The sequence below is a fragment of the Salmo salar genome, chromosome 13 (assembly GCF_965601325.2).
Source record: "Salmo salar chromosome 13, fSalSal1, whole genome shotgun sequence".
Classification (NCBI taxonomy): Eukaryota; Metazoa; Chordata; class Actinopteri; order Salmoniformes; family Salmonidae; genus Salmo; species Salmo salar.
The window spans coordinates 29,532,080-30,030,599 of NC_138303.1; the positions used below are offsets into that span (position 1 = coordinate 29,532,080).

Below are 498,520 nucleotides of genomic sequence, written 5' to 3' on the forward strand. Positions count from 1 at the left end.
CACCAGAGATCAAAGTCTTTCATAGTTGTAGCTCTGTTAGACTGGCTACGTCAGACTTACCAATGGTCGTTTGATAGGGAAATGTTCTTTAGAATGGATCTTTCAGAGTACCACCCGGTGGTTCTCAGTCAAATTTACTCAACTAAAATACTTACAACAGCTGCAGACTGAATGCTGCGGTGTAGTCTTCATCTTCTTCACTCGAGAAAGTTTCTAACCATTTTGTACCTTTCAGCTCACGCTGTCCGTGTACTGGTCTTGTAGAGTTTAACCATTCCGGTTAACACCATCCGCCTGCTTGGTCTTTAGTTTTAAACCATTTCTCAGCCATGTAGCCACCGCTTCACGCGCTCTGGTCTATAGAGATTTTCTTCTTCTCTGTTGAAAGTTTGAGTGTCTAACCATTTCATACCTTCCAGCTCACATTGTCAGTCCCGCTGATCTAATGTAAATTCTTCACGAGGGGTTTTATGCACTCTGGAAAAAGGGGCGTTCCATGACTTTTGGCATAATGTCTGTGCTCACGTGGGCGTGCTCACTGACTGGTTGACTTCTAAATGAGAGAATTGTTTTCATATGAAGGCTAACATCACATCTTCTCACAAATAGTTTCATATTTAATCATATAAGATCCACAACATCTAGATGTGAATCTGATCACTGGGAAATATACACATTCAGAGATACAGCTATGTTGTTCTACTGTCCTTAGTTATATGACAAATAAGTAACGAATTCGACATGATTCTTCTTTAAGTACGCACGGACCCTTGCAACTGTTTGGATTAGAAAAATATTGTTTCATTATTCAACATTTTGACGTTACCGTACTGCAAAGTCTCGCTCTGTGGTAACAAAGGGATTTAATTTACATTTCTGAAAGGAGTGGGAGAGAGAGTTTTCCTGCAAGTATTTACGACTGTTATAAAACTGTCGTGGATTTGTGTGTGTGAGTGAGACTTAGACTTTAATTGCATCAAGAAGTTCCTCCTCTAATTTGGCCTTCACATGAGTCTTTCTGTACAGATGTTAATTTTACATTATTAATAGGAAAAAAATCCATACAAGCAGCTTCGGTTAGTGAAGATGGAGGAGACTGAAACGAAAACATATTCTTAAAGTACTTTACATCCTCTTTCAAAATATCATTCAGTGAATCATGCGTGACACCATCATTTGTAACAAGTTTCAATACATTTTTTTTGGTAGCATTTCTATGTTGAAGATTGAAAAAGAATTGTGCATTTTTCCCCATATTCCATTCAGTTCACTTTATTTTTATAATATATTACACTGGATCTTTAAGTTCCTCCATTTCTTTTTGTTTTTCCTCTAACTTATTCTGTGCCTCTATTGTACAGTTTTTATTGCTATCTGTACTGTTAGTCCTTCAATTTCCTTTGTTAATATGGACTCTTTAGACCTAAATTGCTTTTGTTTTATAGATGAGTACTGAATTGCATGGCCTCTAAAAAGGCACATTTAAAAGTGTCCCATACAATAAGGGGATCTGCTGTACCTATGTTATGTCGGAAAAAGTCAGTTATAAATTATTCTGTCCTAGTTAAAAACAAGTTATCATTCAATAAGCTTTGATTCAATTTCCAATATCCTTGCCCACGTGGAATTTCTGTAAGCGTAATATACATGCCAATTATGTGATGATCCGACTGCATTCTGTCCCCTATCAACACTTTAAACTTTTGGTGCCAGAGAAAATGACATAAGAAAGTAAATCAAGACGACTATCTTGATTAAGCCTCCGCCATGTATATCTCACTAGGGCAGGGTTTTTATAAGCTTCCATACATCCAGTAATTCTAATATATCCATGATTTCCTTAGGAGCATGAGGGTGATAGTTTGTAGTGTGTTTTCCTTTACGGTCCATAGCGGTATTTAAAACCGTATTATAATGTCCCACAATAATAATAATAGAGTCTAGTGTTGCTTGTAGAGCTGATCAATTCTTACATATAAACTCAGAAAAAAAGAAACGTCCCTTTTTCAGGACCCTGTCTTTCAAAGATAATTAGTAAAAATCCAAATAACTTCACATATCTTCATTGTAAAGGGTTTAAACACTGTTTCCCATGCTTGTTCAATGAACCATAAACAACTAATGAACATGCGTCTGTGGAACGGTCGTTAAGACACTAACAGCTTACAGACGGTAGGCAATTAAGGTCACGGTTTTGAAAACTTAGGACACTAAAGAGGCCTTTCTACTAACTCTGAAAAACACCAAAAGAAAGATGCCCAGGGTCCCTGCTCATCGGCGTGAACGTGCCTTAGGCATGCTGCAAGGAGGCATGATGACTGCAGAAGTGGCCAGGGCAATAAATTGCAATGTTCGTACTGTGAGATGCCTAAGACAGCGCTACAGGGAGACAGGACGGACAGCTGATCGTACTCGCAGTGGCAAACCACGTGTAACACCACCTGCACAGGATCGGTACATCCGAACATCACACCTGCGGGACAGATACAGGATGGCAACAACAGGAACGCACAATCCCTCCATCAGTGCTCAGACTGTCCGCAATAGGCTGAGAAAGGCTGGACTGAGTGCTTGTAGGCCTGTTGTAAGGCAGGTCCTCACCAGACATCACCGGCAACAACGTCGCCTATGGGCACAAACCCACCGTTGCTGGACCAGACAGGACTGGCAAAAAGTGCTCTTCACTGACTAGTTGCGGTTTTGTCTCACCAGGGGTGATGGTCGGATTTGCGTTTATCGCTGAAGGAATGAGCGTTACACCGAGGCCTGTACTCTGGAGCGGGATCGATTTGGAGGTGGCGGGTCCGTCATGGTCTGGGGCGGTGTGTCACAGCGTCATCGGACTAAGCTTGTTATCACTGCAGGCAATCTCAACGCTGTGCGTTACAGGGAAGACATTCTCCTCCCTAATGTGGTACCCTTCCTGCAGGCTCATCCTGACATGACCCTCCAGCATGACAATGCCACCAGCCATTTGCTTGTTTTGTGCGTGATTTCCTGCAAGACAGGAATGTCAGTGTTCTGCCATGGCCGGCGAAGAGCCCGGATCTTAATCCCATTGAGCACGTCTGGGACCTGTTGGATCGGAGGGTGAGGGCTAGGGCCATTCCCCCCAGAAATGTCTAGGAACTTGCAGGTGCCTTGGTGGAAGAGTGGGGTAACATGTCACAGCAATAACTGGCAAATCTGGTGCAGTCCATGAGGAGATGCACTGCAGTACTTAATGCAGCTGGTGGCCACACCAGATACTGACTGTTACTTTTGATTTGACCCCCCTTGTTCAGGGACACATTATTCCATTTATGTTAGTCACATGTCTGTGGAACTTGTTCAGTTTATGTCTCAGTTGTTATGTTCATACACATATTTACACATGTTAAGTTTAGCACATGTTAATAAAAGCAGGTGACAGTGAGAGGACATTTCTTTTTTTGCTGAGTTTATTTTCAAAGAAGCTTGGATCATCATTATTTGGACCGTATACTGTAGGTTAATAAGCCATATCTGTTTATGGTCCAATAACATATTTAAAATCATCCATCTCGCTTGAGGATCTGTTTGGACATTTGGATCAAAATCACTGTTAATTAATATCACCCCTTTTGAATTTCTTTGCCCATGGGAGAAATATATTTCACACCACCCTCCCAAATAAAAAAATTTGGGAGGGTGGTTTATTTAATTTATTCATCCTATATTGTCCCTAACATCTTTTACTCTCTTGCAACAGTTGTGGGATACATACACACAAACACTCACAACCCCTTTCCCCCACAACAACCATAGACTCAGATTCTCAACATTTCCACCATCCGAGCACAACTCAAGAAAGGTCTTGATTTACGAATACATATGCAGTTGCAGCTGTATGAGAAGGCCTGCAAACTGAGCAAAAAAAGGGCAGAAATGGGGAGATTTGATTAACCATTGTCACATCCTAGGTGATGGAGATCAGATATACCTCCTTCGCCTGAAACACCCACACATGGTCCCCCGTAGTGATTTTGTGCCACCAGGGCCACAATAATATGCCCCCTCTGAATGTCCGAGTGTGACCCCCTCCCCATGGGTTACTGCAGCTAGTGTTGCCAGCACTGCCACTGCCTGGGTGGGGGCACCCCACTGGAATCCCCACCGGCTAGGTACAAGGTCATCAAGGTTCTCATTAGCAGCATTGAGAATTTCCTTGTATATTATGCTCTCCCATCAGGGGGCTCTGGCTTGCAGGACCAACAGTGCCAGGCAGGCTCAGAATCTTGAGGGGGCGGTGCTGCTCTAGAAGGTCTCTGAACGCATTTTGGCTGCATAAAGGCAGCTTACAGCAGGCCTAGGGTTGCACATTTTGGGGATTATTCAGAGGTGGAAACTTTCCGTGGCAATTTACGGAAATATGGAAATTAACGGAAATATATGCAAATTAAATATTTATACCATTTAAAATGTCGATTTTTTTTGCATTGGATATACTTACCATATCATATGGAGACAGAAACATAAACCTTTTACCTTATCACAAGTAGACAATTGCAAATGATTAAATCCTTCCAATAGAAGAAAAAAAACAATTTACTTACAAATTTAACTATAATTAAATGAGTTGACTCTTCACATGGGATGATTTCACTGAATAAAAAAAGAAAGGGAATATTGAATGATCCAATGATCCATCGCATCTCCCAAAAACGTTTTCAACATACATCTGTAAAATGATAGTCTAGAAACTAAAGCTTTGGTGGTCTTCCATTCCTTCTCCCTGGACCTCCTCAATGTCCACCTCTTGAACATCAGACTCTGAGGCCTCATCTTCACTGTCACATTCCAATCTTGTTGAGGATGGCTCGTTGTCAGGCTCAAAAGCCTCAAATTTGCCCGGATGGTCACCAATTTTTCAAAGTTGATTGGTCAGCCTTTTGCGTGCTTTGGTGTGTGTGTTCCCAAACAAGGACCAGCGCTCTGAGGCGGCTGACGTTGGTGGGATTTGGAGGATGTGATGGAGGCAACAGGGGAAAGAGCCTCAGATCCACAAAGTCCCTTCCACCAGGTGGCTGAATAGATATGTTGGCACGACTGCCATATTGCATCTTCATCCCAAAGCCCTTGCTTGGAAGCGTACTTCGCCAGACTGCCAGGATGCTCTTGCCAGCATACTTGGTGTCCAACATGTACGCTGCGGCGTGTATGGGCTTCAGGCAGAAGTCTTCATGCTTTTTGATGCATTTCAGAACTGCAGTTCTCTCTGCTTGGAGCAACAGTGAAGTGGGCAGGGCAGTATGGATTTCTTCTCTTACATCTGCAAGCAGAGTCTGAACATCACCCAGGATGGCATTGTCTCCCTCAATCCATGCAATGGCTACTGCGATAGTGGTAAGCAGCCTGAAACCTGTCTCCCAAAATACATAATCCAGGAGGATCCTTTTGATGGGTCTGTCCATATCAGCAGACTGTGATATGGCCTTTTCTTGGAGACGCCTTCCCCTCCAGGAGACTGTCAAACATGATCACAACACCACCCCAATGGGTGTTGCTAGGCAGCTTCAATGTGGTGCTCTTATTCTTCTCACTTTGCTTGGTGAGGTAGATTGCTGCTATAACTTGATGACCCTTCACATACTTAACCATTTCCCTGGCTCTCTTGTAGAGTGTATCCATTGTTTTCAGTGCCATGATGTCCTTGAGGAGTAGATTCAATGCATGAGCAGCACTGCCAATGGGTGTTATGTGAGGGTAGGACTCCTCCACTTTAGACCAAGCAGCCTTCATGTTCACAGCATTGTCTGTCACCAGTGCAAATACCTTCTGTGGTCCAAGGTCATTGATGACTGCCTTCCGCTCATCTGCAATGTAGAGACCGGTGTGTCTGTTGTCCCTTGTGTCTGTGCTCTTGTAGAATACTAGTTGAGGGGTGGAGATGTAGTTAATTATTCCTTGCCCACGAACATTCGACCACCCATCAGAGATGATTGCAATACAGTCTGCTTTCTCTATGATTTGCTTGACCTTCAATTGAACTCTGTTGAACTAAGCATCCAGCAAATTAGTAGATAAAGCATGTTGGAGGGGGGTGCATGCTGGGCAAAGAACATTCAGAAATCTCTTCCAATACACATTGCCTGTGAGCAGAGGTGAACCAGTTGCATACACAGCTCGAGCAAGACATTCATCAGCATCTCTGACTACGTTCCTGCATTGAGTCAAAAAAAACTTATGATTCCAGGAGGACCATGAGCTGTTACTAATCGATAAGGTGTCTGATTCATCATTTTCCCCTAAAATAGAAGTAGAAGGACTTTTGTCAGAGGTTGCTTGTTGTGAGTGCTGAGGGAACTTTATGCACTTGGCCAGATTCTGCATCTTTGTTGCATTCTTCACATATGATCTGGCACAGTATTTGCAAATGTACACAGTTTTCCCTCTACATTAGCTGCAGTGAAATGTCTCCACACATCAGATAGTGCCCGTGGCATTTTCCTGTTAAGATTAGTAAAAAACAACAACAAAAAAATACAATTCTATGTACAGATAAATAGTTAAGCAGTTAGATTAAACAACTCCCTTGTAAGATAAATGTTTTAAAATGAAACATGTATGGAAACAGGTGAATTAACACTCAGTTAACAGGCACAAGCAAGCTAAAACCCACATGGTAGCAAAAACTAACTAGCAGAAATTGTTAACAAGTTAGAAATGATTTAAACACACTTTGCTGCAGGCTACTATTTACTAGTTAACAAAAAATAATGTCATATAATATATTCATCTCCACCCAGTATTGTAATAGAAATTTACCAGAAAGCGTGTAGTCCTTGGCTCAGACAGTGTAGTAGTGTGGGCTGAATAGCATCTCATTAGTGTGCAAGATCTTGAGAATCAGCTGTACATGTGATGGAAGAGTGCACTGCACTGTGCATGCAGAGGGTTGTAATTCCATTGAATTGGGGATAGTTTAACCAAAATATGCCACAAGACCTAGAATTGCCTTATGTGTATCCCACAAAAAAAGGTTCACTGTTACAAGCAAATTTTGTTGATGAATTTAAGTAAAATGCCTAAAATTCCCGGGCTTAACTTCCCATGGAAACGTTCCGACACTTTGCAACCCTAAGCAGGCCCATACTAAAGAGAAGCCCCTATCTGTTTTATCTGGGTCATTCAGGTGGGTGTCTAGGGTTGTGGACCGTTCCATCAAGGTAGGCCCATAAATTTAAAAAAATGACTGGACAATAAAACATGTGATGTATAATTCATTTTAAAATGCAGTTCCACCATGAAAGAACAATAAATAAATAAATAAGATGTAAAAGGGGCTTTAAATACATTTGATTGATGTATAAATCATTATAAAATGTATATCCCCCATCTGCACAAAAGTAAAAGCTCTCACACAACCCCTGCTCACAGACACACATTGGCTCTGGGATATGCAACCATTTCCTTTCTCACTCACTTAACGCCACACTTTCCCAAACACCAGAAAACACACACCACACCATCCATCTCAATACATCCACACATACTGTGCCTTCTGTCTGCTGTGTTTATATCTCCACCATGTAGAATTAGTACTTTTGTGTTCCAATTAGTTATATTTCAAGACTGCTTTTCTATCAATTATTTTGTATTATTACAATCCCTACCATGGCTAGAATTGTGCGTTTCATTATTTGCCTCCTCTATGAGAACTTTGTAATTTTTGAATAGCCATGGAGTAGTCTTTAGGTCTCTGAACACTTGGTTATCAATACACTGTTTATCGACTATGAGAGCTACGCATTTCACTTTCAATCTATTTTCCTTTAAGATTGGATACCGAACTTTGCGCCGTTCTGAAATTTCCTTCAGGAACTGATCATTCATGCCCATTTTTTGTGCCAGCAAGTCTTTAACCCAGGCTTTTCAACATCTTTAAAGAAAGCTAATTTGGCAACGATTGGGCATTCATACCTCCGCCCTCTCTGTTCGAAACAGTGTACATGTTTGAGTTGGATTTTGTCGATAGCGTCGCATGGGATCTGAAGCGCATTTTTTTATTTAATTAGGCAAGTCCGTTAAGAACAAATTCTTATTTACAATGACGGCCTACCGAGGAACAGCGGGTTAACTGCCTTGTTCAGGGGCAGAACGACAGATTTTTACCTTGTCAGCTCGGGGATTCGATCCAGCAACCTTTTTACTGGCCCAACGATCTAACCACTAGGCTACCTGCCGTAAGGAGGAACTCTAACTACACATTCAGGAACTTCTCCATTCTCTTGGATACCTGTAAGTACCATATTCTCTCTCATGGATCTAGTCTGTACGTCAAGTATGGCTTCTCTCAGAACGATGTTCTCCTTTTTAAGTTAATTAACTTTGGTTTCAATCTTGACTGTCCCTTTTAGCTTGTTTCTCTCTCCAATATCGCAGTGTTTTCATCACTAATCTCGAGGCCTTCAACTCTTATATCCTTACTGACTAGTTCAAGTATGACCAGTTTGTCATTTGTTTATTTTAACAGATCAGTTTTGACCTTTACCATTCCCAGTGGTGAAAATATGAAATTGTCTATGTCTGTAGAAGAGTCACATTTTCATTTTGAGATATTTCCCGTTTTAATCTCCTTCATGTTTGAGTGTTGCTTATTTTCTTAATATTTGTCGATTAACTTCTCTAGTCTTATGATTTGTTATCCAGATTAAAAAGGTTCTAAACTATGAAATAACACATATGTAATCATTTAGCAACCAACAAAAATTGTTAAACAAATCAAAATATATTTTACATATTGGAGATTCTTCAAATAGCAAACATTTGCCTTGATGACAGCTTTGCACACTCTTGGCATTCTTTCAAGCCAGCTTCACATGGAATGCTTTTCCAACAGTCTTGAAGAAGTTCCCATATATGCTGAGCACTTGTTGGCTGCTTTTCCTTAACTCTGCGGTCCAACTCATCCAAAACCATCTCAATTTGGTTGAGGTAGGATGATTGTGGAGGCCAGGTCATCTGATGATGCACTCCGTCACTCTCCTTCTTGGTAAAATAGCCCTTACAGCCTGGAGGTGTGTTGGGTCATTGTCCTGTTGAAATACAAATGATAGTGGGACTAAGCGCAAACCAGATGCGATGGTGTATCGCTGCAGAATGCTGTGATAGAAATGCTGGTTAAGTGTGCCTTGAATTCTAAATAAAATAGAGTGTCACCAGCAAAGCACCATCACACCTCCTCCTCCATGCTTCACGGTGGGAAATACACATGCGGAGATCATCCGTTCACCCACACAAAGACACGGCGGTTGGAACCAAAAATCTCCAATTTGGACTCCAGACCAAAGGGCAAATTTCCACTGGTCTAATGTGTATTTCTTGGCCCAAGCAAGTCTCTTGTTATTATTGGCATCCTTTGCTTATTTCAGCTGTTCTTGCCATAATATGGACTTGGTATTTGACCAAATAGGGCTATCTTCTGTATACCACCCCTACACCTTGTCACGACACAACTGATTGGCTCAAACGCATTAAGGAAAGAAATTCCACAAATTCACTTTTAACAAGGCACACATGTTAATTGAAATGCATTCCAGATGACTACCTCATGATGGTTGAGAGAATGCCAAGAGTGTGCAAAGCTGTCATCAAGGCAAACGGTAGCTATTTGAAGAATCTCAAATATATTTTGATTTGTTTAACACTTTTTTGGTTACAACATGATTCCATATGTGTTATTTCATAGTTTTGATGTCTTCACTACTATTCTACAATGTAGAAAATAGTAAAAATAAAGAAAAACCCTTGAATGAGTAGGCGCTCTAAAACTTTTGACCATTAGTGAAATATATAAGTTGGGGCAATGAGGTTTCTGTCTGAACGTTCTGAGAGTGCCACCTTCTCCTCCTACTGTAGCCGTTGCTAAGTGATAATTGACACTTCCGTGTTGTGCTGTTTATTTCTGATAGTTATCAAAACCGATGAAGATGTCCAGTGAAAGCAGATATGACATTTTCTGACAACACAGTAAAGACTTGGATACACATTATCCCGAATGCTAATCAATAAAAACATCTTAAATTCACTGCTCTGTTTTGCTTGTTTACAGAGGATCATTTCAAAGGGAATTGTTGGAGGCGCTCTTGTATTGTTTGTTACATCACCCAAATTTCAAGAATAAAAGGCGCCAACATGGCAGCTATTCTAAAACCTGGCTGAACTTTAATATATATATATATATATATATAAAGAGGTCGACCCATTAATTGGCATGGTTGATTAATTAGGGCCGATTTCAAGTTTTCATAACAATCGGCAATCGACATTTTTGGACACCTATTATGGCCGATTACATTGCACTCCACGAGGCGACTGCGTGGCAGGCTGACCACCTGTTACGCGAGTGCAGCAAGGAGCCAAGGTAAGTTGCTAGCTAGCATTAAACTTACCTTATAAAAAACAATCACATAATCACTAGTTAACTGCACATGGTTGATGAAATTACTAGGTTAACTAGCTTGTCCTGCGTTGCATATAATTTATCATTGAATCACAGCCTACTTCGCCAAACGGGTAATGTCTTAACAAAAGCACGTTCGCAAAAAAAGTACAATCGTTGCACGAATGTACCCAACCATAAACATCAATGCCTTTCTTAAAATCAATACACAGAAGTATATATTTTTAAACCTGCATATTTAGTTAAAAGAAATTCATGTTAGCAGGCAATATTAACTAGGGAAATTGTGTCACTTCTCTTGCATTCATTGCACGCAGAGTCAGGGTATATGCAACAGTTTGGGCCGCCTGGCTCGTTGCTAACTAATTTGCCAGAATTTTACATAATTATGACATAACATTGAAGGTTGTACAATGTAACAGCAATATTTAGACTTAGGGTTGCCACCCGTTCGATAAAATACGGAACGGTTCGTATTTCACTGAAAGAATAAACATTTTGTTTTCAAAATGATAGTTTCCGGAATTGACCATATTAATGACCAAAGGCTCATATTTTTCTGTGTTTATTATATAATTAAGTCTATGATTTGATATAGCAGTCTGACTGAGCAGTGGTAGGCAGCAGCAGGCTCGTAAACATTCATTGAAACTTTACTGCATTTGCCAGCAGCTCTTAGCAATGCTTGAGTCACAGCTCTGTTTATGACTTCAAGCCTATCAACTCCTGAGATTAGTCTGGCAATACTAAAGTGCATATTAGAACATCCAATAGTCAAAGGTATATGAAATACAAAATGGTAGAGAGAGAAATAGTCGACGTGTAATAATTCCTATAATAACTACAAACTAAAACTTCTTAACTGGGAATATTGAAGAACTGGGAATACTGAACCACCAGCTTTCATATGTTCTGAGCAAGGAACTTAAACATTAGCTTATTTTACATGGCACATATTGCACTTTTACGTTCTTCTCCAACACTGTGTTTTTGCATTATTTAAACCAAATTGAGCATGTTTCATTATTTCTTTGAGACTAAATAGATTTGATTTATGTATTATATTAAGTTAAATTAAGTGTTCATTGTTCATTCAGTATTGTTGTAATTGTCATTATATATCAAAAAAATTAAAATTGAAAATAATATTTTTTTTCCACGATTAATCGGTATCGGCTTTTTTTGGTCCTTCAATAAAATTGGTATCGGTGTTGAAAAATCATAAATCGGTCGACCTCTAAAATACATACATACACACAGTTGAAGTCAGAAGTTTACATACATTTCAGGTTGGAGTCATTAAAACTCGTTTTTCAACCACTCCACAAATTTCTTGTTAATAAACTATAGTTTTGGCAAGTTGGTTAGGACATCTACTTTGTGCATGACACAATTAATTTTTCCAACAATTGTTTCCAGACAGATTATTTCACTTATAAAATTCACTGTATCACAATTCCAGTGGGTCAGAAGTTTACATACACTAAGTTGACTGTGCCTTTAAACAGCTTGGAAAATTCCAGAAAATGATGTCATGGCTTTAGAAGCTTCTGATAGGCTAATTGACATAATTTGAGTCAATTGGAAGTGTATCTGTGGATGTATTTCAAGGCCTACCTTCAAACTCAGTGCCTCTGTTTGACATCATGGGGGGATTTTTGTTATTTTTGTTATTTTTTTAAATCAGCCAAGACCTCAGAAAAAAAAAAATTGTAGGCCTCCACAAGTCTGGTTCATCCTTGGGAGCAATTTCCAAACGCCTGAAGGTACCACGTTCATCTGAACAAACAATAGTAAGCAAGTATAAACACCATGGGACCACGTAGCCGTCATACCGCTCAGGAAGGAGACACGTTCTGTCTCCTAGAGATGAACGTACTTTGGTGCGAAAAGTGCAAATCAATCCCAGAACAACAGCAAAGGACCTTGTGAAGATGCTGGAGGAAACGGGTTTCCATAGTATCTATATCCACAATAAAACAAGTCCTATATCGACATAAACTGAAAGGCCGATCAGCAAGGAAGAAGCTACTGCTCCAAAAACGCCATAAAAAGCCAGACTACGGTTTTCAACTGCACATGGGGACAAAGATCGTACTTTTTGGAGAAATGTCCTCTGGTCTGATGAAACAAAAATTAAGAACATTCAAAACAAAAGTGAAAATATGTTAGACAACAAAGGACAAAGTGACGGTAACAGACGAGCGTAATAAAAAATTAAAATTATATATACGGGCATACATAATACATAAAAAACATACATGATACATAAATCATAATAAAATAAATATTAATAATAATAATGAGACATTGATTCATATGGTCACCTGCTGTAAGCTACATATTATACATTACGTGTGAAACATTATATAAGAATTATATAGAGATTCAATCAATGTGGTGTGGGGGGAGATTCTCCATATAGTCAATAAAAGGTTGCCAAATTCTGTAAAATGTCTTTAACTTATTCCTCAAGCAGTAAGTGATTTTCTCCAGTGGGATACAACTATTAACTTCCGATAGCCACATTGCCACTGGCAGGGGGGAACCCGATTTCCATTTCAAGGCAATACATTTCTTGGCAATCGCTAGCAATATTTCTGTTAGCTTTATACTATGACTTTGCCTAAGATTGGTGTTAGTATAGTTACCCAGTAGGCAGACCTCGGGGTCTAAAGGGAATGCAACCCCGTGGATTGAGGATATGGTATCGCATACCCCCTGCCAGAAACCATGTAGTTTTGAACACTGCCAAGTGGAATGGAGGAATGTTCCTTCATCTGAGCCACATCTAAAACATAGGGAGGAGATATCAGGATTGAACTTGTGCAGTCTAGATGGGGTGATATAGAGCTGATGGAGGAAATTAAACTGGATCAATCTGTATCTGGAGTTCAATGTGGATGTAACACCATCCCTGCATAGGTCACTCCATAGGCCCTCATCAAGATCAATACCCAGATCTTTTTCCCATCTAAGTCGGGGTTTATCTAGCTCAGGCAGTGTTAGTACTGACATTAGAGCATCGTAAACACGGGAAATGGTCTTGAGTAGTGGTTGGTCTGCATGGCAGAATTGTTCAATAGGTGACATCTTAGGTAGGTTCCATTTTCCCTTGAGAGTCACCCTAATAAAGTCTCGTAGTTGTAGGTAGCTAAAGAAGCCCCTGTTAGACAAGTGGTATTTCTGTTTCAGCTGTTCAAAAGACATAAGAACTCCCTCCTCATAACAGTGTTCCAGAAGAGTGATCCCCTTATCAGACCATGGTCTAAAGTTACTATTCTGGAAAAACATAGGGATCAATCTACTGTTCCATAAAGGGGTTTTAGGGGAGAGAAATCCCCCTCGTCCGAACAGCTCATGCAGTTTACACCATGCCAGGACAGAATGGGGCTACAGGTTAGCAATGAACCCGAGTCGGGATTGCTAACAAGGCTGGAAATTCAAAACATCAAAAATCTAATAATTTCAATTTCTCAAACAATCAACTATTTTACACAATTTAAAAGATAAACATCTCCTTAATCTAACCACATTGTTCGATTTTCAAAGAGGCTTTACGGCAAAAGCATAAAGTTAGATTATGTTAGGACAGTACATAGCCACAAAAGTACAAACATCCATTTTCAATTCAAGGTCAGGCGTCACCAAAAGCAGAAACCAGCTAGAATTATGCACTAACCTTTGTCAATCTCCATCAGATGACACTCCTAGGACATTATGTTATACAATACATGCATTTTTTGTTCCATCAAGTTCATATTTATATCCAAAAACAGCATTTTACAGTAGCGTGAAATTCAGATTTTTTTCTTCTCTGAAATGCTTCCGGTGAACATAACAAAATTACTATTCGAAAACATTGGTAAATTATAATATTGTCATTCAAAGAATAATATATTAGCATCTCGTAATTGCTACCGAATGGCCAGATCTCAAAATAACTTTACTGGGAAATCACATTTTGCAATAAACGGGGTGCTATGCTAAGAACAATAAGCTATGCTATACAGTTAGCATCATCTAATATCGATAATAACATTGTAAATATCCCCTTACCTTTGATTATCTCCATCAGAAGGCAGGCATCCCATGTCCGGAAGGCATCCCAGGTCCGGAACAAATGTGGTTTCTTTTGACAAAGTTCATAATTTATGTCCAAATAACACCAAGTACTTAGCGTTCATTATGCTCCCACAAAACGTGGTGGGGGGAGTGTAAAATCACGCCGAAAAGCTTAAAAAACCTAGTAAATAATCTATTTACGTTCGTTCAAACATGTCAAATGTTGTTTAGCATTAATCTTTTGGTCCATTTTTAACGTTAAACATCAGTAATATTTTCACACAACCTATCCTATGTCTAGATAAACAATGATGACAAACTCGCGCTTCTCAGATTTATGCGCAGGCGCAAAAAAATGAAGTGATGACATGTCAACTTCCTTGGATTCTAATTTGCTCTCTGTTTATCATAGACGCTTCAAACAACTTTATAAAGATCGTTGACATCTAGTGGAAGCCGTAGGTGTTGCGAAATGAATCCTTTCTCACTATGGTATCTATAAAACAATGACACTAAATAGTACAGTCACAAAATTCTTTTGGGATCTATTTTTCACAGGTTTTTGCCTGCAATATGAGTTTTGTTATACTTACAGACACCATTCAAACTGTTTTAGAAAATTCAGAGTGTTTTCTATCCGAATGTGTTAATAATATGCATATCCTAGCTTCTGAGTTGGTGTAGGAGGCAGTTAAAAATGGGCACATATTTTTTTCAAAATGTCTCAATACTGCCCCCGAGCCCCAACAGGTTTTAAAGGGTTGTCTGTGATGATTTTTATAGATTTTCTGTCCCATTTGTAAAACAATTCTGCCCCCGTGTCATCATTCATCTCAAGCTTTTCAATGTTCAACCATGAGGGGGAGGGACCATTGTCAAACCTCTGAGCCAGAAACCTAGACTGTGCAGCGCAGTAGTACATTCTAAAATTGGGGAGGTTTAAGCCCCCTTGACCGTAATCCAGGGTCAGTTTGTCCAGGCTAACCCTCGGGGTTTTGCCATGCCAGATAAACCGTCTGGTCAGCTTGTCAAGAGAGGAAAAGAATGCTGCGGGCACAGGGATAGGGAGAGATTGAAACAAATATAGAAATCTGGGCAGGATATTCATTTTAATCACATTGATTCTACCCAGTAGGGTGAGAGGCAAGTCCATCCACCTACACAGGTCACCCTCCACCTTCTGCAACAAGCCGGCCAGATTGAGTTTATAGAGTTTGTTCAGGTTACCATCCACCATTATGCCCAAATATGTGAAGCCCAGAGGCGACCATCGAAAAGGAAACTTGTGCTTGATGGTATGATGGTCAAAGACAGACAGCGGTAAGATTTCGCTTTTATCGAAGTTAACCTTATATCCAGAGAAAGAGCTATAACACTGTAGTAGGATCTGCAAGTGAGAGAGGGAGTGTTCTGGGTTTGTTAGAAATAAGATAAGGTCGTCCGCAAAGAGTGATAGTTTATGGGTATGGGGGCCCACCTCAAAGCCATGTATGTCAGGGCACGATCTAATAGCCTCAGCCAACGGTTTGATGGCGAGGGCAAAGAGGTGGGGGCTAATTGGGCAACCTTGTCTGTTCCCCCTATAGAGAGGGAAAGAGGAGGAAGTAATCCCATTGGTAGCAATCCTAGCTTTAGGAGATTTGTAGAGTGATTTTATCAAATTTACAAAAACGGTACCTAAACCAAACTTTTCCAAGACGCGAAAGAGGTATGGCCATTCAACCCTATCAAAGGCCTTTTCAGCGTCGAGGGAGACTGCGACACTAGGTATTTTGTTTTTGTTAGCAAGGTGAATTATATCAAAGAACCTTCTGAGATTATTGGAGGACAGTCTATTAATTATGAAGCCAGTCTGATCTGGGTTGACCAACAGGGGAAAACATGACTCCAGTCTCTTAGATAGCATCTTGGTGACCAGTTTACAATCTGTGTTAAGGAGAGAGATTGGTCTATAGGAGGCGCACTTTAGCGGGTTTTTCCTTTTCTTGTGGATTACAGTAATCACTGCTTGAGAGAAAGACTCTGGAAAGCAGTTGTCTTCCCCGGCTTTTTTAAGTACCTCCATGAGGTAGGGGACCAACAGCTCCCTAAATTCTTTATAGAACTCTGGAGGGAAGCCATCCTCCCCAGGAGATTTATTAGAAGGTAAGGATTTAATGGCTTCCACCAATTCAGGAACAGAGAAGTTTTCACTCAGGCGCTCTCTGTCTTCCTCTGACAGGCATGGGAGGTTGAGAGAGGAGAGAAAGGAGTCGATCTCCGACAGATCATCGCTTGATTGGGAAGTGTAGAGGTCTTCATAGTATTTCTTAAAGGTATTATTAATTTCGGTAGGGTCGAAAGATATCTCATTAGTAAGGGTTTCTATAGCATTAATTGTCCTCTTACTTTCCTCTGCTTTCAGTTGCCATGCCAGTACTTTGTGAGCTTTCTCTCCAAGCTCGTAATAACGCTGTTTTGATTTAGTGATGGCCCTCTCAGCTTGATATGTGTTCAGAATATTATATTTCAGTTTTTTATTTACCAAAAGCCTATATAGATCTTTAGTCGGGCCTCTTTGGTAGGTTTTCTCCAGCTCAGAGATTTCAGATTCAAGGACATTCAGTTCCGCACCGTATTTTCTCTTCAACCCTTTAGTATAGGAAATGATCTGTCCCCTCAGATAGGCTTTCAATGTGTCCCAAAGAATGAAACTGTCAGGAGCGGAGGGTTTGTTTGTCAAAGTAAAAATATTGATCTGCTCTTTGATAAATGCACAAAATTCTGGTTGCTTTAGGAGTGTAGGATTTAGTCTCCATCTATATGCTCCGTTTACCTTGTTAGGAATGGAGATTGATAATACCAGAGGAGAATGGTCGCTAAGCAATCTGGGGAGATACTCGATATCTAACACTCTATGAAACAGTTGGGTCGATAGTAAAAAGTTATCTATGCGTGTGTGTGTCTTGTGTGGGAGTGAATAAAAAGAGTAGTCCCTATCCTGTGGGTGCAACTGTCTCCAGATGTCTAGTAAATTAAGATCTTTCATGAATGACATGGTGAGCTTGGCGGCTTTGGTAAGAAGGGAGGGTTTATCCGAGGACCTATCAAGGACTGTATCTAAACAAAAATTTAGATCTCCTCCAACCAGTAGCCATCCTGGTGGTGCTTGAGCGACCTGAAGGAAGACATTCTGTATAAACATATGGTCATCGAAGTTAGGAGCATAAATATTCAGCAGGGTCCAAGACTCTGAAAACATATGCCCCTGCACCAAAACAAACCTGCCCGAGGGATCAGAGATGGTGTTGTTGACGCAGAAGGGGATGTGTCTACTTATCAGAATTGCAGTTCCTCTTGCTTTGGAGTTAAAAGAGGACGCAAAAACTTGTCCTACCCATTCCCTCTTCAATTTCTTGTGTTCGCTGGCTGTAAGATGTGTTTCTTGTAGAAACACAATATCGGCCTTTAATTTCTTAAGGTATGTATAGACAATTTTCCTTTTAATCGGGCTGTTGAGGCCTTTTACGTTGAATGTGACATATTTTAGTGGATTAAGCATAGGTTGGGTTTGAAATATGTAACCGAATGGAAATCTCTCATATGTAAATAGTCAGGAAATGTTTCAACTTTGGTTTGAACACAGAAGTGACCTATGTGCCTCTTTAGGAAGGAAACAACAATAAACATGGAAAAAAAGGGGAAAAAAAACCCACCCACCCCGATTGTCAGACTAAAACAACAATCCCAACAATCAAACATGAATACACTTGTAGATACGTTGCTGCTCGCTTTCCACCTTACTCTTACTAGCTAAACCTTGGCGTAAACTAAAACCTGCGAGCTCTCTAAATTGAAAACAAACGTTGTGAATAGGCATTTATGGCTGAATAATTACTGCCCACGGTAAGGGCTGCTTGAGTCTCTTTTCGGTAGAGGAGAAACATAAATGGGGGGGGAAGCGGTGGGCCTAAACCCACTTATTGCTTCGTCCAGTGGATATTGACTAAACCAAAATATAATCTCCTGTAAATGTAATAGAACTCACCCCGGGGAAAAACGGTTAGTTGAAAATGTACAAATCAATTATAGCGACCGGATAGCGGGGTAGACGGATCCGATATCAGCAGATCAGTCCAGAAAAGAGAAAACAAACAGATTGGATCTTATCCCCCAGAGAGACCGTTTTTCAGTCGCGGTTCGGTTCTTTGAGAAAAGTGAATACTTCTCCCGGTGTGTTGAAGATATGGCATCGGCCTTTGTACTGAACTTTCATCCGCGCAGGGTGGATAGCCGGTGATGTTCTTCTCCTTCAGTGCTTTGGCGGCAGGTCTGAACTGCTTGCGACGTCTGGCGAGATCGGCACTCATATCCGGGAAAAGGCTGACCCTCTTGCCATCGAAGGTGATGTCCCCTTTGGCTCTTGCGAGTTGCAGTATCTTCTCTCTGTCTTGGAAACGGAGGAACCTGACCAGAACGGCACGTGGGGGCTCCTCTGGCCGGGGTTTCGGCGCTGATGTTCTGTGGGCGCGTTCGATTTCCAGCGGCTTGGTGAAGTTGATTATGCCTAGGACATCCGGGATCCATTGAGTGAAGAAGCGGACCGGGTCACGGCCCTCGCTGTCCTCTTTCAATCCCACCACACGGATATTACTGCGTCTGCTCTGGTTCTCCATCTGGTCTACTTTGTTTTTGAGGTAGGCATTATCCTTCTGCAGTTCTATCAGAACCTGGTCATGTCGAGCGACGGTGTCCTCGACTGTGCTAATGCGCATCTCGGCCTCAGTCGTTCTCAGAAGGAGATCATTCATGGAGGATTTCAGGTCGTCGATGGAAGAATGGAGTTCAGCCGATTTCTTGTCAATTTTCATAGAAAGACCTTTGTTACCATCCTGAATTTCCCGGAGGAGAGTAGCCAGCATGTCTTGCGAGGCTGCCGAGAGCAATAGTCTGGAACCGTCGTCTGAGATATGAGGGCTAATGCTAAACTTGCTAGCTGTGGCGTTATCGTTGTCTTGGGATTCAACGACGTTTTGGTCGTCCTTCTTGCCTCTCGGTCGGAGGTCCATGGCTCTTTGGGAAGGTAAGTATTTGACAATTTATCAGCCGATGTTAGAATATTGTTTCAACGTTGTTATTTAGGTAATAATAGGATAAATTTCAAGAGCTCGGTTTGTCAACGTCTGTTCAGCTCCACGGCATCACGTGTCACATTTCACATTCTTAAAGTAAAATGGTGATCCTAACTGACCTAAAACATGGAATTTTTACTAGGATTAAATGTCAGGAATTGTGAAAAACTGAGTTTAAATGTATTTGGCTACGGTGTTTGTAAACGGCCAACTTCAACTGTATATGTGTTCGTGTATGTGACATGTGTATGTCGGCATGCGTGTCGGCGTGTGCGAGGAAAAAGTAGGTAGGAGTGTGAGCGAGTGCGTAAGGTCTGACACTGAGTAGAGTCAAAGTACAGTAGCTAAAATATGACAAAACGAACAGAACACACAGATTCAGACAAACTATTCTTCATTCCCACAACAACATCTAAATGATGCCTAACAATGTAGCTGTGCGCATGTGTGCTGCAAGGATGCAGTAGCGCTGTGCTGTGGGCTGAACGAGGCATAGCTGCACAGACCAAGAGAATGGGAGGGGTAGAGGGCAGTCTTTCATAACGCGCTTGTGTAACGCAGTGTCACAGTAACATACCCAAAAACGGCATGTGTGAATGTCACCACAACCCAGCGAGCAAGCAGTGCTGAGTCTGGAAAAGGTAAATATTAACATATCCCCTTCCCCTCATCCTCTTCCTGCTCAACATATCCCCTTCCCCTCATCCTCTTCCTGCTCAACATATCCCCTTCCCCTCATCCTCTTCCTGCTCAACATATCCCCTTCCCCTCATCCTCTTCCTACTCAACATATCCCCTTCCCCTCATCCTCTTCCTACTCAACATATCCCCTTCCCCTCATCCTCTTCCTGCTCAACATATCCCCTTCCCCTCATCCTCTTCCTACTCAACATATCCCCTTCCCCTCATCCTCTTCCTACTCAACATATCCCCTTCCCCTCATCCTCTTCCTACTCAACATATCCCCTTCCCCTCATCCTCTTCCTACTCAACATATCCCCTTCCCTTCATCCTCTTCCTACTCAACATATCCCCTTCCCCTCATCCTCTTCCTGCTCAACATATCCCCTTCCCTTCATCCTCTTCCTACTCAACATATCCCCTTCCCCTCATCCTCTTCCTACTCAACATATCCCCTTCCCTTCATCCTCTTCCTACTCACCATATCCCCTTCCCCTCATCCTCTTCCTACTCAACATATCCCCTTCCCCTCATCCTCTTCCTACTCAACATATCCCCTTCCCCTCATCCTCTTCCTACTCAACATATCCCCTTCCCTTCATCCTCTTCCTGCTCAACATATCCCCTTCCCCTCATCCTCTTCCTACTCAACATATCCCCTTCCCTTCATCCTCTTCCTACTGAACATATCCCCTTCCCCTCATCCTCTTCCTACTCAACATATCCCCTTCCCCTCATCCTCTTCCTGCTCAACATATCCCCTTCCCCTCATCCTCTTCCTGCTCAACATATCCCCTTCCCCTCATCCTCTTCCTACTCAACATATCCCCTTCCCTTCATCCTCTTCCTACTCAACATATCCCCTTCCCCTCATCCTCTTCCTACTCAACATATCCCCTTCCCCTCATCCTCTTCCTACTCAACATATCCCCTTCCCCTCATCCTCTTCCTGCTCAACATATCCCCTTCCCCTCATCCTCTTCCTACTCAACATATCCCCTTCCCCTCATCCTCTTCCTACTCAACATATCCCCTTCCCCTCATCCTCTTCCTGCTCAACATATCCCCTTCCCTTCATCCTCTTCCTACTCAACATATCCCCTTCCCCTCATCCTTTCCTACTCACCATATCCCCTTCCCCTCATCCTCTTCCTGCTCAACATATCCCCTTCCCCTCATCCTCTTCCTACTCAACATATCCCCTTCCCCTCATCCTCTTCCTACTCAACATATCCCCTTCCCCTCATCCTCTTCCTACACAACATATCCCCTTCCCTTCATCCTCTTCCTACTCAACATATCCCCTTCCCCTCATCCTCTTCCTACTCAACATATCCCCTTCCCTTCATCCTCTTCCTACTCAACATATCCCCTTCCCTTCATCCTCTTCCTACTCAACATATCCCCTTCCCCTCATCCTCTTCCTGCTCAACATATCCCCTTCCCTTCATCCTCTTCCTACTCAACATATCCCCTTCCCTTCATCCTCTTCCTACTCAACATATCCCCTTCCCCTCATCCTCTTCCTACTCACCATATCCCCTTCCCCTCATCCTCTTCCTGCTCAACATATCCCCTTCCCCTCATCCTCTTCCTACTCAACATATCCCCTTCCCCTCATCCTCTTCCTACTCAACATATCCCCTTCCCCTCATCCTCTTCCTACACAACATATCCCCTTCCCTTCATCCTCTTCCTACTCAACATATCCCCTTCCCCTCATCCTCTTCCTACTCAACATATCCCCTTCCCTTCATCCTCTTCCTACTCAACATATCCCCTTCCCTTCATCCTCTTCCTACTCAACATATCCCCTTCCCCTCATCCTCTTCCTGCTCAACATATCCCCTTCCCCTCATCCTCTTCCTACTCAACATATCCCCTTCCCTTCATCCTCTTCCTACTCAACATATCCCCTTCCCCTCATCCTCTTCCTGCTCAACATATCCCCTTCCCCTCATCCTCTTCCTGCTCAACATATCCCCTTATCCTCTTCCTACTCAACATATCCCCTTCCCTTCATCCTCTTCCTACTCAACATATCCCCTTCCCCTCATCCTCTTCCTACTCAACATATCCCCTTCCCTTCATCCTCTTCCTACTCAACATATCCCCTTCCCCTCATCCCTTCCTGCTCAACATATCCCCTTCCCTTCATCCTCTTCCTACTCAACATATCCCCTTCCCCTCATCCTCTTCCTGCTCAACATATCCCCTTCCCCTCATCCTCTTCCTGCTCAACATATCCCCTTCCCTTCATCCTCTTCCTACTCAACATATCCCCTTCCCTTCATCCTCTTCCTACTCAACATATCCCCTTCCCTTCATCCTCTTCCTACTCAACCATCTCTCTCTCCTGCTTTTCTTTTTTCTTCCCCGTTCAACAGCCGACCTCTCTTGAAGAGGAACAGAGTTTAGACAGGATTCATCTATGGTAGTCATGCTACCAAAGACTACCCTGAAAAACGGTGTAAATGCTGTTAAACAATCAGAAAGGGGAACCAACACAACTGAGGAGATATGACTGTATGAAAACAACTTGTCAAAATCAGTTCAATATCACTCATGTTTACCTGCAACTCCTCAATTACAGATCCTTTTCCTGCCATCAAAACCTGTTGTATAAGCATCTTAGTTAACCCTGTCCATGCCGGACATAATACCATGAAACTGTCCTATCAGCTCTAGTCATAGCATTTCTTTAGACAACATTCATCTCTCTCTCTGTGTGTGTGTGTGTGTGTGTGTGTGTGTGTGTGTGTGTGTGTGTGTGTCTTATTTCAGTTTCCACCTACCAGGGAAGTCTTCTTCATCATCTCCGTTGTTCTCATCCTCCACCTCCTCTTCTTCCAGCTCATCCTCCTCTTCTTCACTGTTGAGGAGGGGCTCCATGTCTCTCCCTGAGATCCCCTTGTCAGACATGGTGTCCCTCTGCCACCCGGAGGCATTACCTAGGCATCCTCACACACACAGGCCACCTGCAACACACACTTCTTATTTGAACACTGCTTTGGCATAAAATGTAGCCTACACAGTTATTTTGTCTTTGTTCTGTCTCACAGTGCAAATAAAAAAACAATTCAATGAATGAACACACTACCGTTAACTTAACCTTGCAGAGGGATAACTGAAAACACACAGACTTGCTCAAAGCCCTGTAACACCCATACAACATGGACTTCATCATCACACATGCCAATGTCAACAACCACACCATCTCCTTCCCATCCTTAATGTTCCCTACACAGTGTGGTTCCCAAACTGTGGGGCGCATCCCCTAGAGGCATTATTATTTATTTATTACACCTTTATTTAACCAGGTAGGCCAGTTGAGAACAAGTTTTCATTTACAACTGCGATCTGGCCAAGATAAAGCAAAGCAGTGCGACACAAACAGAAGAGTTACACATGGAATAAATAAACATACAGTCAATAACACAATAGAAAAGTCTATATACAGTGTGCGCAAATGTAGTAGGATTAGGGAGGTACGGCAATAAATAGGCCATAGTGGCGAAATAATTACAATTAGCAATTAAACACTGGAGTGATAGATGTGCAGATGATAAATGTGCAAGTAGAGATACTGGGATGATCCCCAATGATGGAAGGGGCCCAAGTGAAACACTGATGTAGAGCGCACACACACACACACACACACACACACCCTCCAATGCCAAGGCCGTGTTCTGCCACACCGCTCCCCTCTTCTCCCTGCTCCTCACCCCACACCGCTCCCCTCCCCTCCCCTGCTCCTCTCCCCTCCCCCCTCCCTGCTCCTCTCCCCTCCCCGCTCCCTGCTCCCCTCCCCACACCGCTCCCCTCCCCGCTCCTCTCCCCTCCCCCCTCCCTGCTCCTCTCCCCTCCCCGCTCCCTGCTCCCCTCCCCACACCGCTCCCCTCCCTGCTCCTCTCCCCACACCGCTCCCCTCCCCTCCCTGCTCCTCTCCCCACACCGCTCCCCTCCCTGCTCCTCTCCCCACACCGCTCCCCTCCCCTCCCTGCTCCTCTCCCCACACCGCTCCCCTCCCCTCCCCTCCCTACTCCCCTCCCCACACCGCTCCTCTCCCCGCTCCCCTCCCCACACCGCTCCTCTCCCCCCCACTGCTCCCCTCCCTATCCCCTCCCCAAACCGCTCCTCTCCCCTCCCTGCTCCCCTCCCTGCTCCTCTCCCCTCCCCGCTCCCCTCCCTGCTCCCCTCCCCACACCGCTCCCCTCCCCTCCCTGCTCCTCTCCTCTCCCCACACCGCTCCCCTCCCTGCTCCTCTCCCCTCCCGCTCCCCTCCCTACTCCCCTCCCCACACCGCCCTCCCCTCCCCACACCGCTCCTCTCCCCCCACCACTCCCCTCCTCTCCCCTCCCCACACCCCTCCCCGCTCCCCACACCGCTCCTCTCCCCGCTCCCCTCCCCACACCGCTCCTCTCCCCTCCCGCCCCCCTCCCGCTCCCCACACCGCTCCCCTCCTCTCCCCACACCTCTCCCCTCCCCGCTCCCCTCCTCTCCCCTCCTCGCCCCACACCGCTCCTCTCCCCTCCCCACACTGCTCCTCTCCCCACACCGCTCCCCTCCGCGCCCCTTCTCACACCGCTCCTCTCCCCTTCCTGCTCCCCTCCGCGCCCCTCCTCACACCGCTCCTCTCCCCGCTCCCCTCCCCACACCGCTCCTCTCCCCTCCCGCCCCCCTCCCGCTCCCCACACCGCTCCCCTCCTCTCCCCACACCTCTCCCCTCCCCGCTCCCTCCTCTCCCCTCCTCGCCCCACACCGCTCCTCTCCCCTCCCCACACCGCTCCTCTCCCCACACCGCTCCCCTCCGCGCCCCTTCTCACACCGCTCCTCTCCCCTTCCTGCTCCCCTCCGCGCCCCTCCTCACACCGCTCCTCTCCCCACACCGCTCCCCTCCCCACACCGCTCCTCTCCCCACACCGCTCCCCTCCGCTCCCCTCCCCTCCCTGCTCCCCTCCTCTCGCCACACCGCTCACCCCCGCTCCTCTCGCCACACCGCTCCTCTCCCCGCTCCTCTCCCCTCCTCACACCGCCCCTCCCTGCTCCCCTCCCCGATCCCCACACCCCTCCTCTCCTCTCCCCTCCCTGCTCCCCTCCCCACACCGCTCCCCTCCCCACACCGCTCCTCTCCCCCCACCGCACCCCTCCTCACACCGCCCCTCCCTGCTCCCCTCCCCGATCCCCCACACCCCTCCTCTCCTCTCCCCTCCCTGCTCCCCTCCCCACACCGCTCCCCTCCCCCCCTCTCCCCACACCGCTCCCCTCCCCCACCACTCCTCTCCCCCCTCTCCCCACACCGCTCCCCTCCCCCACCACTCCTCCCCCCCTCACACCGCTCCTCTCCCCTCTCCTCTCCCCACACCGCTCCCCTCCCCACTCCCCTCCGCTCCCCACTCCCCTCCGCTCCCCACCCCACCCCTCCCCACTCCCCTCCGCTCCCCGCTCCCCTACTGCTCCGCTCCCCACTGCTCCCCTCCCTACACCGCTCCTCTCCCCACCCCACACCGCTCCTCTCCCCTCCCCGCTCCCCTACTGCTCCGCTCCCCACTGCTCCCCTCCCTACACCGCTCCTCTCCCCACCCCACACCGCTCCTCTCCCCGCTCCCCTCCCCACACCGCTCCCCTCCCCACTCCTCTCCCCTCCCCACACCGCTCCCCTCCCGCCCCCCTCCCACACCCCTCCCTGCTCCTCTCCCCCCACCGCTCCTCTCCCCCCACCGCTCCCCTCCTCACACCGCTCCTCTCCCCTCCCTGCTCCTCTCCCCGCTCCCCACACCGCTCCTCTCCCCTCCCCGCTCCCCTACTGCTCCGCTCCCCACTGCTCCCCTCCCTACACCGCTCCTCTCCCCACCCCACACCGCTCCTCTCCCCTCCCCGCTCCCCTACTGCTCCGCTCCCCACTGCTCCCCTCCCTACACCGCTCCTCTCCCCACCCCACACCGCTCCTCTCCCCTCCCCTCCCCGCTCCCCTCCCCACACCGCTCCCCTCCCCACTCCTCTCCCCTCCCTGCTCCCCTCCTCTCCCCTCCCCTCCCCCCTCCTCTCCCCAAATATTTGGCTCCACTAAATACAGTGCCTTAGGAAAGTACCCCTCGACTTTCCCACATTTTGTTACTTTACAGCGTTATTCTAAAATGGATTAAATACAATAAATTAAATCAGCAATCTACACACAATAACCTATAATGTCAAAGTGATGTATAAAAAAATCAAAACAGAAATACCTTATTTACATAAGTATTCAGACCCTTTGCAATGACACTCGAAATTGAGCTCAGGTGCATCTTGGTTACCACTTGATTGGAGTCCACCTGTGGTAAATTAAATTGATTGGACATGATTTGGAAAGGCACAAACCTGTCTATAAGGTCCCACAGATGTCAGTGCATGTCAGAGCAAAAACCAAGCAATGAGGTTGAAGGAATTGTCCGTAGAGCTCTGAGACAGGATTGTGTCGAGGAATGGTAGTAAAACAATTCTGCAGCATTGAAGGTCCCCAAGAACACAGTGGCCTCAATCATTCTTAAATGGAAGATGTTTGGAACCACCAAGACTCTTCCTAGAGCTGGCCGCCCGGCCAAACTGAGCAATCTGGGGAGAAGGGCTTTGGTCAGGGAGGTAACCAAGAACCCAATGGTCACTCTGACAGAGCTCCAGAGTTCATCTGTGGAGATGGGAGAACCTTCCAAAAGGACAACCATCTCTGCAGCACTCCACCAATCAAGCATTTATGGTAAAGTGGCCAGACGGAAAAAAGCACGACAGCCCGCTTGGAGTTTGCCAAAAGGCACCTAAAGACTCTCAGACCATGAGAAACATCTCTGGAGAGACCTGAAAATAGCTGTGCAGCAACTCTCCCCATCCAACCTGACAGAGCTTGAGTGGATCTGCAGAGAAGAATGGGAGAAACTCCCCAAATACAGGTGTGCCAAGCTTGTAGAGTGATACCCAAGATGACTCAATGCTGTAATCGCAATAGCAAACATTTCTAAAAACCAGTTTTTGCTTTGTCATTATGGGGTAGTGTGTAGATTGATGAGGGGAAAAAACAACGTAATTCTATAACGTAATTCTGTAAGGCTGTAACGTAACAAAACATGGAAAAAGTCAAGGGATCTAAATACCTTCCGAAGGCACTGTATACACTACATGACCAAATATATGTGGACACCTGCTGGTCGAACATCTCATTCCAAATTCATGGACATTAATATGGAATTGGTCCTTCCTTTGCTGCTATAACAGCCTACTCTCTTCTGGGATGTGTTTCCACTAGATGGTGGAACATTGCTGCGGGGACTTCCAACCGACGACAGACAATTTTTTGGAGCTATGCGCTTCAGCACTCAGCAGTCCCGTTCTGTGAGCTTGTGTGGCCTACCACTTCGCGGCTAAGCCGTTGTTGCTCCTAGACGTTTCCACTTCACAATAACAGCACTTGCACTTGTTGACAAGGGCAGCTCTAGCAGGGCAGAAATCTGACGAATTGAGTTGTTGGAAAGGTGGCATCCTATGACAGTGCCACATTGAAAGTCACTGAGTTCTTCAGTAAGGCCATTCTACTGCTAGTGTTTGTCTATGGAGATTGCATGGTTGTGTGCTCTATTTTATACACCTGTCAGCAACGGGTGTGGCTGAAATAGCCAAATACACTAATTTGAAGGGGTGTCCACATACACTATATACTGTATATATAAAAGTATTTTGTCAATGTCATGATTCTTCTTGTTCATCAAGAAAGGAGTGACTTCAGTTTTCAGTAAAATATATAAAATGATGTCCTACTTGTAAAGCCCTACACATTAAGTCTCTAGTAACTGGGTTTGTAAAGAGCCTAAAAAATGTTTTGCACTTGGATTTAAATATTGGAAAAACTATAAAAATCCCTCCTTGTGATGCAATGCAGCTTACATAAGTGGGATGCGGAGAGAGGCAGACCTGGAAGTAGACTATACCACAAGGCTAACATTTAAAACACACGGTTCAGGAGCAGACCTGCAGACAAGGGCTGACCCCAATTATTAGACTGGTCGATTGTTTTAGTTGAGCAGTAGCAAACACACATATAGATTTTTTCTTAATTGCACACAAGACACCTACCTGTGTTATTCTTGCCCATCTCAGTGAATCTCTCTCGTCTCTCTCTCCAGAATTCTCTCTCTCTCTCTCCAGAATTTCTCGCTCTCGCTCTCCAGAATTCTCGCTCTCGCTCTCCAGAATTCTCGCTCTCGCTCTCCAGAATTCTCGCTCTCGCTCTCCAGAATGCTCTCGCTCTCCAGAATGCTCTCGCTCTCCAGAATGCTCTCGCTCTCCAGAATGCTCTCGCTCTCTCTCTCCAGAATGCTCTCGCTCTCTCTCTCCAGAATGCTCTCGCTCTCTCTCTCCAGAATGCTCTCGCTCTCTCTCTCCAGAATGCTCTCGCTCTCTCTCTCCAGAATGCTCTCGCTCTCCCTCTCCAGAATGCTCTCGCTCTCCCTCTCCAGAATGCTCTCGCTCTCCCTCTCCAGAATGCTCTCGCTCTCTCTCTCCAGAATGCTCTCGCTCTCATCTCTCCAGAATGCTCTCGCTCTCTCTCTCCAGAATGCTCTCGCTCTCTCTCTCCAGAATGCTCTCGCTCTCTCTCTCCAGAATGCTCTCGCTCTCCCTCTCCAGAATGCTCTCGCTCTCCCTCTCCAGAATGCTCTCGCTCTCTCTCTCCAGAATGCTCTCGCTCTCCAGTCCAGAATGCTCTCGCTGTCTCCAATATGTGCACATTCATTGTTTCATAACTTCATTGTGTGAATTATTTGCGTTTGATTGTTAGTGCATATCAAATCCCCATTACATATATCACCAGAATGCTCTCTCTCTCTCTCTCCAGAATGCTCTCTCTCTCTCCCTCTCCAGAATGCTCTCTCTCTCTCTCTCCCTCTCCAGAATGCTCTCTCTCTCTCTCTCCCTCTCCAGAATGCTCTCTCTCTCTCTCTCCCTCTCCAGAATGCTCTCTCTCTCTCTCTCTCTCTCTCTCTCTCCCTCTCCAGAATGCTCTCTCTCTCTCTCTCTCTCTCTCTCTCTCTCCCTCTCCAGAATGCTCTCTCTCTCTCTCTCCCTCTCCAGAATGCTCTCTCTCTCTCTCTCCCTCTCCAGAATGCTCTCTCTCTCTCTCTCTCTCTCCAGAATGCTCTCTCTCTCTCTCTCTCTCTCTCTCTCTCTCTCTCTCTCTCTCTCTCTCTCTCTCTCTCTCTCTCTCTCTCTCTCTCTCTCTCTCTCTCTCTCTCTCTCTCTCTCTCTCTCTCTCTCTCTCTCTCTCTCTCTCTCTCTCTCTCTCTCTCTCTCTCTCTCTCTCTCTCTCTCTCCAGCATGCTCTCTCTCTCCAGAATGCTCTCTCTCTCTCTCCAGAATGCTCTCTCTCTCTCTCCAGAATGCTCTCTCTCTCTCTCTCTCTCCAGAATGCTCTCTCTCTCTCCAGAATGCTCTCTCTCTCTCCAGAATGCTCTCTCTCTCTCCAGATGCTCTCTCTCCAGAATGCTCTCTCTCTCTCTCCAGAATGCTCTCTCTCTCTCTCCAGAATGCTCTCTCTCTCTCTCTCTCTCCAGAATGCTCTCTCTCTCTCCAGAATGCTCTCTCTCTCTCCAGAATGCCTCTCTCTCTCTCCAGAATGCTCTCTCTCTCTCTCTCTCTCTCTCAGAATGCTCTCTCTCTCTCTCTCTCTCCAGAATGCTCTCTCTCTCTCTCTCTCTCTCCAGAATGCTCTCTCTCTCTCTCTCCAGAATGCTCTCTCTCTCTCTCTCTCTCTCCAGAATGCTCCTCTCTCTCTCTCTCTCCAGAATGCTCTCTCTCTCTCTCGTCTCTCTCTCTCTCCAGAATGCTCTCTCTCTCTCTCTCTCCAGAATGCCCTCTCTCTCTCTCCAGAATGCCCTCTCTCTCTCTCCAGAATGCCCTCTCTCTCTCTCCAGAATGCTCTCTCTCTCTCTCTCCCAGAATGCTCTCTCTCTCTCTCTCTCCAGAATGCTCTCTCTCTCTCTCTCCAGAATGCTCTCTCTCTCTCTCTCTCCAGAATGCCCTCTCTCTCTCTCTCCAGAATGCTCTCTCTCTCTCTCTCTCCAGAATGCTCTCTCTCTCTCTCTCTCCAGAATGCTCTCTCTCTCCAATATGTGCACATTCATTGTTTCATAACTTCATTGTGTGAATTATTTGCGTTTGATTGTTAGTGCATATCAAATCCCCATTACATATATCACCAGAATGCTCTCGCTCTCTCTCTCTCCAGAATGCTCCTCGCTCTCTCCCTCTCCAGAATGCTTTCGCTCTCTCCAGTCCAGAATGCTCTCGACTTGGACTGAAACACTTTCCAGTACTCATTTTGGGTGCCGGTACTGTTTATATTTAGATACAGGAGCTCCACAATACTTTTGAGTTAATATTCTCTAAGAGGAACAGGAGCTCAAGCAGTAAAACATTTGAGGTGCGGTGAGCTCCTTAATTCTCTATTATGACCAATGCCCTATAGGATCTCTTCACAATTGAAAAGAGGAATGTAAAAGGACAGCTGTTAGAGAATAGACACGGATAATCCTCTGTTTAGATAGTTGCATAGCTTACTGCTCTGAAAAATTTAAAGGAAGAAGAGAATTGTGCCTTGCACAAATAGCCTACAGCTGTGCCCAGAATATTTAATAAAACGTTGCAAGTTTGCTAGTGCAAGCATTGGCCACAGCCAAGTTAATAGTTGATACAATGTTTCAAGTTCGTTGCAGACAGGCTATGTGTAGCAAATGTGATTTATAGTATATTAATTATCAGGAATATTTATATCTACCTGCAGGCTGCAATGTTTTTATTTGTTGGCTTTATGTAGGCTATTTTTACGTAGTTGGCAACAGAAGTTAATTTTTAGGTTTGTATAATTTTCATTAGATAGAATGTGAGAATGTGAATCTGAAAACCATAACTGGCATGCAGATGGGTAGAAATGGTAAGCTAAATTGTCATTCCACATGAGAAAAGGTTGCAGACTCCTCGTGTTGCCTTTTAACTTCAGGAGAGTTGGGTCAGGTTAAGTTTCTTTCCCCCTTCTGGTTATCTAGATCTCTGGCACCCTAGAGGCATCAAACCGTAAGCTTAAAGCCTCAGACAAGCTCAATGCATCTAGTTGATTTTATTAAAATACATAGGGTGTGTCTATATATGGAAAAATACACGTTTAAACATGTCGAGCAATCGATTGGTCGAAAGAACAGGTGACTTTTGGCCGACAAAGCTTTTTTTGGTCGGGGACAGCCCTATTTTACATATACTAGATAATATATGCAAGAAATTAGTTTTGATTTAGAATGGAACATCATCATGCACCCGTCTCAAAACAGGGGCAGCGGAAAACAACATGCCATCTTTTCACTTAAATGGCAAATGGAGGACGCTTCATGCCAGCCAGGTAGGATTTACTCCGATTGTAAATATAAGCAATGTGCTTAATATTAGGAAAGTTGATAAATAAATATAGTAGGCCTAGCCTATAGAAAGCTGATGGGATCCTCCTCTATATGCATAGCCTATAGAAATGTTCCGCAACATGAGCTCATGGCCTCTGATGAAGTGTTTAACTAGATATTCAATTCAGACTGTTCACACACACACACACACACACACACACACACACACACACACACACACACACACACACACGACAGAGGGAAAGAAAACTGTTAGGAGCTGAACATAACAGTATGCCAGAGGAATAGAGGACAGTATCAGGTGACCTAACTGTTGTGGTTTGTGACAACTATGATTTCTCATTGTTGCCAATTTAATTGCAGTAATTCGTTAACAGATATTTTGTTAACTCTGCTACCGATTTGGTAACAGAATTACGAATTCGAATCACTTAAAATGTATATCAGTGAAAACACTAACGAGGGGCCTCCTGAGTGGCGCAGCGGTCTAAGGCACTGCATCGCAATGCTAGAGGCGTCACTACTCCAGAGTCCGTACGGGAGTTGCAGCGATGGGACAAGACTAACTACTAATTGGATATCATGAAATTGGGGGGGGAAATAAATAATTTAGGTAGGTAGAAGTAACAAGTAAAGGTAGACCTGAGAACTTTCATTATCCTCTCTCATAAGGGAGAGAAATTAGAAAATATCTTTCAGATATGGGTTTTTGGTAACAGAATTACAAGGCAATGTTTCTTAAACTTACAGAAGGGAAATCATTTCTCCAAAACGAAATAGAAAAGTAATGTTAGTTGTCAGGGGTCTTAAACATTGTGTTTTGATGCATTTCTAGTACCTTAGAAAATATCTACCAGAAAGTCTTAAGACCCCTTTTCCATCTGTTTGACCAGAAATCAAACCATTACTTATGCCACAGTTTTATGAGGGAAAATGGTAGAAAGATGTATTTATGCCTTCATTTCCCCAAAATATAGACTCTTAGATTTCATTTGACAACCAATTTGATATGCTCCTATGAACTTCACGTTGGTGATCATGGGTCCTTTAATATGGAAATTACCTACAGTACAGTCCAGTATAGTACACGGCACAGTGGGAAGTCCCCCCTCTGTGATGCCCTAAGATCTGCCCGTCTCCAGAGCCGCAGTCAGGCACTTTGATGAAGACCTAAAGGGCTTCAAAAGGGGCTCACAGATATCAGAAGGGCTCCACAGCCCACTATCTAAAAATGGATGTGAGTCCATTCATACAGTAGGCCTGCTACTCAGGCCCAGAAGCTAGAATATGCATATATATATATATATATATATATATATATATATATATATATATATATATATATAGTAGATTTGGATAGAAAACAGTCTAAAGTTTCCAAAACTGTTAAAATAATGTCTGTGAGTATAACAGAACTCATATGGCAGGCAAAAACCTGAGAAAAATCCAACCAGGAAGTGGGAAATCTGAGGTTTGTAGTTTTTTTAAGTGATTGCCTATCCAATATACAGTGTAAATGGGGTCAGACTTCCTAAGGCTTCCACTAGATGTCAACAGTCTTTAGAACGTTGTTTCAGGCTTCTACTGTGAAAGGGGAGTGAATAAGAGCTGTTTCAACCAGTGGTTAGGTTGAAAGCCTTGAGTTGTTTATCGTGCGCGGCCATGAGCGCGAGCTCCGTTCCCTTTCCTTTCTAATGACAAAGGAATTGTCCGGTTGGAATATTATTGAAGATTCATGATAAAAACATCCTAAAGATTGATTATATACACATCGTTTGACATGTTTCTACGAACTATAAATGGAACTTTTTTGACTTTTCGTCTGGACTTTGTGAGCACGCTTTGTGCATTTGGATTACTGGACTAAACGCGTGAACAAAAAGGAGGTATTTGGACAAAGATGAACTTTATCGAACATTTATTGTCTAACATGGAGACCTGGGAGTGCCATCAGATGAAGATCATCAAAGGTAAGTGATTAATTTTAACGCTATTTCTGACTTTTGTGACACCTCTCCTTGGTTGGAAAATGGCTGTTTGGTCAGCGCCTAGCCACAGAGAACCAAACATAATCGCATGGTGTGCTTTTGCCGTAAAGCCTTTTTGAAATCAGACACTGTTGCTGGATTAACAAGAAGTTTATCTTTAAAATGGTGTCTAATACTTGTATGTTTGAGGAATTTTAATTATGAGATTTGTTGTTTGAATTTCGCGCCCTGCAATTTCACTGGCTGTTGTCGAGGTGGGACGCTAGAGTCCCACATATCCCAGAGAGGTTAATCTACATTCAGCATTTAACCAAGTCTAGTGGTGAGGCACGCAGACAGTGAGCCAATGAAATAGCACCCTGAGGACTCTATTAAAAAAAGTTTGTTCACAGCAGCGAGTGACATTGCTGACCCCAGGTATTTTTAGGAGATAAACGTAGACCTTGGCTAATGACTTCGGCTTTCCGGAGAGAAAAAAAAAGAAAGTGTGGCCAAACAGCCCCCCCAAAAAAACCTAGCCGAAGTCCCAAACTAACAAAAACATCACTAAATGCTGTCATAATATATGCACAAACTGTTCTGAACTATTTCGGCTGGGAAGCATGCAAACGCCTTTACCCTAAAAGGTCCGGAGCCTGCTGGTTTTCTGTTCTACCTGAAAGTTAAATTGAAGCCACCTGGTGCCCCAGGTCTAAATCAATCCCTGATTAGAGGGAAACAATGGAGGGGGGAAAAATCTGTGGAACTGGCTTCGAGTTCCAGAGTTGAGTTTGAGGGCAATAGATAGTAGGGCCGGAACAATACCAGTATCACGATACTCATTAGTATCATAGCAAGTAAACAAAACACGAAGCGGATTTAACTTTTTAGGAAAACAGCCCTAATGTTGGAAACAAACATCTTTATGTTTTCACCCAGAGTTACATGTATTTATTTTCCAAGCTATAGCACACAATCATTCAAATACAGCAGGTTGAAGGACTAATGAATTTCATCTGTTTTCATTTTTGCAATGGAAAGATATTGCAATACTGGTATCATCCCGGCCCTAATAGACAGGTGTGACAGGAAAAGACATCTAAAAAGGAGTGGTCTAGGATCGCATATCTACGTGGGGGTTAGTGTGCACAGACAGGGTTTCTGCTCAACAATCACCTGCTAACATCAAAAACAGTGGTGCTGTAGCCTAGATAAGGACAGACACCCCACCTTCCCTTACCACTCACATAAAACCGCAGACAGACACTGCTTCATATCCAGTGACCCACACAAACCAAAACCGAGATGGGGTGGGGTGCACTGCACACACACACACACACACACACGTAGTAAATCAAAGATATAGACCTTAGACACATCAAATACATTGTTTTTAAGTTGTGAATGGTGAGGTGTTGGAGGAGAAAAAAAGGCTCCCTTAAAACGTTGAAATCAGCAGCCTGAAAAGTGTCCGAGGGATAGGTTATTTTCAATGATCTCAGCCGCGACATTTTTCAAACTAATTATTTCAAGAAACAAGCAGCCAACAAGCAAAAACAGAGCTCTCATTTAAAACAGCTCCGAAACTCAAAAGGTGCTTTTTTGTCACACCACACAATGCCACAGATGTCTCAAGTTGACAGAACGTGCAATTGGCATGATGACTGCCAGAATGTCCACCAGAGCTGTTGCTAGATGATTGAAAGTTAATTTCTCTACCATAAGCCTCCGTCGTTTTAGAGAAGGTGGCAGTACGTCCAACCAGCATCACAACCGCAGACCACGTGTAATCACGCAAGCCAAGGACCTCCACATCCAGCTTCTTCACCTGTGGGATTGTTGAGACCAGCCACCCGGAACCGGGATTAGTCGGACCAGGCAATGTTTTTCCACTCCTCAATTGTCCAGTGTTGGTTATCGCGTGCCCCCTGGAGACGCTTGTTCTTGTTTTTAGCTGATAGGAGTGGAACCTGGTGTGGTCGTCTACTGCAACAGCCCATCCGTGACAAGGATCGGTGAGTTGTGCATTCCGAGATGGCGTTCTGCACACGAATGTTGTACCTGGCACCGACGATCATACCAAGTGAGTGACCTAACATTCAAACAAACAGTAACTGAATGCCTTGATGCCTGTTTTATATAGCAAGCCACGTGACTCACTGATTTGTTTCACACTTTTTTGGTTACTACATGATTCCGTGTGTTATTTCATAGTTTTGATGTCGTCACTATTATTCTACAATGTAGAAAATAGTAAAAATAAAAACCCTACAGCCTGGGTTTGATAACAGGCTGTGTCGCAGCTGGCTGCGACGGGGAGACCTATGAGGCGGCGCACAATTGGTCCAGCGTCGTCCGGGTTAGGGGAGGGTTTGGCTGGCCGGGATGTCCTTGTCCCATCGCACTCTAGCAACTGTGGCAGGCCAGGCGCAGGCACGCTGACTTCAGTCGACAGGTGTATGGTGTTTCCTCCGACACATTGGTGCGGCTGGCTTCCGGGTTAAGCGAACAGTATATAGCATTTACATAAGTATTCAGACCCTTCACTCAGTACTTTGTTGAAGCACCTTTGGCAGCGATTACAGCCTTGAGCCTTCTTGGGTATGACGCTACAAGCTTAGCACACCTGTATTTGGGGAATTTCTCCCATTGATTTCTACTTAATAGGCGACTCCTTTTCAGAGCAAAAATAAATAAATGCCCCTCCACTCAGACTAGTACAGTACAGTATGTACAGGCCATGCGTCCATAAATAATGGTGCCAGCTCATCAGAGCCACACATGCATACATACATTTCTCTACAAGTGGCTTTTTTTACACCTGTAACAGGGACGTGAGAACATAGCCTGCTGGGTGGGCGAGAGAAAAAAAAAAGGTGCATGAACTTCATGATTAAGAGAAGACGAGGAGGAGACAGGGACAGAGTTCAAAGTTTGAGTTCAAGGAGAAAGGAGATGGAAAGAAGAGTGCGGCTCCTCATTTCAGGATGGCTGGGAGCAAGGGAGTGTGTAGGAGACATTTGGGCTGTGTCACGACACCCTCCCTCGCCTGCAGGTCTCCCTCTGCGCCTGTTCGCAGGAACAGAGTGAGCAAGCAAAGGAGTGCCAGAAGCAGCCACCCCCAGACCTTCTAAAAGGAGAAGGCCATTTACAATGTTCCCGATAGATCAAACCTGGAATCTGTGTGCTGCTCTGAGACACTCCTCACGTTGAACTGAGGTGGCTCAGCAACAACCTCCAGAGAAAAGACAGAGACTAGACATACTCTGACCACAAAGGTGTACTGTGTTAAGACTTTTCAGTGTGAGCCAAGGGGATAAGAAGAGACACTAAACACAACGTTAATGGAGTGGTTGATTAAAAGTAAAGAAATTAACTGTCTGCTCACCATGACAATGGACTGCTCACCATGACAATGGACTGCTCACCATGACAATGGACTGCTCACCATGACAATGGACTGCTCACCATGACAATGGACTGCTCACCATGACAATGGACTGCTCACCATGACAATGGACTGCTCACCTTGACAATGGACTGCTCACCTTGACAATGGACTGCTCACCTTGACAATGGACTCACATGGAACCGATGGCAGATTGAAGACAAATCGGCCAACAAAAATAAACGTTGCGAGAGCAATCTAAAAAAAACAATGTGTGACAGCTTAAAAATACAGAAAAGACTTTCATCTTCACCAAGTGCTCACAGAACAGTTCATGTTGGGTTTGGGACGGGGTAGAGTTCATTGGATACATTATGTAAGGGGAAATTAAGCAAATGTCTTTGAATTCCCTTCAACAAAAGAACCAGCAGTTAATCCAAGTGACCAGGGCAAAGAGCCTAATCCCTCAGCACACACCTTTAGATAGTTTTAAAGATGACAAAGTGGAATCTGTGGCAAGTCACAATTCTTATTCCCCATAAATAATGGTACTAATCTTGCTGAGGCAGATATGACTACATCTAAAAAAGATTTACAGAAGATAAGAACATGCATGACTTTAGTTATGTCACACCAAATAACAACAGCCAAAACCAAAGATTGAACTAGCTGACTATGATGAATTCAGCTCCAACTACATCTACTGTATTTGCCCAAGGTCAATACTTAAGAAATGTATACATTATGAAACGCTTAGACCTACCTTGTACTTATGCTTGTAATCTGTAGTTGCATAGCTTTGTTTGCTGAAATCCATAATTTTGAATAACACAATCAAATACAACCAACTGTTTCCTCATTGTTGATCTAAGACTGCAACTCAGCGTGAATGCGTATGTGTCAATTGAATCTCAACAAGGAACGAGTTGGTAGTATTTGATTAAATATTTAATTAAAAAGTTTGGATTTCAGCAAATAAAGAAAGGCAGACAACTAGAGAGGGCAAATGTACAAGGCAAGCGTTCCTTAAAATGTACATTTTTGGAAGTATTGACCTTGGGCGACTAAATGTAGTTGGAGCTGAATTCCACAAAGCCTGGTCTCTGCTCAACTCCGTTGATGAAGTTCATCAGAAACGTCCTTCATCATGGAGTTGCATTTAGTCAGCTAAGGTTGACGTAGGTATACATTTCAGTCAACACTTCAGCAAGCAATGCCACTGAAGTGAATTATTATTTTACTGTTGTAGATTGAATATGTTTCATTGTTGTCATTCTATTTACACTACTTTGCTGTAAGGCTTATGAAAATGCACACGTTTCATAACAATGGCAATGCAGTCTGAGCACCGATAATGTGCACTAGACTCCCATTGTCCACAGTTGACACACTGGGCAGACGAAACACGACTAATGTTTTAACAATGACATCTCCCACAATTACATTTGGCATGCAAACTAAAAAGTACCCTTACCTTTCGCTACGTGAAATTTCTTCAATAATTTGCATTCAATGGTCAATTAATTTGCATTCAATTGTCAATACATTTTCTGTTTTCTGTTACATACAGGTTGAGATTTCTTTCATCAGTTTCTTGAGGAGCAACGATGCTTTCGGTCCCCTCCAGGAATACAAAAACCAATTCGAGAGTTCCGGAAAAGCACAGCCGAAGAAATTGACTGAGACACATGATCAGTTTGCGTAATACATTAATATGCATAAAGTTAAATAAGCCGTCAACCAAGTAGGTGCAAGCAAACTAATTATTATGCTGATTCACATATTTTTTGCTACACATTGGACTCAACTGCACTTTAGAGAGACAATTTATATCCAATTGCTATACCACCAAAATAAAGAAATATGTTAAATGCGGCCTGAATATCAAATATCAAACAGCCAAAACCATAAAATGAACCCATTTTAGATTGTTGTCCGATTCTTATGGGTTTTCAATTAATGACATGGAAGCTTTTCCAAGTCTACATTTTCTCTCTTCTTACACAGTAACCTAACACATTGATTTCTGAGTTAATTGATCGATGGAATGGTAATTAACAGAGTATTTTGCCATATATTTCACGCAGCATCTTTAGTAGGCTAGTAGTCTACTGGATTATCTTCAGAAAGCAGTCCCCATCACCTCTAAATTCTCTAATTCTCGCGGCGCCCCCTACTGGCCAATTATGTTAAACAGTCCTTGATTTAGTTATGAACCCGCTTTTCACGCACTTCTGGTTCGTCGCAGGGTTTTTCTTCTTTGTCAATGTCACATGTGACATTATACATATTAACATATTCGTTCGAGCAAAAACAAAAACAAACTCAGAGTTAAGATGTTCAACTCTCGGCAGGTAGCCTAGAGGTTAGAGAGGCGAGCCAGGAACCGAAGGGTTGCCAGATTGAATCCCAGGTTAGATCTGAAAATCTGGTGGCAAGTGAGCTGGCAAGTGGAGGATTGCTGGTATCAGATTCTAGATGCCATCGCCTGTTGTTGTGCCCTTGAGCAAGGCACTTAACCCACCCACAACAACTCCCCGTGGCAGCCCCCCACACCTCTCCTAAAAAACAGTATATCAAATCAAATCAAATTTATTTATATAGCCCTTCGTACATCAGCTGATATCTCAAAGTGCTGTACAGAAACCCAGCCTAAAACCCCAAACAGCAAGCAAAGCATGTGAAAGAAGCACGGTGGCTAGGAAAAACTCCCTAGGAAAAACTCCCTAGAAAGGCCAAAAACCTAGGAAGAAACCTAGAGAGGAACCAGGCTATGAGGGGTGGCCAGTCCTCTTCTGGCTGTGCAGGGTGGAGATTATAACAGAACATGGTAGGCCCGTGTGTCTTTCGGAGGGGTTGGGTTAAAACCAGAAGTCAAATTTCAGTTGGACCTTGTGGGCAATTGAACAAAAAAGTTATCTTAATGTTTTAAAAAAATATATAGGCCCACTATCAGTAGGCTATAACATGTAACCACAATCTATTGGTCAGTCTATGTCTAAAATACAATTGGTCAGATTTTTTATACCCATTCCCTAATCACAATATGTTTTGTTTTGTATTGCCATTGTGATTGGTCCTTGAACCCATAGGCCATTTAGAAATCTATAAAACCCTCCTTTAATGTTAGGTAGAAAGAAAATGTCCGACTGTTGTTTTCAACATAATATTCTCATGTTCGCATATGCCGATTCCTGGACCATCTATATTCATTTTGCATCCGGTTTACACGGCCGACTTCACATACACACTAGCACTTATGCAGCATTAAAACAACTTGGAACTCAGAAAAATACGAGGTCAAATCATGAAGTCAGTGGTCTTCAGGTCGGAAAGTCGGAGCTCTAGAAGAGGCCCGAGTTCCCGAGTTGGAATTCTGAGTTGGATGACCGTTCAAATCGATTTATTTCCCAGTCGGAGCTCGTTTTTTTTCGGGTCCCCTGTCATTTTGAACGCACTGAATTTGGAAGTCAAACATTTCCCTAAATCTCAGTTCTGAGTTCCCAGTTGTTTTGAATGCGGCATCAGCGCGCACATGGAGCAGCTTCAGCAGCAACAAAATCATGCAAAAACATGGCAGACGTTGGATGAATATGAAATGTTAATGTCTTTGGCTGTGATGGAGAAAAAAAAATGGCCCCAGTGACAATTATTAGAATAATTAAATGAATGTTTTGTGCACAAAGGTCATGACAAAAGTGTGTTATTAGGAATTTTCTAATCTGACTTCGCTATCTTTCTGGGCCAGGCATCAGTTAAACTGCAGTACCGAAGCAAGACTGTAGGTGCTGTCTAAACCATGCTTCTCGACCGGAACCCTGGCCCTTTGGTAAAAACCCCAATGAAGACTAGGGGCCTGTGTGGTGACACCAGTGGAGGCTGGTGGGACGAGCTATAAGAGGACGGGCTCATTGTAAAGGCTGGAATGGAATTATGGAACATAGTCAAACGTGGTTTCCATATGATTTGATTGATTAGGATCCCCCTTAGCCGACCCCAATGGCGACAGCTAGTCTTACTAGTGTCTGACATATAATAAAAATACATTTCAGACAAAATACTTTACAATTGACATACATTTAAAAACATGAACATGTAGTGTTCATTACTAGCTATCAGACTTGGGTCAAACCAATGCAGATGTTAAACCAAATGTATGGCCCTTTCACATTGAATCTTTTCTCTCTGTCTGTTTATTCTCCCCCAATATTCTGTTCTATGTTATGATGGCATCTGTTTATCTATTCTGTCTATCATCTATAATAACTCTTCTCTTAGCTCAAATACAGTCAGTAAACCCTCTGTCTGTCTCCCACTCCCTCGACAGGGATCTGAAGGGTTTGTGAATGTAGTCGGAGATTGAGACCAAAATAAGTAGCCGGAGAGCTAAAGGCCCTGAGCCAGTGAACTTGTTCCAATTTCCTGAGGAGCCGTCGTTGTTGCTTCCATCACTGTTCCTCTGATCCCCTGCATCAATCACAACGAGCCTTGGCTGGCACTCAGTCAGGCAGGCAGTCTGGGCTGTGCTCTGCAATGTAAATTCAGCAGCATTGCACCACCAGTGCCTAGAATTACCCCATTTCAGCCCAGTCTAGCTCCTCCTGGGAGAGATGCAGTCCTTCTTCCATTTCAAGCCTCTGTCAGTTTTCTGTGCTTCTTCATTGTTTGTTTTTAAATCCTCTACTGTGAGACAGAGCAAAGCAGGGCCCATTCTGACAGTGGTCTCGATACACCTAGCGCTGAGAGAGGCATCATACCCAACTGCCATTCCAGGATTATTTTGGTAGGCCTAAACAGGGGTTACCTGGGGCCATGTAACCTTTCCTTACTTATTGAATCAGATGTTTAAGTTTGTGTTTAAGAATGAAACCAAACCATACACACCCTTAATAATGTTTCTGACATTGATTACTGTAGTATTTGTATAGAAGGATGATGAAACATGTCAACTGATTGTGCGGGCTTTTTCTCCAGACTGACACGAACACAACTAAATTGCAGGATCAAGTGTGTTAAATTAGGACTGGAACAAAATCCTGTAAGAGGGTGGCTCTCCAGGAGGAAGGTGGACTACCCTTGTTCTTCTATACCAATTTATCACATTCCTGATGATGATGATGATGATAATGATGCTGTTTGCAGCTGTTAGTGCAATGATGGTATTCCTCCACTAGATGGGGGAACTTCCCATGGTAATTTTCCTAGTGCAGTCCGACCAGCATTTAGGTTCCATGGTTACCACCAAACATGCTCTCATGTAGCTATAGGCCACCATGCTTTTAAGTTTAATTCATTATAACAAATCTGTTTTGGAGCACAGCTGGAATAAATAGACCTGTAGGAACCAAACAGAGCATTTTACCCTTGATAATTCCATCTGCTTTTCTTCTGTACTGTAGAATCAGATGACTGCCTCACTGCTTATTTCTCAGTGGTGCCATATGCTGTTTTACATCAAATCAGGGTCTTACGTCATCATGCGTATTACAAGCCATACCATCACAGGATGTAAGTTGTCCTATAGAGTGCTTATAGGGCTAACATGCCATATGAATTACCACATGGCTGTTTTGTACATTGTTGGCATGATACCACGTTATCACCATGAGGGGTTAATAAGCTTGTTTTATTATGCAATTATAAACCATATTTGGACTAATTTGAGAAATGAGGACCTGGTGATGTGGAGTTTTAAACTCACTCTCCTCCCTCCCAAACCTATCCTCAGACAACCCTTGTTGCAGCAGTGTCCTGAAGTCTGAAACCGCTCCAACACTCCAATATGCCACAAACATAATCAAATGTCAAAATATCTTTCAACACAGCTCCCACCAAGCCTCTGCAATGTTATGAGTAGATATATTTTTGTTGTCAGAAACGGGCCTTCAATTACCCAGTAAGGAAAATGTGGATGTCTTGCAGTGGTGGTGACTGACTGCTTTGCTCAGGATCTCTCTCTTTCTCTCCCTCTCTCAGCCATCTGTCTCTCAGATTTCCCATGGGTTTCTTTATACAGCATTGGCACGCCAGCAACATGTTCTGTTCAGACAGCAGGGAGAGACTGTCAAATATCCACTCTATTGTGGGAGAGAGGAGAGGTGGAGAGTGAGATGGGGAGGCCAGGGGAAGAGAGGGAAAGGTAGCAGGAGGGAGGGAGTGGTGGAGAGGGATGGAGAGACCTCAATGTAGGGCAGGTAGTGAATTAACCCATTAATGAAAGGGATAGGTAGGGGTTGTGTCCTGTAAATTCCAGGTGGATTAGGCTAGGCTATATACCATAGCCTATATGGATATAATTCATATAGGCAGGGCTTGTTCTCAGAGCCATATTTAACTATATACAGTATACTGTATTTCTACATATGGCTCTGTGCTAAGTGTTCCTCTGGCATCGCATTTACTCTCCTCTTCTGGTAATGCCCAGGCTTTCCTAATCATGTTGAAACTGATATGACAGATATAGACCGGTTGCTCTGTGGTTGACGGGCCTATGGGGCAGTGTATTGATCAACACAAGTTCTTCATTATACGGTAGTGAAGGTGATCGAGTCATTTGGAGTTTCAGGTATGAAGTTCTGTTTTAGATTCCAGTGATAGGCCTACTGCAGTCCAAATGAAAACAGAGAGAAAATCTTTAGAAGGGATCTGTTCATTGCTGTCTATAGCTGTAGTCTAGTCTGACTGTGATGGAAGGGGGAGAGGGGGATCAGATAAACTACTGGCAGACTGGCACTGCCCAGCCTCTGCTCTTCTCTGTGGTCCAGGGAACAGGTGGGCAGCCAAAGTGCTGATCAAGGCCGGCTTACTGCCAATCAATCATCCCAGCCAAGCCAATGGTATTTCCCCATTCGTGCCGCCTGAGGTGGAGTGGTGTGTTGGCACATGCCTAATTTTACTTAGTTTACTGCCAATCAATCATCCCAGCCAAGGCAATGGTTTTTCCCCATTCGTGCCGCCTGAGGTGGAGTGGTGTGTTGGCACATGCCTAATTTCTATCTCCTTAAGTATGCGCCACAACCTCCATATCATCAGTGTGACTGATAATGCCTGAGGCTGTCCATCCAAGATGCTTTGCTGGCCATTGGCAGATTATTTGATGGCTTTGGATCAGAATAGCAGCTCTGATGGTGGATGGAAGTTTAGGAACAAAGTAATTGTTTATTTAACATAAAAGAGATTTGATCAACCTTGAAGTGGGGCTGTAACCTGACGTGATTTATTAATCTGTATTATTGGGGTTCTTAAGGTCTTAGCGACACAAAAGAAATATTGCTCTAGCCCTGGACCTGAGGTAGTGAAGGAATGCGCACAAACGACCTGGAACAAAGCTAGTCCTGCAGTAGCTTGAGAGAGCTACTGTGTTCATTTCCTGCTCAAAGAGGACATTGAAGTTACCATAAGTATTGATACACTCACAGAAATAAAGGTTTAGATTTGTTCTTAAAGGGGTAAAAACACTGTCATGGTACCCTGTAAGGTACGTCCTTTGTACCTTTAGTTGTAGGTACATAAACTCAACAAAAAAAAGAAACGTCCCTTTTTCAGGACAATGTCTTAGAAAGATATTTGGATATTTACAAATTAACTTCACAGATCTTCAGTGTAAAGGGTTTTAACACTGTTTCCCATGCTTGTTCAATGAACCATAAACAATTACTAAACATACACCTGTGGAAAGGTTGTTAAGACACTAACAGCTTACAGACGGTAGGCAATTAAGGTCACAGTTATGAAAACTTAGGACACTAAAGAAGCCTTTCTACTGACTCTGAAAAACAGCAAAAGAAAGATGCCCAGGGTCCCTGCTCATCTGCGTGAACGTGCCTTAGGCATGCTGCAAGGAGGCATGAGGACTGCAGATATGGCCAGGGCAATAAATTGCAATGTCCGTACTGTGAGACGCCTAAGACAGTGCTACAGGGAAACAGGATGGACAGCTGATCGTCCTCGCAGTGGCAGACCACGTGTAACAACACCTGCACAGGATCGGTACATCCTAACATCACAGCTGCGGGACAGGTACAGGATGGCAACAACAACTGCCCGAGTTACACCAGGAACGCACAATCCCTCCATCAGTGCTCAGACTGTCCGCAATAGGCTGAGAGAGGCTGGACTGAGGGCTTGTAGGCCTGTTGTAAGGCAGGTCCTCACCAGACATCACCGGCGACAACGTCGCCTATGGGCAGACAGGACTGGCAAAAAGTGCTCTCACTGACGAGTCGCGGTTTTGTCTCACGAGGGGTGATGGTTGGATTTGCGTTTATCATCGAAGGAATGAGCGTTACACTGAGGCCTGTACTCTGGAGCAGAATCGATTTGGAGGTGGAGGGTCCGTCATGGTCTGGAGCGGTGTGTCACAGCATCAGACTGAGCTTGTTGTCATTGCAGGCAATCTCAACGCTGTGCGTTACAGGGAAGACATCCTCCTCCCTAATGTGGTACCCTTCCTGCAGGCTCATCCTGACATGACCCTCCAGCATGACAATGCCACCAGCCATACTGCTCATTCTGTGTGTGATTTCAAATCAAATCAAAGTTTGTCACGTGCGCCGAATACAACAGGTGTAGACCTTACAGTGAAATGCTTACTTACAGGCTCTAACCAATAGTGCAAAAAAGGTATTAGGTGAACAATAGGTAAGTAAAGAAATAAAAACAACAGTAAAAAGACCGTGAAAAACAGTAGCGAGGCTACATACAGACACCGGTTAGTCAGGCTGATTGAGGTAGTATGTACATGCAAGACAAGAATGTCAGTGTTCTGCCATGGCCAGCTACAAGCCCGGATTTCAATCCCATTGAGCACGTCTGGGACTTGTTGGATCGGAGGGTGAGGGCTAGGGCCATTCCCCCCAGAAATGTCTGGGAACTTGCAGGTGCCTTGGTGGAGAGTGGAGTAACATCTCACAGCAATAACGGGCAAATCTGGTGCAGTCCATGAGGAGGAGATGCACTGCAGTACTTAATGCAGCTGGTGGCCACACAGATACTGACCGTTACTTTTGATTTGGACCCCCCTTTGTTCAGGGACACATTATTCCATTTCTGTTAGTCACATGTCTGTGGAACTTGTTCAGTTTATGTCGCAGTTGTTGAATCTTGTTATGTTCATACAAATATTTACACATGTTAAGTTTGCTGAAAATAAACGCAGTTGACAGTGAGAGGACGTTTCTTTTTTTGCTGAGTTTAGTTGTACCCTTGCAGTTTGTACCTTAATAAAAGAGCCAATAGTGTACCGTAGGGGAACATGATAGTACAGGTACAAAAATGTACATTTGGAAAAGGTACAAAGTTACTTTTTAGGCTACGACCACAGTGACAAAGCCATTTGTTCCTTTAAGTGGCAAAAATGTACCACTAAAAATGTTTTTGGTGTGTTGTTTTAACAAAGGGTGGTAAAGCCTTACTTGCATTTTTCCCAGGGTGCCTTTCAAGTGAATTTTAGAGTTACCAGTACTAGTGACAGAGACATGGTTGTTGCATTCAATGTCTTTCAGTCCTGTAGCCTTTACCAAGTAGGTGCCTAAGTGAATATTTTATAATTGAAATTAAACACTGTATGACAATACATTACATACTATATCATAAGGCCACACTTTGACAGCTTAGTTTTACCCAAACACAGTGGTCTGAAACTCGCATTGGGCAAGTCACATTATGCTGCCTTGTGAAGTGATATGTAATTCCTATTGGAAACCAGCCAGAGTTAGGATAGCTCGAAATAAATCACCACAACCTGCATTTGACTGCAAGGTGAGAAAAATGTATAAATGAGACTACCTAAACCCTCTAAACGGGAACAACCATCTCAGTAATGTGTGCAATAAATCCAACTGCTAACCGATTGGATTTGTTAACAAAAAATATATATTTATCTTTGAGTAGCATAAGATCAATTAATCAATGTGCATGCAAAAACACACATATTGAAAGAAACAATTGTGGAAAATATGATAATGATGGGTGTGGTTTTTGAGAATGTGTGATGATTGTACCCAGTGATGATTTTAGCATGTAAATCTTGGTGGGGCCAGCAAAGCCACTACACAACACAACACTAAACAATACATTGATTGCACTATAACAGTGACAAATGGTACCCACAAACTGTTAGGGCCCATATAAAGCTGTCCCAACAGCTGAGTCCCAACACCTTACCACTGCTACACCTGGCTATCAGTGGAGCCTTGTCTGGCAGTGAAACAGTTCATTCAGACTTATTTACTGCCTTTTAAAAAAAACATAGCTGATATGGCTGACTTGCTTAAACAAATTTGGTTTCTACTGACAACTGCGATGTACAAACTATGGCACAAGGGAATGGTAAGCAGATTAGAGAAATTAGATATCTACCTGGTATATTACATAATTTGTGCAGCAGCATACAAGACATTTTTGGTCTCACCTTGTTGTGCTGTGCTCACTTGAACAGAAAGGTGGCGTGGCGGTCCTTCATGGAAAATGTTGTCATCAAACTTCCTGCCATTCTCTGGATATATGGTGCTTTCAAGACAACTGGGAACTCAAAAAAAAAACAAGGTCGAATCATGATGACGCCAGTGATCTTCAGGTCATAGCTCTAGAAAGAGGCCGAGTTCCCAACTTACAATTCTGAGTTGGATGACCATTCAAAACGTCTTTTCCCAGTCAGAGCTTGTTTTTTCTCGAGTTCCCAGTTGTCTTGAACACACTGAAGTCAGATTTCCTAGTTCCGAATTTGCCAGTAGATTGTCGACTTGCTTCAAGATGATAACTGCTAGCCTGTTGGGGATAGGGGGCAGTATTTGCACGGCCGGATAAAAAACGTACCCGATTTAATCTGGTTATTACTACTGCCCAGAAACTAGAATATGCATATAATTATTGGCTTTGGATAGAAAACACCCTAACGTTTCTAAAACTGTTTGAATGGTGTCTGTGAGTATAACAGAACTCATATGGCAGGCAAAAACCTGAGAAGATTCCTTACAGGAAGTGGCCTGTCTGACCATTTCTTGGGCTTCTACACTCTCTTTATTGAAAACTGAGGATCTCTGCTGTAACGTGACACTTCCTACGGCTCCCATAGGCTCTCAGAAGGCGGCAAAAAGCTGAATGATGTCTTTGCAGCCCCTGGCTTTTTTACGAGAAAAATAGCGTAAATATTGATTTTAAACAGTGGTTGACATGCTTCGAAGTACGGTAATGGAATATTTAGAATTTCTTTGTCACGAAACGCGTCGGGCGCGTCCCCCTTCGTCACCCTTCGGATAGTGTCTTGAATGCACGAACAAAACAGAGGATATTTGAACATAACTATGGATTATTTTGAACCAAACCAACATTTGTTATTGAAGTAGAAGTCCTGGGAGTGCATTCTGACGAAGAACAGCAAAGGTAATCCAATTTTTCTTATAGTAAATCTGACTTTGGTGAGGGCTAAACTTGGTGGGTGTCTAAATAGCTAGCCCGTGATGGCTGGGCTATCTACTCAGAATATTGCAAAATGTGCTTTCACCGAAAAGCTATTTTAAAATCGGACATAGCGATTGCATAAAGGAGTTCTGTATCTATAATTCTTAAAATAATTGTTATGTTTTTTGTGAACGTTTATCGTGAGTAATTTAGTAAATTCACCGGAAGTTTGCGGTGGGTATGCTAGTTCTGAACGTCACATGCTAATGTACAAAGCTGGTTTTTGATATAAATATGAACTTGATTGAACAAAACATGCATGTATTGTATAACATAATGTCCTAGGATTGTCATCTGATGAAGATCATCAAAGGTTAGTGCTGCATTTAGCTGTGGTTTGGATTTATGTGACATTATATGCTAGCTTGAAAAATGGGTGTCTGATTATTTCTGGCTGGGTACTCTGCTGACATAATCTAATGTTTTGCTTTCGTTGTAAAGCCTTTTTGAAATCGGACAGTGTGGTTAGATTAACGAGAGTCTTGTCTTTAAAATGGTGTAAAATAGTCATATGTTTGAGAAATTGAAGTAATAGCATTTCTAAGGTATTTGAATAATGCGCCACGGGATTCCACTGGCTGTTGAGTAGGTGGGACGATTTCGTCCCACCTACCCTAGAGAGGCTAGCTAAGATTTTGAAAGTATGATGTTGACATGATCCGTCCAATCAAAGCTTCTGTAGATATAACGTGATTTGAAGTCATTTTATCTGTGGCCAATGACCTTGAGCTTTCTTGGATGGGCACTTCTAATGTAACTCTATGGCAGCACCCAAGGGGCTTGAATGTTTAAGCTCTACCCGTAGATTTGGCGGTGACGTAGTGTCCCCATGAGTGACAGAACACTGAGCCAGTCATGGTGCAACTAGAGAACATTACCAACCCCTATGCTCCCTATTTTCCCTGGCTGCCCCATCATCACAAAAAGCACTGAGCTAGGCTGAAACACCTGGATTATGGAGCTGCCTTACTCAAAAAAATGTTTGTATGTGGCTTTATTCAGTACAATTATTTTGAGTTTACATTGTTTGCAAATTGATATGTGACACGTATTAATGCTAAAATAACATGCAAAACAGTCAAACCCCTCCCCAAAATTTTAGCTAAAAATATAGGGCTCAAAACAGAGCCCCACCTGTCCTGAATAACGGATCACCACTGAGTGTACCTTTTTATATTCAGAATATTGGGAGCAATTTTTTTTATTGTATCCGCACATGTACACTAAATGGTACCGAACAGTACCATGTAAGCTTATAGACAGTCGTGAAGAGGGCACGACAAAGCCTATTCCTCCTCAGGAGACTGAAAATATTTGGCATGGGTCCTCAGATCCTCAAAAGGTTCTACAGCTACAGCATCGAGAGCATCCTGATTGGTTGCATCACTGTCTGGTATGGCAACTACTCGGCCTTCGACTGCAAGGCACTACAGAGGGCAGTGCATACGGCCCTGTACCTGCCAACCAGGCGGTGCCAGAGGAAGGCCCTAAAAATTGTCAAGGACTCCAGCCACCCTAGTCATAGACTGTTCTCCCTGCTACCGGCAAGCAGTACTGGAGCGCCAAGTCTATGTCCAAAAGGCTTCTTAACAGCTTTTACCCCGAAGCCATAAGACTCCTGAACAGCTAATCAAATGGCTATCCAGACTATGGCTATCCACCCCCTCTTTTACGCTGCTGCTACTCTCTGTTTATTATCTTATCTATGCATAGTGAATTTAACTCTACCTACATGTACATATGACCTAAATTACCTCGACTACCCTGTACCCCCGCACATTGACTCAGTACCGGTACCCCCTGTATATAGCCTCCACATTGACTCAGTACCGGTACCCCCTGTATAAAGCCTCGCTACTTATTTTACTGCTGCTCTTTAATTATTTTTTAATTGTTTATTTAATTTGTTACTTAACACTTATTTTTCTTAAAACTGTGTTGTTGGTTAAGGGCTTGTAAGTAAGTATTTCACTATAAGGTCTACATCTGTTGTATTCGGCGCATGTGACAAATACAATTTGATATTTGTGTACCTCTGAAGGTACATTATGTATATTTTGATCATTTTTAACTGTAGCCATATTTCTAAGAGTGTAGGTCTATATGTTTTTTTGTGTAGGAAAGGTGCCTGGCTTTGAAGACCAATTCAATAAAGGAAAGACTCCTCTTTACTCAAATCAGAGGTACTGTATCTATTGAAGATGTGTAGAGGAAATGAAGCCTTCCCTCCACACTCAGGGCCGGACTAACCAAATCTGGGGCCCTGGGCAAGAACATTTTAGAGGCCCCCCTCTTAGTGGCAGAGGAAAATGTTGCCATTTTAAAACAAATTTACTGCAATTCTACACGTTTTGCCATGGCTTATGTCGTGTTCTTATGCTATCAGAGTAACTCAAACTTTATAACAAAATCAGTGGGGTCCCCCTGGAGGTCTGGGCGCCAAGGCATGTGCCCTTAATGCCCGGTTTGTAGGGCCTAATCCAGCACTGTCCAATTTATTAGTCTATACCCTATTTTTTGTTTTTGTTGTTATATAATATTTAGTAAATAAATGTTGGCCTATATTCTTCAAATTATTTTAAAAGATATTATGTTGCTCTAGGCCTAGGCTACAGAAGTATCATACATATCAAGTGCTATTTTCATGTGAAAATATCATAGTACTGGATGCATTAACTTCATTGGTGTAGTTGGTGGCCAGTATGCAAGCCTAGGCCGCATGTGCTATGGTTATGGTTATTTGATGAACTAATTCATGTTGGTGCGTTTGGTGGTGGATGTGTCGTTCACATGATGCCTACATCAGCAGCCTACAACAGATAACAAACAGATCATCATCATCACAAGATCTCTGGGCGCTCCCTCTCCTCCAAGAAACATGAGAATAGTCTGATATATCGACGCGCACGCCAATCTCAGCGTCAGCACCGGCGCTCGTGCCCTGGCTGTTTCTCGCATCTGTGCGCGTGCCCCACGCACGTCTCTGGATCGTAGGTGATGATGGCGGTGGATGAGCAACATCGCTGAGTTCGCTCCTCTGAGCTTTCTATGTTAATATCAGTATAAAAACTGTCGAATAATACAATTAGTCTCCTTGGTCTCCTAACCAGAGACGATGGGCAACGAAGGAAGCATCGAGGGAAGCGGACAACCCGGAGAACCGGGCTCCATCTCTATGGTTGGAGCTCCCGGTTCGTTTTCAGCACCGGGCTCTGGACAGCACATCAAGCCCGCCAATGGTGCTGTTGCCGGGGGAGGAATGGGTGGCGGACCGGGGATGAATAGGTAAGACCTGTCATAAGCAACCGTGCAGTTCTTATCAAGTATCAAGAAAAATGATAGATTTGATATCCTTATACACTTTACATTGCATACGATGCTTTATATCTGCTCGTTGTGTAGTGAAACGATGCAGTTAGGATTCGGCAGTTGGATTTGACAAGCTTTTACAATTTACTTGGTTTTTGCCTATCATGGGTTCGCAGTTGGGACGTGTCATTCATATCATATAATGCGAAATGGGTAGCATTTCCCCTACATCAAGTGTAATGTCATTGGTAAAAAGTAAAACCATGCAATTATAGCGTTAGAGGACATGACCCTCCACTGAATTTGAGTTTATTTCGAGGTTGTCATAAAGGATGCTCGAGCTCCTTCGTTTCCGCATTGGTGTTTGCACGGGAGAAGCTATTGCTGCTACATGTGTGTGTAGCCTAGTAGTAGTTCGGCTATCGTAAGACATTCATGTCAGTGTCGCCACTCTTTCGATAATGATGTGCAAACGACCCCATCTTCAGATGTTGTGGGTACCAGCTCGCATCAGTGTCGGGATGCTTTGCAGAATGACATTCATAAGCAATGAATAACAAACATTTAATAACAAAATACATCGAATGATCAGTCCTTTGATTATTTAGATTTTAACATTGTGTTGTAGAAAGACAGACATTCCTGGCATGATGATAATGTGTAGCCTAACTCAGCATATCCATCATTATATAGTCTAATAGGCTAGACCAGGGGTTCTCAAAGTGTGGTCCATGGACCCCTTTCTTTCTGAATGTAGCCAATTGGCCAAGGGTGGTGTAGGGCGTTTACATTTGATTTTTTTCGTGCATATGTCTCAATGCAATCTGGATCTCTAAAGACAGCTATTTGAGAATTTAAGCTCTGTCAAATGGTATTCTGAAACGCAAGGCTTATCTAAGCCATGTCCTATGGGCCATACACATTATAATCATAACTCCTTCTACTAATCTGTCCAATAATGAGTAGCATTTGAAATGCATATATCTAGGCAATGGTCTTGCTACTTTAGGCAGTAGATATTATTGGACTGTTGGAATGAATTTCACTCTATTGGTGATGTTATCACTATTGGTGATGTTACCACTCTATTGGAGATGTTATTGTTGGATTAGCCAAATCAAAAATTGTATATTTGCAATATTCATGTTTATATTTTTCAATATTCATATATTAATGTAAGAAACTTGTTATTGAAATCAAAATTTGACTCCTATTTTCAAGTAGGCGGGAAATCTTTATATGACAACCATTTTTCCTGCATAGCCCATAAGGATAGCCCTAAACCTTATGGAGTCTTAACGTAGGCCTGGGTAAGGCCAAAATCTCACAAATGTTCCAACTCTTAGGAATTATTTCTCAATTATGCTTTAAGATACAAATGCCAAATATATGTCAACAATCCTTCCTCCAAAGGACCCTTCTATGTATTACATTTTGTAAAAATTCCCCAAATCATGGTACTGTTTTGTTCTAGTTTCGTTCTAAATCACCCTTATGTCACCTTCGTCTAGTCTTGTCATAACATTAAATGGACTACAAACAAACTACAAATCACAGTGACTCTGGCTGTTCTTGGTAATAAGTAGGCCTACTCATTATGTGTTGAGATGAGGTGTGCATCTTATCACGCTACCGTGCTTTTGTGAGGACAGACGCTGGGAGACGAGAAGCAAGTACAGGGAGTGAATATTTAATAAATAACAGACATGAAACAAAACAAGGACAGCGTTTTGATAAGGGGAACAAAACAACGTTAATGCAGACACGGGGAAGAAACAGATATAAGGGAGGCAATCAATGGTAATAGAGTCCAGGTGAGTCCCATGAAGTGCTGATGCATGTAACAATGGTGATTGGTGTGCATAATGATGGACAGAGAGGGGGAGCGGCAGCAGGCGTGACAGCCTTTGCGTTTGTAAGGATGTAGGCCTGAAGGTTTTAATCACAGTATGTTTCTTAGATTTGCATGCATGGGCCCCAATTGCCACGTTCATTATGACTGACACAGATCAAATGTATGTATGTGTGTCAATAAAAAAATCCCTCCCTTAAAAGAGCGTCATACTAGGCTACTGTAGTAGGCTATAGCATCCCCTGCACTGATCTATTAAAGGCATAGTGGCTCCCAGTGGTTGAGCTTGGTCCTTGTCTTAGTCATTGAAAAGGGTTTTAAAATAGCTGTGTGTGTGTGTGTGTGTGTGTGTGTGTGTGTGTGTGTGCGGGCATATGTCTGTGTGTGTGTCAGTGCCTTTAAATGCTTACCCAGCTGTTACAACTACCTGCGTTGAAACAGCAACCTGCATGGAGTGTTCGATGGTGTTGGTTGTCTCTGTTAACTGATTGTCCATGACCAGAGACACCCTACTCATGGCTATAGTTTTGTCCTGGATGGTTGTTCCCACAAATCTAAATTCCAATTTGTACCTTCTTGACTTGACTGGGTTTATAGGCACGTTTTGTAATATAGGCTGTCTGCTCAGCTCTGACCTGTCTACCAGTATTCATCTGCAGGGGCCACAGGTGTCACAGTCTCATACTCTGACTGCCAAACATGAAGATGAGAGAACATGCCAACCTCTACCATTTCTGACCCAGTCAGGGCAGCAGCACTTAAATTCCACAGATTTTCCTCAACATGACTTCTAAGTTAACAGTAGCCTGCTGTGATGATTTGTTCAGAGATGGGTATTATTCACAGTCAATAGTCCCATCCTTTTCAATTGGTTTGTTATGGCACATTAAACAGGCACTGTGGTGTCCTATTTTCGTCACTGTGGTTTATTGCCCAAGAACAGCCTCTGCTTTTTATTCATACCCTTTCTATCTACAGTGAATGAAAGCTGTGATCTCACAACCCATGTACCTCTGCTTACCTTTTCTAAGCACTGCACTGCACCCATGGAAATTTAGAAGCTGCAGAGTTGTGCTGAGCAAAACACAAATAATGTACTCTTTTATCACCATGAATTTAAGTAACTGTATTTTCCATTCAGGAATGATACCAAAGGTTTGGTCTAGGACTGTTACGGTGACCGTATTACCGCCACACCGGCGGTCACCAGTCATGACTGCAGTCAAATTCCACGTGACCGTTTAGTCACGGTAATTAGGCTTCTCCAAGCTCTGATGCTGCTGATGGTCATTAGTAGCCTACCATACTTGCTAACTGCCTGGTACTCAGCACTCTATTGTCCCTCTAATCACTCTGACATTACATTTAGATTTGTACATTTTAGTCATTTAGCAGATGCTATTATCCAGAGAGACTTACAGTAACGAGTGCATACATTTTCATACTTTTTTCGTACATCAATGCAAATGTTTTCAAACACTTCATGAGAGCCCAAGAACTCATGTTGCGCAACATTTCTATAGGCTATGCAATTGTGAGAAAACAGAGTGATGGCCTCTATTAAAAAGAGGAGGATCCCATCAGCTTTCTATAGGCTGGGCCTACTATATTTATTTATCAACTTACCTAATATTAAGCACATCGCTTTGCTTTACAACAGGAGTATAGCCTACAGTACCTGGATTGCATGAAAATTAACCACGGGAAAAGTGTCCTCCATTCGCTTAGTGCATAGATGACATGTATTTTTTATCCCATGTTCCAAGACAGCTGCATGATAATGGTTCATTCTTAATCAAAACTAATTTCAAGCATATATTATTTAGTATATATGCTTTGCTTTATCTTGGCCAGGTCGCAGTTGTAAATGAGAATTTGTTCTCAACTAGCCTACCTGGTTAAATAAAGGTGAAATAAATCAAAATAAAAAAATAAAAAAAATATATATATATATATATATATATATATAATTTATTTTGATTTATTTCACCTTTATTTAACCAGGTAGGCTAATGAGAATTTGTTCTCAACTAGACTACCTGGTTAAATAAAGGTGAAAATATATATATATTTTATTTTGATTTATAAAATACATTTTATGAAATAAATCAAAATAATATATATATATATATATATATATATATATATATATATATATATATATATATATATATAAATATATATAAATATATATAAATATATATATATATATATATATATATATATATTTTATTTTTTTTATTTTGATTTATTTCACCTTTATTTAACCAGGTAGGCTAGTTGAGAACAAATTCTCATTTACAACTGCGACCTGGCCAAGATAAAGCAAAGCAGTGCGACACAAACAACAACACAGAGTTACACATGGAATAAATAAACATACAGTCAATAACACAATAGAAAAAAAGTCTATGTGTGTGCAAATGAGGTAAGATAAGGCAATAAATAGGCCATAGTGGCAAAATAATTACAATTTAGCAATTAAACACTGGAGTGATAGATGGGCAGAAGATGAATGTGCAGGTAGAGATACTGGGGTGCAAAGGAGCACAAAAAAAATAACAGTATGGGGATGAGGGTAGTTGCATGGGCTATTTACAGATGGGCTATGTACAGATGCAGTGATCTGTGAGCTGCTCTGACAGCTGGTGCTTAAAGTTATTGAGGGAGATATGAGTCTCCAGCTTCAGTGATTTTTGCAATTCGTTCCAGTCATTGGCAGCAGAGAACTGGAAGGAAAGGCGGCCAAATCAGGAATTGGCTTTGGGGGTGACCAGTGAAGTATACCTGCTGGAGTGCATGCTTCGGGTGGGTGCTGCTATGGTGACCAGTGAGCTGAGATAAAGTGGAGCTTTACCTAGCAAAGACTTATAGATGACCTGTAGCCAGTGGGTTTGGCGACGAATATGAAGCGAGGGCCAGCCGATTAGAGCAAACAGGTCGCAATGGTGGGTGGTATATGGGGCTTTGGTGACAAAACGGATGGCACTGTGATAGACTGCATCCAATTTGCTGATTAGAGTGTTGGAGGCTATTTTGTAAATGACATTGCCGAAGTCGAGGATCGGTAAGATAGTCCGTTTTATGAGGGTATGTTTGGCAGCATGAGTGAAGGATGCTTTGTTGCGAAACAGGAAGCCGATTCTAGATTTAATTTTGGATTGGAGATGTCACGTCCTGACCAGCAGATGGAGCTAGTGTTTTAGTTTTGGGGTCAGGACGTGGCATGTTTGTGTTGGTTAAATGTTGGGTGGATGATTGGGACTTCCAATTGAAGGCAGGTGTGTATAGTTGCCTTTGATTGGAAGTCCTATATAGGTGTGTGTGTTTGTCTTTGGGGTTGTGGGGAATTGTTCTGTGCTTAGCCGTGTGCCTAGTCAGACTGTTATTGTCGTGTTATTGTTTTCCTGTGGATGCCTTACTGGAGTCTATTAAAGTATGAGTATTCACAGTCTCGCTGCGCCTTGGTCCTCTTCTCTCCAGTACGACATTTTCAAGGATGAGTACAACTTATTTTATGACAGAATTCCCCACCAACAAAGGACCAAGCAGCGGAAGAAGGCTGGCGAGGTAAGGGAGACCGAGAGGCACCCCCAAGAATTTTTTAGGGGGGGGGCACAAGGGCTGTTTGACGGGGCAAGAGCTGCCCGCCAGTCAACAGTCGCCAGAGCTGCCCGCCAGTCAACAGTCGCCACCAGAGCTGCCCGCCAGTCAACAGTCGTCACCAGAGCTGCCCGCCAGTCAACAGTCGTCACCAGAGCTGCCCGCCAGTCAACAGTCGTCACCAGAGCTGCCCGCCAGTCAACAGTCGTCACCAGAGCTGCCCGCCAGTCAACAGTCGTCACCAGAGCTGCCCGCCAGTCAACAGTCGTCAGAACTGCCCGCCAGTCAACAGTCGTCAGAGCTGCCCGCCAGTCAACAGTCGCCAGAGAGGTCAGACTGCGCTGAACTGCCGGAGTGGCCAGACTGCCCTGACCTGCCGGAGTGGCCAGACTGCCCTGACCTGCCGGAGTGGCCAGACTGCCCTGACCGTCCCGAGTGGCCAGACTGCCCTGACCGTCCCGAGTGGCCAGACTGCCCTGACCGTCCCGAGGGGCCAGCCTGTCCCCCGGCCCAGCCCGAGGGGCCCTCCTGTTCCCCGGCCCAGCCCGAGGGGCCCTCCTGTCCCCCGCCCCAGCCCGAGGGGCCCTCCTGTCCCCCGGCCCAGCCCGAGGGGCCCTCCTGTCCCCCGGCCCAGCCCGAGGGGCCCTCCTGTCCTCCGGCCCAGCACGAGTGGTCCGTCTGCCAGGGTCAGCCCAAGTGGCCCATCTGCCTGGCGCAGCTAGCAGCGCCACCAAAGTGGGCTACGCCGACGGTGGAGCAAGGTCCACGCCCTGCACCTGAGCCACCTCCAGGATAGGTGGGTTGGGGAGGGAGGGTGTAGCACAATGCCGTCGGTGACGGCAGCCACCCTCCCTTCCCTCCCTTATTGTTTTAGGGTTATTGTTTATGCGTTTTGTGTTGGGGTTTTTTGTTGGTAGGTGCATTCCGGGGTCTGCACCTTGAGGGGGGGGGGGGGTACTGTCACGTCCTGACCAGCAGATGGAGCTAGTGTTTTAGTTTTGGGGTCAGGACGTGGCATGTTTGTGTTGGTTAAATGTTGGGTGGATGATTGGGACTTCCAATTGAAGGCAGGTGTGTATAGTTGCCTTTGATTGGAAGTCCTATATAGGTGTGTGTGTTTGTCTTTGGGGTTGTGGGGAATTGTTCTGTGCTTAGCCGTGTGCCTAGTCAGACTGTTATTGTCGTGTTATTGTTTTCCTGTGGATGCCTTACTGGAGTCTATTAAAGTATGAGTATTCACAGTCTCGCTGCGCCTTGGTCCTCTTCTCTCCAGTACGACATTTTCAAGGATGAGTACAACTTATTTTATGACAGGAGATACTTAATGTGAGTCTGGAAGGAGAGTTTACAGTCTAACCAGACACCTAGGCATTTGTAGATGTCCACATATTCTAAGTCAGAACCATCAAGAGTAGTGATGCTAGGTGGGCGGACAGGTGCTGGTAGCGATCGGTTGAAGAGCATGCATTTAGTTTTACTAGCATTTAAGAGCAGTTGGAGGCCACGGAAGGAGAGTTGTATGGCGTTGAAGCTCGTCTGGAGGTTATTTAAAAAATATATATATATATTTCACCTTTATTTAACCAGGTAGGCTAGTTGAGAACAAGTTCTCATTTGCAACTGCGACCTGGCCAAGATAAAGCATAGCAGTTAGACACATACAACACAGAGTTACACATGGAATGAACAAAACATACAGTCAATAATACAGAAAAAAAAACATTGGCAGCAGAGAACTGGAAGGCGACCAAAAGAGGAATTGGCTTTGGGGGTAGCCAGAGAGATATACCTGCTGGAGCGCGTGCTACGAGTGGGTGCTGCTATGGTGACCAGCGAACTGAGATAAGGCGGGGCTTTACCTAGCAGAGACTTGTAGATAACCTGTAGCCAGTGGGTTTGGCGACGAGTATGAAGTGAGGGCCAGCCAACGAGAGCATATAGGTCGCAGTGGTGGGTAGTGTATGGGGCTATGGTGACAAAACGGATGGCACTGTGATAGGCTGCATCCAGTTTGTTGAGTAGAGTTAGTTAACACAGTGTCCAAAGAAGGGCCAGAAGTATACAGAATGGTATCGTCTGCGTAGAGGTTGATCAAAGAATCACCAGCAGCAAGAGCGACATCATTGATGTATACAGAGAAAAGAGTCGGCCCGAGAATTGAACCCTGTGGCACCCCCATAGAGACTGCCAGAGGTGTGGACAACAGGCCCTCAGATATGTGAAGACAACATTAAATTAGAATGGTCTGATAGTTGACAATATTAGCCTATTACTTGTGAATGATGTATTATAACTTGTGAATGATACCCAACCTGTGCAATAAGCAGGGGCGGAAATCCCGGGGGGGACGGGGGGGACACGACCCCCCCATCCTGGGAAAAATATGATTTGTCCCCCCCAATATATCACTGAAACATAACTATGTAATTGAAATAATATTAATAATACGCAATGAAAGCAATTGTGCTGATTATAGACACTTAATAGCGCGTTTTTAAGTTTCAAAAGATTGCGACTCCCCCACCCTTTGCCTCACAATGGTTTGATCCACTGCCAGTTCCTTAGCTTGCTAGGTAACGTAGAGGTCGTATCTACTGTCTGAAAGGCACTCAATGCACGTAACTGACGTGAGGTTAATCCAGTCAATCGCGCACACACACTAGCTGAATATGCAGAGCTAGCGCGCAAATATTAACTATTAAGCTAGCTAGTACCTATTCCATTTATGTGGCGTCGTCAAAGATGGAATCTTTGCTATCGTCAATTTATTCCAAGATCAGCATGCATGTAAGTTAGTGCTTCAAAGTCCCTGTGATAAGGTTAGCGATAAACTGAACAGAACTACACTCTCTTCTACCATTGTTTTAAATATATTTAATGGTCTCGTTGCAAAAGCTAAATTGTCGCAAGGGAACTTTTATTTATATATTTTATTTCACCTTTATTTAACCCGGGTAGCAAAGATTATAGCAAACACCACTGAATTGGTGCTCGCTAGCTTTGCAAATTCAGCTATTGTTAGAAGCCAGCCAATATGAAACAAACGATTAAAATTACAAAAGGTTGCAGCATATGTTGTGTAAATGGTGAACTCATACAGCTGTCAACTCTTGTCACTGCAATCCGTTTCACATTTGCTAGCTACCTTTTAGATCGAAGCCCAAATAGAATGATAAAAGATAAGATGATAGAAGCCCATCTCCTACTGTAAATAACCTACATATCAAATCAAATCAAATGTATTTATATAGCCCTTCGTACATCAGCTGATATCTCAAAGTGCTGTACAGAAACCCAGCCTAAAACCCCAAACAGCAAGCAAAGCATGTGAAAGAAGCACGGTGGCTAGGAAAAACTCCCTAGGAAAAACTCCCTAGAAAGGCCAAAAACCTAGGAAGAAACCTAGAGAGGAACCAGGCTATGAGGGGTGGCCAGTCCTCTTCTGGCTGTGCAGGGTGAATATTATAACAGAACATGGTCAAGATGTTAAAATGTTCATAAATGACCAGCATGGTCAAATAATAATAATCATAGTAGTTGTCGAGGGTGCAACAAGCACGTCCGGTGAACAGGTCAGGGTTCCATAGCCGCAGGCAGAACAGTTGAAACTGGAGCAGCAGCACGACCAGGTGGACTGGGGACAGCAAGGAGTCATCATACCAGGTAGTCCTGAGGCATGGTCCTAGGGCTCAGGTCCTCCAAGAGAAAGACAGAAAGAGAGAAAGAGAGAATTAGAGAGAGCATATTTAAATTCACACAGGACACTGGATAAGACAAGAGAAATACTCCAGATGTAACAGACTGACCCTAGCCCCCCGACACATAAACTACTGCAGCATAAATACTGGGGGCTGAGACAGGAGGGATCAGAAGACACTGTGGCCCCATCTGATGATACCCCCGGACAGGGCCAAACAGGCAGGATATAACCCCACCCACTTTGCCAAAGCACAGCCCCCACACCACTAGAGGGATGTCTCCAACCACCAACTTACCGTCCTAAGACAAGGCCGAGTATAGCCCACAACGATCTCCGCCATGGCACAACCCAAGGGGGGGCGCCAACCCAGACAGGAAGACCACGTCAGTGACTCAACCCACTCAAGTGACGCACCCCTCCCATGGACGGCATGGAAGAACACCAGTAAGCCAGTGACTCAGCCCCTGTAAAAGGGTTAGAGGCAGAGAATCCCAGTGGAAAGAGGGGAACCGGCAAGGCAGAGACAGCAAGGGCGGTTCGTTGCTCCAGCCTTTCCGTTCACCTTCACACTCCTGGGCCAGACTATACTTAATCATAGGACCTACTGAAGAGATAAGTCTTCAGTAAAGACTTAAAAGTTGAGACTGAGTCTGCGTCTCTCACATTGGTAGGCAGACCATTCCATAAAAATGGAGCTCTATAGGAGAAAGCCCTACCTCCAGCCGTTTGCTTAGAAATTCTAGGGACAATTAGGAGGCCTGCGTCTTGTGACCGTAGCGTACGTGTAGGTATGTACGGCAGGACCAAATCGGAAAGATAGGTAGGAGCAAGCCCATGTAATGCTTTGTAGGTTAGCAGTAAAACCTTGAAATCAGCCCTTGCCTTAACAGGAAGCCAGTGTAGGGAGGCTAGCACTGGAGTAATATGATCAAATTTTTTGGTTCTAGTCAGGATTCTAGCAGCCGTATTTAGCACTAACTGAAGTTTGTTTAGTGCTTTATCCGGGTAGCCGGAAAGTAGAGCATTGCAGTAGTCCAGCCTAGAAGTAACAAAAGCATGGATTAATTTTTCTGCGTCATTTTTGGACAGAAAGTTTCTGATTTTTGCAATGTTACGTAGATGGAAAAAAGCTGTCCTTGAAACAGTCTTGATATGTTCTTCAAAAGAGAGATCAGGGTCCAGAGTAACGCCGAGGTCCTTCACAGTTTTATTTGAGACGACTGTACAACCATCCAGATTAATTGTCAGATTCAACAGAAGATCTCTTTGTTTCTTGGGACCTAGAACAAGCATCTCTGTTTTGTCCGAGTTTAAAAGTAGAAAGTTTGCAGCCATCCACTTCTTTATGTCTGAAACACAGGCTTCTAGCGAGGGCAATTTTGGGGCTTCACCATGTTTCATTGAAATGTACAGCTGTGTGTCGTCCGCATAGCAGTGAAATTTAACATTATGTTTTCGAATGACATCCCGAATGACATCCCCATACATACTGTGTGTTTGTAGCCAACCAGGTAGAAAAACGGCAGAACAATGGCAGAAAAAAGACGGACATCAGAGTATTTTTCAGTACACCAAAACGCAAAGTAAGAACCCTAGTAGCCTAATATCTCAAAGACTAGTTGATAAAATGTTCATAAGAAAGAAATGAAATTCTAATGGAAATGTTTCACAATGATGTAATTAGGCAGACCAGGCAACAGATGGCACACAGACAGCAGAGTTGGGGACAGATATGCAGGGACAGACTGGCAGAGACAGGGAGTCTCAGGTAAGTTTGTTGAGTCTTTGTTTGGCAACATTATGAAAGGTTCTCAATTTTTTTAACTTGTAAAATAGGAACATAATTGGAAAATGCCATGGATACCCCCACTCTCAACTTAAACTGGTGACTGAACTAAGATTTGTTAAAGGCAATGGTATTGCTGTTGTGATTAGTTGTGTGGTTTTGGGTACCGGTAGTTAGGAGTACGGCAAACACCTTATTTCTTTGGTTCCTCAATATACATTTACCATATTAAACGTAGGCTATGTGTTACAGCACTACTTTTGGTGTCCCCCTCAGGAATTGCTCTTGAGAAAATTTAATGTAATTGTCCCCTCCAAAGTTGATATCAGATTTTCGCCCCTGGCAATAAGGCAAGTAATAGTGCATGTCTTATTTTTGCGACTTTTTCAAATCATAGTTGCACATCTCATATAGCCTAGCCCATAGGCCTATACAGTGCTTTCGGAAAGTATTCAGACCCCTTCACTTTTTCCAAATTTTGTAACCTTACATCCTTATTTTCTAAAATGGATTAAATAAAAACATTTCACCAGTCAACACACAGTACCCCATAATGACAAAGCAAAAACAGGTTTTTAGAAATGTATTTAAAAAACAAAAAATGTATTTACACAAGTGTTCAGACCCTTTGCTATGAGACTCAAAATTGAGCGCTGGTGCTGTCACGCCCTAACCTGAGAGAGATGGTTTATTTCTCTATTTTGTTAGGTCAGGGTGTGGGGTAGGCATTCTATGTCATTATATTTCTATGTTTTGGCCAGGTATGGTTTCCAATCAGAGGCAGCTGTCTATCATTGTCTCTGATTGGGAACCATACTTAGGCAGCCTTTTCCCACCTGTGTTTGTGGGTAGTTGTTTTCTGTTTGTGTTTCTGTACCTGACAGAACTGTGTGCTTTTGTTTCCCTTTGTTATTTTTGTTCGAGTGTTTGTTTGATTTAAATGAACAATCATGAACACGTGCCACGCTGCATCTTGGTCACCTCTCTACGACGATCGTTACAGAACTACCCACCACAAATGGATCAAGCAGCGTGCCCGGGAGGAGATGGATTCCTGGTCTCTGGAGGAGTGGGAGGAGAGGATAGACTGGACTTGGGGGCAAGTATTGGAGAGATACAGAAGCCTGCCGGAGAGGCAGGTGAAGGCAGCGAGAGAGGAACTAGCACGGCAAGGAAGGAGGCATGAGAGGCAGCCCCCAAATGTATTTTTTTGGGGGGGGCACACGGGTAGATTGGCGGAGTCAGGGTTGAGACCTGAGCCAACTCCCCGTGCTTATCGTGGTGAGCATGTGCCTGCTCCTTGCACTCTCCCTCCAGTGCACCTCCACAGCCCAGTACGTCCTGTGCCTGCTCCTCGCACTCTCCCTCCAGTGCGCCTCCACAGCCCAGTACGTCCTGTGCCTGCTCCTCGCACTCTCCCTCCAGTGAGTCTATTCAGCCTGGTACGCCCTGTGCCTGCTCCACGTACCAGGCTGTCAGTGCGTCTCCTCAGTCCGGTGAGACCCGTTCCGGTGCCACGTAAAGAAGCCTCCAGTGATGATCCATGGTCCGAAGCCTCCAGTGATGTTCCATGGCACGAAGCCTCCAGTGATGATCCATGGCCCGGAGCCTGTAGGGATGATCCATGGCACGAAGCCTCCAGTGATGATCCATGGCCCGGAGCCTGTAGGGATGATCCATGGCATGAAGCCTCCAGTGATAATCCATGGCCCAGAGCCTGTAGGGATAATCCATGGCAAGAAGCCTGTAGGGAGGATCCATGGCCCGGAGCCTGTAGAGATGATCCATAGCACGAAGCCTCCAGTGATAATCCATGGCCCGGAGCCTCCAGTGATGATCCATGGCACAAAGCCTCCAGTGGTGATCCATGGCGCGAAGCCTGCAGTGACGATCCATGGCATGGAGCCTGTAGCGACGCTCCCCAGTCCGGAGCCTCCAGCGACGCTCCCCAGTCCGGAGCCTGCAGCGACGCTCCCCAGTCCGGAGCCTCCAGCGACGCTCCCCAGTCCGGCGCCTCCAGCGACGCTCCCCAGTCCGGAGCCTCCAGCGACGCTCCCCAGTCCGGAGCCTCCAGCGACGGTCCGCAGCCCGGAGCCTCCAGCGACGGTCCGCAGCCCGGAGCCTCCAGCGACGGTCCGCAGCCCGGAGCCTCCAGCGACGGTCCGCAGCCCGGAGCCTCCAGCGACGGTCCGCAGCCCGGAGTCTCCAGCGGGGATCCGCAGCCCGGAGTCTCCAGCGGCGGTCCGCAGCCCGGAGTCTCCAGCAACGGTCTGCAGCCCAGAGTCTTCAGCGGCGGCCTGCAGTCCAGAGTCTTCAGCGGCGGTCAGCAATTCAGAGCCGCCGGCGATGATCCGCGGTCTGGTTCCTCTGGCGACACAGAAGAGGGGGGATCAGCAGGCGGAGTGGGGGTTACGCCCCGAACCAGAGCCGCCGCCAAGAATAAATGCCCACCCGGACCCTCCCCTATAGGTTCAGGTTTGCACACCTTTGGGGGGGGGGTACTGTCACGCCCTGACCTGAGAGAGACGGTTTATTTCTCTATTTTGTTAGGTCAGGGTGTGGGGTGGGCATTCTATGTCATTATATTTCTATGTTTTGGCCAGGTATGGTTTCCAATCAGAGGCAGCTGTCTATCGTTGTCTCTGATTGGGAACCATACTTAGGCAGCCTTTTCCCACCTGTGTTTGTGGGTAGTTGTTTTCTGTTTTGTGTTTCTGTACCTGACAGAACTGTGCGCTTTTGTTTCCCTTTGTTATTTTTGTTCGAGTGTCTGTTTGATTTAAATAAATAATCATGAACACCTCTCTACGACGATCGTTACAGGTGCATCCTGTTTCCATTGATCATCCTTGAGATGTTTCTACAACTTGATTAGAGTCCACCTGTGGTAAATTCAATTGATTGGACATGATTTGAAAAGGCACACACCTGTCTATATAAGGTCCCACAGTTGACAGTTGCACGTCAGAGCAAAAAACAGGTTGAAGGAATTGTCCATAGAGCTACGAGACAGGTTTGTGTCGAAAGCACAGATCTGGGGAAGGGTACCTGCAAATATCTGCAGCATTGAGGTCCCCAAGAACACAGTGGCCTCCATCTTAAATGAAAGAAGTTTGGTACCACCAAGACTCTTCCTAGAACTAGTAAAAGGCACATGACAGCCCCTTTGGAGTTTGCCAAAAGGCACCTAAAGGGCTCTCAGACCATGAGAAACAAGATTCTCTGGTCTGATGAAATCAATATTGAACTTTTTGGCCTGAATGCTAAGTGTCACGTCTGGAGGAAACCAGGCACCACTGATTACCTGGCCTATACCATCCCTACGGTGAAGCATGGTGGTGGCAGCATCATGCTGTGGGGAAGTTTTTCAGCTGCAGGGACTGGGAGACTAGTCAGGGTCGAAGGAAAGATGAACGGAGGAAAGTACAGAGAGATCCTTGATGAAAACTTTCTCCAGAGTGCTCAGGACCTTAGACTGGGGTGAAGGTTCATCTTCCAACAGGATAACGACCCTAAGAACACAGCCAAGACAAAGCTGGAGTGGCGTCGGGACAAATCTCAATGTCCTTGAGTGGCCCAACCAGAGCTCGGACTTGAACCCGATCAAACATCTCTGGAGAGACGCTCCCCATCCAACTTGACAGAGCTTTGGAGGATCTGCAGAGAAGAATGGGAGAAACTCCCCAAATAAAGGTGTGCCAAGCTTGTAGCATCTTACCCAAGAAGACTCAAGGCAAAGGTGCTTCAACAAAGTACTGAGTAAAGGGTCTGAATACTTTGTAAATGTTATATTTCAGTTAAAAAAATGTTTTATAAATTTGCAAACATTTCTAAAAACCTGTTTTTGCTTTGTCGTTATGGGGTATTGTGTAAATTTTATTGGTCACATACACATGTTTAGCAGATGTTATTGCGGGTGTAACGAAATGCTTGTGTTTCTAGCTCAAACTGTGCAGTAGTATCTAACAAGTAATATCTAACAATTTCACAACAATACACACAAATCTAAAGTAAAGGAATGGAATTAAGAATATATAAATATTTGGACGAGCAATGTCAGAGCGGCATAGACTAAGATACAGTAGAATAGAATTAGAGATGAGATGAGTAATGAAAAATATGTAAACATTATTAAAGTAATTATTGTTCTGTCATTAAAGTGGCCAGTGAATTCAAGTCTACGTATATAGGGCAGAAGCCTCTAATGTGCTAGTGATGGCTATTTAACAGTCTGATGGCCTTGAGATAGAAGCTGTTTTTCAGTCTCTCAGTCCCAGCTTTGATGCACCTGTACTGACCTTGCCTTCTGGATGATAGCGGGGTGAACAGGCAGTGGCTCGGGTGGTTATTGTCCTTGATGATCTTTTCGGCCTTCGGGTGCTGTAGGTGTCCTGGAGGGAAGGTAGTTTGCCCCCGGTGATGCGTTGGGCAGACCGTACCACCCTCTGGAGAGTCCTGCGGTTGTGGGCGGTGCAGTTGCCTTAACAGGCGGTGTAATAGCCCGACAGGATGCTCTCAATTGTGCATCTGTAAATGTTTGTGAGGGTTTTAGGTGACTAATCAAATTTCTCCAGCCTCCTGAGGTTGAAAAGACGCTGTTGTGCCTTCACCACACTGTGTGGGTAGACCATTTCAGTTTCTGTTAAGGCTCAGGAGAAGACCCAGATGTGCTACCTGTCCCAGACCTGCTGTTTTCAACTCTCTAGAGACAGTAGGAGCGGTAGAGATACTCTCAATGATCGGCTATGAAAAGCCAACTGACATTTACTCCTGAGGTGCTAACCTGTTGCACCCTCGACAACTACTGTGATTATTATTATTTGACCATGCTGGTCATTTATGAACATTTGAACATCTTACATCTTACATACACTCAATTAGTATTTGGTAGCATTGCCTTTAAATTGTTTTACTTGGGTCAAACATTTCGGGTAGCCTTCCACAAGCTTCCCACAATAAGTGGGCTGAATTTTGGCCCATTCCTCGTGACAGAGCTGGTGTAACTGAGTCAGGTTTGTAGGCCTCTTTGTTCGCACACGCTTTTTCAGTTCTGCCCACAAATTTTCTATGGGGTTGAGGTTAGGGCTTTGTGATGGACGCTCCAATACCTTGACTTTGTTGTCCTTAAGCCATTTTGCCACAACGTTGGAAGTATGCTTGGGGTCATTGTCCATTTGGAAGACCCATTAATTTCCTGACTGATGTCTTGAGATGTGGCTTCAATATATCCACATAATTTTCCTTGCTCATAATGCCATCTATTTTGTGAAGTGCACCAGTCCTTCCTTCAGCAAAGCACCCCACAATATGATGCTGCCACCCCGGTTGGGATGGTGTTCTTCGGCTTGCAAGCCTCCCCCTTTTTCCTCCAAATATAACGATGGTCATTATGGCCAAACAGTTCTATTTTTGTTTCATCAGACCAGAGGACATTTCTCCAAAAAGTACAATCTTTGTTCCCATGTGCAGTTGCAAACCTTAGTCTAGCTTTTTTATGGCGGTTTTGGAGCAGTGGCTTCTTCCTTGTTAAGCGGCCTTTCAGGATACGTTTGTACCTGTTTCCTCCATCATCTTCACAAGGTCCTTTGCTGTTGTTCTGGGATTGATTTGCACTTCGCACCAACGTACGTTCATCTCTAGGAGACAGAACGTGTCTCCTTCCTGAGCGGTAAGATGGCTGCATGGTCCCATGGTGTTTATGCTTGCATGTTATTGTTTGTACAGATGAACGTGGTACCTTCAGGCATTTGGAAATTGCTCCCAAGGATGAACCAGACTGATTTCTTTTGATTGTCCCATGATGTCAAGCAAAGAGGCACTGAGTTTGAAGGTAGGCCTTGAAATACATCCACAGGTTCACTTCCAATTGACTCAAATTATTTAAATTAGCCTATCAGAAGCTTATAAAGCCATGACATCATTCCTGGAATTTTCCAAGCTGTTTAAAGGCACAGTCAACTTAGTGTATGTAAAGTTCTTACCCACTGGAATTGTGATACAGTGAATTATAAGTGAAATAATCTGTCTGTAAACAATTGTTGGAAAAATTACTTGTGTCATGCACAAAGTAGATGTCCTAACCGACTTGCCAAAACTATAGTTTGTTAACAAGAAATGTGTGGAGTGGTTGAAAAACGAGTTTTCATTTTTTAGGATAGTGGGCAGCATTCGGAATTTTGGATGAAAAGCGTGCCCAAATTAAACTACCTGCTACTCAGGCCCAGAAGCTAGGATATGCATATAATAGATAGAATATAGAAAACACTCTAAAGTTTATAAAACTGTTAATATAATGTCTGTGAGTATAACAGAACTTATTTGGCAGGCGAAACCATCCAGGAAAAAATGTTTTTGAGATGACTCTGTTTTCAATGGGCTTTCTATGGGAACCTAGATTTCTGTGGCATTTGGTTGCAGTTCCTATTGCTTCCACTAGATCAAATCAAATCAAATGTATTTATATAGCCCTTCTTACATCAGCTGATATCACAAAGTGCTGTACAGAAACCCAGCCTAAAACCCCAAATAGCAAGCAATGCAGGTGTAGAAGCACGGTGGCTAGGAAAAACTCCCTAGAAAGGCCAAAACCTAGGAAGAAACCTAGAGAGGAACCAGGCTATGAGGGGTGGCCAGTCCTCTTCTGGCTGTACTGGGTGGAGATTATAACAGCACATGGCCTAGATGTTCAAATGTTCATAAATGACCAGCATTGTCAAATAATAAAAATCATAGTAGTTGTCGAGGGTGCAACAAGTCAGTAACACAAGGGTAAGTGTCAGTTGGCTTTTTCATAGCCGATCTTTGAGAGTATCTCTACCGCTCCTGCTGTCTCTAGAGAGTTGAAAACAGCAGGTCTGGGACAGGTAGCACGTCCGGTGAATAGATCAGGGTTCCAGCAGGTCTGGGACAACAGGTCTGGGACAGGTAGCACGTCAACAGTCTTTAGAAATTGGTTGATGTTTTTCTTTAGAGAAATTAAGAAGTACGACTGTTCAGAACAAGGGTCCAGCCAAGTGCTGTCTAGTGTTTTGATGTGCGCTCTACGTTGTTTTTATCCGGTATTGAACACAGTTTATCCCGTCTTAAATTTGGATTAGGAAAGTTGTTTGAAATGTTTGGACAGCGTTTACAGGTAACTTATTAGATATTTTGTAGTCATGCTGGGCGAGTTGGAACCGGTGTTTTACTGAATCAAACGCGCCAAATAAATTGACATTTTGGAGATATAACGAAGGAATTAATCGAACAAAAGGACCATTTGTGATGTTTATGGGACATATTGGAGTGCCAACAGAAGAAGTTCTTCAAAGGTAAGGCATGAATTATATCGTTATTTCGGAGTTTTGTGTCACACTTGGCGGGTTGAAATCTGATTTTCATGTGTTGGTATGCTGGGCGCTGTCCTCAGATAATCGCATGGTTTGCTTTCGCCATAAAGCCTTTTTGAAATCTGACATGGTGGCTAGATTAACAAGAAGTTAAGCTTTAATTTGGTGTATTGCACTTGTGAATGTATGAAAGTTAAATGTTTCTAATAATTTTCTTTGAATTTCGTGCTCTGGAATTTCACTGGATGTTGTCGAAACGTTCCGCTAGCGGAACCCCTATCCATAACAGGTTTTAATGACTCCAACCTAAGTGGATGTAAACTTCCGACTTCAACTGTAGGCGGCGCGTGAGTTTCAAGTTTGGGGAAGATAATTCTCACCATAAAAATGCACCTTTATAATAAAAGCATTACATACATAATCGTGGAATTGCGCAGTTGCCTTCCTGATGTGTCTGTCTTCACTTGTAGCCTAATTCTTATCTGAGATGCCTGTAAGAAGGATCCGATCACGTGACAGGCATTGGCTAATAAGAATTGAGATATCTGAGCGAGCCATGTGTGTGAGATGTGCTTCGGAGCATGGCAGCCGGGAGAAGGGAATTATAATTATATAATTATTCAGTCCAAGGGCACAACGGCCACTTTGCCCACACAAGCGGGATGCTGCCTGGAAATTCGAGACCTGGTGAGAATATTATCAAGTGCTTGTCAAAGTGTGTGCAGCCTGCACAAGAAACAAATCAGAGCTCATGCCTTTTATTTAACTTCATTCAAATCATTAGTGCCGCATCATGCTGCCTTAGAATGTATTCAAATCAAAACATATAACCCAACGTTTGTATCACAACTAAAGTTACATAAATAGCTCTAAATGAAGCATATAGGAGGTCCTATTTCTTTAACTGCTGAACACAGAATAGCCGCATGAGTGCACTTCCTTGGAAATTGTTTGGAGAAAATATCCTTTCTATTTTATTCAGCTATGTTCAATTGTATTTTTCATACTATAAAATAATAAACAATTATGCCACGCATTTCTAAGTAAATCTTGTCTGCTAAATGAACTAATGTAGCCCACAGCCATATGGCACAGCATATCAGGGCCTAATATAAGGACAACTCAGAGTATGCTATTCTGTTCTTCTGAAATAGACAACATTTTCTTCATATCATGTTTCTTTAGACCTGTCTAAATTAAATAATGGATGTATTGTGATGGTGTAGGCGATATTAAATGGATTTATTAGACTTTTTAAAATGTTGATGTTCCAAAAGTCTGCGTCACTGGCTTGTAGGCTATGCGTTGGAAGCCAGGAATTGTGTGTTTATGTTAATTAACTGTCAATTACTGTGAGACCGGCAGTTATTTGCTTGACAATAACCGTCTGACAAAATTTCATGACCGCCACAGCCTTAGTTTGGTCATATATTTTTTTTCTGCTTTCTGATTGGTTTGTTGTTTTTTCCACTCAGATCTGAAAAGGATAGATGTTGTAAACAGTATGGTAATACCTTCACTATCCCTCTGGTTAGACTAATTAAATCAGTGAGATCATTTTCTGCATAATTAGAATAGCTACACATTTAGATTGGTGTCTTCAGGAGGCTAGTCAACGAGAGCAGAGAGAAGGGAGAAAATGACTGGTCTGATTTGAATGAATCAGGTCCTTCCCACTGGGCACAGACGTCATTTCAATGTCTAGTTTTGATTTACATTTGGCTTGAGTTGTCAACTAACGTGAATTCAACATGAAATCAACAAAAAATGTCAGGTAATTTGATTTAGGTAAAAATGTGGGCGAAAAAAAGTCCAGTCAGTTTTCCATGTGAATTTAACATCATCACATTGATTTTGTAGTTGAATTGATGTGGAAACAATGTTGATTCAATGTTGATTTTTGCCCAGTGGGTTGATTGCAGGGTGTGAGTGTGATGCTGCTGCTGCCTACTACTGGGCTGGTATTAGTGTACTACAGAGGGTGGATGGTACTGTAGCAGGGCACTACAGAGGGTGGATGGTACTGTAGCAGGGGACTACAGAGGGTGGATGGTAGCAGTGCACTACAGAGGGTGGATGGTACTGTAGCAGGGCACTACAGAGGGTGGATGGTAGCAGTGCACTACAGAGGGTGGATGGTACTGTAGCAGGGCACTACAGAGGGTGGATGGTAGCAGTGCACTAAAGAGGGTGGCTAAATGGGAGGAAGGAAAACCGACTCTCAGCCAAATCCTTTGGCAGTGTTCATTAAGCAAGCTTTTGTATCAAGTCTGGGACTACGCTCCTGCTCTTCGTTTATCTGAGCCTTGGAGAATGAGAGAGGCTTGCCTTTGTCGGAGAGACAAAGAGAGAGGATTAAGGTTTTTTTTACAAGCCGAAAGTACATGTGTCTTCTTTGCTTCGCTGTTGTTCTGTAGCCGTCATCTCAAAGTTAATATTTCCTGGTTGATTTAATTATGTTGAGGCGTAGAGTGGTGATTGCAGTCCGACCGACGCCTGTCTCAATGTGATAATTAGTGAAGAACAGTTTCTATCATACAGGAAGTGGAGAGAAATGTGTGTCATATCCATGGTTATCATGTCCATATACATCTTTGTCAAACATAGATTTGAGAGATTCTATCCGATAAAGATCAACATGCTTTTTTAAATACTGTTTCTTGATCATTGCTTTCAGTGACTTTAAAATATGATGTGAATTAAATATTATTAATATATTAATAATAGATAATAGTGAGGAGTTAGTTGTTAGTTGTTATACCAGGCTCTTATCTGCACTCTTAGAAACCCTGCTGCTCTATATGAGTCTCTTTCCTTTCCTTTCCTTTCCTTTCCTCTCCTTTCTTTTCCTGTCATACCACTTTCACTCAATCGCTTGAATTCACCCTGGAATCACTAGTACATTGACACTTAAGACCGAATACATAAACATTAACAGTGTTAAAAGCACTCCTCCCTCGCACTCAGTTTTTCTGTACGCACTGCAAAACACTTGTCATTGCCAAGGGCAGCCTCTGTTCACAGTTCTTACACCAGTTTGCCAAAGCTTTTGTTCAACTCTGTTAAATCATTGGTTCAGAGAAGGCTTCTCCAGCTCAGTAATAGAGACTGCTGTCCAGTATCAGTTAGGTAACTCCAGTCCTCTGGGGGCCTGATCCGTGTCACGCTTTAGCTGCCGCTATAATAACTCCAATAATCAACTAACCATGGTCTTCAGTTTAGAATGCAATTAGTTTAATCAGGTGTGTTAGCTAGGGATATGGGAAAACGTGTGACACCAATCTGGCCCCTTGAGGACAAGAATAATCTATCAATCTGTATTATGTCCTGACTGTTGACACACTCTGGGAAAAGTCTAAACGGAATCCTTGGGATGTCCCAACTGACATCACCCATTGAAGTTGTAATTGAAAACGGTTAATTAAGGTTAGGGTTATGGTTTGGTCAGGGTTATGGTTAGGGTAAGGGTTAACGTTAGGGTAAGGGTGTAGGTTAGAGACGTCCAAATGAACCCGTATAGCACTAACCCACATACTGGATGTGAGAGGATCCAACTGCATTTTCTTATTATTATTTGGTATCATGGCGTTCGCACATTTTGTTTGTGCATGCCACCACCTACTGTGGGGTAGGGTGTTATCGATCATGTTGTATTTTGTTACACAAAAATTAAAGAGGAAGGAAAAAAGGAAAAAATTGTACCACCAGCTAACCCTCCACCCCATCCCACTAGTTCGACCCAAACTAACCCTCCACCTATATACCACCCCATCCCACTACTTTGACCCTAACTAACCCTCCACCAGTGGAGGCTCCTCAGAGGAGGAAGGGGAGGACCATCCTCCTCAGTGAATTTCATAAAATGTAAAATGGTAAAACATTTGAAAATATATCCTTTTTAGATATAACTTTACTAAATATAATCACATCACCAAATAATTGATTAAAACACAGTATTATGCAAAGAAGGTCTACAGTAGCCTCAACAGTACTCTGTAGAGTAGCACCATGGTGTAGCCGGAGGACATCTAGCTTCCGTCCTCCTCTGGGTACATTGATGTCAATACAAAACCTAGGAGGCTCATGGTTCTTACTCCCTTCCATAGACTTACACAGTAATTCTGATAACTTCTGGAGGACGTCCTCCAGCCTATCAGAGCTCTTGCAGCATGAACTGACATGTTGTCCACCCAATCAAATGATCAGAGAATTAATCTAGTACGGAAAGCATAAGCTACAGCTAGCTAGCACTGCAGTTTATAAAATGTGGTGAGTTGTTGACTCAAAGAGAGAGAAAGACAATAGTTGAACAAATGAATTTCTTCCAAAATTAAGGAGAAGCATTTTTTTTCACTTTCAGTTTCACTTACTTAGCTAGCAAATGCAGCTAGCTAGTTTAGCCTACTGAAACACCCTGCTCAAACAGAGGGAAGCTATGTTAGCCAGCTGGCTATGACTTTCCAACACAACACTGGAACTCTTCCAAGTCAAAGTAAGCTTTTGGTATTACTCATTTATTGCCACTGGGGCCGCCGGGGTGTAACTACTAAACTGCTAACTGAGTATACACTGTAAAGTTACTGCATGATTGTAGCAGGTTTACTAACACATTAGTTCTATTAGCTATACTGACCAGCATGTTACTTTAGCTAATATGGTGACAACGATGTAGGCTGTGTGTAGCTGTTTAGTTTGGAAAGGTTATTTAGTCTGGTCACATACAGCTGATGTGTTGTGCGTTGAAGTCCACAAGCGAAGGGAAGAGGTGAGAGGAGGAGAGCGCATGGATGCGAGAAGGAATACAACGTGGCTGCTATGAAAGTGAACTGTGTTTATGCGTGATCAGGGGTGTATTCATTCCGCCGATTCTGTTGAAAGATTTTCTAAAACAGAAGCAAACGGAACAAAACGGGGATAAACATACCTGAATTTGTCCAATAGAAACTCTCGTTTGCAACTGTTTGACTATTGATTACACCCTATATCAGCTAGATGCGAGGCGGTACTGAATGTCACTGTCTGTCACCTCAAATTTGTCTCTCGACCTGTGTGCACCTACGTTGCAAACTTTCATTTATAGGCTCGGTTGTAGCAACCTCATGATGGGTATAATTTTAGTATAATGTAGTAGCCTAAACCTATCACTGTTACATTGAACTGGGTGAATGGAATATGAGAGCCATCCAATATGCTGTAATCAGCCTCCCTCATCTTAAACGGCACTAACTGCCACTGCCCTCCACCCATCCCACTACTTTGACCCTAACTGATCCTACACCTACAGTGTAAGTCAAAAGTTTGGACACACCTACTCATTCCAGGGTTTTTCTTTATTTTTACTATTTTCTGCATTGTAGGGTTGGTATACAGAAAATAGCCCTATTTGGTAAAAGACCATATTATGTCAAGAACAGCTCAAATAAGCAAAGAGAAATTACAGTCCATCAGTACTTTAAGACATGAAGGTCAGTCAATAGGGAAAATTTCAAGAACTTTGAAAGTTTCTTCAAGTGCAGTTGCAAAAACCATCAAGCACCATGATGAAACTGGCTCTTATGAGGAAAGGAAGAACCAGAGTTACCTCTGCTGCAGAGGATTTTAGTTTATTAGAGTTACCAGCCTTAGAAATCGGCAACTACTTGCACCTCAGATTGCAGCCCAAATAAATGCTTCACAGAGTTCAAGTAATTGTCACGAGAATTTTCAATCCCAATGATGATAACTAAACAATTATTTAAGCTTTGACCAATCCCCGAGGTTTGTAAGACCCTGGGTTTAATAATAATTAGGCAAAGACTCAGCTTCTGCAAAAGGTTCGCAAGCTTTATTCAGAGAGCGCTCTAAAGTAAAAAATGCAAAGACATGTCATTTTATAACTCCCACCTCCACCTACTTACACGCACACACACACACACACACACACACACACACACACACACACACACACACACACACACACACACACACACACACACACACACACACACACACACACACACACACACACACACACACACACACACACACACACACAAACAGTAGGTGGGCTGTATCTTTCCCCACAGTCCACATTCCTCGTTTATCACTACCAAGCTGGCAGTTCCATGCCGTTCCCTCCCTCCCTATATTAGAGGGACCTTGACAGGGTCTCTTTCTTGTCGTACATTTTTCAGAGTTCCAACCAGGTCAGGTCATGTATAGTTCAATTGTCCTCTGTGTTTTCTCAGTCCCACATTTCTCACCCTTAACTTGTCTTAATCAAACCTTATTGGAATTTAGTCTAATCATCCTAATACATTTTACATAGTCTAATAATTACGTTTCAGGGTGGAATTCTTTAGTCATTACTTTAAAATATAAATTCCCTTATCAGTAATAGACACATCTTAATGTCAACTGTTCAGAGACTGCATGAAATCAGGCCTTCATGGTCAAATTGCTGCAAAGAAACCACAACTAAAGGACACCAGTAAGAAGAAGAGACTTGCTTGAGCCAAGAAACACGAGCAATGGACATTAGACCTGTGGAAATCTGTCCTTTGGTCTGATGAGTCCAAATTGGAGATTTCTGGTTCCAACCGCAGTGTCTTTCTGAGACGCAGAGTAGGTGAACAGATGATCTCCGCATGTGTGGTTCCCACGTGAAGCATGAAGGAGGATGTGTGATGGTGTGGGGGTGCTTTGCTGGTGACACTGGCTGTGATTTATTTAGAATTCAAGGCACACTTAACCAGCAAAGATACCACAGTATTCTGCAGCGAAACGCCATCCCATCTGGTTTGCGCTTAGTTGGACTATAATTTGTTTTTCAACAGGACAATGACCCAAAACACACCTCCAGGCTGTGTAAGGGCTATTTGACCAAGAATGAGAGTGATGGAGTGCTGCATCAGATGACCTGGCCTCCACAATCATCCGACCTCAACCCAATTGAGATGGTTTGGGATGAGTTGGACCGCAGAGTGAAGGAAAAGCAGCCAACAAGTGCTCAGCATATGTGGGAACTCCTTCAAGACTGTTGGAAAAGCATTCCAGGTGAAGCTGGTTGAGAGAATGCCAAGCGTGTGCAAAGCTGTCATCAAGGCAAAGAGTGGCTACTTTGAATAATATACAATATAAAATGTATTTTGATTTGTTTAACGCATTTTTGGTTACTACATGATTCCATATGTGTTATTTCATCGTTGTGATGTCTTCACTATTATTCTACAATGTAGAAAATAGTAAAAATAAAGTAAAACCCTTGAATGAGTAGGTGTGTCCAAAGTTTTGAATGGTAATGTGTATATAACCCCATCCCACTACTTTGACCCGAACTAACCCTCCATCTATATACCACCCCATTCCACTACTTTGACCCTAACTAACCCTCCATCTATATACCACCCCATCCCACTACTTTGACCCTAACTAACCCTCCATCTATATACCACCCCATCCCACTACTTTGACCCTAACTAACCCTCCATCTATATACCACCCATCTCACTACTTTGACCCTAACTAACCCTCCATCTATATACCACCCCATCCCACTACTTTGACCCTAACTAACCCTCCATCTATATACCACCCCATCCCACTACTTTGACCCTAACTAACCCTCCATCTATATACCACCCCATCCCACTACTTTGACCCTAACTAACCCTCCATCTATATACCACCCCATCCCACTACTTTGACCCTAACTAACCCTCCATCTATATACCACCCCATCCCACTACTTTGACCCTAACTAACCCTCCATCTATATACCACCCCATCCCACTACTTTGACCCTAACTAACCCTCCATCTATATACCACCCCATCCCACTACTTTGACCCTAACCCTCCATCTATATACCACCCCATCCCACTTCTTTGACCCTAACTAACCCTCCATCTATATACAACCCTATTCCATTACTTTGAACCTAACTGATCCTACACCAGGCTGACGGCATGGGAGGACGGGACTCTTTCGCTGAACACACCTCGTAACTCTTCTGCAGTAAAACCTAGAACACCCAAGTACTTCTCTGCAGATGCCAACACAACATATATTTTCTATAAATGACTTTCTATTTCTGCGGTACAGTTGATAACCATGGAAATGAATGCTAAGAAGCCAACCTTACTGAAGCACAAATGCATATCACTCTGTATTGGCCTAGCTCTACTGCTCACCCTTGACCCATAATCCTCTACTCTCTTCACTGCCTTAGCATACTGCACCTTCTGTTCGACACTGACCCTGGCAACCTCAACCTGTCTCTCTCGCACCGGTAACTTCTGATGCCCAGCAACATGGGCACCCCCACAATTGACACACACAGTTTCTTCCACCAATAGTACACATTCCTTTGTCCCATGCCCTCCTGATCACTTCTCACGTCTCTGAAGCTCCCTCCTACAGACCGCTGCAACATGACCAGAAGCTTGGCATCTAAGAAGAGTGCTCCCGAGTGGCGCAGCGGTCTAAGGCACTGCATCTCAGTGCAAGAGGCGTCACTGCAGTCTGGTTCGTATCCAGGCTGCATCACATCCGGCTGTGATTGGGAGTCCCATAGGGCGGCGCACAGTTGTCCGGGTTTGGCTGGGGTAGACAATCATTGTAATAAAAAAAGTGTTCTTAACTGATTTGCCTAGTTAAATTAAAGCACCTTAGTGGGTTTGGCACAAAAGCTTTCACAGGATAACTGACATATCCTAACTTGACTTTATCAGGTAAAAACTCAAAAGGACAGACAGTGTCTTCTCAGTTTCGCCACCGGGTCTGCTTCGCACTAAATAGCGGGCGTCACAGACACAGGGAATCTTCAATTTCAGTTGCTCCACCTCAACACTTGAGGCAAAGCGCCTGCTTCCTCTGGACAAAATAAACACAGAAAATACAAAGGCTACTTCACCGATTTAACAGTCCTCAACTTCTTTTCTACTCAGCCTGAGACTACATATGGATCAGCCAAAAGGCAGGGATCCACTTTCTCCAAAAATTTCACTCCCACTAGGCTGAAATTATCCTTTACATGACCATCGGAGCAAGGCATTTGTCAGCCCGGTCTCCTCCTTGTGATCTATCGTCGCCATCTCAATCCAATTGCATTAAGGGATAGGAATGGGTGTTTGGCTAAGAGCAGCCCATAGAGAATGATAGAGGCCTTTAGCGACCAAAAGGCCGTATTAGCATGGGCAGCGCCATTGAGGGCATCCACTATTTTAATGTAGTCAACTGGGTGGGACTTCCAACTTCATTTGCTGATCCCTCCTGGTGACCCTGTTAGCGTCATGTCCATACCTGGTCATCAGGAGGGATCAGCCAATCATGAAGAAGAAAATGTACTACTTCAAAATGGAGACTGCCTTAATGGCGCTGCCCGTGCTGTCATAGGCACTATAATGGCACAGATACAAAGATGAGTCCACTATCTATTTCTATGGAGCAGCCCCATCTGATCATGCCATATTAACTGTATGGCATGCAAGTAATAATATAAAGGTCTGTTATTCATGCTATTGGACAGGTGCTCCTCCCCACCACACACTATGGGTCGACCAAAGTTAAGAGAACTGTAGCCTGTTGTGGTCTGATCAAACTCTCTTAATGCACAAATCATAAATGACCAATGGTACAACAACTAGGCTACCTGTTCATGCACTGTGTGACCTTAAATTGTGACTGAACCAAAAAAGCGAAATTTAGGAAAAGGCCTATGTAGCATTGATATGCGTCAGAAACATTTATTCTAGGGACAAAATTGACTACAAAGTGTAAATAAGATCATTTTCGTCATTTTCGTCCAATACGTATTTTTATGAGATTATTATGAGAGAAAACAATATTAATGGAACGAAGGGCACCGTAACATTCTTCCTAAGGCTCTGTTTATTTCAATCCTGCCCACAGTTGGCAGCCCTCAAGTAATCATTCATTCGGAGCACAGCTGTAATGCTGATCGTAATGCCCATGGTCAATTTAGTTTGACATTTCATATCCGTATGTGGCTAGTTAAGGACCATCAGTAAATTACACAATAGGACAATATTTTAAAACGTCAATAGCTCCAAATTTCAATTACTTCAAAACCAACTATAAATTGTATAAATTCATATACAAATATTGAAGCATTTAATGAGACAACAAAAAAAATATTGTACCAATTACATTGTGATATTTATTGAACATCCCTAATTAGCCCCCCAGATATCCAAAGTCAAACCAACTTTGCCACAATAGCAAACCAGCCGGCTGAAGCTAATTGGCAAAATAAGTTGGCTTGCTTGCAAGCTAGTCTAGGCTAATTCCAGAAACAAGACCTGGTTTGACTGTTTCAAGTTATCTAGAAGGGTGAGTGACTGTAAATGTGCACTGTTTTGTCAGAGTGAAAGTATAAACGCTTCCCACTTTCAAACACACACACAAGAGACATCCACATCAAAGCACGCCTCCAAAACCCAAATCATCTTGTTCTCAGTCACATTTCATATTGAGGAGAATTAAAACTGAGGCTAAATCAGGAAGTTCAGTCCACCTTTTAAAGAGGTTCACTGTAAGCCCATACATGGCTGCCATTTTAGTATAGCCCCTCTGAACCTCGATAAAAGTGTCCAAGATTGAGAAAGCGCTTTTGTGAAAAGTGACATTTTGCTGAAATGAGAAGCTCTGAGGTAAATCTATTTATATCTCCTGCCCCATTTAGTTCCATTCTCAGCCTGAGCATATCAAATTAATCCCTTTATTACACATAGCATGAAATAGCCTGCTTGGTGAAGCAAAGGGATGGGGAAATATTTAAATATGAGGAGCGAGGGGCAGATTTGTTTCACCATGATTCAGAACATTTTTCATATAAAAGTATGTTGTTTGTTTAGTGTGTGTTGTAGAAGCACTACTGGGTCCAAGGGAGAAGGTGACAGGTTTAGGAACAGAGGATAATGGTTTGTGTGTAATGCCAGCTCCCAGCATGCAAGACACGCACACACATTCGCACACCCACATGGACGCACATGCATGGACGCATACATACACACACACACACACACACACACACACACACACACACACACACACACACACACACACACACACACACACATTATGCACTGATAGCCTGAGGGTTACAGTGTTCCTTTTCCTCCAGAAACACACACAGGTCTAATGAAGGAATAAACTCAAGCTACACACTAATGGCTACTGAAGGGCCGTGGAGATGGGAGAGAAGGACGAGGTCAAGTTCAGAGGTAAATGGCGTGTGTGTGTGTGTGTGTGTGTGTGTGTGTGTGTGTGTGTGTGTGTGTGTGTGTGTGTGTGTGTGTGTGTGTGTGTGTGTGTGTGTGTGTGTGTGTGTGTGTGTGTGTGTGTGTGTAAAAGGGGGTGCATGGGGGATTTGGGTTGAAATTGGAAAGATGAAAGAAGGTTCCAGGAACCACTATTCAACCCCCTCCCTCCCTCCCTCGTTTATTTACTTTAATTTGTCTTTCCATGGAGGTCACTACAAATTGAGATGGTACCTTAATGAACGCCCCGACTTCGCTTGACAGCGATTGCCCGACACTCCGATTGCTGCAATGACTTACACCGTCATGGCAACTCGGACACTCAATAGTTTGAAGCACCAGGGTTGTAGGTTTGAGTCCTGCATGGGCCTTACCTGCCATACCGAATATACAGTGGGATGGCTACCAGGCCCATCATATTCCGTCTTAAGTCAAGAATACAACAACAATACATTTGACTAAACATTGACATGTGTAATCTAACTAGTCTTAGGGAACAGCATTCATAGATACTGTATGTTCCATTCATGGGTACATTCCATTACCTTTTCATTTTGTTGTCTCAGTCTGTCCTGATGCATTTACCAGACAAGTATTTACTCTCAAGCTGTTGAAAATAAAATCAGCACTGAATATTTTGTATTAAACAGATGACGTTGTTCTCAAGGGGAACTACAGGCTACGATACAAAGCACTTTATGTTGGAGCACATCAAAGTAGAAGACTAGAGTAGTGGTGGGCTAGCGAGTAGCTAAAAGACATGTACAGCACAGTCATTATAGCTCAGCATGGGGGCGGATGAAACGGAAAACATACAAGAGATCAGCAAATAAAGATGGATTTACATTATTTATATGTTAATTTGTTTCCTTTCATCGCAAAACGCCTTATAGCTATAGTTCATTGTATAGTGAAATTAAGGTACAGCTACGTCTGCATTTTACCTCAGGTAAGTGGGCTTAGATCCAGTACAACTATTTGTACCTATAAATCTTTTTGTAAAAATCCTTAAATTGGCAATTTGGTTTGACAGTGGTTTGTCAGACCATGAGACATCCCGAAAATCGGTCTTCTCCTGAAAACGTTGGTAGCATCCAAACGGAAAGAGGAGACTGTAACTAACATGGTGGTGTTCTCCGTTTTGCAAGTGTTACGGGACTCATCTGAAGGTAACCCATACAAACGAATGAAGTTTTGTTCCGACAAATATAAGAGGCTAAATATGTGTCCACATACTGACCTTTATTAAATATCATAGATATAGGACAGACACTTCAAAACCCTATTCTTTATGATTTATTTTTTGCCATTTATGAATGTGTTATTCAACGCCTTTCTGTGGGCTAGAGTAGTGAAGGCCAAATTCTATATATTATTTTTAAAATATACACTGCTCAAAAAAATAAAGGGAACACTTAAACAACACAATGTAACTCCAAGTCAATCACACTTCTGTGAAATCAAACTGTCCACTTAGGAAGCAACACTGATTGACAATACATTTCACATGCTGTTGTGCAAATGGAATAGGCAACAGGTGGAAATTATAGGCAATTAGCAAGACACCCCCAATAAAGGAGTGGTTCTGCAGGTGGGGACCACAGACCACTTCTCAGTTCCTATGCTTCCTGGCTGATGTTTTGGTCACTTTTGAATGCTGGCGGTGCTTTCACTCTAGTTTTAGCATGAGACGGAGTCTACAACCCACACAAGTGGCTCAGGTAGTGCAGCTCATCCAGGATGGCACATCAATGCGAGCTGTGGCAAGAAGGTTTGCTGTGTCTGTCAGCGTAGTGTCCAGAGCATGGAGGCGCTACCAGGAGACAGGCCAGTACATCAGGAGACGTGGAGGAGGCCGTAGGAGGGCAACAACCCAGCAGCAGGACCGCTACCTCCGCCTTTGTGCAAGGAGGAGCAGGAGAAGCACTGCCAGCGCCCTGCAAAATGACCTCCAGCAGGCCACAAATGTGCATGTCTGCTCAAACGGTCAGAAACAGACTCCATGAGGGTGGTATGAGGGCCTGACGTCCACAGGTGGGGGTGGTGCTTACAGCCCAACACCGTGCAGGACGTTTGGCATTTGCCAGAGAACACCAAGATTGGCAAATTCACCACTGGCGCCCTGTGCTCTTCACAGATGAAAGCAGGTTCACACTGAGCACGTGACAGACGTGACAGAGTGAAGACGCCTTGGAGAACGTTCTGCTGCCTGCAACATCCTCCAGCATGACCGGTTTGGCGGTGGGTCAGTCATGGTGTGGGGTGGCATTTCTTTGGGGGGCCGCACAGCCCTCCATGTGCTTGCCAGAGGTAGCCTGACTGCCATTAGGTACCGAGATGAGATCCTCAGACCCCTTGTGAGACCATATGCTGGTGCGGTTGGCCCTGGGTTCTTCCTAATGCAAGACAATGCTGGACTTCATGTGGCTGGAGTGTGTCAGCAGTTCCTGCAAGAGGAAGGCATTGATGCTATGGACTGGCCCGCCCGTTCCCCAGACCTGAATCCAATTGAGCACATCTGGGACATCATGTCTCGCTCCATCCACCAACGCCACGTTGCACCACAGACTGTCCAGGAGTTGGCGGATGCTTTAGTCCAGGTCTGGGAGGAGATCCCTCAGGAGACCATCCGCCACCTCATCAGGAGCATACCCAGGCGTTGTAGGGAGGTCATACAGGCACGTGGAGGCCACACACACTACTGAGCCTCATTTTGACTTGTTTTAAGGACATTACATCAAAGTTGGATCAGCCTGTAGTGTGGTTTTCCACTTTAATTTTTAGTGTGACTCCAAATCCAGACCACCATGGGTTGATAAATTGGATTTCCATTGATTATTTTTGTGTGATTTTGTTGTCAGCACATTCAACTATGTAAAGAAAAAAGTATTTAATAAGATTATTTCTTTCATTCAGATCTAGGATGTGTTGTTTAAGTGTTCCCTTTATTTTTTTGAGCAGTATATATATTTTTGGGGATACCTAAAGGGGTCCTAAAATTGCAACTCAAATAGCTAAATTATCCATGGTATGACTATCTTAAAACAATTCCATATGTTAGCTTAGTCCCCCCCCACGTGGCTAGCACAAGACTCCAGCATTGTTCAGCAAGGGCAGAGAGACCCAGCACAGAATGTTAAGTGAATCTGAACGCTGAGATTCATTGAAAAAAAACCTTGAGAGAAAAAATTATTACCTACATGTGTATACCCATTTCTTCATCTCTTCAAGCGTATTTGAACTGATAAGAATTTCAATTAAAAAGGACAGAGGAATTGGAGGGGAAGTTTCAGCCTTTCAGATTCAGTTGTAATTGTTTGGCAGATGAGACCGTGCACAGCTACTCTCAGTGAGAGCATGGCTAGCTCCACAAAAATGGTATTTAGGAAACTATAGCAACTGCAGCCAACTCCACATGTATTCCACACATAGGGAGTATCTATAGGGACTATAACAGAATAGATTGGCCTAATAGCCAGGACATTTAGTGGATCCACAGTGGCCTATATTACTGTAATGTATGCAATACTTATCATGCCAAAAAGTACATTGGCCTACTTGATTAGGTTAGTGTCATACTGTATACAGTACATAGTGATATACAGTTAATATACACAACCACAATTATGTGGACACCTGCTCATCGAACATCTCATTCCAAAGTCATGAGCATTAATATGGAGTTGGTCCCCCCCTTTGCTGCTATAATAGCCTCCACTCTTCTGGGAAGGCTTTCCACTAGATGTTGGAACATTGCTGCGGGGACTTGCTTCCATTCAGCTGCAAGAGCATTTGTGAGGTCGGCACTGATGTTGGGCGATTAAGCCTGGGTCGCAGTCAGCATTCCAATTGATCCCAAAGGTGTTCAATGGGGTTGAGGTCAGGGCTCTGTGCAGACCAGTCAAGTTCTTCCACACCGATCTTGACAAAACATTTCTGTATGGACCTCGCTTTGTGCACAGGGGCATTATCATGCTGAAACAGGAAAGGGCCTTCCCCAAACTGTTGCTACAAAGTTGGAAGTACAGAATCGTCTAGAATGCCATTGTATGCTGTAGCGTTAATATTTTCATTCACTGGAACTAAGGGGCCTAGCCCAAACCATGAAAACAGCCCCAGACCATTATTCCTCCTCCACCAAACTTTACAGTTGGCACTATGAATTCAGGCAGGTAGCGTTCTCCTGGCATCTGCCAAACCCAGATTTGTCAGATGGTGAAGCGTGATTCATCACTCAATAGAACGTGTGTGTGTGTGTGTGTGTGTGTGTGTGTGTGTGTGTGTGTGTGTGTGTGTGTGTGTGTGTGTGTGTGTGTGTGTGTGTGTGTGTGTGTGTGTGTGTGTGTGTGTGAATACGTGCATACATGTGTGTGCCTGTCTCCCCAACTGGAAGCCATGTTCTCTTGATACTGTGGTGAGGGAGATGCCATTGAAAAGGATCGCTTCCCAGCTCTCTGCGGTGTGGAGCGGAATTGCTAAATTGAAGGATTCTTCATGGAGAGCACCTTCTCCTTTAGTGCCTCTGAGCTCTTCCCTTGATACCTTTCACACAAGCATCCATTTATCAGAGCTGGGTGCTTTCACCACCGCGCACGGATCGGAACCACCGCACAGCATATGCTGCAGAAATAAAATTGCATTTTCGAAATTCTAAATGAGGCCTTCAATCAGCTGTGTGTGAGAGGGTTTATGTGTAAGTCTGAGATCGTGTGTTAGTGATGCACATGTCAGCTGTTTATTCACTGCACCAGCCCGCAATTGGTAATAACCCATCCGCAACCGCCAATCTATATGTGATATAGTAAAAATCTGAGGCCCCCGACCCAGCAAATAAAGAAAATACGTTGTACAGTCAGAGATGCCGTTTTAGATACGTCTGTCTTTCTGCTAATCATTTTCAATATTTTGGTATATTATATATTATATATATATGGTTTGTTAGTCAACTTGTCTATAATAAGATGCATGCAGCTTATCTTCTGCCATTATATGTTGCCCTAGAAGACTAAATAAACCCTTGCTCACCAGAATCATTTAATACATCGATAGAATGAATGCTTCAATGTTCACTGAACAAAAATATAAATGCAACATGCAAGATTTTACTGAGTTACAGTTCATATGAGGAAATCAGTCAATTAAAATAAATTCATTAGGCCCTAATCTATGGATTTCACATGACTGGGAATACAGATATGCCTCTGTTGGTCACAGATACCTTTTTTAAAAAGTAGGTGTGTGGATCAGAAAACCAGTGAGTATGCAGGCCATGGAAGAACTTGGACATTTTCAGCTTCCAGGAATTGTGTATAGATCCTTGTGACATTGGGCTATGAATTATCATGCTGAAACATGAGGTGATGGCTGCGGATTAATGGCACGACATTAATGGGCCTCACGGTCTCGTCACAGTATCTATGTGTATTCAAATTGCCATTGATAAAATACAATTGTGTTCATTGTCCGTAGCATATGCCTGCCCGTACCATAACCCCAACACCACCATGGGGCACTCTGTTCATTACATTGACATCAACAAATCGCTAACCTATACGCCGTGATCTGCCCAGTACAGTTAAAACCAGGATTAACCCGTGAAGAGCATACTTCCCCAGCGTGCCAGTGGCCATCGAAGGTGAGCATTTGCAGTCAGGTCAAGACCCTGGTGAGGATGATGAGCATGCAGATGAGCTTCCCTGAGATGGTTTATGACAGTTTGTGCAGAAATTCGTAGGGTTGTGCAAACTCAAAGTTTCATCAGCTGTCCGGGTGGCTGCTCTCAGACCATCCCACAGGTGACTTACCCAGATGTGGAGGTCCTGGACTGGCGTGGTTACATGTGGTCTGCTGTTGTGAGACCAGTTGGACTTACTGCCAAATTCTCTAAAACAACGTTGGAGGTGGCTTATGGTAGAGAAATTAACATTAAATGATCTGGCAACTACTCTGGTGGACATTCCTGCAGTCAGCATGCCAATTGCATGCTCCCTCATAACTTGAGACATCTGTGGCATTGTGTTGTGTGACAGAACTGCACATTTTAGAGTAGACTTGTATTATCCCCAGCACAAGGTGCACCTGTGTAATGATCATGCTGTTTAATTTGCTTCTTGATATCTAACAGGTGTGGCATGAATGGATTATCTTGGCAAAAATGCTCACTAATAGGGATGTAAACAAATTTGTGCACATCATTTGAGAGAAATAAGCTTTTTGTGTGCATCGAACATTTCTAGGATCTTTTATTTGTTTTCTCTTTCCTCCTTTATCTCTGTTTCTCTTTCTCAGCAAAGATGTTTCGGGACCGGGAATAACATGCAATTACTCAAATAAAAACAGGACCATTTCCAAATGGCATCAGTTTGACTGGTTTTAAGGAAATTAAAAGCTGTTAAAATGACCCAACATATTTTGATAAGATTTCAGTTCAGCTTGGATGCATATTTTATGTGGTTGAAATACTATCAGCTTTTATGATGCTGATAAAGATAGCACCTTTACAGACGGTCCATAACTGTGCATTCATTTTTTCAAGATGCTGAGTCAAAATGTATATTTGGTGTAAAATTTTCCTGCAAGAAATGCTTAATGCTGCAGGAGGTAATATTATATTTGGCTATGTGAGAGGTTATAGACCTACAGTCAGTGTCCAGATTTCAGTTAGGCTACTATTCCATTTAACCCATCTGAACAGTACAGTTCCCTTGATGCCATTTTGAAGACCCTGTCTTGTGACTGTCAAATTTGTTTAGCGCCACAATCAGCACAGATTAAATTATAGACCTACAGTCTTGAACTTTTTCTCCTCCCAAAAGTTTCCAAAATAATTTGGCAATTGGCATGTATTCAGCACTACAGTTAGGTCCTAAGGCATAGGCTACACACTAACGAGAGATACAAATAATGAAAGAAAAACCTCAATGTGGCCTATAGATGAGAATGATACATATATGGATTTTTAATACATTGTTTTCTATTTATTCAACCTGCCAGCCACCCACTCGCCCTTCATCCACACAATATTTCATGACCCTAAACCCACCTGTGTATATAACCGCAGGGACCTGCACATCACACGTGTGAAGACCCACCTCAAGCGTGTGCAAGCATGCGAGTGCAGCCTAGGGGGGGTGTGTGTGTGGTGTGTGTGTGTGTGTGTGTGTGTGTGTGTGTGTGTGTGTGTGTGTGTGTGTGTGTGTGTGTGTGTGTGTGTGTGTGTGTGTGTGTGTGTGTGTGTGTGTGTGTGTATCTGTTGTTGGGATTCATAGTGCATGGTCTTTTTCACACAGAAGTACTGATGGTGTATGTAACTGCAGGAAGCAGAGAGCCTGCTCTCCCCCAGAAATGTGTGCAGGTAGCAGCCGCAGGGAAATCAATGTGTGTGTGTGTATGTGTAAGCAAGCGTGTGTATTTATACATGTGTCAGTGTGAACTGTACTGTGTGGCTACATGCATGTAGGTGCTAAATCTGGCTGGGCCAGATGCGTCCACCCACGTGGGAGTGATGTAAAATGACAAGGCCATGAATCTGGTTAGGTTCCAGAAAATGTATGAGACCTGTTTGTTAAAGGATGCTAGGAGGTAGAGGGAATGAAAGGATAAGGTGGAGCATCTATTGCAGCATCTTGTAGAACTGCTGGAATACAGGCTTCCTGCAACTTGATTCATCATCATTTTTAATATTGTGCCCTGGCTTGGCTACTATAAAGTAAAGGAATGTTATGCAGTGGTTTAAAAGTACTCCTTAAGTCTTTTTTGGGGGTATCTCTACTTTACTATTTATATTTTTTACAACTTTTACTTCACTACATTCCTAAAGAAAATAATGTACTTTTTACTCCATACATTTTCCCTGACACCCAAAGTACTCATTACATTTTGAACCCTTAGTAGGACAGGAAAATGGTCCAATTCATGCACTTATCAAGAGAACATACCTGGTCTTCCTACTGCCTCTGATCTGACGGACTCACTAAACACAAACGCTTAATTTGTAAATTATGTCTGAGTGTTGGAGTGTGCCCCTGGCTATCTGTAAAAAAAATGTACAAGAAAATTGCGGCATCTGATTTTTCTTTATATAAGCAATTTGAAATGATTTATACTTTTACTTTTGATACTTAAGTATATTTAAAACCAAATACTTTTAGACTTTTACTCAAGTAGTATTTTACTGGGTGACGTTCACTTTTACTTGAGTAATTTTCTATTAAGGTATCTTTACTTTTACTCAAGTATGACATTTGGGTACTTTTTCCACCACTGATGTTATGATGAAACCATTGCGTCTGGGTAGATCTGTCCTCACGATCTATCCACATCAAGGCCAGTGTGTTAGCGTCTTGTGTGTGTGTGTAAACACTCCCTTGTGTACAGTATCTTTCTGTCACATCTGCTCCTGCCACGTCCTGTAGTGCTCATCCGGTGTCTCCTTGACCTGCCGCCACTCCCCCAGTGCTCTCTCCCTCTCCCTCTCTCTCTGTGTGTTATTGTGTGGGCGGAGACAGGTGTGCTGGAGTCAGAGCAGATCCCCACCAGCTGCAACCTGTTCCATAATCAAGACCTCTACAAATACTCAGTCCTGCTACTTCCACACTGCCAGATTGTAATCTCTGCTCAGTCAGTTCATGTTTCTAGCCGTTTGTTCGTGCTGTGCCTGTTTTCCTTGCCTGACGCTGTTTTCCTCTCCGCTACAGTTCTGACCACTCTGACTCTGGTCCCTGTCTCCAGTCCGACTTCTCATCAGTCCTGCTACTCTGTTCTGGATTCCCCACTCTACGCTCCCTTGGATTCCCCTCCGGACCTACTTACCCTGTCCCCACACCTCTTGCTCCAGCCTCCAAACCTAGTTTCCAGCAACCCGCCCGAGCTTCCCCTGGCCTGCATTCAATCTTCCCCCTGGGTTTCAATAAATACCTTGGTTACCTCATCCCAGTCTCCTCGTCTGAGTCTGCTCTTGGGTTCACCTGTTCCGCTCTGTGTGACACTTTCTCTGTGTGTATGCGTCTTGTACAGTGCATGTACTATGTCTGCTAGAACTATGACTGTGAATGTCAGTGGTGTAGATTTGGCCCTGAGGGGCCACTGTAGCTGTGCTGAGACCAGAGTTATAAGGTTGCTGTTTGTCCCTGTCTGCCTGCATACCATGGGACGCCTGCCTGATCGAGTGACGCCTTAATGCAAGGTCGCCGTCGACGTGCCCAGCTCTGCCGGTATCAGTGTCACAGAGGATGCGTCTCAAATGGCACCCTAATAGGGAATAGGGTGCCATTTGAGATGCAGTCACAATGATTTTACTGAGCAGACTACACCATCTCGCAACGCCCTGTCTGACCTCTCAATGGATTAAACAACCCCACTACACAGCAACACTCAACGGGCATGCTTTGAATGGGTAATATTGTACAACGGAGCTTGAAGATGCTGAACTGTAAGGATACGTTAGAGTTAAAGTTAGGGGTCGCAAACCCCTAGTTTTCCCCTTTTTTATACCGTTGTCTACTGTAGTTTATGAAAATAGGTGTCAAGACAACCTGAATTTGTTTAATATCCTACAGTGGATATTCAGGGCTACAGACTGAGGAAAATATAGTACTTAGTCCTAGTCATGACAGTGAAGACCCAGCTCCACAATGAAGACCCAGCTCCACAGTGAAGACCCAGCTCCACAGTGAAGACCCAGCTCCACAGTGAAGAACCAGCTCCACAGTGAAGACCCAGCTCCACAGTGAAGACCCAGCTATACAGTATGACAGCATAATGCACAGCTAGCTACAACTAGTGCTTTCCTTTCACACATCGGCTTTAATTGGTGAACCCTGAATCTAACCTCCTGTATTAGCCAGCTGAAGTGAGAAGGAGGCTAGCAAGGTCAGACTCATTTACTTCTTGTGCAACACTGATAAATGACCCCTGGGAAATGAACGCTGGAGCAGTGTGTTTTTCAAGTCGTCTTTGCTGCTTATGAGACCTGTGCGTTATTGTAGCAAGGTGCGGCATTAGCGTCCGTCGGGATGTCTACGAGTCTATATGGTCGTATTCTGCTCCTCGACAGTTTCACAAAGAGCTGCTCTGCCCACGCTCAGACCCACCCGGGTAATGGGTGAAACATAACAGGCTCACAGGGCTGACGCACCCTAAGCCTCTCTCTGCTTCTCTGGTTCTCCTGCTGCCGCAGATAAGAGAGAGAGCTCAGAAATGGCTGTGAGTCTTTCTGACAGCCCTGGCTCTCTTTCATGCTCTTTTCTTCAAGCAGTTTGGGTGAATCAGTGAAATGGCATTAAAGTTGAGTCACCATCCTCCCCCTTCCACTCTCCCTCTCTCCACACCCCCTTACCTGAGCGGGCATAACCACTTGGCAGCAGTTTGGGCGGCAGTCTCCTTTGTGAGCTGCTTTAACTTGATGTGCTCCTCTGCATGTGTAATAACACGCCCACTCCTGGTAATAAGCTGAATAAACCCAGGTGTTCTTTTGATGAGATCCCATGTGTACCACATTAGTGTCCTACTTCTTCTACAGCATCTGGAGAGAGAGAGAGGGCCAGACAATCCCTATAGGGGAGCCTATCCCTGAAGAAAAATGTATTTGTAACAGAAAACAAAACCGTTCAAAACAGCTAGGGCTTGTGTGTGTTTGTGTGTGTGTGTGTTTGCACTGTGTGCGTACATCATTTTGTTGTGAGTTTTTCTGTGTTCAATACTGTTAGGAACTGTATTTGAAACTATAACACAAAGAAAACAAGGAAGAGAAAGGAGTCGACTGTTACAAGGTGAAAACAGTTTTAAGGCTTCTCTTATATAGACTGCTACTTCTCCAATAGGTTATGTTGTAGATAGATTGTCACAGCAGTCTGAACAAATACGACCCCCTTCAGTGCCTTTCTGTAAATTCATATTTTATTTTCCTGTGAACCTTTCTATTGGAAGACATGTTTGAAGGGCCACATAACAATCAGTAGCTGGGCAAGAGTCTTTCTGCATTGGGTGAAAATAAGACACGGTTCACCGTTTACATTTTTGCTCAGGGACCTGTGGGAGTGTACAACTCAGCATGCCATTGTAGATAACTGAATAAAAAATATATATTTATTTTAACCAAAAACTACAGTAAGCACAGCTCTCCTTAATTAAAAGTGGCATTAACGTATTTACTATTTTTGAATTCATCAGAATTAGAGCACTGCACGGGCATGAATTTTAAGCCCTACCCTACACAGTCCCGATTTGTTTCTGACAAATGTAAAGCCCGGCTCTGCCTGAAACCCAGAATCAGAAATAACTCCTTCAGTTAGTAAATCCATTAGCTGCTCCTCTCTGTCTGTCACTCACTCAAATAAGACACATGAGAGAGCAGTCAGATATGACTGTACAGTCGTGGCCAAAAGTTTTGAGAATGACACAAATATTAATTTTTACAAAGTCTGCTGCCTCAGTTTGTATGGCAATTTGCATATACTCCAGAATGTTATGAAGAGTTATCAGATGAATTGCAATTAATTGCAAAGTCCCTCTTTGCCATGCAAATTAACTGAATCCCCCAAAAACATTTCCAAGGCATTTCAGCCCTGCCACAAAAGGACCAGCTGACATCATGTCAGTGATTCTCTCGTTAACACAGGTGTGAGTGTTGATGAGGACAAGGCTGGAGATCACTCTGTCATGCTGATTGAGTTCGAATAACAGACTGGAAGCTTCAAAAGGAGGGTGGGGCTTAGAATTATTGTTCTTCCTCTGTCAACCATGGTTACCTGCAAGGAAACACGTGCCGTCATCATAGCTTTGCACAAAAAGGTCTTCACAGGCAAGGATATTGCTGCCTGTAAGATTGCACCTAAATCAACCATTTATCGGATCATCAAGAACTTCAAGGAGAGCAGTTCAATTGTTGTGAAGAAGGCTTCAGGGCGCCAAAGAAAGTCCAGCAAGCGCCAGGACCATCTCCTAAAGTTGATTCAGCTGTGGGATCGGGGCACCACCAGTACAGAGCTTGCTCAGGAATGGCAGCAGGCAGGTGTGAGTGCATCTGCACGCACAGTGAGGCAAAGACTTTTGGAGGATGGCCTGGTGTTAACTTCTTGCATCTAGGTGTTCTGCTAGCGGAACCCCGTTCCGCCAGCGGGACTCCTAGCCAACAGCCAATGGAACAGCAGGGCGCGAAATTCAAAACATCAAAAATCGAATAATGTCAATTTCTCAAACATATGACTATTTTACACCATTTTAAAGATACATTTCTCCTGAATCCAACCACGTTGTCCGATTTCAAAAAGGCTTTACAGCGAAAGCAAAACATTAGATTATGTTAGGACACCACCTAAACAAGAAAAGCCACACAGCCATTTTTCTAGCAAGGAGATGTGTCACAAAAACCCCAAATCCAGCTAAAATGAAGCACTAACCTTTGACGATCTTCATCAGATGACACTCCTAGGACATCATGTTACACAATACATGTATGTTTTGTTCGATCAAGTTCATATGTATATCCAAAAACAGCTTTTTACATTGGCGCGTGATGTTCAGAACATGATTTGCCTCCAAAACTTCCGGTGAATGTGCACATTCATTTACAGAAAAACTCATCATAAACGTTGACAAAATATATAACAATTATTTAAAGAATTAAAGATATACTACCTCTTAATGCAACCACTGTGTCAGATTTCACAATAACTTTACGGAGAAAGCACATTGTTCAATATTCTGAGTACAGAGCTTCGCCATCAATGCAAGCAATACAGTTAGCCGTCAAGCCATGGCATCGTCAAAACTCAAAAATACTGTTATAAAAATGTTCTTACCTTTGCTGATCTTCGGCGGAATGCACTCGGAAGGACTCCCACTTCCACAAGAAATGTTGATTTGTTTGATAAAGTCCATAATTTATGTCCAAATACCTCCGTTTTGTTGGCATGTCCAGAACACTATTCCAAAGGCACGAGACGGGGGCGCAAATCAATAGACGAAAAGCTCAAAAGTTCCATTACCGTTTGTAGAAACATGTCAAACGCTGTTTACAATCAGAACTTAGGGTGTTTTTAACATAAACAATCGATCATTTTCCAACCGGACAATAGCATATTCATTACAGAAGAAAAATAAAAAATGCTATCCATGTGTGAATGCGCATGAAGTAACTACATGACCTCAGACAGTCCACTGCTTGAACCGGCTGTTATTCGGTCAAAATTCACCATAGAAGACTCAAACAACTTTGTAAAGACTGTTGACATCTAGTGGAAGCCTTAGGGAAGTGCAAGTTGACCCCACAGGCACTGTAGTTTCAATAGAAAATGGTCTGAAAGACTACAAGTCTCAGACTTCCCACTTCCTGGTTGGATTTTTCTCAGGTTTTTGCCTGCCATATGCGTTCTGTTATACTCACAGAGATCATTCAAACAGTTTTAGAAACTTCAGAGTGTTTTCTATCAGGATCTACTAATAATATGCAAATATTTGACTCTGGGCCCGAGTAGTAGGCCGTTTAATTTGGGTACATTTTTCATCCGGCCGTGAAAATACTGCCCCCTATAGCGAAGAGGTTTTAAGAAGGGCAGCAAAGAAGCCACTTCTCTCCAGGAAAAACATCAGGGACAGACTGATATTCTGTAACAGGTACAGGGATTGGACTGCTGAGGACTGGGGTAAAGTCATTTTCTCTGATGAATCCCCTTTCCGATTGTTTGGGGCATCCGGAAAAAAGCTTGTCCGGAGAAGACAAGGTGAGCGCTACCATCAGTCCTGTGTCATGCCAACAGTAAAGCATCCTGAGACCATTCATGTGTGGGGTTGCTTCTCAGCCAAGGGAGTGGGCTCACTCACAATTTTGCCTAAGAACACAGCCATGAAAAAAGAATGGTACCAACACATCCTCCGAGAGCAACTTCTCTCAGCCATCCAGGAACAGTTTGGTGACGAACAATTCCTTTTCCTGCATGATGGATCACCTTGCCATAAGGCAAAAGTGATAAGTAAGTGGCTTGGGGAATAAAACATCAATATTTTGGGTCCATGGGCAGGAAACTCCCCAGACCTTAATCCCATTGAGAACTTGTGGTCAATCCTCAAGAGGCGGGTGGACAAACACAAACCCACAAATTCTGACAAACTCCAAGCATTGATTATGCAAGAATGGGCTGCCATCAGTCAGGATGTGGCCCAGAAGTTCATTGACAGCATGCCAGGGCGGATTGCAGAGGTCTTGAAAAAGAAGGGTCAGCACTGCAAATATTGACTCTTTGCATCAACTTCATGTAATTGTCAATAAAAGCCTTTGACACTTATGAAATGCTTGTAATTATACTTCAGTATTCCATAGTAACATCTGACAAAAATACCTAAAGACACTGAAGCAGCAAACTTTGTGGAAATTAATATTTGTCATTCTCAAAACTTTTGGCCACGACTGTACTGAGCAGCAGAGCACGCACAATTGGCTCAGCTTCAACATTTTAATGATCAGTTTAGTGATACCCGAGCTCTGCCCGTACCCTAGTTATTGATGAAAAAACAGGCCCTACCTGGCCTTAACCCAGGGGTTTTCAAACGTTTTTGGCCCACAACCACATTTGACATCTGAAGATTTTGGCAACCACACCCATGTGAAAAAAATTATGTAATTAACAGCCGGTGTTTACTTTTTTATTTGGGGCTATGGCAGTCAATTTAAAAACGTTCTAACAGTATTTCTGATTGTCTTCTCAACTCACCATCACATACTTTCAATGTGGGGCAGTCAATAGCAAATTAGTCTGACATAATGTCTCTTAACTCACCACCACTAATGAGATGGGTGTGCTTGATGCATGTCGCGTCAGAGTTTCTTAACAGTCGGGGCGCTTGGTCGACAGTGCGCACCTCATCTCTGCTGTCACATCCAATCTGGATCAATACTTGGTTTTAATGCAGACGAGAGCACTGAATCCAGATATGAGCTGGCGAAGGGTAGCCTACCATGAGCTTTCAGACGACTGAGAACTCAGAAAAATAAGAGGTCAAATCATGACGTTAGTGATATTCAGGTCGCATATTCTGAGGTCTAGAAAGAGGCCCGAGTTCCCGAGTTGGAATTCCAAGTTGGATAGCCGTTCAAATCCATTTTTCCCAGTTGGAGCTCGTTTCTTCCCGAGTTCCCAGTTGTCTTGAATGCACTGAAGTCGGAGATTTCAGAGTTCCCAGTTGTTTTGAATGCGGCATACATTTACATTACCAGCATGTCAACTGAGCCAGGATCACAGTTAAATGGATTGGGAAGTAAGTCCTTCCCAAAGTGCTCTTCCAAGCGTTGGAGGGGAGCAGTCATCCCTCGCAGTGGTGTAAAGTACTTAAGTAAAAATACTTGAAAGTCCTACTTAAGTAGTTTTTTGGGGTATCTGTACTTTACTATTTATATTTTTGGCAACTATCACTTTTACTTCACTACATTCCTAAAGAAAATGATGTACTTTCTCAGCGTTCTGTGCTCAGCTCTTTTGTCGCCAGTTGCTCTTGGTGTATCATACATATGGCAGAGGGAGACATATTCATATCAAGAGTGCAGAGGTCTGCCCTCCGTCCCGACAGAGGAAGAGCTGCATCTGTGCAAAAGCCCACCATTCGATTGCATATGGAATCTGTTTTTTGTCAAAATAGCCACGCAGCACACTGTACATCCCATATGCCGTTTCATGCTCGGGATTATTGAGACAGAACAATATGTCCTCGTAACTACCATCCCCGACAAAAGTCAATGCATAGGCATCTCGGTCCTCACAGCTAACGTACAATTGAAGAGCATAAGCAGTTTTTTTTGTTGAGTCGTTTAGTCAGTTTCCTATTGATTACTAGCAATAGAATCAATTATTTGTTTAACAGTGTTATCAGACAAAGGTATTGATGTGAGTTTCTGTGCCTGTGCCTCTGCCTCCCCACACATTGTTTTCACCATATCAACTGCAGCCGGTAATATCAAAGTCTGCAATAGTGTGTGGTTTCATAGCGTAGCGAGCCAAGCCATTCACTGTGGGAATGATTCAAGTGCAACGGTCAAGTGCGGCCTTTTCCCATGATCTATGGGCGCTCTCTTGTTTAATTTTATCGTTTACATCTCGAGACAACTCTGATATAAAGTGTTTTTTCTCAAAGTTGCTGGGATGTCACGTGTCCTACTTATATCAGTACACGCGTAACAACCTAAGCATTATGAAACTTCTGATAGATCAAATAAACCTCACGTAGCAAATAAGCCATTCCATTTTTTGTTGACCAAATTTGACACTCATTGATTTCTAAACAATAACTCCTTGCTTGGTGCACGAACGAAACAGCGCCACCTGCTGGAGAAGACATATATTTGGCCTAGTTATCCCTCTCGCATAGTCTCTTCCTCTCTGCTGAATTGGCTCATGGGGCTGAAATAGACAGCTCAGTGGTACTGAAATGGCTCATGTGGATGAAATGGACAGCTATGTGGTGCTGAAATGTCTCAAGCCCTGTACAAGCTGCCTGACAGCCTGCAACATTTTTGTAAATAATGCACTTTAGCCTGCTTTCTATGTGTGGAACCCCTCATTATAGCACTTTGGTCCATCCGCCTGCTTGGTTTGAAGCTGATGTGGCCGTTAGAGTTTTTTACCTAGGTAAGGTAGACCTGGGTAGGGGAGACATTTAACATCATTAGACCAGATGAGATTGCATTAAGTGCACGCTCCTATGCACGAACATAGGCAGGCATGCAGGGAAGCAAGCAGGCATTCACCCATGCAGTCCCGCACGCACACCCATACACACTAAGGCTTCCATATGCCCTCTCTATGTAATGATCACTGGGTGAAGTCTGGCTCGCAGGGCTCTAAGTAGATGTGAATTTGGAGACAGTAACTCCAGAGCAAAGGCGTGGGGGTGGATGAGAGCCATTTGGTGACATTCACATGTAGCTGAAAGCAAATGTCTCATACCGACTTGGGCTGTCGCAAAATATGCCTGTCTGTCCTTACAACAAATACTTGTGTCCAAACTCACATGACACAACTGAATCAAATGATTGGCCGGAACTACTGTGGATCTCTTTGATCCATTCCACATTTACGCTGTTCCCAGATCAGATCTGTTTTTCAGTGTCTTGTTTCAGTCTTAGCTGGAAGTGGGGGAAGTGTGTTGATGTAGTTCTGTGATTCCTTTCCTGCTTACTTTTTGTAGCCTCTTGTTGATGCCTTTGTGTGTCCTATGGTTATGTCATATCCTTTGGCAATTCATTGTGAATTTATAAATAATGACTGTTTTTGACTCTCTCTTCTAGCAGTTTTTAGGAGGTAGAGTAAAATGCAAAGATTTAGTGATACTGACCAAACCCCCAAATGAATAGATAATACATGGCTACATAAAAATTCCCTCATAGGGACTAGCTGCCTGATAAAGTTACCTGTCTTGTTCACTGTCTGTATCAGAGCTGTTAACCTGGTATGTGAGGCTCCATGCTTTGCCCCAAGTCTCTCTGCCAAATGTTCCCTGCTAATGTCAACTTGTTTAATGTCCCATGTTCTCTCTACACAGCCATAAGGATGGTTGTAGGAATCCTGCTGAACGGGAACACTTTCAGAGGCTATGTAAGGCTTCTGTAGATTTAGGTATATACACTATAGATATAGACTAGATATAGACTAAACTATGTCTCCTGAATAGATAGAACTTCATAGTCATACTACCGTATATAGATCTAGTATAGTTACCCATAACACCTATGGAACTTATTTGTCATGTTGGCATCTTTAGCTTTGTACAAAACTCTAGGTCCCGTCTAAACAGAAGGGATGTTCTATTTGAAGTTAATTTGATTCCTGTTTTTTTCCCCCATTTTCAGGGTTCCTATAGGGAGTCCTAAACCTGGGATGCAGCTTGGCTATGGAGGGGTGGCTGGAGGAATGGGTGGAGGAGGAGGTCAGAGACTGGCCAACCAAGAGAGCCACAGGCCGATGCAGCAGTCTAGCTCAGGCCCCGACCATGGCTCTGGCCCAGGCCATGGCCCGGGTCAGGGCCATGGGCCAGGGATGGGTGCTGGGATGGGTGGCGGTCAGGGTCAGCATGGCCAGAGCCCCGGTCAGCCTGGTCAGCACGCCTCCAGACGGAACCTCCAGGTGGACTTCAGCAGCTCGGGAGGCCGGACGGGTCGCTCCTCCTCAGCGTCTCCGGACCGGGGGATCACCCCCACCTCGCCCTACTCGGTGCCTCAGATCGCCCCCATGCCCGTCAGCAAGCTGTGCCCCCTCTGCTCCACCACAGAGCTGACCCACCCGCCGGCCCTGCCAAACTACAACACCTGCACGCAGTGCCGCTCCACCGTCTGCAACCAGTGTGGCTTCAACCCCAACCCCCATCTCACAGAAGTAAGTAAAAAACCTGTTAACATGCTGACTCTATTACTATATCTAGGATCAGTTATCTATACCTTAATACTTAGGGAATTAAACCAGTCTACTAAACAGTTCAGCTCTTAAGGGGCATCTTACCCCATCATGTTAAGTCACAAAATTAGGCACATCCTCATATATCTAGACTCCTGTCTCTCTCATGCAGGCATGCACAGTCATTTTGACTTCTCCAATCTCTAAGTCCCAGACATAGAAAAGGCCCTTCCTTAATGAGTATGAAGGTTCTGTCCTCCGTCAGTGACCTCTGACCTCTCTCTCAGAGGGAGCCCAGCAGAGCCTGCTGTCAGTAGTGTGTCTCGCCTGGCCGTCTTAGCGTCTCCGTCGGTCTCGCTCCCTGGCTCGTCAGCCTCTGTTTTGACAGCAGCCATTGACAGGAGAGTAACGGCGGGGCTGTCTCTCTGTCCTTCCCCTGAACATGTGGGCGGCACCAGGCAGGTGGGTTTCAGAGAGAGGAAGTGAGGGAGGAGGCACCGTGGCGTATTGTTTGCCCCGAGGATGCGGGTGAAGCGGTATTCTCTCCGGAGCGGTGAGAGCCTCCGAGGCACGGTGCCAATGCCACTGTAGTGTTGAGATGAGTTCTGGTCCCAACTGCCATCATGTTTTATAGTGAGGGACATTTATATGCATTATATTCTGAGAGCAGAACCAGGAGAAAGAGAATGTGGGGAAATGATGAAGAGAGAGTGGGAAGTGGAGTGTTAGAGAAACTGGGCCAAGAGCGAGAGATGGGAGGGAGAGAGAAATAGAGAGAGGGGAGGGAAGTAGAGAGAGAAGGGGGAGAGCAAAGACAGCTAAGCGTATACAATTTGAAGAGAGTGTCTGTTCATGTATAAACTGATGATGGAATATGTACGTGCATGTTTACACTGTTAGTGATATGTACTATACAATATGCAGGCCATATTTTGTGATAAAGTGTGTGTTTGTGTATTTGTGTATTTGTGATAAAGTGTGTGTTTGTGTATTTGTGATAAAGTGTGTGTTTGTGTATTTGTGATAAAGTGTGCGTGTGTGGGGGCTTGGTAAATGGCAGTAATTCCTCTGGAAGCGATGGCAAAATCTCCATTAGTCTACTGAGGCAGGGTGGAGGGTGTAGTGCAGAGGGTGGAGGGTGTAGGGCAGAGGGTGGAGGGTGTAGGGCAGAGGGTGGAGGGTGTAGGGCAGAGGGTGGAGGGTGAAGGGCAGAGGGTGGAGGGTGTAGTGCAGAGGGTGGAGGGTGTAGGATGAATGCCCGGAGGTGCAGTTAGGTGTAATGTGAAGAAGGGGCAGCAGAACAGAGGATGCAGAGAAAACATTCACCCCTCAGTGCTGATGAGGAGGGAGGAAGAGAAAGGGAACATGAAAAAGAGAGAATAGAGAAGAGGAGGATGGAAAAGTGGATGAATAAGAGGAGGAGGGAATGAAGAGAGAGACTGTAGAGGAAAAGGAGGAGGAGGTAGAGGAAGGAGTGAGGTGGGAAACGAGAAGTTGAGCAGGATTTAAAACTAGGGGGATTAGAAAGAGGTAAGAGGAGAGGGAGGTGTACGGGGAAGAGAGGGAGGTGTACGGGGAAGAGAGGGAGGTGTACGGGGAAGAGAGGGAGGTGTATGGGGAAGAGAGGAAGGTGTACAGGGGAGAGAGGAAGGTGTACAGGGGAGAAAGGAAAGAGAGGGAGGTGTACAGGGGAGAGAGGAAGGTGTACAGGGGAGAAAGGAAAGAGAGGGAGGTGTACGGGGAAGAGAGGGAGGTGTACAGGGGAGAGAGGGAGGTGTACAGGGGAGAGAGGGAGGTGTACAGGGGAGAGAGGGAGGTGTACAGGGGAGAAAGGAAAGAGAGGGAGGTGTACGGGGAAGGGAGGGAGGTGTACAGGGGAGAGAGGGAGGTGTACAGGGGAGAAAGGAAAGAGAGGGAGGTGTACGGGGAAGGGAGGGAGGTGTACAGGGGAGAGAGGGAGGTGTACAGGGGAGAAAGGAAAGAGAGGGAGGTGTACGGGGAAGAGAGGGAGGTGTACAGGGGAGAGAGGGAGGTGTACAGGGGAGAGAGGGAGGTGTACAGGGGAGAGAGGGAGGTGTACAGGGGAGAAAGGAAAGAGAGGGAGGTGTACGGGGAAGGGAGGGAGGTGTACAGGGGAGAGAGGGAGGTGTACAGGGGAGAAAGGAAAGAGAGGGAGGTGTACGGGGAAGGGAGGGAGGTGTACAGGGGAGAGAGGGAGGTGTACAGGGGAGAAAGGAAAGAGAGGGAGGTGTACAGGGGAGAGAGGGAGATGTACAGGGGAGAGAGGGAAGAGAGGCAGGTAACAGGGGAGAGAGGGAGGTATACAGGGGAGAGAGGGAAGAGAGGTAGGTGTACAGGGGAGAGAGGGAAGAGAAGGAGGTGTACAGGGGAGAGAGGGAGGTGTACAGGGGAGAGAGGGAGGTGTACAGGGGAGAGAGGGAAGAGAGGGAGGTGTACAGGGAAGAGAGAGAGGTGTACAGGGGAGAGAGGGAAGAGAAGGAGGTGTACAGGGAAGAGAGGGAGGTGTACAGGGGAGAGAGGGAGGTGTACAGGGGAGAGAGGGAAGAGAGGGAGGTGTTTATTTATTTTATTTCACCTTTATTTAACCAGGTAGGCCAGTTGAGAACAAGTTCTCATTTACAACTGCGACCTGGCCAAGATAAAGCAAAGCAGTGTGACACAAACAACAACACAGAGTTACACATGAGATAAAGAAATGCACAGTCAATAACACAATAGAAAAAAATATAGAAAAAAAAATATATATTTACGGGGAGAGAGGGAAGAGAGGGAGGTGTACGGGGAAGCGTACGGGGAAGCGGAAAAAACTAGATGTTGAGTCTTTGAGCAAATAGAAGTCAATCACTATAACCTTTAATCAACCCTTCTGCCAGTGTTCACCCTGTATGGATATAGGAGACACAGCTGACATTCATACATCTGCTTCTAACAGCTATTAAAACCGCTAAGTAAGTCTTTGGCCTGCAGTACAGATAGAGGGGAGCAATACGAGGCTGGCTGCCTCCCAAATTACACTCTTATATAGTAGTCTCCCCTGTAACTGTTCCCCAGGTCGTTTCTGTAAATGAGAATGTGTTCTCAGTCAGCTTACCTGATTAAATAAGGGTAAAATAAAAGATTTAAATACCAGAACCCACACACCCTATAAGTGTACTTTATAGGCAACAGGGTGACATTTGGAAAACAACCAGTCTTCTTGAACCAGTCAAATTGCAGGAAATGAAAGACTCTTACCAGAGCTTCCCCCTCACCAATCATGTGAGTATAAACACTGTAAACATCACCATACACCACCATATTGTGGAAGCCATTTACCACCCTCTGACTCACTCTGTGGTCTTGGCATGGCCGGCACCTCTCACCTCTCAAATGTTCACCCATTACCTTCTCTTCTCTCTGGGTCGGTTCACTTCAAGACATTTGGTGCATTCATAAATTCACTCTGGAGTGCCAGAGAGCGCTCAGAGTGCACTCTGGGCGTTCATAAATTCAGAGCGTTTCACTCTCGGAGAGTTCAGAGTGCACACTTGTTTTTTTTTTTTTACTGACACCGGTCATATTGAGCGTTTGTGAATTCATCCATTATTCTGCTCTCTGGGACACTCAGACGAGAGTGCTCTGAAATCAGAGTAGATAGACAGAGCACATTTACGAATGCACCCATTGTAAGCAACATCAGGCAAATTCTAAATGGACATAAAATACTGGTCAAAAGTTTTAGAACACCTACTCATTCAAGGGTTTTTCTTTATTTTTACCATTTTCTACATAATAGTGAAGACATCAAAACTATGAAATAACACACATGGAATCATGTAGTAACCAAAAAATTGTTAAACAAATCAAAATATATTTTATATTTGAGATTCTTCAAAATAGACACCCTTTCCCTTGATGACAGCTTTGCACACTCTTGGCATTCTTTCAATCAGCTTCATGAGGTAGTCACCTGGAATGCATTTCAATTAACAGGTGTGCCTTGTTAAAAGTTAATTTGTGGAATTTCTTTCCTTCTTTATGCGTTTGAGACAATCAGTTGTGTTGTGACAAGGTGGGGGGGATATACAGATGATAGCCCTATTTGGTAAAAGACTAGGTCCATATTATGGCAAGAACTGTTGAAATAAGCAAAGAGAAATGACAGTCTATCATTACTCTAAGACATGAAGGTCTGTCAATACAGAATATCTCAAGAACTTTGAAGGTTTCTTCAAGTATAGTCGCAAAACCATCAAGCGCTATGATGAAACTGGCTCTCGTGAGGACCACCATGGGAATGGAAGACCCAGAGTTACCTCTGCTGCAGAGGATAAGTTCATTAGAGTTACCAGCCTCAGAAATTGCAGCCCAAATAAGTGCTTCACAGAGTTCAAGTAACAGACACATCTCAACATCAACTGTTCAGAGGAGACTGCATGAATCAGGCCTTCATGGTCGAATTGCTGTAAATAAACCACTACTAAAGGTCACCAATTAGAAGAAGAGACTTGCTTGGGCCAAGAAACACGAGCAATGGACATTAGACCGGTGGAAATATGTCCTTTGGTCTAGAGTCCAAATGTTTTATTTTTGGTTCCAACCACTGTGTCTTTGTGAGATGCGGTGTGATTAAACGGATGATCTCCGCGTGTGTATTTCCCACATGAAGCATAGAGGAGGAGGTGTGGTGATTTATTTATAATTCAATGCACACTTAACCAGCATGGCTACCACAGCATTCTGCAGCGATACGCCATCCCATCTGGTTTGGGCTTAGTGAGACTGTCATTTGTTTTTCAACAGGACAATGACCCAACACACCTCCAGGCTGTGTAAGGGCTATTTGACCAAGAAGGAGTGTGATGGAGTGCTGCATCATATAACCTGGCCTCCACAATACCCCGACCTCAACTCAATTGAGATGGTTTGGGATGAGTTGGATCGCAGAGTGAAGGAAAAGCAGCCAACAAGTTCTCAACATATGTGGGTACTCCTTCAAGACTGTTGGAAAATAATTCCAGGTGAAGCTGGTTGAGAGAATGCCAAGAGTGTGCAAAGCTGTCATCAAGACAAAGGATGGCTACTTTGAAGAATGTCAAATATATTTTGATTTGTTTAACACTTTTTTGGTTACTACATGATTCCTTATGTGTTATTTAATAGTTTTGATGTCTTCACTATTATTGTACAATGTATAAAATCGTAAATGTAAAGAAAAACCCTTGAATGAGTAGGTTTTCTTAAACTTTTGACCGGTAGTGTACGTAATCTCCATACCCACATTGGGTACTGTTACTTTCAATAATAATGCTGCGTAATAATTTGATTATTTTACAATTATCGCTATTCTAATGGCACACACAACTCTGTACACCTGTGTGTATGTGCGTGTGTGTGTGTGCCAGCCTGCAGGCCCTATCACCAGGCTCCAGTGTGGTGGTGGCTGATAGGCTGCAGTAGACCCCAGGCTGAACAGACCCAAACCCTACAGCAGGGATGGGCAACTTTGATGGGGGTCGTGGCCACCAAAAATCTGAACTCATCATAGCTCGTCGGTCTGCGTACCCACATCCATACCCACAAATGCAGTCAGAGCACTAGCCTTTTGGGGGCCCTAAGTGAACTTTTGCTGTAATTCTACATATTTTGCCATGGGGAGGAGAGAAATGTTTACAGTTTTTAATATGATATCTGAGTGAGAGTGACTAGCGTCATTCATGTCTGTGTAGTTTTGGTAAGTAAAAAAGCTACTACTCTGTCTCTGTGCTCCCCTTGTGTGGCCCTTGTGTAATTCATGTCATTCTTGCTGTCTTTGTAATGAAATTTGGCTTTTAATGAATTGAAGGAATCACTGGGGCTTTTCTGTGACTAGGCAACAGATATTTCCATCTTCCTTCCTCTCCTCCACCAGATTTCTCCATCTAACCCCTGGCTTGTTCATTAACAGATCAAATCAATGGGACTTCTCAGCCTAATCTAATATACACTCAGCCTGATTGGGTTGTTATTTTATTTGGATCCACTAACATTTGTACGACTTAACATGCTGTTGACATAGCTTATAGAGTTTATGAGGCCAAAGATGCTTATTAGGCAGAGATTATGCTAGATCCACTACACAGGGTTTGACTTATTGTAATGAACAGTAACACATTGCATACGTTGTGAGGTTATTGTTTGTAGGGGTGCCAGGTAGGAGGTACCAGAGGAAATATTGCTTTCTCCTTTTTGTTTGGGAAGGAATGAGTCCCGTCTGGTCCATAAAAGTCAGTATGGACATACACTTTTCATAAACCCTTAAAACATTGGAAATAACTTCAAAACAACTGTTATTTTGCATGGGTTGTATTACCAACATAAATGATCACACACACATCATAATATAACAAACAATGAGCTCTGGTTCCTCAAGAAAAGTCCCGTACCTCGGGCCTAAAAGAGTCCAGCCCGGTAAAGGAGTTCAGTGAACTCAAGTGACCTTAGTCACGCAATATTTGTCCGTTCATAAAAGTGTAGCGTAAACCCAGTCTCAATCATACAATCACAATATCTAACTCTTTTACCACACAACCAGAAAGAGTATCACATCTCAGTAGTCTTCAACTACAACTGACCACAAATCAGCACGGTATAAATCACACTCCAACAAATGAAATACTGTATGCAAAACAGTTGTGGTCAGTCAGACAATCCAATCCTCCAGCGGAGAAAGGCCAGGACGAAACCGGAGAGACCAACTGATGTGTGTAGTCTAAAGGAAGAAATGAGTGGATCCGATCCTGGTTAAACTTGAGACCAGGCTGCAAAGCACACATTTAAATACAATTAAACAAACGGAGTAAAGAAGCTTCGGAATTGAGGGTTGAACACATCCTCATTCGCACCACCATCACAACCCCCTTTTGCTCAGCTGATGCTGGCTATTTAATTGGGAATTAACGGGGAAGCACCCTATTGGAAGGAGAAGCACAGACGGTTCAGACAAATTCAGGGCCGTCACAACATGTTCATCTGCACTCTTGGCTTTTGCAGTGTTTTTCGTATCTTCTTGATACTGTAATTTAGTGTGTTTAACAATGGCTCCTTGTTGCAGTGTTTACAAATGATTGAGCGACTTTACTTACAGGGAGTAAATCCAGAAATCTCAGTATATTCTCGCCAAAGGCTGTGCATATAGTGTGAAGGTGGATCGTATAAGACATATATACAGCCTCAACCTTCTCTACCTCAATGTACCTGGGTTTACCCCCTCCTTCCTTCAAATGAGCTTGGGTGCCAGTCTGTTTCTGCTCTCTTGCCAACTCGTTGGAATTGTCATGCCATTTGGTGTGACAATGAGTGACAAGGAGTTGGCAAAAGAGCACAAACAGATGTGGGACCAGGCTAAATCCAAATCACATTGAACCTCATAACCCCTTCACCAGTGATATCAAGGTAATGAAGCACCTGCCATATGGCTCCTCCCTCCTGCCTAATGTTTGTTGTTATTTGTGGCTGGGTGCTAAATTTAGACACAGCATGCACGCCATGCCGTTAATAGAGGTGTGTGTTCAGAGTCATTAGCTTCCACTAGAAGTCATCAGCTAGCTTCCCTCTGGCTCTGCTCTCTATCTCTCTCCTCTCTCTCGCTTTCTCTCTCTCTCACTCCTCCCTCCACTGAGCCTGTTGTACTTGCATGTCATGCAGCGAAGACAAGACACCACACCACCCCAGACCCCTTTTACTCATTTACACATAATCTTGCAGAGGTCTGGGACAGGAGCAGATAGGTTGTCAATCACAAAGCAGCAGAAATGATGTAGAGTCTGTGTTGTTGTTGTTTAGGAGAGAGGAGGGAGTACAGAGGAGCTGAAGGCCTTTGGATCCAAGCCAGTGTCAGGATAGATTTTCTTGTTGTAAAAGTTGCGACAGTTCGTTTCTGGTATCAGAACAAAATAGTCAGCACATAGTAACTTCTGATTTAGCTGTACTTTAATTAATGCAAACGTGTGGTTCGTATATACGGTCTCTCTGTGACACCTCGCAGGGCAGACAGAAGAAGAGGGCGTCACATTCTATTGTTCTCTCTTTTATACTCTGACAGAGATAGTTCCCGCTCAATGCTGGCCTGTCAGAGGGAGGAGGAGCGTGGTTTAAACTTGCTCCTCCTAACGTCGGCGTGTAGGCAGGTCCCAGCGTCGTGACGCACTTCCTGTTGCCGGTTGTAGTTCTTCTTGTCTTCAACAGTTGATTTACCCGTAGTTTATGTACTTAGCATAGCTTCCCCAGTATATTATATAAGTTATGCATACAAATAGCCAGTTCAACCCTAACATTGTATAGAGCCACAGTGAGGCCTAGTGCTGCTCTCTCTCTCCTTCTCGTCCTCTCTCTCTCTTTCATTTAGTCTCTCTCTCTCCTTCTCGCCCTCTCTCTCTCTTTCATTTAGTCTCTCTCTCTCCTTCTCACCCTCTCTCTCTCTTTCATTTAGTCTCTCTCTCTCTCCTTCTCGCCCTCTCGCTCTCTTTTTTCTCTCTCTCGCTTTCCCTCTCCCTCCCTCTGTCTCTCAGTGCCTGGGAAAATGTCAGTGTGTTTTTCCTGGTGGTGATGTCTTCATGTTTTATCTCAGTAGAAAGTACTGTAATAAGACCAATGGGTTCTTACTTATTTGTTTGGTGAATACATTAGCTCCAGCCGCTTATACACTGCTCAAAAAAATAAAGGGAACACTTAAACAACACAATGTAACTCCAAGTCAATCACACTTCTGTGAAATCAAACTGTCCACTTAGGAAGCAACACTGATTGACAATAAATTTCACATGCTGTTGTGCAAATGGAATAGACAACAGGTGGAAATTATAGGCAATTAGCAAGACACCCCCAATAAATAGTGGTTCTGCAGGTGGGGACCACAGACCACTTCTCAGTTCCTATGCTTCCTGGCTGATGTTTTGGTCACTTTTGAATGCTGGCGGTGCTTTCACTCTAGTGGTAGCATGAGACGGAGTCTACAACCTACACAAGTGGCTCATGTAGTGCAGCTCATCCAGGATGGCACATCAATGCGAGCTGTGGCAAGAAGGTTTGCTGTGTCTGTCAGCGTAGTGTCCAGAGCATGGAGGCGCTCCCAGGAGACAGGCCAGTACATCTGGAGACGTGGAGGAGGCCGTAGGAGGGCAACAACCCAGCAGCAGGACCGCTACCTCCGCCTTTGTGCAAGGAGGAGCAGGAGAAGCACTGCCAGAGCCCTTCAAAATGACCTCCAGCAGGCCACAAATGTGCATGTGTCTGCTCAAACGGTCAGAAACAGACTCCATGAGGGTGGTATGAGGGCCCGATGTCCACAGGTGGGGGTTGTGCTTACAGCCCAACACCGTGCAGGACGTTTGGCATTTGCCAGAGAACACCAAGATTGGCAAATTCGCCACTGGCGCCCTGTGCTCTTCACAGATGAAAGCAGGTTCACACTGAGCACATGTGACAGACGTGAACGAGTCTGGAGACGCCGTGGAGAACGTTCTGCTGCCTGCAACATCCTCCAGCATGACCGGTTTGGCGGTGGGTCAGTCATGGTGTGGGGTGGCATTTCTTTGGGGGGGCCGCACAGCCCTCCATGTGCTCGCCAGAGGTAGTCTGACTGCCATTAGGTACCGAGATGTGATCCTCAGACCCCTTGTGAGACCATATGCTGGTGCGGTTGGCCCTGGGTTCCTCCTAATGCAAGACAATGCTAGACCTCATGTGGCTGGAGTGTGTCAGCAGTTCCTGCAAGAGGAAGGCATTGATGCTATGGACTGGCCCGCCCGTTCCCCAGACCTGAATCCAATTGAGCACATCTGGGACATCATGTCTCGCTCCATCCACCAACGCCACGTTGCACCACAGACTGTCCAGGAGTTGGCGGATGCTTTAGTCCAGGTCTGGGAGGAGATCCCTCAGGAGACCATCCGCCACCTCATCAGGAGCATGCCCAGGCGTTGTAGGGAGGTCATACAGGCACGTGGAGGCCACACACACTACTGAGCCTCATTTTGACTTGTTTTAAGGACATTACATCAAAGTTGGATCAGCCTGTAGTGTGGTTTTCCACTTTAATTTTGAGTGTGACTCCAAATCCAGACCTCCATGGGTTGATAAATTGGATTTCCATTGATTCTTTTTGTGTGATTTTGTTGTCAGCACATTCAACTATGTAAAGAAAAAAGTATTTAATACGATTATTTCTTTCATTCAGATCTAGGATGTGTTGTTTAAGTGTTCCCTTTATTTTTTTGAGCAGTATATATTACAGGGCATTGCATTATAATTACATCGGACTTGATTTTGTTTTGCTACAGTAGCTATTACTTTACTGTACATTTCATTGTGTCTTTCTCAAAGCAAATAACCACTGACACATAACATAACCCAGTCCTAGAGCATTGCAATGTGTTTTGTGTTCTGTATAGATTGTCATTATACACCTTCTTCCTGTCTCTCTCCTTCATAATGACAATTAGTTTCCTTTGAATGTGTTCTGACATTTTGTCATGCATTTGATCTACTTTCGAGCGATGACAGCATCTCTCTATCCAACAGGCTATGGATGTAGCTGTCTGATCATCCAGTCAAGCAGTGTAACAGAAAGACGCATTTCATTCATACCTGGACTCAAATATATTTCCCTCCCTACATACAGCCTGTCATGTCTGAGCCTGGCCACAGTACAGCATATAGCTTCAGATGTATCACCTTTCATCAGCAGGCTAGCGCTGCACTACTGTCACAGCAGCTGTCACTCACCATCCCCCTGACAAGGTCACTGTCTGTCACCAGAGAGAGAGACAGAGAGAGAGACAGACAGAGAGAGAGAGAGAGACAGAGGGACAGAGAGAGACAGAGAGAGAGAGAGAGACAGAGGGACAGAGAGAGACAGAGAGAGAGAGAGAGCGAGAGAGAGAGAGAGAGAGAGAGAGAGAGAGAGAGAGAGACAGAGGGACAAAGAGACAGAGAGACAGAGGGACAGAGAGAGACAGAGAGAGACAGAGAGAGAGAGAGGGACAGGGAGAGACAGAGAGAGAGAGAGAGACAGAGGGACAGAGAGACAGAGAGAGAGAGAGAGAGAGAGAGAGAGAGAGAGAGACAGAGGGACAAAGAGACAGAGAGACAGAGGGACAGAGAGAGACAGACAGAGGGACAGAGAGAGACAGACAGAGAGGCAGAGAGACAGACAGAGAGACAGAGAGAGAGACAGAGAGAGAGAGAGAGAGAGAGAGAGAGAGAGAGAGCGAGACAGCGGGACAGAGGGACAGAGGGAGAGAGAGAGACAGACAGAGAGACAGAAAGACAGAGGGACAGAGGGACAGAGAGACAGAGAGACAGAGACAGAGACAGAGAGAGAGACAGAGAGAGACAGAGAGAGAGACAGAGAGAGACAGAGAGAGAGAGAGAGAGAGAGAGAGAGAGAGAGAGAGAGACAGCGAGACAGCGAGACATAGGGACAGAGGGAGAGAGACAGAGAGACAGAGAGACAGAAAGAGAAAGGGGGGGAGCATGAACATGCTCACTAGAGTGAAAAGTTGGACATAGGTTTACTGGGTATGAATATGTTAAACTCATCCAGCAGTGGAAAAAGGATTCATAGCTACAGCCTGTGTGTTTGTGTATGTATGTATGTGTGTGTGTTTGTACATCTGTGTGTGTATGCTCATACCAGCGTGTGTGTGTTTTAGGGAGAGAAAAGAGGGGCACTGGGGTAGAGTGAAGTGAGACAGATAGCTAGAGAGATAGAGAGGCAATTGAGAGAGGAAGCAGAGGAAGGAAGAGACAGAGGGAGAAGGAAGGAGAGGGAAGTGAGTTATTTTGAATTGAGTTATTTTGATGTTTCCTTTCCCGCTTCTCTGAGTTGATATGGATCTGCATCACAAATCCTGCCTGCCACTAACTGCACCGTTCAGCACCTTACTCTCTCTGCTGCAGACAGCCTCTCACTCAGAGAGAGAGAGATTTGTTACACTTTAATAATACTTTATTTCTATCCTCCCATCGTGGTCACTGACAAGGTGACTGTGTGTGGGAGCGATTGAAAGACAAAATTAATGATAATCACTGCCTGGTCCACCTCGTTTAGTGGGTGTGCATAACAATGTCTTAATTAAGCATGGAAATTAAAATTGATCCCCCCATGTTGCTAGGGGAATGTCATACCTTTTTTATATTTAGATGTGAATGTGGATGATTTATCAAGGTTCCTATGAGCAATATGCAAAATTATCGGAAAATAACTAAAATAATAATCATGATGATGACGACAATGGGGGTGGCCATGACACTCAAGATGGCGACAGGATAATGACAATATCTATATTTATCACCCTTAATGATGATGACTAACAATTATAATCATGGTAATTATGGGTGCTAACAATTGCACGGTAGGTACAGTTGAAGTCGAAAGTTTACATACACTTACACGGAACGCAAACCGTCTGAGCGCGTGCGCCTTCGTGCGCCATCGTGCATACATTTATTTTGTCCCCCTGCACCAAACGCGATCACGACATGCAGGTTAAAATATCAAAACAAACTCTGAACCAATTACATTAATTTGGGGACAGATCAAAAAGCATTAAACATTTATGGCAATTTAGCTAGTTAGCTTGCACTTGCTAGCTAATTTGTCCTGGGATATAAACATTGAGTTGTTATTTTACCTGAAATGCACAAGGTCCTCTACTCCAACAACTAATCCACACATAAAACGGTCAACCAAATCATTTCTTGTCATCCCTCTTCCTTCCAGGCTTTTTCTTCTCTTGACTTTATTTTGTGATTGGCAACTTTCATAAATTAGGTGCATTACCGCCACTGACCTCGTTCGTCTTTCAGTCACCCACTTGGGTATAACCAATGAGGAGATGGGAGAGGCAGGACTTGCAGCGCGATCTGCGTCAGAAATAGGAATGACTTCTATTTTAGCCCTTGGCAACGCAGACACTCGTTGGCGCGCGCAGTGTGGGTGCAATAATTGAATAACATTGATTTCTACATTTATTTTGCAACGCGAAGCGCACGTGAAGCGAGGGGTGTGATCAGCCTATTAGGTTGGAGTCATTAAAACTCGTTTTCAACCACTCCACAAATTTCTTGTTAACAAACTATAGTTTTGGCAAGTTGGTTAGGACATCTACTTTGTGCATGAGACAAGTAATTTTTCCAACAATTGTTTACAGACAGATTAATTCACTGTATCACAATTCCAGTGGGTCAGAAGTTAACAGACACTAAGTTGACTGTGCCTTTTAACAGCTTGGAAAATTCCAGAAAATGATGTCATGGCTTTAGAAGCTTCTGATAGGGTGATTGACATCATTTGAGTCAATTGGAGGTGTACCTGTGGATGTATTTCAAGGCCTACCTTCAAACTCAGTGCCTCTTTTCTTGACGTCATGGGCAAATCAAAAGAAATCAGCCAAGACCTCAGAAAAAAAATTGTAGACCTCCACAAGGCTGATTCATCCTTGGGAGCAATTTCCAAATGCCTGAAGGTACCACGTTCATCTGTACAAATAATAGTACGCAAGTATAAACAACATGGGGTCGCGCAGCCGTCACACTGCTCAGGAAGGAGACACGTTCGGTCTCCTAGAGATGAACGTACTTTGGTGCGAAAGTGCAAATCAATCCCAGAACAACAGCAAAGGACCTTGTGAAGATGCTGGAGGAAACAGGTACAAAAGTATCTATATCCACAGTAAAACAAGTCCTATATCGCCATAACCTGAAAGGCCGCTCAGCAAGGAAGAAGCCACTGCTCCAAAACCACCATAAAAAAAGCCAGACTAAGGTTTGCAACTGCACATGGGGGCAAAGATTGTACTTTTTGGAGAAATGTCCTTAGGTCTGATGAAACAAAAATAGAACTGTTTGGCCATAATGAGCATTGTTAGGTTTGGAGGAAAAAGGGGGACGTTTGTAAGCCGAAGAACACCATCCCAACTGTGAAGCACAGGGGTGGCAGCATCATGTTGTGTGGGTTCTTTGCTGCAGGAGGGACTGGCACACTTCACAAAATAGAAGGCATCATTAGCAAGGAAAATGATGTGGATATATTGAAGCAACATCTCAAGACATCAGTCAGGAAGTTAAAGCTTGGTTGCAAATGGGTCTTCCAAATGGACAATGACCCCATACTTCCAAAGTTGTGGCAAAATGGCTTAAGGACAACAAAGTCAAGCTATTGGAGTGGCCATCACAAAGCCTGACCTCAATCTGATAGAAAATGTGTGGGCAGAACTGAAAAAGAGTGTGCGACCAAGGAGGCCTACAAACCTGACTCAGTTACACCAGCTCTGTCAGGAGGAATGGGCCAAAATTCACCCAACTTATTGTGGGAAGCTTGTGAAAGGCTACCCGAAACGTTTGACCCAAGTCAAACAATTTAAAGGCAATGCTACCAAATACCAGTTGAGTGTATGTAAACTTCTGACCCACTGGGAATGTGATGAAAGAAATAAAAGCTGAAATAAATCACTCTCTACTATTATTCTGACATTTCACATTCTTAAAATAAAGTGGTGATCCTAACTGACCTAAGACAGGGAATTTTTACTAGGATTACATGTCAGGAATTGTGAAAAGCTGAGTTTAAATGTATTTGGCTTATGTGTATGTATACTTCTGACTTCAACTGTAAGTAGTCCTCTTCTGTCTTTTCTGTCTCTCCTGTCCTCCTCCCAGGCTGTAGATTACAAGCTAGCTCCAGCCTGCAGCCCCAGAGTCTGCAGCCAGTGTTAGAGCAAGGCTGTCATACCAGTGAGAGGAGGGGGGAGTGTCATGCCAGTGAGAGGAGGGGGGAGTGTCATGCCAGTGAGAGGATGGGGGAGTGTCATGCCAGTGAGAGGAGGGGGGAGTGTCATACCAGTGAGAGGAGGGGAGAGTGTTATACCAGTGAGAGGAGGAGGGGGGAGTGTCATGCCAGTGAGAGGAGGGGGGAGTGTCATACCAGTGAGAGGAGGGGGGAGTGTCATACCAGTGAGAGGAGGGGGGAGTGTCATGCCAGTGAGAGGAGGGGGGAGTGTCATACCAGTGAGAGGAGGGGGGAGTGTCATACCAGTGAGAGGAGGGGGGAGTGTCATACCAGTGAGAGGAGGGGGGAGTGTCATGCCAGTGAGAGGAGGGGGGAGTGTCATACCAGTGAGAGGAGGGGGAGTGTCATACCAGTGAGAGGAGGGGGGAGTGTCATGCCAGTGAGAGGAGGGGGGAGTGTCATACCAGTGAGAGGAGGGGGTAGTGTCATACCAGTGAGAGGAGGGGGGAGTGTCATGCCAGTGAGAGGAGGGGGGAGTGTCATGCCAGTGAGAGGAGGGGGGAGTGTCATGCCAGTGAGAGGAGGGGGGAGTGTCATACCAGTGAGAGGAGGGGGGAGTGTCATACCAGTGAGAGGAGGGGGGAGTGTCATACCAGTGAGAGGAGGGGGGAGTGTCATGCCAGTGAGAGGAGGGGGGAGTGTCATACCAGTGAGAGGAGGGGGGAGTGTCATACCAGTGAGAGGAGCGGGGAGTGTCATACCAGTGAGAGGAGGGGGGAGTGTCATACCAGTGAGAGGAGGGGGGAGTGTCATACCAGTGAGAGGAGGGGGGAGTGTCATACCAGTGAGAGGAGGGGGGAGTGTCATACCAGTGAGAGGAGGGGGGAGTGTCATACCAGTGAGAGGAGGGGGGAGTTTCATACCAGTGAGAGGAGGGGGGAGTGTCATACCAGTGAGAGGAGGGGGGAGTGTCATACCAGTGAGAGGAGGGGGGAGTGTCATACCAGTGAGAGGAGGGGGGAGTGTCATACCAGTGAGAGGAGGGGGGAGTGTCATACCAGTGAGAGGAGGGGGGAGTGTCATACCAGTGAGAGGAGGGGGGAGTGTCATACCAGTGAGAGGAGGGGGGAGTGTCATACCAGTGAGAGGAGGGGGGAGTGTCATACCAGTGAGAGGAGGGGGGAGTGTTATACCAGTGAGAGGAGGGGGGAGTGTCATGCCAGTGAGAGGAGGGGGGAGTGTCATACCAGTGAGAGGAGGGGGGAGTGTCATACCAGTGAGAGGAGGGGGGAGTGTCATACCAGTGAGAGGAGGGGGGAGTGTCATACCAGTGAGAGGAGGGGGGAGTGTTATACCAGTGAGAGGAGGGGGGAGTGTCATACCAGTGAGAGGAGGGGGGAGTGTCATACCAGTGAGAGGAGGGGGGAGTGTTATACCAGTGAGAGGAGGGGGGAGTGTCATACCAGTGAGAGGAGGGGGGAGTGTCATACCAGTGAGAGGAGGGGGGAGTGTCATACCAGTGAGAGGAGGGGGGAGTGTCATACCAGTGAGAGGAGGGGGGAGTGTTATACCAGTGAGAGGAGGGGGAGTGTTATACCAGTGAGAGGGAGGGTGAGAGGAGGGGGGAGTGTTATACCAGTGAGAGGAGGGGGGAGTGTCATACCAGTGAGAGGAGGGGGGAGTGTCATACCAGTGAGAGGAGGGGGGAGTGTCATACCAGTGAGAGGAGGGGGGAGTGTTATACCAGTGAGAGGAGGGGGGAGTGTTATACCAGTGAGAGGAGGGGGGAGTGTCATACCAGTGAGAGGAGGGGGGAGTGTTATACCAGTGAGAGGAGGGGGAGTGTTATACCAGTGAGAGGAGGGGAGAGTGTTATACCAGTGAGAGGAGGGGAGAGTGTTATACCAGTGAGAGGAGGGGGGAGTGTTATACCAGTGAGAGGAGGGGAGAGTGTTATACCAGTGAGAGGAGGGGGGAGTGTTATACCAGTGAGAGGAGGGGGGAGTGTTATACCAGTGAGAGGAGGGGGGAGTGTTATACCAGTGAGAGGAGGGGAGAGTGTTATACCAGTGAGAGGAGGGGGGAGTGTTATACCAGTGAGAGGAGGGGGGAGTGTTATACCAGTGAGAGGAGGGGGGAGTGTTATACCAGTGAGAGGAGGGGAGAGTGTTATACCAGTGAGAGGAGGGGGGAGTGTTATACCAGTGAGAGGAGGGGGGAGTGTTATACCAGTGAGAGGAGGGGAGAGTGTTATACCAGTGAGAGGAGGGGGGAGTGTTATACCAGTGAGAGGAGGGGGGAGTGTTATACCAGTGAGAGGAGGGGGGAGTGTTATACCAGTGAGAGGAGGGGGGAGTGTTATACCAGTGAGAGGAGGGGGGAGTGTTATACCAGTGAGAGGAGGGGGGAGTGTTATACCAGTGAGAGGAGGGGGGAGTGTTATACCAGTGAGAGGAGGGGGGAGTGTTATACCAGTGAGAGGAGGGGGGAGTGTTATACCAGTGAGAGGAGGGGGGAGTGTCATACCAGTGAGAGGAGGGGAGAGTGTTATACCAGTGAGAGGAGGGGGGAGTGTTATACCAGTGAGAGGAGGGGAGAGTGTTATACCAGTGAGAGGAGGGGGGAGTGTCATACCAGTGAGAGGAGGGGGGAGTGTTATACCAGTGAGAGGAGGGGGGAGTGTTATACCAGTGAGAGGAGGGGGGAGTGTCATACCAGTGAGAGGAGGGGGGAGTGTTATACCAGTGAGAGGAGGGGGGAGTGTTATACCAGTGAGAGGAGGGGGGAGTGTTAGACCAGTGAGAGGAGGGGAGAGTGTTATACCAGTGAGAGGAGGGGAGAGTGTTATACCAGTGAGAGGAGGGGGGAGTGTCATGCCAGTGAGAGCATATTTCTACTTTTTTTTGCCCTGGTGTCTCTTTTTTCCTCTTCTTCTCTTCCCTCCTCGTGTTCTCTTTGATCCTCCAGCCTTTTTCTCTCTGTCCTCATAAAGTGTGTCGTAAGGTGTTGGTGTGTGTGTGTATGTGTGGTTTGTGTGCCACGTTCTTCACACATGACCACTAGGTTCACAAACCTAGACATTAGAACCAGGCTGTTACCATGGAGACTAACATATATACTGTACGTCACGGTATATAAAAGGCTGTTTTTCTGTGTTTTTCTTTGTGCTCTGTGTAGCGTCGGCGCTCAGTGTTGAACATAATGTGACGCTGGCTAGATGCGTGGGGGTGTTATAACTAATAGCCTCTCTTTTGGGAGTCATTTTGATAGCGAGACGTTTAATAACAACAACAGCCCTGGCAAAGGACTCTGTTCGGAAAAAGAAGGATGACGAGACTAGAGCCTCCAGGGACAATCTCTCCAACTGCAGTATGTGATGATCCTCGTTGGATTTAGCCAATGGAAAATCTCTCTCTCTCCCAATGCAGATGAGAGAGAGAGTCCTCTTGTCTAGAAAGCAGCCAGGGGGAAAAGTCTTCCTATAGATAGTGGTGTAAAACTAGGACAGTGGGAATCACTGCTTCTTCTACAGGGAGCTGTTGAGAAGCATATGTTGAGCTACAGCTGCTGCTGCTGTCAGTGTTTAGCCCACTGCAGGGGCTGACTGTACTCCAGATGGAGCATGGGACAGCCAGTTCAACTGGAGCAGGCATCCGACTGGGCCAACAAGCTCTCACAGTCTCAATGCAGAATGTTCATCTATTTTCTCCAAACGTCAAATTTCTATGTTAAGTTTAGGCCCTCATTCCAAATGGTTAAGGTAAGGGTTAAGGTTTGGGATAGGGTTAAAACCCAAACTAAAAAAACAAGTGTCCATGACTGGGATCGAAAACAAAACCTTCTGATCCAGAGTCACCTTCTGATCGTGAGATTACGCCTATCCACCACCCCATCCACAAGGTCCTAGCAAAACCCAAGCCTACTTACAGCGCTCAATGTTGCCCATAGTGGCCGGTTTTGAATGCATTTCCCGACGTCTTCATTGAATGCATAGACATCCAATTATGACGTCAATCTTGAACGACCTAGCTGGACTGGGAAGCCGCCAAGTCCATTTCAAGGACCCCTCGACAGCCGCTCTCACTGTTGTTGGGTCAGTGGCACTGGGCACTGCACACAGCTCACATTGATTAAGCAATTCAAGAAATAATTTGTTAATCAATTGATCATTAAATCAACTGCATTTCAGAGACATCTTTCTCAGTATAGTAGATTATAGTTTTTAGTCGCTAGGGCAGTGAAGCTCAGCAGATAGCTAATATCGTTAGCAGTCCCAGTTCTAGGGACAGCTTGATAAGCAGTGAGGCGCTGCTCATTAGATAACGTTGCAGGTGTGGTTTTGTTCCCTGGTATGTAACAAGGAGGATTAAGGCTTATTTTAGCCCAGCGGAACTATCACAGAGAGGCTGCCCCTCTCGGCTCATTCTCCCTGGCACTGCCCCAGCCTCGGTCCTCCAACCTGGCCTGTCTGGCACATGGTAGTCCCAGCACACTACAGGATGGAACAGGACCGGAGAGCAGAGAGAGGTAGAGGGAGAAGGGAAGGAAAGAGGGAGAGAGAGGGGGAGAGGTAGAGAGAGAGAGGTAGGGAGGGGAGAGCGAGGTAGAGGGAGAAGGGAAGGGAGGGTGAGGGAGAGAGAGAGGGGAGGGTAAAGAAGGGGTGAGGTAGAGAGAGAGGAAGGGAGAGGGGGGAGATATAACAGAAATGCAGAGAGATAATGTGATGGCGTCTGGCTATTCATTAGAATAGGCAGACACACACACACACACACACACACACATGCACACACATAACCCACAAGTCAGCAATGTTGTTCTGTACGGTACCTTATGTGAGTGTTATGGATGGGCTAGTGTCATGAGATAGGGAGTGTCTCCCTCTGCTGCAGCCAGCAGGAACACTCAGACTGGGTTCCTTTGGGCGTCACTGCTATTCTGGGGACCAGGTCTTATCCATTATACATGAGCAGGGCCCATGATCCCCGTGCACCAGGTAGTCAGGCACCACATTGGCTCTCGCACATACATGCACGCACACACATGCAAGTATACACACACACACACACACACACACACACACACACACACACACACACACACACACACTCACACACACACACACACACACACACACACACACACACACACACACACACACACACACACACACACACACACACACACACACACACACACACACACACACACACACTCTCCATCAGATCCCTCAATAGGAACACTAAGGGCTGCTGGGCTGGACCCCACTGGTTCCTCAATGCATTCCCCTTTATGGGCAGTTTACCACAATTTGTGTAACTTACGGTATACAGATGTAGGATCTTAATTTGAGCCAATTTGCTACAGCAGGAAAATAATCATGCAGCAACAGGAAAGATTAAGAATTATGTGGATTATAATGAATGACATTTTTGAAGGGATTGATACATTTTTCTCAAGGGAAAATGAAGTCTGACATTTCAAAGTGGAAGTTATATACTTCAGAAGCCTTTTTAAACCTTAAATACACTACATGTTTTAAAAGTCCTGCATTGCAGGAAAGTTGTCCTGCAACAGGGTGATCAAATGAAGATCCAATTCTGTATGTGCTAAGGCCTAGACTTGCACAGTTCATGCACAACAACAGAGTACATGCAGTTTTCATTGTCACTGATCACCATTCTTGTCAGTTGAACAGGGTTCGGATTACAAACAGTTAATGTGTTGTGAATTCTCTCTCTTTACTTGACATGCAAGTCAAATACCATTTCTCATGAGCGCTTTATTGTTGTATAGCTGATGCCCTGTTCAAAGATGTCTTCATCGCTGATCGCAGCGAGTCTGACAACAGTTGTTTTTTTATGGTCAGCAAAGCTGGTCACGGACACACTACAAGCTTAATTAGACAGGTTATTTCAGTTTGACACGTCCTATTCTGGCATCCCTGCCTGCCTGCCTCCCTGCCTGTATGCCTGCCTGCCTCTCTGCCGGCCTCCCTCCCTACCTCCCTGCCTGCCTCCCTGTTTGCCAGCCTGCCTGTCTGTCTGTCTGCCTCCCTGCTTGCCTGCCTCCCTGCTTGCATACTTGCCTGCCTCCCTGCCTCCGTACCAAAACCAGAGGCGGCCATCGATCGAGGAAAATAGCTTTTTTTAAATGTTGAAAGGCTGACCCGAAGCTGGTTCTTAGTGATAACTAGGGTGTTATGCTGTGTTTTCCTCAAATCCCTCCAGTCACGTTCCAGCCTGAAGGCTGTCTGTCTGTCTGTCTGTCTGTCTGTCTGTCTGTCTGTCTGTCTGTCTGTCTGTCTGTCTGTCTGTCTGTCTGTCTGTCTGTCTGTCTGTCTGTCTGTCTGTCTGTCTGTCTGTCTGTCTGTCTGTCTGTCTGTGTTTCAGAACTCCCTCCCTTTAATAAGACACATGATTAGTCACTGTAAACACTTTAAAGGTAGGGAGCACGCTTCTGGAACCACATTGCTTTTAAAACATGAATCCAAAATCCCCAGGTCCCCTCCTCCCCTGGCTGGGTTCTGTACAGGGTATTGTTTTTCAGTCTTACTGAAATTCACAATTGATCTGCCGTGACATCGCTTATAGTGAGGTTTTTAACGATCAGCCAGTTGGAGCGTGACAAAGTGCTGAGGCAGATTTTAATTAAGTAACATACGGTAATACTGATCGATGCCATTGACCAATCAGGAGGGGACTTAACACTGTAAGGAATGGAGGGAGGTGGAGAGGGGGGGGTGGTGTCCTGTGGGAAGGGGGGGCGTGGGGTAGTGGGGTGTGATAAAAGAGTGAGAAAGGGGCATGTGTGGTGGTATGTGAGAGAGAGTGTGTGTGTGCGTGTGAGCGTGTGTTGCAAACACGTATGTGTGTGTCTGTGATTGGGAAGCCTCTGAGGGAGGGGAGAGTGTTTCTGACGTCCTCACTGAGGACTTGGGGTTGATCCAGTAGTCATTCCAGTGAGGTTGAGAATGACCTGAGTGTGTAGTTCATCTCTTAGCGCTGGCCTGCTGAGACTAAGCTGTCTGCTGCAACTCTGCAGCTCAAATAAGAGAGAGACTGGTGTCGCTTTATCCACAGGACTATCATGAGTTGATTTCTAAACACTTTAAAAGTTGATCTTATCGTGCTCTTTGGCCTACGCTTTTTCTGGAATCTTTTTTAAATTTCTTTTAAATTTGTTTTACATTTTTGTCACCACTGTCATCCTTATCATCCCTATTTCAGAGATCTAAAATGTTCCTTGCAATTATTCTGATCTTACTTTCCCACATAAATTCATCTGAATTAAAGGCACAGTATGAGGAAAATGAGAAAAATCTTCACATTTCAGTTGAAGAAAAAGTGGAGCGTTTGGAACAGAACTCTTCAGATGATGCAAATGAATTGTTACTGTACATCAGTTAATTCCTGTTCATCTAAAGCAGAGAACTACAGTACAGTACAATATAACATAGCCATGTGGAAACGTTAGCTGTTGCGTTGGCGCTAGCTGGAGAAAATGGACTCGGATTGTCAGGTTTAAAACACTGAGGGAGCATTATGATAGACCCACTAGCACTCTGCTATAAAGGAGACCACTAATGGAGTTTTATATTATTTTTATATTATCACTCTAACCAAATGGGAAGGAATTCTCCTGAGAAAAAGTATTAAAGTATTCCTGGCAGATGTTTCCAATGGGAAAAATGAATTGATATTCAGTCCTATATTCTGCAATTGAAGTGCTCTTATCCTGTGGACCATTTAGTCGTGGTAAATGCCAAAATATGCATAAAGTACTATAAGATACTATCGATTTAGAATACTTCAAATGTTATCCGATCCATCACACACTGTATGTGCTTTATCTCTGGTTATTATGTTCGTGTCATTCTTGTAAGGAGTTGCCTAGTCAGGCTAGCCCATGTACACACACACCCATGCATTTCTGATAGGTGTTTGAAAGATCACTCGACACAAAGTGATAGGCCACCTTTTAGCAGACAGTACTGTAAGACAATTAGTGATTCTCCCTTTTTAAAGAGGCCTGGTTCATATTCATTAGACACCAAACAGGAGAAAATGGACTGAAACAGGGAGAGACTACTGTCCTTGTCCAATAAGAAACACTCCTTTTCTGGGGATTTCTATTTGAAAACTTTGTCCGTTGTGTTCCATAATGCACACGATCCTGGGCCCATATTGACTGGTTGTCCTCCCTGGGCAGATGATCCAGCTCACTGGCCGGTCTATAGCCATAATGAGGCAGATGATTATTAATTATGACGGTAATCATCTGTTGTCCACTGTGTACACATAATTAGGGTGTGAATAGGGTGCTTCATCACCATCACCATGTTGCATCCCAAATGGCATCCTATTCCCGACATAGTGCACTACTTTAGGGTCCATAGGGCTTTGGTCAAAAGATGTAAGGAATAGGGAGCCATTTGGGACGCATGCCGTCATTTCAGGGGCATTGACTGTTCCGTTCTGTATGTTTCTAGGAAATTGATCAATGTATTGACTTGCATACTCTACAGTCCCTTTTATTATTTTCCACACCTTTGATAAATGTGTACAACGGCAACAATGTATAGACTACCATACAATTGTAATATAGCAGACACTCTTATCCAGAGTGACTTAGTATTAGTGCATTCATCTTAAGATAGCTAGGTGAGACAACAACACATCACAAACATATATTTGCCCTCAACAAAGTATTTATCTGGGGGGGGGCATATCAAATAGAAAAGTAAAAATAATGATTCATTATTGTGCTCAACAGCATGCAATAGTACTTCTTGAGTATAAACAAAATGAAGTCAATTAATATATACCTAGCTAGCACATAATGTTCTGAGAACCATATGTTTCTTGGAGCTTGGTGAGATTGTGGTTGTCCTATGGTTATTTTGCATACACCTTCCCACAATTTTGGTGGGAATGGTGCAGGTTAACCAGCTAGCACATAAATTCTGAGAACCATATGTTTCTTAGGTGGGAATTTCAGTACTTCAGCATAAGGTTTTATGCAGGTTTCCTCATGGTTCTATTTAAAGTCATGCTCTCGGAACATTAAGAAAATGTTCCAGAAAAACCACAAGAAAACATTAGTAACGTTCAAAGAACGTTCTAAGAATGTTATTTAAAACTATATACAGTGGGGGAAAAAAGTAATTGATCCCCTGCTGATTTTGTACGTTTGCCAACTTACAAAGAAATGATCAGTCTATCATTTTAATGGTAGGTTTATTTGAACAGTGAGAGACAGAATAACAACAAAAAAATCCAGAAAAACGCATGTCAAAAATGTTATAAAATGATTTGCATTTTAATGAGGGAAATAAGTATTTGACCCCTCTGCAAAACATGACTTAGTACTTGGTGGCAAAACCCTTGTTGGCAATCACAGAGGTCAGACGTTTCTTGTAGTTGGCCACCAGGTTTGCACACATCTCAGGAGGGATTTTGTCCCACTCCTCTTTGCAGATCTTCTCCAAGTCATTAAGGTTTCGAGGCTGACGTTTGGCAACTCGAACCTTCAGCTCCCTCCACAGATTTTCTATGGGATTAAGGTTTGGAGACTGGCTAGGCCACTCCAGGACCTTAATGTGCTTCTTCTTGAGCCACTCCTTTGTTGCCTTGGCCGTGTGTTTTGGGTCATTGTCATGCTGGAATACCCATCCACGACCCATTTTCAATGCCCTGGCTGAGGGAAGGATGTTCTCACCCAAGATTTGATGGTACATGGCCCCGTCCATCGTCCCTTTGATGCGGTGAAGTTGTCCTGTCCCCTTAGCAGAAAAACACCCCCAAAGCATAATGTTTCCACCTCCATGTTTGACGGTGGAGATGGTGTTCTTGGGGTCATAGGCAGCATTCCTCCTCCTCCAAACACGGCGAGTTGAGTTGATGCCAAAGAGCTCCATTTTGGTCTCATCTAACTACAACACTTTCACCAGTTGTCCTCTGAATCATTCAGATGTTCATTGGCAAACTTCAGATGGGCATGTATATGAATTCTTGAGCAGGGGGACCTTGTGGGCGCTGCAGGATTTCAGTCCTTCACGGCGTAGTGTGTTACCAATTGTTTTCTTGGTGACTATGGTCCCAGCTGCCTTGAGATCATTGACAAGATCCTCCCGTGTAGTTCTGGGCTGATTCCTCACCGTTCTCATGATCATTTCAACCCCACAAGGTGAGATCTTGCATGGAGCCCCAGGCCGAGGGATATTGACAGTTCTTTTGTGTTTCTTCCATTTGCGAATAATCGCACCAAATGTTGTCGCCAAGCTGCTTGGCGATGGTCTTGTAGCCCATTCCAGCCTTTTGTAGGTCTGCAATCTTGTCCCTGACATCCTTGGAGAGCTCTTTGGTCTTGGCCATGGTGGAGAGTTTGGAATCTGATTGATTGATTGCTTCTGTGGACAGGTGTCTTTTTTACAGGTAACAAGCTGTGGTTAGGAGCACTCCGTTTAAGAGTGTGCTCCTAATCTCAGTTCGTTACCTGTATAAAAGACACCTGGGAGCCAGAAATCTTTCTGATTGAGAGGGGGTCAAATACTTATTTCCCTCATTAAAATGCAAATCAATTTATAACATTTTTGATATGCATTTTTCTAGATGTTTTTGTTGTTATTCTGTCTCTTACTGTTCACATAAACCTACCATTAAAATTATAGACTGATCCTTTCTTTATCAGTGGGCAAACGTAGAAAATCAGCAGGGGATCAAATACTTTTTTCCCCCACTGTACATTCCGTTCTCAGTGCCAACAAAACTCTCTCTGTCCTCTATCTTGTTAAGTGTGTTCAGGTGTGTTAGCCGATCCCACTAATTGGCCACACCTGATCTTAATGAGTGCTTGTTTCCTTTGAAATGGGGTCTGTTTGAAAGGAACAGTTTTGTATGAGTTAAAAAAAACATGGCATGCCAACTCCATTCTGGTGGTGCAGTCGACTAATTCCATGGATAGAGGACAGAAGATAGGTTTGAATCTCACTGACTACGTGCCACAATAAAAAAAACGTTATGTTTGCATGATTAATGCCTAAGCAAATTAATTTCCATGTGTCCTATCTGTTCCTCGAGTTCAAAACAGTTAACCCAAACTAAGCTAGCAGTGTTATTAAAGTCTTATTTTAAACATGTTCTCAGAAAGTTAATTAATTATCTTCAAATAACCTATAATTTCTGTTCTCAGAACATGAATAAAACCTCCTAGAAAAACTTTCAGGGAACCATCGTAAAACTTTCTCAGAACCTCTCTGCAACCTAAAAATGTACGTTCTTAGAAAAGGAGCCATTTTTACTTTCGTTCTCAGAACGTTTAAAAAACATTCCATTTTACAGGTCAGGAAACTTATGGCTTCATTCCCAGAACTAATGGGTAACCAAAAACATACGTTCCCACAACTTCCAATTAACTAAATGGGCTAGCTGGGATAGAAACAGAGTGCACTCTAAATAATTGAACTGTATGATTGAGAAAGACTACATTGAAGTTCTCCATGGAGAGAAAGACACTTTTGGAGAGTATAAAAGAGTGAAGTGTTCTGACTGACTCATCGTAAACAGCAGTAAAGATGGACTGGCCAGAACTTGTAACAGCCTGCAGTTTAATCTCAGCTGCCCTTGAACCAGGCTAGCTGGCTGGCTACTTCCCTAAAATGATATTGGAAAAAATGTAAAGACACAGATACTGTTATTTCTCTCTCTTTCTCCTTCCCTCGGTCCATCCTTCTCCCTCTCTCTCTTTCTCTGATCCACACACCCGAGTTGCAAGGGGGATGGCTGGTTGATGGGCAGGCCTGGTGGTGCTATGACTGATCTGATGTATAGTAGCCTTTCCCTCTGACAGAGTGGGTAATGAGCTTTTCTGGAGCGGCCTGCTGTTTCTCAATGATACGCCTCAGTTAGCACCCCAACCACAACCACCAGCACCACAACCACCACAACTACCAGCACCACAACCACAACCACCAGCACCACCCCCACCACAACCACCACAGCAACCACCAGCACCATCACCACAAATTCCATCACCACAACTACCAGCACCACCCCTACCACAACCACCACTGCAAATACCAGCACCACCACCACAACAACAACCACCAGCACAACCACCAGCACCACCCCTACCACAACACCACCACAACAACAACCACCTGCACAACCACCACCGCAAACACCAGCACCACCACCACAACAACAACCACCAGCACAACCACCAGCACAATCACCACCGCAACTACCAGCACCACCACCACAACACCAGCACCACAACCACAACAACAACCACCACCACAACCACCACTGCAACTACCAGCACCACCACCACAACACCAGCACCACAACCACAACAACAACCACTAGCACAACCACCACCGCAACTACCAGCACCACAACCACAACCACCAGCACCACCCCCACCACAACCACCACAGCAACCACCAGCACCATCACCACAAATTCCATCACCACAACTACCAGCACCACCCCTACCACAACCACCACTGCAAATACCAGCACCACCACCACAACAACAACCACCAGCACAACCACCAGCACCACCCCTACCACAACACCACCACAACAACAACCACCTGCACAACCACCACCGCAAACACCAGCACCACCACCACAACAACAACCACCAGCACAACCACCAGCACAATCACCACCGCAACTACCAGCACCACCACCACAACACCAGCACCACAACCACAACAACAACCACCACCACAACCACCACTGCAACTACCAGCACCACCACCACAACACCAGCACCACAACCACAACAACAACCACTAGCACAACCACCACCGCAACTACCAGCACCACAACCACAACCACCAGCACCACCCCCACCACAACCACCACAGCAACCACCAGCACCATCACCACAAATTCCATCACCACAACTACCAGCACCACCCCTACCACAACCACCACTGCAAATACCAGCACCACCACCACAACAACAACCACCAGCACAACCACCAGCACCACCCCTACCACAACACCACCACAACAACAACCACCTGCACAACCACCACCGCAAACACCAGCACCACCACCACAACAACAACCACCAGCACAACCACCAGCACAATCACCACCGCAACTACCAGCACCACCACCACAACACCAGCACCACAACCACAACAACAACCACCACCACAACCACCACTGCAACTACCAGCACCACCACCACAACACCAGCACCACAACCACAACAACAACCACCACCACAACCACCACTGCAACTACCAGCACCACCACCACAACACCAGCACCACAACCACAACAACAACAACAACCACTAGCACAACCACCACCGCAACTACCAGCACCACCACCACAACACCAGCACCACCACCACAACCACTACCACAACCACCACCACAACCACAACAACAACCACAACACCAGCACCACAACAACAACAACAACCACCACCACAACCACCACCACCACCACAACAACCACAACACCAGCACCACAACCACAGCACCAGCACCACAACCACAACACCACCACCACAACCAGCACCACAACCACCACCACCAGCACCACAACCACCCCCACAACCACAACACCAGCACCACAACCACCACCACAACCACAGCACCACAACCACAATACCAGCACCACAACAACAACCACCACCACAACCACAACACCAGCACCACAACCAGCACCACAACCACCACCGCACCACCACCACTACTGTGTGTGCTAGCACAGTGCTTAGTTACTCTACTTTTATAGGTAGTTAAACTAGTGTTATCCGTCTACCAATAACAAGGATATTGAACATCTGTGTTTGTGGTCTTACCATTTAGTTAGTTTAGCAGTCGCTGGGTTTCCTAACCTTTCTGATACATTTTTCATGGGGGCAGCTGGTGTCGGTGGCGACGGCGTGAAGCTGGTTTTTGCCTACGTGTCACACTGGTGTGCAAGTCGACAGGCCACGGAAATTGCTACGTTTGTCGTGCCGGCGCATGCTGTCAGACATTATTTTCCGCAAACAATGACATTCCGACCGCTTTTAACTCTGATAAGGCTGATCTGTCAGTGTGTTTGTTTACATGTATACAGCTAATAGCTTTAGACACACTACCATCAAAAAAGAGACTTGCAATTCTCAAACAACAACATCTCTGATATAACAACTCCAACTCCAAAGTTATCTATAGCATCACCCTTGTCTGGCTGTGTCTCTCATCTATCCTCTTAGTCCTTAGTAGAGTTCCTAGTTCCTGGGCTGACCTCCCCACTGCCCCCCGCTCTCCCAGTAATTAATGACAGATTAAATTAGAGCACTTTAGTACTCCCTCACGCTGCTGCACTGCTCTGGAGGAGTGATGAGTGGGCGCATGGAGACGGGCTGAGATGCTCTGATAAGGCCTTGAATGATTAGAACAGAACACCTCCGTCTTCCATCCCTCCATTCAGTTGGTGGAGAGACAGAGAGAGACTGTGGAGAGATGGAGAGACAGAACACAGGGGGAAAAGGATTACCACTGGATTAGTTTGATTAGTTTAAAGTGACCCCCTGGATTAATGACTGACAATCAGGACACAAAGTGTGGGGTGTGTGTGTGTGTGTGTGATTTTGCCAACTACGATAGTCAGACCATTTGGCTACGGTAAACACACATACAGATCTGGGACCAGGCAAAAAGCATGAGGAGCTCAAGGCGTCCTGCAAGCGGGACACCTGTCGACAACTTCTGGTGAAATTGCAGGGCGCGCAATTCAAATAAATAATCGTAAAAATTATGGATATTAAACATCTGGGTACATACAAGTGTCTTATATCGGTTAAAAGCTTAAATTCTTGTTAATCTAACTGCATTGTCTGATTTACAATAGGCTTTACAGCCTTTATGCCATGCGATTGTTTAAGGACGGCACCCCACATCAAAATATTTTTCAACCAGCACAGGCTTCGTAAAATCACAAATAGCGATAAAATATTCACTTACTTTTTGAAAATCTTCCTCTGATTTGCAATCCCAAGGGTCCCAGCTACGACATGCATGGTCATTTTGGTAGGCGGCTTCTCTTTTTGATGGAGATGCTTAACCTCCCTGGGCAAGCGTCCCACCTAGTCAACAGCCAGTGGAATAGCGTGGCGCGAAATACAAATACATCAAAAATGCTATAACTTCAATTTCTCACACCATTTTAAAGACAAGACTCTCGTTAATCTAAAAACACATTGTCCGATTTCAAAAAGGCTTTACAGCGAAAGCAAAACATTAGATTATGTCAGGAGAGTACCCTGCCAAAAATAATCACACAGCCATTTTCAAAGCAAGCATATATGTCACAAAAAACAAAACCACAACTAAATGCAGCACTAACCTTTGATGATCTTCATCAGATGACACTCCTAGGACATTATGTTATACAATACATGCATGTTTTGTTCAATCAAGTTTATATTTATATCAAAAACCAGCTTTTTACATTAGCATGTGATGTTCAGAACTAGCATACCCACCGAAAACTTCCGGTGAATTTACTAAATTACTCATGATAAACGTTGACAAACTACATAACAATTATTTTAAGAATTATAGACACAGAACTCCTTTATGCAATCGCTATGTCCGATTTTAAATAGCTTTTCGGCGAAAGCACATTTTGCAATATTCTGAGTACATAGCTCGGCCATCACGGCTAGCTAATTTGACACCCACCAAGTTTGGGACAACCTAAACTCAGAATTACTATTAGAAAAATTGGATTACCTTTGCTGTTCTTCGTCAGAATGCACTCCCAGGACTTCTACTTCAACAACAAATGTTGTTTTGGTTCCAAATAATCCATAGTTATATCCAAATACCGCCGTTTTGTTCGTGCGTTCAGGTCACTATCCGAAGGGTAACGCGCGAGCGCATTTCGTGACAAAAAATTCAAAATATTCCATTACCGTACTTAGAAGCATGTCAAACGCTGTTTAAAATCAATTTTTATGCTACTTTTCTCGTAAAATAGCAATAATATTCCAACTGGGCAATGTTGTATTCATTCAGAGAGAGAAAGAAAAACATGGAGAAGTCTCGTGACCGCACATCTCAGTCTCACTGTCCCCAGGCTGAGCACTTTTTGGAACCACCAAGAATCTTCCTCGAGCTGGCACCCTGCCAAACTGAGAAATCGGGAGAGAAGGACCTTGGTCAGGGAGGTGACCAAGAACCCGATGGTCACTCTGACAGAGCTCCAGAGTTCCTCTGTGGAGATGGGAGAACCTTCCAGAAGGACAACCGTCACTGCAGCACTCCACCAATCAGGCCAGACGGAAGCTACTCCTCAGTGATAGGCACATGACAGCCTGCTTGGAGTTTGCCAAAAGGCACCTAAAGGACTCTCAGACCATGAGAAACAAGATTCTCTTGTCTGATGAAACCAAGATTGAACTCTTTGGCCTGAATGCCAAGCGTCACGTCTGGAGGAAACCTGGTCCCATTCCTACGGTGAAGCATGGTGGTGGCAGCATCATGCTGATGGGGATGTTTTTCAGTGGCAGGGACTGGGAGACTTGTCAGCATCAATGGAAAGATGAACAGAGCAAAGTACAGAGAGATCTCTGATGAAAACCTGCTCCAGAGAGCTCAGGACCTCAGACTGGGGTGAAGGTTCCCCTTCCAACAGGACAATGACTTTAAGCACACAGCAAAGAGAACGCAAGAGTGGCTTCAGGACAAGTCTCTGAATGTCCTTGAGTGGCCCAGTTACTTGTTTCATTATAAAATATGAAAAAGGAGAAATTAATCGGTGTAATTGTGTTGTTAACAAACTCTTTTCTCTTGTTTGTCTTCCCTAGGTCCAGGAGTGGCTCTGTCTCAACTGCCAGATGCAGAGGGCCTTGGGCATTGACATGACCACCCCACGCTCCAAGAGCCAGCAGCAGATCCACTCTCCATCCCACCAAGCCAAACCCATAGTCCAGCCACCACCTGTTCAGCCAGCTCAGCCAGCAGCCCAGCCAAAACCCCAGCCTCAGCCCCAGGCCCAGCCCCCACCACAGTCAAAACCCCACTCCCAGCCCCAGCACCAACTCTACGGTCAATCCCAGCCCTATGGTCAATCCCAGCCCCAGGCCCAGCCCTATGGTCAATCCCAGTCCCAGCCCTATAGTCAATCCCAATCCCAGGCCCAGCTCTATGGTCAGTCCCAGCCCCAGTCCTTTGGAAAAACTCAGCCCCAGCCCTGTGGTCAATCCCAGCCTCAGCATCAGCCCTACAACCAAACTCAGCCCCAGCCACATGGTCAATCCCAGACCTATGCCCATTCCCAGCCCCAGCAACAGCCCTATGGTCAATCCCAGCCCAAACAACAGCCCTACAGCCAAACTCAGCCTCAGCCATATGGTCAATCCCAGCCCTATGGTGAATCCCAGCCTCAGCAACAACCCTACGGCCAAAGCCAACCACAGCCCCAGCCATATGGTCAATCCCAGCCCTATGGTCAATCCCAGCCCCAGCACCAGCCTCAGGCCAAACCCCAAGCTCAGCATCAGCCACAGCCCTCCCCTGGCCTACAGAGACACCCTATACCCGGCTCTTCCTCCCTGCCCGGGTCAACGACAAGCTCCCCCCAGCACATCCCATATGGCCAGAGAGGGCCTGGAGGTCCCGGCCAGCCCCGGATCCCCCATCCTGGGGCAGTCCCCCTGGTGGGCATGGCCAAGGCTCCCTCCCAGCCAGACCTGGGCCGAGGCTCCCCGCTGCACCAGGGCGGCCGCCAGGCTGCCAGCGCCGGCTCGTCGCCTTCCCATCGGCCCGCTGCTCCCCAGGGGCAACTGCCCCAGGATGGCCTGACCAAACTGTTTGGCTTTGGGGCATCGCTCCTCAACCAGGCAGCCAGCACCCTGGCCTCTGTGGACCCCCTCTCAGGGACACCATCCACCCAGCCCTCCCCTGCCAGGGGTGGGCCTTCCAACAAACAACAAGGACCTCCTGGTGCCAAACCATTCCAGACGGGTGGCCCCCATGCACCACAGATGGGTGGCCCCCATGCACCACAGATGGGTGGCCCCCATGCACCCCAGATGGGTGGCCCGCAAGCACCCCAGATGGGTGGCCCGCAAGCACCCCAGATGGGTGGCCCGCAAGCACCCCAAATGGGTGGCCCTCATGTACCGCAAATGGGTGGACCCCACACACCAACTCAGATTGGTGGCCCGTATGCACCACAAATGGGTGGCCCACATACATCAACTCAGAAAGCACCCCAACAGCAGCAATCACCTGTGCATCATCAGAAAGGATCACAGCAACAACAGCAACAGCAGCAGCCGGCCAGACAGGAGCCTGTTCCCAAGCCGGTGGAGCCCGAGACGCCCAAAGTCAACTGCCCCTTGTGTAAGACGGAGCTCAACATCGGCAGCACCACTGAGCCGCCTAGCTACAACTCCTGCACCCAGTGCCACACTCAGGTCTGCAACCTATGTGGATTCAACCCCGCACCTCACCTGGAGGTAAGCAAAACTTTCCTTTTCCACATACTGTTCATCTCTCTTTCTATATGTTTCTATCTCCCTCTCCCTTTTTTTCTCTCTCTCCCTACCTCTCACTCTTTATCCCTCTCCCTCTCTCTCTCTCTCTCTCTATCCCTCTTATTGTCCTTGATCCTTCACTGAGGCCCGTGCTCCTGTTTGTCATTACGTTGTGAGTAATGCAGCTCGCTCAATTCTTTACAGTAATCACACCTAAAAGTGTCTTAGCATGCCACCATGTCTGCCTCGCAACAATTCACTACTTATTATTTCGCCTTCCCAATTGATAGAGGCAGTTCTTCCATTTTGGCGAGTGGTTCTTTCAGAATACCTGGTCAAAAGGGGAGCGTGGGGAACACAAAACATCTGTTTTTTCTTCCATGAATTTTGTATTCAATAGAATTGTTCCGTTTACTGATAATGAAACTCTCCAAAGCCCTTTTTCCCTCTCACACCTTTTTCTATAGATAAGCACACAGACCTTGAGAACACTGCATGCGCATACTACAGATTTAACGGTGGAGTGAAGGGCTGGAGCAAGGGATGAAAGTAGATGGACGGACACAGTAGAGGAAGCTGTTGAATGTCTTAGTAAAACCATCCACATGTTCAGTCTCTAGGCCTTGTGTGGTTGTACTGTACCTGCCTGGTAGGCGGCTTCTCTTTTTGATGATGATTTTCGGGAGTAAATCATGGCCAATAGTAGCTATACTCCTGGACCTAAAAGCATTTTTTGATGGAGATTCTCCATTGAGCTTTCTTTTTGGTCCAGGACAATGCTTAATCTGTGTCCCGGAAACAACCTCTATATTCTATATTACTCGTTTATTTGGTAGGCAATACAGAGGTGAAATCTCTCCTCATCGTCCTAAATACTTTAGTAAATCGTCCATAAACGGATGTTAGATGAGATGTTGACCAAATTGGTGAGGATAAGAACTAGGATTAGTTTATATTATATTCTCTCCCTCTGCAAAGATCCAGGTCAGAAATCCTCCTTAATGGACGTTGAGGAGGCTGGGAAAAAGGCTGAGTAAATCAACATTGTGCATATTTGTAGGTTGCCAATTAAAGGCTCGGAGATGGGAGATGTATTTCCCGCTATAATTCAGCCTTTATGATTCAAGGAGGCTCAGACTTTCATCTGTGAGTGTGACCAGAATGTAAAGTGGTGCTGTTGCAGTGTACCAATCAGTGGGTGTTTTTAATCCTCCACGCTGACACTGGACTCACAGCCTAGCAGAAGCAACATAGAAGAAACCATAAAGTGGCATTTATGTCCCTGGGTTTGAATTCAGTCAAACCTACTGGCCGTGTTTTGGTGATGCATAGCTTTGTGAAATATGAGGGCCAGGGACGGCTTGTGAGATATCATTAGCTACCGCTATTCTCAGGTTGCCTCTCTGAAACGTGATCATATTCGCCTAATATTGGCCTTTGTGATTTTGTACATCTATATAAAATTATTTAGCACAATTGCATCCTAAATATTACCTTGAAATAACTTCATTATTTACATTATTCAGATTATTTTATGAAATCAATGCTCCTTTTGATCCAACAGTAAGTGTTGCAGATCATAGAGTTAGCATGGTGCTAGCCAAGGGTCTGTGGGGAATGTGGGTCAATGCCAGAGCCAGTATTGTATTGTATGTTCATCCCTCCAGTCAGAACTACAGATAATGGCCGGGCTATAAATAGATTCCAGAGTACAGCCTTGGTGACTGCGTGGGGGACCAAGATGCATTGAATCAAGTAATATACACCAAGAGGAATCCCAGCCCATTCAAACTGTTAGAGGCGCACAGAAAGAAAGGGGCAGAGGCTGTTTGCTGAATGTCGGCTCAATTTATGCTTCAAACAAAGGAGGGCAGGAAGCTTTCAAGAGTAACGGGCCACTGCAGAACCTTCAGTAGGCTGGCTGTCAGTAGAAGAGAGGCCTGTCATGGCCTGCGGGCTCCGCAGCACGCCTGAAAAGGATGGAGAGCCAGGCTGTGGAGGAGACTCTGAAAAGAGCACGCTATAGCTGGGTCACGTGGCGGGGCGAGTCCAGAGGGAGAGCTGCTGGGGGACCACAACAACTAGGGGGAGGGAGAGAGGGTAGAGGAAGGGATGAGATGTGAAAAGATGCGAGAGAGAGAGCGAGAGAGAGAGCGAGAGAGAGAGAGCGAGAGAGAGAGAGAGAGAGAGTGAGCAAGAGAGAGAGAGAGAGAGAGAGAGAGAGAGAATACGTATGACGTCCAAAGCAGTGTCTCAGGATAAACTAAAGAATGGGAGGCTGGGGGGAACAAAACAAAACCTGTTGACTTTTCCCTGCTGGGTTGGGTTCTCCTGCTCAGCTAGCTAGATCTTGGGAGGGCTGTCGAGGGTAGCAAACCAATTGTTTTTTGCATTTCCTCTAGTCTGTCCGGAGTACCAGATCGGCAGTTTTCATCATTGTGACTACTCCATTGGTTCCATTGTGCCAGGACAGCTCAATCAAGCTCAGATAAACTATTTCAAATAGTGTTTGAACCCAGGTCTGGAGGGTAGTGAGGGTACAGTACTCTGTGCTCCTCTACATATTTAATCTCTCACTATTTATAAAGCACATCCTCTGAATTATTAATTAAGCACTCTTCTTCTCTCTCTGCCCCTTCTTTTTGCAGTTCCCTCAAATGCATGTCACTAAACAAAATGTGTTCCCTACCGACATGCACTTTATCTCAACCAATGGCCAAAGTCCTGGCATCCTCCTCCATTTCATCCTGAATCCTCCCATTCCAGGCTTAATAATGATATACAGATGAGAGCAGTGGGTTGTGGGCTGCTCAATGCTAGGTAGCGTTTCAGTACTGAAAATACTCTGTGGACAGAGAGAGAGAAAAGTAGACATAGATGGAGAGAGAGATACAGAGAGAGAATACTAGGATTAGCTACAGGGTGTTCACATGGTCTTCACTCCATGTCTTTCCAGATTGATTTAATACATGGGGAGATTGTGAAATCCTTTGCTCATTCACTTGGGAAATGTGTCTTATGCTGTGTTGTTATGAACTGACAGAAGTAGATCGCAATGTAACAAATGTTTCTAAACGTTCACCATGTGGGATTTCTCTCACTGTGGAGCTTTTCATCGTTTCCCTTTCCTCACCAACATCTTCTCTTTTCTCCTGTACCCTCTTATGAGATAGAAAAAAACCTCCCCTCTCCTGCTCTCTCTGCGCCCCTGACAGAGCAGGATTCATTGTAAATTCATTCAGATGGGAACCTTTCTCTACCACAAAGTGGCCTAAGAGGCAGTGGGGCTCAGTGTGGCTCAGTGTGGCTCAGTGTGGCTCAGTGGGGCTCAGTGGGGCTCAGTGGGGCTCAGTGTGGCTCAGTGTGGCTCAGTGGGGCTCAGTGGGGCTCAGTGGGGCTCAGTGTGGCTCAGTGTAGCTCAGTGTGGCTCAGTGTGGCTCAGTGGGGCTCAGTGGGGCTCAGTGGGGCTCAGTGGGGCTCAGTGGGGCTCAGCGGGGCTCAGCGGGGCTCAGTGGGGCTCAGTGGGGCTCAGTGTGGCTCAGTGGGGCTCAGTGTGGCTCAGTGGGGCTCAGTGGGGCTCAGTGGGGCTCAGTGAAGCTCAGTGGGGCTCAGTGTGGCTCAGTGGAGCTCAGTGGGGCTCAGTGGAGCTCAGTGGGGCTCAGTGTGGCTCAGTGTAGCTCAGCGTGGCTCAGCGTGGCTCAGCGGGGCTCAGCGGGGCTCAGTGGAGCTGAGTGGGGCTCAGTGTGGCTCAGTGGAGCACAGTGGAGCTGAGTGTAGTTCAGTGGAGCTCAGTGGAGACGTGGTTGATCCAGCACCCAGCCTTCTCCCATGCAGCCTGTAATGAAACATGAAAGGGAATGAAAGAAAATAACACAGAGGACAGGGAGGATGGGACAGTGGCATCTCAGCCAGCGCTGGTCATCCAGAGGGACTGGAATGATGACACACTGTGTTTCACACACACTCTTGCAGGCAGCATAAAAGCAGGCCTGCATACGCACACGCATGCATACAGTACAAGTGCACACTTATGCGCACACACACAGAGAAACACACACACCAACTGACTCATCAGACCTTGTAGCATACTGCCCTCTCGTTATCAAATATGTCTGAGTCGCTCCCAATGCAACCCTTCACTTCATGCTGAAATGAGAAACATCACATTACACTGTCATTTTCATCAACTCTCAGGCAACAATAAACCTTTTAGTGCAGCACAGATATGTGAAATGCATATTTTTTTAAAGAAGGTGTTTTATTTGTGACTGACCAGCTAGATTCGGTCTTATGTAGCAACATTTGAAATTGTGTTTTTTACATTGAATAAAAGTAGACACTTAGAGATAGAAATGTGTATATCATACACTACAGTTGAGGAAAAATGGGAAAGTAATTCTGCTTTGGAAGTTGATAAACTTGTAACCTCACTTTTGACAAAATTGCCCTTGAATGTTTTGGTACATCTACTGGAGAGCTCTTCTTTGTCTATACCCATTCAACATCATTAACACCCTCTTAAGCCTTAGCCACACCCATCTATTTTTTTATATTTTATTTTGTAATTCTCCCCAATTGGTAGTTACAGTCTAGTCCCATCGCTGCAACTCCCATACGGACTCGGGAGAGGCGAAGGTCGAGAGCCATGCGTCCTCCGAAACACGACCCTGCCAAGCTGCACTGCTTCTTGACAAACTGCTCGCTTAACCCAGAAGCCAGCCGCACCAATGTGTCGGAGGAAACACCGTACAACTGGCAACCATGTCAACATGCATGGGCCTGGCCCGCCACAGGAGTCGCTAGAGCGCGATGTGACAAGGACATCCTGGCCGACCAAACTCTCCCCTTATCCGGACGACGCTGTGTGCCGCCTCATGGGTCTCCCTGTTGCAGCAGGCTGCGACATAGCCTGGGATCGAATCCGGATCTGCAGTGCAGTGCCTTAGACCGCTGCGCCACTCAGGAGGCCCCCCATCCATTTCTTTAAGGATTCACATGAGGCCATGTACTAAACAACCAAAGATTTCAAGACTAAAGGCTGGTTTATACCAGGGCTGTGTTTGTGCATTTAGTCTGGAGTGCCAGAGTGTGCTCTGGGCATTCGTAAACTCAGAGCGTTGTCAGATTGTCCGTTTGTAAATTCAGAGTGTTTCGCTCTCGGAGTGTTCAGAGCGCACAGTGGACGCTCTGGCCAAGGAGTAGGGTTGATCTGAGCGTTCTGACCTAATAACCGCAGTCAAAAAATCTATAATCATATAGTCATCTATAAAATAGCCTCCAACACTCTACTCAACAAACTGGATGCAGTCTATCACAGTGCCATCCGTTTTGTCACCAAAGCCCCTACAATACCCACCATTGCGACCTGTACGCTCTCGTTGGTTGGCCCTCGCTTCATACTCATCACCAAATCCACTGGCTACAGGTTATCTACAAGTCTCTGCTAGGTAAAGCCCCGCCTTATCTCAGCTCACTGGTCACCATAGCAGCACCCACTCGTAGCATGCGCTCCAGCAGGTATATCTCACTGGTCACCCCCAAAGCCAATTCCTCGTTTGGCCGCCTTTCCTTCCAGTTCTCTGCTGCCAATGACTGGAACGAACTGCAAAAATCTCTGAAGCTGGAGACTCATATCTCCCTCACTAGCTTTAATCACCAGCTGTCAGAGCAGCTCACAGATCACTGCACATGTACATAGCCCATCTGTAAACAGCCCATCTATCTACCTACCTCATCCCCATACTGTATTTATTTATTTATCTTGCTCCTTTGCACCCCAGTATCTCTACTTGCACATTCATCTTCTGCACATCTACCATTCCAGTGTTTAATTGCTATATTGTAATTACTTTGCCACCATGGCCTATTTATTGCCTTAACTTGCCTAATTTGTACTCACTGTATATAGACTTTTTGTTTTCTTTTGTTCTACTGTATTATTGACTGTATGTTTTGTTTATTCCATGTGTAACTCTGTGTTGTTGTATGTGTCGAATTGCTATGCTTTATCTTGGCCAGGTCGCAGTTGCAAATGAGAACTTGTTCTCAACTAGCCTACCTGGTTAAATAAAAGTGAAATAAAAAAATATATATATATTTTAAAAAACCCAAGCTAACTGGCTAACGTTTGCAAGCTTGCTAGCTACTTCCAGGCACAAATGAGAGACACGCTCACTCTGATAGTTTTACTCGCCCTGGCTGAGCAGGTTAGGCTGTCTTTATGTTATCCAGAGCGTTGGTGACTGCAACTGAGCTGCTAGCAACAATTTATTACACTTTTTTGCCAACGTTTACTTACACTGGCCCTATTCAATGGGTGTTGAGCGTTCATAAATTCGTCAGTTATTCTGCGCTCTGGTACACTCAGATGAGAGTGCTCTGAAATCAGAGTAGATAGCCAGAATGAATTTACCAGCTACGTCTATCAACAGTTGTCGCAGTGACATCATGAACATTATATTGAAATACTTACTTGCATAGTGGAATCTTTTGTTTAGACATGTAGCTAGCTAGCTAAACAATTAACCATAATCCCAACTCATAACGTTACTACCCTGCATGAATCTGCAGTTAGCTAACCAATCAGGTTACTAGCAAAGCAACTACTGTAGCAATACGAATGGCTCTGAGATACAAATGATATTACTACACAGATCATACACGTAACATTAGTTAGCGAGCGTTAGCGTTAGCTAGCTAACGTTAGCTAGCTAGCTAACAGTACACTTTAACTTGAAATGAAAATGACTTTCTGACTAAATTAGAAATGTGTAATATCTGAAAATGTAGCTAGCTAGACTATCTTACCCGTATACATGGACGGACGCTCCTCCCTCTCTGTCACAGATGCCATGGTTGCCCTTAGTTTGAAGATGTAATCCGGAGACAGCTGTTTCCTACAATAGCCTTCTGTGTGTTCTCTTTTCGACTCCGTCTGCATATTTCCAATCAAACGCCAGAATTTTCTCTGTCTCCTTAGCTATCACATTTAAAACTCAGTCGTACAGAAAGTGGAGAGCAACACTTATGTAGTTCTACTACGTAATATCGTTCAAAAAAGCTGCGTTATAAAGGATTACCTACACATACTGACCAGCGCATGTTATAGACAGAAGCGTACTACATGGCAGACCAATCTGAACTCATCTCTCTCTCATGTCCAGTCCACTCATTATCTCAGCCAATCATGGGTAACTGGAAGGTTGCCTTCTTTTTCCGTGACTAAACAAACTAGGCTCGTAATTTAACAATTGTATTCATATTTACAGTTGGCATACAAGTTTGTTATTAAGGCACATGTTCCAGATGGCATTTCTGCCAAAAAATGCATAATGATGAAAAAAAAAAGTTTGTTTAAATGGCTCTCCTGTGAAGTAGTGACGAGCGACATACACCTAGTAATACTTTTTTTGTCAGATAATAGTCAATTCTACATTCTTAGAAATTGTGTTAGTGGTCAGGTACAGGTAACAAAATACATACCAACCGCTGTGAGAGGCTTTACAAGTGCACTATATGTGATATGCCAGCCCAACGGGGGCAGATGATGCTAGTCCCTACTTCACATTAGGCCGTAAAAAAAAAAGCTCATGGAGGGGGTTGACAATGCTGACGGTTGGCCATGCAGTTACATGGGAATTCTTAACGAGGTGGGTGGCTCTATGGCTTAAGCAACAAGCTCTCACAGTCTCACTGCCTAATTAGATGTTTATCCATGTTTCTTCAAATGTCAAATTTCGAATAGTTTTTGACACTCTAGGTTGCTCCTGCTGCTCTGTATCGTTCCATTTCTCCAAAAGTCAAATTTTGAAGTTAAGGGTTAACTTTAGGCACTCATTCCAAGTGGTTAAGGTTTGGGATAGGGTTAAAACAATAATAACAAAAACAGTGTCCACCACTGGGGTCAAACACGCAACCTTCTGATCCAGAGTCATGGGATTACGCCCATCTGCCATTCCCGGCCACAAACCGGTAATAGCTCTCACTGTTGCCACTAGTGGATGGTTTTGAAGGCATTTCAGACGTCCATCTCTGGGGCTTAAGAGGGTGTGAATGATGCTGAATGGGCATAAACAAAGGGGGGAATTATGGGACGCAAAGAAAAACTGTTCAACGTCCAGGAAGTGTCTTGTTTGTCACATAGTACTTCACGGATGCCATCGTAGGTGTCCTAACAATTAGTCTGTGTCTCACTCACCTGTCTGTGTGTGTGCGTGTGTGCGTGTGTGCGTGTGTGCGTGTGTGCGTGTGTGTGTATGTGTGTGTGTGTGTGTGTGTGTGTGTGTGTGTGTGTGTGTGTGTGTGTGTGTGTGTGTGTGTGTGTGTGTGTGTGTGTGTGTGTGTGTGTGTGTGTGTGTGTGTGTGTGTGTGTGTGTGTGTGTGTTTGTGTGCCTGCTGGGATGAAGGCAGGGGTGGACAGAGAGGTCAGGTTATACCACAGAGATTATTGGTTAGTCTTATTATCTGTATGTGGGTTAGCAAGGCTAATAATAGGGCATATGCTATTCTGCTATTTCATAATGTTTATCAGCTTTACTGACGTCAAATGGCTTATCTCCATGGCTGCGTCTCAAATGTCACCCTATTCCCTATGAAGTGCACTACTTTTGACCAGGACTCATTCCTTAATTGAGTCCATTATTTGTATTTTATATTTAGAGACTAGAGTCCAGGTGTATCAGGGTTAGGGCAGGGATGCTCAAATAGAGATACATATTCTCCTACTATATTATACTCTATTCTCCTACTATAACATACTCTATTCTCCTACTATAATATACTCTATTCTCCTACTATAATATACTCTATTCTCCTACTATATTATACTCTATTCTCCTAATATAATATACTCTATTCTCCTACTATATTATACTTTATTCTCCTACTATATTATACTCTATTCTCCTACTATATTATACTCTATTCTCCTAATATAATATACTCTATTCTTCTACTATAATATACTCTATTCTCCTACTATATTATACTCTATTCTCCTACTATAATATACTATATTCTCCAACTAAAATATACTCTATTCTCCTACTATAATATACAATATTCTCCTAATTTAATATACTCTATTCTCCCACTAAAATATAGTCTGTACTCTAGTGTTCTATTTAATTCTCTGAGTACTTAATCCGAGTCATACTGAAATGGGAGGTCATATGTCTTGATTAACAGTATTTCCTGGTTGATTGGTTAATTGATTAATGTCACTGCTTGATTGGCCAGATAGGGGATCTCTCTCTTTCTCTGGTTCTCACTCACAGATTAGAGTTGTCCTTCTCATACATTTTGCTGTTGAGAACTCAGTAATTCACAATGTCCAGATGCTTCTCACTACTCTTTCCATGCACTCTTCAATCAACCCTCCAATCTGTGTGTGTGTGTTCTCTGCTTGCTGAGCTGCAGGCTCTACGCTTGCCGGGCCCACACAGACACACAGAGGAGAGAGAGAGAGACACACGTAGAGAGACACATACACACATTGTTACGCTCGTCGATGGACGGATCGGACCAAGGTGCAGCGTGGTAGGCGTACATTTTAATTTAATAAATGAACACCGAAAAACAACAAATACATAACGGAACAAAACGGAAAAAAATACAAAACGGAAGCTCCGGATCGTGAATCATCGCCGGAGGAATCGAACCGGGAACCTTCGCAGGAGGCTCTGGACTGGGAACCCCCGCTGGAGGCTCTGGACTGCAGACCGTCGCTGGAGGCTCTGGACTGCCGACCGTCGCTGGAGGCTCTGGACTGCAGACCGTCGCTGGAGGCTCTGGACTGCCATTCGTCGCTGGACGCTCTGGACTGCCGACCGTCGCTGGAGGCTCTGGACTGCAGATCGTCGCTGGAGACTCTGGACTGCAGGCCGTCGCTGGAGACTCTGGACTGCAGACCGTCGCTGGAGACTCCGGACATTGGATCGTCTCTGGAGGCTCTGGGACATGGATCCTCACTGGAGGCTCCGGGCCATGGATCATCACTGGAGGCTTCGGGCCATGGATCATCACTGGAGGCTTCGGGCCATGGATCATCACTGGAGGCTCCAGGCCATGGATCATCACTGGAGGCTTCGGGCCATGGATCATCACTGGAGGCTTCGGCCATGGATCATCACTGGAGGCTTCGGGCCATGGATCATCACTGGAGGCTCCGGGCCATGGATCATCACTGGAGGCTTCGGGCCATGGATCATCACTGGAGGCTCCGGGCCATGGATCATCACTGGAGGCTTCGGGCCATGGATCATCACTGGAGGCTCCGGGCCATGGATCATCACTGGAGGCTCCGGGCCATGGATCATCACTGGAGGCTTCGGGCCATGGATCATCACTGGAGGCTCCGGGCCATGGATCATCACTGAAGGTTTCGGGCCATGGATCATCACTGGAGACTTTGTGCGTGGAGCAGGCACAGGACGTACCAGGTTGGAGACACACACTGGAGGCCGGGTGCATGGAGCTGGCACAGGATATACTGGACCGTGGAGACGCACTGGAGGTCTGGAGCATAGAGCTGGCACAACGCGTCCTGGACAAAGGACCACCTTCGCACGGCAAGTGCGGGGAGCTGGCACAGGACGCACTGGGCTGTGAAGGCACACTGGAGACACAGTACGTATGGCCGGCACAAGATATACTGGGCCGTGGAGGCGCACTGGAGGTCTGGAGCGTAGAGCCGGCACCACCCGTCCTGGACAGATGCCCACTTTCGCACGGCAAGTGCGGGGAGCTGACACAGCACACACCGGGCTGTGGATGCGCACTGGAGACACAGTGCGTATCACCGCAAAACATGGTGCCTGCCCGGTCACACGCTCCCCACGCTAAGTACGGTGAGTTGGCTCTGGTTTAAACCCTGGCTCCGCCAACCACCCCGTGTGCCCCCCCCCCCCCCCCCCCCCCAAAAAAAAAAACAATTTGGGGGCTGCCTCTCGGGCTTCCATCGTGGTTGCGAACCTCGGAGTCGTCGTTGATCCTCCTTTGCTGCCTCCGCCTGCTTCCATGGCAGGCTCTCGTCTCCTGCCATGATCTCCTCCCACGTCCAGGAAGGCCTCCACTCCCTTCTCTCCCGGGGCCCAGGATCCCTGCTCCTCCTGGCCACGCAGCTTGGTTCGTTTGTGGTGGGATCTTATGTTACGCTCATCGATGGAAGGATCGCACCAAGGTGCAGCGTGGTAGGCGTACATTTTAATTGAATAAATGAACACCGAAAAACAACAAATACAAAACGTAACGTCTAGTAGGGCTACACAGCACAGTACCAAAAACAAGATCCCACAAACTAAAGGTGGAAAAAAGCTGCCTAAGTATGATCCCCAATCAGAGACAACGATAGACAGCTGCCTCTGATTGGGAACCATACCATGCCAACAAAGAAATAGAAAAACTAGATTGCCCACCCTAGTCACACCCTGACCTAACCAAATAGAGAATTAAAAGGATCTCTAAGGTCAGAGCGTGACACACATATAGTGCCTTCGGAAAGTATTCAGACCCCTTGACTTTTTCCAATTTTTTTCCACATTACAGCCTCATTCTAAAATGTATTAAAAAATAAAACATCTCAAAAATGTTCTCATCAATCTACACACAATACCCCAAAACAGGTTTCTATACATTTTTGCTAATTTTAAATAAAATAAAAACAAAAATAGGACCTTCACATAAGTATTCAGACCCTTTACTCAGTACTTTGTTGAAGCACCTTTGGCAACAACGACAGCCTCGAGTCTTCTTGGGTATGATGCTACAAGCTTGGCACACCTGTATTTGGGGATGCTATGAGACTCCAATCTCAAGGATGATCAATGGAAACAGGATGCACCTGAACTAAATTTTGAGTCTCATAGCAAAGAGTCTGAATCCTTATGTAAATAAAATATTTCTGTTTTTTAGGTTTGATACATTTGCAAAAAATTCTAAAAACCTATTTTTGCTTTGTCATTATTGGGTATTGTGTGAGGATTGCTGAGGATGTTTTATTTATTTAATCCATTTTAGAATAAGGCTGTAACGTAACAAAATGTGGAAAAAGTCAAGGGGTCTGAATACTTTCCGAAGGCACTGTATATGTGAATTGTGTCTGCAGTATGTATGTATGTAATAATTACCATTATGGATGACTAATCCATCTTGCATGTTAGAGTGTGTGTGCATCTGCGTGTGACCGTGCTAATGAGTTTGTGTGTGTGCTAATAACTGTGTGTGTTTAATGTGTGCAATCCTGCTCTCCGGCACCTGTGTGTGTGTGTGTGTGTGTGTGTGTGTGTGTGTGTGTGTGTGTGTGTGTGTGTGTGTGTGTGTGTGTGTGTGTGTGTGTGTGTGTGTGTGTGTGTGTGTGTGTGTGTGTGTGTGATGAAAGCGCTGATAGAACCCCTGTCCTATTTGAACGCCCTGTCACAAAGAGGCTGGAAATAGACTAGCAGGTGGACAGCTGTCACAGTCATGGCTGGGCTTGTAAAGAATGTAAAGAAGACTGACTGAGAGAGGTGCTTAATTCCAGTGTCTGTGTGTGTGTGTTTGTGTTGGTGTGTATCACTGAACTACAGTAAGCATTAGCTAATTATTAGGCCTAATTCTCTCACTGTCCCAACAAAGAGAGTGACGAGAAAGAGACTTCTGCCTCTCTCTCTCTCTCTCTCTCTCTCTCTCTCTCTCTCTCTCTCACTCTCTCACACACAAGACTGTGCAGAGTGAGATAATTGGGTGACATTTATTCTGTGTTCCGATTGCAGAATGATTGAGCTGGGGAAAGCTTATCAGTGGTTTGATATGCAAGATAAACTTTTGGAAGAGTACGAGAACAAAAATAAGGTGGCAGCCTCATGAATATGCATGAGCTACTAATCTTTTTCAGGCGCGTCTATGCCTATCCTATATCCTTATACCATTTTATATCCTTATACCCATCCTATATGCTTATACCCATTCCATAACCTTATGCCCATCCTATATCCTTATACCATCCTATATCCTTATACTCATTCTATATCCTTATACCCATCCTATATGCTTATTCCCATTCCATATCCTTATACCATCCTATATCCTTATACCATCCTTTATCATACTTTCCAGGTCTATGCCCAAACAGTTCGAGCTTCTAATTTTAAAAATGAATCTCTCCAGAAATAAGTCTCTCACTGTTACCACCTGTTATAGACCCCCCTCAGCTCCCAGCTGTGCCCTGGACACCATATGTGCATTGATTGCCCCTCATCTATCTTCAGAGTTCGTTCTGTTAGGTGACCTAAACTGGGATATGCTTAACACCCCGGCAGTCCTACAATCAAAGCTAGATGCCCTCAATCTCACACAAATTATCAAGGAACCCACCAGGTACAACCCAAAATCCGTAAACATAGGAACCCTCATAGATATCATCCTGACCAACTTGCCCTCTAAATACACCTCGCTACATATTTGTCGCCAGACCCACTGGCTCCAGGTCATCTATAAGTCTTTGCTAGGTAAAGCTCCGCCTTATCTCAGCTCACTGGTCACGATAACAACACCCACCCATAGCACGCTCTCCAGCAGGTATATCTCACTGGTCATCCATAAAGCCAACACCCCCTTTGGCCGCCTTTCCTTCCAGTTCTCTGCTGCCAATCACTGGAATTAATTGCAAAAATCGCTGAAGCTGGAGACTTATATTTCCCTCACTAACTTTAAACATCAGCTATCCGAGCAGCTAACCGATCGCTGCAGCTGTACATAGCCCATCTGTAAATAGCCCATCCAATCTACCTACCTCATCCCCATATTGTTTTTATTTACTTTTCTGCTCTTTTGCACACCAGTATTTCTACTTGCACATCATCATCTGCACATCTATCACTCCAGTGTTAATTTTGCTAAATTGTAATTACTTGCTATTATGGCCTATTTATTGCCTTACCTCCTCACGCCATTTGCTCACACTGTATATAGACTTTATTTTTTTCTATTGTGTTATTGACTGTACGCTTGTTTATTCCATGTGTAACTCTGTGTTGTTGTTTGTGTCGCACTGCTTTGCTTTATCTTGGCCAGGTCGCAGTTGTAAATGAGAACTTGTTCTCAACTAGCCTACCTGGTTAAATAAAGGTGAAAAAAAATATATATCCTTATACTCATCCTATGTCATTATACCCTGCTTTATCTTTATACCTACCTATATCCTTATACCATGCTATATTCTTATACAATCCTATGTCCTTATAACCATCCTATATCCTTATAACATCCTATATCCTTACACATACCCTAAACCAACTTTTATCCTATTTATTACCCATTCTAAACTCAGGATTCAGTGTCCATTCAGAGTTCCATATGACTGAGGTGAGTGTGCCCTGCATGGGTCAGGCAGACTGCAAGTGGTAGAGGGAGGGCCGTTCTCAGTGTGTGACTCAGACTCACTGTCTTGGAGAGGTGAGGCCTACAGAAATAGAGGCTGAGAGAGAGGCAGCAGCAGCTCTCTTAATGGAGGGCCCATCATGCACTGGAGCACATCTCATCTCCATCAATAATTCAACATGATGCTCTCCTGCTCCTCTTTCTCCCCTTCCTCCTCCTCCTCTTCTTCCTCCTCCTCCTCATTTCCCCCCATCCTCCTCCTCATGCTCCTCCCTCTTCCTCATCTCCCCTCATACAGAACCCATACAGAACCAACTGTCCACGCCCTTAATGCCCAAACGCCCAGCACAGCCCAGCTCCTAACTTATTCAACCAATTTAACTCCAGCTATGTCAATTTTAGATGCCATGCAATATTTACAATGTTATGGAGGAAATTGCAAGCCATACAAGTTTGCTGCATTACACTGTCTGTGCATCAAATTGGTCATCATTCATTACGCAGTTCAAAACACACTCCCCACTCTTAACTTTGTGTATTGCAATATTGATGGTGGTTTAACATCTCTCTCGAAGCATTCTGTGGCTGACATAGAGAGTACTGTAGTGCACTGCTTCATGAACATCTCTTCCCAGTTTCCTCTCTGTTTATTTATGATCAGCTGGTCTCTGGGGATACCAGGAAGTTGATAATCCATGTCACCTCACTTTCTCCTCTGTCCCTCCAACACTCTGCCCTCCATCCCTCCTCCCCAGATCTGGGGGATTGTGACTCAGCCAGGGCTGCTTGTCCTTGGGGAAACTACTCCTGCTTGGTTCTCCAGGTCTGTTGCCTCTGTTTTGTGTGTGTGTGTGTGTCTGTTTGTGTGTTTGTGTGTGCATGAATGTGTGTTTGTGTGTGTGTTTTGCCTGTAAATCTCATGTAGGAATAAAATACTCTCCATAAAGTGCAGCTGACTTAACGAGGTTGCAGCCGGAGCCCTGGCTTTATCTCCATTGATCTGTCCTCTATAAAGGCCTGGAGTCCTTGATCAGAGAACGAGTTGGAGGGATGGAGAGAGGGAGAAAGAGAGAGAGAGAGAGAGATCTGCCACTGAGGTCCATAAATGTAAGACACTTCCATACACTCTTCATATGGCCCTTATTGGATTTTCGTTGGTGCTCCTCAGAATGGTAAGGAAGGGGGAGAGACTAGAAGGGGTAGGGATAAAATTGGATGAGAACTATAAAGTGTGCGCATGCGTGAGTGAGTATGATGACTTCATGTACACAGTGGTTGTTGTTGTCTTCAGATCGTCGTGGGGGATGAAAGACATTTCCCAGTCATACTGTATATTCTTAGATGACAAGCATGTGTAGGCAATAGGGCAATAGAGACATTATCAATTCTAGATACTATATGTCATTCTATGGTGTAGGCTTCCAGAGTGGGTTGGTAATTGAAGTACAGTATACAATACACTATTAGTACGGTATAGTCTGTAGTAGGACAGGTACGACATGTTACATTTCATTAAAAAAAAATTGTGGGTATATCAGCTTTAACATTGCATATACTGTAGATTGTAGCTTCCATCAATGTAATTGTCTGCATCACTTGCAATCCCCCATATATTGTTTTGCAAATATGTACAGTACCAGTCAAAAGTTTGGACACACCTACTCATTCCAGGGATTTTCTTTATTTTTATTTTTATTTTTTGGTTCCAACCGCCTAGTAACTTGCCTAGTTAAATAAAATAAATAAAATAAAATAAAAAAACACCGTCCCAACCGTGAAGAACGGGGGTGGCAGCATCATGTTGTGGGGGTGCTTTGCTGCAGGAGGGACTGGTGCACTTCACAAAATAGATGGCATCATGAGCAAGGAAAATGATGTGGATATATTGAAGCAACATCTCAAGACATCAGTCAGGAAGTTAAAGCTTGGTTGCAAATGGGTCTTCCAAATGGACAATGGCCCCAAGCATACTTCCAAAGTTGTGGCAAAATGGCTTAAGGACAACAAAGTCAAGGTATTGGAGTGGCCATCACAAAGCCCTGACCTCAATCCAATAGAACATTTGTGGGCAGAACTGAAAAAGCGTGTGCGCGCAAGGAGGCTTACCAACCTTGCTCGGTTACACCAGCTCTGTCAGGAGGAATGGGCCAAAATTCACCCAACTTATTGTGGGAAGCTTGTGGAGGGCTACCCGAAACGTTTGACCCAAGTTAAACAATTTAAAGGCAATGCTACCAAATACTAATTGAATGTATGTAAACTTCTGACCCACTGGGAATGTGATGAAAGAAATGAAAGCTGAAATAAATCGTTCTCTCTACTATTATTCTGAAATTTCACATTCTTAAAATAAAGTGGTGATCCTAACTGACCTAAAACAGGGAATTTTTACTTGGATTAAATGTCAGGAATTGTGAAAAACTGAGTTTAAATGTATTTGGCTAAGGTGTATGTAAACTTCCGACTTCAACTGTATATGTCAATTATCTGATCTTCCGATCGCATTCTGTCTCCTATCAACACTTTTTTTTAAACTTTTGGTGCCAATGAGAATGACATAAGAAAGCAGTCAAGATGACTAGCTTGACTGAGCCTACGCCATGTACATCTCACTTGGTCAGGATATTTAAGCCTCCATATATCCACTAGTTCCAATATATCCATGACATTTGTGATTTCCTTAAGAGCATGTGGGTGATAGTTTGTGGTGTGATTTCCTTTGCGGTCCATTGAGGTATTTAAAACAGTATTGTCACGTCCTGACCATAGAAAGCTCTTATTTTCTATGGTAGAGTAGGTCAGGGCATGACTGGGGGGTTTATCTAGTTTATTTATTTCTAAGTTGGGTTCTAGTTTATTTTTTCTATGTTGGGGTTTTGTATGATTCCCAATTAGAGGCAGCTGGTCATCGTTGTCTCTAATTGGGGATCATATTTAAGTAGTTGTTTTTCCCACCTGTGTTTGTGGGATATTATTTTGAGTGAGTGCATGTAGCTCCTCTTTAGTCATGTTTTGTTTATTCTTTATTGTTTTTGTATTTTGGCTAAGTTTCACATATTAATAAAGATGTGGAACGATACTCACGCTGCGCCTTGGTCCTTCTCTACACACGATCATGACAAGTATTATAATCTCGCACCATAATAATAGAGTTTTGCATTGCTTGTAGGATTGATAATTTATTATGTATATTTTCTAAGAAACTTGGATCATCATTATTTGGTCCGTAAAGGTTAATGAGCCATATCTGTTTATGGTCCAATAACATATTTAAAATCATCTATCTACCTTGCAGATCTGTTTGGACAATTTGCACATTTGGTTCAAAACCACTGTTAATTAGTAAATATCATCACCCCTTTTGAATTTCTATGCCCATGGGAGAAGTATATTTCACCCCCCAGTCCTTTTTCCACACAACTTCATCTAAAATTGTTGAATGAGTTTCCTGTAAACAATAGACATTATATTCCTTCTCTTTAAGCCAGGTAAATATTGTTAGTATTTTCTTATGATCTGTTAAGCCATTACAATTATAACTTGCTATACTTATTTCACTAATTACCATAATGAGATACAAGTTTAACATATATTTATCATAATATATGTCTGTAATTTACCATTAAAAAGTACCATAGTGATTAGGGTTGCAAAGGGTCAGAAACTTTCCTGGAAATTTCCGGACATTTGTCGGGAGATTTTCCATGGGATGTTAAGTAAGGGAATTTTGGGAACTTTGCTTACATTCATCAAAAAGGTTAGCTTATAACAGTGAACCTTTTTTATTGGATACACATACATTAAGGCAATTCTAGGTCTTGTGGCATATTTTGGTTAAACTATCCCCAATTCAATGTAATTACAACCCTCTGCATGCACAGTGCATTCTTCCATCACATGTGCAGTGCACTCTTCCATCACATGTACAGCTGATTCTCAAGATCTTGCACACTAATGATATGCTATTGAGCCCACACTACTACACTGTCTGTGCCTCCTCATTAAAATGCAAATCAATTTATAACATTTTTGACATGCGTTGTTCAGGATTTTTTTGTTGTTATTCTGTCTCTCACTGTTCAAATAAACCTACCATTAAAATGATAGACTGATCATTTCTTTGTCAGTGGGCAAACGTACAAAATCAGCAGGGGATCAAATACTTTTTTCCCTCACTGTATGTGAAGGGTCATCAAGTTACAGCAGCAATCTACCTCACCAAGCAAAGTGAGAAGAATAAGAGCACCACATTGAAGCTGCCCAGCAACACCCATTGGGGTGGTGTTGTCATCGTGTTTGACAGTCTCCTGGAGGGGAAGGAGTCTCTCCAAGAAATGGCCATATCACAGTCTGCCGATATGGACAGCCCCATCAAGACGATACTTCTGGATGATGTATTTTGGGAGACAGTGGTAAGCAGACTGAAACTCCTGAAACCTATAGTAGTAGCCATTGCACGGATTGAGGGAGACAATGCCATCCTGTTCAGACTCTGCTTGCAGATGTAAGAGAAGAAATCCGTACTGCCGTGCCCATTTCACTGTTGCTCCAAGCAGAGGAAACTGCAGTTCTGAAATACATCAAAAAGCATGAAGACTTCTGCCTGAAGCCCATACACACCGCAGCGTACATGTCGGACCCCAAGTATGCTGGCAGGAGCATCCTGTCTGGTGCAGAGATCAACAAGGCCTTTGGTGTCATCACTACCGTGTCTCGCCACCTTGGCCTGGATGAGGGTTCTTGGCAGTCTGGCGAAGTACAATTCCAAGCAAGGGCTTTGGGATGGAGATGCAATATGGCAGTCGTGCCAACATATATCATCAACCACCTGGTGGAAGGGACTTTACGGAAGAGTGGCCAGAAAAAAGCCATTGTTAAAGAAAAAAATAAGCAAACCGTTTGGTGTTCGCCATAAGGCATGTGGGAGACTCCCTAAACATATGGAAGAAGGTACTCTGGTCAGATGAGACTAAAATTGAGCTTTTTGGCCATCAAGGAAAACGCTATGTCTGTCGCAAACCCAACTCCTCTCATCACCCCGAGAATACCATCCCAAATACATGTTTTTCATCGGCAGGGACTGGGAAACTGGTCAGAATTGAAGGAATGATGGATGGCGCTAAATACAGGGAAATTCTTGAGGGAAACCTGTTTCAGTTTCAGAGATTTGAGACTGGGATGGAGGTTCACCTTCCAGCAGGACAATGACCCTAAGCATACTGCTGAAGCAACACTTGAATGGTTTAAGGGGAAACATTTAAAGGTGGCTCTACCAAGTATTGACTTTGGGGGGGTGAATAGTTATGCATGCTCAAGTTTTCTTTTTTTTCTTATTTATTGTTTGTTTCACAATAAAAAATATTTTGCATCTTCAAAGTGGTAGGCATGTTGTGTAAATCAAATGATACAAACCCCCCAAAAATCCATTTTAATTCCAGGTTGTAAGGCAACAAAATAGGAAAAATGCCAAGGGGGTGGATACTTTCGCAAGCCAGTGTATATAGCTATTCAAAAACTCTATATATTTCAAAATCTTGTATCTTAATTTCCATCATTAACAAATGTTATGCCTAATTATGTTGATAGTTCATGCAAAGGATTGTTACCTATAACCAGGATTGCCATTGCATTACATTTTTGTCAAGCAATTATTATATTAGCAAACAATTATTGTAATTCATCCTATATTGTCCCTAACATCCTTACCTCCTAGCAACAGATGTGGGATATATATATACACACACACACACACACACACACACACACACACACACACACACACACACACACACACACACACACACACACACACACACACACACACACACACACACACACACACACACACACACACACACACACACTCTCTCTGATTGTCAGAGTGTAACCCCCTCCCCATGGGTTACTGCAGCCAGTGTTGCCAGCACTGCCACTACCTCGGTGGGGGTACCCCACCGGAATCCCCACCGGCTATGTACAAGATCGTCAAGGTTCTCATTAGCATCTTTGAAAATGTCTTTCTATATTATGCTCTCCCATCATGAGGCTCTGGCTTTGTATTTTTTATTTTTTAAATTTAACCTTTATTTAACTAAGTAAGTCAGTTAAGAACAAATTATTATTTACAATGGCGGCCTACGCCGGCCAAACCCGGACGATGCTGGGCCAATTGTGCACCGCCCTATAGGACTCCCAATCACGGCCGGATGTGATGCAGCCTGGTGCTGCTCTAGTAGGTCTCTGTCCACATTCTGTTTTGTCTGCATATAGACAACTTACAGTAAGCCCATAAAACAGATAAGGACTTCTCTTTAGTGTATGGGTCGCTCAGGTGGGTGTCTAGGGAATAGGGTTGGGGACCGTTTCATCATGATAGGATAATAAATAAGTAAATTAGATGTATAATTTATTTTAAAATGTATATCCCTCATCTGCACAAAATTGAAAGCTCTCTCTCGCAACCCCTGCTCACAGACACACACTGGTTCTGGGATATGCAACTGTTTCCTTTCTCACTCACTTAAAGCCACACTTTTCCAAACTCAAAAACACACACCTCACCTTCCATCACAATACATCCACAAATACCCCCATACTGTGCCTTCTATGTCTTCTGTCTGCTGTGGTTCTATCTCCACCATGTTGGTTGACTACTTTTCTGTTCCAATTTGTTGTATTTGAAGATGTACTATTTTGCTAGTTATCCTTTTTTCTAATGCCGTCTTATCCATTTATAAAATACTATAAATGGAAAGTTAAATAATTATTTTACAACATTCCGTATCTTGAATGGTATTGTGCAGTTGTAGTTTATTTAACAATTGTTTCATTGTATTGCTTTTCTATCTATTATTTTTTATTATTATTACAATCCCTACCACGGCTAGTATTTGGTTTTCCATTTTTCGACTCCTCTATGAGAACAGCCATGGAGTAGTCTTTGTGTCTCAGTACATTTGGTTGTCAATATACAGTTTATCGGCTATGAGAGCCACACGCTTCCCTTTTAATCTATTCTTGTTGAAGATTGGGTACAGAACTTTGTGCCATTCTGCAATCTCCCTCGGGAACTGATCATTCATGCCTTTTTTCATGCCAGCAAATCTTTTACCCAGGCTTTTAACCATTACTTTATCCTTAAAGAATGCAAATTTGGCAACGATTGGGCGCTCATATCTCTGTCCTCTTTGTCCAAAATGGTGTACACCTTCAAGTTGGATTTTATCGACAGCATCGAGTGGGATTTGAAGCACCGTAAGAAAGAATTCCGTCACTACTCTTTCAGGAACTTCTCCTTCTCTTTCTTCAATTTCTTGAATAGTAAGTATTACATTTTCTCTCATAGATCTAGTCTGTATGACAAGTAACGCTTCTCTCAGAAAGATGTTCTCCTTTTTAAGTTCATTAACATCCGTTTCTATCTTATTGACTGTCCCTTTTAGCTTGTTTGTTTCTTTCTCCATTGTCGCAGCTTTTTCGTCACTCATTTCGAGGCTCGTCTACAACTCCTTTATATTTTTACTGACTAATTCGAGTATGCTCAGTTTGTCATTTATCGCCTTTAATAAATCGCTTTCTACCGTTACCAGTCCCGCTGGTGAAAAGCATAAATCGTCTGCATCCGTCGAGGAGTTGCGTTTTCTTTTGGAGATTGAGTCTCCTTGTTTACTCTCCGTCATGTTTGAGTGTTGCTTGTTTTTGTAATATTTGTCGATACATTTCTTAAGCCTTATGATTTGTTTTGTGTTGTTATCCAGATGGAATGTTATTACCCACGAGTATATGAAGTACTAATATATAGTCTAACTTACAGATATTGAATATTACGTTTTTATCTTGATGCAATCTGCACCGCTGTGTTCAGTCCCCCATCTTGGAACTTCTAGGAGTTAATTCTCTTGCTGACGCTCTCTCACAGAGAGTTGTTATCGAATCAAGATGGAGTTGTGATTTGTTGAGATTGGTGTTTTCCTGGCATATCCGTCTCTGCCGCGATACCCTGGATCTAAATAGGTCAGTCAGCAAGGCAGGTGTCCCCAGGGCTTCGCTGTGATGGAGAGCACAGGAGCAGCTGAGCAACTGAGGCGAGCGGAGCTGGAATGATGGAGCCGGGTAATGCTGTGCTACAATAACATCGAGGTCACTTGAGCCCTAATAGAGTCGCAGTTGCCTACTCCACTCTCTCTGTCTCTCTCTTTCTCTCTGTGGGATTGTGTTTGTGTTCATATCATAGGCAAACACATTGATTTGCTCCCACACTGTTAGCCCCCCTACACTTGCTGAGTGACTCATGAGCTGTTCAGTGGACAGAGGTGGCTTCAGTGTGCCTGCAATCTGACTTACCACCCTTATCAGAACAGAAGGACCTCACTCTTACATTTTCCATCAGGCACACGTGAAGAGTACATGCTCATTTGAGGACCCCTACAATTCATTCTGACTCATCACCATGCATACAGTCATAATGCTTAATGAGAAAGAAAGGCCATGTCTTCTGTTCCAAAATGTATTCTTGTTTTTCAATATACTGTGCCTTCAGAAAGTATTCACACCCGTTGACTATTTCTACATTTTGTTGTGTTACAGCCTGAATTTAAAATGGATTAAATTTAGAATGTTTTTGTCACTGGCCTACACACAATACCCCATAATGTGAAAGGGGATTTAAACTTTTTTTTTACAAATTAATTAAAGTACAATCAATCAGTGGGAATAGGTGCCAGTTGTGCGTAATGAAAGTTCCAGAGGGATCCGTGACACATGGTGAAGTTATTAGTTACACTTTGGATGGTGTATCAATACACCCAGTCACTACAAAGATACAGGCGTCCTAACTCAGTTGCCGGAGAGGAAGGAAACCACTTTGGGATTTCACCATGAGGCAAATGGTGACTTTAAATCAGTTACAGAGTTTAATGGCTGTGATAGGAAAAAACTGAGGATGGGTCAACAAAATTGTACTTACTCCACAATACTAACCTAATTGACAGAGTGAAAAGAAGGAAGCCTGTATTAGTGGTGCATCGGTCAGCTGTTTTTTCACCGCCCGCAATTGCTAATAATCCATCCGCAACCATCCGAATAAATGCAATAAAGTGAAAGTCTGAGGCCCGCACCCAACCCTAACCCGTTAACATTGAAAATGCGCTGTAGGCTACAGTCAGAGACAGCAGAACAATTTTTTGACAGTGGTGCAGAATTGTTTTTGCCTGATTTAAATACACTATACAGTGCATTCAGAAAATATTCAGACCCCTTCACTTTTTCCACATTATGTTACTGTCTACATATACGCTGGGACTCACGAAGCAGGTGCAGAAGGTGAGTTTATTGATGAAGAATGCAGATAAACAAAACATGAGAAGCGTACAGAACATGAATGAAAACAAATCAATACTGCTTGATGACTGAGGCTACTGAAGGAAAAATAAAGGGAAGGTAATCAAGGAGATGATGAAGTCCAGGTGTGCATAATGATGGGGAGCAGATGTGCGTAATGAAGATTGCCAGGGCCAGTGGTTAGTAGACCGGCGACTTCGAGCACCGGAGTGGGAGTAGGCGTGACAGTTACAGCCTTATTGTAAAATGGATTCAATAGTTTTTCCCCTCATTACCCCATAATGACAAAGCAAAAACAGGTTTTTAGAAACGTTTGCAAAAAAACCCCTGAAATGTACATTTACATAAGTATTCAGACCCTTTACTCAGTACTTTGTTGAAGCACCTTTTGCAGCAATTACAGCCTGGAGTCGTCTTGGGTATGACGCTACAAGCTTGGCACACCTGTAAATGGGGAGTTTCTCCCATTCTTCTCTGCAGATCCTCTCAAGCTCTGTCAGGTTGGATGGGGAGCGTCCTTGCAAAGCTATTTTCAGGTCTCTCAGTACTGCCAAGTGCTGTAGCGCGTAGTGAGTACAAGTGATCTGTACTCGGTTGCAACACTCACTATCAAGTTCCAAACTGCCACTGGAAGCAACATCAGCACAAGAACTGTTCATGAAATGGGTTTCCATGGACGAGCAGTCGCACACAATCCTAAGATCACCATGCGCAATGACAAGCGTCGGCTGGAGTGGTGTAAAGCTCGCCAACATTGGACTGGAGCAGTGGAAATGCGTTCCATGTAGTGATGAATCACGCTTCACCATCTGGCAGTACCATGGACGAATCTGGGTTTGACAGATGCCAGAAGAATGCTACCTGCCCGAATTAATAGTGCCAACCAGGGGCGCATTGAGGCAACGGTGTGCTTTAGGACCATGAGGATGCCTGCGAGTGGTCGGGTAGACTGTTTAGAGTGTTTATCCCCCCCATTTCTAAAACCAAAGTTGGGCACCTGGTGCCAACTGTAAAGTTTGGTGGAGGAGGAATAATGGTCTGGGGCTGTTTTTCATGTTTGGGGCTAGGCCCCTTAGTTCCAGTGAATGAAAATCTTAACGCTACAGCATATAATTACATTGTTGACGATTCTGTGCTTCCTTCTTTGTGGCAATAGTTTGGGAAAGACCCTTTCCTGTTTCAGCATAACAATGCCCCCATGCACAAAACGAGACCCATACAGAAATAGTTTATGTAGGTGTGAAAGAATTGGACTGGCCTGCACAGAGCCCTGACCTCAAACCCCATCAAACACACTTTGGGATGAATTGGAACGCCAACTGTGAGCCAGGCCTAATTGCCCAACATTTTTATTTATTTAGAAAAATATATTTCACCTTTTTTTAACCAGGTAGGCCAGTTGAGAACAAGTTCTCATTTACAACTGCGACCTGGCCAAGATAAAGCAAAACAGTGCGACACAAACAACACTGAGTTACACATGGGATAAACAAGCGTACAGTCAATAACACAATAGAAAAATCTATATACAGTGAGTGCAAATGCAGAAAGATTAGGGAGGTAAGGCAATAGTGGCGAAATAATTTCAATTTAGCAATTAAACACTAGAGTGATTGATGTGCAGAAGATGAATGTGCAAGTAGAGATACTGAGGTGGAAAGGAGCTAACAATATGGGGATGAGGTAGTTGGGTTGGCTATTTACAGATGGGCTGTGTACAGGTGCAATGATCGGTAAGCTGCTCTGACAGCTGATGCTTAAAGTTAGTGAGGGAGATATAAGACCCCAGCTTCAGTGATTTTTGCAATTGGTTCCAGTCATTGTCAGCAGATAACTGGAAGGAAAGGCGAGGAGTTTGCTTTGGGGATGACCAGTGAAATATACCTGCTGGAACGCGTGCTACGGGTGGGTGCTGCTATGGTGACCAGTAAGCTGAGATAAGGCGGGGCTTTACCTAGCAAAGACTTATAGATGACCTGGAGCCAGTGGATTTGGCGACGAATATGAAGCGAGGGCCAGCCAACGAGAGCATACAGGTCGCAGTGGTGGGTAGTATATGGGGCTTTGGTGACAAAATGGATGGCACTGTGATAGAGTACATCCAATTTGCTGAATAGAGTGTTGGAGGCTATTTTGTAAATGACATCGCCGAAGTCGAGGATCAGTAGGATAGTCAATTTTACGAGGGTATGTTTGGCAGCATGAGTGAAGGCTGCTTCGTTGCGAAATAGGAAGCCGATTCTAGATTTCATTTTGAATTGGAGATGCTTAATGTGAGTCTGGAAGGAGAGTTTTCAGTCTAAACAGACACCTAGGTATTTGTAGTTGTCCACATATTCTAAGTCAGAACCGTCCAGAGTAGTGATGCTAGATGGGCGGGTGCAGGCAGTGATCGGTTGAAGAGCATGCATTTAGTTTTACTTGCATTTAAGAGCAGTTGGAGGCCAAGGAAGGAGTGTTGTATGGCATTGAAGCTCGTCTGGAAGTTTGTTAACACAGTGTTCAAAGAAGGGACAGTCAACCGGATTTTCAGTGCGTTGCGCCGACAGGAATAAACATCTATCCGGTAAGAAGAAGGGTGGGGGTGTATGTTTCATGATTAACGACTCATGGTGTATGTAACGAGTGCGCTGAGAATCGGGAAGCAAGTTCAGGGAGTGAGTTTTTTAATAAATAAATGAAACAAAAAAAACGTAACACAAACAACACACCGACATAAAAACAGAGTCAATAACACCTGAGGTAAGATCCCTGGGGAGAGACAGATATAGGGAAGATAATCAAGGAGGTGATGGTCCAGGTGAGTGTCATGAGGCGCAGGTGGGCGAGACGATGGTAACAGGTGTGCGGGATAAGCAGCAGCCTGATGACCTAGAGGCCGGAGAGGGAGTATACGTAAGTGTAATTGTAACAACATACAATAACTCAAGTCCTTTTGTTCACCTGAACTAGAATTCCTCACAATAAAATGCAGACGGTATTATCTCCCAAGAGAACTCTCCTCGATTATCATCACAGCTGTGTATATCCCCCCGCAAGTGGATACCAAGACGGCCATCAAGGAACTTCACTGGACTTTATGCAAACTGGAAACCATATATCTTGAGGCTGCATTTATTGTAGCTGGGGATTTTAACAAAGCTAATTTGAGAACAAGGCTACCTAAATTCTATCAGCATATCGATTGCAGTACACGAGCGAGTAACACGCTCGACCATTGCTACTATAACTTCCGCGATGCGTACAAGGCCCTCCACCAGCCTCCTTTTGGCAGGGTCTACAGCCAATCACGGATTACAAAAAGAAAACCAGCCCCGTCGCAGACATCGACGTCTTGCTTCCAGACAAATTAAACAACTTCTTTGCGCACTTTGAGGACAATACAGTGCCACTGATGCGGCCCGCTACCAAAGACTGTGGGCTCTCCTTCTCCGTGGCCGACGTGAGTAAAACATTTAAATGTGTTAACCCTCGCAAGGCTGCCAGCCCCGTCGGCATCGCTAGCCGCAGACCAGCTGGCTGGTGTGTTTACGGACATATTCAATCAATTCCTATCCCAGTCTGCTGTCTCCACGTACTTCAAGATGGCCAACATTGTTCCTGTTCCCAAAAAAAGCTACGGTAACTGAACTAAATGACTCCCACACCGTAGCACTCACTTCTGTCATCATGAAGTGCTAGTCAAGGATCATATCACCTCCACCCTACCTGTCACCCTACCTGTCACCCTAGACCCACTCCAATTTTCTTACTGCTCCAATAGGTCCACAGACGATGTAATCGCCATCACACTGCACACTGTCCTATCCCATCTGGACAAGAGGAATACCTATGTAAGAATGCTGTTCATTGACTACAGCTCAGCATTCAACCCCATAGTACCCTCCAAACTCATCATTAAAACCTCTTGCATCTAGACGTTCCGCTAGCGGAACGCCTCGCCAAATATCCAATGGAAGAACGTGGCACGAAATATACTGCTCAAAAAAATAAAGGGAACACTAAAATAACATCCTAGATCTGAATGAATGAAATAACCTTATTAAATACTTTTTTCTTTACATAGTTGAATGTGCTGACAACAAAATCACACAAAAATAATCAATGGAAATCCAATTTATCAACCCACTCAAAATTAAAGTGGAAACCACACTAGGCTGATCCAACTGTAATGTCCTTAAAACAGACTCTGTCACGTCTGTCACGTGCTCAGTGTGAACCTGCTTTCATCTGTGAGGAGCACAGGGCGCCAGTGGCAAATTTGCCAATCTTGGTGTTCTCTGGCAAATGCCAAACGTCTTGCACGGTGTTGGGCTGTAAGCACCACCCCCACCTGTGGACTTCGGGGCCTCATACCACCCTCATGGAGTCTGTTTCTGACCGTTTGAGCAGACACATGCACATTTGTGGCCTGCTGGAGGTCATTTTGCAGGGCTCTGGCAGCGCGCCTCCTGCTCCTCCTTGCACAAAGGCGGAGGTAGCGGTCCTGCTGCTGGGTTGTTGCCCTCCTACGGCCTCCTCCACGTCTCCTGATGTACTGGCCTGTCTCCTGGTAGCGCCTCCATGCTCTGGACACTACGTTGACAGACACAGCAAACCTTCTTGCCACAGCTCGCATTGATGTGCCATCCTGGATGAGCTGCACTACCTGAGCCACTTGTGTGGGTTGTAGACTCCGTCTCATGCTACCACTAGAGTGAATGCACCGCCAGCATTCAAAAGTGACCAAAACATCAGCCAGGAAGCATAGGAACTGAGAAGTGGTCTGTGGTCCCCACCTGCAGAACCACTCCTTTATTGGGGGTGTCTTGCTAATTGCCTATAATTTCCACCTGTTGTCTATTCCATTTGCACAACAGCATGTGAAATGTATTGTCAATCAGTGTTGCTTCCTAAGTGGACAATTTGATTTCACAGAAGTGTGATTGACTTGGAGTTACATTGTGTTGTTTAAGTGCTCCCTTTATTTTTTTGAACTGTGTACAAATACCTCAAAAATGCAATAATTTCAATTTTTCAACCATACGACTATTTTACACCATTTGAAAGATAAGACTCTCGTTAATCCAACCACATTGTCCGATTTCAAAAAGGCTTTACAGTGAAAGCAAAACATTAGATTATTTTAGGAGAGTACCCAGCCAAAAATAATCACACAGCCATTTTCAAAGCAAACATATATGTCACAAAAACACAAAACACAGCTAAATGCAGCACTAACCTTTGATGATCTTCATCAGATGACACTCCTAGGACATTATGTTATACAATACATGCATGTTTTGTTCAATCAACTTCATATTTATATCAAAAAACTGCTTTTAACATTAGCATGTGATGTTCAGAACTAGCATTCCCACCCAAAACTTCGGTGAATTTACTAAATTACTCATCATAAACGTTGACAAAATACATAACAATTATTTTAAGAATTATAGATACAGAACTCCTTTATGCAATCGCTATGTCAGATTTTAAAATAGCTTTTCGGCGAAAGCACATTTTGCAATATTCTGAGTACATAGCTCAACCATCACAGGCTAGCTATTCAGACACCCGCCAATTTCGGGGCTCACTAAACTCAGAATTACTATTAGAAAAATTGTATTACCTTTGCTGTTCTTTGTCAGAATGCACTCCCAGGACTGCTTCTTCCACAACAAATGTTGTTTTTGTTCCAAATAATCCATAGTTATGTCCAAATACCCCCGTTTTGTTCGTGCGTTCAGGTCACTATCCAAAGGGTAATGCGCGAGCGCATTTCCAGACAAAAAAATTCAATATGTTCCATTACCGTACTTAGAAGCATGTCAAACGCTGTTTAAAATCAATTTTTATGCTATTTTTATCATAAAATAGCGATAATATTCCAACCGGACAATGCTGTATTCATTCAAAGAGGAAAAGAAAAAATGCCGTGATCTCGTGAACGCGCATCTCCAATCTCTGTCACCAGGTAGTCCACTGACAAACTGAGCTGCTATTATCTGCCCAGAGAGAGGAGACGCCTCAATCCGGTTTCTGAAGGCTTTAGAGAGCCAATGGACGCCTTAGAAAGTGTCACGTAACAGCTCAGATACTGTAGTTTCGATAGAGAAGCAACAGAAGGACAACAAATTTGCAGACAGGCCACTTCCTGCTTGGAATCTTCTCAGGTTTTTGCCTGCCACATTAGTTCTGTTATACTCACAGACACCATTCAAACAGTTTTAGAAACTTTAGAGTGTTTTCTATCCAAATCTACTAATAATATGCATATTTTCGTTTCTGGGCAAGAGAAGTAACCAGTTTAAATCGGGTACGTTTTTTATCCGGCCGTGAAAATACTGCCTCCTATCCCAGACAGGTTAAGCTTGAGACCCTGGGTCTCGACCCCGCCCTGTGCAACTGGGTCCTGGACTTTCTGACGGGCCGCCCCCAGGTGGTGAATGTAGGAAACAACATCTCTACTCCGCTGATCCTCAACACTGGGGCCCCATGGAGCAGCCCCCTATCTACATTGATGGGACAGCAGTGGAGAAGGTGGAAAACTGAAATGGTCCACGCACACAAACAGCGTGGTGAAGAAGGCGCAACCTCAGGAGGCTGAAAAAATGTGGCTTGTCCCCGAAAACCCTCACTAACTTTTACAGGTGCACAATTGAGAGCATCCTGTCGGGCTGTATCTCCGCCTGGAATGACAACTGCACCGCCCACAACCACAGGGCTCTCCAGAGGGTGGTGTGGTCTGCACAACGCATCACCGGGGGCAAACTACCTGCCCTCCAGGACACCTTAAACACCCGATGTCACAGGAAGGCAAAAAAGATCATCAAGGACAATAACCACCCGAGCCACTGCCTGTTCACCCCGCTTCCATCCAGAAGGCGAGGTCAGTACAGGTGGATCAAAGTTGGGACAGAGAGATAGAAAAACAGCTTTTATCTCAAGGCCATCAGATTGTTAAACAGCCACCACTAGCACAGAGAGGCGGCTGCCTACCTACAGACTTGATATCATTGGCCACTTTAATAAATGGAACACGAGTCACTTTAATTATGCCACTTTAAGAATGGTTTACATATCTCGCATTACTCATCTCATATGTATATACTGTATACTGTATCCTTCACTATCTATTCTTTACTATCTATTGCATCTTAGCTGCTCTGTCACTGCTCATCCATATATTTTATACTGATATATTCCTATCCCATTAATTTTCTAGATTATGTGTATTAGGTTTTGTTGTGGAATTGTGAGATATTAACTGTTAGATACTGCTGCACTGTCGGATCTAAAAGCATAAGCATTTCGCTACACTCGCAATAACATCTTCTAACCATGTGTATGTGACCAATAAAATTTGATTTGATTTGATACTGTTCAGATGAGTTAAATGGAAACTGAAATCTGGACACTGACTGTAGTTCTTATACAACGGGTGGGTCTAATCCTGAAGGCTGATTGGTTAAAACCGCATTCTAGCCGGTGTCTATTCCACAAGTTACCACTGGCTAAATATTGACGTAAAAATGCCTATTTACTTTGTTCTATCTGACTGCGTAATCCACTGTCTCATCAGCTCAGCCAGGCAATTTATTAACCTGTTGGGGCTAGGGGGCAGTATTTTCACGGCCGGATAAAAAAACATACCCGATTTAAACTGGTTACTACTCTTACCCAGAAACGAGAATATGCATATAATTAGTAGATTTTGATAGAAAACACTCTAAAGTTTCTAAAACTGTTTGAATGGTGTCTGTGAGTATAACAGAACTCATATGGCAGGCCAAAACCTGAGAAGATTCCATGCATGAAGTGCCCTGTCTGACAATTTGTTGTCCTTCTAGGGCATCTCTATAAAAAATACAGCATCTCTGCTGTAACGTGACATTTTCTAAGGCTTTCATTGGCTCTCAGAAGGCGCCAGAAAGTGGAATGAGAGCTCTGCAGTCTCTGGGCGAAAAACAGCAGGAGTGTTTGTGAGTGGTCAGGCAGGGAACACTGACACTGGAGTGCGCATGCACGAGAGGACTCCATGAATACAACGTCGCCCGGTTGGAATATTATCGCTATTTTACGAGAAAAATCGCATAAAAATGTATTTTAAACAGCGTTTGACATGCTTCGAAGTACGGTAATGGAATATTTTGAATTTTTTTGTCACGAAATGCGCCCGCGCGTCACCCTTTGGATACTGACCTCAACGCACGAACAAAACGGAGCTATTTGAATGAAAACTATGGATTATTTCGAACCAAAACAACATTTGTTGTTGAAGTAGATGTCCTGGGAGTGCATTCTGACGAAGAACAGCAAAGGTAATCCAATTTTTCTTATAGTAAATCTGAGTTTGGTGAGGGCCAAACTTGGTGGGTGTCAAATTAGCTAGCCATGATGGCCGGGCTATCTACTCAGAATATTGCAAAATGTGCTTTCGCCGAAAAAGCTATTTTAAAATCATAAAGGAGTTCTGTATCTATAATTCTTAAAATAATTGTTATGTATTTTGTGAATGTTAACCGTGAGAAATTTAGTAAATTCACCGGAAGTTTGCGGTGGGTATGCTAGTTCTGAACATCACATGCTAATGTAAAAAGCTGTTTTTTGATATAAATATGAACTTGATTGAACAAAACATGCATGTATTGTATAACATAATGTCCTAGGAGTGTCATCTGATGAAGATCATCAAAGGTTAGTGCTGCATTTAGCTGTGGTTTTGGTTTTTGTGGCATATATGCATGCTTTGAAAATGGCTGTGTGATTATTTTTGGCAGGGTACTCTCCTGACATAATCTAATGTTTTGCTTTCACTGTAATGCCTTTTTGAAATCGGACAGTGTGGTTAGATTAACGAGAGTCTTGTCTTTAAAATGGTGTAAAATAGTCATATGTTTGAGAAATTGATGTTATAGCATTTATGAGGTATTTGTATTTCGCGCCACACGATTCCACTGGCTGTTGACTAGGTTGCGCTTGCGTCCCACCTCGCCCAGGGAGGTTAACTTGATCTCCACTATAAAAAGCATCTAGACATTATCTCACATTTCTTTTAGAATAATATTTCATTTTCAACAGCGGGAGATTTGTAATAGACTTGGAAGCGGTCGGTGGTGTGCGCACATCCGAAGCCTCACTATTTATTGTGATGTTAATGTATTATGTGTATTCAATTGACTGGATGTACATGCCTCTAGATTATTGGTGGGCAACTCCAGTCCTCGAAGGCCTGATTTGGTGTCACACTTTTTCTCCATCCCTATGAAACACAGCTGGTTAATCAAATTGCATTCTAAACTGAAGATCATGATTAGGTGATTATTGGAGTCAGGTGTGTTAGCTGGGGCTGGGGCAAAACTGTGACACCAATTTAATTTTTATTTAAAAAATGTATATCACCTTTATTTAACCAGGTAAGCTAGTTGAGAACAAGTTCTCATTTACAACTGCGACCTGGCCAAGATAACCAATCAGGCCCTTGAGGACTGGAATTGCCCACCCCTGCTCTAGAGGCTATTTAAGTAGGTGTGTTTCATAGTGGTGTATGACCTGGCAAAGATCCTGTCATGTCCTGACCCTTGTAAGATGTCATTTTCTATAGAAGAGTGGTCAGGGCGTGACGGGGTGTTTTTGGGTGGTTTTCTTGTTTTCTGTTTCTATGTTGTTTTTCTAGGTTTCTATTTCTATGTTGGGGTTGTTGGGATGATCTCCAATTAGAGGCAGCCGGTTCTCGTTGTCTCTAATTGGAGATCATATTTATGTAGGGGGTTTTGCCATTTGGTTTTGTGGGTTGTTATTTTGAGTAGTGTGTTTTCTCTCTGCGTCACGGTTTGTTGTTTTGTTATTTCAAGTATTTGGTGTATTGCATTACTTTTCACGGATTAATAAATATGTGGAACTACAAACACGCTGCGCCTTGGCCCGATCCTTTAAACAGCCGTGACAGATCCAACTTGGATCGAAATGTTGTATTTTTTGTGCGTCTGATTTAAATCACATGGGAGCATACAAGAGTTGCAGACATTAAAAAGAAAATTCTCCCTATATTTCACCACTCTTTCTTTCTTTCCACGCCTCCCCCGGTCCCTCCTTCACTGCCTCTGTTATCCTCCTTTCTCTCTCTCTCTTTTGTCTGTCTCTGAACAAGACAGGGAAGTGTGTGATGTTGGGTTTTTGTCACAGAGAGACAGAGCATTGATTCACACGTTTACTCTTATTCCTTTGGAGGGGAACCGAGTCAATTGTGGGTTTTCCCTCCTTTCTTTTCAGACTTACTTTGTTCCCTTCTTCCCTCCTCTGTGCACTCAGTGATTCTATGCTCTAATGTGTCAGACGCCAGTTACCTTGAACCGTGAGGGAGAAACTACTCCAGTGAAAAATGTTTTAACCACATTTTACTTTAGTTTATACAGTAGACTCATTCATAGTCATTTACACAGGCAGATTAGATCAATCATTTCATGCTAATTATTATTTGTTTTGTTGGTTTTCCGCTCATTCAATAGTGTCTGGCTCAGCACAGATTGTTTAATCTCATTCACATAAGGGGTAGTTATTTGGGATGCCAGGTGATTTGTAGATCAGTGATTCTGCACAGCGCCTTCTCTGACAAGCTGTTAACCTCTCTCTGTTAGTCTTCCTGTGATTGTTTGGGAGAGAACAGGGGGAACTGTGGGATACGTAGTGTCAGTGAGTATGCTGTCCTCCACAACCCCACCTCCATACAGCTTCATGTACTGCCCTGGAAGTGTGTGACAGTTTCTTTTAGTTCCAGTTGACAGCATTCAACCCCCCCTGTAGGAAGCAGGAAGATATTTACCCTCCACTTCCTCTGTTTTTACTGTGTCTTCTGAGAAACAAAGGTTCTCAGACAAGGCAGCGAATCGTCACACCAGAGCCATCTCAATTTCCTGCTTCCATTTAATTTGCCTCTGGTCTTTAGAAGGATTGTGTGTGTGTGCAAATGTGTATCTTTGTAACAACACCTGTCAAGCTATATCTTGACTGAGGCCAGCACCATACCACCCTTCATCCCACTACTGGCTTGCTCCTGAAGCTAAGTAGGGTTGGGCCTGGTTGGTCCCTGGATGGGTGACCAGATGCTGCTGGAAATACCCTGTGTAGGGTGCTGTCTTTTGGATGGGATGTTAAACGGGTGTCCTGACTCTCTGTGTTCACTAAAGATCCCTTGGCACTTATTGTAAGAGTAGGGGTGTTAACCCTGGTGTCCTGACTAAATTCCCAATCTGGCCTTCATACCATTAGGGCACCTAATCATCCCCAGTTTACAATTGGCTCATTCATCCCCTTCTTCTCCCCTGTAACTATTCCCCAGGTCATTTCTGTAAATGAGAATGTGTTCTCAGTCAACTTACCTAGTAAAATAAGGGTTAAAAAAAAAATATCTGCATAGACTACTCTGGTGTTTCTACAGAGGGGTGAACATCCAGCGACACTCAGGCTTTTCATACAGGTCTATGATGGAATGACAGGTAGCCACCTATCTGTCAATCATCTGTCAGGTCCTATATTCCTGGATTTCTATCTCACTCACTGTCAGCCTCAGCACCACCTCCCTTCTTCCTGTCACTACACTGTACATGCTATGTCATCCTACTGTTTACTCCACTGTTTGGTTCCATACATTATGAAATAATAGTTAGAGTAGAGTACCTGAACTGTGTACGAAATTGCAACATATTCCCTATATAGTGCGCTACTTTTGACCAGCGCCCTATGGGCCCTAGTCAAAAGTAGTGCACAATATAGGCCAGAGAATATGGTGTCGTTTAGGACACGTCCATACAGTTTGGCTGCCCATGTCTTTTTATCAGTTGTTACTGCACCCAAAACCTCCATCACCATAGAATCCAGACCTTTTGTTTGGTTAAAAGACAGCTTTGACATTGTCTTTTATTTAAGATCAAGAAGTTCAAGAGCAATTGTTGGAGCAGTTGTGTTCATGTTTCTCAACACTGACTCACTCCACATAAAACACCCCATGAGTGTGTTTCATTCATGCATTTTAGTGAGGAAAAGAAATGGCCTGTGTCATTATCACTTGGCTGGAACACCAAGAAGTTGTGAGCTGTACATGAGAACCAGTGATTAAATGAACACTGGACTGTAAGCTTATTAGATTTGTTGTGGCACAGACACGCAGAGATGCAGCGCGGCGGAATTCTCTTCTAACCTCTGTGACAACATAGACAGGAGGTCAGACCATGTACAGGGTTTGATCAGTGGAGGGATTATATTTCCTCTACACTAGTCTGACTGTTAGTCACTGGATAAGTTGGTGTGTGTGTGTATGTGTGTGTGGGCTCAGGTATGTGCTTGTACTTGTGTGTGTGTGTGTGTGTGTGTGCGTGCGTGCGTGCGTGTGTGTGTGCGTGTGTGTGTGTGTGGGTGTGTATACATGCTTTGTTATCCTGCTCTACAGACTTAGCTACTTGGTGATGGTAATGCTATTATTTGGATATCCCCACATATTGTTGGTCTACAGCAGGCATACTGACCTTTTAAGCAGAATGTTGGACAGATGCTAAAAAGAGAGGGAGGAACTCAGAGTGTGTGTGTGAGAGAGAGAGAGAGAGATAATTTGCACCACTGTTTTCATGTTTGTGGGGGTGTGTTGTCCCAGCTAACAATTCTAGAGGAAGAGAACATTTTTGTAATGTTACCCTAATGTTTGAGTGTCTAGTTTTCCACTAGTTAGGGGAGCATTCTATCTATGCTAGCAAAAACCTTCTGAGAACCATTTTAGCATGTTTGCTAAAATGTTTGGTGTTAAAGTTTGACATTTCCTTAATGTTTGATATTCCCTTACTTCCCTTAATGTCAAACAGAACTTATCTAGAACGTGGTTGCCATGTTCTCAGAATCAGTGGAGGCTCCTCAGAGGAGGAAGGGGAGGATCCTCAGTGAATATCTGAAAAAGTTCTCATTTGTTTAGATAAAACTATACTAAATATATTCATGTCACCAAATAATTTATTAAAACACACTGTTTTGAAATGAAGGTCTACAGTAGCCTCAGCAGCACTCTGTAGGGTAGCACCACCATGGTTTAGCCGGAGGACAGCTAGCTTCTGTCCTCCTCTGGGTACATTAACTTCAATACAAAACCTAGGAGGTTCATGGTTCTCATCCCCTTCCATACACTTACACAGTAATTATGACAACTTCCTGTGGACGTCCTCCAACCTATCAGAGCTCTTTCAGCATGAACTGACATGTTGTCCAACCAATCAAAGGATCACAGAATGAATCTAGTACTGAAAGCATAAGCTACAGCTAGCTAGCACTGCAGTGCATAAAATGTGGTAGTTGACTCAAAGAGTGAGAAAGACAATAGTTAAACAGTTTTGAACAAATTAATTTCTTCCGAAATTAAGGGGAAGCAAGAGAGAGAGGGGGGAGCGAGAGCTAGTGAAGGGAAAAGGTGAGAGGAGGAGATCACATAGATGCGAGAAGGAATTATATATACAACAAGCTGTTTGTATGTGTCTGGTATGAATGTGAACTGTTTTTGCGTGTGATCAGGGGTGTCTTCATTGCGCCGATTCTGTTGAAAAATGTTACACCCAAGATCAGCTAGATGCAGGCAAGAGTGTGCAAGGCGGTATTGAATGTTTCACTGTCTGTCACCTTGATTACTCAGAATTCTCTTGACCTGTGCACCTACAGTACGTTGTAAACTTTAATTCATAGGCTACTGTAGGTTGTAGCAATCTCATGATGGGTACAGGGAAAATTTGTAATAGCCTAAACCTATCGCTGTTACATTGAGCTGGGTGAATGGAATATGAATGACAGTCATCCAATATGTTGTAATAGAAATAAGGCCATGTTCATAAAAAATATGTATCATCCTCCCTCATCTTAAATGGCACTGACCGCCACTGCTCAGAATATAAAATATTCATGTTCTAGACACATTTCATGGGACGTTGCAAGAACATTCATGTGTCCAGTTTTCTGATTGTTAGGATCATTTTCTGTAAACGTTCCACCAAACATACACAGGACATGGTTGCCATGTTCTCAGAATAAAATATCTGAATGTTCTAGACACGTTTCATGAGAATTTTGCAAAAACATTCCTGTTTTGAGTTTTCTGAAGGTTTTCTGAGAATATTCCATCAACGTCCCACCAAACATACGCAGAACATGTTCTCAGAAGGTAAGATATTAATGTTCTAGACATTAATGTTGTAGAACATTTCTGTGTCCCAAAGAAATGTTCTCCAAAAAACAAAAATCATTACACGTCACACCTTCTTACTGTTGCCAAGCCCATCAAGGCCCTGATTGGTGAACCACTGATCCATTCATAGCTCATGTTGTCTGTTGGCAAGGGTAGGGATACTCTCACACACAGTGCTTTTAACATTGTTTTTTCAATTCACATATTTGACACACATGATTACATTGTGCAAGGTTATTTATACACTAATTATAATTCAACATGTCCTCACCTGGGATTTGAACTCACAACCTCTTGGTTCACGGCATTCAGATCTTTCTGCTACACTTCCATGTCTGTGCCAGCAGTTCATTTGAATATTCTCTCATCATTGATTTGATTTACTTATTTCAACAATTTAAGGGCTTTCTGTATTGTTATGTTGGTGGTGCATATTAACCCTTTTTAATGATACTTCTCAATCACTATGATCGACAGGGCTGAGATTTACAAAGTTCATTAACCCTATTGCATACACATTATAAATATGGTATTGGCACTGACCCTGGAACTGACCCTGTAAATACAGTGCATTCTGAAAGTATTCAGACCCCGTGACTTTTCCACATTTTGTTATGTTACAGCCTTATTCTAAAATGTATTAAATTGTTTTTTTCCCTCATCAATCTACACACAATACCCCATAATGACAAAGCAAAAACAGTTTTTTAAAAACATTTTCACATTTGTTGAAGTACCTTTGGCAGCGATTACAGCCTCGAGTTTTCTTGCGTATGACCCTACAAGCGTGGCATACCTGTACTTCGGGGAGTTTCTCCCATTCTTCTCTGCAGAACCTCTCAACCTCTGTCAGTTTGGATGGGGAGCGTCGCTGCACAGCTATTTTCAGTTCTCTCCAGAGATGTTCAATTGGGTTCAAGTCCGGGCTCTGGCTGCGCCACTCAAGGATATTCAGGGACTTGTCCCGAAGCCACTCCTGCGTTGTCTTGGCTGTGTGCTTAGGGTCGTTGTACTGTTGGAAGGTGAACCTTCACCCCAGTCTGAGGTCCTGAGTGCTCTGGAGCAGGATCTCTCTCTGTAGTTTGCTCCGTTCATTTTTCGCTCAATCCTAACTAGTCACCCAGTACCTGCCGCCGAAAAACATCCCCACTGCATGATTACATTTACATCATTTAGCAGATGCTTTTATCCAGAGTGACTTACAGTAGTGAATGCATCCATTTCATAAATGTTTTTTTGTATTTTATTTATTTATTATTTTTTTTTCGTACTGGTCCCCCGTGGGAATTGAACCCACAACCCTGGCGTTGCAAACACCATGCTCTACCAACTGAGCCACCACCATGCTTCACCGTAAGGATGGTGCCCGGTTTCCTCCAGACATGACGCTTGGTATTCAGGCCAAAGAGTTGGTCAACTAATCTTGGTTTCATCAGACCAGAGAATCTTGTTTCTTATCTTGTTTCTTATTTTGGCAAACTCAAAGCGGGCTGTCATGTGCCTTTTACTGAGGAATTGCTTCCATCTGGCCACTCTACCATAAAGGCCGGATTGGTGGAGTGCTGCAGAGATGGTTGTCGTTCTGGAAGGTTCTCCCATCTCCACAGAGGAACTCTGGAGCTCTGTCAGAGTGACCATCGGGTTCTTGGTCACCTCCCTGATCAAGGCCCTTCTCCCCCGATTGCTCAGTTTGGCCAGACGGCCAGCTCTAGGAAGACTCTTGGTGGTTCCAAACTTCTTCCATTTAAGAATGATGGAGGCCACTGCGTTCTTGGGGACCTTCAATGCTGCAGAAATGTGTTGTACCCTTCCCCAGATCTGTGCCTCGACACAATCCTGTCTCTGAGATCTATGGACAATTCCTTAGACGTCATGGCTTTGTTTTTGCTCTGACATACACTGTCTACTGTAGGACCTTATATAGACAGGTGCGTGCCTTTCCAAATCATGTCCAATCAATTGAATTTAACACAGGTGGACTCCAATCAAGTTGTAGAAACATCTCAAGGATGATCAATGGAAACAGGATGCACCTGAGCTCAATTTCGACTCTCATAGCAAAGGGTCTTATGTACTTATGTAAATAAGGTATTTCTGTTTTTAATTTTTAATACATTACATTTGTCATTTTGGGTTATTGTGTGTAGATTGATGAGGATTTTGTTTTATTTAATCAATTTTAAAATAAGGCTGTAATGTAACAAAATGTGGAAAAAGTCAAGGGGTCTGAATACTTTCCGAATGCACTGCAGCTTACTTACTTTCTCGTGTTCGTCTATTATGTTTTTGTTGTACTTGACTTTTTTTGTTTTTGTACTACTGATATTGGTTACTGCATTGTTGGGAAAGTGCAAGCAAGAAAGACATTTCACTGTACTTGTGCATGTGGCAAAAACTTGAAATTTGAAACATACTGTATGAAGTTGTTTCAGATCTGGTGCCTAAGGATGCTTAGGGATGAGGGGTTAGGGCTTCTTCTGTACAGGGCCTAACTATACTGCCCCAGTAAGCACATGGCCTAGAGATAGCCCTTATTGCGATAGTGGTTAGGGTGTTCTGGGTTCTACTCACATTCTTAGCAATATATGTTAATGCCATTATTTAGTAACAGTTATAACACCTATCTGATGTAATAAAAATGACTTTAATTAAAACAGGTTAATATGCCCCACCAACATTAGACAACTATACAGAAAGCCCATAAATTGCTTAAATAAGTAAATAAAATCAATGATAAGAGAATAGTCAGATTAACTGAGCCTATCTTACATGGACATGGTGGAGTAGCAGGAAGATTGAAGTACTGTGAACCAAGAGGTTGTAAGTTCAAATCCCACGTGAGGATATGTTGAGTAATAATTACTGAGTAATTGAACATGCACAATGTAATTACGTATGTCAAGGTGTGTCAAATGTGTAAGTTGAGGACACTGTATCTTGAAAACACTGTGAGTGTTCCTAACCTTGCCAACAGACAGGAAGCTGTGAATGGATCAGTGGTTCACCAATCAGGTCCTTAACTGGCTCGGTGATGTGTAATGAATTTTTTAGGAGACACCTAATGATAATAAAATAATGCCCATAAACATCAGTCTGTTTAAGCTAGAAATATCTGATTACATATCTTTTTACTTGGGCTGCGTCTCAATCCACCGCATCTGCTGATAGCAGCCTTCTGCATCTGCGGTGAAAGTTGGCAGAGCTACAGCGGTGTTTGTCAGACCATGAGACCACTAGCGGTTCTGGGGGGCCAGGGGGGGCCAGTGCCCCTGTGACAACAATTTTGGACCCCCTTGTGGCCCCCCTAAATGTGGAGTATGAAATCATTTTTACATAACTAATTTTTGCTATCGTTCTTTTTTTTACATCCGTTATTAGACAGTGGCAACGATGATGATTCTGAACATGGTCTTTTGCCTGTTAATGCCTGCAATGCAGTGAAGAAAACGATATGACAACAATAACGTCTAATGTAACTGGCCCCTCTAACAGTACAACTGGCCCCAGCTTGGCCCCCCCAGTTGAAATGGTCTAGAACCGCCACTGCATGAGACATCCCAACATGTCTGTAGAGTCCGAATGGTTACCACTCTACGGAAAGATACGACTCTCATGAACACGATGATGTTCACGATGATGCCAACTTCTGTCTGTAGCGTCCCAACAGTTTGGGCTACACACTAATATGACCCCTCTATGGAAAGGTGAGACTCTCACCTATATGTCGGTTGTTTTACTCTAGGATGCCCACAAGCTTCACAAGACTCATTTGATACCTAAAAGGTCATAAAATTCTAAATCAAATAGCTGAATGATCTTTGGTTTGACCATGCTAAATCCCCACCGGCTTAGATTCTTAAGTATTAAATCTGTTCCTCTCTCCATAGTAAGATGGAGGGTGAGGCAGATCACCCCCGGGCTATAACACACAGGTCTTTCTAGACAAATGATTTTTAGAAACCACAATTAAACACTGAACGGCTCCTTGCAGAAACACAGCAAAATAAACAACACACAAAGCGAAACAGACCAAGCATCCATTTTCCATTAGCAATCCCTTCTGTCTGTTTTTCTCTACAAGAGAGAGGGACAACAGCCAAAGCAACAACCTCCTGACATCAGCATGTCGTTCATCCCGACATGACACAAAGCTTACCGTCCTATGTTTGACAAAGAGGGATGAGCTATGCATTTTTTTGATGTAGCATGTCTCTCCTAAGATTTTTGTTGTGTGATGCTGTGGACAAATAAGGAAATCTAAAGGTTGCTTTCTCTCTCTCTCTTCCTCTCTCTCTCTCTCTCTTTCTCTCTTTCTTTCTTTCTTTCTTTCTTTCTTTCTTTCTCTCTCTCTCTCTCTCTCTCTCTCTCTTTTTCTCTTTCTCTTTCTCTTTCTTGCTCTTTCTCTTTCTCTTTATCTCTCTCTCTCTGCCTCTCACATCACTCTGCTGCTGGGTATAAGGGAAGCTTTACACAAAAAGATGGGCTCCATCACCCGTTTGCGCACGGCCAAAACCGTTTCCCAACAGAGAGAAAGCAGCTAATAAAAGGATGAAGATGGAGAGAGGGAGATGATAAAGAACTGGAACTCCCGGAGGGGTTGGGATGTAATGGACCAGAAAGTCAGGCCCTGGTCTCAGGGGTGGACCCAACAGCAGCCACACAACACCCCAGCTAACAATAAACATTTCCACTACTTTAGAGAACGTTTCCTTAAGAGTCTTATTAAGTCATTAACTAACGTTTTCATAGGAATGTTACCGTGATGTGCAAGGAATGTTCCCCTCCCTTAAACAATAATGACCCTCATATAAACGCAGAGAGGGGGGTGAGGAGAGAGGGATTGGGGGGAGAGGGAGGGGAAGGTCAGAGAGAGGGGGAGAGGTACAGAGAGATGCGGAGAAAGAAGGGATGGATGAGAGGAGGATAAGAAGGTGGAGGCAGAAGGATATACCATGAAGGAGGAGGGAGCGAAAGAAGAGAGCCGAAAAACGAGGGGGCGTGTACTGTGCTAGTGTGTGTGTGTGTGTGTGTGTGTGTGTGTGTGAGAGAGAGAGAGATGGGAAGAGCCACAGCGCGGATGGGGAGAACTAGAAAAATCCAGCTGCAGCCAGCACAGTGCTTTATATTCCAGTGCTGCCTTACTGTAGGCTGCACGGGAGAAACCACAGCCAGTCAGTCAGTCTGTCAGTTACTCTGTTAGTTAGTCAGTCAGTTAGTCCGATAGTCAGTCAGTCAGTATGGCCTAAGTCAGTGCTTCAGCCATATAGTTAGTCAACGGTCAGTCAGCCAGATAGTCAGTCAGTGTTTCAGCCATACAGTCAGTCAGTTAGCTAGACAGTCAGTCACTCAGTTAGTGTTTTAGTCTGTCTGTGGGTCTTTCTGTCAGTAAATTATTCAGCGAGTTAGTCAGTTATCCAATCCTCCTGTCATTCATCTGTTTTTTCTACCAGTCACATAATCTTTACCTATCTTGTATTAGTCAGTCAGTCAGACCACTTAGTTTCAGTGGTCATTCAAGCTGCAAGGTGACCTGTGACCAGCTAGGGATCCTTATGACTGTGGATGAGAGAGGGAAAGGCAGACAAAGAATGTAAATGTTGGAGTGGGCATCAGAGAGAGAAAGAGTGGGTTCTATCTAGAGCGCAGTGGGAGTTCACATAAAAAACATTAAAAAAACTCAGTAATCTCCATTGTACTGTAATGATAATATAGACTGACACTTCTCTTCAAACACTGTCATTTCCACCCAGAACAATATTTAGGTCAGAAGCTAAAATTACAGCTTTCAGAGGGGGATGGCCACTGAATTTTCTCAAACTGTATTATGTTAATTTAGTTGGAGCCTTGAGAAACATCCTTTGTTTGATCTGGGGGTTGTATAAAGGAAGACAGTTATTACTGATGGATCTTTTATTCAGTTTCCATTCAAATGGTAACATTTTACATGTTTAGTGCTAACTCATCACTTATAGGACCTTAAACAGTCTCTTATGTTGTCACAACATTCTATGAGCCTTATGGATGAATTTCAGGCATGTTTGCCATACACAGAAAGCAGAAGGGGAGAAATAAAAAGAGAAAACAAGAAAGGCGAGGTTTGAGAGGATAAATGTGAGAGAAGGATGTAGAAATCCAGAAAGAGAAAAAATGAGAAGGAGATGCGTTGAGATTCATCCAGTCCTTGGGTATATATCTGTGTGTGTGTGTGTGTGTGTGTGTGTGTGTGTGTGTGTGTGTGTGTGTGCGTGCGTGCGTGCGTGCATGCGTGCGGGTGGGTGGGTGCACAAAACTGCCATCCACCCGCCCTATGGGTCCTGTGGCCAAACCTAACACAGTCTCCGACTCCAAGATGGCGTAGCAGTCGGACGTGTGTTTTTGTCTTGTCCCGTCCTGTCCCGTGTATATATCATTTTCTTCGTATATATTTTAATCTCACTTTCCATCTACGGACTGAATATACTCTCCTGCAACCCGCCTCACCCAATGTGGTACGGATCTGCTATTTTTATACTTTAGAACCGGAACCCCTATCAGAAGCTAGCCAGCTAACTAGCTACTAGCTAGTAGTCAGTTAGCCACTGCTAGCAGTCCTCACCGTTAACTTGGACATCAACCAGCCTCAACCCGATCAATTCCTGCCAGTCTGCACAGCGCAATATCAACCCAGAGCATATCGGACTACTCTTTCTCTTCCACATCTCTAGATTCCTACCGCAAGCTCTGAACATTTACACAGGATCATCGCAGCTAGCTAGCTGCTACACTAGTGTCTTCTCCTGGCTAACATCTAAGTCCCAAAGCGAGCACCAGTTAGCCTGGAGCTAGCCTCAAGCTAGGCCCACTACTGCATGATGAGGTGATGAGTGATCAAGAGTTTGTCATCAGGACTACACTGCACCTGCCTACCTGGCATACTGTCGGTGTCCTCAGCCAATCAGAGCCACTGAAACTGATTTGGCCCAATGAGACATCTCTATTCAACATCCAACCCCAAAATGTATGTATACACAGAGCCTGACCTCTAGACTAGAAGCAGAGATGTTTTTGCTTTCTTCAATTCCTATATCATGTCATACCAAACAAATGCCATGACAACATGATAATGAATGACAAAGGAGTTGGCTACAAGTCTACCTGAACTCCTCCTCTTCCTCCTCTTCTTCTTCCTCCTCAACCTCCTCCCCTCCTCCTTTTATCCCTCCTACCCCTCCTCCTATTCTTACTTCTCCCCCTCCTCCCCCTCCTCTTCCTCCTCATCTTCTTCCTCCTCTTCTTCCTCTTCTCCCTTCTCCTCCTCTTCTTCCTCATTCCCCTCCTCTTCCTCACCATTACTGTATACTACACCAGGAGTGAGAAGCAGTCATCTATCCACAACTGTCCACAGTCTCACAGCCAAGCGCAGTACAGTACAAATCCAGAGTATTGGAGAATCTGCCCTCAGATAGAAGGCATAGTACTCCCAGGGACCCTGGGAAAATTGATGGTCCTCTACTAGATCTGCAGATTCACTCTCCAACACTGGACTTCTTATTGATACAACCCACTGGTGTGGTTTGATTGGGTGGAGTCGTGTGGTGTGTGTGTGTGTGCGTGAGTGAGTGTGTGCATGTGCGCTTGTGTATGTATGTGCGGGTGCGCTGGTGCGCGGGTGGGTGGGTGTGCTGAGGGGCTGTTTATGCCTGTGTGCAGTGGAGCACGGAGAGGCTGTATATTTCCCTTAAGGCTGACTGCTTGGGTTTCACCTTGAATGGTCCAAGGGAAGTTGGGCTGTATAGTATTGGATATAGGCCTATACAGTATCTGTTTGGTGTTATTCCAGTATGTATGCTATGTACACTACCGGTCAAAAGTTTTAGAACACCTACTCATTCAAGGGTTTTTCTTTATTTTTACTATTTTCTACATTGTACAATAATAGTGAAGACATCAAAACTATGAAATAACACATATGGAATCATGTAGTAACCAAAAAAAGTGTTAAACAAATCTAAATATATTTTATATTTGAGATTCTTCAAAGTAGACACCCTTTGCCTTGATGACAGCTTTGCACACTCTTGGCATTCTCTCAACCAGCTTCACTTGGAATGCTTTTCCATCAGTCTTGAGAGTTCCCACAAATGCTGAGCACTTGTTGGCTGCTTTTCCTTCACTCTGCGATCCGACTAAGCCCAAACCATCTCAATTTGGTTGAGGTCGGGTGATTGTGGAGGCCATGATGCAGCACTCCATCATTCTCCTTCTTGGTCAAATAGCCCTTACACAGCCTGGAGGTGTGTTGGGTCATTGTGCTGTTGAAAAACAAATGATAGTCCCACTAAGGCCAAACCAGTTGAAATCAAATCAAATCAAATTGTATTGGTCACATACACATGGTTAGCAGATGTTAATGCAAGTGTAGCAAAATGCTTGTGCTTCTAGTTCCGACCGTGCAGTAATATCTAACAAGTAATCTAACAATTTCACAACAACTACTTTATACACACAAGTGTAAAGGAATGAATAAGAATAAGTACATATAAATATATGGATGCGCGATGGCCGTGCGGCATAGGCAAGATGCAGTAGATGGTATAGAGTACAGTATATACATATGAGATGAGTAATGTAGGTTATGAAAACATTATATGAAGTGGCATTGTTTAAAGTGACTAGTGATACATTTATTACATCTGTCATGACATTAGCCTGTGGGTGAAGGTTATGACCCCCCCATAAATACCTTTCTCCCTTTCCTCTCTCTTGACTCTACAGAATGACTCTTGAAAAGCCTTTGTTAAACATAGAGAGTCTGGGAACATCAAAAGGTGTGGGGAAAGGAACCACATTTCGGTAATCCAACCAGCTGAAAGTATGCGTTGGTACTTATTATTACAAATGATAGGATGACATAAACTGTATCTTGGAAAGTCTACACATTATAGTTATCAGATTCACATGGAATTGTTGTGCAATTTAAATGTATAAATATGAAACTATTTGTGAAAAGATTAAATGTAATTTCAGCTTCCAAATGAGAGAATTGGGTTTTTATGAGTGAACTATGCTCAACTCAGTGGCCCTGCCCATGTGAACAGACATTGGTTATAAACTATGAAACACGCCCTTCTCTCCTCTCCTATATAAAGCCCTTGACGAAAATGTAACTTTGTGTTCCGAGGACGTGAGGACGACGGTCCCCACATTGAAAGGGCTCAGATAATAACCTAACGAAATTAGCATCGAATTTCAATGTGAAGATGACGATCAACACGCCGAAAGGATGAATTTCGACTATACCAGCCAGAATATAGCATGAGCTAAAAGTATGGCAACTTGGTATGAACTTGTAACTCTTATTCACTCCAGAAGTGATACCTCCTAGCCGTTGAGTTAGCAGCGGCCGCTGTAAACGTGGGCTAGGAAAGGACAGACGACGTATCCAGTCTACCACACAACGACGATACTACAACGTATCCAGTTTACCACCAGAGACACTCTTCAAAGGACAAGGAAGATCTCTGTTGGGCAACACGGCCTTCCATCTACAACCAACCTATTGAAGCGCAGCTCAGAGTAAATATTTATTGCATTTTCCTTTTCCAAATGGGCGGTTATTTAGAATGCATAAGATTCTGTATTTACAATAGCATAGCTTCTCCCTTTGTTACTCAGTCTTCCCACTCTTTCATTCAAGCCCAACCCCCTCTCTTTGTGTAACCAGCCGTCATACAGGTTCCATCCCCCAGGGACATTTTCTTGTAGGACATAATTAGTAATCGATGTTTGTTCCATTCTGTGTTTATGTAATTCTGTGTGATTATTTAGGTATTTAGTAAATAAATAATTCAACCAAAGTTTGTATTGCTGATTCAACTTGTTAGCCAGGGTTCGTGAAGATAACCAAGAATTCTACGATGTTCAGATGAGACTGAAATAAGGTGAGGTAAAAGATGACCAGGTCTTTAAGAGTTTATTCGGAAGATAACAGCTCTATAAACATTCTTTCGTGGTGCCCCGACTTTCTAGCTTTTTACATTTACATGATTAGCTTAATCAGGTAATATTAATTACAGAGAAATGATTTTATAGAATAGCATGTCATCTCACTTAATAGCCAATAGCCAAAGACACGACACATCCAATTTTAAGTTATTAACGTGGCTAGAGATTTGAGTCAGTATGTTGGCAGCAGCCACTCAATGTTAGTGATGGCTGTTTAACAGTCTGATGGCCTTGAGATAGAAGCTGTTTTTCAGTCTCTCGTTCCAGCTTTGATGGACCTTCACTGACCTCGCCTTCTGGATGATAGCGGGGTGAACAGGCCGTGGCTCAGGTGGTTGTTGTCCTTGATGATCTTTTTGGCCTTCCTGTGACATCAGGTGGTGTAGGTGTCCTGGAGGGCAGGTAGTTTTCCCCCGTGATGCGTTGTGTAGACCTCACTACCCTCTGGAGAGCCTTACGGTTGTGGGCGGAGCAGTTGCCGTACCAGGCGATGATACAGCCTGACAGGATGCTTTCGATTGTGCATCTGTAAAAGTTTGTGAGTGTTTTCAGTGACAAGCCAAATTTCTTCAGCCTCCTGAGGCACCTTCTTCACCACGCTGTCTGTGTGCATGGACCATTTCAGTTTGTCTGTGATGTGTACACCGAGGAACTTAAAACTTTCCACCAGAGGGTGCTCCCTCTGCTGCTCCCTGAAGTCCACGATCATCTCCTTTGCTTTGTTGATGTTGAGTGTGAGGTTATTTTCCTGACACCATACTCCCAGAGCTCTCACCTCCTCCCTGTAGGCTGTCTCAGCATTGTTAGTAATCAAGCCTACCACTGTAGTGTTGTCTGCAAACTTGATGATTGAGTTGGAGGCGTGCATGGCCACGCAATCATAGGTGAACAGGGGAGTACAGGAGAGGGCTGAGAACGCACCCTTGTGGAGCCCCAGTGTTGAGCATCAGCGGGGTGGAGATGTTGTTTCCTACCCTCACCACCTGGGGGCGACCCGTCAGAAAGTCTAGGACCAGTTGCACAGGGCGGGGTCGAGACCCAGGGTCTCGAGCTTAATGACGAGTTTGGAGGGTACTATGGTATTAAATTCTGAGCCTGTGGTTTCCAGTTGACATAGTCCAATGAAGTTCTTTCAGGGCCGTCAAAGTGTCTGCTTGGGGGGGGGGGGGGGGGGGGGGTATACACGGCTGTGATTATAATCGAAGAGAATTCTCTTGGTAGATAATGCGGTCGGCATTTGATTGTAAGGAATTCTAGGTCAGGTGAACAAAGGGACTTGAGTTCCTGTATGTTGTTATGATCTCACCATGACTCGTTAATCATAAGGAATACACCCCCGCACTTCTTCTTACCAGAGAGATGTTTGTTTCTGTCGGCGCGATGCGTGAAGAAACCGGGTGGCTGTACCGACTCTGATAACGAATCCCGAGTGAGCCATGTTTCCATGAAACAGAGAATATTACAATCTCTGATGTCTCTCTGGAAGGCAACCCTTGTTCGAATTTCGTCTACCTTGTTGTCAAAAGACTGGACATTGGCGAGTAGTATACTCGGGAGCGGTGCGCGATGTGCCCGTCTACGGAGCCTGACCAGAAGACCGCTCCGTCTGCTCCTTCTGCGGCGCCGTTGTTTTGGGTCGCCTACTGGGATCCGATCCATTGTCCTGGGTGGTAGTCCAAACAGAGGATCCGCTTCGAGAAAGTCGTATTCCTGGTCGTAATGTTGGTAAGTTGACGTTGCTCTTATGTCCAATAGTTCTTCCCGGCTGTATGTAATAAGACTTAAGATTTCCTGGGGTAACAGTGTAAGAAATAATACATAAAAAAACGAAATACTGCATAGTTTCCTAAGAATGCAAAGCGAGACGACCATCTCTGTCGGCGCCATTTATGGCGTATCACTGCAGAATTTTCTGGTAGCCATGCTGGTTAAGTGTGATCATCCGTTCACCCACACCGCGTCTCACAAAGACACGGCAGTTGGACTCCAGACCAATTTGGACTCATCAGACCAAAGGACAAATTTCCACTGGTCTAATATCCATTGCTCATGTTTCTTGGCCCAAGCAAGTCTCTTCTTCTTATTGGTGTCCTTTAGTAGTGGTTTCTTTGTAGCAATTCGACCATGAAGGCCTGATTTCCTCTGAACAATTGATGTTGAGTTGTGTCTGTTACTTAAACTCTGTGAAGCATTTATTTGGGCTGTATTTTCTAAGGCTGGTAACTCTAATGAAGTTATCCTCTGCAGGAGAGGTAACTCTGGGTCTTCCTTTCCTGTGCCGGTCCTCATTAGAGCCAGTTTCATCATAGCGCTTGATGGTTTTTGCGACTGCACTTGAAGAAACTTTCAAAGTTCTTTCCATTTTCCATTTTGATTGACCTTCATGTCTTAAAGTAATGATGGACTGTCGTTTCTCTTTGCTTATTTGAGCTGTTCTTGCCGTAAAATGGACTTGGTCTTTTACCAAATAGGGCTATCTTCTGTCCGGTAGTGTATTGCATTGTGAAAGCCTAACACTGTAATATCCTATTTTATAACTTAACTAGTCATGTTGGCAGTAGAACAAGCTTTAAAATGATACCCACCTGAATCAGATTGCAATTTATGATGAACCATTTTTGGATTGTGGAAACAACAACAGTAACTGTGTGATGGCGAGGATGCATAGTTGTATTCCAAACAAAATAACTGTGCTTGCTCTAGTTCCTCAACGGCACAGCTAGGAGAGCTCAAAAAAGCACCTTATAGGTGAAGGCTCTTTGAGTCATGAAAGTGCATTGAAATTACTTAGGAACGGTACACACTTTGGAGAGGTGTGCGGCCACTTGTAGACACCAGTCAGCCTTCTCACTTAAACCCTTGTAATTTCTTTGTCTCATGTTACTTAATGTATCCAGAGTATTTTCATATTTCGTTATCAACAAAAGCAGCGAAAGTACAGTAAATGTAAAATGCACATAAAATCAACAGTTGTAACGCCCTGGCCATAGAGAGGGGTTTTTTGTTCTTTATTTTGGTTAGGCCAGGGTGTTACATTGGGTGGGCGTTCTATGTTCTTTTTCTAGGTTTTTTGTATTTCTTTGTTTTGGGCAGTGTGTGACTCCCAATCAGGCACAGCTGAAGTTCGTTGTTGCTGATTGGGAGTCACACATAAGGTGCAGGTTTTTCCTTTGGGTTTTGTGGGGGATTGTTTTCTGTCTTGTTCGTTTTTGACCAGACAGGACTGTTAGCTTTCGTTGCTGTTTGATGTTTTGTTTATAGTGGTTCATTTTATTAAATATTTATAATGAATCCACAACCTCCGCTGCATCTTGGTTTTCTTGCGACGACAGCCGTTACAACAGTGTAATGTTTGGATTCAGTCTTGTTATTGGTGAACTTTTGTGTCCTCTCACCTTTGGTCTAATAATTTTCCCATAATCTCCTAACTGTTCCCTTTCAATTGCTACCATTGTTTTGCATATGCAAGAAACATTTTAATTTAGCCCTATCCATATAGGCCAATCCCACGAGTGTAAAGGGTTAACCCTATCCAAAACCTTAACCCCTTAACTTTTAAATTTGACGTTTGGAGGAACTTCAAAAATTGACGTTTGGGAAACATGTCAGAATCTGAAGTCAAATTGGTAAAACCGTGAGATCTTGTTGATTTTACGAGTAGTGGTTGCAGCACGGTGTTGTTCAGTGCAGTAGGAGCCAGCCAAAGAGCTGCTGTCAGGCCTCCATTACTGGCTGTGGTGAGACTGAAACACACAGAGACAGGCAGAATACACAACACTGGCACTGACTGAGATAAAGAGCTGCTCTTATAACCTACCCAGAGAGAAAAAACTATTTGCTGTACATAATGGCAACAGTGTTTTAATGCAACTGTGACTAGGCTGAGCTGTAGTTTTGTGTGTGTGTGTGTGTGTGTGTGTGTGTGTGTGTGTGTGTGTGTGTGTGTGTGTGTGTGTGTGTGTGTGTGTGTGTGTGTGTGTGTGTGTGTGTGTGTGTGTGTGTGTGTGTGCATTTGATTACATAACCGTTGGCATTGGACAGCTGCTGTTTTGCATGCAATCCGGGTCAGTACCTTGATGACCCCTCCCCCCCTCTTCCCTCCCCTTCTCATCACCCTCCCCCTCCAACCTCCCCCATCCATCCCCCATCCCTGACACAACCTCACCTCCCTCACCCCACAACACATCACTACCACAGCAGAGCCACATTCACTATTCAAACGTTGTTGAACATTGCAGGTAGAAATGTAGATCTTTGCATATCTGAATTGATGGGTTTTAGGCACCAATCAAACTTTTGTGAGAGCGCAGTGGTCCTCTTTTATTAGAAATGTTGAGCTGACATGATTTCTTATTCTAAATGTCAGAAAGGCATGTTGGTTCTATGTAACACAACATAGAGCACTGCTGAACGCCCCTCAGTCCTCTCCAAACGACACTCCCACAATACACAGAAGAAATGGACTCTCTACCCAGAGGGAGAAAGTACTATTTCCCTTCTTCCTCAGTAGATTTCCTCTAATGCATTTTCTGTGTTCAACAGCTAGCAGTTGATTACTTGTAACATCTCTTCAGCAGCCATGGCGGTACGATTCCTGCTTATTGTCTGTTGATTCTTGAGCAGCTTTCTAAAGATCCTCAGTCCCTAAGATCAAGTGTAATCCCTCCCGAGTGTGCTGATACCTTCGCAGCCATGATTACAGCTAAAGCCAGCTAAACACTTGTGGGCCCTGGTCAAAAGAAGCACACTATGTAGGGAATAGGGTGCCATTTGGGACTCACACAGTGTCTCATTCACTGTGACGCCAAATGTACACAGGTTATTGCCATACGGTGAATTTTACATAGTCTTCACAATCCAAATCATATCAAATTGTATTGGTCACATACATATGGTTAGCAGATGTTAATGCGAGTGTTTATTTATTTGTATTTATTTTATTTCACCTTTATTTAACCAGCTAGGCAAGTTGAGAACAAGTTCTCATTTACAATTGCGACCTGGCCAAGATAAAGCAAGCAGTTTGACACATACAACAACACAGATTACACATGGAGTAAAACAAACATACAGTCAATAATATAGTAGAAAAATAAGTCTATATACAAAGTGAGCAAATGAGGTGAGTTAAGGGAGGTAAAGGCAAAAAAGGCCATAGTGGCGAAGTAAATACAATATAGCAAGTAAAACACTGGAATGGTAGATTTGCAGTGGAAGAAAGTGCAAAATATAAATAATGGGGTGCAAAGGAGCAAAATAAATAAATAAATAAATACAGTAGGGGAAGAGGTAGTTGTTTGGGCTAAATTATAGATGGGCTATGTACAGGTGCAGTAATCTGTGAGCTGCTCTGACAGCTGGTGCTTAAAGCTAGTGAGGGAGATAAGTGTTTCCAGTTTTAGAGATTTTTGTAGTTCGTTCCAGTCATTGGCAGCAGAGAACTGGAAGGAGAGGCGGCCGCAGGAGGAATTGGCTTTGGGGGTAGCCAGAGAGATATACCTGCTGGAGCGTGTGCTACAGGTGGGTGCTGCTATGGTGACCAGCGAGCTGAGATAAGGGGGAACTTTATCTAGCCGTGTCTTGTAGATTACCTGGAGCCAGTGGGTTTGGCGACGAGTATGAAGCGAGGGCCAGCCAACGAGAGCGTACAGGTCGCAGTGGTGGGTAGTATATGGGGCTTTGGTGACAAAACGGATGGCACTGTGATAGACTGCATCCAATTTATTGAGTAGGGTATTGGAGGCTATTTTGTAAATGACATCGCCGAAGTCGAAGATTGGTAGGATGATCAGTTTTACGAGGGTATGTTTAGCAGCATGAGTGAAAGATGCTATGTTGCGAAATAGGAAGCCAATTCTAGATTTAACTTTGGATTGGAGATGTTTGATGTGAGTCTGGAAAGAGAGTTTACAGTCTAACCAGACACCTAGGTAGTTGTAGTTGTCCACATATTCTGTCAGAACCGTCCAGAACAGTGATACTGGACGGGCGGGCAGGTGCAGACAGCGATCGGTTGAAGAGCATGCATTTAGTTTTACTTGTATTTAAGAGCAGTTGGAGGCCACGGAAGGAGAGTTGTATGGCATTGAAGCTTGTCTGGAGGGTAGTTAACACAGTGTCCAAAAAGGGGCCAGACGTATACAGAATGGTGTCGTCTGCATAGAGGTGGATCAGAGACTCACCAGCAGCAAGAGCGACATCATTGATGTATACAGAGAAAAGAGTTGGCCCAAGAATTGAACCCTTTGGCACCCCCATAGAGAATGCCAGAGGCCCGGGCAACAGGCCCTCCGACTTGACACACTGAACTCTATCAGAGAAGTAGTTGGTGAACCAGGCGAGGCAATCATTTTAGAAACCAAGGCTGTTGAGTCTGCCGATGAGGATGTGGTGATTGACAGAGTCGAAAGCCTTGGCCAGGTCAATGAATACGGCTGCACAGTATTGTATCTTATCGATGGCGGTTAAGATATCATTTAGGACCTTGAGCGTGGCTGAGGTGCACCCATGACCAGCTCTGACACCAGATTGCATAGCGGAGAAGGTGCGGTGGGATTCGAAATGTGTCACGTCCCGACCATAGTAAGTTGTTATTTTCAATGGTAGAGTAGGTCAGGGCATGACAGGGGGTGTTTGTCTGTTTTTGTATTTCTATGTTCAGTTTCTAGTTTTGTATTTCTATGTTGGTGTTGTTTGGGTTGGTCTCCAGTTGGAGGCAGCTGATCCTCGTTACCTCTAATTGGAGGTCATATTTAAGTTGATGTTTGTCCCACCTGTTTTTGTGGGTGATTAATTTTGAGTAGTGTGTTTTCCTCTCTGCGTCACGGTTTGTTGTTTTTTGTGTTTCAAGTATTTAATGTATTGCATTTAGTTTCACGGAATAAATAAATATGTGGAACTACGAACACGCTGCATTTTGGTCCGATCCTTCAGACAGCCGTGACAAAATGATCGGTAATCTGTTTGTTGACTTGGCTTTCGAAGACTTTAGAGAGGCAGGGTAGGATAGATATAGGTCTGTAGCAGTTTGGGTCAAGAGTGTGTCCCCCTTTGAAGAGGGGGATGACCGCAGCTGCTTTCCAATCTTTGCGAATCTCAGACGACACGAAAGAGAGGTTGAACAGGCTAGTAATAGGGGTTGCAACAATTTCGGCAGATACTTTTAGAAAGAAAGGGTCCAGATTGTCTAGCCCGGCTGATTTGTAGGGGTCCAGATTTTGCAGCTCTTTCAGAACATCAGCTGACTGGATTTGGGAGAAGGTGAAATGGGGAAGGCTTGGGCGAGTTGCTGTGGGGGGTGCAGTGCTGTTGACCGGGGTAGGGGTATCCAGGTGGAAAGCATGGCCTGCCGTAGAAAACGCTTATTGAAATTCTCAATTATAGTGGATTTATCGGTGGTGACAGAGTTTCCTATCCTCAGTGCAGTGGGCAGCTGGGAGGAGGTGCTCTTATTCTCCAAGGACTTTACAGTGTCCCAGAACTTTTTTGAGTTTGTGTTGCAGGAAGCAAATTTTTGCTTGAAAAAGCTAGCCTTGGCTTTTCTAACTGCCTGTGTATATTGGTTTCTAACTTCCCTGAAAAGTTGCATATCACGGGGGCTGTTCGATGCTAATGCAGAACGCCGCAGGATGTTTTTGGGTTGGTTAAGGGCAGTCAGGTCTTGAGAGAACCAAGGGCTATATCTGTTCCTGGTTCTAAATTTCTTGAATGGGGCATGCTTATTTAAGATGGTGAGGAAGGCATTTAAAAAAATGACCAGGCATCCTCTACTGAAGGGATGAGGTCAATATCCTTCCAGGATACCCCGGCCAGGTCGATTAGAAAGGCCTGCTCGCTGAAGTGTTTCAGGGAGCGTTTGCCAGTGATGAGTGGAGGTCGTTTGACCGCTGACCCATTACGGATGCAGGCAATGAGGCAGTGATCGCTGAGATCTTGGTTGAAAACAGCAGAGGTGTATTTAGAGGGCAAGTTGGTTAGGAGGATATCTATGAGGGTGCCCGTGTTTACGACTTTGGGGTGGTACCTGGTAGGTTCATTGATAATTTGTGTGAGATTGAGGGCATCAAGCTTAGATTGTAGGATGGCTGGGGTGTTAAGCATGTCCCAGTTTAGGTCACCTAGCAGCACGAGCTCTGAAGATAGATGGGGGCAATCAGTTCATATATGGTATCCAGAGCACAGCTGGGGGCAGAGGGTGGTCTATAGCAGGCGGCAACGGTGAGAGACTTGTTTTTAGAGAGGTGGATTTTTAAAAGAAGAAGTTCAAATTGTTTGGGTACAGACCTGGATAGTAGGACAGAACTCTGCAGGCTATCTCTGCAGTAGATTGCAACACCGCCCCCTTTGGCCGTTCTATCTTGTCTGAAAATGTTTTAGTTAGGGATGGAGATTTCTGAGTTTTTGGTGGTCTTCCTAAGCCAGGATTCAGACACGGCTAGGATATCCGGGTTGGCAGAGTGTGCTAAAGCAGTGAATAAAACAAACTTAGGGAGGAGGCTTCTAATGTTGACATGCATGAAACCAAGGCTATTACGGTTACAGAAGTCATCAAAAGAGAGCGCCTGGGGAATAGGAGTGGAGCTAGGCACTGCAGGGCCTGGATTCACCTCGACATCGCCAGAGGAACAGAGGCGGCGTAGGATAAGGGTACGGCTAAAAGCTATGAGAATTAGTCGTCTAGGATGTCCGGAACAGAGAGTAAAAGGAGCAGGTTTCTGGGGGCAATAAAATAGCTTCAAGGTATAATGTACAGACAAAGGTATGGTAGGATGTGAATACAGTGGAGGTTAACCTAGGCATTGAGTGATGATGAGAGAGATATTGTCTCTAGAAACATAATTGAAACCAGGTGATGTCATCGCATGTGTGGGTGGTGGAACTGAGAGGTTGGATAAGGTATAATGAGCAGGGCTAGAGGCTCTACAGTGAAATAAGCCAATAAACACTAACCAGAACAGCAATGGACAAGGCATATTGACATTAAGGAGAGGCATGCTTAGCCAAGTGATCAAAAGGGTCCAGTGAGTAGTGAGGTCGGTTGCGGTCATGGCGATTCAGACAGCCGACTACCTTATGCACACAATATAAGGGGATGGAATAAGAATATGTACTTATAAATATATGGATGCGCGATGGCCGTGTGGCATAGGCAAGATGCAATAGATGGTATAAAATACACTTTAGTAATGTAGGATATGTAAACATTATTAAAGTGGCATTATTTAAAGTGACTAGTGATACCATTATTAAATCCATTTATTAAAGTGGCCAGTGATTTGAGTCTGTATGTTGAAAGCAGCCTCTCTGTGTTAGTGATGGCTGTTTAACAGTCTGATGACCTTGAAATAGAAGCCGTTTTTCAGTCTCTCGGTCCCAGCTTTGATGCACCTGTGCTGACCTCACCTTTTGGATGATAGCGGGGTGAACAGGCCGTGGCTAGGGTGGTTGTTGTACTTGATGATCTTTTTGGCCTTCCTGTGATATCGGGTGCTGTAGGTGTCCTGGAGGGCAGGTAGTTTGCCCCTGATGATGCGTTGTGTAGACCTCACTACCCTCTAGAGAGCCTTGCAGTTGAAGGCGGTGCAGTTGCCGTACCAGGCGGTGATACAGCCCGACAGGATGCTCTCGATTGTGCATCTGTAGAAGTTTGTGAGGGTTTTAGGTGACAAGACACATTTCTTCAGCCTCTTGAGGTTGAAGAGATGCTATTGTGCAGAAACCGTGTGTTTGATACCATTCCACTCATTACACTTCAGCCATTACCACGAGCCCGTCCGCCCCAATTAAGGTGCAACCAAACTCCTATGCCTAGTAGCTATAAACAGCAGTCTCTCTCCTGCTTTTTCTTTCTCTCTCGCTCTCGCTCTTGCTCTCGCACACACACACACACACACACACAAACACACAAACACAATCAAACCAGCCAGAATTAATCATCTAAATTCCCCCTCTCTGCCTGAGTGCAAATAGACAATTCCACAGGCCCAGTGTGAGTGTGCTCCTAAGAGCCATGCTGATTGGCTGACAATCTGAGAGCTCAGTATGATGCAGTGTAATGGGGGATGTGGGGTGTCTGAGTCAATTGCTGCAGAAACATCTCCCTGCAGGCGTAGACACACACACACGCACACACAAAAACACACGTACGCACACACACACGTATGTGCTCACACACACACAGTCTTGTACAGCTAACCTTGTGGGGGACACACAATTCAGTCCTATTCAAAATCCTATTTTCCGTAAACCCTAACCCGCACTATTACCCTAACCCTAACCCTAACCCTAGGTCCTAACCCTAAAACTAACCCAAGCTCCTAGCCCTAACCCTTAACGTAATTCTAACACTAAATCTAACCTTAGCCCTAAACCCCCTAGAAATAGCATTTGACATCGTGTTGACTAACAAAATGTCCCCAGTTGGACAAATTTTAGTTTGTTTAATATTCAAGAATAGTTCAACATGTCCACATGTATGTGTACACACACACACACACACACACACACACACACACACACACACACACACACACACACACACACACGCACACACACACACACACACACACACACACACACACACACACACACACACACACACACATACACACACACAGGATGTAGATCCATTATGCTTGAAGGACACAAACCACTCATTGTGTTAATGAAATTGTGTTTGTTGTGAATATATAAAGTTTAGGTTGTAGTGCCTAGAAAGCGTGGAAAGTGAATTGCATTCATTTGAATGTAAAGTTCTGTTTCCTTTCAGATGGTCTTTAGCGAGCAGGTTTGTTTGTTAGTGCAGCGTGTGCAGGGATTGATTGTTTGTTATGGTCTGTCTGTGTGTTTGTGGGGGAAATCAATAATGGATTAAAGGCACCAACGATTAAAGGCCTTGTCTCTGTCTCCCTGACAACACTTCCTTCCTTCCCACTGGACACAGACGTCAATTCAACGTCTATTCCACGTTGGTTCAACGTAATTTCATTGAAGTGACGTGGAAACAATGTTGATTCAACCACTGTGTGCTCAGTGGGTTCCTCCCAGGGATCTCTCCTGGGCTAGATCTGTGGGAGTGTGCATATGCGTGTGTGTATTCAGCTTATCCCAGGGAGGGAGTGCTAAACTCTATTAATCACACTAATTAATTGTTTTAGGTGACATACCTTTATCAAATCATTCTATCCATAGTATTCCAACTCAGGCACTTGACCGCAACCGCAAGCTGTATCTGGATGCACTAGCTTGGATGTACTGAACATTCAGAAACGCGGTTGTCAGAAATCGTAGTAGAACCCGGTAGTAGAACCCGGTAGTTGGTGTGGACAGGTCCCCAGTTTGCCTGATTATGTCAACAGTTTTATGTGTGAGTGGTTTTGTGTGGTCAGTGGATAGTGATGATAGTGCTGTTTTGGTTCAGTCTGTCACTCATACAGTCCTGGATGTAATGCTTGTTCAGCACTGTGTCCAAAACACAGTTCTCTAAACTAAAGCACAGTTTAACATACCAGTAGGTTCATCCCAGGTTTGAGTGTGTGTGTGAATGTGTGCATGTTTGTGTGTATGTGCTCAGAGTTGGGTAGTTACTTTCTAAATGTAATCTGTTGCAGTTACTAGTTAGTTACTTGTCCAAAATTGTAATCAGTAAGGTAACTTTTGTATTCCCCAAAGTCAGTAATAGAGAAAAAGGATTCATCAAATGCTTTTGGTGTGTCGTCATAGTGGTCTCTGATGTGTGGTCAGACTCCATCAGGTGGAACAAACTTAAACGTGTGCTTTTTTTGCTGAATTGAATGTAGTAATTATCTAGTTTTTCATAAGTATCTATAATCTGATAATTATATATAATACAATATTTTTGCTGGTAACATAACTGATTACAGTTACAGTTTTTTTGTAATCAGATTACATGTAATGGATTACAACCCTGTATGTGCGTGTGTATTTGTGCTGGCAGGTTAGAGTTAGGGTGTGTCTGGGCTGATGTACACCAGAGGAACAACACAACAGCACTTTACACCCACTTACATCATTCTCATGTCACCCTGTGTTCCCACAGTTTGCTTTCAGTGCTTTGCTATTTAAAGCCCTCAAAACTGGACTGATTTAGATGTCAGTAGCATTGCTGCTGCTGTCTTTTGTCCAGCAATGATGCTCTTTAAACACAGCCTGCGTCCCAAATGGTAGCCTATATACTTTTGACCAGGGCCCATAGGGAGGAATAGGGTGCCATTTGGGACAGATCCATAGCATGATGAACGAGGATCCTCACCCAAAGCATATCCCCGCCAGGAGCAGAATGCTGCCAATTTGATGAGGCGGAACTAATTCACTGTACATTTTTGGAAGGCACTCTATTTTCTCTCTTCCTCCAACTCTATCTCACACTAATATCCTCCTCCCTTTTTCTCTCTCTCACTTTCTATTGCTCTCTCTCTCTCTCAAACACAATCCTTTTTCTTTATTTTTCTCTTTGTCTCTCTCCCCGTCTCTCTCTCTCTCTCTCTCGCTCTCTCTCTCCCTGTCCTTCAGTCTCACTTTCTCTCTTTCTCTGCACTTCACAGTTTGGTAGATTTGCGACTGTATGTATCAAGCGTCTTAGAGTAGGACTGCTGACCTAGGATCAGGTCCCTCCTGTCCTTCTTGTTCATTATCAAAAAGGCTAAACTGATTCTAGATCAGCCCTCCTACTCTGGAACGTTCGATACATACAGACCCTGGTGTTCTTTACTCTGTCTTCTGCTGTTCTTTTTTCATTAGGCTGGTCACATAAGACATTTTAGTTTTGATTTTGTATTCCTTGACAAATGTCATTACAGCACCACTGGGGCTTTGATCAACCCCCTCTTTGCTGTCACTTCCTGCTTTAGATGGCCGTGGTCTGTGGCTAAGGGGAATCCTATTAAAGGGAGTCCTAATGCCAGACATGTGTGGTGCTGAGATATGCAACACGGCCCAGGCCAGCCCCACCCAGCCCGCAGCACACCACCCACTAGCTGCTACTGCTCCCAGGATGGAGGGATGGATGGAGAGGGAGAGAGAGGGGGCTGGGCTCTCTCTTGAGTCTATCCACACTGTCATCACTGCCACCTCCCCTGGAGCAAATAAACTCCTCTTAGTCTCACTCTGTTTCTCCTTTTCTTTTTCTAAATATTCACTTCTTACTCACACGCTCTCTATTTCATTCACTCTTTCTCCCCACCGCTGTTCCTCTCTATTTATTCTGTATCATCCTGCTCCCACGCTGTCACTGTTGTAGAGAGCAGGCAATGAGTGTTTGAATTCAGTGATGTCCCATACCACTGTTTTCAACATGACTTGTAGTCTGTTATTGGGGAAATGTTTTATTTGTCACATGCACAAGTACAGTGAAATGCTTAACTAGTTAGTTTTGTAAAGCTCACAGCCATTGGACTCTGGAGCAGTGGAAATGCGTTCTCTGAAATGACCAATCACGCTTCACCATCTGGCAGTCCGATGGACGAATCTAGGTTTGGCAGATGCCAGGAGAACGCTACCTGCCCCAATGCATAGTGCCAACTGTAAAGTTTGTTGGGGGAGGAATAATGGTCTGGGGCTGTTTTTCATGGTTCAGGCTAAGCCTCTCAGTTCTAGTGAAGGGAAATCTTAACGCTACAGCATACAATCACTTTGTAGACGATTCTGTGCTTCCAATTTGTGGCAACAGTTTGGTGAAAGCCCTTTACTGTTTCAGCATGACAATGACAATGCCCCCGTGCACAAAGTGAGGTCCATACAGAAATGGTTTGTTGAGATGGAAGTGTGGAAGAACTTTACTGGCCTGCACAAAGCCCTGACCTCAACCCCATCGAACACCTTTGGGATGAATTGGAACTCCGATTATGAGCCAGGTTAAACCGACCTCACTAATGCTCTTGTGACTGAATGGGAGCAAGTCCCCGCAGCAATGTTCCAAAATGTTGTTGAAAGCCTTCCCAGAAGAGTGGAGGCTGTTATAGCAGCAAAGGGGGGACCAACTCCATATTAATGCCCTTGATTTTGAAATGAGATGTTGGAATCTGGAGGTGTCCACATACTTTTGGTCATGTAATGTATGATAATAACACAACAACAACTGATGGCATTAGCTAATTACTGTAGATAACGGTCCAGCTAATCTCTGTAGCTAGCCAGCAACGCTAAAGGGATTGCAAACGAGTTAGCATAACTTTAGTAAAACAAAACATTGTTTTTGTAAATATTACCTAGCTGGCTAAAAGTTATGAGGCAAGCAAACACGTTCCTCACCCACTAGGAATGTACTGTATTTCCTCCAACGTTATAATGAAAAGGTGCCTCAGTCTCAAAACACACTTTTTCTGGAAACTTGTGGGAGGAGTGCTGATGAAGTCACCTAATGTATGCGCTTTCGGTCGCCTGATTACATCCAGACTGAGGAGAAATCAGCACATAGTGCATCCCTGACCACCTCCTGAACTGGTCAGCCAGATTAGCCAGAAATACTGAAATATTAATTTACGTAAGTATTCACAACCCTGGATCAATACTTTGTAGAAGCACCTTTGGCGGCGATTACAGCTTTGAGTCGTCGTGTCTATGTCTGTATCAGCTTTGCACATCTGGATTTAGGGATTTTCTCCCATTCTTCCTTGCAATTTGGGGAAGGCCCTTTCCTTTTTCAGCATGACAATGCCGCTGTGCATAAAGCGAGGTCCATACAGAAATGGTTTGTCGAGATCAGTGTGGAAGAACTTGACTGACCTGCACAGATTCTTGACCTCAACCCCATCGAATACTTTTGGGATTAATTAGAATGCCGAATGCGAGCCAGGCCTAATCGCCCAACATCAGTGCCCGACCTCCCTAATGCTCTTGTGGCTGAATGGAAGCAAGCCTCGCAGCAATGTTCCAACATCCAGTGGAAAGCCTTCACAGAAGAGGGGAGGCTGTTATAGCAGCAAAGGAGGGACCAACTCCTTATTAATGCCCATGGTTTTAAAATGAGATGTTTGACGAGCAGGTGTCCACATACTTTTGGTCATGTAGTGTATTTCTAGTTTTAGATTTTCAACAATTTTGCAAACATTTCTAAAAACATGTTTTCACTTTGTTGTTATGGGGTATTGGGTGGGGGAGAAAACATATATTTAATCCATTTAGAATTCAGGCTGTAACACAACAAAATGTGGACTAAGTTAAGGGGTATGAATACTTTCTGAAGGCACTGTATAAATCAGGAAAACAGTCTTGCAGCCTTGCTGATAACACTGTAATACTGGTATTGATGTGTGTGTGTGTGTGTGTTGTGGTAAGGTTAATTGAAAAATCTAGTTTTTCCGGAAGAAGGGAAAGTGGGAGATAAGAGAGAAGGAGTTGTTGTTCGGAGATTGTGGTTGAACTTCAAGGAGGATTGGCTCTTCACTATTTCTGTCCAGGACTACATGTCTTCTGTCTCACCTCAGTCACCATTCTGCCTCGGCGCTGAGATAGGCCACTGTGTGGATCCGAAATGACGTCCTATTCCCTATATGGTGCACTACTTTTGACCCGGTCCCTGCTCATAAGTAGTGCACTAAGTAATAGGGTGCAATTTCAGACACAGACACAGTCTTTTGTTATTACTTCTTTTGTTCCTCTACGGCTTGCATGGAATAGTAGTGCTTTTAGCTTGAATTACCATGATTTGGTTGTTGTATGGTTTTGCTGATGTTTCACAAATGATTAGGACAAGCCTCTACATACGGTAAACATGTTGTCACAACAGACTGGAGATTGTCACTGTTCCCTCCCTCTCTCTCCTCTGTTCCTCCCCTTTCCCTCCAGGAGGTGAAGGAGGTGTTGGATGAAATCCTTCACTCCTGATCCAGACATTAGTCACTGTGTGGAGTGGCGTGAGGGGTGCAAGAGGGGTGCAAGAGGGGTGCGAGAGAAGGGCGAGAGGGGGGCTAGGGACGTCATCGACACCCTGTTCTCGTCTCTCCAGCTGCCTGATGCTGGCAACAGGATTAAGATTACACGCTGTCTCTGAAATTCCATAAATCCCTCTGCATTTTATTGTGTGGTTGTGTCTCAAATTGTACCCTATGTAGTGCACTACTTTTGACCAGGGCCCATAGGGCTCTGTGCACTATATAAAGCGTAGGGTGCCATTTGCGACACATCCTTGTGGGCTAGTCAGTCACATGGACCAGCAGGCTCAGAGCACACTAGTCTCCCTGGCTGGGCTGCCTCAAGTCTATCAGCATTACAGTACAGCAATGTTGGGCTAGCATCAGTCTCTGGACCTGTGTGTTTTTACAGCATGTGTGTGCATGTGCAGTATTTAGCATCAGACATCCCATGTTGTCAGTGTATAGCTTTCCAGACTGGGTTCTGGTCAATCATGGCCGTCGCATGTGGTTTAGTTTCCTTCCAGAGCTGGAGCTTTACTGTGTCGTTACTGTGTCATTAGTGTATAATCCTCTCTTTTTATCTCTCTTTCACTTCCTCATTCTCACTCTCACTGTCTGGCACCATCTGTGGTTACCACTTCTTTGCTGTACCAACTTCCTCTAAGTCTCCTGCATCTCTTTCTCTCTCTCTCTCTCTCTCTCTCTCTCTCTCTCTCTCTCTCTCTCTCTATTCTCTGTGACTAATGCTTCTAAGGTCTGATGAGAGCAGCTGTACAAATGTGATGAATCATGAAATGGTGGTGTCCAGTATCCGCTCTAGCAGCAGCACTGTGCTTCAGTACAGATCTGCTGGCCTCAGCTAAACCCTTTGATGGAGTGCAGTGTAGGGAGGGGAGAGGGGAGAGGGGAGAGGGGAGAGGGGAGAGGGGAGAGGGGAGAGGGAGAGAAGAGGGAAGAGGGGAGAGGGGGGAGAGGAGAGGTTAGAGGTGAGAGGGAGAGGAGAGGTGAGAGGGGAGAGGGAGAGGAGAGAGGAGAGAGGAGAGGTGAGAGGTGAGAGGGGAGGGGAGAGGAGAGGGGAGAGGGGAGAGGGAGAGGAGAGGGAGAGGGGAGAGGGGAGAGGAGACGGAGGGGGGAGAGGGAGAGGGGAGACAGGAGAGAGGAGAGGGAGAGGAGAGGGAGAGGAGAGGGGAGAGAGGAGAGAGGAGAAGGGAGAGGAGAGGGGAGAGGGGAGAGAGGAGAGAGGAGAAGGGAGAGGAGATAGGAGAGGGGAGAGAGGGAGAAGGGGAGAGGAGAGGGAAGAGGGAGAGGGGACAGAGGGGGGAGAGGGAGAGGAGAGAGGGAGAGGAGACAGAGGGAGGGGGGAGGGAGAGGGGAGGGGAGAGGAGACGGAGGGAAGGAGGGAGGAGATGGAGGGAAGGAGGGAGAGGGGAGGGGAGGGGGGAGAGGGAGAGGGGAGACGGAGAGGAGAGAGGGGAGGGGAGAGGGGAGAGGAGACGGGGGAGAGAGGAGAGGAGATGGGGAGAGGGGAGGGGGAGAGGGAGAGGAGATGGAGGGAGAGGGGAGAGGAGACGAGGGAGGGAGGGAGGGAGGGAGGGAGAGGAGATTAAGTTTGTCCCATGTCGCTGCTGGCAACTCTCTCCAACAGAAGGCCTACGAGACGTGTCGTACACACCACTATAGAAATGCTGGGTGTGCTTTTATTTGAGGTGTATGTCCTAGGCAAATAAGATAGTTTGACCTCAGTAGCTTTTCTAACCTAACTTACACACTGACTTAACTCTCACTATGGTATTACATACTCAAGAGGACTGAGAGTCAGAGCATAGGCCACCTATATGAGAGAAACAGATTTATTCTCTGCTTGGCATGGAACCACATTCATAGTCCTACTCCTTGTCCTAACTATAGAGAATACAGTAGAGTCCTGGTGCCAGATCAGAAGTGTATATTTATGTTCCTCTCTCAGGACCATAGACGCCCACCACTCAATGAAGCGGGTCACAGGCAGCCAGTTCTGAAGCCTTTCAATCAGGCAGATTGTCGTCTCAGTCAACCACTGGAGTGGGAAGACAAGCTCTTTGTGGGTAACTGCATTAGTGACACTACAACCCTTAGCAGAAGAGAGAGTGAGTGTGTGAGAGAAAGAGCGAACAAGGGTGAGAGAGTAAGAGCAAAAAAGAAAGATTGAGGGTAAGGGAGAGGTGTGTGTGTGCGTGTGTGTGCGTTCCTTTCGTACGGCATTACGTTTATAGGGCCTCCTTTCTCTAGGATCAGAAATACTGCCCTCACCTTGGGTTACCACCACCAGTGATTACAAAGACAGACTCTTTCACCTCCTTTCTCTGAGAACAGTCTTTATAAGATCATGATTTGGTAGAAGTTCAAGTGGAGCAATTCAACGGTAGTTGCGTCGAGGATATTGCACCGTGGATGGTCAAGATAACCTCTTGACGGTTGCCTAGGATAGGGGGCGCTACAGCGATTTTTGAAAAAAATTCGTGCCCATTTTAAACGGCCTCCTACTCAAACTCAGAAGCTAGGATATGCATATAATTAATACTTGTGGATAGAAAACACCCCAAAGTTTCTAAAACTGTTTGAATGGTGTCTGTGTGTATAACAGAACTCATATGGCAGTCAAAACCCCGAGACCGATCGTAACAGGATGTGGAATTCTGAATTGCGGACTCAACTTCAGCACCTTGCCTATAAGTCACACCATGAGCAATGGTTCATTGAGCACTTCCTATTGCTTCCACTAGATGTCCCCAGTCTTTACAAAGTGATTTGAGCCTTCTACTGTGAAAACTGAATGAATGAGACGCAGTGGAACGTGGTCACACGGAGAGGGCCATCACCATGATGACGCCGGCGCCCCTGGCTACCCTCCCCTTTCGAAACGATTTGAAACACAATGCAATCGTCCCCCTTGAATCTTATTGGAGCTCTGGTTGAAAAAGGCCCTAAAGATTTATGTTATACAACGTTTGACATGTTTGAACGAACCTAAATTTATAAAAAATACATTTTGTTGAGAGAGAAGTCCCGCAGCCGACGGAAGTTTTGGAGCAGCCTTCAGAACGTGCTAACAAGAACAAGCTATTGGGACGTAAAGGATTAACTTTTTCGAACGAAAATACATTTGTTGTGGACCTGGGATTCCTGGAAGTGCTTTCTGATAAAGATAATCAAAGGTAAGGGATTATTGACAATAGTATACAAGAGTAGATTTGATATGCGATTGTTCCAAGATGGCGCTGACCTGTAACGGTAGCCTATTTTTCTGAGTATCGCATCCCCTTTTATCACAAAGTGTGATTACCCAGTAAAGTTATTTTTAAATCTGGCATTACAGGTGCTTTCAAGAGATATTCATCTATAAATCTTAGAATGACAATATTACATTTTAAAAATGTTTTCGAATAGTAATTTAGTAAATTGTAGCGCTGTTTCACCGGATGCATTTGAGGGAAAATATTTAGTCAACGTCACGCGCCGATGTAAAATGCTGTTTTTATATATAAATATGAACTTTATCGAACAAAAGAATGCATGTATTGTGTAACATGATGTCCTAGGTGTGTCATCTGATGAAGATTGTCAAAGGTTAGTGCTGCATTTAGCTGTTTTTTGGTTATTTGTGATGCATGTGGTTGGTCGGAAAATGGCTATGTGGCTACTTTTACGATATACTCCTCTAACATAATCTAATGTTTTGCTTTTGCTGTAAAGCCTTTTTGAAATCGGACAACGTGGTTCGATTCAGGAGAGGTGTATCTATAAAACGATATAACATAGTCCTATATTTGAAAAAAAAAAAAAAAAAAACATTGTTATGCTAATGGCGATAGGATTTTTCGCTGGATGTCCATGAGCCCGACCAGGGGTTAATATAGGTGAAGAGAGCATTAGAGAGGTAAGGAAGAAAAGAGAAAATCTGAAGAAGAAAAATAAACAATAGAATTGAAATTGGGAAGTAGAGGATAATAAAAATAGGAGAGAGACTGAGAGAGGGTGAACAAATCCGGGGAAAGACAGGAATAGAAAATGCACCAAAAGGGAATGGGGCTTTTAGGGAAAAGGATAGAGGAGAAGAGAGAGAGAGAGAAGGAGAGCTATAGAGAGATGTCGAAGGAGGTAACCTTAAACCCTAGCATGGCAGGAGAGGGAGGAGCAGTGATCTGCGAAATGTCTTTACAGCTCTAATATGCATAGGGATGTTCCACTGTTCCTCTCTATGGATCTCCCTCCCTCTCTCCCTCCTTCCTTCCTTCCTTCATTTCATTTCATTCCTCCCTGCCTTCCTCCCTCCCAGAGACCAGCATGCCACTCAGGGACCGGTCCTCTGGAGCTGGTCCACTGGAGCTGCCTCTAGTAGCAGGCAACGCTAGCTGATAACTAGCCCAGATAGCCATGTAACTATATCCCAGATGAGCATTTACAGGGAAATAGGACAGAGGGAGGGGCGCAAAGAGGGGGACACATGAAGAGATGGGTTCTGCATTACTGTAACACCGCATGAGACCCTCTACACTCTGCTCTGGTCCACTTTACAATTGTGCTCGACAGGGGGATTGATAATGAGTAGTCGTGTCAATAGGATGGAGGACGTGCTTCTAGAAGATGAGGTTTGATGGATGGTGGTACAGTAGCTGTGGGAAACTGGGCTGTGGTTACCTTCCACAGAGTGGAGAGGCAGTGTGGATGGAAGTCAATAACTCACTCTGGCTCTGAGAAGCTCATCAAGAGGTTCATCAAGAGCTTGGCTGGGTAGAAGGAAGCAATCCCACTGGGATTTTACTTCTGCTGTCATAAGACACTGATTTACTTTCTAGACTGCGTCCCAAATGGCACCATATTCCCAATAGTGCACTACTTTTGACTAGGGCCCATCTCCCTCATTTCTTCCTTCTCATTTGTCTGTCCATCTTCCTTTATTCTTCTCATCACTCTTGCTCTATTTTGTCCTTTCTCCTCACCCTCCACCACTTCTCTCCCATCTTTTCTGTCATTCCTTCTCTTCCTTCTCTTCGTCTTTGCCCGTTGGGCCTCTCCGGTTCTCTTCTTCTTCCTCTGGTCGGCTCTGTGCTGACTGGTCCTCATTTTTGTGGCGTTGTGCTGTAGTGTAGTGGATTGTCGTGTAGTGTGCTGTTGTGTAGTATGCTGTAGTGTAGTGTAGTGGAGTGGATTTTAGTGTAGTGTAGTGTGCTGTCGTGTAGTGAGCTGTAGTGTAGTGAGCTGTAGTTTAGTGTAGTGTGCTGAAGTGTAGTGTAGTGGATTGTAGTGTAGTGTAGTGTGCTGTAGTGTTGTGTAGTGTGATGTAGTGGATTGTAGTGTAGTGTGGTTTAGTGTAGTGTAGTGTGCTGTAGTGTAGTGTAGTGTGCTGTAGTGTAGTGTGCTGTAGTGGAGTGTAGGGTAGTCTAGTGTAGTGTATTGTGCTGTAGTGTAGTGTAGGGTAGTGTAGTGTATTGTGCTGTATTGTAGTGTATTGTGCTGTAGTGTAGTGTGTTGTAGTGTATTGTGCTGTAGTGTAGTGTGTTGTAGTGTATTGTGCTGTAGTGTAGTGTGTTGTAGTGTATTGTGCTGTAGTGTAGTGTAGTGTGCTGTAGTGGATTGTGCTGTAGTGTAGTGTAGTGTGCTATAGTGGATTGTAGTGTAGCATATTGTGCTGTAGTGGAGTGTAGGGTAGTGTAGTGTAGCGTATTGTGCTGTAGTGGAGTGTAGGGTAGTGTAGTGGAGTGTATTGTGCTGTAGTTTAGTGGAGTGGAGTGGATTTTAGTGTAGTATAGTGTGTAGTAGTGGGCTGTAGTGTTGTGAGCTGTAGTGTAGTGTAGTGTGCTGTAGTGTAGTGTAGTGTAGTGGATTGCAGTGTAGTATGCTGTATTGGTGGGTGTTGTAGTGGATTCTAGAGTAGTCTGCTGTAGTGGATTGCAGTGTAGTCAGCTGTATTGGTGGGTAGTGTAGTGGATTGTAGAGTAGTCTGCTGTAGTGTAGTGTAGTGGATTGCAGTGTAGTGTAGTGTGCTGTCGTGTAGTGTTCTTTAGTGTAGTGTAATGTGGTGTGATGTAGTGTACTGTGGTGGATTGTAGTGTACTGTAGTGGATTGTAGTGTGCTGTAGTTTAGTGTAGTGTAGTGTGCTGTAGTTTAGTGTTGTGTAGTGTATTGTGCTGTAGTGGAGTGTAGGATAGTGTAGTGTATTGTAGTTTAGTGTAGGGTAGTGTAGTGTGCTGTAGTGGAGTGTCTTGTAGTGTAGTGTGGTGTGATGTAGTGTACTGGATTGTAGTGTGCTGTAGTGTAGTGTCTTGTAGTGTGCTGTAGTTTAGTGTAGTGTAGTGTATTGTGCTGTAGTGGAGTGTAGTTCGATGTACTGTTGTGTAGTGTGCTGTAGTGAAGGAGAGTGTGCTATAGTCTAGTGTAGTATTGTGTAGGGTAGTGTAGTGCAGTGTAGTTCAGTGTAGTATAGTGTAGGCCTAGTGTGGTGTAGGGTAGGGTAGTGTAGTGTAGGGTAGTGTAGTGTAGAGTAGTGTAGTGTAGTATAGTGTAGAGTAGTGTAGGGTAGAGTAGAGTAGTGTAGTGTAGTGTAGTGTAGTGTAGGGTGGAGTAGTGTAGGGTAGAAGGGTAGGGTAGTGTAGGGTAGAGTAGTGTAGGGTAGAGTAGTGTAGTATAGTGTAGTATAGTATAGTGTAGTGTAGTGTAGGGTAGGGTAGGGTAATGTAGTGTAGGGTGGAGTAGTGTAGGGTAGAAGGGTAGGGTAGTGTAGTGTAGGGTAGAGTAGAGTAGAGTAGTGTAGTGTAGTGTAGGGTAGAGTAGAGTAGAGTAGTGTAGTGTAGTGTAGGGTGGAGTAGTGTAGGGTAGAAGGGTAGGGTAGTGTAGGGTAGAGTAGTGTAGTATAGTATAGTGTAGTATAGTATAGTGTAGTGTAGTGTATTGTAGGGTAGGGTAGTGTAGGGTAGGGTAGTGTAGTGTATTGTAGGGTCGAGTAGTGTAGTATAGTATAGTGTAGTATAGTGTAGTGTAGTGTAGTGTAGTGTAGTGTAGTGTAGGGTAGGGTAGAGTAGAGTAGTGTAGTGTAGTGTAGTGTGGTGTAGTATAGTGTAGAGTAGTGTAGGGTAGAGTAGTGTAGTGTAGGGTGGAGTAGTGTAGGGTAGAAGAGTAGGGTAGTGTTGGGTAGAGTAGTGTAGTATAGTATAGTGTAGTGTAGTGTAGTGTAGTGTAGTGTAGGGTAGGGTAGAGTAGTGTAGTATAGTGTGATGCAGTGTAGTGTAGCGTAGTGTAGTATAGTGTAATGCAGTGTAGTGTAGTGTAGTGTAGTGTAGTGTAGTGTAGTGTAGTACAGTGTAATGCAGTGTAGTGTAGTGTAGTGTAGGGTAGTGCTGCCTGGTCTGGAGAATCAGCAGTAGCAGCAGTAGAACTGGGGAGGGGATGAAAGTGTGCGCTAGAGCAGAACAATGGTACCCTGGGTAAAAATAGCTCTCTTCCAACTTGAGAGGGGCAGGGGGGGGGGGCTGCTTGCTGCGCTATATACAGTACAAAGAGAGGGGGATTGAGTAGTCTACAGTATATGCAGATGTATAATGCACTACATAGGGGGGGGGGGGGAGTAGGGGTGCTGAAAAATCTGAATTAAAAACGTATATTAATAGAGAAATATCAGCTTCGGCAATTTTTAAAAAATAATTTAGAACAGTATCTTGCAGGATTCAATAGTTGGAATTGTAAGATTTGTTGCCCTGTCCCGTTCTCTGTGATTGTCATTATAATGGATTCCAGAAAGGACAAAACCTTGTCCTCAAACATTTACATCAAAATGGGCAAAGTTATGGGCAAAGACACAAAACATCAAATTACATATTTTTCATGATCAAATCACATGGAAAACAACCAGTTTTTGTGCAGTATTAATTTACCATACTTACAAACCACTTAATTTAAGTGTACATTACTGTATTGTAGCCTAAAGGTTGGTCAGTTAGGTTTGTACCTGTAGACTTTCCATCACCATGAAGAAAAACTATGCACAATACAGTAATTGAGTACATTGAAACATCAAATGGTTTGTGATGATGTGGCTCAGTTGGTAGCGCATGGTGCTTGCAATGCTAGGGTTGTGGGTTCGATTCCAACAGGGGACCAGTATGAAAATGTAAGCACTCCAGTTACTCTGGGTAACAGTGTCTAATGAAAAATAATGAATAGACCTTTTCAGTTTTCACATAGAAATAAGTTGTATTTGCAAGGTATTTCAATAAACTTAAAAAAATATATATACATTTATTTTCTACCCAATTTCGTGGTATCCAATTGGTAGTTACAGTCTTGTCTCATTGCTGCAACCCCCATACAGTCTTCGAAGAGGCGTGCCTCCTCCGAAACACAACCCAACCAAGCCACACTGCTTCTTGACACAATGCCCACTTGGAAACGAGCCACACCAATGTGTCGTAGGAAACACCGTACACCTGGTGACCGTGTCAGTTTGCACTGCGCCTGGCCTGCCACAGGAGTCGCTAGTGCCCAATGGGACAAGGACACGCCCAGCCTGCCGGCCAAACCCTCTCCTTACCTCCACTGGGCCTGTATTAGTGGACTGATATAGACGTCTTCAGTGTGGGCAAAAAAACATCTCTGCACTGTGGTCAGATCAATATAGAGGAGTGGACCACAGTATTGCTTTCTGTATTAAGAGCAATCGCTGTTATGAGTCCACCAGTGCTAATCACACTTAAGAGAAAGAAAAAACTAAACACTACTACTTGAGATAAACTATTAAACAGCTTGGCAGCTCTTGCAGGGAGGCTTTTATGCTTCATAGTTTTAAGAGGCTAACTTCTCGGAGTATACTGTAGTAGTGGACCTGGGCCGCCACTCAGTCCCCTTGTTATGGGAACATCATTGCTATGTGTGCCGGCTCCCCAGATGTGTTGTAGAAAGAAGCGTGATATCTCTTGATCTGGTAGCAGTCTGCCGATAGACAGTACTACTTTCTCCTCTGAGACCCACAGACTTAATCACAGTGAAGTCATGCTGTCACTCTTGTCCTTATCCACTGAATCACAGTGGAGATGAACATGAAATGTGGGAGTGATGTTCTACTCTTGTCATATTCTTCAGTACCTACTCTCTGTAGCCCCTTCACTTCCTCACTTTCTCTCTCTTGTTTTTCTGATTTGTTTTGCAGAAGAAAGAATGGCTCTGTCTGAACTGCCAGACCCAGCGACTGATGTCTGGAGGGCTCCGGGATCCCTCTCCTGTATCTCATCCGTCTCCAAAGCACCAACCAATGGGTTCTCCACGCCACCAGGCACTGGCCAGTCAGCAGCCTGTTCAGCAGCCACCCTTCCAAAAATTGACCAATCAGCAGCAGGAAGGGACGAGACAGATGCAGCCGCAGCAGCAGAAGCCCCAGACAGCCCTGGGGAGCGGACCTTTCGAACCAACTGCAGCGAAGCAACCTGGAGACACAAAGGCCCCTGTCCAGGCCACACCTACACCTGCAATCGAGCCCCTGAAACAACCAAAGGCCACGGAAGAGACTACACCAAAACCAGACAAGTTGGTGGAACCCGCCATAGACACCAAACCGACTCAGAAGAAGGGAGAGCCAATCACACCAATAAAAGAGATAAAGAAGTCAAGATATGATGTAAGTCACCTTTTAGGTGTCCCAGAAATACATTTTGATAAGGCTGTGTTGTTATATATTAAAGCAAGATGTTGGTTGTAGGACATTCAGTGGATTTGAAATGGGATAATGTATTGCTAGTTTATAGCCACAGTATAGCAATTGATTAGAAAATGGGATCCAATCTTTTCTGTGCCTTCCCTCTTCCTCTGCACCTTGTTATTGACGTCTAGAAAATAATGCTGATGAAGCAGGCGCCAGCCATAGCACTGACGAATTTACTCCACACAGAGAAAATTTATGTTTTTCATTTTAGCCATCGCTCCTCTTGAAATATAAAGCATTAAGATTGGTACAACCATGAATATGCAAAGCCATCAAGGCCTTAGTTAGTGGTTCTGAATTAGTGCTGATGTGAATACCAAAGTGCTCCACTCTAATCCCCACTGTTCTCTAATGTTCACTGTGAGTATGGGTGGAATTCTATGAGGAGCAGAACATTACGAATAAAATGGTTAGAATAGTCATTGCATAAGATCATTTCGGGGGTTTTCAGGTCTTTTTCAGGTATTTTTCCTGGTCGGATGTATTGTTTTTGGCTGATTTCTTATGTCTTACTTATTAGTTCTTTTGTCTTTCTCTGTCTATCCCCTTAGGAGACCAAGAACAGCACTCAGGACCTGTCGCGGAGCCCCCAAAGCCTGAGTGACACAGGCTACTCCTCCGACGGCATCTCCAGCTCCCACAGCGAGATCATCGGCCTCATCCAGGAGGAGGAGATGAAGCTGAGCGAGAGGGGCATCAGCGGGCGTGGCAGCCCCCCCAGCCCCTCCGAGATCACCAAGCTGGAGAGCTCCATGAGGCCCCTGCTGGAGTGCAAGACCCTGCCAGTTGAGGAGAGGGAGCGCGAAAGGGGCAGAGGCCGGCACCACCGAGAGCAGAGACCCCGGTCGCTGTCCATCACCCCGGAGGCCTATGACTCTGACGAGGAGCTGGAGGACATTGTGGAAGAGGAAGAGGAGGACGGAGGGGACTGGGAGTCCAAACAGGAGCACAAGAGCAGTGCCGCTCCCAAAGAGGAGAAGAAAGTGGCCGAGCCGGAGCCGATGACAGATGAGGAGTTCATGAGGAGGCAGATCATGGAGATGAGCGCTGACGAGGACAACGAGGAAGAGGAGGAGGACATGGAGGAGGAGGACGAGGAGGACGAAGGCTACGGCTACCAAAAACCTAAAAAAACACACAAGCACATCTCAGAGTTGTCGAAAGAGAAGCGCCGCCTCTCTCACCAGTCCAGCAGCTTTGAGGAGGACACCAAAAGCTCCAGCGACATCTACAAATGTTCTGCGGAGGAAGGAGAGGAGGGGGGTCTGGGGGGCCTGCGCCGCTTCAAGACAATCGAGCTCAACAACACCAACAGCTACAGCCGCGACATGGAGCTCAACAACGAGAATGACCTCAGCCTGGACCGAGAGCCCGAGCTGGAGATGGAGAGCCTGACTGGGTCTCCCGAGGAGCGCTCCAGGGGTGAGTACTCCTCCACCCTACCACCCACCACCTCCAGCTACAACTCTGGCACCTCCCCCACCTCCATCTCCTCCATGGAGGAAGACAGCGACAGCAGTCCCAGTCGCAGGCAGAGACTGGAGGACGCCAAGCAGCAGAGGAAGGCCCGCCACCGCTCCCACGGCCCCCTGCTGCCCACCATTGAGGACTCCTCGGAGGAGGACGAGCTGAGGGAGGAGGAGGAGCTGCTGCGGGAGCAGGAGAAGATGAGGGACCTGGAGCAACAGAGGATCCGCAGCACGGCCAGGAAGACCAAAAGAGATAAGGAGGAGCTGAGGGCCCAGAGACGCAGGGAGAGATCCAAGACGCCCCCCAGCAACCTCTCCCCCATCGAGGATGCCTCCCCTACTGAGGAGCTACGACAAGCTGCTGAGATGGAGGAGCTCCACCGATCCTCTGCCTCAGAATACTCCCCCCAGAGCCTTGACTCAGAGGCTGAGGGATACGAGTCTAAACTCTACAAGTCTGGCAGCGAGTATAACTTGCCCACGTTCATGTCTCTGTACTCTCCTACTGAGAAGTCGTCGACGACCTCAACCACCACCACGCCCTCCAGCAGCAAGCCCCTGAAGAGTGCTGAGGAGGTGTATGAGGAAATGATGAGGAAAGCCGAGTTGCTGCAGAAACAACAAAAACAGCAACAGCAGCAGCAACAAGGGAGACACAACAGTGCATATGAGGATGACACGAATGGCCAACAGTATGAAGATGAGTATGAGTACGAGCAGGCTGAGACTAGTTATGAAAACGAGGCGGCAGAGACAGGAGACATCTACGAAGAGATCCGCCAGACTTCCCAAAACATCACTAAGATGCATCAATCCTCAGCCCTGGAGTTACAGCAGCAGGCAGACGAGCAGGTGGAAATAGACGACAGCACCTATCCAGATAAGCAGCTTTTAGATACAGGGTCGGCCTTCGCTAAGCTGCTTGAGCAGACCAATGACCTATTGACTCCTGGCAACAGCCCCACTCAGCTCTCTGCACCTGTGACTTTCTCTGAGACCGGAGGAAGGATCCCTGATGTACGGGTGACACAACACTACTCCAAAGATGTCCATAAAGCCGGGATGAAGAGCCAGACGGGTAAAAATGGCATTACTCCAGTGGCGGCCGCCACCACAATAGCAGCCTACGGGGTTTATTCACGGGATGCAGTGACCATCTCTCACACAAGTGCTAGTCAAACGATGACGACCACCCAAACCATCATGTATGGTCGACAAACTGGAGGACCTGCCACTTCAACCACAACCGTCTCAAATGTGTGCAGCAAGATAGCGGCGATAACACAGGCATACAGCCAAAGAGAGGTGGTTGCGAGGAGGGTGGGCGAGTGCCGAGGGGTCCAAGCTAGAGAGAGTGCGACATCTTCAGAGCATGTCATGGAGCCCCGCTCGCCAAAGATGTACTCGTACTACAAGAGCTCCAGCCCCCCTCTGTCTCCCTCAGCCTCGCCCACCGAGAGCCCAAGTCCCTCACCCTCCAGGAGGGCCGAGATATCCACTCAGACATTCAGCCCAGACATAGGGGCTCTGTCGGCTGGTTCGGGGCCCACCTCCCCAGTGATGGCCCAGGGGACACAGACATCTCAAAGGGCCCTATCCCCACGTCTCTTCAGACAGCAATCCTCCCAGCATGCCCCCTACATGGTCGCAGAGCCCACAAGCCCTGCCAAACCAATGACGGTCAACACCGCCACGTCACCTTTATCCTCGCCCACCAGATTCATCCGACAGTCGACATTTGACAGCTACTCTCCACAGGCCAGTCCGCCAGACACCCCTCCATACCACCAGTCTCCTCAGCACAGCTTCTATAGGATGCAGAAGCTGGAGAAGGTCAGTGTTGGAACCAGCATGGTCACCACAGCTAGCACCTACAGCCGTGGTTCCATGTCTATGGACAACATCTCTCTCTGCAGGATCTCCAGCATCCCGGGGACCTCGAGTGTCGAGCCAGGCCAGATGATCCATGGTGGGAGTGTGGTGGATCTGAGAACAGTAGATCTGAGAACAGCCACTAACGCAGCTCCCATTATCATGACCGCCCATGGCATGGATCTTACCTCCCTGGCCACAGAAACACGCAAATACACCAGCGGGCCCGAGAGGAGCCACCCCTCCACTATCATCCAGCCCCTCATCATGAACCTGAACACCCAGCAGCAGCCCCACGTAATGGTATCCACTGCAACCACGATGAGCGTCACGGTGGCCGCTTCCATGTTCATATCACAGCCCCAACAGCCCCAACAGCCCATGGTCTATGGGGACCCTCTACAAAACAGAGTTGACCTCGGTCAGGGCATGGGCTCAGCTATGTGCCTGTCACAGAACAAACCACCTCCCATTGACCCATCCATCCCCAAGATCGACGCCAAGCTGGAGGACCTGAGCATCCAGCAGCAGCAGCTTCTCCAGCAGCAGCAAAAGCTTCAACAGCAACAGCAGCTCTTGGAGCAACAGCTCCAGCAACACCACCAGATGCAGCAGCAGTCCTCCGTAGCTCGGTTCAACCTATCAGGCCAGATGACGCTGCTCAAGAAAGACCTTCTGGTCAGCCAAACCAGCAATACCCCAGCCGTGGTCAGTACTATATCCCCTGCCGTTGCCCCTGATATCTACGGCACTGGAGGTCCCCTGGAGCTGAAGAGCAAACCAACCCCGGCAGGTGTGATGAACCTGGCTGGGGGTGGGCCTCATGGCATGATGGTCCAAATGGATGGAGCCCCACAGGGAGGACCAGTGACCCAGCTGGTGAAGACAGAGGAGGGCCAGGATGCCGTGGACCTCACAGGGGGGCAGATCAAAGCTGAGAACCAACCAGCTTGCTGTGATGTAGTGTACCGCCTCCCATTTGGAGGTAGCTGCGTTGGTGGACCATTCTCCCAAAAGCCAAATGTTGATGAGAAAGTGGCCACTCAAGAGCCAAGACCACACTCTGTGCCACCACTCTCTTATGAGTCGGACCAGGAGGGCCAGTATCAGGAGTTTTCTATGGACGGGCGTAAAGCCTACACATTACCATTCCCTGGCCGGCTACAGCCCTCGATGTCTGACACTAACCTAGCAGAGGCCGGACTCCAGTCCTACCACTCCAAGATGGACCCACACTTCCAGACCTCTGGAGAGCTAGCTGTGGACCTCAGCACCATGAAACACACCTATGAGGGAGGCTTCCTCGGACTGGGCATGCAGTATGGCTCCTACACTGACCTACGCCATGGAGGAGACATCACTGTAACTGCCCTGCCCATACGCAGATTCAACTCCCTGTCAAACATCAGCTCTGACTACGGCTACTCCCCCCGAGACCTCGCTAACTTCCAGGAGTCCAACCTAGCCCAGTACAGTGCCACAACTGCCAGAGAGATCAGTCGAATGTGCGCTGCCCTCAACTCAATGGACCGCTATGGGAGCAACCCGGAGCTTGTGCAATACGGTGTAGGCAGAGGAACAGGTCCAGGTGGCAGGCTTAACTCTATGAGACAAAATATGCTCTATGGACCTGACGGGAAGCCAATCTCTCACACCCAAGCGCTCACCAACATGATCAATGCCAGGCAAGCCAGCCTCCGAGCCATGTACCCGTCTGCCATGAGGTCTGCCGATGGGATGACCTATTCTACCATCAACACACCCATCGCCTCCACCTTGCCAATCACTACCCAGCCTGCCTCAGTGCTGCGCCCGCTATTAAGTGGAGTGTACAGGCCTTTACCCACAGCCAATATGACACCTGTGCCTCTGGCCAGCCTCACAAGGATGCCTGTGAACCCACGGATGCCTATGTCTGGACAGGCCCCATACCGTTATCCGGCTCCCAACGTCTTCCCATCTACGACGTTGGCCCCTGTGAGCATGCCTGCCGCCATCACCACCACTCAGGATACCCCAATCTACCTAGGGAAGCCCTCTGTGACATCAAGTGGATCTGATCCCCCGTATCAATCTCCTGTTGCCCATACATCAGCCTCAGTGAGCTTGCCAACGGAGTCCGAGCAGCAGCCCATAAACCTGACCCAGGCTCACCTCCACACTCAGGCCCCAGGGCAGCCCCAGGTCCAGCCTCAGAACCAGCCCCCAGCCCAGCCCCAGCACATGCAACCTCAATTCCACCCTCAGGGCCAGCATCCACCCCAGAGCCAGCCACCTCCAGCCCATGCTTACCCGCCAACACAAAGCTACACTGGGCCCCAGAGCAGCACCCAGCCCCATCACCCAACCCCACCCTCCAGCGGCCCTGTCAACCCGGAGACAGAGACTGAGGAGGAGAGGATGCACCGCCAGCAGGAACAGCTTCTGCAAATGGAGCGGGAACGCGTGGAGTTGGAGAAGCTGCGTCAGCTGCGTCTGCAGGAGGAGCTGGAGAGGGAGCGCATGGAGCTGCAGCGGCACCGTGAGAAAGAGCAGATGCTGGTGCACAGGGAGATCCAGGAGCTGCAGAACATCAAGGAACAGGTCCTGCAGCAGCAGCAGGCTGAGAGGGAGAACCAGCTGGTGATGCAGAAGGAGCAGTTGGCCCAGCAGAAAGCCCAGCTTGACCAGATCCAGTCGCTGCAGCAGCAGCTCCAGCAGCAGCTCGAGGAGCAGAAGAGGCAGAAGACTGCTGCAGCTGCTGCTGCAGCCACCGCAGCCGCTCAGTTGGACCAGAGCGGCCAGACGCTGCAGCCCTATGGAAACCAAATGGGCTTCAGGTCCCTGCCCAACTCCTCCTCAGACATGTGTCTAAGGAACAACGAGGAGCAGATGGAGACCAGGACCAACATGAGAAAGCAGAACTCCACCTCCATGCCCCGACTGAGGGATGGAATGGAGGGCGAGAGCGTTGAGTTCTACGGAGCCCGGAGGATCGTGGACAGTTGCGTTCAGACAGACGAAGAGGACGGCGAGGAGAGGTACATCATGTCTAGGCGCAGACGCAACAGGCGCAGCGTGGACCGCAGCGTCCAGACCGACGACGATGAGGAGAAAGTAGAGTGGGAGCAGCCTGTGAGACGCAGACGCTCACGCTTCTCCAGGCACTCGGATCCCGGGGCCGACCACAAGACTGACGCAGCCTCCAAGACGGCCGCCTCATCCAGCATCGCCATTCAGACCATCCGAGACTGCTCCTGCCAGACTGAAACAGACCAGCTGGGGAAGGTGTCCCCGGCCATCCACGTCACTGTGCCAGACCCGAACAAAGTGGAGATTGTCCACTACATCTCAGGCCCTGAAAGGACCCAGAAGGGCCAAAGCCTAGCCTGCCAAACAGATGTGGAGGCCCAGTCTCAGGGCGTGGTGGTGCCACAGCTCAGCGTGCCCACCACCATCAGCCCCTACTCTACGGGTATCCAGCTGGTTGGCTCCGCCGACCCGCGGCAGCAGAACAGGAGGAGGTCTGACCCCATGGAGATCAGCTACCAGACCCAGACCCAGTCCATGAACCACCTCCACAACGAGTCCCTCTCCAGCCTGATCCGTCAGCCCCCCAAGTCCCCCCAGGTGCTTTACTCCCCTGTGTCCCCTGTCTCCCCCCACCGCCTGCTGGAGACCTCCCTTTCCAGCGGTGGGCTGAACAAGGCCCATGTCACTCCCCAGCAGAAGGCCTACACAGCCGAGTCACCCCAGCGCCACCCCAGCATGCCCCGCCCTATTAGGAACACACAGAGGTCCATGTCTGACCCCAAGTTGCTGAGCCCCACCACTGACGAGCACACTAAGGCCAGGTTAAACCTGTACCAGCAACAAGCTCTTCAGAGCCAGGTAGGTCACAAGGTCAATCCTTTTGTCCTCAACAGCTATTTCTGTACACATGCAGAGACTGAAAGAGAGCAAAGAGTCTTATTTAAATCGTAGCATCACATAGACAGTTGTCTTTTTAATGTTGAGTATGAATTCTACTGTAGTACAGTATGTATCGAATTGACAGACTGATATTGAAATGTGGCCCCATAAACATACAGTACATTAACATACAATGTTATACTATACATATAACACACAAGACAATTTACACACATTTAACACTGACAGATCTCTAGTTTAAAAAAACACCATTGAGGCATGTCCTCCAACATCTTACTAATGCACAACTTCCTAAGTGAACACTATCAAAGTATCTCTACATTAAAGTTGATATTTTTGGCAAGAAATTGTTATCATCATTACAGGCAAAACCTGACAATGATATCTCCATTCATCCAATACTAACTCCAACTGTTTGTTACTCTTGCTTAAATGGCAAATTAAAGATTGACGTTTGTCCCCCTTATATACAGATTACTATGAAGGGAAGAAAATGCTGAAAGAATTCTGAAATTTAAGTGAACCGTCCGCCGTATTTGTAAACAATGCTTTCTTTTGTGATTTTTTTTATTATTTCTTTATTCATTTGCACACAATAACATACAAAACAGTATGATAAGAATTTAAAAGGCAAATGGAAGCGTGTGCAGGACAGGCCAAAAAAAACTGAGAGGCTTGTAAGGCACCTCCCTCTTTCAAATATGTATAAAACCATAGAAAAAAAGTATCCAGATTTTTAAGACCAATTAATAAATAATTTGAGATTTACACAAAGAAAAAGGAAAAAATTATGATTTGGGGTGGATGATGCATTATTAAAATGCATAATCAAAGTAAGTGACAGATAGGCAGGAAAATATTGGGATGAGTCATTGAGTGGAATGTCCAGTAGATATTTTTCATTTTGTATTTGAAGGAGTTGTTGAAGGAGCTGTTGCAGTGTTTGAGGGGGTCAGGGGGTCAGGGGGTCAGGGAGACTTAACAAAAAATGACTGACCTCTGTAATGTGGGTGATGGCGAACTGACCTAATCTTGTACCGAAAAAAGTTGTGTGGAATTCAGTGGCAGTTCTTGTAGAGTAATGATGAACCTGAGTATTACATTTGAATAGCATTTGAAAAGAAACAGGGAGTAGATACATTTTTAATTGGAAGACAAACAAACAGACTTGAAATTGGTTGATTTCATAAATATTGAGGATTTGAAGGAGATGAATACGTGGAGTCATGACTGGCACGACTGTCAGAACTGGCACGACTGTCAGAACTGGCACGACTGTCAGAACTGGCACGACTGTCAGAAATGGCATGACTGAATATAGCTTGTCTCTCTAAGACCTCCAATATTATTGGGTATTAATTGGGCTTATTTGACACCCTACTAGAATTTCTGAAGAGAGGTGTATGGTTGTAAAACATTTACTGAGATTATGTAGAACTGCTGTGGGAGCATCTTCATGAGTTTGTCATAATTAAACAGTAATGTTGCTGACAGATACTGGGGCTATCTTCCCCAACCTTTCTGGAGACTGAGGCTGTGATTAATTTAACCCCCAATGGAAATCCAAGCTTAATTACCACAATTAAACTATGAAGTAATTAACTATTACACACTCACATTGTGCTGCCTACACAGTTGTGGCGTGTCTGAGGATCTAACATAATAGAGAAATGTTAGTGGACATGTTAGATTATAGACATTTGTATTACTTTGTATTGCAAAGTAACTGAAGCAATACCATTTAAGCTAGCAAACATATTGATATTTACCAAGCTTCAGTTTACAGCAATTTGTTTATTGCTTTTCTATTTTGCACAGGCACCTTAAAAAATGTACAATCACACCATAAGAATGTACTTTAGTTTTTAGTATCGTCCTTGAGAATCAATTCATATCTATGTCACATGTGCAGTGCTTTGTTGTGCTAGCTAACCCTAACCCCCTGCTCTCACGGCCCTGTCCCGTCTCACTGCAGCTTGCTGCCCTGCAGCAGAGCGCTCTGAGGAAGGTGAAGAGGACCCTGCCCAGCCCCCCTCCAGAGGAGAGCCACCTCCCCATCATCACCCCGGCCCTTCCCCAAATGTACATGCCCGCTGTGCCCTCCATGAGGGCCGGGTCCAGGCCAGGTCTGGCAGCCAAAGCCAGCCTGCTGAAGGACCTCACCCACGAGCTGAAGGCCGTGGAGCAGGAGTCCACCAAGCTCCGCAAGCAGCAGCAGGAGCTGGAGGAGGAGGAGAAGGAGATTGATGCCAAGCTGCGCTACCTGGAGCTGGGCATTCATCAGCGCAAGGAGACCCTGGTGAAGGAGCGGGAGAGGAGGGATATGGCCTACCTGCGCTGCATGGGCGACCCGCGAGACTACATGTCAGACAGCGAGCTGAATAACCTGCGGCTGGCGGCGGCGGTAGCTTCCTACGAGAGCAACGGGGTGCTGACCAGACCGAGCACAGCACCACTGAGCCAGTACACCAGCGACCTCAATACAGCCGCCCAGTTCCCTCCCATCTCCTCCTTCGTCTCCTACCAGTCATACCACCCCCAGAGCCAGCCAGCTCCAGCACCCCAGCCTGGCACCCCTTACCAGACCGCAGCCTTCAACCAGCCCCCCTACCCTTCAGTGTCCCAGGCAGCAGCTCTTCCCCAGCCCACCCCCCTGCAGACCCAACATCTTCCCCCATCCTACCAGACCCAGGGGTCCTTCCCCTCCCACACATACCCCCAGAGCCAGCCCCCCTACCCGACAGAGCAGGGGGTGCAGCCACTGCTCCAGCAACAGCAACAGCCAAGCCACCATGGGTTCCAGCCTGCCCAGCCTGGCCAACCTCCCTACCCCACCCACACCTCTCCATACCCCAGCCAGGTGTCCTACCCAGCTGGCCCTAGCCAGACCACTCCTTACCAGCCCCAGGCAGACATCCTCACTGTTCATCAGAGACCCAGACAGACCTCTCTGGCTGACCTGGAGCACAAGATGCCCACTAACTATGAGGTCATAAGCAACCCCACTGTAGTGGTGACCACCACAGCCCAAGATGCCATCTACTCTTCCTCCAGTGGGGCGCCCCCATACGGACAGTATACTGGTGGTACCACTATGGCCAACACTTATGGGCCATACTCTTCTACAGCCTCTAGTACATATGGCCAGTACACCACGACAGTTGCCAACACATATGGACAGCAGTACACTTCCACCCTGGCCAGTACATACGGCCAGTATACCACCACCACAGCTAACACCTACTGCTATACCACCACTACAGCCAGCTCCTACGGCCAGTACACCACCACAGTGGCCAACAGCTACGGCCACGGCACTCCATCTGACCGTCTGCACTCGGTTGACAGCCCGTCCACCTACGCACAGGACAGTCTCTACGGCCCAGCCAGCCTGGAGCAGAACATCCCAAGGAACTACGTCATGTGCGACGACATCAGTGAGCTGACAAAGGACGGCCTGGGCGGCATGGTGGCAGACATGCATCGAAGCGACGGTCATGGTGGACGCTACATGGGGGAGAGCGGCCCGGCGAGAGGAGGGAGTTCCTACGGCAGGCCGGAGGACGAGCTGACCAGGGAGGAAGACCTGTACGACCACCACAGCAGGGGTAAGAGCAGCTACCACCCACGAGGGTCAGACACATATGGCCGAGTAGTGGGCAGCAGCAGCACTAGCATGGGTGGGGGATCCGCCTATTACTATGATGACTACACCAAACACGGCGCACAGCGCACCGGGGTCCAGAAGCAGGCCTCCAAGAGCCTGGCTCCGGCCGTCATGTCCTCCAAGCGCAGCAAGCACCGCAAGCAAGGCATGGAGCAGAAGATCTCCAAGTTCTCCCCCATCGAGGAGGCACGCGACGTGGAGGCTGACCTGGCCTCGTACACCATGAGCATGTCGGGCGGTGGCAGCTGCACCGTAGTGTCCCGGGCCAGGAAACTGCAGGACGACATGGCCTACGGCCTGAGGAAGAGTGCCTATGAGCAGAAGCGATACTCCTATCCCGAGGAGGACGAGCGCATGTACTACACCTCGGGCCGTTCACGCTCCACAGGCTATGGCATGGACAAGATCTCGTCCCGGGACTATGCCGGCTACCGCAGCCGCTCCTATGAGAGAGATGGGGACAGGGATCGCTCGTCGTACAGGGCGGGATACAGTCGGGGCAGACCCCCCATGCGCTCCCAGTATTCGGAGGAGGAGAACCTGCTGAGCTCCATGGGTGTTCATGTGCGGGCCTCCTCCCTGGGCCCAGAGCTGTACGACAGCCGTAGTAATCAGTATTATGGCCAGTACGGTTCCAGCCACTCCCTGCCTGATGTGCAAGACCACATGAGAGACTTGCCCCGGACTCACGTCTACAAACCAGACGATTCTTACATTATAGACGATATGCATTGCGCTGTTTCAGACAGCGAAGGTAAATGGGTGCTGAATGCCAGTCTCTGCCCACGTATAAACATCCCCCACCCACCCACCCACAGATAAGGCTAGATGAGAGAAAGAGAGAGAGTCGTTGCATGATTCCCTGGTGTTGCGTCTTGAGGGCTATACTGGCAGTTCTCGTCCCGACTGACTGACTGCTGTCTGTGCTGTCCCCCTGTGCCAAATCTGCATGATCCGCGTGTCCAGTTTCTTCACTTTGTTCATCACTTTCTCTCGCATGTTCTTCTGAGGTGCATCATTTTCTTTTACACAATGTTGTTGTTGTCTTGTAAAAGTTAGGTTTTGTTTCTTGTTGTGATTAACTTATCAGTGTTTTACATTTGTTGTCTTTTTTTATGTGTGCCGTGTTTTCATATTATGCATGGGGGTAAATATCGACTTCTCTTCTTTTTTTTTCTCTCCTTCCCGTTCTTCTTTTGCATGGCCTCAGTCTGCATGCCTCTGTCGCCGTCGGACTTGGAGATTGACTGTGATCTGCTCTTGGTTTCCAAAGCCTACAATCTTGGCCAAGAGGAGACAGACTGGTTTGAGAAGCCCAGGGACCTGCGCTCCGGCTCCCGTCACTACGGCAGTGGAGGCCACTCCTCGTCCGGCCGCAGCCGCCACGTCAAGCACACCTACCACGACTACGACGAGCCCCCAGAGGAGGACCTGTGGCCCCAGGACGAGTATGGCCAAGCCCGTCACTCCTCCTCCTCGCGGGACCACCGCCCCCATGGCAGCGGCAGCTCCGGGAGACACTCCTCTACGTCCCGCCACTTGGACGAGCCCCGCTCCTCTCGCTCCTCCAAGGGACATCCCAAAGACCCGTCCATGCGCCACGACTCCCGCCAGTTGTCCTCGTCGGGAAAGAGGGGCGACTCCCGCTCCCAGGGGGGGTATCACTCATCGGACTACTCCAGGGACCCGTCGGGCCACCACCACAGCCAGGGTCGCTCTTCCAAGTCCTCGTCCTCTCACGATGGGCGGACTTCCTCCAGGAAGCAGCAGGACCTCCAGGGTCACCCTTCCTCTACCTCCAGGGGCCAGGGCAGCTCTGGACGTGGGCAGGGCTCCACCAGTGGGCCTCCAGGCTCCAGGGGACAGGGTCCTACCTCCCAGCAGGATGGGCTGCAGCCAGGCCAACGCACCCAACTGCAGCAGCAGCCCCAGACCTCGGCGGCACGGCAGACAGGCACCATCCCTGCAGGCACCACTCCTGGGGGCCAGCAGCCTCTGGGCCCGGGCCAAGCCCAGCAGGGTCTACAGGCGAAGCCTGGTCAGCTTGGTCCTGGTCAGGCCAGTCGCCAGCCACAGGCAGGAGGCACAATGGGGCAACTGCCAACAACTGTGGTGAGTACCCGATTATGACTTAGTACAATATAAGTGTGGTTACAGTCAGTGACACTAGATTGGAAATGTATGAACTATAATGAGAATCACTGTAAATGTATGTAGATGATTATTTAACGCGTTATTTAACATCATTAGAGGTGTTTGGTGGCCTCTCTCCCTCTCCTCTCATCTCTTTCTTACCTCTTTTCTTCTGTCTCCCTCCCCTTCCTCTCTCTTCTACATCCCCCCCATTTCTATGCCGCCCTCTCCATCTCCCTCTCCACCCCCTCTCTCCCTCTGTCTCTCTGATAAGGCCTAGCACATCACTCTGAGAGGAGGTTTTATTTCAGTGTGTGAAACCCTGTTGGAAGACCTTATCTAGTATTGTGATTAGCACTGTGGCTGAAGATAGTGGCAGTGTAACAGCCTCTGTCTATTCCACTCAAATGGAGGAGAGAGATTCATCCCCCAAAATGTCTTCCGCTGCAAATCATTCTCAAGCCTTCCATTCCCTGTTTGTTTAGTTATGTCTCTGAATACAGCACCTTGTTTTTAATATACACAACTATACAATGTGCAAAGTCTTTCGGCTATGTGTTGTGTTTTACATATAATGCTGTACTGTAGCCCATAGAAATCCTGTATTATAGGAATTCTAGGATCTTTATGCTGTAGCCTAAACTGACGACATACTTGGTATTGTGTTTTATATACATCTTTAGGGTATTTTGACACTTATATTGAGGCATTATGGAAATCAGAGGGGAATACAGGCAGGTGGGACAAACAGTGGGAAGATTGGACACAGAGTTTGTATGATTATTATTATGTGAAATGGAAATGCAGTTGTTAGGAAATCATATTAATTCAATCACATTCATCCTGTCCCACATTGATTTGAACTGTCAACGGTGCCTGTTCTCTCTGAATGGCCCATTGAGTGATTAAAAATCATTGATTAAAAATGCTAAATTGTGGAGCATTGCATCCTCTCACAGGGTAGAGTGAATGCAAAACAGATCATGTTTGATTATTTGTCAAACGTCCACAATGCTAAGCTAATTAAATACGTTATATTTTTTTCCAATAACCCATTACAGAGATCATATTCCCAGTTTGTAAATCACGATGCACATTTAGATGCACAGCTGGTTGGTTGGCAGGGAGGAAACGATCTCTGGCTAATTGCTAATACTCATCATTCTCAATATGTCTGTCAAATGACGTTTTGGCATGGGATATTAGCAGGGGTCGCCATGATATAAGGCTAATCTTTAAGTGCATCAGAACAAAATAAATGGTATACAGTCTGTTTCCACCTTTAACCATCCGTGTTCCTCATCGCTCTGTCTCCCTCTTCCAACAGGCACCTGTTGCAAACACACCCCCTGTGACTGCCATAGGGGCCAAAGCTGTCATAGGAGGGGCGGCCCAGCCTGCAAAAACACCTCAACCCCCACTCACAGGAATAGGTAAGTATGCCTGCCTGCATCCACACTGCTCCACCCACTGAACATTTCACTGAGAGGGATTAGTACACTTGTACTCTCCTCGGCATTAGAACACATGTCAAACTCAGTCCAAGGAGGGCCGAGTGTGCGCAGGTTTTCGTTCCTCCCTTGCACTTGATTGATGAATTAAGGTCACTAATTAGTAAGGAACTCGCCTCACCTGGTTGTCTAGGTCTTAATTGAAAGGAAAAAACAAAACCTGCAGTCACTCGGGCCCTACTTGGGATGAGTTTGACACCCTTGCATTAGACAGACAGACAGACGCACACATGCAAACGATCAGAGTGTTACGTAATCAGGTATCACGGGTGTCCTGTCTAATCCCAGCGATTAATCCTGAGAAGGCCCTGGGAAGCTGATGGATAATTTTAACTCAGGAAACAGAGAGGGAAGGTTCATTTCCATGTCATGGCTCAATTGGGTCTGTGCTCACATGCTCTAGTAGTCTATACAGTCCCATCACCTTCACCTCACTGACAGCTGCATAGACAGTTGTGTTGCAGAAATAGACACCAGGGTCAGAGTCAGTGTGTAAACCTGTGTGGCCTTTGAAGCACCACGGGGTATCAGATTGAGGTGTAAATTCATCTCCTGATAAATACACTGGCTTCAAACTGTTGTGATAGTGTGCACGAAAACAGAGTATGGCATCAACTGGATTATAAAGAATGTCTTTCTAATCATCATCCTTCTTCCTCTTCCTCCCCTCTCCCTCCATCCTGCAGGCTCCAAGGCCGCCCCTAGACCCGGTGGCATCGGGAGCGCGGCAGCGGGTCAACCTGGGATGGAGGGGGAGAGTCTCCTCTCCAAGGTCCTACCAGGAAACCCTGCGGAGGCAGCAGGAAAACTAGGAGAAGGTGCCCTGCTAGAGTTCAGACTCCATGTTGTTACTCAGACTCTAATGCATTCTAATTGTTACATTGTGCTTAATCACACCTGTCTCTCTCTCTCTCTCTCTCTGTTTATCCATTTGTCTATCTATCTTCCTCCATCTGTCTATCTTCATCCATCAGCTATCTCCGGTTTCGGCAAGAAGTTCACCTCGTTGTGGTGAGGTGTTGAGATGAGGGTAAGTGTTCACCTGGCACTACCGAGTAGAAAGCCTTAACACAGCCTGGGAGATGACAGTGTGCTTGGCTATAGACAGAACCACTGTACCTCATGATATATTCCTTTCCCCACTGTATGTGGGTGGTTCGGTTTTTTCCCCAAACCACTTTGTGACATTTTTGGAGGTCTTAAGTGCACTTTGTGCAGGTTTGAGTGTCTCTCCTGAGTCCTGAACTAGGATTTTATAACAGCATGACAGCTCACCTCAGTAAGTAACAAGTAGGTGACTCACCGTCGCGTGATTTCAGGTGTCTGTAAATGTTATGGAGGATGTCGTGAGGCTTCGTACCAGAAAAACCTAGGAAGACCCCCGCTTTGTTTTACTGTGAGAGAGAGAGAGGGAGGGAGAAATACAGCGACCAAGAGAAGATATCTGAGCGCACTGGTGAGTCCAAAATCTCTATTTTCTGCTGAACTTGTAAACACATACAGTGAATATTTCAAGTTGCAGCATTTTAAAATACAACTGGAAAAGGTGAGAAAACCTGACATGATCGACCAGCTCAAGATTGATAGATTTTGGTTTTTCCCACTCTCATTCAGCCAACGAGGGCAGGAATCAATGGATGCTGCATGTCCCAGGTCTACGCACACAATGGCAGAGAAACAATGCTGATTTCTCTGGCCGGCCAGACAGTAAGTAATACACACAGACACATCAAACACAACTGCCCGGTGTATACCTTAGTAATACACTACTGACACAATAATCATAACAAAACAATGATCATTATTTACCATTATAGTCAATTATGAAGTTATGTTATGGTAAAGGTTTAGGTCACAGCCAAGGTAGATATTAGATACATCTCCATAACATGTTGCAGTTAAGTCGCTCCTGCTATTGTTTGCATATAGTAGGCCTATCCTGTTTACAGCAAAACAATACTGCATCTTGTGCTAACCTTGCCATGAACACTGACCCTTGACCCCTTGGCTCTCTGTCAGCCTCGGCATGAGTTACAGCCATACTACTGTGACAGCAATACAGGCAGTGGAACTGCCAGCTCTAGGTCATGTTTCAATGGGAAACCAGGGCTAGAGAAGAGTGAGAAGGGCTCAATGTCTGTTTGTATGTAATACAACCCTCATGAAGAGTGTTGATCTTACCTCAGAGGGTTAACATATCCGATGTCCAGTGTATGTAATACAACCCTCATGAAGAGTGTTGATCTTACCTCAGAGGGTTAACATATCCAATGTCCAGTGTATGTAATACAACCCTCATGAAGAGTGTTGATCTTACCTCAGAGGGTTAACATATCCAATGTCCAGTGTATGTAATACAACCCTCATGAAGAGTGTTGATCTTACCTCAGAGGGTTAACATAAGGCCCATTAATAGATGATTTTTATTAGAGATAGCATGTAATCTAGGGCAAATTCTACCTATGCTTGTCTATGGCATTGTATCATTGTTTTTGGCAGTTAGCACCATTTGTTATCTTGTACCTCTTTCATCAGTTTATAGAGATTGTAGAAAACAACCGATTTGATGCTAGTATCTGTTTGCTGTTTGTACCCGAACAGCAGACTTCTCTTGTGGCTCAACTGCAGTCCTTTTAGATCACAAAGCATTAGAAGACACAAAATTCTCTACCCTCAAACATGTATAGTTAGGGTATTGTTACCTTCTGGCTAGGCCCCTGTTTTTAATAATGCAACCGGTTATCCGGTTATGAACTGGACTGATCATATTCACAGAGAACAGAGAGCACGCTCTCGGATTATAGATAGGCTCTTTGGCCAGTAACAGTATCCGTGGATGGATATGAGGTTCAGTGACAGGGGAATGTTTACCATAAGATTGTGTATCCATCAACCTCCCCTGGGAGCCCTTCTTCCCCCCTCCCCAGCCAACATACAGTACAGACTATACACCTCTCAACTCGTCACTGTTCCTCCACTAAATGTGCAGTTGGCTATAGTTGACCTGTTTGGTCAAGTAACCATGTCAAATACACCACTAGGCCTAGCAGCAGTTTTAACTGGAGTTCAACCAGGGACTATGCTCCACCACATAATATACTACCTTCTCCTCTTTCTACCCCCGCCTCCTCCTCTTTTCTCTACCTTCTTCTCTCTCTACCTCCTCATCCTCCCCCCCCCCCCCCCCATGGTGCCTAATAGACTTCACATCATGCAGTAGTAATGCATGATTGCTTTCCTACATTGAAAATGCCAGCGTAATTGACTAGGCCCAAGGCTAGAGCGATGAACCACAACACACAGAGACATAATGGAGGAGAAAACAGAGCAACAGCAGCATTTGTTTATCTTTGTGTCAGTGATCAGAGAGACGCTATGGTTGTTTAGAAGAACGCGTTCCTGATTGGTTTTCATTGTGTTGTGAAGTTGTTCATTTTGAGGATCAGATCGGTGGTAATCAGATCCTTTATCTGGGCAAATGTTTACATGATCAGCTCTTCTGGAGAAGAGTTGAGTCCTGATAAATGCAACTGCTTGGGACTATTGTGACAGGGTGCACTAAAGCACAGATCATCAAACATGTTGAAATGAGGCAAGAAAACTTTATTGCACTTAGACATAGTTTGCACTCATCCAAAGAGCAGTTATCACAAGTGGACTGTAGAGCAGAGCAGTACTTGGTGACATCTGAGCCCTGCTCTCCCATGGTGCCTAGTGAGGTCACGGGGTCACCTGGGCTGTATTCACTGAGATAGAAATGTGAGGAATACAGCTAACACATTCCCTGTTCTCCCTGTCAGTTCCAAACAATATGTTTCTATCTGATCTTCCTGTAAGAATGAAATGGCTGTTTTTGGACTGTGTGGATCACCTGACATCTAAGACTCACAGGAATGTCCCACACACTTCTTATTTTCAATGACAGCCTAGGAACAGTGGGTTAACTGCCTGTTCAGAACAACAGATTTGTACCTTGTCAGCTACAGGGATTTGAACTTGCAACCTTTTAGTAACTAGTCCAACGCTCTAACCACTAGGCTACCCTGCCGCCCCACTATGCTCACAGAGGCTTCCTTCTACCACAGTGGGACAGCAGTGGAGAGAGAGAGAGAGAGAGATGTACAGCAGGTATCATGTTGTTGTCTTAGTAAATATGTTCCTGAAGCTAACATAATGTCTCCCTACTAATACATTTAAGCGTGGTTGATTTTCTACTAGAGATGATTCATTTGAAACGAGTGTGTAACTGATCCGTTATACATCGATAACATACTGTATATCCATCAGGTTCAGTTGTCAGCAATGGCAGTGTGCTGCCTGAGACAGAGACCCATGCTGCGTCTGTAGTGCAAGGTGGTCATGATGACTAACCGCCTCATGTGACCAGTCTGTCTGTCTCTCTCAGCATAGCATTCTCACATACAGACATTGGTGCTGCTAACTGAATGAATGGACTCTCATGTACCGTAGACCATCTTGCATCAAGCTACTGTATATCTGTGAAATGGAGTGTTCTGCAGTGTTTATGCCAGATTCAGTGAGAGACGACAGGCTTCCATGCGCTTATAATCACAATATTCACTGATTATTACTGTTACTATTTTGTTAAATACGTTTCACTGAGGATAAATTGAGTGTAATGACATGGAGATGCAGTATAATTACATAACCTGCACAGACCTCAGTTCAGTTCAGTCCTGCTTTTCTTCTGCTCTTCTGCCATCTATTGTTGAATCATAGAATTTCACTCTGTTCTAATCTTGTGTTCACATGTGCATTGTAATGGAAGGGTTGATTTAGAAATCTCATCGCCACAGAATGACATCAGTGATTTGTTCCTCTGTTATTCATTGGGGCTCCATTTTATTTATTTACTCTGTCATTTAGCCTGTAGTGAGCTACTCATAGGAAACTAGTCACCTGACTTTGTTTTCCTTCTCCAGAACGATTTGAGGCCCCCAGACTGCAATGCCCCTAGCCAAAGAACAAGGACACTGACCCCTGAGCCCCCCTGAACACCTAAGCCATCGGATCACAAGCCCTGAGGATCCCTCCAGAGAGAGCCTAGCTGGATAGAGAGCCTGATTCCTGCCACTATCTGGGTGTCACCAGGATGTCACTCCTCAAGGACCATCACCTCCCAAACAGCCATTATCCTTTGGGGAATGGGCGCTATACTAAGGAATACTCCACCCAGCTGCTCTGTAGGATGATGGGAAGGGACCACAGTACTGTGACCCCACAACACGCTAATGATGCTATCCTCTAGTCTGTAGGCTGTCCTCTAGTCTAATGATGCTATCCTCTAGTCTGTGGGCTATCCTCTAGTCTAATGATGCTATCCTCTAGTCTGTGGGCTATCCTCTAGTCTAATGATGCTATCCTCTAGTCTGTGGGCTGTTGTGCTGCTGCCTGCTGGGGTTCGTAACAGACGTGGCCGTGGTGGCATGGTAGGATCCTTGATTCCGTAAGCCTGTGCTCAGATTAAAAAACACACAGACACACTCTCCTCTCATCTCTTAAAAAGAAAAGAGAAGAACAGGTTTTTCTGGTACTAAAGACCTCCTGTTTAATTTGGATGCTGATAATTTAGGAAAGAAGAAGAAAAGACAATAAGGATGACTTGGTTGACAGAAGCTAGGAGGAAGTCTCCACAGTTTGCTCAGTTTTTTTCTCTACATTCCAGAATGGAAAAAAGCCCCGTTTTTTTTAATGCTGATTCGATGGATTCATTTTTTCCCCTCTTGCAATGTGTCTAAGAAGTGGATTGTGGATTTAGGATTTGGAAATGCATGGAACTTTATATCCAAGACCTTACACTGTTCACCATTTCAGTCACAGAGGCCATAAGACATTGGTTAATAATAATAATAATAATAAAACATTTGAGTAAAATGTATCCAAAAGAAGATGAGGAGGACACAACACTGAATCTGGCCACAGGATGGGAGAATCATCATTCGGGAGGTTTCCATTGCACCATGAGAGCCGAATGTGGCCAGGTTTGTTTTTTAGCCATTGCAAAGCCATTAGTAAGAAAAAACATCCCCAGAACGTTTGGGTTCCTGGTGTTTCTGAACCTTCCCACAACGTTTGGGTCTCTGGTGGTTGTGTTTTTTTTTACGACTCAGTTTTTTTGTTCTCGTTCTGTATTTGCCTGATTTTCTGGATTCGCCTTAATCATTGCATTATTTTTTATTTAGAGTAAAGTTACATCTTATTTTTTTACTCCATGTTCTGTCCATAAAGCTTATTTTAATTGCAGACTTTTTTATGTAATAATGATGTCCGCTGGAACACTGGCTGTGAGATTAATTTATATTGTGGGATTTTGTTTCACTTTTAAATTTGTAATCCTTTATATTGTGTATTTTCTCATACATTTTTGTGTTTATGGTTGCCATAATCATTGATTACGTAATGTATTTATGATTATTAATAACGAAAAAGCAATAGTATGTGGAAGAAAGTCAGTAAAGAGCACAATCTTGTGTCAATTTACAAATCGTTAGTCAGGAATGTGTTGCCTCTGTGCGATATTCTACTATCACATCTTAACAGGGCCACACCTGGGTTGTATTCATTAGGCACCAAACAAAATAAAAAACTGACAAACAGGGAGGAACTACCTGAAATTGTCCAATAAGAAATTATCGTTTTTGTTTTCTGTTGCAAAACGTATTGCTACGGAGTGCTCTAATAAATACAACCTTGGAAATCCAGTCTGGTAGTTTGGTACTGCCCAGTCAAGGCATATCATATCTGCCCATTATGATATGTGAGCACTGCAAAACAGCAGAGAGGCACTGAATACAAACCAGTGCAAATCACCATTGTATCTGACTTGAAGTAGTTTAGCATTCTTTTGTTGACTGTCATAATTATTGGGTTTTCATGTTTTCTGGCTTACTACAGACTTTTAACATCCAAAACACCATCACAGGGGAAAGAGAAACACCTTACAGACATGTAGTACATATTGGCTATGTGTTTCAAACAGACTGAGAATGTTACGACTGGAGAGACACCTACTCTGCATACACTCACATATGGCTGCGGGCAACAGTGATGTATGAGTTATGTGCGAGGTAGCAAAAGGTGTTTGGTGGATTAGACACTGAAGTGTCAAAGATACAGCACAGTTGGTTCCGTTTTTTTGCCTTTGTTTTTGCGACCAAACTGCAAACCCCAAAATGTTGACGATTGTCACAGAAACCTCTCAGGTCAGTGTTCTTCCTGCTGTTCTTTGCAGTGCAGCGTGTGTAGTAGTGTTACTGGTCATACGCTGAGACACTAGAGGCCTACTGATGGGAGCCCAAACGTGATGTATATTCTCTCTCTCTTTCTCTTTCTGTGGTTGCTGGAATCAAGCATGCTCTGGCAAAACCTCAGTAACAGTCACTTCTGTAACGTTACGTTCCTGATGTTTGTATGTGTGTGAGTACTGTATGCGTGTGTTTCTCACCATCCTACTAAAAAACAAACCATTATCTGGCAAATAAAACAAGTGTGTGGTCGACAGCAACTTTTACATTTCAAACGTTCTATGCAATGAATCATATTTGGGGGAAATAATAGGGAAGAAACCGAACACTATCATTGTCATGGCTGAGACAAATACTGCTTCCTTTTAGCATTCCTGCTACAAAAATGGATTGACTTTGTAAATAGCTACAATATGTGTACGTCAGGAATTTGATTCAATGTTTTTTTACATTTCTTTTTAGTGGCATGTTTCAGTCCCTTCACTGAAAATTGGAACCGGTTGCCAACTGGTTAACTACATAGGCACCCTAAAATGGCACACTATTCCAATTAGTGTACTATAGGCTGGCTATAGGGAATAAGGTGCCATTTTCGATGCAGAATAGTGTCAATAAAGTCTGCCATCTTATTGCTTCAAGCATGGGTTGCTGGGTACAGCGAATGGTCTTGTACATACAGTGCTGAAGACCCCATTTTTGTTGGACGGCCATAGATTCCAATATTTGGCTGCTAGTTTGTGCACTTGTTATTCCATAGAATAGAATGAAGCTGCTAAAGACTTAAGCCAATTATATGAAGAGATTAAATATATAAATATGTAAAACAAATACTATATGATAAATATATATAACACATATTTGAGAAATGACAGGCACTTTTCATGATCGAAGGGAATGACCTGGTGTGTGTACACTGCCACTACCTATTAACATACTATGATATTCAAGAAGTTTGAACGTTGATGGGAGGCTGGCAGCACAACAGAGCTTTTTTCCTTTCAGTTGTCCCCCGAAAACCATTGTAAGCTAAACCCACTCACCATTAATTTGGCTTGAAAGGCTTTAGTGTGAAAATCCCTTAACCCACAACTCACTCGGTACAGTAACTGCTGTTTCAAGTCTGGGTGATTATTTCAATGTAAAAAAGTGGAGATATTTTTATAGCATACTTTAATGGAATATCTATACACAAATATTATTGTATCATACAGATAGTCATTGGTACACTGGCGAAATCCCTATGAAGTTCATGGAATAGAATGATGATCATATCAATATTGTCTTACTGTTACAAAGGCCTCCTTACAGTAGATAGACTGGCATGGAAAGCACCTCACAGGCTGTTAGAACAAACTAGTGACAGATAAAGTCACTGTCAGTGGATGGATTATCAGATATATAAATGAGATAGAGATAATAATGAAGTTGTTCAAAAAGAAGAGAACCAATACTGATGAAAATCCAATTATGACTTGTTTATGTTCAAAATAGTTTGTAACTGTGTTCAATCACTTTGCCTCAGGAAAGCACACACAAAATGCACCGTGGTGAAATGAAATGGGACGTTAATATGCATAGTAGTAAGGGCTTATTATTACAATACTGGTCAATCAAGAAAGCCATCTTATTACTGTCCCATCCAGTCCTAAATCTACTCTGGATTGCATGGGCTTTGGACCACAGCATTTTGCCAGGGACAATTAAAACACCCATGTCTTTTTTTTACGTCAACCAAAAATTGTGCTTTTAAAGTAGCATAGCAACTGCGACTACCTGCCCTTGCTGTGGATCATTGTGGATGGCTATGCACAGTGAACAACAGGACATTACTATGGATGAACAGAATAGGGTGACAGACAAGGGAATGCCGGTAAAAAAGCTACAAAAAATCTTTCTCAACCATCAGGGAGCAGTCATCTTTCACCTTAGTGAAAAGTAACAAGTGCATGAGCTAATGCAGCATAAAGCCTCTCCTTACATCTGACAGGCAGGCAGACATATTCACTGTAAATACCAGTCAGGGCCATAGACTGCTCTGTACAACATGTAAATGTCATACTAAACACTATCACAGGCATGGAAAGCCACGCAGGCTGACCTCGCCAAACTTGTGCTTTTGTGAATAAAAATGACAAAAAAGCATTGTGTATGTGGCTGGCTTGTGCAGACTGTTTAATTCAAAACAAAAAGTTGTATTCGGAAACATATTGGTCTGTGTAGAGTTTCTATACATGTTGTGTTTGTAAAACGAGAAGAAAAAACTCCTTCCTCAAAAGGGATATCCTGGCTTCCATTAACTGGATGGAGGTTTGTAAAAAAGAACATCTAATTGAAAAAAGCAACAGAAAATAAAGACAGAGAGCCTAAATGAATAAGATATTACATTCACTGTTGTAAGTGCAATGAGCTATACTTCATGTATCCATTTGCAAACCTTGTGTATGTTTCAGTGTATTCCTGTAAACAGTTGTAGTAGACTTGGTGCATCATGTCATGTAATGTGATGAATGAAATAATGACCTTACAATACATTTCAATCAGGAAAAGAATAAAAGACAAATACAAAAAAAATACTGTTGTCTGTAGTAATCTTTCTAGAATTACAAGCAATACAGTCAGATCATTATAGTGAGCATTCTATAGCCCTGTTTATACCTGCCTCTTAACTTGCATCCTTTGTCCTGATTGTGCCCATATTTTCAGACCGGTGTAGATGATTAAAAGCTGCATTGTGATCAGATCTTCTTCACCACCTCCGGAGGTAGTCAGGCACAATGGGCTGCGTTTACACAGTAAGCCAAATTCTGATATTTTTTTCACTAATTGAAAACATTTTTCACTGATGTGAAAAGATATCTGATTGGCCGAAAGACCAATTAGTGGAAATAATATCAGAATTGGGCTGCCTGCGTAAACAGCCTAGACAGATCTGGACAGAAAAACAATTTAAATCATAATTATCCCACCTTCTAAAATCATTGACAGGTGGCACCAATGACTTATGGCATTAATGTGTCATTTAAAAAATATATATATTTTAAAGATAGAACACTTAAATAATTTGCATACAGGGAGGGGCCAGTAGATCTGGTCACAATGCAGACGGATAGGAGGCCCATTTTAATACAATGTATAGACATATTTCTGAAAATGTGGACAGGATCAGGACAAAGGATGCATGTTAGCGGCAGGTATAAACAGGGCTTATAAGTGAGAGAACGTGTATCACAGTCACTGTTTCTGCTGCTTCTCCATAGACAAACGCACACACTGTCAGACTGAGCTGGTGGTGTACAGTATAAATGCTACTGTATGGAGTGAGGTAGTCCATAAAAATCATACCGGCCATTTTTTGGAGAAAAGCTTTCCTTTCCTCCATACTGTACCACCATGATCATAATTTTTCATATGAAAAGATTTTTTTTTATAAGAATAAAAGGTCTGGATTCAAACCGTATCGCGGAAGATCCGCGTAAAAATGTAAAGGTAATTTCCGATTGAGCCGACATACAGCGTTAACCCTGAATGCAGTATCCGCGAACATTGCCTTTAAATTTAAATCAAGCTATAACGCGGGTTTTTTCCGCAACACAGATTGAATCCAGCCCTAAGTGAACTTTAATTAGAAACCACAATGTTCAACAAGATTTTCTTTAAGAAAAAAAGCATGTACATATATAGTATATAGTTAAACTATATGATTTCATTAGATTTTACCCATAAACTTGCAAGCTGCCCAAATTACAGAAATGACCCATTAAAACTTCCACCTCAAAATAAAACATCTGGAATAACGTTATCCCCAAAAGTTTGTTTAAATACTAATAAATCAATTGCACGAAATAATATGCTATTGGCTTGTGATTCTACTGTACTAAACATACATTTAGAAATAATATGCTATTGGCTTGTGATTCTACTGTACTAAACATACATTTAGAAATAATATGCTATTGGCTTGTGATTCTACTGTACTAAAGATATATTTAGAAATAATATGCTATTGGCTTGTGATTCTACTGTACTAAAGATATATTTAGAAATAATATGCTATTGGCTAGTGATTCTACTGTACTAAACATATATTTACATTGACAACCACAGTCAAGAGGATTTTCAAAATGTTGAATACGCAACTTATATAAGCTATTATTATGAAGACACACACAAAGCAAGAGAAAAATCTACTTTTTTAATGTTGGTACATTAATCTTAAGATGCTAGTTAACAAATTAGCATTTGATGAAACAGTGATGAAGTGTGTAGATATCACACCGCTTCTGGTTGTCTGTTTTACATACATTTCCTGTACATACACGTCTGCTGAGACCTAAACATTTCAAAGTGTTACTGACAATAAAGCACAGCATAGAGATGGGTTTGAAAAACATACGTCAAAAACATTTGACTGATAAAACTAAAAACATCTTAAATATTAAATGAAATACAGGTAAAAAATGTATGAAATACAGGAAAATCTGTTTACTTAGGGCTCTGTTCAACTAGATCCGCTTTATCCAACATCCGTATTGTGGTTGTTTTCGTGGAACTGCGTGAGAGCTGTCAAATCCACAAGTGGCTACTGGCATTAAACCTAAAGCGGACCTTGCCATTAGCTGCATGGAGTCACATTAAGAGAAATCCCATCCAGCCATGTTTACAAGTTCAAAACACTGGAATGTGAGAAATAGCCTACACCTCGAATTAGGCTTATATAAATCAAAATCATACTTTTTGTTAAATAAATTTCAATTTGAGTGTCATTATTTCTATATAGCCTACGCGTTCTCATTCTGAATTTCTAACACGAGGGGGACGGTGTGGCTTCGTGACAATGATCACAAGAGCAGCTGCTCACCGATTTGACAGCACCAACGCAGTTACACCTCCGACACCAACAAAACATCAGCTATGTGGGTGTCGGCTATCGCCGGTTAACGCTTGCTCTGATTGAATCTAGGCCTTAAATTCAGGCACTAAGTATAACCATGGGGAAAAACTATCAATCAAGACATGATCAAAGGCTTCTTGGTTTGTCATGTCTTTTTGCCACAATGCATTGCCCATTTCTCCAACCACCAGCAATTCCACAAAAACTAAGACATGTGTGAAAGCAATATTCAGTCAAGATCAAATTGCTCTAAGCTGGGAATTCATCTTTATAATACTTTCTTACTGACTAGCATGGTGATCCACAGACCAAATTCACACAATCACTTTGGGTTCATCTACAGTCAAACAAGCTGACAACACGGTCATCTAAATATGGGTTTGGCTGCCAGTACGTGTATTACTATACATGTAAAGGTACGCCGAGACACTCAGAGCTATTGGTTGGATGCATAGATTTTGGCGGCCATTTCAAATGCAGTGTGGTTCAGGAGAGTAGGCCAGTTTGTAGTGCAGGGAATGAAGTGGATCCTGGGAAACCAAACTGAATCCCCCTACGTTTCACTATTGTGTCACTTCAAGAGATTATGTTTGGATTCCTATGAAGAGTGAACAGCATTCCCAATGGTCAACATGGCATGTTTTACTAAACTTGTTTGCTGCTTTTAAAAAGACCTCCAGAGCAGAAGCACATTGGTTTACACTTTGATTCATGCATGTAGGCTTAATCTACAAGGCTTCAATGTTATGTAATGTTTACCAGAGTACAATTAACTGCACATTAATCCCCCAAAATATATTATATTTCTGTTAAAAAACTATTTGATGCCAGTCTTTTATAAATAAGAACTTACACATAATGGCTGACCACTATAAAAGAGTGTGGTTATAAAGCCAGTGTTCCTAACACAAGGAAGGCAACAATATGCTTACAAGGGAAGCTGATATTATTATACAATGACTTCTACTGTGTATCGGTTATAATCCCATCAATTCCAAATTTACTTTGAGCTGGTAGGTCAGTTTTACGGTGATTAGCTAGCTATATTTGATAAAGTAGGTATTTACATACATGTATATCTTACATGCTTTATCATGTTACAATAATCAATTCATTTAATCATAGCCAATGACTGAACAGCAAAACACCCCACGCCAGTCATACCTGTAGTTAAAAGGAACCATATGGCTTCAGATTCTGTACAAATCACTAGAAATGTATACACACTAGCAAACAGACAAATTACTCTTCTTATAATCTTACTAACTGCAATTGTTATTTTCATGACTCATGATTACTTTAACACTCTAAGTTGACTAACTAGGTAAACAGTGGGAGCTGAATGTACTGTAGGCTACTGCCACAAAGCTAGGGGTCACTAAGGCTGTTAGCTAGCGAGCCAATAGCCATGCAGAAGAGTAAGAGAGGAATATTTTGTGCTGGGGGAATGACTGACTGACGGTCTGTATTCACAGACTGAGCACTGGCCAATGTGGATAGATACATGTGTGATTGGCCTATACAGCAAATGGTCATTACTCTTATCTATACATATAACTTACATTACGTGACAGGTAATGATGAGAAGCTCAACCTCTGGACGTATATAGGGGCAGTGGTATAAAGTACTTCAGTAAAAATACTTTAAAGTACTCCTTAAGTCATTTTTTGGGGTATCTGTACTTTACTCGTTATATTTTTTACAACTTCTACTACACTACATTCCTAAAGAAAATAATGTACTTTTTACTCCATACATTTTCCCTGACACCCGAAAGTACTACATTTCGAATGATAGGAAAATGGTCCAATTGACACATTTATCAAGAGAACATCCCTGGTCATTCCTACTGCCTTTGATCTGGCTGACTCACTAAACACAAACGCATAGTTTGTAAATGATGTGTGAGTGTTGGAGTGTGCCCCTGGATACCCATAATAAAAAAAGAAAATGGTGCCATCTGATTTGCTTAATATAAGAAATGTGAAATTATTTATACTTTAACTTTTGATACTTTTGATATATTTTAGCAATTACAATTACCTTTGATAGTTCAGTATATTTAAAAACAATTACTTTGACTTTTACTCAAGAGGTATTTTACTGGGTGACTTTCACTTCAACTTGAGTCCTTTTCTATTAAGGTATCTTTACTTTTACTCAAGTATGACAATTGTATGACCTGGTTGGAATAGTCCAGGTGCGCTTGGTTTATTTTGTCAGGAGCAATGGGACCAAAGGAATAGTCCCAAATGTGCAAACTCGCCACGCAAAGCAAGTTAAATAAAACTAAAATATTTCCAATATTTTAAATAGGTATTCGACCTATTTCTGACAGGGAGGAAGGGGAGGGGTACCCACAAAGCACTCCTGTTCAGGAACAAAACAGTCTCCTACAGTCTCAGTTCCTTTCTGCTTTCACCTTTGATGCCTCCAATGATCAAAAGGCACATTCACATTCCTGATTTCACCGTTGACTGTTTGTTCCATTACTGTTAGAAGACGGGGGAGGGTTGTGTTAACAACACATAGCCTCTCCTTGTATAACACGTGTCTATCGCCACTTCAGAGTTCCAATGGGAGACTGTGTGGTGCTTAGAACAGGAGAGTGTCGGGGGACTGGCAGGAGTGAAAGGGAGGCTGAGGGGATGTTGGTGGGTGTTCCCATGGAGTCCACCTGGATCAGTAGATAACAGGGAGGTCAGAGTAATTTCTATCGAAGTAGCCCCCTGTGTAGAGCCAGTCCTGGGATGACGTGTAGGGGTTTGTGCCTGACTGGAACCATCTGGAAGACACGATAATGGTTATTATGGTTTACTTTCAATGATATAACACCATTGATCTTTATGTTCTACAAGTACGTCATATGAATAAATACAAATCTTAAAATGTGAGGACACTCAGTTGTCACCTAGTGGACCATTCCTCCTCGTCCTTGGAACGGTCTTTCCGCGCCAACCTCTGTTTCTCCTCCAGCCTCTCCTTCTCTCGACTGGCTTCATCTGCACATACAAGAACAGTGGATCTTAAATGACCTATTCTGTACTTAGAAGCTGAAACACAAACTTAACACTAGTTTCAATAAACCAGCCTCTAATACTTTGGCTGTGTGGATATGTGGCATGCACTGACATACTTAACCTGTTGGGGCTAGGGGGCAGTATTTGCACGGCCGGATAAAAAAACGTACCCGATTTAAGCTGGTTACTACTCTTGCCCAGAAACAAGAATATGCAGATTTGGATAGAAAACACTCTAAAGTTTTTAAAACTGTTTGAATGGTGTCTGAGTATAACAGAACTCATATGGCAGGGCAAAACCTGAGAAGATTCCATACAGGAAGTGCCCTGTCTGACAATTTGTTGTCCTTCTGTTGCATCTCTATTGAAAATACAGCATCTGTGCTGTAACGTGGCATTTTCTAAGGCTTCCATTGGCTCTCTAAAGCCACCAGAAAGTGGAATGGGGTGTCTGCTGTCTCTGGGCAAAGAACAGCAGCAGAATTTGTAAGTGGTCAGCCTGGGGACAGTGAGACTGAGATGCACGTTCACGAGACTACTCCATTTTTTTCTTTTAGCCTTTGAATGAATACAACGTTGCCCGGGTTGGAATATTATCGCTATTTTACGAGAAAAATATCATAAAAATAGATTTTAAACAGCGTTTGACATGCTTCTAAGTACGGTAATGGAATATTTTGAAATGTTTTGTCACGAAATGCCTCGCGCGTCACCCTTCGGATAGTGACCTGAACGCACGAACAAAACGGAGCAATTTGAATATAACTATGGATTATTTGGAACCAAAACAACATTTGTTGTTGAAGCAGAAGTCCTGGGAGTGTATTCTAACGAAGAACAGCAAAGGTAATCCAATTTTTCTAATAGTAATTCTGAGTTTAGTGAGCCCCAAACTTGGTGGGTGTCAAAATAGCTAGCCGTGATGGCCGAACTATCTACTCAGAATATTGCAAAATGTGCTTTCGCCGAAAAGCTATTTTAAAATCTGACACCGTGATTGCATAAAGGAGTTCTATATCTATAATTCTTAAAATAATTGTTATGTATTTTGTCAACGTTTATCATGAGTAATTTAGTAAATTCACCGGAAGTTTGCGGTGGGTATGCTAGTTCTGAACATCACATGCTAATGTAAAAAGCTGGTTATTGATATAAATATGAACTTGATTGAACAAAACATGCATGTATTGTATAACATAATGTCCGAGGAGTGTCATCTGATGAAGATCAAAGGTTAGTGCTGCATTTAGCTGTGGTTTTGGTTTTTGTGACATACATGCTTGCTTTGAAAATGGCTGTGTGATTATTTTTTGGCAAGGTACTCTCCTGACATAATCTAATGTTTTGTTTTCACTGTAAAGCCTTTTTTTAAATCGGACAATGTGGTTAGATTAACGAGAGTCTTGTCTTTAAAATGGTGTAAAATAGTCATATGTTTGAGAAATTGAAGTTATAGCATTTTTTAGGTATTTGTACTTCGCGCCACGCGATTCCACTGGCTGTTGACTAGGGTGGGACGCAAACGTCCCACCTAGCCCAGACAGGTTAACCTCTCTCAAAAAACAACAATGGAATCTGAACACAAAAAAGACATGTGAATGCACCACCCCAAAGGAACGGTAGAGGGCAGCATCATGTAGGGTGTGGGGATGTAATAGAAAAACTTCATTACCCATGTCTCCGTTCTCCATGGCTCTGATGTCGGGACGCAGGCGGCAGTCTGTGGGGGCCAGGCGGTCCTGCATGCCAGGCTCCAGCTCATTCAGCGACATGGCAAAGTTAGTGAAGTTATACATCTGTAAAAAATAAGATTATACATAATTAATACCAAAATGTATGTATGTGTGTGTGTAAGCTGTTGGGTTATATGCTAAGCTGTGTGTGTGTTACCTTAGCAGAGTGTTGGGGTCGTGATGATATCCTCCAGAGCAGGGTGCTGCCAGGGATCATAGCTACGGTCTCCTGGACCTCAGGCATGTCATCTGCATCATCGTTTTCTGCCCCCTCAGGCTCCTCCTGCACGCACGCACACACACACACACACACACACACACACACACACACACACACGTATGCAAGTCTATATAAAAACTAGCAATGCTTACAAAAATCAAATGAGATGTGTATTTTCCTTCTGAATAAAGCAATAAAATCAGAAATGACTTCAGCAAGGGATACAGTGCATTATGAAAGTATTCAGACCCCCTTGACATTTCCCTCATTTTGTTACAGCCTCATTTTCTAAAATGGATTAAATAATAAACATTTATAAATAAATAAACATTTTAACATCTTGACAATGTTCTGTTATAATATCCACCCTGCACAGCCAGAAGAGGACTGGCCACCCCTCATAGCCTGGTTCCTCTCTAGGTTTCTTACTAGGTTTTTGGCCTTCCTAGGGAGTTTTTCCTAGGGAGTTTTTCCTAGCCACCGTGCTTCTTTCACATGCATTGCTTGCTGTTTGGGGTTTTAGGCTGGGTTTCTGTACAGCACTTTGAGATATCAGCTGATGTACGAAGGGCTATATAAATACATTTGATTTGATTAAATTTTTCCCCCCTCATCAATCTATACACAATACCCCATAATGACAAAGCAAAAACAGGTTTAGACATTTCTGAAAATGTTTTACAAATAAAAAAACAGAAATACCTTAATTACATAAGTATTCAGAACGTTTGCTATGAGACTTCCATTGATCATCCTTCAGATGTTTCTACAACTTGGAGTCCACCTGTGGTAAATTCAATTGATTGGACATGATTTGGAAAGGCACACACATGTCTATATAAGGTCCCACAGTTGACAGTGCATGTCAGAGCAAAAACCAAGCCATGAGGTTCGAGACAGGATTGTGTCGAGGCACAGATCTGGGGAAGGGTACCAGAAAGCATCGAAGGTCCCCAAGAACACAGTGGCCTCCATCATTCTTAAATGGAAGAAGTTTGGAACAAAGACTCTTCCTAGAGCCGCCCAGCTAAACTGAGCAATCGGGGGAGAAGGGCCTTGGTCAGGGAGGTGACCAAGAACCCGATAGTCACTGACAGAGCTCCAGAGTTCCACTGGAGATGAAGAACCTTCCAGAAGGACAACCATTTCTGCAGAGCTCCACCAATCAGGCCTTTATGGCACCTAAAGGACTCTTGGACCATGAGAAACAGGATTATCTGGTCTGATGAAACCAAAATTGAACTCTTTGGCCTGAATGCCAAGCGTCAGGTCTGGAGGAAACCTGGAACCATCCCTACGGTGAAGCATGGTGGTGGCAGCATCATGCAGTGGGGATGTTTTTCAGCGGCAGGGACTGGGAAACTAATCAGGATCGAGGGAAAGATGAACGGAACAAAGAGAGATCCTTGATGAAAACCTGCTCCAGAGCGCTCAGGACCGCAGACTGGGGCGAAGATTCACCTTCCAAAAGGACAACGACCCTAAGCACACAGCCAAGACAACGCAGGAGTGGCTTCGGGACAAGTCTCTGAATGTCCTTGAGTGGCCCAGCCATAGCCCGGACTTGAACCCGATCGAACATCTCTGGAGAGACCTGAAAATAGCTGTGCTGCGACGCTCCCCATCCAACCTGACAGAGCTTGAGAGGATCTGCAGAGAAGAATGGGAGAAACTCCCCAAATAAAGGTGTGCCAAGCTTGTAGCGTCATACCCAAGAAGACTCTAGGCTGTAATTGCAGCCAAAGGTGCTTCAAAGTACTGAGTAAAGGGTCTGAATAATTATGTAAATGTGATATAAGTTTATTTATAACATTTGCAAAAATGTCTTAACTTTTTTTTTGCTTAGTTATTATGGCTTAATGCGTGTAGATTGAGGGGAAAAACAATTTAATCAATTTTAGAATAAGGCTGTAACGTAACAAAATGTAGAAAAAGTCAAGGGGTCTGAATACTTTCCCAATGCCCTGTATGTATACTTCATGTACCATGAATATACCATATCCACTATGAAATGAACTACACTATACTGTTCTCACTGGTTCACCACACATACTACATACATACTACTACAGAGACCTAGACTTCTTGTCTCATTTTTACCATGACATTACGTCATGGCATGCTGCCAGAATCATCAGGAAATCAAAAATCAGAGGACAGTTATCAAGAGAAGTCAATGTTGTATTACAATGAGTCAACAAACATTAAAAAACACACACAATATGTACACTACAAGTCCCAATCTGCTTCAAAATTAACTTTACTCTAGAAAAGGACACTCATGTTGTGAGACACTCACTCACCTGACTCTTCGGTTTCTTAGAGTCTCCTTTCTTCTCAGCCTTCTTGTTGGCCTCGTATGTGTGGGGGTCCACGCTCCACATGCACTCAGTCCACTTCCCATAGATCACACAATGCTTCTTTTTACTGCCAGGGACAGAGAGGAGAGGAGACATCAGCAGCCAAATACTGCAGCACTGACAGAGAATGACGGCGTGTTATCATTGTGTGTCTCCCACCAGGGGTGAGTTCAGTCGGGAGAAACGCTTCAAAACCATTTGACACGGGAAGGTACTACCCTTTCCTGCAGTCAAATGACCTAGTTGACTCATGGGTAGAACGTTGTTAATATTTTTCACCGAAAACACGGTGTTTCTATTTTGATGATAATCGTGCAAGAGGGGAGGCTGCCGTTTTACGGGCTCCTAACCAACTGTGCTATTTAAAAAAAAAAATGCATTGTTTGTAACTTATTTTGTCCTTAATTTAGCGTGAAGAAATGACGGAATTTCAGTGGGCCGTCGTCGGCGACTGGGTAAGCCGCCTTTACCATCCGTTCTATTGGTCAACGTGCAATCACTGGAAAATAAACTGGATGATATACGATCGAGACTATCCTACCAACGGGACGTTAAAAACTAATATATCTTGTTCCACCAAGTCGTGGCAGATAATATAGAGCCGGCTGGGTTGTCTGTGCCTTGGCTGGACAGAGCAGCTATGTCTGGTCTATTTGTCAGTAACAGCTGGGGCGCAATGTCTAATATTAAAGTCGAGGTATTGCTCGAGTAAGAGTACCTCATGATAAGCTGTAGACCTTGTCTACCCAGAGAGTTTATCTATATTATTCATCGCCGTCTACCACCACAAACCGATGCTGGCACTAAGACCGCACTTAACGAGCTGAGCTGTATAAGGCCAGAAGAAAACAAGAAAATGCTCATCCAGAAGCGGCACTCCTAGCGGCCGGGGTCTTTAACTTGTTATGGATAGGGGGCAGTATTTTCACGGCCGGATAAAAAACATACCCGATTTAATCTGGTTATTACTCCTGCCCAGAAACTAGAATATGCATATAATTAGTAGCTTTGGATAGAAAACACTCCAAAGTTTCTAAAACTGTTTGAATGGTGTCTGTGAGTATAACAGAACTCAAATGGCAGGCCAAAACCTGAGAAGATTCTGTACAGGAAGTACCCTGTCTGACCATTTCTTGGCCTTCTTTGTCATCTCTATCCAAAACAGAGGATCTCTGCTGTAACGTGACACTTTCTAAGGCTCCCATAGGATCTCAGAAGGCGCCAGAACGTTGAATGATGACTCTGCAGTCTCTGGCTGAAAAACAGTAACGCATTTGGATAGTGGTCGATCTGAGAACAATGAGACGGGTGCGCGCGTGCACGTGAAGAGTCCATTTTACATTTTCAGTCTTTGAATGAAAACAACGACTCCCGGTCGGAATATTATCGCTATTTTACGAGAAAAATCGCATAAAAATTGATTTTAAAAAGCGTTTGACATGCTTCGAAGTAAGGTAATGGAATATTTTGAATTTTTTTGTCATGAAACGCGCCGGCGCGTCACCCTTCGGATAGTGTCTTGAACGCACGAACAAAACGCTGCTATTTGGATATAACTATGGATTATTTGGAACCAAACCAACATTTGTTGTTGAAGTAGAAGTCCTGGGAGTGCATTCTGACGAAGAACAGCAAAGGTAATCACATTTTTCTTATAGTAAATCTGAGTTTGGTGAGTACCAAACTTGGTGGGTGTCAAAATAGCTAGCCTGTGATGGCCGGGCTATCTACTCAGAATATTGCAAAATGTGCTTTCACCGAAAAGCTATTTTAAAATCGGACACCGCGATTGCATAAAGGAGTTCTGTATCTATAATTCTTAAAATAATTATGTTTTTTTGTGAACGTTTATCGTGAGTAATTTAGTAAATTCACCGGAAGTGTTCGGTGGGAATGCTAGTTCTGAACGTCACATGCTAATGTAAAAAGCTGTTATTTGATATAAATATGAACTTGATTGAACAAAACATGCATGTATTGTATAACATAATGTCCTAGGAGTGTCATCTGATGAAGATCAAAGGTTAGTCCTTCATTTAGCTGTGGTTTTGGTTGTTGTGACATTATATGCTAGCTTGAAAAATGGGTGTCTGATTATTTCTGGCTGGGTACTCTCCTGACATAATCTAATGTTTTGCTTTCGTTGTAAAGCCTTTTTGAAATCGGACAGTGTGGTTAGATAAAGGAGAGTCTGGTCTTTAAAAATGGTGTAAAATAGTCATATGTTTGAAAAATGGAAGTTTTCGGATTTTCGAGGAGTTTGTATTTCGCGCCACGCCCTATCATTGGATATTGGAGCGGTGTTCCGCTAGCGGAACATCTAGATGTAAGAGGTTAATGCAGGCAAACTTAAATCCGTTTTACCTCATTTCTACTAGCATGTCACGTGCAACCAGAGGAGAAAAGAGAAAGAAAAAACAACTCTAGACCACCTTTACTCCACACACGGAGGCGCATACAAAGGTCTCCCAATTTGGCAACTCTGACCATAATTCTATCCTCCTGATTCCTGCTTACAAGCATAAACTAAAGCAGGAAGTAACAGTGACTCGCTCAATACGGAAGTGGTCAGATGACGCAGATGCTACAGGACTGTTTTGCTGTAGCGTAAACATCCAATGGTATTGAGGAGTATACCACCTCAGTCAGTGGCTTCATCAATAAGTGCATCTACGACGTCGTATACGTATATATCCCAACCAGAAGCCATGGATTACAGGCAACATCCGCACCGAGCTAAAGGCTAGAGCTGCCGCTCTTAAGAAGTGGGACACTAATCCGGACGATTATAACAAATTCCGCAATGCCCTCAAACTAACCAATTAAAGAGGCAAAGCATCAATACAGGACTAAGATTGAATCCTATTACACCAGCTCTGTCACTCGTTGGATGTGGCAGGGCTTGCAAACTATTACGGACTACAAAGGGAAGGCCAGCCGCGAGCTTCCCAGTGACGCGAGCCTACCAGACGAGCTAAATGCCATTTATGCTTGCGTCGAGGCAAGCAACACTGAAGCATGCATGACAGCACCAGGTGTTCCTGACGACGGTGCGATGATGCTTACCGTAGCCGATGTGAGGAAGACCTTTAACCTGTTAGGGCTAGGGGGCAGCATTTGCACGTCTGGATAAAAAAATGTACCCGATTTAATCTGGTTACTAATCCTACCCAGTAACTAGAATATGCATATACTTATTATATATGGATAGAAAACACTCTAAAGTTTCTAAAACTGTTTGAATGGTGTCTGTGAGTATAACAGAACTCATTTGGCAGGCAAAACCCTGAGACATTTTCTGACAGGAAGTGGATACCTGATGTGTTGTATTGACTTTAAACCTATCCCATTGAAAAACACAGGGGCTGAGGATTATTTTGGCACTTCCTATTGCTTCCACTAGATGTCACCAGCCTTTACAAAGTGTTTTGAGTCTTCTGGAGGGAGATCTGACCGAACAAGAGCCATGGAACGATGATGTCCCATTAGACACCTGGCGCGCGAGTTCATGTTGGGTACCCTCGTTCCAATACGTTATAAAAGAGTATGCATTCGTCCACCTTGAATATTATTCATGTTCTGGTTAAAAAAGGCCCTAATGATTTATGCTATACAACGTTTGACATGTTTGAACGAACGTAAATATATTTTTTCCCCTCGTTCATGACGAGAAGTCCGGCTGGCTTAGATCATGTGCTAACAAGACGGAGATTTTTGGACATAAATGATGAGCTTTTTTGAACAAAACTACATTCGTTATGGACCTGTGATACCTGGAAGTGACATCTGATGAAGAGAATCAAAGGTAATGGATTATTTACATAGTATTTTCGATTTTAGATCTCCCCAACATGACGTCTAGTCTGTATCGCAACGCGTATTTTTCTGGGCGCAGTGCTCAGATTATTGCAAAGTGTGATTTCCCAGTAAGGTTATTTTTAAATCTGGCAAGTTGATTGCGTTCAAGAGATGTAAATCTATAATTCTTTAAATGACAATATAATATTTTACCAATGTTTTCTAATTTTAATTATTTAATTTGTGACGCTGACTTGACTGCCGGTTATTGGAGGGAAACGATTTCCTCAACATCAATGCCATAGTAAAACGCTGTTTTTGGATATAAATATGAACTTGATAGAACTAAAAATGCATGCATTGTCTAACATAATGTCCTAGGAGTGTCATCTGATGGAGATTGTAAAAGGTTAGTGCATCATTTTAGCTGGTTTTATGGTTTTGGTGACCCTGTCTTTGACTTGACAAAACATTACACACAACTCTTGTAAATGTACTGTCCTAACATACTCTAAATTTATGCTTTCGCCGTAAAACCTTTTTGAAATCGTAAAACGTGGTTAGATTAAGGAGATGTTTATCTTTCAAATGGTGTAAAATAGTTGTATTTTTGAAAAATTTGAATTTTGACATTTATTTGGATTCAAATTTGCCGCTCTTGAAATGCACCTGCTGTTGATGGAGTGCACCACGGGTGGCACGCTAGCGTCCCACCTAGCCCATAGAGGTTAAACAGGTCAACATTCAAGGCTGCGGGGCCAGACGGATTACCAGGACATGCACCAACTGGCAAGTGTCTTCCACTGACATTTTCAACCTCTCCCTGACCGAGTCTGTAATACCCACGTTTCAAGCAGACCACCATAGCCCCTGTGCCCAAGAAAGCGAAGGTAACCTGCCTAAATGACTACCATCCCGTAGCACTCACGTCGGTAGCCATGAAGTGCTTTGTAAGACACAATTGAACACCACACTGCCCTTTCCCACCTGGACAAAAGGAACACCTACATGAGAATGCTGTTCATTTACTACAGCTCAGCGTTCAACACCATAGTGCCCACAAAGCTCATCACTAAGCTAAGAATCCTGGAACTAAACACCTCCCTCTGCAACTGGATCCTGGACTTCCTGATGGGCCGGCTCCAGGTGGTGAGGGTAGGCAACAACATCTGCCACGCTGATCCTCAACACTGGGGCCCCTTAGGGGTGCGTGCTTAGTCCCCTCCTTTACTCCCTGTTCACCCACGACTGCGTGGCCAAGCACGACTCCAACACCATCAAAAGTTTGTTGACGACACAACAGTTGTAGGCCTGATCACCGACGATGAGACAGACGATAGGGAGGAGGTCAGAGACCTGGCAGTGTGGTGCCAGGACAACAACCTCTCCCTCAATGTGAGCAACACAAAGGAGCTGATGGTTGACTACAGGAAAAGGAGGGCCGAACAGGCCCCCATTAACATTGACGGGGCTGAAGTGGAGCGGGTCAAGAGTTAAGTTCCACCAACAAACTGTCATGGTCCAAATACACCAATACAGTCGTGAAGAGGGCACGACAGCACATTTTCCCCCTCAGGAGACTGAAAAGATTTGGCATGGGCCCCCAGATCCTCAAAAAGTTCTACAGCTGCACCATCGAGAACACCCTGACCGATTGCATCATCGCCTGGTATGGCAACTGCTCAGCATCTGACCGTAAGGCGCTAGTGTGCAGTGCGCGCACGCCCAAGTACATCACTGGGTCCAAGCTTCCTGCCATCCAGGACCTATATAGGTGTGAGAGGAAGGCCCAAAAAATTGTCAAAGACTCCAGTCACCAAAGTCACTGTTCTCTCTGCTACCGCACGGCAAGTGGTACCGGAGCGACAAGTCTAGGACCAAAAGGCTCCTTAACAGCTTCTACCCCCAAGCCATAAGACAACCTCCACCCCCTTTTGTTTTTACACTGCTGCTACTCGCTGTTTATTATCTACGCATAGTCACTTTCCCCCTACCTACATGTACAAATTACCTCAACTAAACTATACCCCCGCATATTGACTTGGTACCGGTACACACATACACATACTCACATATACATATACATATATTTATATACACACACACACCCACTATTTTATTGTGTTACTATTTTATTAAAAAAATTACTTTAGTTTATTTAGTCAATCTTCTTAACTTTATTTCTTGAACTGCATTGTTGGTTAAGGGCTTGTAAGTAAACATTTCACGGTAAGGTCCTGTTGTATTCGGCACATTTGATTAAACAGTTATATTATATTTCAGTCTTTTGTGATGTATATAAAGATTAATATTGGAACTCAAAATGTTATAGATTTCAACTCTACAGTGGTTCTTCCTTTAAAAATTGTGGCGTATTGCAGCACAGCTTGCGGGGTGCCGCAGAATTCTACACGTTATTTAAGTGTCAGCCATTGTTGCCAGAATGATTGAATTATCACAATCTGCCACCATCTACCACAAAACGGTCGCAGCATAAGCTCAAAACTTTAAAAAAAGAAACCACTGTATATCTGACATAGTACAGGCGTCTTCTTTATGTAAGCCCATAGCCATGTGTGAGGTGTATACTTTTAATTCAAAATAGATTTGTTTAAGACTACCCAGAAACACTGTGTGACCCTGATCAACTCTGCCCAATAAGAACACAGATTATGCTTTCCGTTGTAAAAACTTTTGTTGCAGTGTGTCACAAAAACACTAAAACTGGACCAGTGAATTCAGGACCAGAGAAGTAGTTGGTGTATCAGAGTGCCAATACTTCCACATTCTGTACCTCTTATCCTGAATGTAGCCCTCTACTCTGTGTAGCTCCTTCCCAAACATGCCACATGGCTTGAAGTTCAGCACACACTTATCTCCAGTACTGTTCAGGACAGACAGAGACCAGAAGAATGAGGAGAAAAGAAACAATCATTCATTTCCAGACCATTATGGCTCAAGTACTGACTTCATGGGCAAATCTTAACTACCACTAAAGTCACATTTTCACTTAAGCTTTGTTCACAATGCAGACCTTAACGCACAAATCAGTTTTGTTTTACAAATCCGTTTTGGGATACTGACTGTCCAAACAACAAGTTACAAGTGTAGTCATTTGCTGACATGGTTACGCTAGTTGTCATGGTAATGACGGGGGTGTGTATACAGTGGTGTAGGCTGACTGGTGGTGGTTCTCGGGTTTCCTCTTGCTCAGCAGTTCTTGTGTCGCAAGCGAAGGTGACAACAACGCCTACCATAGACGTTTCCCCAGTTGCTTTGACTGTTCGAAATCAGTATATGAACACTTTAAGCCTCAAAAGGATAAGAGGATCCAACTTTCAACTTCAAAACTAGTAATTTTTTTTACTAACCACAAGAGTCAACTAACTAGCTAGATGTTCCGCTTGCTAGCATATTCACTCATTTGTTTGTAAACAATTAATAAGCTAGTTAGCTACCACGTCATGTTTTTATCAAACTGTCAACAGAGTAGCTTGCAAGTAACAAGATACGCCAAATAAGTCTAAAAAACACTTAAGGGTCAATAAATCAGATTTAATCATTCAGACAAGTCACATGACCAGGAATCAAATTTGTATCTGATTTAAAATCACCTATAAATGTGGTTTGAATTTGACTTGAGAATATCTGATTCCATGTGCTTCTTGGCTGTTCAGTCTGCAGGAAAAAGATCAGATTCGAAAAGGAAACGCAAAAAAATTGGATCCGAGTCACTTCAAACTGCCAGTGTGAACAAGACTTAACCCACTGACATTAATGCATGATTAAATGAACATTGTATTGAAGTGGAAGTTTGGGGCAAATCCTATGTCTGTTCTACTGAAAGTAGTGGATATTAACACATTTATATGCTTCCAAACCAAGAATTGAAGGTAAACAAAAAAGCCATTCCTATATTCACCTGTGGTTGAGGATCTCCACAGTGCCATACTGCTCGATCCACAGTTTACCCAGGATGACATTGTGTACACAGCAGAAAGGGTTGGTCCATGTATAGACCTCACCATGCCTGGGGAGAAGGGGAGCAAACAAAGCCTCAGTACAATGGATTCTCACACACCCGTTTGCTGAACAGTTAATCAAATGGCTATCCGGACTATTTGCATTGGCTGTGCACATTCACTGTACTCTACACATACTGCACTGACACACACTACATTTACGTCATTTAGCACACTACATACGCTCACGCACAAACACTACATACGCTCACGCACAAACACTACATACGCTCACGCACACACACTACATACGCTCACGCACACACACTACATACGCTCACGCACAAACACTACATACGCTCACACACAAACACTACATACGCTCACACACAAACACTACATACGCTCACGCACAAACACTACATACGCTCACGCACAAACACTACATACGCTCACGCACAAACACGACATATACGCTCACGCACAAACACGACATATACGCTCACGCACAAACACGACATATACGCTCACGCACAAAAACACGACATATACGCTCACGCACAAACACGACATACGCTCACGCACAAACACGACATACGCTCACGCACAAACACGACATACGCTCACGCACAAACACGACATACGCTCACGCACAAACACGACATACGCTCACGCACAAACACTACATACGCTCACGCACAAACACGACATACGCTCACACACAAACACGACATACGCTCACACACAAACACGACATACGCTCACACACAAACACGACATACGCTCACACACAAACACGACATACGCTCACGCACACACACGACATACGCTCACGCACACACACGACATACGCTCACGCACAAACACGACATACGCTCACACACAAACACTACATACGCTCACGCATGCATATTGACGCTACTCACATAGACACACTCACATACGCTGCTGCTACTGTTTATCATCTATCCTGAATGCCTAGTCACTTTTAACCATACTTACAGGTACATATTACCTCTACCTCGTACCCCTGCACATTCACTCCGTACTGGTAGTCCTTGTATATAGCCTTGTTATTTTTTCTTATTTTTGAGAAGGAAAATGTTGTTCTTTTTAACTCTGCATTGTTGGGAAAGGGCACTTAAGTAAGCATTTCATGGTAAAGTCTACACCTGTTGTATTCGGCACATGTGATAAATAACATTTGATTGAACTGATTTGACTCACTTGAGGAGTTCTAGAGTGATGGTTCCCTTGGGCTCGGCCTCCACACTCTTGCCCCAGAACTTTAGTTTGGGGTAGATGGAGCCGTGGAAGACGAAGTCCCCGACTAGGCTTTCAGCGTGGAAGGCACTGATGGGGGGGTGGTGGCTGACCTGCTCCGAGATCAGCCTGTAGCCATGGTCCTCTCTGGGGGAGAGAGAGAGAGAGAGGAGAGAGAGAGAGAGAGAGAGAGAGAGAGAGAGAGAGAGAGAGAGAGACAGAGAAAAGAGAACAAGAGAGAGGGAGAGAGAAAAGAGAGAACAAGAGAGAGAGGGAGAAAGAGACAGAGAGAGCAAGAAAGAGAGGGAGAAGAGAGAGAACAAGAGCGAGGGAGAAAGAGACAGAGAGAGCAAGAGAGAGGAGAGAGAGAAAAGAGAAGACAAAGGCAGCATGAGAAAGACGGGAAGAAAAAGAAAATATAGGCAGGACAGGAGGAGGAAAAAAGACAAAGATTGTTATCATAGCACATTGAAAATAATGTCAACAGAGGAACATACACTACCGTTCAAAAGTTTGGGGTCACTTAGAAATGTCCTTGTTTTTGAAAGAAAAGCAAAAAAAATGTGTCCATTAAAACAACATCAAATTGATCAGAAATACAGTGTAGACATTGTTAATGTTGTAAATGATTTGTTATGGAATATCTACATAGTCGTACAGAGGCCCATTATCAGCAACTATCACTCACTCCTGTGTTCCAATGGCACGTTGTGTTAGCTAATCCAAGTTTATCATTTTAAAAGGTTAATTGATCATTAGAAAACCCTTTTGCAATTATGTTAGTACAGCTGAAAACTGTTGTCTTGATTAAAGAAGCAATAAAACTGGCCTTCTTTAGACTAGTTGAGTAACTTGGATTAGCTAACACAACGTGCCATTGGAACACAGGAGTGATGGTTGCTGATAAATGTAGATATTTCATTAAAAATCTGCCGTTTCCAGCTACAATAGTTATTTACAACATTAACAATGTCTACACTATTTCTGATCAATTTGATATTATTTTAATGGACAATAAAAAAATTGACATTTCTAAGTGAGCCCAAACTTTTGAACGGTAGTGTAAGTATTATTGTTAAATTCATGGGTGGAAGCAGGTAAAGATGTCCTATTAGAAGGATTGAAGACCAATACAGTGTGCAGTCTAGTCAGAGACAGGGAGGCACAGTCCAGAGCTACACGGCTTTTTACAACACCTCTCTATGCAACTTTGTATGTCCTGTCCCCTCACCGTGTCAGCTCGTAGGTCTCTCCGAGCAGAGGGTTGAAGGGCTTTCCAGTTCTGTCCCACTGTGACGCTACGGCCGACACGGCAAAAGCAGCTACCGCCTGGGAAGACAAGAGGGGAGGATTCACTGGCTCTTACTGTTTAGTCATCCAACTGGGTTATGGGAAGCTTCCTTTGTTGTTACGGTGTGTGTATGTGTGTGTGCTCTCACCTGCATGCGCTCTATGGAGTCGGACAGCGAGCATGCTTTGTTGATGAGGTATGTGTGCTCCATGTACTCAGTGATCCGCTGGAGGAAGCTCAGGGGCTCGTTGAACACAATGGGCATGGTGATCTTGGACAGCTCCTACACACGTGCGCACGCCCCACACACACACACACACACACACCAGAGAAAAGAAGCAAGATTATAATGCCAAATACCTTCACAGAAGTGAGATGAATTCAAACTCTTTAGTGTAGAAACCTAGAGAATGTCATTGTCTATAAATAGATGTGATCATGAAGTGATTCCTAGATATGGTCTGTAGCCCTTACCAGTCCAATGCATTTCTTTAGAATGCCCCACACACTGAAGTTGTTTCTGGAAAACATTGGGGCGGGTAGTGTAGTTCTGAAAGATGTAGGGATAAGACAGACGACACACACAAAGACAATTAGTGTCTTGTAGAGAATCAGAGAAGGTGAGTATCACGATGATGACTATCAATACTAAGGTATGTGACTGTAGAGGCTGACCTGTTGGATGTTATCCTATACTAACTGGGTTAGAGATAAATGGAGCATGTGGACTGGCCAGTCTTCTAGCAGGGTTAAAGCTATTAACAATGTGGGAGAAAGAGAGGCAGGGAGGGGGGGCAGTAGAGGGAGAGCAACACAGTCAGAAAGAGACAGATTACGATAGTGTGAGAAAGACCGAAAAGAAAAAGAGATGAAGAGAAAGAAAGAGAAGACCCGGAGAGGAGGACACAGCAGGAATCTTAGCGTACCTGTGTTTCCTGATTCCGTTCTCCTGTGGCAAGGAACCATTGTTCCTCTGGGTGCCATCATACACCACGGCATCTTTAAAACTGGCCTCCGACGTGCCTTCATACGACTCATCAGAGTCCAAGCCTAACACAGACAAACACACACAAATTAGGGAAAGGCTATAGAGACATTTTCTGTTTACCATCAGTCATGTTGAGTGATGCACGTGCATCTGTAGCAGGATAGCTAACGGATGTTCGGGACATTGACAAACTTAACAGTGATTGATTACCGTGAAAACATGCAAGACTGATGGCTATGTCCAACAAGTATATTATTCTTCTGGCTTTATCTAGCTCTATTTGTGATATTTGACTTTGCCTTGCTAGCCCTTAGGTAATCACCCTCTGATGGCATAGTGATGTTGTAGACGATAACCATCTGATTACGTGTTTGGTAGCCTTTCCACTCCCAGCTCCGGTCATCCCGTATACAGGTTGAAAATGGCAGATTTTGTCATTGATGAACGCCTAAATTGGATGCAGTGGCTATACAGTAACATGCTATACATGATGTTATGCTCCTAAAAAACAATAAGGGATGGGAGAGGTGGGACTTGCAGTGCGTCAGGCATCAAAAATAGAACCAAGTTCTACACAGAAGCTGGTTGAGGCGCGCGAGCAGTTTGGATGAAATTATTGAATAACGTGTGTACATTTATTTTGCAATGCTCGAGCACACAAGTGTTGTTTATTTGTTTTTTAAACCAGGTTTGCTGTTCACTTACGCTATACGAGATGGGAGTTCCATGCAATCATGGCTCTGTATAATACTATACGTTTCCTTGAATTTGTTCTGGACCTGGGGACTGTGAAAAGACCCCTGGTGGCATGTCTGGTGGGGTAGGTGTGTGTCAGTGCTGTGTGTAAGTTGACTCTGCAAACAATTAGGATTTTAACACAATGTTTCTTATAAAAACAAGAAGTGATGGATTCAGTCTTTCATCAATGCTTAGCCAAGAGAGACTAGTATTGATATTAGCGCTCACTCTGATGAAAAGCGAAATATTCCGCTCTGTTCTGGGGCCGGTGCAATTTCTTTCAACCAATCATTAGTCATTTGTGTCAGTGCAGTACATGTTGAGTGCCTTTCTCTATAAGCATGCTGAAAGTCTGGTTAAATTTGTTTACAGAGAAATAGTATTGTATTTGGTCAACAACAAAAAAATAAATCAACAGTTTTAGGGAAATGGGTCTTTACATTACATAACTCACCTAGCCTGACAAGGTTACCTAATATAGAATTATATAATCTAACTTTTTTTATTATAATATTTTATTTTCTTCACACCAGAAATACACACACACACGAACAATAACAAATAGAGACGCACACAAACCCCAACTACATATCCTCTGCCCAGACATGCATGGCTCACACCTCCAACCCTAGTGCCTGCATTATTGTTTGCCACATGGACTTACGTTGTACCAATTGTTTATTATCGGTCGCCCATGCTATTTCAATTTTAAAAAATGATTTTTCCATTGCGTTAACGATTAATGGGCTGCAATTTCTGGGACTGGTAACTCTAATGAACTTATCCTCTGTAGCAGAGGTAACTCTGGGTCTTCCCTTCCTGTGGTGGTCCTCATGAGAGCCAGTTTCATCATAGCGCTTGATGGTTTTTGCGACAGCTCTTGAAGAAACTTTCAAAGTTCTTGAAAATGTTCCGGATTGACTGACCTTCATGTCTTAAAGTAATGATGGACTGTCGTTTCTCTTTGCTTATTTGAGTTGTTATTGGCATAATATGGACTTGGTCTTTTACCAAATAGGGCTATCTTCTGTATACCAACCCTACCTTGTCACAACACAACTGATTGGCTCAAACGCATTAAGAAGGAAAGAAATCCCACAAATTAACTTAACAAGGCACACCTGTTAATTGAAATGCATTCCAGGTGACTACCTCATGAAGCTGGTTGAGAGAATGCCATGAGTGTGCAAAGCAGTCATCACTTTATAGCATTCCCGGAAAGCATGGATTATTGAATCATTGATAGTTTTATACTTAAGACACGACTGCCATTGTGTTGTAGAATTTGTGAATTTTATAAATAAATTCTATACATTAGTTATACTGTATTAAGCGTACATTTTCGTTAACTGTAATTGCATTAGTTATGCTCCAACTTTCCCTCCATCTTGAGCCAACAGTTATTTTTAAGTCTTTGTTCCAATAATTTATATGCGTTGTCTTGGCTGTGTGCTTAGGGTCGTTGTCCCGTTAAAAAGTGAACCTTCGCCCCAGTCTGAGGTCCTGAGCGCTTTGGAGCAGGTTTAATCAATGATCTCTCTGTACTTTGCTCCGTTCAGCTTTCCTTCGATCCTGACGAGTCTCCCAGTCCCTGAAAAACATCCCCACAGCATGATGCTGCCACCACCATGCTTCACCGTAGAGATGGTGCCAGGTTTCCTCCAGACGTGACGCTTGGCATTCAGGCCAAAGAGTTCAATCTTGGTTTCATAAGACCAGAGAATCCTGTTTATCATGGTTCGAGAGTCCTTTAGATGCCTTTTGGCAAACTCCAAGCGTGCTATCATGTGCCTTTTGCTGAGCATAAAGGCCTGATTGGTGGAGTGCTGCAGAGATGGTTGTCTCATCTCCACAGAAGAGTGGAAGAGTCGGGTTCTTGGTCACCTCCCTGACCAAGGCCCTTCTCCCCCAATGACTCGGTTTGGCCGGGCGGCCAGCTCTAAGAGGCCACTGTGTTGTTGGGGACCTTCAATGCTGCAGACATGTTTTGGTACCCTTCCCCAGATCTGTGCCTCAACACAATCCTGTCTCAGAGCTCTACGGACAATTCTTTGACCTCAAGGCTTGGTTTTTGCTCTGACGCACTGTCAACTGTGGGACCTTATATAGACAGGTGTGTACCTTTCCAAATCATGTCCAATCAATTGAATTTACCACATGTGAACTCCAATCAAGTTGTAGAAACATCAAGGATGATCAATGGAAACAGGATGTACCTGAGCTCAATTTCGAGTCTCATGGCAAAGGGTCTGAATACTTATGTAAATAATGTATATGTTTGTTTTTAATAAATTCACAAACATGTTTTCGCTTTTTCATTATGGGTTATTGTGTGTAGATTTGAGGAAAAAAATGTATTTAATCAATTTTAGAATAAGGCTGTAACGTAATCAAATGTGGAAAAAGTGAAGGGGTCCGAATACTTTACGAATGCACTGTATAATAACAAAGTAAACAATCTGACATTTGCCAGTCTTATAATTACGCTACAGGTGAAAGAAATGACTACATGGGAGGAAGCCACAGAACTAATGAACTATGATGTGATACAAATTGACACATAACATACACCGACTCTGAACGAAGCATTTAAGAGGTGTAAAAGAGAAAGGTGTAGAGCCCTATTAAAATGTGCTATAAATAATGAAGTAATAAATAATTAGCTTTGTCAACCCGGAACACCCAAAGAAATCTGATCTGGGATTCATAAGAATATCTGATAGACATAAATAATAACTTGATGACACTGTGTGATCTTCACCCCACGTTCAGCAGGCGCTCCCTTTGTCCATCCTTTCATCCCCTCGCACGCCTCCGCAAGTTTGTTTCCCCACAGAGCCAAGGAGCCACCAGCGCACACGCGATGTTCCCCAGCCAATCGCACGCGCGATGTTCCCCAGCCAATCGCACGCGCGAAGTTCCCCAGCCAATCGCACGCGCGAAGTTCCCCAGCCAATCGCACACGGACAAAAGTAGCCGACAAAGGAGTTTGCTTCTGCTGGAGTCTTGGCTGTGAAATATCATGCGTTGCAGCGGTGCTTCGCTGCATTGTTGAAGCTATCAGTTCCACTGCTAAAGTTACAGTATACTGTGTGGCACTGGGCCACTGTGTGAGCTAAAGTACAAAGACACATCTCTAACTCCTGAGTCCATAACAGTGTGTCAAGCGCAACAGTCCAAAAGGGCAAGAGCCATTAAATGTCAAGACCACAACAAGGTCATGTTCAGTAGGTATAAAAAGGAGACAATGTATTTGAGAATTTAGCAAAAAAGAAAAATGATAATTTCCTGGTACCCCCTCCTGTTTCAAAACTCCCATTTTGAACCTGCTGAACGTGACCATGACAAGAGTGATGATAAATAACTGAGTCACTGTCAATGTTCTGTCTCTGTGTTTGTATTCTATTCTCCTACAACTATGTTTTAACATTTGAAGTTCTTGTAAGTAATTGTATTATCTACGGCCGCCCACCCCCTGTGCAGACAGGGACACCCACCTGTGACTGCATCGTAGAACTCATCATCGTTGTTCATTGTACAGGGTCGAAGTCAAACCTCCAGGTGCTAGCGGAGGGGGAGGTGAGTCTCTAAAGCATGGTCCCTCTAGTGAACCTCACTGGTCACTGGCACTTCAAATTCCTCCTCCTCCACGTCAGGACAGGCTGCGGCTCACACAGCAAACCTGCTGGACAAAGACAATCAGGTCAGGGTTGTATTCATTAATGCACACTGTAGCGAAACGTTTTGCAACAGAAAACAAAAACGAGCTGTTCTTATTAGACAAGTCCAGGTAGTCCCTCCCTGTTTCAGTCCGTTTTCTTCCATTTGGTGTCGAATGAATATGACCCAGACCATGACAGACCACCATTAACGATCACACATCAACAACAGTAATACAACTAGGCAATCTGTCCATGAAACTCCTATTAATTTCACAACACACTCATTCACCAGTAGACTATATGAACTCTTCTCCGTGCTGTCCCTCTAGTCTAGTAGCTGTGGTTTCTGGTTTGGAGTGGACCCAGTGAGTGGTGGCCTGTATGGTCCACTGAGCCCAAACAAACAGTGCTCAAATTACATAACCAAACACAGAAGCAAAATGGCTGCCATTTGCTGTGGCTCTTTGTCAGTCTGTCGGTCTGGTGTTAGCCTGATCCTGAACTTTCTCTCTGTGCGTTAGCCTTACCTGCTGTTCTGCTGTCTGTTCGTCTCTCTATTCAGACCTAGCCTGTGGTGGTCTAGGAGGTTTTTCTGGGTGGAGGAGGACTAGGGAGGGTGACTGACTGACTGTTCTCTATTTGTGTCCTTAGTCTTTACTTACCCAGTACCTGGAACGCCTCAAACAAACTCACTGGTGAACTTTGGACTGTACCACGATCGATAAGCGAGGAGGAGACCGGTTGGTGCACAAGCCCTATTTATTCAGTTCTGCACAGAGGATTGGTCACATCTAAGCTCCATATTAAAGTTAATAAAATACCCCCCCCCTTAGGACTGGGCGTTATAGCCCAAATATATCAATGTATTTCACTGTTGACTGTATAGTGGTATCTGACAGTATTTTATGTTGTTGAATAATAAAAGTTCTAAATATGTTTCATGAGTAGTGCATGACCCTAGGATGGCAACACAAACATTCTAAGTGGCTTTAAATGGGCTTTTTCCATTCTGATTTGTTTTATACTAAAGCAAACTAGGACAAAACTGACAGTGAATTAGTACAATTTGTAGAACTTCCTTTATTTAGCACCGTATCGACACAGCTGGTATGTGGATCCCTACCAGTATAGGCTACCTTAACAATACGAAATATCTATGATAGGGCTTACACCTGTATAAGAGAAACTAGCTCCTACAGTAGGGGAGTGTTCATTCAAAAATATCCCCTACATTCACGATAAGCAGTATCTACGTGCATTTTCCTGTGCATGAATGATGCAGTACATCAAATCCAATTTTATTTTTCACATGCTTCATAAACAGTTGTAGACTAACAGTGAAATTATTACTTACGGGCCCTTCCCAACAATGCAGAGAGAAAAATAGAGTACAAAAATAACTAACAGGCTTTTCTTTCCTGGACTAAGAACGGGGGAACTGAAAGAGAGCAAGAGAGACGGGGACAACAGGTTTTTACTCGCAATCCATCCAGGCTTCCTCCCATCCTAGCAGAATCCAGCTGGGTAGGCAACATCAAAATACAAGTAAATTGCCCCATTTCATTATTAATTTCCTCTGAAAGTCCCTGTGTGTGTATATAAAGTGATGGTTTTCCTTGAGTGTTGTAAAGATCAATAATGTCTCGGCATTGTCCACACCGGATGCTAGGGCTGGGCGATATGGACAAAATATCATATCACAATACCTTTTACAGTATTTTACGGTTTTTAATAATGAATGTTCTAAATATTCTTTCTGAGCGTCTCGTGACCCTAGTGTGGCAACACACACAGCGCATTTGGAAAGTATTCAGATCCCTCGACTTTTTCCACATTTTGTTATTCTATAATTGATTAAATAGTTTTTTCCCCCCACTTATCTACTCACAATACTCCATAATAACAAAGCAATTGTTTTATATAAAGATTAGAACCAAAATATAGTCAAATACCACCATGAAGTCAAAAAAGTGAAAAACATTGATATATTTGGGGGGGGGGGTATTTTTTATTAACTTTCATATGGCGCTTAGATGTGACCAATCCTCTGTGGAACTGAATACATAGGGCTTACTCACCAACAGGTCTCCTCCAATCCTGACTAGTCTCCCAGTGCCTGCCGTTGAAAAACAGCCCCACAGCATGATGCTGCCCCCACCATGCTTCACAATAGGTATGGTTCCTGACCAAGGCCCTTCTCCCCTGATTGCTCAGTTTGACCGGGAGGCCAGCTCTAGCAAGAGCATTGGTGGTTCCAAACGTCTTCTATTTAAGAATGATGGAGGCCACTGTGTTATTGAGGACCTTCAATGCTGCATACATTTATTGGTACCCTTCCTCAGATCTGTGCCTCGACACAATCCTGTCTTGGAGCTCCACAGACAATTCTTTCAATCTCAAGGCTTTTTAAAAAATGTATTTCACCTTTATTTAACCAGGTAGGCTAGTTGAGAACAAGTTCTCATTTGCAACCGAGACCTGGCCAAGATAAAGCATATCAATTCGACACATACAACACAGAGATACACATGGAATAAACAAAACATACAGTCAATAATAGAGTAGAACAAAAGAAAACAAAAAGTCTATATAGTGAGTCCAAATGAGGTAAGTTAAGGCAATAAATAGGCCATGGTGGCGAAGTAATTACAATATAGCAATTAAACACTGGAATGGTAGATGTGCAGAAGATGAATGTGCAAGTAGAGATACTGGGGTGCAAACGAGCAAGATAAATAAATAAATAAATAAATAAATAAATACATTATGGGGATGAGGTAAGTAGATAGCCCATCTGTAAACAGCCTATGTACAGGTGCAGTGATCTGTGAGCTGCTCTGACAGCTGGTGATTAAAGCTAGTGAGGGAGATATGAGTCTCCAGCTTCAGAGATTTTTGCAGTTCGTTCCAGTCATTGGCAGCAGAGAACTGGAAGGAAAGACAACCAAAGGAGGAATTGGCTTTGGGGGTGACCAGTGAGATATACCTGCTGGAGCGCGTGGGGCTAGCAGTTGGCAGACCGGGGCTAGCAGTTGGCAGACTGGGGCTAGCAAGCTAGCCTTGGGGGATGTCGCGATGGGGGTAAGTCTGTTTTTGCCTCTTCATGCAGGGACGTCGATAGACCAGTCGTGGAATTAGTAGGGTTCCAAGTAGCTCTAGGTAGCTAGTAGGCCGCGGTTAGAAGAATGGGCCTTCAGCGGACGTCGCGCCTGAGGGGCCTGTTGGAATCCTTGGGCAGATTATGTCAGTATTCCAGTCGTAGAGGATCGGCGGGGGTTCCGTGCCCCGTACCGGCAGTCGAAGGGGTCCGGATATTGTAGCCCAGGAGTGGGCTTCGGTGGTAGCACAGGAGCCCTGGCCGGGCTAGCTTCAGGCTAATTGGTGCTTGCTCCGGGATGGAAACGCTAGCCAGGAGTAGTCACCTGGGATTGCGGTTAGCTAGTTGCGAAGATCCAGATGAAAATGTTCAGAGTTTGCGGTAGGAATCCGGGGGGAAAAAATGTAAATAATAATAGTTCCGTCATGCTCTAGTTTGAGTCGCGTTGTTCGAACTGGCGATAGCTTTCCGAGCTAAAGGTTAGCTGATGACCGCTAGCAATGGTTTGCTGACTGATAGCTGGTAGGTAGTTAGATGGCTAGCTTCAGTTGAGGGATTCCAGATCCGAAGTAAATAGAAATACTTTAGAAAAAAACAGATCCACGCCACATTGGGTGAGGCGGGTTGCAGGAGAGTATTTAGAAGTTGAGGTTTAGGAAAATATTTTTAAAAGATATGCTTAGAAAAATATATATACAAGGGACACGACAGGACAAAGACGTCTGACTGCTACGCCATCTTGGATATTTGCTCTGACTTGCACTGTCAACTGTGGGACCTTAAATAGACAGGCGTGTGCCTTTCCAAATCATGTCCAATCAATTGAATTTACCACAGATGGACTCCAATCAAGTTGTAGAAACATCTCATGGATGATCAATGGAAACAGGATGTACCTGAGCTCAATTTCAAGTCCCATAGCAAAGGGTCTGAATACTTATGTAAATAAGGTATGTTTACTTTATTTTTTTGGGACATTTGCAAAAATTTCTAAAAACCTGTTTTGGCTTTGTCATTATGGGATATTGTGTGTAGATTGATAAGGAAAACATTTTATTTAATCCATTTTAGAATAAGCCTGTAAGGTAACAATGTGGAACAAGTCAAGGGGTCTGAATACTTTCCGAATGCCCTGTATTTTGTTGATGTTACTAACACTATAACAGTTAATGAGAACTCGTGATAGAGTTCAGTCAAGGGTTTCTCTATATTGAAACCTTAAATGGTGCCTCTCAGATTTGGATAGGATAACCAAATTAACCAAACAAAATCAGATCAATTAAATATTCCAGTAATTAATCAGTAAATTATCTGGAGCATTAATTAGCCAAGTCACAACACTGATTCACAACATTTGCATAGATGAAGCAATCTCTTCTTTTATAAAAGTGTGCGCTGTCTCTTTTAAGACCCAATATGTCATTCACACAGAGTCCATTCAAGGTTGGAGCAAAGATGATCTTGACTGGGAGAGACGTGGGGGAGATAAGGGGAATTAATAGATTTTTTGGGACAATCAGATTTGAAATGAGCAATATTTTGCGTTATGGTTTGCATATTATGACAAACACGGTACTAGGGTAGTGAATTGATGTTAGCTTCAGCTGTAAGCTAGCACGGAAAGTTAGCCCACAAAGCTGGAAGCTACCGGTATCTTCTTGCAATGTGAAGAGTTGTAGCCTGTAATGGACAGTTATAAAAAATTGTACATGTATTATTCAAGTGTGTTAACTTCTGTGTAGCATAAGTGGTGATACAGCCCAGACTGCCAGTGAGTGCACGGGTTCCTTAGGACAGGCTAGAGCTGGCATTGACTAACAGGAGCAGGCACGGTACGCTCAATCAGTAGACAACGCCAGACATTTGACAGAAGTACCAAAAGTTTTTCATATTCTAGGATCGAAAAAGTTGACGTTTCTTCAACACTAGTCACCTCACACAAGAAAGTGTTTAGGCAACTTTTATGACACTTTATTGCATTCATCATGTGTCAAATGAATCGATGATTATGGTTTTGCCTATCTATGCTAGAACTAAGGGGTGAGGAGAGTTGAAGTAGGCCTATGGCTTAAGAAAGCAGACATTGACCAATATTTAGATAAAATGCTTGAGGAGCAACTATGACCTCCCGCTGCTGACCCCATCCTTGGCCTTTGAAAGTTCTAGGCTGTTGGCGTAACTAAGTCCATCAGCAGACAGAGGCATCAGGAACAGACAACTGTAGCGACCTCCCATCTGATACCTTGCTCTCCCCCCGTTCCCCGTGTGTGCCATCTGATTGGCTGTTACCATCTCTCAGGTCATGTCACTCCATCGACCTCTCATTAAGGATTATGTAAGTGTTAGAGACATTGCACCATATCATGCCATATGCATCATAGATAAACAATACGTACTCACACTAACTACTCGCTCACTCATAAGTCTATTTAGTGTGATGAAAAAGAGCGCAGTATGACCCAGAGGATAACGCTACATTCAGTCTGATAGCTAGAGACTGGGTCAACAGGGGAGGAGGGACAAGGGTTTCTTAAGGTAACTTACACACAACTCAACTGTTGTTACTCTACATTCCTTTGGCCATCTTACTGACTGAACATTTCATACAGTTGGCAGCCCAAATCGCTTAACAGTCATGAGAACAAATAGGCCTAACCATCATTTACCTAAATGGGACAAATCTAACGTCCAAACTGTCATTTCATCAATCAACACAGTCTAAGGTCCAACCGATCGCTTTCCTTCGGACACGACAGGTGCAAATACAATACACACATCCGAAGCCTTGACTGCCATGAGCAAAATTGTCACTTAAACCAACAAGAGCAACACAACCTAACTGACAGACGTCCCTGACTCCTTAAACGACGTGGGAAGAACACTTGACAGGCTAATGAGAGACTAGCAACCCATCAGATTGTCTGAGGCTACTGCTGCAGACAGTAATAATGGAGACAGAGCCGTCACCAACCCATTATGCCATTCAAATTCTCTATGCTGCTCCTAGTACGGTCCTGTGTGGTTGGTAAACAACATCCAAAACCAGCGGGAGTCAGAGACGAGAGAGAGAAAGGGAAGAGAGCCTCGGCCATGGAGAGCTGTCACCATGCGAGAGGCACAGACACACAGAGAAATTTGGCGCACACACACATACCTCTGTGTGCCTGTGAGGACATGGACTTTGAGGAATGGTAGCTACAGCAACGACCTGAGTAAATTGAATAGAATCCCGTTTGGCAAGCAGAGTGGCTTCTTAGGGGTTAGCTGAGAGCAAAATAACAAATGGGACCAACACACCCAGGAGCCCCATTAAGAGATAACACAAAGCCTGGAGAGTCCGTGTGTGTGTGTGTAAAGCTAGCGTGAGCGTTAACTAAATAAATAACAGTGTGTGTGTGCACAGAAACGCTATTGTTAGTAAGCACATGGTGGCAACGTTCCAGTCCAACATTTTTAAACATTTTAACAACTAATGAAAACAATACTATGCGTAATGTATGTAATACAACCGTTCAAAATGTTTCTATTTTATGCAATGGTGAATCACAAAATGGGATTAGGGATCCATGTAATGACAATGAACAGACCCATTCACAGACCTATTGATGAAGCCTAACCAGCATACCGAGTACAATCTATGGTCAGATCAGTACAGTACAAGGACAGAAGAACCCCAAGACATCACTAATTTCATAGATCCAGTCATATGATTGGCCAAGATCACCAGTGGCAGTGCTAAGTAGGGATGGGTGATATGGCCAAATTATCATATCACCATATTTATTACATTTTTGGACTGTATGACAGTATTTGTTTTTGAATAATAAAAGTTTGAAATATTTTTTATGATACTTTATGACCCTAGGGTGGCAACACATAAGCGATTTAAAAATGGGGCTCTCTCTATTCTGATGTTTTTTTACTGTTCAATCCAACTGCAAACAAAAATCATTTTCAGCATATTCATTCATTTCTGCATTTCCTGCACTTTTGTTATTTCCACACTGTGCCATGCATGGCTGCATGATACGGGCAAAAACATCTAGGCCTAGTTAAAGTGGGGAAACCGTTGGAATCAAAATATACAACGTAACATGTAAAGTGTTGGTCCCATGTTTCATGAGCTGAAATAAAAAGATCACAGAAATGTTCCATACCCTCAAAAATGTTGTGCACAAATGAGTTTATATCCCTGTTAGTGAGCATTTCTCCATTGATAATACATCCACCTGACAGGAGTGCATATCAAGAAGCCGATTAAACAGCATGATCATTACACAGGTGCACCTTGTGTTGGGGACAATAAAAGGCCACTCAAAAATGTGCAGTGTCACAACACAATGCCACATATCTCAAGCTGAGGGACTGTACAATTGGCATGCTGACTGCAGGAATGCCCACCAGAATTGTTGCCAGCGAATTCAATCATAATTTCTCTAGCATAAGCCACTTCCAACGTCATTTTAGAGAATTTGGCAGTACTTCCAACCGGCCTCACAAGCGCAGACCACGTGTAACCATGCAAGAATTTCTACACAAACTGTCAAAAACCGTCTCAGGGAAGCTCATCTGAGTGTTCGTCGTCCTCACCAGGGTCTTGACCTGACTGGAGTTCGGGGTCGTAACCGACTTGAGTGGGCAAATGCTCACCTTCGATGGCCACTGGCACGCTGGAGAAGTGTGCTCTTCACGGATTAATCCCAGTTTAACTGTACCGGGCAGATGCCAGACAGAGCGTATAGCGTCGTGTGGGCGAGCGGTTTGCTGATGTAAATGCTGTGAACAGAGTGCTCCATTTTTGGTGGTGGTTTATGGTATTGGCAGGCATAAGCTACGGACAATGAACACAATTGCATTTTACCGATGGCAGTTTGAATGCACAGAGATACCATGACGAGATCTTAAGGCTAGAGGTCGACCGATTATGGTTTTTCAACGCAGATAGCGATTATTGGAGGACCAAAAAAAAACGATAGCGTTTAAAAATCAGCCGATTTAAAAAAATCAGCCGATTTAAAAATAAAAGTATTTGTAATAATGACAATTACAACAATACTGAATGAACACTTATTTTAACTTAATATAATACATCAATAAAATCAATTTATCCTCAAATAAATAATGAAACATGTTCAATTTGGTATAAATAATGCAAAAACAGTGTTGGAGAAGAAAGTAAAAGTGCAATATGTGCTATGTAAAAAAGCTAACGTTTAAGTTCCTTGCTCAGAACATGAGAACATATGAAAGCTGGTGGTTCCTTTTAACATGAGTCTTCAATATTCCCAGGTAATAAGTTTTAGGTTGTAGTTATTATAGGAATTATAGGACTATTTCTCTCTATAACATTTGTATTTCATATACCTTTGACTATTGGATTTTCTTATAGGCACTTTAGTATTGCCAGTGTAACAGTATAGCTTCCGCCCCTCTCCTCGCCCCTACCTGGGCTCGAACCAGGAACACATCGACAACAGCCACCCTCGAAGCATCGTTACCCATCGCTCCACAAAAGACGCGGCCCTTGCAGAGCAAGGGGAACAACTACTTCAAGGTCTCAGAGTGAGTGACGTCACTGATTGAAACGCTATTAGCGCGCACCCCGCTAACTAGCTAGCCATGTCACATCGGTTACACCAGCCTAATCTCGGGAGTTGATAGGCTTCAAGTCATAAACAGCACAATGCTTGAAGCACAGCGAAGAGCTGCTGGCAAACGCACGAAAGTGCTGTTTGAATGAATGCTTACGAGCCTGCTGCTGCCTACTATTGCTCAGTCAGACTGCTCTATCAAATCATAGACTTAATTATAACATAATAACACACAGAAATTACGAGCCTTAGGTCATTAATATGGTAAAATCCGGAAACTATCGTTTCAAAAACAAAACGTTTATTTTTTCAGTGAAATACGGAACCGTTCCGTATTTTATCTAACGGGTGGCATCCATAAGTCTAAATATTCCTGTTACATTGCACAACCTTCAACGTTATGTCATGATTACGTAAAATTCTGGCAAATTAGTTCGCAACATGCCAGGCGGCCCAAACTGTTGCATATACCCTGACTCTGCGTGCAATGAACGCAAGAGAAGTGACAATTTCCCAAGTTTAATATTGCCTGCTAACCTGGATTTCTTTTAACTAAATATGCAGGTTTAAGAAAATATACTTCTGTGTATTGATTTTAAGAAAGGCATTGATGTTTATGGTTAGGTAAATTCGTGCAACGATTGTGCTTTTTTCACAAATGCGCTTTTGTTAAATCATCCCCCGTTTGGCGAAGTCGGCTGTCTTTGCTAGGAATAAATAGTCTTCACAGTTCGCAACGAGCCAGGCGGCCCAAACTGCTGCATATACCCTGACTCTGTTGCACAGAACGCAAAAGAAGTGACACAATTTCCCTAGTTAAAACAAATTAATGTTAGCAGGCAATATTAACTAAATATGCAGGTTTAAAAATATATACTTGTATATTGATTTTAAGAAAGGCGTTGATGTTTATGGTTAGGTACACATTGGAGCAACGACAATGCTTTTTTCGCGAATGCGCTTGTTAAATCACCCGTTTGGAGAAGTAGGCTGTGATTCAATGATAAATTAACAGGCACCGCATCTATTATATGCAACGCAGGACAAGCTAGATAAACTAGTAATATCATCAACCATGTGTAGTTAACTAGTGATTAGTTAAGATTGATTGTTTTTTATAAGATACGTTTAATGCTAGCTAGCACCTTACCTTGGCTCCTTGCTGCACTCGCATAACAGGGAGTCAGCCTGCCACAGTCTCCTCGTGGAGTGCAATGTAATCGACCATGATCGTTGTCCAAAAATGCCGATTACCGACTGTTATGAAAACTTGAAATCGGCCCTAATTAATCGGCCATTCCGATTAATCGGTCAACCTCTACTTAAGGCACATTGTCATGCCATTCATTCGCTGCCATCACCTCATGTTTCAGCATGATAATGCACTGCCCCATGGAAGCAAAGGATCTGTACACAATTGCAGGAAGACGAAAATGTCCCAGTTCTTCCATGGCCTGCATACTCACCAGACATGTCACCCATTGAGCATGTTTGGGATGCTCTGGATCGATGTGTATGACAACGTGTTCAAGTTCCAACAATTTTGCACAGCCATTGAAGAGATGTTGACAACATTCCACAGGACAACATTCCACAATCAACAGCCTGATCAACTCGATGCGAAGGAGATGTGTCACGCTGCAGGAGGAAAATGGTGGTCACACCAGATACTGACTAGTTTTCTGATCCAAGCCCCTACCTTATTTTTATTAAGGTATCTGTGAGTAACCAACATATGTACAGTGCATTTGAAAAGTATTCAGACCCCTTCTCTTTTTCTACAGTTACGTTACAGCTTTATTGTAAAATTGATTAAATTGTTATTTTTCCTCACCTACACACAATACCCCATAATGACAAAGCATAAACAGGTTGACACTTTTTCACATTAAAATAAAAAACCTGAAAAACATTATATACATAACTATTCAGACCCTTTGCTATGAGACTAGAAATTGAGCTCAGGTGAATCATGTTGCCATTGATCATCCTTGAGATGTTTCTACAACTTCATTGGAGTCCACCTGTGGCAAGTTCAATTGATTGGACAAGATTTGGAAAGGCACACATCAAATCAAATCACACATGTCTATTTAAAAAGGTCCAACATTTGACATTGCATGTGAGAGCAAAAACCAAGCCATGAGGTCGAAGGAATTGTCCGTAGAGCTCAGAGACAGGATTGTGTCAAGGCACAGATCTGGGGAAGGGTACCAGAAAATGTCTGCAGCATTGAAGGTCCCCCAAGAACACAGTGGCCTCCATCATTCTTAAATGGAAGACGTTTGGAACCACCAAGACACATCCTAGCGATGGCCGCCCGGCCAAACTGAGCAATCGGGGGAGAAGGGCCCTGGTCAGAGAGGTGACCAAGAACCCGATGGCCACTCTGACAGAGCTAGGACAACCATCTCTGCAGCACTCCACCAATCAGGCCTTGATGGCAGAGTGGCCGGCGGAAGCCACTCCTCAGTAAAGAGTACATAACAGCATGCTTGGAGTTTGACAAAAGGCACCTTAAAAGACTCTCAGACCATGAGAAACAAGATTCTCTGGTCTGATAAAACCAAGATTGAACTCCTTGGCCTGAATGCCAAGCGTCACATCTGGAGGAAACCTGGCACCATCCCTACTGGGAAGCATGGTGGTGGCAGCATCATGCTGTGGGGATGTTAATCAGTGGCAGGGACTGGGAGACTTGTCAGGATCAAGGGAAAGATGAACGGAGCAAAGTACAGAGATATACTTGATGAAAATCTGTTCCGGAGCACTCAGGTGAACCTTCGCCCCAGTCTGAGGTCCTAACAGGACAACAACCCTAAGCACACAGCCAAGACAACGCAAGCGTGGCTTCAGGATAAATCTCAAATGATATATTTGGGCTTGAAGTGCCAAATCCTAATGTGTGACTTCGGATGTTTCGTGAGTCTTCAGTATCTTTTCTTATCAGATGACATAAAAAAATATTTCCAGCCTATGTTTAGTTTCAGGGCTCTTTTCATTTATTAGTTCTTCATGAGTCAGTCATTTGAGAGCCAACCCACTTTTCTATGTAGCCTACACTTGGGTTTCCTGTTTCCACTAGATAAAACAGTCAAAGTCAAAAAGTTCTTTATCATACAAATGAATGAAAACAAAAATGTGCTTTTTGGTCTTAATTTAAGTTGAGGATAATACAAGAGCATTAGTTAGGTTGGGCACTGATGATGGGCGATTAGGCCTGGCTCGCAGAATCGTTCCAATTCATCCAAAAGGTGTTCGATGGGGTTGAGGTCTGGCCTCTGTGCAGGCCAATCAAGTTCTTCCACACCAATCTCAAAAACCATTTCTGTTTGGACCTCGCTTTGTGCACGGGGGCATTGTCATGCTGAAACAGGAAAAGGCCTTCCTCAAACTGCTGCCACAAAGTTGGAAGCACAGAATCATCTGAAATGTCATTGTATGCTGTAGCGTTAATATTTCCCTTCACTGGAACTAAGGGGCCTAGCCCGAACCATGAAACACAGCCCCAGACCATTATTCCTGCTCCACCAGACTTTACAGTTGGCACTATGCATTGAGGCAGTTAGCGTTCTCCTGATAGTCACCAAAACCAGATTTGTCCATCGGACTACCAGATGGGGAAGCGTGTTTCATCACTCCAGAGAAAGCGTTTCCACTGCTCTAGAGTCCAATTGTGGCGAGCTTTACACCACTCCAGCCAACACTTGGCATTGCGCATGGTGATCTAAGGCTTGTGTATGGCTGCTTGGCCATGGATACCGAAACTATACCACGGCAAAGTTTTTTCAGGTTTTGTGACTCTTTTGGTAGCAGTATCGAACCCTTCCATTACTTCAACACACACTCCAAACCGTTCAATAGTTAGGCTATCCATATTACCGGAGCTTATATTCAACCTATTTCTACGGCAGATTCTTGACCGCAATTTAGATAATGCATTGATATACACTGAGTATACTAAACATTAGCAGCCTCAAGCTAGCTTGCTGAAATAACAGAGCGAACTATGAATATAGGTGTTTGATCATGTCTGTGTGCATATCCAAATATTAATGACTTCTGAAATCCCACACGGTTTCACTGGAATTATCAACCCTCAACAGCTCATATAGGCATGGTTAAGCTGACATTCATCTCAACAGGTCGGCTAGTACAGTATGTCTGTCTTACAGTATGCCTGTCTTAACTGAAATGGTGCTCACATAACTTTCATTAGCTGGCTTTGGTTAGCATCCTAGCTAGTTACACAGGCATCTGTCAGTGAATGCACTATTTGTTGTTATTTCTCTGCTACACGTGGAAATCACCACAACGTTTCCACCCTGAATTCCTGAATATGTATGTATTAGCAGCCTGTGTCAGTTTTCGAGGTGGAATCTAAATGAGAATTTCCGGTCTACGACAGGAATTACTCGAAATCGGTGCGGCAACTTCCTGAGGTGGGCCTTTAATATCAATAACTCAAAACGACCATTTTTTATTTAGCTTATTTTAAGACACATTGAATTTCCAGAGTAAACTCTGGTACTTTTGATATGACCCATTTTATACATAGAAATTGAAGTTGTAGCTCAATAACCAATCACAGCCCTCCTTTAGGATTGCACATTCAGGAAATCACCAGCAGAGGGAGTTTCCTTGGAATCCATTTACCATTACACTGTGTTGGTGATGTCATAACGTTTATCAGAACTTCAAAATTAGCAGAGCCCACTCTGGAAATTGTATGCAGTTGTAGAGTATTTAGTTCCAAACAATGTCTTAAAATTAACTAAATCTTAAAGAGTAGTTGAGATATTCCTATTTTTTATTTACGTCAAAATGTGTATTTCAGGATCTAGACATACTCCATATTTTGGAGTATAATGACACTAAGATGTCTGTATCATGTATGGCTCACGGATCATAAGGTCTTACAGGAGGTGTGTCTAGGGCTAAAAAGGGCCTAAAATGGCCACTTTCTTCATGATTTTCTAAAAACATTTTGTAAAAAGCATGTCAAACATCCTTCCTCCCAATGAAGTTTCTATGTGAGAATTGCCAGAACAATCAGATACCAAAAATATTTTGCGCACCCACTGGCATGGAATCGCCCATTACATACCCTAAACCTGTCCCCAACATGTTAGTAACAATGCCTTTGAAACATACTCAAAATGCAGAAAGTGGTCTACTCTCTTTAGAATGATGGTTGATTTCTACTATCACAGGCCCATAGTAGAAAGCAGTCAATCAATAGGCTAGACTAGGCATAATGACTGTGTGAAATCAAGAGAAAGGGTTGAAAGCCAGGCCTTCACCGCTAATCTCTGAATAAATGCCATCGACAGCTGTAGTGGTGGAAAGGTAAGCGTGAGTGTCTACAAAAATGAATCCACATGGTGATTATTGAGAATGGGAGTGACTTATAGCGTAAGCGATGAGTCAAACTTGGAAAAGGACAACTGGTAGAAAAGTAAATCATATTGAGACAGGATAGAGAAAACACACTGAGTTAATAAAGCTGACCGTGGACTTCAGGAAACAGCAGAGGGAACACCCACCTATCCACAGACGGGGCCGCAGCAGAGAAGGTTGAAAGCTTCAAGTTCCTCGGCGTACACATCACTGACAAACTGAAGTGGTCCACCCACACAGACAGTGTCTCTTCAACCTCAGGAAGCTGAAGAAATTTGTCTTGGCACCGAAAACCCTCACAGACTTTTACAGATGCACAATTGAGAGCATCCTGTCCGGCTGTATCACCGCCTGGTACAGCAGCTGCACCCCCCGAACCACAGGGCTCTTCAGAGGGTGGTGCGGTCTGTCCAATGCATCACCGGGGGCAAACTACCTGCCCTCCAGGACACCTACAGCACCCGATGTCACAGGAAGGCCAAAAAGATCATCAAGGACAACAACCCACCCGAGCTACTGCCGGTTCACCCCGCTAACATCCAGAAGGCGAGGCCAGTACAGGTGCATCAAAGCTGAGACTGAGAGACTGAAAAACAGCTTCTATCGCAAGGTCATCAGACTGTTAAACAGCCATCACTAGCACCTTAGAGGCTGCTGCCTACATACAGACTTGTAATCACTGGCCACTAATAATTGGCACACTAGTCACCTCAATAATGTTTACATATTTTGCACTACTCATCTCATATGTATATACTGTATTCCATTCTACTGTATTTGTCTACGCCGCTCCGACATTGCTCGTCCAAACATTTATATAGTCTTAATTCCCTTCCTTTACTTTAAATTTGTGTGTATTGTTGTGAAATTGTTAGATATTACTTGTTAGATATTACTGCACTGTTGGAGCTAGAAACACAAGCATTTCACTACACCCACAATAACATATGCTAAACATGTGTATGTGACCAATAAACTATGATTTGATTAAAAGGTAGGTACTAATAGTTGGGCACAGGGCCATGGGTTTATATTGCTCCGGGTGTGGGAAATTCTAGGAAATGTGGGGCTTTATCTGGTACTCTGTGAATCAAACTGTAACTGACAAAAGAAAACCACCAACACACGTCACGCCTGTGATAACATTGACAATGTATAAAAGACAAACATTGAGGAGTTTCCATGTTCTGGCCTGGTGTCCCTCAGGGAAGCCTTGAGGAATGTAACCTTAAAACCTTTGACACTGATAATGAGGCAACCAATGGCAGGGCAAGACACTACTGCAGGTGTCTGCAGATACACACCCACTTAGCACTAGCTAGAGAGTGAGTCAGCAAAATGCAGTGTCACCTGAAACCTGGGAGAACAGTCACACACACTACTACCTAGGAGGATCCTGCCCCAAAACTTCTCCTGCATCCTCCCTGGAACTCAAAAACATCAAGAGGAGAGATGTGCTTTAAATTGTATACCTGAAGCACCAACCATGTCAGAGACCTTTCCATACTCCTCAATGGTAATGACTAATTTACAGGCATAATCCTAATTTGTCATGAGTGCTGACACACCTAGGGCCCCTGAGGATTGTGTAAGTATGAGAGATGATTGGGTTTAAATGGATGCTGCTAATTGATTGGTGCGGGCAATTACAGTCCTGACTGGGTCGTCAGGAGAAAGTCACCTTAAGCAGGCTATTCCCATGGGGATTTATCTGTCAACAAAGTTGAATCTTTACACTAATTGTGCATCATGTAAATGGGAAGGGGATTCACACTACATCTCTAGGACTCACCATTTGTTGATTTCTGTCAAGATGCTGGTACTTGAAATAACATAAAGCTGCCTAGTGTCACAGTGGCCCATTTCCAGCATCAAAGACGCAGACAGAGGTCAACAGCGGTCAGAATAACATTCCCATACTGTGTTATCTTCTAACATTAGCTGATGGAGCAGATGGCTCTCCGCATCTTGACAGATGTAGCATTGACACAGACAGGCATACCATTTCTCGGTACCCCATGTATATTGGCTCGTTATTTAATTTTTTACTTCAGTTTATTTGGTAAATATTCTCTCAACTTTTTCTTGACCTGCATTGTTGGTTAAGGGTTTGTAAGTATTTCACGGTAAGGTCTACACCTGTTGTATTCGGTGCATGTGACAAATCAAATTTGATCTCACCCGGAGGTAGCAGCTAGTCTGTCATACTCCACACCTTTAGGGCGACAGGTAGCCTAGCGGTTAACAACGTTCGGCCAGTTAAAAAAAAGGTTGCTGTTTCAAATCAACGATTTTGTCTATGTACCCTTGAGCAAGGCCCTAATTTCTCCTGTAATGTAAGTCGCTCTGGATAATAGTGTCTGTTAAATTATACCCATGTACTGCATTCACTGAACAAGTCTCCGATGTCGGTAGTAGACAGGGATGGCAGTGAAAGTAAATGCATCTTATAGTTCAAAGCTAGATTAGCTTGCTAACTAGGCATGGGACTAGATATAGTAGGAAATGATTAGGAGGGAGACATTAGCTAAGTTAGCTATGTTACAGTAACTAACTAGTAAGTGTTAACGTTATAAAATCGATTGGGCTGGCTAGGGAGCTAACATTACATCAGTGCGACACCAACCTGAATTTACTTACTACATAAAATAAATCAAACAAACTATGGAAGTGGTGTCTTGTTTTAGCTAGAAAGTTAGCTAGCTGGTCCCGAGAGCTCGTCGAGAAAAGCTTGTTAGCTAGCATCAAAACAAAGATTAAGCACAAGTTTGCGCTTCTTCACATTACATGCCATTACATTACATTCCATGCACAAAACTCAGAGAACTGTCACATATAGTGTTAAATAATTACTGTACCTGAAGATTTGGGACACCTGGTGACGCTTGACTTAATTTGACAGAGTGACCAAACGCTCCGTGTGAATTGACACAGAAGCGGAAATGCTTGACCACAGGGGCGGTCTCATGACAAGCCAACCGGCCAATCGGGCATCCGTGAATGGGACCGCCTGATCCACATAAACACATGCTGACAGGCTGGAAGAAGAACAGAGTGTACTACTACTGTAAATAACATTACACACTGTACTCTGTATTAGGATACAAAAACATGTTTTATCCACATTAGGGATAAGGTGTATGGCAAAATATCGAATTACTATCAAAGTGATATGTGACCCAACAATCAATTTCCAGAGGACAGAGGAAATCATTAATGATTATGGAAAATACTTGGTCGATTTTCTTACCATGCCACCGTGTTGTTTTTCATTTTGATCATTTATTTCTGAAATGTCCTAATCGCATGGCATTACTACACAACATCAACAGCGAACACATTCTGTCTGCTCTCATGGACACTGCCAAAGCCAGGTGCACAAGCATGTCTGCATGAAGGCTCAGTGAATGGTGAATGGTAATTGTTGGTTGTATTGAAGTTGATAATGCTTTACTGATGATGCTGGTGAAGATGAGAGAAAACCATGGGACTGTAGTAGAGACACCTCCTCTACAAATATGTCAAACTGTGTTCTAAAGTGAATGATATCACATTGACAGACAATTGTAGACACATTAGGCAATCAAATACAGCAACTGACAGGGAGAGTATGTTTCATTCCCAGTCTACCTACTTCCAGCATGTCCTGCACCAAAGATAAAGCTGGGAGGGATGGGAGTAGATCTATAGCAGTAATCAGGAGGCAGTGCATTATTAATGAGGAATAAGTTTGGTTGCCATGTATTATTCTGCGCATCGATAATGGTGGCAGCAGTGACTGATACACCCACCTGTCCTTAGATCATCATAAAGCAATGACTACTGGCTGCTGCCATGACCTGCAGTGACCCTGTCACAAATATGCACTCACTGCAGATGATTTTGTGTGTGTGTGTGTGTGTGTGTGTGTGTGTGTGTGTGTGTGTGTGTGTGTGTGTGTGTGTGTGTGTGTGTGTGTGTTTCAGATAAGCGAGAGACACGGAAGAGGAGGGAGAGAGAGCATAACAATCAACTTCGATCATTCGCTGAGAGCAGATGAGATGTTGGGTGGATCAGACAGGATCTTTGCCAACTTGTGTTGCATAAGTCTGATGATTTGATGAGTGAGGGAGTTGTTTTCTCCATTCTAGCACTGCCCAGTTCTGGGCTCTTCAATAAAACACGGACCTGTTTGTCTACTCACACCCCCCTAAAAACCAGGGAGAATGTACAGAGTGAGAGTGGATAATTATGGCCATTGTTGAAGCGGCATCGCTCTGATGGTTCACGGCAACCCAAGAGAAGTTGTTGAGCCAGCTTCAGAGAGAGAGTCATTCATTCAGCATTATGTACGGTAATTACACAGATAACCAGGGCTGGAGAATGCCACAGACTAGTTTTGTTCAAGTGCTTCAGAGAAAAAAAATATATTCTTTCTCTCTTGGCATATCACAATTATGGGTCCAAAACGATTTTATTCTTATGGAATTTGGATTGAACGAAGTCTTTGAGCGTAGGAAACATTGAAAATGATGTGCCAAATATTTTATAATCAAATAGGCTTTTCACAAATTACTTATCACAGACTTATTTTTTTGTGAGGATATGTTGTTTACTTCAAGGAGTAGTCATATTCATTGTTTCGGGGTAAGTCATATGTATTGTTACTTCTTGCTGACGCCCTGATTTCCCTTGCAATGTCCTTACTGGCTGTTCCTCATATCCCCACTAGATAGAGGTAGAGAACTGTGATACATTTTATTGATCTTCCACAATCAGTTCGATCAGAAATCTATTCAGTTTTCATGATATGCTGTCTCCCTAGATTAAATATGTTAATGAGTGAAATCTGTAACTATTTTGAGAGTTCAGTTGAAGGCAATCCAGATGTTGTGAGAACATTATTATTTGCCCATTTGACCAAAAGACAGCTCAAATTGAATGATGATTTCCAGTGCATACAAAGGTCACATACTGTATCAATGTAAATATAATTTGCTGTGATTTGTATCACATCTTTTTACTAGTTATATTCCTTTGTGTCACTCACCATGTCAACACACAACAAGCAGAGGAAAAAAATAACAAGGCCAGATGAAAGATGAGCATACAATTATCATCATTGTTGGCATCCCAACCATCACTCTGGAGACTTGGTGGCAGTGCACCGCCAGAGGGCCCCAGAAACAGTGTTCATCTTGGCCTCTGGAGGGACAACAGAGCAGTAGAGGGTCCTAATATTGATATCATTATTACAGTTATTCTGGGACGAAAGCAGAGGAAATGCTTGTTATTCATACTATAAAATAATGTTACTTTATATCCCACCAGCAGTTAAATTATGGTTTAAATCTGTCTCTGAGAATGCTGGCATACTTATGTAATAGCACTGCTAATAGTTAATAGCCATTACAAGTTCTCAAAACTTATGTTGAGGATGACTGGATTCCAATTATTGTATGGTAAAGACTTGCTTGGACAGCAGTTTTTCTATATGGGTAATAGTCTTTGATCCTGTATATCCAGAGTGGGTGGACTTCAAATATCTAAACTGGAAGGGAAAGAAAAAGGTGTTAGATCATTAAGGACTATCTCCATGTTTAGTGAGTGTTGGTTCTCTCCCTCCCTGTTCCAGCTCTGTGAACGATAAAACGCTGGGCCACGGTGCCGCCTGTGATTCCGTGCCATATCCTGGCTCTGCCAAGGATGCAGCCATGGTAGCCCTGGCACCACAAAGTGCCTTGTTTGCACTATGCCCAACCTAGCAGATGGCATACCTTGCAGAAATGCCCATCTTCAAACAGTAAACAAAGAACAGACAGACAGACAGACAGACAGACAGACAGACAGACAGACAGACAGACAGACAGACAGACAGACAGACAGACAGACAGACAGACAGACAGACAGACAGACAGACAGACAGACAGACAGACAGACAGACAGACAGACAGACAAAGGCCCCGGTGCACACCTAAGCAAGAGGACAAGTACATTAGTGTCTAGTTTGAGAAACAGACACCTCACAAGTCCTCAACTGGCAGCTTCATGGGATTCTGGCCTTCTAGGCAGAGTTCCTCTGTCCAGTGTCTGTGTTCTTTTTCCCATCTTAATCTTTTATTTTTATTGGCCAGTCTGAGATATGTTTTTTTCTTTGCAACTCTGCCTAGTAGGCCAGCATCCCGGAGTCGCCTCTTCAATGTTGATGTTGAGACTGGTGTTTTACGGGTACTATTTAATGAAGCTGCCAGTTGAGGACTTGTGAGGTGTCTGTTTCTCAAACTAGACACTAATGTACTTGTCCTCTTGCTCAGGTGTGCACCGGGGCCTCCCACTCCTCTTTCTGTTATGGTTAGAGACAGTTTGCGCTGTTCTGTGAAGGGAGTAGTTCACAGTATTGTACGAGATATTCCGTTTCTTGGCAATTTCTCGCTTGGAATAGCCTTCATTTCTCAGAACAAGAATAGACTGACGAGTTTCAGAAGAAAGTTCATTATTTCTGGCCATTTTGAGCCTGTAATCGAACCCACAAATGCTGATGCTCCAGATACTCAACTAGTCTAAAGAAGGCCAGTTTTATTGCTTCTTTAATCAGGACAATAGTTTTCAACTGTGCTAACATAATTGCAAAAGGGTTTTCTAATGATCAATTAGCCTTTTAAAATGATACACTTGGATTAGCTAACACAACGTGCCATTGGAACACAGGAGTGATGGTTGCTGATAATGGGCCTCTGTACGCCTATGTAGATATTCCATAACAAATCTGCCGTTTCCAGCTACAATAGTCATTTACAACATTAACCATGTCTACACAGTATTTCTGATCAAGTTGATGTTATTTTAATGGACAAATAATATGTTTTTCTTTCTAAAACCATGACATTTCTAAGTGACCCCAAACTTTTGAACGGTAGTGTATGTTTTTATTCTATTATGAATTTGAGGGAAGCATTTGATAAATAAACCATGTCCTGGCCCGTTTTAAAACTAGTCTACTCATGGACTGCTAATTAGCTTATTCTGTTCAATAACAAGCTTGTTCAGTCATTCTACCTTAAATCCCCAAAGTATACGTTTTATCCTAGTGGAGAGAGTGGGAAAAAAATACATCATTTGATTAGGGTGTAGTCCTGGGTAGATTTAGGCTATGGCATGTTGTCTTCTTGAGATGTTCTGTTTAATTTATTTATTTCACATTAGCTGGTGTAAGTCAGTGGAACAAAGCCTATTCCTTATGATGGGCTATCATATTATAGGATAATTAGTGTGCTTGTCAGTAAGAACAGTACTGTTATTCCTTTTAGTATTTTATAATTCCACTTCTTCCCAATTTTGATGATGTTACTACTTATTTGAAATCTAATATGCCTACTTGGGTGTTTGAAAATAAATGACAAGAGGCTATGCATCTTTATCGGCATTCATGTAGGTAGGCTATGTTAGTGATTGTAAGTCATGAAAACGAGAATAAGCTATATTGAAATGACTGTTACCTCAATTATTTATTCATTTTAGTAGCGTGAAAGCTGCTAGGCAGAGATGGTAAGGGGACTCTCAATAGCTCAGAAACACAAAAGATCTTGCCTATGTATTGTAAGATGATAAGTATCTGCAACTAGTCGGCCTCAACCACCTTTAGATTTGTTGTGAAGGTGGGGCGACTTGGAGAAATGAATTGTTATAGCAGGAACATTTTCAAACCCCCTGCACTTGGGGAACATACCCCCTGCAATACTTTCTTCAAGCCCTATTTTAAAGGGATAGTTCACCCACATGAATTCATGTTTAACAAAATTCTTAGTAGATCTAATATCTCTATGTTCATCTCACAGTTCACCAGACTGATGCATTTAGCTGTTGAAATTCCACCTCTGGCTTTGGGCTAAACCCCCACTGTCCTGAAATCCTAGAACCCCCCCTGGTAAATATGTTCTATAAGCAGAACTGTATATGTTATTTTATTGATTTGGCCAGCTAAGAAAAGCAGGGGTTTCATATGAAACATTGCCTAATTGTTTACCAGTACATTTGGGCTGAATTAATTATATTCGTGTCATCCATTCCCTGCAATGGTCAGCTTTGCACCAGCCGGCCTATAGTGTCCAAATATTGTTTACGTCTGAATTTAATAGCATATAGCCTATGTTTCTAGTAGGCCTATGCATCCTCTACCTATTTATGTATTTTTTACTTGTGCTTCTTGAAACGATCTACAAGTCTGGGTGGCAGCAGAGAGCTCTAAGTGATGCTGAGTTTCCAGACAGCGCTTCGCCACAGACAGAACCGCTAAAGCTGGGCGGAGAAAGAAACTCGCGAGCACACGTCCACTCTGTTACCACTTCGAACCACTCCGGCGAGATAGAGTTGCATATGTTAGTGCAATATGAGTAGAAGATGTGCCAAAACCTAAACGGAATTAACCATAAAACATCATTAGGCCTACAGCGTGTTATGTTATTGTAGCCTAATTTGCCGTTTCCATCTCTATGCGCTGTTAAATGCGGTTTATTAGGGATTGCTTCAGTTTATTTGTTTGCAGTTGTGAGATAAAAGCTCGACTTCTTCTGCCTAATCTGATAGGGGTTTCATTTCTGTTTTTCTGTAGTTGTCAAAGCGGAATGAATGACAAAGACAAAGGCTGATGTTAATTCGCCAACTCACTTTGTCTCGCCGAAGGAAAGGAGACACAGGCACAAAATGGAAAGCGGAACGGAGAGCGCCGACAGCGGGCAGGCGAAGCCTCAACAACAGCACCAGTTCGAGCAACAGCCGGTAGTGCAGCCCATTCAAGTCAACGCAAAGAAAAAAATGAATCGGGCTCCATCACCCGCCAGACCCAAGGATGTGCCTGGATGGTCCCTCACCAAGATCCGTGGAGGAATCGGTACACCAACACTGAGCGTTAAACCAGGATCCATACATTTAGGCAGCCGGGTGTCCAGGCGTAGTCCGGTTAGCGGGAAAGAGACGAAATCAGAGAAAGGAAAACTGACGGGAAAATCCACGGAATCGGTAGCCAGTGCCCAGAAGAGCAGCAGTAAATCGATGAAAGGTGGTCGGAGGAAGGTGTCCGATGCGAGCAACGCCTCCGACGACCAGAGCAAAGACTCCGGTTGCGCTGCGGGCAAACGATCGTCAACGGATAGCAGTTCCGAGCTCTCCGATTGTGCCTCGGAGGAGAATAAACTATCCACCGACGCTCTGAGTAGTGACACCGAATCCAACAGCCGAGGCGGGGGTCTTGATGGCGATAAACCAAGCAGTGACTGCGGACATGGGCCACCGGATAGGGGTAGTCGTGGTGACCATCACGCCAAGACCCCAGTGGATAAGGACCGAATCTCCCTGGGAGTGGAGACCGTAGGGGGGAGCATTTCTCCCGGGGATGAACGGTCTCTCACCTCGTTCGACAGCCGGGTTCCTGCCAGCACATCCCTAGCTTTCTCCGACCTGACGGAAGAGTTCATGGATGGCATGCATGAAGAATTTGTCAGAGAAATCGAGGAACTGAGATCAGAAAACGATTACCTAAAAGTAAGCATATTTTTACAGAAATTCCTCCCTCAGATTGCTCTCATTTGTGAAAGAAAACAACAACAAAACCCTACTCTCCAAGAACGGTTCTGTTCAAGGGGCAATCTGTAGTTGCTACCTACATTTTCTACTTAAAAATGAATGATATTGTACCCATTGATTCTTGAAGAAAATAACTTAGAAATGCCCCATGAGCTTAGTTCAACTGTCATAGTCCCACAGACAACCCAAAATATAAGCTTGTTTTACTCCAGTGTTTGTAAACAATCACTATATGGCCTCAAAACATGTTTAAAACATGGTCTATGCATGGTCCAAACGATCATTTTGATATAATGGATGGTCAGTACTTGCAACCATATCTTTGTCTGTGAATTTGAGAGTGGTTACATTGTCCAGCCCCAACCTTCAGTTTTTACTGAAATAGGGGCGGGAATTCACTTTGTTGTTGTTTCAACGGCTGAATGTCGCTTTAAGAGATGGAGCCAGAACTACTGTTTTCATTGGATCACCAAAATAACTAAATACGTTTGCATAAAATATTCACGCATAATCACTGTTCTGAACTTGAAGTTAAAAAAATCAGGGCAAACCCAAATTGGTCACATAGCCAACAACTTCTTAAGTGCATGATTGTTAACTCATCCTCACTCTTGTTCAAAAACAACAAGAACTACCACCATTTGTAGGCACAGAGACTTAGAGTGGTCAGTGTTATCTCAGAATATAAACCCAATGTTTCTCAGCTGATGATGGTCAGGTGGTTAGTGAATTCCCAAAACATCAGAGGTGGTTGGAGGTGGTTGCAGGGCGCTCATCTGTTACGCACGAGATGATTACAGTGGCATGGTTAAGACAGCTTGACTAATTGTGTTTTATCATCAAATATCATTGCCACACGTCACGGAGACTGCCTCAGTGGGGGGGCTTAATAATTAATAGAATTATCCTACAGGCCTGTGTGCAGAGGCGCACCATGACAACGGGTTATCCAATCAACTTCTAGGTTACCTTAAGCACATTTTCTTTCTTTGTAATTATTCGATTTAGAATGATGATTATTATGGTATACATAGGCCTCCCTAGGCTACTATGTGGTGGCCATCTAAGATCAAAAGTCCACCAAAGGTTCACTAGGACAGTCATTTGCATGAAGGCATCATGCACACTTCCACAATCATGCTAGGTTTTTGATTGATTGCTGACCATAATCATCAAATCCATCTGACTGATTGATTTTTATTTATTTCAAGAACACATTTTTATTTTCAATGACGGCCTTGGAACAGTGGGTTAACTGCCTTGTTCAGGGGTAGAACGACAGATTTTTACCTTGTCTGTTCGGGGATTCCATCTTGTAACCTTTCGGTTACTAGTCCAACGCTCTAACCACTAGGCTACCTGCCTCTAACCACCAGGCTCTAACCACTAGGCTACCTGCCTCTAACCACTAGGCCCTAACCACTAGGCTACCTGCCTCTAACCACTAGGCTCTAACCACTAGGCTACCTGCCTCTAACCACTAGGCACTAACCACTAGGCTACCTGCCTCTAACCACTAGGCTCTAACCACTAGGCTACCTGCCTCTAACCACTAGGCTCTAACCACTAGGCTACCTGCCGATTACCACAGACAGCCATGGGGAGCCACATTTTATTAGTCAGTCTAATTAAGCGTAAAAATCAGGTCATGCGTGCAGCCATAGTAGTACCAGAGCTCCACAGCTTTATTTATTCATCCCGTGCTTTCGCTCTTAGGTCCTCTACACATCTGTCTGACTATTGCAGCTGTTTTCTGGGGGTAGCCTGCCTCGTGCAGATGCTGCAGTCGAGTGTGCCTACCGTCCTCATTCCACACATCATTGTTTGTACCGGGCTGCACTAGTGACGAGCTCTGCAATGGTTGACCCACATTCCCCTGTCTTCTATCAGCGTGCGCTGCACTGCAGCCCTCCGCACAGCCATGCGATAAAATGCTTATATTTACTACTACTACTACTACTACTACTACTACACATTTCATCCACCACCACCCTTATAAATATTTGATCTGCCTTATTTCTGTCTTGTTTTGCACGCTTTGATATGAATATTACAATTACTATCCCGTTGTCAGGGGGATTGTAGGATTTGGGCTAATGCCTCTCAAACTGCACACTGTGTTGTTATGTAAGTAGTAGTAGGTAATGCCAGGTTAAGCCCTTAAGGCTTTTTGTGTTTGATTTAAATCATAAATCATTTAAATCATAACATTGTTATTATTCAGGTATATGTCAGCTGGGAAAAGTTCAGTTCTGTATTAATCTCAGTGTTCTGTAGTAGTTTACTGGTTATGTAGACTACCAGTTATGATGGGGTTGTTAATGATATATACATTGTTAATGATTCTGAGAGGAAGATACACATCCTGCTAAGGAGACAGTGACAATGATGGTGTTGATGACTGATCTGATGCTGACATATACTGTACATTAATGATTAGAATGAGTATAATGATTGGCTCATCAAGACCCTGTATATGGTAGGTAAGCATTTCCAATTATTCTCACCCCTCTTCTCTCCTCCATGCTTCCCCCATCCTTCCCCATCCTCTCTCCTCCATCCTTCCCCATCCTCTCTCCTCCATCCTTCCCCCTCCTCTCTCCTCCATCCTTCCCCATCCCCTCTCCTCCATCCTTCCCCCATCCTCTCTCTTCCATCCTTCCCCCCTCCTCTCTCCTCCATCCTTCCCCCATCCTCTCTCCTCCATCCTTCCCCATCCTCTCTCCTCCATCCTTCCCCCATACTCTCTCCTCCATCCTTCCCCATCCTCTCTCTTCCATCCTTCCCCATCCTCTCTCCTCCATCCTTCCCCCTCCTCTCTCCTCCATCCTTCCCCATCCCCTCTCCTCCATCCTTCCCCTCTCCTCCATCCTTCCCCCTCCTCTCTCCTCCATCCTTCCCCTCTCCTCCATCCTTCCCCCATCCTCTCTCCTCCATCCTTCCCCCTCTGTCCTCCATCCTTCCCCCTCCTCTCTCCTCCATCCTTCCCCCATCCTCTCTCCTCCATCCTTCCCCCCTCCTCTGTCCTCCATCATTCCTCCATCCTCTCTCCTTCATCCTTCCCCCATCCTCTCTCCTCCATCCTTCCCCCATCCTCTCTCCACCATCCTTCCACCATCCTCTCTCCTCCATCCTTCCTCTGTCCTCCATCATTCCCCCATCCTCTCTCCTCCATCCTTCCCCCATCCTCTCTCCTACATCCTTCCCCATCCTCTCTCCTCCATCCTTCCCCCTCCTCTGTCCTCCATCCTTCCCCCATCCTGTCTCCTCCATCCTTCCCCCCTCCTCTCTCCTCCATCGTTCCCCCATCCTCTCTCCTCCATCCTTCCCCCTCTGTCCTCCATCCTTCCCCCATCCTGTCTCCTCCATCCTTCCCCCCTCCTCTGTCCTCCATCATTCCCCCATCCTCTCTCCTCCATCCTTCCCCCCTCCTCTGTCCTCCATCCTTCCCCCATCCTCTCTCCTCCATCCTTCCCCCATCCTCTCTCCTCCATCCTTCCCCCATCCTCTCTCCACCATCCTTCCACCATCCTCTCTCCTCCATTCTTCCCCCATCCTCTCTCCACCATCCTTCCACCATCCTCTCTCCTCCATCCTTCCCCCATCCTCTCTCCTCCATCCTTCCCCCATCCTCTCTCCACCATCCTTCTACCATCCTCTCTCCTCCATCCTTCCCTCATCCTCTCTCCTACATCCTTCCCCATCCTCTCTCCTCCATCGTTCCCCCATCCTCTCTCCTCCATCGTTCCCCCATCCTCTCTCCTCCATCCTTCCCCCATCCTGTCTCCTCCATCCTTCCCCCCTCCTCTGTCCTCCATCATTCCCCCATCCTCTCTCCTCCATCCTTCCCCCCTCTGTCCTCCATCCTTCCCCCATCCTCTCTCCTCCATCCTTCCCCCATCCTCTCTCCTCCATCCTTCCCCATCCTCTCTCCACCATCCTTCCACCATCCTCTCTCCTCCATTCTTCCCCCATCCTCTTTCCACCATCCTTCCACCATCCTCTCTCCTCCATCCTTCCCCCATCCTCTCTCCTCCATCCTTCCCCCATCCTCTCTCCACCATCCTTCTACCATCCTCTCCTCCATCCTTCCCCCATCCTCTCTCCTACATCCTTCTACCATCCTCTCTCCTCCATCCTTCCCCCATCCTCTCTCCCCAGGATGAGATGGAGGAGCTGCGCTCTGAGATGTTGGAGATGAGGGACATGTACATGGAGGAGGATGTGTACCAGCTGCAGGAGCTGAGGCAGCAGTTTGAGCAGGCCAACAAGACCTGCCGCATCCTGCAGTACCGCCTCCGCAAGGCCGAGAGGCGCAGCCTCCGCGTGGCCCAGACGGGACAGGTAGACGGGGAGCTCATCCGAACCCTGGAGCAGGACGTCAAGGTGAGGGGAGAAGGAGAGAATCTGGATGGAACTGTGTTTGTAAGGGTGGAGTGTGTCTGTCATCATCGACTTCGATGGACAGCTACGGTGGTGTGTGTGTGCATGTGTGTGTGTATGCGTGTGTGCAGGCCAATTCATATGTTAGCAACACAAACAGAAACTTGAAGAGATACTGAACATTGGGTAATTGCTAGCATTTAGGTGTTCACAGACTTCTAGAAACTTCAAAGATAGGGGGATAACAGATCATAGGACAAAAGTTACATTTGGCTTTAAATGCATCCATTCACAAACCATTGATGGGATTTCTTGTCAGGAGAGACATTTCTGGTTGTGGGTCTTCCTACTGACCTGAGGCTATGGTTACACATCCAAAATTCACAGCTGTTTGTGAACCATTTCCATGTGACAGAAGCACAATGAGGTCTTTCTCAGAAATCAAGGAAGGAGGGAAGAGAGGGGGAGAGGAGAGAGGAGGGTGATGATGTCATCCCCTGAAGGCCGGCCGCTGTCCCTCATTAAAAACGCTCCAGTTGTATATCTTAAAAAAAGAGAGAGAAAGAAACGGGAAGAAAAGCACCCCTTCTTTCTGGCAATCTAATATTATGCCTCTGAGCGGTGTTTCTGTGCTGACTCTGGGGGATAAGGAATTGGTCTGACAGCGGGGGAAGGGGGAAGCCAGTCAAAAAAGGCTGTTAACACAGGAAACCAAAAACAAACCACAGGGATGTGACCCCGGCAGCCTCTGCTCTCCGCCATCTCTCTCTCTCCGTATTCCTAAACAGCCAGGCCCAGTCTCTCAACACATACCTGATTGCTTCCTCTAGCTACCAACTACACCAGGTCAAATGTTCCCTTCTTGTTCCCTCAAATTGGGTTTAAACACTCCCTTGCCCTCCTGACTCACTCCAAACTGAGTTCATCTGAACAGTGAGGCCGGCTTTGTTCTCTGACAGTAGGGGTTAATCAAGCATCAAACCAAGCACTGGGAAAGGAAATGTGTGTCACATGTTTTAGAGGATTTGGGCTATATGTATTCCTAGTGATATTTGAGACCTGTCCTGTACCAGCCACTGTAAACCCTCTTTAACTTGAACACTAGTACGCTATGTTACATTCAGTGGATACAAGTTGTTTCAACACATTGGGGATGGTTCTTTAGACCAACAAAATACTCAGTCTTTATTAGTCACATAGTACTCAACCAACATCACATAAAATAACATACTGTTTAGTTGATAGGGCTGTAGTAGTAGGGCTACACTTAAAGTGGCTTAAGGTAATTGTTTTAAGTCCTTGTTCCCTGAGTCACACGCTGAGCTGTTGCCTTTTTCCTGTTACATCCTGCCCTGCAGCGCTCTGCGGGGGGAGGGGTGTGTACCCTTGCATGCATAACGTTTTCACGTGTGTGTGATATCTGGAGATGGTCATGGGATACCCCTGGTCATTTTCTGGCCTCTCTGACCCACTGTCCTAATTCCAGAGCTATGAAACATCTGGGTCTGATACAGAAAATAGAAAACAGTGAGGTCTACCACAATGTCAATGGATGTACACTAAGGGAAATACAGTATTTGCTCCAAGAATGTCCAGTAGGATATGGAATTAGTCTTGCATTACACTGTCTGGGTCAGTGGTTTTTCTTCAAGGCAGCTAGCTAGCTTAATGCATTCACATCAAACCATTCTCTCCCAGCCTGGATGCTATGACGCTATTGTCATTTTTTGCTGGGGAAACCGACTGAGGTATTTTATTTATAGTCATAAACTACGGTCTCTTCACGCTGTCTGTGATCAGTGGTCTTCACTGTTTACTTGGCTCAGGTGTGAAAGATACCATATCCTTCCCTTCTGGGCTTCACATATACAGGATGTGTGGGCTGAGCTTCCATGTACTCATAGCAATAGACCACCAGTTGCATATTTTATTTGAATTACATTTTTTATTTAACCTTTATTTAACTAGGCAAGTCTGTTAAGAACAAATTCTTATTTACAATGACGGCCTACCAAAAGGCAAAAGGCCTCCCGCGGGGACGGGGGCTTGGGATTAAAAATGTAAAATAAATACAATATAAATGTAGGACAAAACACACATCACAACAAGAGAGACAACACAACACTACATAAAGAGAGACCTAAGACAACAACATAGCAAGGCAGAAACACAGCATGGTAGCAACACAACATAACAACAACACGGTATAGTAGCAACACAACATGGTAGCAGCACAAAACATGGTACAAACATTATTGGGCACAGACAACAGTACAAAGGTAGAGACAACAATACATCACACAAAGCAGCCACAACTGTCAGTAAGAGTGTCCATGATTGAGTCTTTGAATGAAGAGATTGAGATAAAACTGTCCAGTTTGAGAGTTTGTTGCAGCTCGTTCCAGTCGCTAGCTGCAGCGAACTGAAAAGATGAGCGACCCAGGGATGTGTGTGCTTTGGGGACCTTTAACAGAATGTGACTGGCAGAACGGGTGTTGTGTGTGGAGGATGAGGGCTGCACTAGGTATCTCAGATAGGGGGGAGTGAGGCTTAAGAGGGTTTTATAAATAAGAATCAACCAGTGGGTCTTGCGACGTGTATACAGAGATGACCAGTTTACAGAGGAGTATAGAGTGCAGTGATGTGTCCTATAAGGAGCATTGGTGGCAAATCTGATGGCCAAATGGTAAAGAACATCTAGCCGCTCGAGAGCACCCTTACCTGCCGATCTATAAATGATGTCTCCGTAATCTAGCATGGGTAGGATGGTCATCTGAATCAGGGTTAGTTTGGCAGCTGGGGTGAAAGAGGAGCAATTACAATAGAGGAAACCAAGTCTAGATGTAACTTTAGCCTGCAGCTTTGATATGTGCTGAGAGAAGGACAGTGCACCATCTAGCCATACTCCCAAGTACTTGTATGAGGTAACTACCTCAAGCTCTAAAACCTCAGAGGTAGTAATAACACCTGTAGGAAGAGGGGCATTATTCTTACCAAACCACATGACCTTTGTTCTGGAGGTGTTCAGAACAAGGTTAAGGGCAGAATAAGCTTGTTGGACACTAAGAAAACTTTGTTGTAGAGCATTTAACACAAAATCCGGGGAGGTACCAGCTGAGTATAAGACTATCATCTGCATATAAATGGATGAGATAGCTTCCTAATGCCTGAGCTATGCTGTTGATGTAAATTGAAAAGAGCGTGGGGCCTACGACCGAGCCTTGGGGTACTCCCTTGGTGACAGGCAGTGACTGAGACAGCAGATTTTCTGACTTTATACACTGCGCTCTTTGAGAGAGGTAGTTAGCGAACCAGCCCAAAGACCCCTCAGAGACACCAATACTCCTTAGCCGGTCCACAAGAATGGACTGGTCTACTGTATCAAAAGCTTTGGCCAAGTCAATAAAAATAGCAGCACAATATTGCTTAGCATATAGGGAGGGAAAGGAGAGGTTAGTGAGATAGGGAGATAGAGGGTGGATTCCCTCTCTCTCTCCTCTCTCCCTCTCTCCATCCCTCTCTCAGCAGCAGATATAATAAATCATATATGCCATTTAGCAGACGTTTTTATCCAAAACAACTTAGAGTCATGCTTGCATGGGTTTTACATATGGGTGGTCCCGGGAATCAAACATACTACCCTGATGTTACAAGCGCTATGCTCTACCAACTGAGCTACAAAGGACTGCAGATAACAGCTGGGCAGCAGTAAGAGCAGCATCCTGGGGATACTATACACATAGAAACCGTCTCCATGTGTCAGCCAGGCAGGCCCGGTTCAGAGAGCCGATTGGCTTGCTCATGGAGTTCCAGGAAGTGTTGTTGATCTCTGTGCCTGCTGCCTGCTCAGCACGGCACTAGCAGGAGCGTGTGTGGATGCCCACAATGTGGATTATACTGTAACCACTAAACAACTGTCGTGCAGAGGTTGGCTCTTTAACAGCTGGGGAGCCTTTTTATATATACACAGAAGGGAAAAAGATGACTATTCTCTGTTTCTAGATGCTGCAACAGGAACGATAACAACTAGATGATTGGTACATAAAAGTGCACCAGTTGAGTGAGCCTGTTAGCTGATACTGCAATACTGGATCCCATCATGATTTAAATAGCTAAGATTTATAGTATATACTCTCTATAGTATATACTCAATGCTTTCATAGAGTATGCTCTCCTTTGTAAGCGCTTTCTTAGCTCATCAAAGTAGAAAATACAATATCTCTTCAAGACATACTCAGTAAGGCATCGGCTAATCAAGTTGGCAACATTGCAAATGGCAGCCTATTCCATAAAGAGTGCTCTACTTTTGAGCAGAACCCTATGGGCCCTGTTCTAAAGTAGTTCACTACATACGGAATAGGCTGCCATTTCGTGACGTAGCCATGGCCAATGCTTTACACACTCCCCATCCTGCGCTTACTGCCAACATGCAAAACCCTGATGATAAAATGTACAGGGAAGTCTTGAGAAAACGGCAGTGTGAGGAACAGTTAGAGCTGTGACAGTGCTGACAGGCAGGATCAGATAGCGAACAGGGATCTGCTTCAGCACGCACACACACACACTCCAATGCACGCATGCATGCAAATACACATACGCGCATGCAGGCCACACACACACACACACACACACACACACACACACACACACACACACACACACACACACACACACACACACACACACACACACACACACACACACACACACATACATGAAAGACACCCTTTTGATGGTTAAAGGTCTCCTTTTGATTCTGTATGACTCTGTCCAGTGGACCACAGAGAATAGAGGGAATCTCAAGTGTTTAGGTAGGAGGGAGGCTGATAGATGTTTGAAGGCTGGGACTTGACCATAATGTACCAGTCACTCCCCCCTACATACACACTGACTGTATGCCTGTCACGTCCTCTAGTTCCAGCTGGGGCCCCTCTCGCTCACCGCTCGTTGGGTGACCTTAGACACTGATCTTGGGTGAGTCTTTCATTTTTCCCAACTATTGGTTAAGGTTAGGATTGGGAGAGAGCAAGCTGATCCTAGATCTGTACCTAGGGGAAACTCAAGGTTTTTTTTCTCTTTACATATCAAAGCATTATATTTATTGGGAGGTGCAGGCAGACAAAGCAGTGTATGGAAAGGAGCTGAACTGTGAGAAGGAGAGTCCTCTCGATGAATGTGTGTTAAGTTAACAGGCCATTAATAAAGGCTGTTGTTTACTGCCAATGGGGCCCAATCACCATAAAGCATCAAAGTCTAAAAACATAGCCTGGAAACCTCCCAGAACGCTAATGAAAGAGGCATTGATTTGACCATGCAGTCCGTCTCCCAGCCTGTGCCCCTTCTCCCTTCTACAGTATGGAGAGGAGAGGGCAGAGAGGGACAGGCAAAATACGTATAAGGAAAGAGAGAGAAAGAGAGGGAAGGAGGGAGAGAAAGAGAATCACAGACTTGTATGTGTATAAAGGTGAATAAAATGTGGTTTGTAAATAATATATTGTCTCTGTCTCTGTTGTTTTCCTTCCTTAAAAGGATAAGTTAAGGACAGCATTAAAAACAGCCAAGCAACACACAAAGGGAGATACGTAGGAGAGGGAGAGAGAGAGGGAGAGAGAGGGAGAGAGAGAGGGAGAGAGAGAGGGGGAGAGAGAGGGAGGTAGAGAGGGGAGAGAGAGAGAGAGAGAGAGAGAGAGAGAGAGAGAGAGAGAAATGAATTAGAGCGTGGTGGTGAACTGGGCAGTTGGTCCAGCTCAGAGTGGGCAGCACAGAGGGGCATTGTGGTTCCCAGCTGCACATTGGCTCTGGTTCAGGGACAGAGAGAATCCCCCAATGCTCACACACACACACACACACACACACACACACACACACACACACACACACACACACACACACACACACACACACACACACACACACACACACACACACACACACACACACACACACACACACACACACACACACGCACGCACGCACGCACGCACACACACACACAGAGGCCCTGTTTCCTGTCACCCCCTTCCTAATTCAATGAGATCAGCACTGTACCACCCTATACCAATAGACTCCCATCTCATGCTATGATGTTGCAAAGAGGGAGATAAATATAGATTGAGGGTGAAAATAAAATAATAATAATGTGCCTTGTATCATTATGTTTACCTTTTCAATGATACACTGTTTTCAGAACATTTGACATAAAGATGACAATCCATTCAAATGTTTTGGGTATGTTTCCCATCTATCGTATAAATATCCACCATTGACATGTCACCTCCTTTCCATATAAACAATTAGAACCAGGCAGTTGGGTTTGCTTTTGGATTGAACAACCTGTTAGTGCCCTGTGATATACAGTCACACACACACGGTTCTTTGTTATGATAAAATCTGCACTTTATGTTGTTGTTGGCCCAACAGAACATCATACACTCATCTGGATAGGGTCTGTGTTTATCCCCAACTGTGTTTAATGGCCTTCCAACCACTCAGAGGAACATAACTTTAAAGGTCCAGTGCAGTCAAAAATGTGATTTTCCTGGGTTTTATATATATTTTCACACTATGAAGTTGGAGTAATAATGTGAAATTGTGAAAATGATGATAATGCCCTTTCAGATAATGCCTTTTCAGCTGTTTGAAAAGACTGCCTGAAATTTCAACCTGTTTTGGTGGGAAGGAGTTTTGGCCTGCCTGGTGACATCGCCAGGCGGTAAATTAGTTAACAGACCAATAAGAAAGAGAGTTCCAATAACAGCTAGTTTTCAGTTTGTCCCTCTCCACTCAGACCACTACCAGACAGTCTTAGCCAAATTCTTGCTTGAGAAATTCCCTTTGCTAAGAAGCATTTTTTGTTTCATTTTGACACCTTTTCATTGAAAACAATCCCAGTGAGGTACTTATTGTTACCCAGAAATGATTTGATATTGAGTTAGAAACGGCTGCATTGGACCTTTAAGAAGATCAGCCGGTTATAACAGTCTTGTTCTGTAGCAACATGTCAACACATGATTATCTCAGAGCTGATCTCTGCTCCACTCCTACACATATTAGTGATAATACTGGGTCATACTATCCAAATAACGTGTTACTTACTACTGTAACACATTATTGATAAGCTACAGTATGGTGCGATTTATTACTGTGCTGTGAATACACCATCAGCAGAGAGCCATACATTCCTTAGGCATATATATGTGGTCATACTATAAACAAATGACAATTTACAGTATAAAGGCTTTATAGGGCATTTATAGTATGACTCATTCAGTCATTTAGTATGACTCTGGACCATGGCATGTGGATCATACATCTCACTGATGTTGACCACCCTCCCTGATGTCTTCTCTCTTCTCTCCTCCTTTGGACGCCAGGTGGCTAAAGACGTGTCCATCCGGCTGCACAACGAGTTGGACTCTGTGGAGAAGAAGAGGGGCCGTCTGGAGCAGGAGAACGAGGAGATGAGGGTCAGGCTCCAGGACCTAGAGGTGGCGAAGCAGGTCCTGCAGGCTGAGATGGAGAAGCAGCGAGAGGTAAGACATGGTGTACTGGCAGGCTGGGAGGGGTGGGATTGGTCTGAGCTGGGTTCACTATGGTCGGGCCGTGTTGAGAGGTAAGACATGGTGTACTGGCAGACTGGGAGAGGTGGGATTGGGCTGAGCTGGGTTCACTATGGTCGGGCCGTGTTGAGAGGTAAGACATGGTGTACTGGCAGGCTGGGAGGGGTGGGATTGGGCTGAGCTGGGTTTACTATGGTCGGGCCGTGTTGAGAGGTAAGACATGGTGTACTGGCAGGCTGGGAGGGGTGGGATTGGGCTGAGCTGGGTTTACTATGGTCGGGCCGTGTTGAGAGGTAAGACATGGTGTACTGGCAGGCTGGGAGGGGTGGGATTGGGCTGAGCTGGGTTTACTATGGTCGGGCCGTGTTGAGAGGTAAGCCATGGTGTACTGGCAGGCTGGGAGGGGTGGGATTGGGCTGAGCTGGGTTCACTATGGTTGGGCCGTGTTGAGAGGTAAGACATGGTGTACTGGCAGGCTGGGAGGGGTGGGATTGGGCTGAGCTGGGTTTACTATGGTCGGGCCGTGTTGAGAGGTAAGCCATGGTGTACTGCCGGGCTGAGTTTGGTTTGACTGGGCTCGGTTGGGTTGACCACAGCTTTGTCTAGCTGGGCTGAGCTGGACTGGGTTTAGCTGGGTTTGGCTCTAGGTTACGCTGTGTTGAGTTGGCTAGGTTAACAGGCTTTCTTCAAGGGTCCATATAAATTCACCGGGCTTGGAATAAAAACGTTGAAGGACCTCATACAGTGAGGGAAAAAAGTATTTGATCCCCTGCTGATTTTGTACATTTGCCCACTGACAAAGAAATGATCAGTCTATAATTGTAATGGTAGGTTTATTTGAACAGTGAGAGACAGAATAACAACAAAAAAATCCAGAAAACCGCATGTCAAAAATGTTATAAAGTGATTTGCATTTTAATGAGGGAAATAAGTATTTGACCCCTCTGCAAAACATGACTTAGTACTTGGTGGCAAAACCCTTGTTGGCAATCACAGAGGTCAGACGTTTCTTGTAGTTGGCCACCAGGTTTGCACACATCTCAGGAGGGATTTTGTCCCACTCCTCTTTGCAGATCTTCCCCAAGTCATTAAGGTTTTGAGGCTGACGTTTGGCAACTCGAACCTTCAGCTCCCTCCACAGATTTTCTATGGGATTAAGGTCTGGAGACTGGCTAGGCTACTCCAGGACCTTAATGTGCTTCTTCTTGAGCCACTCCTTTGTTGCCTTGGTCGTGTGTTTTGTGTCATTGTCATGCTGGAATACCCATCCACGACCCATTTTCAATGCCCTGGCTGAGGGAAGGAGGTTATCACCCAAGATTTGATGGTATATGGCCCCGTCCATCGTCCCTTTGATGTGGTGAAGTTGTCCTGTACCCTTAACAGAAAAACACCCCCAAAGCATAATGTTTCCACCTCCATGTTTGACGGTGGGGATGGTGTTCTTGGGGTCATAGGCAGCATTCCTCCTCCTCCAAAAACGGCGAGTTGAGTTGATGCCAAAGAGCTCCATTTTGGTCTCATCTGACCACAACACTTTCACCCAGTTGTCCTTTAAATCATTCAGATGTTCATTGGCAAACTTCAAACAGGCATGTATATGTGCTTTCTTGAGCAGGGGGACCTTGTGGGCGCTGCAGGATTTCAGTCCTTCACGGCGTAGTCTGTTACCAATTGTTTTCTTGGTGACTATGGTCCCAGCTGCCTTGAGATCATTGACAAGATCCTCCCGTGTAGTTCTGGGCTGATTCCTCACCGTTCTCATGATCATTGTAACTCCACGAGGTGAGATCTTGCATGGAGCCCCAGGCCGAGGGAGATTGACAGTTCTTTTGTGTTTCTTCCATTTGCGAATAATCGCACCAACTGTTGTCACCTTCTCACCAAGCTGCTTGGCGATGGCCTTGTAGCCCATTCCAGCCTTGTGTAGGTCTACAATCTTGTCCCTGACATCCTTGGAGAGCTCTTTGGTCTTGGCCAGGGTGGAGAGTTTGGAATCTGATTGATTGATTGCTTCTGTAAACAGGTGTCTTTTATACAGGTAACAAACTGAGATTAGGAGCACTCCCTTTAAGAGTGTGCTCCTAATCTCAGCTCGTTACCTGTATAAAAGACACCTGGGAGCCAGAAATCTTTCTGATTGAGAGGGGGTCAAATACTTATTTCCCTCATTAAAATGCAAATCAATTTAGAACATTTTTGACATGCATTTTTCTGGATTTGTTTGTTGTTATTCTGTCTCTCACTGTTCAAATAAACCTACCATTCAAATTATAGACTGATAATTTCTTTGTCAGTGGGCAAACGTACAAAATCAGCAGGGGATCAAATACTTTTTTTCCTCACTGTACATGGTCAGACTGAACCACAATGATATGTTGTCCAGTATGTTGTGTAGAATGAAGAAGTGGGCGATTTTTGTTTTTTTCATAGAGGGTTGTGTTTTTGTTTGGACTGCTAGCCATTTGGCTGTATGTTTACTGGACAGAGTTGAATAGAAAACCATGGGAGGAAGCTGCTTTGTGCAAGTCTTTCTATCCTCATAAAAGCTTCCGTTAAAAACACTCTTTACTCTCTACAGATATTGCGTTATGCTCAGTTAATGCTCTCAGGAGAAATCAAATGTCCTCTTCTCTCAATCTCTGCCCTCCCTCTGTGTTGACTAATCTGGAGTGGACAAAAGGAGGCCCCTCTCTCTCCTGCCGTCCCTTTATGGATGAGAGGAGAGCAGGGAGGGGGGCTGATGACTGACCGTAGCCTTGGCCAAGCTTTCAGAACCGGGGCTGGGTGGCTGGGGAGCTGGCTGTCTAGCTGACTGCGAAACAAACTCACTCTCTCACTGGATGGCTGACTGACTGACTGGCTGTTTGGCTGGCTGGCTGGCTGGTTGGTTGGCTAGCTGTGTGGTTGGCAGGCTATGCTAAATGGGGTACTGCTGCTGTATTGTGCTTGCCCCATGGAAAAGAGAATTCTTTGCATAGCTGACACTTCTGATCCAGGACTGTTATGTGTGCCTGTCTATCCCTGGCTTCACTGCTTCACTGCCCACTCTGTGTCTGTTCTCAGTCAGTTAGGAATGTGTCCGTCTCTGTTGTTAAGAACAGCATTAGAGAGAGAGAGAGAGAGAGAGAGAGAGAGAGCGAGAGAATCACAGGCGTGTGTATAAAGGTAATAAAAGGAGGTTTGTAAATAATTGATTGGTATTCTGTGGCTCCTGTCTGGGTGTGTAAGTGATGCTGCTGTAGTATTGAGCTCGACAAGCTGCTTTGCCTGGCTAGCCCATTGGATTCTGCTGCTAGTTGATCTGCCTCCTGTGATATTAGACAGGCTGATGATTCTGGCCAGGTTGAGGAGAAGAGAGAGAGAAGGAAGGAAAGAAAATATACAGTATTTGCAATGTTTTCTGAACATTTTCTCTGTCCCAACTTCCTTTCTATTTCAATGTTTATACCCTTAGTTGGATTGAAAGATTTGGTCAGCCACATTTGAGTCCATATTTAGGATGCGTTAACCATTGGGCCTAAGTTAAATCCAGATTGGCTGCTGACTATTTCTGATATGTCTCCTAAGACAATCTGTTGAAAACCCATCTTAGGCTCTCAGTGTTTCATCATGTTAATGGACTATGATGCATCCACCATCCACACTTCTAAACCAATTGAAACAGTTTTGGGTCAAGAGTAGGGGAGTCTGGGAAGCGCTGAGGCTAAGTAAGGACAGCTCTCTCTCTCTCTCAGTGATTAGATACATTTGAGAGGTTTTGTCTGCCTGGTTCTACTGCACTGTCCTCTATTGTTAACCAGACACATGTTTGATAAGCAGAGATTGCACAAAAATGGACAAAGGAAAGTGGAATCATTGCAACCCCTTCCCTTTCCAGAAGAGACACAGATCACTGCTGATGAAGTTATTATCTCCTATCCCTCCTCATTCCCCCTCTCATTCCAAGAGCATTGATTCCCATTCTAGCTGTTTTGACCCTCTGAAGGTGATGAAGCTGGATTTGATGGAGGGGGGTTTGGGATAGGGAGGGAAGGGGATGGCGTTGTGGGGTTGGGTCCTGCAGCAGCTCAAACTGAGATGAATGGAGACAGAGGTGGGCCTAAATGTATGGGGTCCTTGCAGGGGGAAGGAAATCAGGGAAGATACTGCCCTTAATTGGAAACCTCAATGGTGAGAAGGCAAAGAAAAATTCCACAGGGCATCTTTCCCTCCTTTCTCTCTCTCTCTCTCTCTCTCTCTCTCTCTCTCTCTTTCTCTCTCTTTCACTTGTTTTCCCTCTGTTTCTTTTTCTCATTCTCACTACCTCTCACTTTCACTCCTAGTCTCTCTCTCTTGTTCTCCACCAGTCTCTCTCTCTTTCTTGGAGGTTGTGGGCAGACTGGGCAGTGTTTTCTGTTTACTGTTGTGTTTATTTGTGGGCTCTCATCACCCCAGAACAGTGTGATTTGTGGGCTCTCATCACCCCAGAACAGTGTGATTTGTGGGCTCTCATCACCCCAGAACAGTGTGATTTGTGGGCTCTCATCACCCCAGAACAGTGTGATTTGTGGGCTCTTATTACCCCAGAACAGTGTGATTTTCTGGGCTCTCATCACCCCAGAACAGTGTGATTTGTGGGCTCTCATCACCCCAGAACAGTGTGATTTGTGGGTTCTCATCACCCCAGAACAGTGTGATTTGTGGGCTCTCATCACCCCAGAACAGTGTGATTTGTGGGCTCTTATTACCCCAGAACAGTGTGATTTTCTGGGCACTCATCACCCCAGAACAGTGTGATTTGTGGGCTCTCATCACCCCAGAACAGTGTGATTTGTGGGTTCTCATCAACCCAGAACAGTGTGATTTGTGGGCTCTCATCACCCCAGAACAGTGTGATTTGTGGGCTCTTATTACCCCAGAACAGTGTGATTTTCTGGGCTCTCATCACCCCAGAACAGTGTGATTTTCTGGGCTCTCATTACCCCAGAACAGTGTGATTTTCTGGGCTCTCATTACCCCAGAACAGTGTGATTTTCTGGGCTCTCATTACCCCAGAACAATGTGATTTTCTGGGCTCTCATTACCCCAGAACAGTGTGATTTTGTTGGAACAAGGCTGTGGGCTGCTTAGGGAAACAGACCTCTTTAGCAGTCAATCCCAACAGGGCCTAATGCACTCCCTTTGTTTTGCAACCGCTCATTTTGCCACTACTTTTCAAGGAAACACAACACCGAGCCTGCCCCCATTGTATTTCTGAATTTCAGGAAGGGCTGTTGTCCTTTGTTTGTAGGGGGCTGGGGGAAGCATGTCCTTGAGCTAGAGAAGGGGAGGAGCCTAAGAGAGTCAAAGGGAAGGTCTGTGGAGCTAAAGGACATGTGTTCGTGAGCTACGTCCTTATCAGTCACATGGTTGTTTCTCCCAATGAATGAATGATTATGTTCTGGGCTTGAGCCATTGATTATTCAGTATTTCACAACATGCAGATGAGCTGCTGAAGGGTGTATTCATGGGATGAATAGTGGACCGTTAGGACTAGGACAGTGAACAACAGTGTGTTTTCTTTGGTACCTTGGACAATATTCCATCTTCTGTATGGCACTGTGGCCCACTTTAGTTCTCACGCAGTGGTGGTGTTATTCAGTTAGGTTACAGTGAAATGGGTCAGAAATGACACCACAGGCACACATACAGTAGTACACACCCTGTTCCGCTGCATTAGGTGGGTCCTGAGTGCTTCTCCTCCGTGGGTCAAGCTGACAGGTTTAATCTGGGATTCTGTGCTCAGCTCCTGCCAACCAATCAGGTCGCTGTGGGCAATCACTGTCTGTCTGTCTGTCTGTCTGTCTGTCTGTCTGTCTGTCTGTCTGTCTGTCTGTCTGTCTGTCTGTCTGTCTGTCTGTCTGTCTGTCTGTCTGTCTGTCTGTCTGTCTGTCTGTCTGTCTGTCTGTGCGTGCTGTGTGCTCTGATTAGAACTCCTCACCTGCCTGCTAGCGGCCAAAGTAGATTGGGCTGAACTGGGTCCCACCGTGCTGCAGATCTGTAGACTGCTAGACCTGCAGACCGACAGACCTGTAGACTGCTAGACCTGCAGACCAGCAGATCTGTAGACTGCTAGACCTGCAGACCGACAGACCTGTAGACTGCTAGACCTGCAGACCGACAGACCTGTAGACTGCTAGACCTGCAGACCGACAGACCTGTAGACTGCTAGACCTGCAGACCGGCAGATCTGTAGACTGCTAGACCTGCAGACCGGCAGACCTGTAGACTGCTAGACCTGCAGACCGACAGACCTGTAGACTGCTAGACCTGCAGACCAGCAGACCTGTAGACTGCTAGACCTGCAGACCGGCAGACCTGCAGAACTCCAGGTCGTAACAGAGCCTTCCCTGATAATGACTGCCTGGCTTATAAAATCAGAGCTGCTTACCCCTGGTCTAAACCTCTCCTAGCCTAATAACGATGTAGCTGGCCAGCTGTATTTGATGAGGAGCGCCCTGCGCTGGGTGTGTTCCAGGATTCTGCCAAATACAAACAAACCTGTTATGGGCCATCATGGAATCAAAGTAGATGTGTTAAAGAGGCCCTGGATGGATGGTTGTTTTTCTGGGTCATTGTTATTGATCAGGACATCACTGTCTCAGGACAGACAGACTAGAGGCATTTCTTCGACTTGCAGTACTATATAGGATGTAAATATAGAGACTTTTTCTTAGTCTAATGGCAGAAGGAGAGAGACAGAAAATACCTTTATTGGCCCAATAGTTACATCATTTCAGGCACAATCTTTTATTTTACCAGGTAAGTTGACTGAGAACACATTCTCATTTACAGCAATGACCTGGGGAATAGTTACAGGGGAGAGGAGATGAATTAGCCAATTGGAAGCTAGGGATGATTAGGTGGCCATGATGGTATGAAGACCAGATTGGGAATTTAGTCAGGACACCAGGGTTAACACCCCTACTCTTACAATAAGTGCCATGGGATCTTTAGTGACCCCAGAGAGTCAGGACACCTGTTTAACATCCCATTCGAAAGACAGCACCCTACACAGGGCAGTGTCCCCAATCACTGCCCTGGGGCATTATTATACTTTTTTGACCAGATGAAAGAGTGCCTCCTGCTGGCCCTCCAACACCACTTCCAGCAGCATCTGGTCTCCCATCCAGGGACTACCCCTGCTTAACTTCAGAGGTACGCCAGTAGTGGGATGCAGAGTGGTATGCTGCTGGTTTACTTCATGCTAATGTTAAAACCAAGCCCCCCTCTTTGTCCACTGTATATAGAACCGCTCTCACGTTCCACACCTCTGCAAAGTCCTCCTTGGCGATTCACCAGTTTACAGTAGGCCTTTCTTCTTTTGTCCTCTATTGGTTCCGCAAGCAAGGGTGAAGGCCAATGATGTCACATCAGACCATCAGACACGTGCACGCTCATGCACCCAGGTGGACACACACACATCTCACTACAAAATAAACTCATACAGAACAGACTGTGTCACAAAACACATATACACATGTATCCATGTAACACATCTTGGAGCTGCACGGACCATTTCCTCATGTATGAGTAAGGCACAGCCAACCAAACTCTGTGTTGAATTTTTCAAACACACACATTTCCCCCCTAAGGGATCGCAAGGTAATTTCATGCTCCAATAAAAATACACATGAAAATTGAGAAGAGTCATGTCAAGTGTGGAATGGATCCTTACACAGCGACTGGAGGCTCTAGGCTCCTACTCCTCCTCATTACAGAGTGAAAACACTGTGGACATAGAAACACAACCAGCAGACAGAAACAATGCAGAGCGCTGGAGACCTGACAGGTTAGATGAAAGAAACTTTATTTCCATTATCCATCTCCTGCTAGTCTCTCCATCCCCAGCCAGCCTATCCACACCTGTACCAGTCTGCAGGGAGGAGAGAGAGAGAGTTCTCTCGCTCTCCCCCCTCCCTCTCTCTATCAAAAACCATTGCTCTGTTTATCACCCCCCTGGGCCAAACGTCTTCTAGCTGTTTTTTATGTCGCTCTCCTTTCTTCCCCCCCCCTCTCTTTCATCCTGTTTTATAGACATTCAAATGTTTTTAATGTTAAAAGGTTAAGGTTATACACTACATGGCCAAAAGTATGTGGACAACCCTTCAAATGAGTGGATTCAGCTATTTCAGCCACATCCGTTGCTGACAGGTGTATAAAATTGACCACTCAGCCATGCAATCTCCATAGACAAACATTGACAGTAGAATGGCCTGGACTGAAGAGTGTAGTGACTTTCAACATTGCACCATCATAGGATGCCACCTTTCCAACAAGTCAGTTCATCAAATTTCTGTCCTGCTAGAGCTGCCCCGGTCAACTGTAAGTGCTGTTATTGTGAAGTGGAAACATCTAGGAGCAACAACGACTCAGCTGCGAAGTGTTAGGCCACACAAGCTCACAGAACGGGACCGCTGAGTGCTGAAAATGGCACAATAACTGTTCGTTGGGAGATTCATGAAATGGGTTTCCATGGCTGAGCAGACGCACACAAGCCTAAGATCACCAAGCACAATGCCAAGTGTCGGATTGAGTGGTGTAAAGGTCGCCGCCATTGGACTCTGGAGCAGTGGAAACGCGTTCTCTGGAGTGATGAATCACGCTTCATTATCTGGCAGTCGGATGGACAAATCTGGGTTTGGCGGATGCCAGGAAAACGCTACCTGCCTTAATGCATAGTGCCAACTGTTAAGTCTGGTGTAGGAGGAATAATGGTCTGGGGGGTTTCATGGATCGGACTAGGCCCCTTAGTTCCATTGAAGGGAAATCTTAACGCAACAGCACACAATAACATTCTGGATGAATGAATAGCAAAAAAAGGGGGACCAACACCATATTAACGCTTGTGATTTTGGAATGAGATGTTCGACGAGCAGGTGTGAAGGGGGACTTAGGGGCGATAGACGGTTTTATCGATAGCCTTACCTTTCCTCACTAAGACTTAGTGGTGAAAACTAATTGCTCTCCAGAGTGCATCTGTTCTATACCAGTGTGTGTATGTGGGTGTGCATATGTGCGTGCATGTGTGTGTTTGCGTGTGTGTGATAGTGTGTGCTTTAGTGTGTGTGTGATTCTAAACAGCTCCTGATTGGAGAATTACACATGAATTATATATACTTATGGCAGAGTAATCTGCGCACTAGACTGTGGCATAAATTGCCCGTGTTTCATAAAGCTGCAAGTTTCCGCTTCAATTAACATACTGCTTCCAGCTAAGCAAACGACCGAAGGGAATCATTGAGAGATCTCGAATGCAGCTCCTTTTCATTCTTTCCTTATTGGAGGACACAAAGGGACCCTGTCGGACATTTTGACAGGGGAAGAAACCCAGATCCAGGGATGTGTCGTGTCATTTATGATGTTTGTTACATTTATATTCTCTACGAGGAGCAGGGCCCATCAGACCGAGCTGTGATTATGTTGGAATGGGTGATAGGCCTCCTGTCCTGGCAGGTCATTTGTAAAGTCCGCCGCCACACCCCGTCTATTTATTGCTTGTGTTATTATTTTTCTATTATTTTTCAATTTTTCTCTCTACATTGTTGGGAAAGGCCCATAAGTAAGCATTTCACTGTTAGTCTACACCTCTTGTTTATGAAGCATTTAACAAATAACCTTTTATTTTATTTGACCTGACTGCGTTGGCCTAACTATTCATATTTTTACCAGACGCCTATTGGGAGCTGTGGCTAAAATAAGGTCCCTGTCCTCCTACCAGACAGAGGCCGTGACATCATCAACATGCTGCCAGTAGCTCCTGTGTTTACTGTGATATGCAACAAGGTAATGGGAATTGGCTGTTGACACGCTATTGGCTATGCTGTTGCTCTGGGCCGTGGTTTCCATGGTTACCCAAAGTCATACACCTGTTTGGCTAGACATATTAGCCTCTCTGTCCCTTCAAACTGGAATAGGTTTTACAGAGAGGCTTACTGTATAAAGCCTATAATACGCCTATTACAGATCCCTAAGACAGGAAAACAACACAGCCAAGTTGGTAGAATAGAACAGTGGGGATCAATATTTATTAGTGTAGTGGCTCAATGTCAGTAGTTAAAGAATGTCAGTAGCTAAAGAATGTCACCACCAATTGTTTCCATCACGGCATGTACAGTTGAAGTCAGAAGTTTACATACACTTAGGTTGGAGTCATTAAAACTTGTTTTTCAACCACTCCACAAATTTCTTGTTAAACCTCTCTGGGACATCTGGGACGCTAGCGTCCCACCCGCGGTACACACTATCAACAGCCAGTGAAATAGCAGGGCGGCAAATTCAAAACAACAAAAATCTCATAATTCAAATTTCTCAAACATACAAGTATTATACACCATTTTAAAGATAAGATCCTCCTTAATCCAACCACAGTGTCCGATTTCAAAAAGGCTTTACGGCGAAAGCATAACATTAGATTATGTTAGGACAGAGCCTAAACAAGAAAAACCACACAGCCATTTTCCAAGCAAGGAGAGGCTTCACAAAAACCAGAAATACAGCTAAAATGAATCACTAACCTTTGATGATCTTCATCAGATGACACTCCCAGGACTCAATGTTACACAATACATGTATGTTTTGTTTGATAAAGTTCATATTTACATCCATAAACCCCATTTTACATTGGCGCGTGATGTTCAGAAAATGTATTCCCTCCAAAACCACCGGTGAATGAGCACATCAATTTACAAAAATACTCATCATAAACATTGCTAAAAATTTACAACAGTTATTGAAAGAATTATAGATACACTTCTCCTTAATGCAACCGCTGTGTCAGATTTTAAAATAGCTTTACGGCGAAAGCACATTTTTCAATATTCTGAGTACAGAGCTCAGCCATCAAAGCAAGCTATACAGTTACCCGCCAAGTTCTGGAGTCAACTAAACTCAGAATTAATATTATAAATCTTCACTTATCTTTGCTGATCTTCATCGGAATGCACTCCCAGGACTCCCACTTCCACAAGAAATGTTTGTTTTGTTCGATAAACTACATATTTATGTCCAAATACCTCCGTTTTGTTCGCGCGTTCAGATCACTAATCCAAAGGCGCGAGCACAAAACCAGAGACGAAAACTTAAATAGTTCCATTACCGCTCGTAGAAACATGTCAAACGATGTTTACAATCAATCCTTAGGGTCTTTTTAACATAAATCTTCGATAATATTCCAACCGGACAATAGAGTATTCATTACAGAGGAAAAAGAAGGAAGGCGCGCCTGTGTGAGTGAGCAGTAAACAACTCGTTGGTCCCAGGCTTGAATCAGCTCCTATTCTCTGCCCAGTAACAGTAGAAGCATAAAACAAGGTTCTAAAGACTGTTGACATCTAGTGGAAGCCTTAGGAAGTGCATCATGTTGCGGGGGTGCTTTGCTGCATGAGAGACTGGTGCACTTCACAAAATAGATGGCATCATGAGGAGAGAAAATGACGTGGATATATTGAAGCAACATCTCAAGACATCAGTCAGGAAGTTAAAGCTTGTTCACAAACGGGTCTTCCAAACAGACAATGACCCCATGCATACTTCCAAAGTTGTGGCAAAATGGCTTACGGACAACAAAGTCAAGGTATTTGAGTGGCCATCACAAAGCCCTGACCTCAATCCGATAAAAAATGTGTGGGCAGAACTGAAAAGGCATGTGTGAGCAAGGAGGCCTACAAACCTGACTCAGTTACACCAGCTCTGTCAGGAGGAATGGGCCAAAATTCACCCAACTTATTGTGCAAGGTTGTGGAAGGCTACCCGAAACCTTTGACCCAAGTTAAACAATTTAAAGGAAATGCTACCAAATACTAATTGAGTTTATGTAAACTTCTGACCCACTGGGAATGTGATGAAAGAAATAAAAGCTGAAATAAATCATTATCTCTACCTTTGTTCTGACATTTCACATTCTTAAAATAAAGTGGTGACCTAAGACAAGGAATTTTTACTGGGATTAAATGTCAGGAATTGTGAAAAACTGAGTTTAAATGTATTTGGCTAAGGTGTATGTAAACTTCCGACTTCAACTGTAGATTCACTGACATGCTGTTGGTCTGAACCACAGCTGTTCTCCAGGGTTCTCTGTGTTCCCTGTTCTCCTTGTTAGTTCCTGTCAGAGTGCTCCTGTCTCTCTGACTGTCAGAGGATCAGTACATCTGACTCTCGCAGAGTCTCCCACTCTTCTCATGGGTTCCTGAAGGGCAGGCCTTATCAGATTCTTATCTAATAAGAAAAGACTATGGGGCTATATTTTGTGTGTGTGTGTGTGTGTGTGTGTGTGTGTGTGTGTGTGTGTGTGTGTGTGTGTGTGTGTGTGTGTGTGTGTATTAAAAACACCCTGTTATGTACATGTCTGTCTGCATTAGGAGACTGAGAAGGATCTGAGCTCCACTTGATCTCTGTCTCTATTTTTCTTTCTCTCTGTTTGTCTCTCTCTCTCTTGCTCTCTCTCTCTCCATCACTCTGTGTGGGAGTGGTGTCGGAGTGTTGAGTTGAGACCGTTCAGACAGTAGGTCAGCAAAGGGTCAGGATAAGAGCCTAGGGTCAGGATAAGAGCCTAGGGTCAGGATAAGAGCCTAAGGCATCCGCATGCTTCCCAGCCGAAACAGTTTGGAAGAGTTGATGCATTTATTATGACAACATTTTGTAATGTTTCTGTTCGTTTTGGACTTCAGTGAGGGTTTTTTCGGGTGTTCGGGCACACACATTTTTTTGGTAACCGAAGTCTACACCCCTTCGTCAGTGATTGGTCAACAGTAGGGATTCTTCAATAAAGTTTTTGTCGTCATTCAACAAAAGATTACTCGTTTTCATGCAACTGTTTTCATTGAGAAATACTGCATCAAACATCTTAGTTAGATGTAAAATTGCACCACTAAGATCTTCTCGTCAAAAACGTCAAAATGAATGACAGGTTTCTTAGGTTATCTTACATTAATTCAGTCTATTTTGAGGAAGTGTATACAGGCTACGGCGTCTCAAAATGGACGACCAGTACTAGCACACAGCCATGCAACCTCCATAGACAAACCTTGGCAGTAGAATGGCCTTACTGAAGAGCTCAGAGACTTTTAATGTGGCACGGTCATAGGATGCCACCTTTCCAACAAGACAGTAACTGTAAGTGAAAATTTATTGAAAATGAAATACAGAAATATCTCATTTACACATGAGTGTTCACACTGCTGAGTCAATACATGTTAGAGTCACCTTTGGAAGTGATTACAGCTGTGAGTCTTTCTGGGTAAGTCTCTAAGAGATTTAAAACCTGAATTGTACAATATTTGCATATTATTATTAAAAAAATTCTTCATGCTCTGTTAAGTTGGTTGTTGATCTTTGCTAGACAGCCATTTTCAAGTCTTGCCATTGATTTTCAAGCCAATTTAAGTCAAACCTGTAACTAGGCCAGGTATATTCAATGTCATCTTGGTAAGCAACTCCAGTGTATATTTGGCCTTGTGTTTAAGGTTATTATCCTGCTGAAAGATGAATTTGTCTCCCTGTGTCTGTTGGAAAGCAGATTGAAGCATGTTTTCCTCTAGGAGTTTTTTATTTACCCCCTTTTTTCTCCCCAATTTCATGATATCCAATTGCGATCCAATTACGATTTTGTCTCATCGCTGCAACTCCCCAACGGGCTAGGGAGAGGCGAAGGTCAAGTCATGCGTCCTCTGAAACATGACCTGCCAAACCGTGCTTCGTAAAACCCGCCGCTTTACCCGGAAGCCAGCTGCACCAATGTGTCGGAGGAGACTGACGTTCAACTGATGACCAAAGTCAGTCTGCAGGCGCCCAGCCCACCACAAGGAGTCACTAGAGTGCAATGAGCCAAGTAAAGCCGCCCCCCCCCTGGCCAAACCCACCCCTAAACCTGACGACACTGGGCCAATTGTGTACCGCCCTATGGGACTCAAGGTCACGGCTGTTTGTGACACAGCCTGAGATCATATCCGGGTTTGTAGTGTCGCCTTAGACCACTGCGCCACTCAGGAGGCCTATTCCATGTATTTTTATCCTAAAAAACTCCCTAGTCCTTGCCGATGACAAGCATACCCATAACATGATGCAGCCACCATGTTTGAAAATATGAAGAGTGGTACTCAGTGATGTGTTGTGTTGCGCTTTGTATTCAAAACAGAATGTTAATTTATAGTCCACATTTTTTGCAGTTTTACTTTAATGCCTTATTGCAATGGATGCATGTTTTGGAATATTTTATTCTGTACAGGCTTCCTTCTTTTCACTCTGTCATTTAGGTTAGTATTGAGGAGTAACTAAACTCAGCAACAAAAAAAATGTCCTCTCACTGTCAACTGCGTTTATTTTCAGCAAACTTAACATGTGTAAATATTTGTATGAACATAACAAGATTCAACAACTGAGACATAAACTGAACAAGTTCCACAGACATGTGACTAACAGAAATTGAATAATGTGTCCCTGAACAAAGGGGGGTAAAAATCAAAAGTAACAGTCAGTATCTGGTGTGGCCACCAGCTGCATTAAGTACTGCAGTGCATCTCCTCCTCATGGACTGCACCAGATTTGCCAGTTCTTGCTGTGAGATGTTACCCCACTCTTCCACCAAGGCACCTGCAAGTTCCTGGAAATTTCTGGGGGGAATGGCCCTAGCCCTCACCATCCGATCCAACAGCTCCCAGACGTGCTCAATGGGATTGAGATCCGGGCTCTTCGCTGGGCATGGCAAAACACTGATATTCCTGTCTTGCAGGAAGTCACGCACAGAACGAGCAGTATGGCTGGTGGCATTGTCATGCTGGAGGGTCATGTCAGGATGAGCCTGCAAGAAGGGTACCACATGAGTGAGGAGGATGTCTTCCCTGTAACGCACAGCGTTGAGATTGCCTGCAATGACAACAAGCTCAGTCCGATGATGCTGTGACACACCGCCCCAGACCATGACGGACCCTCCACCTCCAAATCGATCCTGCTCCAGAGTACAGGCCTCGGTGTAACACTCATTCCTTCAACGATAAACGTGAATCCGACCATCACCCCTGGTGAGACAAAACCACGACTCGTCAGTGAAGAGCACTTTTTGCCGGTCCTGTCTGGTCTAGCGACAGTGGGTTTGTGCTCATAGGCGACGTTGTTGCCAGTAATGTCTGGTGAGGACCTGCCTTACAACATGCCTAGAAGCCCTCAGTCCAGCCTCTCTCAGCCTATTGCGGACAGTCTGAGCACTGATGGAGGGATTGTGCGTTCCTGGTGTAACTCGGGCAGTTGTTGTTGCCATCCTGTACCTGTCCCGCAGCTGTGATGTTTGGATGTACCAATCATGTGCAGGTGTTGTTACACTGTTACATTGTTACACTGCCACTGCGAGGACAACCAGCTGTCTGTCCTGTCTCCCTGTAACGCTGTCTTAGGCGTCTCACGGTACGGACATTGCAATTTATTGCCCTGGCCACATCTGCAGTCCTCATGCCTCCTTGCAGCATGCCTAAGGCACATTCACTCAGATGAGCAGGGACCCTGGGCATCTTTCTTTTGGTGTTTTTCAGAGTCAGAACAAAGGCCTCTTTAGTGTCCTAAGTTTTCATAACTGTGACCTTAATTGCCTACCGTCTGTAAGCTGTTAGTGTCTTAATGACCGTTCCACAGGTGCATGTTCATTAATTGTTTATGGTTCATTGAACAAGCATGGGAAACAGTGTTTAAATCCTTTACAATGAAGATCTGTGAAGTTATTTGTATTTTTACGAATTATCTTTGAAAGACAGGGTCCTGAAAAAGGGATGTTTCTTTTTTTTGCTGAGTTTCCAATGTTGTCGATCCATCCTCAGTTTACTCCTTTCACAGCCATTAAACTGTAACTGTTTTAAACAGTGGATGCTCCTCAGAGGAGGAAGGGGAGAACCATCCTCCTCAGTGAATTTCATTTAAAAAAAAATTGTGAAACATTAAAAAAGTTGTCCTTTCTAGATAAAACTATACTAAATATATTCACGTCACCAAATAATTTATTAAAACACACTTTTTTGCAATGAAGGTCTGCAGTAGCATCAACAGCACTCTGTAGGGTAGCACAATGGTGTAACCGGAGGAAGGCTAGTTTCCGTCCTCGTCTGCGTACATTGACTTCCATACAAAACCTAGGAGGCTTATGGTTCTCACTCCCTTCCATAGACTTACACAGTAATTATGACAACTTCCGGAGGATGTCCTCCAACTTATCAGTGCTCTTGCAGCATGAACTGCAATCAAAGGCTCAGAGAATGAATGAATCTGAAAGCATAAACTACAGCAAGCTAGCACTGCAGTGCATAAAATGTGAGTAGTTGACTCAAAGAAAGAGAAAGACAATAGTTGAACAGTTTTGAACAAATTCATGTATTTAAAAATTAAGGAGAAGCAAGAGAGAGAGAGAGAGAGAGAGCTAGCTATATTTTGTTGTATTTTTTCACTTTCACTTACCTAGCAAATGCAGCTAGCTCAAACAGAGAGGGATTCTATGTTAGCTAGCTGGCTATGACTATCCAGCACTAGAATTCTTCCAAGTCAAGGTGATTTTTGAATGACTAACCCATCCCTGTACCCCACACATACAATTATCTGTAAGGTCCCTCAGTTGAGCAGTGAATTTCAAACACAGATTTAACCACAAAGACCAGGGAAGTTTTCCAATGCCTCGCAAAGAAGGGCACCTATTGGTAGAAAAAAAGCTGACATTTTATATCCCTTTGAGCATGTAGAAGTTAATAATTACACTTTGAATGGTGTATCAATACACCCAGAAATTACAAAGATACAGGCGTCCTTCATAACTCAGGAAACCTCTCAGGGATTTCACCATGATAATATTGTATCGTGAGTTCCCTGGCAATTCCCAGCCCTAGTAATGAGGCTGAGTGGATCGAATGAGAAGTGAGATTGATTGCTCAATTGGAAAAGGAAAATTGCATCTTCATTGGTCCCTCTTTTGGGAGGTACCATTACTAGTGCTCTGTACACTGACCTGAGAGAGAGAGAGATAAGGAGAGGGAGGGGGAGAGGAGAGGAGGGGGAGAGGGAGAAGGAGGAGGAAGACACAAAATGATCCCCCAGGCATAAAATTTGTGAAGTGTATCTCCTCCAGATTTGATGTGGTTTTAGAGGACATGGTGAGATCATCAAATGTTCTCCTCCTACACCTTGTATAGACCATTAACCTTTGCAACGTGGTCTGAGGGTTTGGTCAACTTAGCACATGTCCTGGGTTGCTGCTTGGGTCCTTGTTATATCATCTTCTCTCTGCTTAGAATATGCAGTGGCTTAACTGGGCAGGCTTCTCTCACTCTCTCTGTGTGTGTGTGTGTGTGTGTGTGTGTGTGTGTGTGTGTGTGTGTGTGTGTGTGTGTGTGTGTGTGTGCGCTTGTGCGTGTGCGTGCACATACTTGTTTGTGTTTATGTCCATGCACATGCTTGTCTGTGTGTGTGCGCATACTTGTGTGTGTGTCTGCGTGCATGAGTGTATGTGTGTGTGTGCACGCAAGCAGTAGCATGCTGCAGTGGCGTGATATGCTGTACACACCCATCCCCTTATCGTCTCTCCTAGAGCTCAGCACCCCGTGCTGTGACACACTTTTCTCTCATCTTTCTCCTCTTTAATTATCAGTTAACTTCCAGGCAGCTGCAGACAGTAGTATCAGAGAGAAGACCCTGGATGAGCACAGTAAAATGAAGCACTCATCAATTATCACCTACATATCGATTACTATGCCTGGCACTGCTAACAGCAGCATAGTAAGACTGCAATTAAAACACCATAACATTCTGTGTCTGCTATGTTGAGAGGGGGACTCATCTGTATTTAGCACAGTGCACATTGTAGTAATGTAGTCTCTCTTGACATTCATTACACGCCTCTTGATGTTCATTCTGGGACCGTAGATGTAAATTAGCTGTAAGCTAAAATCTGGTGCAAATGCAACAGTTCTCACTTCTGAGAGGTATGTTTTTGTTGTACATTGGTGTACGTATTTGTCCCTGTCCAAATAAACTTCATACAAACTTTATAAAAAATATACATGGCTCGTGAGATGATCAGTAATGCTATATAGGACTGGACAAAGCATCACTACATACATTTTACCAAGACAAATATGATTATTCATGTTCTGAATTGTTCAGTGGGGTCTTTCTCTAACTTATCATTAACGTTATATCAAGAAAGTCGGATCTTGTAAACTTATATATCCGATATTAATCACTGAGCTCTGTTGACAGAGCGGTGCCGCTTTCTCACAGGAACTTTTGAGGATTTTACATGTAATGGTGGTCGTCTTCAAAGTTGTTTCCGCTGGTCACAAAAAGCAACATTTTACTGAACAAAACTATAAACGCAACATGTAAAGTGTTGGTCCCATGTTTCATGTGCTGGAATAAAATATCCCAGAAATGTTCCAATCACACAAAAAACTTACTTCTCTAAATTATTGTGCACAAATTTGTTTACATCTCTGTTAGTGAGCATTTCTCCCCTACCAAGATAATCCATCCACATGACAGGTGTGGCATATCAAGAATCTGATTAAACAGCATGATCATTACACAGGTGCACCTTGTGCTGGGTACAATAAAATGCCATTCTTAAATGTGCAGTTTTGGCACACAACACAATGCTACAGATATCTACATTTTGAGGGAGCAAGCTATTGGCATGTTGACTGCAGGAATGTCCATCAGAGCTGTTGCCAGAGAATTGAATGTTCATTTCTCTACCATAAGCCGCCTCCAACCTGCCTTACAACCACTTGTAACCACACCAACTCAGGACCTCCACATCCGGCTTCTTCACCTGCTGAATCATCTGAGACTAGCCACCCGGACAGCTCATGAGACTGAAAAGTATTCTTTTGTCTGTAATAAAGCCCTTTTGTGGGGAAAAACTAATTCTGATTGGCTCCCAAGTAGATGGGCCTATGCCCTCCTAGGGCTACCCATGACTGCGCCACTGCCCAGTCATGTGAAATCCATAGATTAGGGCATAATGAATTTATTTCAATTGACAGCGCAGACTGGCTCTTACCAGAAAAGAAAGAGGAGTGGGAGGCCCCGGTGCACAACTGGGCAAGAGGACAAGTACATTAGAGTGTCTAGTTGGAGAAACATACGCCTCACAAGTCGTCAACTGGCAGCTTCATTAAATAGTACCCGCAAAACACCAGTCTCAACGTCAACAGTGAAGAGGCGACTCCGGGATGCTGGCCTTCTAGGCAGACTTCCAAAGAAAAAGCTAATTAGCCATTTAAAATGATAAACTTGGAACATGCCATTTCTATTACTGCATAGTCGGAACTAGAAGCACAAGCATTTTGCTACACTCACATTAACATCTGCTAACCATGTGTATGTGACTAATACATTTGATTTAATTTGATTGGAACACAGGAGTGATGGTTGCTGATAATGGGCCTCTGTACGCCTATGTAGATATTCCATAAAAGAATCAGCCGTTTCCAGCTACAATAGTCATTTACAACATTAACCATGTCTACACTGTATTTCTGATCAATTTGATGTTATTTTAATGGACAAATAAACTTTTTAACGGTAGTGTAGAAACGTACCTTTTTCACATATGTTGATGTTGGGGTGGTGCTGGAGATGAATATGAATATGGTGATGTCACAGATCCGTCCGGAACTGTCCTTACGCACACCTGGTCCCTATTCCCATTGATTAGTAATTGTATAAGTGTGCCCTTTGTTCACCATTGTCCTGACGATTATTGTTCCAGTGTCCGTTGGTCGTGTGAGTTCCTGTGCTGTGTTTTGGCTTTCGTGCCACGTACATTGTGCAGATGATTACGGGTCTCGTCCCGTGTGATAATCATTGTGCGATTGTGTATTTATTCAAGGCACTCCTCGCTCTTTTGTTTGGGTTTCTACCCTGTATTTTGTATATGTGTTTGTTTGGTCTTCGTCCCCGTGCCTTTACATGGCACACTGTAATTTGGGAAATACAACCCCCTATTACGCATTCTTGTGCCTGTCTCCCAACCATTTATGCCAGCGTGACCGGTGAAGTTTTCCTTTAAAATATTATTTTACCCATTGGTCAAAATGTGTTTTTTTTATTGGACATCCTGTCTTCTCCTGGATCTGTCTTCTGAAGTGTGGCTGTGGCTGTTGGATGTATTTAGCACCCTGTCTGCCATACCAGCTGGATATTCATCTCATCCCTCTCTTTATCTCTCCATTGACCGGCACAAATCCCCTCAACTACCACCACCACAGCTCTGGATGGGCTGATGGCCTGTGAGGTTTCAGCCTCAGTGCTCCCACTTGGTCCTGCTTGGTTATGAGAGCACATAGAAGGCTGACTAGCTGTCACACAGGACGTGGTGTATATAAATGTATATACTCCTATCTGCTATCCGTGATTTGATAAGAGCAGCGTAGCGTTCAGTGCTTGTCTCTCTCGGGACTCACGGGAGCTTGTTAGTTGAGCTCCGGGGCATGGAGAGCTCTCCAAACTCATTTTGTGGCAGAAAGGAAAATAAATTGGCTGGCAGCCCCTCTGTGCTGAGGGTGTGAGGGGTTTAGTCAAAAGAGGATGATTGGTGTGAGTGTATGTGTGTGCACGCATGTATGTGTGTGTGTGTGTGTGTGTGTGTGTGTGTGTGTGTGTGTGTGTGTGTGTGTGTGTGTGTGTGTGTGTGTGTGTGTGTGTGTGTGTGTGTGTGTGTGTGTGTGTGTGTGTGTGAGGGAAGGAGGGGTGCGGATCTGTGTGTGCATGTGCCTGCATGCATGAGTGTGTGTGCGTAAGTTTGTGTGTATATGTGTGTGTGTGTGTGTGCATGTGATGTTGAGTGCTGCATGGGTGTCTTTATTTGTGAAGTGTGCACCTGCCCACTCAACACAAAAAGCCCCGAGATACAATCACACATCTCTTACAGTTTCAAACTGAATCCATTCCATTTGCTATTTGCATCTTTCTTCAGTCTGGACAGAACTGGGAGAAGGCCCTGTCGCCACTGTTGTTGTGCCGGGCTTAATAAAGATATGAGGTGAGCTATGGGAGGAATGCAGGGAACCTTCACGCCCCTCTCCATCGGCTGAGCCTCTGTCTCCATTAGCAACCAGCTGACTTACGGCTTAATGAGCCCCCCCCCCCCCCCCTAAAGATTTAGATGCACTATTGTAAAGTGGTTGTTCCACTGGATATCATAAGGTGAATCCACCAATTTGTAAGTCGCTCTGGATAAGAGCGTCTGCTAAATGACTTAAATGTAAATGTAAATGTCAGGTGCTCCAGATTCTCCTAACGAGAGGGGGAGAAAGAGGCACCTTCGCCTTGATTGAATTCCATTGAAGAGAGTGGAGAATGGAGGAGAGGAGAAGAAAGGAAAGAAAAGAGGAAGAGTGGAGAGAAAAGGAGAAGAGAAGAGAGGGAGACAGTATTTGTTATGCGGCAGTTGGGATATATACTTTGTTGGTCTTGTCTCCTCCTGCCTCTAGTCCTCAGTCATTCTTAATAGAAAGTAAACGTAGACAGGGACTGGATGGAGAGCCCTGTTAAACACACATCACAAAGCAGGTGATGTGCTAGGTGGGGAGGAAAGAAGGAAGGGAGAGAGAGGGAGGGAGAATCTGCTGGTAACTGGGTCAAACTGATCTCCCAGTTCGGATTTGACTCTTAAGGCCTTATTTGATTATCTCTCAGAGAGCGAGAGAGAGAGAGACTCCACACCTCCCAGTATCTGCCTCTGAATAAAATGTATAATCTTCTCTGAGCTGAGTGGCATAGGAATGGATGACATTTTCCTTTTTGACTTCTCTGCTGCCAGAATTATGTGTCATAACTGTGTAATGTCAGGCCTCACAAACATATTTCTTGTTTTCTTGCTCCCCATGCATATTCACAAGGGTATCAGATTTCTGTTTCCCCATAGTTCCATCAGCAGGACAGAGTCTGTATTGTCTCAGTGGAGGCCATTTTGGTTAGCGTAATGATGTTGTGGTGGTTAAGTATGATTGGCCCACACCTATGTGTAATTAACCATGTGTTTACTGCAGCTGGGCCTGTTGTGTCTTTGTAGGAGCACATGCAGATGGCTTTGTTTTCTTTTATTTTGTTACTGTGTATATCTGTGTCTCTGTCAATGTCTCTCGCTCTTCTGCCAGAAATGTGCCCTGAAGGACATGATTGCGTTAATTATGTTTAATCAATTTCCTATTCAAATCAAAATCGAATCATTTATTAGTCACATGCGCCGAACACAACAGGTGTAGACCTTACAGTGAAATGCTTACTTACGAGCTCATAACCAACAATGCGGTTTAAAAACAAATACGGATAAGAATAAGAAATAAAAGTAACAAGTAATTAAAGAGCAGCAGTAAAATAACAATAGCGAGACTATATACAGGGGGGTACTGGTACAGAGTCAATGTGCGGGGGTACCGGTTAGTTGTGGTAATATGTACATGTAGGTAGAGTTATTAAAGTGACTATGCATAGATGATAACAACAGAGAGTAGCAGTGGTGTAAAAGAGGGGGAGGGGGCAATGCAAATAGTCTGGGTAGCCATTTGATTAGATGTTCATGAGTCTTATGGCTTGGAGGTAGAAGCTGTTTAGAAGCCTCTTGGACCTGGACTTGGCGCTCCGGTACCGCTTGCCGTGCGGTAGCAGAGAAAACAGTCTATGACCAGGGTGGTTGGAGTCTTTGACAATTTTTAGGGCCTTCCTCTGACACCGCCTCTTATAGAGGTCCTAGATGGCAGGAAGCTTGGCCCCAGTGATGTACATAGGCCGTTCGCACTTCCGTCTGTAGTGCCTTGCAGTTGGAGGCCGAGCAGTTGCCATACCAGGCTTGCAACCTGTCAGGATGCTCTCAATGGTGCAGCTGTAGAACCTTTTGAGGATCTGAGGACCCATGCCAAATCTTTTCAGTCTCCTGAGGGGAATAGGTTTTGTCGTGCCATTTTCACGACTGTCTTGGTGTGCTTTGACCATGTTAGTTTGTTGGTGGACACCAAGGAACTTGAAGCTCTCAACCTGCTCCACTGCAGCCCCGTCGATGAGAATGGGGGGCGTGCTCTGTCCTCTTTATCCTGTAGTCCACAATCATCTCCTTTGTCTTGGTCACGTTGAGGGAGAGGTTGTTGTCCTGGCACCACACCACACTCCCTATAGGCTGTCTCGTCATTGTCGGTGATCAGGCCTACAACTGTTGCGTCATTGGCAAACTTAATGATGGTGTTGGAGTCGTGCCTGGCCGTACAGTCGTGAGTGAACAGGGAGTACAGGAGGGGACTGAGCATGCACCCCTGAGGGGCCCCTGTGTTGAGGATCAGCGTGGCAGATGTGTTGTTGCCTACCCTTACCACCTGGGGGTGGCCCGTCAGGAAGTCCAGGATCCAGTTGCAGAGGGAGGTGTTTAGTCCCAGGGTCCTTAGCTTATTGATGAGCTTTTAGGGCGCTATGGTGTTGAACGCTGAGCTGTAGTCAATGAATAGCATTCTCACATAGGTGTTCCTTTTGTCCAGGTGGGAAAGGGCAGTGGGGAGTGCAATAGAGATTGCATCATCTGTGGATCTGTTGGGGTGGTATGCAAAATGGAGTGGATCTAGGGTTTCTGGGATAATGGTGTTGATGTGAGCCCTGACCAGCCTTTCAAATCGCTTCATGGCTACGGACATGAGTGCTACGGGTCGGTAGTCATTTAGGCAGGTTACCTTAGTGTTTTTGGGCACAGGCACTATGGTGGTCTGCTTAAAACATGTTGGTATTACAGACTCGGACAGGGAGAGGTTGAAAATGTCAGTGAAGACACTTGCCAGTTGGTCAACGCATGCTCGCAGTACACGTCCTGGTAATCCGTCTGGCCCCGCGGCCTGGTAAATGTTGACCTGTTTAAAGGTCTTACTCACATCGGCTGCGGAGAGCGTGATCACACAGTCTTCCGGAACAGCTCTTCCGGAACAGCTGGTGCTCTCGTGCATGTTTCAGTGTTATTTGCCTTGAAACGAGCATATAAATAGTTTAGCTCATCTGGTAGGCTCGTGTCACTGGGCAGCTCTCGGCTGTGCTTCCCTTTGTAGTCTAATGGTTTGCAAGCCCTTCTTATAAACTTCCAGGTTAGAGTGCCGCTCCTTAATGCGGCAGCTCTAGCCTTAAGCTCAGTGCGGATGTTGCCTGTAATCCATGGCTTCTGGTGGGGTATGTACGTACGTTCCAACACTGATGTCCTGTCAGAAAGGGGAGATCGCCTGGGTTACACAAGTCATGTCTCCGGGAAGGTGTTTGATGAAAAGAGATTTCAGAGAGATTTGTGTGATGTTTAATTTCAGTAGACAAACAGTCAAATCCCTGACATTTGGGCCAGTGATGGTAGTTAAATGGCAGTGAGAGCAGTCTAGGCAGGACAAGTCCATTCTAGGGGTTTGTCCCAAATGGCACCATAGGGAATAGGGTGCCATTTGGGACTTAACCTAGAAGTGATGCTGGTTTCAGCACATTAAAGGGAGAGATGAAAGGGTGAACGTCAGGAGCTCAGCAGGTTTTATCCTAGTATTTGTGTGGCTGTTTAAACAATGACACTCATCTAAAGGGTGGTCGGATGGAGGGATAACATCTTGATTTCATCCCTTTCTTTTATTCAAACTTTATTCCATGTGCATGGATTATAATGGGCTATTTTTTATAGCATAATTGTTACCGTGACTAGGTCAAAACAAGAGAACAAAATACATCACCTCCACTGTCCAACGTCATTCTATCACGACCTGGAAATGACCTCTATTGTTGTCCTCTTCACTCTCCGAAGTCAACTCTGGAGTCGACTCGTAATCTAAATAGATAGGGCCAGACAATATGTTGTGTTCCCTCAAGCTCAGAAAGAACTCCCCCGCTCAGGGCACGATTATAACACTGTTTCACAGCGCTAATTACAAATAAGTCCAGTCACTGCTCCTCTCCCTCCGTCACCCCTATCACAGAGGCATATTCTGGGAGGTGTCACTGATGCTCTATGTGGGTGCTGTGGGGGGGGAGAGGGAGGGATACGGAGGGGCGATGGGGCTCTGTTGTCAAAGATGGGGGACTATTTTTAGGGTTGTAACAGGGTCTGTGTGTGTTTGGGACACCCTCTGTTACATACCCTTGGACAGATGGTTGGGGAAGAGCTGTAGGGTTGTCTCAATGCTGGGGATTGTGTGTGTGTGTGTGTGTGTGTGTGTGTGTGTGTGTGTGTGTGTGTGTGTGTGTGTGTGTGTGTGTGTGTGTGTGTGTGTGTGTGTGTGTGTGTGTGTGTGTGTTTTCTCATTAACATATGGGCTCTCTCTGTGATGCCATGGTAACAGTTGCTATCAGCTCAGGTGTCCTCAAGTGAGGGAGAAGGGAGAGAGAGGACAGGGAAGAGAAGGAGGGGGCGGGAGAGCTGCCTGCAGCAGGGATGGCCAGGCTTTCAGGTTCTGGACAATCAGCTTTGTGTTACTCAGACAATGGAAATGTAGAGTAAGAGGTGTTATATAGATGAAGGTTTGAGGCATGGGGAGCTGGGTGGATGGAGGTTTTGAGGTATGGGGAGCTGGGGAGCTGGGTGGATGGAGGTTTTGAGGCATGGGGAGCTGGGTGGATGGAGGTTTTGAGGTCATGGGGAGCTGGGGAGCTGGGTGGATGGAGGTTTTGAGGCATGGGGAGCTGGGTGGATGGAGGTTTTGAGGCATGGGGAGCTTGGTGGATGAAGGGGTGAGGCATGGGGAGCTGGGTGGATGGAGGTTTTGAGGCATGGGGAGCTTGGTGGATGAAGGGGTGAGGCATGGGGAGCTGGGTGGATGAAGGGATGAGGCATGGAGAGCTGGGTGGATGAAGGGGTGAGGCATGGAGAGCTGGGGGATGGTTTGAGGCATGGGGAGCTGGGGTGGATGAAGGGTTGAGCCATGGGGTGCTGGGGGGATGAAGGCTTGAGACATGAAGGCTTGAGGCATGGGGCGCTGGAGTGGATGAAGGGGTGAGGCATGGGGCGCTGGGGTGGATGAAGAGTTGAGGCATGGGGTGCTGGGGGATGAAGGTTTGAGGCATGGGGAGCTTGGGCATGAAGGGGTGAGGCACGGGGAGCTGGGGGGATGAAGGTTTGAAGCACGGGAAGCTGGGTGATGAAGGATTGAGGCACGGGAAGCTGGGGGATGAAGGATTGAGGCACGGGAAGCTGGGTATGAAGGGTTGAAGCACGGGGTGCTGGGGGATTAAGGGTTGAGGCACGGGAAGCTGGAGGAATGAAGGGTTGAAGCACGTGAAGCTGGGAAGGTTGAAGGGTTGAAGCATAGGGAACTGGGGGGATGAAGGGTTGAAGCATGGGGAGCTGGGGGGATGAAGGATTGAAGCACGGCAAGCTGGGGGTGAAGAATTGAAGCACGTGAAGCTGGGTGGATGAAGGGTTGAAGCATGGGGAGCTGGGGGGATGAAGGGTTGAAGCATGGGGAGCTGGGGGGATGAAGGGTTGAAGCATGGGGAGCTGGGGGGTGAAGAATTGAAGCACGTGAAGCTGGGTGGATGAAGGGTTGAAGCATGGGGAGCTGGGGGGATGAAGGGTTGAAGCATGGGGAGCTGGGGGGATGAAGGGTTGAAGCATGGGGAGCTGGGGGGATGAAGGGTTGAAGCATGGGTAGCTGGGTGGATGAAGGGTTGAAGCATGGGGAGCTGGGAGGATGAAGGAATGAGGCACGGGGAGCTGGGGGAATGAAGAGTTGAAGCATGGGGAGCTGGGGGGATGAAGGACTGAGGCACTGTGAGCTGGGGGGATGAAGTGAAGGGCAGGTGAAAGACTGCTTCAAATCCTTTGGCTTTTCTGGATATTCAGAACAGATTTTTCTCCATCTGTGTATTGGGTGCGTGTTGGTGGCAGGGAAGTCAGGTGCAGGAGAACGAACTTGGTATAAACGGAGTCGTTTAATAAGTGCTGACCAAACTCCAAAAACCAAAATATATAAAAATAACAAAGTGTGTACAAAACCCGTTGCACACATTTACATTTAAGTCATTTAGCAGACGCTCTTATCCAGAGCGACTTACAAAATGGTGCATTCACCTTATGATATCCAGTGGAACAACCACTTTACAATAGTGCATCTAAATCTTTTAAGGGGGGGGGGGGGGGGGGGGGTTAGAAGGATTACTTTATCCTATCCTAGGTATTCCTTAAAGAGGTGGGCACACCAACACATACTAGCACAATTACATACAATAAAACAATCTCCAACAAGGACATGAGGGGAAACAGAGGGTTAAATACACAACATGTAATTGATGGGATTGGAACCAGTTGTGAAGGAAGACAAGACAAAGCCAATGAAAAATGGATCAGTGATGGCTAGAAGGTCGGTAACGTCGACCGCCGAACACCGCCCGAACAAGGAGAGGGACCGACTTCGGCGGAAGTCGTGACAATCTGTGTAATAGTATATAGTGTATCTCTCAGGCCTATGTGTATTACTGTACTGTATGTTTTGGTAAATACACCATTGGAAAAAAATAGTGTGTGTAACAACATGTGTTCATGTTAACGTCTCTGAGTAATCCGTATGCAAATCATCACATTTCCAATTGTATGTATAGACGCGTCAGGAACTGAAAGAGAGGGCAGGAGGGGTTTGGTATTGTGTTTGTCGTTATTTCCGTTGGTTTTTGAAGAGCGAAGCTGTCTCGTGTCAAAATGGATTTCAAGGGTCTTCATTTCCTGTCCTCCGTTTTTTTTCCACCCCTTCCTTTCCTCTCGTAAATACCAGACTGATTCACATCCTTTGCGAGGCTACCTCTATTCCACCCTCCCCCTTTCACCAATTTGTTTCGTTGGCCACCACTGTCAGAAACTCAACGAGGGAGTGCACAAGCATTTGTCATGGGAACTCATGATGGTCTGCGGCAGTGGGATAATGGATGACACATCCATCCCCCCCATCTCTGTAACGAAGACTCGCTGTAGTTTAGGAAATGAAATATGTATCCTGTCTCCCTCCCCCCTTCCATCTCTCACTCTTACTCTCCATTCCTATGCAGATTGGCTTAATCTCCCCCACTCTCTCTCTTCTCTCTTTCTCTCTCTACTCCTGCAGAGGTCCTTTCTTAGAGTCAGGGGTTACATTTCATCACTGGGACTGGGTGAATGCAGGGTTGGGGTTTGGGACCATTGTGAGTGCAGTACAGGGACAATAGAAGCCTGAAGAGAGGAGAGGAGGGATTGAGACAGAAAGGGGACTGGTGGCTAGTGTTCATGATGTCTGTTCCCCTGGATTGTGCTGTGCTGACATGCTTTAGAGGACGTCTAGAGACCCCTCCTCCCTCCTTCCTTCCCTCCCTCCCCCCTCTCTCTCTCCTCAACTCATTGTTGCCTTTCACTCACCACACACAGACTGACACACCAACAGACAGAAACCCACACACACACACATTTCAAACATTACTCTACGTCTGCTCTGCTTGAAATGGATGAAACATAGTCGACCAGTGGACACACAGGGTTAGACCAATCAACAGCCTTCTTTCTGACAGCCTTCACACGATGGCTGAAAGTGAGCAGCAGTGAGTTTGGTAACAAAGAGACAAATATCTCACCAGCTGGATCTCAAACTTGGGTTGAGCCGAACACTATTGATTGTTCTGTGGATAAGACCAAAAGCAAACAGAGTGGGGGTGTGTATTGTCTGGTGTTGTCAACTCCACTCACATCATATCACACCTGCAGCTCTGCATACTGCAGTCTGGGTAGTGTCATGCAAATAGACTATTCTACTCACTTCTCTTTCTGCAATGCAGATAGAATGCAGATTGAATTTAGAACGCAGATTGAATTTAGAACTCGCCTCGTCTGCTACTGCAATAACACCATTCTTACAGCAAGAATGTCATCGACTGGTTTTTAATAACCCTACTGATTGGATATTCATATTTCTAATGTCATTACACTTTTATTACTTTGTCTGTTTCATGCTTCTGTTTTATTGAATTTGATTGAAATATGATAAAGCCATATTTTGTGATGCTGTGTTGGTTGTAGTTCCCCTCTGTGATTGTGCTTTGGGCTGGCGGAGCGATCCATTGTTTTAGTGCCTGACGGATTCATCAGTGGGCGTGTGGGACTATTTTTCCTCTGGTCACGCCAGGGTCATGACCCCTCATCTATCTAGGCATGCCAAGGTCTCCGGTACACTATTACTCTCCTTTCTAAACTAGCCAGCATAACGCTATCCCCCACTCTCTCTCACTCTCTCCCACTCCTCCTTACCTCCCTCCCATTCTCCACTCCCCTCTCTCCCTGGGTTTTTCTCCCTCCTTTCTTACTCCCTCGTCTCACACCCTGTAACGGTTTAGATACGGCAGACACAGAAACAAAGGAAGGAGAAATTGGAATACTGTGCTGCTGTGTCTTGTCACTTAGTTGAGTCGATGGTGAAAGTCGCTGGTTCCAATCCCTGAGCCAACTAGAAAAATCAGTTGATGTGCCCTTGAGCAAGGCACTTCACCCTAATTGCTCCTGTAAGTCGCTCTGGTTAAGAGCCTCTGATAAATGACTCAAATGTGAAAATATATATTTTTTCTTTAAGCCCATAACCATGTGTGTGAGGTGTATACTTTTGTTTCAAAGTAGATTTGCTTAAGACTACCAAGAAACACTCTGATGTGACCCTGATTTAGCCCACTGCAGTAAAAGGTTAACCGCTCCGCACACACAGATCCATAACAAACCCATGAGATATCCACCAAGTCCAGCAAACCCACGGGAATGTTGAGATGATGTCCATTCTTAACAATCATTGTTGAGCCCCATTACACAAGTATGTCTTTCCCAGCTGTGGACTGAGAGGTTGTGTAAGAAAGGATGCCGGCATGGTTCCTCATCCATGACAAAGGCATGACAACGTCTCAGTTATTTCCTGTGCACCAGGCATTATTTCCTAAGTCCAGTCAGGTCGAGGGAAGATGACTTATGGCTGAGTTACACTATAGGGCCAAACCAAGCCAAGCCGAACCTAGCAGAGCTGTAGTAGGCATACGTGTGTCGGCATGATGGCCAGGTCCACACATCTCTACCTCCCTCTCCCAGGAGAGAGACATCCAGCCAGGGATTATTTGACCCACATACCCCCTCCAGGCCTCAGGTTACCCAGCCCACACATCTAGAGTTACAACCTGTTGACATGCACCCACAGGACCATGGCATCAGATAACACAGGCACATGCTTTTCAATGCTTCTTTTGCTGACGATAGGGTGTGTGTGCATGCGTACATTGTGTGTGTGTGCGTGTGTGCATGCGTGCGTGCGTACATCTCTGTGCGTGTGCGTGTGTGCATCTCTGTGCGTGTGTGTGTGTGTGTGTGTGTGTGTGTGTGTCTTTAACTGTACACTGTGTATGAGTGTGTAAAGGCATGAGACAGGCAGGCCTAGGGTGGCACCATTTTACATACAGAAACCTAATTTCAAAGCTCATCTCCCTAACGTTGTCCCAGTATTCTCTCAGTGTTTTACTGCATTGTTTGTGTGAGTGACCTTGTGTTCTGGATGACACGTAGCTGTTGTACAGAGAGAGCCGGACGATTACATCAACTTGGCAGAGTGGGTGGAATTTTGTCTGGTTCTTTTCGGGACGTGAGATCGCAGAGCAGGGCAGTGTCCCAAATGCCACCCTGTCCCCTATAAATTGCACTACTTTTGACCAGGGCCCATAGGGCGAAACATGGGGAATTGGGTGCCATTTGGGACACACTGGGAGAGATTTAGTGTGGGAGGGGAGGAGGAGAGGATGAGGGGGAAGTGTGAAAGTTATTGATATTTGATACAGATAACAAAATAGGTTTAGGGGACAGAAAAAAAATCTATGAGATGTATCATAAAGGGGATTTATAGATGATGAATAGGTATTGTGGTTTAGCTCTGTTTTAGAATAGTGTTGACTTGCCTGTCACAGTGACACCTCTACATCCCGGTCACTTGTCATAGCGAGACTGTTACAGCTGGCCTGATGAAACCAATGGTCGAAACAAAACGGAAAAGTGTCCCAAAGTTGGTCGATATGTGTCCAGATCAATAGTTCCATTATCTCTCCACACCATTGATTCCACAGTGAAGTTTAGCACCATTAAAAAGGTTCTCAGCTAAACTGTGTGACACTGTCAGCAAACACAAAATGGGGGCTGAGATTGGACTGGATGCTGCTCTTTATGCTGTACCAGCACCACTTTAAATCCAGTCTAGTTACGCTGCTCTCCAGATGGCTTTTTCCACTGGGCGAATTGGTTCTGGATTGTGTGTGTGTGTGTGTGTGTGTGTGTGTGTGTGTGTGTGTGTGTGTGTGTGTGTGTGTGTGTGTGTGTGTGTGTGTGTGTGTGTGTGTGTGTGCTATATATAAAGGCTATATACTGTCCTGTGGTAGCAGGGTCTTGTATGTTTTCAGCTTGATTGAATAAGACACAGCAGAGTGGACTGGATATCCCTGCTTTTTTCACCAGTCAGCTCAGTGCGGAGAAAGTAGTCAGTTTCCATGGAAACGCCTTAGCGAGATAAGCTTGAGATAAGCCTGTTCTGCAGCTCGTCTGTCTGCGTGCGTGTTGTGTGTGTGATCTCTCAGGACTCTGGTAGGAATGAGGATCTATTAGGATCTAACTCAGTGTACTGAAGCCCAGGTGACCAGGGGGAGGGGCTGGCTGTCATTAGCAACAGTGCTCATGTTCTCTTTATTGTCTCCTCTCAGTTTACACACATTTTTTCTCTCTATCCTTCCCTCTCTCGCGTTCTCTCTCTCCTCTATCCCGCCCTCTCCCTCTCTTTCTCTTCAACTCTTTCATCTTTCTCTCTCCTCTCTCTCGTTCTCTCTCTATCCTTTCCCTTGTCTCTCACACTCCTCTCTCTCTCCTTCCCCCTTTCTCTCCCTATCCTCCTTCCCTCTCCCTCATCTCCCTCTTTCTTTTTTTCTCTCCCTCTCCCCCTCTTTATCTTATACTCTCTGTTTACATAGTACAAATGCAGTCAACTGTAGCTCCACACCCCTATTGGTGTCACTGTGGGGATAAACATCTCCATGGTGTTGATAAACTGGGTGAAAGGGCAGGCCCGAGGGGGTGGGGTGGGGTGGGGTGGGGGGGGGGGGTAGTATTATTATGTTGTATAACACCTTGGCCAATGTGCTGGTGCTAGCTCTTTGGGGGTCTAGGGCCTAACATTAGGTTGGGTTACTGTAAAAGCACTTTATGACAAACGTTGTTATTGAAAGGGCTATGGAAATATAATTTAATTGATTGATTGACACTAATTATTGTCAATTTTATGTGTTTCTCTCTATTTCCAGAACTCTCTGAAGAAGAGAGGCGCTCGGCCAAACAACAAGCCAGAGAAGAAGCCATCTGTCCAGGTAACTTAGACCAACAAAGACCTTCGATTTCTTTCTACATTGAACAGTCAAAGGGAAAATCTCATATAGATTTGCAAACGAATCAACCAAAGAAACAGACTGCAGCTGCAGCATTTTGTCGCCAGACACTCACCTCTGATTCTTACCTCAGCTATTGAACCCAAAGTCAGTACGAAAGTATTACAGTTACACTGATTGTTCTCGCTTTCACAATTTAGTCCATAGTGGGAGTTGGGGAGGCAGTTGATGGGGGAGATGATTCACAGACAGCACAACATACAGTATTACTAGTTTGACATAACCAGCTCAGACTGTGCACATTCCTCTCTCTCTCAATTCAAAGGGAAACATATGTTTACATTGCCAAAGCAAGTGAAATAGACCATAAACAAATGGGAAATAAACAAGGGAAATGAACAATCAAAAATGAACATGAATCATTACACACAAAAGTTTTAAAAGAAGTATGAAAGGGAAAATACAGTGCATTCGGAATGTATTCAGACCCCTTCCCTTTTTACAAATGTTGTTACGTTACAGCCTTATTGTAAAAATATATTGTTTTAATCATCAATCTACACACAATACCCCATAATGAGATTTTTTTGGGGTAAATTTATAAAAAAACAAAAACATGAATACCTTATTTACATAAGTATTCAGACCCTTTGCTATGAGACTCGAAATTGGTGCATCCTGTTTCCATTGATCATCCTTGAGATGTATCTACAATTTGATTGGAGTCCACCTGTGGTAAATTCAATTGATTAGACATGATTTAGAAAGGCACACACCTGTCTATATAAGGTCCCACAGTTGACAGTGCATCTCAGAGCAAAACCTAAGCCATGATGTCGAAGGAATTGTCCGTAGCGATCTGAGACAGGATTGTGTCGAGGCACAGATCTGGGGAAGGGTACCAAAAAATGTCTGCAGCATTGAAGGTCCCTATGAACACTGTGACCTCCATCATTCTTAAGTTAAAGAAATGTGGAACCACCAAGACTCTTCTTAGAGCTGGCAGCCCAACCAAACTGAGCAATCGGGGGAAAAGGGTCTTGGTCAGGGAGGTGACCAAGAACCCGATGGTCACTCTGACAGAGCTCCAGAGTTCCTCCTTGAGCACCCAGTCTGAGTGCTCAGGACCTCAGACTGGGCAAAGGTTCACCTTCCAACAGGACATTGACCCTAAGCACACAGCCAAGACAATGCAGGAGTGGCTTCGGGACACGTCTCTGAATGTCCTTGAGTGGCCCAACCAGAGCCCGGACTTGAACCCGATCGAACATCTCTGGAGAGACCTGAAAATAGCTGTACAGCAACGCTCCCCATTCAACCTGACAGAGCTTGAGAGGATCTGCAGAGAAGAATGGGAGAAACTCCCCAAGTACAGGTGTGCCAAGCTTGTAGCATCATACCCAAGGAGACTCGAGGCTGTAATCGCTGCCAAAGGTGCTTCAACGATGTACTGAGTAAAGGGTCTGAATACTTATGTAAATGTGTTATTTCAGTTTTTTGTTTTTCATAAATTAGCAAACATGGCTAAAAATGTGTTTTTGCTTTGTCATTATGGGGTATTGTGTGTAGATTGATGAGGAACAGAAACAATTTAATCAATTTTAGAATAAGGCTGTAACCTAACAAAATGTGGAAAAAGTCAAGGGGTCTGAATACTTTCCGAAGGCACCTTAGGTAGAATACAGGAGTATATTTTCCTCTATTGAGATTATTTCCTTATTTATTTCTAGCCAAATCTAAAATGTTCCTGTTTTGATTAATTTGATAGAGTGGGTTAGGTGTTCTCTATACCAAATTAGCTTACCCCCTGAGTCTTTTTTCTTGTTTCACACCTGGTAGTTTGGTGGATGGGACTAACAGCTCACTGTAACTTAGAGGGCAACCAGCGGGTCCATCTCCTCTATACCATGTTTCTTGTAGGATGCTAATTTATTTGATGAAGTCTTGGTTCCTGCTCTTTAATCCAAAGGCAGACCTATATTCCAGAATGAGATAGTAAAAAATGTGTGTTCCATAGTGCCCAGTGTTCGCTCTGTCTCGCTCTGTCTCTCGCTCTCTCTTCCTCCATTTCTGTGGGCATGAGGTTAATGCTTAATATCATATTATTGGAGTGCTACTGTGACATACCGTAAATGTTGTAAACCCTCTCCAGACTGTGTTTGATGTTCTGGGAAATAGCCCCATCACCAATAAAGTACACAACACATTATTTAGTGGGCCTTCACCATTTTGAGTCAGTTGGTTAAATAATAGTGGGTGTTTAATATTCAAAATGGCTTATGTCTTTTATAAATACACCAATGTACCTCAATGCCCCAGCTAGCACACATTACACTGTAATATAGTATGCATGACTCCCCAGTGTTGCATCAACCTATCCCACTTTGCCCCCAAAGAATCCATAGCTTTGCATTGCTCTAAATATTTGAAGGGGTTAATATGAGGATGTCAGATGAGTTCAAGCCAGAAAGAAACTCCCACACAATTAGGTTTTTTTTATTTGTAATTTTGGCCTCACAATCTTTCTCTCTCGGTCTCTCTCTCTGTGATATGTGAGAGGATATATTGTCATTATGTGTGTGAGTGAGTCAGTGTGTTGTCAGTGTTCCTAACAGCCTGTCTCTCTGCCTCTCTGGGGTCAGCAGGAGGACAACGCTGACCTCAAGTGCCAGCTCCATTTTGCCAAGGAGGAGTCCGTGCTCATGTGCAAGAAGCTGACCAAGATGGCCAAGGACAGCGAGGCCATGCAGGAGGAGCTGGCCAAGTACCGCTCGGTCTACGGCGATGTGGACGCGTCACTCACCGTGGAGGAGGTCAACGACTCACCCCACACCCGCGAGGCCGAGGTTAGAGTTCACCTGAAGCTGGTGGAAGAGGAAGCCAACCTGCTGAGCCGGCGCATCGTGGAACTGGAGGTGGAGAACCGTGGCCTACGGGCCGAGATGGACGACATGAAGGGCCAGGAACTGCCTCCAGGGCTGGGGGTGGGAGGCATGGGAGGCCCTGGAGGAGGAGGTCTGGATAACGTGATGGAGCTCCAGAGGCACCTGCAGTTTGTGGAGGAGGAAGCGGAGCTGCTACGGCGCTCGCTGCTGGAGATGGAGGAGCAGAACAAGCTGCTGATGAATGAGATCAACCGCTACAAGTCGGAGCTGCCGCTGACGTTGGAGCCAAACCAGGATGACTCCTCGTCCATCTCTCTCCTGGAGGACGGTCATGGTGGGGGAGCTCTCATCAGCACCGAGGCCCCCCATGAGGAGCTGCTGCAGGCCGCCAGGCTCCAGATCGGGGAGCTGAGCGGCAAAGTGAAGAAGCTCCAGTACGAGAACCGTGTGTTGCTGTCCAACCTTCAGCGCTGCGACCTGGCCTCCTACCACAGCTCTTCTAGGCCCGCCCTGGAGACCGACGCTGAGGCAGGGGACTCGGCCGAGTGCCTCCCCAGCCAAGCGTGCCGGGAAGGCCCCATCGGAGGGGAGAACAAGCCCCTGGAGGAGAAGGAGAAGAATACGTCCACGGGGGTTCCCATTCACCTGCACGGTAACGTCCCCCTGGGGCTGAAGGACCATGAGGCCCTGCTGGCAATGAGGGACCAGGCCCGCCTCATCTCTACAGCCATCCAGCTGCTGACCGCTTCCGATTCCAACTACCCCTCCCTCTCCCTCTACCGCAAGATCTCCTCCAACTCCTCCGGGGAGACTGCAGAGCCCTGTGTCCCAGAGAAGAGCCAGCAGTCCCAACCCTCGGAGCTCCAGGACCTGCCCCTGGTGGATGCTCTGACGGGCAGGCTGCGAGCGCTGCACACCCAGCTCCAGGCCTTTGTGAAGCGAGTGGAGAGCCTTGGCAGTGGCCCTCCTGGGAGGGAGCAGGTGGAGGGGGCATCCCCCCTACCTCTACTGTCCGAAGCTGGAGACTCCGTGGTGGATGCGCACTCTGCCTCACACCCCTGCCCTCCAGACGACCAGGCGGGTGAGATCACTGCAGGGCAGAAGGTAAGAATGAACACCCTCCTCCTCTTCCCACCACTCATTTATTATTGATTATGTTTCTTTCCTTTTCTTTCATATGCTCCTTTTTTGTAGCAAGGCTATTATTTCTGTTCCGTTTGCTCCCACCCCTTCCCAGCTCACACTATGGTTTCTCCCTGGCACAGAATGCTGCCGGCACACATGACATGACACGCATGCTGCTTTGATGCCTTATAACCTGTTATAGATGCTACATAGAGCTCAGGGCTCAAATGGAGCCACCACTGTGCTGCATGACAACTAGAATGATAAAGAAATCATAGAAACCATAACCCACCATCTATTTACACACATCAAAATACAATTTGCATATCCAAGTAAATGCACTCTAGTAAAGTTGGTTCTATGCTTAGAGTTAAGCTCCATTAGAGGCCTACTGAGTCCCAACCCCATCCGCTCTCTCCCCCCACTCTCCTCCCCCTCCCCCTCCCCCTCTCACCTCACCCCTCCCTCTCTCACCCCGTCTCTCCTTCTCTCACCCCGTCCCTCACTCTCTCACCCCGTCTCTCCCTCTCTCAACCCGTCCCTCCCTCTCACCCCGTCCCTCCATCTCCCCCCTCTCACTGCATGGGCACCATGACCACCGCTTTCTTCACTTGTTTCCCTTTCCCTTTCTTCCTCTCTCTTCTTTCACTCCTTTGATTATGTTAATCCCCTCTCCTACACTCTCCTCTTACTGTCCTTCACTCCCACCCTCATCCCCCAACCCTCCAGCCGTCGCTCGTACTTCTCATCATTGTTTTGGTTCTGTTCTCCACTCTGTCCTACGCCACTCTGACAAAGCTGTTTTTCCTTTACATACTTTTATTTGTCCTGTGAGGTTCATTTTTTATTTTCAATGTGTCTTACGGATCTTCCATTTTGGTTGTATTGTTTTGTTTTCGATTCCCTCCCTCCTTACCATATGTCTCCCCTCATCTTCTTCCTTCCCTTTCCTCTGTTCCTCTTTCCCTCTTTTTATTATTTTGTTTCATTTTTATTCATTAACTTGCCCATGCATGCAGCAGCCCGACTTTAGGGACCAATCAGAGCGCGAAGTGAAAGGTCAGGAGGAGGAGGAGGGTGACAGCCACATTGACAGCAACAAGAACCAGGTTAAACAGGAGACGGACACAGCCCTGGTAGGTCACTGCTATAGAACAGTCAAAATACACACATGCATGCACAAACACACGCCACACACACACACACACACACACACACACTGTGCACTCCTTGATGGCCCAACCATGCAGTTTAGGCTGTCTTTAGGCTAGCTTCCCTCGTTCTTTCATGTGATAGATAGTGGGGGAATCAGGCTTAGATCACGCTGAGGTAAACACAATGACATCAGCTCTTGAAGTGAGCAGAGGAAGTGTCTGCTGCTCAGTGTTCGTTTAACCTTTCCGTAGCAGGTCTCCTTGGAAACCTGGGCTGTGAGGGAGGGGCAACTGCAGAAGCGATGAATAGAGCAGAGAGCAAAACAATTGCCACAGCCCGCTCTCCTGTTACAGGATATACAATGTTGGTTTTATAATATGAGAGTCATGAAAGGGAAGGTTTTTCTCTGGGCTCTACTGTAGCACATAATCAGTTAGTCATCTGAACACACACTCCCTAACTGTGAGAACTAGAGAACCTCATTGTTGCTGTCAGTAGGCTGGTTATTAAAGGTCCAATACCTCAGTTGATTTCTCTGTATCTCCAGAATTAAACACATTCTCGAAATATAGAGTAATATAATCATAGTAGGCGGTTAACTATGACAGCATTCAGCGGGCCACATTAAATCAGCTTGTGGGTGACGTGTTTGAAATAAGTAGGCCGAGTAATTCACCCTGTGTCTCTCTCAGTAACCTCTGCATCACAAACTACTGTTGGCTTCTACACATTATCATCCACCCTGCTCCTCTCCCCTCTCAGTGATCAATGATGAGGCTGCCAGGTCCGGGGAGATCAGGACCCGCTCCGGTGAGGGAAGGAGGAAAGGACAGGGGTTAGGACAGGGGATAGGACAGGCAGGCAGTAACACCTTGGCCCTACGCCAGGCGACGTTATCACACGCAGACTGCCTGAGTGCTCTGTGTGTCTGTAGAGACAGGGTCGGTCGATAGGAGTGTGACAGGGTTGATGTATGGACATGGATGTTGGTGGGAACCTGGGGTCCATCAGGGTGACTGTGTTATGGGTCCTATTCATTAGGGAACATAGTTTCAAAACGTTTTTCAGGTAGTTCCTCCCCGTTTTAGTCAGTTTTCCCCTCAAAGTGCCTAAAGAATACGGCCCTGGTCTCTCCCCACTGTGTGGTGCCTCTTGTGTCCATTACCACCAACCAACCCTTTCAGAGTAACTGTGTAATGTTAAAAATAGGGTACTATATCCTGCTCAGAAAGCAACTTAAATCGAAGATTCTTCTGCAGGACAGTAAGACTGATATAATGCTGTGAAAGGCACTGAAAACTGACAGCAGGTTATCCATTTATATGCATGGGGTCTGTGTCTAAGGCTTGGCTGTGGAATGTAAGCCTTTTATACAATTGTTATGGTCTATGAGGCGAATATGCATTGGAATGTGAGGAAATTGAAAGGTTTAGCAGCTGAAATTGAGCTCCCTTCACTCTTACTCCTTGGATCCCTTTGGTGAGAAAATGAGGGTGTCAGAAGTCACTTACAGAGGCTGCTGAGGAGAAGGAGAAAGGGGGAGAAATGCAGAAGTGGGCTACGGTGTAAATTATATACAAAATCTCCTGCAAATCAATTTGTGACTGGCTGAGTAATAGTGAGTTACAGTGCCATAGTGCAATTGGGACTTGCACTGTCAGGGACTCTCTCAGAATACACAGTGAGGGTAGAGTTGTTGGGAGGGCATACTGCGAAGATGTTGGTTATCCCTAGTAAATAACCAAGTAGATTGTAGTAGATTGTGAGTAGATATTGAGTGTGCAACTTTCTTTTTTTACAAAGAATAATGGTTGGTGAAAAAACTAAAAAACAATGATTCCAGCAATGCAACATCTAAATAAGCTAACATTAAAATAATAACATTGTATTTTCACGTATCTTTCAAAGCCCTCAGAGAATCTTGGGACAAAACGTAAAGGTTGTTATTGTACCTCAAAACACAGCAGCAACCAGTAGTCTTAAAGTGCCATTTAAACACAGAAATCCATGGAACATTATGACACAGTGGATATTGGATAATGGAATAATGTTTCTTTTTAAACCTTCAGAGTCTATTAATGCCCCTCAGGGTATTTCAGTCTTCCATAAAACACCCCCATTGTCCCACCTTATCAAATTCTACACACTAATTGGTGAAGGAAAAAAATGCTGGGCGCTGAGTGATAATGAAAAGCTTGAGTGGCTGGTCTTGTGCCTGTCATTAGAATGGAGGCCATTTGAGTAGCATTTCGTAGGTTAGCGCTAATGGTAGGCTGGGTTGGCCCCCACCACGGGTTAGCGAGAAGTGAAGAAGAAGAACACTAAGGGGAACAGTAACTCCTCTCACTCAACGGCCAAATGAAGCATGTGACGGTACTAAAGATGAGGTGTATTTGTTGGACCATGGGGCCCGGTGTGGGTGTGTGAGTGTGATGTATGTCTTTAACTGTGTGACATAAGGTTGGATTGTTGTTCCCTGTTTGAAGTAGAGTTATCAATTGAGGATATTTTTCAGTTGTGGGAAGTGGTGTGGTATGCTTTACATTTTACAGGGTGATATAGCATTGCAGAGTGTATTGTAATCTAGCTATAATGGTGTATCGCTCTCTCGCTTGCTCCCTCCCTCCCTCAGCAGATCAGTGAGCTGCAGGCCCTTCTGTTGGAGGTGAGGGAGAATGCTTGCAGGACGCAGGAGGAACTGACTATGGAGAGACAGGATCACAGAGACCCCACCCACAGCAGCTCACAGACATTCACACAGGTACACAATCATCAAACTGTTCTATATCTATGTACACAACACTGACTACAGCCAAACCCTTCTAAACCACACAGAGCATTGTTACTGTAACGTCTTGTCAATGCTGATACAGAGTATGCACCACACCTGAGAACAGTATGGTATCACTACTATGATATGTACAACAACAGCAGTTTATTATATACATGCATTCACCCACTTAGCAAACAGCTAAAGCAAACTCTGCTAAAGCAAACTCCATAAACGGTGCTGCACCTAATCCCTTATCATAACAACACTGGCACTGTGAGCCCCTGTAGCCCACTGACTGGCCTGTCTCCTCTCTCTCTATGTGTGTGTGCGTACGCGTGCCTGCCTGCGTGTGTTTGTCTCTCCCTCTGTCTCCAGCTGCAGGAGGAGCACCAGAAGGCCCTGACGAGAAGGGACTTCCAGCTACAGAGTCTGAGTCTGCAGACGCGGCTGCAGCAGAAGTTCTGGAGCCAAGAGAGGAACCTGATGTTGCAGGAGTCCCAGCAGCTCAAGCAGACCCTGCTGCTGCTCAGCCTCAAGCTGCGCTGCTTCCTCAAACAGTGGCGGCTGGGACGCAAGCTGGACACGGAGGCCAAGGATGTCTTGGAGGTACGGGACTGACTAGCCACCCTCTCCCTTTGAATCAGCCACTTAGCTGTGGCATAGTAGTTTGGTTGGTTGATTTTATTTTATCCCCGTTAGCCAGCAGCATACCACCCTGCATCTCACTGCTGGCTTGCTTCTGAAACTAAGCGTTGGTTTGTCCTGGTTGGTCCCTGGATGGGAGACCAGATGCTGCTGGAATTAATGTTAGAGGGTCAGGAGGAGGCACCCTCTCCTCTGGTCTAATTGCTTTTAAATATCCAAATGCCCCAGGGCAGTGATTGGGGACGTTGCCCTGTGTAGGGTGCCGTCATTTGGATGGGATGTTAAACAGGTGTCCTGACTCTCTGGGGTCACTAAAGATCCCATGGCACTGATCATAAGAGTAGGGGTGTTAACCCTGGTGTCCTGACTAAATTCACAATCTGGACCTCATACCATCACGGTCACCTAATCATCCCCAGCTTACAATTGGTTAGTTCATCCTGTAACTGTTCCCCAGGTTGTTGCTGTAAATGAGAATGTGTTCTCAGTCAATTTACTGGGTTAAATCAAATAAATGAGCTGTTTAAGGAACTTGGCTGACTAATAATGTGCTGTGTATGTCCCTACAGGTGAACAGCCTGAAGGACCTGTACCTGCTGCTGGAGGAGGAGAGTCTGGCCGCCCACCCCCAACAGGGAGACAACAAGATGACCTCCGCAGAGGAGCAGCACCTCTGCCCCACCATCTCCAAGGAGCTCTGTGTGCTGGAGAAGAGCTACACACAGGTGCAGGAACAGGTCACACCTGGGTCAAATTCATTAGTGCACACCGTTGCAAAAATGTTTTGCTACAGAAAACAAAAAGAAGCCTTTGTTATTGGACAAGTTCAGGTAGTTCCTCTCGGTTTCAGTCGGTTCTTTCTGTTTAGTGTCTACTGAAAACAACCCTGACAACACACAGGAAACAGCAGTTATTGATCAAATGCATGACATGGAGATCCTCTCAAATGTCATGTTCATCTCTATGACGTTGAGAGGTCATTCACTGATTCTCCATCCTGTCCGTGGCCTAGACGAGCGGCGTGAGCAGCACACTGGCGGACCTGAAGGGAGCGCTCCAGGATCTGAGCGGAGAGCTGCGAGAGGAGCGCCAGGGCTCTCAGGAACTGACCCAGCAGTTTGCCCGCGCTAAGGCCTCCTGGGAGGTGGAGAGGACAGAGCTCAAGAGCCTCATTACCCAGGTAAGACCACACCACTTAGAATGGCGCAACTAGCATTGAAATATAATTACTAGAATGGAAATTTGACTTCACCCTCATGGGTACACTCAATATGGCTGACATGGTATTGTGCTAGGTAGTCTATAGAAACCCTCTGTTGTATAGTTATAGTTTCAAACCCATAGTTTACCTAAAACCAACTAAAAACCTTATTTGGCTAGTTCAGAGGCCAATCTATTATGTAGCTTACAGACCAATGGATTTCACATTTGTCACGTTCCCTGGCTGACCATTATCTAAGAGGCTTAGCATAAAGCATCCCTGGGAGGGTAATACATCAGCCGTTATAAAAGCCAGGTATCACAGACTACTGGATATAGAAGGCTGATAATAGGACCCTGGTCATCAGGGTTAGGATGTAGTTGGAGGTAGAATAAAGACTCTTGCCTGATCAGTCAGATATGCTATATACCTACTGGGCCCCAATCATTTCTCCTGTTGGCTACCTGGATGTCTGAGGCAACGACATTGATTGTATGACCATTAAGTGGGGTTTTCTAGTTATAAATGAGAAAGGTCTTCATTCAGCATGCAGGAGAGCACCCTCTGAGGCTGTACGAAGATCAAGTTACCCATTCATAAAGGATGACATGACCTGTCATTTGTTACAATTTACTGAGAAAGGCTGCCGAGCTGCGGGGAGCTATGTTACAGATGATCAGAAGTATGAATCAGTCACTGGGTATTCATTTAATCACCAATACTCATGTTGACAAATGGCTTGAAACTGCTGATATCCTGAGGTGGTGGATTTGTGCCTATCTATCTGTCTGGGGTTTAGTTTGGTCGTCTACTTTTCCCCCAGACCTCTGTTCACTTTGTGTGTGTGTGTGTGTGTGTGTGTGTGCGCATCTGTGTGCGTGCCTGCATGCGAGAGAGGTACCTGGCAGTGAGAGATGAGGTTAATATACAGACTACTCGGAACCTAAGACACTCTCATAACAGCATCCTCCGTAATGACTCAAATGAACAGGGTTTGAGACAGGTCCCCACATTACACCGAAATAATGTATATATTATCAGACCAGTGGGGAAATAGAAGGCGAAAAAGAGAAAAGGAATTAAGAGAGGAAGAGATGGAGAGGATTAATGAGAGGGGATAGAGAGAGAGAGAGAGAGAGACCCCAAAGTGTGCCATCACAGCAGCAAGATTTGTGACCTGTTGCCACAAGAAAAGGGCAACCAGTGAAGAACAAACACCATTGTAAATACAACCCATATTTATGTTTGATTTATTTTCCCTTTTGTACTTTCACTATTTGCACATCGTTACAACACTGTATATATACATAATATGACATTTGAAATGTCTTTATTCTTTTGGAACTTCTGTGAGTGTAATGTTTACTGTTCATTTGTATTGTTTATTTCACTTTTGTTTATTATCTACTTCACTTGCTTTGGCAATGTTAACATATGTTTACCATGCCAATAAAGCCCTTAAATTGAATTGAGTGGGGAATAAACAGAGAGAGAGAGAAGGGAATAAACAGAGGGAGAGAGAGAGGGGGAATAAACAGAGGGAGAAAGAAGGCGAGAGAGAGATAATGGGAAATATACAGGGAAATATACAGAGGGAGAGCGAGCGCAAGAGAGAGAGAGGTACAGTACAGTAGAAACAGAGAGAGTTTGAAGCATGTTTCCTTGGTCCTGTCAGACTGTTCCCTCCCTCTGCAGTCCCTCCTCCATGGGTCTGTAAGGGCACAGCTAAATGGTTGCCTGCCCTGAGAGCAGCACTGTGCCATGAGGATCCCTTTCCTGGCGGCGCCAACACAGCTACTCAACACCATAACTGGGTCACAATTTACAACCTGGGCCAGGCTTTTTCATTCATCCATCCCCCCCTCCTTCCTCCTCCTGTATCCACCGTAGAGGCTTTTGTCTCTCTCCTCCCTGGCAGTAGTAATGTGTTGTGTGTCAGGGTGGGAGGGAGAGAGGGAAAGGGAGGGTTGAGTAGGCAGGAAAAGGGGCTTCTTGTGCATTGGTTCTACACCTTTATTAAACTGGACACAACTAACTTATTTTTTTCATTGATATTTCCTGATGAAATAATGGCCTACATGGACTGTAGGAGCATGACTCAGTCTGTTGCCTTGGGTGAAGTCTAGATTCTACCCCGGGTTAGAATCCTGATTTGTGTTTTGTTTGTGTATCACCAGAAGACCCAGATGACAATGTAATTCAGTTGAAACACTTTAAAAAGGCGTCACCTGTATGAATCATGGCCATAATCAAAGCGTTGACTCTCTTTCTGAGTAGCGCAGCGGTCTAAGGCACGTGCAAGAGGCGTCACTATAGACCCTAGTTTGATTCCAAGCTGTATCACAACCGGTCGTGATTGGGAGTCCCATGGGGCGGCGCACAATTGGCCCTGCGTCGTCTGGGTTTGGCCGGGTAGGCCGTCATTGTAAATAAGAATTTGTTCTTAACTGACTTGCCTAGTTAAATAAAGGTTAGGGACTCCCAATCATGGCCGGTTGTGATACAGCCTGGAATCGAACCAGGGTGTCTGTAGTGACACTTCAAACACTGAGATGCAGTGCCTTAGACCTCTGCGCCACTCGGGAGCCCAAACATAGTACCAGACTATCAGGTTTCAGGGAAGACCCAAGTGCAGACTGTGTAGAAGTAACAATGTTTATTGTAACAACAGGGGCAGGCAAAAGACAGGTCAATGTAGGCAGGGGTCGATAATCCAGAGTAGTGGGGTCAAGGTACAGGACGACAGGCAGGGTCAGGTGAGGCGAAGGTCTGTAATCCAGAGTAGGGGCAAAGGTACAGGACGGCAGCCAGGCTCAGGGGCAGGCAGAGTGGTCAGGCAGGCGGGCTCGGAGTCAGGACAGGCAGGGGTCAAAACCAGGAGGGCGAGAAAAGAGATACTGGAAAAAGCAGGAGCTGAGACACAAAATGCTGGTAGGCTTGAACAAACAAGACAAACTGACACAGACAGACAGAAAACACAGGTATAAATACCCAGGGGTTACAGTGCCTTGCAAAAGTATTCACCCCCTTGGCGTTTTTCCTATTTTGTTGCATTACAACCTGTAATTTAAATGGATTTTTATTTGGATTTCATGTAATTGACATACACAAAATAGTCCAAATTGGTGAGGTGAAATGAAAAAAATAACTTGTTTCAAAAAATGCTAAAAAAAATATAAAACGGAAAGTGGTGGGTGCATATGTATTCACCCCCTTTGTTATGAAGCACCTGAATAAGATCTGGTGGAACCAATTACCTTAAGAAGTCACTTGATTAGTTAAATAAAGTCCACCTGTGTGCAATCTGTGTCACATGATCTGTCACACGATCTCAGTATATATACACCTGTTCTTAAAGGCCACAGAGTCTGCAACACCACTAACGAAGCAAGTGGCACCATGAAGACCAAGGAGCTCTCCAAACAGGGACAAAGTTGTGGAGAAGGACAGATCAGGGTTGGGTTATAAAAAAATATCTGAAACTTTGAACATCCCACGGAGCACCATTTAAATACATTATTAAAAAATGGAAAGAATATGGCACCACAACAAACCTGCCAAGAGAGGGCCGCCCACCAAAACTCACAGACCAGACAAGGAGGGCATTAATCAGAGAGGCAACAAAGAGACCAAAGATAACCCTGAAGGAGCTGCAAAGCTCCACAGCGGAGATTGGAGTATTGTCCATAGGACCACTTTAAGCCGTATACTCCACAGAGCTGGGCTTTACGGAAGAGTAGCCAGAAAAGAGACATTGCTTAAAGAAAAAAATAAGCAATCATGTTTGGTGTTTGCCAAAAGGCATGTGGGAGACTCCCCAAACATATGGAAGAAGGTACTCTGGATAGATGAGACTAAAATGTAGCTTTCTGGCCATCAAGGAAAATGCTATGTCTGGCACAAACCTAACTCCTCTCATCACCCTGAGAACGTCAGGCAGCATCATGCTGTGGGGATGTTTTTCATCGGCAGGGACTGGGAAACTGGTCAGAATTGAAGGAATGATGGATGGCGCTAAATACAGGGAAATTCTTGAGGGAAAACTATTTCAGTCTTCCAGAGATTTGAGACTGGGACAGAGGTTCACCTTCCAGCAGGACAATGACCCTAAGCATACTGCCAATGCAACACTCCAGTGGTTTAAGGGGAAACATTTAAATGTCTTGGAATGGCCTAGTCAAACCCCAGACCTCAATCCAATTGAGAATCTGTGGTATGACTTAAATATTGCTTTACACCAGCGGAACCCATCCAACTTGAAGGAGCTGGAGCAGTTTTGTCTTGAAGAACGGGCAAAAATCCCAGTGGCTAGATGTGCCAAGCTTATAGAGACATACCCCAAGAGACTTGCAGCTGTAATTGGTGCAAAAGTTGACTCTACAAAGTATTGACTTTGGGGGGTAAATAGTTATGCACGCTCAAGTTCAGATTTTTTGTCTTATTTCTTGTTTGTTTCACAATAAAAAAATATTTTGCATCTTCAAAGTGGTAGGCATGTTGTGTAAATCAAATGATACAAAACCCCAAAAAATCCATTTTAATTCCAGGTTGTAAGGCAACAAAATAAGAAAAATGCCAATGGGGTGAATACTTTTGAAGCCACTGTAAGTGGGGAAGATTGGCGACACCTGGATGGGGTGGAGACAAGCACAAGGACAGGTGAAACAGATCTGGGCATGACAGGTACAGTTGTGGGATGCAATAGATCCCAAATTAATACAACCGCTAGCATCAAAAAACAAAAAAAATTAAAGGCAATGAGGCTGATGCAACAGATCAGAACATTGAGCTTAAAATGTTGATAAACTATTAGGCAATTTTTTCACATTATAAGTGCAGCAATGCAGACAGCAATTGGCTGGCTAAAAGAGTGAATGTTCCAAAATGCAATCAATTAGTGGGAAAACATCATTCTCAAAAGTGACCACAAATGCGGTTACGCATGTAATCCTTGCATTTTGCTGAGGAGAATTATCTTCCCCAAATGTGAAGCTCACACGCCGCCTATGTACAGTGCATTCAGAAAGTATTCAGACCCCTTCACTTTTTCCACATTTTGTTACGTTACAGCCTTATTCTAAAATTGATAATTAAATATAAATCCTCATCAATGCTTCCCGAATGGCGCAGTGGTCTAAGTGCTAATTGTGCCACTAGAGATCCTGGTTGGAGTCCAGGCTCTGTCGCAGCCGGCCGTGACCTGGAGAACCATGGGGCGGCGCACAATTGGCCCAGCGTCGTCCGGGTTAGGGGAGGGTTTGGCCGGCAGGGATGTTCTTGTCCCATCGCGCACTAGCGACACCTGTGGCGGGCCGGGTGCAATGCACGCTGACGCGGTCGCCAGGTGTACGGTGTTTCCTCCGACACATTGGTACGGTGGGCTTCTGATTTAAGCGGACATTGTCTCAAGAAGCAGTGTGGCTTGGCTGGGTTGTGTTTCGGAGGATGCACGGCTCTCGACCACCGCCTCTCTCACAAGCGATGGGCGACAACTACCAATTGGATATCACAAAATTGGGGAGAAAAAGGGGCAAAATACTTTTTTAAAATTTTTTTATTATCAATCTACACACAATGCCCCAAAATAACAAAGCGAAAACAGGTAATAAGAAATGTTTGCAAATGTATTAAAAAATGTAAGACAGAAATACCTTATTTACATAAGTATTCAGACTCTTTGCTATGAGACTCGAAATTGAGCTCCGGTGCATCCTGTTTCCATTGATCATCCTTGAGATGTTTCTACAACTTGATTAGAGTCCACCTGTGGTAAATTCAATTGATTGGACATGATTTGGAAAGGCACACACCAGTCTATATAAGGTCCCACAGCTGACAGTGCATGTCAGAGCAAAAACCAAGCCATGAGGTCGAAGGAATTGTCCATAGAACTCCGAGACAGGATTGTGTCAAGGCACAGATCTGGGGAAGAGTACCAAAACATGTCTGCAGCATTGAAGGTCCCCAAGAACACAGTGGCCTCCATCATTCTTAATGTAAGAAGTTTGGATCCACCAAGACTCTTCCTAGAGCTGGCCGCCCAGCCAAACTGAGCAATCGGGGGAGAAGGGCCTTGGTCTTGGAGGTGACCAAGAACCCAATGATCACTCTGACAGAGCTCCAGAGTTCCTCTGTGGAGATGGAAGAACCTTCCAGAAGGACAACCATCTCTGCAGCACTCCACCAATCAGGCCTTTATGGTAGAGTGGCAGACGGAATCACTCCTCAGTAAAAGGCACATGACAGCCTGCTTGGAGTTTGCCAAAATGCACCTAAAGGACTCTCAGACCGTGAGAAACAAGATTCTCTGGTCTGATGAAACCAAGATTGAACTCTTTGGCCTGAATGCCAAGCGTCAAGTCTGGTGGAAACCTGGCACCATCCCTACGTTGAAGCATGGTAGTGGCAGCATCATGCTGTGGGGATGTTTTTCAGCTGCAGGGACTGGGAGACTTGTCAGGATCGAGGGAAAGATAAATGGAGCAAAGTACAGAGATCATTGATGAATAAATGTGCCAACATTTCTAAAAACCTGTTTTTGCTTTGTCGTTATGGTATATTGTGTGTATATTGGTGAGGGGGGAAAACAATCGAATCAATTTTAGAATAAGTTTGTAATGTAACAAAATGTGGAAAAAGTCAAGGGGTCTGAGTGCTTTCCGAATACACTGTATGCCAGTTAGGCTCTACACCGGTTGTAAAGCAGATTAATGTGCTTCATTTTAAGAAGTTATTTGGCCACGTTAGTTGAGATACAAACCTTATCAAAACATATAGGCCTATGGGCTAAGCTACATGAGATGTGCGACTTAAAAAAAGGCATGCTCTGTTTCTTGCCTTATAGCCTAAAAGCTGGGCATCATTCACCGTTGATAATATATCATTCACAAGTCATAGGTTAATATTGTTTGAATCTTGTCTTTACATATACTAAATAATATCTTGTGAAATTTGTTTGGATTTAGAATTTTTTATTTTTATTTATTTATTTATTTCACCTTTATTTAACCAGGTAGGCAAGTTGAGAACAAGTTCTCATTTACAATTGCGACCTGGCCAAGATAAAGCAAAGCAGTTCGACAACATACAAAAACACAGAGTTACACATGGAGTAAAACAACATACAATCAATGATACAGTAGAAAAAAAATAAGAAAAAAAACAAGACTATATACAATGTGAGCAAATGATGTGAAATAAGGGAGGTAAAGGCAAAAAAGGCCATGGTGGCAAAGTAAATAAAGTATAGCAAGTAAAACACTGGAATGGTAGATTTGTAATTTGAAGAAAGTTCAAAGTTAAAATATAAATAATATGGTGCAAAGGAGCAAAATAATAAATGAAATAAATAAATACAGTAGGGGAAGAGGTAGTAGTTTGGGCTAAATTATAGATGGGCTATGTACAGGTGCAGTGATCTGGGAGCTGCTCTGATAGCTGGTGCTTAAAGCTAGTGAGGGAGATAAGTGTTTCCAGCTTCAGAGATTTTTGTAGTTCGTTCCAGTCATTGGCAGCAGAGAACTGGAAGGAGAGACGACCAAAGGAGGAGTTGGCTTTAGGGGTGACCAGAGAAATATATAGAATAGACCATTGTCATGCACTTGTCTCGAAACATAGACAGGGGAAAAAAATACGTCATCTATACGCTAAAATAGCGAATGGAGGACGCTTTTCCAGTGGTTCATTTTCATGCCAGCCAGGTAGGCTATACTTCTGTTGTAAAGAGAAGCAATGTGCTTAAAATTAGGAAAGTTGAGAAATAAATATAGTAGGCCTAGCCTATAGAAAGCTGATGGAATCCTCCTCTTTTTAATAGCGGCCATCACTCTGTTTTCTCACGCAATTGCATAGCATATAGAAATGTTGCACAACATGAGCTCATGGGCTCTGATGAAGTGTTTGATTAGACATTCGATTATATTTGCATTGATGTCAGAGTGATTAGAGGGACAATAGAGTGCTGAGTACCAGGCAGTTAGCAAGTTTGGTAGGTGACTAATGACCATCAGCAGCATCAGAGCTTTGAGAAGCCTAGTTATCATGACTAAATAGTCATGTGGAATTTGACTGTGGTCATGACTCGTGATCGCCAGTGTGGCAATAATACGGTCACCATAACAGCCACCTCCATCAAAAAAGATAACAGCTTGCCCATTCCCCAAATGCATTGCATTTATTTTATTAAATCAGATCTACTGACTAACCTTTATGGCATAATCAGAGCTTGATTCATTTTGCTTTTCTTATTCTTTAAGAAACTTATTCATCATCTGTTACCCCGCCCTGAGAGTCATGCACGCACCGGAGTATGCACGTACACACTCACGCACGCACACACTCACGCACACACAATGTTACTATTCTCCCTTTACCCCTTCACCCCTATAAACTATGCCGTTACTGTACCCTTGTATTGTGTAAACCCACTGGGCTGGTGCCCAGGAATGAACTGGATGGCAAAGCTGGGTCCAATCTCTTCCTGCTCTGCTCAGCCAATCACAGAAGTAGGATGGCATCCTGGCAATATGGCATGGCACCAGCAGCTGTTGCACTGTGGAACCAGGCTTATGGCCTAATGCCTACAGATGCCAACAGACAGTTCTCTAGGGAAGGTTGTGTCACAAATGCTATTCCCTGTATAGTGCAGAGGCCTATGTGGGCCCTGGTCAAAAGTAGTGCACTAAAACATAGTGCCATTTGGGACTCATATCTGTCTTCAGTGGTTTTGGGGTGAATTGGGAGCGTTCAGAGCAAATGTCTTTCTTTGTGCTATAAACCTGCAGACAACCATTAAGTCACAGCCCCGCAACGTCTCACCAATAAAACTCATTATGGATATTCATCATCAGATGAGATCAACGCTTCCGTCGCCGTCAGAGATGAATGGCATAGTGGTCCGAAAGGCCACCCAGACTCCTCCATTAGCACCATATAAGGCAGAAACCTGCAGTCATCCTCAGGCACCATGGCGATTGATGGGGCTCCCTCCCCCGAAAGCTGTGACTTCAAATGCGAGAAAAAAAAACGAGACAGACTCGTAAAAGAAATAAAGAGCAATCGCCTCAGCTTTGAAGCACTGCTTGATTCATTCTAATGGGGGGATTGGAGAGGAGGGAGAGGATGGGAGAAACGTAGCGGGCGCCTTTAGCTGTTGTCTTTTAATGTGACTGATTGATGAGTTTACAGGTTTTCTCTTCCATCTTAGAAACAAGGGAAGGATGACTTAAAAGTAACACACACACAAGAGGCATCTGCTGCTGTTCTTTATTTATAGGGCTTTTCTCATTAAGTGCCTCGTTCCACGTCTCGTTTTATAGAGGGAGGAATACTTCAAGCTAATAGTCTGTTTAGATATTCAGATAAAAATGTTAGTGTTTTCAGTGATGGAAAAAAAGGAAAATAAATGTATGTGGTGTGTTAATCAGTGAGAGAGTGTAGGATGGGTTTGTTGAGCATTTGGGGATTCATTACTTTTGGTATTACATCATCACATATAAATGTAATTTAGCTGCTCAAACATGCATGGAACAAGAACTTATGACCTGCACTACATCCCCCATAGTGTCACATAATCACCAGCCTCACCAACCCTCTCTCTGTCACCCTCCCCCCAGCTGGAGATCAAGGCGGGAATTGCTGCCCTGGCCGGGGGGGAGAAGGACCTCCAAGGACCTCCCGACCTGAAGGTGGCGCTGAAGAGGGAGCGTGAGGAGCACCAGCACCTCCTGGCCGACTCATATGCCGCCGTCATGGACCTGACCAAGCAGCTGCAGATGTGCGAGAGGAACTGGAACCGCGAGAAGCTGGAGCTCCTAGAGCATTTCAGTCAGGAGAGGGGCCAGTGGGAGCAGAGGCTACAGTGCAAGATGGTAACTGGATTATTGGCACCTCAGTCCTGATAAGCTTATATTCTGCTCTACACTCTATTCTATTATAGCATGGTCTAGTATTATAGCTTAGCCATGTAGTGAGTACTGAGAGTGACACTAGCTACCCTTGTAGCGTCTAGTGACTATCCTCATTTTCCTCCTTTCTCCTCATCATCTTTGGCTATTTGTTTTCTCTGTGTGGTCTTTTGTTGGGGTGGAATGGAAGGTTAATGTCACTGGTAGGACATTGTTGGCGTGTATGCATTACTGTACTCTGTGACTAGTGGCTTAGTGTTTTCCATAGAGGGTTAGGGATAACTGGCCAGTGGAGGAATGCAGGGAGAGACAACATGCTGCTGAACATGAGTGTGTCTGCTGCATGGCCAGACCACACTGGAGGGGGGGGTGTGTGTGTGTGTGTGTGTGTGTGTGTGTGTGTGTGTGTGTGTGTGTGTGTGTGTGTGTGTGTGTGTGTGTGTGTGGTGTGTGTGTGTGTGTGTGTGTGTGTGTGTGTGTGTGTGTGTGTGTGTTATAGTCTGACTGGCTCTTCTACCAGCACAGCCTCATTACCTGTGTCTGTCTGGCTGTCATCCAGTCTGTCCCAAAACTGACCGGCTGGTCTTGGAAAATAGGTCTCTCGCACTCCAATACTTATTGTGTCAGAAAACGGCACAGGAACATAGCACTGAGGCCAAGCACACAAGAGGACATGTCATTATTTCAGACAGACGCCTCTTTCTCTCGCTACTCTTTTCTCCTATCTGTCGTAGCCCTACTGTTGCTTCTCTGTCAGTCAGTCACATTTGCATTGTTCATCAAAATACAGCAGTCATGTACTGTAGGATTAATTTGAACCACCCCATCCTTCCTCTTCTCCCTTCCCTCCCCTCCTCTCTCCTCTACCCCCTCTCCCTCCTCTTTCCTCCCTCCTCCCCCCTCTGAGAGGAAATATGTGTTTTTATTTGTGTGTGTGTGTGTGTGAGCTCATCTCCCTGTGAGCTGAAAGCTCCTGAGTCAGCATCATTACAGGGACAGCAAGGCCTTTGTCAGGGATAAATACTGTAACTCCTAGATGATGGCCACATCCTCATGTCCTCCATTAAACATTGCCTATAAACCTACCGGACTGGCTGGACAGGAAACAAAAAATGTCTCCTTGTTTTCTCCCTCACAGTCTCTGCACTACAAAACCACCCCTGAAACAAAAACTGCACTGGACGTTGTTACAAATGGAACCAATTTATCAAGGTAACATATGTATTTGATGTGCAAAAAGCTATTTTTCAAAGATCATGAAAAATGTATAGTCATACCTGAAAAATAAAACAATCATGTTTAGTAATATAATTTTTCTTCTATCAGGACCAAGTCCATCCCGTCCATGTTGGAGGGTCTGCTGGAGGCCTGTCCTTTCCTTCCGGATCAGGAGGTCAACGGTACAGCCAATGAGGAGGGAGAGAAGGACCAGGCCAGCACCCAGGCCCATCCCCTTCTAACCCACACAGACCCGGGTGACCTCACCAGGAAGAACTGGAAGTACCTGACCAATGAGATGGCTCTGATGGAGCAGGGTGATGCCCCCTTCAAGACGTGGGACTGCCCCAGCTCCCCCAGCAGTTTCCTGGACCTGGAGAGCATCCAGAGGAGCTACACGGCCCCCGACAAGACCGGCATCCGCATCTACTACAGCCCCCCTACCATGCGCCGTATGGAGAGCCGGCTGGCCAAGGAGAAGCAGGACACACCTCAAGCCCAGCAAGGCCACCTGTCTCGGGCTTCAACTCCCTCAGACGCTGGGGCCCTGGAGGGCCAACCTCCCTCCTCCTCTGCCTCCTCCTCTTCGTCCTATGACCAGTGGTTGAGCTCTCTGTCCAAGCAGCACAGGGACCTTCTGGAGAACAGCAGCGGTGGCGCGGGGGTGGCGCCCTTCCACGGCCTGGAGATCTCTGCCAACCTCTCGGACGACATGAAGGAGATGACCAACTGCGTGCGCCAGGCCATCCGCTCCAGCTCTCTGGAGAGGAAGTGCAGCAAGGATGCGAGCAGCCAGACAGTGGGGGTGTCTAGCCGCTCCACCCAGACGGTCCAGTTTGTGAGCGTGGGGCTGCAGACGGACGGGCTCGGGTCTCGGGGGGTGGGGGGCTTCCACACCAAATCCTCCTGGTCCCCCAGGCCCTCGTCGTCGCTGGCCTCGGCCCGCTCGCGCCACATCTCCTCATCACTGGATAAGGTGCACAGCCGCATCGACAGGCCTTGCTGCTCGCCCAAGTTCGGCTCCCCCAAGCTACAGCGACGCATTTCCGCCTCCTCCTCCAAGCTGGACGGAGGAGGATTGTCCTCAGCTTCTTCCAGAGACCGCAGCCTGTGGAACCTCCACCAGCGGTCCTCGACCTCCAGCGGCTCGGCCTGGGCCCGTTCCACCACCACCAGGGACAGCCCCGTGCTCAGCGGCCTCAACGATGGCCTGTCCAGCCTGTTCAGCGTGGTGGAACACTCCGGCAGCGTAGAGTCCCTGTGGAAGAGTGAGCCAGGGGCCAGCCCAGCCCGCCAGGCAGCAGGGAAGCCCTCTGGCCCTGGACCAGACACCGGAGGCCAGAAATACGGCCCCTTCCAGGAATTTTTCAGGAACGTGTGCGGCCGGACCGGAACGACCATGCCTGGGGGAGGGGAGAGAGGGCAGAGGGAGGTTGGGGCCATGGATGAGCCCAAGCCTGAGTGCCTCTCCGGGGCTTCGCTGGTGGGGAACGACAGCGTCACCAAGATCGTCAACAAGAGGTTCATGAGACAGATGCCCAGGGAGGAGTTGGGGGCCACTGCTAACGATCTCACTGCCAGGGACCTGACCTTGAGCTCCAGCATGGAGGTAGGTCCCACACATACTCACTCACACACACAGAGACAGGGCTACACACATGCACGCACAACACGCACGCACAAACACACATACACACACATACATACAGGACATCATATCCAAGCAGATTATTGAGCAGCTGTCTTTCATTGGATTGCATTATAACATAACTGTTTAATGTCTCCTCCCTGTCTCAGGATGCAGCGTGTGATTGCAACTCCCAGTCGCTTACTTCCTGCTTCGCCCGGCCCTCCCGCTCGGCCACACGCCATTCACTGGGCCACTGCATGCACCGCTCCCAGGAGCCTCCCACGGCAACGGAGGAGAGATTGGATGCAGGCAATGAGTGATCGATCAGTGAGAGCGCTGACGCTCACGCTGACGCTCACACTGCCCACACACACACACACACACACACACACACACACACACACACACACACACACACACACACACGCACACGCACACACGCACACACTGCCTCACCAACACACTGCCACATAAGCTACAGTACTGTCACAAAACGTAGACACAAACATCTTGGCTACACCAACACACTGCTACATACATACTGTACATACACACAATCCCTCACAAACTGCCACACAGAACCACTGTCACACACACACACATGTCTGGAATTGGAACTCAACCCAAGCAGCACATTCTAATGCCAAGGATATAGGAAGACCAGAATCTCCTAGGATTCCTCTTTGAGCACCAGAACCACTACCAACTACCAGCAGGACAACAACCTCACACACAACACACATACTGGAACAGTAATGACACACTACTCCCTATGTAATGCAGTGTTTAGGGAATAGGGTGCTATTTTGCACGCAAACAGTTTGTGGAAACGACCACCTAGGAATTCAGACAGTCTTATATGATGTCAGAACCCACAACACTCTACTTTACCTGGGAATTTTTGGAATTGCATAGGGAAAACACATACTGGGCTACTAGATTTCTACAAAGTGGATCTTCTTCCCAACCGACAGGGATATGAGGTAGTTTGTTAGCTGCTCCCATTCCAAATACCAATCCTATTCCCAGTCCAATTCCCTAGCCAACACCAGTCCCTTCCCAACCCAGCATCTGGCGATCTCTGTCCAAACCTCCTCCATAACACCAAGCAGAGGATTCTACTGCTGTGAACCACCTCTTGCCGTTATCAACCAACAACCATAAAAAAACATCTCATCAACGTATGTTCATTTTTTATGTCAACTGCCTCCCTGTTGTTTTTCTGAAAGACTTTCATCCAATGAAGGGGTAGGACATTTACGTCCTTATGTTACGTATGATATGATGATCCTATGTTTTCTAAAGGTTGTTTGAATGTTTGTAATCTGCCTGTTGTTGGCACACATTGATAGGATGGTGGTTAAGACTCTGAGACCCTATGAGTTTTGTCTCTTGCGTGTTCTATACTGTGTGAACTGTAGGATGTAGATGTATAAGAGGATCTAAACCCAGCTGTAAAGATAACTCCCTGCCAGGAAAAAACACAAACTTGTCCCATTTTGAGAGACAATGCATTCCTTTGTTACGTTACAATTCCAATTACACTCTGGCTAATCAGTTACCGTGTGAGTGTGCGTGCGTGCACTGTGTGTTTGTGAGTGTAAGACACAGAATGCTCATTTTCAGCATTCTAGAATGCCTTTGCAGCATTCCCATATAGTGAAGGCAGTTGATGTTGCACAGTGTTTCTCCTTCATCCTCAGCCATCGACTGTCTGTGTTCCTGACCTCTTTTCTCTTTAAATGTAACAGGACACAATGTCCTCTACAGAAGGTTAGCTCCTTCCTTTTCTCTTGTCACCACTGACGTCTTGAGATATTGTACAGTACCAGTCAAAAGTTTGGACACACTACTCATTCAAGGGTTTTTCTTTATTTTTACTATTTTCTACATTGTACAATAATAGTGAAGACATCAACACTATGCAATAACACAAATGGAATCATGTAGTAACCAAAAATATATTTATATTTTAGATTCTTCAAAGTAGCCACCCTTTGCCTTGACAGCTTTGCACACTCTTGGCATTCTCTCAACCAGCTTAATGAGGAATGCTTTTCCAACAGTCTTGAAGGAGTTCCCACATATGCTGAGTGCTTGTTAGCTGCTTTTCCTTCATTCTGCGGTCCAACTCATCCAAACCATCTCAATTGAGTTGAGGTCGGGTGATTGTCGAGGCCAGGTCATCTGATGCAGCACTCCATCACTCCTTCTTGGTCAAATAGCCCTTAAACAGCCTGGAGGTGTGTTGGGTCATTGTCCTGTTGAAAAACAAATGATAATCCCAATAAGAGAAAACCAGATGGGTTGGCGTATCGCTGCAGAATGCTGTGGTAGCCATGCTGGTTAAGTGTGCCTTGAATTCTGAACAAATCACAGACAGTGTCACCAGCAAAGCACCATCACACCTACTCCATGCTTCACGGTGGGAACCACACATGCAGATATCATCCGTTCACCTACTCTGCGTCTCACAAAGACACGGAGGTTGGAACCAAAAATCTCAAAGTTTGACTCATCAGACCAAAGTACAAATTTCCACCAGTCTAATGTCCAAGGTTTGTGTTTCTTTGCCCAAGCAAGTCTCTTCTTTTTATTGGTGTCCTTTAGTAGTGGTTTCTTTGCAGCAATTTGACCATGAAGGCCTGATCCACACAGTCTCCTCTGAACAGTTGATGTTGAGATGTGTCTGTTAATTGAACCCCATGATGCATTTATTTGGGCTGCAGTCTGAGGTGCATTTAACTCTAATGAACTTGTCCTCTGCAGCAGAGGTAACTCTGGGTCTTCCTTTCCTGTGGCAGTCCTCATGAAAGCCAGTTTCATCATAGCAATTGATGGGTTTTGCGACTGCACTTGACGAAATGTTCAAAGTTCTTGACATTTTCCAGATTGACTGACCTTCATGTCTTAAAGTAATGATGGACTGTCATTTCTCTTCGCTTATTTGAGCTGTTCTTGCCATAATATGGACTTGGTCTTTTACCAAATAGGTCTGTCTTCTGTATACCACCCCTACCTTGTCACAACACAGCTGATTGGCTCAAATACATTAAGGAAAGAAATTCCACAAATTAACTTTTAACAAGGCACACCTGTTAACTGAAAAGCATTCCAGGTGACTACCTAATGAAGCTGGTTGAGAGAATGCCAAAATTGTGCAAAGCTGTCATCAAGGCAAAGGGTGGCTATTTTGAAGAATCTCAAATATAAAATATAATTTGATTTGTTTAACAGTTTTTTGGTTACTATGTGTTATTTCATAGTTTTCATGTCTTCACTATTATTCTACAATGTAGAAAATAGTAAAAATAAAGAAAAACCCTTGAATGAGTAGGCACGTCCAAACCTTTGACTGGTACTGTATGTGTAATATTTCTTATGAAAAAACTTTGTGAAAATGGAGGGAACAAAGGCCTCCGTTGTGAAGAGGGTTATTTGTACTTTTAAATTAAATCAGAGTCTGCGAAGTTGTCTAGTTAGATTTGGTGTATTACTTCTATTTCAGTGTCTCTCTAAGGTCTGATAGCTGTCAATCAGTCTGTTACTATGGTGACTGTTGTGGTGTTGACTTTGAAGTGCCTGTTAGACTAGGTCAGCTCGCACCAAACTGCACATCAGAACAACAACCCCAGGCCTTTTCAACGGACACGATTGTTCATGTAATCATTTTAGACACAAGGGAGATATAACCTGTACTCTTAAGTACATCATTCTGAAGTAACACGCCATCACCAACTCTTAAAAGCACATAGAGAGCGAATGGTTTACTTTCTTTTGATACCAAGGAACTTTTTTCAGAGAAGTAAATTATTTTTATTTGTTTTTTATAAATGTTTATATATGTTTGTTTTTCTCTCGGATTGCAATGGTGCTGGACTAATAGTGCAGATTCTGTTATTTTAAAAAGTGCTTTTTACAAGGCTTTTATGTAAGAAACATTACTCAGCTTTGCTATATTGGCACATAGTATTCTATTTAAATGTTTATTGGTTAGGAGTCAGTCCCTGGCAGGTGCCTTAATGATGAGCATGTCACTGTCGTAAAAACAGATTTGGTCGCTACCCCTGAGAGCCTCACTGATCATGTAACAGGCACATACACACACACCTCTCTCTCTCTCTCTCTCTCTCCCTCCCTAGAAGCTGAGTTAGCATGGGCAGTCAGCAGGCTCTTTTGTGTGTTTCATCTTGTTGTAAAAAGGAAATGATGACTCGTCTCTTTAAATAGGGCATTACAGTAGTAGGCCTCTCAAAGTCTTTAAATGTACTTGTGGTTCAAACCCACAGTTTCTCATAGGCCCAGCCATCCAACCACTGACGAGCATGACAGGACTGGAAAGTCCACACAGACAGACTTAACTGGTCTGGTTCCTCCTGCCTTTGATGAAAGCTGCTGCCATACCCGTTCCGCTACCTCCCTGGCCTCCTCTGCCCTTTGACCTGGAAGAACTAAATGCAAGGCTGTCACTTGTACCTGCCCGAGGCCCACCATGTTTGTTGTGTTTTCTAAAATAAAAATGTCTCGGTGAGCAGCAGCAGTTAGCAAAACACAAAGTGTTATACAGTATCCAAAACCACTTTGCTGTTCTACATTCCTAAAACAAGTAACTGACCACATGAATGGAAGTGAAGTCATAATTATGTACATTTTAAAAGGGAACTGAAAATATGATGATATGCTTCTTCTTAATACACTTCGGGTTTTATGTTTACAGTAAAGGTCTTTCCTATTGTTTTTTTTAAATAGTTTCGGTCTAATGTAGCCTTTCTACCTGTCTGTCAGGTACATATGTTAGGCTCCTCCCCCTCAGGTAACAGTAGCTGGTCACACAGCAGGTAGCCAATGACAGGAGTGAGCCTTGGTTCAGCCTAAAGCAACGGTCCAATCAGAGAGAGAGATACTGCTAGGCATGAGAGGGCAATGCCACTGTACCATGTCATTGTTCATCTATCCTTACGCAAACTGTATTATGTCACCTCCCCATCCACACTGTCCACTGTCACATCACAATGCCTAGCAATATGTACATGAATTCTTAGCTTACGCTGTTAATAATATTAGCTAAATTATTACTGAAAGATTGCCTGTATATTCGCTTTATATATTTCCTTTCTTTCTAATACATTGACTCTTGGGCAAAAAGAGAATGCAATGACTGAAGATGAAACTAAAAAATCATTGCTTGTATTGTTACTTGAAAAGAATACATCAACATATTATTTGTACTCTTTCTATCCTTGCGTAGAGAATAAAGCTGAATGTCTACTGTAGCTATGAGCTGACTGTTGAAGTATGTAGCTCTCCCCCTTTCTAGAGACACTATGTCTTTGTACATAGACTCATTTTAAAAAAGAAAGGAAAAGAAAGATAAGAAGAAATGGAACGGATTTAGATTTTTAGGGGGTTTTGGGGTTGTTCTTTTCCAACCATGTACCCTGTTCAGCTGAGATCGAATTTCCTTCTGTTTGTCATATAGACCACAAATAAATGTTTGTTGAAAATAAAGAATCTATTCTCTCATCATTGGGTTTTTATATTATTCTTGAATTAACACATTTGTACATGGTTGTGGGTTTGGTATTCATGAGAGAGACCGAAATCAGTGTCTTTCTGTGTCCTTTCTCTCAAAAGTCTTTATATTCAGCCCAGCTGTCCCTGTACACTATCTCTGGGCTGACTAGGCAGCTGCATAGAGAAATGATGAAACACTGAGCAACACATACAAGCGGAGAGAGAGAGGCGGGAGAGAAAAAAGGGGAGGGAGAGAGGCCAGAGATGGGAGACGGGGGAATACAGTGGAGAGTGAGGAGTGAGAGAGGAGCGAGAAATGGCTAATAGGAAGAGAGCGGTTTTCCACAGTGAATCTGAAACATAGTTCTCAGCTGTTTGTCCATCACATACCATCTTGTTGTTTGTATCCTCTAGCGTTCTAACAGAGGCGTGAGGGTCTGCTTGAGGCCACTGCTGTGTCTGTCTCACAGGCTGCTCTCTGTCCAATCTGTTACACTTGACTGTGATGTCATCGGAGGGGAACTGAAGTTAGGGGGTTTGGGGGGAAGGGGGAGTGGTTATAGGGATGGCAAATGATCCAGTTGGCTTCACGTCGTGAAGACATCTGGGAACATCTGGGATTTGAGTATAGTTTAATATTTTTTTTCTCCTTTTAAAACAAAACAAGTATGGGCTTGAATGTGCCGCCAGCTGGCCGGCTGGCTGGTGGACCGACAGGAAATTACCTCACCACAGCATGAAAGACTTCCTGTTAGGGTAGAGGTGACACTATCATCAGAGGGTAAAATAAATCACAGTGTTATTACAGTGCACTCGGAAAGTATTCAGACCCCTTGACTTTCTCCACATTTTGTTACATTACAGCCTTATTCTAAAATGGATGAAAAAAATTGTTCTCATCAATCTACACACAATAACCCATAATAACAAAGCAAAAACAGTTTGTTGTTTCGCCTTTTGTAAACTAATATATTTTTTTAAAGAAAATGAAATATCACATTTACATAAGTATTCAGACCCTTTACTCAGTACTTTGTTGAAGCGCCTTTGGCAGCAATTACAGCCTCGAGTCTTCTTGGGTATGACGCTACCAGCGTGCAACACCTGTATTTGGGGAGTTTCTCCCATTCTTCTCTGCAGATCCTCTCAAGCTCTGTCAGGTTGGATGGGGAGCGTTGCAGCACAGCTATTTTCAGGTCTCTCCAAGATGTTCGATTGGGTTCAAGTCCTGGTTCTGGTTGGGCCACACAAGGACATTCCGAGACTTGTCCTGAAGCCACTCCTACGTTGTCTTGGCTGTGTGCTTAGGGTCGTTGTCTTGGTGGAAGGTGAACCTTTGCCCAGTGTTTGGTCCTGAACGCTCTGGAGCAGGTTTTCATCAAGGATCTCTCTGTACTTGCTCCGTTCACCTTTCCTTTAATCCTGACTAGTCTCCCAGTCCCTGCCGATGAAAAACATCCACACAGCATGATGCTGCCACCACAATGCTTCACCATAGGGATGGTGCCAGGTTTCCTACAGACGTGACGCTTGGCATTCAGGCCAAAGAGTTCAATCTTGGTTTCATCAGACCAGAGAATCTTGTTTCTCATGGTCGGAGAGTCCTTTAGGTGCCTTTTGACAAACTTCAGGCAGGCTTCCGTCTGCCCACTCTACCATAAAGGCCTGATTGACGGAGTGCTGCAGAGATGGTTATCCTGGAAGGTTTTCCCATCTCCACAGAGGAACTCTGGAGGTCTGTCAGAGTGAACATTCGGTTCTTGGTAACCTCCCTGACCAAGGCCCTTCTCCCCCGATTGCTCAGTTTGGCCAGACGGCCAGCTCTAGGAAGACTCTTGGTGGTTCCAAACCTCTTCCATTTAAGAATGATGAAGCCCACTGTGTTCTTGGGGATTGTCAATGCTGCAGAATTTTTTTGGTACCCTTCCCCAGATCTGTGCTTTGACACAATCCTGTCTACGGACAATTCCTTCAACCTACAGGAATTTATGGTGCTTTCAAGACAACTGGGAACTCTGAAAAAACTGGGTCAAATCATGACAACTGGGAGTGATCTTCAGGTCGGAGTTCTAGAAAGTAGCCAGAGTTCTCAAGTTGGATGACCGTTCAAAGCGTATTTTCCCAGTCGGAGCTAGTTTTTTTCAGAGTTCCCAGTTGTTTTGAACTCACTGAAGTCTGAGATTTCCCAGTTCCGAGGTTCCAGTTCTTTTGAACGTGGCAAAAGTCATGCTGGATTGACAGCATGGCCAATGTTGAATGTTTATCCTTTTAAGCTTGGAAAAGATACCCTTAAACCCAGACTTGGACCACATACCAACCCCTACGCTCCGTATTTTCCGCTGGCTGCCCCACCACTACAGAAAGCACTAAGTTAGGCTGAAACGCCTGCATTTTGGAGCTGCCTTACTCAAGAAAGCAAAAAAAGAGACCATGTTTGTATGCTGCTTTATTAACTAAATTATTATTTGTTTCCATTGTTTGCAAACTGATATGTGACACATGCCCTGAATGACGGGTCGCCAATGACCACTTTAGAGTTAATACCTCGTCACCCCTGTTCTACTACCTCCAGATTACATGTCTTCTACACCTCCACCTCACCACTTAAACATTCACCTGATGTGATCATTTCACTTAGACCACATACTACAGGGCTGTGCAAGTCTGTTATGATGCACTTATACAGTAGATAACATTTCTAGAACAAAATAAAGTGGCTGTGTCAGAAGGTTTGATGTGGAGAGACAAGGGAGATCATAGATGATTATCGCAGGTAACAAAAAAAGATGGACTTAAATTAAACAGTCAATTTAGCCCATGGACTTTACATAGATACTGGCATAGATTTACCGATGTCTGGAAGCCCCAATGTTATGTTATGCCTGCTGCTGCGTCAAGGGATCTGCATGTCTAAGCGCTCTGGGCTGAGATATAGATCTGATGCCTGAGAGTGTCTGCTCGAAACCTTGATATGTGTTAGAATAGGTCAAAGTGGATGGGAGGGAAAGAGCTTATCTCAACCTAGCTCTCGGTGCTGTAAGAACCATGGATATTCTCTCCCATATCAGGGAAGATGAGGTAAGACAATGAAGGATGGATCGACTCCTGATCTTGTTCCGCCTCCTCTATAGGAAATACAGATCTTCCCATCTTTAGGTTGGATTCCACCCATTTACAGTTTCTCAGTTGCTTAGACTATAAGGGCACAAGGCGAGACCCAAATGCAAACACAGGAGGCAGATGGTTGAGCTCCGATATTTATTACACCAAAAGGGGTAGGCAAAAGGCAGGTTGGGGACATGCGAGAGTTCATAAACCAGGTCAGAGTCCAAACAGTACCAGGGGATAGGCAGGCTCGAGGTCAGGACAGGCAGGGGTTCAGTGAACAGGTCCAAACAGAACAAGGGGATAGGCAGATTGAGGTCAGAACAGGCAGAGTGGTCAGGCAGGCAGATTCAGCGTCAGGACAGGCAAGGGTCAAAACCAGGAGGGCTAGGAAAAAACAGAGACTGGGAAAAACTAGGATCTAGGAGAACCGCTGGTTGACTTGGCAAAACAAAACAAACTAGCACAGAGAGCCAGGAAACACAGGGATAAATACACTGGGGACTAATGGGGAAAAATAGGAGACACCTGAGGGTGGGTGGAGACAATCACCAAGACAGGTGAAACAGATCAGGGCGTGACATACACACAATTCCTGAAACAACTCACCATTTTCTCAAATCTTCACACACAATTTTAAAAACTCACACCCAATGGTACAAACATCTAACTTCTGGGTCTCAATTCAAACTTTGCCCTCAGACAACATACATAAGCTGTCAAAAACACAGACTACATGACTGTTTGTTACACACTGGAGGGATTCATTCAAAACCCGGCTACCAAAATGTTTAGAATAGGTTTTCAGATAAATAATTTGGAACTTTGTAAAATCACAGCACTGACTATCCAGATAACCCTTTCAGGAACACCCTGGCGAGAGAACTTCAAAACTGCACTGTAATAAATATTTCTTACATTAGTGGATAAGGGAATACTACTGTATATGCTGTTTTGGTCAAAAACCTGACCTTTGAAATGCCACACTGACAAAACATGTAAGGAAGAGTCCATGCACAGTAAAATACCCAATTTCCAAAAGCTTCATTTCCAAATGCAGCAAATGTACAGGTTACTCAGCATCAGCATCAGCATTCTCATCATCTCGTCTCAGGTCTGGGTCAGGCCATAATATCTCATCAATGTCACACATTATGTTTGCTCTTGCCAGGCAGCGTGGGAAAAATGCCTTTGTGTGCCTTAGAAAACCCTGGATAGACTCCACAGACACATCACCACAGGCGTCCACCATTGCCTCCAGGAGGGTTTGCTGTACGTAGGGGTTACGGTCATACAATCTCCACCGCCATGCTGAGAAAAATTCCTCAATCTGATAAAAAAAGGGAATATGCTGGCAAAAAAAGATTGTTGAATCTGGGGTGGTCACTGAACCAGGCGCGAACCAGAGCAGCTCGATGGAAACTCACGTTATCCCAAATTACAACATATGGGCTTGCTCTGGTTGCCCTGGCTCCCCTTCCTGTTGAAGAATGTTATTGTGCAGTTGTGCCGTGTTGTATGGACCCACTTTGACATGGCGGTGGAGGACGTCACGATTGCTGATGGCTGCACAAAGGGTGACGTTACCTCTTCTCTGGCCAGGAACTTGTATGATGGCACGGTGGCCAATGATGGTGCGCCCCCAATTGCGCCTTTTTGTTAGGTTGAACCCTGCCTCGTCAATGAAGATGTCCTCCTGTGGGTCAGCCATGGCATCCAGCTCAAAGATTCTCTACAGAAGTCCAAAAACACACATTTTATTGTACTACAAACACAGTACTGTAGTGTACTACTGTACTGGTATGAAATATTGTGTACTGCAGTTACTGTAACTCATTACTATACAATACTGTATTGATATGCTGGAGAGATGGGCCATACTCTACAAATTCTATACAGTATAGCAATTACCTGTACATACAGTTGAAGTGAGAAGTTCACATACACTTAGGTTGGAGTCATTAAAACTTGTTTTTCAACCAATCCACAAATGTCTTGTTAAACTATAGTTTTGGCAAGTCGGTTAGGACATCTACTTTGTGCATGACACAAGTAATTCTTCCAACAATTGTTTACAGACAGATTATTTCACTTATAATTCACTGTATCACAATTCCAGTGGGTCAGAAGTTTACATACACTAAATTGACTGTGCCTTTAAAACAGCTTGGAAAATTCCATAAAATTATGTCATGGCTTTAGAAGCTTCTGATATGCTAATTGACATCATTTGAGTCAATTGGAGGTGTACCTGTGGATGTATTTCAAGGTCTACCTTCAAACTCAGTGCCTCTTTGCTTGACATCATGGGAAAAATCAAAAGAAATCAGCCAAGACCTCAGAAAAACATTGTAGACCTCCACAAGTCTGGTTCATCCTTGGGAGCATTTTCCTAACACCTGAAGGTACCACGTTCATCTGTACAAACAATAGTACGCAAGTATAAACACCATGGGACCACGCAGCTGTCATACCGCTTAGGAAGGAGACGTGTTCTGTCTCCTAGAGATGAATGTACGTTGGTGCGAAAAGTGCAAATCAATCCCAGAACAACAGCAAAGGACCTTGTGAAGATGCTGGAGGAAACAGGTACAAAAGTACCTATATCCACAGTAAAACAAGTCCTATATCGACATAACCTGAAAGGCCGCTCAGCAAGGAAGAAGCCACTGCTCCAAAACCACCATAAAAAAGCCAGACTATGGTTTGCAACTGCACATGGGGACAAAGATCGTACTTTTTGGAGAAATGTCCTCTGGTCTGATGAAACAGAAATAGAACTGTTTGGCCATAATGACCATTGCTATGTTTGGAGGAAAAAGGGGGAGGCTTGCATGCCGAAGAACACCATCCCAACCTTGAAGCACGGGGGTGGCGGCATCATGTTGTGGGTGTGCTTTGCTGCAGGAGGGACTGGTGCACTTAACAAAATAGATGGCAGCATGAGGTAGGAAAATTGTGGATATATTGAAGCAACATCAAGACATCAGTCAGGAAGTTAAAGCTTGGTCGCAAATGGGTCTTCCAAATGGACAATGACCCCAAGCATACTTCCAAAGTTCTGGCAAAATGGCTTAAGGACAACAAAGTCAAGGTATTGGAGTGGCCATCACAAAGCCCTGACCTCAATCCTATAGAAAATGTGTGGGCAGATCTGAAAAAGCGTGTGCGAGCAAGGAGACCTACAAACCTGCCTCAGTTACACCAGCTCTGTCAGGAGGAATGGGCCAAAATTCACCCAACTTATTGTGGAATGCTTGTGGAAGGCTACCTGAAATGTTTGACTCAAGTTAAACAATTTAAAGGCAATGCTACCAAATACTAATTGAGTGTATGTAAACTTCTGACCCACTGGGAATGTGTGAAAGAAATAAAAGCTGAAATAAATCACTCTTCTATTATTCTGCCATTTCACATTCTTAAAATAAAGGGGTGATCCTACAAGGATTAAATGTCAGGAATTGTGAAAAACTGAGTTTTAAATGTATTTGGCTAAGGTGTATGTAAACTTCCGACTTCAACTGTATTGGAATCGTTGCTCCTTAACTCTGTTTGAATTCCCTTCAAAAGGCACACGGTACAGCTGTTTTGTCCTTATACGGTTCTTCTGAACCATCCGGTCAATGGTGGAAATGCTGATGCTGTCAATTCCTTGGAAGACAACCTGGTCTTCAACTGTTTGGGTTTGAGTTTCCCTCAAACGGATGGCATTATTGGTAATCCCCATATCCACCAGGGCTCCTGTTCAGCTGTGAGAAGGCTCCGCCTACCTCCGATAGATGGCCGCCTCTCAGTTCTGCAAAAATGTAATTTGACCATTACTGGCCTTTGGTCATCCATTACTGTGGTAAAAACTACACTGATGACAAAGTGGAGATTCAGTCCATATGCACTACAACATTACATGTATCATAGTAACAACAAGGCAAATGACCTGTTTTCCCTTCTGAATGTACGGACAATGGATGAACTGTGTAACGGCTTAGGCTGGGTTGCACTAGCTGTCCAGCTTCTCTCATAGTCCTCCCATGTATGAACACATGATGAACTAGTGAGGCACGGATTTCATCTGAGATTACCTGTCTTTGTTGTTGTTGTCTTCGTCGTCCTCTTCCGCTCTGTTGTCTTGCAACTTCGGCATTGTTAGGATCCATTGTTCCAAAGCACATGGACATGCCTCTCGGCCCAATTATTGATCCTGCAATTCTGATTGGTGGGTTAACAATTTTGAGGCTTAGTGCTTGCACCTGGAGAAAGGTGTGCTCTTTGAGTTTAGGTTGTGATGACTTGAGTTAATTATATTGAGAGCATGGCATTATTATGAATGAAAATATAGTGCAATTAATGATTTGTTTGGCCACTTTTGTGTAAGGTTTTGCAGAAAGAGTTTTGAATATTGAAACGTGTGAAAACAGGTGAATAGTGTTTACGGTTATGGGAAATGTGTATGTTTTTGGGAATGACATAAGGGTATGGGTTTTTGTGCTACAGGAACCAGTTTTTGTGTTTAAGCAAACAAGAAAAACTGTAATGAGGAATTCCTGTATGAAAAATATAAATTATTTCTCAACCTCACAGAAGGGGTGGTCTTAAAAGCCCCCATCAGAGGGCGGCAGCTGTGTCACAATGAGCTCTTTAATTCAACAACTAAGGATGGGGAGGGAAGAGCGATTGTTAGGAGGAGTGAGAGAGAGAGAGAGAGAGAGAGAGAGGGGAGAAAGAGAGGGGGAGAAAGTGAGAGATGGGGCAGTCATCATCGATTCGCTTTAATGAACATAGATTCAAGGTCTCCAGATCCCAAATCCCATGACGCTCCTCTATTTAAGGCCTGCTCGGAGAAAACGCCTCCCTAAGCAAAGCTTGGACTGGGACTGCACACTGTACACTACACAACAGCACCAAGCAATCTCACCATAAACTTGGGTTCCAAGGCCCAAATCTCCCTCACACCAATCAATGGGATGAGAGGCCACTGGACAGGGTTAACTTTTTAACTACCCCCTCCTCTCTATTTCACATGCATATGGCCCACTATACTATGCATGAACAGTCTAATGATCTGATTGGATGTGAGAAAGCAGCAGTGCAGTGATTAGGGTATGGAAAAATAGGAAAGGGAAAGGGGGATACCAAGTCAATTGTACAACTGAATGCATTCAACTGAAAAGTGTCTTCCACATTTCTGAATCAGAGAGGTGCGGGGGGCTGCCTTAATCGATATCTACGTCATCGGCATCCGGGGAACAGTGGGTTAACTGCCTTGCTCAGGGGCAGAACGACAGATTTTTACGTTGTCAGCTCGGTGATTCGATTGAGCAACCTTTCGGTTACTGGCCCAACGCTCCTACGTGCCTCCCCTGGGCATATGCTCCATCAAGATTGCATTAATAAACCCAGCCTGCTGAACTTAACAATCAGATATCAATCAATATGTGCAACCAATAGAACGGCTGATCTGAGCAATTCTTATTTAATGGAATTCTGTCATACGATGGTGAAAAGTCACTACTGTACTGTATATTCTACTTATAATGTGTATTGGTGTCTGGGGTAAACTCCCATTCATATAGTGTGGAGCTCTATGTTCAGTCTGACCACTCTCCTTCTTCAGGGCCTGTATTCATAAAGAGTCTCAGAGTAGGAGTGCTGATCTAGGATCAGGTCCCCTCCCCGTCCATGTCATCTTATTTATTATAACCTAAAAGGTCAAACTGATCCTAGATCAGCACTCTTACTGTTGGTGCCTGGCCCTGGGTCAGTCAGGCCACTGTGACCAGATCATAGACAGACATGAGAATGGCCTGGACCAGATCCCACACAAAAACAGGATGCATGCAATGGGTCTCCTTCAATTAAAAGTTCAATTGAGCACAACGCTGGGAAATCCAACTCCATTCTCTCAGGCTTGCCCTCATACACGGAGGAAAAAAGGGACTGAAAAACAGGTGTTTGTTGGGTGGTTTCATGCTGTGGCCATCTAAACTGAAGAAAGGACAAAACACATTTAGGGAGCCATGGCAACTCCAAGTCACAACTGCAATATTTAATAAAGAGACCAATGGGAGTCAAAGTGAACAAGGCTGCTGTGCACTCACTGGTCTGCAGTAGCCTGGAGCTGCCTAATCAGATAACCATCCAGACGTGGGTTTAAAGCCCCTACTGATAGCAGAGAGGTCAAAAGATAATCAGTGCCCTAGTTCTCAATGGGCCTGATTCAGACTTGGGAAATGTACGCATTTTCTATGCAAGCCTTCTTATGAAAGAGTGTAACAGGCTTTGCAGATGTTAGGGAACAATGAAAGAAAACCATGTAAATACATACATATTCATCTCCTTTTCAGTATCAATTGGTAGACTTAAAATTACTCTGATCTTGTATAATTATTTATGAATAAATTTTAAAAAAAATGTCTTGAAGAACCTTTACACACAAAATATATTGGTGAACCAAAACTACATTGATTTGATTCATCCTGAAAGATGCCATATTTAATAGTTTAATCCATGAAATATTGCAAGGTAAGAAAAGTGAACAATAGGGGTATAACAGTAGTCCTATAAATCTTCCCTAATAATCCTCACTAATCGTGGAACTGTGATGACAATGGTACAGTTGTCGTGAACCGTGCGCCAGGCTCCAGATTTAACCTGCCATGTACTGTATGATTTGCGTTCCATAATTATTCAAATTAATTATTGCACAACTTGTAATACGTTAGCCTAATATGATCCACTATTGCTAGTGATCCTGAGGAACAACCACACAAACGTGACAGAGGAAAGAAAGGTAAACTAACGATGTAATGGAATGACGGGAAATGTAAGGAAACTAACACTAAAGTGACAGTTATAAATGTATGTGGGTATAACTGACGGTGGCTACAGGTAGTGGCTAATATTTAACACATATTTTAGAAATCATAAATCACCTCGGTAGGTTAGACATTATACTGTCATTTCCTCATGGCTGCAGAAGCCTTGGGTCTCCAAATTTCATCCCTGAAATTTATAAGGCCAGCATTTCATCAACTTCACTGTGGGAAAGTTGATAGGTTGATATGCTTCAGTTTGCTGCCATATGACTGGTTTCATATTTGTCTCCAGCGATTGTAAGGTAAAACAGATCTAAAACATATGAAATGTATATTTACAATTCCCTTATCCAAACGGATTACTAATTTACCTAGCTCTTATCAATAGCTCTTATCAAGTTGTAAATTACAGTGCATGGAGAATGGTGCTATTTTAATTGGGGGTAAAAGTTAATTTTGTTCCACTTGGAACCAACAGGTTGCTCTACCTTATTCATCGTTTCCTCACTTGTAAAGGATGTGGAATTTAGAGGGAATTAAGTTAAGGTCAGAATATGGTGAATCTGTTTCTTTGATCTCCACCCCAAACGAATAGCGGGTGAATAGCATGCTATTCTCATGCTTAAGTTTAAGGTCAGAATACACATCGGGTCGGAATTCCCCAATAGTGAGCACTTACTGTACAGTGAAACTGGTAGAGAGAGGCTCCAGGTCCTATTAGAACACATTAGGAAGAGAGCAGATTTATGAAGAAATTCCAAGACAGAGCTGGAATCTGTTTAGCATTTAGGCACAATAGAAGTCTGTTGTACCAGAATGAAAGACAACAGTAAACACATAACACAAACCAGAGCCACTGAGAATAAACATTTACATTAAACCTGTGCTATATTATATATTGTTTGGATTCCTCAGGACAGGAGCATAGTCATGGAGTCATACGATGCTTGGTCTACGGTAAGGTAAGTCTGCAGTTCTAAAGGAAAGCAGATGTTCTGATGATGCAGGTCAGGATAAATGAGTGAGATGCTTTAACCAGACCAGGGCCTCTGTATTTACATTTCTGCTTTTTAAGCACCACCTAGAGCATGATCCCTCATTCTCCTTCTCTGTGGCACTGTCACTGACCTAATTCTCCTGGCAAGAAGGAGATTTTCTGGGATGATAGAGAGAGAGAGAGAGAGAGAGTAAGATGTAGAGGGAAAGGCAAACGGTGTATCAAGAGAGAGAGAGAGAGAGAGAGAGAGAGAGAGAGAGTAAGATGTAGAGGGAAAGGCAAAGGGTGTATCAAGAGAGAGAGAGAGAGAGAGAGAGAGGGGGGGGGTATGTGTGTGGACTGATACCCTGCTCATTCTTCTTGCCCTTTTCTGTCTCTGCCTGACTACCCACAGTAAGGCCGTCAAAGCACAGCCCCCCCCCCCCCCCCTCTATTTCGCTGTCCAGCCTACTGTGTGCAAGAGGAGTGTAAAAAACAAAACACTTGAGTGAGCAATATTACACAAGCAGCACTAGGATATCCTCACATACATATACAGACATGTGCAGACATGTACAGCTACAAAAAGAACCTTGACATTTCCTCAGTATGAGACGAAATAATGCAACAATCTACTTGTGGATTATTTGGATGTTATTAGTATGATTACATAAGACCTTTATTGACACCACAGATTGCATCTAATGTGGATGAATCTCCTGCCTACAGCTGGAGAGGTCACTTGGAGGATGGCTATACAGTGATGATGGGATGTACACCATGTATTAACCTGCCTCATGGACACAGACGTTTTAGCACCTGATAGATGGTAATCACCCCCAGGCAGGCAGGCACACTCTCCCTCACATAGTCCACTACACTGGGTTGGCCAGGCCATGTTAAAATATATATATATATTTGTTTAAATAAACATTCTCAAAGCCCTAACAAGAGCAAGGTATTGTGTTTCATTTGAAAACAGCTTAACATTTTGTAAAAGCACTGACTATAAAGACACTGACAGAGCACACACATGCAGACCAGTGGCGGTCAGTGCCGTTTAAGATGATGGAGGACAAAACAAATGTATGAGCATGGCCTTATTTCTATTACAGCACATTGGATGACTGTCATTCATATTCCATTCACCCAGTTTAATGTATAATCGATAGGTTTAGGCTACTACATGATACTCTAATTTTCCCTATACCCATCATGAGGTTGCTACAACCTAGCCTATGAATTAAAGATTACAACGTAGGTGCACACAGGTTGAGAGGCAAAACTGAGGTGACAGACAGTGACATTCAATACCACCTTACACACTCTTGCCTGCATCTAGATGATCTAGGGTGTATTCATTAGTCCAACAGTTGCAAACGAGAGTTTCTATTGGACAAATTCAGGTATGTTTATCCCCATTTTGTTCCGTTTGCTTCCGTCTAAGAAACGTTTTTCAACAGAATCGGCGGAATGAATACACTCCTGATCACGCGTAAACACAGTTCACTCTCATAACAGCCAAGTTGTATTCCTTCTCTTCCCTTCGCTTGTGGACTTCAATGCACAATAAATCAGCTGTACTTGACCAGGCATAAAACCTTTCCAAGCCACACTTCTACATCGTTGCCTCCATATTAGCTAAAGTAATGTCATAGTCAGCATAGCTAATAGAACTAACGCGTTAGTAAAATCATTACAATCAAGCAGTAATGTTAGTGTACACTCAGTGAGCAGTTACACCGGCGGACCCCGGTAGGCAATAAATGTGTAATACCAAAAGCTTACCTTGACTAGGAAGAGTTCCAGTGTTGTGTTGGAAAGTGTTACACGGAGTGGAACAGGGGAACCCAATAACAGACTCAGACAAGGAGACTGGGATGAAGTAACCAGGGTATTTATTGAAACACAGGGAGGAGATGTAGTGCAGGTCAGGGGAAGCTCGGGCGGGTTGCTGGAAACCAGGCTGAGGTTGGAGCGAGAGGGGTTGAGAAAAAGTGGGGAATGCAAGACAGAGTAGCAGGATGACGAGACGTGGGACTGGAGACAGGGACCAGAGTCAGAGCAGGCAGAATGAGCAGAGATTACAATCTGGCAGTGTGGAAGTGGCAGGGCTGAGTATTTGTAGAGGTCTTGATTATGGAACAGGTTGCAGCTGGTGGGGATCTGATCTGACTGCAGCACACGTGTCTCCGCCCACACAATCACACAGAGAGAGGGAGAGGGTACTGGGGGAGTGGCGGCAGGTCAAGGAGACACAGGATGAGCAGTAGAGGGTGTTGCAGGAGCAAATGTGAGAGAAAGTCATAGCCAGCTAGCTAACATAGCATCCCTCTGTTTGAGTAGGGTTTTTTAGTAGGCTAAACCGGCTTGCTGCATTTTCTAGCTAAATAAGTGAAATTAAAAGTGAAAACAAATATGTAGAAATCTGTCTCTATTTCTCCCTTGCTTCTCCTTCATTTTGGAAGAAATGAATTTGTTCAAAACTGTTCAACTATTGTATTTCTCTCTCTTTGAGTCAACAACTCATCACATTTTATACACTGTAGTGCTAGCTAGCTGTAGTTTATGCTTTCAGTACTAGATTCATTCTCTGATCTTTTGATTGGTTGGACAACATGTCAGTTCATGCTGCAGGAGCTCTGATAGGCTGTCATAATAATTATTGTGTAAGTCTAAGGAAGGGGTTGAGAACCATGAGCCTCCTAGGTTTTGTATTGAAGTCAATGTACCCAGAGGAGGACGGAAGCTAGATGTCCTCCGGCTACACCATGGTGCTACCCTACAGAATGCTGTTGAGGCTACTGTAGACCTTCTTCGCAAAATAGTGTGTTTTAATCAGTTATTTGGTGACGTGATTATATTTAGTATAGTTGTATCTAAAAAGGATAACTTTTTTAATGTTTTACAATTTTTAGTTTTATGAAATTAACTGAGGAGGATGGTCCTACCCTTTCTCTTCTGAGGAGCTTCCACTGATGCACAAGCCCAACAATTCCCATAAGCACATCTCTCTCTACAGTACATAACAGAGACTACTTTCTGCATGCTAAATGTTACACATCGCCAACATGTTAAAGCTCCAAGTAGAACCTCAATCATCTTTATATAAAGCCTTATTTATAAAGAGTCAGTGAGTGAGGATATGCTAAAAGATCTGCCAGGTGGTCCAGTATTTTATTCATGTCAGGCTGGATCCGGACACATTTAGAGTCAAACAGAAAATATTTTCAAAGGTGATGATCAAGATTTTATGAACATCATCACAAACCCTGGGATGGACAATGTCCCCATGCAGCCTAGGTCCACATTCTCATATAAGGTATGGTAGAGTGGTAGAGTTCTCAGCTCTGTGCACAGTAGTGGATGTAAATCAATGTTGCCCCTTTAGAGTAAACAAAGCAGGAGGAGACAAGCTAAACAGAGGCCCTGGCTGACGGGGAGAGAGAGGTGCCAGTGGGGACCGGGAGTGAGGCGGGAGGAGGGCCTCCAGGAACATAAACACCACCATGTAGACACACACGCTCAACAGACCCAGACCCAGACAGACAGACAGACAGACAGACAGACAGACAGACAGATAGACAGACAGACAGACAGACAGACAGACAGACAGACAGACAGACAGACAGACAGACAGACAGACAGACAGACAGACAGACAGACAGACAGACAGACAGACAGACAGACAGACAGACAGACTCCAGGACGCACACAATATGCAGATATGCACACACACACCCTTTACCACACATAATAACAGGCACATCTTACACATTATTACATTATTCCATATAGCACTACTAATGTCTCCAGAGTTCCACTCTTATATTCCTCATTCTACTAACACATTTAGTAACAGAAGTACCTCCCCATACTCCAGCCGGGAAAACCCTGTACTAAAGCACTATTGGCTGACCTCTGACCTCCAAACACGGAGCAACCCTCCTCCACGGGGCAGAACACTGCAGGGCTATGCACGGCACTCACCTCATAGACCTGGCTCTTCAGCAACCTGCTGAGCTTTTGACCAGCTCGCATTGGCTGGAGGTTAACCAGTACCACTGTACTGTCACGCCAAACCCTTACAAAGAACTATGTGTGCATCCCAAATGGCACCCTGTCCCAAAGGGCCCTGGTCAAAAGTAGTGCACTATAAAAGGAATAGGGTGTCATTTGGGACACAGTACTATCACTCCATCAGCCTTTTCCTAAATAGAGAGAGGAGACATATCTGTATGATAAATACCCCTGCCATGTCTAAGCTGAAATGAAAGCCATCCTTCATATCATTTTGTGTCATCTGATTTCTCATGTTATTATTCTGGGGAGTGGGTAGTGGGTAGGCTACTCTCCCCTTCCCCCAAGAAGCACAAGTAACACCTTTGTCTCCCTGCTCCTGTCTGCTCCTCTCTCACTGTGTCTCACTGTATTTCACTATATCTCACTGTGTTGCACTGTCTCACTGTGTCGCACTGTAACTCACTGTAACTCACTGTGTCTCACTATGTTTCACTTTGTTTTACTGTGTCACACTGTATATCACTGTGTCTCACTTTATCTCACTGTATATCACTGTGTCTCACTGTATCTCACTGTATCTCACTGTATATCACTGTGTCTCACTGTATATCACTGTGTCTCACTGTATCTCACTGTGTCTCACTATGTCTCACTGTATCTCACTGTCTCACCGTGTCTCACTGTCTCACTGTGTCTCACTGTATCTCACTGTGTCTCAGTGTGTCTCAGTGTGTCTCACTGTTTCTCACAGTGTCTCACGGTGTCTCACTGTGTCTCACGGTGTCTCGCTGTGTCTCGCTGTGTCTCACTGTGTCTCGCTGTGTCTCACTGTTTCTCGGTGTGTCTCACTGTGTCTCACTGTTTCTCACGGTGTCTCACTGTGTCTCACTGTCTCACTATGTCTCACTGTGTCTCACTGTGTCTCACTGTATCGCACTGTGTCTTACTGTCTCACTGTGTCTCACTGTGTCTTACTGTGTCTCACTGTGTCTCACCGTGTCTCACTGTCTCACTGTGTCTCACTGTGTCTCACTGTGTCTCACGGTGTCTCACTGTGTCTCACTGTTTCTCACTGTTTCTCAAGGTGTCTCACTGTCTCACTGTGTCTCACTGTGTCTCACTATATCTCACTGTTTCTCACGGTGTCTCACGGTGTCTCACTGTGTCTCACAGTGTCTCACTGTGTCTCAAGGTGTCTCACTGTCTCACTGTGTCTCACTGTGTCTCACTATATCTCACTGTTTCTCACAGTGCCTCACGGTATCTCACTGTGTCTCACGGTGTCTCGCTGTGTCTCGCTGTGTCTCACTGTGTCTTGCTGTGTCTCACTGTTTCTCGCTGTGTCTCACTGTGTCTCACTGTTTCTCACTGTTTCTCACGGTGTCTCACTGTGTCTCACTGTGTCTCACTGTATCGCACTGTGTCTCACTGTATCGCACTGTGTCTCACTGTGTCTCACTGTGTCTTACTGTCTCACTGTGTCTCACTGTGTCTTACTGTGTCTCACTATGTCTCACTGTGTATACACTGATAACATCTTCACCTTGCACCTGCTCTGTCTAGCTTTAGTTCACAGGATACATTCACGCACACATACACACACTTATGGCCTTCACTCACCAAAGGTGAGCATGCGAGGAGTGTGTGTGATTTATTTTCGAATGCATTGTTTTGAATTCTAATGACCCAACCGAACCCGGGCCGGTAGGTTGTCCTCTTTGACGCCTCGCTCAATTGGAACGTTTCTCTATTTTTGCGTTTTATTGCTGGCGCTGAGCTCATTTGAATATGAAGAGTTAGCTAAGGGTTGAAGCTTTACCATACATGCTAAATTAGACCAATTCATCCACTTATGGAAACAACATAGCTATCAGCAAAGATGATTGGAGATATGGACTATCCTGTTATTATACAGTCACTGCTCTGCCTGTCCTGTCCTTTCCACCCGCCTCGCTCTGCTTGCTCCGTCCACCTACCCACCCGCTTCTGGTGAGTTTTTCACTGTACAGTGTGACAACAGCTTTGTTATCAGCTCCGTGGCCAGGCGTCTCCCACATCTATCCCTGGGTGGCTCTGTGTGAGTTACAGCTTGAGGAGCGACGCTCCTTTATCAATAGGTGAGGGGACAACATTCCAGGAGTCTGCCTCAGTATGTATACACACAGCAGCCAGGCAGGGATCAAATCAATTAAATCAAGTCAAATCAAATAGACCTTACCATGAAATGCCTACTTACGAGCCCTTTCCTAACAATGCAGAGTAAAAAAAGTATGAGAAAAAAATAAATAGCAAAAAATAATAATAAATAGTAACACAATAAAATAACAATAATGAGGCTATATACATGGAGTACCGGTACCGACTCAATGTGCAGGGATACGAGGTAGTTGAGGTAATATGTACATGTAGGTAGGGGTAAAAGTGGCTAGGCAATCAGGATAGATAATGGTGTTTTTTATCGCTCTGGTACTATTTATGTGGTAAAATGTCACAAGTCTTAGTACAATGTTTTTTCACAACTTTAAGCACATTTTCAATTTACTAAGCACAACACACAAAATCCCACAGTAACTTTTTCACCAAACCTAATCAGTGTTTTATCTAGAAATACATTTGATATAAAGTAATTGCCTTTCACAATGCAATGCTCACAATACTTTTCATATGATTCTCTTCTCATTTGTTTAAATCCATTTGACCATCACTTAATCCAACTGTGCTTAACGGTTAATCACTTAACCGTTTGGTAAACCTATAGATTTTAAACTGGTTTGTCTACTATATATGGATTTTAAACTGGTTTGTCTACTATATATGGATTTTAAACTGGTTTGTCTACTATATATGGATTTTAAACTGGTTTGTCTACTATATATAGATTTTAAACTGGTTTGTCTACTATATATGGATTTTAAACTGGTTTGTCTACTATATATGGATTGTGAGAACTACAGGAATAAAATGTGTGTTTGTAAAGTTTAAACATCTAAATTACATGTATGATACATGATAACAATTCATAAGGACTACTCGTTATTCCTAATCGATTTCACATAGTGGTAACCACAATTGGTCACCATTTAAAAGGGTGTGTGTGAACGCTTGTAATTTCTTTCAACATGAAGCAGGATAGACATCAAGGGAAAGGAAGAAATCATGCAGCTTGTGGACAAGGGCCCGTCAGAGGTGGGCATGGGCCCCATCAAAGAGGTCTAAGAGGTGGGCATGGGCCCCGTCAAAGAGGTCTAAGAGGTGGGCATGGGCCCCGTCAAAGAGGTCTAAGAGGTGGGAATGGGCCCCGTCAAAGAGGTCTAAGAGGTCGGCATGGGCCCGTCAAAGAGGTGGGCATGGGCCCCGTCAAAGAGGTCTAAGAGGTGGGCATGGGCCCGTCAAAGAGGTCTAAGAGGTGGGCATGGGCCCCGTCAAAGAGGTGGGCATGGGCCCGTCAAAGAGGTCTAAGAGGTGGGCATGGGCCCCGTCAAAGAGGTCTAAGAGGTGGGCATGGGCCCCGTCAAAGAGGTCAAAGAGGTGGGCATGGGCCCCGTCGAAGAGGTCAAAGAGGTGGGCATGGGCCCCGTCAAAGAGGTGGGCATGGGCCCGTCAAAGAGGTCTAAGAGGTGGGCATGGGCCCCGTCAAAGAGGTCTAAGAGGTTGGCATGGGTCCCATCAAAGAGGTCTAAGAGGTGGGCATGGGCCCGTCAACAGACATCAGAGAGAGGGAGGCAGTCAGCAGGGAACTGTTGTGTCTAATCAAGTCCGGGCCATCGTTGTTGATCATGTGGTAAACAGAGGCCTTACCATGGCAGAGGCTGACAGATTAGTTCACCTCAATCTGAAAAGATCAACTGTCAATTTGATCATGAGAACATTTCACCAAGAAAACCGGTAAGTCTGCAGTATTTGCAATATGCTTTACCATTACATTTACAGTAAATTACATATTGTAATGCATGTAAATTCACTAAACATGTTACAGTATTCTTCCAGTATGATCTATTGACAGAATACTCTGTTCTACCCTCAGAATTGACTGAAAACCCTATGGGGGTGGCCGTGGCTGTGTGCTGACCAACCAGCGGGAGTGGGCAGTGGTGGAAATGACACAGAGCCATCCAAAATAAAGCAGGCCATTGACGAGAACGATGACACCTTTGCCAATGTGGCATCCATCAGCCTTCCAACAATTGCCCGCCTTTTGACGAGACACCAAGTATCTATGAAACACATTCACCTGGTGCCTTTTCAGAGAAACAACGTCCGGGTGAAACAACTGCAGGCTGAGTATGTTCAGGTACAGCACTATATACTGTATTACTGTAACTATTAATGCACATGCTACTTCACAATATCGTATTGGAACTAAACTGTAAAAATAACTATCCAAAATATATTTTTGGAGGGTGATGGTGCTTGATGCTGCTGTGAACCATCAGAAGTATTACTTTGTTGATGAAGCGGGCTTCAACCTGGCCAAAACTCTGCGCTGGGGATGGAACCTCATCCTGGACAACGTGGGGGAGACATCTCCATGTCCGCAGCTCTCTCTGAAGATGGTGTGCTAGGACGTAGGCCATTACTTGGATCCTACAACACTGCACAGCTTGTGTTTCTCAATGAAATTGAGCAGGCTTATCATGGTGAAGGGGTCACCTATGTCATTGTGTGGGACAATGCCAGGTTCCACCATGCAGAGGTGATTCAGGCATGGGTTTGGGCCCATTCCCGATTCGTGACCATATACCTGCCTCCATACTCTCCTTTCCTCAACCCTATTGCTTAACACACCGGCCATCCTACAATCTAAGCTTGATGCCCTCAATCTCACACAAATTATCAATGAACCCACCAGGTACAACCCCAAATCCGTAAACACGGGCACCCTCATAGATATCATCCTAACCAACTTGCCCTCCAAATATACCTCTACTGTTTTCAACCAAGATCTCAGCGATCACTGCGTCATTGCCTGCATCCGTAATGGGTCCGCGGTCAAACGACCACCCCTCATCACTGTCAAACGCTCCCTAAAACACTTCAGCGAGCAGGCCTTTCAAATCGACCTGGCCCGGGTATCCTGGAAGGATATTGACCCCATCCCGTCAGTAGAGGATGCTTGGTCATTCTTTAAAAGTGCCTTCCTTACCATCTTAAATAAGCATGCCCCTTTCAAAAAATGTAGAACCAGGAACAGATATAGCCGTTGGTTCCCTCCATACCTGACTGCCCTTGACCAGCACAAAAACATCCTGTGGCGTTCTGCATTAGCATCGAATAGCCCCCGTGATATGCAGCTTTTCAGGGCAGTTAGGAACCAATATACACAGGCAGTTAGGAAAGCTAAGGCTAGCTTTTTCAAGCAGAAATTTGCATCCTGTAGCACAAACTCGAAAAAGTTCTGGGACACTGTAAAGTCCATGGAGAATAAGAGCACCTCCTCCCAGCTGCCCACTGCACCGAGGCTAGGAAACACTGTCACCACCAATAAATCCACTATAATTGAAAATTTCAATAAGCATTTTTCTACGGCTGGCCATGCTTTCCACCTGGCTACCCCTACCCCGGTCAACAGCCCTGCACTCCCCACAGCAACTCGCCCAAACCTCCCCAATTTCTCCATCACCCAAATCCAGATAGCTGATGTTCTGAAAGAGCTGCAAAATCTGGACCCTTACAAATCAGCTGGGCTAGACAATCTGGACCCTCTCTTTTTAGAATTATCTCCCGAAATTGTTGCAACCCCTATTACTAGCCTGTTCAACCTCTCTTTCGTATTGTCTGAGATTCCCAAAGATTGGAAAGCTGCCACGGTCATCCCCTGCTTCAAAGGGGGAGACACTCTAGACCCTAACTGCTAGAGACCTATATCTATCCTACCCTGCCTTTCTAAGGTCTTCGAAAGCCAAGTTAACAAACAGATTACCGACCATTTTGAATCCCACCGTACCTTCTCTGCTATGCAATCTGGTTTCAGAGCTGGTCATGGGTGCACCTCAGCCACGTTCAAGGTCCTAAACGATATCATAACCGCCATCGATAAGAGACATTACTGTGCAGCCGTATTCATCGACCTGGCCAAGGCTTTCGACTCTGGCAATCACCACATTCTTATTGGCAGACTCAACAGCCTTGGTTTCTGAAATGACTGCCTCGCCTGGTTCACCAACAACTTCTCTGATAGAGTTCAGTGTGTCAAATCGGAGGGCCTGTTGTCCGGACCTCTGGCAGTCTCTATGGGGGTGCCACAGGGTTCAATTCTCGGGCCGACTCTCTTCTCTGTATACATCAATGATGTCGCTCTTGCTGCTGGTGAGTCTCTGATCCACCTCTATGCAGACGACACCATTCTGTATACTTCTGGCCCTTCTATGGACACTGTGTTAACGATCCTCCAGATGAGCTTCAATGCCATACAACTCTCCTTCCGTGGCCTCCAACTGCTCTTAAATGCAAGTAAAACTAAATGCATGCTCTTCAACCGATCACTGCCCGCACCTGCCCGCCCGTCAAGCATCACTACACTGGACGGTTCTGACTTAGAATATGTGGACAACTACAAATATTTAGGTGTCTGGTTAGACTGTAAACTCTCCTTCCAGACTCAGATAAAACATCTCCAATCCAAAGTTAAATCTAGAATTGGCTTCCTATTTCGCAACAAAGCATCCTTTACTCATGCTGCCAAACATACCCTCGTAAAACTGACCATCCTACATTTACATTTACATTTAAGTCATTTAGCAGACGCTCTTATCCAGAGCGACTTACAAATTGGTGCATTCACCTTATAATATCCAGTGGAACAACCACTTCACAATAGTGCATCTAAATCTTTTAAGGGGGGGGGGGGTTAGAAGGATTACTTTATCCTATCCCAGGTATTCCTTAAAGAGGTGGGGTTTCAGGTGTCTCCGGAAGGTGGTGATTGACTCCGCTGTCCTGGCGTCGTGCGGGAGCTTGTTCCACCATTGGGGTGCCAGAGCAGCGAACAGTTTTGACTGGGCTGAGCGGGATCTGTGCTTCCTCAGAGGTAGGGAGGCGAGCAGGCCAGAGGTGGATGAACGCAGTGCCCTTGTTTGGGTGTAGGGCCTGATCAGAGCCTGAAGGTACGGAGGTGCCGTTCCCCTCACAGCTCCGTAGGCAAGCACCATGGTCTTGTAGCGGATGCGAGCTTCAACTGGAAGCCAGTGGAGAGAGCGGAGGAGCGGGGTGACGTGAGAGAACTTGGGAAGGTTGAACACCAGACGGGCTGCGGCGTTCTGGATGAGTTGTAGGGGTTTAATGGCACAGGCAGGGAGCCCAGCCAGCAGCGAGTTGCAGTAATCCAGACGGGAGATGACAAGTGCCTGGATTAGGACCTGCGCCGCTTCCTGTGTGAGGCAGGGTCGTACTCTGCGAATGTTGTAGAGCATGAACCTACAGGATCGGGTCACCGCCTTGATGTTAGTGGAGAACGACAGGGTGTTGTCCAGGGTCACGCCGAGGCTCTTAGCACTCTGGGAGGAGGACACAAGGGAGTTGTCAACCGTGATGGCGAGATCATGGAACGGGCAGTCCTTCCCCGGGAGGAAGAGCAGCTCCGTCTTGCCGAGGTTCAGCTTGAGGTGGTGATCCGTCATCCACACTGATATGTCTGCCAGACATGCAGAGATGCGATTCGCCACCTGGTTGTCAGAAGGGGGAAAGGAGAAGGTTAATTGTGTGTCGTCTGCATAGCAATGATATGAGAGACCATGTGAGGATATCACAGAGCCAAGTGACTTGGTGTATAGCGAGAATAGGAGAGGGCCTAGAACAGAGCCCTGGGGGACACCAGTGGTGAGAGCACGTGGTGCGGAGACAGATTCTCGCCACGCCAACTGGTAGGAGCGACCTGTCAGGTAGGACGCAATCCAAGCGTGGGCCGCGCCGGAGATGCCCAGCTCGGAGAGGGTGGAGAGGAGGATCTGATGGTTCACAGTATCAAAGGCAGCAGATAGGTCTAGAAGGATGAAAGCAGAGGAGAGAGAGTTAGCATTAGCAGTGCGGAGAGCCTCCGTGACACAGAGAAGAGCAGTCTCAGTTGAATGCCCAGTCTTGAAACCTGACTGATTAGGATCAAGAAGGTCATTCTGAGAGAGATAGCAAGAGAGCTGGCCAAGGACGGCACGTTCAAGAGTTTTGGAGAGAAAAGAAAGAAGGGATACTGGTCTGTAGTTGTTGACATCGGAGGGATCGAGTGTAGGTTTTTTCAGAAGGGGTGCAACTCTTGCTCTCTTGAAGACGGAAGGGACGTAGCCAGCGGTCAAGGATGAGTTGATGAGCGAGGTGAGGTAGGGGAGAAGGTCTCCGGAAATGGTCTGGAGAAGAGAGGAGGGGATAGGGTCAAGTGGGCAGGTTGTTGGGCGGCCGGCCGTCACAAGACGCGAGATTTCATCTGGAGAGAGAGGGGAGAAAGAGGTCAGAGCACAGGGTAGGGCCGTGTGAGCAGGACCAGCGGTGTCGTTTGACTTAGCAAACGAGGATTGGATGTCGTCAACCTTCTTTTCAAAATGGTTGACGAAGTCATCTGCAGAGAGGGAGGAGGGGGGGGAGGGGGAGGGGGATTCAGGAGGGAGGAGAAGGTAGCAAAGAGCTTCCTAGGGTTAGAGGCAGATGCTTGGAATTTAGAGTGGTAGAAAGTGGCTTTAGCAGCAGAGACAGAAGAGGAAAATGTAGAGAGGAGGGAGTGAAAGGATGCCAGGTTCGCAGGGAGGCGAGTTTTCCTCCATTTCCGCTCGGCTGCCCGGAGCCCTGTTCTGTGAGCTCGCAGTGAGTCGTCGAGCCACGGAGCAGGAGGGGAGGACCGAGCCGGCCTGGAGGATAGGGGACCGAGCCGGCCTGGAGGATAGGGGACAGAGGAAATCAAAGGATGCAGAGAGGGAGGAGAGGAGGGTTGAGGAGGCAGAATCAGGAGATAGGTTGGAGAAGGTTTGAGCAGAGGGAAGAGATGATAGGATGGAAGAGGAGAGAGTAGCGGGAGAGAGAGAGCGAAGGTTGGGACGGCGCAATACCATCCGAGTAGGGGCAGAGTGAGAAGTGTTGGATGAGAGCGAGAGGGAAAAGGATACAAGGTAGTGGTCGGAGACTCGGAGGGGAGTTGCAATGAGATTAGTGGAAGAACAGCATCTAGTAAAGATGATGTCAAGCGTATTGCCTGCCTTGTGAGTAGGGGGGGAAGGTGAGAGGGTGAGGTCAAAAGAGGAGAGGAGTGGAAAGAAGGAGGCAGAGAGGAATGAGTCAAAGGTAGACGTGGGGAGGTTAAAGTCACCCAGAACTGTGAGAGGTGAGCCATCCTCAGGAAAGGAACTTATCAAGGCGTCAAGCTCATTGATGAACTCTCCAAGGGAACCTGGAGGGCAATAAATGATAAGGATGTTAAGCTTGAAAGGGCTGGTAACTGTGACAGCATGGAATTCAAATGAGGAGATAGACAGATGGGTCAGGGGAGAAAGAGAGAATGTCCACTTGGGAGAGATGAGGATTCCAGTGCCACCACCCCGCTGGCTTGATGCTCTAGGGGTATGCGAGAACACGTGGGCAGACGAGGAGAGAGCAGTAGGAGTAGCAGTGTTATCTGTGGTAATCCATGTTTCCGTCAGCGCCAGGAAGTCTAGGGACTGGAGGGTAGCATAGGCTGAGATGAACTCAGCCTTGTTGGCCGCAGACCGGCAGTTCCAGAGGCTGCCGGAGACCTGGAACTCCACGTGGGTCGTGCGCGCTGGGACCACCAGGTTAGAGTGGCAGCGGCCACGCGGTGTGGAGCGTTTGTATGGCCTGTGCAGAGGGGAGAGAACAGGGATAGACAGACACATAGTTGACAAGCTACAGAAGAGGCTACGCTAATGCAAAGGAGATTGGAATGACAAGTGGACTACACGTCTCGAATGTTCAGGAAGTTAAGCTTACGTTGCAAACATCTTATTGACTAAAATGACGAAAATGATACAGTACTGCTGGCTGGTGGAGTAGGCTAGCTAGCAGTGGCTGCGTTGTTGACTTTGAACGTGTAGCTGGCTAGGTAACCTCGATAGTTTCAGTACTACACCTTGTCATGATACAAAGCAACTTTGTAGCTAGTTAGCTAACATAACACTAATCAAGACGTTCCTTTGTAATGTATTTAGTTTCTACAATGCTGCTCGTCGGTAATAGTTGGCTGGGTTTGGAAAAATGGCATCGCGGGGGACGGAAATAGCTGGCTAGCTAACCTCGATAATTACGTCCTATAATTGCGTCCTATAATTACTAAACTACACAATTATCAAGCTATGACAAAGACAACTATGTAGCTAGCTAGCTAACACTGCACTAGTCAAATCGTTCCGTTGTAAAGTATTAGTATCTACAGCGCTGCTAGTCGGTAACGGTTGGCTAGCTAGCAGTAGGTTAATGATGACTAGGTGTGTTGACTAAGTCTGGCGTCGCGTCGCGGCTGGCTAGCTCACCTCGATAATTACTCTAAACTACACAATTATCTTAGATACAGAGACAGCAAAGACAACTATGTAGCTGGCTAACTAACACTAACACTACACTAATCAAGTCGTTACGTTGTAATGTAATAGTTTCTACAGTGCTGCTAGTCGGTAGAAGTTGGCTAGCTAGCAGTGTTGACTAGCTAGCTAGCAGTGTTGACTACGTTAGGAGGACGAAGATAGCTAGCCTCGATAATTACTGTAATTACTCTAAACTACACAATTATCTTTGATACAAAGACGGCTATGTAGCTAGCTAAGAAGAATTGCTCAGATCAAACAAATCAAACCGTTGTAATGTAGTGAAGTGTAATATTACCTGTGGAGCGAAGCGTAGTGCGACTGCTCGCTCCAAACCAATCCTCGACTTTGGCGATGTCATTTACAAAATAGCCTCCAACACCCTACTCAACAAATTGGATGCAGTCTATCACAGTGCCATCCGTTTTGTCACCAAAGCCCCATATACTACCCACCACTGCGACCTGTACGCTCTCGTTGGCTGGCCCTCGCTTCATACTCGTCGCCAAACCCACTGGCTCCAGGTCATCTACAAGACCCTGCTAGGTAAAGTCCCCCCTTATCTCAGCTCACTGGTCACCATAGCAACACCCACCTGTAGCACGCGCTCCAGCAGGTATATCTCTCTGGTCACCCCCAAAGCCAATTCCTCCTTTGGCCGTCTCTCCTTCCAGTTCTCTGCTGCCAATGACTGGAATGAACTACAAAAATCTCTGAAACTGGAAACACTTATCTCCCTCACTAGCTTTAAGCACCAGCTGTCAGAGCAGCTCACAGATCACTGCACCTGTACATAGCCCATCTATAAATAGCCCAAACAACTACCCCTTCCCCTACTGTATTTATTTATTTATTTTGCTCCTTTGCACCCCAGTATTTCTACTTTGCACACTCATCTACTGTCAAATCTACCATTCCAGTGTTTTACTTGCTATATTGTATTTACTTCGCCACCATGGCCTATTTATTGCCTTTACCTCCCTTATCTCACCTCATTTGCTCACATTGTATATAGGCTTATTTTTCTACTGTATTATTGACTGTATGTTTGTTTTACTCCATGTGTAACTCTGTGTTGTTGTATGTGTCAAACTGCTTTCCTTTATCTTGGCCAGGTCGCAGTTGTAAATGAGAACTTGTTCTCAACTTGCCTACCTGGTTAAATAAAGGTGAAATAAAAAATAAATAAATAAAAATAATAATAATTGATCACACCTTAATTTATTACACCTTCATTGATCACACCTTTGATTACACATTTGATGGATATTATGGAAAGTATAGATTTTCTGTCAATTTTGTTTGGTAATGTATTTCCTAATGTGAAAACTGTGTAATCCACTGTAATTTACAGTACTGTATTCTAAATATATCATTACGTTGTGTTTTGGTGATTTAACCAATGTTCTCATTACATTTCACAATAAACATATTTGTAATCAATGGTTGTGTGGTGAGAGATGTTTACAATCCAAATGAATACACAATGACAGGTTTTGAATGGAAGACTGGCTGCGTGTGACCAGTTTGGAGATATGTACTAAGAGTTGTGAAAATGTACCACATACTTCTGACAATAGAGCCAAAGCGATAAAAAACCTGTAATAAACAGCAGCGTGTGTGTATGTGCAGGGACCAGGTGCCAGTGGCAAGGAAACCCACTGTTCAGGAAACCCACTGTTCAGGAAACCCACTGTTCAGGAAACCCACTGTTCAGAGACATGCTGAAGATGTGGGGTTGAGGGGGGGGGGGGGGGGGGGGGGGTGCAATTTTAGCCTTAGCGGTTAGGTTTAGGGTTAGGTTTAGGGTTACAATTAGGTTTAGGGTTACAATTAGGCTTAGGGGTTAGGTTTAGGGTTACAATTAGGCTTAGGGGTTAGGTTTAGGGTTACAATTAGGTTTAGGGGTTAGGTTTAGGGTTACAATTAGGTTTAGGGGTTAGGTTTAGGGTTACAATTAGGTTTAGGGGTTAGGTTTAGGGTTACAATTAGGCTTAGGGGTTAGGTTTAGGGTTACAATTAGGTTTAGGGGTTAGGTTTAGGGTTACAATTAGGTTTAGGCGTTAGGTTTAGGGTTACAATTAGGCTTAGGGGTTAGGTTTAGGGTTACAATTAGGCTTAGGGGTTATGTTTAGGGTTACAATTAGGTTTAGGGGTTAGGTTTAGGGTTTTGAATGGGAATAAATTGTTTGGTGACCACAAGGATAGTAAAACACAACAATACAACGTGTGTGTGTGTGTGTGTGTGTGTGTGTGTGTGTGTGTGTGTGTGTGTGTGTGTGTGTGTGTGTGTGTGTGTGTGTGGTGTGTGTGTGTGTGTTTGTGTGTGTGAGAGAGTTGCTTTGTTCCAGCACCACTGTTATAAAGCTTCTCTCCTCTGTGAACCACCACAGGGACTTAGAATCAAAAGGCATGTGAAAAAGCAGGTGCTCTATGGGAAGAACAACAGGCTTGGGTTTTCTACTGGCATTATGCCTCAATAGAAAACACATTTGAGTCAAGGACATAAATGATGGTAGTATTCTAAGACTGGCTGGCTCACACAACACTGTGAGTACGTAACAACAACGTTCAGTTAAGCATATACTGTAGATGCAAAAGAGATGTTACATAATTGCTGCAGCGAGGGTCACTCATTATGTCACCGGCACCACTGCCTGGTGAATGCTATACCTTCTCACAGTGCAGTGTGGGTAATGCCCCTGGCCCTTCCTGCTGTGAGCCCAGGAAACTTCCCACTAGACCCACTAGGTTAAGCTCCATTAGCCAGGGCAATGAGGGGTGAACTTAACACCCCCAAATCCCCTCCACCCCACATCCAGCTCCCTCATCACCCCTGGGGCTTGGACATCCCTGACCCCCCATGGTCATATATCACCTGGGGTCACACACACACACTAGTACAGTACACATGCACACAAACACACACTAGTGCGCATACACACAAACACACACTAGTACGCATATACACAAACACACACTAGTACGCATTCACACTAACACACACAAAGCTTAGCCTGTCCTACACATGAATAACTCTAGGAGGAGGGTAGGACCGACCACTAATAGGACCTAGTGCTGGGAAAGGAGGCTGTACAGTACATACAGCTTGAGTGTGACATGATAAATTGTTACGGGAATTAAGTTATCAATGTTCTTAAACCGAACTTCAATTAAACTACTCAGTCTGCCCCCCCAGAGTATGTAAGATTCTGGTTGAATGAAGCAGACGGATAGCCAGCCTACAATGGTCAAAACGTTTATTTATGAGAGCTCTGAAATCCTTACAATGTACAAAGCCTTTTATATTAACACACACACACACACACACACACACACACACACACACACACACACACACACACACACACACACACACACACACACACACACACACATAAACGTACATCAGTAGAGAACTCCACCCCGCTTTAGGCAGCTGTATTTTTCCACAGTACACATACATTCCTTATTAAACCTTGCCACCTGTCTTCTAATCTCCTGCCAACTAAGCAGTTCCCAGGCCGTTGTTTCTCTCCCTAACTTAGGGAGGCATCTTCTCCTGTTCCTTTCCCAAGGTCGTCTTATCAACTCTGCCCTGCTCATTTTGAAGTGGTAACAGTGTCTTAGTTTTAAACAGTCTACTCACCCACAGCCATAGCCTTTATAATTTCTAATACATTTAAACAGGTTATATGGTTTCTGAGTGAAATCATTTAGTCAAACCTTTAATCATATAATTCCCATTACATAAATACATATCTCTCTCTCTCTCTCTCTCTCTCTCTCTCTCTCTCTCTCTCTCTCTCTCTCTCTCTCTCTCTCTCTATCTCTCTCTCTCTCTCTCTCTCTCTCTCGGCTACTGAGGTACAGTACTGTAAAATCCACTCCACTGGGGAGCTCCAATCACTCTGTCTCATATGCATATCTAAGTGAGAGAGATTGAACCATGGGCAAACAGGGAATTTCTCAGACAGACAGACAGAGAGAGAGAGAGTGAGAGAAAGAGAGAGAGAGAGAGAGATGTATTTAGCATATCACACTCAAGCGTGTTGTTTTTATGCTCTTCAATGAACACAAACACCTCAGATTTACAGTATATAGTAGGTTTGAAAAAGGCTCTTGAACATTAAAGTGACAAAACGTTTGTCTCTCTGGAGCTCAACGTGACCCGAGACAATGACACATCAAGGTCACTGTAGATTGTATCTGGGAAACTCACTCAGGATTACCCAATGACATTTGCATGACACTAATTAATGAACCAAGGTGAATTTACAATTTCTAGGACAAGGATATACAGAAAACATCTAGGCAACAATATAAGCAGTGATCCCTTTCTGTATAGAAGAATCCTAACATTGCAATCTACATTGATCATATTATAACACATACACTCACACACACTCACATAATTCACTCACACACTCACATGAACATTCTACAGATCTAGAATTAGTGTATGTTCCCTTCTGGTTGAGAAACAAGAGCGAAGCTACAGTCATCCATCATGGTAATGATACAGACACTTCCGCATGTCTCTCTCAAGACTTATGTGGGAGGGAAATTCCAGAGGACTTTACAGGGGAATTATTTGTCTATATATAGATGTGAAGATGTGAGGCTTGTGTGTACATGCCTTCCTTGTTCCCTGTCTCAGCATACTGTACATCCTAGATGCCTAGAAGAGCTGTGTGTGTGCATGTGTGTGTGCATGTGTGCGTGCAAGTGTATGTGTAATGCGGTGCGTACTGGCAGCAGAGAAGTCAGGCGCAGGAGAGCGAAAACTGATTTACAACGGTTTCGTTTAATAAACATAAACCACCGTCAACAGAACAATACATGAAATGGGTCAAACAAAACCCGGTAAAACCAGCATACCGTGCACAAGCACTACAAGAAACAATTATGGACAAGGACATGGGGGGGAACAGAGGGTTAAATACACAATGTAATTGATGGGAATGGAACCAGGTGTGATGGAAGACAAGACAAAACCAATGGAAAATGAAAAGTGGATCGGCGATGGCTAGAAGGTCGGTGACGTCGACCGCCGAACGCCGCCCGAACATGGAGAGGGACCAACTTCGGCGGAAGTCGTGACAGTATGTGTGTGTTTGTGTTTGTGTTTGTGTGAGAGCATTGTTTATGTGTAGGGTTTTAGGACAGAGCCCACAGCTTGGCAGGGTGGAGCTGCTGCTGCATCTGTGGCATGGCTTTTACATGAATCTGCAGTCTCTCTCTCTCTCTCTCTCTCTCTCTCTCTCTCTCTCTCTCTCTCTCTCTCTCTCTCTCTCTCTCTCTCTCTCTCTCTCTCTCTCTCTCTCTCTCTCTCTCTCTCCCTCTCCCTCTCCCTCTCTCTCTCTCTCTCTCTCTCTCCCTCTCTCTCAATTCAATTTAAGGGGCTTTATTGGTGTGGGAAACATGTTAACATTGCCAAAGCAAGTGAAATAAACAATAAAAAATTAAAATGTCATATTACAGTGTTGTAACAATGTGCAAATAGTTAAAGTACAAAAGGGAAAATAAATCAACATAAATATGGGTTGTATTTACAATGGTATTTGTTCTTCACTGGTTGCCCTTGTGGCAACAGGTCACAAATCTTCCTGCTGTGATGGCACACTGTGGTATTTTACCCAATAGATATGGGAGTTTATCAACATTTGATTTGTTTTCAAACTCTTTGTGGGTCTGTGTAATCTGAAGGAAATATGTGTCTCTAATATGGTCATACATTTGGCAGGAGGTTAGGAAGTGAAGCTCAGTTTCTACCTAATTTTGTGGGCAGTGTACACATAGCCTGTCTTCTCTTGAGAGCCAGGTCTGCCTACGTTGGCCTTTCTCAATAGCAAGGCTATGCTCACTGAGTCTGTACATAGTAAAGCTTTCCTTAATTTTGGGTCAGTCACAGTGGTCAGGTATTCTGCCATTGTGTACTCTCAGTTTAGGGACAAATAGCATTCTAGTTTGCTCAGTTTTTTTGTTAATTCTTTCCAATGTGTCAAGTAATTATGTTTTTATTTTCTCATGATTTGGTTGGGTCTAATTGTGTTTCTGTCCTGGGGCTCTGTGCGGTCTGTTTGTATTTGTGAACAGAGGTTCATCTCTCTGTAGGTGATGGCTTTGTTATGGAAGATTTGGGAATCACTTCATTTTAGGTGGTTGTAGAATTGAACGTCTCTTTCTGGATTTTGATAATTAGAAGGTATCGGCCTAATTCTGCTCTGCGTGCATTATGTGTTGTTTTACGTTGTACACTGAGGATTGTTTTGCAAAATTCTGCATGCAGAGTCTCAATTTGGTGATTGTCCCATTTTGTGAATTCTTGATTGGTGAGCGGATCCCAGACCTCACAACCATAGAGGGCAATGGGTTCTATAACTGATTCAAATATTTTTAGACAGATCCTAATTGGTATGTCGAATTTGATGTTCCTTCTGATGGCTTAGAAGGCCCTTCTTTCCTTGTCTCTCCGATCATTCACAGCTTTGTGGAAGTTACCTGTGGCGCTGATATTTAGGCCGAGGTATGTATAGTTTTTTGTGTGCTCTACGGCAACGGTGTCTAGATGGAATTTGTATTTGTGGTCCTGGCAACTGGACCTTTTTTGGAATACCATAATTTTTGGCTTACTGAGATTGACTGTCAGGGTCCAGGTCTGACATAATCTGTGCAGAAGATCTAGGTGCTGCTGTAGGCCCTCCTTGTTTTGGGACAGAAGCACCAGATCATCAGCTAACAGTAGACGTTTGACTTCAGATTCTAGTAGGGTGAGGGCCGGGTGCTGCAGACTGTTCTAGTGCCCTCGCCAATTCATTGATATATATGTGGGTGGGGCTTAAGCTGCATTCCTGTCTCACCCCACGGCCCTGTGGAAAGAAATATGTGTGTTTTTTGCTCATTTTAAACACACACTTGTTGTTTGTGTACATGGATTTTATAATGTAGTATGTTTTTCCCCCAACACCACTTTCCATCAATTTGTATAGCAGACCCTCATGCCAAATTGAGTCAAAAGCTTTTTTGAAATCAACAAAGCAGGAGAAGACTTTGCCTTTGTTTTGGTTTGGTTGTTTGTCAATTAGGGTGTGCAGAGTGAATATGTGGTCTGTTGTACGGTAATTTGGTAAAAAGCCAATTTGACATTTGCTCAGTACATAGTTTTCATTGAGGAAATGTACAGGTAAGCTGTTAATGATACTGCAGACGATTTTCCCATGGTAGTTACTGGGGTCAAATTTTTCTCCACTTTTGTTGTTTGGGGTGATCAGTCCTTGGTTCCAAATATTGGGGAAGATGCCAGAGCTGAGGATTATGTTAAAAAGTACAGCCAATTGGAATTTTTGGTCTGTATACTTTATCATTTCATTTAGGATACCATCAACATCACAGGCGTTTTTGGGTTGGAGGGTTTGTATTTTGTCCTGTAGTTCATTCAGTGTGATTGGAGAATCCAGTGGGTTCTGGTTGTCTTTAACAGTTAATTCTAAGATTTGTATTTAATCATGTATATGTTTTTGTTCTTTGTTCTTTGTTCTAGGGCCAAAAAGATTGGAGAAGTGGTTTATCCATACATCTCCGTTTTGAGTAGATAGCTCTTCGTGTTGTTGTTTGTTCTCTCTCTCCCTCTCAACTTATCCTGCTCTCTCTCTCTCTGCATCTCTCTCCCTCTCTCTGCATCTCTCTCCCTCTCCGCATCTCTCTCCCTCTCTCTGCATCTCTCTCCCTCTCTCTGCTTTCTCTCTCTGCATCTCTCTCCCTCTCCCTGCATCTCTCTCTCTCTGCTGTCTCTTTCTTTTTTTCTCTCTATACTATAATCTCTCTCACCCCTCCCTCTCGTTCTCCTTGCATATCTTGAGAACTGTCTATACCTCAGGTGCATGCAGGGAACAGGTTAACGAGGTGCTGAAATGCCAAGTTGTGCACTTCTGCCACAAAGAGGTGTCATCCTCTCTCACACATAGCCTTCCTCCCTGTCAGCCTCCTGATCAAGGTTGTTAGAAATGCCACCCCCATGCCGGCAAGATCAACACAAAATCACAACGTCTTCAAAAACACACCACTGATATCGACTCAAATTATAATACCCCCACCGATAGAGACATTGGCAGATATGAGGAAAGGGTAAGTTAAGGAGAGAAGAGGGAGGTTTTGGGGAAGCGTGTGAATGTGTGTGTGTGTGTGTGTGTGTGTGTGTGTGTGTGTGTGTGTGTGTGTGTGTGTGTGTGTGTGTGTGTGTGTGTGTGTGTGTGTGTGTGTGGCGCACGTTTGCGTACGTGCGTGCATGTCTGTCTGTGTCTGTGGGCATGTGTGTATTTGTGTCAATGTCTGTGGTAGAGCAGATGTCCTGTCTACCGTTGTCTAGCGGGGGAGAAGGAAAACATATCGCTCGTTGACAACCCATTAGCGGGAGGCCATCTCCAAACAGAGAGTTAGGGGAAGACACACCGCTCCGCTGTATAATCCTATTCACACTGGGTTAATTAGAATGTGGGAAAATCCTAAATTAATGTGCAAATAAGGATCTAAATATAGATGGTAGAGTAGATTTACACACTTGCAGTCAAATTCATTTGCACACACACACACAAATGCACCCGCACTCATACACTTTCGCATGCGCACACACACACACTCACACTACACACTAACACATTGTGTTTAATGAGAGATGAGATAGAACTTCCTCATCATTGGCACTACTCCTCTGAGGAGATATTAAAGGAATAAATAGCAAAATCCTTAAGGTTAGTTTCACCTCTCCCACTTCTACAAACATCACAAAGAGCATTAAAACCAAAACCTTTCCACACCAGACTCTGTGAATCCTGTTCATGTCAGGAATTGTTTTCTCTTCCAGCCAGGACCATAAATACCTAATATTTCATTCAAACAGGGCACCTCTCAGTTCCATCTCTTGGTGGTAACGACAAAAGCGAAATAGTCTACATATCTCTGCTGTACCGTAACCTCACATAGTATCCGTAACCATGGTAACAGCCACCAAACAGCTCCCAGAGGTAGGCCTGATCATTTGATGTTTTCCCAGCATGCAAAGCTAATGATGCCATTTGGCATCAGACAATGTGTCTAAATTCTTGGCTGTGATAGCTGGAATAATTGGGAGGACATTTCGGGTACCGTGAATACAAAATCAAAATGATGTAGGATAGGTTTGAGGAAGAAAATGTCTGATATCCCATTAGTGTCTTAGAGTGAGTGAGCGAAAGAGAGAAAGATAGAGAGAGAGACGTGAATTATTCATGGTCCTGTAGTTCTCACACAATCCTGTCAGTCAAAGACTGATCTGAGATCAAATCAAATCAAATCAGTGAAATGCTTACTCACGAGTACATTCCCAACAAAGCAGAGTTAAAAAGTGAGACAAATATTTGCTAAATAAAAAAGGACATAGTAACACAATAAAAACAATAACGAGGCAATACACAAGGAGCAACAGTACCGAGTTAATGTGCAGGGGTACAAGGTAATTGAGGTAATACAGTATGTACACGTAGGTAGGGGTAAAAGTGACTAGGCAATCAGGATATATAATAAATAGAGTAGCAGCTGTGTATGTGAAGAGCGAAAGTGTGTCTATGTGTGTGTTGTGTTGTGTTGTGTGTTGGAGTGTCAGTGTAGTATGTGTGAGTGTGTGGGTAGAGTCTAGTGCAGGGATCATCAACTAGATTCCATCATGGGCAGATTTTTCCTTGAGCGGATGGTCAGGGGGCCGGAACATAATTATAAATAGTTGGTAGTTTGCAAATTTACTGCAAAAAGCCCAAACAGATAGATATTTTGACTAAAAACATAATCATTTAAAATCTTGCTTACTTTTACATTTGTATTCGATCGCATAAAGTATATCTCTCTTTTATGCGTGGGAATACTTTGAAACAGATTTCCAAAATTAAAATCAGATGTTTTTACAGTCTTTTACGTCCAACAATAAAAATACAAAACATTTAAATATATATATTTAAATATATATATATATATATATAATAAAATTACCCAATTTGGCCCGTGGGCTGACAGTTGAGGAACCCTGGTCTAGTGAGTGTGCAGAGAGCCAGTGCAAATGAGTCAGTGCAAAACAATTAAGATAAATAAATAAATAGTAAAGGGGGTCAAAGTAAATTGTCCGGGTTGCCCTCAGTTCCCAGCATCGATCGTTATCTAAATATTGTGTAACGTTGCGTCCTCCTGATGTAACGCCCTGGCCATAGAGAGGGGTTTTTTGTTCTTTATTTTGGTTAGGCCAGGGTGTTACATTGGGTGGGCGTTCTATGTTCCTTTTTCTATGTTTTTGTATTTCTTTGTTTTGGGCCGTGTGTGGCTCCCAATCAGGCACAGCTGAAGCTCGTTGCTGCTGATTGGGAGTCACACATAAGGAGCATGTTTTTCCTTTGGGTTTTGTGGGTAATTGTTTCTGTTAGTGTTTGTACCTGACAGGACTGTTGTTTTGCTCTCGTCTTGGTTTTGTATAGTGTTCACGTTGTTCAATTAAATATTAAATGATGAACACTAACTCCGCTGCGTTTTGGTCCACTCTCTCTTCAGACAGCCCTGACACCTGACCAGCACCCCCCCCCCCCCCCCCTCAATGCCATACAACACTCCTTCCATGGCCTCCAACTGCTCTTAAACGCAAGTAAAACTAAATGCATGCTATTCAATCGATCACTGCCCGCACCTGCCCGCCCGTCCAGCATCACTACTCTGGACGGCTCTGACTTAGAATACGTGGACAACTACAAATACCTGGGTGTCTGGTTAGACTGTAAACTCTCCTTCCAGACTCACATTAAGCATCTCCAATCCAAAATTAAATCTAGAACCGGCTTCCTATATCGCAACAAAGCATCCTTGTAAAACTGGCCATCCTACCGATCCTCAACTTCGGTGATGTCATCTATAAAATAGCCTCCAACACTCTACTCAACAAACTGGATGCAGTCTATCACAGTGCCATCCGTTTTGTCACCAAAGCCCCATACACTACCCACCATTGCGACCTGTACGCTCTCGTTGGCTGGCCCTCGCTTCATACTCGTCGCCAAACCCACTGGCTCCAGGTCATCTACAAGACCCTGCTAGGTAAAGCCCCGCCTTATCTCAGCTCACTGGTCACCATAGCAGCACCCACTCGTAGCATGTGCTCCAGCAGGTATATCTCTCTGGTCACCCCCAAAGCCCACTCCTCGTTTGGCAGCCTTTCCTTCCAGTTCTCTGCTGCCAATGACTGGAACGAACTGCAAGAATCTCTGAAGCTGGAGACTCATATCTCCCTCACTAGCTTTAAGCACCAGCTGTCAGAGTGCACCTGTACATAGATGGGCTGTTTACAGATGGGCTATCTACCTACCTCATCCCCATAATGTATTTATTTATCTTGCTCCTTTGCACCCCAGTATCTCTACTTGCACATTCATCTTCTGCACATCTACCATTCCAGTGTTTAATTGCTATATTGTAATTACTTCGCCACCATGGCCTATTTATTGCCTTAACTTACCTCATTTGCACTCTCTGTATATAGACTTTTTGTTTTCTTTTGTTCTACTGTATTATTGACTGTATGTTTTGTTTATTCCATGTGTAACTCTGTGTTGTTGTATGTGTCAAATTGCTTTGCTTTATCTTGGCCAGGTCGCAGTTGCAAATGAGAACTTGTTCTCAACTAGCCTACCTGGTTAAATAAAGGTGAAATTAAATAAATAAATAAATAAATAAACTCTGTCATATTTGTTGTTTTGTAGCAAAAAGTGTAATGTAATGTATGAACAGCAAAGTGGAAAACCAATACAAAGAAAGATAGTAGAGAAATGGAGCCACAGACATATTGTGTTGAAGCCCTCACAGGGGTCATCTATAGTGGATGTAATTGACAGGATGAGATGGGTATGTGTGACAATTATATTGTTGGGAAAACAGAGCATCTTCGCTCTTCAGACAACTTTAAAAGCAGCATTAATCAAGACAAAAACTGCGTAGGTAATGTTATTAAGTTTCACAAGTTACATCAGGTTGTCTAGACTGTGGACACTAAAACCACAGAGAAGACTTCTAGTACGGTGTCCATTTTAGGACATGCCTAAACCAGCCAAGCTGGAGTGATTATCAAGGACATCATACAACAGACTCTGTATTGAACTCTCTGTAATATCAAAGTCTATATCACATTTTACTTTCCACCCCTCTCTAACACGATACACTCTTCTCAGGGTTAACCAGTAGTTTTTGTTCTTTTTCACTTTTCATTCTCAAAGAGCTCCCTAGTCCCTACAGATATCATATGCCTTTAAGAAGTGCAGGTCCTATTTTAGTGCTGTTCCTCTGTGCTGTCCATGCCACCCCGTCCTCCCCCGTCACCCCACCTCCCCCCCACGCTTACCCTTCTCACCCTCCATCAGACCCAGAATATTGCAAAGAGCACAGGACACCTCATCCCCCTTCCCTTCCACTGGATGACTGCAAAGCACACAACTCAGAGTATACCAGGCAGCCAGGTCTGTGAATCCAGCACGCACATCACCCACCCCAGATGACCCCGTCCTTGGACAGGGGCTGTCGTTGTCACCATCCCTCTCCACCGCTCCATCCTGCCATGGCTTAGGACAGGACCTTGTCTACTCAGGCGGGGATGTCACAGGATGTGACACGTTCACTCAGCCTGTCTGAGTCTGAGGTCTGGTTGGCATGGAGGGGTGGGACGGATTGGGGTTGCTGGACTTTTGACCCTCAGTGCCACCTCTGTCCATTGGACACTCACAGACCAGAGTTTGGATTCTTCAGCCAGTCCATTCGTTTAGAAAATAGATGAAGATAAGAAATGTTTGACAAGACTGGTGATTTTATTGATCATATGTCTTTGACCCAACTGATATAACATAGCATGAAACGGTAGAAAACTGTCATTACATAAAAAGTTGAACCAAATCAAATAATCGGCTCAATCCAATCCAATCAAATAAAAGTTTGCCTGATTATGTGTCACAGCAAGAGCTTATCAAAATGTATCAAATCAATAGCTGTGGTCATTATGTTGCGAAAGAGAATTGAAACCAGTGGCGCACTGATTTCCCAGAGGACACAGTCTGACACAGCAGCAGCGATACAACGACAACACTTAGTTCAACTATTAACTGACTAGGTATCCCCCATTCCCCTTAATGAACAGGACCAATAATGCCATAGTGGGAAATAGGGAGGCCCATTCGGGACCAGTTTGTTTCTCTATGGAACACCAGTGATCCACAACGGGAATTGTTGTTCTGACATGACACATGGTGTGGCGTTTCATTTTTTGGTCCACACTATTTTGTTTTCGTGTCGTCAAATAGATGACTGTAATTTGGGGAAGCACTTCTCCCTCTACCCACACCATGATTGTGTGCCTGCAAACACATTGAGAGCAAATACTTTAATTAATATCACAAATATGGGAATGAGGAAGATGATATTCTGAAAAACTAGTTGGGGACATCTCCTTGTTGGTCTCTGTTTGGGTCCCCCGAAAGCCTAAAATGCAGTTTATATTTTGAACGTTGAGAGATTAAGGGTCCACATTGACTCAGTCAAAAAAAGAACCTGAGCATAGCTAAGCATCTTGTTCCGTTCGATGGAGAGAGACATACGTTTTAATGGAGCCTTAGTTGGCAATATATTTTACGGTATGTGTTCCTGTTCCCTAACGTGAGATTAACACTGTGCGGACAAAGCGATCATCAGCAGCTCTGACCAATAGCAAATGAACCTTGAGCAGTGAGGATACGGGCTGGATAGCTGGACAATTCCCCTCGCACATATATCTATTCAACCTCTCACCCATAAATCTAGCAGTAGTTGTAATTATACAGGGCGCTCGATACGGGTCGTAACTCACGGATCAAGCAGCGATAACTTGGGCCAGACAGTTAATATCAGACGAAGCTGTAGGACACAGCTGGCGTAGCCCCTACCAGACCTGGGTTGAAATACTGTTTGAAATCATTAAATCATTTCAAATACTTTATCTGGGCTTGATTGAGCTTGTTTGGTACGATGTAACCAATATAATAGTCGCAAATGTTGCAAGCCCCGCCCATCGGGTACTCAAGGCACGCTGAAGAGAACGCTAAAAGTATTTGAAAGATTTAAAATAGTATTTGAACCCAGGTCTGGTCTGCAATAAGGCGCCTGCTGTTAATTTAGTGGAAATCTTTCCCTCGGGGTCGGCAAGCAGACTCATAACATTGTTGTTTAACACCAGTGGAACAATGACACTGCTGTAACCAGATGCTGTTACCAGAGGGGAGACTACGAGATAATGGGAATCTAAATTACACCATCTTTTGTCATTGAGTGGTGGTGTGACAGTCACATTGGACACATTGGACTTTTATAGTGGTTTCCAAGTAAACATGCTATCTAGGGAAACACTGTTGAGGAATATTTATAGATAATGCATATTGATAGATATCAAATGGGGGGATTGTAATGTAATGTTTGTTGGTGTTGATCTCAATCTATCTATTTATCTATCTACCTATCAATGCTCTGTTTGAATGGTTGCTTTACATCTATCTCACAGGCCGGTGGTACCTTAATTAGGGAGGACGGGCTCTTATTAATGGCTGGAACGGAATCAATATAAAGGTATCAAGCACATGGTTTTCATGGTTTCCAGGTGTTTGATGCCATTCCATTCACTCCATTCCAACCATTATTATGAGCCTTCCTCCCCTCAGCAGCCTCCTGAGATCTATCTATGTAAAGAATCTACCAATCTCCTTGTTCTTTTTCTTTTTAGTCAGAGTATTAGCAAGTCTAACAACCACACTGAAAAACAACTCCCAGAGGCTATTATCAACAAGGTGATTTATATTCAGACAATATGTTCTAAATAATGGGGGTCCAGTTAAACCTCTGCTGTGTGTATTTTGCAGAGTGTTGAGAGTAACAAGGGACGTGGTGGGTTTTTCAAAGGCATCACTTCCATTGTGATGTAAAATAATGGAGATGTAGCAGCACAAGGCAGGTTGTACTCTCAGCCCGTTCAATATTCATGTTCTCACTGAGAAAACATATTAGGATGATTTGTTTGGGGATGTTATAAAGTAACACCTCAAGTTGTACTTCACATACAGATACCAACTAACACATTACAAACTATAGGCATTAAAACAACCTATGAATAAACTTTGAGATCGACAAGCAGTGTTTCGGCTAGCTCAATTTCTCAGACCATTAAGTCTGGTGGTCTATTGAGCTGGTCTGGTACAGTATATTAAGTCTTGAACATACTGTTTTCCTACTATTGCCAAAGAGATCTGGTCAACTTTGGATGTGCACACAGAACAAACACAGCTTTGAACACTGTGTTAACTAACCTCCAGATGAACTTCAATGCCATACAACTCTCCTTCAGTGGCCTCCAACTGCTCTTAAATGCAAGTAAAACTAAATGCATGCTCTTCAACCGATCGCTGCCCACACCTGCCCGCCCGTCCAGCATCACTACTCTGACTTAGAATACGTGGACAACTACAAATACCTAGGTGTCTGGTTAGACTGACAACTCTCCTTCCAGACTCACATTAAGCATCTCCAATCCAAAATTAAATCTAGAATCAGCCTATTTCGCAACAAAGCATCTTTCACTCATGCTGCCAAACATACCCTCGTAAAACTGACTATCCTACCGATCCTTGACTTCGGCAATGTAATTTACAAAATAGCCTCCAACACTCTACTCAGCAAATTGGATGCAGTCTATCACAGTGCCATCTGTTTTGTCACCTAAGCCCCTTACACTACCCACCACTGTGGGTAGTGGCTGGTCCTCGCTTCTTGGCTGGTCCTCGCTTCATATTCGTCGCCAAACCCACTGGCTCCAGGTCATCTATAAGTCTTTGCTAGGTAAAGCTCCACTTTATCTCAGCTCACTGGTCACCATAGCAGCACCCACCCGTAGCACGCCCTCCAGCAGGTATATTTTACTGGTCACCCCCAAAGCCAATTCCTCGATTGGCCGCCTTTCCTTCCAGTTCTCTGCTGCCAATGACTGGAACGAACTACAAAAATCACTGAAGCTGGAGACTCATATCTCCCTCACTAAGCACCAGCTGTCAGAGCAGCTCACAGATCACTGCACCTGTACATAGCCCATCTGTAAACAGCCCATCCAACTACCTCATCCTCATACTGTTATTTATTTATTTTGCTCCTTTGCACCCCAGTATCTCTACTTGCACATTCATCTTCTGCACATCTACCATTCCAGTGTTTAATTGCTATATTGTAATTATTTTGCCTCTATGGCATATTTATTGCCTTACGTCCCTTATCCTACCTCATTTGCACACACTGTATATATACTTTTTCTATTGTATTATTGACTGTATGTTTGTTTATTCCATGTGTAACTCTGTGTTGTTGTTTGTGTCGCACTGCTTTGCTTTATCTTGGCCAGGTCGCAGTTGTAAATGAGAACTTGTTTTCAACTGGCCTACCTGGTTAAATAAAGGTGAAATAAATACATAAAAGAACTAGAATGAGAGTCTATTTCTATGGGTTTGCAGCTGTAGTTTGATGTAGCTTATTGTGCATTACACTGTGGTGTCCAGTCTGCAAACTATGTTAATAACGATGTGACTTGATGATGTGATAGGGCGGTGAGCACTGAGGATCAACCCTAGAGCAGCAGAGGGAGACTCTCTGACTGGTCCACTGGCAAAAGACTGTGGATGTGTCTAACGTGCCTTATTTCTGACTGTAAAACCAGTGGACCTAGCATGAATGAATGAATTAGCTTGAAAGACCATGGCATATTGACAGCACACACACGCGCTATCGCACGAGCACACACACATACGCATGCACACACGCACACAGGTCAGACCATAATAAGTGGTGTAAAGATTACATTAAGAGAACTCAACAATCAGCCTTTTTCTGGACAGCTAACGAAGCCACAGCACATCTGTGATGGAACACAGGCTCTCTGTAATGTGTTGCACTAGGAACCGCATGATACGTTACACAGAGGGGTAGTGTCTACACACAACACAATGTTAAACTGTTATGATGCAGTGACTAGACAAAGCTACCCTTTTCCTCTGAGGTCATTATGTGGGTGAATGTTGTCCAGAGACAGTCTTGTTCTGTACTAAATGACAGTGGGGAGAACAGTACAGGGGGGATGTCCTTAAACAGAACATTTGCAGACCATCACACTTCACTTAAAAACTGCATTTAAACGTCAATAAGGTTTTTAAAAAAAAATGTTTTATCAGGCACATAATGTGGTCAGTCCTACTGACAGAGCTCCTGGGCACCCTTGGTGAGTCTGGGGTCCTCCCTGGGAGATGGATTCCTGTGACGTTGGTCTGAGACAGCCTGGTGAACACTTCCCTCCAGCAGCAACAGGCCAGGCTTGGGGCTGGCCTTATAAGGCAGTGGGGGGGTGATGTTCTTCTTGTTGCTGTTTCATCATTACTCAGACACACAGAGCAAAGCTGGCAGCTAGAGCAGCTAGTGATTCAGCTACACAGGCCCACTGACTAACAGAAAAGAAGTGACCAATAAAGTAAACAAGCGAAAAAGAACGCTGAACCAGCATGTGCGTAAACACACTGCTATGTGTTTGCGCGGGAAATTACATTCCTGGATACGGAGAGACATTTGCAATTGAATATAGTGGAGTAGTTCCGGGAGGTAGTGTGTTCCTTGCTTGTTTGAGTTTCAGTAATTAGCTACTCAAGTTGATACAAATACTTTGTTGACAAAAACAAAGGGGAATAGTCATCATTACCTCAGGTAAGGTTGTGAGCCTTATCTACAGCTCTCTCCATAGAGCCCCATAGTGCAGACCCTGGCAGTAAGTCACACTGTCTGCCACTCTAATACCTTTCATCTTCACAATGGCTTCACGTGGGCAGCTTGATGTGGACATGATGGTACCTACCAAACAGGTTGGAGGGAGGTCAGTGAGTTGAGGGGGAGACAAAGAACGCCACCACCACCATTACCCTGAGAATCCTGAAGGACGCTTGTGTTATATGCAGAGGTGGAAGGTGGGGAGTGGAGAGTGGAGAGCAGACTGCGGAGGACTGATTAAAGACAGTCAAAAGAAAGGGGGAGAGGGAGGAAGGGAAGAGGGAGGGTTGGTAGTGGCGAAAGAGCGCAGCTATTTTCCCCTGCCCTTGCACTGCAGCAGGTCTCCCAGGAGAGGTGTGTTGACAACAAAGGGTAGAGCAGAAGGAAGGAGAGAGGAAAGACGGAACGCTGTGGATAGAAGGAGTACACTGTACTGTACATATTGCTAGCCCACACAGCAGGTGCTGTACTCATAAAGCATCTCAGAGTAGGAGAGGGGGGAGGGTACAGAAACCAAATCATTTGATAGTGGTATGTTTATACCACGCACCGCAGGATAGCATGGGCTTGTGAAAACCCCATAATAAACCCCTGATGAATAGGTGGCCAGTCTGATGAGCAGACACACACACGCTCAGTGTCTGTCTGTCTGCACAGATTTCACAGTTTCAGCCCTCCTCCTCTTCAGAACACCATGTCTGTCTGGAGGAAAGATGCTCTTTTGTGGCTCCTCTCTCTCTCTCTCTCACTCTCTCTCTCTTTCTCTCTCTCTCTCTATGTCAGTGAGCTGTGTTCTTTCTGTCTCTGTACTGCTGGGCTCAGCAGGGGTGGAGGAACTCACCTGGCAACTCGCTGCAGTAGTCCACGTTGCCATGGCAACCTCATGGCCTGGCATTCACCGAGTTGGCAGTGAAGAGGGGAGGAAGAGAGCGAGAAACATAACATCAACAAAGCACTTACACTATTTTGCAAGCCTTAAACTGCATCAGTTATTCAAAAAGACAGGTTTAATTTCAGTTTCTTACCAGCGTTTTCAGGATACAGGGTTTATGTGGTCTCACATAATGAAATAAAATCCATTGTTGAGTCAACAGACACTTGAAAGAACAATAATTCTTCTGCCAGTTGTCCTTTTACAGTAATTGCGTTATGAACATCATCTCTTGCTGTCATTGCCAAGTGCCAACTAATCCACTATGGCGGCAGGTAGCCTAGTGGTTAAGAGTGTTGGGCCAGTAACTGAAAGTTCGCTGGTTTAAATCCCTGAGCTGACTAGGTGAACAATCTGTTGATTTGCCCTTGAGCAAGACACTCAACCCTAATTGCTCTGTTAAATTACGTAAAAGTACCTCTTTATTAGAGTATTTGTCCATTTGAGTTTACATTTACATTTACATTTAAGTCATTTAGCAGACGCTCTTATCCAGAGCGACTTACAAAATGGTGCATTCACCTTATGATATCCAGTGGAACAACCACTTTACAATAGTGCATCTAAATCTTTTAAGGGGGGGGGGGGGGGGGGGTTAGAAGGATTACTTTATCCTATCCTAGGTATTCCTTAAAGAGGTGGGGTTTCAGGTGTCTCCGGAAGGTGGTGATTGACTCCGCTGTCCTGGCGTCGTGAGGGAGCTTGTTCCACCATTGGGGTGCCAGAGCAGAGAACAGTTTTGACTGGGCTGAGCGGGAACTGTGCTTCCTCAGAGGTAGGGGGGCCAGCAGGCCAGTGGTGGATGAACGCAGTGCCCTTGTTTGGGTGTAGGGCCTGATCAGAGCCTGAAGGTATGGAGGTGCCGTTCCCTTCACAGCTCCGTAGGCAATCACCATGGTCTTGTAGCGGATGCGAGCTTCAACTGGAAGCCAGTGGAGAGAGCGGAGGAGCGGGGTGACGTGAGAGAACTTGGGAAGGTTGAACACCAGACGGGCTGCGGCGTTCTGGATGAGTTGTAGGGGTTTAATGGCACAGGCAGGGAGCCCAGCCAACAGCGAGTTGCAGTAATAGTGCGGAGTGCCTCCGTGACACAGAGAAGAGCAGTCTCAGTTGAATGCCCAGTCTTGAAACCTGACTGATTAGGATCAAGAAGGTCATTCTGAGAGAGATAGCAGGAGAGCTGGCCAAGGACGGCACGTTCAAGAGTTTTGGAGAGAAAAGAAAGAAGGGATACTGGTCTGTAGTTGTTGACATCGGAGGGATCGAGTGTAGGTTTTTTCAGAAGGGGTGCAACTCTCGCTCTCTTGAAGACGGAAGGGACGTAGCCAGCGGTCAAGGATGAGTTGATGAGCGAGGTGAGGAAGGGGAGAAGGTCTCCGGAAATGGTCTGGAGAAGAGAGGAGGGGATAGGGTCAAGTGGGCAGGTTGTTGGGCGGCCGGCCGTCACAAGACGCAAGATTTCATCTGGAGAGAGAGGGGAGAAAGAGGTCAAAGCACAGGGTAGGGCAGTGTGAGCAGGACCAGCGGTGTCGTTTGACTTAGAAAACGAGGATCGGATATCGTCAACCTTCTTTTCAAAATGGTTGACGAAGTCATCCACAGAGAGGGAGGAGGGGGGGGGAGGGGGAGGAGGATTCAGGAGGGAGGAGAAGGTAGCAAAGAGCTTCCTAGGGTTAGAGGCAGATGCTTGGAATTTAGAGTGGTAGAAAGTGGCTTTAGCAGCAGAGACAGAAGAGGAGAATGTAGAGAGGAGTGAGTGAAAGGATGCCAGGTCCGCAGGGAGGCGAGTTTTCCTCCATTTCCGCTCGGCTGCCCGGAGCCTTGTTCTGTGAGCTCGTAGTGAGTCGTCGAGCCACGGAGCAGGAGGGGAGGACCGAGCCGGCCTGGAGGATAGGGGACAGAGAAAATCAAAGGATGCAGAAAGGGAGGAGAGGAGGGTTGAGGAGGCAGAATCAGGAGATAGGTTGGAGAAGGTTTGAGCAGAGGGAAGAGATGATAGGATGGAAGAGGAGAGAGTAGCGGGAGAGAGAGAGCGAAGGTTGGGACGGCGCAATACCATCCGAGTAGGGGCAGAGTGAGAAGTGTTGGATGAGAGCAAGAGGGAAAAGGATACAAGGTAGTGGTCGGAGATTTGGAGGGGAGTTGCAATGAGATTAGTGGAAGAACAGCATCTAGTAAAGATGAGGTCAAGCGTATTGCCTGCCTTGTGAGTAGGGGGGGAAGGTGAGAGGGTGAGGTCAAAAGAGGAGAGGAGTGGAAAGAAGGAGGCAGAGAGGAATGAGTCAAAGGTAGACGTGGGGAGGTTAAAGTCACCCAGAACTGTGAGAGGTGAGCCATCCTCAGGAAAGGAACTTATCAAGGCGTCAAGCTCATTGATGAACTCTCCAAGGGAACCTGGAGGGCGATAAATGATAAGGATGTTAAGCTTGAAAAGGCTGGTAACTGTGACAGCATGGAATTCAAATGAGGAGATAGACAGATGGGTCAGGGGAGAAAGAGAGAATGTCCACTTGGGAGAGATGAGGATTCCAGTGCCACCACCCCGCTGGCTCGATGCTCTAGGGGTATGCGAGAAAACGTGGGCAGACGAAGAGAGAGCAGTAGGAGTAGCAGTGTTATCTGTGGTAATCCATGTTTCCGTCAGCGCCAGGAAGTCTAGGGACTGGAGGGTAGCATAGGCTGAGATGAACTCAGCCTTGTTGGCTGCAGACCGGCAGTTCCAGAGGCTGCCGGAGACCTGGAACTCCACGTGGGTCGTGCGCGCTGGGACCACCAGGTTAGAGTGGCAGCGGCCACGCGGTGTGAAGCGTTTGTATGGCCTGTGCAGAGAGGAGAGAACAGGGATAGACAGACACATAGTTGACAAGCTACAGAAGTGTTGTTTCTTGTATTATTGTCTCTTGTGTCTTTAGAGAACTGTTTCACTTTGATATCCTTTTTCTTCTGTCCTGATTTTCTCTTTCTTTTCTTCTGTTAACTAGATATTCTTTGTTGTTCTTCGTTAGCTAGCTAGCTTCTTCCAAAAGAGTCCCTAGCAACTGCTTAGCAACTGGTAAACAATTCAGCTTGCTAAGATAACTACAATTTTATGAAAAATAGTTATTTTTCAAAAGCCTATCTTCTTTGTTTGTTGCTTGTTTTTTCTCCTATTCAGTCTTGCAGTTTTCTTTTGCTTTTTTCCGATGTACTTTTTCCGATGTACTGAGTTCCCCCAATGCATTACAAAACAAGTTGTTCTGTAGATAGAACATTGGCTTTGTATCCTTAATTTTGTTTCAATTTATTACCAAAGGATTACAGCATTATAACAATGATTAAATCTTGAGCCTTGAAAGCATTTTGTCAGTCTGGTCTACTCTTCCACATAGGATACACAATGTTTTTATCCTTTCAATTTCACTCAATCACCAGTCCTGCCCTGTCCTCTATCTCTACCAATAGATTCAAGTACCAGGGAATTGTTTTCATTGTATTTGGTATTTGGTATTTTATTAGGATCCCATTAGCTTTTGCAAAAGCAGCAGCTACTCTTCCTGGGGTCCACACAAAACATGAAGCATGACATAATACAGAACATTAATAGACAAGAACAGCTCAAGGACAGAACTACATACATGTTTTAAAGGCACACGTAGCCTACATATCAATGCATACACACAACCTATCTAGGTCAAATAGGGGAGAGTCGTTGTGCAGGGAGGTGTTGCTTTATCTGTTTTTTTAAACCAGGTTTGCTGTTTATTTGAGTAATATGAGATAGAACGGAGTTCCATGCAATAATGGCTCTTTATATTACTGTATGCTTTCTTCAATTTGTTCTGGATTGGTGACATGTCTGGTGGGGTAGGTGTGTGTGTCAGAGCTGTGTGTAAGTTGACTCTGCAAACAATTTGGGAAATTCAGCACATTGTTTCTCATAAAAAGAAGAAGTGATGCAGTTAGTCTTTCCTCAACTCTTAGCAAAGAGAGACTGGTATGCATAGTATTTATATCAGCCCTCTGATTACAATGAAGAGCAAGACGTGCCGCTCTGTTCTGGGCAACCTGCAGCTTAACTAGGTCTTTCCTGTCAGTACTCGACCACACGACTGGACAATAATCAAGATAAGACAAAACTAGAGCCTGCAGGACTTGCTTTTTGGAGTGTGCTGTCAAAAAAGCAGAGCATCTCTTTATTACGGAGAGACCTCTCCCCATCTTTACAACCATTTCATCTATATGTTCATGGCCGGTCGTGTAGGCTAAAACATGTCTTTCTAAAGCACTTACCAGTCTCTTTTTCAGCCGACGATTCTTCTTGTTCTTCACAAACACAAAGGCAGAGTCAGCAGAGGAGAACTTCAACTACGAAAAGCTACAATGCCCCCTCTCTTCATCAAGGTACTACATCCCGACAGCAGTGCGCTGCAGTGAGTATTGTGGAGTGAAGTCAGTACAGGCAAAGATTATTTATTATTTTGACAAGATAGTCGAGTGACCGCTCTAACAATGGAAATGCACATCCTCAAAGATGGAAGGCAGGTGGAGCAAATTAGCAGTGACATTTTCTGTTGACCGAATTTGACACTGTCATTGACCTCCATACAAAAATTCCTAATTTAGTGGTCTTATTTTCATGGACAGAATTTGGGCTGCTTAAACCGTCTCGCTTCACCTCTTCCTCTCTGCTACAGGGTCAAAGTTGTTCATCTCCTGATGGTGTACAGATGTGTTCCTGTTTCTCCCTCCCCAGGTAAAACTTTTAACCACCACAGGCCCAAATCATTTACATTTGACATTTTACTCATTTAGCAGACACTCTTATCCAGAGAAACGTACAATTAGAAAAGCGAATTACAATTAGTAAAGATCAGAAACCCACCCAGCTGTGCCATCGGAAGACAAAAGACAGCAAAATCATAAGCACTCTAAATTGCCCTAGATTATAGGGTCTGTACAGAGAACTGGATAGATGGAATGGATTCATTTGGACCATGCCTGTGAAGAGTAAAATACACACACGCATTTACGCACACACAGGCCAACACACACACACACACATACAGCTAAATTACTCCCTAAACAACTCAAAGCTAAAGGGACAATCTGCAGTTTGAACTATAACAAAGCGGACAGCCCAGCCACTGATTAACCCTTGTGTAGTCTTAACATTCTGTATACTCCCCTTGTCCTAAGGGTAAAAAATGACCTGCCTTCACTAAACCCCTAAAATAAAGCAGCTTAATTGAATTTTAAACCCCAAATCTATTTTGCATAAAGAAACAACCTGCCATTCATCACAAACTTTGTGAATATCTGGGTTTTCCCTCTTCACAATGCAGAAAGACTGCATTTAATCAGTGGACACCATCTGTTTTTATTACAACACACCTGTCATAATTGTTTTCTTTACTAAAGTAGAGGTTTATTATTATCATTGCTAAAGGTACTGTATAGGTGTAAACATACATTTTTTAGCAAGAGATAGCACTTGTATAGCCTTAGAAAGTAGCAGAAATGTGCAGAAAGTAATTTTGAATCCATTTTATTGAAGGGAAACAATAACAGTCTTGAACTTTTTTGGCAACATAGTGATATATTCTTATATACTGTACAATGAGGAATTCCAACTAGAAAATATTAGTCTTCTCCCTTTTTTTTAACCATTGCCCCACTTACAAGGTGTATAAACAACAATAATTACTAAGAATAAAATAAGATAATAGATACAAAACAAAAATGTGAAGAACATAAATCTATAAACTCTAATTAGCACATGTAGGACAGTATGCAAATGTGTGTGCATGGACATTGCAGATGCATTTCTCACATGTGCAGTACATAGTATTTGTTTTACAGTGCTTCTTTGGGGGGCAGAATTGACATCTCCTCCTCTTGCCTGCCCCAGCTGCAGCCTCAGGTGGATTCAGACAAGATTCAGACCCCTGAACAGCTTTCACAAGTGCTGCAGAGGCAGCTGTGCGGGGGAGGCGCTCCCTTCTTTTAATGTGTGGGGTTACAAGTGCCTTTCCCAGCTGCTCCAGGAACACCCTCTTGTTCCGCTTATCAGGCATCCGGGTAGGGTTGATCTTGTTCCATATCACAAAGGCATTGTATGAGGACACATCAATGATGTTATGGAAGATGACTAGGGGCCAGTGGACAGTCATCCTCCTGCAACTGTAAGTTCCAATCATCTTGCCCAGGTTGTCCACGCCTCATTTATTGTGGTTGTAGTCCAGGATGATGGCTGGCTTCATGTCCTCACGATCACTGATCTCAGCTGTTTTGTGCAGTGTGCTCAGGAGGACCACATTTTTGTTCCTCTTTGGGAGGTAAGAAACTAGAGTCGTGGTGGGGGTGAAGGAAAACTTTGATGAGAAGGCCTCTCTCAAACACACACACACACACACACACACACACACACACACACACACACACACACACACACACACACACACACACACACACACACACACACACACACACACACACACACACACACACACACACACACACACACACACACAAACACCCTGTTACTCGCCCCGGGCTAGATCAGGTGGTAATTCTGTACAATGGAAAACAAAACCCCACTGAACTGACACTCTAGACGATTCTGTGCTTCCAACTTTGTGGCAACAGTTTGGGAAAGGCTCTTTCCTTTTTCAGCATGGCAATGCCCCTGTGCACAAAGCGAGGTTCATACAGAAATAGTTTGTCGAGATTGGTGTGGAAGAACTTGACTGGCCTGCACAGAGCCCTGACCTCAACCCCATCAAACACCTTTGCAATGAATTGGCCCGACGACTGCGAGCCAGCCCTAATCGCCCAACATCAGTGCCTGATCTCACGAACGCTTTTGGGGCTGAATGGAAGCAAGTCCCCACAGCAATGTTCCAACATCTAGTGGAAAGCCTACCCAGAAGAGTGGAGGCTGTTATAGCAGCAAAGGGGCAACCAACTCCATATTAATGCCCATGATTTTGGAAGGAGATGTTCAACAAGTAGGTGTCCACATACTTTTGGAAATGTAGTTTATGTAGATAGAGGCCACTAAAAATCTAATTTTATTGGTCACGTACACATAAACTCAGCAAGAAATGAAACGTCCCTTTTTCAGGACCCTGTCTTTCAAAGATAATTCGTAAAAATCCAAATAACTTCACAGATCTTCATTGTAAAGGGTTAAAACACTGTTTCCCACGCTTGTTCAATGAACCATAAACAATTAATGAACATGCACCTGTGGAACGGTCATTAAGACACTACCAGCTTACAGACGGTAGGCAATTAAGGTCACAGTTATGAAAACTTAGGACACTAAAAGAGGCCTTTCTACTGACTCTGAAAAACACCAAAAGAAAGATGCCCAGGGTCCCTGTTCATCAACGTGAACGTGCCTTAGGCATGCTGCAAGGAGGCATGAGGACTGCCGATGTGGCCACGGCAATAAATTGCAATGTCTGTACTGTGAGACACCTAAGACAGTGCTACAGGGAGACAGGACAGCCAGCTGATCGTCCTCACAGTGGCAGACCACGTGTAACACCACCTGCACAGGATCGGTACATCCGAACATCACACCTGCGGGACAGGTACAGGATGGCAACAACAACTGCCTGAGTTACACCAGGAACACACAATCCCTCCATCAGTGCTCAGACTGTCCGCAATAGGCTGAGAGAGGCTGGACTGAGGGCTTGTAGGCCTGTTGTAAGGCAGGTCCTCACCAGACATCACCAGCAACAACGTCGCCTGCGGGCACAAACCCACCATCGCTGGGTCAGACAGGACTGGCAAAAAGTGGTCTTCACTGACGAGTCGCGGTTTTGTCTCACCAGGAGTGATGGTCGGATTTGCGTTTATCGTCGAAGGAATGAGTGTTACACCGAGGCCTGTACTCTGGAGCGGGATCGATTTGGAGGTGGAGAGTCCGTCATGGCCTGGGGGCGGTGTGTCACAGCATCATTGGACTGAGCTTGTTGTCATTGCAGGCAATCTCAACGCTGTGCGTTACAGGGAAGACATCCTCCTCTCTCATGTGGTACCCTTCCTGCAGGCTCATCCTGACCTGACCCTTCAGCATGACAATGCCACCAGCCATACTGCTCATTCTGTGCGTGATTTCCTGCAAGACAGGAATGTCAGTGTTCTGCCATGGCCAGCGAAGAGCCCGGATCTCAATCCCATTGAGCACGTCTGGGAGCTGTTGGATCGGAGGGTGAAGGCTAGGGCCATTCCTCCCAGAAATGTCCAGGAATTTGCAGGTGCCTTGGTGGAAGAGTGGGGTGACATCTCACTGCAAGAACTGGCAAATTTGATGCAGTCCATAAGGAGGAGATGCACTGCAGTACTTAATGCAGCTGGTGGCCACACGAGATACTGACCGTTACTTTTGATTTTGACCCCCCTCTTTGTTCAGGGACACATTATTCAATTTCTGTTAGTCACACGTTTGTGGAACTTGTTCAGTTTATGTCTCAGTTGTTGAATCTTGTTATGTTCATACAAATATTTACACATGTTAAGTTTGCTGAAAATAAACGCAGTTGACAGTGAGAGGACGTTTCTTTTTTTGCTGAGTTTGTTAGCAGATGTTATTGCGGGTGTAGCGAAATGGCCCAAGGTCATGACTTTAGGGAGAGTGGGCTATACAGAGTATATCCATGGATTATTTGGAAGAGGAGAGGAGGTGGGCTGGGCAGGCCTCTGAGGGAAAGGCCCCTATGGTGACTCTGGCTTTGTAGATCAGAGGACTAAGACAGTATAGATATATACATATAGATCAGAACAGTCACAATCAATGAGTGTCTGTTGCAGAGACTGACTGACTAACTGACTGACCCAGAGGGCTGACGGCAGATGGTGCTACTGCTGCTTCTAATTACACAGGATAACTGGTGTGTGTGTCACCACGGACAATGAGGACAACTTCCTGGGCTTCAGGAGGAAGGCCAATGAAACCTGGAAACTCGTGCTATGGGCTTTGGAGTCTGGTCTGACTGGCCAGACCTCAATGACCTGTGCAACCGGACTGGAGTGGAGCTCAGACGGACAGGGACAGATACAAATCAAATCAAACTTTATTTGCCACATGCGCCGAATACAACAAGTGTAGACTTTACTGTGAAATGCTTAATTACAAGCCCTTAACCAACAGTGCAGTTCAAAAAGAAGAAAATATTTACCAAGTAGGCTAAAATAAAAAGTAACACAATAAGAATAACAATAACGAGGCTATTTACAGGGGGCACCGGTACCGAGTCAGTGTGCAGGGGTACATGCTAGTTGAGGTAATCTGTACATGTAGGTGGGGGCGCAGTGACTATACATAGGTAACAAACAAACAGCGAGTAGCAGCAGTGTACAGGGGGGGGGGGGGGGGGGGGTGTGAATGTACATTGTCCGGTGGCGATTCTTCTTGTTCAGCAGTCTAATGTCTTGGGGGTAGAAGCTGTTGAGGAGCCTTTTGGTGCCGCTTGCCATGCGGTAGCAGAGAAAACAGTCTATAACTTGGGCGACTGGAGTCTCTGACAATGTTATGGGCTTTCCTCTGACACCGTCTATTATACAGGTCCTGGATGGCAGGAAGCTTGGCCCCAGTGATGTACTGGGCCGTTCGCACTACCCTCTGTTGCGCCATTACGGTCAGATGCTGAGCAGTTGCCATTCCAAGCGGTGATGCAACCGGTCAGGATATTCTCGATGGTGCAGCTGTAGAACCCTTTGAGGATCTGGGGCCCCATGCCAAATCTTTTCAGTCTCCTGAGGGGGAAAAGTGTTTGTCGTGCCCTCTTCACGACTGTCTTGGTGTGTTTGGACCATGATAGTTCGAACTGAACCAGTGACTGCCTCTGATGTAGTTGTGGCAGACCCCTGTGTTATCGTGGAGGCTACATCGAGGACCACACTCCTCAGTATCAGACAGATGCAGCCACTCTGGCTTCTGCGTTTTCCTTTCTTATATAATCTAGCACTCGTGATTGTATTTTTCTTCCTTTTTAGACCACATAGGCCTAATAAAATACTTCAAATGTTAGGCTAACCGTGTCTCTCTCTCTCTTTCTTTCTCTGTCTGTGGTGACTTAAAGAAGAGTAAAATGAAGGCCTCAACATCTTAATGAATTTATCTGAACTAACATCTATCTGAATTTCTGTTGGTGTCCATTTTGAAAGTGCTGAACGAAGGCCTACATCGTCGCAGCTCGTTTGCTTGCACTTAAATGTAATGTTTGTGTTAAAAACTCAAAACTCATGTCGGCATTTGTTCTTATCCAGTTACACAAATCCACAAGGAGTCAGTAGAAACCATATTTATTTAAGTAAGTCAGCCACCTCATCTATGGTTTTTAAAAAGGCATAAAATGAGGCTGTGTCACAACGTCCACAGGTGGCGCCTCTCCCAGTTCGGGCGGCGCTCGGTGGTCGTCGTTGCCGGCCTACTAGCTGCCACCGATTTCCTTTTCTGTTTTGTTTGGTAATGTCTGGTTAGGGTAGCACCTGTTTTGTGTTTAGTAATTAGTGGGGTATTTAGACTGTTTGTTTTGGGGTTGTTTCGTGTCTGTTGTTGTAGGTTGAGGGTTTATTATTCTTGTCCTTAGAATACGTTACGCGGTTTTTGGCATTAGGTTTGCTGGGCTGCGTCCCGCTACATTTCCTAGACTGTGTTTGTCTTGTTTGGAATTATTTTTACCCTGCCTTGTCAGTTCGGTTCTTTGGACTTTCATTCTTAATTAAACGTGTTTCACGTACCTTAGTCTCCTGCGCCTGACTTCACCCCTCCTGCAGAACTATTTATGACAGGCTGATTGAATTGTTTCGCTGCCAGATGAGGCTCCGCTTAAAGCCAGGTGTATTGGTGGTAAGGATTCACTCCGTGGTTCTGAAAAGAAAGCTCTGCTGTTGGGGCAGCTTTATGGAGGCCCTAACTATTTGCAGGCCCGGTTTGTCACCGTTAAAGTGTAATGTATTATTTAGTGTTGTGTTGTGTAATGACTTTGCTGGCCTGCATCTAAAAATAAAAACAAAATGGATGAGTTTGCCCCACCAAGATTTACATGCTAAAATCCCCACTGGAGAAGGTACTGCTCTGTTTCAGCTGTTATGGGCAGCCTAGCTGTGTGGAGGAAAAGGTACTGCTCTGTTTCAGCTGTTATGGGCAGCCTAGCTGTGTGGAGGAAAAGGTACTGCTCTGTTTCAGCTGTTATGGGCAGCCTAGCTGTGTGGAGGAGAAGGTACTGCTCTGTTTCAGCTGTTATGGGCAGCCTAGCTGTGTGGAGGAAAAGGTACTGCTCTGTTTCAGCTGTTATGGGCAGCCTAGCTGTGTGGAGGAAAAGGTACTGCTCTGTTTCAGCTGTTATGGGCAGCCTAGCTGTGTGGAGGAAAAGGTACTGCTCTGTTTCAGCTGTTATGGGCAGCCTAGCTGTGTGGAGGAAAAGGTACTGCTCTGTTTCAGCTGTTATGGGCAGCCTAGCTGTGTGGAGGAGAAGGTACTGCTCTGTTTCAGCTGTTATGGGCAGCCTAGCTGTGTGGAGGAAAAGGTACTGCTCTGTTTCAGCTGTTATGGGCAGCCTAGCTGTGTGGAGGAAAAGGCTTTTTTGTTTCCTTTAGTGTCCTTGCATCAACAGCCTTTGAAATGTTTGAATCCTTATGATGAAATGGAATTTCTGGATTCAAATGAAGTATTTAAAATGTGTGTGTGTTTGTACATGCGTACCTACGTGTGTGTGTCAAAGGGAAACTAATTAAGCGAGGTCGCTCACTCAATATTGAGCAAGTAAGATTATTGGAACAATATTTCTATGAAAAAAGGTATTGTGTACACAGTATTCTCTTACTAGGGACAATAAATAAATAGAACTTGGTGTGGCTCTTCTCTGGTGGTTATAATTCCAGCAGCATCAGCATTTGTTCCTCCACCAGCATCCATTATTCATGCAGTATATCTACAACTACTCTAACACCTGACTCCCACCGCTTATCTTCACACCACTGTTTCCCAAGAAACATATATAATAAATATAGCTGAGGGCTGCGTCCAAAATGCCACCATGTTCCCTATGTAATGCACTCATTTTGACTAGAGCCCTATGTGTCTTGGTCGAGTACTGCACTAAATGGAATAGGGTGCCATTTGGGACACAGACGAGAAGTGAGTGAACCTCTTCAGATGATTAAAAGGGATGTAAGGTCCTGGGGCAGACAAAGGGGACACTGAGGTGGCCCAGTAATGACTTTTTAATTGCATTTGTCCCCTGAGGAACACCCATCCACACCACAGGGGAATAGTTTAACTTTAACCCCATACACACATATCCACCCTTCATGCATCAGGGCGCAGGGGGAAGGGCGAGCTCAACTTCAACAACGCCTGGTTTTTCCTGATTTCATTCCAGTGTGGATACAATCTGGGTTTTACTTATGAGTAAATACTAGCATGAACTAGCGCAATTCCCAACATACGCACGCATTCACACACACTCTCTCTAACACGCACTCTCACACTCAAACACGCACGCACTCTCACACTCTCTCAAACACACACGCACTCTCTCTAACACGCACTCTCACACTCTCTCAAACACGCACGCACTCTCACACTCAAACACGCACGCACTCTCTCTAACACGCACTCTCACACTCTCTCAAACACGCACGCACTCTCACACTCTCTCAAACACACACGCACTCTCTCTAACACGCACTCTCACAGTCTCTCAAACACGCACGCACTCTCACACTCTCTCAAACACACACGCACTCTCTCTAACACGCACTCTCACACTCAAACACGCACGCACTCTCACACTCTCTCAAACACACACGCACTCTCTCTAACACGCACTCTCACACTCTCTCAAACACGCACGCACTCTCACACTCTCTCAAACACGCACGCACTCTCACACGCTCAAACACGCACTCTCACACTCTCAAACACGCACTCTCTCAAACACGCACTCTCACACACTCACAAACACGCACTCACACTCTCAAACACGCACTCTCACACACGCACTCTCACTCACACACTCTCACACACACACTCTCAAACACACTCTCACACACGCAGGCACTAATTAGGTGGTTGGTTGATGTTGCTGTGTCACCAGCTTAGCGAATGAGCTCCTACTTTTTATCTCTAGGAGCCTTGTACTACTGAACTACACATGACCTTTATGCCTTGCTACCATTTTTTTGCAGAGGTAATGCTATGATATGAACTTATTATCCATGTGCTGTGCCTGATGCAGTACATTTGCATCTAAAAACACTCGGTCTATTCTAGAAAAACACAGTTTTTTCCCCCACTGGCAATGACACAATGACACATACAGCGTACAGTGAGTCCTGGCTGACATCTCAAACTTCTTAGTCTAAGCAGGTCTGGGTGCAGGTCAGCTTTAAATGGGGGTCTACACTGGCTGAAATGGCAGGTCACTCCAGCCAGCCAGTCACCTCAGTCCACTGGACAATCTGTCCACACAAAGCAAGGCCCAGACTCTGTCACAACAGGCTCCTTCCAAAGTGCTGATTTGTTCTGGTTATTTCTGAAGTAGGTTAGAAAGATGGCCAGGGACAGAGAGAGGTGGAGAGAGAGAGAGAGAGAGAGAGAAAGAGTGAGTGAGACAAAATAGAGAGAACTAAATCATTTGAGGGAGAGAGAGAAAACAACAAGAGCGCATCATTGTGATGACAGAGACAGAGGGGTTATTGTGTGGAGACGAGGCTTTAAATTCCTCCATTAGTCCCTCTATCCGATCTGTAATGACATGGATTTACTCACTTGGGCTTGCACAGGTCTCTAATAACACTGATAACACGGATTTACTCAGTATGAACCCGCACTCAGACTGTAGATGGAAATATAATACCTCAGCTAGACAGAGGGAGAGACAGACTGACAGCATAGCTAGGTAGATGGAGTGAGTGGGGAAAAGTAGAAGAGGTAGAAACAGAAGTAGAAACAGAGAGTCAAATCCCCCTGGACCAGAGCACACAGCCCAGGGAGGAGTGATGGAGGAGAAGAGGGACTTAGGGAGTGGGGACGGTTACTGGCTAGTTCTCCCTTTCACTTTCTCTGTCTCCCCTCCTTCCTCAAGCCTCAGGGGCTGGAATCCCCAACCTGAATGGACTGTGTCACATGGAAGGGGACTTAGAGGGGGAAATCCAATAAGGTGCTAGAGTAGATTGACCAGGCCAGGATAAAGGCAGAGACAAGCATGTCTCTTTCTCCATCTCTTATTTATTGCCTACCCTTTGTTTCTCTCTTTCTTCCTCTTTCTAGTTACTCCTTCCCTTCCACTGCCTGTCTTCATCCACCATACATCCTCATATCCTCCTGTCTTACACTCCTCTGTCACCTTCTCTCTCCCCTCCTGTCACCTTCTCTCTCCCCTCCTCTGTCACCTTCTCTCTCCCCTCCTGTCACCTTCTCTCCCCTCCTCTGTCACCTTCTCTCTCCCTTCCTCTGTCACCTTCTCTCTCCCCTCCTCTGTCACCTTCTCTCTCCCTTCCTCTGTCACCTTCTCTCTCCCCTCCTCTGTCACCTTCTCTCTCCCCTCCTGTCACCTTCTCTCTCCCCTCCTCTGTCACCTTCTCTCTCCCCTCCTGTCACCTTCTCTCCCCTCCTCTGTCACCTTCTCTCTCCCTTCCTCTGTCACCTTCTCTCTCCCCTCCTCTGTCACCTTCTCTCTCCCTTCCTCTGTCACCTTCTCTCTCCCCTCCTCTGTCACCTTCTCTCTCCCTTTCTCTGTCACCTTCTCTCTCCCCTCCTGTCACCTTCTCTCCCCTCCTCTGTCACCTTCTCTCTCCCCTCCTCTGTCACCTTCTCTCTCCCTTCCTCTGTCACCTTCTCTCTCCCCTCCTCTGTCACCTTCTCTCTCCCTTCCTCTGTCACCTTCTCTCTCCCCTCCTCTGTCACCTTCTCTCCCCTCCTCTGTCACATTCTCTCTCCCTTCCTCTGTCACCTTCTCTCTCCCTTCCTCTGTCACCTTCTCTCTCCCTTCCTCTGTCACCTTCTCTCTCCCCTCCTGTCACCTTCTCTCCCCTCCTCTGTCACCTTCTCTCTCCCCTCCTCTGTCACCTTCTCTCTCCCCTCCTCTGTCACCTTCTCTCCCCTCCTCTGTCACCTTCTCTCTCCCTTCCCCCTCCCTGCCTCTAGAACCCTCTCTTCCTCCTGTCCAGTCTCCTGTTGTCACGGTCAGCCCACTGCATGCATAAACAACAACGGCCTGCCTCTCCACTGCACATTATGCTCACAAGAGTCAAGTGGCTGGACAGCTGGGCCAACACGCCCAACCAGTGCACCCAGGGGACTCCCAGGGCTGTCCCTTCATCCTGCCTGCCTGCCACCCCCAGACGGACCCCATCAACAGGCCATGGTGGGGGACTGACACACCCTGCTCCAGTCTTAAAATTACACATGTATGGGCAATACACACATGCAAGTACACAAACACGTACAGGAACACACACACACACAGAGACACGAATGCCCACACACACACACATACTGTGAGACTGAGTGTCCTATGATTTAAATCCTGTCTCAGTGGAGCTGCCCTTCCTACCCAGACTACAGCACAGACAAGACCAGCCCCCTCCCATTAAAGAAACTGCAAGTAGGCCGTTTGACTGGCTGGCCAGGGTCTACCATTACTGACTTGAATAGACTGGATCTATCACCAGAGGAGGGTTGAGAAGATGAACCTACGGATGAATGGATCAATCTGAGTCTATGTCCAAAATTGCACCCTATTCCCTATATAGTGCACTACTTTTGACTAGAGCCACATCGGCCCTGGTCAAAAATAGTGCACTATATAGGGAATAGTGTGCCATTTCAGATGCAGCTTGGGGGTGCTCAGGTTTTATGTGTGGAGGAAATGCTAAAAAGAGGACAAAGCATAGAGGCACATACCGTAGGTCCCATACTGTGAACTAGCTATGTATGGATTATGGTGACCTGGACGTACAGTAACCTGACACATCATGTGGTCTCCCAGCCACCTCTCTCTCTCTCTCTCTCTCACACACACACACCTCACCAAAACATGAGGACAAACCCCTTTGCTTCACCTGTCTCATTGATGAACGACCACAGCGTCGTTAGGGCTGTTCATGTCCCTGAGCAAAACTGAGCTGGAAGAAGGGATCCAGATCTATATAATGAGCACATGCTGCTGGACATGAATAAAATGAATACATACAGGTCAGCATCACCAGCCTCTACCCCAAAACCAATAACAACTTCAATTATTCAGTCCCAGCCATCCCCATGGGCAGAAAATGGTTCATGTTACCGATCAACATCACACAAGTGGGCATCAATTTCCTATACTAGATAAGCATGTACTTCATTATAAAGACTCAATAGAATTTGAAAAATCTATATATTCATAGCTAGAGTTCAGTGGAGGCTGCTGAGAGAAAGGCTCATAATAACAGCTGGAATGGAGCAAATGGAATGGTATCAAACACATGGAAACCACCATTCTTATTGCACTCCAGACAATACCACAAGCCTGTCCTCACTAATTATGTTGCCACCAACCTCCTGTGGAGTATACCCTCTCTCCAGTCTACACACAATGACAAAGGATACTACTATAGTTACTAGTCTTATCTGTGCTCCATCACTGCCATCTCGAGGGTGGTGCTGGTTCCACTTAAACAGAAGCCAGGTTCCATTCTAGGAGAAACCTGAGAAGAAATCAATCAGTGGTGAGTACAACACAATGAAGAGGGAGTGGATCATTAATATATTTATTCATCTTCGATTCTACAGGATACTGGCTGGTGGCTTCCAGTTAAATAGGCAGTTGATGAAGCAGAGCATGAACAAACAATACAAAATAATAATGGGTCAGCTACAACTCAATTATATAAGCAAGCCAGACAGTACACACATAATTACTTAAATTTACAGCAGTAGCATATTCTTTAATACATTCACACTTTCCAATATTAGACTATTTTATGATTCAATCAAATGACCAGAAAAATGGATGCGACACAAAAAAACAGGGATAGATTAAGGACTTGTTTACTCATCTTATAATAATGTATCCACGTGACCTTGAAAAAAAATACTAAAAAAGGCAATTATTGCAGACAAATGTCAATTATCGACAAGATGAAGAAGCCCCTAGTTGTTTTAACAGTCAGCGTAGCATAAAGCAGTAAGGCTGATTTAGGGAAGTATGGTGTCAGGAGTATTCCCGTCTCCTACCTAGAGTATTCTGATTCAGGAACTAAATAAATCATCATTACATCGACTCATGTCATGTCCAGTCAGATACTATATAGAGGACTCGTCTTTGTATCTGTGCCATTATAGCGTTTGTGACAGCACGGGCAGTGCCATAGAGGCCATCTCCATTTCGAAGTAGTCAATTTGCTTCTTCACGTTTGGCTGATCCCTCCTGATGACACGGTTGGCCATGACCCAACATGGTCACCAGGAGGGATCAGCCAATGAAGTTGGAAGTCCCACCCAATGACTATTCTAAAATGGTGGAAAGCATTCAACGGCACTGCCCATGCTAATAGGGCCTTCTGGCCACTACAGGACTCTATCATTCTTTATGTCGGATACCCAAAGATCCTGTTCTTTAAAACTAGAGTCCTTAATTGAAACAATAACAAAGCAGTCAATAGCCTTTGTTTCTGTAAAAGTTGAGGGATGGGCCTGGAGAAATGGAACCACACAGATTCATAGATAGAGCTATGGCTGCAATGTCTGACCATCCTTGATATTAAAATTACAGTTTAACCGTGTTTGGAGTAAAACAAGCTTATAGGGTTCTGATGGTGTACGCCAGTTAAACTAAGCCCATGAGGCATTTAAGATACCTTTTTCAAGAAACAATGGATATATACATTATTCATTTATGAGTAAAAACGGATGTAGCAACTAAGGAGTCTAGCTAATAACTGAACACAGTATACTGTAGGTCTTGTATAATAATAGCACCATCTACTGGAAACATAGGAAAGGTCAAGAAGCACTGCAAAGGTGTGAGATGAGAGAGACGCAGCTGAATGAATAGAACGATTACAGCGCTCCAACATGCCCAGCACAGAGTTGTACTCATTAGGACATGCAATGGAAAACATTTTTTAAAGTTTTACAACAGAAAATGAAAAGAAATGTAAAGTCCAAGTAGTCTCTCCCTGTTGGTTTGTTTTCTACCATTTGGTGCCTCGAACCCAGGTTTATATCCCAAAATAATAAAAACAGATCGCAGGAAGCAGTCAGTCCGTTTACTGTTATTGCATGTCGCTTTGATACAAAGGGGCAACAAAAAGATAAAACTGCAAAACATAAAAACATGTGACATAATACAGACAAATGCTTTCAAAACATAAAAACATGTGACATAATACAGACAAATGCTTTCAAAACAAAAACATGTGACATAATACAGACAAATGCTTTCAAAACATAAAAACATGTGACATAATACAGACAAATGCTTTCAAAACATAAAAACATGTGACATAATACAGACAAATGCTTTCAAAACATAAAAACATGTGACATAATACAGACAAATGCTTTCAAAACATATAGCTTAGTCTTTTTTTTTCTTTTTTACAATGTTGGCACATGAACACAATGATGGCTTATGAAATATATATTTAAAATACTAGAATAAATTTAAACAGGTCTTGCATTGTATGTTTGGTCCCACTTTAAACAACTTGTAAAGGATTTCAAGACTTCATAAGGACTAAATAAGTTCTTCACAAATCATATACACTGAGTTACAAAACATTAGAAACACCTGCTCTTTCCATGACAGACTGACCAGGTGAAAGCCGTGGAAAGCTTGCGACACCTTGTAGAGTTTATGCCCCGACGAATTGAGGCTGTTCTGAGGGCAAGGGGGGGGGGGGGGGGGGGGGGGGGGGGGGGTGCAACTCAATATTAAGGTGTTCTTAACGTTTAGTACACTGTGTATAAGCAAAGCCATATATAAAGGGTAATAGAACAGGTCCTTGAATCTGCCAAGTGTGGTATAACCCGTCAGACCCTCTTAAATAGCATGACAGTTGCTGGTGAATGACATAGGCCATATAAAAGGGTTTATGAAGGCTTCAGTTATCCTTCATTTATTTCTTCAAAGGGGGACCTTGGATTTATTTCTAATACAATCAACCCAGTCAAAACAGAGGAAAGGGGAGTGTTCAGCGCAGTTCTGCTAGTACACACTAACAAGCCCCCTCCGCCTCCAGAAGACAACGATGGAGTGGAAAATGCATCTCAACAACTTAAAACATTTCAAGCGTGCAGACAAACATGCATAGCGATCTTTGTCAAACGGCAATGAAATAAAAAGGACAAAATGACAAAAGTCTACATAGTTCAAATGGAGAGAAAAAAAAATGAATTTTTGAATCTAATAGTACATCAAGTGTACTTCATAAGAGGGGAGAACTGAACTTCTGACAAACTAGAGGGATTTTGTTGTGTTTCTTTAACCCCAGTGTTGGCTTGAGTCCCACAGTGAAGGCTCTACAGTTACATTTATACATCTCCTTCTGCTCCTCGTTTAGCCCTCGGTAAGTCAGGGCTCTCTGGCCTCCTCTGTAGTTGTGAGCTCACACTGCGCCACAGCAGCGGTTCTGGAAGAGCAGTTCGATGACCGAGGAGTCGGCTAGCGTGGACACGTCGCCCAGGTCTCGCTCGTTACGGGCAATCTTACGTAGCACACGCCGCATGATCTTACCTGTGTACACAGAGGGGGAAGTAAAGGCATGTCAGTCACTAATGAAGTTACCAGCTCTCATTCAAAACACCTTTCAAATCAAGCCATAGTGGAAAATGTTACATGTTCACATACAAAACCATGTTCGTACAGAATAGAATCATAACCAACAATCATAACCAAGGTACACTCTCACCTGATCTGGTCTTGGGAAGGCCTGGAGCATTCTGTATAAAGTCTGGAGTGGCAATGGCACCAATCTTCTCTCTCACTGTCAAAGCAGATCAACAGCATTAGTCATCAGCTCCAATACAGAAACCTATTGTCGGTGTGGGATGCATGCAGACAGTGTAGGACAATCCCCTTTATCATGTTCAGTGACAGTACTGTAGTTGGCTTTACACACACATAAAACCAAAACGTACCTTGTTTCTTTAACTGGGCCTCCAGGGTGCGGCTGAAGCTGACTCCGTCGGTAAGCGTGACGAAGCAGTAGAGACTCTCCCCTTTGACAGGGTGCGGCCTGCTAACTACCGCTGCCTCGACCACCGCCTCGTGCTCCACCAGGGCTGACTCCACCTCTGCTGTGCTCAGCAGGTGACCTGATGTACACACAAGCCACAGGATTATCATATAGTACAACAGTCCACTGATCTCTACTGTAAATCACAAGTTAGAGAACGTTATCTTACATGCACCATGACTAGAAGACAACCTTTAATATTTCACAACAGCAGACAACGCCCTAGTAGTGGTAGTCCTATACCTTCCCCAGCTCAAGATAAATGAACACCTGTTAGAGCACTATACTAGCAGTAGTGCAGATGACAGGACAAGAGACCTGACAGTACAGACGACTCCAACACACTGTACATCACATTTCACAGAGCTCCAGCCAATAGAAGTGCTCACCTGAGACATTCAACATGTCATCTATCCTCCCTGTGATCCAGTAATACCCGTCCTTATCTCTACGGCAACCTGGGAGGAAAACAGCAATACATTAATGCAGTTTCCATGCCAACAGAGGGTCTTTATTTAGTATACACAAAAACGCACTGTCCATGACACAATGAGACTCAAAGAATACATATGGTAAATGTGTGAGTTATTCTACAAAACATCAGTCATTAACGGTGCTCAGGACTGTATTAGCCATGTTAGACTCATCTTACCGTCACCAGTGACGTAGTATCCTGGGAATTGCTCAAAGTAGGTGGTCTCAAACCTCTGGTGGTTCCCATACACAGTCCTCATGACTCCTGGCCAAGGCTGTTTGAACACCTGAGGAGGGGGAGAAGAAGCAAGGATGTCCAAAGTCAAACAAGCAGTGAAGATCCAATTCATCAAATGTAGACAGCCGACAGCATACTGCAGTGAGAATATTGCGTATTGGAGTGAGAATTAATCTAATGTTTAGATCTCTACATAAACTTCTGGATAACTAATTGCTCCCGTTGTCTTACCAGGTAACCCTCGCTTGGTCCCTCAAGCTCCTCCCCAGACTCATTCAAAATGGCAGGGACAACTCCAAAGAAAGGAAACGTCTGGTGGAGAAATGGGAAAAGACCGGAAGGCAATTTAGACCAACTTATCCCACATGATGACAGGGAGGGAGCATCTCAGTGAGCAGGAACAGAGAAGTTGATATGGTCAATAGAACAATACCTACAGCAGAGCCAGGCTTCATGGGCGTGGCAGCAGGTAGAGGAGTCAACACGTGGCCACCCTGAGACAGAAGCCAATGGGAAGAGATTCAGTCAGAACAGAGATTACAGTTACAGAAAGATGTCCATTTAATAAACTCATCCATGTCTTTAACGTATTGAATCAAGACAGACTGCGTGACCGAAGGTAAACGCCCCATTCCGCCCCCACCAGAAGCATTTTACCCAGAGCTAAAGAACCAAATTACATTGAGATTTTTTGATCGACATGATAAATGTAACCTACGTCTGTCTTATTTATGAACAGCTGAAATAAAAAGCCCACAGTGATTTGAACCAACACTCCAAAAATATATTAGGATGTAGGCTATTTCTGTCTGTTGTAGCTAAGAACATTGCAGTAGCACACAGACTGCCTATCTGTGTCGTGCTTATGTTTGTAACAGCCTACTGTTACAACAGACAATGACGTTTGTTGTACAATCGATCATGTCTTTGGTACACGTCGAAGTTTGGAGGCTACGCCAGAAAAAGACTGATCATCGCCACAGGAGACAAAAAAATGTGCGTGAAGTAGAGAGTCAAGAGAATTCGGCAATGCAGCCACTCCGTTCAATAAAATCTATTCAGTAACATTACATTTTGATGTGTGTTAATCTAAAATTCCTTAAAAAGAATAAACTGCTGACGGTCTCAGTCTGCCAGAAGGTGTCGACCACGGGGCACCTCTTCTCCCCCACCACGCTGTAGTACCACTGCCACGCCTCCGGGTTGATGGGCTCCCCCACCGTCCCCAGCACCTTCAGAGAATCCCGCTTGTACCTGACACACACACACACACACACACACACACACACACACACAACAGTTTATAAACTGGGTGGTTTGAGCCTTGAAAACATGTATTTTTACCCCTCTAATTACACTGGTAACCAGTTTATAATAACAATAAGTCACCTCGGAGGTTTTCGGGTATATTGCCAATATACCACGGCTAAGGGCTGTAACCAGGTATTTCGCGTTACGTCATGCTAACATGGCTCTGTGGAAATCTAATGAGCATACTACAAAAATCCCCATCAAAATCTGTCAGTTTAAGCTAAAGATGTGTTTTAACATGGGCTGCATCTCAATCCCCTGCATCCGCCGATGTCAGCCTTACACATCTGCCGTGAAAGGTGGCAAAGCTAGAGCGGTGTTTTTCAGGCAACAAGACAGCCCGAAAATCAGAATGTCTCTGTGGAAAGATGGTGTACTCTGTTTTGCTCTATGACCCCCACAAGAGTTATAGGACTTGTCTGAAGTCGGTATATCCGATCTGCCAACTTCTGTCTCTAGCATCTGAACAGTTTGGGCTACACACTAATATCACCCCTTTGTGGAAAGGTGAATCTCTCAGGAACACGTACGTCGGTTGTTTTGCTCTAGGACACCCACAAGCCTCGTCTGAAGGTCCCTCAGTACCAGTTGAAAAAAAATGAATGGAAGTAAATATGGAGATCAGAAGTATTTAACCTGTTTGGGATCGGGGGCAGTATTTTCACGGCCGGATAAAAAACGTACCCGATTTAATCTGGTTACTACTCCTGCCCACAAACTAGAATATGCATATAATAGTAGATTTGGATAGTAGATTTGGATAGAAAACACTCTAAAGTTTCTAAAACTGTTTGAATGGTGTCTGTGAGTATAACAGAACTCATATGGCAGGCCAAAACCTGAGAAGATTCCATACAGGAAGTGCCCTGTCTGACAATTTGTTGTCCTTCTGTTGCATCTCTATCGAAAATACAGCATCTGTGCTGTAAAGTGACATTTTCTAAGGCTTCCATTGGATCTCTAAAGCCGCCAGAAAGTGGAATGGGGTGTCTGCTGTATCTAGGCGAAGAACAGCAGCAGAATTTGTGAGTGGTCAGCCTGGGGACAGTGAGACTGAGAGGCGCATTCACGACACTTCTCCATTTTTTTCTTTCAGCCTTTTAAAATACACCGTCGCCCGGTTGGAATATTATCGCTATTTTACGAGAAAAATAGCATAAAAATGGATTTTAAACAGCGTTTGACATGCTTCGAAGTACGGTAATGGAATATTTTGAATTTTTTTGTTATGAAATGCGCTCGCGCGTCACCCTTCGGATAGTGACCTGAACGCACTAACAAAACGGAGCTATTTGAATATAACTATGGATTATTTGGAACCAAAACAGCATTTGTTGTTGAAGTAGAAGTCCTGGGAGTGCATTCTGACAAAGAACAGCAAAGGTAATCCAATTTTTCTAATAGTAATTCTGAGTTTAGGTTGTCCCAAACTTGGTGGGTGTCAAAATAGCTAGCCGTGATGGCCGGGCTATGTACTCAGAATATTGCAAAATGTGCTTTCGCCGAAAAGCTATTTTAAAATCAGACACCGCGATTGCATAAAGGAGTTCTGTATCTATAATTCTTAAAATAATGATGTATTTTGTGAACATTAATCATGAGTAATTTAGTAAATTCACCGGAAGTTTGCGGTGGGTATGCTAGTTCTGAACATCACATGCTAATGTAAAAAGCTGTTTTTTGATATAAATATGAACTTGATTGAACAAAACATGCATGTATTATATAACAATGTCCTAGGAGTGTCATCTGATGAAGATCAAAGGTTAGTGCTGCATTTAGCTGTGTTTTGGGTATTTGTGATGCATGCTAGTTGCTTGGAAATGGCTGTGTGGTTTTTTGTGTCTATGTACTCTCCTAACATAATCTAATGTTTTGCTTTCGCTGTAAAGCCTTTTGGAAATCGGACAACGTGGTTCGATTCAGGAGAAGTGTATCTATAAAATGGTGTAAAATAGTCCTATGTTTGAGAACTTTGAATTATGACATTTTGTGGTTTTAAATTTGGCGCTCTGATTTGTCACTGGCTGTTGAATAGTGTGGGACGATTTCGTCCCACCTCCCCTGGAGAGGTTAACTAAACTTTCTTATATCTCTCAGATGTAGGACAGACACTTCAGAACAAACTTCCTTTAGATTTTGTTTGGGACTGTCTGTTTATCCATGTATGAAGCTGACAGTGCTGAGTAAAAACCTTAAACTCAAAAACAGCAGCTCTTTGCTGTATTCGTTGACAGTCTCTCTCTAGTCTGGTTTTAAACGATTAGAAATCTCACAGTATCAACTTTGCTATAGCTTTACGTTATGCCTGCTACGTTACTGCAGACACCATAATCTGAGCCATCTGATTGGCCAGCGGTAGGCCTATAGTGCACTTGATTGGCTCCCCCCGGGAAAGGCAGAGTTCGTAACTTCAGACATATGAAATGCCTTGTAGATGGACCAGTCAATAGGCGGTTGGTGACCACAGCCTTAAGAGGTCCTTAAACTCAAATAGCTAAATGATCCTTGGTATGACCATCTTAAACCAATTCCATATAGTTTAGTAGAACCCCCACCACCCCAGCTTAGACTGTAGCAGATTAAACCAATTCCATGTAGTTTAGTAGAACCCCCACCACCCCAGCTAAAACTGTAGCAGATTAAACCAATTCCATGTAGTTTAGTAGAACCCCCACCACCCCAGTTTAGACTGTAGCAGATTAAACCAATTCCATATAGTTTAGTAGAACCCCCACCACCCCAGCTTAGACTGTAGCAGATTAAACCAATTCCATGTAGTTTAGTAGAACCCCCACCACCCCAGCTTAGACTGTAGCAGATTAAACCAATTCCATATAGTTTAGTAGAACCCCCACCACCCCAGCTAAGACTGTAGCAGATTAAACCAATTCCATATAGTTTAGTAGAACCCCCACCACCCCAGCTAAGACTGTAGCAGATTAAATGGTAACATAAACAGATGGAGAAGTCAATCTGTAGATACAGGAATGCTTCTTCTGTACTATGAAGCCCTATCATACTCAGGCCTAGGTCATGTTCAATAAGATATAAATTATTTTTAAAAACAGGGTCAAACAAGGAGGTACTGTCCAATTTGAACAGAGTTTTGTTAGTGTGCCCTAATGAACACAATCCTGGTGAGAAACAGGCTGAATGAGCCAAGAGTGTGGAGACTCACTTCTGGACGGGCTCGCACCCATACTTCATGAGGAGGCGGATGGCTGTGGGCGCCGTGTAAAACTTGGTGACTTGGTACTTGTCCACTATCTCCCACATGCGGCTGACGTCCGGATAGGTGGGCAGACCCTCGAACTGAACACATATCAAATTCACATCAAAACCGAGCCAGATGGTGTAAACACAACCTCATGATCATAACCTAACTAAGTCATCATTAGCTGTCTGAACTACAGGAGGAAGTAGAGGTAGTAAATAACATCCCCTTCCATCTTCCTCTCCTGTATATACACACATTATGAGAATACATTTTTATGAGTTGCTTTATGAGATTAGTCAATAAAACCATGACTTGGTTATAAAACAAATATCTCTAACGTTTGTCAAAATGGACTATGGATGTTTTAGACACATAAGGTCATACAACATTATGAAGTCCTGTTGCACAACATTGTAAAGCCTTCTTTCAATATAACAATGACAAACTTATCACATTTAATCATAAAAATACTCTGGGTGTCTCCAAAAGAGCACCATATTTATTTATTTATTTATTTATTTATTTATTAGACCCTATTCCCTATATACAGTTGAAGTCAGAAGTATACATACACCTTAGCCAAATACATTTAAACTCAGTTACACAATTCCTGACATTTAATCCTAGGGACTTTTTACTATCTTAGGTCAGTTAGGATCACCACTTTATTTTAAGAATGTGAAATGTCAGAATAATAGTAGAGAGAATGATTTATTTCAGCTTTTAATTTCTTTCATCACATTCCCAGTGGGTCAGACATTTACATACACTCAATTAGTACTTGGAAGCATTGACTTTAAATTGTTTAACTTGGGTCAAACGTGTCAGGTAGCCTTCCCCAAGCTTCCCACAATAAGTTGGGTGAATTTTGGCCCATTCCTCCTGACAGAGCTGGTGTAACTGAGTCAGGTTTGTAGGCCTCCTTGCTCACACACGCATTTTCAGATCTGCCCACAAATTTTCTATAGGATTGAGGTCAGGGCTTTGTGATGTCCACTCCCATACCTTGACTTTGTTGTCCTTAAGCCATTTTGCCACAACTATGGAAGTATGCTTGGGGTCATTTTCCATTTGGGAGACCCATTTGCGACGAAGCTTTAACTTCCTGACTGATGTCTTGAGATGTTGCTTCAATTTATCCACATAATTTTCCCACCTCATGATGCCATCTATTTTGTGAAGTGCACTAGATCCTCCTGAAGCAAAACACCCCCACAGCATGATGCTGCCACCCCCGTGCTTCACGGTTGGGATGGTGTTCTTCGGCTTGCAAGGCTCCCCCTTTTTTCTCCAAACATAACGATGGTCATTATGGCCAAACAGTTCTATTTTTGTTTCATCAGACCAGAGGATATTTCTCCAAAAAGTACGATCTTTGTCCCCATGTGCAGTTGCAAACCGTAGTCTGGCTCTTATATGGCGGTTTTGGAGCAGTGGCTTCTTCCTTGCTGAGCGGGCTTTCAGGTCATGTCGATATTGGACTCATTTTACTGTGGATATAGATACTTTTGTACCCGTTTCCTCCAGCATCTTCACAAGGTCCTTTGCTGTTGTTCTGGGATTGATTTGCACTTTTCGCACCAACGTACGTTCATCTCTAGGAGACAGAATGCGTCTCCTTCCTGAGCGGTATGACGGCTGTGTGGTCCCATGGTGTTTATACTTGCGTACTATTGTTTGTACAGATGAACGTGGTACCTTCAGGCGTTTGGAAATGAATCCCAAGGATGAACCAGACTTGTGAAGGTCTACAATTTCTTTTCTGAGGTCTTGGCTGATTTCATTTCATTTTCCAATGATGTCAAGCAAAGAGGCACCGAGTTCGAAGGTAGGCCTTGAAATACATCCACAGGTACTCTTCCAATTGACACAAATTATGTCAATTAGCCTATCAGAAGCTTCTAACGCCATGGCATCATTCAAGCTGTTTAAAGGCACAGTCAATTTAGTGTATGTAAACTTCTGACCCACTGAAATTGCAATACAGTGAATTATAAGTGAAATAATCTGTCTGTAAACAATTGTTGGAAAAATTACTTGTGTCATGCACAAAGTAGATGTCCTAACCGACTTGCCAAAACTATAGTTTCTTAAAAATAAATTTGTAGAGTGGTTGAAAAACAAGTTTTAATGACTCCAACCTAAGTGTATGTAAACTTCCAACTTCAACTGTATATAGTGCACTACTTTAGACAAGGGCCCTATTCATAGTGCACTACTTTAGACCAGATTCCAAACGGAATAAGGTTCCATTTCAGACGGCCCTCTTCCTCCTCTAAATGACAGTATTAAGCCTGTGGCCGTCCACTCACCAGGACACTGGTGGCCCCGTTAGCCAGGGGCCCGTAGGTGATGTAGGAGTGACCCGTGATCCAGCCGATGTCGGCCGTGCACCAGTACACATCGTCAGGATGGTAGTCAAACACCAGTTTGAAGGTGGTGGCCACGTAGAGCATATAGCCACCGATCGTGTGTAGCACACCCTGATTAGAAGACACATGATCACCACAGGAGCATTTACACGTATGTAAAGACAGAGTGCAAAAATCTATATCAAACTGAGAGAAGAGAGAACGGGAGTTATAAACGGAGTGCCACTGCTGCATAGCATGTGTACCTTGGGTTTCCCGGTGGAGCCACTAGTGTAGAGGATGAAGAGGGGATCCTCAGAGTCACACCACTCTGGTTCACATTCCTCAGACACACCACTCAGCAGGCTGAGCCAGCACTGATCCACCTCAGGGTTCCACGGCACCTGGCGGAACCACACACACACACTCTAGTAAAAACCACACAATGACATGGATCCCTGAATTTTTACAGCTCGAGACCACATCAAGACATCCTGATAACGATCATAGGCACAAAAAAAAGAAAAGTATAAATGCTTCTAATCACTAAATCAGGAATGAGAACGTTAGCTCAAAGCAAACATGCTCAGATAAGACAAAAATAAGAGCTATAAAAAGTGAGTCAGCGTTGTATACACTTGAACAGTCTGTGAAACAATGGTGAGAGAAGTTAAAACATTGTTAACTCCTAGAGTTCAATCAAATTACTCTCCTAAAATGCTGCTCTCGGGGGTTAAAGGTCACTATATGGGTTTGGCTAATGAAATACACTAAACAGATGTTCTAAAAATATGGGTAGGGCCCTGCATTTCTTGCCAACATATTTTTCTGAAATATGCCAAATGTACATAACATTGATAGTGTTGCACATGTATTGATACACTCAGTGGCCAGTTTATTATGTACACCAACCCATTCACAAAAATGGTTCACTCCTACATACAATAAGTCAAGTGGTCGTGGCTTGCTATATAAAGCAGGCAGACATCGGAGCATTTGCTTACTATTCGATTGAATGTTATAGAATGGGTCAAACGAGTGACCTAAGTAACTGATCGTCGGTGCCAGGCGCACCTGTTCCAGTATGAGAATTGACCAGTCTCCTGGGCTTTTCAAGCACGACAGTGTCTAGGGTTTACCGAGAATGGTGCGACAAACAAAAAACATCCAGTCAAGGTGGTCCTGTGGGCGAAAACAGCTCGTTGAAGAGAGGTTGAAGGAGAATGGCAAGAATTGCGCAAGCTAACAGGCGGGCCACAAACAGGCAATTAACGGCGTAGTACATTAGTGGTGTGCAGAACGGCATCTCGGAACGCACAACTAGTCGGTCCTTGTCACTCATGGGCTATGGCAGCAGACGACCACACCAGGTTCCACCCCCAGCAGCTAAAAACAAGAAGAAGCGGCTCCAGCACCAACAGTGGACAATTGAGGAGAGGAAAAACGCTGCCTGGTCCGACGAATCCTGGTTCCTGTTGTGTCATGCTGATGGCAGAAACAGGATTTGGCATAAGCAGTATGAGTCCATGGCCCCATCCTGCCTGTTGTCACCAGTACAGGCTAGTGGTGTAATGGTGTCGGAAATGTTTTTCTGGCACACGTTAAGTCCCTTGATACCAATTGAACAACATTTCCACGCCCCGAAGAATTCAAGTTGTTCTGGAGGCAAAGGCGGATCCGACCCAGTACTAGATGGGTGTACCTAATAAACTGAGTGTATATTGACAGTAGTGCACAATCTCAGTAAGACTTTTTTTTTTTAAAACAGACATTATCTGAAGCATGAAATGAAAGACCCCACTTACAGTATGAGAGATCGATTACATCTACATGGAGAGTCAGGGGTCAATTACCTCTTATCTGAAACCTTAGTCATTGTTTATCCTTCAGTGAGTGTGGTTACATGCACACAATAATGCAATTATTGTGGACAGTCAGATTAATATAATAGTTGGAATAAAAGTTTACATGCTTTGCAAGAAGAATGATTTCCTTAACAATCCTGTTTGTATGGACACATCTAAAATCAGGCTACTTGATGGCACTCTGATAAATGCAGAAAATACGCAATCAAAATAAACATTCTACCACAGCAAACATGTTATTTTTGGGAAGCATATTTGACTCGGAGTTCGGACATGTGAAAACTACTTCTAAGACCCATACATTCAGTTGTTCCGAACTCACTTCACTCACACTAAAGCGGGTGGCTCGCCCGGCTGGTGCTACCACATGCAACGATCAACTACACCGCTGGAACGCCGATTACGGTGTTTACAGGTCTTAATAATCCGTAAGATTTCTCCGAAAATCTGTTGTTTTAATTGGCGTATGTTTACTTTGATTTTGACCTTACCCCGATTAAGATAGCAGAGTAAGGCGTTTACATGACTATTGCATAATTTGCCTACTGCCATAATCAGTTTAAGGTCGAATTATTAGTGTGCATGTAAACTTATCCAGTGTTTCTTTCAGGTCAAACATAATAGTATTTATCACCATCTTAAAGATGCACTATGCAAATTGGTCAGACAATTCCTGGTCGGTAAAATTCTAATAGTTTGCCTAATTTCAGTTTGTGACAAAACATGCAAGTATCACATTAAAAAAAAATCATTGCACCATCTAAACTGCAGTGAAATATAATTTCCATAACCAAAAATATAGTATTTTCAGCTGTTTGAAAGTAAAAGACGCAAAAGCGATACATAAGAACGGGAGGATAGAAATATTTTTTTATTTAACCTTTATTTAACTAGGCAAGTCAGTTAAGGACAAATTCTTATTTACAATGACGGCCTACCGGGGAACGGTGGGTTAACTGCCTTGTTCAGGGGCAGACCGACAGATCTTTACCTTGTCAGCTCGTGGATTCGATCCAGCAACCTTTCGGTTATTGGCCCAACGCTCTAACCACTAGGCTACCTGCCGCCATAAAATAGCTCACATCTACCGCTTCTTAGACTTGCTCTCAATTAGTGACAAAGCTATAACACACATTTCTATGTGGATTTGGTCAGGTAGCCCAAAAAGTTAAATATTGAAGCTTTAAGTACAGCCTAAAGCCAGGCAGAGATCAGGTAAGGGACCCCTGACCGGTGACAGGTGTGAGCTGACAGACCACAGGCAGACACTCAGACAGAGAGGTGTTACTACATGTGTAACAGGATCCACCCCCAAGGTTAGCCTACCGCTGACAAGTAGATAAGACAGGTGTTAAGAAGAAAAGGACAAGAAATGGAGAGAATTCAAGCTCAGGGAAATCTGAAATACCTGAGGGACGGGACGGATTTTCTTTACTCTGTCTTTCTGTTTCTCCTGCTAGAAGGGGTTAATGGAAACGGTTAGACCTATTTGAACAAACATAAAAAGGGGTGGCTTCATGTCATTTGAACCATGACATCGAGACAAAGCCGTACAGGCTTTGCCAAAGGACTATCTACACTTTTCATTGTACACAAAACCAAGGAGAAAAAGCCAAACGTGTTGACTGTTTCTGGAGAAAAACAAACATAGTAGGGAGTTAACATTAAAGTGATGATAAGGTATTTATTAATTAAACAGTAGCCCCAGTAGCAAATGTTAAAGGTGAGAGACCTGCCCTATGAACACAGGGGTCGTATTCATTAGGCACCAACCGAGAAAAAAAAAACTAACAGGGTGACAGCGGTCTAAGGCACTGCATCGCAGCGCTAGAGGCGTCACTACAGACCCGGTTTCGATCCCAGGCTGTCTCGCAGCCAGCCGCGACCAGGAGACCCATGAGGCGGCGCACAATTGGCCCAGCATCATCCGTGTTAGGGGAGGGTTTGGCCGGCTGGGATGTCCTTGTCCTATCGCGCGGGCAGGCGCTTGCACGCTGACTTCGGTCGCCAGTTGTACGGTGTTTCCTCCGACGCATTGGTGAGGCTGGCTTCCGGGTTAAGAGAGCAGTACGTCAAGAAGTAGTGCAGCTTGGCAGGGTCGTGTTTCGGAGGACGCATGGCTCTCAACCGTCGCCTCTCCCGAGTCCGTAGGGGAGTTGTCGCGATGGGACAAGACTAACTACCAATTGGATAACACGAAATCGGGGAGAAAAGGGGGTAAAAAAATAAAATACTACATTTTTCCAATAACAAACACCCATTTTTAATTTCTGTTGCAAAACATTTTGCTATGGTGTGCTCTAATGAATAGAACCCTGTAGAGAGACTATGGGGCGTGAGAGAGATTTTGCTGGTGGTCTCACCTGCAGGTCAGGACAGGGCCGCTTGGCTGGGGGAGACTGAGAGCTGAGGGGAATGGCCTCCACCTCCTTGGACAGGTGTTTAAGCATGATACACCTCTGTACTGGGAAACTCCTGACAGATGGAGAAGAGAGTGGGGCAGTGTGAAAGAGTAAAGGAAGAGACAAAGTAAAAGGACAGAGTCGTGATTCACATGAACAAAGTCTGCATGACCCTCTCCAAGTAAACATCATCTATCGGTAAGGATGTGTTGTAAATATCAAGCAAACAGAGAGTAGAAGTCTGTATACGTGACTAGTTAGTCAGATAGAAAGTGTGTCCTTACCTGTCCCTGCATTTCTGTAGCGCGTCGTCAGCGATCACCTTCAGGTTGATGAGCTTATCTCCTCTGTAGAAGCCATCTGGGGGGGGGGTTCAGAACGGATGAGGTCAAAGGGTGCACACCGATCAATGAGAGAAAGGCAGGGCAGTGATTGCTATCGACAGGACTTCACTGGTACTGTCGGTCTGACTGCATTGGCATAAACCTGTCACAACCTGGGAACAATCTTCATATTGATATTTTACAATCCGCTGACAACAAAAATGAATGATTCCTAGATTATATTCATATGTGCAAAACATTTTAGTATTGCGTGCTCAGCTCCAAAATGTTTTAGGATGTCAAACAAATGCATGTCTGGGTTCTAGTGTAATTGTCTGGGTTCTAGTGTAATTGTCTGGGTTCTAGTGTAATTGTCTGGGTTCTAGTGTAATTGAACAGCAGCCAACGGGTGTCGCTAATGTGCAACGTTTTTAATTCACTTAATTCCCCTGGTAGCAGTCTTCAGCCACAGACCAAAATTGCCCAGGACCACACCCAGTCACTCACAAAGGGTCACCATCTAAAGAGGTTATGTCGGTTATCCGATTAGCGTCACTCCAAATCCAAAGCTGTACAGTGATGCAGTAGGCCTGTACAGTGGGCTGGGCTCACTATGATGAGTACAAAGCCACGCTAATTAACACTGTGGATTAGGGGGTCAGGGGATAATCTGTGGCACTGTAATCCAATCGAATAAGAGTCTCTTTATTACTGCAGTTGAGTTTGCAGTCTCACCGGCCGTGATCAGCAACGAGCACTGGGAGTCCAGGATCCTCTCGCACAGCGACTCTGCCGAAAAGCCTGCAAACTGGATAGTGTACACACAGAAATACACACATCAAATACACTGTGCACTGTGTGCAAATGCACTAAAGTGTTTGCCTATTCTGTTTGCCTTGTATGAGGAAAAAGCTGGCAAAATGGGTATTACAGCCACTTTACCTACTAATTCAAGGTCGCTGAAGTGCACTTTAATGACAGTATAAATCAGACTGGTATGATGTGCCTATAGGTTTTAGGGTTGTCAATGATACCAGTATGACGTCAGGAAGAAAAGGAAACTAAAACATGAAGCAGACTTAATTTGAGCAAAAACAGTCCTAATGTTGGAAAACACAGCCTCATGTTGTCACCCAGAGTCACACTTGTTATTTCGCAAGCTATAGCACACAATATTTTACATAAAGTAGGATTTTAAAGGATCATAAAGTCTGCTTCGTGTTTTCTTTTTTGCCACGGAAAATCTGCTATCGTATCAAGATACTAGTATCTTGACAAAACAGGCCTAATCCAGACAGTTTAGGTGTCGGTTACTCACCACGATTGAGTGCACAGCCCCGATGCGGACACAGGCCAGCATGGCCACCACCAGCTCCACCACCATTGGCATGTAGATGGACACGCGGTCTCCCTTCTTCACCCCCTGGGACTTGAGCACATTGGCAAACTGGCAAACCTGCTGGAGCAGCTCTCTGTATGTCACCGTCATCTCGTCACCAGGCTCGTTCCCTTCCCTGTAAGGGGACCAACAACATAGATATCATACAGAGATACAGAGCATTCTGAAAGTATTTAGACTCCTTCTCTTTTTACACTGTTACGTTACAGCCTTATTCTAAAATGGATTAAATAAATAAAAATCCTCAATCTACACACAATACCCCATAATGACAAAGCAAAAAAACAGGTTTTAGAAATGTAAAATAGAAATACCTTATTTACATAAGTATTCAGACCCTTTGCTATGAGATTTAAAATTGAGCTCAGGTGCATCCTGTTTCCATTGATCATCCTTGAGATGTCTCTACAACTTGATTGGAGTCCACCTGTGGTAAATTAAATTGATTGGACATGATTTGGAAAGGCACACACCTGTCTATATAAGGTCCCACAGCTGACAGTGCATGTCAGAGCAAAAACTAAGCCATGAGGTCGAAGGAATTGTCCGTAGAGCTCCAAGACAGGATTGTGTCGAGGCACAAATCTGGGGAAAGCTACCAAAAAATGTCTGCAGCATTGAAGGTCCCCAACAACACAGTGGCCTCCAGCTTTCTTAAAATGGAAGAAGTTTGGAACCACCAAGACTCTTCCTAGAGCTGGCTGCCCGGCCAAACTGAGCAATCGGGGGAGAAGGGCCTTGGTCTGGGAGGTAACCAAGAACTCAATGGTCACTCTGACAGAGCTCCAGAGTTCCTCTGTGGAGATCAGAGAACCTTCCAGAAGGACAACCATCTCTGCAGCACTCCACCAATCAGGCCTTTATGGTAGAGTGGCCAGACAGAAGCCACCCCTCAGTAAAAGGTACATGACAGCCACTTGGATTTTGCCAAAAGGCACTCTCTCAAACTATGGAGAAACAAGATTCTCTGGTCTGATAAAACCAAGATTGAACTCTTATGCCTGAATGCCAAGCATCACTTCTGGAGGAAACCTTGCACCATCGTTACAGTGAAGCATCGCAGTGGCAGCATCATGCTGTGGGGTATTCCCGTGGCAGGGACTGGAAGACTAGTCAGGGTTGAAGGAAAGATTAACAGAGCAAAGTACAGAGAGATCCTTGATGAAAACCTGCTCCAGAGCACTCAGGACCTCAGACTGGGGAAAAGGTCCAATTTAACATTTATAAAAATGTGGATTTTGTGTTACTGATCTACACACAATCCTCTTAATGTCAAAGTGGAATTTTGTTGAAACATTTTAGATTAAAAAAAATATATATAATATTAATAATGTAAAACGTTGTTCAGTCAATAAGTAGTCAACCCCTTCGTTGTCAAGCCTACATAAGTTCAGGAGTAAAACTGTGCCTAACAATTCAATAAGTTGCATGGACTCATTCTATGTTCATTAATAGAGGGTAACGTGATTTTTGAATAACTACCCCATCACTGTAACCCACACATACAATTATCTTTATGGTCTCTCAATCGAGTAGTGAATTTCAAGCAGAGATGTAACCACAAAGACCAGGAAGGTTTTTCAAAGCCTCGCAAAGGGCACCGATTGGTAGATGTGTAATAATGAAAAAAAGCAGATGCTGAATATCCCTTTGAGCATGGTGAAGTTAATAATTAACAGGTGTCCTTCCTAACTCAAGCATGGTGGTGGCTGCATCATGTTATGGGTATACAGCTAAGCACAGGCAAAATCCTAGAGGAAAACCTGGTTCAGTCTGCTTTCCAACAGACACTGGGAGACGAATTGACCTTTCAGCAGGACAATAACCTTAAACACAAGGCCAAATATACACTGGAGTTGCTTACCAAGACGACATTGAATGTTCCTGAGTAGCCTAGTTACTGTTTTGAAAATCTATGTCAAGACTTGACAATGGCCGTCTAACAATGATCAACTTGACAGCGCTTGAATCATTTTAAATAAGAATAAAATGGGCAAATGTTGTATAATCCAGGGTTGGAAAGCTCTTAAGATTCACAGTTGTAATCGCTGCCAAAAGGTGCTTCTACAAAAGTATTAACTTTGGGGTGTGAATACTTGCGTAATAAGATATTTACATTTGAAATACATTTGCAAACATGTCTAAAACAAGTTTTCACTGTCATTATGGGTTATTGTGTAAATGTGTGAAGAAAAAATATATTTCATCCATTTTGAATTCAGGGTGTAACAACAAAAATATGGAAGTCAAGGTGTATGAATATTTTCTGAAGGCACTGTAGATGTTATCCCCCCCAAGAAATTCTGAAGATGAGTAATACTAAACCCCTGCTTTATACTCAAACTCAAAACATTCAAGCACACCAACATGCTCACAAAGCTAATATTCAAGGTGGATCAATTCTAGCTAAGTACCTCATGTGCCTACAGTTAAAGTGATAAACTGTGACATTGTGGCTCTCTGCTTTACTCAGCAATGTGCCTGAGCTGTGGAATCGTTTGTCTCTTGGAATCGCCTTTAAAAACGAGAAATGCATGACTGGCAAACTAAGGACAAGCTCTTAAAATGGCAGTGTGAACACGAACGGTAGAATTTGGGATGGTGTGGTTACTGGACATGATTGTTCCTCTGTTAATCCTTAAGAGTCTATCGACTCCAGTGCTTCAATCTAAGTATCAAAATACAAAAATCTGCTTCAGAAACAGTCAGTTTAAGCTAGAGATGTCAGCTTGAGAGATATTGCATGGGCTACGTCTCAGTCCAACGCATCCGCTTATGGCCGCGCTACAGCGGTGTTCGTTAGACCACAAGACATCCCGAAAATCAGTCTTCTCACAAAAACGGCTGTAACGTCCAAACGGTTTGGCTTACAGTACTATTATAGCCACTCTATGGAAAGGGGAGACTCACAAACATGATGTTGCTCTCCGTTTTGCTCTACACCCCCACAAGAGTCACAGGACCCGTCTGAAGGGAACCCATACAAACGAATGGAAGGATGGAGGTAGATTTGTGCCAACAAAAATAAGGGGTTAAATGTGTACAAAAAAACCGATTATTTTCTGAGCTTTCTTATATCTCCTAGGAAGGTATAGGACAAACACCCAATTCCTCATTTATTTTTTGACTGTCTTTCTTGCCATTTATGAATGTGTTAAGCAATGCGTTTCTATGGGCTATAGTAGTAAAGGTCAAATTCAATTTTATCAAATCTTTTTTTGTTATTTTATATATATATATCCCTTCTTACACAGTTGGCCCTCTTATCCCACTGGCCCATAAGAAGAGCCCCTAGAGACTGCTGAGAAATTAGAGCAAAACTCACTGTAACCAAGTTCACCCAATCAGCCCACATTCCGCCCAAGGATAAGAATCACTAATTGTGTTGTTGCTCTGCCATACTTTCACACTCAAATGAACAATGTAACTGCCAGAAATCAGTGTAGGAGAGAAGATAATGGATTTCTCATTTGAGGTAGCAAATGCATTTGAGCAAACAGCACATAGACTTATGATAAACTTAATAGCATTTGGATTAACACAAGTTCTCCTCTCCAGTCCAGGACACACATTGCTTAATATAAACAAAACACAGCCGTGTCTAATAGGAAATCTAAAGGAAAGGTCGAGTTTGGTCTTTCCTATTGTGCAACACAATAAGCCTCCCAGATACTGTAGACACTGTTATCTCACAACGGTTAATGTGCAAGAGTGCGAGTAGGAAAATACCCATGCAAAGCTCTGCTTTCACACAACATGGATCTCTCACTAGACTGCCCACCGCTCCCTTTTAGATTTATGTTTGTGAGCTACATTCTGCTCATTGGCAGAAAACTACACCATTGCTGGTAGGTCAAGGTCATCCAAACAGTTTCCCTCTCTATGGTGGTGACAGAGTGTGGCGAAACACACACACACTCCTATAAATAGTCAGCAGCAACAAAAAAACAAACTTTCCACTCACGTTCAAGATGTCAAAGTACAGATGACAAAGACGCCAACTCTGTTGTGGAGGTTGCAGAGTATAGACAAAAACATAGGCTTGCCTATTACCTACACATGCACTGAATAAACAAACTATAGTTATAGATATATGGCCAATATACCAAAGCTAAGGGCTGTTCTTATGCACGACAACACGGAGTGCTAGGTCACAGCCCTTAGCCATGGTATATTGGCCATATATCTCAAACCCCCGAGGTGCCTTATTTCTATTATAAACTGGTTACCAATGTAATTAGAGCAGTAAAAATACATTTAGTCAAACCCATGATTATCAGCATTCAGGGCTCGAACTACCCAGTTTATAATACAAATTAGATCATTTAGGGACAAAACAGCTAAAGTAGGCTATCCCCAGACAAAAAGCTTGCCTATTACAACATTGCGAGACTAAAAAGTAACTTCATAAAGAAAAGGACATATCCTTGTATTGAATAAGCTGAGAAGTAGCAGGGCAAATCTAATGGTATGAACAGGCTGACAGTACATTGGAACTGATAGGACAGACATTCACACTTGAGGAGTCATGAGCACTGGAAGAGACTGCAGAGCATTGCCTTTTACACTACAGCAACATGGGACAAAGAAATGTCTAAGTTATGCAAAATCTCTCCCAACTTTAATAACTGTAATGACTAGCCTGTCGGCAAGGAATACACTTCAAAATTCTACTAGTGAGAAGTCAGTTTTCTAAAATCAGTTAAGTTGAGACCTCCGAGTAACCCTACGCAGTCAAAGTCAAGTGTAGACCCAACGCTGTTCATCATCAGACATCAACTGGTAAATGCACAACAATTTGCAAAACAAGACATACACTTAAGACTAGAGCATATCAAAACTGCAGCATACATCGATGTCAATTCCCTGTGGTCTAAATGTCCTAGTCTGGTGTGGTTAATGGGGTGAGCAAAGAGCATGTGTGTATTGTGTCTCAACTTCAAAGCTCTCCTATTCACTCATACCAACAAAACACAAAAAGCTACCACATCCCAAAATAACCCACCCAGTACTAGAAGCCCATCTGTCCTCATAGATTCACTATTCATTCATGAGGACATCTCTGACCTGGGGCTGGCTTTACAAAAGAGGGGGGCGGGGGTCTTGAGCACTAGTCACTTCAGACAAGACCAGAGACAAAGGACCGAGGATCATTGTAGAAGCATTCAGCCTCCTGTCCTAGCATTCCATCAAATTGTTCCAGAGGGGCACTCTCCACAAGCAGTGAGCCATACAATGTCCAAGGAGAGAGTGCTTTGACAGCCTCCGTAACCCCTTTCAACACACATACACAGGACATCAGACTGTTGGGCTGCTGCCTACATGCAGACTTGAAGTCATTGGCCACTTCAATAAATGGATTACTAGTCACTTTAATAATGTTTACATATCTTGCATTACTCATCTCATATGTATAAACTGTATTCTATACTATCTATTGCATCTTGCCTAAGCCGCTCAGTCACTGCTCATCCATATATTTATATATTCTTATTCCATTCCTTTACTTAGATTTGTGTGTATTAGATAGATGTGGAATTGTTAGATTACTTGTTAGATATTGCTGCACTGTCGGAACTAGAAGCACGAGCATTTCGCAACACTTGCAATAACATCTGCTAATGTGTGTATGTGACCCATAAAATGTGATTTGACACACCAGTAGAATGCCACTTTGTCCCCTAGCCTCCTCTCATGAACGTTACAGTCCAGGACGTTGTAGCAGATGTTGGTGGTGGCCCCCTCCATGCACTTGATGTAGATCTCCCCCTTTGTCACATCAAAGTTGTAGTCCATGAACTGGCCCGTGTGCTTCGACTTCCAGTAGAAGTCTTTTGCAATGTCACCCCAGAACTCTGGAATAAGGAAACATAATGAAGGGCCATTATGATGACCCATGACAGGTGGCTGATAGGGACAATCATCCTCCACCACCAGAAAACACAGAAATGTCAGATTAATTTCTTGTGTCACATTTCCTCAACATGCTCACAGTTGTTGGAAAACTTCAGAGTAAGATTTTTCCAAATGTCTAAACCATGTTACAGAAAAAATGCAAACATGAAGCAAGAGGAGTAGAGTTACATGCACACTAGCATAGACATGTGAAAGATATGCTGGCAAAATCTATACACTTGGGTCTGAAGTAAAACAAGACCTACTGCTGGTATAAGTCAAAGGTTTTTGTTCATGCAATACTTTTATTTCCACAAGCTCCCACAAGGCTTTGATAAGCCACCCCAGCCATAGACTGTTCGCTCTGCTACCACACGGCAAGCGGTACCGGAGTTCCAAGTCTAGGTCCAAGAGGCTTCTAAACAGCTTCTACCGACAAGCCATAAGAATCATGAATATCTAATCAAATGGCTCCCCAGACTATTTGCATTGCCCCCCCCCCCCCCACACTTTTTTTTAACGTTATTATATATGCATAGTCACTTTAATAACACTACCTACAAGTACTCATTACCTCGACTAAGCGGTACCCACTGTATATAATCTCTTTTTTTTTTTTTTTACTGCTGCTCTTTAACTACTTGTTACCTTTAACTCGTATTTTTTAAATTGGATTTTTGGTTTGGGGCTTGTAAGTATTTCATTGTAAGGCCTACACCTCTTGTACTCGGTGCATGTGACTAATTCAATTTGATTTAAATGTATTTGTAAATAAACCTACCATCTGGATGTTCAATAGACTTCAGGTAGAGTTCTTTGTACTTCTCAAAGTTGGGTACATGAGCTTCCTTCTTCAAGTCTCCTCCTGCATGAAATACGTCCTCCTTCGGTGCTTTGTCTGGAATCATTTTGCCCTCGAGTCAGCTGGCTAGGTATCTATCCTAACTATCGAAATACGGGACAAAAGATGGCAAAGCTGCGAAGAATGGTATTGACGATAAATTCCGCTATTTGCTCGTGCCCACTGCAGCTCAAACTACTACGTGCAGCTCAAACTACTACGTGCAATTTAAAAAAAAGCCTCCAGTGAGTCACCCTCTCATTGCACGGTATTGAACAAAAACAATGGTACAACTGGCATAGTTAATTCTGACTTCCTTGTTTAAGGATGCTTCTTTAGCCTCCTAGCTACTTTAGAAGTCGACTATCTCGCTTTATGCATTAGAAAGCAATACAGTACGTTAACTGAGATAATGACATTAGCTAACTGTCAAACTAGCCAACGTTAACTTAGCTGGTTGCAAATCCAAGCAATATTTCCAGGCAGTAGAACCCAAAAGAAACGAGATAGCAGTTAGCTAACTTTAGCGACATCAGCTATTCAACGCGTTAGAAAATAGCTTAAAATATAAACCACTTTTTTGCTATTCAAAAGGTTAACTGCGTTTTCAGTTAGCTAACTTAGACCCACCGCTGGCTAGAGTTCAAATCCTTGTTAAAAAATATCTAGCTACTATAACTATAAGGAAGTAGCAAACGATTGACTTGAGAGCGAGACGAGGCCGTTTTGTTTGAAGTGGTAGGTTGGACACCACTTGACTTGATAGCGCCTTCTTCCATTCAAATTAAGCAATGTGAAATGTTTATCTGCAAAAGTATCCGTTTTCCCTGAAGTGGAGGTGGTATGCCCTTCGTCCAAATGTTGTATTTTGAAGGCAGAGACAACGCGAAGGAGGAATGACGGTAAACTGAACTCCGGTTGGCCCTAAAATGGGCGGAGCAGCAGCCAATCATATTTGAGGAGAACGATGACGATTACATTAGACGTTTGAAAGATACTTTCACACTCAAAGGGTATTTTTATTGACAAACTTCCCTCTCATCAGGTGTGTGTGGGTATATGTGCAAATCAACTTTTATTTGTCACATGCTTTGTAAACAACAGGTGGAGTTAAAGTGAAATGCTTACTTATTGGCCCCAACAATGCAGTGTGTGTGAAGCATGCATCACCAGGGGTCAGTGTTTTGTGCTAATGAGGTCATAAAGAGGATGCTACTGGAGATAACAGAGCCCTAAGTCCACTCGAAGGTTGTCACCGCTGTGTGTGGTAGACAGTGAAACTGTGGTGCCAATTAACACAATTGAATAACATCACAGTAATTACCCAAATTGTGTATTGAAACAGTTCATCCAGAAACAGGGAGAAATAACAGGTAAAACCAATGGACAATTGCAGCTACTCAGTTCCCTAGGCGATGCTGCTGCCTCCCCTGGTCTGCTGTTTGGGAGCAATAGACTTCCTGCGCGCCCCTTTGGCAGAGCTGAAGCGTACATGAGCGCCACGCTTGTTGTTCCTCTTCTGCTTGCCCAGCATGTCAGCCCCGTCCTGGGTCTTCTGCTGCTGCTCCTTCAGTAGCTCAGGCACCGGAGGCTGGATGATGGGCAGCAGGGATGTGCAGGGCATCGACTTGTACACCCGTAGCTGCAATGGACAATGAAGAATGTTAGAGTAGGAGCTGAATACACACAGAATTTGTATTTTTGTCTCCTGTGAGGCTTTACATTTTTACATTTTACATTTTAGTCATTTAGCAGACGCTCTTATCCAGAGCGACTTACAGTAGTGATTGCATACAATTCATACATTTCATTTTAATTACAAGCATTTTTTTTTTTGTACTGGCCCCCCGTGGGAATCGAACCCACAACCCTGGTGTTGCAAACACCATGCTCTACCAACTGAGCCACAGTTGACAAGCATTGAGTCTTGCTGTATATAATGTGACATTATGAGGTAAATCCTCCAGGGTTGGGGTCAATTCCTGTTTAATTTTAAATTAAATTGTTGAAGTCACTAATGAAGTGGAGAATTCACATTGAATTAAATTCAAATTAACAATCTTCAAGTTATGGAATTTACATTAGACTCCCTGAATTGGGAAAATCATTTAATCTTTGGAATTGAATATGTGTACATTTCCCAGTAATTGAAATGAATGACCTTAGTATAAAAAAAATCACTGCAGGTGTTAAATAATTTCAACATGTTTTTATATATTTCCAGCTAGGCAGTCTGAACAGTGACATGATCAGCCTGAGGGAATTTAATTCAAATTGGGATTTGTGGAATTGTCGGGGATATTGAATTGGGAATTTAATTATTGGAATTGACCCAACATTGGAATTGAGAGGAAATTCATTCTCTCTGAATTCAAAGACTGACCTGGAATTTTAAGTAATTAAATGGAATTTACAGGGAGAGCCCAGCTAGCACACTTGGTTCCTTGAAAGTTGTGGGAACGCACATTTTTGGATTCCCATTGGTTCAGGGAGCGAAGCCATAGGTTTCCTAACCAGTGAAACTGAACGTTTTTTTTAAACGTTCTGAGAATGGAAATAAAACATGTTTTGCCTGTTCTGGGAACATTCATTTGTAGGTTGCAGGGAAGTCAGAACATTTTACTATGGTTCCCAGAATGTTTTCCTGGGAAGTTTTAACGTTCTGAGAACGGAAATTATAAGTTATTTGAAGGTTATTGAATAACTTAACTTTCACTGAATGTTTCAATAAGACACTGCTAACGTTGTTTGGGTTCAACTGTTTTGAACTTCAAGCACAGGTATGACACAGAAATGAATTTACTTATGCATTAATCATGCAAACACATTTTTTATTGTGGCACGTGTCAGTGAGATTCAAACCTATGATCTCTTCTATATACCTGGAATTAGTCCACTGTTCCACCAGGATGGTGTTCTTAAAAGTCATACAAAGCTGTTCATTTTAATCTACTCAAAACAGACCCCATTTCAAAGGAAATAAGCACTCTAAGATCAGGCGCGGCAAATTAGTAGGCGCGGCAAATTAGTGGGCGCAGCAAACACACCTGAACACGCTTAAGATGGAGGATAGAGTGTTTTGTTGATGCTGAGAATGGAATGCATGTTTTTAAATCACCTTCTTAGAATGTTCTTTTTATGGAAAGTGCTTAATGTTCTGACAACATGACTTTAAATAGAACCACGAGGAAACCTGCAGAAAACGTTATGCTGAAGTACTGAAATTCCCACAGAAAAACTTTGTTTCTTAAATGTTCTCAGAACAATGAGAACATTACTTTAAAATAGAACCACGAGGAAACGTTATGCTGAAGCAAGCGGTACTGGAGCACCTAGTCTGGGACCAAAAGGCTCCTGAATAGCTTCTACCCCCAAGCCATAAGGCTACTCAACAGTTAATCAAATGGCTTCCCGGACTATTTGCATTGACCCGCTTTTTATTTGCACTGACTCTCTTGCACCGGCTCTATGCACACTCACTGGACTCTACCCACACATACTACACTGACACTCCAACACACACCCACCCACGCACAAATATTGACGCCACATGCACGCACACTCTTTCACATATGCTGCTGCTACTCTGTTTATTATCAAACCTGATTGCCTACCCCTACCTACATATCACAAGAGGTTGGTGGCATCTTAATTGGGGAGGACAGGCTCGAGGTAATGGCTGTAGCGGAACGGTATCAAATACATGGTTTCCATGTGCTGATAACATTGCATTTACTGTATTACCTCTACCTCTTATCCCCGCATATTGACTCGGTACCGGTACTCCTTGAATATAGTCTCGTTGTTATTTTATTGTGTTACTATTTTTTAACTCTACATTGTTGGGAAAGGGCTCATAAGTAAGCATTTCACAGTAAAGTCTACACCTGTTGTATTCGACGTAACAAATAAAATTATTTGTTTTGAAGTACCAAAATTCCCACCTAAGAAACATATGGTTCTCAGAACATTATGTGCTAGCTGGGTATCCTGCACTATTCCCAGAATGCTGTAGGAAGGTTGTATGTAAAATAACCATAGGATAACCACACGCTCACCAAGCTCTAAGAAACATATGGTTCTTAGAACGTTATGCGACAGCTGGGAGGTAATTGAATAAGAATTGAATTTGTGGAATTTACCCCAATCCTAATAGTCTCATGCGGAGGAACAAGGAAATGGTCATGGTAAAAATGGGAAGCTCCCACCTGCTCTCGGCTGCTAAAGGACACCTGGAGGTCTGGGGGACAGGAGGGAAGGTGGTGCCTCAGTTTCTGCTTGTAGGCAAGCCCCAGGATGGAACTCGTCTACAGGGGAAATACAACATATAGATCAGTAAGTAATGCTCTCTCACACCTAAACCCAACCACACCTTAGAGTGCTATATAATGTTCAAATCAAATTTGATTGATTTGAAAGTAAGATTGTGGAACTAACAATTCAATGTGATATAGCTGGCCGTATATATGGAGCACCTATGTATCCCCACTATCCAGTACCCTGTTGTCATCCTCCTGCCACTCACCTGTTTGCCCTTCTCTTGCCAGTGCTGCCAGGTCTCCTCGATCTGGTCGTTGCTGTACTGGGCGATGCGTGGGTCGGCTGGCACCAGCTCCTGCAGGTCAGAGGCAGTGCTGGCCATGGCTGTATGCCGGAGCTTCTGCTGGGTCAGTGTCTCCAGGATACGCTTGGCACAGCTGTTTAGTTTTTTGGGCTCAGTTCAGTATATCTTTATCGTCACAGGTGGGCAATGTGTGCAGCATTTGAAATGTAAAACCTTAGAGCCACAACACACAATACAAGAAATAGGAAAAGCATGTAGGCTTACTGTATAGTAGGACATGTTTACATCAAAAACCAATGGCTCAGCAATGCACTCACAATAGAGGAGTCACAGTGAGACCAAAAACTCCCACGTTGCACTTTGCCCTTTGGGGTTTGAGACTCACTTCCAGTGGGGTTGTGTTCCCTGGTTGAGCACTTTGAGGGTCTGGCAGGAGCCAACCCTCCTCAGGTCCACTGGCAGTTCCCAGGGGAAGGCATGGGGGTCTCCCACACGCCACTGGGCCTGGCCAAACGTGCCTGAAGGAAACACTTCTAGTTAGCGTGACATTACCTCTACCCTAGCCTCCAACCAGCCATGTGCATCTATCCTCTATTATGACTGATAGCTCAAACAATGTATTGTGATTATATTTCACTGTACAGATGTGATTCAATAAAAAAATATTTTTAAAAAGACTAATAGCAAGACCCCCACTGATAGAGCCCCCACCCCCCCAATGTCCTAAAAGCATTTCACTGTTACGGAGCATGTGTCGAATAAAACTTGAAATGATACAATTTCCATCTAGGTGCTTTTGAAACAAGAGCACACAGGGCAGCAGGTACACTAGCGGTTAAGAGCGTTGGGCCACTAACCGAAAGATTGCAGAGTCAAATCCCAGAGCCGACTAAGTGAAAAACCTTTGATGTCCCCTTGAGCAAGGCACTTAACCCTATTTACTCCTGAAGTCGCTCTGGATAAGAGCGTCTGGTAAAATGTAAAACAGAGAATGCAACAGGCCCACATGAGAGCACCATACCTATGTAGCTGCCAGCGATTGTCCACAGTCGCACATTACAGTCCAGGCTGGCGGTGACAATGAGGCGGAAACGTTCCACGTACTCCAGACTAACGATGCCCTTCAGGTGACCCCGCCAGGAGCTGAGGAGGGGCGGAGGGGTAAGGGAGATGCTCCAGCCATCCACCACCTGGACAAGTGGAAACCGTGAAGAATGAATTAATAAATGAGACAGGGTTATAAACTCTACAATCCTCTTTGATTGGAATTAAATGGATAATGTGGTGAAAATAATATCCATGTACACTGAGTGTATAAAATATGAACAAATGCTCTTTCCATGACAGTGTAGATGAAGGAGAGGAGACCGGTTAAAGAAGGATTTTTAAACCTTGAGACAATTGAAATATTGGATTGTGTATGTGTGCCATTCAGAGGGTGAATGGGCAAGACAAAATATTCAAGTGCCTTTATTGTAGGAGGGGCCATGCGCAGTGGTTTGTGTCAAGAACTGCAACGTTGCTGGGTTTTTCATGCTCAACAGTTTCCCATGTGTATCAAGAATGGTCCATCACCCAAAGGACATCCAGCCAACTTGACACAACTGTGGGAAGCCTTGGAGTAAACATGGGCCAGCATCCCTGTGGAACGCTTTTGACACCTTGTAGAGTCCATGCCCTGACAAATTAAGGCTGTTCTAAGGGCGAAAGAGGGTGCAACTCAATATTAGGAAGGTGTTCTTAATGTTTTGTACACTCTATTAATTAGTCAGTGAGAAAGCAACAATGGATTTGTTGCCATGTATTTTCAATACTTATTTCCCAGAAAGCCACTGAAATCAACATGTAATATTTGTCTGAACAGGGTTGTGTGCGGTAGGCACAAAGCAGAGAAAACGTTTTAAAATGGAGGATGTGCTACAGAAACTTGCATAACACTGGTATCAGTCTTCTGTTGCAAAACATTTCACTACAGTGTGCCATACAGAACATAACTGATTTTGTAACCATCCATCTCCTCCTACTCTCACCCACCAAATTAGAATACTAGAAAGGTTTATAACGTGTTACTCTAGTATGTTCTCTCTCTATGCTGCACCTCGGTTCTCTTCTCCACCTTCATCCTGCGAGGCCCAGTCACCTTACAGTACCTGGGGATGAGGCTGGGCAGATGAATGGCCTTTTCCAGAGGGGCCATCCCCTCCCGCTCCCCTTGCATACAGAAGCAGTACCTCTCTATGTCCCACAGCTGGAGAGGAGGATACAAAGTGTTAACTGTAAGTTGCTTCGGATAAGCGTTTGCTAGCAGCTAAACAACCATATTCTCATATATCGTAACATTCTGATATGGGAACGTCTGCACTACTAATCCTCTATGATTCTTCCGACCAACCATGATGTAGCCGGTGCTGTCCCCAGTTAGCAGCATCTGGTCTTGCAGATCAGTGGACATGGTGCTGATGGCCGTGCCCTCGGAGTGGACCGCCCGGAACTTGCCCAGCAGCCCCCCAAGGTGGTGGATGGACCAGGCGTACACGTAGCCGTCAGCTGCACTGGTCAGCAGGATGGCTGTGTTAGGGCTCCGCTCCCTGGTTCCCAGGAAAAGAGCCTGAAGGAGTGAAGGAGGGGATTTGTGTGTGTTCAACAACTTTGTTGGTACTTGTTACATCATTGTGACCTGATCTGCTGTCGTGGGAATATTGCTCAGTGTCTGAGGGTGTACAATACTGCATCCACAGATTCTCACTGACTGGTCCATTAGCCCATACCTTCTCCACAGCCAGTCTGGGTTTCTCTAACTCTTTTGCACTGATCGGCTGAGGTTTGCCGCTCTTGCACCGCTGCTTTGGCGACTTCTTCTGATGAGTTTTCTCATTTTCTTTCTCAGCGCCTGACTCCTCCTCCTGGAGGGGTCAAACAAGGTCAAATATCAACTAAGAGAGAAGCCAATGGGAGGTTTAGAAGCAGGTTTGGGGTCAATTCAGTTTTCAATTCAGGCAAATAATACATCCTCATTGAAAACACACAGCGATTTATTTTTTCAATTCACTTTATGAATGGACCTTAACCCTGGTCAGCAGTTATGGGTCAGAATGTCTCACCTGGATCATCTCAGGGGTGCTGCTGCAAGAGCCGTCCTTGTCCTCTTGAGGAGAGCGGGGATGAGGTTGGGGTGCACCGGGCCCCACTGAGACCCCCTGGCTGGACGGGGAGACTGTGGGCTCCCCTCTGTCCTCTGATGAATCTGTCCATTCGCTCTCATCAAACGAGCCCTTAGACTCTGACGCCTCAAATCTGTCAAAAGCTGACCTGTCAATCACCTGGAAGGCAGGATTGGGCAACAAAAACATGATAATTTAGCCTTCTAGCATAGTGGTTTTCAAACTTTACTTGCCCAGGGACCCCCTGCCCAGGCAAACTAGCATCCCAGGGACCCCCATCATATGTTAGCAAAAAATAAATAAACTTGCGTCTTGTAGCCTGCGGCTATGGAACCCTGACCTGTTCACCGGATGTGCTACCTTGTCCCTGACCTGCTGTTTTCGACTCTCTCTCTCTCTACCGCACCTGCTGTCTCTCACACTAAATGCTCGGCTATAAGAAGCCAACTGACATTTACTCCTGTGCTGACCTGTTGCACCCTCTACAACCACTGTGTTGATGATGATTATGATTTGACCCAGCTGGTCATCTATGAATGTTTGAACATCTTGGCCATGTACTGTTATAAATCTCAACCCGGCGCAGCCAGAAGAGGACTGGCCACCCCTCAGAGCCTGGTTCCTCTCTAGGTTTCTTCCTAGGTTCCTGCCTTTCTAGGGAGTTTTTCCTAGCCACCATGCTTCTACATCTGCATTGCTTGCTGTTTGGGGTTTTAGGCTGGGTTTCTGTACAGCACTTTGTTACTTCGGCTGATGTAAAAAGGGCTTTATAAATACATTTGATTGATTGATTATCAGGTGAATGATAATGGCAAGTAGAAGTACTCAACATTTTAAAATGAGTAGACTTGGTACAACAGTTTCATTATTTTGACCTCCACACACTTAATTGGAAGAGGAAGTGTAAACTTTAACATAACCTATTAGCTAGAAAGGTATCTTGGCAGCTGAGAAAATATTTAGCTCACATCTAGCAATTCTACACAGTTTGGCATAGAGCTGAGAGACAATTTTGCAGTTTTAAAGTCAATTTCCTACAATTCTATGCATTGTTAGTTCTCAAAAATGGTATTATAAAAAACAATATATAGTTCAATATCTTTTCTGGATGCTTTCTATCCGGTTTGGTCGTTTAAGTTAACACTGAAAATTACCATTTAAACTGGCCGCCTAAGAATTAGTGACCAATTTCCTCCATATTAAACGGATAATTTGAGATTGTGGTGTGATGCCGATTTTAGCATTGTTAGCATTGGCTCGTGAAACTACATATAACTTCCTTCAAACTGGACGCAGACATAAAAATGGCATTCTGTTGTAGCTAGAAATATTCATAAAATAATACTTTGTCCAAATAATACAAATAATATTTTTTTAAATTACGCTGACCCACTGCAGTACCTCTGCGTACCCTAGGGGCCATGGACCCCAGTTTGAAACCCCTTGTTCTAGGGGATTGGTCAAAAAGGAAGTATGATCACTATCCCCTCACCCGATTGGGCAGCAGTGGTCGCGAACTTTCGCAGGCGTTGAAGCGGCAGAAGGCCCGCCCCGAGTCAATGTTCCATACGATGATGTCACCACTGTAGGAGGCGGTCACAAGCATCTTGTTGCCGTGGGCATGCATGGAGTAGATATCCTCGGCATGGTACTGGTTCCAGATACTGTACTCCATCTCCATATCCTCCTTCACATCCCTGGCAACCACAGCAACAACCACAGTCCATCAGAGGAGACTTAAAAAGGTACACTCAGCAATACAACATCATCCAGCATGAAGTTGTTCCGAAGTGTATGATGTCGTCACATTACTCAGTATACATTTAACCCTGCAGACTTTACTGACACATGGTATCGATGGGAGGTGTACTCACAAGTACCACATGACCCTTTTGCTCCAGCCGGACACATATATCCTTTGGTTGATGTAAATGACCCCCGTCACCTGGAAAAAGAGCAGGGTCAGATTTTCTTATCCCCCTATTGGATACGGCTGAAGGAAGGTAGGCTAGCTACTGATCCCTGATCTGTAGTTAGGCGTAACTTCTACCTCGTTATCATTCAGTATGGGGAGTGTAGCTAGTAGCGCTCCGTTGTTGAAGTTCCACAGGCGCAGGCTACCATCCTTGGAGCCCGTGATGAGGCGGCGCTTGGGCCCGTCAAACGTCATGGCCGTCACCTCCACCGCCTTCTCCGGGGATGTCTGGAATTGCATGATCTTCTCCCCAGTCAGGATTTCCCACACACTCACCACGCCGTTATGACAGCCACTCACTACCTGGAACAGAGAGAAGGCAGGCACATTGGGGTTCAAATGGGACAGAACGTTATTCTTTCATTCATCTCTTAATGAATGAGTTATTTGTTCATTCATCCAGCATCCTGGTGTTTTAGAGTATACCCAACAACTCACCTGTTTGAAGTTGGTGTTATAGAGAGCTGTACACAGGGGCTGCTCATGGGATGTCTGTAGCTTGTGAACAGTATCCACATCATCCACCACTCCATGTAGAACCCCTATCTGCACAAAGATTGTCGTTATAATAGGCAAAAAAAAAAGCATCGCTGTTGATGCTAGAGTAGCTGTAACATATTTGTGTGAGACAATAAATCGCATTTGCATGGCTTCCTCGATGCCCATTAGCGGACCACTAATCCACCGCTAATCTTCCTAGGGCCTTGATTACCCTTTTATGTGTCCTACAGTATGTGAATGAACAAGGTGGGGAGCCTACCAGGAAGGTGGCCAGCACCAGGGTGTTGGTGTCTCTGTTGTAGTGGACACTGGAGATAGGGAAGCGACTCATGGTCACATTCCTGGAGTGGATGTTCTGGAGACAGGCACAGTCCTGCAGGTCCCACACACGCACATTCTGAGACCAATAGAGACACAGACAGAGAATAGGAAAGAAAACAGTGTGATCATGTGCGTGAAATCAAGCAGTGCTTCTCTTACATTCATGGCAATTCTTGCTCATCACATTTCTCATAACATGACTTCAAGTAATCCTGATCACCGAGTAACCAGAGACCGTAGATCAGGTTTGTCCCCAGACAGACCTTGTCCTTGGAGATGCTGATGATCTTGTTGTCGCTGCTGTTGACCACGATGTGTGTGATGGCTGTGGAGTGGCCCTTCATCTGAGAGGTGGCACAGTTGTTCACGTACGGGTTCCATATCCTCACAATGCGGTCAAAGCCTCCAGTCACTATGACAGGGATTCACATTGAAAACACAACCCTTGACAGTAAAAAAAAAAATGTAAGAAACAAAAATGTAGGTGGTGAAAAAAAGACTGCTGATATTTTTGCACAAACATAACCCAAATTACTAATTGCCTTATTATTAGACTTTAGTGAAGGAGGATTCATCCTAATCAATCTCTTACCCAGAATGTTAAACTCGGGAGAGTAGTCAAAGCAGAGGATTCCCTTTCTCAGCTGAAAGAATGAGTTGCTATGATGGAGAAAGAACAGTCACTTTTGGAAACAAATTGTATTCCTAAACATTTAGTACTTTTGTGAAAATGAGCAAAATGCTACTGTAACAATCAGGGCTCTTATTCAGTGTCTTAAAATTAGGACTTTTAAAGGGCAGCTGATCCTAGATCAGCACTCAAAAACGCTTTGTGAATATGGGCCCTGTTCCTCTGTACAGTCGACAGAGATACAGATATGTGTGAGTGGAATAAGGTAGAAGAGAGAGTTCCTGGACCACTATGAAGGAGCATGCACTGTGTGCAGGGCAGGGGGAACGTACTGGATTTTAGCCTTCTGAGAGTGGGGCACAGTGGTGAGAACCATGGAAGTTTGGTCAGATGCACAGCAGGTGGCGACAGCGTTTAACTCCGGTAGAAAGCGGATCTGATGGCACCAGTTATTGTGCAGGGCCTGGGGGGGGGGGGGGGGGTGTGTGGCACAGAAGCATGAAAATAAGAGATACAGTAATGGTGTGAAAAAGGTAGGATACTGATAAAATAAGAGACCAATGTAATAAATAGGCAATAGAGTAGTGTAATAAAGGCTGCTGAGAGGGAAATGAAGGCACATGTGGTCTAATGGAAGTATGTGGTCTACTGAAGTCGATCAGTCCATCTTCCGGCCCCAGGCTCCCTCCTGACAAGCAGGCTATCATCTTCGACCTGATTAGTATGTATTAGTCAGTGATAGGGTCACAGATGGGTAATGGGACAGTCCCATTGTGACAGACTGATCCATCACAGAGGTAGACACTCTCTCCATAACCCCATCCCCTTCTCCATCTCTCACAATGCTGTCATCCCTTTCTTTTTCCTTCCTCTCCAACAGATGTAAAACTGTGTTGACTATTATAAAAATAGAGACCTTATCATTAACGTTATTTGCATCAAATCCTTTACATCTCTGCAAAACTCTGGAGCAGGAGAGAGGGTTACCGTCCACCCAAATCTTCATTCCAGTCCTAAAGATCTACTGTTGGGTAGACATTCATTCAAAAGCCTACAGTAACAGACCCTAATTCAGCATAATTGTAAGTGAAGACCTTAATTAGTTAAATATTTGAATCAAGTGTTACTGCTGGGCTATAACAAAACCCATGCACAGATTTCTGCTCTTAGACTGACCAGAATAATTGCCTTTGTAGAGCAACGTACCACTTTGAAACACAGGAAATACTTGGAGGTGTTCTTCAACAGAGCTGGAACAGGGATGCGGCAATTCCCCCCTGAGACAGAGAGAGGGAGGGTAACCATCCACCCAACTAGCTGAGAACCATCATAAGGTGAAGAGAAAGGGTTTAATTATGTACAGTGAAGGGAGTGTTGGAACAGGACAGGGAGGGTTAGTACCAGACTTAAAGGCCCCGCTGTTGAACAGTCCATACTGGAGCACATCACTGGAGATGAAGACAGACACATAACCCTCAATGTCCCCTATCGAAAACACTGCTTTGGTTCCATCTGACCTGGACAGACATATAGACAGCCAGAGTGTGGGAAATTAGCCTTACACAACAAAAATGCATCGTTAACAGATCATCCCTTCGACTGACCTGATGTTTTATCTAAATGTGTGATGCCCTGTAGCCAGTGTCATACCAGTAATTGAAAGTCCTAGACAATGTCCTATCAGCAGTGGTGTAAAGTACTTATGTAAAAATACTTACAAGTACTACTTAAGTCGTTTTTTTGGGGTATCTGTACTTTTTACTCCATACATTTTCCTTGACACCCAACAGTACTCGTTACATTTCGAATGCTTAGCAGGACAGGAAAATGGTCCAAATCATACACATCAAGAGAACATCCATGGTCATCCCTACCATCTTTTATCTGGCAGACTCCCTAAACACAAATGCTTCATTTTAAATTATGTCTGAGTGTGTGCCCCTGGCTATCAGTAAATTTAAAAACAAGAACATCGTGCCATCTGATTTGCTTAATATAAGGAATCTGAAATTATTTACACTTTTACTTTTGATACTTAAGTATATTTTAGCAATTATTCACTTGATACTTAAGTATATTTAAAACCAAATACTTTTAGGACTTTTACTCAAGTAGTATTTTACTGGGTGACTTTCACTTGAGTAATTTTTTATTAAGGCATCTTTACTTTTACTCAAGTATGACAAATCAGGTACTTTTTCCACCACTGCCTAACAGTAATCTAAAAACATAGCCATTGCCCTATCAGTAATATAAGTTACTAGACTAGCTAGTGCCCGGAAAGCCAATGCACTTGCCAATGCCCTACCAGTAATCCATGACAACCACGTAGCCCTCCAGTCCAGTCAGAGAGAATACAATGTCACACTTGCTGGCGCTGATGTCATAAAACTCTAACACACAGACAGGCATATTACACAGAGAAACACATTAAATAATGTCTAAAGCTATACAAACTGAAAGCAAGGGATGTTAAATTGCTACTACCGAATCTGGTCTGATTTGGTTCAGGGTTAATTACAATTCTTAGACACACACACCCTCACATGCACTTGCTGCAGGCTCCACACATGCATACACACCAACGTCTCGTCCGGTGGAGGCGATGGCCAGGAGGTTAAGGTTGCTCAAGCAGATCATGTCGGTTACCCAGATCTGTTGGATGGAGGTGGAGGGGGGGGCTCGTTTCAGCTGGTCCAACTGATAGAGGACAGACAGAGGAGGAAGGTCAAGTCAGTAGACCACTAGAACCACACATACACTACCGTTCAAAAGTTTGGGATCACTTAGATATGTCCTTGTTTTCCATGAAAACATACATGAAATGAGTTGCAAAATGAATAGGAAATATAGTCAAGACGTTGACAAGATTATAAATAAGGATTTTTTATTGAAATATGTGTCCTTCAAACTTCGCTTTTGTCAAAGAATCCTCCATTTGCAGCAATTACAGCCTTGCAGACCTTTGGCATTCTAGTTGTCAATTTGTTGAGGTAATCTGAAGAGATTTCACCCCATGCTTCATGAAGCACCTCCCACAAGTTGGATTGGCTTGATGGGCACTTCTTACGTACCATACGGTCAAGCTGCTCCCACAACAGCTCAATAGGGTTGAGATCCTGTGACTGTGCTGGGCACTCCATTATTGACAGAATACCAGCTAACTGCTTCTTCCTTAAACAATTCGTGCATAGTTTGGAGCTATGCTTTGGGTCATTGTCCTTATGGAGGAAATTGGCTCCAATTAAGCGCCGTCCACAGGGTATGTCGATGCAAAATGGAGTGATAGCCTTCCTTCTTCAAGATCCCCATTACCCTGTACAAATCTCCCACTTTACCACCACCAAAGCACCCCCAGACCATCACATTGCCTCCACCATGCTTGACAGATGGCGTCAAGCACTCCTCCAGCATCTTTTCAGTGTCTCACGAATGTTCTTCTTTATGATCCAAACACCTCAAACTTAGATTCGTCCTCTGTCCAGTGTCTGTTATTTTGCCCATCTTAATTTATTTTAGGGATTCACATTGGAAACACAACCCTTCTTTTAACTTTGTAATTCATTTATCTACACATAGTAAAGATTTGACAGTAAAAGTGAGAAACAAATGTAGGTGGTGAAAAAAGACTGCTGATATTTTTGCACAAACATAACCCACATTTCTAATTGCCTCACTTTAGTGAAAGAGGATTCATCAATCTCTTACCCAGAATGTTAAACTCGGGAGAGTAGTCAAAGCAGAGGATTCCCTTCCTCAGCTGAAAGAATGAGTTGCTATGATGGAGAAAGAACACAGTCACTTTGGGAAACAAATTGTATTCCTAAACATTTAGTACTTTTGTGAAAATGAGCCAGTCTGAGATATGCCTTTTTCTTTGCAACTCTGCCTAGAAGGCCAGCATCCAGGAGTCTCCTCACGGTTGACGTTGAGACTGGTGTTTTGCGGGAACTATTTAATGAAGCTGCCAGTTAAGGACTTGTGAGGCATCTGTTTCTCATACTAGACACTAATGTACTTGTCCTCTTGCTCAGTTGTGCACCGGGGCCTCCCACTCTTTCTATTCTGGTTAGTGCCAGTTTGCGCTGTTCTGTGAAGGGAGTACACAGCGTTGTACGAGATCTTCAGTTTCTTGGCAGTTTCTCGCATGGAATAGTCTTCATTTCTCAGAACAAGAATAGACTGAAGAGTTTCAGAGTTTTTAGCCTGTAATCAAACTTTTAAAAAATGCAGATGTTCCAGACACTCAACTAGTTTAAAGGCCAGTTCTATTGCTTCTTTAAATCAGCACAACCATTTTCAGCTGTGCTAACATAATTGCAAAAGGGTTTTCTAATGTTTAATTAGCCTTTTAAAATAATAAACTTAGCTAACACAACATGCCATTGGAACACAGGAGTGATGGTTGCTGATAATGGGCAGTTTCCAGCTACAATAGTCATTTACAACATTAACAATGTCTATGTCTGTATTTCTGATCAATTTAATGTTATTTTATATGGAGAAAAAGTAATATATATAACAAAAAGTGATTTTCTTTAAAAAATAAGGACATTTCTAAGTGACCCCAAACTTTTGAACGGTAGTGTACATACACACATATATATTTAGTTGAAGTCGGAAGTTTACATACACCTTAGCCAAATACATTTAAACTCCGTTTTTTCACAAATCCTGACATGTAATCCTAGTTAAAATTCACTGTCTTAGGTCAGTTAGGATCACCACTTTATTTTAAGAATGTGAAATGTCAGAATAATAGTAGAGAGAATGATTTCAGCTTTTATTTCTTTCATCACATTCCCAGTAGGTCAGAAGTCTGCATACACACAATTAGTATTTGGTAGCATAGCCTTTAAATTGTTTAACTTGGGTCAAACATTTCAGGTAGCCTTCCACAAGCATCCCACAATAAGTTGGGTGAATTTTGGCCCATTCCTCCTGACAGAGCTGGTGTAACTGAGTCAGGTTTGTAGGCCTCCTTGCTCGCACACGCTTTTTCAGTTCTGCCCACAAATTTTCTATAGGATTGAGGTCAGGACTTTGTGATGGCCACTCCAATACCTTGACTTTGTTGTCCTGAAGCCATTTTGCCACAACCATGGAAGTATGCTTGGGGTCATTGTCCATTTGGAAGACCCATTTGCGACCAAGCTTTAACTGATGTCTTGAGATGTTGTTTCAATATATCCACATAATTTTTCCCTCATGATGCCATCTATTTTGTGAAGTGCACCAGTCCCTCCTGAAGCAAAGCACCCACACAACATGATGCTGCCACCCCCATGCTTCACGGTTGGGATGGTGTTCTTGGGGTTGTACTCATTCTTCGTCTTCCTCAACACGGCGAGTGGAGTTTAGACCAAAAAGCTCTATTTTTGTCTCATCAGACCACATGACCTTCTCCCATTCCTCCTCTGGATCATCCAGATGGTCATTGGCAAACTTCAGACGGGCCTGGACATGCGCTGGCTTGAGCAGGGGGACCTTGCGTGCGCTGCAGGATTTTAATCCATGACGGCGTAGTGTGTTACTAATGGTTTTCTTTGAGACTGTGGTCCCAGCTCTTTTCAGGTCATTGACCAGGTCCTGCTGTGTAGTTCTGGGCTTATCCCTCACCTTTCTCATGATCATTGATGCCCCACGAGGTGAGATCTTGCATGGAGCCCCAGACCGAGGGTGATTGACAGTCATCTTGAACTTCTTCCATTTTCTAATAATTGCGCCAACAGTTGTTGCCTTCTCACCAAGCTGCTTGCCTATTGTCCTGTAGCCCATCCCAGCCTTGTGCAGGTCTACAATTTTATCCCTGATGTCCTTACACAGCTCTCTGGTCTTGGCCATTGTGGAGAGGTTGGAGTCTGTTTGATTGAGTGTGTGGACAGGTGTCTTTTATACAGGTAACGAGTTCAAACAGGTGCAGTTAATACAGGTAATGAGTGGAGAACAGGAGGGCTTCTTAAAGAAAAACTAACAGGTCTGTGAGAGCCGGAATTCTTACTGGTTGGTAGGTGATCAAATACTTATGTCATGCAATAAAATGCAAATGAATTACTTTAAAAAAATCATACAATGTGATTTTCTGGATTTTTGTTTTAGATTCCGTCTCTCACAGTTGAAGTGTACCTATGATAAAAATTACAGACCTCTACATGCTTTGTAAGTAGGAAAACCTGCAAAATCGGCAGTGTATCAAATACTTGTTCTCCCCACTGTATATAAAAAAGCGATAATGTTGAGGTTTCAACTTAAAGCATTATGTGATATACACGGAGTATACAAAACATTAGGAACACTTTCCTAATATTGAGTTGCACCCCCCCCTCCCTATTTTGACCTCAGAACAGCCTCAATTCGCTGGGGCATGGACTCTAAGGTGTCGAAAGCATTCCACAGGGATGATGGCCCATGTTGACTCCCACAGTTGTGTCAAGTTGGCTAGATGTCTTTTGGGTGGTGGACCAATTCTTGATACACACAGGAAACTGTGGAGCGTGAAAAAAGCAGTAGCGTTGCAGCTGTTGACACAAACCTGGCACCTACTACCATACCCTGTTCAAAGGCACTTAAATAGAAGTCTTGCCCATTCACTCTCTGAATGGCACACATACACAATCCATGTCTCAATTGTCTCAAGGCATAAAAATCCTTCTTTAACCCATCTACTCCCCTTCCTCTACACTGACTGAAGTGGATTTAACAGGTGACATCAATAAGGGATCATAGCTTTCACCTGGTCAGTCTATCATGGAAAGAGCAGCTGTTCTTAATATTTTGTGTATAGACCACTAATCCCATGTAATAAGGTTTAAGTAAGACACCTGCTTGGTGCATTGGTCTTCTGGATCACATTACAGAGATAGCATCCCATGCAAGATTCAGAAGGTTTAGATATACTGAGATGTTGGTAATCTTGGTCAGCCTTTACAGAAGCAGTGGTTTTAACAGAGCCCATGGAGAGACGAGGCAATCCGCCTACGGTGTCCTCAGTGGCCCGCCCAATCAGACGGGTGATGTGTGGCACCACCTGTCCCCGTAGAGCTGAACTATGCCGGTCTGATTTATTTCCATGGCAGGTGTCTACTTTATATCCATGGATGAGTCATTGTGGCCAATTTTAAAATAGACATGGTGGTGACAGGACATCCATCCTTCTCTATGGAAGAGCAGCATCAACTCAATTTCAACTCAATTTCATCCTACCATGCAATGCACTGAATACCTCTCTCCTCAGTCTAACCTCTGAAGGGAAGTACTCTGGTGTTTTAAGTGCGCACACACACAAAGATGCACTTGTACACACACAGTGGCGTGCACACACAGACACACTCACGTTGACAGTGCGTGTCAGTTTGAACCTCTCGCTCCAGTAGTTGAGGATGCCGTCTCTGCTGACAGACAGGTAGCGTCCCAGCTGGGCGCGGGTTTTGGGCACGGCCCTGCCCTGCCCCCCGTTCTTCTCTGCCTGGGGGGTCTGGAAGGGGTAGAACTGCAGCCGAACGATGGGCTCACAGTGGGCACTGCAGAGAACCAGAAAGAAACCACACAGACCTCACAAACCACCAAGACATCAGTCAAAAGAACAAAACCTGTGTCTGGATTATTGGACATTTAGGATTCAGAGTATTTTGTTTGTCAAATATACACGAGAAAAAAAGTGGCAAGCTGCAATATTTCTAAAGACCTGTTCTCCAACGATACCATTAAATGACATTATCTTAGCCATTCTCTGGTGATATTTATAGACTGCCTTTCTCCATGTCTCCTACAGTCAGAAAATAGACCCCAGGGGGACTGGATGCCTGTGATCTCAGATAGACACACCGTGAGTAAGGAGAGTAGCAGCGCTGTGTCATCTACGGACATGAGTCACTGACACAGACAGGGGGGATGCATGCATGGCCACACTAGACACACACAACCCCGTAGACAGAGAATAGGAAAGAAAGCATACACTTGAGAGAACAGAAGAATGCAAAGGGCGTGGGTGTAAAGAGTGGGGGTTAGAAAGTACTTGGGAGATTCATGGCCAAAATCCTTGGACCCTTTGAATAATTCACATTTGAAACTACAAAAGGCGCTGTTATATGCAAATAATCTCTTTCACCCTCTCCACACACATACAACTGGGGAGTAGTTGTCCTAGCCAACGATAATGGGAACCATCCATGTCTATCGGAGAGCAACCACGTGTCTCACATACAGCAGTAGCATCCCATCCTTCTCCGGTCTCCCAGGCATGGCACCGTACCATGACAACACACCTAACCCAGGGTCGAATTAACGGACTGAAACAGAGAGGGACTGCTTGGACTTTTCCAATAAAACGCTTGTTTTTGTTTTCCATTGCAAAACGTTTTGCTACGTGGTGCCGTAATGAATAGGATCCAAGTGAGAGAGCACTTACACAGGGACGATCTTTAGAGGTTTGGGGAAGTAGAGGGGACGGTTCTGCTTCTGTAGGGAGTCCTTCTCCCTGTACTCCAGCAGCATGTAGTTTAGATACTCATCCTACAGGCAGACAGGCACACATCATGAGCTACTGTATGTCCAATGACGAATAAGAAATGGTACCCTACTCCCCACGTGTGCTAGAGTAGGGAATAGTGTGTCATTTTGAATGCATGAAAAAGAAAATTGCACTCTAGGAGCTCAGACGGAATCATTTTATAACCAATGTTCCGACAGCCAAGCTGTCTTCATCAGAGTATAATGATCAACACTGCAGATCACTAGTTAATATAGTTTGAAAGCACACACACACACACACACACACACACGTCCATAATCAAAGCTAGCTGTGGGTTGATTTCATTGGTTGATTCACAGATGTAAATAGACATAAGTCATGAATGGATAACATGTGATCATAAATACAATTTGACTACATAAGCCTACAAACATTTATAATGATAGCAAAAACACAATAGCTTCAGATCAAACTCTACATTGAATGTGCAGCTCTGCTTTTCTTTTTAAAGTGTTCTACTCTGCTAGCCAGCACCTTTTCTAAGCATTTCTGTGCCTTCATTGGATGCAGCCATCAAGTATGGAGAAAGGTGGAGTTTTAAAAATATTGCTCACTGCTTGTGAGCATAGAGGTTTGCCAAAAAGTCTAATGATCCATGGGTTTCATGAGCAAGCTGCCTGTGGATGTATTCATATAGGGAGTAAATGTTGTAAAACCATCGGTGAGGAATTTAGAATCATACACAACTCCATTTGAAACTAAAACAATGAGATAATGTGTTATTCAAATAAGTCCTTTCTCCCTCTGGAGTGGTCTGCCCCCTGTGGATGTTGCATTCCAGTCTTGTCTAGTAGGAGTCTGGCCTGGATCAGTGTGTGTGTGGGTGTGGGGGGGGGGGTATTCAGTCTTCAGGCATTTAGATAAGAGATTCCCACCACAGTCACCCCGTGTCTCAGCACACAGACTGGCCCTCTGTCTAGTAACAGAGGGATCATCATAAATAATGGTTCGGGGTGGCAGCAGGGGGTTTGAGTCAGAGGGGGCTCACTGAGAGACGAGTGGCGCTCTTTGGGACACACCCACTGGAGCATGTAAAAAGCCTGAGGACGTAATTTGACTCTTTATCCCCCTAGTCCCAATTACGCCCCACTATGTACCCATTAACCCATACACAGAGAAATATAAAAGGCCTTTGTTTTTTTACGATCCTCAAAACTACCAGCTTGGCCAGACACCCACCCAGTCCACACCGCCGTCACAGTTGGTGTCCACCTTCATGAAGATAATGTCCACATCTTCATCATCAATGTCACCCATGATCTTCTTGATTGCCTCACGAAACTCTTCCATATCCAATCCTTTCAGCGAGGGAGAGAAAGAGAGAGGAGAAAGGATAATAGTGTTGAACCATGGTTGTATTTCTGATCATGCCACAACGCATCTTCAGACGGTGTTGAAAACGAGTACAGCGATGGCACTGCTATAGTCAGGAGGCTTTCATGAGGAGTGAGACATCAGAACGGTAACCTTGTCTCCAGGTTAATTTCTACCGCATATAGATAGAGAAATCCACTAGCTTGACTTCTATCAGAACTGGATCAACGGGAGATGAGAGGCACGAAATCTATGTACCTCCCCCCCCGTCGGTGTCTGCTTCATGGAACATGGCCTCAATCCGTTGAAGGTGCTCCTCGTTGATCTGGTCCTCCACACGTCCCTGGTTCCTCTTCTCGCCCTCCTCTGGGGAGCCACTCTTGGTGCACCCGCTGCCAGCAGTCGGCTACACAACACAAGGGACGGGATAGAAGGAATAACAGTACGACATCTTTTACAACCAGACAATAAGACCAAGAAAAATACAGTAGAAGGGTCTGTAATGTACAAGCGGTCTTTACACAATACCTGTGGTCCATTTTGTTTGTGCTTGTCTCCATCAGTAGGGGAGCTGGAAGCAAAGTTACTTATGCAGACAATTGTGATAAACATTTACAAAATGATGATCCTCAGTGTAAATGGCTAGACAGACATCTTATCACTCAATGCACATACCAGGCCTCTGAAGATCCTTTCTCCATCATGTTGGTATTTCTGCCCTGGGCCGAAGTACTTCCCATGACTAACATTAGGCCATATGGCTGGTTTGTTGTTGTCGTCTCAAGGGTTTTCAACAATTGAGTTTCACTAAATAATTGACATTCCAGAATAATGCACACTCTTTATGATGTCACAGCAATGGAATTCCAATCTGGCAAGTTGACCTGGAAATGGTCATGTGAATTTCAAATTCTGAACTAGGACTGCTTGTTTTGTCAACTTAATAAAACAGACCTTTTCTGCCATTTATCACCTTTATGTTAGAGAAGAAAAAAAATGAACAGCCAACAGAAGTGGGAAAAAAATAAATCTTGAAATACTGTTTATAAGAAACTTAATTCGGCAAACATGATTTAAGTAAATCAGAAAACATAAGATACATTTCCCGCTGAAATACAATTCTTTTTTTTAATCTAAAAAAATAAAAAATAAATAGACAAAAAAAAGAGAGCAGAAGGTGGCACAAGGCCCACAGTGTACCAGAATGTCAGCACAGATTGAGTATGTCGTCACAGGGGAGATCTGATGAGCACCACTGATCTTTCACACCCCAAAAACACAAGAGCTTCAAGGGCTCCTTCCAATAACCACACTAATCATTCAAAATATCTAGAAAATAATACAATCAGGAACCAATAGCTAACAGGGAGTTGTTCGATGGTTAAAGGTCAAGATTGTCACAAGGTTAGATTGAAACAGGCCATTGCGGGGGTTCTGCCTTGCATATAAAATGCACTTTACCAAAACAATTTCCACGTTCCAGACTGACTACATTGTAGATGTCTGCCAGATCTCAACTTCTGGGTAAGTGTTTAATATCTGCAAACCACATGATATAGCAAACTGATAGACTGCGCAGTCGATGACGATGCACACAACCATTGATTGTAGACTGCTGGAACATGACCCATGTTTAAGACCCAAATACCCACACATACATATATACATAAAGAATACAAAACAAATTAAAAATAACTAAAAAAAAATATACAAAAAATAAAATAAAAATCGGCCACCAGGATAGTTTAGTCATCAAACAAGCCAAAAAAAATAATCTAATAAAAGGACAATTATGTTTTTAAACTATCACTCAAAACAATGTTTCTGGACTCAAGGTCAACAGTCACAATGATCATCTCTGTGTCAAACATACACATTCATATCCCAATACATTTTGAAAAACTGTTGGATGTGGCAATCTCAAAAAGTAGACAAATTAAATTAGGGTTGTGGTCCTGAAGAACACAACGAGGACCAAAACGTAATTGAAAAAAAGAAATAATATTACAGCCAGGCATCCTAATGCATTTCGGAAGGTTTTTGCACGTCATTCAAACTTCCTTCATTGCCTAGAAAGGTCCCGTTTTAGTGCCAGAAAACTGAAGTACACTACAATGGTTAAATCTATGTGCAGCTCCCACGTGGACTTCAAGCCAATTCATTACATATTCAGCACCAGAAAATCCCCTTCATAAAAAACTACATGCAAAGCTAATGCCCAGCTATCAGCACAACCAAAGTATGCTATAGATAACATTGTGGCATTATTGTTCAATTTATTATACACATTATTTAACAGGCCCTGCAAGGAGGCAAGACTTTGGACTTGTCAGTTATGTACTTCTAATTAATCAGACAGGTCATTTCAGCAAACAGATGGGTGGCACCAGTTAGATTAAGTACACCAATAAGTTCAGAACACTTCAAATGAACCATCAATGATATACAAATGTAAATTGGCCTTTGTCAGAGCATTGTATTAACTGGAAGACTGAGAATCTATTTGCCAGATTCTCTAGACTTCCATTCAGAGCAGCAGAAAAACAACAAAAAAAACGATAAGATCTGAAATGACAATTCTTTAAATCAAATTACAAACATTTGCCAAAAAGAGAGTACAAAGTCACATATGTAGGTTATGAAAGGTATTTAAGAATAAGGCAATTCATAAACTTTGAAAATCTCTGATATTCCAGTGCAGAGGCTAGCAGTTCTATTTACGTATCAGCGTTTTGGGCCTAGAACCTGTCAATGGTGCAGTGGCTACATAATCAAAACAGATTCAAATGCAAGACAGGAGTAAAAAAAAAAAAAAAAAATGAAGGTAGAAAATAGAAAAAGTCACATTTTTGCATTCCTTAAGAAGATGCATTAGACACTAGAGCTGCTAAATCAAGTTAACTTCATCCCCTGCCAAGTGAACAATTTTAAAAACAAAGTGGGTAATTTGGGATAAGCTTGGGACCAGAGAGTTCGTGGCATCCACAGTGCACATGCCTTCCAACATCCAAGAGACAAAAAAACAGATAAATCACAAAGTATTCCACCATAAGCTTGTAGTTTCTAACATGTTACTTTATAAATATTGTCAGGTTGTTATGAGCCGTCCCGAGAATTGCAGCCACACTAAGAGACGTTGACCTGAATCTTTGAGAGAAAAAAAATGCCACTTTCCTGGAATAAAAAGGATTGCACCATTTAAAGAAAAGGTTAATCTCCAAACAGGAGGAGACTAAATGAAAGTAGTGAACACAATTAGGTTCGAGGGATATGAACAGTTGGTTAGTAAAGCAAATAAATGTCCCACGATCACTACATTAACCAAGTAGAAACTCAGTGATTTAGCTCTGACCCAGAAAACAATTGCTACACATGGCAAAGAGTGATAATTTAGGAAACAGGTAAAATAAGAAAAATACTATGTACAAAAGTGAGTGCAGGTTCAAATGAACTTGTAACTCCAATTCCCGGAACAGACACAGAAATTGAGGGGGAAAAAAATAAAATAAGTGATATCTTACAGATGGACAGTTCACTCTTCTGGACCCAAATAGAGCCAAAATGGCTGCCTTCTACCAGCATGAAGCTGATACGGGCCAATGGGATGACCCAGAGAAGGGCTTTCAGAAGAGGTTCTTCACACCCGCACCTCTTATTTCAACTTGATTTTACAGAAAAATGTTTTTTAATATACAGTCCACTCAGACCACATAACATGATACATTTCTGGGGGGGGGGGGGGGGGGGGGGGGTCCTTGTACGTAGGGTGAGGATGGAGATGTAGCTGATTGAAGGGGTTTGGTGGGTTGAGGGGTTGTATTAAAAGCTGCATGATCCAGTCTTGAACGTTAGAACTCCTCCTGGTCCTCTGACTCAGCGTCCGGTATGACAAAGCCCTCCTGAGATCACAGAGACGGATGAAGAGGAAGATATTAGAGGTCGACCGATTCATCAGAATGGCTGATTAATTAGGGCCGATTTCAAGTTTTCATAACAATCGGTATTTTGGGCACCGATTTCTCTTTTTTTTTTACACCTTTATTTAACTAGGCAAGTCAGATTAAGAACACATTCTTATTTACAATGACGGCCTAGAAACGGGGGTTAACTGCTTGTTCAGGGGGATTCGTTTTTGCAACCTTCGGTTACCAGTCCAACGCTCTAACCACCTGCCTTACATTGCACTCCACAAGGATTAACAGGCTGACTACCTGTTACGCGAGGGCAGCAAGAAGCAAAGGTAAGTTGCTAGCTAGCATTAGACTTATAAAAAACTATCAATCTTAACATAAATCACTAGTTAACTACACATGGTTGATGATATTACTAGTTTATCTAACGTGTCCCGCGTTGCATATAATCGATGCAGTGCCTGTTAATTTTCATTGAATCACAGCCTACTTCGACAAACGGGTGTTGATCTAACAAGCGCATTTGCAAAAAAAGTACTGTCGTTGCACCAATGTACCTAACCATAAACATCAATGCCTAACAGGAATATTTAGACTTAGCCACCCATTAGATAAAATACGGAACGGTTCTGTATGTCACTGAAAGAAAAAAACTTTTGTTTTCGAGATGATAGTTTCCGAATTCGACCATATTAATGACCAAAGGCTCGTATTTGTGTGTGTTTATTATATTATAATTAAGTCTATGATTTGATAGAGCTGTCTGACTGAGCAGTGGTAGGCAGCAGCAGGCTTGTAAGCATTCATTCAAACAGCCCTTCACTGTGCTTCAAGCATTGCGCTGTTTATGACTTCAACCTGGGTAGGTATAATTTGTGGAACGTTCCAACAGGAATCTATTCCAAAAACTTCGTAAATAACAAGGTTTCCAAAAAACAACGCATACAAAGTTGTATAGCGGCAGAATAAGATACCGGGTAGGGAGTGGTCTATTTCATTGCGTTCTTCACTCATCACGTTTATTCCGAAAAATGTCTGTTTGCCTATGGACAAACATTAAGATTAAGCTACGTGGTGAGTTGAAGCCTATTCGGCAGCTAGTTAGCTAGGTTTGTATGCGTTGCTACTTTGTATGCGTTGTTGGTTGGCAACCTTTTACTTTACGTTTTTTGGAACAGATTCCTGTTGGAACGTTCCACAAATTATACCCACCCCTTCAAGCCTATCAACTCCCAAGATTAGGCTGGTGTAACCGATGTGAAATGGCTAGCTAGTTAGCCGGGTGCACGCTAATAGCGTTTCAAACGTCACTCGCTCTGAGACTTGGAGTAGTTGTTTCCCTTCCTCTGCATGGGTAACGCTGCTTCGAGGGTGGCTGTTGTCGATGTGTTCCTGGTTTGAGCGAGGAGAGGGACGGAAGCTATACTGTTACACTGGCAATAGTAAAGTGCTTATAAGAACATCCAATAGTCAAAGGTATATGAAATACAAATCGTATAGAGAGAAGTAGTCCTATAATAACTACAACCTAAAACTTCTTACCTGGGAATATTGAAGACTCATGTTAAAAGGAACCACTAGCTTTCATATGTTCCCATGTTCTGAGCAAGCCACTTAAACATTAGCTTTCTTACATGGCACATATTGCACTTACACCTTCTTCTCCAACACTTTGTTTTTGCATTATTTAAACCAAATTGAACATGTTTCATTATTTATTTGAGGCTAAATTGATTTTATTGATGTATTATATTAAGTTAAAATAAGTGTTCATTCAGTATTGTTGTAATTGTCATTACAAAAAATACAAAAAAAAAAAAAAAAAAATTGCTTTTTTGGTCCTCCAATTATCGGTATCGGCGTTGAAAAATCATAATCGGTCGACCTCTAGAAGATATCCGGTTAGATATTAGGTTATAGGACTCTACGTAGCGGAAAGACACTCAAATTGAGATCGAAGTCTGGGTCAAATAATACACTACACGTCCAAAAGTATGTGGACATCCCTTCAAATTAGTGGATTTGGCTATTCCAGCCACACCCGTTGCTGACACGCACACAGCCATGCAACCATCATAGACAAACAGTAGAATGGCCCGTACTGAAGAGCTCAGTGACTTTCAACATGGCACCATCATAGGATGCCACCTTTCCAACAAGTCAGTTCATCAAATTTCTGCCCTGCTAGAGCTGCGCTGGTCAACTGTAAGTGCTGTTTTTGTGAACTGGAAACGACTAGATTCAACATCGGCTCAGCCGCGAAGTGGTAGGCCACACAAGCTCACAGAACGGGACCGCCAAGTGCTGAAGCGCGTTTTTTTTTTAAGTCACCTATCCTCACTACAGAGTTCCAAACTGCCTCTGGAAGCAATGTCAGCACAAGAACTGTTTGTCGGGAGCTTCATTAAATGGGGTTCCATGTAAAGGAAAATCCTAACGCTACACCAGTCAATAACATGCTAGATGATTCTGTGCTTCCAACTTTATGGCAACAGTTTGGGGAAGGCCCTTTCCTGTTTCAGCATGACAATGCCCCTGTGCACAAAGCAAGGTCCATACAGAAATGGTTTGCCGAGATCAGTGTGGAAGAACTTGACTGGCCTGCAGAGAGACATGACCTCAACCCCATCGAACACATTTGGGATGAATTGGAACTGCGACCCATACCTAATCACCCAAAATCAGTGCCCGACCTCACTAATGCTTGCGGCTGAATGGAAGCAAGTCCCCACAGCAATATTCCAACATCTAGAGGAAAACCTTCCCAGAAGAGTGGAGGCTCTTATAGAAGCAAAAAAAAAAGGGGGGGACAGACTCCATATTAATGTCCATGATTTTTGATACTTTTGGCAATGTAGTGTACTTTTCAAACACTTGAGTGGCGTTTGATTTGGTTTACCTGGTATAGAAGGCACCAATGGAATAGTCCCAAAAGTGCAAAGTACGCTAAATCAATCACACTAGTGTTGACATTTATTCGACGCAGGTCTGATCTAAGCACGCATGAATTTCGGACAGAATGAACCAATCATGCGTCGCCTGTTTGAAGGAAACTGCACAAGCTGTATGAGCATACTTTAGCATTCCGTTTGAGCTACATACAGGCCATTCCACAAACTGAATTTTAAGAAGGCATCAGCAGTTGTTTGAACCAAAACACATGGGCTCAAACCTAAAAAAGCTGAAGTGACCCGTCGAGGATCTGTGTAACGTTGACTAAACTCACATCTGTGGCGTAGAGTATATCCACGATCCTCTGCAGTGTGGGATCACCCTCTCCTTCCTTCTCTTGGCAGATGAGCTCAATGTTCCTCAGTTTGCCAAAATAAAAGTCCCTCTCCTTCTCCATGTCCTGGATGGTGGACTTCAGTATATTCACCTGGGAGGAGGGAGGTGGGCAACAGATGATACAACCTGTATATCACTGAACTTTGGCTAGAACTTCAGTCAAACCAATTGTTATTATTTCTCACAAGACATGGCACATGAATTCATGAATGGAAGGATGGATGACAGTACCTCCTGGATGAGTTCTGCCCGCTCCTCGTCACCTCCACCAGCCCCTGGTCTCCGCGCCATTTTGGGTGCTACCTTGGCAACTGCTGACCGCTGGGGTGCTGAGGGGAACAAGCAACCAGTCAGAAAAGAGATGGGGAGAGGTTGTTATTGACAAGCTCAGTAGATTTAAGTATGGAAAGACAAATCACCTCTAGACTGCTTACAGAAGCCATTTCTTGCTGCTAGTCAGTATTTCTCCTACAGTGTTTCCATTCTCCCCTCCAAACTAAAACAATTTTGATTTTGTTGCTTTCAATTGACAATTTTAGTTCAACAGGTCTCAAGATGTTGATTTTGGGGCCTTTGTGCCCCACCTAGAACCTTCTGTAGGGGAACCACTCCTAAAAATAATACTACAGTGAAAATATATATAAAACCATTGCACAGGCTCAGCCACTATTCTCACCAGTGTTGAGGATTTTCTTGGGCTTGTTGAGGGCCGACATGGCGGGGTTGGACATGGAGTCTTGGCCCTGGCGAGCCTCCACAGGGTCGTATTCTTTCCCATCATAGTTGGCATCAAAGAACTTCTTGAACCACTGCACAAACTCAAAGTTGTCCTGGAACTTGCTTTTTATCAACTTGTCAACAGGGATGATCTTGGGAAGAACAAAGCACCAGGTAAGTGGATTCAACACCACAAAAAAGGGTTAAATAAACACTAGTGGATGTGCACATCATACACAGTTGATTTAGACTAAACATGCGTCGCAGAGGTAGTGACTACCGTTACAAACGCTGTCGGGATGTGGATATAACACACAGAGACTAGGACTGCCCATTTCTAAGGGACTTCGTCATGACACTGGATTGGAGAAAATCAAAACTCTCGCTCTGAAGTGTTTTGCTCTCTGTCTCTCACAGACAGGACAGCTCTTCACTGTGCAGTAGCCGAATCCAAGAAATACGCCATCTAACTACTGGATGAGAACCAATGACTAACAGAGTAGAGACTGTATAGGATGCCAACAGTCCTGTCTCTGCGGGCACAGGAAAGTCAATATCAGTGAGCCACTGTAGAGGTCATGCTAGCTCAGCAGTAAACACAATTAGCAAGCAGTGGCAGAGAAGTATACAGCAGCTGACATCATTGGTACACACACAGACAAACCCACACTACGGGCAACTCAGATGTGTAAATCCAAATGAGAAGGCAAAGATTAGGATTAGAGAACATGCCGTTGTTGAATTGTTATCGTGTTACAAGCCAACACATGGTAAAAACAGGAAGCAAAAGGATCAATAGATGAATATGCTTCAAAAGCAACTAGCTCAAAAATATAATCAGCCTTGCAAATAGAGCTATGGATGTAGACTAGAACCTAGGACATGCTGAGAGGGAAAATGGAATTGCCTACTTACTTTGTCAACATCCATTCTTTTGAAGCCAGCTTGCAAGATCTTAAAGTTGTGAATGAATTCGTGCTCTAGTTTTGCAGCAAATTTGACTTTCTTCAAAGGCACACAGCCGGGGAAGAGCATGTCCATAAACTGGCAGTAGGCCGCACCTTGAGAAGGGGTCAACACAAATGGTAATTAACTATTCCTCTTTGATCACATACTGACACTAAAGGAAAGTATGCTTAACCTTCAGGCTACATCAATTAAAGGATTTAATTTCATTTTCCCTAACCATATAAGCAATCTCCACCTTATGAAGTAATGCAAGAACAAATGCAGTTGTGCCATCCATAACCTGCCAATTACCTGAACATAACAGCTCTATCTTAGTAAGGTTGATCTGTAACGATTCGTTGATCCATGCAAGCATGTCATGACGACTCAAGTTGTCACTGCACACTGAGGTTGAGTAAACGTTCACAGCCATTTTCTGTTGAAGCACAAAGGAGAAATGTTGATTTCAACTTCATGTCACGTTAGAAAAAGCACACAGGTGATTATTTTTTATTAGGACATTTCTATGCCATATAATCATGTCAGAGATACAACAGGTTGGGGGGGGGACCATTCCTGAAACGAAGGGAAATGATCATGGTCAGGGGAAGATGAGTTGAAGAAAGCTGCAGCCAGTTCTGCTAACCAGACTGAATCACTTCTGAACACTGGCTAGCTAGCTAACTATATCAGATAACTTGGTAGTTTAGTTCAGTTGGACTAGCTTTCGCAACGTTGGGTAGTTAATTTAGACGTATTGGTGAGTGGAAATTACGAGGATGGAAGTAAGCATTGTCTTGCAGATGTGTAAGCGAACGGCGGTAGCTACCCAAGTTAGGTAGCTAGAATGGCCCTGAAATTACTATCAAATAAATGTGCCAACGTTAGCTAACGTTGGCTATATCATGAAGTCTGCTTGTAATGAAAGTTATCTAGCTAACGTTAACTAGGTTGTCATTTTCAACCTAACAGCTAGTTTATCGCGCTAGTAAAGACAAAGTAATGTTAGATAAATACGTTACATATTAATAGTGCGCAAACTATCTGTAGCAGGCTTATACTGGGTGGCTAACTAGCTGGTCTGGTAACATTTCCCCCCGCCCAACTCAGTCATGCTAGCTAACTAAACCCCCATATTCCATGGGCATAGCGCTGTACATTCAATCTCACCCCGGCCTCTGCGCCCCATCCATGCCATTGGCTAACTAAATGCTAGCTCGTTAAATTACACGTTTTCAATTGTAAATATTGCTGTATAGATGACTTACCCTGTTTTGGCGTAGGTGTTGCCAATATATTAATTCAACAGACGTCAATGTTTACTGCTCTCAGCTCATTCAAGAAATCTGCCGGCGGGGTGATTTCTTTAAATGCAACTGCGTGCGTTTGTTCTCAAGTCAAACAACGCCACGACGTAAAGTCTAGACGTAAAGTCAAGACGCAAAGTCTAGACGCATGCTGGAGCTCACTGGTGGATATGGGCAGAGATGGATAACTGGGTCCAACGAGAGTGTCGAATTTAGTTATCGAAAGATGTCATGGATTATTTGCTACGTGTGGTTTATTTGATCAAATATACGTTTCGTAATGCATATTTAGGTTGTTACGAGTGTACTGATATAAGTAGGACACGTGACATCCCAGCAACTTTGAGAAAAATATAGGAGTTGCCTGATAACGCACTCGTATCTGCCCTCATTGGCAATAATGGTCCCACCTGTTATCGCCTCCTCCCAACTGTCTTCCATATTTCTTTGAATACATTTATTTTTTATTGTTAGAGCGCCCAATTGAGTACCTGGTCAATATAATGGATAATCTGTCACATGGGGAGCGGCTTGGGCGAGACTAGATGTAGTGCCAATCAACCATACCAAAGACAGTACAGTATGAAGACTAAAACTGCTTCTCCAAAATAAATCCCCGAATGGCTAGCTAAACTAGCCGTCGTCTCGCGCCGAACTGCGCACATGTGCAGAATCAACCGCACTCCTTTGATATAAAGCAGTTTTGATAAATTAAAACGTGTCAATTTCGCCCTTTTACGAGATTGGAGTAATAACATGTTCAACTACTTAAGACATTGGCTCGAATCTAGGTTGTGCCTTTAGATTTCGAGAAAATTAACAACTAAGGGTTCGTAAATTCACTCTGGCTATCTACTTCGTTTTCAGACCACTCTCGCCTGAGTGTGCCAGGGTGCAGAATAACTGAGGAATTTACGAATGCACAACAGAAAAACGTTATTAAATTGTTGCCAGCAGCACAGTGACAGTCACCAACGTTCTAGATAACATGAAAACAGCTATGCTAAAGTGAGTAAAATGCTCAGTGAGGTGTTCTTGTGTCTGGAAGTAGCTTGCAAGCTAACCAACGTTAGCCAGATAGCTTGGGTGCTTGCTTGACTGCAGTTGTGAGGCCAGCACAACTCGGATCAACTCTACTCTTCGTCCTATGTGCGCTCTGAACACTCGAGAGCGAAACGCTCTGAATTTATGAACACACACGCTTTAGTTAGCTTGGGTGTTTGACTGCTATTGTGAGGTCAGAAACTAGGATCAGCCCTACGCAGTAGGCTACGGAAAATCTGCTCTGAATTTACGAACGCCCAGAGCGCAATCTGAGCACACTCTGGCACTCTAGAGTGAATTTACGAACACACCCATTGACTTTTCAAATCCCGTTGCTCCTCTGGGTTCAGAAACTCTGTGACCTGTGTGTCAGCGCGAAAATTGCCCTCCAAGGCTGTGTGACAGCTCATTCCTACCTCTCCCTTTTATGGGAGGATATCGTGTTTCCGTGTCTTCTGCGGACTTAGCCCACCAACTAGTGTGTGTGTTGGCCACCATACTCTGGTGCTAACCATGTAAAGAGATTCTCCACTGCTGGCTCGTTATCAAGGCCACCGGGCACTAGTCTTCCTTCAACTATTTAAAACTCGAATGTGTCACTTCTTCCCTAGATAACCACGTCTAGGAAGGTTATTAGCCTAGCCAGCTATATGACTTGAGATTCGGATTGCCTCCCTTAGGCATCCCTCTCCCTTGGTATTACTAGCATGCTACAACCTAGCTAGCTAGTTTACCAACTCCACCTAGCTGCCACTGTGTGTTGTCAGCTAGCTTACCAACTCCACCTAGCTGCCACTGTGTGTTGTCAGCTAGCTTACCAACTCCACCTAGCTGACGCTGTGTGTTGTCAGCTTGTCTTACCAAACGATGGCCATTCGTGCGTATTTCGCATAAATAAGCCTACGATTAAACATGATATCTCTCCTGCTCCAGCCCTGTGGTCATAGCTAGGCTCTCCCGAAATTATTTTGTGGGTGCTGTACAGCTCCTGACAGATTATTGTGGCTCTCTACTCTTACTGTCTATTGTGGTAGCTGTTGTATACAGTTTCCGGTTACTATTATATTACTTAATTTGATGAATTAGTATATTGCATAACAAATATTTATATTTTTTAATTTGTGAAGGTTGAGGGCCTGGATTTCACAGATAATTTACAAGTGTTCGACGTTGTTCGCCAGGACCCACCCAAGGCGACCAAAAGAGGGACAGCCCCCCCCCCCCCCAGGTAAAACAGTCTAAAAATAAGAGCCTCACTCGGAAGGTTGATTATTTATCCTCTGAGATAAAGCAGCTAAAAACACTTTTGCATTTCTTCAAGCCCCCTGAGTCGGTGCTCTCTAGCACTCCCTCCAGCATGGGGGATGAAACAGAGGACTCAGATAGCCGTGATGATGACCTGCTCTCCACTCGGGCATTCAACCGGCACTTTAGTGACCAGAAGGATGATACACCCAACATGGTGAAGGAGGTGCCAACCAGTGTTGTGGACAAATTCAGTCTCAACGCTAAAGATGGGTCAGAGGAGTCATTCCGAGGGTCTGATCACACAGAGTCAGAAAAAAGCTCTGCCTCACTACGTGTTGTCCTGCGTGTGGCCTTAGCTAGGCTAGAGCTTGATGACCCTCAAGCTGCAGCTAAGCCATTCTTTAAGAAGGCCCTGGCAGCTACACCTTTCAGTGTGCCACCTTCACTGGCTTTTGTTACGGAGCTTCAGAGATGCTGGTCCGACCCATGGGCTCTCGCCCACCATAGCAAGGACAGTAGGACACTATCTGCCATGCACGACGCAAAACCACATGGGTTGGACCATATGCCTAAGGTGGATGAATGCATAGCAGAGCTGATGCTCTCCTTAGATGAAGCGCTGAAGGATGATGCCTGCTGCCCCAGACCCCATTGCAGAGCCACAGATGAGCTACTGTCACGGGCCTACAACACAGCACCCCGCATTGGGAACTAGACAGACTGATGTCCACCCTTGTGACTCGTCACCAGGTCTGGCTCGCCCAAGTCCCAATGTCCGATGACTCCAGACGGACGCTGAGAAAGCACCCAGTAGCTCTTCTGCAACAATTCCAGTTGAATGCATTGGTGAAGGTACGAATGTTCCAACAAGTGATGGGCATGCTTGCTGGGTGACACCATTAGGCCTGCTGTCTTTAAGGCCACTACAAGTGTGGATCAACGACCTTCGTGTGGAGGAAGAGAGCCTACCTGATTACAGGTGTCCCTCTCGGATAATTTCCGGCAAGGCAGGAAGTAGTGACAACCAACGCTTCACTAGCAGGCTGGGGATCAGTGTGGCAACACAGGTCTGTACGGGGAGAGTGGTGCCCCCGCTGGAGGAAAGATCACATCAACGTGCTAGAACTTTAGGCAATTTACCTAGCCCTGAATCACTTTCTGCCGGTTCTCAAACACAAACGTCTTGATACGATCAGACAATACCTCAACAGTGTTCCATATCAACCATCAAGGGAGAACGAGGTCTGTACGGTCCCTACAGGTGGCCCAACAACTCTTGATATGGGCCCTACCACATCTGGCCTCCCTATGAGCCTACCACATCTCTGAACGAGGTGGCAGACTTCTTGTTGCGACAGAAATCGCCCCTGGGTGACTGGAGACTTCACCCACAAGTAATGAAGATGATATGGCAGTGGTTTGAAACAGCACATTTAGACCTGTTCGCCTCAGAGCAAACATCCCACTGCTCCCTCTGGTTCTCTCTGTCAGAGTCCAAGAGCCCCTTGGGCATGGACGCCTTAGCCCACACATGGCCAGAGGGACTACTGTATTTTTTACATGACATAGGGTTGAGCGTTCTGACCTCACAACGGCCGTCAAGCACTTAAGGTAACTAGATAAAGTTAGCTAGCTTGCTAGCTACTTCCAGGCACAAATGAGAGAGAACCTCACTCTGACCATTTTACTCGCCTTATCAGAGCTGTTTAGGCTGTTTTCATGTTATCTATACGTTGGTGACTGTAACTGTGCTGCTGGAAAAAAATGTAATGACTTTTTTTTTTACTGACACCGGTCATTTTCATCTGGTTTTGCGAGTTTGTAAATTCATCCATTTTTTGGCGCTCTGGCACCCTCGGAGTAGATAGCCAGAGTGAATTTATGATTGGTCTGGAGGGAAGCAAAAGTAATTCCGCTACCCAAGAATAGCAAAGCACCCTTTACTGGCTCAAACAGTCGACCAATCAGCCTGTTACCAACCCTTAATAAAATAAATGTTTGACCAGATATAATGATATTTCACAGTAAACAAATTAACAACAGTTTTTTAGCACTCTTATAAGAAGGGCTTTCAACATGTATGGCACTTAAATTACTGATGATTGGCTGACAGAAATTGATAAAAGATTGCGGGAGCTGTTTTGTTAGACTTCAGTGCAGCTTTTGACATTATCAATCATAATCTGCTGCTGGAAAAACGCGTTATGGCTTTACATCCCCTGCTATATTGTGGATAGAGAGTTACCTGTGTAATAGAACACAGGGGGTGTTATTTAATGGAAGCCTCTCCAACATAATCCAGGTAGAGTCAGGCATTCTCCAGGGCAGCTGTCTAGGCCCCTTAATTGTTTCAATCTTTACTAATGACCTGCCACTGGCTCTGAGTAAAGCCTGTATGTCTATGTATGCTGATGACTCAGTACCTTACAAGTCAGCTACCACAGCAAGTGAAATCACTGCAACACCTGACAAAAAGCTGCAGTCAGTTTCAGAATGGGTGGTAAGAAATAAGTTAGTCCTAAATATAAAATGTAAAAAAAAACGAAAAGCATTGTATTTGAGACCAATCATTTACTAAACTCTAAACCTCAACTAAATCTTGTAATTAATAATGTGTAAATTGAGCAAGTTGAGGAGACTAAACTGCTTGGAGTAACCATGGATTGTAAACTGTCATGGTCAAAACATATTGATGCAACAGTAGCTAAGATGGGGAGAGGTCTGTCCATAATAAAGCGCTGCTCTGCCTTCTTAGCAACGTTATCAACAAGGCCAGTCCTACAGGCCCTAGTTTTGTGGCACCTGGACTACTGCCCAGTCGTGTGATCAGGTGCAATAAAGTGGAACTTAGGAAAATTACAATTGGCCCAGAACAGTGTAGCACAGCTGGCCCTTAAATGTACATGGAGAGCTAATATTAATAATATGCATGTCAATCTCTCCTGGCTCAAAGTAGAGGAAAAATGTACTTCATCACTACCTGTATTTGTGAGAACTATCGACATGTTGACTGCACCGAGCTGTCTGTTTAAACTACTAGCACACAGCTCGGACACCCACGCATACCCCACAAGACATGTCACCAGAGGTCTCTTCACAGTCCCCAAGTCCAGAACAGACTACAGGATGCGCACAGTACCAAAAAGAGTCATGACTACATGGAACTCTATTCCACATCAAGTAACTCTTGGAAGCAATAAAATCAAGTGTAAAAATCTGATAAAAATACACCTTATGGAACAGCGGGTACTGTGAAGAGACACACACACAGGCATACACACACGCACATGATAACATACGCACTATATGTACACATGGATTTTGTGTTGTAGATATGTGGTAGTAGAGTATTGGACTGAGGGTGCACACTTAATGTGTTGTGAAATCTGTTGTGAAACTGCTTTAATTTGGCTCGACTCTCAGCAACAGCTAATGGGGATCCATAATAAATATAGCTAGTGGGGTGGCTTGCTTCCTCTTCCGTCTTTTTTATTACTACTTTCCACTAGTTACCTCAGCATCAAATGGCTATAAATAAAAACAAATCATGAAAACAATTTTGTTTTTAATCTTTACTAAGGTTAGGGTTAGGTTTAAAATCACATTTTAAGAAGAGAAAGTGAAGAAATAGCCGGGATTAGAGTGCTTGGCCATCGAATCCCCGAGCTGACAAGGTAAAAATCTGTCGTTCTGCCCCTGAACAAGGCAGTTAACCTACTGTTCCCTGGTAGGCCGTCATTGTAAATAAGAATTTATTCTTAACTGACTTGCCTAGTTTAAATAAAGGTTACATTTAAAAAATATATTTACTACAGGCAACATCAGGTATTGCAACATGGTAAGCAATATTACATTTCTTTATGTATAAACAGATTTCTTTACACTTTTGCTTTACACCATTTATTTAAACTTTACACCTGTGGCACTTATGCTGGTTATTAGTACAGGCATCAGTGTTGGGGAATAGTGAACTACATGTAGATCAACTAGTAATTAAACTATTTTTCAGTAGGTTTGTGGTTGTTAAACTAAATTCAAATTTTGCTTTAAGTAGTTTATTACTTTTTTGCCATGTAGCGCTGTAGCTGACTACTGGAACTACATAATACATTTTTTATATATAGAGAAGAAAATATGGGGGAAATAAGCAAACATTGTCTTTCTTTTTCAGCAACAGAATTGCTTAATTCTCACTTGAAACATAGTTTTGTGTTTAATATGGCAAATTACACATTCTTGTAGTCTATGACATTTCAGATTGAGATATAATTTGTCCTGAAGTAGCTTGGATGTAGTGAACTACTTTTTCAAAGTAGCTTAACTGCTAGTGTGAAGTATTTGGTAGTTTGGTGTACTAACAATTACTTGCATGATTCCCTCCAATCCAACATGGGGTACGATAAACTGCTAAAGTTGTATTTCAAACTTAATATCACAGTGACTTCATCCGTTTCAACCTTTTATTCTAGAATCTAGATGGTTGTAATGTTGTCAGCAAAGGCTCCTCTGTGCTATGAAAGGGCCATTTCATCTGAATGGGCTCTTTTCACAAAAGGCTTGACCACAAACTACACACTTACAAAGCAATGTATGCACTAGAGGTCTTCTTGGATGAAAAACACTGGTAGTGTTTATTACTAGATGTGACAATACTAGTCTCAAGAACAATCAGACCCGAACCCGATTGGACCCGATTGACAAAAAAATACATTGGAGCTCATGATGATGAAAGACCAGTGGTTGTTCCCAGTGCTGACCAGCTCGCTGCTTTGAGGTAGGCCTGGTTGAAATGTAAATATGTGACCCGATGGTCTTTTGGGCAAGTCGTGTAGTTTAAAGGTAGACTCAGTGAAATGACGTTGCCACGAGCAGCAACGCAGATATTGAGATGAGCGAGATGCAAGACTTCACTCTCACAGTATCTGTGCATGGGTTCACTTCACACCGTTCAGTGTGGCAAACAGCTGAGAAGTTGAGCCTCGCGCTTCAACGCTCTTAGTTGTTGCGGAAATCGACCCACTATGCTGTTTACTTTCTGCATCTACGTCATATCGCTGAGTCAACCTTTAGCTTATACTAATTACTATAATAATCTATTTGGATTACATACTACAATCACCATTTGAAAAATCACCCAATGCATATGATTGATGATACAATAAATTAAACATTTCATAAAAATGTTATTTGTACTATTCATTTTTAAATAAGACATCGCTATATAGCCCTTGGCTTAACACAATAGCAATCAGTTTTTAATAAAGATTTTAAAAAATTAACATGATTCTGTCTGCCTCCTTTCACACAATAAAGGAATCTTATAAAAACATCCCATATCTGACCAAATTATTTACAGTATTATCATACCATAACAACTTCAATTCTATTTACAAAGTTACATTATATTTACAGTACATGGTGGCTTGTTAGCAGCAGATATGTTTGAGTGTTTTCATATGGCTGTCATAAAGCAACACAAAGAGGTAGTCTTGCTGGATCTAACGATTTTTGTTGAGAACATCCCTGCATGTCACAGCTTTGACTTGGACAGAAAGTGACAGTGCTCATAGTAGGGAGGCCATTGACATGACCTCATTAAAAAACTAACATACATGAAATCTAATCTAATAGAGGCCAAATATCAAGTCATTTTCCCAGAAAAATAGAGACATAAATGAATAATAACCCAATTAGAGGATTATCCAACTCAAAACTATTAACACAATCAGATTATGAACCCAGCGATGATGAAGCTTTGTCTTAGTAAGATGTGTCTGATCTTTTCTATCCATTTCTTCTTGCTTGGCCTTTGTGTCAGGTAAGAAAAATCAGTGTGAACATAAACAATAATAAAAGAGATGCATAAAAGGGTTTAAGTAGAATAATTAAAAGATTAAAAAAGATCAGATAAGTAGATTTTTTTTGCATTTTCGGTTTTCTAGTTTTTTTTCTGTTAATTTTCTGTTATTGGCCACAGCCCCGTATGGTGGGGGGTAAGCACCCTTGCTGAACCTGACTATCACTCCAGGGGACTACACCATGATGGTCCACCCATTGACCCCTCTCCCATGGCTGTTGCTGAGGAACTAGATGGCTGCGAAAGGAACGGGGGAAGTTGTTCGCAAGCAAAGTAGTCCTTCAGTGGGGCAAAGAGATGGCGGATCACAGGCACACTCCAGGACTTCCCCAGCACCTTCTGCCTCTGCTGGCGACTCATGTTCTTTACATCGGTGTAGTGCTTGGGGAAGCCGAAGATCCTTGAAGTGAAAGGCAGAAGAGAAGATCTTTAATTTCCACTGAATAAAATAAATAAATAATTGAAAATAAGTGATAAAAAATTAAATGCCATATTTCAAAATGCCTACTTCTCTAGCTCCGTGATCCACAGGTTGTCATCCACGCCTTTCTCTGATACAGGGAGCTTGCGCACGTCCTTGCCCTGCTTGAGGGAGTTCGAGTTGGTGGTGATGGTCCTCACCTTTGTGAACTGTGCAATAGAATACAAAATAAACAAGAAAGTAAGACACCAGGAAATGCTTGGATACAAACAGTCACAGGTTCTAAAGAAAGAGGTGTAGACTAACTGAAATGGAAAAAAACAACAGGACAACATTTCAAAACAAACAAAGATGATCCGATTGGGACTTCCTAGTTAAATGAAGATTAAATAGAAAATACATTTGAAAAATGTTCTGACCTTGGCAATTCTTCCCCTTTCAAGGCAGTCCTGGAGAATAACCTTGTCGTTCTGGGATGCAATGATGGGTCTAGAACAGAATCAGACACAGTGAGCTATGCTAAATTGTAATTATGTCGCCACTATGGCCTATTTATTGCTTTACCTCCCTAATCTTACTACATTTGCACACACTGTATATAGATTTTTCTATTGTGTTATTGACTGTATGTTTGTTTATTCCATGTGTAACTGTGTTGTTTGTGTCGCACTGCTTTGCTTTATCTTGGCCAGGTCGCAGTTGTAAATGAGAACTTGTTCTCAACTGGCCTACCTGGTTAAATAAAGGTGAAATAAACATTTCAGTTATTCTTATTATCGCAGAGAGATGGGCCTAAAGATGTTGTCATACTGGTGTGGTCCTGGGTTTTTGCAAAGACCCACATATCAGTAGACTATAGAGATTAATTGCACTGAATAAATCATTTTTCATCTAAGGTTTCAATAATCAAAGGGGTTGATGAGAAAGGATCATGGCTCAGCTGAGTGGCTTGGTTTGGTCAAGGGTGCAGACACGTACCTGTTCATCCCAGGGATGTTGCCCCAGAAGTATCGCGCTCTGTGGGCCGGGCTCACTTTCACCGCATCCACCAGAACCGGGTTGCACTGAGAACAGACTGTCAGTTATTTGGGTTCTAAACTACAGAACATTTAGACAGAATGATTTGTATACAAATCAAGAGATCTGGTGCTGTGTTCATGTGAACTATTATATTTTCTGACTTCAAAACCGTTCATTCTGAGACCCAGACCAAAACCAGAAATATGAGCGGCAAACTTTTGTTTTAAGCTTGAACCCTAAGTTCCCCATTAGAATTCCCAATTTTCGGAGACAAAAATGTACGCAGCACGATACAACTGTTCTAAGAAGAGAGTGAATGGGGTTAGCTAACCTCCAGGAAGCGGCAGATGTCGACCTTGTGGTTGTTGTTCATGAACACCACGTTCTCGAAAAACCAGAAGAACGGCCTCTGGTCGTCTTCTTTGGGCTTCATGATGTGAAGAAGCCGGTAATACTCAAAGAAGAGTCTCCCCGTCCCCTCTACAGACAGAATGACAGAGATGTAATAATCACCCATAACACAGGGGAATAGTCGGGGAAGTCTGGTTATGCACTGTAGCTAGGCAGTGAACAACATTGCAGAGCTGATATCCACATTAGAGCTAACACAGATGTTGCACTCTGCTTGCCTATTCCAAACTAACAATGCTGTTGTACACTGCACTCTGCTGGTAATGTCTATAAGCCACACTACAAAATGCGTAGAAAATACTTAACAAATATATTTTTACTCTGTTGATCTCACAAGGTAAACTATTCAAGTGCCAGACATACCAAACAGTCCCTTCCGTGCTGGGTTCACGATGGACAGATCGTTGCAAGGGCTCCCACCAATGAGCAGATCGAACGGACCCCACTTTAGGATCTGCATTGGACAGGAGTAGTGAGGTCTGTTTTAGTACTGACCAATGTTCAAATCGACAGTAAAAGCGCTGTGCTCACATTATAAGACGTACGTGCTCTTTGGTGATGAGCCGGACATCATCCACATGTATGATCTTGCCTTCATGGTTGATCTCGGAAACGGAGATGGACTCCGAACAGATTTCCGAGGCCACATATTTGTCCACCTTGAGTCCCAGCTCTTTCAGCACCAAGTAACCTAAGGGTCAAATAAAACAAAATGTCCTCCTTCATAATCTGGTTAAGTGCTACTGTGCAAAGTCTCTGATTATTGAAGTTCCTCTTCTCGTTAGACCTTAAAGGAGTATAATATCATTTTCACAGTAGAATCAGAACAGTAGGAAAACAGTAGAATTAGAATCAAATGGAATAGTCAAATATTCACAGTAAGATCTTCATAGTAGAAGCAGAACAAATAATAGTGGAATCAAAATTAGAGTAGAATTAAAACAACACATAATACAGTAGTATTTTGGTCAGCAGAATCAAGACAACACAGAGTAGAATTAGAATGGAGGAATTCCGCCACTGCAGCTAACCTGTGCCAATCCCATCAAACAGCGAGAGGACGTTGATTGGTCGACGTAGGTTGGCAGGGATGGACGGGTATACCCGATCGGGCTCCTAGAGAGGGAAAAGGTTAAGCACACTCATTCGGTTATTGACCAATAAGAGCAGTACCGGTATGTAAATGAATGTTACTAATACATCAAATCAAAACAAAAAGCATTCCATTCTAAGGTAGCGCTACGAGAAAAGATGGACTGCGGGGCCACTCACAAACTGAAAGGCACTGTTATTTGCAAAAAACTCCTGGACACGGATGTTCCAGTCAAGACGGGGTTTCAGGGCACCGTGGGCATTGTGGGGTTCACACAGGTAGCAGATCCATGGATCCACCTCCTTCAGAGAGTCAAAGGTACCTGGGCCAACCAAGATGTTTAGGCAGTCCAAACAGTAGGAGCTGGGAGAAGACATATATGTTATACCATGACCCATGTCTGGAAGGTTTAGAGTAAACAATGGCATAGGAGGCTGGTGGAGTGAGAATGGGGAGGAGGACGGTCCCTCTTCCACCAGCCTCCACTGGAGAGAGCGTTAGAAGCAAATAGTGTTACTCACCGGCAGCAGCTGTCGTTCCCACAGAGGATGACCTCCAGGCCAGCACAGCACACTGTACAGTATGACTGGTAGCCATCCTCATCGTATCGATAGAGAGTCTCAGTGAAGTTATCCTGTAGGGAAGAGTAGTCAGTGTTATAACTTCCCATATAAAGATTTAGTAATTGGCACAACCAGGGAAGACATGACCATCTGAAAAAAATGGAGGCAACACACCTAATATACATTTTGTTTAACATATACAGTACCAGTCAAAAGTTTGGACACACCTACTCATTCAAGGGTTTTTCTTTAATAACACATATGGAATCATGTAGTAACCAAAACAGTGTTAAACAAATCAAAATATATTTGGAGACTCTTCAAAGTAGCCACCCATTGCCTTGATGACAGTGTTGCACACTCTTGGCATTCTCTCAACCAGCTTCATGAGGTAGTCACCTGGAATGCATTTCAATCAACAGGTGGGTCTTGTTAAAAGTTAATTTGTGGAATTTCTTTCCTTCTTAATGTGTTTGAGCCAATCAGTTGTGTTGCTGGAAAGAAACCACTACTAAATGACACCAATAAGAGACTTGCTTGGGCCAACAAAACTCTAGCAATGGACATTAGACCGGTGGAAACCTGTCCTTTGGTCTGATGAGTACAAATTTAAGATTTTTGTCTTTGTGAGACGCAGAGGAGGTGAACGGATGATCTCTGCATGTGTGGTTCCCACCGTGAAGCATGGAGGAGGAGGTGTGATGGTGCTTTAGTGACACTGTCTGTGATTTATTTAGTATTTAAGGCACACTTAACCAGCATGGCTACCACAGCATTCTGCAGCGATATGCCATCCCATCTGGTTTGCGCTTAGTGGGACTATCATTTGTTTTTCAACAGGACAATGACCCAACACACCACCAGGCTGTGTAAGGGCTATTTGACCAAGAAGAAGAGTGATGGAGCGCTGCATCAGATGACCTGTTCTCCACAATCACCCGACTTCAACCCAATTGAGATGGTTTGGGATGAGTTGGACCGCAGAGTGAAGGAAAAGCAGCCAACAAGTGCTCAGCATATGTGGGAACACCTTTAAGACTGTTGGAAAAGCATTCCAGGTGAAGCTGGTTGAGAGAATGCCAAGAGTGTGCAAAGCTGTCATCGAGGCAAAGGGTGGCTACTTTGAAGAATCTCAAATAGTCCAAATAAAGAAAAACCCTTGAATGAGTAGGAGTCCAAACTTTTGACTGGTACTGTATGTTTTTGTAACCTCTCTGACCTGTACAACATGGTGAAATGTAACAAGAACCACAAGAAGAATATATTTTTTGCTTTACCTTGCATTTAAGGCAAAGGCTTCCTTCAAACAGTGGATGGAAAATCTCTATATCGTCATCCATACAGCACAGGCAGAAAGCTTTGGAAGATAGAAAATTACAAAGTGAGTGAACAAAACAATGAATGAACCAGACTTCCAACACAATACCACTATTTAATACAAAAGTGTGTCCATGTCAGCACAAGCTCTCACCTTCAATATCCAGTCTTTTCTTCTTTACTCTTTGAACCATCTCCTCTGAGAAAATAAAGATACAAAATACAGTATATTAAATGAGTGGGCAGAGACAGTGTCAGCGCATTGAGAGAAGTAAACAATTATTAACAGAGGATATCAGCGTGAAGAAAGAGTAGAGAAGGCCCACCTCTGTATTTCTGGTCCGGAAGTTCATAGACGTAGCCTGGGTCTTTTTTTATGTTGTACTGCTGCTTTTGTTTTTTGAGTGGTGGCTGGCAGTCTGGATTTTGATCATTTCCCCCCTTGTTGGACGAGGCACCTGTATCCTCCTCCTGCCTGAGGTTGAAGGTGCCGTTGTCCAGGTTCAGCGAGAGCTTGGTGAGACACACAGACACCTGGCTCAGGTTGTGCAGTTCGCTGTTGGTGGATGTTGCCTTTTTTTGGTCCGGTTGCTTCCCGTTGGCAATCCCTTTAGCTGTAAAATCATTAACATCATCAAAATACTGTACACCATTAACACAAAATACATCTATTTCTTTTCATACAAGTTGTTATAACATCTTCAAAATGAAAGAGAGGGATCATGTATTTAATACCCACTGGGCACAGATGTCAGTTCAACGTCTATTTCACATTAGTTCAACGTAATTTCATTGAAATGAAGTGGAAACAACATTGGCTCAACCAGTGTGTGCCCAGCGGGTAGATCCAGAATGATATGTTAGTCAGCCTCTTAGCTTACCCTCGGTCTGGAGTGGTGGTTGGAACCCATCTGGGCCAGTGGGTTTGAAACCGCTGAAGGCCCAGTCCACCATTTCCTTGAGGAGCTCCTTCCGCTTATCTGAACCCAGTGAAAACACCTTCCTACATCTTGAAGCAGCCACCTACACGGTTACATAACACACAATCAGATGGGATACACACATACAGCAGACATTCACACACAAGCAGAGATACAGACTGACCTGTAAGGATTGGAATATAGCATCCCTGTACGTGACGAGGGTGGCGAAGCTATTTGCGCAGAAACATTGTGCAAACGCTCCAAATTGCAGCAGTCTCTGGGTGTTTATCTGAAACAGACAGAATTTCACTGAGCGATAGGTACCTCGTACTGCACAACAATTCACTTTTACAATTTAATTTAAAAAAAAAACGTTATTGTCCATCAAATATGGACACTCATAACTTACACAAACACACTGAAAACAAAAACATGATGTCCCTCCTCCCCCTCACCTCGGAAAACCTGCCATCCCCACACCATTCAATTTTCCGGATGCTTTTGGCTGCCTGCCATCCCTTCCAGGGTTGGACAATCCCTGGCCACAGGGAGTATCCATCTATCTGTCCCCATACCAGATCCCCCACATTGTAGCCCTTCTCATCCTACAGGGAAATGCACAGCACACAGTCAGCCATACACATCTGGTGAGATTGAACATCGAAATACATTGTTATGTACCATTGTTAGCCTCAAAGCTAACTGTCATGATAATGTAAATCAGAAAAGAGAAAGGATTATTTTACACACTTCAGCTAAGCAGAGAGAGAATTTCAAGACTAATGACATAATACTACTTAACGAATGTATAAGACAGTGGCAAGAAAAAATGTGTGAACCCTTTGGAATTACCTGGACTTCTGCATAAATTGGTCATACAATTTGATCTTCATCTAAGTCACAACAATAGACAAACAGTCTGCTTAAACTAATAACACACAAACAATTATACATTTTCATGTCTTTAATGAACACACCGTGTAAACGTTCACAGTGTAGGGTGGAAAAAGTATGTGAACCCTTGGATTTAATAACTGGTTGACCCTTCTTCGGCAGCAATAACCCCAACCAAACATTTTCTGTAGTTGCGGATCAGACCTGCACAACGGTCAGGAGGAATTTTGGACCATTCCTGGAACGAGTGCGCTGAGAGTTGGGAAGCAAGTTCAGGGAGTGAGTGTTTTAATAAATAAACGAAACAATGAACAGGAAACACAAACAACGCACCGACATGAAACAGAGTCAATAACACATGAGGTAAGATCCCTGGGGAGTGACAGATATAGGGAAGATAATCAAGGAGATGATGGAGTCCAGGTGAGTGACATGAGGCGCAGGTGCACGAGACGATGGTGACAGGTGTGCTGGATAATCAGCAGCCTGATGACCTAGAGGCCGGAGAAGGAGTATAGGTGACAATTCCTCTTTACAAAACTGTTTCAGTTCAGCAATATTCTTGGGATGTCTGGTGTGAACCGCTCGAGGTCATGCCACAGCATCTCAATCGGGTTGAGGTCAGGACTCTGACTGGGCCACTCCAGAAGGTGTATTTTATTTTCTTGTTGATTTACTTCTGTGTTTTGGGTCGTTGTCCTGTTGCATCACCCAACTTCTGTTGAGCTTCAATTGGCGGACAGATAGCCTTACATTCTCTTGCAAAATGTCTTAATAAACTTGGGAATTCATTTTTCCGTCGATGATAGCAAGCTGTCCAGGCCCTGAGGCAGCAAAGCAGCTCCAAGCTATGATGCTCCCTCCACCATACTTTACAGTTGGGATGAGGTTTTGATGTTGGTGTGCTGTACCTGTTTTTCTCCACACATAGTGTTGTGTGTTCCTTCCAAACAACTCAACTTTAGTTTCATCTGTCCACAGAATATTTTGCCGGTAGCGCTGTGGAACATCCAGATGCTCTTTTGTGAACTTCAGACGTGCAGCTATATTTTTTTTGGAGAGCTGTGGCTTCTTCCGTGGTGTCCTCCCATGAACACCATTCTTGTTTACGGTTTTACGTATCGTAGACTCGTTAACAGAGATGTTAGCAAGTCTTTAGCTGACACTCTAGGATTCTTCTTAACCTCATTAAGCATTCTGCGCTGTGCTCTTGCAGTCATCTATGCAGGATGGCCACTCCTAGGGAGAGTAGCAACAGTGCTGAACCTTCTCCATTTATAGACAATTTGTCTTACCGTGGACTGATGAACATCAAGGCTTTTAGAGATACTTTTGTAACCCTTTCCAGCTTTATGCAAGTCAACAATTCTTAATCTTGGGTCTTCTGAGATCTCTTTTGTTCGAGGCATGGTTCACATCAGGCAATGCTTCTTGTGAATAGCACACTCAAATTTTGTGAGTGTTTTTTTATAGGGCAGGACACCTCTAACCATCATCATCACCAATCTCGTCTCAATGATTGTACTCCAGGTTAGCTGACTCCAATTAGCTTTTGGAGAAGTCATTAGCCTAGGGGTTCACATACTTTTCCCAACCTACACTGTGAATGTTTAAATGATGTATTCAATAGACAAGAAAAATAAAATAATTTGCGTGTTATTAGTTTAAACAGACTGTTTGTCTGTTGTTGTGACTTTATGCAGAAATCCAGATAATTCCAAAGGGTTCACATACTTTTTCTTGCCACTGTATATACATATAAACAGTATAATATAATGTAATATAATAACAGTGACAGTCTGTTGTTGATGGAGTCAACAGTACCTACCTTGTACAGGCAGGAGGATGTCTTAGATGGTCTTTCAGGGGTGGATGTGGCCATCAGCAGGGCATTGTCATCTTTAAGCTGGGGGTCAGTGAGAGAAACACTTATTTTATGCTTCCATAATATATGCACTGCACATAATCATATTTTATCAAAAAAAAAGGAAATGGATTTAAACAAAAATATAATGTACCTTGTGCTGTGTGGTCTCAGTCCAAATAACGTCATCGTCGCTGTCATCAAGATCAATAATGTCAATAGACTCAGTCGTCTTTAGCGCTGCCATTGTGGGCAAATTGCAAAGAGGAGGTCAATATTTTTTGAGGACATATAAATATACAATGATCCCTTAATGAGTGTATGTGATTCTAAGTGCTATCCTTACCTGGTCTTGTGTCTGTCTGAACAGGCCTGGGTTCAGTCTCAGCAGGCTCTGTGATGTCAATCAAATCTTGAACAATAGGAATGATTAAATATGATTAAATATACAGTATATCCGTATTCACCTACGGGGTATGCAAGGTTTTTGTTCCAGCCCAGCACTCACACACGTGTCAAATAAACAACAAATAATGGTCTTCAGTCTGGAGAGAGGCTTAGTTGAATTGAGTCTGTTACTGCTGGGCTGGAACAAAAGCCTGCACACTGAGTAGCCCTTCAGAAACAGAGTTGGAGACCTCTGCTCTGAATAAAGTTTGTCAAGTGCCACATTCCGGTAAATATGTAGTACAATCTTACCAGATGAGTTGCTCTCCTGTTTTAGAGGACTTGAGGGTGATGAGGGTATGCCTTCGTTTTCACTGTGTTCTGTCTCTTCTGTGAGCCAATCATTCTCATCCCAACTACCATCACCCAGCACAGTAGCCTGGACACATATAAAGACATCCATACCAACACATATTAACAGACAGAATTAAAAAAAAAAAAAAAAAAAAGGTATTTTCTACATTGCAAAACAATGTGACTATAGTAGTAGCGTACATTACAGCAGAGCTAACACATCAACATCATTTCCTAAACAGTGCCCTCTAGTCCAGTTAGCTACACACCTGAGCGAAGACCTTGTCCCTTTGCAGAGAGCCAGAGGGGAGAGTAAGCAGGCTGCAGATCAGCCTCCGTAGGATAGATGTCTTTCCCATGGTCCTCAGCACCTGTTTCCAGTGCTGCTCCACCGTGGGCCCAGGGGAGGGAGAGTCGGCGGTAGGCTTCTCACCCTCTGAGATCATATACTCCAGGAACTCGTCGGTCAGCAGGGCCATGTCCCCCGGGACTCCACACAGCCCCATGAGGGACCCCAGCTCGGCCACCACCCTACCCGTCACCTCCAGCCTCCCAGCAGGCCTCAGCAGGATGGGAATGTTCTTCAGGGCCACGTTGGGCAGCGGCAGGCTCTCCATCAGGCTCCAGGTGGTAGCCATGTAGAAGGAGACACTACTCTCCAGGAAAGAGTCAACGATATCGTCTTTGAGTTCTGCCTGATGTTCCGACAGGAAGTCCTTCACGCGGGCGCCCGTGTTCACCTCCACCCTCAGGAGGTGGTCCTCGTTGCCAAGGAGCGTGAGCTCCCACCGCCTCAGGAGGCGGTCCACGGCGGGCGAGCGGAGGAAGCTGGCTGCATAGGAGTGCACCAGGCTGGAGGCCTGCTGTAGGATGTTGGCCACGTCAGAGTCACCCCATTCAATGAGCTCCTGGAAGGCACAGAGGGGCTCCAAGGCTTGCCCCAGGAACAGCAGGCTCAGTCTGACTTTTCGGTCCCTTAGAAGGGCACACACTTGCTCCGCATCCCCCTCATTGCCCCGGGACTCAAAGTACTGCAGCAGCTCAGGCCAGGCGTCTGCCATCCTCTGCACCGTCCTGCCCAGGAAAAGGCACTGGGACGACAGGGGAAGGAGAGGGTCCAAGGGTGCCACATCGGCAAATATCTCCTTGAGGTTGTCGTTGGTGGTGGGGCAGGTGGAGTAGTGGTGGTGGATGTCTCTAACCAGCTCCAGGACCGGCTTCGGCAGCGCCTTCACGCCCATGTGACACGCCCGTCCAGCCAGGCCAGGGAGACCACAGAGAGACACCAGCCCAGGGTTCAGGGCCCTGAGCCCGGTCACCAACACCTGGCTCAGCCCCGAGTCTCCACAGTAGAACACAGCCAAGTTGGCCAAGGGGAGCTCAAACCTCCTCAGAGTCTCCACCAGACAGTTCAGCTCGGCTGTACCAGCTGACACTGTGGCATCCCTGGGCTGAAGGGTGTCTAGCAGGCGCACGTGTTTGACCCCTGACCTCTGGTCAAAGTAGCCCATCAGGAGCACACTGGCCCTCTCCTGGTCTCCATCCCCTCCCAGCTCTACGCCTCGGTACAGGTAGAGGCAGTAGGGGGTCTGGGAGCAGGCGGCGGTGATGTCCTGAGGGTATTTCTGACCCAGAACGTGTCTGGCTACCTGATCCTGGGTAAGTTCTGTCCCGCGCTTTGCTGGGCTGGGCCAGTGCTTCTGGATGAGCTGCAGCAGGCTGGGGCTGAAAGGGAAAAACGTATCCTCCTTCTCCTCTGACTCTGCTGTTTGAACATCCAGTGCTATTTCCTGGTTCTGCCAGGGCCCCTCAGACATCTCCACTTCCCTAGCTTTGGGTAACAAAAATGACAACATTGACCAACCAAAACACAAATAAAGTGGATACAGTGGACTAACATTTCATACCAGCATTTCACACAAAAAACTAAAGAATAGAGCAGAGAGAGCGTGAAGTTGAGTCTCACAGAAGTTGAGTTGTGTCAGGGCTTTGGGTATTTGTGGCTGTTTAGCAGCATTAGCAGGCAGCATGCTCTGCCCAGCCCGCGACTCCAGAGCATCATACTCCTGGCCATTGTGGTTGGAGTCAAAGAACACCTTGAACCAATGTAGAAAGTCCAGGCTCGCCTCAGAGCTCCCTCCGATCAGACCCTCCACTGGGATTGACTGGGGAGGAGAGATTTTACACATTATTAAATCACTACATGTAACAATATGCATGTTATAAAATGTAATAAGTATTATATTACATATATAATATGTAATAACACCATGTTGTTACTAGAGTAATTGCAGAGTTACTACACATGTATAAGCACAATAGAATATAGACGTGTGCAGATTACACACAGTCCTACTAGACTGCAGTATATATTTTTATTTCGCCTTTATTTAACCAGGTAGGCAAGTTGAGAACAAGTTCTCATTTACAATTGTGACCTGGCCAAGATAAAGCAAAGCAGTTCGACAACACACAACAACACAGAGTTACACATGGAGTAAAACAAACACACAGTCAATAATACAGTAGAAAAATAAGTCTATATACAATGTGAGCAAATGAGGTGAGATAAGGGAGGTAAGGCAAAAAGGCCATGGTGGCAAAGTAAATACAATATAGCAAGTAAAACACTGGAATGGTAGATTTGTAGTAGAAGAAAGTGCAAGGTAGAAATAGAAATAATGGGGTGCAAAGGAGCAAAAGAAATGAATAAATACAGTAGGGGAAGAGGTAGTTGTTTGGGCTAAATTATAGATGGGCTATGTACAGGTGCAGTGATCTGTGAGCAGCTCTGACAGCTGGTGCTTAAAGCTAGTGAGGGAGATAAGCGTTTCCAGTTTCAGAGATTTTTGTAGTTCGTTCCAGTCATTGGCAGCAGAGAACTGGAAGGAGAGATGGCCAAAGGAGGAATTTGCTTTGGGGGTGACCAGAGAGATATACCTGCTGGAGCACGTGCTACAGGTGGGTGCTGCTATGGTGACCAGTGAGTGGAGTTAAGGGGGGACTTTACCTAGCAGGGTCTCGTAGATGACCTGGAGCCAGTGGGTTTGGCGACGAGTATGAAGCGAGGGCCAGCTAACGAGAGCGTACAGGTCGCAGTGGTGGGTAGTATATGGGGCTTTGGTGACAAAACGGATGGCACTGTGATAGACTGCATCCAATTTGTTGAGTAGGGTGTTGGAGGCTATTTTGTAAATGACATCGCCAAAGTCGAGGATCGGTAGGATGGTCAGTTTTACGAGGGTATGTTTGTCAGCATGAGTGAAGGATGCTTTGTTGCGAAATAGGAAGCCAATTCTAGATTTAACTTTGGATTGGAGATGTTTGATGTGAGTCTGGAAGGAGAGTTTACAGTCTATGCCTAGGTATTTCTCCACATATTCAGAACCGTCCAGAGCAGTGATGCTGGACGGGCAGGTGCAGGCAGCGATCGGTTGAAGAGCATGCATTTAGTTTTACTTGTATTTAAGAGCAGTTGGATGCCACAGAAGGAGAGTTGTATGGCATTGAAGCTCGTCTGGAGGGTTGTTAACCTGTTTAGGATAGGGGGCAGTATTGACACGGCTGGATAAAAAAACATACCCGATTTAATCTGGTTACCACTCCTACCCAGTAACTAGAATATGCATATACTTATTACATATGGATAGAAAACACCCTAAATTTTCTAAAACTGTTTGAATGGTGTCTGTGAGTATAACAGAACTCAAATGGCAGGTCAAAACCTGAGAGATTCCTTTACAGGAAGTGGCCTGTCTGACCATTTCTTGAACCTCTTTTCCATCTCTATCATTTACTAAGGATCTCTGCTCTAACGTGACACTTCCCACGTCGTCCATAGGCGCTCAGAGCCCGGGAAAAAACAGAATGTCGTCATTCCAGCCCCAGGCTGAAACACATTATCGCCTTTCTCAAGTGGCCGATCAAGGGACACTGGGCTTATGCTCGTGACCCCGACCGCCCCCGCCTTTGGGATTTTTTCCTCTGTTTGCCGAAAAGGAGATTCCCTGTCGGAATATTATCGCTTTTCTACGAGAAAAATGTCGTAAAAATTGATTTTAAACAGCGGTTGACATGCTTCGAAGTACGGTAATGGAATACTTAGAATTTTATTGTCACGAATTGCGCGTGACACTTCTTTACTATTTCGGATAGCGTCTGGAACGCACGAACAAAACGCCGCTATTCGGATATAACGATGGATTATTTTGGACCAAACCAACATTTGTTATTGAAGTAGCAGTTCTGGGTGTGCATTCTGACGAAGACAACAAAAGGTAATCAAACTTTTATAATAGTAAATATGATTATGGTGAGTGCTAAACTTGCCGGGTGTCTAAATAGCGAGCCCGTGATGCCTGGGCTATGTACTTAGAATATTGCAAAATGTGCTTTCACCAAAAAGCTATTTTAAAATCGGACATATCGAGTGCATAGAGGAGGTCTGTATCTATAATTCTTAAAATAATTGTTATGCTTTTTGTGAACGTTTATCGTGAGTAATTTAGTAAAATGTTAGCGAATTCCCCGGAAGTTTGCGGGGGGTATGCTAGTTCTGAACGTCACATGCTAATGTAAAAAGCTGGTTTTTGATATAAATATGAACTTGATTGAACAAAACATGCATGTATTGTATAACATAATGTCCTAGGGTTGTCATCTGATGAAGATCATCAAAGGTGAGTGCTGCATTTAGCTGTCTTCTGGGTTTTGGTGACATTATATGCTGGCTTGAAAAATGGGTGTCTGATTATTTCTGGCTTGGTACTCTGCTGACATAATCTAATGTTTTCCTTTCGTTGTAAAGCCTTTTTGAAATCGGACAGTGTGGTTAGATTAACGAGAGTCTTGTCTTTAAATGGCTGTAAAATAGTCATATGTTTGAGAAATTGAAGTAATAGGATTTTTAACGTTTTGAAAATCGCGCCACAGGCTTGCAGTGGCTGTTACGTAGGTGGGACGAATTCGTCCCGCCTAGCCTAGAGAGGTTAACACAGTGTCCAAAGAAGGCCCAGAAGTATACAGAATGGTGTCGTCTGCGTAGAGGTGGATCAGAGACTCACCAACAGCAAGAGCGACATCATTGATGTATACAGAGAAGAGAGTCGGCCCAAGAATTGAACCCTGTGGCACCCCCATAGAGACTGCCAGAGGTCCGGAGAACAGGCCCTCCGATTTGACACACTGAACTCTATCAGAGAAGTAGTTGGTGAACCAGGCGAGGCAATCATTTGAGAAACCAAGGCCATTGAGTCTGCCGATGAGGATGTGGTGATTGACAGAGTCGAAAGCTTTGGCCAGGTCAATGAATACGGCAGCACAGTATTGTTTCTTATCGATGGCAGTTACGATATCGTTTAGGACCTTGAGCGTGGCTGAGGTGCACCCATGACCAGCTCTGAAACCAGATTGTATAGCGGAGAAGGTGCGGTGGGATTCAAAATGGTCGGTAATCTGTTTGTTGACTTCGCTTTCGAAGACCTTAGAAAGGCAGGGTAGGATAGATATAGGTCTGTAGCAGTTTGGGTCAAGTGTCCCCTCCTTTGAAGAGGGGGATGACAGCAGCTGCTTTCCCATCTTTGGGAATCTCAGACAACACGAAAGACAGGTTGAACAGGCTAGTAATAGGGGTTGCAACAATTTCAGCAGATTATTTTACAAAGAAAGGGTCCAGATTGTCTAGCCCGGCTGATTTGTAGGGGGTCCAGATTTTGCAGCTCTTTCAGAACATCAGCTGAATGGATTAGGGAGAAGGAGAAATGGGGAAGGCTTGGGCGAGTAGCTGTGGGGGGTGCAGTGCTGTTGACTGCAGTAGGGGTAGCCAGGTGGAAAGCATGGCCAGCCGTAGAAAAATGCTTATTGAAATTCTCAATTATATTATATCATGAACGTGTGTATGGCTGTAGAGTGTAACTCACTTTGATCACCCCACTCCTCCTGAAGCCGGCCTGCAGCACACTGTAGTTGTGAAGGGCATCCACCTCATCACTGGCCTGGAACCTCACTCTCTGTACGTCCACAGAACCAGGGAACAGCCAATGCATCAGCTGGCAGAACGCTGCACCTGGAACACACACATTTAGAGTCATACCCCCATGCCTGGAACTCATACAAAATAACTAACTATGATTGTTTTACATGAGAACTTGTTCTCAACTGGCCCACCTGGTTAAATAAAAGTGAAATAAATAAAAACATTGATGTAGAAGAATGTTCTCTAAGTATGAAATCAGATACAAAACAGTATTATCTAGAGGCAATATATAGGCCTATAGAAATTGTAAACAGTGTGTACAATGAGCATCTAGCCTACCTGAGCAGGTTTGCTCCACCTTAGTGAACCTGGTCTGTAGAGATTCATTGAGCCACGCCAGCAGCTCATAGTGGTTGTGTTTCTCACCAGGCTTGACTTGGACATTTACTGCCATCTCTAGGCCTCCACCTGTAACAAAACCACATATCAATAACAATGTAGCTTAATAACAAAAACAAGGATCATAGTATTTGTATACGTGATAGTATGTGTTAAATGTATGAATTGATATTCAGTACGGAGTGCACTCAGCTCCACCAAAAAGGCTACTTTCAGGCACTGGTAAACATCAACGTAAACAACCATTTGCGTATTGTAAAGTTTGGGGAATCGAACATCGCAATTACAATAAAAGTAATCTACCGCTACAGTGTATCACATATAGCTACTGCAACATTGTATCGTTCTCGAACGATTCAGGGTGTTGTAACATTGTATCATTCATCTGCACTCTTGCTTTGTGCATTCGTGCTTCACGTTAACTTTCTGAATGTTCAAATAGCCTATATTAACAGTAACTATAGTCATCAAATGTTCTGATTTAAAATGTTTACACAAATCGCCAAGGGCTAAACTTACGCATGCTCAATATTCTTTTCCCGCAAAAACACCGAAGGAAATGTATTGGTATTTGGACCAATGCTGACCCAAGCAGCCACGTGTATAGTAACCATGCCGTGTTGAGAGAAAACGTGAGGGAACAGAACATTCGCAGAACTGTTTCTTCAGGTGTCCCAAATGTTATTAGAACGTTGTTATAAACAATATTTGACTAGTGTTTTAAACAAGGCTGGTAAACTGTAGACAAAATGGCAAAACATATATTTTTCAGCATTCCAAGTAATAATAATTTTAGACATATTGGTAAATTTAAAGTCTATATCCTTCAATTACATTGTTATGTGTAACCTATGCTATTTATAAAGCTTGGTGAACGTAAAAAGTACAAAAGTTAATCTGAGACTATGAGCTAGGCTACTTGCCTATTTGCTTACGATATATCGAAAAGGATCAATATTGTTCAGACATGTGCGCTCACCTCGCTCTCCTTTCCTTTTCATGGCGTTTTCACTGTCCCAAACTCGTTGTTTGTCTATCGTTTGGCCAAGCCAGCTACTCACCCCTCTGGCTCCAGGATACTGGATACTTAACTCGCTGCGACTGTACAGACGCCCCATAGCTATGTGTTCCGCGGGATTCCAACCAATGATCTCTCTATGCTAATGTCTGGCGTCCCGGGATTCCAACCAATGATCTCTCTATGCTAATGATGAGTGGGGTTGGACAACGTGAAACCGCCGATCCCGCTTCGTGCGCAATTACGCAAACTAGGCTATAGCTATTTGCTCCCGCCAACCATCGAAACGCTCACTGTTTTACAGTTTCAAAGTCAGAATCGTAGGCGAAACATCGTAATCTTTTGCTATATCATTGTAGGGTTGTGTTTACGACATTTTGAGAGCCACAAGGTGTTGCAGACTATAAAGCCATAATGCCCACCAAAACGGATCTAGGCGAAATTTACTCAGCGTCTCAGATGATCGAACCTTTCTAGTGTGGCCAGTAAAAGGAAGTAACCGAATGTACCCACATATTCATCACGTTCCACGACAAAACAACATTTAGGACTATAAGAACACCATGGGGGTTGGTAGGGGGACCACATGGTTGAACTTTCTTGATAGAAACATAACGCCTTCGTTCCCGAAATATGTCTAAATCTGGACAGGCTAAATCTAGTGTAGTAATTTGACCATTCCGTCCTATTTAGTTGAACCATTCTGTGCACAGGCCTACAGTAGCCTAGTTTTTCGGTTGTCAAATGGCAGCTCCATCGGGTCTAAAATGGCGACGGTCGAAACTAAGCTCAGTTGGGATCGACTCAAACTCCGAGTCATTTAGTTGTTAAACGAATGGATTAACATTATCCACGTTTCTATCCACAGATTTTATGTGAGGAAAGTCATGTCGTATATAAAAAAAAAAGACAGCTGTGATGGAAAGTTTTGGTGTAATTGTTATAAATGTCGACAGATAGGCCTAATTTGTTCGTTCAACATGGTGGGATCGTTTTGTGTGTAATATTATTTATGTGGGAAATGGCGGTGGAAAGTTATATAAGTTATAGTATTCAGACCACTTGACTTTTTCCATATTTTGTTAAGTTATAACCTTATTCTGAAATTGAATAAATAGTTATTTTTCTTCTCATCAGGCCTTTATGGCAGAGCAGCCAGACAGAAGCCACTCCTCAGTAAAAGGCACATGATAGCCTGCTTGGGGTTTGCCAAAAGGCACCTAAAGACTCTCAGATCATGAGAAACAAGGAGGAAACATGGCACCATCCCTATGGTGAAGCATGGTGGTGGCTGTATCATGCTGTGGGGATGTTTTTCAGCGGCAGGGCCTGGGAGATTAATCAGGGTCGAGGGAAAGATGAACAGAGCAAAGTACAGAAAGATCCTTGATGAAAACCTGCTCCAGAGCACTCAGGACCTCAGACTGGGGCGAAGGTTCACCTTCCAACAGGACAACGACCCTAAGCACACAGCCAAGACAACACAGGAGTGGACAAGTCTCTGAATGTCCTTGAGTGGCCTAGGCAGAGCCCAGACTAGAACCCGATCGAACATCTCTGGAGAGAACTGAAAATAGCTATGCAGCGACGCTCCCCATCCAACCTGACAGAGCTTGAGAGGATCTGCAGAGAAGGATGGGAGAATCTCCCCAAATACAGGTGTGCCAAGCTTGTAGCGTCATACCCAAGAAGACTCAAGGCTGTAATCGTTGCCAAAGGTGCTTCAACAGAGTACTGAGTAAAGGGTCTGAATACTTTTATAAATGAGCTATTGAAGTTTTTTATTTATTTTGAATACATTTGCAAAAAAAATTAAAAAAAATGGTTTTGCTTTGTCATTATAGGGTATTGTGTGTAGATTGATCCCATTTAGAATAAAGCTGTAATGTAACAAACTGTGGAGAAAGTCAAGGGGTCTGAATACTTTACGAATGCACTGGATATATGTATATTGATAGACTTTCCATATCAGTGCCTATCACTAATAGTATGCCATTACGTCCCCAATTTGTTTTACACTACCCAAAGGGAAATATACTTCCTTTGAGAGGAAATATGTTAAATTATGCTTATGGCGGCGCAATGCGCTGAATGATGGCATGCAATAGTTCTCTGTTGTTCATGAGAACTGACCTCTGTTCTGAGACCAGTGACTTGGCAGGTGTTGTCCACGTACACTATATATACAAAAGTATGTGGACACCCCTTCAAATTAGTGAATTCAGCTATTTCAGCCACACCCATTTTTTGACAGGTGTATAAAATCGAGCACACAGCCATGCAATCTCCATAGCCAAACATTGTCAGTAGAATGGCCTTACTGAAGAGCTCAGTGACTTTCAATGTGGCTCCGTCATAGGATGACACCTTTCCAACAAGTCAGTTCGTCAAATTTCTGCCCTGCCAGAGTTGCCCTGGTCAACTGTAAGTGCTGTTATTGTGAAGTGGAAACAATAGCTCAACCAGGAAGTTGAGGCCACACAAGCTCACAGAACGGGACCACCGAGTGCTGAAGTGTGTAAACATTGTCCTCGGTTGCAACACCCACTACTGAGTTCCAAACTCCCTCTGGAAGCAACGTCAGCACAAGAGCTGTTCGGCCGGAGCTTCATGAAAAGGTTTTCCATAGCCCAGCAGCCGCACACAAGCCTAAGATCACCATGCGCAATGCCAAGCGTTGGCTGAAGTGGTGTAAAGCTCGCCGCCATTGGAGCAGTGGAAACACATTCTCTGGAGTGAGGAATCACGCTTCACCATCTGGCAGTCCGACAGATGAATCTGGGTTTGGCGGATGCCAGGAGAACGCTACCTGCCCCAATGCATTGTGCCAACTGTAAAGTTTGGTGGAGGAGGAAGAATGGTCGGGGGCTGTTTGTCATGGTTCAGGCTTAGCCCCTTAGTTCCAGTGAAGGGAACTCTTAACACTACAGCATACAATAACATTCTAGATGATTCTGTACTTTGTGGCAACAGTTTGGAGAAGGTCCTTTCCTGTTTCAGCATGACAATTCCCCCATGCACAAAGCGGTCCATACAGAAATGGTTTGTACAGATCGGTGTGGAAGAACTTGACTGGCCTGCACAGAGCCCTGACCTCAACCCCATCAAACACCTTTGCAATGAATTGGACCCGACTGCGAGCCAGCCCTAATTGCCCTACATCAGTGCCCGACTTCACTAATGCTCTTGTGGCTGAATGGAAGCATGTCCCATCAGCAATGTTCCAACATCTAGTGGATATCCTTTCCGGAAGAGTGGAGGCTGTTATAGCAGCAAAGTGGGGACCAACTCCATATTAATGCCCATGGTTTTGAAATTAGATGTTCGACGAGCAGGTGTCCACATACTTTTGGTCATGTAGTGTATGTCTCATGTGGTCTTCCTGAAGGGCTTGACCCATGAGAGGGTTTATTTATTTATTTTTATTTCACCTTTATTTAACCAGGTAGGCTAGTTGAGAACAAGTTCTCATTTTCAACTGGGACCTGGCCAAGATCAAGCAAAGCAGTTCGACACATACAACAACACTGAGTTACACATGGAATAAACAAACATACAGTCAATGATACAGTAGAAAATGTCAATATACAGTATGTGCAAATTAGGTAGGATAAGGGAGGTAAGGCAATAAATAGGCCATGGTGGCGAAGTAATTACAATATAGCAATTTAACACTGGAATGGCAGATGTGCAGAAGATGAATGTGCAAGTAGAGATACTGGGGTGCAAAGGAGCAAGATAAATAAATAAATACAGTATGGGGATGAGGTAGTTAGATGGGCTATTTACAGATGGGCTATGTACAGGTGCAGTGATCTGTGAGCAGCTCTGACAGCTGGTGCTTAAAGCAAGAGAGGGAGATATGAGTCTCCAGCTTCAGTGATTTTTGCAGTTTGTTCAAGTCATTGGCAGCAGAGAACTGGAAGGAAAGGCGGCCAAAGGAAGAATTGGCTTTGGGGGTGACCAGTGAGATATACCTGCTGGAGTGCGTGCTACGGGTGGGTGCTGCTATGGTGACCAGTAAGCTGAGATAAGGCAGGGCTTTACCTAGCAGAGACTTGTAGATGACCTGGAGCCAGTGGGTTTGGCGACGAGTATGAAGCGAGGGCCAGCCAACGAGAGCGTACAGGTCGCAGTGGTGGGTAGTAAATGGGGCTTTGGTGACAAAACGGATGGCACTGTGATAAACTGCATCCAATTTGTTGAGTAGTGTTGGAGTCTATTTTGTAAATGACATCGCTGAAGTCGAGGATCGGTAGGATGGTCTGTTTTACGAGGGTATGTTTGGCAGCATGAGTGAAGGATGCTTTGTTGCGAAATAGGAAGCCAATTCTAGATTTAATTTTGGATTGGAGATGCTTAATGTGAGTCTGGAAGGAGAGTTTACAGTCTAACCAGACACCTAGGTATTTGTAGTTGTCCACATATTCTAAGTGAGAACCGTCCAGAGTACCGTAAATTCCTGACTATAAGCCGCAACTTTTTTCCCAGCCTTTGAACCTCGCGGCTTAAACAATGACGCGGCTAATATATGGATTTTTCCCGCTTTCAAAACACATTCTGTGACGTGCTCAGTTTTTTGGCGGCATGAAGCTTTCATTAGACCAATGAAACGGGTTAAGGTCGGGTTAAGGTCAAACAACTTTTTTGTTTACTGTTTAGATTAAATCGAGCGCTCTCAAACTTCCCATCATTCTGATTACGGTAGTCATTTTGTCACCCTCGTCATGGCAAAGACACGGAGAAATGCGTATGATGCCGCTTTCAAGTTGAAGGCGAATGATCTGGCTGTTGGAAAAGGAAATAGAGCTGCTGCACGGGAGCTTGGTCTTAATGAGTCGATGATAAGACATTGGAAACAGCAGCGTGAGGAATTGACTCAGTACAAAAAGACAACTAAAGCTTACTGCAAATGTTTTATTTTTTGTTACAAGCCGTGTTTCGTAAAAGCCTATTTATTTTTGTTACAAGCCGTGTTTCGTTAAAGCCTATTTATTTTTGTTACAAGCCGTGTTTCGTTAAAGCCTGTGTAAAGTTCATTTGTTTCAATGTACCGGTAGGCACCTGCGGCTTATAGACATGTGCGGCTTATTTATGTTCAAAATAATATATATTTTTTTAATTCAGTGGGTGCGGCTTATATTCAGGTGCGCTTAATCGTCCGGAAATTACGGTAGTGATGCTGGACGGGCGGGCAGGTGTGGGCAGGGATCGGTTGAATAGCATGCATTTAATTTTACTTGTATTTAAGAGCAGTTGGAGGCCACGGAAGGAGAGTTGTATGGCATTGAAGCTCGTCTGGAGGTTTGTTAACACAGTGTCCAAAGATGGGCCAGAGGTATACAGAATGGTGTCGTCTCCGTAGAGGTGGATCAGAGAATCACCAGCAGCAAGAGCAACGTCATTGATGTCTACAGAGAAGAGTCGGCCCGAGAATTGAACCCTGTGGCACCCCCATAGAGACTGCCAGAGGTCCAGACAACAGGCCCTCCAATTTGACACACTGAACTCTATCAGAG

At 44.3% G+C, this 498,520-nt stretch overlaps 10 protein-coding genes across 23 annotated transcripts in view; 2 read left to right on the plus strand and 8 right to left on the minus strand.

Annotated features, from left to right (window-relative positions):
* Positions 1–38,694, minus strand: part of LOC106566793 (helicase ARIP4) — a 114,705-nt gene extending 76,011 nt beyond the window's left edge. The window contains exons 1-2 of the mRNA XM_014135186.3: positions 38,545–38,694; positions 23,076–23,258 (exon numbers count right to left, since the gene is read on the minus strand). Of these exons, the coding sequence (XP_013990661.2) occupies positions 23,076–23,202 (127 nt within the window). The 5' untranslated portion in view covers positions 23,203–23,258; positions 38,545–38,694. The remainder of the gene's footprint in view (positions 1–23,075; positions 23,259–38,544) is intronic.
* Positions 38,695–51,526: 12,832 nt separating this feature from the next.
* Positions 51,527–226,823, plus strand: LOC106566792 (protein bassoon). Of its 2 annotated transcripts, none has more exons than XM_014135183.3 (13): positions 51,527–51,815; positions 99,206–99,728; positions 131,347–133,002; positions 205,944–206,408; positions 207,044–213,703; positions 215,721–218,166; positions 218,686–219,524; positions 220,873–220,978; positions 221,743–221,874; positions 222,031–222,086; positions 222,376–222,512; positions 222,671–222,763; positions 226,000–226,823. In XM_014135183.3, the coding sequence occupies exons 1-10, from the start codon at positions 51,646–51,648 to the stop codon at positions 222,069–222,071; spliced, it is 13,038 nt and encodes a 4,345-aa protein (XP_013990658.3). In that variant the 5' UTR covers positions 51,527–51,645; the 3' UTR covers positions 222,072–222,086; positions 222,376–222,512; positions 222,671–222,763; positions 226,000–226,823. The 2 variants fall into 2 exon arrangements, with proteins under 2 accessions (XP_013990658.3, XP_013990660.3); XM_014135185.3 differs by having other exon boundaries at positions 215,721–217,353.
* Positions 226,824–232,499: 5,676 nt separating this feature from the next.
* Positions 232,500–273,301, minus strand: LOC106566795 (oxysterol-binding protein-related protein 2). Of its 6 annotated transcripts, none has more exons than XM_014135190.3 (14): positions 273,195–273,301; positions 256,084–256,268; positions 251,787–251,910; positions 251,335–251,410; positions 251,009–251,143; positions 250,801–250,898; positions 249,534–249,716; positions 248,267–248,374; positions 247,139–247,228; positions 240,490–240,613; positions 238,124–238,249; positions 237,906–238,029; positions 236,125–236,215; positions 232,500–235,998 (listed from the first exon to the last, which is right to left on the minus strand). In XM_014135190.3, the coding sequence occupies exons 2-14, from the start codon at positions 256,118–256,120 to the stop codon at positions 235,896–235,898; spliced, it is 1,419 nt and encodes a 472-aa protein (XP_013990665.2). In that variant the 5' UTR covers positions 256,121–256,268; positions 273,195–273,301; the 3' UTR covers positions 232,500–235,895. The 6 variants fall into 6 exon arrangements, with proteins under 6 accessions (XP_013990665.2, XP_013990666.2, XP_013990667.2 ...); XM_014135191.3 differs by lacking the exon at positions 273,195–273,301 and adding an exon at positions 256,776–256,923 and having other exon boundaries at positions 256,084–256,271; XM_014135192.3 differs by lacking the exon at positions 273,195–273,301 and adding an exon at positions 256,776–256,918.
* A 5,285-nt stretch (positions 273,302–278,586) lies between these two features.
* On the plus strand, positions 278,587–352,287 carry LOC106566796 (microtubule cross-linking factor 2). Of its 5 annotated transcripts, none has more exons than XM_014135196.3 (14): positions 278,587–279,852; positions 284,056–284,280; positions 291,651–291,809; positions 324,147–324,209; positions 326,870–328,216; positions 329,257–329,373; positions 332,025–332,153; positions 332,541–332,771; positions 333,380–333,535; positions 333,823–333,990; positions 343,626–343,880; positions 345,055–345,128; positions 345,243–346,743; positions 346,932–352,287. In XM_014135196.3, exons 1-14 carry the CDS (start codon positions 278,941–278,943, stop codon positions 347,082–347,084), a joined length of 5,490 nt encoding a protein of 1,829 aa, XP_013990671.3. In that variant the 5' UTR covers positions 278,587–278,940; the 3' UTR covers positions 347,085–352,287. The 5 variants fall into 5 exon arrangements, with proteins under 5 accessions (XP_013990671.3, XP_013990673.3, XP_013990674.3 ...); XM_014135198.3 differs by having other exon boundaries at positions 332,028–332,153; XM_014135199.3 differs by having other exon boundaries at positions 329,260–329,373.
* Positions 352,288–374,021: 21,734 nt separating this feature from the next.
* Positions 374,022–375,174, minus strand: LOC145859994 (uncharacterized). Its single transcript, XM_082959699.1, has 2 exons — positions 375,052–375,174; positions 374,022–374,855 (listed from the first exon to the last, which is right to left on the minus strand). Exon 2 carries the CDS (start codon positions 374,808–374,810, stop codon positions 374,061–374,063), a length of 750 nt encoding a protein of 249 aa, XP_082815825.1. The 5' UTR covers positions 374,811–374,855; positions 375,052–375,174; the 3' UTR covers positions 374,022–374,060.
* Positions 375,175–413,240: 38,066 nt separating this feature from the next.
* On the minus strand, positions 413,241–437,967 carry LOC106566799 (acetyl-coenzyme A synthetase, cytoplasmic). Of its 2 annotated transcripts, XM_014135207.3 has the most exons (18): positions 436,987–437,967; positions 435,970–436,165; positions 430,230–430,425; positions 429,647–429,719; positions 428,873–428,948; positions 428,550–428,661; positions 427,595–427,642; positions 424,588–424,725; positions 424,283–424,453; positions 421,932–422,065; positions 418,561–418,693; positions 417,877–417,933; positions 417,671–417,751; positions 417,380–417,488; positions 417,117–417,185; positions 416,630–416,806; positions 416,401–416,475; positions 413,241–416,225 (listed from the first exon to the last, which is right to left on the minus strand). In XM_014135207.3, exons 1-18 carry the CDS (start codon positions 437,111–437,113, stop codon positions 416,098–416,100), a joined length of 2,100 nt encoding a protein of 699 aa, XP_013990682.1. In that variant the 5' UTR covers positions 437,114–437,967; the 3' UTR covers positions 413,241–416,097. The 2 variants fall into 2 exon arrangements, with proteins under 2 accessions (XP_013990682.1, XP_013990683.1); XM_014135208.3 differs by lacking the exon at positions 427,595–427,642.
* Positions 437,968–438,362: 395 nt separating this feature from the next.
* On the minus strand, positions 438,363–450,729 carry LOC106566798 (WD repeat-containing protein on Y chromosome). Of its 3 annotated transcripts, XM_045693099.2 has the most exons (19): positions 449,601–450,729; positions 449,406–449,476; positions 448,532–448,662; positions 448,161–448,228; positions 447,832–447,980; positions 447,507–447,644; positions 447,185–447,292; positions 446,822–447,049; positions 446,646–446,716; positions 446,264–446,468; positions 444,712–444,930; positions 444,379–444,513; positions 444,003–444,218; positions 443,709–443,858; positions 442,632–442,800; positions 441,996–442,128; positions 441,572–441,743; positions 441,255–441,353; positions 438,363–438,688 (listed from the first exon to the last, which is right to left on the minus strand). In XM_045693099.2, exons 3-19 carry the CDS (start codon positions 448,573–448,575, stop codon positions 438,455–438,457), a joined length of 2,538 nt encoding a protein of 845 aa, XP_045549055.2. In that variant the 5' UTR covers positions 448,576–448,662; positions 449,406–449,476; positions 449,601–450,729; the 3' UTR covers positions 438,363–438,454. The 3 variants fall into 3 exon arrangements, 2 of the variants coding, with proteins under 2 accessions (XP_045549055.2, XP_082816072.1); XM_082959946.1 differs by lacking the exons at positions 438,363–438,688; positions 441,255–441,353 and having other exon boundaries at positions 441,581–441,823; XR_014380022.1 differs by lacking the exons at positions 438,363–438,688; positions 441,255–441,353 and having other exon boundaries at positions 441,619–441,743; positions 441,928–442,128.
* Positions 450,730–456,851: 6,122 nt separating this feature from the next.
* LOC145860031 (uncharacterized) lies at positions 456,852–458,856 on the minus strand. Its single transcript, XM_082959948.1, has 3 exons — positions 458,572–458,856; positions 458,302–458,449; positions 456,852–458,027 (listed from the first exon to the last, which is right to left on the minus strand). The coding sequence occupies exons 1-3, from the start codon at positions 458,653–458,655 to the stop codon at positions 457,885–457,887; spliced, it is 375 nt and encodes a 124-aa protein (XP_082816074.1). The 5' UTR covers positions 458,656–458,856; the 3' UTR covers positions 456,852–457,884.
* A 212-nt stretch (positions 458,857–459,068) lies between these two features.
* Positions 459,069–468,502, minus strand: LOC106566800 (microtubule-associated protein RP/EB family member 1). Its single transcript, XM_014135209.3, has 7 exons — positions 468,176–468,502; positions 467,220–467,343; positions 466,875–467,020; positions 465,919–466,111; positions 465,474–465,571; positions 465,181–465,333; positions 459,069–461,942 (listed from the first exon to the last, which is right to left on the minus strand). The coding sequence occupies exons 2-7, from the start codon at positions 467,338–467,340 to the stop codon at positions 461,892–461,894; spliced, it is 762 nt and encodes a 253-aa protein (XP_013990684.1). The 5' UTR covers positions 467,341–467,343; positions 468,176–468,502; the 3' UTR covers positions 459,069–461,891.
* A 7,237-nt stretch (positions 468,503–475,739) lies between these two features.
* Positions 475,740–493,111, minus strand: LOC106566801 (uncharacterized). The gene is made up of 25 exons (XM_014135212.3): positions 492,963–493,111; positions 491,924–492,052; positions 491,529–491,674; positions 487,577–487,775; positions 485,880–487,441; positions 485,569–485,695; positions 485,216–485,281; positions 485,024–485,109; positions 484,834–484,911; positions 482,567–482,716; positions 482,293–482,400; positions 482,070–482,211; positions 481,515–481,802; positions 481,343–481,387; positions 481,149–481,228; positions 479,830–479,942; positions 479,488–479,671; positions 479,247–479,331; positions 478,761–478,906; positions 478,579–478,669; positions 478,136–478,284; positions 477,763–477,848; positions 477,204–477,273; positions 476,872–476,993; positions 475,740–476,763 (listed from the first exon to the last, which is right to left on the minus strand). Exons 1-25 carry the CDS (start codon positions 493,099–493,101, stop codon positions 476,526–476,528), a joined length of 4,629 nt encoding a protein of 1,542 aa, XP_013990687.3. The 5' UTR covers positions 493,102–493,111; the 3' UTR covers positions 475,740–476,525.
* Positions 493,112–498,520: the final 5,409 nt, after the last annotated feature.

What these genes read in the sequence shown, in the direction of transcription:
- LOC106566792 (XM_014135183.3), top strand. Translation starts at nt 51,646, where the DNA reads ATGGGCAACGAAGGAAGCATCGAGGGAAGCGGACAACCCGGAGAACCG. An exon ending in TAAAGAAGTCAAGATATGAT is followed by an intron (nt 206,409 to 207,043) that starts GTAAGTCACCTT and finishes CTATCCCCTTAG; the next exon opens with GAGACCAAGAACAGCACTCA. An exon ending in AACAAGCTCTTCAGAGCCAG is followed by an intron (nt 213,704 to 215,720) that starts GTAGGTCACAAG and finishes GTCTCACTGCAG; the next exon opens with CTTGCTGCCCTGCAGCAGAG.
- LOC106566795 (XM_014135190.3), bottom strand. Translation starts at nt 256,120, where the DNA reads ATGAACAACGATGATGAGTTCTACGATGCAGTCACAG. An exon ending in ACTCCATAGAGCGCATGCAG is followed by an intron (nt 250,899 to 251,008) that starts GTGAGAGCACAC and finishes TTGTCTTCCCAG; the next exon opens with GCGGTAGCTGCTTTTGCCGT. An exon ending in CATGGAGAACGGAGACATGG is followed by an intron (nt 236,216 to 237,905) that starts GTAATGAAGTTT and finishes TTGTATGTGCAG; the next exon opens with ATGAAGCCAGTCGAGAGAAG.
- LOC106566796 (XM_014135196.3), top strand. Translation starts at nt 278,941, where the DNA reads ATGACAAAGACAAAGGCTGATGTTAATTCGCCAACTCACTTTGTCTCG. An exon ending in AGATCACTGCAGGGCAGAAG is followed by an intron (nt 328,217 to 329,256) that starts GTAAGAATGAAC and finishes CCATGCATGCAG; the next exon opens with CAGCCCGACTTTAGGGACCA. An exon ending in GCTCACAGACATTCACACAG is followed by an intron (nt 332,154 to 332,540) that starts GTACACAATCAT and finishes CTCTGTCTCCAG; the next exon opens with CTGCAGGAGGAGCACCAGAA.
- LOC145859994 (XM_082959699.1), bottom strand. Translation starts at nt 374,810, where the DNA reads ATGACGGATCACCACCTCAAGCTGAACCTCGGCAAGACGGAGCTGCTC.
- LOC106566799 (XM_014135207.3), bottom strand. Translation starts at nt 437,113, where the DNA reads ATGATTCCAGACAAAGCACCGAAGGAGGACGTATTTCATGCAGGAGGA. An exon ending in GGGCTGTGCACTCAATCGTG is followed by an intron (nt 429,720 to 430,229) that starts GTGAGTAACCGA and finishes TACACTATCCAG; the next exon opens with TTTGCAGGCTTTTCGGCAGA. An exon ending in GCTCCACCGGGAAACCCAAG is followed by an intron (nt 424,454 to 424,587) that starts GTACACATGCTA and finishes TCTTCTAATCAG; the next exon opens with GGTGTGCTACACACGATCGG.
- LOC106566798 (XM_045693099.2), bottom strand. Translation starts at nt 448,575, where the DNA reads ATGGTTCTCACCACTGTGCCCCACTCTCAGAAGGCTAAAATCCA. An exon ending in TCCCGAGTTTAACATTCTGG is followed by an intron (nt 447,981 to 448,160) that starts GTAAGAGATTGA and finishes TCCCTGTCATAG; the next exon opens with TGACTGGAGGCTTTGACCGC. An exon ending in CCAGACTGGCTGTGGAGAAG is followed by an intron (nt 444,219 to 444,378) that starts GTATGGGCTAAT and finishes TCACTCCTTCAG; the next exon opens with GCTCTTTTCCTGGGAACCAG.
- LOC145860031 (XM_082959948.1), bottom strand. Translation starts at nt 458,655, where the DNA reads ATGTTTATCACAATTGTCTGCATAAGTAACTTTGCTTCCAGCTCCCCT. An exon ending in ACAAACAAAATGGACCACAG is followed by an intron (nt 458,450 to 458,571) that starts GTATTGTGTAAA and finishes TGTGTTGTGTAG; the next exon opens with CCGACTGCTGGCAGCGGGTG. An exon ending in AGACACCGACGGGGGGGGAG is followed by an intron (nt 458,028 to 458,301) that starts GTACATAGATTT and finishes CCTCGCTGAAAG; the next exon opens with GATTGGATATGGAAGAGTTT.
- LOC106566800 (XM_014135209.3), bottom strand. Translation starts at nt 467,340, where the DNA reads ATGGCTGTGAACGTTTACTCAACCTCAGTGTGCAGTGACAACTTGAGT. An exon ending in GATAGAGCTGTTATGTTCAG is followed by an intron (nt 467,021 to 467,219) that starts GTAATTGGCAGG and finishes CCCCTTCTCAAG; the next exon opens with GTGCGGCCTACTGCCAGTTT. An exon ending in GGGCAGAACTCATCCAGGAG is followed by an intron (nt 465,334 to 465,473) that starts GTACTGTCATCC and finishes CCCTCCTCCCAG; the next exon opens with GTGAATATACTGAAGTCCAC.
- LOC106566801 (XM_014135212.3), bottom strand. Translation starts at nt 493,101, where the DNA reads ATGGGGCGTCTGTACAGTCGCAGCGAGTTAAGTATCCAGTATCCTGGA. An exon ending in CATCCTCCTGCCTGTACAAG is followed by an intron (nt 482,717 to 484,833) that starts GTAGGTACTGTT and finishes ATTTCCCTGTAG; the next exon opens with GATGAGAAGGGCTACAATGT. An exon ending in AAAGGGGAAGAATTGCCAAG is followed by an intron (nt 476,994 to 477,203) that starts GTCAGAACATTT and finishes TCTATTGCACAG; the next exon opens with TTCACAAAGGTGAGGACCAT.